Source organism: Triturus cristatus, chromosome 8 (assembly GCF_964204655.1).
Source record: "Triturus cristatus chromosome 8, aTriCri1.1, whole genome shotgun sequence".
NCBI lineage: Eukaryota > Metazoa > Chordata > Amphibia > Caudata > Salamandridae > Triturus > Triturus cristatus.
In genome coordinates this window covers 494,907,326-495,484,041 of record NC_140591.1, presented here as the reverse complement: position 1 = coordinate 495,484,041, position 576,716 = coordinate 494,907,326, and positions in this window count along the sequence as shown.

Sequence of the window (576,716 nt, the reverse complement as noted above, 5' to 3'; positions counted from 1 at the left end):
AACTTTGCTGCAGAAAACTGAGTTGCAAAGGGCCATATTTAAAAGGCAGTGTTAAGCCACACAAAGAGGCTTAGCACAACCTTGTAAATCTGGGCTAGCACAGAGCGTTACCGGAGAGTCAAAAAGAGTGATGCTCCAGTGGCGCTAGGGGCTTGGAAATATGCCCGAAAATGTTGAACTGGCCATGTTAAAGAAGTTGCTTAAAAAAATGCCAGACAGTAATGTCTATGACCGCTTTTCAATGATGCTTTGCAACTAGTTGGTAATTTGCAGGTTTGTATAGCTTTAGAAAATTTGAAAGCGCTATATTAGTCTACTAGTTACTGACCTAAATGAACCCTGAAAGAATGAAACCAATATGAAGTATATTTAGTGAAATATTTTGAGTATAGAAAAGCAGAAGGGTGAGGAATTATTTTCATCTCCTGATTCTCTGTCGTTTATCCATTGCTGGCAAGATGAATAACTGGCATTAAATTAAGTTCTTTTCCTCGCCTTAATCATGATCTGAGTACTGAAGCACAAAGCTATCCATTTAAAATGGCATACTGTGAAGATTTATTGAAAAACCCTCAAAATTCATAGCAGGATTGAAAAGCTGTGTGTTTGAAGAAGAATGTGCTGTTCATTCCAAATCAAATGAAGTGCACAGTGCTCCTTGGAAGGCCACCGAGAGGAGGGAGGCAAACTGAAATATCTGAGGGTTTTTCAAAAGTTCAAAACGATTGTTCACTCATATTCTAAGATTCCTTGAACACCAAACACTAATCTTACATTTCAGCTGTGAGTCGATATTTTATACAAACGCACCCGCAAAAATTAGGTAACTAAACCACAAATTATTACGGCCACATGTTCGGGGCCATTTAGTGGAGCTTGTCATTTGCTAAATTGCCAAGTTTTGTGACTACTAAACGGCTTTTTTACATCTACTAAAGCCATTTACTGATTCAGTAAGTGAGTGCTGACTGAATCAAAACATAGATTTAGAAATGCATAAGAAATTGCAATTTGGATGGGGCGGTTTTAGCGCATCCCTTTCTAATTGCGATTCTGAATGATATGGATCAGTGATTTGCAGCTGCAATTTTGGTCTCAAACAATTCAAAGGCTAATAACTCCTCAAAGGAAGTGGTAGCCCGTTCACACTGAGGTTGTATAATATAAGTTTGGGAGTGGTAACTGTAAAACAAACATTTATTTAAAAGTACCTTTTTGCGTAAATGTAAAGTCGTTCTTTTTAAAGAAAAAGGGATGCATTTAAAAATGTACACTTTGTTTAAATTCAATTAGAGACATGGTGGTCTGCTAATCTCAGCAGGCCACAATCCCTGTAATGGCACCCAATCCAAGTAAGTTGGAATTTGTGATCTACCTCATGAATATTGATGTGGTAGGTTGAATTGTGACCCATTTCGAATGCTGATTTAGTGAACCAACCTATTAGTACACAGAATGGTTCGCAAAATCAGAATCAGGAAGGCCATACAATAGGAGATAGCAATAAACACATCATTAAATGCTGCTCCATATGCTGATAGCTGATTCCAATAATGCACAATTGCATGGGATTGAGGAAAACTGTGGAGGCTCTACTAATATTAACATGATTGGTAATAACAAGACAATGTAAATATATGTAACACGACTACTTTAGTAATAAATTACTGTTAAAAAGGTCAAGCTTCTCCAGGACATTAAGCTTTACTCCAATAAACATCATGGGGTCTATTCACAAACTGCAATTTGTATGTTTACTAGTACTACAATAGTTCTTTTCTACACACTACAAAATGCTGTTCACACACCTATATGCAAAGACCTCTGCCTCAGCCCTCCTCAATAAATCAATAAGGGGTTTGTAGAGCACACTACTCACTCGTTAGGGTCTCAAGGCGCGGGGGGGGGGGTGTGCAGCTCCATTGGGGTCAGTCATTCGACGAGCTAGGTCTTGAGGTATTTTCTGAATTGCCGCAGTGTCGGGCTTTGCCGGAGGTGAAGGGAGAGGTCGCTCCAGGTTTTGGCTGCGTGGTAGGAGAAGGACCTTCCACCCACTCTGTTTCTGTAGAAGTGTGGGACGGTGGCTAGGGAGAGGTTGGCATAGTGGAGATTTCGCTTGGTAGAATTGAAGGAGAGACGGTTGTTGCGGTATTGTGGTCTGATGTTGTGGAGGGTCTTGTAGGCATGCGTGAGCAGCTTGAAAGTTATTCTTCTTTTGACGGAGAGCCAGTGGAGGTCGCGGAGGTGTTGGGTGATGTGGTTGTGCCGTGGGATGTCAAGCATTAGTCTGGCTCTGGGGTTCTGGGCGTGCTGGAGCTTGGGAAAGAGTTTTTTGTTGATACCAGTATAGACGGCTTTGCCATTGTTATCACTGCTGGTGATGAGGGCGTGCATGACCGTTTTTCTGGAATTGGAGGGTATCCATTTGAATGTTTTGCAGAGTATGCGGAGGGTGTTGAAGCATGCGGAGGAGACGGCGTTGATCTGGCAGTTCATAGTGAGTGATGAGTCCAGTATGATGCAGAGGTTACGTGCGTGGTCTGATGAAGTGGGTGGGTTTCCGAGGGTGGGGGGCCATCATGTGTCATCCCATGCGGAGGGGGTGGAGCTGAGGATGATGACTTCTGTCTTCTCTGAGTTGAGTTTCAGGCAGCTGTTGTTCATCCAGGTTGTGTTGGGGGGATTTTTGGTTTCAAACCTACACACACTCGAGTACATTTAGAGTAGGGTTTGCATAGTAGGAGTACACCTGATTACTGCCTTGATCATATGCATGCATATGTATACTGTTTTAGCACCATGGTAGAACTGTATCTACTACTTATGCTTTTGGTACTCATAATCACTTTCATCTGTTTCTGTCTACTGATTATTGCAGCACATGTATTATATACAAGAATAGCATTGGTTCAAAAAATATATTGAAAACTTCCCACTGTGTATTCTGTATATTTCTCTGAGCACATGTAAGCATGAGTGACTGAGCGAAAGGTTCTGATCTGTTTCCACGATTCCTGAGGGGTCAGGGTTGTCATGTTCAGTGGTTGTCAGAAAACATTCACTCCCCGGTAAGGTTTGCTGGGATTATAGTGGCACTGCGAGCTAGCTGGTCTCTAGGCCAACATATCCAGCGGGGTGTCCAGAATCAGTCTAGGCACCTCACCCAAAGTGCATGTTGTCCAACAAACGCACAGATCCTACGGATTGGTAGGAACCACAAGACAAACCATATAATTATTTTATAATGAAATGTAACATTAAAATATTTTTACCACATTTTTTTCCAACTTTACATTTTTTTATTATTTTTATTAACATTGCTCAAGAGAACATCCAGTAAAACAGATAGGTTCAGTAATACACATTGAGGTTTTATCAATCTGAATCTGGAGCGATTTGCGATTTCTCTTGGGCTCTGGATTGTGTCCTGCCACTCGTCTATAGAACCCAAGTCTTTAACCATTGTTTCCAGGAGGGTCAGTAAGGGGTCTGGCACATTATTTATCAACTTGCGGTAGATCGTAGAGGTCGGTTTCTCGACTATTGGATCTAATAGCACCCGGTCATCCAATGGGGAATATTCTGGGACAGAAGTACCACCAGGGACTGATATCTCTGGTGCAAATTGTATGCCCCCTGGAGTACCTCAAAGGCGAGGGGAGAGTCTCCTTTCCATACATCACCCAAGTACTCAATGCGTATCAGCTTCCACCCTTTATAACTCGTTAGGGAGGCTACTTCATGCAAAGGTTCCCCCACCCACAATGGGGTTCTACCAGTTAATGTCCTTGCCCAACCTAGTAATTTATTGGCCTCCCTCCAGCACTGAAGCCACACTTTAGTGTGCTCTGGCCACTCGGGTCTGGACTTTCGGGAATAGAGTAGAGATTCACAGTCTCTTCCCGGCATGACAGCTCTATCTGCTTTGTAAGCTGGGTCCTCCATATCCGTGTTGTTCATGACCAGTATCTGGGAGGCTCAATAATAGAGCCTAATGTCAGGGATAGCCAGGCCACCATCTTAGACCCCCTTCTCCAAATTGTGCAACGCGATCCTTGGTGTACTCCCCTGCCACAACAACGTTGTGACTTCCTGCACTACCCGTTTGAAGACGGTCGAAGGGACCAGGTATGGGGTATTCTGGAGGACATACAGGAGGTGGTAGTGTCATCATTTTGAATACAGCCGTCCTGCCCACAAGAGAAAGCATAAGGGTATTCCAGTGGCTGACATCAGCACCTAGGCGTCTCAGTTGGGGCCCAAGATTCCTGTCTAGAAACGCCTTCGGGTCCCGTGTAACCTGGATACCCAGATATTTAAATTGCCTCACACCACACTGGAATACTGGGGGGGGACCCGACAGTGGAAAGATCACCGACTCGGACCAGTTGATATTGCAGCTCGAGTAGCTACCAAATAGTTTGAAGATATGTACCACACGTGCCATTGAGTTGTATGGTCATGCAAGATACAAGACAATATCATCAGCATAGAGCGAGATTCGCTCTTCCCACCCCCCTGGTGCAACAATGCCCGATATCATCGGGTCCCTCCGGATCCAATACACCAACGGCTACAGCGCCAGGGTAAACAAGAGTGGGGACAAGGGGCACCCCTGCCTGGTGCCCCTTCGCAATTGACAGGATCTCAATACCGCCCCATTCACGTGCACCCTAGCGGTGGGTGCCTCATATAGTAATCTCACCCAACCACAAAATTTGGGACCGAAGCCTAGCCTGTGGAGCACCATGAACAGGTAGGGCCACTCAATACTATCAAACGACATTGACGCATCAAGCGCCCTTAATGCCGTCTGTTGGGCCTCTGGATCACTAGTCATGGGGAGTATGCCATATAGTCTCCGAAGGATATGCCGGGTGCTTCTACAGGGCATAAACCCTGATTGGTCTATGTGGACCAGTTCTGCGATTACAGACACTAGCCTATCCGCCAGACCTTTAGCCAGAACCTTGGCTTCCACATTGATAAGGGAGATGGGGCAATAGGAACTACACTCCTCCAGAGGCTTTCCGGCTTTATAGATTACCACTATCGTGGCTGCTCGCTGGTCCGACGGGAGTTGCCCGCACTCTCACACCTCGATCAACATGTTTCGGAGTGGGGGTATTATAACCGAGGCCTGCCCTTTATAAATCTCAACTGGGAGCCCATTCGGACCCGGTTCTTTCCCGGATTTCAGGGAGCCCAGGGCATTACCCAGTTCCTTCTCTGTGAGGTCGGCCTCAAGCACTTTACGCACTTCCCCGGACAATGTAGGCAAGGCGAAGTCCCTCAGGAAATCTGCACAGTCACTCTCCAACCTGGTGCACACCGGTGCATAGACACTCTTGAAATGCTTGGCGAACGCTTTTGCTATGTCGTTACTTGTAGCCTGCAATGACCCATTTATATCACGCACCCCGTCACCGGGGATCTTTCCCTGTCCCGTCTTTCCAACCACGCTAGGAACTTCAGAGCTTTATCCCCCACATCGTATAAACAGTGTTGTATCGCTAATTCATATGCCTGCGCTTCACCATCTGCCATGGCCCTCAGGTCCCGTTGCCTCAGTGTCAGCTTGTGTCTCTGGTCAGCACTTGAAAGCGTTAACCCATCGCCCTCCATCTGACTAATTTCTTGCTCAAGTGACCGAATCTGCAGGGACTCCTCTTGTTTTTATAGCTCTGATCAGCACCTGCCCCCAGAGCACTGCCTTGTAAGCCTCCCATAAAGTAGTGCATGAGTCTACAGACCCCATATTTTCATTATAATAGAGTTCTGAGCCCTCTCAGAGTTTGTCTCTAAGCGTTGGGTCTCACAGGCACCAGAGATCTATTCTTGGGAAAGTATCCCTATCTAGGGACGGGCCTTTAACAGACCGGAGAGTGGTCCGAAATACCCCTCGCCATATTTCTTTCCAAACTTTAAGAAGTATTTTGACTTTTGCCTACATTTTAAATCAGGGGCCCATTCGGCCCTGTTGTCGGACACCTCAGCATACATAAGAAAAGTTACTAGTAGTATCTTACACTCATAGATTTGACTTCAACATCTGGTTTCAGGTGGTTGGGACATGTAAGTCTACATTTTGAACAAGCTTTACACTAGAAAATCATGAATAGTCAAAAGTAGTGGTTACTCCATAACGTCAGTAAATTTTCATCTGAGTACATCTACATCTGTAAATGTATCTTTGTGACTAGAGCTATTGGATGCATCTAATGAAGAAAGTAGTTGATGTTTCATTTCAATCAATCAATCAATCAATCAATCAATCAATCAATCAATCAATTCAGCTTTATTCTTCAATCATAAATGAAAACCATGCAAGTATATCAATGGCATAGGCTCAGAGTTATAAATCCAAACCTAAAATAATTAAAATAATACAAAACAAAAGTTGGCAATTTACTAGCAGGACACACATCAGAAAATTTCATACACTTTTCACCACCTTAAAACTACATATGCAATTCATCAGTCTAAAAAGTTTAAAAATTCCTAGCCTGTTTAATAAAAGCTACTAATGCAAAACAAATATCAACACAGTGCAGTTCTTGTAAAAAGTCTAAGGCTGGAATACATTGTCTAAAATTGTTCTTTAGCATCACAAGCATAAAAGGCCTGCTTCTGGGTACTAATGAATCTTACAAAGTAAAACAAAGTTAATGGTACTTTGAGATGAGAACCCATCACACAGGCAATGCATTTGAATACCAGAACAGTCATTCTGAATGGGGAATAAGGCATTTATTTGAATTATATTAAGTTTAAAATGAGTCAACAAAAACCTCTGATGGCTGTTTATAACCCAGACCAAATATGGTTATAATCAAGCATGGTATATGATTCCCTGGTGTAAAATCCAGCTGTGTTTTACACCTTTTCTTGTGCCTTTATGCTTCCCAATAAAGTAAACATACCCACTTTAGTTCATATCTTTTAAATACTCAGGCTCATCAAAAATTCGGATCTACCCATCCCATTATACAATGACAATATATCTCATCCAAGAGATTTCATGACTCAGGTGGAGTGATTAGCAATCCTGGACAATAAATCTTAAACCACAGTAAAAGAGCGAGTAGCCAAATCAGGTCTTTCAGTAAACTCATCCCCACTTTGTGGTGGATAACATAAGAAGATTTGTAATTAGGGATTGCCAGTAATCTTCTCATAAAGTGATTTTTGGCAACCTTAATAGACCTCATATTTGCATAACCCCACACTCTTGTCCCAAAAGTGGCCATTCTGAGATATTTAGCTATACATATCTGACTCATGTCATGTTTTTCTTCGCAGTTCCCTAGAGATCCTGTTCTGTCTGGACTGTTCCCAAGAGGCACAGGGTCAAGACTGATTTGCATATGGCTATGTCTGAACTGGGGTGGCGTGGTGAGCAAAATAGCGATGGATTAAACCCAGATCTGTGAATGTTATCTTTTTGTGTTGCACCCTAGAGATCCTGAACACTTCTGAAACTGATTCCTGATACTGAAATTGCCATGTCGTTGACAAATTACTCCAGTTACCCATAGGGTCAAACAGCACCCCCAAATAAGTAAATGAGGACACCACACTAAATTGAATATTATTCAGAAACACTGGACATTTCTAGTCTTAGCTGATTCAGGTACAAAACTTTATATGATCGGACGTGGGGTTACCCTTTAAATCTTTTTTATATTTTGGGATATTTCTACAAAATCCATCTTATTCTGTAGCTCATCTGCCTTCTCATTTGGACAAATATTCAAGCACTCATACTTTCCTTTATAATTTTTGAGAGGACCGCTCCGGATTGATCTTCCACCTTCTAAAGACAGGAATATTGCTGCTCAATACCTCAATGTTTACCACTCTATTTGTTGGGTCAGCACAACCCTTCTTACTTTCCATTTTCATAGTGCTGCTAAGGGGATTATGACCCCTTACACAATTAATGTGAGTTTTATAGTCCATCACGTATGGCCTTAGATTCACTGGGACCAAGATAAAATCGATTCTGAAGCCTTCTCCCCTTCTTGTAAAAGCTTGGATGAATGTACTGGTGGATTACATACCTCATTTGCAAATACCAGCTGATAACTCATTAGGCATCTATTTATTACATGTTCATTTTGTTAATTCCATGACATCTTGATTTATAAGATATGATACTGAACTAAACTATCTTTTAAGAGGGAGATATTTTTTTGCTGTATGAGAAATTTGAGTAATTATGCAAAATGTAAAAAAATTATGTGAAACTATGCATCATTATGTGGAATGCAAATCCATCAGTTAGTGCTATATTTTAGTGTGAAATTAGATATTACATACATACATACAAGAGCTAAAGGCAGAAAACATTTGACTTTCTAAAAGTGTTTATATTAGTGTGTATTCTTAGAGTAGGATAGGCTTGCATTTCCAGAGATCCATCTCTGGGTTTTAGTGAGACCATATCTCTCTTCATGAGAGATTAATTTTGAACGTATCCTCTGCTTTATTATAAGTCTCCTGAGTTATAGCTGAAAAATCTTTCCAGCTGGACATTTTCTTTAGTTGATGTGCAAAGGCTTTATGCTTATGTATTTATTCTCTCAACAGAACTCTTTATTGGGTTTTCTGAACTGACACCAAATACCATTTCATTCTAAAACTTAGACTAGGGGAATACTTTTAAGGAACACACTAGCTGTTTTATTTCAATTGTAACTATCACACTTATTAATGTTGTACTTTCAATTTTATTGAAATATTGAATACTGGGTTATACACATTCCTAATGATGATGATTAAAAGACTAAGGTTGAATGAATAAATAATTGATCAATGAAGCCCTTTAACTCACACAAATTCCCTTTACTGACTGTACTAAACTCTTTAATGATTTCATCATTTATATGGTTCTGATGTATGATTGCTCATTTTAACTTCTCCTTGATAGATAAAGGTCCGTAAGACCAACAAATGACATTATTTAATGATTACAACTGAAGGTTAATATATAGAAAACCCTTCTCTGTCAAGTTAATGTCCAACCTTTCAATTGTAAGGCACCCTGCCCTGTGGACTACCTGGGGCCTACCTTAGGGGTGTCTTACATGGAATAAAAGGGACGATTTGGGCTTGGCAAGAGGGTATTATTGCCAAATCAACATGGCAGTTCAGGCTGCAGTGGCAGGTCTGGATGATGTTTTAAGGTGCTACTTAATTGGGTGGAACAATAACTGTGGCAGACGGCTGGGTATGATTACATTTACAGGCCCTGGGTACATAGTACACTACTCTACAAGGGACGTATATGTAGATTTAATATGCCAATTGGGTATATCAATTTAACCATATTTTAGTTCAGTGAGCATAAGCATTTTAGCACTGGTTAGGAATGGTAAAGTGCACAGAGATCTAAGGCCAATAATAATAAATTCAGCACAGTGGAGGAGGATGGGCAAAACGTTTGGGGGAAGAGCACCCTAAGGCTGGCAGATCTAACACCATAATTTCTGGAATTTCTAGAAACAATTATAACAATGCTGCCATCACAAAGCAAAATTACCCAAATTACATGAGTTATGCCGGTGCAATTTAAATTACACTGAGGCCTAGTTTTGTTCTGAGCTATCAATGTGTGATATTTTGATTAATATCGCATACACCAGTCAGATAGATTTGTGGTCCATAAACCAGCTCAGAATCCCTAACGTATTTTAGAATTCAGCAGGGATTAATCTTAATTTGATAAACTAGCCCGATTGACATATGTAACCTATTGCCTACAGTTCACTATCTACAAATTATAGTATTGCAAGCTGATTGTCTGCGATCAATCAAATTTCAAGACTTCTTTCGCAATCGAAAAAGAGAGCTAGCCTCCCCACTGCCTCACTAACTATCCCCTACTAGCATTTTAGCCCACAGTTTTTGTCCTTGGGGCAATTTTGATAATTGCTGTTTTCAGCGATTTAATGTCCTAATCGCTAATTTGCATTTGTTGTAACTAAATGAGTAAGGTTATGTGATTTTGAAAAAGTGCCTACATGCAGCATTCGAGGCATTGTCTGCGCTTTTGGTGCATGGAAAGGGAGATTTCAATACTGAAGGTGAAGTAATTTAACACATCAAGATGGAAGTCAATTGATAAAAGTAGATGATCATCTTTTAATTGAATCATTGCCCATGGAACACATCAGCCGTTCTTGAAGTAAATCCATTTGAAAATTGTATCATTTAATATTTCACATATCAATATAAATGTTAATTTGCACAGACACCAATGCACAACAGGTCAATGAACTCCCATCATATCTGGTATAAAATTAATAGGACTTATCATATGCACGGTTTCTACCAGAGCGAGTGATTTAGAATTTTCTTTCATTCATTGTGAAAGTCTATTCTATTCCCTCTTACATGTTTCAAGTACATGTATTGTGAGGGTATTTCCAAGTACATCATATCTTCTGTCAGATGAGGCCAAAAGCTGCCAGCGTCAAATGCTGGCAGTTGTGTCTATTCACACACAAAATTAACTAGTGTGGGGAGCACTCAGAAAGAGTTATTGATTAATGGCAAAATAGGGACCATGGTTGCATCCTAGATCCATTGATCTGACCTTCTACCAATAGTTCCGTGAAAGTGTGCACCACTTACAAGATTAATTTAGCAGGCATCTGTTTGGCAATTTGCCTATTTATTGGCATGATATCTAGAAAAGTTGTTATCTACGTAAGTAAGAATGTAGTATAAAGAAAAATTTCACAATTTCTTTGAATCAGCATTTATTGACATTGGCCAATCCACACAGTGGTGTAGGAAGGGAGGTGCGGTGGGTACGGGCCGCCCCGGGTGTCATCACTAAGGGGGGGTGACAAAATGGCTCTGAGGGGGATGACAAAATGGCAAAAATATGTGTAACTATCTTTTTTTCCTTATTTTAATCATTTCAATGTGGCCGGGGGGAGGCAAGAAATGTTCCGCACCGGGTACCACCTGACCTTGCTTCGTCACTGAATCCACACTAATGATCTTCTGTGATTAGTCATAACACAACTGGAAACTCAAAGTAGAGAAGTGAGCCAAGAGAAAAAGTTACTGCTCGGTGCTCGGAGACTCACATTCAACTTACTGATTTTGTTCTTAATGACTTGAAACAACGATCAAATCATAGACATAATTATGTAGGGCGAGTAAGTATCCCCATAAATATTTTGTCTTAAAATTCTCCACTTGAACACAAATTAAATGACGACTTTTTTCTTGAATTAACAACAAACCCCTTACACTTCAATGTAGTTATTTATCAGTAGCTTTTCCCAAGCAGGCTTACAGAAAACTCTAGATATCACTATTGTCAGTTACTTTCATTTTGTCTGGAGCATTTGCCTGCAGCATTCATCTCTGCCTGTTCTTTCACTGGAACGCCGTTAGTACAGAGACTTCCTGCTACAGCATAGTACTGTAAAGCTTTTTTTTAAATATCTTCATATATATCTGACCTGTCTATCTGTCCTGCTTTGTACTTTCATTTGGAAAATACTGTGGAGTAGAAATGAAAATGTCATGGTAACTGCGGTTTCCAATCTCCACCTGAGTCTCCATACACACGTAGGTAGGATTCCAGCTTTCTGTCAACTAACAGAAAAGCAAATAGGTTGTCTGGTGAAAAAAGAAAATGTCACCTATTATCCTAAACAGCGAACAACTCCTATTTTGATTTATTTCCAGAGCTACATGTGTGAATATCTTGGTACACGAACATGTTTCATTGAGCAAACCACTTTGCGTCGTACTCATGATTTGTTTTTCAAGCTTGAAGGCCTTTTGGAAATAAGAAATAAATGTGTTTTTCCTTGACATGTTTTCTATTTTTGATTGAGCACTAATCTTTCAGATTGCAGAAGTCCTGCACGTGTTAAATATTTCAGCTGGTTACATTATGGGATGTTCCTCTATTAGAAGTACCTAATATTCTGTAACTTCCTGTTTTGAAACAAGATTCTCATCTAATTAAAATGAATCTGCTGCATTCCAGTTCTGATTCATTCTTGTGCAGCTCTGACTTACTGCTAGCACATATTGAATGCATAAATTGCTATTTGTATACTGAAATGATTAAAGCTTCAATGAAGACAATGAAGTGGCACAGGGCCCATAATGGTTGGCACAGGCCTCCTGCTCCAACATTGCAATGCTTGTCTTTCTGTTTCTTCCTTTTAACTTAGAACATTCTTCCCTTAGTAGTGGAATGTTCTAGCAGCCTTATAGCCCTTCTGCCTCATATTGCAATGGTTGATAAAGGCCCTCACCCAAGTTGCAGGCCTCTGCCTGCGGTTCTTGCTTAAAACTTAGGTTCATTATCAATACCCATCATTTTTGCCCTTGGCAAAGGGATTTAATGCTTAATTGCGATGTTTTCTTTGCATCAATGTGTATAGCTGTGTATGATGTCAAAGGAAACACGAGTAGCGTGGTCAAACTCTTCAGTGAGGAATTAATACTCCCTATCAGAGTTGCGCGGTCCCCTATTGAAGGTTTCAAGAATGTTTCATCATTAGGAGACCTGACATTTGGCAGTAAAGTGCAGCTTAAATGCAGAATAAAGCCAAAGGGCCGGATACAGAAAGGTAAACTGAGATGAAAGTCTAACTTGTCGACTTTCGGTATTCACAAAGGGCACTTACGAGTAGTAAAGTTTTGCTCTTAGACTTAAGACCAAAGCTTAAGTTTAACTGAGACAAAAGTCTACATTTACTACTTGTAAATGCCCTTTGTGAATACCGAAAGTCGTAAAGTTAGACTTTCGTCTCAATTTACCTTTGTGAATCGGGCTCAAAGTGCTTTTCTATCGGACTCGGAACCCTTATAAGGAATTATTTGTAAGAGAATGATCTGGATTATTTTCCCTTTACTTATCATTATTGCATGAAATGCTGGCAGTTGTGTCTATTCACACACAATGTTAACTAGTGTAGGGAGCACTCAGAAAGAGTTATTGATTAGAGGCAAAATAGGGATCATGGTTGCAGCCTAGATCCATTGATCTCACCTTCTACCAAAGGTTCTGTGAAAGTGTGCACCACTCACAAGATTGGTTCTCATGGCAACACTCGATCTAGATACCTTGACTCACTTTGATGTACTACCATTTTGCCCCTTGTAATCTTTTCTTCCATTATATGTTCTGATGAAAACCAATTCTGAAATAACTTTGTTAGGGCTGAAACACCTCTACCTGGTATTCTGGATTAGCAAAAATATATTTGTCCTTTTTTATGGTTGTTCATTATATCTGTTATTGATGACTTTTGTTACTTATATGCCTAAACCTTTTCCCTCATTGCCACTTTAAGACCCATTACGCTTCTTTTATATCATCTTTCACTCTTGCATGGCAAAATGAAAGTTTGGTCATTAAATTCTACATATTGCAGCGTACCTGAGCCAGCAGATGAACACTTTTGAAGAGCAGCGGGAAAGAAAATCTGAATAGCTTTTGCATGAGCAAGAATGCTGAATGGTATCAGTTGGTCCTCTCGCCCTTGTAGTCTTAACTCATCTCTGAAATATTCTAGAGCCTGTGTGAAGCTATGTTGCATATTAATATATCATCATAAGGGTCTAGTGATTAATTGGTTAGCAAATTGATTTGACTAAGACCTGTCGATAATTACTATGATACGTAGTCTTTGGCCTTAGCAATTTGCTCAATGCTTGTCAGGTGTATTTGTATTGACAGAAAAGTAGACGATTCACTTTGTCACGTTTATCATAAAAGTATGAAATGTATAACCACACCATTTTAAGCAAAGAAGTCTGTTGACCAACTAAGAAAGCAAATTGTGCTCCTAAATATTACTTACAAGTACAAATGTCTGATTTTACAAAAAGTTCACAAAAATGACCATGCAGTTGTAAATCCTAGTAATCCTGCACAACATTAGTGCTGTTTGTATAATATTCCACATTAGTATATCTCGTGTTAGTGGTGGGCTGAACAAGAAATTTTTAGCTTTAAAAGATTTTGAACACCTGCAAACATGTGAGTTTGTTGGTATTCACAAACTCCTCACTGACCCTTTCACTATACTGCGAACAGTTAGTGACTTCCTATGGAAGGCAGGTCTAAGACCCTTTTCTGGAAAAAAGGAGAACAGAACAGAACATCCACCTCAAAACAAAAGGAGAATAGTACACCCCAAATGCGTCCCTTTTTAAATTAGTGTAAATCCATTCAGCTGTTTTTGACAAATTAGCATTTAAAGAGGTGCGTTGGGTGGGAAAAAGAGTTGAAAAGTTAGATATAATTCAAACAAATATAAGGCACAGGGTGAGCACACCCTGAACCCAAGGGCCATGTGGGGAGTGCCAAGGGAACCTTTCATTGATCTGCAGGCCCTAGCATGACCAACATGGTGTGACACCTGTTACAACACTAGGGGACATGGTCCACATGGAAATGTTTGTAGTGAAAGCCTGTTTTTGAAGGTCACATAAAGGGCACATATAAAAGGGGATAGCAGATTTTGCTCACAATAAAAATCATTAGCTGATTGTACTATTCTAATTTGATGAATTATGGTGTGTCATACTGTGAATTTACCCTGTGAAAAATACTGATCATCTGCTGGGATTTCATGATCTATGTTTGGCTAAAAACTGTTGTCTCTCGTGATTTTCTCATAGAGGTTATGAAAAGTGTACCAGAAGCTATAAACATATTTTCTATACATTAACATTATCTTCTTCAGCTATTTTGGAATAACCTCTGGCATTATGACTGATACAAGTACTTCCAACAGACACAGCAGTCTGTCAATTGATTCTCCAGTGTTCTACTGTAACCGCCCACAGTGTTCTAATGAACAACTGGAGGGCTAACATTCGATATGTCTCATAGAAATGTGGCACACCTGAAGCCATTTTGAAGGATTCAAAGCTCCAAAACTTAAAGCATTTCTCTTCCTTTACCACAGTTGGGGTGGAGATCTCACTACGGCAAATTAAAGGGAGAATTAAGAAAATTTATTAACTTTATATTAAATTAGAAAAAAAATATATTCTGTGAAATATTCATGCAAATTACTTCTATATATTAATTTTGAATATAGTACTAAACAATTGTTTTTTATATAACCATCAACTTAATTTTATGTTAATTTATTAATGTAAGTATATTACATTAAATTTAAATTATTTATTTGAAGTTTACATTGAAAAATAATACCCACCTAAAAGTAAAGTAGAAAGTAGTTACATGAATTTATACATTAAAAAACCTTTTTTTATAATTAAATAATAAATATGTTTTATTTGAAGATGATGTTACATCAATATATATTTATTGATATTTTAACTATTTTTAATACTACACTTAATTGAAGATAATTTGAAGTCCCAACCCCCATTATTTTCTTTGGAAGGGTTTTGTAGTGCCAGTGGTTGGCAAATGTGATGCTGAAGTTTCTGCTGTCTCTTTTTTTGGAAGTGAGAAGTTACACTTGTACATGTGGCTTCACCTTCTTTTTCAGGGGATGGTGACTGGTAAATCTACACTTCTGAGTAACTTTTCACTTGGATTTTATGAATAGCCAAAAGTAGTAAAGGTACTCAAAAGTATACCAGTAATGTATACATGTAAATTAGACTCACAGTCTATATCCAGGGCTTTTGATCTCATGCTGATGTGCTGAATGATATTGTTCCTGAGGAGTTTAGACTTCAGCTTCAGGTTCGAGGAGGTGGGTGGTGGGTGTGCAAGTGTGTCTGTATTGTGTGTGCTTTTGTAAATCTGCTGCTGCCACTTTCCCCAAACCTACTGTGTTTGTGTCTTTGTGACACATGCACAGCTGATGCACAGTCGCTACTAAGCTGCATGCAGTTTTGTACATATTCCAGATTTGAAAACAGTTTTTCATTTTTGGGAACATTTCACTATTGTGTTGCATCTTGTACATTTGTTGAGTCTGCGGGTTGGTAGAAACATTTCACCACACAAACCTCACAACATTGAGAACTGACAATGATTGTTATTTGTGGAGTTTCTTGATTCTCATCTGTAAAGAAAATGCCTATTCCTCTTATTGCTATCGTTCTGATTAGACATCACTTTTTAATATTTTGAGTGAATAGCTTCAAAACACTTTGTGATGGAATTACTTTGCAGTGTTTTATATTCTAAAAATTGTGAGATACTAACCATTAATATTGATTTGTGAATTTCAGTCCTTACACTTGTTGGGCCCAACTCACGAATGGTAAACTGAGATGTAAGTAAATCTTTACAAATGTTGGTATTCACAAAGGGCATTTACTAATAGTAAAGTTAGACTTTTGGTCTCAGTTAAACTTAAGACCAAAACTTTAGTTTAACTGTGACAAAAACCTTGGTTTACGACAAGTAAAAGTCATAAAGTTAGCCTTTCTTCTCAGTTTACCTTTGTAAATTGGGCCCACAGTGTGTATAAATGGATATATATAATAAGCAAAATACATTGTCATCATTATTTTGCTGATCTAGTTAACAAACCAATTTTGCAAGGCATACCATAGTTGGATTCAATATTCTTCAGCGTTATTCAAAAAACTGTGGGGCATATTATCAAGAAACAGCGTTAAAATTATCGCCACTTTAGCGGCAGAAAACTGCCGCTAAAGTGGCGATAATGGGCTTGATAATATGCCCTTGAGAATTCCCATAGAAGCCCATGTTCTGGTGTCAACATGGGCTTCTATTGGAATTCTCTGCAGCATATTATCAAGCCCATTATCGCCGCTTTAGCGGCAGTTTTCTGCCGCTAAAGCGGCGATAATTTTAACGCCGTACTTGACAATATGCCCCCATGTTACAGATTGATTTACAGCCTCTAAAAAAATATGAAAATATGTCATCACCTGAGGAAAGACTGGAATAGCTGGCGATGAGGTGGACAATAGAGAAGGAATTATCCCCCCACCCACAATAAAACAGTGTTTTGTCCTGTTTGCTGGCCCCTCTCCTCTTACTTGTCTTTAGACAAGCACACGTTCACAAATCATAGTGCAGAAGTATGCCACCTTTTTAAATGTACTGAATGCACATTTGAGAAATCTGGAGTATTAGAACTAAGGGTGGGCGTAGTGGGCGTAGTGGGGCTACGTGAAGCAGCACGTAGTGTGCCCAAATCTACGCACACTACGCGCTTCGCGTAGCCCCACTACGCGCCACCCGCCACCCACCCACCCTACTTTTAAAAGATTAAATTAATTTGTAATAAAGCAAATTAAAGGCACTTACCTGACGCGCGGCGTCTCCCGGGGCTCCCTCTTCCTGTTTTTCAATTTTCCTGACAAATGCGCATGCGCGGACGCCCGCGCATGCGCATTTCTTGCGAGAAATGCCCATACTTCTTTGTTTTGTTTTTATGCTTTACTGTTTCCTTTTGTCAAAAGTTCCCATGATTCAAGAACTGAGCACTCTGACTCAGATGCGTGCTGAATCAGATGTCAGCGAGAGCCTCCCGTGAAAAGCACTTAGAACTCTCCTGCTGTGAGCAGCATGTACCATTTTTAAGCAAAGCACTTAGAAGTCTCCTGTTGTGAGCCGCATAAGTCATCACTCAAGCAAAGCACTTAGAACTCTTCTGCTGAGAGACACTTACCTAAAACCGTCATCTGCATCCAAGGATCTTCATCATTCTAACCATCACAGGTACCTGTAATATAAAAGAAACCTTTAAGACAAAAATAAACAGTGCATAGTTACTTTCTATTCTTGCACATTTTTTGCTCGTTTGATAAATAGACATAGGCACTGCGAGTGAGAGCACCAATTGGACATTTGATTGGTGCAATTGTGAGAGGGCATTACTCCTGTGAAGAAACAGGACATTGCACTATTTCCTTCACAAGAGAACTAAACTACAAGGCAATAATTGGTATAGGATTAGTACAGTGCATATAGGAAATGATGTACTGAAGTATGTTTTTCGGTATCTCATAATGTGTCTTGTTTCCTAAACCCCTAAATGCAACCACCCTTGTATTCCCTTAACAACCATTAATAGGAGCATCCAGATTCCACTCATCCTCCAGGTTTCTGCCTTGATAACTTCATTACAACTCACCTAGGTTCATGCATACGTCAGTTGCCTCGCAGGTACTTATGTTCACTTCACTAGAGGGAAAGGGTGGGGGTGGATGATACTAATCTAAGGGCCTAACTAGAAGGAAACCCAATTAGTTATACACATTCCTTCGTGTGTTTCAGGCAAGTTGACAACTTGGCAGGAGATCTATGCACCTATTCAACAAGGTCCCACTCCACTTTTATGATCAGACGACTAGCTTGCGCAATGGAACCAAACTGGTAAGTACGGTCAGGATGTGGAATTGGTTCCATATAATTTCTGCTCAACTTGGTCTGTTAATTAATGGTGAAGATATAGGGAACTAAAATATTCATTAAAGAGGCAGACAAGTGATTCAGCAAAGATTCAGTCAGGAATTCTATATCTAATTTATGTGAAAAGATTGCTTCAGTATTGTCTGTGACATGTTTAGCTGCAGACCTGCAAATGTAAAGAATGCATGTTAGGGAATCTCTGCAGCAAAGGATGGGGCCTCATGATCTAGGATCTATGAGGTTAAAACAATGTTTGTAGTGTTCTGGCCTTGATTGTTCATGTGTGGTCTTCTTGTGTTGGTGTTATCAATGCCTAATAATACATAAGAGGGTCCCTGTAAAATCCATAGCAAGGGGAAAAGAAGCAGGGAAATACAATCAAATAAACAACACAGAACTCTTTCCAATTGAAACACAAACAATGTCCCACAAACGGCCTGACCAATATCTCTCATAAATTTGTATTTTATTATCAAAAAATATTTTTCGTTTTTATATATACAATAATATATATCACTAAATGAAAAAGTATATACAGCGATAGTCATGTACCTGGATGAACTGTTTTTGCTTCGTCATGTCCTGAAATCCTCCATCTATGGATGAGGAATATCGCTGTATATACTTTTTCATTTAGTGATATATATTATTGTATATATAAAAAAGAAAAATATTTTTTGATAATAAAATACAAATTTATGAGAGATATTGGTCAGACCTTTTGTGGGACATTGTTTGTGTTTCAATTGGAAGGGGTTCTGTGTTGTTTATTTGGTTGGTGTTATCAATGACCTGGATTGCATATGAAGGCAGAAAAGGATCTCAGATGCCTCCCAGTAGGATTGTAGAATGGATAAAATACCAGCCACCCATATCTGACTGTGTGACTACTTGTGTCATTGGATATCATTGGGAATTGGGATACAAAGCAACAGTTGGGTGAGTGTTTGACTTCGTATATTGTGTGTCTCTCATTGATTTAGGTCTGTATGTCTTGTATACAGAGTCTGGTGTAATTGAGATTGATAAAAATTAATTTTACTTCCTCCCTGAGCTCATCCAATGTGTTTTCTCGTTGACTATATTGGGAGTGTGGTTGTGTGGAGGAGTAGGGCAAATAGAGATTCTTATGGGTGATTCCTCGGCCGATCTCCATGCCTTGTGCAGCTCCTGTGTTTGTTGAAAGTTAGGATAGGTCTAATATTTTGTGCAGCATTCTCCTCCTTAACTGCGGAGTCTCTGCATTCGTAAACTTACTATTAAAAAGCAGTTTGGTAAATACTGAAAAAACGTAAACTTACACAAATGTGTTCGTTTACTTTTATGAATCATGCCCCAAATATTGTGGAAGAACATCCTTAAAACTAAATAGAAAGAAAACAGAGGTGCTGTTTGTGGCAGGCCCACCTTTTTTTAACATATGTTGGATAGTTTAGATAAGCCGTACCCCAGTTGTATAAAAGCAGTATAATTCCAAATTAAAAAGTGAGCACCGTCAACTCTCGCTTGCTAAAGTCCTTGTGTAAAATCTTGGCTCATCTTCATTTAAGATGTTGTAACGCTATCATTAAATCAGTAGTTTCCTGTAGCAGTGGTGTAGTAAGGGGGGTGGGGAGGACTGTCTGCCCCGGGTGGCATGAGTTTAGGGGGTGGTGGCCTCCCCTGCTCTTACCTGCCATCTTGGTTTGGCAATCGCCAGCATCCCCAGCAGCCCTCCCACTCTTCAATGAGGCCACCGTGGGGCGGCAAACACTGGGACCGCCACAGGCAGCCAAAAGTATAGGTACGCCACTGTCCTGTAGAGAACACATCCCAGAACATCTAATTCAACTACACTGGTTGCTTGTGGCAAAAAAGCATTTTCAAATGTCATGTTTGTACCTCTATAAAATGCACGTGATAGCCATTAACTTTCTGCAAATTTAGCTTCAGATGTACATTTCTTCCTTGATTTATTTCCTTTAGCTCTCTTCTATCATGACGGGGCTAAATCTGGTAGCAGATCATTAACATCTGTGATCTATAATAAGATTATTGTCTCTCTTTGCATCTTAAAATGTTTGTACAAACAATACAAAACGTGAATGTTCACTCATTCTCGCAATGTATAGCTGCATCTTCTTTCTCACCAGTTCAGAGCCAGGTGAAACTTTGGTTGGGATTCATGCTTTATAAAATGGCCTAAAGAACTTATACTATATGTGTAGAATATGGTGGGGTATTTACACACTTAGCAAAGACTATTACCATGATGTGAGGCATTTACTGCGTGTGGTAAAGATTTTCCTATTCTGAGTTTTGAACTTAGTTAAGAGGGAATAACAAAATAATACATTTTTAAAACGAAAAGTTCTACATCTTTTGCCTTTTTCTGAGCCTGTTTCCATGACAAACTTCAGCAAGTTTCACCCACATAAATCTGACACGGGAAAATATGAGGGTGTGATAAATATCACACCACTCATTACTGCAATTGCTGTGCACACGTCTATTTGCAAAGCATATAACCCTGAGCTTGTAATGGTACCACCGAGTAAAGGGTTATGTTGACTCATCAGATGGTTTTGAATATATATTAAACCAGTGGAATGCCAAGGGGTGATGTTATCAAAGGGAAGGCCGACAAAAGGGTGCACAATTACGCATTGGGTAAACCAATAAGCAGGAAGGTACCGTCACCACTTGACCAGAGCTTGGACTGTTTGACTTAAAGTAAGTCTTCGAAATACTATTTTGGACACCTTTCAGCAAAGTAAGTTGCTATTGTGAAACCTTGCCCATGTTTTTGACATTTGGATGAAGATGTGTCTTATCACCTAGCACAAAACAAATAAATTAAGTTCTACTAATAGTGAAAGAGTATTTTTAAGTATCATAAAGTTAGCCAGGGAAATTTGGAGGAGCAGGGAGACACATTTATTGTGTATTCACTTTAACGTGCATAATGCATATATATGCCTACATTTGTCTCTCACTTTAAATAGTTGGGGCTATTTTAGTATCTTGGTGCACTATCTCTTGAATTGTGTTTGAAAGTCATGAACTTTCTCAAATGTCATGAAAAATTCCAACCATAAAACTCTTTACAAGGCTTGAAAGCTATAATTTAATGCAAAATGAAAAACAGAAAGTATAAAAGGCAGAATTATCAACGGAACATTAAATACAATAGAAATATAGAGAACACTATAATATTAATTTCAAGTAAATTAAAAAATCCTAATCTGAATCATTTATTATAAAGAGTTTGTCTATGTAAGTCAGATAATAGAACTAAATGCATTAATAATTAAACATTATATAAAAGAACACTGTAGAAAGCGAGCCATGCAGAACAATGGAGGAACAGTGACATGGAGAAATGGAGGGGGTAGCAGACCTGTCACAGAGCGATAAAGGGGGTATGCTACGAAAATTAAATATGCAATGTTACAAAAAACTGTAAAGTGCCATGCTGAAGTTGGAAAGTTCTTTGGGAACTACACAATTTGACAGCAGCTGATTATTCACTGGCATAACTATTATGATTATGCTTGAACAATAATTCAACTTGCTAACAAACCTCTTTTAACAAGGTTTTGCAATGGAATCATGAAAAACATTCCCTTTCAACGGTTTTAAATAAATGGGACTCCTATAAATGACTCAGGGCTGTACGTGATGATTATCGCATTCAATACATGTAGTACAAAGTGTTTTACCAGTATCTATTTCACACCTATTTCTAAGTATGAGTTGATATGGGAACGACCGTTCATATTTAACATGTTGGTAAAAAGTCCCAAGACTGTTTGCTTGCACAGTACCATACCGTCCAAGCAAACAGATGGACAAATGGGGGGATGCTACAATAGCTTGTGTTGCATACCTCTATAAACCTACCATCAAGCAATTATCAACAGTAGCCAGAAACACTATCATTACGTCATTTACTAGCTAACTCAACCTACTCACTATAGACTGTAGAGGAATTTTGTTAAAATGACACACTCCCGGGGCGTGGCTTGGGTTCCGAGCATGGCGGACGCTTTCTGCTAGAGCTCCGCCACCTCGGCTACCTAGCCGCCGATAATCCGTCATTTCTCCTTCTCTGTGCCACCGCAGCAGGAGCGCTTGTCGGGGGAGCCGGCTGGGCGCACCAGAAGCGCGGCGGAGTCGCCCCGGACGGTGGGGCGTGCAGAGCGGGGGGGGGGCCTTCCCCGGCCGGGGAACGCAGCCACGCGAGGCCGTGGCTTGAGGCCTTCCACGGCGCCTGTCTCGCTTTGCGGCCGGAGGACGTCAGCGCCCGGATACCTCCGGGATCTTTGGCTGGAAGGCAGTGGCGGTGTCGGGGCCGGTCCTGATCGGGCGCCGGGCTGGTGCTACTGCCCTGAATCCGCCGGTGGACGCGGCGACTGCTGGGCCGGTCCCGTCCCCCATCTGGGAGTGCCTGTGACGACGGAGGCGGAGTGCGTGGAGGGGGGCAGCCTCCATTATCGGGCCTGAGGCGGCGGCGGCCGCGGTTCCTGTCTGGTTGGGGTGGTCGATGACGGCGGCGGCCCCTGGTGGGCCCGAAGGTGAAGCGACAGGTGTGGTGACAAGGCTGCTCCCCGGAGACGGCAGGAGAGCGGACGGTGCTGGTCTGCGGCCACGGAGGACCTACGGCGGCGACCGGAGGAGCGTCTCTTCCGGCGGGAGGTGACGCTGGGTGCCGGGGCTGAGCGCCGGGGCCGGGCTGCTCACGGGAGGCCCTACATCGAGAGCGGGGCTGCCCGACATCCGCTGGGGCTGAGACGCGACGGCTGGGGCGCCCCCTTTCCCTGGTCTCATCGGCGGAGCGCAGGTGACCGTCGACATGGGGAAGGACCGACCGCCAGGGGGGGCGGCCAAACAGCCTACCCTTGATCATTTTGCTAAGCCGCCGACGCCCAAGGACCCCACCGAAGGCCTGTCCCACGACTCGGCCACCCTCCTGGCCGCCATTAACAAATCCCATGCGTCCCTGGAGGCCCAGATCGGCGCGGTGGGGTCGGAGGTCTCATTTCTGCGCCAGGACATGCGCAAGGCGGTGGAACGGATTACCGAAGCCGAGAACCGGGTCTCCTCAGTGGAAGATAGTGTTACGTCTCTCCAGGCTACGGTGGACAAATTGACGGCCACGACACGCGAACTGGCCACCAGAGTGGAGGACGCGGAAGGCCGGGCCCGTCGCAACAACGTGCGCCTGGTGGGCTTTCCAGAAAATTGCGAGGGGACGTCCATGCTTCAGTTTTTGACAGATTGGCTCCTTAAGGTCTTCCCAGCGGAACACAGATCGCCGTGCTTTGTGGTGGAAAGAGCTCACCGGGCACTGACCCAAAAACCTCCGCCGGGCGCACGGCCCAGACCGGTGATCGCACGCTTTCTAAACTATGCGGATAGAGACGCTCTTCTGCGACATGCCCGCCTGCACGGAGACCTTATGAGATATGATTCCCACCCCATCATGCTCTTTCCTGATTACACTAGACTGGTCCAGCAACAGCGGCAGTCCTATGCCGAGGTCAAAAAGAAACTCCGCCACCTGAACTTATCCTATGCCCTGCTCTTTCCGGCTAGACTACGCGTGATCTTCCAAGAGAAAACTCATTTCTTTGACACGCCGGACAGTGCCCTTGGGTGGCTGGAGGAGCGCCACGGAGCTCGGCCCCACACCCCTCCGGCCTTGGACTCAGACTCCTCTCAGACTGTCAATCGGCGGACGCAGCAGGATGGGGATGGTCGCCCCAAACGCCACAAGTCGCGCACCAACTGGCGCTCTCGTTCCCCGGCGGCGACGGCCACATAGCTGTGGCACCCACGAGCTGCATCGACTGTCACTCTCCTGCCGGACTGGTATCGTATAAATAGGTGCACAGTGACTCATAGCGGCTATGGTGGCCCGTCCCTTGTTTGGTTGTGGGAGGGAGGGCTTGATGGGGGGGATACATTGGTGGTCGCACATCTGGACTCAAGTTGGAGCCGATGGGAGATTGGCACCGCGACAGATACTTCATGTTTGGGGAAGTATAGGGGGGGCTAGGGTGGCTATGGGGGTTGGGGGTTTGGGGTTCGGAAGGGAGTTGTTTTGTTATGACGGTTGTTGTTCTCGCACACACATCACCACAAGGGGTCCTCATCCCCCCGGGAGGGGGGCTTCTCCGCGCTTGTCGTTTGCTTGGCTATGGCACAGAGTTCTACCGCAGGCCCTCTGGCCGTCCTGAATGTGGTGTCCTGGAATGTACGGGGCCTGTTGGACAAGATTAAGCGAGGGGCGGTGCTGCGGGCGGGTAAGGCATATGGCGCCGATATTCTTATGTTGCAGGAAACTCATCTTCAGGGGTCCAAGGCGCCGTGCTTGGCGCGCTTCGGCTACACCACCGTCCTGCACTCCGGCTACACTAGGGGTTCCCGAGGAGTAGCGCTCTTAATCCATCGCAGGGTTTCCTTTCAGATTGACAGGCGCTGGGTGGATGATGGAGGGAGGTTCATTATAGTGTCGGGGACGCTGGGTGGAGAGCCGGTCACTTTTGGTAGCGTGTATGCGCCCCCGCCACTTAGCCAAACGTTTGTGGAAGTTATAACACGGGTCTGGGGCGGGTTGCCACGGGGCCTGGTGTTGTTGGGCGGGGACTGGAACGCCACAATGGGGGAGTTAGATAGGCTGCGCATGCGGGGGCGACCGGCGGCTCCCGTAGACTCCCGCTTGCACTCACTGGCGACCACCTTGGGTTGGGCTGATTCCTGGCGCGCGCTGCATCCGACGGCACAAGGTTATACCTACCTGTCGGCGGTTCACCCCACTATGTCCCGCTTGGACTATATTTTCATTGCCCATACTTATCTACATAGGGTGTCTCAGGCGGCGATACTACCCAGAGGCCTCTCGGATCACTCGATGACACAGATACATTTGCGCCTGCTGACTCGTAGGGCGCCGTACCGGTGGCGGATGTCGCCATGGCTCCTCAGGGATGCAGACTATAGTGAAGCTCTTAGCCAGGCGGTCACAGACTACGTTCAGCATAACGCGGGTACGGCGTCCTCGCCGGCGGTCTTCTGGGAAGCCCTGAAGCCCGTGCTCCGGGGTGTGGATATAAGCTTCCGAACGCATGCTAAGGCGACCCGGCGGGCGGATATTGAGGAGCTGGAGGCTCAGCAGGCGCGGTTGCAGGCGCGGCTCCTCCAGTCTTCGGATCCCACTATCCGGCGGAATCTGCTGCACGTCCAGCGTCAACTGGGCCAGTTGCTGACGGATAATGCTAAGGCGGCGTGGCTCGCCACCCAATACCGTATCTATCAATGGGGGGACAAGTCCAGCCAGATGCTGCACCGGCTGTGCCAGTCTCGAGATGCCCAGACGCAGGTCCCGTTCCTTCGAGCGGGTGACGGTAGCCTCCACACCTCCCCAGAGGCGGTGGCGCAGACGTTTGCGGCCTATTATCAAGATTTATATGCAAAGCGAGAGCCCCTTGACGAGGCGCTCATTGATGCGTTCCTCTCTGATATTCCCCCCGTATGCTTGACTGATGCCCAGAGGGATGCGCTGGACGAGCCCATCACGCTGGATGAGCTTCGCACCGCGATGACCAATTTGCGTCCGGGCCGGGCCCCTGGACCCAACGGTTTTCCGGGTGATTTTTTCGGGCCTCGTGCGGCGACATTGGGCCCGCACCTTCTTGCGGCTCTGGCAGACGCAGTGGACCATGCCATTCTCCCCCTTGACTGGCGCCACGCCGAAATTGTAGTCTTTCTGAAACCGGGCAGGCCCCCGGAGGATCCGGGTTCGTATCGGCCTATCTCGCTCTTAAACGTTGAGCCGAAACTGCTAGGGAAGGTCCTGGCCGATCGGCTGCGGACGTGCATCTCTACCCTAGTCCGGCCCGACCAATCCGGGTTCATGCCCAATCGGTCGACCCGACATAATATACGCCGGCTTCACAATGTCATCGCCGAGGCCGGGCGCGTGGATCGGCCCACCGCTCTGCTCCAGGCGGATATTGATAAAGCCTTCGACTCCCTTAGTTGGACCTACCTGTTCAAGCTGCTTGGGGCGGTAAACTTGGGGCCCCGATTCTTGGAATATACGCGGCTGCTGTATACGGACATCTCGGCGTCGGTTAGGGTGGCCGGCGCCTGTTCCCCCTCGTTTCCGATCAAGCGGGGGACGCGGCAGGGGTGCCCGCTGTCCCCTCTGCTGTTCGCGTTGGCGATCGAGCCTTTGGCGGCGTGGTCCCGCTCCGATCCGGTCCTCCGGGGTATGGACTGGCCCTCGGGCCACTCTGATCGTATCGCGCTTTATGCCGATGATGTCATCTTCTTTATGGTGGACCCGTGGGCCTCTGGGCCCCGGGTGCTTGAGATTCTGCGGGTGTTCGGCGAGACGTCGGGCCTCGTGGCTAACCCGGCTAAGTCCACTCTGTTTCCCCTGTATGGTGACCAGAGAAGCCAGGCTTGGGCCTCTCAATTAGTGCTGGCCCCGGACCATATCAAATACCTAGGAGTGCGGGTTACCCGCACGCCGGATCTTGCTTGGACTCTGAATATTGCGCCCCTGCTGACCCAAGTCCGCAATGAAACTAGGGTGTGGTCGCATCTTCCACTCTCCCTCTACGGCCGATCTGCCATTTTCAAGATGGTGACGTTACCGCGTCTCTTGTACCATCTCCAACACTACCCCTACCAGGTGCCCCAGGCGTGGTTCCGCCAGCTGAATGCACTTTTGAATGAATTCCTCTGGCATGGCGGGCCGGTGAGGGTGGCCTTGGCGACGTGTGTGCAGTCTACCTACTGCGGGGGCATAGCGGTGGCGGACGTTCAGGCTTACTACAGGGCCGCGCATCTCCTAGTCATAAATGACTGGTGGTATGCCTCCCCCGCGGATCCAGCCTACGCATTGGACCGGGCCGCATTGGCGGAGAGGCCTCTGCTGCATTTTCTCTATAGCCGTTCCTCGCTAGACCGGTTGCCCCCGGCGTGTGCTACGGTGATCCGGATCTGGCGGCAATCAGTCATCTCTATTGGCTGGCGCGGCAGGCTTACGCGGGCCACCCCATTGTGGCAGGGTACCCTGCTCAAGGAGACGGCAAGTCTGGAGGGCTTTCGCTATTGGGATATGATAGGGATCTCCTCGCTGGGGGATGTAATGAAGGGAGTGTCGCTTAAGTCGTTTCAGATGCTGCAGGCCGATTTTGAGCTGCATAAATCCCAGTTTCACAAATATCTCCAGTTGCGGCATGCCCTCGCACCTAGCATCCAGCACCTAGACACTCTGCCGGAGTTCCACCCGCTAGAGGGTAGACTGTTGATGGGAGACCTCGGGGATCACAAAATTCGCCAGATTTATCAGACTCTGACAACCTTCATGAACACTACCCTAGATAATACCAAGGAGGCGTGGCAGCGCGATATCCCCGCGCTCATGGAGGATGACTGGGCAGACGCTATAGCGGGTCCGCGATATGCTGCGGTGGCCACCAAATACCGCTTCATACAATTCAAATACCTGCACAGGGCGTATTACACCCGGCACCGCCTTTGGCGCATGCACTTAATTGGGTCCCCCACGTGTCTCCGTTGCGGCGATGGGGACGGTACATTCTTGCACACGGTGTGGGACTGTGGGCGGCTGCGCCCGTTCTGGACGGCGGTTCTGTCCTGCCTGGGGGGGGTGCTGGGTTGGGAGCTTCCCCCCGATCCCCGCTTAACACTGTTGCATTGTACCGAGGAGATAGGGGGCAACGTCTATAAGCTACACCTCCTGTTTTTGGGATTGACGCTGGCCAAGCGAGATATTGCCCAGCATTGGAAGTCTTCTGCCCCGCCCCAGGTTCAGGCCTGGAAGAAGGCACTAGATCGCTGCATGTCTGCGGAAGAGGCGGTATTCTTGGCAAGGGGTTGTCCGAGTAAGCATGGTAAAGTCTGGAAGAGATGGGCGCGATATCGGGGTATTGTGTTGTCTGTGCGGGGGGATGCAGTGCCATTGGACCCAATAGAGAGGCTAATCAGAGCCCCGGTGAGTCCCCCTTCGGAGCCCCGGGCCTCATGTATTGTGGATGGGTAATTGGAATGTGGAGGTCATGCGGATAGAAAATATTGCATATCTGTGTTGGACCGTGGGCGGATGTGATGTGCGGGTGGGGGGGAGGGTTTGGGGGTCTGATGTTCTGCAGACCAGGGGGGGGCTGAACGAGGATGCCACTTCTCACTGTTCTTTTCTTCATCTTGGTACCATGTATGGGGACGAATTCCCCGGTGTCCTTACAAATGCCAATAAAGTTTGTTGTCAAAAAAAAAATGACACACTCCCGCCTATTTCTGTGCTTATGCCTTGGAACAGAACATACCATGGTCCTTAAGTATTTGCCTGCAAAATTACCTTATCCTTTCTGTTTGGTTAAGTAACGCACCACCCCAGAACGTATGGCAAGGGGCACACGTTACTGTCCAAGGATAGAGTGGAGGCAATTTCGAAGCTGTACTCATGACAGATTATGAATGAACTTTGAGTCATCAAGGAAAACTAGAAGCATGAGCTACTTGTGTGTTTTGCAGGTCCTGTGTGGCTGCAAGCTGGATCACGCATTTAGGGCCTGATTACAAGTTTGGCAAACTGACCGCCCGAGAACCGCAACTTCGCCTGCCTGTAACCCACAGAGCTGGCAGTCCAAGGACCCCGCATTAAAAGTTAACAAGGGTGCTGGCAGTATGGATGAGGAGATCTTGCGGTGGTGACTCATTGTCAGTGAAATTGCTCTCCCTCCCTCGCAGCTCCACCATTAAGTGAGGCCTTTCCCCGAACCCCTGCACTCTCGAGTGTTGGTGTTCGAGGCCCTCCTCCACCGGCAGGTTTCACCTGTGCCTCATCCCTGGTGGTCCAGTGGACCACTGTCTGCATTCTCTCGCTCCGCTTTTTCTCTCCTTTTTCACTCGTTTTTTTCCCCTCACTTCTATCTCCCCCCTTCACTCTCCTTCTGGGTCTTTCATCCATTTTCTGTTGTTTTCCCCTCATTTCAAGCTCCCCCTTCTGTGTCTATCCTCTGTTTTTCACTTGTTTTTTACCCTCATCTCAATCTCCCCCTTTTACTCTCCTTCTGTGTTCTCTGTGTCTTTCCTCCACTATTTCTTGCACTTTTGCTGCCTTATTTGCACTTTTCTTTCTCTTTTTGCCTTTTTCCTTTTGCCTTTTTCAGCCTGTTTTTCCCCGCCGCTGCTGCCACCGCGGCCCTTCCCCCCAACACGACTAGTGCGACCGGCCCAATCCAGCTGCCCTCCCCACTCTTGCCTCCCTGCTGTCCAGCCCTCGCCGGCCCCTACTTAATGGCGGCCACTGCGGCCATGCCGCTGGCGTGCCAAAGGCAAGCCCGTCTGCTCCCGTCCGCGACCCAACTGTGACCAGCGCCAGGAACCCGGAATCTCTGCACCGCCAATGCTACGACCCAGCAGCACTCCACGGTCTCAACCTAGGCCGCAACAACAACTGCAAGCTTGCATCACCAGCTGACACCAACGGACCCTTCAGCTGTCACCGCTGCCGGCACACCTGCAGCACCGCGAAGACCATGAACCCAGCGCAACCCGCCCACAAGAACACAACCGAACCGAAGACCCTGCAATGCATCCTCCTCAACATCTGATCCCTCAACAAACACGCCACCAAAATCTGGGACCTCCTTGACAGCACCACCCCTTAAGTAGTATTCTTTACGAAAACCTGGACCAACACAACCTCGGGGCCGGATATCACCATCACCATTACCCAAGGATACAAGATCTCCAGGAAGGACCACCCCACCCGCCCAGGAGGAGGAATTGCCATTGTCCACAAATCCACCCTCTGCCTGAGCACACTCCCCGTCGAGCCTGCAGACCTGATGGAACACCTTCACTTCAAGATACTGGCCATCCCTACCTCCACCCTCCGAGGAACCCTCATCTACCGACCCCTGACCCCGCGGACTTTTCGTCAACTCCATCACAGACATCATCTCCCCGCATGCCATCGCGTCCACCAACTACTCACTACTGGGGGACCTCAACTTCCACCTTGACAACCAACTGGACCCCAGAACCACATCCCTCCTGGACACCCTCCACAACACTGGACTCCGCCAGATCGTGACCGAACCCACGCACTCAGCAGGACACACCCTCGACCCCCTCTTCACAACAGGAAACTCCATCACCTTCAGCCACACCACCGAACTCCCATGGACTGACCATCGATGCGTCCACTTCACCTTTAGAACACCCTCCATCCACAGACAGCAGCACCTGCTCCCGTGAAGAAACTGGACCAGAATCACCGATGACCAGCTAACCACATCACTCAGCGAATCCGCCCCAACCATCGCGGAAAACGACAACCCCAACACCGCAGCCCGAACCCTGCACAGATGGATCTCCGACAGTGCCAACACCATAGCCCCCCTCAAGATAAACAACAACACCCACGCCAAGAAAGCTAGATGGTTCACCACCAAACTCCGAGAGTCCAGACGTACTTGCCGCTGCCTCAAAAAGGCCTGGAGGAACACCAAATCCACAGAAGCCCACAACAACTTCAGAGCTGCCAACGCTGACCACCAACTCATCAGAAAAACGAGGAAAAAAAGTGATTGAAGACAGAATCTCCACTCATGCACACAACAGCAAAGAACTCTTCAACATCATCAAGTAGTTCGCCCAACCCACCAGCGAGTCCACCGACATCCCTCCCTCACAAGACCTCTGCGACAAACTCAGCACCTTTTTCCACCACAAAATCAAGAGCATCGACGACAACTTCAACAAAGACAACCAACACACTGAACCCTCACCAACCACACCGACACCCTGAAGCCAGCGATCGACAACTGTACATCCCTCACCACCAAAGAAACACAGAAGACGATGAAGTCAATCCACTCCAGGGCCCCCACGGACCCCTGTCCCACCACATTTTTAACAGAGCTGCTGACACCATTGCACCCATGCTCTGCCACATCATCAACTGCTTCCTGGCAACTGCCACATTCCCCAACGACTGGAAACACGCTGCGATCAACCCCCTCCTGAAGAAATCCTCGGCAGACCCCAACGACCTCAAAAACTACAGACCCATCTCCCTGCTCCTGTTCCCAACTAAAGTCATCGAGAAAACCATTAACAGCCAACTCGCCACATTCATTGAAGAGCACAACATCCTCGACTCCTCCCAATCCGGCTTCAGAAAAAATCACAGTATGGAAACCGCCCTCCTCGCCGCAACAGACGACATCTGCACCTTACTGGACAAAGGAGAAACAGCAGCCCTCATCCTCCTCGACCTCTCAGCGGCGTTCGACACAGTCTCTCACTGCACCCTAATACGCAGACTCCATGACGCAGGGATCCAAGACAAGGCCCTCAACTGGATCCGCTCCTTCCTCTCCGGCAGAACACAGCAGGTCAGACTACCCTATCCTCTCGGACCCTAAACTTACCACTTGTGGAGTCCCCCAGGGGTCCTCCCTCAGCCCTACGCTCTTCAGCATCTACATGGCTCCACTCGCCCCCATCGTCAGAACCTACGGACTCAACATTTTGTAATACGCAGATGATACCCAACTCATCCTCTCCATATCCAACGAACCCAACATCGCCAGACACAACTTTCGAGAAGGCATGCTAGCCATCGCCAAATGGATGAAAAACAGCTGCCTACAACTAAACACCAACAAAACGGAAGTACTCATCATGGGTCCAAACCCCAATGCTTGGAATGACACCTGGTGACCGCCTGCCCTCGGAAGCCCATCCACCCCCATGGACCATCCACGCAACCTGGGAATCATCCTGGACTCAGAGCTCAAAATGGACCGCCAAATCAACTCCGTCTCGTCCTCCTGCTTACACACCCTCTGCCTCCTACGTAAGTCCTTCAAATGGATCCAGAACACAGAAAGACCGTCACTCACACCCTGGTCACCAGCAGGCTCGACTACGGCAATGCACTCTATGCCGGAATAAAAACAAACTCACCCGCAAGCTACAGAACATCCATAATGCCGCCGCAAGACTGGTCTTCAACCTGCCAAGACACTGCCACATCTCCCAGCACCTACTCACACTCTACTGACTCCCCATCACCTTAAAGATGCTAACCCATGCTCACAAGGCCCTCCACGACACCGGACCAGCATACCTGAATAGCCAACTCAAAATCCACGCACCCCAAAGGACCCTACGATCAGCCCCGCTCTCCTACGCCCTGGTCCCTCGCACCAGAAAGACCAGATCTGGAGGCCGCTCCTTCTCCTTCTGCGCGGCCAGAGCCTGGAACTACCTTCCGCTCCACCTCAGACAGACAACATCGCTCCCCATCTTCGCAAGAAACCTCAAAACCTGGCTCTTTGACAGACCCCCTGTTTGATGGACTGGAACGTGCAACACCCCCCCACCCCCCAGCGCCTGGAGACCCTTACGGGTGAGTAGTCACGCTTAACAGACAAACACCTGATTGATTGATTGGTGGTGAGTACTTTTACCAAATATTTCAATGCCTGTGTGTGCATTTCGACTGCAAATGTGTCAGATGCACACATATGCATGATGCATGTGGAAAAATATAATCTACCCATTATTGGAGTACGGTCCATATGTAGGCAGTCCTGGCAATGATTATATGGTACGAAAAGGACTTACCTGTAGGTCGCCGCAAACTGGGTCATATTCCTAAGGGCGAAGATCCTGCTGTGAAGAGTGAACCTGGAGAAAAGCATCCACATCGACATCTGCCTGGAAGAACAAGAAAGGGGTGAGTATGCACCCAAAATCCTTCATTTCTGTCACCTTGAAGCAGGTGGTCAGACCGCCGTGGTGAGCTTGTGGAAAAGACAGCTGGTAATAAGAACAGCGGTGCAACTCCCCTGTATCACACTATGGCTCCTGTTTTTCCCCAACCGCGAACCCAGCGGTCTGCTGGCGCTCTCAGCGGTCCAGCCACGGATTTCCAAAGGCAATCCGCCCAACTCATACTACCTCGGTTGGACTGCCGATCTTTCCACTCACAAACTCATAATAAGGCCCTTAGTGTGTCCATGCATCCATGAGGATATTAGTAAGGCCCTCCAATTAATTGCACCCAACTGTTCAAAAAGACAGAAACTGTTTTTATATTTATGTCCTCTTTCTTTGTGGCCATTCGTCTCTTGAATGGTCAAAGAAAAGTCTAGGATTTACAATTCAGGCACTCAAACATTACCGTTTTCATGTGCATGTATTTATACTCATAATTACTCATAGTAATACTGTATAACACATTTTTTTGTTAATTCAGCAGATTATGACATCTTGGTTAAAGAGATTATTGAAAGTTAATATTGTCTGGGCTGCTTTTTCAGAATAAAGAGAAAGACTACATTTCAGCGATTGGACAGGTGATTAGATCCTGGGGCTTGATGCCTTCTTTTTTTAGGAATACAATTTTCTAAGGACACTTAGGCTATACCTCTTTGAGTGGCAAAAGGAAACACAGATTTGCCTTAGTTGATATCATATTTTAACGATAAAAGGCCGACGTAGTATAGTGAGTTGAACTATGGACAATATTAGTGGAGCTGCAGATCAGAACATTGTAGAATTTCTTCAGTGAGGCACAATATTTTGTCTAGAGTGGTAAATGCTGCAGGATGTTCTATACCTATCATGAGTTTACAGTGTTGGTAGATGTTACAGTGATCCCAATTCAAAGTAGATTCTGAGAGTTACAATGAAATGCGTAAGGTGTGCAGCAGTTCCACCAATCTTACTCATGTTACAGTGATATTTTGAGGGCTGCTAATTAGATTATTGAACTTTGGAATGATATAGTCATTGCTGTTTTTCATTACTCTATCTCTTCCTTCCTCGTTCCAGTTCTTAATACCTACAGTCCAATTCTTCATTACTCCAACTCTTCCTTCCTCTTCCCATTAAAAAAGAGCGGCACTCCCTTTCCCAGTGTGTCTGCTTCCATCCACGGCTTAGATAAATATAGACTGGGTCATTTGCTTTTTGTTGGTCCTTCTTTAACTTACTTTTACAGTAGACAACTTGAATAAAGACATGAAGGAGGGAGAGTTAGTCATACTAGGGTTATAGGTAAGTAATGAGAAAACACAGAAAGATATATTATTAGGAAGTTAGGAAGTAATGTTTTGATATTTTGATGGAATTTTACATAGGGAATATGGAAGAACTGATGTCAAATTGTGTTTTTAGGATTGTAAAGGACGTTGTTAACTTGTCAACTTATTAACGTTCAATTACATTAAAATCACTTATTTTTTAATTCTACTGATCAAACTGTATGGTGTTCATATGATTTATTTATTAAACTTCTGATGGGCCTTATTTTAAATAATTTGACATGTGCATAGTTTTCCTGTAACATTCCGTTCCTTTTACTTGAATGAACTGTTTTTGATAAGATAAGGACTGAATGTGAAAACCACAGTACATCATTTTGTGTTTTAAGTAGCTTATTATATATGCATGCAGAGTGAGTGCCACAATTGGATAAATGTAAAACAAATCAGAAAAACAGTATGAGTGCTCCTGCCTATTTTGCCTTTGTGCGTTTGATCTTTCTTAAATCGCATATATAAACAAATACATCTTTTAATGCAGTTGTTCGCGGGGCACTAAATGAGGCATGAGTTTCTTAGAAGTGGCAGTTTCAATGTACCTGGGAGATTGCATGAGTGCCCAAATGAGTTTTAATCCTCTCTAAAAATACTTCACGCTTTGTTGAACGTCATTAAAATGAAATTACATGATCATAGGAGGTGAACTGATTTTGTGGAAATTGCATGTATTTAAGCTATATGAGTCTGTAATGGAATTAATGCTTTGAGTTTTATTCATCCTCTCTAATTTCAGAAGAAAATAAAAAATGTGAAGACGTGATCTAATCGTACATACCGAATACATATTAGTGACAACCACAAATTATTTGGCATATTTATGGGCATTTGGCTCATGGCAGCGCAGCAAATACCTTGCTGCACCGCCCTACGTCAAAGTAAAAGGTCAGGAATATGCAGTGTCTATGGCATAGGGTGCATTCCTGCTCTTTCCCCCTGCGCTGGTGCTATTGTGGCAGCCTAGCACCAACGCAGGCACCCTTGCACCATGGTGCAAGGGTGCCTGCATTGCATGCAGGATTGTTTTTGTGCAGGAAGGTGCATATTTCTGCACAAAAACAATTCTGGGAGGCTTTGTCCTCTTTCTGTGTGTGCTGCAGTATGTAGCACACACAGAAAGATGGAAAAACGAGGAGAAATAAAGGGGCATATTATCAAGCCAGGCGATACAATTATCGCCGCTTTAGCGGCACAAAACTGCCGCTAAAACGGCGATAATGGGCTTGATAATATGCTCTATCGAATTCCCATTGAAGCCCATGTTAGATGTGAAGGACATCTAACATGGGCTTCAATTGGAATTTCATAGAGCATATTATCAAACCCATTACCACCGTTTTAGCAGCAGTTTTCTGCCACTAACGCGGCGATAATTTTACCCCCTGGCTTGATAATATGCCCCATGGTATTTTCCCTTGGTGAAGCGTAATGTTTTGGCAACATCCCCAGATTGACACGGTCTAGTAAATCTGGGGATGTGTCAAAATCCATTGGTGTCTCGTGGGAACACCCAACACATTACCCATGGAATGCCTACCTGGCGCAGAGTAAGGCAACACAATGATTTATGTTGCCTTGCCTTATTCCATATCTATGAGGCCATTCAAAGCCACATAAAGTACCTTTGCATGGTCTCATAAATATGATTTGGTGGTCTGGGCAGCCATTGCATCACAAAAAGTGAAGCAATGGTGGTACTAGGGGTTCGTAAATATGCCCCAAAGGGGCGGCAGATTTTATAACATTTTGTGTCAGAGTTGCATCACTTTTGAGGCATGGCCACAACACGAAATCACTTTTATTATTTGCTAAGCCATGCAAAGCCACTGTGCATGGCTTTGCATGGTTTAGTAAATATAAAGCAACACAAGGCAGTGCAAAGTGCTGACTTGCATTATATTGTGTTGTTAAGGCATTCCATCGGTGGAGCATTGGCATTCCCATGCATCCGACGGTGTGGCGCGTGCTGTCGCCTCGCTGGGGGTGTGAACAGCTGCTGATCCGGTCCGGATCTTCCAGAGAGCTCGCCGTCGGCCCACAATCAGTCTTGTCGAAGCAGCAGCAGCGGAGGAGCCTGCCGCTCGTATCTACGCGTTTATGCCGACATTCTCAACAATTCCCATTCGTGAGTGAACAAGGGAGCAAGTGGCATTCAGAAGAGGAGGACTTCTCGAAACTTAACTCTTGCCAGCATTGCGACCGCCATAACGCCCATAACCCAGGAGAGCCCGATCCTGATTTATCCCCGAGTGTATCTTCTGGTCCCGGTTTCATGCTGCCCGTGATTTGAGCCACCACTGCGCTCGTAGCGGCAGCCACCGCAGTGTGTTGGCGTGAAGATTCAGATTGGATTTGAGATCTGAGATTGGGACCGAGACTGGTGATTGGAACCGCTAAAAACTGAAAGCTAAAAGCTAAAATCGAAGCTAAAATCTAAGCTGGTCGCAGGTGGGGCTGTGGGCTCAGGAGTGCAGGGAGGTTCAGCGTGAAGCACAACACCGGCACAGGAGTGTCTCGTCTGCTGCACCCCACGCCATCACCCTTTAGTCGTGAGCAGTGACTAAAGTAAAGCCCAGGAGGATTGGGCAGGGCTCGAGGGCAGACAGCTCCCCCCCCTCCGACATTTGCAGGTTGCTTCTTCTGACTGGCAGGAGGATCCGAGGAGGTTTTTCCTGTACAACCAACAATCAACAGCCCAACCATTAACATCCCGACCACTGCAATCATCACCCCTGGAAACGGTGGCCGTCTCGCACGTTCGAGGTAAGCCTACCGATGCGCGACATCACGCCTGGCCACCTAGTTATTTAAGGGAGCACGGGAGCACGGGACAGTGGGTGGAAGAAAGGAAGAGAGGCTAAGAGCTAAAGAAGCCTTGACAGTCACAGACTTCACTACACCAGCCTCCCCCCCCGGCCATTGAACATTCAAAATCTAACCACTTAACATGAGGACTAGAAATTCGACCTTAGTACAGCACACCGAGAAGCTCCGCCCCCATAACTCTGCAAGGAGGCAAAAAATAAAGTTAATCTACCCCACCAGCAGAATGAACTCTGACCGAGGTTCAGGTCACGGGGAAGCTTCTCAAGACGGTGCCTCCATATTTGGCTTGGCGACTCCGATAAAACCATGCCAAGTTAGGGCCTCTACTTCAGATAATCATTTAGCCAGCGGGCTCAGTCCAAGGCCCCAAAAGACCATACCTGTGCCCACAGCAAACAGAGATATAAGAGACTTCATCTATCCCACGGCTCCAACAGCGCACTCAGCTAATTACTTTAGAGCGGACTCGCCCCTGATGGAAGCTCCCAGCAACACTGTTAAAGCTACAGTCTCAGAAACATCTCTGTGCCTGGTTCCATCTAGTCGGCCGACCACTCCTCTGTCCCCCAAAATAACCATTCTCCAAGGGCCAGCTTTAACGGAGTTCAGTTAAATGAGTCTCGAAACAGGCAACGATACAAGTCCAAGCTGCCCCCTCACACACCAACTGGCAGCTTCAACTCCGAGTCAGATTACAGACGGGGGCAACGAGCCAGACGCTGCTATGAGAGCAATCACTAGCTCAACTTCTGTTTTTATACACCCCCAGGTCACTACTTTTCCAGCGTCCGGCAGCCCAGCTCAAGCTAATGGCTTTCAGCCCCCTCGTCTTGGGAGTAGTGACACATGTAAAGAGGAGCAGTTATCTACAATCGTTAATCACCTATCAACAATTAATGAGGCTACAATTTCTATGGCAAACGCAGCCATAATGCACGCCGACAAACTAGACATCCAAATAACCATACTACAGGCAGTAGCAGGCCTAATTTCCGGGATAGACACTAAACTGGACAACTTGAATTCCTTAATACACAGAGCACAGACAAACTCTTCCTATTTGATCAAACCAGTGAGCTGTGGCTGCAGCCCCATATTGCTCAAGCTAGGAAAACTCCCAGACATAATGAGCACGCTAATTGTTGACCTCAAAGATGAAGCCCGAAGAACTCGGAAAAACGAACTTGCTCACCAAAAAATAGACGGGCCATCTAACATCACAGATGCCCACCCAGGTAATTCTGACCCAGCTAATCCAGCCGAAGTAGACAACAGACTCGTCTTGGAGCCTAGTGCAAAACCGGTCGAGACCTCCTGTCTCCCAAATCTCCCTCGAGATAAAAACAAAGATGATTACACAACTGAAAAATTGGCAAGCCCAGCTACTCGACACCTCTCTCAAAAAAATAAAAAAAGACTAAAAAAACTCAACAAACAGAGCAAATATAAGTCCACATCAAATGGCTCAATCCGACAATGGCTATTGCCCGCCTCCTCAGAGTCGCACGAACATTCCAACGAGTACCAGGGGGCTATGTTGCAAACCGCAACCACTACAATAGCAACAAATTCAGCATGTCACGACGCTCTTGGCACGACCACCCCCGATCCTATTCTGGCCCCAGCGGCTTCTTCTGCCCCTTGCTGGGCTGTCCCTTTGGGTCCAGGTCCTCAACAGATCTTGTCAGCACCACACACTGTTCAGGCGAATGAAGCAATCCAGGGTTCCTCTAGAGATTGTTTAGCAGAGCAGAAGAACCCTCCACATAGAAATCAACTAATCTTAAGCAAGAACAGACAACCACAACTATTGCCAACTAAAACCGATCAAGCTATCACCATGGATATAAGCTCAGTTCCACCTAGGTTAACACCAGGGCTCGTCGCCGGGACAATAACAACAGTTACGCCCCACTGGGGACGATCTACTGAGGGCATGGCAGCCTGCCCATCTACTTCCTTTATACCGGCCACTATCCCAACACTGGCAACTGGGACCCTGACCCAGCCTCATATAAAACAACAAGAACGAAAAATTCTGTTATATCCAGAGTACGCCTCACAAGGCAATTGGGATACCCTCAATCGCAATAATCTTTTAAAACTCTGCACAAACATCCCCGGTTTGGAAAACAACAGACATTGAGAGCGTATCTTTTCTACCCCGAGGCCCCGATGAGACCAACGAAACAACTGAGCTAACCTTCACCAGCCCAACTCCGGCAGAGATTATGAAAAACCTTCATACGCTACTGGATAGTTGGGGCATAAAAATAAAGCCTCACCCGCTAGAAAAATATCCATCGATACTGAAAACCTGCAGCTCGGAGACTCGTCTGGTCCCTTCAGAGGGGAACACTGGATGGCTGCAGTGCATGAATGCTGCACGGAAACCAGTTCCGCAAGTAGCCTCTGTCCTTCTTGGATCCAAAGGGGGGACGACCTCCAACCCCGCCAATGAAACCCCAATTAAAATCACAACCAACTTGGGTCAGGGCAAACGCATATGCTGTGTAACAGGAATCATCAGCCAAGATTGGTCCTGGTTGCCGCACACTTTAAAACCCAGCACCTAATAGACGCCCTCCCAAAAAACATCCCAAACGACCATCAACCACCAGCACTTTAAACATCATGTCTTGGAATGTCGCAGGGATAACCAAATTAGTACAAAATCAAGCGGCAGTGGATTTCCTTGAAGGAGCCGATATAATCTGCACCCATGAAACTTGGGCAGTTAAACCCATATCCCTAAGGGGGTACGCCAAATTTTGTAAACCAGCTATAAAAGCCAATATATTCGGAAGACCCTCAGGAGGGATCTCGATATATATCAAGCACTCGCTACACATTGAATTCATTGAAACACCTTTTACTTCCCATTTATTCTTGGCTGGCATTCTGAAAGGGCTCCATACGACCAAAGGTCCCCTCTCCATCCTCTTAATCAGTGTTTATTACAACCCCCATGGGCAGGGGGCCATGGACTCCAGGTCACTGCTGACAAGCCAGTTAGAAGCCTTACTTTTGCATTACCCCTTACTGGACTCCATCATCCTTGGGGATTTTAATACTCACACCATAGGGGCCACCCAAAGTCATCTCCCTGGGGCAGCAAACGTCTTCAACACTTTAATTGAATCTTATAACTTGGCTACCGCTCACGTGGTCTACTTAAAAACTCATCCATTGGCAGCCGTAGCCCCCACCTTTAACAATCAAACAACGATTGACTATATTATTTTAAGTGAACATCTTCAACCTCTACTGTCAAATTATACAGTTCACCCACGCAATGAAAGAGACCACGCCGCCCTAACAATTACCCTGAACCTTACAATGTAATCCCGCCCTAGGACGAACTGCCTCGGGGCTTCCACTGGTGAAGAACTGTACAATCTTCCGAGACGAATCAAATGGGGGCCCGTGCCGGCAACCAAGTTCGAGGCCTGGAAACAAGCATGGGAAGGCTGGCCTTTAAGTCCCAACCGTGGGGGCGTTATAAAAGAATGGGACAGATTAGCTCCGGACCTAGCCCTTGTGCTTCGCGACAATCCAGCGGGCCGTGCACGATCGTATGTACCCCATAAACTACTAACCAATATGGCTATCAAAGAAAGCGCTCGATCACTAAATGCCTTACGCAGAACATACAGAAAAACCGGCTCTGATCAAGATAAAATGCGATTAAAAACAGCCGCAAAAAATCACTCAAAAACGGTGTGGGCGGCAAAGCGTGATCACTCAGATGCCCAATGGCTGAGGATTTTTGAATTGTTAAGACCCTGTAAAACCCAAGAGTTCTGGACCTATTTAAACACCCTTGCCCAAGGTCATAACCATAGAAAAAACTCACTTGAAGCAGGTTCCTGGATCAGACACGTAGAGATATTATATTAAGACGACCAACATAGTCCCTACCCAAATCACGACCACGCTGGGACTGGCGATTCAGACTCCTCCGCCAAATTTAAAGTCGACCTTGAGACTGCTTTAGTTACCAGAATTCTAAAAAAAATCAGACACAACGGATCTCCGAGTCCCAACGGCCTGCCCGGATCCCTGTTCAGGGCAAATATAGAATTCTGGTCCGAGACTCTGACGCTCCTCTATGCAGAATGCCGCCTCCTGGGGGATGTGCCAGACTCCTGGAGAGGGTCACTCCTTCATCCGATTCATAAAAAAGGCCCCAAATCCAACCCGAACAACTATCGCATGATTGCTCTCCTGGACATAGAGGGCAAGGCCTACGCCAGTTCCATCTTAGCAGAGTTAACCCACTGGGCAAGTTCCGTAGGCCTTTTACCATTCGTCCAAACCGGTTTCAGATCAGGAGCATCGACGATTGATAATATAATAGCCCTCTCTTATCTGGTCCACCAAGCAGTTAACCGTAAAAGTCTCCCTCTCTTCGCCTGCTTCATTGATTATTCAGCTGCGTTTGATGGTGTAGACCGATCAATCCTTTGGAAGAAGCTGACACTTTGGAACATCAATCCCGGGTTGCTGAAAGCTATACAATCATTATACCATGCATCCGACCCAAGATTTTGCCACATTTCCATATTTTCAAAGACTTGTAGACCAGGGAATGTGTCATGATGCTCTACCTTCCCCAGTGAGAATTAACAAGGAGAAACATCTTTTTTTCTCTTCTTTATTTCTTCTTCCCATGAATGTTGGATTTTGCAACACACATAAAAAGAGGAAAACACCATTAAGGATTGTTTTTTTGCTGGAAGACATTAGGGACTATCTCATGAAACGGTTTAGAAAAATCAAATCCCAAAATTGTGTAAGAATTCTTGCATCTCTACATATTTGTGGAAAATAAAGACAAAGTAGAATTCACAACAAATTGTTCTCAAGTGTTCTAATTTTAAAGAATGTATAATTTTGTCTTTAAAATTATATAAATGAATAATTATCAAATTAAAATGTATTAAGAATACAATTAATTCATCACCTATAGAGGCAGGGGCTCGACTTCCACTATTGATTATATTTTTACTACTGCCCCTTTAGGGACTTGTGTATTAAAAGCTGAGGTGGTTCACACACTACAGGGGGATCACAATCCTGTTAATCTAACCCTGAGTTCTATGTCTAGACCAATCTATGATATAGAGTGTGGTGCTAGGGACTTGTCCCCCTCTACTGACAATCTCAGATTGGTCTGGCGTGGAATAGACAACAAAGCCATACTTGGCAGGATGGTAAGAACTCACCCTGAATTGATCGACACATGTTTGTCGTTTAAGGAACATAACCCGGATGTAGTCGTCGCCTTTTCACAGCTTTGTGCAGGAGTTAAAACCTTGTTGTCTAGGCCTAATAAGAAAGCCCACCTGTACCCAGGTTGGTTCAATGTTGATTGCTCCTCAGCTAATAGAGCCCTGCGCAGGGCACTTGTTAACAAACCCAGAGATAGTTCCCTTATTAAATCACTCAGATTATGTTATAAAAGAGCTATAGCAACTAGAAAGGAGGCAATCATAAGAGAGCATTGGGACAATCTTGCACCGGCCACTGAGTTTCTGTAGCGATCCGAACCCGTGAATTCGGTATCGTAGTACTGACACGATTTTGGTACCAATGAACCGCAAATGATCCATTGTATACGTGACAGTGTTTTCGCTGCGCAACTAGCATGAATTCACTAGAAGATAGGGCATTCTCTCGTAAACGCCATGGCATCCATTTTAGTTACGGCATCCATCTTGTTTCTTGCCCTCACATAGTCAATGAACGGACGATGACCCCGGCAAGATCACCTTGTTAAGGACACGTAAGCTTGAGCCCGAGAAAGGCTGACGCTGCGTGACTCGGCAGAATCAAGCTGCCTCCCTTGCCTGAGGCCAGTCCTGCTATACTGGTTCTTGTGTCCGTTGTCCTGACTGAAAGGCCGAAGATGATTGCCCTGCCCGTTTATGATCCATAAACACCTCTTATCCTACATTTCAATCCTTTGCACCTGGCTCTGCTCCTTTCCTTCTGGGCTTTTACAATGGGGAGGCTACGATTTTTATGATGGGGAGGATCGGGCAAAGAATGGAGAACTGTCGAGGGGACCTGATCGAATACCGAAAACCTGCAACTAATTATTGTTTGATGTATATTTATTGTCTGTTTGGGATACCGGGCTGGGCATGAGAAATATTTGTGCAATGTTGCCTAAAGACATATTTTGTGTATTTAAGACGCGACCCACTTGATACAATTTGAACAGTCTCGTAGATTCTGCCTCTGTGTGGTTCCTATGATTTCTGTGTCCCTGCAGTGAATAAACCTTGGTCTTTGACGCCGCCATCGAGAAGCCCGTGTCTCTGTTTATTTGTGCACCGGGACAGGGGGAACTCAGGGGTCTTCGGGTGTTGTTTCCCTGACACCTCTGGACTCTTAAAAGTCCAGAACCTCAAATTGGCGCCCAACGTGGGGCGACGTCATCCGGTACCGGTCCAAAGCCTGAAAAGTTCGAGAAGTTTAGTGTGAAGATTCCGGAGGGAGGTACCCCGCTTCATCGATCCCTGCATGTCGTAAAGTGGCCCGACGACCTCTTCCACGAGGGTTCCCGTTCCCAGACGGCTACAGAGGACCGCTGCCTTGACTGTCGCCCTGTCTTGGACCCGAGGTGCAGACCTTAGTACGGCGAGATGTAGACGGGTTCTCCTTGGTGACGTCTTCCACATTTCAGTTAAGTATTAATTGGGTAGTGCTCAGTCTGGTCATTTGGATACGTTTGTTTTTGGATTTGTAGATTATCATTGGTTGCTCTTGTTAGGATAATCTTTGTATTTGGTATTGGTTCGTTTTTGGTAGGCCTAAGTTCTCTGCGCATTCTGGTTGGAATTTGTCTTTGTAATCATGATTAAGGGTAAAAATTGTTTCTTGTCCTTATTACGTTGCAACGGGGATTCCCGGTTGGAGGATTCGTGTTCGGTTCCTCCGATTGGAACTCCTACATATGAGCTCTATTGTAAACATGGTGTGGGTCCTATTACGTACAATGAAGTATGGGTCCGTTATACCAAGAAAGATGGTGTCCTTAGTTGGCCACAGCATGGTAGTTTTGAAAGTGAAATTCTAGATTATTTAGAAATGAAGTTGTTCAAGAAAAAAGCCCGGCCGGCAATGTTTGATTCTTTTCGCGTATGGCGCAAAGAAGCCAAACAGAGAGAAATTAGGAAAACGAAGAAGGAACAGAAAGAGAAAGGGTTGACCTTAATGGAGTCTGCTAGGCAGCTGCATGTCAACGAGACCGAAAAAGCAATAGAAATAGCGAATAGAAAACATAATTTGGCGATCGATAGATGCTACCCTGTCTTGCCATCTTGTCCTGCTAAGCCAATAGAGGATCATGAAAAGGATCCCCTGTTGTCTTACCTGTTGAGTTCACCTCCACCGTATGCACAGGGTATTACAGCACCACAGTTACTACCTGTTGTACAGCCAGCTGCTGGTCAGCATGGAATAGGTGCTCCACTTCCTTTGAATCCAGCTCCTGTCTTTCCCGTGATTAATGATCCTACGGCACCCCCTCTCCCTGGGTCGCCTGTTCCGCCTTTGCCTATCGTTTCACAAACTGCTTTACCTACTACTCCCACCCTTACTATTTCGTCTGCTTCAGCTGCCCTGTCCCCAAGCTCTATCATTCTGACTCCGCTTTCCGTTCGTCGGAAGATAACCGACTCTGTGACTAATATCTTAACTCCTCTCTACAGGTCTTTAATTGGGACCCCCGTTTCTGACTCTATACAGAGACGTAGCCAGCTTCCTGGTCCCGAGGAATGAGACACGTTAGATTCGAAAGCTCTTAGGTGGATGTCGAAAGCTGCGAAGTATGATGCACGAAGAGTGTTAGACACATTTATGCAATGGAATGAACCGACTCAACGTTATGTTTTTGACGTGATGTGTTCTCTTTTGCGTGAAGAATGGGAAGATGATGATTTAGATACAGTTCCCTCTGATTTAATAAATATTCAGCAGAAATTCGCCACAGGAATGGTGATAGGTTCAGAAGTAGGGAGAGCGATAGAATTGGTTTTAGCTTATAGGGATGAGTCCCCTTGCAGGGCGACAAGAGACCCTGATGGTACACCGGTAACTAGAAAAAGACGAGGTCAGTATCCGATGAGGGAAGTTCCGCCCATATGGCGCGAAGCAGTTGCCGCTGATGGAGCTAATAATATTGTAGCTGCCCCAGCACAATTCCAGAGAGTATGGATACATATCCCTTGGAAGCGAGCTGAAGTACTAGCGGTAAAACAAGCATTGCCAGATCCTCGTAAAAATCCTGCTGGTTATTACAAAGAATTAACGCAGACAGTCCAGGCGTGTATCATGAATTTGGCAGACATTGAAATGCTATTTGGTAATGTAGTGCCACAGCCTATATGGGCCAAGATTCGGCAAGAGAACCACCCAGTCGCCTTAGGAGGTGATTGGCCAGCTATCGTAGCGGCAGATGCACAACAGGTTGGCGGAGCTAAACCTGAACCCCTGATTGCTGACTTACCTGGCAGAATAATCAATCTGATGAAAACGCTGATGCCAGCATTGCGAGTAAATTGGGGTAAACTATCGGCATGCAAGCAAAAGAAGGACGAAAGCGTCTCTGACTTCTTCACTAGATTTGAAGAGACTTTCGTAGATCACAGTGGGCAAGATATGAGTACCGAGGGAGGTCAGAGGTTGTTTGTTGATAAGTTTGTGTTTAATTTATTACCTGATCTTAGTAATAAGTTAAAAGATTCAGAAAGTGCATGGGCAGTGTCGACGACAGCACAGATACTTGCAACTGCTCAGTATTACGAGAATAGAGAGAAAGAAGAGAAGGAAAAATCAGAAAAGAAAACGAAAGATTTAAAAAACAAAGTTCTGTTGCAACAGGCGTATCCGCCTCGTTCGAATCAGTCAGATTCACAGCAGCGACCTCAGTTTCAACCGCAGCCACAATTCCAGCAAGGGACGGCCCAAAGATTTAATTATAATTTTCCCCGACAACAGTTAGCATGGAATCAGTGTGCCTATTGTAAAAAGGAGGGTCATTATAAGAACGAGTGTCCAGTACTACACCCTCAAACTAGTGGTATCCCAGCTCAGAGAGGAAATGTTGGATTTACGCAAGCTCCTAGAGGTAGAGGGCGTGGTACGATGACACCACAGGCTGATCGCCAATCGAATTATTTCGACCAGCGAAATATACAACCTACACAACTAGGTAGATCTCCACAGTACCATGTTGAAGATTACTACGATCATAATGAAGAGATCCATAGAAGCGAGCAATAGGACAGCCGAAGGCAGAGAGAGGGAGTAGTATCAGTTCCAGTTGATCAGAGTGGACCTTATGTCGCAGTAGCTACCTCAGGCGTGGTCGAACCGTTTCTGTTGGATACTGGTGCGGCAAAAAGTTCAATCATGCATGCAAAACTCCCTGGCGCACCTTTGTCCGGCTTAACGAACATTTCAGTAGGTTTCTCAGGCGCCCCTGTTCACAATCCTGTGTCTAGTCCTTTATCTATCTCTGTTGGGCCATGCGAGCTAGAAGCACCACTTATCCTAACTACTGGTTGTAATGAGAATCTGCTTGGTTTAGACCTGTTGAAATGCCTGCATGCGACACTGTACTGTTCTCCTTCGGGAGTACAGCTCACATTAGGCAAAAGAGTCATCTCTCCGATGTACATGTCGATGGACAAGCTCCCATCGGAGCTGCGTTCTCTCCCTGATACTCTTTGGGCAACTGGTCCTAACGATGTAGGTCTATTGGAAATTCCGCCTTACGTGGTAAGTCTAAAAGCGAATGTTAAATTTCCACGAATCCCACAGTATCGGATTTCAAATGAAGGTGAACAAGCACTTTTACTGATTGTAAAGGACTTGATACAGAAAGATGTGATTGAGGAAACTAGAGGAAACGTTTGTAATAGTCCTGTTCTGCCGATTTTGAAACGCACTGATCCTTCCAAACCTCCAATCTACAGATTTGTGATTGACCTCAGAGAGGTTAACAAAATTGTGATTCCACAGTTTCCAGTGGTACCAGATATCACTGCATTATAGACGTTGATTCCTGCATCGGCATCATGGTTCACGGTAATTGACTTGAAAAATGCATTTTTCAGCATTCCGATAGCAGAAGAAAGTAGAGACATTTTTGGTTTCTCCTTAGGAGGACGCAGTTTCAGATTCAAACGCGCTCCACAAGGTTATTGTGAAAGTCCTTCAATTTACAGCCAAGCATTAAAAAGTCAACTAGATACTCTTGTACTTCCTCATGGTGTTGCTCTGATCCAATACGTAGACGATCTTTTACTAGCCACTGATGACAAGGAAACTTGCAAAGCAGCTACAATTTCTTTATTACGTCATTTGTCAGACTTACATCACAAGGTGTCACCTTCTAAACTGCAATATTGTTGCCAAGAAGTGACCTACTTAGGTCATCTTTTGTCAAAGGAGGGAAGAAGGTTGACCCCAGAGAGAATCAAAGCAATCTCGCAGATGACTGTACCAAGCACACAGAGAGAAGTGCGTGCGTTTTTGGGTATTACGTCATACTGTAGGCAATGGATCCCAAATTTTTCTCTCATGGCAAAACCATTGGTAGCCCTGACTGGAAAAGGTGTTCCGAGCCCTTTGCCATGGTCTCACGAATGTCAACAGAGCTTCTCCGACTTACGTGACGCGCTGTGTTCAGCTCCTGTGTTGGGTACTCCTGACTACAGTAAGCCGTTTAGACTATATGTCCATGAAAGAGAAGGTTGTGCATTGAGTGTATTAACGTAACAATTTGGCGACAAACAGCGGCCTTGTGCATATTTTTCATTCACGTTAGATCCGGTAGCCAGAGCATTGCCAAGTTGTTTGAGAGCCACAGCAGCAGCCGCAGTGTCTATTCGACAGTCTGCTGGATTAGTCATGAACAACATGCTAGTAGTCATGGTTCCACTTGCTGTGGATACACTCATGAATCGAACGAAAACTCAGCACCTCACCAGTGCTAGATTATCAGGCGACGAGCTGACACTTTTGGCAAGTCACACTCAGATCAAGCGATGCAACATATTGAATCCAGCAACGCTGTTGCCGATTGCCCAGGAGTCGAGTGATTCAGAACCCCATGATTGTTGTTTCAGAACTGAGGAAGAGACAAAAGGTAGAATCGATTTAAAAGATACTCCGTTATCAGACCCAGACGGCACGTTATATGTCGATGGGTCCTGTTTCAAACTCCAGAATGGTGATGTGACGGCCGCGTATGCAGTTACGACTTTGAGTACGATTGTTGAAACTGCAAGAGTGAGTCCGAATTCTGCCCAAGCAGCAGAATTAATTGCATTGACAAGAGCATGTGTTTTAGCTGAGGGAAAGAGAGTGAATGTATTTACTGACAGCCAGTACGCCTTCGGCGTTGCACATAGTTTTGGACGTCTCTGAAAAGAAAGAGGTTTTCTCACGTCCCATGGAACTAAGATCCAACATGGACAGTTAGTCAGCGATCTATTAGAATCCCTGACCCTACCGAATGAAGTCGCAATTGTGAAGTGCAGTGCACATCGAAGGATTACGGATGATGTTGGCCGAGGGAATGCGTTTGCTGATGAGGTCGCTAAAGAGACGGCCAAGAACATGATGAGCCAAATGTACGTTGCAACGTCTGCAAGATGGATTGCTGAATCAGGGATGTGTGAGAATACGATTGACAGTGTGAAAGCAATACAGAATGAGGCAACTGAAGATGAGAAGAATGAATGGAAGGAGAAAACGGGTAAAATAGATTCGAGTGGATGTTGGGTTGATCTGTCTGAGCAGCAACGTTGGATGTTACCCAATGCGTATGTACTTGCAGTAGTCACGATGGCGCATGGAGCGGCGCACATTAGTTCGAAAGGGATCTGTAAAATGTTAGCTCCAGCATGGAAGAATGATGGAATTACAAAGTGTGCGGAAAGAGTGGTGAAAAACTGCATGGTATGCCTGATGCATAATCCTGGCAAGGGAGCCCCAACCCCAACTGGTCATTTTGCTCCCCCTTCTTGTCCCTTTGAAGTGATTCAGTTGGATTATATCCACATGGACAGGTGTAACAATCTTAAGTATGTCCTAGTGGTAGTATGTGCCTTTTCAAGATGGATTGAGGCATACCCATTAAAGGATAACACTGCCATGTCCACTGCCAAAATCCTCCTCAAAGAATATTTCCCTAGGTATGGTATGCCACGGATTGTTTGGTCAGACAACGGAAGTGAGTTTGTAGGGAAAGGTATGAAGAGTGTGTGTGCAGGTCTAGGAATTGTACAGAAATTCCACAGTGCGAATCACCCACAGTCAGCAGGTTTGGTGGAAGGGTACAATGGCACCCTGAAGCTGAAGCTTGCGAAAATTCAAGCTTCCACTGGTCTCTCTTGGCCAGACGCACTGCCTTTAGCTTTACTGTCCACCAGAGCGACTGTACACTCTCGAGTAGGGCTTAGCCCATATGAGATTGTGTTCGGCCGCCCTGCTAATGTTTGGGGAGTCCCTAGGCCAAAGGAATTTAGACAAATTGAATACCCAATGTTGATTGATTACCTTTATGATCTGACTGCTAAACTGAGCCTTATTCATCAACAGGTATTCGAATCCTTGCCTAAACTGCCGGAGAGTCCAGGCCACACGTTGAAACCCGGGGACCAGGTCGTGGTGCGGAACTTTGAACGCACCCGAAACCTTCAGCCGAGATTCGTGGGCCCGTTCCAAGTCCTCCTTGTAACCAGAACTGCAGTACGCCTGGCCGACAGGAAAAATTGGGTACATGCCAGCCACACGAAGCGTGTCCCTCTTCCACTTCCCTATGACAACTGGGTTAGACGAGGAATTGGTGTATCCGAGACAGAACCTGTTCCTAGACACATCCCTTTCAGTGATGCAGAGTATCTAATGGACCATCCATGAACTGAAACGCAGAACTTTGACACTTCAGCAGAAACCGTTCCGTTGAACCCTGAACCAAGTATTGCACAAAGTGAACATTTGTCACCTGTGGAGTCGAACATTTCTGCACCTGTGGACCAGCTATTTCAAGACCAAACCAGACCTGGAAAGTACAGATACAATCTTCGTTCTCATGTAATGAACTGATGACATTGCATTACTACATTTTTGTTTGGAAACTGTAAAACTGTTTTGATTGCATTGCATCCCGTACTGTCAGGAAGTTTGCCTTTTTTAATTTTTGTTTTTTGCTATCCTCTTACCTTGCCGTCTGGGTTACCGTAGGGTCGTAACGTGTGCCTTGTTCTAATTTACAAGGAATCAGACATTAGGTCGGTTTTTTCTGTTTATCTTGGGAACTCCCAGGATAGACAGAGGTAAGTTTTTAACAGGTACAAACCATCCGTTGCGAACGGTTATAGAAGATGGAGCTTCCTGAATTACGACGGGTTAAAGTCATAAATGTGCATAAGACCAAACTGTATGATATACTATATAGCAAATGTTTCCTAATGCAATGTGCTCTGACACTTCTGATTGTTTTTATAACTCTAATAGGCGGAATTATTTTTGGTATTCAATTGATCTTTGCACCTGTTATGTCTACAGTATCTCCCCATATTTCTGTTTCCCCAACTATTGGTACTATTCATTCTTTCCACCCTTTTCCTGCTCACGAACAAGCTCGAAGCTCTGAGTTTATAAATAACACTTTCATTCAGCTCTTGCACCAACATCAACTAGTGGTTAACACAACAAACTGCTGGGTATGTGGCCTGATACCACATACCATGGACAAGGGCATCCCTTATTTGGTTCTGCCTATCAGTTATAATGGATCATTCTGGGCATTTCAGACCATGTTCGCCTATGCTCTAGAGACCTACCCTCCACGACCTCCGCGTTCCACCCGGTATAACTCTGCTAATAGAGCCTTGGTAAAAGGAATCACTGACATGGTGAGAGATGTCAATAATACTCCGTACATTCCCAAGGATGAGTTGCGAGTTTACATGGGGTGGAACATTACAGAATATGGCATTACTCTGGGCGAGAACAAACGTAAGAGCTCAACTCCGATCTGGGTCGTACCCCACCAAGGTCAGGTCTGTTTGCAAGGGAATGGGAGGAATCAGAAAGCTCGACTGGGGAAGAGTGACTGTATTGAAACATACGTGTTCCCGTCACAATCTTCCCCAGCATTCTTAGCCGCTAAGGGTACCTATTTTGTTTGTCAAGATAGAGCATATACATGGCTGCCCGCTGACTTCTCAGGCTCATGTTATATCGCTCGACTGTTACCTCCGACATACACTGCTGCACCGGACTATCACAAAACAAGAGTTGTGAGAGGTGTATTCAGTAAAGAAGATACTGCTGGCCAAGAAGCAGGAGACTTTTTCAAAGGTTACCTTCCGTTCTGGGGGCCTATGGTCAACAGTAGAAACCTGCGTCAACTAACACGAGTAGTTGAATCCACCATTACCGAAACTGCAGGTGCCCTTAGTAACCTAACGGCTGAGCTTCAAGCGGATCGCCTCATGACGTTACAGAACCGTATGGTTCTTGATGTGTTACTTGCAGATCGAGGTGGGGTATGCAAAATGATCCAATCAAGTTGCTGCGTTTTTATCCCAGATAATGCGCCAACAGTATACAAGGCCATCTCTAAGTTACACAAAATCTCCGACTCCATTCATGTAGAGGAAGGTGACTGGTCACTTATGGGATGGTTCTGGAATCTGTTATCTGCATGGGGTGGAAGGTTCTAATGGTCATTGGTGTTACGTTGGTATTTTTATTTTTGTGCTGTCTCATTATTCAGTGTGGCCCTGCCTTATGTAGCGTTTGTGTTTCATCATGCGTAAGAAAACCACCTGTTTCCAGAGATAAGCCACGGGATAGAGTAATGCTGCAACAACATATCAGTGACCTGATGAACATAGAACTGGACTCTGACATAGAGTGAGTTATTGCCTATGTAAGGGCAAAAGGACGGTCTGAGGTTCTGTAGCGATCCGAACCCGTGAATTCGGTATCGTAGTACTGACACGATTTTGGTACCAATGAACCGCAAATGATCCATTGTATACGTGACAGGGTTTTCACTGCGCAACTAGCATGAATTCTTTAGAAAATAGGGCATTCTCTCGTAAACGCCATGGCATCCATTTTAGTTACGGCATCCATCTTGTTTCTTGCCCTCACATAGTCAATGAACGGACGATGACCCCGGCAAGATCACCTTGTTAAGGACACGTAAGCTCGAGCCCGAGAAAGGCTGACGCTGCGTGACTCGGCAGAATCAAGCTGCCTCCCTTGCCTGAGGCCAGTCCTGCTATACTGGTTCTTGTGTCCGTTGTCCTGACTGAAAGGCCGAAGACGATTGCCCTGCCCGTTTATGATCCATAAACACCTCTTATCCTACATTTCAATCCTTTGCACCTGGCTCTGCTCCTTTCCTTCTGGGCTTTTACAATGGGGAGGCTACGATTTTTATGATGGGGAGGATCGGGCAAAGAATGGAGAACTGTCGAGGGGACCTGATCGAATACCGAAAACCTGCAACTAATTATTGTTTGATGTATATTTATTGTCTGTTTGGGATACCGGGCTGGGCATGAGAAATATTTGTGCAATGTTGCCTAAAGACATATTTCGTGTATTTAAGACGCGACCCACATGATACAATTTGAACAGTCTCGTAGATTCTGCCTCTGTGTGGTTCCTATGATTTCTGTGTCCCTGCAGTGAATAAACCTTGGTCTTTGACGCCGCCATCGAGAAGCCCGTGTCTCTGTTTATTTGTGCACCGGGACAGGGGGAACTCAGGGGTCTTCGGGTGTTGTTTCCCTGACACCTCTGGACTCTTAAAAGTCCAGAACCTCACCACCGCGTTACAAAATGGTAAGGATTTTTGGTCGGCCGTTAAAGGCATGAGGTCTCTAGGGAACCCTATGTCTCCTATTAGTTGCAACATCTCTAGTGAGTCCTGGGAAGCGCATTTTAGTAAGATCTATTCTGCTCCGGCTGTACCTATAATCATCAATGAGTATATAATAACTAACAGGGTTTCGATTGACCTATCGGAGGTAGAGGAGGCTATCGATCAGAGTCTGGGAGGTAAAGCCCCTGGCCCAGATGGCTTGCCCATCGACCTTATCAAAAGTCATCCTGATTTTTGGGCGCCCCTATTGTTGAATGTTTTTAATAATTTAATTAATTCCCCTATATCCCATACTTGGTCCTCCAGTATTATTGTGCCTATTTTTAAAAAGGGGGACCACTCAGACCCGAGTTGTTACAGGCCGATCTCCCTGATTGATAATACGCTGAAAATTTTGGGGAGGGTCCTGTATAACAAAATTAGGTCATGGGCCGAGGAGTGTCAGATTTTACATCCTTGCCAGTTGGGGTTTAGGAGTAATATCGGTACTGTTGAACAATGCCTCAACCTCAACTTGATTATCGGCAAATATAATGTAGCTAAGAAAACACCTATATATTTGGCATTCATGGATCTCACGTCGGCCTTCGACTTTGTTAACAAGTCTCGGCTGTGGACTACCCTTTTAAACTATGGTCTGGATGAGTCCCTTGTATTCTTTTTAGCTTATCTGCAAAAAGACCTACACACCCGGGTGCGCATAAACAGGGACGGGAAGGTCTCAAAAGTTATTGAAGTTGGTGGAGGGGTCAGGCAAGGATGTGCCCTGGCCCCTCTTTAATTCATCTTGTATATCAACGATCTGAATAAGTCTCTGATAACATTGACCCAAGACGTCCCACGCATTACCGGCAATAAACTTCCGGCCCTGTTATATGCCGATGACGCGGTGCTGATGGACCGCACTCCAAAAGCCCTTCGCATTCTGGTGCGTGGTTTTGTAGAGTTTATGGCCGCCTTGGATTTATTCACTAATTTAAAAAAATCTTTTTTAATGGTGTGTGGGTCAAAGAAGTATTTTAAGTCATCAATAGTTTTAAATTCCAATAGTTTACAGAGCACTCGCACTTTCCCATATCTTGGTCTGGTATTTGCCTCAAATGGATTATGAGCGGACCATGTGGCTTATTCCAGGAGGAAGTTCACAAACTCTACTAACACGATACTCGGGCTATCTAAGCCGAGGAGTACAGAGGTGGTGTCTGCCACTGCTATAATTTTTAGACTCCAATGTATACCTATTGCCACTTATGGCGCTGAAGTTTGGGGACATACTAATAGTGGCATCATCCAAGATGTGGAGAATAGATTCTGTCGTAAAATCCTGGGTGCACCTATTTCTTCCTCTAAATATGCCTGTCACTGTGAACTTAACCTGCCATATATTGAAGATTGCATTAAGGCTCGCCAGGCATTATTTTGGCTGAGAGTTTGGAGAAATCCCGCGGCCCAACTAACCAGAGAGATAATATCAGACTGTTTGAAATGTGATAAAGGAATGAACATACCTTGGTTGGCAGCAGTACACAAAAGTTTATCCAGTGTGAATTGTGAACACTTATTTTTAAATCCTTTAGACCTCGGCACTATTAGCAGTAAATCCCTTCAGATGGCTCTCTATTCATTCTATAGGGATGCCAGATTGGATAAAGAGCGCAAGAAAGTGTCAGTCGCTAGGTATATGTGTATTGAGAATCGCAATCCTCTGCTGATGCTAATACTGTATTTAGACCGTTATTTGCCCATGTCTTCTTCCATACATTTTTAGCTATACATATATTACAAATATTTTTTTTTCATAAAGACACATATGTCATCAGCAGAAGATTGCGGTCGCGTGAGTTATAGTTGCCTGCACTAACTATAACGGGGGAATTTCACTGGTTTTTTATCAGTAAAATTTCAGCTAACTATAACATGTGTGAAACCTATGGTTTTTTCAGTGAATTTGCAAGGTTTTTTAAAAGCTAATTCCTAACTATAACGTGTGTGAAACCTATGGTTTTTTCAGTGAATTTGTACGGTTTTTTAAATGCTAAGTTACTTTACGCCATTCGTGGCGTGCGCGCCCACTTAACGCAGTTCGTTCCGTGCGGCCACGGTGCGCTTCGCGCACCGTGCACGCACAGTAAGCACGTGGTGCGCTTCGCGCACCGCGCGCCCACTTTACGCAGTTAGTGCCGTGCACGCACGGTGGGCACGCGGTGCGCTACGCGCACCGCGTGCCCACGTTACGCTAGATGGGCCATGTACACACGATGCGATTCGCGCACCGTGCGCACATGGAGGACATATGATGCACTTCGTTTTGAAAGGTAATATTTTAATTTTTCATAATTTTTATAAGCCATGCTCAAATGGTGCCCTTCGGGCACCATTTGCACACGGGGTGGAGAGAGTGTGGATAATTTTTTCTTTTATTATTTTTTTTTAAAATATTATAGTTTATCACACCTCTTATCGTCCATGCACAATTGGTGGCCTTCGGCCACCAATTGCACACGGGGTGAGGAGAGTAAGGATAGTTTTTTTTTTTAATAATTTTTTACCGTACGCGTACGGTAAGCGTAATCGGCGAAATTAGCAAAAAAATAAAAATTCCATTTTTGGCCTTGGGGTATCTTTGTGGACTCCCTCAACATGGCTATGTGTGTTGGAGCTGTCTAAACAGCCCCTTTACATGTTTTTGGGCTTTATTTTAAAACCTAACTCTCAGTGCGAGAGAGAAAATGGCGGCCGCCGCTTCCTGGTTTCGGCCGATTCGAATGTTTACTAAGATCTAAGAGCCAATCAGAATCGCGCTCGCGCACGCCACCGTACGCGTACGGTAAGCGTACCGTAAGCGCACCGTAAGCTGGCTCAGATATATATATTGATTTAAAGGCTATTTTCTCAGAATCTACTGAACAGATTTACACCAAACCTACAAAAGGCACTTCCTTGACCTGAGGACTACCTCTCTGCCAAATTTCTAGTAATTCTGTTCAGCCGTTCGGGCTGTAGCCCTGTCTAAAGGTCCTATGGAAAAATGCATGGGAAAAACGCGTTTTGGGACCCCCCTTTTATCTCAGCACCCGCTTGACGAATCCCCCCGAGACTTTCAGGGTAGGAGCGGAGCGTAGCGCCCCACCTATTTTGGAAACTTCGCGAGGATTCGTCGACCGGCGCCAAAGTTATTCAAAATAGAATGTTGCGGATTTCCTATGGAAACGTGGTCCTAACTATAACTACCTACTGGCGACCGCAAGGTATTGCGGCATCAACAGCAAAACTGCGATAAATTTTAAAACTGCACCATGTGAATAGTATATGCACTATGCCTGGACTGGTACTTACCGCGTTGGTGCATTGTGGGACATTGTGTCTTTAACAAAGCTGCAAGTGTTTGTCTATGATTAAAACCATTGAGTTGAAACGCGTCAGACTGAGAACACGTGATGCCGCCCACAGGTACAATAAATGCTCTCATCTACTCTACCGGTGCCTCGGCCATTTGTTCATGTTGCTGTTGTAATTCAGCGGGATGCTTCGTTTCCGTGGTCCGCTGAGGCTGCCCTGCAGAGCCATGAGTTCCCGCTAAACACGAAGCACTTTTTGTGGGATATAGAGGTCGGGAGACTGGCTCGCTCCGAATCCAGGATTTCCATTTCAAAGTCACTTGACCATGAGGAAAGGAGCAAGGGAACCGAGAGGGATACTGTATCACCTCTTGCGATGTGGAGAAAGGACATTTTCTAAGGTATTGCGGCATCAACATCAAAACTGCGATAAATTTTAAAACTGCACCATGTGAATAGTATATGCACTATGCCTGGACTGGTACTTACCGCGTTGGTGCATTGTGGGACATTGTGTCTTTAACAAAGCTGCAAGTGTTTGTCTATGATTAAAACCATTGAGTTGAAACGCGTCAGACTGAGAACACGTGATGCCGCCCACAGGTACAATAAATGCTCTCATCTACTTTACCGGTGCCTCGGCCATTTGTTCATGTTGCTGTTGTAATTCAGCGGGATGCTTCGTTTCCGTGGTCCGCTGAGGCTGCCCTGCAGAGCCATGAGTTCCCGCTAAACACGAAGCACTTTTTGTGGGATATATATATATATATATATATATATATATATATATATATATATATATATATATCGTCAGCTTGCTGCCAGAGCAGTCCCCTTGCCTACGACGTTGATGCTGTCGGTAGCAGCAGCCGCCACCTTATGTATCGAAAATCCAAAATTCCGTGAAAGTTTCACAAGTAATGGGACAGCACACCAGGAAACGGCACAAGAACTTTATTGTGCACTAGCGTATAAAGGACGACGCGTTTCGGCGTTTGCCTTTGTCAAGTTACTTCCTGTGTGCCAACGGGTTTTAGAAATACTTGCACAAGGTTCATAGACATAAACAAAATACTTCCACATTGGGTTTCAGTGGTCGCAACCTAGATCTACTACAATTCATAATTAGTGTTTCCCAAAAGAGAATACATAACAAAATACATATATACACACACATGCTGCAATTGCAGATGAGGAAATAAAGGCGCAAATTATGTCGTTCATTGTTAGAACCTTGTACACATTTTCTCGGTGGGGGAACAATAAAGATTGAAGTGACAGACATGCCACAAAAAAATCACACAGATCACTGCGAACAGCATGATAACAAATGCAGTGCATATCGGGGTATTTTGTCTTTTTTTAGTATTTTTACATAAGGACTAAATGGTCGTGCCTATGTATATGAGTGCTGTGACCTGGCTATTGCCCTCAATGGTAAATAGTATTGTTCGGGTGAGATAAACCAAAATTAACAAAGCAACTGCAAAGTGTGGGTATGGGTCATAATTACGACAAGGTATGTACAATATAATTTCAACAAGTACATAAATTAATTAAGGCTAAAATAGCCAAATTTATCGATCGTAACCTTGATATACCAATGATCGCTGAAGGTTAACATTCATGGAATAGCCTAGGATCAAATACCTTTACACCGTAATTATCTAATTTAGAAATCTAACTTGATTGAAATCTCAAACAGTTCTACCCCATGTATGTATTGCAATTGTCCCCCACTCGATATGTGACCCCGCAGGCAAACCATGAAGTATCCTTTACTTAGTGCTAGATATCCTAGGAATAATGGATGGGAAGGTGCAGTGTGTGAGAAAAAATGAATAAATCAGTGAAAGAGGAAGGGTAACAAGGAATGACTAGAATTATAAATGCATGCCCTTTTGATCCCAAAAAGTGCATCCATCCTAGTGGTAAATCCTGCCATGACATCCCAAATGGGACTACTATTTATTCAGTACATTCCCGTGTCCCTGTCTAATTTAAAAGTGAATTTTAGAAAATGAAAATCGTATTTTATTAAAATCCCAAACATAATTAGGAGCGATCATGTTTCTGCTGAGAGAATGTTTCAGAGGACTAATTACCTATGTGGGTTGCGAGTTCTTCCCCACTGTTGAGCCCCTTGGGGGCCTTACAGTCCAGATCTAAAATGAATCTGGATTCGAGTATTCTTAGGAGTTTTTCCCGATCCCCTCCTCGTATGTGTCTGGGGATTCTTTCAACACCAAAGAATTGTAAGCTGCTGTTGTCACTGTGATGGATTTCAGAATAGTGGCGTGCTACTGGGTAGTTCTGGTCACGGTTCGTGATGGCACGTAAATGTTGTAGGATTCTCTGTTTGAGGGGTAATTTAGTACTGCCCACATATCGGAGGCCACAAGGGCACTCCAGTATATAGACAGTAAAATCACTGTTGCAATTAATTATGTGTTTGATAGGACGTTTTTGATTGGTACCGGTAATGTATTCTTTGCAATTTTTACCATTCCGATCTGCCTTGCACATCCCACAAGTGGTGAAGCCGTTGGGCATTTGCAGCCACTGCGATTGAGTGTCATCTTCGCGATGACTGTGGACCAGTTTGTCTTTTAAAGATCTGGCCTTCCTGTATGTTATTTGTGGTCTGATTCCTATGCATTCACCTATGATGGGATCAGCAGTCAGTAAATTCCAGTGTTTGTTCATGATTTTATTTAATGTCCATGCTCCCCTACTGTACTGAGTTATCATTCTAGGAGCCTTGGGCAAGTCATCATTTTCATTCCTATTTCTAATGGTGCTTCTTGATGGTTTAAAGAGTATGTCGTGTTGTTGCAGGTCCTTAACTTTGTTTACAGCTGTTTCTAAGATTTCATCTTTATATCCACGTGTTTTAAAACGTGTGAGCATAGTCTGTTGCTCTTTTTTGAAATCCTGGTCCGTGCTGCAAGCACGGCGTGCTCTAAGCAGTTCCCCATAAGGTATGCTTTGTTTTAGGGGGATTGGATGATGACTGGCCGCGTGCAAAACAGTGTTGCCTGCAGTTTGTTTACGGAAAAGGCGTGTTGTAATTTCTCCCTCTCTTATTTCCACCGCTATGTCTAAGAATTCACAGTAGTCTGGGCTGATCTTATGTGTGAATTGTAAATTCAGGTCATTGGTTCCCAGTTTATCGATGAATTCTTTGGCTATGTTTTGAGGTCCGTTCCAAATAAGGAACAGGTCGTCTATATACCTGATCCACACCAATATGTGGTCGGTATATTTCTGCAGTTGATGTGTCCACACTATTTGTTCCTCCCACCAGCCTAGGAAAAGATTAGCTAGGCTGGGGGCAAAACAAATGCCCATAGCGGTACCGGACCGCTGGCGGTACACTGATTTCTCAAAGAGAAAGATGTTGTTCTCCAAACAGTACAGTATCATAGCCTCCAACATTTCATTGTGCCTCCAGAGATCTATGTGTCTGCTTTTAAGAAAATGCATGCATGCTGCTACTCCCTTGTGTTGATCGATACAAGTATACAGTGAGCATACATCCAAGCTAATCATTAGGTATTCATCCTCCCATCGTATGTCATGGAGCCTACGCAAAAAATCAGAACTGTCTTTACAATATGAAGCCAAATTGAACACATATTTGGACAGAAATAAATCCAAAAATATGGAAGTGTTTTCAAGTAGTCCTCCATTGGACGAAACTATCGGGCGCCCTGGTGGACAAGTGGCGTTTTTATGAATTTTGGGGATAAAGTATATGCATGGTATGCGTGGTTTGTCCGTTCTCAAAAAGTTATACTCATCTGTATCAATCAGTCCTTCAAAATACCAATCACTTAAGAGTTTATGGTAATCAAGAATGGTCTTTTTGTATCGGGCCCAATCAATAAGTTCGTAGCAAGTTTCATCCATGAGTTGTCGCATCGCTTCGGATCTGTACATATCGGCATCCATCACCACCACATTGCCCCCTTTGTCAGAGGGCTTGATTACAATCGTCGAATCAGATTCAAGAGTTTTTAGTGATTGTCTCTGTTTGGCAGTGAGATTGTCCCATTTGGAATTTTGAAAAGTCTTCCTTGATTTCTTCAATTCAATGATAACCGCTGAATTGTAGGCTTCAATATGGTCAAATGGGACATTAGGATTAAACTTTTTTTTGTGGCATGTCTGTCACTTCAATCTTTATTGTTCCCCCACCGAGAAAATGTGTACAAGGTTCTAACAATGAACGACATAATTTGCGCCTTTATTTCCTCATCTGCAATTGCAGCATGTGTGTGTATATATGTATTTTGTTATGTATTCTCTTTTGGGAAACACTAATTATGAATTGTAGTAGATCTAGGTTGCGACCACTGAAACCCAATGTGGAAGTATTTTGTTTATGTCTATGAACCTTGTGCAAGTATTTCTAAAACCCGTTGGCACACAGGAAGTAACTTGACAAAGGCAAACGCCGAAACGCGTCGTCCTTTATACGCTAGTGCACAATAAAGTTCTTGTGCCGTTTCCTGGTGTGCTGTCCCATTACTTGTGAAACTTTCACGGAATTTTGGATTTTCGATACATAAGGTGGCGGCTGCTGCTACCGACAGCATCAACGTCGTAGGCAAGGGGACTGCTCTGGCAGCAAGCTGCCGATAAAGAAACTATTGCAGCGGTTCCCGCCGTTCCCGACCAGAAGAGTACGAAGAATACGATTGTGGGTAAGCCTGTGTGTTGACCTGGGAGGGTTTGTGGATGTTGATGGTCCACGTTGGAGAACGGGATTTTCTGACTGCACGCATCTCTCTGTGTTGAGCACAGTGCCTCTGCCCTGAACGCGTATACCAGCGACTTACTCCTATGTTATTTGAGGTACGGGGACAGACGTGACTGCCGCAACATAACCGTTGCGGCGTTTGGAAACTGATGAGATATGAATGATTGGGACACCGAGAGAAAAGCAGAGGCAATTTCATTGTTCGATGAGGAACAGGATGAGCTAAGGGTGCAACCCACTACCAGTTCAGCCCCTGTGGGGAGCGATAGCACTCTGAAACAAAAGTTATTTCTACTAGAAAAATTGAGCAAACGGGAGATAAATAAGTGGTGGGAGGTGGCATCTCTCACGAACTATGTAGAAGTCGGTCGTGTTCCCAGAGGCCTACGGATCACCATCGTACCTACATACGACAACCCTAATCAAGATCTCCTTACGGAATGGGCTCAATTCATGGCTAAAACCTGCAAAGGCATGGTAGAGATGCTCGTAAAATATGCGCAAATAGATTTGGATACAACTAGAAAGGAACTGGCCATATTAAGAGCAGATTTGGACAAACACAAAAGTGACAACTTACTCGAGGAATTTCTAAGAATACTCCCAAAGAAATTGAAGGAGTACGAAGACGCAATCAAACAGAAAAAACAGCGGAAATTTCTCAGAGATAAACGAGATTACGCCGAGGGGCGCATCCTAACATATGCGAAAAGATACGATTGGGCCCAAAGAAACTTCAAAGCCACAACTACTGAACGTACAACAGAATTGCTATCGACAGGTTCTAGCTCTGACATCAGCACTGATTCTGAAGATCGCAGTGCAGTGGTCCCTATGCCCACACGCCCTCTCACGTTTTTACACGAGTTCCAGATATTGAAACAGAAGAAAGATCAAAATCAAGGGAACAAGCCCCAAACGAGGGGACAAACAAGAGGAAGAGGGCAAAGAAGAGGAAGAGGACGAGGGAGCACAAAAGAAAGAGATTGAATAAAAGAAAACACAAGAATTCAAGGACACTGTTTTCTCAAACTCAAGATCAAACGACCAACAAAACAGTCATGAATCTGTCGAAAAGAAATCTAAATGAAGTGGAAATTTCAGTATTACAACTAGGCCTGTCGTTCTGTCCTAGCAGTAATCTAAGCTACACGGACACTAGAATTGACTTGTTTCTCTACATCCGGAAACTGAAATTAATGAAAATGTTTGAAACACGCTCAAAATCTAATTCCAAACGGGTATTTACAACTGATCCTTCAATATCCAATTTACAAATTCAAGATATGGAACTATTAGGAGTCATGTGTGACCTGGAAATGGGAAGCAACCCACACAGAAATGATCATTCACTATTACAATCATGTGGCATTGCCAGCGAACAACGAGAACATAGTGGCCTGAAAAGAAAATCAAAGTTTAATCCTAATGTCCCATTTGACCATATTGAAGCCTACAATTCAGCGGTTATCATTGAATTGAAGAAATCAAGGAAGACTTTTCAAAATTCCAAATGGGACAATCTCACTGCCAAACAGAGACAATCACTAAAAACTCTTGAATCTGATTCGACGATTGTAATCAAGCCCTCTGACAAAGGGGGCAATGTGGTGGTGATGGATGCCGATATGTACAGATCCGAAGCGATGCGACAACTCATGGATGAAACTTGCTACGAACTTATTGATTGGGCCCGATACAAAAAGACCATTCTTGATTACCATAAACTCTTAAGTGATTGGTATTTTGAAGGACTGATTGATACAGATGAGTATAACTTTTTGAGAACGGACAAACCACGCATACCATGCATATACTTTATCCCCAAAATTCATAAAAACGCCACTTGTCCACCAGGGCGCCCGATAGTTTCGTCCAATGGAGGACTACTTGAAAACACTTCCATATTTTTGGATTTATTTCTGTCCAAATATGTGTTCAATTTGGCTTCATATTGTAAAGACAGTTCTGATTTTTTGCGTAGGCTCCATGACATACGATGGGAGGATGAATACCTAATGATTAGCTTGGATGTATGCTCACTGTATACTTGTATCGATCAACACAAGGGAGTAGCAGCATGCATGCATTTTCTTAAAAGCAGACACATAGATCTCTGGAGGCACAATGAAATGTTGGAGGCTATGATACTGTACTGTTTGGAGAACAACATCTTTCTCTTTGAGAAATCAGTGTACCGCCAGCGGTCCGGTACCGCTATGGGCACTTGTTTTGCCCCCAGCCTAGCGAATCTTTTCCTAGGCTGGTGGGAGGAACAAATAGTGTGGACACATCAACTGCAGAAATATACCGACCACATATTGGTGTGGATCAGGTATATAGACGACCTGTTCCTTATTTGGAACGGACCTCAAAACATAGCCAAAGAATTCATTGATAAACTGGGAACCAATGACCTGAATTTACAATTCACACATAAGATCAGCCCAGACTACTGTGAATTCTTAGACATAGCGGTGGAAATAAGAGAGGGAGAAATTACAACACGCCTTTTCCGTAAACAAACTGCAGGCAACACTGTTTTGCACGCGGCCAGTCATCATCCAATCCCCCTAAAACAAAGCATACCTTATGGGGAACTGCTTAGAGCACGCCGTGCTTGCAGCACGGACCAGGATTTCAAAAAAGAGCAACAGACTATGCTCACACGTTTTAAAACACGTGGATATAAAGATGAAATCTTAGAAACAGCTGTAAACAAAGTTAAGGACCTGCAACAACACGACATACTCTTTAAACCATCAAGAAGCACCATTAGAAATAGGAATGAAAATGATGACTTGCCCAAGGCTCCTAGAATGATAACTCAGTACAGTAGGGGAGCATGGACATTAAATAAAATCATGAACAAACACTGGAATTTACTGACTGCTGATCCCATCATAGGTGAATGCATAGGAATCAGACCACAAATAACATACAGGAAGGCCAGATCTTTAAAAGACAAACTGGTCCACAGTCATCGCGAAGATGACACTCAATCGCAGTGGCTGCAAATGCCCAACGGCTTCACCACTTGTGGGATGTGCAAGGCAGATCGGAATGGTAAAAATTGCAAAGAATACATTACCGGTACCAATCAAAAACGTCCTATCAAACACATAATTAATTGCAACAGTGATTTTACTGTCTACATACTGGAGTGCCCTTGTGGCCTCCGATATGTGGGCAGTACTAAATTACCCCTCAAACAGAGAATCCTACAACATTTACGTGCCATCACGAACCGTGACCAGAACTACCCAGTAGCACGCCACTATTCTGAAATCCATCACAGTGACAACAGCAGCTTACAATTCTTTGGTGTTGAAAGAATCCCCAGACACATACGAGGAGGGGATCGGGAAAAACTCCTAAGAATACTCGAATCCAGATTCATTTTAGATCTGGACTGTAAGGCCCCCAAGGGGCTCAACAGTGGGGAAGAACTCGCAACCCACATAGGTAATTAGTCCTCTGAAACATTCTCTCAGCAGAAACATGATCGCTCCTAATTATGTTTGGGATTTTAATAAAATACGATTTTCATTTTCTAAAATTCACTTTTAAATTAGACAGGGACACGGGAATGTACTGAATAAATAGTAGTCCCATTTGGGATGTCATGGCAGGATTTACCACTAGGATGGATGCACTTTTTGGGATCAAAAGGGCATGCATTTATAATTCTAGTCATTCCTTGTTACCCTTCCTCTTTCACTGATTTATTCATTTTTTCTCACACACTGCACCTTCCCATCCATTATTCCTAGGATATCTAGCACTAAGTAAAGGATACTTCATGGTTTGCCTGCGGGGTCACATATCGAGTGGGGGACAATTGCAATACATACATGGGGTAGAACTGTTTGAGATTTCAATCAAGTTAGATTTCTAAATTAGATAATTACGGTGTAAAGGTATTTGATCCTAGGCTATTCCATGAATGTTAACCTTCAGCGATCATTGGTATATCAAGGTTACGATCGATAAATTTGGCTATTTTAGCCTTAATTAATTTATGTACTTGTTGAAATTATATTGTACATACCTTGTCGTAATTATGACCCATACCCACACTTTGCAGTTGCTTTGTTAATTTTGGTTTATCTCACCCGAACAATACTATTTACCATTGAGGGCAATAGCCAGGTCACAGCACTCATATACATAGGCACGACCATTTAGTCCTTATGTAAAAATACTAAAAAAAGACAAAATACCCCGATATGCACTGCATTTGTTATCATGCTGTTCGCAGTGATCTGTGTGATTTTTTTGTGGCATGTCTGTCACTTCAATCTTTATTGTTCCCCCACCGAGAAAATGTGTACAAGGTTCTAACAATGAACGACATAATTTGCGCCTTTATTTCCTCATCTGCAATTGCAGCATGTGTGTGTATATATGTATTTTGTTATGTATTCTCTTTTGGGAAACACTAATTATGAATTGTAGTAGATCTAGGTTGCGACCACTGAAACCCAATGTGGAAGTATTTTGTTTATGTCTATGAACCTTGTGCAAGTATTTCTAAAACCCGTTGGCACACAGGAAGTAACTTGACAAAGGCAAACGCCGAAACGCGTCGTCCTTTATACGCTAGTGCACAATAAAGTTCTTGTGCCGTTTCCTGGTGTGCTGTCCCATTACTTGTGAAACTTTCACGGAATTTTGGATTTTCGATATATATATATATATATATATATATATATATATATATATATTACCTACTGGCGGTCGCCAGTAGGTAGTTATAGTTAGGACCCCTTTTCCATAGGAAAACCTCAACATTCTATTTTGAATAACTTTGGCGCCGGTCGATGAATCCTCGCGAATTTCTCAAAATAGGTGGGGCGCTACGCTCCGCTCCTACCCTGAAAGTCTCGGGGGGATTCGTCAAGCGGGGGCTGAGATAAAAGGGGGGTCCCAAAACGCGTTTTTCCCATGCATTTTTCCATAGGACCTTTAGAACGAGCTACAGCCCGAACGGCTGAACAAAATTACAAGAAATTTGGCAGAGAGGTAGTCCCTAGGTCAAGGAAGTGCCTTTTGTAGGTTTGGTGTAAATCTGTTCAGTAGATTCTGAGAAAATAGCCTTTAAATCAATATATATATCTGAGCCCGCTTACGGTACGCTTACCGTACGCTTACCGTAAGCGTACGGTGGCGTGCGCGAGCGCGATTCTGATTGGCTCTTAGATCTTAGTAAACATTCGAATCAGCCGAAACCAGGAAGCGGCGTCCGCCATTTTGTCTCTCGCACTGAGTGTTGTTTATCAAACATGATGGCCAAAAACATGTTACGGGGCTGTTTTGACAACTCCCTCCCACATAGTCATGTTGAGGGAGTCCCCAAACATCCCCCAAGAGCAAAAACGGTTTTATTTATTTTTTTGGCAATTTTGCCGAGTACACTTACCGTACGCTTACCGTAAGCGTACGGTAAAAAAAAAAAAAAAAAAAAAACACTATCCACACTTACCCCACCCCCTGTGCTTTTGGTGGCCGTCGGCCACCAAATGTACAGGGCTTATTAATAGGTAAAAAAAACTAAATTTTGGCAACATGAAATTATAAAATCGAAATAAAAAAAACACTATCCACATTGACCCCACCCCCTGTGCTTTTGGTGGCCGAAGGCCACCAAATGTACAGGGCTTATTAAAGTTGATAAAAACCGTGCACGGAACGAACTGCGTTAAGTGGGCGCGCACGCCTCGAATGGCGTAAAGTAACTTAGCATTTAAAAAACCGTACAAAGTCACTGAAAAAACCATAGGTTTCACACACGTTATAGTTAGGAATTAGCATTTAAAAAACCTTGCAAATTCACTGAAAAAACCATAGGTTTCACACATGTTATAGTTAGCGGAAATTTTACTGATAAAAAACCAGTGAAATTGCCCCGTTATAGTTAGTGCTGGCAACTATAACTCACGCGACCGCAATCTTCTGCTGATGACATATGTGTCTTTATGAAAAAAAAATATTTGTAATATATGTATAGCTAAAATTGTATGGAAGAAGACATGGGCAAATAAGTGTCTAAATACAGTATTAGCATCAGCAGAGGATTGCGGTCGCGTGAGTTATAGTTGCCAGCACTAACTATAACGGGGCAATTTCCGCTAACTATAACATGTGTGAAACCTATGGTTTTTTCAGTGAATATATATATATATATGTGTGTGTGTGTATATATATATATATATATATATATATATATATATATATATATATATATATATGTGTGTGTATATATATATATATATATATATATATATATATATATATATATATATATATATATATATATGTGATCAAGGGTACGCTGTATACCCGAAACGCGTCATATGGCTTATCAATAAAATAAGTTCCAGCCACGAAACTTTGGGTCCGTGACTCTGTATTTCATGTCCAGGAGTCGCTTATGCAATATATATATATATATATATATATATATATATATATATATATATATATATATATATATATATATATATATATATATATATATATATATATATGTGTGTATTATCTACTGGCGGTCGCCAGTAGAGTAGATAGTTATAGTTAGGACCGAGTTTCCATAGGAAATCTCAAAATTCTATTTTGAATAACTTTGGCGCCGATTGACAAATCCTCGCGAAATTTTCAAAACTAATGGGGCGCTTTGCTCCGCTCCTACCCTGAAAGTCTCGGGTTGATTCGTCAAGCGGGGGCCGAGACAAAGGGGGGGTCCCAAAACGCGTTTTCCCCATGGATTTTTCCATATGGACTTTAGTCGCAGCTACAGCCCGAACGGCTGAACAGAATTATGTGAAATTTGGCAGAGAGGTAGCCATAAGGTCATGAAGTGCCTTTTGCAGGTTTGGTGTAAATCTGCTCAGTATTTCCAGAGAAAATAGCATTTAAATCAATATATATATCTGTACGCACGCAGCGTGCGCGCTGGGTGCGCGCACCTTGCAGTGCGCGAGCGCAATTCTGATTGGTTGTTAGATCTTAGTAAACATTCGAATCGGTCGAAACCAGGAAGTGTCGGCCGCCATTTTGTCTCTCGCACTCTGAGGGGGTAAAAAACAAATGTGGAGAACGTGAAAAGGGGGCAGGGTGGACAGTTCCTGACCCCCTAGCCGTGGTCAGGGGGTCCCAGAAGGACCCCCAAGGGCAATTTTTTTTTTTATTTTTTATTCGAAAAATCGCCGAGTGCCGCTTACCCTGCGCGCACCACCCAAACGGAAAAAAATCTGCGAAGTTTGCGCAGCGTGCGCGCACTCCGCGATTTTCAGAAAAAAAATGTATTTGGCCCTTTGGGGCGATGCGCTCCGTGCCCATCGCGCGCGCACGTGAAATTTTCAAAACTAATGGGGTGCTCCGCTCAGCTCCTACCCTGAAAGTCTCGGGGTGATTCGTCGAGCGGGGGCTGAGAAAAAAGGGGGGTCCCAAAACGCATTTTCCCATAGGACCTTTAGTCGAAGGTACAGCCCGAACAGCTGAACAGAATTACTTGAAATTTGGCAAAGAGGTAGTCCTCAGGTCAGGCATGTGCCTTTTGCTTAAATGGTGTAAATCCGTTCAGTAGTTCCTGAGAAAATCAAAAGTAAAATCACATATATATCTGGGCGGAGCCTAACCACACATCTCATCGTGAGATCTGATTGGCTGTCAGCACTTCATCCAAGAAGTGTTGGCAGCCATCTTGGGACCAATATACATGATAGCACCTCATTAAAAAGCATTTCAGTTAATAGAAGGTTTTAAGACTTTTTAGTTACATTATAAATCATTTGTTGATGGTACCATACTAATTTTAGGAATTGTGGTGTGTTCTAAGGTGATTTTACCATGTGAAAAAGCCTTCTGCTGTGATATCATGAATCATGTTTGAGAGAAAACTATTTTCTCATGCTTTTCCCACAGAGGTTTGGAAGGTGATCTATAAGCTAACTGAGAGCATATTTTCTGTAAATTCACATTATCTTTCTCAGTCATGTGAGAATGAAGTCTGACATTCTCAGTAAAACATGTACATCCAACAAGGGCAGAGACTGTCAGTCGATTCCTTTGTGTTCTACTGCAGCTTCCTAGAGTGTTCTAAAGAACAACTAGAGCGCTAACAGTCTTACTTATGACAAACGTATGGCACACTTGAAGCCATCTTGGTTGGAATAAAGTGGTAATTGTTAAAACATTTAATTTAAAAAGGAACACAATGAGGGGGTTCATTTTGCCATAGAAAGTATGATTAGTGCTGCAGAAAGAAAAATTAGGGCACATTTTGAGTGACTTCTCAAAACCTCTTCTATTTCATTAAAAAATTCTAACATGCAGACTGAAACATGCACTTTCAATACCAGCAGCAGACTTCCCTGGTGAGCAGTAGCTTTACTACAGTGATCTAATAAGCAACTAGAGTGCTAACATTCTGAATTTATGGCAAATTTGTGACACATCTGAATGCCTTCTTGATGGAATCAAAGTAAAAAACTGAAAGTATTTCCTACTGAGGAGACTGCAGTAAATGAGGAAATTAGGAAACATCATAACAAATAAGTCTCCCAAAATGGCCACCAGAGACAAAAGAGCCCAAATATAGTCCAAATATCACCCAGATGTAGCCCAAGTATAGCCCAATGACAGAATGTCCCAGAGTGTTCTAACGCACAACTAGAGCGCTAACAGTCTTACTTATGACAAAAGTATGGCACACCTGAAGCCATCTTGAATGGAATAAAGTGGTAACATTTAAAACATTTAATTTACGAGGGAACACAATGAGGGGATTCATTTTGCCATAGAAATTATGGTTAGTACTGTAGAAAGAAAATATAGGGCACATTTTGACTTCTCAAATCCTCTTCTATTTCATAAAAAAATTCTGACATGCAGACTGAAACATGCACTTTGACTACCAGCAGCAGACTTCCCTGGTGAGCAGTAGCTTTACTAAAGTGATCTAATAAGCAACTAGAGTGCTAACATTCAGAACATATGGCAAATGTGTGACACATCTCAATGCCTTCTTGATGGAACCAAGTAAAAAACTGAAAGTATTTCCTACTGAGGAGACTGCAGTGAATGAGGAAATTAGGAAACTTCATAACAAATAAATCTCCCAAGATGGCCACCAGAGACAAAAGAGCCCAAATGTAGCCCAAATATCACCCAGATGTAGCCCAAGTATAGCCCAATGACAGAATGTCCCAGAGTGTTCTAACGAACAACTAGAGCGCTAACAGTCTTACTTATGACAAAAGTATGGCACACCTGAAGCCATCTTGATTGGAATAAAGTGGTAACACTTAAAATATTTAATTTACAAAGGAACAAAATGAGGGGGTTCATTTTGCCATAGAAATTATGATTAGTTCTGCAGAAAGAAAAATTAGGGCAAATTTTGACTTCTCAAATTCTCTTCTATTTCATAAACAAATTCTGACATGCAGACTGAAACTTACACTTTGAATACCAGCAGCAGACTTCCCTGGTGAGCAGTAGTTTTACTACAGTGATCTAATGAGCAACTAGAGTGATAACATTCAGAATTTATGGCAAATGTGCGACACATCTGAATGCCTTCTTGATGGAACCAAAATAAAAAACTGAAAGTATTCCCACTGAGGATACTGCAGTAAATGAGGAAATTAGGAAACTTCATAACAAATAAATCTCCCAAGATGGCCACCAGAGACAAAAGAGCCCAAATGTAGCCCAAATATCACCCAGATGTAGCCCAAGTATAGCCTAATGACAGAATGTCCCAGAGTGTTTTTAAGAACAACTAGAGTGCTTACTGTCTTACTTATGACAAAAGTATGGCACACCTGAAGCCGTCTTGATTGGAATAAACTGGTAACACTTAAAACATTTAATTTAAAAAGGAACACAATGAGGGGGTTCATTTTGCCATAGAAATTATGATTAGTGCTGAAGAAAGAAAAATTAGGGCACATTTTGAGTGACTTCTCAAATCCTCTTCTATTTCATTAAAAAATTTTGATATGCAGACTGAAACATGCACTTTTAATACCAGCAGCAGACTTCCGTGGTGAGCAGTAGCTTTACTACAGTGATCTAATGAGCAACTGGAGTGCTAACATTCAGAATTTATGGCAAACGTGTGACATATTTGAATACCTTCTTGATGGAATCAAAGTAAAAAACTGAAAGCATTTCCTACTGAGGAGACTGCAGTAAATGAGGAAATTAGGAAACTTCATAACAAATAAATCTCCCAAGATGGCCACCAGACACAAAAGAGCCTAAATGCAGTACAAATATCACCCAGATGTAGCCCATATGTAGCCCAATGACAGAAGTGTGCGAAAACACTTATTTTTTGTGTATTTGCAGTTTTATTTAGTGCAGACTTGTCAGGTATTGGAATGCTTTACATGAGCATTGGTTACATCACACAAGATCAAATTCATTTTGGTTGTAGACATGGGGAGATTAAGTGATTTGACCACAATCACAGAATGTTGAGCTGAAGCAGGAACTCCAACCTGGTTCCCCAGTTGCAAAGTCTGCAGCTCTGGAAGTAACACCACATCCTGTCGCCAAGGTGCAACATTTAATCAAGTGGTCAACTGGATAAAAAAACATAAAGATTACAAATAATTTAAAAGTTCTTTGTCGCTATTTGAAAACTCAGAAAATATGTCCTCATTTTTGTTTTTTAGAGCACTAACCATAATTTTTATGCAAATAAGACCCTCTCATATATGTAATTTCTAAAGGAAATACTCTAGGTATTACAGTTTTGATTACATCAAGATGACATCAGGCGTTCCACAATTTTGTAATAAATATAGAATGTTAGCAAACTAGTTGTTCATTGGGATACTGTTGAGAGGCAGAGGCCAGGGGCACGGACTCTGAAAATTGAAGGCAGGTAGGAGAGTGCAGAGGCAACAATTTGACCACACTGGGCAGGCAGGAAGGGCAGTGGCAGCACAACAGACTATGGAGGGCAGTGGAAAGGGGGGCAGAGGCAACAAACCAACAATACAGGACTGGCAAGAGATGCTGTGGCAATATAATAGACCATTGTGGGCAGAAGAAAGAGGCAGTGGTAGTACAACCATACATGCCAACATACCCGTTTCAGCCAGGAAACGTCCAATGTTTTTAAGCTCAAATGGGCTTTATTTGATCTGTCTCCTGTCTACTATCTCCTCTTTTTCAATGTAACTCAAAGGGGAAAATCAATCCCCAGTTTTTTTTCAAAATCTCCCTCTTACCAAGTTCATAATGTTCGCAAGTATGGTACATTGAATCATGGTAGACAAGAGGAATTGGGGTAGGTACATGGACTCGGATAACAGAGGACAGGAGGGACCTGGAGAGGTGCACCAAACTGACCCTACAGGGCAGGCATCAGGGTTTGCAGCAGCACAATACACCACACAGCGCATGCGGGACGGGAGTGCAGCACAACCATCCATAGGGAGGGGACAGGACCATGCACATGGACAACAGAGAACAGATGGGAAAGAAGCAATGGTAGCTAGCTGACCATAATGGACAGACAGGAGAGAAAGCTGCAGCATAACAGACCATAAAGGGCAGGAGGGACGGATCAGGGGCATTACAATGGAACAGACAAGCCAGGAGGGAGGGAATAGGGGGTCTGCACATGGAAACAGAGGGTTGGGTGCAAGGTGGCAGGGCAGGAGCAGCAAGATGACCATGGAGGTCAGGCAGGATGGGTACTAGAAACAAGGCACACCATGGAGCGCAACAATGAGACTATGGTGGCATACACACAGACCATGGAGGGAAGATGGGAGGGGGTCAGGGGCAGCTAGCTGACCACACAGGGAAGGTGGGAGGGGCCATGGCAGCACAGAAGACCATGGATGGCAAGAGGGAGGGTTAGTGGCAGCACAATGGCTATGATGGGCAAGAATAAGGGTGCAGGGGCATGCACAAAAGACCATGGAGGATAGAAGGGAGGGTCAGGACCTGGGCACAGACAAGAGAGTTCAGGGGAAGGGGCCTCACAACAGACCGCGCGGGGCAGGCAGGAGGAGCAGTTGCAGCACAACAGATCAGGGAGGGCAGAAGGGTGTGGCAGTAAAATGGACCATGGAGGACAGGAGGAAGGGGATAGGGGCATGGCATGTGGACAGGCAGGGTGGAAGTGGCAGGGACAGGTTACAGTCATCTGACAATGCTAGGCAGGTGGGAGGGGAGTGGCATCTCAACAGAACGTAGTGGGCAAAAAGGATGGAGCAGGGGCATGCACAGAGACATCGAAGGGCAGGGGGGAGGAGAATAGGGGCAGCAAGCTAAGCACTGAGGCTAAGCAGGAGGTCAATGATGGGCCATATAATTGGGCAATGGAGGGCAGGAGGAGTGGACTGGTACATCATACTAAATGGAGGGCAGTGGCAGCACATCAGACTATGCATGGCAGGAGGGAGGAGGCTAGTCCATGTATTCAGACAACAGAGGATAGGGAGGAGGTGGATGGGGCAGCAAGTTAACTGTTCAGAGAAGGTGGGTATTAGGAACTTTATTGTTTTTAAAATGTGTGTCTGTGTGAACTACCTAAAATATGAACAAGTATGCAGCATAATCTCACTTTTATTCAGGAAGAAGAGGACGTTTGTGACTGTGACTCCGGGCTCACTTGGCAGAAACACCCCCTGACCCTCCACCCCCATCGCAAAATATAATGCCCGTGAAAAGGGTAGGTGGACGCAGTGTTATATAGAACATAGTCCTGAGAGCACGATTCAAAATGAAAACTAGATGTAGTATATGGTATAAACTATGCACCAAAAAGTGTGATATAAGATGAACCGGGGCGTGAAATATAATATGCAATACATTGTGCGCAATGACAGATTCATTGGAGAGCGCGAGATAGCACAGGCACTAGCGCGTGCTATGCGATATGCGCCTTGGAGTGTAATATGCACAGGGCAGTGTTGTGTAACAACTAGTCTCTAAAGTTGTAATATAAAATATGTGCTGGGGAGTGTAACGTTGCATATGCATGGTGACAAAGATATGGATCCCAGATTGTATTATGAATGGCATAGCGCTGTGCGTTATAACATACACATCGAGGAAGGCACGTTAGATGGGGCAATATAACCCGTGCGAAGGCAAGTGTGGCATGACATATTCACGGGGTGGTGTTACAGTGCACGTGGGCTAGAGAGTGTCATAGCATACACACTAGCTGGTGGAATACAACACAGAGGTGTGAGGCAATCGGCGGGCACTGGTGGGTGTAACACAGCATTGGGCTCAGCCAGGAGCTCGCTGTGACTCTCAAGTGAGGTTTGTCTCCTTTCCAGAGAGTAAAATAAAAAGTTTTACACATCCAGCGGTGGATGTGTTTTTTATTAACCGTGAGGGGGGTTTCTTGCAAGGTTTGGTCGAATTTTTGTCGAATCCCCTTTGAATGGCTTGGTGTGCGTGTATATTAAATGCGCCCGTCAATAGCTACCCATGTTTGTATAAGGGTGTCTACTTGGAGAGTACCCACCGGCGGGGTCGCCGGGATTAGGCACGGTAGGGCATCAGACACGTCAGAGCTTCACTAGCGGTGTAAATACATTCCATGTGGATTCATTCTATGCATAGTCGCCTTTTAATGAATGTCACGCAAATCGTCATGGTGATAGGTACATACGGTTTGTCCAGCATGTCCTAGGTGTTTCTATAAATATATATATTTTTTAAATAATAAAAAACAAAGGGAGATAGGGTCCCCGGAGCCATAAGTGGCCTGAGGAGGGGGGCAACGCAGCCCCCTCCTAAAGAATTTAAATTAAAAAAAGGCCATGACCCAGGGGTTGGGTTCCACGGGGCCGATTAAGGCCTTGGGAGGGCCAAATTTATTTTTTTCAACAAAAAAAATTAGGATGCAGGCCCTGGGGAATAGGGTCCCCAGGGCCGGTAAATTAGAAAAATAAGGGGGGCCACACAGCCCTTCTTCTTAAAAAAATAAAATAAATAAAAGACCGGCATCGCGCTGGAGGCCACGCCCCCTCCTTGCAGCACTCTGCAAACGCGCCCCCTGGGCAGTTGTAAGTTGGGGAATTAATTCCCCTTCAATACTGAGGGTCCCTGAGGGCCAACTAGCCCAACAGGTATCTCCAGTGTGCGCCAGTTAGCTGCGTTGCAGACAGGTGTTCTGAGGCCATGCCCCTTTTTACACCTCTATGCAACGCAGCTCTGTGGCGCTTACTGGAGGTACCCAGTGGGCTAGTTTGACCCTAGGGACCCTTAGGATTCAAGGGGACTTAATCTCTCAACTTAGAACGGCCACAGGGCGCGTTTACACAGTGGTGAAGAGAGGGGACGGGGCCTGAGGTGACGTGTGCAAACACGCCCTGTGGCGCATTTTAAGTTGGGGAAATAATTCCCTTTCAATCCTGAGGGACCCTGGGGGCCAACTAACCCACCAGGTGCTTCCAGTAAGTGCCACTTCTCTGCGTTGCAGAGAGGGGGTGCAGGCCGTGCCCTTTTTTTTACACCTCTCTGCAATGGCGCTTACTGGACGTACCTAGTGGGCTATTTTGCCCCTAGGGATCCTCAGGATTCAAGGGGACTTAATCTCCCAACTTAAATACCGGCCACAGGGCATGTTTACACAGTGGGGAAGGAAGGGGACAGGGCCTGAGGTGACGTGTGCAAACACGCCCTATGGCGCGTTTTAAGTTAAAGGAAATAATTCCCCTTCAATCCTGAGGGCCCCTGGGGGCTAACTAGCCCACCAGGTGCTTCCAGTAAGCGCCACTTAGCTGCGTTGCAGAGAGGTGGTCCAGGCCGTGCCACTTTTTACACCTCTCTGCAACGCAGCTCTGTGGTGCATACTGGAGGTACCTAGTGGGCTAGTTGGACCCTAGGGACCCTCAGGATTCAAATTAACTTAATCTCCCAACTATAAACGGCCACAGGGCGTGTTTACAAAGTGGTGAAGGGAGTGGACGGGGCCTGAGTTAACGTGTGCAAACAAGCCAAGTGGCGCATATGGATGAGTGGCGTTGTGTAACAGGATGTATAGGTGTGTGAGTACATATGATGAGTGAGTACATGTATGAGTGATTGTATAGGACTGTTGGTGAATGAGTGGATGTGTATGTGGATCTTAGAATTACTGAATAGGTTGTTGTTGTAACTGGTATTGGTATGTCCATTGTTTTGAACATTGTAGTTTCTATTTTTGAATGTGTGTATCAAAGGTTATATTAGGGGAAGAGGAGGTCTGCCACTCTATCACAAGGATGATGTCATCAGTGATGTCATTAGTGATGTCATTTGAGATGTCATCAGTGATGTCATGAGTGATGTCACTGACCATGTCATGAGTGATGTAATTTGTGACGTCATCAGCAGAGCATTGCGGGCGCGCGAGTTATAGTTAGCTGAACTAACTATAACGGGGGAATTTCAATGGTTTTGTACGAGTGAAAAGTCCAGCTAACTATAACGCCCCTGAAACCTATGGTTTTTTCAGTGAATATATATATATATATATATATATATATATATATATATATATATATATATATATATATATATATATATATATATATAGTTACTTTAAAGCAATTAATAAACTATTATTTTTAATTTATTTTAAAAGTTTAAAATTATATAAAAATACAAAATATATATATCAATAATTTAAAATATAAAATAAAAACATTCTATAATAAATTAAAATATTAAACTATTAAAAAATATTTAAACGTATATTTCCAAATACATTCAGTGCAACTGTAGGGAAAGTGTTGGATAGTGGAGGGTTAGAAATTACTATTCCCACTCAAACGAGGACAACAGTGGGGAAAGTGTTGGATAGTCAAGAGGTAAAACTTACTATTCCAGCTCCAGTGAGTACCAAGCTCTCTGTGAAGAAGAGGCTGGAGCCTCGAAAAGCTTTGGCAAATAAAGACTTTTAACCTGGAATACAGATGCTGGTTTCCAAATTTGAATTAATACCGGAAGGTGTTCATTGGCTGTCGAGTGCATTCTCAAGCTTTCGGACGTTTGTTGGATATAAATATATATATATTGCAATAAACAACAGAGACCCCCATTATCATATTGCACGCCATTTTCAAGAATACCATCTTTCCAATAGTGCTCTGATGAGTTACTTCATTATCGAACAGGTACATACGGGATCTAGAGGTGGGAATAGAATAAACATGCTACGTAAACGTGAATCTAAATGGATAATGGAACTCGAGACCAGACATCCAGGGGGGCACAACTTGGACGAGGAATTGACTGTACACTTATATGAGAGCTAATGGCCTACCTGTTCCTGAGTACCAGTTTTAAACTTTGGCTGTGTAGATATAGAGAGTATATATATATATAGATATCTTTCCTACTTTGATAATAAGTTTTTCTTCCTCTTCTGTATGCATATAGATAATATGGATTTATGTAATTTGTGTATGTACACCGAATCTGTGCAAAAATGTTTTAATCCCATTTTCTCTTTGTATATGTTTACAGGAAGAAAGGAAGGGAACCTCGGTGAATGTATGGACTATTCATATATGGGTTCCCTACCATTTTCTTCCTCACTATTTGGACACTAAGATAAGACTTTTTTCACTTAATTTTCACTTTATTCTATTATGTTTCTTCTTGAGTAATCCCCCCCCCTTGTTATACAATATAACTAGTTTCTTACATGTCATAAATGATAATGGCAAGTTATATTTCAGAGTTTTACCATTTTGATTTTGTGCTGGAATGAGTATACTTTCTGTTTTACATGCTTAGGCCACTGGCCGAATACAAAAGCAATTTACGATGTATTTACATCCATTGATTCCAGGTGATTATACCAATTGTGGAATCACTTGCAGATAATATTTATTAATCTGTATTTTCCCAATTTAAGAGTTTGTTGTACTTAAGCCACTTGGCGACATATTCTCTAATTGGACATATTATTTACAGCATCATGTTTAATTTTGGATGTATATATATATTTGATTCATCATGAATTACTATATTTTATTACAACATGGTAAACGACATGCATTGATTTTTTGTATAGAAATGTAAAGAGAATTTTGCTCTTGCGATATGGCCGCCATGGTGCATTCAGTACTAACATAGATATGTTGGAACTATGTCCTTCTTCATTGTTTATGACATGACTATGAAATACGAAATTTTGGGTTTACTCATTGTGTGAACAAGACAGCCTCGGCTGTTGAAACACATCACGTGTGTGGAATAAATTACAAACTGGGACCTTTCTGAGTGCACGAACAATTTTATTTTTTGTACGCAATTGAACTCGTTGGCTTACTCTGCCGACATACCGCGCCAACTGCCTCGGGCCACGTTTCCTGCAAAGGAGCGTTTTCGTGTGGATATATATATCCACACTATATATATATATATATATATATATATACATATATATATATATATATATATATATATATATATATATATATATATATATATATATATATATATATATATATATATATATATATATAGTTATTGTTACAACCTAGTTTCCATAGGAAAAGCATTTTTTGATTTGCTAATAACTTTGGCGTCGTTTAACGAATCTTTATGAAATTTTCCAAAAAGTTTAACTTTTTAGGTCCTCTCCTATCTTAAAAGTTTGGGGGGGTTTCGCCAAGCGGGGGCCGAAAACACGTTTTTCCTATGTTCATTTCTATAGGAAATTTTGCGACGAGCTACAGCCCGATCTGCTGAACGGAATTACCAGAAATTTGGCAGAAAGGTAGAGCTTGGTTCAGAAAGTGACCTTTTTCAAATGGTGTAAATCTGTTCAGTAGTTTTTGAGAAATTCAAAAAATAAGAGTGAAAAAATCAATTTCCCATAGGAAACTTTGTGCAAGGCTACAGCTGAAACTACTGAACGGATTACCCCAAATATGGCACAAAGGTTGTGTGTGGTGTAAATTCATTCAGTAGTTGCTGAGAAATTAGAAAAATAAAAGTTTCGATATCTGGGCGGATACTAAGTCCCATGCACGAGCTTCACTGTGATTGGCTGCCAACACTCCAAACCAGGAAGTGTTGGCAGCCATCTTGTGCCTCGGTAGAAGCGAGTCGCTAGAAAACAGAGAAACAAAGGTAGAAAACAAGAGAAGTGGGCAGAGTAAAAACACCCTGATCCCCTAGGCCTTGTCAGGGGGTCCCAGAAGGACCCCCAGGGCCCCCCAAAAAAGTTTGTTTAAACAAAAAAAAATACAATCGGTATTATTCGAACTGGGGTCACGGGTTCCCGTGTTTTATTTCAATGAGACCCCGGAGTGGGCTAGGTCCCGGGGGCATTTCTAAAAAAATAATAGCGGGGGCTCGCTGGGACTACGGGTGCCTGCTCGGTTCCCCGTAGTCTAGGGCCTTCACTCAAGTTGGGAGGGGGGTTGCGCGGCTCCCCTCCCGGAGCTCTCCATCTGCTTATAACTTTGGCGTCGATTGACGATTCTTTATGAAATTTTCCAAAAAGTTTCTCTTTTTTGATCAGCTCCTATCTTGAAAGTTTAGGGGTGATTGGTCAAGGGGGGCTTAGAAAAAAGGGGGGGTGAAAACGTGTTTTCTCAATGGATTTTCCATAGGAAACTAGACAAGGCTACAGGTCAAACTGCTGAACAGAATTACGCCAAATTTAGCAGGGAGAAAGGTCTTGGTCCAGAAAATGCAGTTTTGTTGAAATGGTGTAAATCCGTTCAGTAGTTTTAGAAATATTAAAGGGAAAAAATATATATATATATCTAGTTGGTGCCTTACTCTGGAGAAATTCTTCGCAGCTTACCTTTGTGTCACCGGAGTGTCTCCAACCACTTGCCGTGACATACTGCACCCCCAAGTTTAGTTATCTGAAAGATAGTATAGAATTAGTAATTGCAGACTATATACAGCTGCACACACATAAATCTCTTCTGCGCACCCAGGCAGCTGCATCCCACCCAATTCCACTGCAAAGAGGTGTCTAACAGCTGCTGTGAACCCAGGGCCATATTATTAAGAACGGCGATAACATTATCGCCGCTTTAGCGGCAGGAAACTGCCGCAAAAGCAGCGATAAGGGGCTTGATAATATGCCTATGTGAATTCCCATAGAAGCCCAGTTTGATGTCCTTCACACCAGAACCTGGGCTTCTATGTAAATTCTCAAGGGCATATTATCAAGCCACTTATCGCCGCTTTAGTGGCAGTTTCCTGCCACTAAAGCGGTGATAATGTTATCGCCATTCTTGATATTATGGTCCCCAGTCTGCTGTAGCCCATACACTTCCACTGCGCAGAGGTGTATAAAAGTCGCTGCACAACCAGGCTGCTGCACTCCATGCACTCCCACTGGCCGGAGGTGAGTGCTCGCTGCTGCGCAAACAAGTTTCTCTGCTCACCTTCCGCCACCGGCGTGTGTCGAAGAGAGTCGACCATGTGCCGAAGGAACCTCCTCAGCCTCAGCACACGCGGTCAACGGAGCTCACAATTCAAAATGGTTGTTGATTGCCAGGATGGCCACGCATCATCACATGTTCTACACGTGTTTAGCGCTGGTAGTTTCGGGGGGGGGGGGCGTCAATTTGAGAATCAGAGTCCGTTAGATAAAAAGAAAGATAAGATTGTGCATCATGCGTCCATCAGAGGAAAGAGGAAGAGAGAGAGAGCGAGAGAGAGAAAGAGTGAGAGAGTGACACTGGAAAAAATCTTCGCAGCTCACCTTTGTGTCACCAGTGTGTCTCCAACCACGTGCCGGGACATAGTGCACCCTCAAGCTCCCACATCTGAAAGATAGTACAGAAGTAGTAATTGTAGGAAAGACCAGTATGCTGGAAAGAAAAGACAGAGATGGTATTTCTCTTGATGTGGTTTGATCTTCAGAACATGTTTTGTAAGCAGCAAGTATAAAGCAAGAATGGCTGAACCCCCGTTAACTTCTACCTCCCAACTTTCTCACATTCAAAACATAACATTCCCAAAGCAACGCGAGGCAGTCACGAGCTGTGAGAGGACTGTCATGCTCGTGTCTGCATGCTTCGATGCTCCCAACACACCTTACCTCTTTAAAAAAAAAACAGATAAAGGAAAGTTTGTCAAAATTTGATGGTAAATTTAAGGGTACGAAGTATGAAAAAAGAAATACTCAACTACTTTGCTTCAGATATTGGGAGCAACGGACATTTGGCCGACTGTAAATACTGTCCTGCTATTGGAAAACTTGTTCAAAATGCAATAAGAAAGGGTAATGGCAGGGTATATACGACTGCGTACGCCTAAATCGCTGTGCAGCCTTTCTGTATTCAGGCTGCTGCACATCATCTATTCCCGCTGCCCAGAGGTGTCTGCCCGCCGCTGCGCACCCAGGCCTCACTGCTCACCTTTTTGCGGTCACAACACCCTCCACATCATGCAGCTCCGTTGTGGAAGGTAATAGGTCTCACATTGGGTACTGAGTCTTGATATGGCCATGACAGAGGACATACTAGGGCACCTATCATCATCGCAGGTTGTACACCCACTCAGTGCTTGCGGTGCTACTAACTCAGTGAGAACTGAGGCCATGTACTCTATACTCTAAAATGGCGTAGTACACGTGCACCCGGTCTTTTATATTAGCAGGGTCACTTGTCCTGTGACGGCTGTGCTGGATGGGTGTGGTGTGGGTGTATACCAGCCGTGAGGGAGTGGCTGTTGCGGGTGTCAGTGTTGGAGTGCTAGCATCACCCGGGTTGCAAAAGCCAAAGTGTCACTCTGTGAGCCAAGTCCCACAATATGGCCAACATGGAAGGTACAGGGAATTACTGACCCTATATTCACTCATAGTTCCACACAAGAAAGATGGTGGACATGAGATATCTGTGTAGATATGAATGTTGATTGCACATTCAGTGTAGCAATACAGGGCCATGGAAAGTTGAAGTTTCAGTTTTTGGCACATGGAGGGCAGTCAATTAGAGACAAGGGGGCAGATTTATGTTTGACTTGCGCCTCATTTACGCCGCCGTTGCGTCACTTTTGCAAATCCTGCGCCATGGTGCGGGGTATTTACAACGTGACGCATCTGGGAGATGCGTCACGTTGTAAAGCCCTGCGCCACATGTAGGCGTTCCTGTGCAGGTGGGGGCGTTCCGGCGCAGGAACGCCTCCCAAAAGTGGCTGAGTGAAATCTACAAGATTTCACTCAGTCACTTTTGAGCCCATGCTGCGTCAAATCCCTGCGCCTGCTTGAAGCAGGCGTTAGGATTGACGCAGCATTGTGAAGATAGGGCCCCCCAGAGCATTGCTGGAGCTGCGTCACGCTTGCGACGCAAATCCAGCAATGCGCCACTTTTACGGCACAGATGCATGACGCATCTGTGCCATTTTTACCCCATGGTGCGCCGCATTATAAATGCGGCGCATCCATGGTGGCGGAGCTGGGGCGCACAATAACTGGCGCATCCCTGCTGATATGCAGGGATGCTTCAGTTATTATAAATATGCCCCAAGGTCGTTGTCGGAGTTAGGCTGCACCAACATATGTACTTATACAATCACTCTGAGAATCCTCACGCACTTATAAATTCAGTATACACTCTCCCTGCAGTACTCTAATGATGCAGTCTCTACATACGTACTTGTATAATGACCGAGAAAAAGTTACATAACTAAAGTTTTCCCCCACTGTCAAAGGTAAGATTGTTGCATACGCTGTCCAGAGCACTGTGTAATGTGGTAGGGCCTAGGGGCAGCATGTTGCATACATAATGAACATACACACAGAGATAGATAGTGGAACTGGGTACAGGCACGTGCGCTCGACATGTGTGGGTTGAGTGTAAGCCGGCCCTTCGGGAATGGTTGGTGCTGGCAACAAGTACAACAGTAATCATTGGATCACACACAGAGATTCAATCATAAAGGGTCCATGACTTGTACTGCACTAAGGTAGGGGAAGCAGATCTGAAATCATACACAGAAGATTCTATCATAAAGGGTCCATGGGTTGTGGTGCACTGAGATAGGGGCATCAGAAGCATTCAGCATGTGCGCAGCCAGTGATGATGCGTGGTGCGGGCCGGCCGCACTGGGAGCAATGTCTCTCGCCTACTGGACTGCGTCATCTGCAATCGCGACTTGATCTGAATTGTGAGCACTGCTGTCCGAAGTGTAGATCGAAGGCAGTAGTAAGCTCAGACATTGAGGAATACTTTGTGTCACTTACTCCTGACAAAATCGGAGGACATAGAGTACAGTTCACTCTGCAATTAATAAATCAAAACTGAATTTGAAATATGAGCTCTGCTGCTGTCCGCAGTGTAGACTGCCATTCAGTGTTCATTTGGACTTGCAAGATGAATTTGGTCATTGTAGTAAAGCTATAACTGATATAAAAGAAGTTCTTGAAGCAAGGATACTAAAAGGATATTGTGTAGGTTTCAGGGACGCTGTAGTTTGTTGCCTACTGGACTCTTGCGATGATGCGTGGTCCGGGCGGGGAGCACTGATAGCAATGTCTTTTGTCTAATAAATTCTGTCTTAATTAGGCCACGTATCGTTGACTTGTGGTGCACTGAGTTAGTGGTACCTCTGGCGCTCAGCGTGTATGCAGCCTGTGATAATGCGTGGTCCGGGTGGGCCGCAATGGGTGCAATGTGTCTTGCCTACTGGACTGCGTCATCTGCAATCACCACTCCATCTGAACTGTGAGCACTGCTGTCCACAGTGTAGATCGAAGGCAGTAGTCTGTACAGACATAAGTCTGCGGTGCCGCTGTGTTTGCAGGGGCCCTGTGTTGAGGAGGCCCGCGGTCATGGCGGCAGCCACATGGCAGCGTGAGGGCCGCTGCTCTGGCAGACGCGTTGGCCTTCACACAAGTGAACCACGCCCAGAGTCCCGGCATATTTATGCACACTTCTACGCTGGAGTGGTGTATGTCGGACCAGCCCACTGCGCTTCCGCTTACAGGGGACAACGATACAGATACATGACCGAGATCTTCATCACTGCCTGAGGTAACATGGTTGCATCCACTGTCCACAACACTACAAGCACCAGCAGTATATGTACACATGGAGAGGTTTGTGCTCTGCATTGTGAGGTGTGTCTAGCACATCACCGCTACACTTGGTATTGGTGGCATTATTATAGGTGGCTTACTTGCGTCCTTTACTCATGTTTGGTTGCCACATCTCGCAACATTCAGCTATTGTGTGGCTGAGGGGCCATGCCATTTTTGGAAGGTCCACTGTCCTGTTGTGCGCTGCCGTGGTGGTAGTAGGGGGTGTGGTCTGGGGGAGGTCCTGTGGGTGGTGGCAGTGAGTTTTGTGACCATCTTAGGTGTCGGAGGTGCATGATCAGTAGCTCTATGACATGTGTTGGTCTTCAGATGTTATTTTGGGCTGTGCTCCCTTTCACACTGTAGGTAGTTGTCCTACTTTACACCAGTAAAAGCCTGTTTTTGGATTGCACCGCAGAGTTGGCTGCTCATTGAAAATATCGGGAAGTGGTGTTTTATTGTTATTTTTGTACAGGACGGCCTACTCTGCATATTATTTGTGTTAGTTGTTGCTCTCATTTGTGGCAATTTTTTCAATTCCACAACTTAAAAACGCACCACAGGTCGTGTTTGCACACATGTCACCTCAGGCCCCACCCCCTCCCTTCACCGCTGTGCAAACACGCCCCGTGGTGCATTTTAAGTTGGGGGATTAAGTCCCCTTGAATCCTGAGGTTCCCTGGGGTCCAACGAGCCTACCAGGTACCTCCAGTAAGCGCCACAAAGCTGCAGAGAGGTTTCAGAGAGGTGTGAAAAAGGGCGTGGCCTGGACCACCTCTCTGCAACGCAGCTCTGTGGCACTTACTGAAGGTACCTGGTGGGCTAGTTGGCCCCCAGGGACCCCCAATATTGAAGGGGAATTAATTCTCCAACTTAAAACGTGCCACAGGGCGCGTTTGCAGAGTGTTGCTGGGAGGGGGCGGGGCCTCTGGCACGAGCACATGTGTTTGGTAATTTTTTTGGGGGGAAGGGCCCACATTCTTTTTACCTTTTTTGGGCCCTGGGGACCCCATCTCCCAGGGCCATTTAAAAAGAAATATATATATATTAACCGGAAGGGGGCAGCATGGGCCGCCTTCCTGTGGACAATACCGGCCCCGGGGACCCCAACTTCCGGGGCATGGCCAAATATTTTTTTTTGTTATGGAGGGGGCTGCGTGGCCCCCCTCCTGAGGCCTCTATTGGCCCCAGGGGCCGTCCTTTATTTTTTTTCCCCTTCTTTGGAAGGGGGACCGCATGGCCCCACTCCCAGGCCATTTCTGGGCCCAGGGTCCCCATCACCTGGGGCCTGGCCCTTGCTTTTTTTCAGAAGGGGGCAGTGTGGCCCCCCTCCTTAGGCCAATTATGGCCCCAGGACCCCATCCCCCAGGGCTGGCCTGCCTTTTTTAAATGTTTGTAGGGGAGGGGGGCTGCATGGCCCCCCTCCCGGGACACTTCTGGTCACAGGGACCCCATCCCCTGGGGCCGGCCCTATCCTTTGGGGACCGTGGGGGGATCCCCAATCCCCCCACGGTCCCGCCGGCTCCCCGCGTCCTGCGGGAGCCGGCACTGCTTTTCCACACGGGGAGCTGCTAAGATGCAGATCCCCGTGTGGAAAAGCAATCTGGTTTGAATTTTGGAAGAGAGAGCAGGTTTCCTGCTCTCTCTTCCAAAATCCAAACCACAGTTTGCTATGAAAGCGCTGGAGCTGCAAGGCTCCCACCCTGCCATAGCAAACTGTAGTGTCCCGTGGGTGGGCACCTCGGGAAACTGCAGGAGCCAGCCCTGGGGAGTGGCGGTCCCCAAGGCCATCACAGGCTCCCTACATCTGAACTGCCCCGGGGAGTGGTGGTCCCCAGGGCTTGTGGGGTAGCTCAAGCCCCCCACACACAGGTATATATATATTTTTTTTAAAGAAGCCCCGGCGGTGGCTGTCCCCGGGGCTTGGAGAGGCCTTAGAGGCCCCCAACTTTAAAAAAACAAGCCCCGGGGGGTGGCGGTCCCTGGGGTTGCGCGGGGGCCGTGTACCCCGCAAATTTTTATGCAAAGCCCTGGGGATGGCAGTCCCCGGGGCAATATGGGGGTATTGGGCTCCCCCCACACATTGTTTTACTGCCCCAGGACCTGGCTCACCCGGGGGCTTCAATTAAACAAAGCGTGGGAGCCCGTGCTTTGTTTTTTTTTATTTTCTCTGCCAGATTTGCGCTGGGTGCGCGATTCCGGCCGATTATTTCTTTACAAAAATGATTTTTTGGTCCTTCTGGGTCCTTGCGGGACCCCCTGAGCAGGCCTAAGAGGTCTGGGTGTTTCTACCATGCCCCCTTTCCTTGTTTTGCGCGTTTGTTTTACTGTTTTCTTGTGCCTCCGTTCTACCGAGGCACAAGATGGCTGCCAACACTTTCTGGTTTGAAGTGTAGACAGCCAATTAGATTGCAGCTCGTGATCGGCAGGGTGCGCGGATCCACCACGGCCGTAGATATCGAAACTATTATTTTGTTATTTTCTCAGCAACTACTGAACGGATTAATACCATTTAAGAATAAGAGTGCTATCTGAACCAAGCACTACCTTTTTGCCAAAATTGGTGTAATTCCGTTCAGCAGTTCGAGCTGTAGCCGTGTCTAAAGTTTCCTATGGGAAATAGATTTTTTCACCTCTTTTTCTTGAATTTCTCAGGAACTACTGAATGGATTTACACCATTTAACAAAAAGAGTTCTTTCTAAACCAAGGGCTGCGTTTTTGCCAAATTTGGTGTAATTCCGTTCAGCAGGTCTGGCCGTAGACATGTCTAAAGTTTCCTATGGGAAATAACATCAAGAAAACACATTTTGGGACCCCCTTTTTTCTCGGCCCCCGCTTGGTGAATCACCCCGAAACTTTACGGATAGGAGCTGACCGTCATGGGCCATAAGTTTTGAAAATTTGGTGAAGATTCGTCAACTGGCGCCAAAGTTATTGCAAAAACAAAACATGAGTTTCCTATGGAAACTAGGTCCTAACTATAACTATCTACTGGCGACCACCAGTAGATAATATTATATATATATGTAGATTACATATATATATATATATATGTATGTATATTTTATATATATATATATATTCACTGAAAAATCCATAGGTTTTACAGACGTTATAGTTAGGAATTAGCATTTAAAAAACCTTTGAAATTCACTAACAAAACCATAGGTTTCAGGGACGTTATAGTTAGTTGGACATTTGACTCATATAAAACCAGAGAAATTCGCCTGTTATAGTTAGTTGAGCTAACTATAACTCGCACGCCCGCAATGCACTGCTGATGATGTCACATATTACATCACTCATGACATGGTCAGAGACATCAATTATGACATCACGGATGACATCTCAAATGGCATCACTCATGACATCATCTAGTGAATAAATGTTTTTGTAAAGTTTAAATATTTTTCATATATATCTATGCCAAGGTGTATTGAAAAATGAATGCATTTACAAGTACTTGAAGGAATTATTTAGTAGATGCGTTACTGACTGTATAAGTGAGTGATTGAACGTGTCTTTCTGAATGCATGGGTTAGTGACTACACTGTATGAAAGTCTGTATTAGTTTCTCAGTTGGTGTGTAAGCAACTGAATGGGTTGCTGAATAGCTACATGAGTATCTATATGGGTTATTGATTTGTTGTCTGAGTATCTGTATGCGTCCCTGAGTGTCTGTATGGTTGGGTGGGAGGGTGTATGACTCTGTGCATAGATGTCTGAGTGGATGATTCACTGGTTGTATGGATTCAAAAGTGCATCTGGGAAGGGCCGTATGGATGAGTTACTGTGTGTATGGGTGTGTTGGTGTGTGAATGAATGTCTCAGTGGTAAATGTGTGACTAACTACATATGTTTTAAGGCACTATATGTGAGTGTTGGAATATATAAATGACTACACATGAGAGTAAGTTATTTGAAGAGTTTGTGTATAGATGAGTGTCTGCTTGTATCAGTAATTGTATAAGACAGTAAATATGTGTTAGTATCTCTATAATGGTGTGTCTATAAATAACAGACTTGGTGTGTATAACTGTATACATGAGTAAATGGATATGTGATTGATTCTTTGCATTACTGACTAGGTGTGTGAGTAACTCTATGGATGAGCCGTGGAGTGTGACTGCATGTATAGATGTCTGAGTGCATATTATACAACTGTATTGATGAGTAACGACATGTATAAGTGACTGGATGTGTGTGTAGACCTAGGAAACAGTCAGTGGTATGTAGTATATGGCATTGTGTGTATAGTTTCAAAAATTGTAGTCTGCATTTTAGAATGGGTGCATCAAAGTTTATATTGGGGCATCAGTATGTGCATCAGATTATCACGTGGATGATGTCAACAGTGATGTCATCAGTGATGACATCAGTGATGTCACTGACCATGTCATGAGTGATGTAATATGTGACATCATCAGCAGTGCACTGAAGGCGCGCGAGTTATAGTTAGCTCAACTAACTATAACAGGCGAATTTCTCTGGTTTTACATGAGTCAAATGTCCAACTAACAATTACGTCCCTGAAACCTGTTTTTTTGTGAATTTCAAAGATTTTTTAAATTCTAATTCCTAACTATAACGACTGTAAGACCTATGGTTTTTTCAGTGAATTTCGAAGGTTTTTTAAATGTTAATTTCATATTTTAATGGTTATAAAACCTACATTTTTTCCTATTTTTTTGTAATATTTTGGAACTCTATTATACTTCTTTTTTTTAACTTTAAAAATTAATTAATGTTTTATATCTTCCCCCAAAAATATGTATTTATTTCTTTTTTAGAAAACTGCACTCCCATACCGGTAGCATACCAAGCTCCATCACCACGCGAATCCTATCTGCCATATTGCTAAACTCGTAAAGGATGCACATTTCGTATCCGATGGATTCGTGGCACCGCGCAACATCATATACATATGAGTTCACGCCAGCTGCTACATAGGTATCCGACGGGTACACAGTACAAAGCCGCGCGTTACGTCATGTATGCATGGGGTCGCGCCCACTGCACGTTGCGCATGCGATGAGGGCACGCTGCTAGGCCCTGTGTTACGTCATAGACGTATGGTGTCGCGCCGGGTACGCCATTCCCTCATTTTTTTTATTTCTCAAAACTATATCTAAATAACTTTAAACTTGTATATGAGAGCAAGCGATAATCAAACATATTTTAAACATTTAGGTATTTCTAACTGTAATAAACTTATATTATGATAAATATATTGTCTCAAAATCTTGTTGGGTGCGGCCTCCTTGCACTCTCGATGCGCGATTGCCATGTGACCTTAAAAAAAGCATTTGATTAGTTCATAACATTTCCCATTGTAACAGTTGGAGGAACCCACCCATTTTAGTCATTCTCTCTACAGCATTTGATGAGACACACCCCTTCTGATTAGAGAGCTTTTTTGAAACTTTTTTTGCTGTGTACACAGATCTTCTACTACACACAACATGCAACGATCATCTTGATCAATATTCATGGTCTGTACATTAGCCTTCCACGTGTGATGGCCATGCATCTCAAACGTTACATCAAAAATCAAATGTGTGTTACATGATGCCCCTGGTTTGTGTGTGTACAGATTATTGTGCTGTCTTTCGGCCTGGGTATCGCTGGCCTGAAGGGGTATCAACAGCCGTACTGTAGGCCTGAGCCAGCGGGCAGCGCTGCTACCATACAGACACATGGCGTTGGCTTTTGGGGCACTGTAGTGAGCTGATTACTAAGTGTACATGCACACAGGCTTGCGCCACTGCATTACACCCGCACATCATGCTTCTACCATGCACTCTGTTCCTTTGTATGTGAACGTTGGCATAACATAATATTATTTAACCTTGTGTATTCTCGTGCACTCCAACTCCTGTTTGAACCACGATTACCACTAACAGTTCGAAGATCGTACTTCAAGAAGGAAGGATGCTCTCAACTGGTGTTCTCTATTAACGTTGAAAGAACCCTCATTTACCTCAAGACGTTTCCAACATTATATTTTTCTTCCTTTTCAGACACTGGGTTGGTGAAGTCAAAATGGGCGGAGTGGGTGCTCACCCCGTGATGATGCCCTGGGCATTCTGACGCCTTCCACCATGGTATCAAGACACCGTCCCCAACCGGAGACCTGCCGGGCCACCCTGATAGCGGCACCCCAGAGTTGGAGCTTGCACCGGCATATCCTTGGACACAGAAGTAGTGGCAGGTGAGCAGTCAAGCCTCAGTGCTCAGGAGCTGCAATTGAGCACAGAGCGGAGAAAGGGGCTGGGGTGCAGCAGCCTGGGTGCACAGGTGCAGGAAAACAATGTTGCCATAGATAAGAATGTAATCTCTGGCCTCATTCATATCTCTGTTTCATTTTAAGGACTTGCTGGACCGCACTCTCTCTCGCGGACCCCAGCGTTCCAGACACATGGGTGACGGAAGGTGAACAGTGGGTGCAGTAGGCCGACGATCTGTCTCCTCCTCCCTCTGTTCTTTTCACTCTCCCTCCCCTTCTCCCGTCCACCCACCCACTTACTCTCTGTCTCATTCTCACTTTCCTCCATTCATTCTCACTAACTTTCTTTTTCTCTTAGACATGGCACACATACTTATGTTTCTTTTTTCTCTTACAGGTTTTGTACACTGCTTCCGGAGGAGTCCCACCCACTTCTTTCATGTTTTACTGTTGTTCGAATAAACTTACATTTCCATTTATTTGTGTTGCGTTAATAAAAGTTATTTTTTTTTACCAATAAATAACTGAGTGTATGGGTCTTCTTTTTCTGACAACACTTGTCTGTAGTTTATTGTGAAAATCTGCGGTTGATAGTAAGTTATAAGGGAAATTTTGTTTAATTTTCCAGTGCACCTACCAAATATAAACCAACAGACTATTACATAAATTAAGCCTGGGTAATTGTACAACGGCAAGAGTTCTATGAGTGTATCACTTTACAACACCATGAGTACTGCCCGTGTGATTTCAGAACCAATAAGGCACTGCCTAGGGAGACCGAGGCTTCAAGGACTGGAGATGCCCACCCTGCATATTTACATAAAGCCCCGGAGTTTGACGATTCCCCGTCTTGAGTTGGCCTCAAAGCCCCCGAACAATTCGTAAACAATACCCGGGGAGGTGTCGATCCCCTAGTCTGCGAAACGTCTCTGTACCCTCCCGCACCTAATTTACATGTGAGATTAGGATCCCCAATGCTGCAGAGACCCCGCAATATAATAATAGGATTGGCCCTGGAACATTACCCACCAGTTGGCTCATTTAAATGAACGGGTGAGACCCCACTTCATTTTTTTCTCTCCATTTTTACCATCCGGTTCCACTTTATTGAAACAATACGAGGTTTTCCTCCGCTCGCGTCAATGAGGCAAACAAGAATTTACTATCACAGGATGCAACCAATGCTCCCGGCCTGTAATAGCAAACATAAATGTCCGTGCTTGCACACCCTGGGACATTGTATGACCTGCGTCTAGGAGGTGGCGCTCCATGGGACCATGATGCTTTGTTTAATGCATAACTACAGAATTAGTATAAACGCATACTAACACAACTTGCACATGTGTGGTACAGCAACCAGAGTGTAGTGAAGAGGCAGAGGAAGCCCAAAATCAAAAAATATAAATCCTACCAGAGGAAGGATCACATAGTTCGATCAGCCGACGACCCTGGGATGAGTAGAAACAGATTCACCGAGAAAACGGGGCTTCAGCATACGACCCTGGGATGAGTAGAAACAGATTCACCAAGAAAACGGGTCTTCAGCACAACGCAAGCAAGCGCAAAATTTTGGTGAGTGCTGCCTTCTTTTCACCTTCTCCCGCTCGTCGCCAAATTTATGTAGTGAACAGGAAGACAGCAGTGGATACGATAAGTAGATTTATTGCAGGAAAAGAAGACAGCTTAAACAGCCACCAACAGGACCAGAAACCAAGGCATCCGTCTTCTCCAGCACCGTGTACAAACTCCCCGAGATTCCCCTCATGACAGCCATACATTCTAACATTACATACTTACATTATAGTATTATTACATACTAACATTTTACTATGACTTACATTGAAATAGTACACAGGGCACATCACTTTACAGCAATGAGCTCAAGGCTTAATCCCCGAGTCTTCAGACCAGTAGGGGTGAGTAGTTTGCTTCCCACTCCCTGTATAGTATAAACGCATACTAACACTACTTACAGTTATACTACAGCGGACAGTATGCTACAGCGCCCACACCCCATCACTTTAGAACAATCAGCTTGGTTTGATCCCTGAGTTTTCACACCGGTAGGCATAGTACTTTGCTTCCCACTTTCCTGTATATTATAAACGCACGGTATAGCTCAGTAGTTGCTTCCCACTCCCTGTATGGTATAAACGCCTTCTAACACTACTTCCACAGGTATCCTACAATCACCACAGCACATCACTTTACAGCAATGATCTCCCGGTTTAGGCTCTAGGTTTCATACCCGACTGTAGCAGCATCTCATCTCAGCACCATGTCACTCTGAGCAACACCGTACTTTCAGACCAGTAGGTGTGACTACTTCGCTTCACACTCCCCCAGAGAGGTTACAGTGCTCCTATCGTCCTGTTGCCTACTCTTTTCACACTTTTTCCCCTCACTCACTTCAATGGAATCACAAAATGGCGGCCACCACTTCCTAGGTGCAACCGCTCGCAGCACTCACAACCAATAAGCAGCAAGCTCGTGCTCGTAACGCCTCAGCCAATCTGATGGCAGAATTCCCAAATATCGATATCTGTAAATTTAGATATTTCTCAAAAACTACTGAACAGATTTACTCCAAATAAACAAAAACGTGCTTTCTAGACCTAGACCTTTCTCCCTGCCAAATTTGGGGTAATTCCGTTCACCCGTTCAACCTGTAGCCTTGTCTAAAGTTTCCTATGGAAATTAACATGGAGAAAACACGTTTAGGGACTCCCCTTTTTTCTTGGCCCCTCCTTGACGAATCACCCCCAACCTTCCCACATAGGAGCTGATATCAACAAAGAATTAGTTCGGAAACTTTCATGAAGGTTCGTCAAACGACGCCAAAGTTATAAGCAATACAAAAAATGCTCTTCCTATGAAAACTTGGTCCTAACTATAACTGCCTAGGTAATATATATATATATATTCAGTGAAAAAACCATAGGTTTCACACATGTTATAGTTAGCTGGACATTTTACTCGTAAAAAACCAATGAAATTGCCCCGTTATAGTTAGTTCAGCTAACTATAACTCGCGCGCCCGCAATGCACTGCTGATGACGTCACATATTACATCACTCATGACATGGTCAGTGACATCACTCATGACATCACTGATGACATCTCAAATGACATCACTGATGACATCACTGATGACATCATCCAGTGAATGTGTGTTTTTCTGAAAATTAGATATGTTTTATATATGTATATCTCAAGGTCGATGGAAGAATAAATGGGTATATAAGTGTCTAAATGGATGATTTGTTTTTGAAAAATTGATTGTGTAACTGACTGATTAAGTGTATCTCTCACTTTGTGTATAAGTGGCTGCATGGGTTGGTGAGTAGCTACATGGGTGTCTATATAGGTTATTAGTTGTTTTTTTGAGTATCAGTCTGAGTGTCTGTATGGTTCGGTGGGGGGTATTACGTAGTGCATAGGTGCATGAATGAGTGACTCACTGTTTGTATGTGTTGAAGACAGCATGTGTGCAGGACTGTATGGGTGGATGAGTGTGTGTATGGGTGTGTTAGTGAGTGAATGACTGTCTCAATAGTGTCTTCAGGAGTAACTACATATGTTTTAAACTAGTATATGTGACTATTGGTGTATATATGTGAGTATATGTGAGAGGGAGAGATTGAAAGAGTTCCTGTATGAATAAGTATGTGTTTCTATAAGTGATTGTTTAAAAGACTAAGTATGTGTAAGTTTCCGTAGAAGTAAGTGTGGTGGTGTGTGTATAACTGTATATGCAGGTGAATGTATGTTTGATTCTTTATTAGCATGAGTGACTATGTGTGTGAGTAACTCTATGGATGAGTGGCATTATGTAACAGGATGTATAGGTGTATGAGTACATATGATGAGTGAGTACATGTATGAGTGACTGTATAGGACTGTTGGTGAATGAGTGGATGTGTATGTGGATCTTAGAATTACTGAAGAGGTTGTTGTAACTGGTATTGGTATGTCCATTGTTTTGAAATTTTTAGTCTCTATTTTTGAATGTGTGTATCAAAGCTTATATTAAGGTGAGAGGAGGTCTGCCACTCTATCACAAGGATGATGTCATCAGTGATGTCATCAGTGATGTCATTTGAGATGTCATCAGTGATGTCATGAGTGATGTCACTGACCATGTCATGAGTGATGTAATATGTGACGTCATCAGCAGTGCATTGCGGGCGCGCGAGTTATAGTTAGCTGAACTAACTATAACGGGGCAATTTCATTGGTTTTTTACGAGTAAAATGTCCAGCTAACTATAACATGTGTGAAACCTTTGGTTTTTTCACTGAATTTCTAAGGTTTTTTAAATGCTAATTCCTAACTATAACGTGTGTGAAACCTATGGTTTTTTCAGTGAATTTCTAAGGTTTTTTAAATGCTAATTCCTAACTATAACGTGTGTGAAACCCATGGTTTTTTCAGTGAATTTGCAAGGTTTTTTAAATGCTAATTCCTAACTATAACGTGTGTGAAACCCATGGTTTTTTCAGTGAATTTGCAAGGTTTTTTAAATGCTATTTTTTTTTTTTATTCTTCATTTTTTTCAAACATATTTTTAATTTAATTTTCTTACCTTTTATAAAGACTATGCTTAAATTTTTAAAATCCTTAAATATTTTTTTTTAATATATTTTTTAAAATAAACATGTAAAATTTATTTCCAGATTTTTTTTTTTTTTTTTTTTTTTTTTTTTATAGTACGCGTACCGTAAGCTCACGGTAAGCGAACGGTTTACGCAACGTCCGTAATCTATCTACGCTGCTTGCGTATAGTTACGTACTTTGCGTAGCCGCGCGTAATGCGCGTGGGACGCGTGCGCGCTTACGCCACACGCGCACGTTACGCGGAAGTGCCGGGGAGTGACTGTTATGCGCATGCGCGCAAGCGAGTGTCTTTTTTACGCGCATGCGTACTTTTTGCCGTAAGCGTACCGTAAGCGTACCGTAAGCGTACGGTAGGTCATGTGATCTTGAAACACAACTTTTGATTGGTTGAAACTACTTTCAGTTCTAGAACTCTCCTACACCACACCCATTCCCCTCATTTCTGCTTGTGATCCCTTAGGAGAAGGAGCTGGGTTGTCTTTGTGATACGATGGCAGAACAGCAGAGCCCTTCTGAGAGTGAGGCTAGCACCAGCAGCACTGTCTTGAGGCAGAGATCGAGGAAACAAAAGCCTTCTTATGTTTGGGATTATTTTACTTTTCCAGAAGGCCAGCAAAAGGTGAATGCACCCTTTGTTACTTGCTGTCTGTGTAAGCGTGTACTTTCTAGAGGTAATCCTGACAGGAAGTATTCCTTTGGGAATCACACCATGAAGAGGCACCTCCAGGATGTACACAGAAGGACACATGGTCATCTTTTTGGAGGTAACTCTTCAGAAAGACGAGCCAGTACATCCACAGCAGCTCAGCCTGGACCATCATCTGCAGAGCTTACTCCTTCTTCTGCAGGTCAGGTGAGCCCTTCATCTGTGGGGGGAGAATCTCCTTTTGCTGGCCCTCTGGAAATGAACCTTCGATTTCGGAAGGTTGATATTCATTGCACATTTTGTAAAGGTCTAATTTGTCATAGGGAGACCAGTGTTTCCCTAGTGAACAACAAAATAGATCAGCACATTTGTAGCTTTGAATGATTTTCCCATGCTTCCTTTCCTCTGTCCCTGCATGAACACAACGGTTCTTTTAAGAGCCAACCTTATCTTTCATCTTTTTTTTACATGTTTTTAAAAACTTTTTTTTATTTTTTTTTACCGTACGCGTACGGTAAGCGTACCTTTTTTTTATTTTTTTTAAAAAACACTAAAAATCATTTATCACATTACATTGTCCTTGAGAGACTACAATTATTATTATTATTATTGCCTACACTCCAGCAAGGGCAACCAGCCTTAGTGATGCTGAATGTATTTGCATTACAGACTTAAACCTGAAAACCCCACTGGCTTCTAAATACTGTGCATGACTATACACGGCAAGCACATGGGTGTGTGCTAAGCCTCTGCTTCTTCCCCCAAAAATTCGCTCCCCCTTTCCATCTAATGCAACTGTGAAATCACCAGAGCAAGACGCAATAAATCTCTGCCTATAATTCCTCTATGCACACAGAGTCATGTTTTCACATTAGTCCCAAAACGAAATTTATTTGCCATTTTGAAAGCACACTGACTGCTTTTTTTTTTCGGGCCAAGTGAAAATCTCTTTTTACAATTTGAAATCACTTTTACAGACTGACACACTATGAAACCACTATTTTTGATTTATTTAATTGCACATGTCCAAGCTGTTTTTTTTTCAGACCACCACCATGTGTATTCTCTGTGTCTGCCTACACTCCAGCAAGGGCAACCAGCCTTAGTGATGCTGAATGTATTTGCATTACAGACTTAAACCTGAAAACCCCACTGGCTTCTAAATACTGTGCATGACTATACATGGCAAGCACATGGGTGTGTGCTAAGCCTCTGCTTCTTCCCCCAAAAATTCGCTCCCCCTTTCCATCTAATGCAACTGTGAAATCACCAGAGCAAGACGCAATAAATCTCTGCCTATAATTCTTCTATGCACACAGAGTCATGTTTTCACATTAGTCCCAAAACGAAATTTCTTTGCCATTTTGAAAGCACACTTACTGCTCCTTTTTTTTCGGGCCAAGTGAAAATCTCTTTTAACAATTGGAAATCACTTTTACAGACTGACACATTATGAAACCACTATTTTTGATTTATTTAATTGCACATGTCCAAGCTGTTTTTTTTTCAGACCACCACCATGTGTATTCTCTGTGACTGCCTACACTCCAGCAAGGGCAACCAGCCTTAGTGATGCTGAATGTATTTGCATTACAGACTTAAACCTGAAAACCCCACTGGCTTCTAAACACTGTGCATGACTATACACGGCAAGCACATGGGTGTGTGCTAAGCCTCTGCTTCTTCCCCCAAAAATTCGCTCCCCCTTTCCATCTAATGCAACTGTGAAATCACCAGAGCAAGACGCAATAAATCTCTGCCTATAATTCTTCTATGCACACAGAGTCATGTTTTCACATTAGTCCCAAAACGACATTTCTTTGCCAATTTGAAAGCACACTTACTGCTCTTTTTTTTTCGGGCCAAGTGAAAATCTCTTTTTACAATTTGAAATCACTTTTACAGACTGACACATTATGAAACCACTATTTTTGATTTATTTAATTGCACGTGTCCAAGCTGTTTTTTTTTCAGACCAACACCATGTGCATTCTCTGTGACTGCCTACACTCCACCAAGGGCAACCAGCCTTAGTGATGCTGAATGTATTTGCATTACAGACTTAAACCTGAAAACCCCACTGGCTTGTAAATACTGTGCATGACTATACATGGCAAGGACATGGGTGTGTGCTAAGCCTCTGCTTCTTCCCCCAAAAATTCGCTCCCCCTTTCCATCTAATGCAACTGTGAAATCACCAGAGCAAGACGCAATAAATCTCTGCCTATAATTCTTCTATGCACACAGAGTCATGTTTTCACATTAGTCCCAAAACGAAATTTCTTTGCCAATTTGAAAGCACACTTACTGCTCTTTTTTTTTCGGGCCAAGTGAAAATCTCTTTTTACAATTTGAAATCACTTTTACAGACTGACACATTATGAAACCACTATTTTTGATTTATTTAATTGCACGTGTCCAAGCTGTTTTTTTTTCAGACCAACACCATGTGTATTCTCTGTGTCTGCCTACACTCCACCAAGGGCAACCAGCCTTAGTGATGCTGAATGTATTTGCATTACAGACTTAATCCTGAAAACCCCACTGGCTTGTAAATACTGTGCATGACTATACATGGCAAGCACATGGGTGTGTGCTAAGCCTCTGCTTCTTCCCCCAAAAATTCGCTCCCCCTTTCCATCTAATGCAACTGTGAAATCACCAGAGCAAGACGCAATAAATCTCTGCCTATAATTCTTCTATGCACACAGAGTCATGTTTTCACATTAGTCCCAAAACGAAATTTCTTTGCCAATTTGAAAGCACACTTACTGCTCTTTTTTTTTCGGGCCAAGTGAAAATCTCTTTTTACAATTTCAAATCACTTTTACAGACTGACACATTATGAAACCATTATTTTTGATTTATTTAATTGCACGTGTCCAAGCTGTTTTTTTTTCAGACCAACACCATGTGTATTCTCTGTGTCTGCCTACACTCCACCAAGGGCAACCAGCCTTAGTGATGCTGAATGTATTTGCATTACAGACTTAAACCTGAAAACCCCACTGGCTTGTAAATACTGTGCATGACTATACATGCAAAGCACATGGGTGTGTGCTAAGCCTCTGCTTCTTCCCCCAAAAAATCGCTCCCCCTTTCCATCTAATGCAACTGTGAAATCACCAGAGCAAGACGCAATAAATCTCTGCCTATAATTCTTCTATGCACACAGAGTCATGTTTTCACATTAGTCCCAAAACGAAATTTCTTTGCCAATTTGAAAGCACACTTACTGCTCTTTTTTTTTTCGGGGCAAGTGTAAATCACTTTTACACACTGACACATTATGAAACCACCATGTGTAACTACAACAAAAACAATTCCCATTTCTATTATTCATTTCTTAAGTTACCACATACATACCCTCTCAAACTGTAAACTCACCTTTAAAATTAGTTAGTTGTGAAAGAAATGTGACACTCAAACAGCAGATTATCAGAGCCAGGATCTCTGTTGTGTTCACCTCTCTCCTCTCAGCAGAACCAGATAATGGCAAACTTTCCCTCTATTTTTCCACACATATACATGTAAGTTTCAAATCTCAGTGCTTCCCCCTTTTTTTCACATGTAATCACACATTTCTATTGGTTGAAAACGAACCCTTTTCCAAAAGTACCCTTCCCCCAACTTGACTTCTGCCTAGTACCCTTCCCCCAACTTGACTTCTGCCTGCTACCATAGCAACAGCTCATGGAACACTGCTGTGTGCAGTTAGGTCAGAAGTTCGACACACAATGTTTCAATTCCACAGAGCAAGAGTGCTTGACTTTTCAAACCTAACAGCAAATCCATAGTACTGTTCTTTGGTTACACATTTTTTTGTACCAATACAAAACATGCTTCTATTAATTTTCACATACAGCCTAGTTTTTATTCTAGAATGGTATGAAACAGCCAATCAGTTCTTTTTGTTTTAAAAAAATATGTATGCCTCCATTTCCAAACTGTCTTTCTTTTCATATTGCCATTCTACTGAAAGACACCTCCTGAGTGCATCCAGTTCTCCTTTGAAGATGTTCACAGTGTGGATTGTAGGGCACAGCTATGTCTTCTGGAGTGAAAAGTTTGCAGAGAAAACAGATATGGTGAGAGACCTTGCTTTGCCAAATGTAGACATTAAATGGATTGGTCAGAGAGGGTTAAAGGGGCACCGATTGATGCCATTGGTGAAATCCTTCATTCAAATCCAACACCCTGACCTCATAATAGTGCACTGTGGTGGCAATGACCTAGGCACTTTGACTGGGGTAGGTCTGGAAATGCTTATGAAGGACACCTTTGCACAACTGTTTACACTTTTCCCTAAAACTGCCTTTGTGTTTTCCAACATATGCCAAAGGCAAAAATGGAACTGGTCCAATCATTTCTGTCCACAGATTGACAAAGCAAGAAAGCACGTCAACAAATCTGTTTCTGCTTTCCTCCGTGACTATGGTATGGGTGCCATTTACCACAACAACTTGCGTTATGACATGCAAGACATTTATAGAGGAGATGGTGTGCACTTCAATGATGAAGGGAACAGAGTCTTCCTCTTGAACCTTAGACTCTGCATCGGTACTTACTTGTAGGTACCACTAAAAAAATGACTTCATAAACACAACAGCTCTTTTTAGAGCTCCCTAATTTCTAAACTCTTAAATCTGCTTTTCATTTATCTATTTTTATTTTTTTACCGTACGCTTACCGTAAGCTTACCGTACGCGTACCCCGTGATTTTTTTTTAAAATCAATAAATGTTTTTTTTTTACTTTTCTGTCCTTCTTTGACCCCCTTACAAATGTTAGGGGGTCTGTAACTCTCCTCATTGCCCCCTTTCCTTGTTTTCACTCTTTTTTTTCAGAGTGAAATACACAAAATGGCGGCCGCCGCTTCCTGGTTTCGGCCGATTCGAATGTTTACTAAGATCTAAGAGCCAATCAGAATCGCGCTCGCGCACGCCACCGTACGCTTACCGTAAGCGTACGGTAAGCGTACCGTAAGCGGGCTCAGATATATATATTGATTTAAAGGCTATTTTCTCAGAATCTACTGAACAGATTTACACCAAACCTACAAAAGGCACTTCCTTGACCTAGGGACTACCTCTCTGCCAATTTTTGAGTAATTCTGTTCAGCCGTTCGGGCTATAGCTCGTTCTAAAGGTCCTATGGAAAAATGCATGGGAAAAACGCGTTTTGGGACCCCCCTTTTATCTCAGCCCCGCTTGACGGATCCCCCCGAGACTTTCAGGGTAGGAGCGGAGCGTAGCGCCCCACCTATTTTGAGAAATTCGCGAGGATTCGTCGACCGGCGCCAAAGTTATTCAAAATAGAATGTTGAGGTTTTCCTATGGAAACGTGGTCCTAACTATAACTACCTACTGGCGACCGCCAGTAGGTAATATATATACATGTATATATATATATATATATATATATATCACAAAAGAAGAAGGTTGCCCTTGTAGGAACGCCACACAGTTGGTAAGTATCTCCGTAGCTTTTATTTCAGGTTGCAGGCAAAACTCACTCTCTCCTCCCAAAATACGCCATATGCATTTCGGGCTCCTGCCCTTGTTCACTGGCTCATTCAAAACAGTCCTCACAGCCAGGTGGACTAAATACCAAATACCCCGCCCATCGTTGCTTAGTGCATTATGGGTATGGAAGTCCTTTCCCATTGTTCCATGGTGGATGCTGAACGGAAAGCTTGAATTAAAACTGTGCTCCCCATGTGGGTTACATGGAGGAGAAACATCAGAGTTCCTGCTCGTTTTTTGCCTGAAGTATTGGATTTACCAAAACCATACGGCCCTCAGAATTGCAAGAGCCATCGGTCCGCTGTCATCGCGGCAGAGCGTCCCTGCGACGAGGCGCGCCGCAATTTAATCACAAAAGAAGAAGGTTGCCCTTGTAGGAACGCCACACAGTTGGTAAGTATCTCCGTAGCTTTTATTTCAGGTTGCAGGCAAAACTCACTCTCTCCTCCCAAAATACGCCATATGCATTTCGGGCTCCTGCCCTTGTTCACTGGCTCATTCAAAACAGTCCTCACAGCCAGGTGGACTAAATACCAAATACCCCGCCCATCGTTGCTTAGTGCATTATGGGTATGGAAGTCCTTTCCCATTGTTCCATGGTGGATGCTGAACGGAAAGCTTGAATTAAAACTGTGCTCCCCATGTGGGTTACATGGAGGAGAAACATCAGAGTTCCTGCTCGTTTTTTGCCTGAAGTATTGGATTTACCAAAACCATACGGCCCTCAGAATTGCAAGAGCCATCGGTCCGCTGTCATCGCGGCAGAGCGTCCCTGCGACGAGGCGCGCCGCAATTTAATCACAAAAGAAGAAGGTTGCCCTTGTAGGAACGCCACACAGTTGGTAAGTATCTCCGTAGCTTTTATTTCAGGTTGCAGGCAAAACTCACTCTCTCCTCCCAAAATACGCCATATGCATTTCGGGCTCCTGCCCTTGTTCACTGGCTCATTCAAAACAGTCCTCACAGCCAGGTGGACTAAATACCAAATACCCCGCCCATTGTTGCTTAGTGCATTATGGGTATGGAAGTCCTTTCCCATTGTTCCATGGTGGATGCTGAACGGAAAGCTTGAATTAAAACTGTGCTCCCCATGTGGGTTACATGGAGGAGAAACATCAGAGTTCCTGCTCGTTTTTTGAACAAGGTGGCGAGAGGCCATCGAAACGCGTTGATATGAAAACTCATCAATAAAAAGCCGAATGGAATAACCCCCCTGGGAGTGCAGAGTGGTTTTTGCTGAAAACGACTTGAACCGTATGCTGAATATATATATATATATATATATATATATATATATATATATAGATACATACGTTGACGTATATATATTTTACCTAATGCCGTGTTTTGAAGTGAAGGTTTTTTAACCAAAAATATTTATGCATATTTCAATGGATGCTGTCAGCATGAAAGTGAATAAAGTTAGGTAGTGTGTTGGACGGCTGTTGCTTAAAAAAAGAAATGCATTGCAGGCATGTAAATGCTTTTGAATCTGTGAAGTAAACCACACTTTCTGTATCTTATTTGAAAACAGAATGTTCTTTGTAGAATGTGCTTTGAGCCTTTGACCTGCTGGTTCCAATGGGTTGCTAGCTACATTGAGCTAAGACTGCCTTGGGGGGAAGGGTGTTAAAGAGACAGAACTTTTTGGGAAAAGTTGATGAGTGATCACACAATGTAAGTAATGGCAAGTTTTAATTTCCAACTCAGGATTATGTAATAAACTGTTGTGTAGTACTTAAATTTCAGAAAAATACAGCCAGATATCAGTTTGAACTCCCGTTTTTTTGTTGGCAAATATTCCGCAATGTTCTCAAAAACATTGTGAATACGATACGTGGCAACAGGAACCTCATTTTGAAAGAGAGGGAAAGGGTTAACATATGCTAACCATTCTCAAGTGGAGAGGCAGTAGTCTAAACTGAAAGACATGATTTCATTTACTGCCTTTATCATGATGATAGAGAGGAAAGTTGAAGAGGTTGCAATTTTAGACTTGCTTTATATGAGAGTGGTGTACCATTCTTGTGCTTAGTTTTTACAAATCATAACAGTGTCCAAACTATGTAGAAAGAGCTAAAACAGCAATATAATTATTATGCTTTTCTGTTTTCAGTTTCTACTTTTTGTGAATTCTGGTGTTTTTTTCTCAGAGTTTTCAATACCTTAAAAAAACAGTGGTTATCAGTGGTTACACATTTTCGCACCATTATAAGCAATAGAAACAGTGTGTATCCGGTGTTTATGAAAAGTTTTGCTTTTATTATTGCTTCTTTCTGCCCTGATAGTGCATGGTATTTAGAGAGTGTATGTACAGAGTATATGAGGTCCAAATACATTTTTACAAATCAAACTTGTGTAGTACACCATACAATACTTCTGTGAGTCTTTGGTCATGCACGCTCATTCTTTCCTGCCCATGCAAACTTTAATCTGTTAAAAGGCCCTCCCAGCATTGGCACTTGAGATGGGCAATGCCAAAACAGTCAGTACCCAATTTGCTAACTAGGGCCACTGACATAGCTTTCCATGCCAATAATGGTGCACTTGAAGATCTCGATTCTCTGGGACAGGTTCAGCAACATATGTGTTGAACTGGGTGCATATTACCTCAGAGTTATTGAAGCGGTCAAAAATTAATAAGTACTTTTCAAAGTCCGGAGAAAAGACCCCTTTACGGAAGATATCTAGAACTTGTAAAGAGTACCACAGTGAAGCTTCATTGACTTCAAATGCCATGGTTGGTGAAGGGACATTTCTATGCATCATTGCAAGCCTTTTCTCATGCATTGCAAAATAACATTTCCTGAATTGCTCCCTAACATTTCTTTGCTTACCATGTGGCAAGCATTCTAACATGGAACATGTTGCAGTGCCAAAGTCACTTAAAGTGCCGCCCAGCCTACTCTCAAGGAGATGTTTCATATCTACACCAATTAACACGAAACACTTTGTAGCCAAGGGTGATTTCACACTCTAGTTTTTTTATTATGTCCACTACATCAGTCATGTTTTCCTGTAAAAATCTAAGAATGCAGTAGAGTGTACTTTTTATTACATCACTATCAATATGCGACCGTAGATCCTCACAATTCTTGCCTTTGACAACATTACTAACCAAAAATTCTTTAAACAGTCTCCTCATGAATTATGTAGCATTCACAGCCTCTAGGACTGAGAACCATCGGCTAAATGCACTTACCTTATTATACAGTTAATTAAAACCATAGCATACAGACATCATGTTGATACTTAATTAAAAGCAAGAAATACAAGATAAGTGACAATTCCAAAGCAGCATTTCCGGTTACGGCGAGTAGATCAAGATAGGCTATTTGGCACCAGATGAATGTCAATACCCAGATTTCAGCAAGGTCCAGTTGTGCAGTGACAGTATAAGAGAGAACTTGGGATTGCCTCAACAGCTCTCACTAAACAGTCTCTTTAAGTTCTTTATTAGGTTCTACAAGGTGATCAAGCTTAACCCTCTGAGCCTGGCTCGTATTCTTTGTCTGTTTCTTGATGCTAAGCTGTGTGCAGTGGGGTTAAAATAATGTTAATGAACTTCCCATCCCTTGCTAGAACTTGAGCGGAATTATTACTGAAGCACAAATCAGATGCTTCCCTGCAGTGCCTAAGAGACTTATCCTGATAAACTGGGAGCAGAAGGCCGTGACGATCGTTGGCAAGGTGGGGACAACAGCACAGCAGATGCAGCAAGAACTCGTGCAAATAATTACAAAGCCTACGCGTTAGCCTCCCATTCGGTTGAGCCCAAAGTGGAGTAAAGTCATAAATTGGAAGGGCCAACAGCCTCATGTAAGTAATTTTGTTGCGAGTCTGTGATTGAAGGGAATAATTCAAGTATGGTTGGGGTTTCTCCTTGATATATGAGGCGTCCAAAGCTGTAAAGAGTGTTTTTTTGGAAGCCTTGCAATGTCCATCTCAAATGACACTTGGATGATTTATTTTTTAATTGTTTTTTCCCACATTGACAGGGGAATGGTTGGGTTAGACAGGTTTGTGAATTCATTCTTCAGTGTGGTGGTGGCCAAGTGCAGCTGTGAGATCCAGGGGCAAAGTTCATCCGTGAACATAGATTGTAGTTGTTCTTTCAAGGATTGAGCTGAGGTGCACAGGTTGCAGATGTAGAATTTCATTAAATCGCCAACGCAGTGAAGATCTGCACTTGCCAGGCCCAAACTCGAGCCTCAACCTGGCCCTACTTGCGTGCCGGGGAGTGGAAAATATTTTCTTAAAGGCTGTTATTTGATAATTCACAAGGAATAAATCCATTTTGCCTGGAAATGCCAGGTGTCCTTAGGACAGTGCTGGGAGCAGATTGGCACGTTGAGCTCTTAGAATTGGCTCGGCGGTGGGGCTTTGCAAGTGCTTATTCAGGCATCTCAGGCTGTATGTAACCTCAGATCCCTTTGGCAGAAGATGTTTGAGATGGGCCGCTTGGTTTGCCCTCTCATTGAACCAGACTCCCAGGTAGTTGTAGCTGGTGCAGGTTGCTGTATGTGATGTTTCTCAAAAATCATGACTTTAGTTTTTGACTGATTCATCAAGAGTTTATTCTTCATGTGGTATGTATTAAGGGGGTACGGGCTTTTAGTATCCCCATTCTTGTGTGGTCCATAATGACGATGTCATCAGCATATTGAATGATCTGAAGTCACACGCCATCCAATGTTTTAGGCAAGCCGGCAGTATAGAGGTTGAAGGGTAGCGGGCCTAATACGCAGCCTTGTTTTAGGACATTATCCAGTGTAATTTTTGCAGATACTGTTGTGATGCTGGTTTTAATCCCCACCCAGGTCTTCTGATGTAGTGACATCAGTGCAGGGAGAAGTGTGGGGGGTATCCACCAAGAATTTAGTTTGTTCCATAGGATACCTCGATCGACTCTGTCACCCTGAATGGCTCTCCAAGATAGGTAAGCCAGCTCTCTTATATTATCTGTTGTGCAGCAGCTCGATCTAAACCCTGACTGGGTATTTTCAGTGGCCCAGTTTTCTAGTTCAGCCTGTAAGACACAGGAATATGCCTTGGCTTTGATGTCCAGTAGCGCTATTAGTTAATTATTAAACAATCTTTATTCGGCAGTGAACACAGCCATAAAAGATACAATAAATGGAAAACATTAGCAAATCCATAAAAAAAGCATATTTCATCCTTTTAAACATCGCAAATGTCCTTTCTTTCTAATTCGAGTCTAGAATGACATAGCACAATATAAATCATCTAAAAAGTCCTGAGGCATAAACACAGCTGTAAAACATAACCGATTGAATAAAGCCTTATATCATCACAGAACAGATCACAAATGTCCCTCTCTATCTCAATCATATCTGTATTTCCTTGATCTTATCATTGCTCTTAAAAGGTGCGTAACAACAAATAACGACTGTTCATTCTGCAGAAGTTGCAAGTGCAAAAGTGCAATACGAGCCTGCCTGAGTCCCATGTCTGTTAAATAAGGTTAAAGATACAGTCGCGTGGGATGTGTAAAATATTTACATAAAAAGACAAAATGTAACAAATCCTCTGGAAACCTATTGTCGCAGCCACAGGGCCATCTACCTTCTGTTCAGGCAAGAAAGCTAGGAGGAGAGACCACTAGGTGATGAAACATATTTAATCTAAAATGAGTAATTAAAAAAAGGTCATGGGCACTGGTTAAGATGATAAGATAAGACCCTATTTCCGGCACTGATTTAACTAAAGCGTGTGCTCTTACCATGGGCTTATTCAGCTCATTGCCTTCACGCTCAGCACTAGCTATTTTGAAGAACAAATCTTTAATGACTTTTTAATCCTCTCTCTTTGCTGTGTTATAATTCATAAAACTGTCTGATCTTCCTAGGGGACAGAATGTTCCCTTAATATATCTTAACCAAGGAATTTAAAAAACATGATCCAATGAGAGGGAGTCCAGAATTACTGCTTGGTGAAATGATGCCTCCTCATTGGCCCAAACATTCACCCAGCAAAGCAGAGGCTTAACTTCAACTAAATCAGTGATATACTTAACCCCGAGGTCCTCATGTACAGCATATGCGGGCGTTCCCTGTGGGACTTTTAAAATCCTTCTCCAATATTTGTTTTACATAGTCTGTTATTTATCAGCTGCCTTGTAACACAAATCTCATTCCCGTACAAGGCCTTGGAAATACAGAATGACTGGTATAGTTTTAAAATCACCCCTGGGGACCATGTGCCTAATCTGTGTGCATAATCTGCAATAGCTCCCAGGTCTTTTTACTGGTCCTGTATCTTCTCTACCTTCACGCTATTCCAATTTGATTTTATTATTGAGCGCTTGACACCTAACTCATCTAGTAGCGACCACAATTTACTGCGGCACACTCTGTTGAACGCTGCAGTGAGATCCATAAAACCTAGATAGATAGAACCTGCTTTGGCGATTGTAAATTTGGGTATCAACAGATAAAGATGCATTGGCCTACTGTTGATTTGCCTATTCAGAAGCTGTTTTCAATCTCCTAAATAATTAGATTTTTATTTGCGCACTCGGATAGCCTATTTAGTAAGACCCGACCCACAACCTTAACAGTGGTGCCTATCAGGGATATGGGGCGGTAGCAATGAGGGTTATCCCTGTCACCCTTCTTGTAGATAGGGACAATAATGGCAGTGGACCAAGACTGGGGCATATAAGATAGCACTGCTGCATTTAATACCCTTATAAGGATTACGGCCCACACATCCATATTATTCCGAAACAAGTCCGGGGGGATCCCATCTGGACCTGGGGCCTTATTCTGGGACAATCCCTCTATACCAGCTTTAACCTCATCTAGAAGAAAGTTAATCTGTGCATCACATGGGAGGAGCACCAAATCATTGATACATTGGTCTCCATCCCCGTGATTATAAACCGCCTGGAAATGATCCTTCCATTGGTCCTGGTTGATGACCTAAGTTCGGTTTGTCCGGTTCAGAAAAACAAGGTCTAATAATAACCTTTCAAAAAGAGTACTATCCTTTAGTTCACTAGGTTGAACCAACTCATCCCAGGCCTGTTTTTGTAATGAGGACCTCCTTTCCTTAAGAGCAGTTTTATAGTTATTACGGCAAGTGGCTACCAATGATCTATTACAGGGAGTATCTTTCGAGGGCGCTTTTAACTTCCTCAATGCCTGAGAGCACCCACTGTCGAACCATCTTGGGCTATCCGAGCAGTGAGAGACTGCTGGGACAGTTAGCAAACCTGCCACTGACTGAGCAATTGCAACAAAAGAACTAAGTACATCGTCATCTGAGGGTTGTATTTCTAGGCACGTCAAAATCTTCCGTTGCCTCAATATAAAAAGGGATTGATTGAGAGCATTAATATCCACCTACGACCACCGCAGGCACCTCCTCTGATCAGTTGGTAATATTGTCCCAGCCATCCTGCTGCCTTGTGCTGACTAAGAACCCTGTAACCACAGCCCCAAAGTCAAAGTATTATGATCGCTATAGGGACTATGTAAAGTCCTAAAAAACGATATATTGAGACCCATTGATGATGATACAAAAATAAAATCAATGGTTGTGGCACGGCCCCTTCCTTTATAAGATTGTGGGTGAAAACTATTAGGGGACCTAACTGCATTCTGTAATGTAAAAATTCAATCATGAGTATTTAAAAGTGCGTTTAAATCACAGCCATCTGTAGAAAGCTCCATGTGCCATTCTCCTGATGCCGGGCATATGAGAGTGTCACTCAAGCTTTGTCCGTTGTCCGAGCACAAAGGACAATTAAAGTCACCTAACAGAATAAGATTTTCCTGTGGGAGGTCATCCCCTTGTAACTGTTCCAGAAGCCGAGATAATTCCATCAAACTGGATGGGCCATGATTCTTACTTTTTGCATTATAAAAGTTTAATAATGTAAACCGCAATGTTCTCCCTATCACTAGCTCAAGGCCTTGTACCACTTTAGAATTCCAAGTCAATTGTTTGACAGACACACAGAGCTCAAGTGCTATAAAAATAATTAATCCGCCTTCTGCTAGACCAAAAGTCGACCCTTCCGCTGGAAGGAAAAACATCTTGTAACCTTCCAGGAAAAATGTGTTTTCGATCTCCCATGTCTCCTGAAGGCAAATGATCTTATATGATTTTATGAATTGAGTCCATCTGTCATCTTTGAATTTAGAAGCTAGACCTGCCACGTTCCAAGAAATCCGATTAACTTCTCCCCTGCATTGGGGACTAGGTAAAGTAGCTGAGGCTGTATCTGCCCCCCGGGAGGCTATCTGGCAGTAAGGGTTAAAAAAATCAAGAGCATGGTCTGCATTCTCTCTCAGCTGGGGCTCACTAGACATGATGTCCTGCGCTTGTATGTCAGTCGATGTTATCTGCATTTAGCTGTGTTCAGTGCCCTCGGCATGTCAATCCAGACCATTAGTATCCAACAGGGGGGCATAGATATTCAGTGACACCTCCAATCCCTCCCAAACATGATCACGCCCCTCCAATCCATGGGCATGATTATTTACTGAGATGTTGGGAATAGGTCTATAAAATAAATCTAGTGGGAGTGGTTTAATCTCTGAAGCATAACAATGGAACTCAGCAGAATGTCTCAGAATGTTATATGCCAGTGTTAGGAATCTAAAAGGGACAATCACAGAATCACCCTCAAATGTTTTCTTGGATCGTCCAATCCAAGACCCTTCTTGCCATCAAATATGAGCGTGATCTGCCACGTTGAATCAACTATATTTCCCTAGCCAGTGCGCCAATTTATTAATCAAATTATCTGTAGTTTCCTAGTGGGTGCGCCCATATGTTGGGCCCTGACCAGAACCACAGTATAGGGACAATAAGCCAGAGGTAGATCAATTATTGGTGGACCTACACTGTCTGTATTGCTTAAACTAACCCTAACTTTCTCAGGCTCACATCAGGTAGAATATTGCTCTCCAACACCCCCAACATCCCAGGACAACCCACCTGTTTGGGGGTTAGGCCTACTTCAAGAAGCCTCACCCGGGTCCATTACATGTCTCAGAGACCCTTTCTCTAACTGTGGGTTATTATGTGGTGGCCAACCATTTGAATTATTTTGCAGGGGCAAATGAGAACATACTGCCTGGCACTGGGCACTTGGTGGGGAGGGTGCTTTGGAAATAGTGTTCAACATACTCTGCACTTTATCAAATGTTTCTCTGGAATCTGATAACACTTAGTCAAGTTTTTCCCAGACGTGCGGTAACAGGTCTGTCATCAAATCTGTAATTATTTCCCTCAGAGTGTTCCAAAATTTCCCCATATCTGTCAGGCTAGTAGTTATTATTGGCTCCTCCACTCTCCGTGTGGGCTCATTTCTCTTCTTTGCTTTATGCAGTCTCTTGGGTGCTGTGATACCGCTGTCTCCATACCCTTTTTATTGTCTGGGGAGGCCCCTTGGCCATCCCCCACTGCGCCAGGAGAGGGGATACTAGAACATTGCTTACCTCCCACTGGCATTAAAGCATATGTAGCAGAAACCTGTGAATTATCAGAGGTAATAACCTGGGGATTTGTGGCTATCGTTTCTACTAATTCAACAGACAAAGGTGCTGGTACAGGGGTCCGACAGAGCCCATAGAAAGTCTCCTCCCCACTTTGTCAATTTCCTTTGAAATTGCTCCCTCTGCTTTTGCCAAAAGGAGTCAATAGTAGCCTTTTTGTTACTATTAATGTGGTTAGCGTGAGCAGCCTTCCTCTTCCCCATAATAGGTAAATGCAGAGGATTCCTGCCATTTGAAATTTCAGTTGAGGCACAGGGTCATCCACAGTTAAAACAGTGCTCACAACAGCTTAAAATCTTCCTAGACTTTCACTAACCGGTAGCATTGACGAGGTGGCTCCTCCATGTGGAAGAAGATGGAATGATATACCCCTAAATCTGCATCCGCCAAAAAAGATAACCAGCCAAGAGATAGGCCCAGCCCTGCCATGAACGGCCACAGATGGGCGCAGAGAAGTCCGCCCATGCCTGGGCTTTGCCCCGGGAGCAGCCTGGGTACGCCCGCATGCGTCCCACGCTGCAGGAGCCCTGGACAGATTTATGCACCTTCTGGTGCGCAGTGGTGGTGTTGGCGGTGGCGGCGTGAGAGCTGCTTTGCAGGTTGGGGTTTGGAGTTCCGGCCCCCATTGCAGCAAGAAACAACAGCAGATTTATGCACCTCCTGGCGCGGAGCAGCAGTGATGGTGTTGGAGCAGGAGAGACAGTTTGCAGGCTGTGGCTTGGAGTTCAATCTACCGCAGCTGCAAGCTACATCAGACAAGCTATTAGCCTGTAATTGGCTGGGTTGGAGCGGTTGCCCTCTTTGTGAATTGGATTTAATTTTGAGCCTGCCTTGTAGATGGAATAGTGGCTGTAGGAAAGGCTTGTTTAAAAAGCAGCGTGAGGAGCTCTGCCCAAAAGGATCGTTTTGATTTAAAGACTGCAGCGTGTATTCCATTAGGCCCCGGGGCACCATCGCTCCTCATACAACTATCGATTTTAATTACCTCGGCTTCTTGAATGTCTGGACCCTGAATATCTTTAAAATTTCATGACTGAGAAGAGTGAAAAGCTGGTGGCTCCCTTGCCTCACCGCGTTTGAGATGTTTAATGTGATTGTCCCAGACATTCTCAGATATCCTGTTCTCCTTAGACTGGCCATGATTACTGCTTTGATTTATATATTTCCAGAATGGGGCAGGATTGTTTTCTTTAAAAGGGTAAAAATTTGAGCCAAACAGCCTCTATTCATTTAGTGCATTTCTCCCATGCATGTTTCTAGTATACGGCTTGAGGGGTTCCAGCGGCAGCACCCTGCAATGCTTTGTCTCCTCTTTGTTTAGCTTTTGGGGCCTTGCAAAGCTTCCATTTGCCTGCCAGCGTTTCTTTGTTCAGATACCAGTTTGAGTGGTTTGGCCGCTGCTTTTGACGAGTGTCCAATGTTCCACCCAGCACAAAGTGAAGGTCCGTAATGGGAGTGAGCCAATGAAATAGTAGGGCCTGTGGGCTGAGCGAGGATTTTAACTTTTCATTTTGAATTATCCTTGTGGACAATTTTGTGCCAAGATTAATGGTCCATTTTAACCAGCGGGGGAATTTGTCGGATTTTTCACCCCTGGGTTAACCTATTGGTGTGAACTTATGGGATACAGCAGTGGAGAGACTAAAGGATGCTGTAAGGGGCCTATGGTTGCTGTCTTCTCGATTGTCAATATTGAAATCGTTCAGCTGTAAAGCTAGTGTATTGCTGACAAATAAGTAGTCAGTTGTGGAGATGTTCCTATATGTTGGGAGCAGGGTCCATGTTTGTTCCTCCACTTTCTTAAGGTTATGAGCAGATAGTATGGAGCAGGTATCCAATAAGGTTTGTAATACAGCGACCTTTTTAGGTTGTTTACCATCCTTTCCTGACTTGCCAAGCAATCTATTGTTCGAGTCCCCAACTATAAGTGGATTATGATAAGGGTATTTGATGAGTAGATCTCCAATGATGGCTGCCTGATCATCAAGTGCTTGGTTTTCTGACATAGAGCACGATTGGCATAACAGTTAAGTAAAAGCAATTGAAGTGGTTGATGATGTTTTTTTAAATTCCATTGATAAGTAGTGCTTGGATTCCAGATGAGAGGTTTGTAAGTGTAGTGACTTCCAGCCTTCGGGAATGTTTAATATAGAGAGAAAGGCCACCCATTGGCCGGCAAAAAATATTGTGTCTAGAAGCCAGGACATGGATTTCAAACTACCCAGGAAGAGTTGTGGTAGAGGTTGCCCATGTCTCCTGGAGGAAAATGATAGCGCTGCTTTGAAGCTACTCTAGGGCGGATTTTATCTTGATTGGTTTTTAAAGGCCTGCCAAGTTCCAAGAAATGATAGTTAAGTGATTGCTTTGCTTGTTCAATGTGTGCTCTGTGTTGCTTCTAGAGGACTTAAGTGTGCCGTTGAGCCAAGTGGTGGCCACGCTGGGCCTGATGTCCGAATTGATTGTTGGTGTCCTGTTTACTGGAGAAGACTCCTCTTTGATTCGTGGAGCAGATGATTTTCAAAGATTCATGTTTGAAAAATGTGCTAGAAGGGATGTTGGCTGGGCCGAGGCCTTCAGCGCATTTTAAGGTGGAATAGGTCGATGGATTTAAGGATTTGATTTCTAGAACATGTGGATATCTGTCTTGAGGATGGTGCTTAACCTCTATGCCCCAGTCCGCCAATTCATTGGCTTCGTACAGCTTTGCCGTCTGGTGTGACTGCTGGTATAGCCCGACCACTGTTGATTCGCCGTGGGAATCCCTGGGCAGACATTGGAATTTAACCCAGGAAACATCTGGCAAGCTTATGTGCTCCAGTGATGGAATGTGAGTGAATAGGCAGAGGATGTTGCCTCTATTCAAAGTGTTGTAGTTGCCTTTGGCGTGATTTCTCAGTGTAAGTATGACCTCCACCACTTCAAGATTCGAATGGCTGCTGTACATTGAATTTCTGGGTTTGACTTGATGATCAAGTACCTGTGGGGATTGATATGGTGGGGGAGATCCGGATGCCGTTATTCTGGGAGGAGGTTTTGACACTGGTTGGTGCTGCATATTCAGCACTGGACTGTTCTTGTGTGCCAGCCTCCACCTGTGTCCCTAAGATTGTAGACAGGGGTGTCAGCCCAAGGGCGGAACTAGTCCTTACATCTGGTCCTTCCATGGCAGAATCATCCGCTGCACCCTTGATTGGTGGTTGTTTGCTCAGTAGTGAATAGTTTGCTGTCATTGCCCTGTCACTGTCCTTGTTGCCTGATGGGTTTGCTATAAAAATTGGATAGAGCTTGGCAGGGCCAGCGTCTGACTCAGTTGTATATTTATGAGTAAGGAGGGTCGCCACTTGATTTTTGGCTTTCGCCCTTTTTGGGGATTTCTGCAGTTTTTCTTTGATTTCCTGGAGAGCGAACCCTCGTTCTGCTTGGTCTCTGGAGCGCCATCAAGTTCTGCTTCTATTTGGTAGCTATTTAGAGGGCTAGGCTCAGCAGCTTTCGACCCCATTTGCGTTGCTGGACTTGAGGCAGTGGGTGAGTTTTCAGATAATTTGGTTTGATTATTGATAGGTTCAATGCTTGGTTCAAAATTGGGAGTCAGTTGTGGGGGTGGCTGGGGAGCCCCTAATATCCCGGATTGAATCCGCTAAGGTGGTCAGGACTGCAGGAAGGCTTGCCCACTGATCCACAATGGCCGCACTTGAGCAGGAGCAGTTCATTTGCGAAATGTGGATCATGTTTGTGATGTGGTCCTTTTTTCCTTTCAGATTCACCCAGCACAAGGCTATTGACTACAAAAGGTATATTTGCAGTTCCATCTAAGAGGATTGCCAGAGTAAGAGCTTTGACCATTATAAATTGTACATTAGTAAGTTTAGGGGACTCGGAGGCAGCCGTGGAGCTTAAGTTTTCTATGTTTTGAGAAGTGCTGTAGTAGTGGTTTAATCCGCTAGATGGTCTGTACAGCTTCAGAGTGGACTCCAAGGTTTGTTCGATTTTAGTTTCAAGTTGCTGTAAAAATAGTGATGGAAGTTCACCCAGCTCTTGTTTTTTCATAGCAGCGGAGGAATATATGACAGTGGTCAGAGTACGGTGCTGCCGGATAGGTGAATGAGATTGATGAGGTTGATGTATTTGTGCTCAATTGTTATAGATCGTCGTGGTGCACGTGTGGCTGTGAATGAAAGATGAACGAAGGACCATTGGAGAGAAGCTCATGTTGGCATTAGGGGTGAAGTCAGGCCCTGAGAGAAAATGAGTAAGGCTGTTAACACCATCCATGTATGGGCAAGAAAGGGATTATTGTAGAGGAGGAGAGGTTTTTCTTGGTACCTAAATTGATTCTTAGGTGTTCTGCACTGTCATTAGTTTAGACTCTGTTTGCGGGCTTGGTAAGGAGGCATTTAGTTATCCTGCCAGTGTTGGCGATATTTTTGTTATTCTTAATCTTAGGGAGCCCTGGGAGCTGGTCTGAGTACTGAGCATGTGTGCTTATTATGCAGGGAATGTTGGTTGGCTGACCAGCTGTGCCAGCACCTCCATTGGTGTCGACAGCTAACCTTGACCTGATAACTGGGATCCTTTTTATCGTCTTGAAGTAATACATTGTAATATGCAGCATGAGGCTCAATGCACGACACGTGCTACAAGTGAATAAACTACACGCTGATCTTTGTAGTGCAAAAGCCTCTTGCAGGCGGCAAGCATGCCTACTAGAAAGCACCCACTGCTTTGTCTCTTGGTGAGCAGCTGTACCTTGGGAAGACTGGGACAGTCTCTGGGAAAGAAAGAAGATAGAAGGTGGCGCTGATGTAGTAGATGGGCAAAAGTGTGGCTACCTGGGCTGCCAGCTGTATTTCTCTTTTCACACACAGACCTCCCCAGCCCCTGGGCGCACAACTCACCGGCTCGCCGGCTCAGATTCTGGCTAGAATCTGGCTAGTTCCAGCAGTCCAATCCAGTAGTCCAGGCCACTTTTCTTTATCTCTCATTGGCAGCAATCCAGATATTATTCCGCTCCAGAGATAGGTCTCAATTAAATTTGACCTGGTTCCCAAGAATCCCGGCTGGGACTTATGCCTTCTGCGTCGATTCTTTGAGGAACCAGCAAGCCTCCAATAAAGCCGTAGAGATTGCTGCACTAAGACGTTGGAGCTCTGGTAAATCGCATTATAGCAAAGCCCCAATTAATTTTAGGGCCTGGGGCACAGAATACTCCGGGAGCTCCAGGGCTCCGGGTACGAGTGGGACCTTCCAGGCGAGCCTGCAAGCCTCATCTGGCCCACCTCCGCAAGCTGCCTGTGGCATGCTCTTCGCAGCCGCCAACTATTGGCGGCCGTACTCGCCTGGGCAGCGGCATCAAAGACATGCAGTCAGAGAGGAGAATATAGGAGAGAAGCTGGAGTGCAAGCCAGGTGTGAGATGCGAGTGGCCAAGATGGGTGATGTAAACCAGCTGGGGCCGGGACCAGAATACTAACGGCTCACTGATGGCTCACTGACATCTCGCATTTCATGGCTCCTCCGCTCGCCTGCTTTGCTGCCTGCCTGCTTGCTCCTCCTCCAAGTTGTTTTTAGCTACATGACACTGTTGGGATGCCCAGAATGGACTACAAAGTCAATAGCATTCTTCAATTACTCTGAAGATTGCAAAGATGCTTTCAGTAGACCATCTAGTAAGTTTATTGGAAAAGATTCTTATGAAACAGCCATTTTAACTATCAGTGAAAGAATCAAATATGATTATGATATTTCAGGATTCTCTACAGTTTATAAATTAATTAAATAAGACTTAAAACATGCTTCTAAACCCTGCATCTTTAAACCCAAGACCACAAAAATGAAAAAAGCAAAAGTAAGAAGAAACAATGTTTTAGTGACATCCCTAAACAACAAAATTCAAGGTGAATAATGTTAGCCCAGTGTTTCTTGATGCTACCTTACATAACAAAGTTACATTGTATTGGCCCCTTCAGGAAGCAATAAACATGACTTACACTCTCCTTTTCCTTTCTTGGAATGGCATTTAGGGCATATGCATGAAGGTGCTTTGCAATCGCAAACAGTGTGAATCACAAAAAATGGCTATTTGCGATCGCAAAATAGCTATAAGCAATGCATCATCCAAATTCGCAGACTTTCTCTTGTATTTGCAAATATAGTGATTACCTATTTAGAGAATGACAAATAGCAAATCTGTATTAGTGATTTGCTATTTGGTAATGGCAAACCTATGCATAAATAATAATTAGCAAATTGCGAATGACCCGGGAGTCCCCATTTTGCACTTGGCAAATTGCACCAATTCAAATCAGGTGGTAACCAGGTGAAAACTATCTAATCAGATGGGAAGCATTGGCAAAGTATTTAAACAGGACCAGAAGGCTTCAAAATGTTTCACAATGGCATCGCTCTTCCTCATGGCGAGGAGCAGCACAGAGAAGGAGGATACAGGAGCGCATTATTAGAGATCATGTTACCTTGTTGGGGCAGACAGGGGAAGAGATATATGACAAATATAGGTTGAATGCAGACATGATCTATGATCTAATAGCTGAATTAGATCCCCAACTGCAGCGTCAGACTCACAGGACACATGCCATCCCCACACATGTGCAGGTCATATGTTCACAGAACCTCCTAGCGTCAGGTAGCTTCCAGGGTGTAATAGTTGCAACTAGAAGTGTTTCCCAAAGTGCTCTTTCATGCTTTTTCAACTCATTCCTTGGTGCCATGTTGTAGAGGATACACCACCACATAAGGTTTCCAACAACACCCCAGGAATTGCAGGAAAACAAATTTGATTTTTCTCAGGTAGCCCAATTTCTCCACGTAATTGGTTGCATTGATGGGACGCATGTAGCCATATGTCCCCCTGCAGTGAATGAGTACATTTACCGGAACCGGAAATCATACCATTCACTGAATATACAAGTCATCTGCAATTCTAAACACATCCTCACAGACATAGTGGCTAGTTTCCCTGGCAGTACACATGATTCCTATGTCTTCCAACACAGTGACATACACACTCGTCTCCTTGGGGATACCTGCTTGGTAAACACTTGTAAAACTGTCTTGCAGACTCTCGGGTCATGATGATACATAGCAGTCAGTAATCTGCTGCTATCTACCTTGTAAGTGACAGCGCATATGCTGTGCTCTCCTTCATACTGACGCCATACCTAAATCCCAAGTGAGCAGCGATATAATGCACCACATATTTCCACCCTCAATGTGATTGAGTGGACCTTTGGTGTACTCAAATGTAGGTTCCGCTGCTTCCTCAAAACTGGCAGGGCATTGCAGTACAGGCCAGATACCTGCTGCAAAATTGTGGCCGCTTGTGACATGTTGCACAGAATTGCAACTTCCAGATGCATACCCCTGGAACTCTCTGACGGCGAGCCTGAGGAAGACAATCAGCCAGGACAACCAACACCAGTAACATGTGGGCGGAGCGCAACAGAGGGTAGACATAGACATGCAGAATTTGCACAGCATTATTTTTAAGGTGGGTAATGATGAGATGAGACACTACATGCTTTAACTGTCAGCCCTGGCAAATGGCATGGTACTGGTTACCTCACCAGATTACAGTTTTTCTCTCAAGGCCACACTACCTTCTGTGGCCGCGTACTCCAGTGGGCCATTGTGTGGGCTCTGCCACATCCATTGTGGAGCCTTCTGATGCAGAGGTGCTCTGAGTACTGCGCCTCCTGTATATGGCCACTGGTGGCAAGAGACTACTTAGGCTGGAGACCTCCTCACTCTCCCCTCCACCCAGTACAATATTGCCCCCAACTGAAGCAGTCTGTAACTGCTCCATGGCATTGATGACCTGTATGAGTTCTCTGGCCACATCCCCACAGCAATGGGTCATTTCCACCTGCATGCCCATAGCACGATGGGACAGCAGAGCTGTGGTTGTGCTCAGGCGGTTGATGGCCCTAGTGTGGCCATCTAAGCACCCTATCAACTGATGATTCCATTTGCGTTGGGACACATTGTCTTCCTGCATCACCTTGCACAACTCATGGATGACTTTGCTGACATTTGTGAAGTTCTCGTTTGTTTTCCTCTGACCTTCCACCACTGCTGTAGTGAGCTCCTCCATGCTGTCCTTTATCTCTGCCATGTTTGTAGCTAATGAACCAGGTTGTGCCTGCATTAAATGCATGTTCTTGCATTGCAGGCGCTGCCCCTTCAACATTTGTCTCACCAGCCCTCCCCAGCCAACAGAACCATCATCTTCAGCAGCTCCCATGTGAGCCCTTGCCCTGCGCCTCTGGTTGTGGATGTTGCTGCCCTGCATCTGTACTTGGGGTCTTGATGTGGGGGTGTACCCAGCCTGTGATGCATGAGGTTCAGGTTGGCTCTCCTCTTTTATTTGAAATGCAGGTAGTGGTGCCACTGTGGTCCTGCGTCTTTTGGGTGCAGGTATTGGGGTTGCTGGGGCAACTTTTGTCTCCTCCCCTGACTGAGCCTGAGTCTCGAGGGTGTCATGGCATTCACCTTTGTCAGACTCCTGCACAGCTGCATCTGTGACGTTAAACAGTGCAAGTTCGGTATTTTTATTAGATATGTATCTCACATTGCACATAGTTTTGTTTAATAAAGTTATTTAGTAACACACAGTGTCTAGATTTTTCACTTGCTTGTTGTGCTTGTAAGCACAAATGCTGTTTTGACCCCTCCTTGCCTTCCCTATTGGAGTTGCTGTCTGCTAATCCCATAATGCATTTGTATGTAGCAAGTAAAATGTGGACTGGAGTAGGATTTGCAACACTAAGACTGATCCAACTTGAGGGGTATTTTTAGGTCGGTCATTCGAGACCTCTTGTATATACTTGAGTATATACTTAATATATACTTATATGTGTATGTACTTTGTGGGCTCTGGAGATCAGCCCTAAGACTTGTCTGCATCCCCTTAGGGACTTTTTTCTTTTCAACTGCCCCTATTTAATTGCCTTGATAGAAAACAACCAGCAGAGGTCAGTAAAATACCAGAATTATTTTAGCATTCTCTAGAGTCCAGTCCATTGAAATTGTCTTCCATGAGCACTCGTAGACAACAATATTTTTTTCAAATCTTGTATTTTCAGTGATATGACCACCGAAGGCACTGATTTTATATTAAAAACTGGAGCCTGGTGTGTTGCGCAGTTTGGTTCTTACTTTCTCTCCATGTTAAAGAAAAGTAGATGTATCAGCACCCAGGCTAATGTGCTGCATAGCTAAATACATACAAGGTCCAAAAGGCGAGACCGATTGCATTGGAAATGCTTGTTTAGATTTAGCATTGAATCAATGGTCATTTGCATGCATCTTACCTTGTGAAGTACAGACCTGTGCAGAGGTGTCTATCTGGGAGACTCCAACTACAGCTTCAGGCGGAAGTGTTGACTTCACCAAGTCCTCCTGGGGTGTATTGGCAGTTTGGGTCGATGATCCCCCTCCAGTCTTTATGGCATCCACAAGCCTGGCAGCAACTTTTTCCTTGGCACGGCTCCACATGTCATACCAGCGCTTGCGCAGGTCTTCTATGGAGTGCTGTGTGACCCCCACTGCATTGATTCTAGATTGGATTCCCAGCCAGATTGTGCATCTCTTCGATTCAGGGACCTGGAGTGACTGTTTTTCAAAGAGTTTGTCGTGGCTTCGTGTGACTTCCTAAATGAGGACTTCAAGCTCTTTTTTGCAAAACTTCAGCTTCCTCTTGCGCTGTGCTGCCTTCTTATCACTTGTTCCAGAAGCCACGCTGATGTCCTTGCACAGGTTCAGATCTCCCAAAATGCTTCCTTCTGCTGTGCTCCTGCATTCTGACTCCTCCTCTGCCTCTCTCAGTCACAGGTGACAGCATAGGGCTGCATCACTTCCTGGTTGTGATGTCATCATGCTGCATCAAGAATACAGAATCGTTATTTGCGATTCGGTAATTGTGGATTCGCTTTTTTGCGATTGGGTATTTGGCAATTGCTAATAGTGATTGCGATTTTTACAGATTTGCTAAAATTGTGTGATTTTTTTGATGCATGGGCATTTGCGATTACTAAATAGCGATTCCTCACAGAACTAACTTAAGACAAAATCCTAAACGTACTACTTTTGGTATTCACAGAAGGCATTTAGTAGTAGTAAAGTTAGGATTTTGTCTTAAGTTTGACTTAAGACAAACTTAAGACAGACTTAAGACAGATTTATGACAAAATCCTAACTTAAGACTGTCTTAAGTCCGTCTTAAGACTGTCTTAAGTTTGTCTTAAGTCAAACTTAAGACAAAATCCTAACTTTACTGCTACTAAATACCTTCTGTGAATTCCAAAAGTAGTAAGTTTAGGATTTTGTCTTAAGTTAGTTCTGTGAAACGGGCCCATAGTTTTTGTGCTTTCACATAGCTATATATACAGTGGGACTTCTGAGTTTGCTTAAAGATACAGAGAGGTAAATATGTTAAGACAGATGGCTTGAAGGTGTCTATTAAGAAATCACATATATGTTTACATGGTGATCTATGTTTAGTAAGGCTGATGAAAATTTCATGTATATGGAGAGGATTGTGTTTTTTTTAAACATGCTTTGTTTATAATTGAGAAGGATTAATAGTGCAGAATGCCTCCAGAGTTCTTGTGCTAGCTTCATTTTGAGTGTTCCTTTTCTTTGAGATATGCAGAAGAATTATTTGAGAAATTATGTAGGTATGCCATTCACAAAACGTTATGTGCTTTGAAAAATTTCAAAATGTTGTTTTCCGTTTTAGAAACTTATTGATGCATGTACACGCTTAGAAGCAAAGCAATTTATGTTTCAAGAGGGTCATGTTTGCAATTATATTGATACTCAGATTCATTCACACACAGCTCAGAAAAATCAAATCAGTGATTCACTTTCCATGGAGTTTTTCCATTATTCAGAAACTATACATGTACTCATGCAATCAGGCAGGCAGAAATGATGTAGGTATTGAAGGATGCTGGCACTACATATACATTCATCTAATCACTTAGATACTATCTATTGGCTTATTCAATTAACAAGGCTGTAACTTTGCAATCATTATAACATTTGTGCAGAACCTATGCAGCCATCTAAACACCAACTCACAACCCATGCTGCCCCTGAAATACTGGGGCATACTTGTGCACTGATGAAACACTCAGGGTCTACTCAATTAATTATGTAGCAAGCACCATTGCAGTAAACCTATGACCCATCCAGTACCTATGCAGTCACTTAATTACTGAGCCAACAGTCTTGCACTAATACAATCACTCCAGCAGTATACTAACTTTCATCCAATCTCTCAATGTTTAACAATGAAATTATAAAGTCGCTCAGACACTAGTCAGGCACTCATCTAATTAGGTTGGTACTACTGATGCACTTATTCAATTCTGTGGGCACTACCAATGTAGTTATGCAAGCATCTAAACACTACTTGTTCACTCAAACCAAAAAGACATGGCTGTATCCAATCGCTGAAACACTATTCATCCACTCATGCAATAGGCTGGGTGCTGCACATGGGCTTAAACAATGATGTATGCACTTTCCATGCACTTCATAAATCACCTATGTACTATCCAGGCACTGGAGTTGCACTCAAGTAATCATCCTACCTGTATCCATGCATGTACTGAATTATTGAAGCATTAGTCACATACTTGTAAGAATCATTCAGGTTCAGGTCTAGGCAGATATGGAATGACCCATAGAGGAAGGACATAGTCAGGAAATCATCTAGGCACTACTTGTATCCTCCGGGAATCACCTAGGCACTACATATGCACTCATTCAATCATCCAGGGATTATTGATGTATTCAACCACAAACACATGTATTTATGAGTTTTACTGAGACATATGTAGCCTTTACACAATATGGGGAATATGTTTACTACAATGGTACTCTCTAGATATATACATGAGTGCATGAGTAGAGCCTGAGTGTTTCATTAGTGCATGTGTATGCCTCAGTATTTTAATGCATGCATGGGGTGTTTGGATGGCTGCATTGGTTCTGCACAAATGTTATGATGATTGCATAGTTACAGCCTTATAACTTTAGTGTTAAATTTTAAAAAATGTTAAAGAAGGAGAGATGCAGTAAAATTGAAAGATCACGTTGTGAGAGTAGTTGATAAGGCCTTTGCTTTGAAGAGGAAGCTTTTCATTTTGATTCTAAATTGAATGAAGACTCGAACAAAATAGTATTTTGCATGAGGAGACAAAACCAGAAAAACGATTAGTGCATAGAAGCAACTGTTGTGCAGTTTTTAGTGGACAATGGATACATACTTTTTGTTCAGAGGCTTTCTTTAATGAAGGAAGCTATCTCTGGAAATCAAATTAGTTCATGCTTTGGATTCAGGAGGACAATGTTATGAAATGAAGAATGATAGCCCTATAGCAAAAGAGGTGATGGTATCTAGAAATGTAGAAGAAGGTATTGCAGAAGAGGTACGAGGGAGGCATATTCAGGGTACTGTAAACAAATGGAACTGTAGTAGTGTTTCTATTATTAGACAGGAATCCATTGATATAGTAAGACAATTCCTATGTATCTTTCCAAGGCAAAGTTTAAAACACAAAATGAGTTACACCACTCAACAATGTAAACTTTAGGTAGGAGACTGTATTATGTGAAAACTCTCGCTTTATGTTTAGGAGAAATAAGAAGAACACTTGCATTGTAGTGTGGCAGATGTAAAAAGGTTTCTGATGATGTGCAGTTTTGTTTCTTTGCTCCTGAGCAGAATTCTAGGTAAAATGAAGAGTTGTTAAGAGGAGGACTTGCAGAACAAGACACATATATTACAGTTGATAGTTTTAAAAAAGAGATTACAAAATTTTATATAGTGTTCTTTAAAAAACAGAGTATGTTTGCATATGTTGTTGATGCATTTACTAGAAGATTTAAACACAGACTGTTGACTTATATTTAAAAAAGTGAAAATGTAAATTATCATAACTGGCAAATGTTAGCTGTGTATTTATGTAGACAGATATATTTTAGATGCCCATTTTGTAAGATAATAAAATGCCTGCTAGTGTAGACAAACTAGTAATGTCAAACATAAAAAAAATCAACATTAAATATTCCTTCCAGCATTGCCAAGGGCTGTTATAGTTTGCTCTCCAGCACTAACTACAACTCCACAATCCATGCAGTATGATGCTATCTGGGAAAACCGAGGAGCCAAATATTGAAGTTGAGATTGGAGTTTTGAATGGACTCTCTGCCTCAGTGTATTTGTGCTGCTATTGAAGACAAGGGTCCTTCAGCTTAACATTGCCTTCTTGCTGCTCACTTCAAGTCCACTAACGAAATGTGCCAAACATTTTTTTTAAAAAGGGGAAAAAACACCATGTATGATTTTTGGCAGCATTTTGAATACCTGTAACACACTGCTCACCAGCATTTATAACAACACTACAGTCCATGCAGTATGTGGCCATTCTTGACAACTCTGGAGCATATCTGTTGCTGTAGTCTGCACCTCAGAAGGGAGTTTCTGACCAGGAATTGTTGCTGCTGCCACTAAAGTAGATGATCCTCCAGCTTCACTCTGCTTTAGATGGTATAACATGGATGTTCTCCCTTATGAATATGTTTTGTTCATCCATCTAGAGAGGGTCTTGGCAGACATTGTGCATTACACTAGTTTTGCAGCAGTTCTTGATTCCCCATACTTTAATGTTTGTTTGGAAGTTATGCTGTGTTTGTGTGTTTAGATGTTGAAAGTTATTTTTTGAGACTGTTGTTTTTTTTAAATATGTTGGTAAAATAAAGTTAAACCAATATGTTACTAAACAGCTAGACTCAAACTTTGTGTAAAATATGTCTGTATATCTTTTTTACACTTTTTCATTTGTATTCATGACTACTAATGGTATTGCAACCTCCGATGTTGATGGTTTTGTATGAGTGAAATGTCAACTTAACCAAAATGTCCCTGTAACATTTGTTTTTTTTCAGTGAATATCTAAGGTTTTTTTTAAATTCTATTTCCTAACTATAACAGCCCTGTAACTATTTTTTTTCAGTGAATAGATATATATATATATATATATATATATATATATATATATATATATATATATGATATGTGCATATTGTTCACCAATTTCCACACAGGAAGTTACGGAGCACTCATCGGTTTGCAAACTTCAATCTTTGGCGTTTGGCGATGATGCCTTTCTCAATGCCATATTGCATAGCTTTTCCTTGCACACATTAAATTGGTAATGTCTTCCATCTATTGGACAGAAAATGAGTGATGAGGAAAGACGGACTAAAATACTGTCCCCCTTTTATGTCCACCATCTTTGTATGCAAGTTTCAACAATATTTTCTTAGTGAATGTGTTTATATGCTTGATTAAATGTCATTTTCATTAACACTAAGCGGTAGAATATGATATCATTAGGAAACTCTTCCGACTGAATCGCTTTTGGACTAATTTCCGAACAAATCTGGATCTGTGAGTTCGACAGACTGAGTACAATGCTTCCCAGCAATATTTGGTCAGATTGTCTTTGACTTCAATGAGAGCTTGTGTATCAAACGAGAACACAGACTCCCCGTGATGAAAGGGGCTGTTGGGAAAAAGCTGGCACCCTGTGGCAGGCACGCACCCTATGGTGCCTGCCACATTGTGCATTCATGGGAAGGGGGACCCATGGGTACCCCATGGGCCCAATTTGAAGGTCCCCAGAAGAAAGGGGGGCCTCCTACAGGCCCACAAATTCAGATCCATCTCGGAACAAACGATTTGGAAAGGCTGTCTGAATCTGACATCCTAATTGCTCGGTTGTAAACGCAGTCCATAGACCACTACGATTTGGCTCCGACTGACTTGGTCGCTCCCAATGCCTTTTGGAACTGAGTCAGACAGTCTGAACGCTTTCCAGGCATCATAATCGCTCGATGGGAAAAGTGTCTGAGTCAGTCGGAAAGGCGGGTTTCGAAACGGATTCTGATGAATCGAATGCCCTTTGGAGCCTTTCCGGATGACATCATAAATGACCCTTTAGTAGGAACGAGTCATTCAACAGATTAATTCCACCATGCTTGTTCTCTCTCACCGATTATGGGCTGATTAAAGGAAACAATCCCTCGCCCTTCCATTTGTCTGACCCTCAACAGGTACTTGCCCGAAGGACCCGTTTGTAGTAACCAAATTACATCTATTTGGTAATGACAACCTCGTGTTGACGGGCACAGTAATCAGCCAGCTGTGATTCTGGCAGTCAAACAATAAACCTCACACCAATTTCCATGCAGGTGCAAACTTCACTCTTTATTGCGGCAGACACGTTTCGGATATGACACCTTTCTCAATGCCATATTGCATAGCTTTTCCTTGCCTACATAAATTGGTCATGTCTTCAATATTGTTGAAACTTACATGTAAAGATGGCAGACATCGAAGGGGACAGTATTTTAGTCTGTCTTTCCTTATCACTCATTTTCTGTTTATTGGATGGAAGATGTGACCAATTTAAAGTGGGCAAGGAAAATATATGTAATAGGGCTTTGAGAAAGGTGTTATCACCAAAACGCGACTGCCGCAATAAAGATTGAAGTTTGCAATCCCATCAGTGCTCCGTAACTTTCTGTGTGGAAGTCGGTGAACAATATGTTTCGTGAGGCCACATTCACGACTGAGGCACCTGCCCGCAAATTGATCGGCAGCATATTGTGGAAATTGGAGGGATATATATATATATATATATTCACTGAAAAAACCATAGGTTTCACACATGTTATAGTTAGCGGAAATTTTACTGATAAAAAACCTGTGAAATTGCCCTGTTATAGTTAGTGCTGGCAACTATAACTCATGCGACCGTAATCCTCTGCTGATGCTAATACTGTATTTAGACACTTATTTGCCCATGTCTTCTTCCATACATTTTTAGCTATACATATATTACAAATATTTTTTTTTCATAAAGACACATATGTCATCAGCAGAAGATTGCGGTCGCGTGAGTTATAGTTGCCAGCACTAACTATAACGGGGCAATTTCACAGGTTTTTTATCAGTAAAATTTCCGCTAACTATAACATGTGTGAAACCTATGGTTTTTTCAGTGAATTTGCAAGGTTTTTTAAATGCTAATTCCTAACTATAACGTGTGTGAAACCTATGGTTTTTTCAGTGAATTTGTACGTTTTTTTAAATGCTAAGTTACTTTACGCCATTCGAGGCGTGCGCGCCCACTTAACGCAGTTCGTTCCGTGCACGGTTTTTATCAACTTTAATAAGCCCTGTACATTTGGTGGCCTTCGGCCACCAAAAGCACAGGGGGTGGGGTCAATGTGGATAGTGTTTTTTTTATTTCGATTTTATAATTTCATGTTGCCAAATTTTAGTTTTTTTTACCTATTAATAAGCCCTGTACATTTGGAGGCCTACGGCAACCAAAAGCACAGGGGGTGGGGTAAGTGTGGATAGTGTTTTTTTTACTTTTATTTTTTTACCGTACGCTTACGGTAAGCGTACGGTAAGCGTACTCGGCGAAATTGCCGACAAAAAAAATAAAACCGTTTTTGCTCTTGGGGGATGTTTGGGGACTCCCTCAACATGACTATGTGGGAGGGAGTTGTCAAAACAGCCCCGTAACATGTTTTTGGCCATCATGTTTGATAAACAACACTCAGTGCGAGAGACAAAATGGCGGACGCCGCTTCCTGGTTTCGGCCGATTCGAATGTTTACTAAGATCTAAGAGCCAATCAGAATCGCGCTCGCGCACGCCACCGTACGCGTACGGTAAGCGTACCGTAAGCACACCGTAAGCTGGCTAAGATATATATATTGATTTAAAGGCTATTTTCTCAGAATCTACTGAACAGATTTACACCAAACCTACAAAAGGCACTTCCTTGACCTGAGGACTACCTCTCTGCCAAATTTCTAGTAATTCTGTTCAGCCGTTCGGGCTGTAGCCCTGTCTAAAGGTCCTATGGAAAAATGCATGGGAAAAACGCGTTTTGGGACCCCCCTTTTATCTCAGCCCCCGCTTGACGAATCCCCTCGAGACTTTTAGGGTAGGAGCGGAGCGTAGCGCCCCACCTATTTTGAAAAATTCGCGAGGATTCGTCGACCGTCGCAAAAGTTATTCAAAATAGAATGTTGCGGATTTCCTATGGAAACGTGGTCCTAACTATAACTACCTACCGGCGACCGCCAGTAGGTAATATATATATTATCTACTGGCGGTGGCTCCGTTCAGCTCCTACCCTCAAAGTCTCGGGGTGATACGTCAAGCGGGGGCTGAGAAAAAGGGGGGGTCCCAAAACGCGTTTTCCCCATGCATTTTTGCATAGGACCTTTAGTCCGAGCTACAGCCCGAACGGCTGAACAGAATTACTTGTAATTTGGCAGAGAGGTAGTCCGCAGGTCAAGGATGTGCCTTTTGTAGGTCTGGTGTAAATCTGTTCAGTAGTTCCTGAGAAAATAGCATTTAAAGCAATATATATATCTGTAAGCGCGCTCCGTGCGCTTACGGTAAGCTTACCGTACGCGTACGGTGCCGTGCACGAGCTCAAATCTGATTGGTTGTCATATGATTGTAAACATTCGAATCGGACGAAATCAGGAAGTGTCGGCCGCCATTTCGTGTGTTTCACACAGAAAAAAAAGGGAGATAACGTGAAAAGGGGGCAAGGAAGAGAGTTACAGACCCCCTAACATTTGAAAGGGGGTCAAAGAAGGACACAAAAGTACGAAAAATACATTTAATTAATTTTTTTTAAAAAATCGCGGAGTGCGCCTACGGTAAGCTTACCGTACGCGTACGGCAGAAAAAAAAATTAAAAAAGAAATTAAATTCAGATTTAAGTGTTTAAATATTAGGGGGCTCTAAAAAGAGCCGTTGTGTTTATGAAGTGATTTTTTAGTGGTACCTACAAGTAAGTACCGATGCAGAGTCTAAGGTTCAAGAGGAAAACTCTGTTCCCTTCATCAGTGAAGTGTACACCATCTCCTCTATAAATGTCTTGCATGTTGTGACGCAAGTTGTTGTGGTAAATGGAACCCATACCATAGTCTCGGAGGAAAGCAGAAACAGATTTGTTGACGTGCTTTCTTGCTTTGTCAATCTGTGGACAAAATTGATTGGACCAGTTCCATTTTTGCCTTTGGCATATGTTAGAATACGCAAAGGCAGTTTTAGGGAAAAGTGAAAACAGTTGTGCAAAGATCTCCTTCATAAGCATTTCCAGATCTACCCCAGACAAAGTGCCTAGGTCATTGCCACCACAGTGCACTATTATGAGGTCAGGGTGTTGGATTTGCATGAAGGATTTCACCAATGGCATCAATTGGTGCCACTTTAACCCTCTCTGACCAATCCATTTAATGTCTACATTTGGCAAAGCAAGGTCTCTCACCATACCTCTTTTTTCTGCAAATTTTTCATTCCAGAAAACATAGGTGTGACCTACAATCCACACTGTGAACATCTTTCAAGGAGATCTGGATGCACTCTGAAGGTGTCTTTCAGTAGAATGGCAAAATGAAATGAAAGACAGTTTGGAAATGGAGGCATACATATTTTTTTTAAATAAAAAGAACTCATTGGCTGTTTCACACCATTCTACACTAAAAACTAGGCTGTATGTGTAAATTTAAAGAAGCATGTTTTTTATTGGTACAGAAAAATGTGTTACCAAAGAACATTACTATGGATTTGCTGTTAGGTTTGAAAAGTCAAGCACTCTTGCTCTAAGGAAATGAAACATTGTGTGGTGAACTTCTGACCTGACTCCACACAGCAGTGTTCCATGAGCTGTTGCTATGGTAGCAGGCAGAAGTCAAGTTGGGGGAAGGGTACTTTTGGAAAAGGGTTGGTTTTCAACAAATAGAAATGTGTGATTTCATTTGAAAAAAAGGGGGAAGCACTTAGATTTGTAATTAACATGTATATGTGTGGAAAAAGAGAGGGAAACATTGCCATTATCTGGTTCTGCTGAGAGGAGAGAGGTGTACAGAACAGAGATCCTGGCTCTGATAATCTGCTGTTTGAGTGCCACATTTCTTTCACAACTAACTAATTTTAAAGGTGAGTTATGAGTTTGAGAGGGGATGTATGTGGTACATTTAGAAATGAATAATAGAATTGGAATTCCTTTTGTTGAAGTTGTGTTTTTCATTTTGTGTTTTGGGAGAAATTTAAATGTAAGGAACATGTAAAATATTATGGAATATGTTTCACCATAAATTAAGGTGTACTGGTATGAATGAGGAATACTGTTTTCTGCATAGAATCAGAAGATGACTCTGTGTGCAAAGAGGATTTGTTGACAGAGATTTATTGCGTATTACTCTGGCAATTTTAGATTTGCATTACTAGGAAAGGGGCAGCTATTTTTCTGCAGAAGCAGACTCTTAGCACACACCCAGCTGCTTATCCTGTAGAATCATGCATAGTATTCACAACCGAGTGGTGTTTGAGGTTGCAGTGAGTAATGCAAATACATTCAACATCACTAAGGCTGGTTGCCTTTGCTGGAGTGTAGTCATTCACCCAGGTTACACATGTTCCTGGTCTGAAAAAGCTGTTTGGACATGTGGTGTTTTCAGATTCTGAAAAGTGGATTGAAAATGTGTCAGACTGTAAAAGTACTTATCACTTGCCAAAAAAAGAGTAGTAAGTGTGCTTTCAAATTGGCAAAGAAATTTCGTTTTCTGCCTAATATCAAACTATGACTGTGTGTGCAAAGAGGAATTGTTGACAGAGATTTATTGCGTATTAGTCTGGAAATTTTAGATTTGCATTAGTAGGAAAGGGGCAGCTATTTTTCAGCAGACTCTTAGCACACACCCAGCTGCTTATCCTGTAGAATCATGCATAGTATTCACAACCGAGTGGTGTTTGAGGTTGCAGTGAGTAATGCAAATACATTCAACATCACTAAGGCTGGTTGCCTTTGCTGGAGTGTAGTCATTCACCCAGGTTACACATGTTCCTGGTCTGAAAAAGCTGTTTGGACATTTGGTGTTTTCAGATTCTGAAAAGTGGATTGAAAATGTGTCAGACTGTAAAAGTACTTATCACTTGCCAAAAAAAGAGTAGTAAGTGTGCTTTCAAATTGGCAAAGAAATTTCGTTTTCTGCCTAATATCAAACCATGACTGTGTGTGCAAAGAGGAATTGTTGACAGAGATTTATTGCGTATTAGTCTGGAAATTTTAGATTTGCATTAGTAGGAAAGGGGCAGCTATTTTTCAGCAGACTCTTAGCACACACCCAGCTGCTTATCCTGTAGAATCATGCATAGTATTCACAACCGAGTGGTGTTTGAGGTTGCAGTGAGTAATGCAAATACATTCAACATCACTAAGGCTGGTTGCCTTTGCTGGAGTGTAGTCATTCACCCAGGTTAAACATGTTCCTGGTCTGAAAAAGCTGTCTGGACATGTGGTGTTTTCAGATTCTGAAAAGTGGATTGAAAATGTGTCAGACTGTAAAAGTACTTATCACTTGCCAAAAAAAGATTAGTAAGTGTGCTTTCAAATTGGCAAAGAAATTTCGTTTTCTGCCTAATATCAAACCATGACTCTGTGAGCAAAGAGGAATTGTTGACAGAGATTTATTGCGTATTACTCTGGTAATTTTAGATTTGCATTAGTAGGAAAGGGGCAGCTATTTTTCAGCAGAAGCAGACTCTTAGCACACACCCAGCTGCTTATCCTGTAGAATCATGCATAGTATTCACAACTGAGTGGTGTTTGAGGTTGCAGTGAGTAATGCAAATACATTCAACATCACTAAGGCTGGTTGCCTTTGCTGGAGTGTAGTCATTCACCCAGGTTACACATGTTCCTGGTCTGAAAAAGCTGTTTGGACATGTGGTGTTTTCAGATTCTGAAAAGTGGATTGAAAATGTGTCAGACTGTAAAAGTACTTATCACTTGCCAAAAAAAGAGTAGTAAGTGTGCTTTTAAATTGACAAAGAAATTTCGTTTTCTGCCTAATATCAAACCATGACTCAGTGTGCAAAGAGGAATTGTTGACAGAGATTTATTGCGTATTACTCTGGTAATTTTAGATTTGCATTAGTAGGAAAGGGGCAGCTATTTTTCTGCAGAAGCAGACTCTTAGCACACACCCAGCTGCTTATCCTGTAGAATCATGCATTGTATTCACAACCGAGTGGTGTTTGAGGTTGCAGTGAGTAATGCAAATACATTCAACAACACTAAGGCTGGTTGCCTTTGCTGGAGTGTAGTCATTCACCCAGGTTACACATGTTCCTGGTCTCAAAAAGCTGTTTGGACATGTGCTGTTTTCAGATTCAGAAAAGTGGATTGAAAATGTATCAGACTGTAAAAGTACTTATCACTTGCCAAAAAAAGAGTAGTAAGTGTGCTTTCAAATTGGCAAAGAAATTTCGTTTTCTGCCTAAAATCACACCATGAGTCTGTGTGCACACAGGAATTGTTTTTAGATATTTAATTTGTGATGGTTTTATTGTGATTTTCACTTGTAGGAAAGGGGTACATAGTATTTTAGGGTTTGAAAAGATAATAAAAAATATAGTAATATATTTAAATGAAATAAAGGAATTTTTTTTTAGTTTCTTTCAGGTATTGCTGAAGAGCAGTGAACAAAATTTAAGATGCCTACAAAATCCAGACTAAGGAAAAACCAGAAAAAAAATCTATATTTGAAGACAACTGGAGGACCTAAATTAGTTGGAGATGCTCATGTTGGGGAAAAAGAGAAAGTCTTCTGGTAAGCAGACAAAAGATTTTTTTAAAAATATCTTCAAAAAAAGGAAAAATGTACAAAATGTCTGTACTGGAAATAATGTTTTAAATAGAAAACAACAGGAAAAAAATGAGCATTTAGTTAATGCAAATTATACCTTCAGAAACAATAAAGATTAACTTAAAAAGAAAAACAGCGTTTAAAGAGATTCGTAGAAAAATATTTCAGAGAAGAGTTATGTCCAATTTGATAAAGGATGTGAAGAAATATAAGAAAAAAGCAAAATTTTATAAGAGAAAAAAAGAAATTGAAGGCATTGTAGCAAAGGCTTTAGAATTAAAAAGGAAACTATTCATTTTAATTTTGAACAGGATGCGTACATTAGATAAAATGGTCAATGTACTGAAATCACAAAGCAAAAGGAAAAGACTAGTGAAAAGAACAAACTTTTGTAAAGTGTTTTTTGGAGAATGGATGCATAGTTCAAGTAGTGAACCTTTTTTTAATGAAGAGAGTTATCTTCAAAGTAATAGTTTGCTGCATGCAGTTGACACCAGAGGTCGTGCTTATGAAGTGAAAAATGGTTGTATAATGGAGAAGGAGAAAATGGTTCCAAGAGATGAGGAACAAGTGATGGCGGATGAGGTTATGGGGAGACGTCCTAAAGCCCCAGTGTATACTTGGAATTGTTGTAGTATTTGCACTGTGCGTCAGGAATCTATTGATAAATTTCGTGAGTTTCTAAGAGAATATAGTAAAAAAAAGTGTTAAACAGAAGATTAAGGTGCTTCAAACTCTAGATCCATACAGAGTGAGAGAGAATACTGGTTTGCAAGGACACTCTCTGGCTTGTCTATCTAGGAAAGTGTGTCAAAGTGTTTTTCACCATTTTGGGATGCTGGCAGTTCATCATACTGAAATGAGAAAGTTTGTGAGACGATTGTATTTTGCTAAAAGTCCAGCAATAAAGTTAGATGAATTGAATAGGGCTCTGTTCCGTGGATCGGTATCAGATGTAGAGAAGGTTACTGATGAAATTCAGTTTAGTTACTTTGGTCCAGAACAAGAGAGTGCAGGTAATGACACAGTTATCGAGGAAGATGTGGAAGAGAATGTAGAACCCACTGTTAGTAAAAAATTTTGAAGATCAAATGACAACATTTACTATCATCTCTAATGAAAGACCAAATATTACTTGTATTTGTTGCCGGAGAAGCCATTATAAAATCCAAACAAGGAATGTTGATCTCTATAAAAAAAAGTGAAAATGAATATAATTATAAGTGGAAGGATTTTGCAACATATATATTTCTGGAAAATTGTTTTGATTTGGGTGAAGATCAACGTATATTTGTAAATACTGTTATAACAAGTTAGAAGAAAATAGAATGCCGACCAGAGCTGTACATAATAATTTAGAATTGCACGATATTCCTGCTGAACTTTCTGATTTAAATACTTATGAGTCTATACTCATTCAATGTGTCCATCCGTTCCAGACTATAGTACGTATGGAGCCAAAAACCGGTAAATTATCTCCTTCAGATTTACTAAGAGGCTTAAAAGGAAGAGTTGTCTATTTGCCATTAGATTTGAAAAAAAATATGGAAACAATTGATGCAGATACTTTGGAAACTGAACCATTAGTTATTCTGGTTAATGGTGTACCTACAAAGAACAATAAAATTTGGCAGGAGCTGGTGGATGTACGGAAAGTACAAAGAGCAAATTTGTATTTGAAAAAAAATAATAAATGGTATGAATCAATTTATATAGAAGAAGAAGAAGAAGATTTACAAGAAGACACAGAAACACCAACTGGTCAAATTGAAAAAGTGGACAAGTCAAAGGAAGAAGAAATTTATGAACATTTTAGCATACATCCTCTTCATTCAAAAGAAGTTATGGGAGACACTATTGATCTGTTTCAGATGAAGAAAGCAAAAGGAACTCCCGTGAGTGTATGGGAGGAGAGCTTGGAAGCTCGATGTTTTCCCCAGCTGTTTCCTACAGGAAAAGGAGGACGATACGATGAACGTCCAGAACAGATTCCAGCTTCTGAGTATCGGACTACAAGACTATATGCAGAAGATCCAAGATTTCGTCAAAGTATTCCTTATTTGTTCCATCTTTTATTTGAAAGCGACTTGTCTGCATTATCTTATGCAGTAAATCACATTTTAAAAAGTGGAGTACATTTACAAAATGTGTCTGCTAAGGATTTTATGGAGAAAGTGCAGCACCGAGATGATCATTTGGAAACACAACTGATCAATCTGATGGCTTGTCAGCGTGGGACAAATGAATATTGGTACCGACGCCATGGAGAATTAAAATGCATGTTACGGAATTTAGGAACTCCAACATGGTTCCTTACCCTAAGCTGTGCCGAGTACGCTTGGGATTATTTACTGGATTTTCTACGAGAGGCAAATTCAAACATTGAAAACATCCAATACAAGACAGCAGGAGAATTGTGCTCATTGGATCCGGTTAATGTTTGCAGATATTTCAATCATAGATTTGAGGCTATGATGTGCTTCATCTGCAATTAAAAAAATCCACCTCTTGAGGAAGTTGTGGATTTCTTTTGGCGAAAAGTGTACCAAGCAAGAGGTGCTCCTCATATTCATATGCTGTTGTGGATCAAGGATGCCCCAAAATTTGGAACAGATGCTGATGATGCAGTTTTATCTTTCATTGAAGAATATGCAACATGTGCTATACCAAAAAGCACAGAAGAGAAAAAGTTAAAGGACCAAGTTTTACGTTTCCAAAGTCATTGGTGTGGAAAATACTGTCGATGGAAATACAAGAGCAAAGATAAATTCTACACTAAATGTCGATTTGGATTTCCTAGACCTGTTCTTTCAAAAGGAAGAGTAAACAGTTTTATGTCAGCTGTGAGACATACTATTACAAGAAAATCACCTAAGAATACCTACAACCTAAGAAGAAAAGAAGAGTCAAAATATATAAATGACTACAACCCAGTCATTTTATCCATGTGGAATGCTAACATGGATAAACAGTATGTAGCTGACAATTCCATTGCTGTTGCTCGATATGTAACGTCTTACATTACTAAATCAGAAAAGACTGAATTGAAAGAAATGTGGGAAGAGATTTCTCACGAGAAGACTGTCAGTAAGAAGCTATACAGTTTCAGTTTAAAGATGTTATCGCATCGAGAAATTGGATCCTACGAATGTTCAGATAGGTTATCTTCTGCAAGTCTCTACTCGAAATCAAGAAGAATAATTTGGGCAAGTTTAGGCCTTGCAGCAATGAGAAATCGGGTACTGAAATCTGTTGGTGAAATTGAATATTTAGCACAGTTCGAACCTGAAAGTACAGACATTTTAAAAACAAACATGTTGGACACATATTACCCAAAAAGAAGTCATCACCTTGAAAACATGTGTCTCTATGAAGTGCTGCAGAACTTAATTTTTAAACGGAATGCCACAGAAGACATCAACAATGGAAAATATAAAGTCAGTGGTGAGGAAGCATGTTTGGTGAAGCAAACAAAAGGAAGTTTGATAAATCACCGGAAGCTGACTTGCGACACTACTGACAAAAAGGAATTTTACTACTTGGCACTTTTACAGCTGTTCAAACCATGGCGTTCAGAGGATGAACTACTTGGAGAATTTCAGAGCTATGAGGACTCATTTAATGCATGTAAAGATACGATTGAATGCAGTACTTTCACAAATTATGTCCAAATGTTAAATGAAGAAATTGAACAGGAAGCTACAATTGCAGCTGAAGTAGCTAGAGACAGTTCTCAAGACAGCCACAGTTCAGGAACGCTCAGTCAAGATCCCCTTGGACAACCAATCGTAGAAAATGAAGCTGCAATAGCCATGAGTGAAGTGGAAACGGCTATGAATCAAGCTCAAGAAGAAATAATAGACTTACCAAATTTGGAAGAACAACTGAATGAAGAACAGCAAAAAATTTATGAAGAGATCAGATACAAAATTGATCACGGATTACTACATGAAAAAAAGAGTGCTCATGCACATCATTTGAACCAATCAGGATGTATGTGAGCGGACAAGCTGGAACTGGAAAAAGTTTCTTAATAAAAGTCATCAGAAGCTAACTACAGCAAAAAACGGACTCAAGTTTGTCTTGTGTTGTTACTGCTCCAACTGGGTTAGCAGCATATAACATAAAAGGAATTACCTTACATCGTTTGCTAATGTTACCAGTGGAGCATGAGAACAAAATAGAATACCACAAGCTAACAGGAGAAGCATGCTTCGAAGTGTCAAGAGTGTTGAAGAAGATGCAAGTTCTCATTATTGATGAGGTAAGCATGGTATCAAACTTAATGCTTGCCTTTGTGCATTTAAGAATGCAGCAAATTCTAAGGAGAGACTATGACGTGTTATTTGGTGGAAAACATGTCATAGTTTTTGGGGATCTTCTACAGCTTACTCCAGTTAAAGGACAACCAGTGTTTAATACTGTGACACATGAAGACACAAAGAAGTCATTGGGAAGCATTGGTAATGCAAATATTTGGTCCTTCTTTGAGTACAAGGAACTTACTCCTAATATGAGGCAAGCAAACGATGAAGATTATACAAGTATTCTGAAAGATATCAGAATTGGACTACTTACAGAAGTTGGCAGGAAAGCATTACAGAGTCGGTTGCTACATAATTTATTCCCAAAGGAAGAAATAGTTGCAGAGAAAATATACAAGAACATTGCAGAAAAGAATAGTGTAATCTGCTTAATGCCAACTCTACGTGAATGCTCAATATTCAATGAGGAACTTTTGAAATTGGAAAAGGAAAAGATTAAGAAATTGGAAGCAGTGGACAAAATTCAGCATGAAAGAATTACAATTACATTAACAGGCGAACTGAGAAAAAAATTGGATTCTCTAGAGAAGAAAATTTCGAAAACAGCTGGATTAGAAAAAAATCTAAATGTTTGCATGAACTGTAGAGTATTTTTAACCCCTTCGGTGCTCATGACGGAACGGTTCCGTCATGACCCACGGTTGAGCTGTGCTCATGAGGGAACCATTCCGTCATGACCACGCCCGCGCAAGATTCCGTCAGCACAGCGGCGGAATCTGCGCAGCATCGAAGGGGTTAAGGAGAAATTTGGATGTTGAAAAAGGCTTAGTGAATGGAGCTATGGGTAAAGTTGTGGGTTTTGTGAACTACCAGAAAAAAGATGGGATTGAATTTTTAAAAATAAAGTTTGATCAGATTGAAGAGGTTAAAGACATTTGTCATTGTTCAGTCCGTTTTTTGCTTGTGAAAGACTTATATGTACGTAGGAAGCAGTTTCCGTTTTCTCTAGCATATGCTGTAACTATTCACAAGTCTCAAGGATTAACTGTAGATTGTGCTTTTGTGAACATTGGTTCAACTGTGTTCAAAGAAGGTATGGCTTATGTTGCTTTGTCACGAGTGAAAACATTATCTGGTTTATTCATGATAGACTTTGATGACTCAAAAGTTAGTGCTGATGCAAATTGTGTAAAGGAGTATAATAGATTAAGAAGAACCTATGCTCCTCATTTAGGTCAGTGTCCTGTGTTGGAAAAACGTGTTGTTTCTCGGAAAAGGAGAATTGAGAATATCTGTAATGAGGATGTAGAGAAGAGAAAAAAAAGAAGAGTGATGTAATTGCAAGCAAAAAGAAAAAGGACAATGTTGAAGAGGTTGTTGGTTGTCATTTTGAAAATAGCTCTGGTGTCAACTGCTACGCTAATGTAGTGCTGAATGCTGTATTTTATCTTGAAAGTTTGCAAGAGCAGATAATAGTAAATCAGAGTAAAAGATTCTGTTCTGTGCTGAGTCTCCTTTTTGAAAAGCTGAGTATTGATAAAACTAAAATAGAAAGTGCTACTGAAATTAGAAAACCTTTAGATGTATGTTCAGGATGTACACAGTTTTCTCAAAATGTACAGCAAGATGCACAGGAATTCTTGATGTATTTTCTTCAGGTACTGGAAGAAGAAGGGGTACAAATAGAAAATATGTTTGGTCTCTCTTATAAATGGGAACATAGTTGTGAAAACTGTTTCAATACATGTGGCTCTAATGTTGATTCAGAAAGGTTTATTTATTTAACATTGCCAGAGAGTAAATCAGTCACTTTTGCTAAATTAGTTAAAGATGCTAATCATAGCATAGAATGCGGTGAGTGTAAATCTGACATGTTTTCAACGTTAATTTTAAAGGAATACGGACAGTATGTAATTTTAATGATGCAACGATGTAGAGCGGATGGTTCAAAATTGGATACTTTAATAAAGAAGTTTACAGGACAGCAATTATCAATTTCAGGAAAAACTTTTGTAACAGTTGCAATAATTTTCCATGATGGACCTACTGTAACTTCTGGTCATTACACAGTTTATCTAAAATGTAAAAAAGGCTGGACAATGTGTAATGATTGTCAATTGTTTTTTAAGCAACGTTTGCCTTTTTATTTAGCAAATTCCTATCTAATCTTCCTGAAACCTAAATTTTAGAGAGAATTGGCAACATCTGTACAAATCAATTTTACCATTTTATTGGATTACCATTGGAATTTTCTAATAAAAAGATTTTTAAAATTACCATTTGGCCTAAAGGAAAGGTAACCAATTGTATTGTGGACTTATTTAATTCCTAATTAATCTTTCGGAAACCAAAATTTTGGAGAGAATTGGTAACATCTGTACAAATCAAATTTTGGAATTTTATTGGATTACCATTGGAAATTTAATCAAAAAAGAATTTTAAAATTACCATTTGGCCTAAAGGAAAGGTAACCAGATGTATTGTGGAGTTATTTGAGATATAATATTTTTGTGATTATGCTTCTGTAACAAAATTGTCAGACGGTATTTTTTATAAATAGTTATTGTTATTAGATGATATTTTTTTTGAATATTTTGCATTTCTATAATGTTATGTTTAAGTGAGAAGAGATTCTGGGCTTTAAAACAATCTTTGAGATTGTTATTTTTTTTTTGCCCGCTGTTAAGTGATGAATGCAATTGCTTTCACGATTTATAGTGAAATGCAATATATTCTGAAAACAGCAAAAAAATGGCAAAAATTTTTTGGGGGGAAATATGTAAATACGTGTACTGTTTTATAAAATGTTTTATTAAATATTAATACTTTTTTCTTTTTTTTACAGATTGAGAAAGAAAAGAAACGAAAATAAAACCATTTTTCTAGCAATTTAAATAAAATTTAAATTGATATTTAATGTTTTGGGTGGGTCAGGTAAGTCAGAAATTTCATGGTCCCTTTTTTCCACTTCTCCTCAATCAGATTTTCAGTTTTTCGTTATTAATCCCTCAAGGACATTGTAATGTGGTAATTGTTTGTTAGTGTTTTAAAAAAAAAAAAAAATACGCTTACCGTACGCGTACGGTAAAAAAAAAGAAAAAAAAGTTTTTTAAAAAAAAATAAAAAAAGTTGAAAGGTAAGGTTGGCTCTTAAAAGAGCCGTTGTGTTCATACAGGGACAGAAGAAAGAAAGAATGGGAATATTAGCTGGTAGGACAAATGTGCTGGTCTATTCTGTTGTTAATTAGGGGAACACTGGTCTCCCCACGAACAATTAGACCATGACAATTTGAGCACCGCATTGTAACCCTCGCAAATCGATGGTTAGTTTCCAGAGGACCAGAAAAAGGTGATTCTCCCCCCACAGATGAAGGGCTCAGCTGAGCTGCCGAAGATGGACTCGGCTGAGCTGCTGTGGATGTGCTCGGTCGACTTACTGAAGGGTTTGCTCCAGTATGTCGAGCATTTGTCCTAGGGTGTACATCCTCAAGGTGTCTTAACATAGTGTGATTCCCGACGGAATACTTCTTGTTAGGATTACCTCTAGAAAGTACACGCTGGCAAAGCTTGCAATTCACTAAAGGAGCATTTACCTTTTTCAGGCCCTCAGGAAACGTAAAATACTCCCATATAAAAGAGCTCTTTTGTTTCCTCCTTCTCTGCCTGATGGTGGTGCTGCTAGCCTCACTCGAAGAAGAGGACTGCTGGTCTGCCATTGTATCCCAAAGAACACTCAGCTCCTTCTCCTAAGGGATCACAAGCAGAAATGAGGGGAATGGGTGTGGTGTAGGAGAGTTCTAGAACTGAAAGTAGTTTAAACCAATCAAAAGTGTTGTTTCTTGATCACATGAGCCACCGTGCGCGTACGTTATGCTTACGGTGCGCTTACGGAGCGCTTACGGTAAAAGTACGCATGCGCGTATAAAAGACACGCGCACGCGTGCATGCGCATAACAGGCACGCCCCAACACTTCCGCGTAACGTGCGTGTGTAACGTATGCGCTTACGCGCCGCGTACGCAGTACGCACGTCTACGTAAATTGCGTAACCGTACGCAAAAAGAGTAGAAATATTACGTACATAAAGCAAAACGTGCGCTTACGGTAAGCTTACCGTACGCGCACGTAAAAAAAAAAAAAAAAAATTGGAAAAAAAGAATCACTATGTTATACTAATATATCTTACCTGTTTGGTAAAAAAAAAAGTGAAAAAAATATATATTGCAGAATTAAAATTTTTTTAGCAGAGTGTTTAAAGAGAATATAAAGTAAAAATAAAAACATGTAAAAAACCTTGCAAAAAAAAAACACACACGTTAAATATAAGAATTAGCATTTAAAAAACCATACAAATTCACTGAAAAAACCATGGGTTTCACCCACATTATAGTTAGGAATTAGCATTTAAAAAACCATACAAATTCACTGAAAAAAACCATGGGTTTCACACACGTTATAATTAGGAATTAGCATTTAAAAAACCTTGCAAATTCAGTGGAAAAACCATAGGTTTCACAGACGTTATAGTTAGCTGGACATTTCACTCGTAAAAAACCAATGAAATTCCCCCGTTATAGTTAGTTAAGCTAACTATAACTCGCGCACCCGCAATCCACTGCTGATGACGTCACATATTACATCACTCATGACATGGTCAATGACATCACTCATGACATCACTCATGACATCTCAAATGACATCACTGATGACATCACTGATGACATCAACCTTGTGAAAAAGTGGCAGACATCCTCTCACCCTAATATATCCTTTGATACACACATTAAAAAATAGAGACTCAAAAATAAAAAATTAATGGAAATTCTAATACCAGTTTCAACAAACTCTTCTGTAACTCTAAGAACCACATACACATCTACTCATTTACCAACAGTCCTATACAGTCACTCATACATGTACTCACTCATATGTACTCATACACCTGTACAGTCTGTTACACAATGCCACTCATCCATAGAGTTACTCACACACATAGTCACTCGTGCTAATAAAGAATCAAACATCAATTTACCTTTTATACAGTTATACACACACCCCCACACTTACTTCTACGGAAACTTACACATACTTGGTCTTCAAAACAATCACTTATAGAAACACATACTTATTGATACAGGAACTCTTTCAATCTCTCACTCTCACATATACTCACTTATATACACCAATAGTCACATATACTAGTTTAAAATATATGTACATACTCATAAAGACACTATTGAGACAGTCATTCACTCACTAACACACTCATACTCACACTCATCCACCCATACAGTCCTGCACACATGCTGTCTTCAACACATACAGTGAGTCACTCATTCATGCACCTATGCACTACGTAATACCCCCCACCGAACCAACCTATATAGACACCTATGTAGCTACTCACCAACCCATGCAGCCACTTATACACAAAATGAGAGACTGATACAGATATTTACATATTTAAACATTACTCACTAAGCCATGTATTCACTATGATACACTTAATCAGTCAGTTACAAATCAATTTTTCAAAAACAAATCATCCATTTAGACACTTACATACCCATTTATTCTTCCATCGACCTTGAGTTATACATATATAAAACATATTTCGTTTTCAGAAAAACACACAGTCACTGGATGATGTCATCAGTGATGTCATCAGTGATGTCATTTGAGATGTCATCAGTGATGTCATGAGTGATGTCATTGACCATGTCATGAGTGATGTAATATGTGACGTCATCAGCAGTGGATTGCGGGTGCGCGAGTTATAGTTAGCTTAACTAACTATAACGGGGGAATTTCATTGGTTTTTTACGAGTGAAATGTCCAGCTAACTATAACGTCTGTGAAACCTATGGTTTTTTCACTGAATTTGCAAGGTTTTTTAAATGCTAATTCCTAACTATAACGTGTGTGAAACCCATGGTTTTTTTCAGTGAATATATATATATATATATGTATATATATGTATATATACCACGGAACGTTCTGAAATTCACAAAGAACGGGAGGGACCCAGCAGGGAACAGGTAAGTTCGTCTGCTCAGCCTCTTGTGTCCCATCTGGGATACTGGATGAAATGTAGAATGCTGCTGTGATCTGAGGCAGCACATTGTCGGTGAAAGCAATTTCCTCTCCCGAGTCCCCAACGCCTTCAACCGCATAGCTTCCCATTTGCTTCTGGCCTGAAAAACAAAGATACAATGTTCTAGGATTCCTCCGTGTAGTCACGGACTGTGATGAGCAGGGACACTTCCGTCAAGCGAGGATGCGGTGGGTCAGAACCGTACCAATACCTTGGTGAAATGAAAAATTTGCCGGAGCTGCCCAGCTGGCTATGTCCTCTTTGTAAAGGCGGGTCACCTCAATCGCACTCAGGGCTAGCGCGAAACACATGCCACGGAACGTTCTGAAATTCACAAAGAACGGGAGGAACACAGCGGGGAATAGGGACTGTACAGGTGAGTGAGTGGATGTGTGTGTAAACCTAAGAATCAGTGAGTGGGAATGTAGTTATTTGGAGTGTCTATGGTTTTGAGAAGGGCAGTCTGTAATTTAGAGTGAGTGTATCAAAGGTTATTTTAGGGTGTGAGAAGATGCATCAAATTATCACATGGATGATGTCATCAGTGATGTCATTTGAGATGTCATCAGTGATGTCACTGACCATGTTATGAGTGATGTAATATATGACGTCATCAGCAGTGCATTGCAGGGGTGCGAGTTATAGTTAGCTGAACTAACTATAACAGGGGAATTTCTATGGTTTTGTATGAGTGAAATGTCCAACTAACTATAACTTTCCCTAAAACCTATGGTTTTTTCAGTGAATTTCAAAGGTTTTTTAAATGCTAATTTCTAACTATAACGTGCCTGAAACCTATGGTTTTTTCAGTGAATTTCAAACGTTTTTTAAATGCTAGTTTCTAACTTTGCCTACAGAGGGAAGACATGTGATGAAAGAAGGAACAATGCACTGAAAGAAAAAAAAGAAATGCAGAAAGAAGCAACAGAAGTCCACAAAGACGAAGAAAAGTGCAGGAAGAAGAAGAGATGTGCAGAAAGAACCAAGAGAGGAGCAGAAAATCCTCCTGTGCCCACAACTTTTTCAAACGGGTACTGGTGGTAACTGACTGTGACTAACCAGGCCCAGAGCCAGTGGTCAAGGGGGGTGAGAAAAAAAGGGGGGTCCAAAAACATGTTTTCTCCATGTTAATTTCTATAGGAAACTTTAGACAAGGCTACAGGGCGAACGGGTAAACGGAATTACCCCAAATTTGGCAGGGAGAAGGGTCTTGGTCTAGGAAGGACGCTTTTGTTTATTTGGTGTAAATCCGTTGAGTAGTTTTGGAGAATTATCGAAATTTAAAGATATAGATATTTGGGAATTCTGCCTTCTTATTGGTTGAGGCGTTACGAGTACGAGCTTGCTGCTTAATGGCTGCTAGCAGTGTGAGCGGTTGCAACTAGGAAGTGTTGGCAGCCATTTTGTGATTCCGTTGAAGCGAGTAAGTGGAAAAAAGGGCAAAAAGAATAGGAAAGAGGAGGGTAGGAGTGCTATGAGGTCTAAGGAGTGGTTAGGGTATGCTACACAGGGAGTGTGAGGCGATGTATTCACCCCTACCAGTGTGAAAGTGCTGTTTTGCCCATAGTGAGATAGTGCTGAGGTGAGGTGCCAGGACACTCGGGGATGAAACAGTGAGCTGATTGCTGTAAATTGATGTGCTCTGGGCACTGTAGCATACTGGCTGCTGTAGCATTAGTGTGCAAGTGGTGTTAGTATGGGTGTAGAGTAGAGCACTGTGAGCTCTGTGGGGTTGTTAGGTTGTGCTATACAGAGAGGATGAAGTGAAATATTCACCCCCCAGCGGTGTGAAAGTGCTGTTTTGCCCAGAGTGAGATGGCGCTGAGGTGAGGTGCTAGTACACTTGTGGATGAAACCGTGAGCTGATTGCTCTAAACTGATGTGCTCTGGGTGCTGTAGCATACTGGCTGCTGTAGCATAGCTGGGCAAGCGGTGTTAGTATGGGTTTGGACTATAGCGGGAGTGGGAAGCAAACTACTCATCCCTTCTGTTCGGAAGACTTGAATGGAGTGTTTTAGCAAGCAGGAATAAAGAAATAATCGTGAAGAATATACTGCAGAATGTTGCAATGCCACAGAAGACAAATGGTGAAATCAGGTGTGTTTAAGAAAGTGGCTGTGTGGGATAAAGCGATGGAGTCTGCACGTTATATAAAAAGTGTCTTTATGTAAGTGCCATAAATTGAACAACTGGTGCAAGAGCTAAGGTATCCAGATGAGGTAAACTCCAACTGCTTCTGCTGTATTCAAACCGAAGCTCCTGCATCAGTCAATTCCACATTACATGTGACATAAACAATACCTATTAGACATGAATGACTGTAAATTGTATAATGAAAATAAAGGTAGGATACGATTACCACACTGTGCCAACCAGTTCCTAAACAATGCCGCGTTTCTTTATCTTGATCGCCAGCTTGTGAGCAGAGGCTGAGGATAAGCTAATTTGTGTGAAAGGGCTTCGTGGATAACAGGCAGGCAGAGAGATGTGTGTACAACAAATAGATATGGTTTCAAAAAGGATGTCGGGTTTAGGCCAATTTAGTAAATAGCGTATTTGCATAGGCCATATATCATCCATCCCTGGTTAGTGTGGAAACGTAAGGGCCAATAATGAAAACAGAGTGAATTTCTTTCAAGTCTTGGAGATTGCAGTCCGGAAGTTCTTCAGCGGCTTGAGATGCGTAATGTTCTAAGAGGTAATTTTTGCCACTGTGTGAGAAAAGCAAAGCGATCCAATTCATATCCTCGAAGGGACAGTAATGTTCCTCGAATGTGGAGCGGCAGGAGATCTTTCGTGGCTGCGCAGAAATCCCATTCTGCCAGGATACCTTTTGTGTTGCATCCGCCATTGCTCCACTGACCGAACAATCAAGTTCTTGGTTTTCAAGATACTCCATTACCTGTTGGATATCGGGAGCGTTTGCTGGGATGTTGGCAAGGCATAGATCCATTCGCCAGTCGATTGGGCAAGTTTAGCAATAAAAAGATGGTTGCACGCAGATTGTATATGTGTAAATAAATGTCATGTTGTAGCTGGCTCCGATAATCGATAGAGGTAGGCAGCCGAAAAGTTGTTCCATTTTTTCACGGTATTGATGTAGCTTCGCGTAGAGGTGTATTCTGTCGGACATGCTTGTTACCACAGGGAGCGCAGCCATTTTTAACAAGCTAAAATAGCAGTAGGATGGCCGCAAACAGAGCGAGAATTATGGGCACTGTTGCTGTTATTCCAGAGATGATCGAATGAATGAAGTCTGGTATTAGACTAAAAACAGTTGGAAAGTCTGTGAGAAGGCCGGAGGAGACACTGTTAAAAAAGTGTGCCAGACCTTAAATGTCAGATGTGTTGAAAATTGTGTAACAATTCACAAAGAGTAATGGGAAGTTCATATTTAAAAGGGAGTGTATTTTACTTGAAGTTCGTGTTATCTGCTTCGATAAATTACTTTTGGAGAAGTGAGGGACACTTCTGTTTGAAACAAAAGCGCTTTCAGTTTGCTCCGTTTAATAAAATCTGTTTTCAAAGTAGGTATTGAAGGCCAAGTTGAACTTTGGGAGTTACTTTGTGTGGGTGGGAATAGAGATTTCCAGAGGAAGTTATCCGGTTTGAAACAGTAAGGACATACGGTATGCCAGCTCACATTGCGTAGCAGTCCATGTTATTAAGAACCAGATAACTGCCGTTAGAAAGCTGTGTGAATGTTGGTCTGATTGTGGGAGTTGGCGTGCTTTTAAGAAAGCACGTAAGATTGGGTGCTGTAACCTTAGAAGCGTTAAGCAGTTGGACATTCTTGCATAGTAATGAATGACTGCCATTGTGGTCCCACTTTTCACCTGTGAGAAAAACTTCGGTATCCTCTTTAAGACAGTGATATGTAAATGGGTGAAACCACAGCTCGTAAATAAATGCGCTACCTTATATAATCACATACAACTTGACAAACAACATGTACACCTAGCAGACACAACAACACTATGTACTGTGGGAACCGTGGCTAGCATTGTACACAAACCAAATATAGCACCTCTGCCACACAATGTAGAATGCGGGAAGAGATGGGAGCAAAGTATGTGCGAAGGTGGCAAGTGATTCTCGATTATAAAAAAATACAATGCAAAGTGTTGAGGGGATTTGCCAGACAGACTTGAGTATGCAGAGCGCAGACATGTACATGTCAACTGATGGTCTATTGAGTGAAGTGGACAGTGGACGCAACCATGAAAGTACAGTCAGTAGGGAAGATTACGAAAACATAGCAGGTACGTGCCCCTCCCCCCTAAATCTTTAGCGTAGTGGGCTGGCTCAGAGTATGCAAGGCTAGCGTAGGGGTATGAATAAAAGGCACGTTTCTCTGGATGTGGTTCTCTTGTGAAATGGCGAACATGTCTGTCAGGTCTGTGCAGCTTACATCGCCACGAGGCTGACGCCATGAGCTAAGGTGGCTGCGTGAATAATGCTCTCAGCCTGCTGGTACACAGAAACTGTCATGGCCACTGCGACGCACATAAGCCCCACAGTTCACCTTTCAACACTGTCATATGTGAAAGAGGGCACCCCATGTGCTAGCGGAAGCTCCTGGGCTGAGGTCTGCGAGCTGGGAAGGCTCCTGAGATCAACGCTGGCTACCGCGACACTGGCAGACAGCGCCCAGCCTGAGGCCCAGCACCGTGGAGTGCTCTGTATACTACTAACACAGCAGTCCAACAGGTACCAACAGTGGAACTGTGTCTTGATTCCACAATGGTCGATGTTAGAACTGCATCTGAGAGTATAGATGAAGGTACTCCTTTCGACCAGCTGTAACCAGCCTACAGGTGCAAGCAACTCTAGGTCCCAACAGTGGAACGGTGTCTTGATCCCAAAATGGACGATGTCCGATATTACGTGCTGCTTGGTTTTGGGAAAACTCCCTCCGTTGAGGTGCATCAGACTCTGTGCTTCCGAAGCTAACTGCTGCACATGATTATTGGGCTTTGCTGACTGCAGTCAGTGGAGTACACCGTGGTACAGCAGGTCGGAACAGTGAAACAGGGTCTTGATTCTGTGATCGAAGATGTAAGAAGTTAAAGTTGGTGATGATTTGTGTGTACCCCCTCCGATCAGGTGCAACCAACTGCGTGCTTCCGTATCCAAGGGCACGTGGCTGTGAGGCGTTAATGACCACTGCCTCTGGCCTACACTGCAGTCAGCAGGGCTCACAATTCAGATCGAGTGGTGATTGTTTAATTACAGAATCCATTAGGCAACTAACTACAACGTCTATTGAAATATACACAATAGCCTTTTAGTATACTTGCTTGAAGAAGTTTTTTAAGATGACTTATAGGTCTAGTACAATGACCAAATTATTCTTGGTAGTGGTAAAGAACACTGAATAACAGTGTACACAGTGGACAGCAGAGATCGCAATTTGAATTGTTTTGATTTATTTATTGCAGAGTTTGTGTAATTTATGTTGTTGTATTTTGTGAAGAGGAAGTGAGAAAAAGTATTCATGGAAGACTGTGCTCCCTAATACCTTCAATTTACACTGCAAACAGCAGTGTTCACAATTCTGATCAAGTCGCTATTGTAGATGACGCAGTCCTGTAGGCAACAGACATTGCTCCAGTGCGCTCTGTCCGCTCCACGCATACGCATAATCACAGGGTCCGCACACGTTTTTTATTGCTTTGCATACGGCAAACTGGGCAGCTCGTCAATGCACGTGGCTGTGGGCCCTTGCTGACCGCTCTCTGGCCTACACTGCAGACAGCAGTGTTTACAATTCTGATCGAGTCGCTAATGCAGATGATGTAGTGTTGTAGGCAACAGACATTGCTCCTAGTACAGCCCGCCCGCAGCATGCATCATCACTGGCTATGCACATGCTGAATGCTTTTGATGTTGCTATCTAAGTGCACTAGACCTGATGGACCCATTATGATACAATCTTTTTGTGTATTATTTCAGATCTACTGTCTGTATCTTAGTATTCCACAAGTTATGGTTCTTTTACGATATAATCTTTTCTGTATTATTTCACATCTATGTCCCTACCTTACTGCAGCACAAACTATTGACCCTTTTATTATTTAATCTCTGTGTTTGATCCAACGATTACTGTTGTAGTTGATGCTAGCAGCAACCATTCCCTGAGGGCTGGTTTATACTCACCCCACACGCATCCAGCACAGACGTCACTGGATATGTTACCCTGGTAATAAAAAGGAGTCGAGCGCACATGCCCGTACCCACTTCCACTATCTATCTGTGTCCGTGTGTGCATTATCAATGTATGATACTGCTCCTGGGCCGTACCACATTACATTGTGCTGTGGACAGCGTATGCAACCATGTTACCTCTGGCAGTGGGAAAAGTTCTGTTATGTAGCTTTTAGATGCATGGCTTTCACAGGTGGAAGGCTACTTTACAGAGCATGAATGTTGATGAAGATGATGGTTGCATGTTGTGTGTAGTGTCTGATATGTGTACATAGCAAAACGTTTTCAAAAAAGCTCTGTAAGCAGAAGAGGAGTCTCTCATCAAACACTGTAAAGAGAATGACTAAAATGGGTGGGGTCCTCCAAATGTTACAATGGGAAATGTTATGAACCAATCAAATGCTTTGCTTTAAGGTCACATGGCAATTGCGCACGTAAGGAGGCCGAACCCGACGCGATTTTGAGAAAATATTACCATATTATAAGTTTATTACAGTTAAAAATATATAAATGTTTAAAATATTTTAGATTATCCCTTGTTCTCATATACACTTTAAACTTATTTAGATATACTTTTTAGACGAAAAAATAAATGAGGGAATGGCATTCCCGGTGCGACACCATACGTCTATGATGTAACACAGGGCCTGGAACGCACAGCGGGCGTGACCCCATATGTACATGACATAAGCCGTGGCTTGTCACATACCAAAGTGGCAGCTGGCACGACCACATACGTATATGATGTTATGTGGGATGCGGTGCCACGAACCCGTTGGATACGAAATGCGCGTCCTTTATGAGTTTAGCAATATGGCAGATAGGATTCGTGTGCTGATGGAGCTTAGTACACTACCGGTACGGGACTTCAGTTTTCTCAACAAAAAAATAAATAACGATATACATACTTTTTTTTGAAGATATAAACCATTACATATTTTTCAAATTAAAAAAAAGTATAGTAGAGTTCTAAAATAGTACAAAAAAAATAGAAAAATATAGGTTTTATAAATATTAAAATATGAAATTAACATTTAAAAAACCTTTGAAATTCACTGAAAAAACCATAGGTTTTACATACGTTATAGTTAGGAATTAACATTTAAAAAACCTTAGAAATTCACTGAAAAAAACATAGGTTTCAGGGACGTTATAGTTATTTGGACATTTGACTCATATAAAACCAGAGAAATTCGCCCGTTATAGTTAGTTAAGCTAACTATAACTTGCGCGCCCGCAATGCACTGGTGATGACGTCACATATTACATCACTCATGACATGATCAATGACATCACTGATGACATCACTAATGACATCTCAAATTACATCACAACATTTCTCCTGGAGCTCAAAAAATCTTTCCAAGATCGCACCAATGTACTTCGAACATCAACCCTGTGCTTCCTATTGCTCGAATCTGTTTGTTTCTCTTCGCCTAATAATGATGCAACATTTATATAGGGTGCACAAGATGCCAACTATTCATTTGTGAATGAAGCAGGACATGAAAAGGATGTAAGAAGCCAAGCTGGACAGCTGTTAAGTGATTCATTTGGTTGCCAAATGCAAATAACCACTGTAAGATATTGGGAGTATTAGTTGAAAGGGCTTCGCTACATGGGCCTAACATGGGAATATAACATCAACTCCTCATACTAAGGGTCAATACATAAAAGCTATCTGGAAAGCCAGTAGAAAGTTTTAAAAATTTGAAAACTTCTCTTGAAAACATCTAACATCGATCTAGAATCATTCTTAAAAAGCCTGCAATCCATTATAATATGTAAGCTAAAAAGCCTTTAAACTAATGTAAAATCATGTAAAACTATGTCATAAAACCCTTAAGCATTAATATACTGTTTGAAATCCAAAGCACTCAGAAAGCCATGTTAACTAGAAGAGAAGAATAAAAACAAAAGCTGTTTTGGTTCGTTCTGTTTAAAATCAGGGCAAATTGTTCTCACGCAGAAAAGCTATTTTTTGTGTGTTCTGAGTTGTAGACATAACATTGCTGATCCCAAAGGCGCACCTCAAAGCAGGTTTATGGAGCAAAGGTGATTCCATCCAATTCCCACAGCAGCTGCTGAGGGAGGTATTGTTACTCATAAGTGATCAGCAGAGCCGCTGTTCACATCTCTAGGAGCTGAAGCATCCCAGGGTGGCTCTAAGAATGCATTCAACATCAATGGAATACATTGGGGACAACAATGCGTATGGGAATTTAAAGGGTCCATCAGTACTTCAATGTCCCAATAGGTGCTAAAGGTTTCAATATGCTACATAGTGCTAAATCTTTAGAAATTCATATCTCCGAGTACCTACATTGGATTACTTTTGTTTTGGTGTCAATTTAAAGATACTCATTTTTCTTATTATTATAAATTGGTGTTGGATTTTTATTGTGTGTCCTGTCTTAATTTGTTACTGAATTTGAGTTTTTCAATCCTTTACATACCTGTCTCTGAATTTAGCCTGTCTGCTTTCAGCCAAGCTACCAAGGGTTAAGCATGGGAATAATTTTCTGAGACCTATCCTGAGCCCTAGACTGAGTTAGTGGCCTTATTGCCAGTGGCAGATGCATATTTGCCACTACTAATAACCCACTTTCCAACACTTTCCATGAAGCTGGGAATTAGTCCTTAAGTCTGATTTTGGAGAACAGTGGATCTAAAGATTCTGCCCAAAGTTCCACATTTTATTTGAAGAGCGCCGTGGGGAATGCCGTTGGGGCCACTTCTCTCCTTCCTTTTGTGATTTGTCAACTAATTTAGTTAATTCAGGGTGACCTGGAGGCATGCAGTGAGCCATCAACTGGTTGTGGAGAGGGTGGTGAAGTGCTGTATCTCTTTGAATGGGTTTCTTTAGGGGTTTCCTTTGATATCTTTTGAGCTGCCTGGCTCCTGGCATTTAAAGGTAGACACACAAAGGGTGCTTGAGGAGATTTAAGGACCAGTGGGAACCAACTCCCCACTCATTAATTCAATCACAAGAAAGGCCTGTAATGATGGGAGGGTCAGCCAAGGGCTGAGTGTACTCTTACACGCAAAAGGGATTACCTTTTTAGGACGGTTCCCCTCACACACCAGAGGTGTCATGCTTCATCATAGGGGTGCCTCCTCAAGTGAGAGACCTAGACTCTGCCCAAGGTTCTTAAAGAAAATAAGCTGTGACTCCTCCATGGTAAGGGTTAACCATCCCCACAAAAGCATACACTGTCATGCAGCTTAACATCATAGAATAGCCTTGGCCAGTCCTCATCTTCTTGTGACCTGTTGGCAGCCCTTTTCCGCTTCTTAAGTGTAGTTTTTTGTGGTAAAAGTAATACTTGAAAACAATGTCCTCAGGTTTAAGTTGAAGGGATCTTAGGGTGCTAATTATAGCCTTTTTGAGTTGCTTCAGTTCTTTCCATTGAGCATTTGAAATGTGCCCCACCTCAGTGGGTGTTTGATGAAGCCTTATTTTAAGTGGTGTAGCAAATGTTTTTTGTCAATCTAGTGGTGAAGCACTCCCACCTTCCTATAGCACAATTTGTTGTTCCTGTTTGCGCTTGTAGCAAAGCCATTGCTGACTGTGACAGATCCCTTATGGTTGATTCTGCAAACTTAATTCTCTTGTAATGGACCATAAAAGTGGAATCTGGTGCCTCTGCCATATGGCCGAGGGCAGATAGAGACACTAAAAGGAATGTCTCTTGTGGGCAATGTTCGCTGTCTCCTCTGTCCCCTAAGTGAAATGAGGAGATGTGATGGAACAGCGAAAGGGTGACAAACGTAAAATCTATTGTCAAGCAAGTGGAAGAGGAGTAAAAAGAGACCACTGGTTAAATTTCATCAGAAAATCTATCATTGAGTGCTGTGAAATTAAGATTCTCTAAATTGCCTGTCAGTTCTGTTCAATTTGCTGTGGAGGCTTACAACTTGCCCTGGTATATTCCATTGTGAAGACTGATCCATCACAGAGTATTAGCGCACGTTACAAATTCAAATTTCATTTAATTTGATTCATTTCAATCGTCCAGTGAGGAGCCCAGGAGTTGCGGATTCAAGTCCCCTGAGAAGACAAAGTAGGGGGTTTCCACCTACCGTATGTGCTTCAGAAGCTGGCCCACTAGCTGTTGTGAGTCTTTTGCTTTGCTTTTGAGATGGATGTAGGCATTCATAATTATTACCTCAGCCTCATTTTTTTTAAAAGAGATGGCGATCTTGACTGTAATGATATCTGGGGAGGTATAGTTAAATAACCCTGCTGAGGCTGTCCAAGCCATCAAGTAAATCACTGTGTTTGCCCCCTTAACAGCTCGGAGTAAAGAAGCACATGAACCCCTGCAGATGGAACGGTTCAGCATGCCAAGTTTCCTGCAACAGGATGATGGTGAAGGATTTTATGTAATGAAGAAACTCCGGGTCTGATGTTTTGCAGGCAAGGTCATTGACTTTCCATGAACATAAACGAAGGAGACCTTTACTGTTCTTAATGGCTGCAACATTATGTAAGTCTTCTCATTGGCTGCCAAGGGAGCCATTTATTGTTCTAGAGACCCACCTAAAGTCACAGTCCAAAATGTGTAGCCAGCTTTTTAGAAAATTTGGTGCCCGCCTCTGTTGTAAGTGACTGCCTCAATGCCTCTTTAAGCATAGAACGAGTGAGTTTGTTCAGGCCAGTGGGCGCTCAGCCCTAATCAGACAGGGGTGAGGGATAGCCTGTTTTGCAGTAAGAGATGATGTTTATTACCCAGAACTTAAAGATGAGGTGTTCTGCTAGTGCTTTTGAGCAATTGAAGGTGTTCTCCAAGACGCCTTAGTGGCTTCACTAACTGAGGGGGCTTCAGAGCGGATTAACTCTATTGACAGTGGCTCGGTTGACCTTAGGTCGGCTAAATTTGGGATGGACGACAGCAGCAGCAGGATGTAGCCTCTATTCCGGACGTCGCAGTTTCCTCTAGAATTATACTCAGGCTTGAGGATTAAAATATTTGTAGCAAGCAGCAGATCAGATGCTACAGATCCTATTTAGGAGAGTTTGTTCCCCTGGAGTGCTGGATCGCTTATCTGTATCCATTTGTCAGGGTTTGCTTCCATTCCCTTGGCTTATTAAGGTCTGCAATTGGATCGGTGGGGCTAATTTTAGGTGACAAATTACCAGCTGGCTCTGAGCAAGGCATTTCATCTGGCCTGAAGTCCCTAGTTGATAAAGCCCGCTTCTCCCTGATGGTTGTTTGCTGAGTTGTGCCTGAATCAAGAGTGACTGCTATTGCTATAAAATGGTGAGTATTTACTATCCAGGCATTGGCTGGCTCATTCCTGGGCCTGTCTTTGCCCCGGTGTCTCTGGTTGCAGAGGCCAACCTTTTAGCTAAGCTTCCCAGCTGAGTGGGACCAGTGGGTACAGAGGCTGAGAATGTGGCCCTGATGTAGGGGCCAGTGGTGCTACAGGAAAGTTGGCCTACGAGCCCCCGGACTTCTGTGGTGCATCCCAAGTGCTCATGGGTGATGGTGATGCCACGACTTCAGGCCTAGCTTCCCCCAGGTGATTTGGTTGGGTAGGGACCCTTCAGAGGTGGGTTTTCTGACAAACACTGGTGTATCTGGTGGTTGGATGACCGTGTCTGAAGATGTATCCTCTGATTATCCCGGTGGATGTCTGAGGAGAGGGTAAATGTCTATGTGATCTGAATCAGCCTTTTCGCCTTTGGATCTGCAGATGTCTTGCATTTGTTTTTGGTCCTTGGGCACCATCTGAAGTTGGGCCTTCCTTAGTAATTGGTTCTGGATGATCTCATGAGGGGAGAGGGGCTGTTCCCCTAAGCAGTCTGTTAAGGCTTTGCAGCAGACAGCTTATTAAGGTGGTTGACATGAGTTGTGGCTCAATGAGGATGGGTTCTTCCAGAGGCAATAGGCCCTGAATAATGTTGGACTTTTTTTGAGTTTGCTAAATAGGTTACTAAGCATGGAGGGGAGAGAAGATGATTTATCCACAATTGGGCCACACCAGCAGATTAGTTGTACCTTAAGACATCTAGACTGCCCGTTTGAGGAGTGAATTTAACTCCCTTAACTTCTCATCAATGCCAGCTACAAAGACCGTCAGATTGTTAAGTAGTGTCAGCTGGATTTCCATTTTGTCTGACTGGTACTGCTCCAAAGGCAGCAGCATATGTTCAGAAGGGAGGTGCACCCTCTGTCTAAATGCGGTGTGTCATCCCTGCCAAGGTTTGCTCCATCCCTGAAGTCCAGATCAGGACCTACCCTGCAGCTGTGTGGCCCAGCTGAAGGGATAGTTCACTGGGTTGGATCCTGTGGGTATGAAGCCAGCATGTCCTCTAATTCTTGAGTGGCAAGGTACAAGAGTATCCCTTGCATTCCCTCTTTGTGTTTTTGGTGCTTCAAAGATGAGAGACTTACTTTGTCGCTGATCGACGGTGAGGTGAGCTGAGGTGTTAAAGACAACAGACTGGTAGAAGCATCTAATCTTTGGTCTGAATTTAAAATTCCCAAGCTGGCTGAGTTATCCTCTTGAATTATGACGATTAGTTGGTAATTCTGTAGGTTTTCCTCTTGTGGATTTTGTGTATCAATACCCTGCTTAGCCAGCAACAGTGTGGAGAAAGGTTCCCCTTGTCAATGTAGTAGGAGACTGGAAAGTCTCTCTGGCTGAGCCTGGTGCCTGCCCCTGGTTTTGGGCAGGGAGTCCATTCCCTAGGCCCATGGTCCTTATGTGCCTACGTGCAGACTGGGCTTTTCTGTAGGTTGTAGGTCTAATGCCAGTCGGTGACTTAGGCCTCACCCCCTACCAGCCTGTCTTCAGTGGGGGGGGTCACTAGGTGGCTGAGTGGAAGCCCCTCTCGCGTGACTGCCCGCCTCTTGCAGCTGTAGAGATTTCTGCAGGCCTCAAAGCCCACTGTTGCTTGAGAAAAGTGAGGTGCCTCCAACTTTAAGAACGCAAAAGTTTGATTATATTTTTGGCTGTAAAAAGGGAGTCGGAGTATTCTTGGCTTTGGCCTCGTCTACACTCCTGCTTTGTGTGTCCTGCAATTCCATCCCAATTGCAATTAGTGGCGACCCCGGCTGTTGTTGTAAATGAGTTTGTGCTGTAATTATGGCATGCTTCAACTTGTAAGGAAAATATTTATCAAATTATAAATGTCATTAGCAAACGAGCTAAACCCTAGCCACATAGTCGAAGCGGAAATTATGTTTAAATCTAGAAACATTATCGTATGAGACCATGTGTATTTATATTATATTCTGGATATTTCGGTACGTGCTCTGAATCAGTTTACAGACATATGCACCACTAGACAAGAACATTAAAACAAACAAGCTCCAGATAGACGTATAAATAATTATATATTTTATTACGTATTTCAGTAAATGTTCCGGTGGCTGCCTGAGACATTACGCACCCAAACCTGTACTGCAATTCGCTGTATTAAATGATTATAAGTTTAAAGCTGACCGGGTTCACTAAATTTTCACGCTATAAGGTGTTTACTACTACCATTAAAAACTTGATTGTCAGAATCCAAAACAAAAATCCTGATTCATGGAATCTAAATTTCCCTGCTGAAATCCTCCTACTCATGAAGAAATATCTTATTATAGAACAGCCAGCAAATGTCAGGATGTTTCAGCAGGTGGGAATGCAAAACTTATGAATAAACAAGTCATAGATGTACCAGTGGAGATTTGTCTGGTGAAGTCTAAGTTATTTTGGAGTTATCTTGTTTGCAGCGCTGGAAGAAGGAAGATTGCTGTGCATGGGGGATAATACCTTGTTAGAATGTTCTTGAAGTTCTATATTCTTTAATTGTTGCTGCTGTGAGCAGGCAATAATGGAACTTTGCAAAATGTTAGCCTTCATGTCTTTAATAAAAGCCCGATTATCTGCCCAACAGGCTGTGAGAAATCTAAATGTTCCACTTGGTAGAAATTCAGAAAGCTCCTGGAAATCTTAGACTGTTATCTATTCCCAGGAGAACTTCTTTAAAGGGTCATCATGGCGTATATAGAACAATGAGGCAGTGCCCAAAGGGCTGGTTTGACAGATCAGTGTGTGCGCTGTTTTTGTTGCTTGTTTGTGGGCCTGTTTTATGGTCTGCTTGGCCAGTTTTCCTGTTTATTTCCTTGATATTACCCCAAACATTGCCTGCAGCAACCACAAATACATGCTGTCTCCAATACAGTGAAAAACACATACAATGTATCTTTGCAAGTTCAAAACGCCCCAATTTGAAGATATGGCCACTTTTTTAGCTATCTAATTCACTAAAGGAGCCATTTTTATTTTTGTGCCTAAGCCTATTTTCGATCCCAGTCCAAACGTATATTTCCAGAGTTTTTGTCAACGTCATCAATGTCAAACGAGTATTCCAGTGGTAGAAGTAAACCAGCAAGGTATGATTTTTTTAACCTTTCAGCCATGTTCTTTGTAAAACATAACCAAGGCCCTTTCTTCAATACTAATGAATTAGTATATAGAATAAAACATAAAAGCATCATACAACATTGCACACGTGTTATACAGCAAAGGAGGTGCATTGTCAGAAGATAATTTTATTTTGCTTTATTGCTCTCAAAAATCCAAATCACTATGACTCAGTACGTTTATTTGGAAGTAATGTGGCACCAGGTACAAATAAGCAAAATGTTATTAATGCTACTACTACTACTAATAATAATACTTATTATTATTATTAACATTATTATTGTGATTATTATTATGAATATTATCATTATTATTATTATTATTATTATTATCAGCCAGGTCGGAACATTTGGAGTGGGCCAGCCAAGCAGAATTTTCCTTTTCCTAGCTATATCTAACACCACAGGCCAGCAAAGGGAGCATTATCTGGCTCCAAGCATCAAAATATGGAGTGCTGCCAGAGCTGGGGCTCCCTCTTACCTAGATGATTGGGTAGAACATTGACTCCATTTTCCCATTAAATTATTTTCGCCTCTTCTGAAGTTTTCCTAAAGCAACCACAGTGCACATGCCATCTGAAATCCTCCTGTGGGATGCAGCCAATGAAAACATAGAAGGAAGTGTGTTTATGATTGTCTGCTTTTCCTTGGCTGATTATTCCTGCCTTTCACCAGAGGAAATATAGAAACCCAGAGAGGCATCTGTGAACTGGATATTTTTAAAAAAGCCTGCTAGTTTTTAATTGGGTATTGTTGGACTTGGCCCTTTTTGCAGGGTCATCCCAAACGTGTTGCCTCCTCCTGTATTTTTTCTGACCTGTTGTTGTTGTTGTTGGTTCTATGACTTTGGGCACTTTACCACTGCTGATCAGTGCTAATGTGCATATGCTGTCCCTGTGAATCGTATTTATGGATTTGTGATTCCATGATTGGCATATTTGATTTACTAGTCAGTCCCTAGTACAGTGCACTGTGTGTGCCCAGGGACTGTAAATCAAATGCCGCTAGTGGGCCTGTAGCACTGATTGTGCCACCCACATAAGCAGCCTGTGAATGTAACTCAGATCTGCCACTGCAGTGTCTCTGCGCAGTTTGGTACTGCCATGTCGACCTGAAATGTGCACCCACTTGCCAGGCCCTAACCTTTCCTTTTCTTACATGTGAGTCACCTCTAAGGTAGGCCTAAGGTACCCCTGTGGGCAGGGTGCAGTGTATGTGAAAGATAGGACATGCCATGATGTGTGTGGCATGTACTGATAGTGAAATACTGCCAAATTCGTTTTTCACTATTGTAAGGCTATGTGTTCCCATAGATTAGAATAGGGAGTTTGCTTATAGCATCTTATCAGCATAACTACCCCTGGGAACAAGATAGGAAAATAAAGTTTAGTATGCCTGTTAAGATGCATCTTTTAGTAAGGGTGATTTTTACATTCTGTGTTTGAAAATACCACTTTTAGAAAGTAGGTATTTTCGTGCTTAGCCAACCAATGTGCCTCTTCAAGGATGTGTATTGACTGTCTGGCTTTGGAGTGACAGGGGCTTGGGAGGTGCCTTCACTCAGACAGCCACCGGCGGGGGGTTGATGTATGTCCTGTCTTTCCTGAATGAGTCAGGGCTTAGCTAAATAGACCTGGGCTGCATTCATAGTAAGGGTAGGAGTTCTCACTACCACCTGAATAGGCCCGGTCTGCGTTTAGAGTAGTGGGAGGAGATTTCGCTTCTACCTGAAGAGTCCCTGTCTGCCTTTGACAATGCTGTCTCCACCTCCTGCCAGGAACCTGCACCAGAGAGGACAGAACTGGTTTTGGCTGGGCAAAAAGCTTTTCTGCATTAGAGAACAAAGTGATTTACTGTATAAAGTGGGGTCCAAACCCCAGACATTTGGATCACTTCTGGAAATCAAGAGGAACCTTTGCCAAGGAGAAGAGCTGGAGAAACAGAGGAGGAATACTGCCCCTGTACTGGTTGCTGCCTCGGGTTAGCCTGCAGTGGCTACTTTCTGCCAATGAAAGGGAAAAGGACTTTGCTGTTTGCTGTGCCCCCTGCTTGAGTAAGATCTCCAAGGGCTTGAAGTTGAGCTTGCCTCCTGTTCTGTAGTCTCAGGGACACAAAGACTTCACCACCAACTCCCCTGAACTTCCTTGCTGGGAGTTCTGATCTGCTAAGCGGTGCCTGCTGTTGTTTTGGATCTCTGGAGGCTGTTTTGTTGCTGGGAGCTGTAAAAGTAATGCAACTTCGAGAAGTGCAACACATCCGCATTTATTTACGATGCATCGCCGAAGAAATCTTCACAGCGCCGGCCCATCGCTTGAGAAATCGCCTCATGCTGCGTCGAGTGCACTGATCTCTGAAGTCCGAGATCACAGCACCGATTCCTGCGTAAGCACGGCTGTGTGGCTGCAAGAACCCAAGCATCATCCCGAATTGTCACATTGCATCAAGGCGCCAGGTCTGTCACATCATTGAGGGAAACAGTAAGAAACTGATGCATCACTTCCCCACGTAGTAAGGATCTGACGTATCAACTCCTCTCCAGTTAGGAACTGACGCATCACCTCCTCTGCGCAGCAGTAAGGAACCTACGCATCACCTCACCCGGTACAAGGAACCCGCGCATCACCTTCCCTGAGTGTAAGGAACTGATGCATCACCTTCCCTGTGACCCTTTTTGTTTGTGTGCACAAAGTATCCAAGGTACTTTGTGTGAAAAGAGTTGATTCTGCAATTTGCTTTGAACTGAACTATTTCTACCATTTGAAAGTTAGAATTGTCATTACTGTATTGTGGATTTGTGTTGTTTTGGTCTTGTTTGGTTTAGATAAAGATTACTTATTTTTCTAAACTGGTGTGGTGTCTATTTGTAGTGTTTTCACTGTATTACTCTGTGTGTTCACAAATGCTTTACTCACTGCCTCTGAGATAAGCCTGTCTGCCCGTGCCATGCCACCAAGGGGGTGGGCAGGGGTTATTTTAGAAGTGTATCCCCCATACCCTGATTAGAAGCAAGGGTCCCTATTCAGACAAAGTTACCTAACTATGGCAACTAGAGACCCCCATTTCTAACAGGTATGTGCTATTTGCCTTATTTCATTCCATCCATGTAAATAATGTGTGTTAATTCCTCCCACCTCCTTGTTGATCACCCTTGCCTCCTGTCCTTCACTATTATTACTACTGTTAACATTTGTTGAAGATTATGGTTCAGATTTATCAAGGGTTTGCATTGTTTTGCAAGTTACAACTTTGTGCTTTCCCTCGCACAGGTTGACAAGGCTGAACTTTGTTCAATACACCACAGTGAATGTGAAAGACAAGTTATTGTAGCCCTGCAAACACTACTCAATGTGCAATTGATGTAGAAATATTGGTTTTAGGTTGCTACCAATACCATAAAGAGGTCAGGGACACCGTGTAAACATCAACAAACCTTTTTTCATTATTTACATTATCTCACACAGACAGTAATAAGAAGAATGAACCCTTTTATGTTTAAAGAATTTATTACTACAGGGACAATCTCTTTCTCAGTACATCTAAAACAACTGATCCAGCATTTTATGGGTCTACCCTCTTGCCATGTGTCCTTTTATGGACCTTTCTTATCCGCACTGAGGGCTAGAGGAGAATTATCCTTTCATCAATAAATATCAATTAACATTGTAACCAATTTGCCTACAAAATAGGGACCAGGAATCGGTAGCTACAGTTATAAAGGTTTATTACAAGTTGACAATCAAGCTAAGGTACACTACACTTAGCACCATGCTATTGAGGTACTGAATAGCAGCAGGAAAGCCCAACCTGTGGAAAAATTGAGGCTGACTAAAATTAGGCAAACAAGCAATTCAGTCAAAGCAATACAAAAGAGCAACACACGATCTTGATATTCAGAGAAATGCCTCAAGTTCTCTCATCTACACATTAGTTAATCTACATTTCTGAAATTAGAGTCCTAGATCAAAAGAGTCTCATAACCAGGGGAATTCCATAAATGAAATATAGAACAAGACAGGAAAGATTAAGTAGGAAAGTATCAGTATTTCAGAAGCTCGGTCAGGAGTCTTCTCGGGTCAGGGAAATAAGTGTTAGCCTAATCCACACTTAGGAAAGTTTTAAAATAAAGCATTGAGGTTTTAACCTATCAAAATCTAAAGGAAAAATTAGCTCTAGCATCTGGAAAGGTTTTGAAAGCATCCAAAAAGAGATCTGGTCTCAGACGGTGTGAACACTAAGTTATAACACGCAAGAGTCTCTGGGCAAAACCCTGTTGTATGCATCATCGAGGGTCCATTTTCCTTCACTGTTCTCATGTTGTCTCATTCACCAGTTATCCCACATCAGACATGGGAATGACATTGTCTACTCATACTCAGGTTACATGGATCTCCATGTTCTTTTATCAAGTTAATCTTCTCAGGCTCTCATTCGCTATAATTAGAACAGAAATGTATCTCTTTTCAAACTAACGATGTGTATGATTACCTGCAAAAATGTCATGTTAGCAAAAAATAGAAAACAGGATTTTATGCAACCTGGTGACATACAGGTCTACCGAAGACAAATGCAAATATTCACTCAATAGTGCATATTTAATATGTGTGTGCACGTTTAAAAACAAATAAATGCATATTGTCAACACCTTTAGAATTGCATTACATGTAGCATGCAGTAAAGTCTTTAATTCCATACTTGAAAATATGTCTAAGAACTACAATTTATTTCAATGTATGGATTGATGGCAATATATGGAACATTAGTGCACACATTACATAGGAGAGGGAAGTTTCTAGTTATCATCTAAACACTTAGGGTTCGATTATGATGTCGCTTGGAAAGGCTCCGAACGGCATTCGGGTCATCCGAATCCGATTCCGGAGCCTTATTTCCGACTGACTGAGAAACATTTTAGAACAACCGATTTCATGATGTTCGCAAACCGTTCAGATTTTCCGACTCATTCCGACTCATTTCCAAACGTCATTCAGTGTAATCAAGTCGTTCGGAACTGACTCGTACAATTCTACGGACCATGTTTCTAAGGATGTCGGATACGGACAGCCTTTCCAAATTGGTTGTTCTGACCCGGATCGGCTGTCGGAGTCTGACTTTAGGGGCCTGTAGAAGGTCCCCCTTCACCCCTGGGCCTCTGAATCTGGCCCCTGGTGGTAACCGTGGGTCCCCCCTTTCCAACCATGCACAGTGTGGCAGGCACATTGGGGTGCCCACCACAGGGTGCACAATTTTCCCCAACCACCCCTCTCTTCAATGGGAGCCTGTGTATTCGGTCAGAACACAGGCTCACATTGATGTCAATGGGAGTCCGAACGAACGGTGTTCGGAACCATCATAATCGGTCGGACGGACTCCCAGAATCTGATTAGTTCGGAAACCATTCCGAAACCGATTTGGTCGGAATGGTTTCCGAACGACATCGTAATCGACCCCTAAATGTTATTTAATACATTAAATGCTATGCAAACAAATGATGGACGGAATGCTGAATAAATTATATACTCATCACCAGTCAAGAGATCTGGGTTAAATCTGTTGTTCTTTTGCTCACCATTCCACCCCATTTTAGACCGAGCCATATGCAAATCAGTCTTGACCCTGTTCCTTATGGGAACAGTCCAGCCATACTGCCAAGCTAGGTCTTGCACGGACCGGAAACACGCATTCTGGGACTGGTTTTGGGTTCTTTTTGCATTTAATGCCTTAAGGGGCACCTTATGAAAATCTAGCTAGTTCATGTGTGCATTTCTATTAATTAAGGATGGTTTATTAATATCTTATTCAATACAGTTAAGGCACAAAACATAAGTAGATTCACTAATCCCACAATGGAAGCACTTTAGAAAATATGCCAAATGCAACACTCTTTTTAATTTTGCTAGACCATATGAGAAACGTGCTAAGTGCACGCTGATGTCATGTATAAGTTATGAAAAGTGACACAATTGTGACATGTAAGGATGGGCAAAATTGTGCTGTACCAATCCCCCCTCTGATGGTGATTTAAGCCATCACACCAAAGTCTTTTCCTCTGGACTCCTTTAGAAATTTCATGTCATCATAGTATTTACTCTGTCTATCTGTTACCTCTACATCTGCTCTCTTCTTCTTCAGTCTTTTCTTTACTTGTGCACATTTGTATCTATTATTGATTTAAAAACAAGAATAATCCACAATGAGCAGTTATCACTAAGCCTAAGTTTCCAAACCAGTTGGTAATAGAAGAAAATCCATTCCCTACTGCTTCCCAAGCACCTGTTGCTGTTAACCCTATCAAATCTTTTTTAAGCCAATAAAGTTCATAATGCATTTCTTCAAGTCCTTACTTTCACCTGGAATGTAAATGTAACATTGCTTTAAAAATCTGGCAGACTCTGCCCTCGTTTGCAAGGAGGACGTCTAAAGCAAGTCAATTCTGCAAAACCTTGGATCTTATGGCAACCATTTCTGTGTTCATAACTAGAAATCCTCCAGCTGTACTTGTGGATAAATTATCAACTCTAGAAGAAAGCTGTCTAATCTTACGTGAGTTGAGTATCTCTCCTAGAGATGGTATTAGAGCACCAGAAATGTCTCCTACAATTTCACTTTGCCTAGCACCTCCTTTGGTTTTCCCAATCGGTTCCCCTTTTGGATCATTAAGTTGTCTCACAAGTTTTTTTTTAAAAATTCCCCCTTTGTAACATGTTCCATTCCATCTATAAGGTAACCTGTAAAATGCATTCTTCCCATAAATGTAATAAACTCCAGGGGAAACAAGATCTGCTACATCTAAGTATATTGCCCAATTTCCTCTAACTTCAAAATTATGATCACATTCACTATTACCTACGAAATATGTGTTGGTTGTCAAATTTCTTATATGCATAATGTCCCTTTGTGTTGCAAACCTAAAACTAATGCTGCCATGTTTCCCAATAATCTATTGCATTTTTATCCTTGGCCCACTGGGGTACTTTTGAATGATTTGTTTATTTAGCCAGTATGCCTCTTCATCTGTCTTCTACTGAATCTATGAATTTCTTTTCTACATCTGTTAAGGAACATATTAAGTCGTGTCTATGTGCATAAACAGTATCCAATGTCATGGTGGGTCTAAAGAATTGTCCTACTATCAATACATTTTTAGTATTGGGCTGATGATTCAAGTGCTTCAGCACAGGAACTTTTGAAAAAACTAAGGGCCAGATGTACGACCATTTTATTTTGCGTCTCCCAATTTGCTAATAATTGCGAGGCGCAAATTGCGAGGCGCAAAATAAAATGCACAACAGTGTGTTTAACATTGTTTGTGATTCCCAATGGGGTTGCAAATTGCGAGACTCATTAATATTAATGAGCCTCTTGCAATTGCGAGCCCATTGGGAATGGCAGGCCCTCCCAGGGATGGTGGCCTGCTGGGCTCAGCAGACCACCATGTCTGGGACTGCTTTGAAATAAAGCAGTTTTTTTCTTTAAAATGCATCCCGTTTTACTTAAAGGAAAACAGGATGCATTTGAAAAGAATTTAAAAGGTAGTGGTCCCTGGGACTACTACCTGCCCTTTAAAATATTTTTGCATGCATTTGCAAAGGGGAACGTCATTTCCAAATAGCGAGTCGCAAAACCTATTTAGAGAGTCGCAAATACATTTCGACTCGCTAAATAGGCTTTGAACATGGCCCATGTTTTTACATGCGCAAACGGGTTCGCAAACCATTTTAAGCATGCAAAAACGGGTCGTACATCTGTCCCCAAGTCATTGTTCAATTAATAATATAGAAAATGAACCTTTCCATAAAACAAGCTCTACAATAAGCTACAGGTAACTTCATATGTCAAAGGGAGGTGATGATATGTTATCCCCTCAGCAACGAACACAGGTAATTGCATGCAACTGTAGCAATGCCTAGCATCCATAGTGTCAACATATTCATAAAGCAATTTTGAAAAAGCATTCAATGAATAATCTCCTATGAAAGCATCTACATGTAAGTCTTTCTCGCCTATTGCAGGTAAACTATTGTCAGTAGGAGTTGGCGTTTGAGGGTCACTTCTACATCTAAGCTCCTGTACATGTAAAGGATGGGGTAGACTCAAAATTACAAGCAAAGCAATTAGTACAAAGCATATTGTTATAGCAAAGGGTGCAAAATGCTGTTTCCCAACCATTGACAGCTAGGTAATTCCCTTCAGGTGAGGATTACTTCTGTCAGGGTGTTCTAACTCTCTTTGATCTCCTTACTGTTGGCCTTTCTTAATCACTTTCCCTTAGGCCAGAATATTCAGTATCCAGTGGAATAGCTTGTGGCACGTGCACTTCAGACAAACTGTGTATCTCTCTCTCCTGTTCCTTGGCCACTGGTCTCCAGGTAAAACTCATGTTAATACTGCAGTAGGCCCTTTACCAGTGTCTGAATCTGGCATAGTCAACACAGGATGGGACTTCTACTGTTTATTCTCTCAGACCCCCCTACGGCCGAACAAATTCTGTCCCAGCTTCTTGCTGATCTCTAACTGCTTGACTCACCTGTTTCCGTTGTCTCACTGTAAGCACCGGCAAATCAGCAACAGGTGCTGCTATATCATTATGGGGACAAGAGAAACAGCGAGTATGAGCAGAATGTACCTGGTTGGGGAGACCTCTGCATTTCACAGTTGTTGAATTGACCAGAATCACCTGGCATTGCCCATGCCATTGAGGTTCCAAGTACGACTTGCACAAATGCTTTTTCACCGTAAACCAGTCACTTGAACTTGGATCACGGCACCGATCCTGTTGAGGCAAGGCTGTAACCTCTCCAACCTGGTGAGATACAGAACGTACCACATCTGCCAGTGCTTTGCAGTAATCAAGAATCAAGTCATCTGTAGTGTTCACAAGCGCATTCGCAGGCACAGCTGGCAATCTCATGGCCCTTCTCATGATGACAGTAATGAACAAAGAGATACAATATTTACCTTATAGAAATCCCAATGGGAATTGTAATTTTATTTACATCAAAAATAAAGAAACCATTAAAAGTGAGACAGTATTCAATGAGAAAAGGAGTTTCAAAACTCAGACATAACAACATGTGGCCAAAAAAGAATCAAACATTTGGCCACAAAGGTATAAATAGTCTATGGCACATATTTACTTAATGAAATAAACAAGTCAGTATCAAGGTACTGAGGTCGACAAAGTTTTGATCCCTAACATAATAATGCGATCATAATGAGGACACAACAATTAACTTGAGAAAAATGCCTGGATGTCACGGTGGGCAAAGTGTTGTCCCATGATGACTGTATGAAGAATTCAACCAGAGTGTAAAGGTAATGGGGGCTGGGGTACGGAACCAGTGCAAGATCTGACTTTGGGGAGGACACTGAGTGTGTCTGCAGTGCGTGTTCAATCGGGAATTGAATTATGTGGTGACAGAGATCAGCCTGTAAAATATTTTGTATCAAATCTTGTTCCGGTCCAATTCCCCAGCCCCTATTACTTTTACACTCTTAACTTTTGTTAAGCAGGATATAGTCTAGCTACATGGAGCACATCAGTTCTGCAAGATTCTGTTCTGCATCCCTTCTAACATCAACACAAGTGCTTATGGCTTTCTTTACTCTTTCCTGAAGTATCTCTCTGCCTAAGATGAGCTTATGTTCCCAGACATTTACTTTCTATTGTGTAGGCCTAGGAGGTCGTTCAAGTCATACAGCATCCTCGTTAAATGTTCAATAATTCTCAAATTAAATGTTCCATGATGAGCAAATGTCAACGCACTATCTTTCTCAGTAATCTTATGCCATTGTGCGAGCCAAGCACATGTGTGAAGATCCACATCTATCGCCAGAGTATGACCTGGCGCATATTTCGGGTTGTGCCTCTTCTCCCTTTCTAACTGGTACATCTCCCTTCACTAGCCTTTGTAATGCTTTCAAGAATTTAATTTTCAATCAGAAATGCAGTATTCTCAAATGATTTTTCATTTAAATGAGGAAAGGATTTCTCACCCACAATTCTCTGTTCGTCAATAACAAGAAATACCAGAGCGACTCTCTATGACATATTCAACCAATACCAGCAGAGTTCTACACAAACCGACTTACGCCAGCACAGCACACTGTGATATCAATCTCACTCCTTGCAGCAGCTCACCCTCCTTTACAATTTTCACAAGCATGTTCTCTAAGCAATTTATGCAAAAACAAATGCAAGCAATTTCAACAACTAACTTTTTCTGCTCCCTTAAAGATTTTCACACACACAAGAAACAGTCCAGAGCAACATTTTTCTGAGCAATCCTGATGTTCACTTAAAATGAGACCTCGACCAGCGGGGTCTCACTCGGATTGAAACCGATATTCCCGTGCACTGAGATCAACTATACCAACCACATTTCACAATAACACAAATATCAAGTCCCTATCTCAATAATGCTGTCAACAACGTCTCATGATCAGTACCACATTGCAGCAGACATGTACACGTAGTGTCTTCTACTGTGAGAACTTGACTTTTTGTTTCTTTATACTGGGATCTTATGCCACTGCGGACCCGATAACAATTTCAATTTCTCTGCATCAAGTGCCACATTAACACATCAACTTACATCATCTCCACAGAACACCACACAGCCCCTGCAAAATACCACAATCTAAGCATTAGCAATTGCAATGTGTAACACTATTTATACTACTCCACTGCTGCAATTCATTTATTAACCACTGGAACTCCATCAATCCTTCAACTGAACCATGAGCGTGAAGGGGTTATGACTGGGCTTGGACAATTTCTCAGTAGGCCAACCTAACTCCCTAACGTCACTGGAGAACCATTATCTGCTTCCACATCGATCCAACATTTTCTGGGCCGACCTTCTTACCATTTGTCTGCTGATGGACCTTTCTTATCCGCACTGAGGGGTGAAGCTGAATTAGCATTTCATCAATCAATATCTATTAGCGGTGTAACCCATTTGGTTACACAATATGGACAATTAATCTGTAACTATAGTTAATAAGGTTTATTTCAAGTTAACAATCAAGTTAAGGTACACTACCTTTAGCTCCATGCTATGAAGGTACAGAATAACAACAGGAAAGCCAACCCCCAGAAGAAATTGAGGTGTATTAAAATTAGACAAGCAAGCAATTCAGTCACATTAATACAAAATACCAACACAGGAACTTGATGTTTGGAGAAAAGTCTGAAGTTCTAACATCTATACATTAGTAAATCTAGATTTCCGATATTAGAGTCCAAGCTAAGAGGATGGTTATATATATCTAAAGATTCTCAAAATTAGAGGAACTCCATAAAGGAAATGTAGAACAAGGCAGGAAAAATTAAGCATTGCAGAAGCTTGGTCAAGAGTATGCTCGGGTCAGGGAAGTAAGTGTTAGACTAAGCCACACTAAGAAAAGAACCAAAGGGATGCATAGAAGTCTGGAACCCTCAAAATCCAAACAAAAAGTAAGCAATAGGGTCTGGAAAGGTACTAAAAGTGTAAAAAACGAGATCTGGACGCAGATCGTGTGAACACTTAGTTATAACACGCAAGAGTCTTTGGTCAACACCCCTCCATACATACCCTCAGGGGTCTTTTGTATTTCTCCATTTTAATATTTCAGATTGCAACATTCACCAAGTATCCCACACCAGACATGGGAACGACATTGTCTTCTCACCCTCAGGTTAGATGGTAACATTGCTGAATTTGCGTTTCAGTTAAGGCTCTGGCTCTCCATGTTCTTTCTTCAAGGTCTTCTTCTCAGGCTGCCTCTCTCTATCACTAGTACAGCAATATATCCAGTCTCAAACTACCAATGAGTGTGAATACCGGCAAAAAATGTGATGTCAGCAGAAAATAGAAAACTGGATTTTGTGCAGCATGGTGAAATACATAACTACCAAAAATAACTTAAAATATTAATTCAAATTGTGCAAATTTAATATGGGTGCACATTTAAACACAAATATATGCAAATTATCAACACCTAAGAACGCATTACAAGGGGTATGCAGTCAAATATTTTAATCCATGCATAGGAGTATGTCAAAGAACTACAATGTATTGCAATATATGGAACATTAGTGCACGCATTACAAAAATCGTTTGTGGTTTCTAGAGTATCCACATTTTACATTAGTGGGGATGGTTTCTAGTCGATCCACTAAACAGTACATGTTGTTTAATGCATTAAGGCACACTTTATGAAAATTGTACTAAGTAAAGATGGTTTATTAATATCTGATTCGGCAGAGTTAAGGCACATAACATTTACTAATCCTACAATGGCACCACTTTAGAAAATATGTCAAGTGCAACACTCATTTTAATGTCGTTAGACCACACGAGAAACATGTGCTAAGTGCAAGTTCATGTCATGTGTCTGTTACGAAATATAGTGACATGTAAAGGATGGGCAAAATTGCCCTGCACCAAAACGACATAGAATATTCTATAAACGGCAACTAGGCACATTATAAATTACGAGAACAAAATGAAAATTTCCAGCAGTGTTAAAATGTAATTTTAAATGTTATCTAGAACCTAACACCGTAATGCCTATTTCTATGCGCTATACTATGAGACCATGAGAGCATAAAAGGCAGGGCAACTGGCATCCAAGAGTTTCTTAATGGAAAAGATGCACTGCATACCTTGTTGATAGCAAAGACTGTCTTTATCAGCAGAGGCAAAAATACAGTGTTCCCCGTGAAGGGCAAACACACACTTCAGTAGCAGTCAATCGCTCTTCCTTCAGGATGTGGCTTTATCAGATTCAGGTGAGTTGTGTCATCTGCGAAGTGTGAAGAGTGCTGGCAGCAGGTAAAACCCTCTCTGGCAGAATCTAGGGTGATAATCAGGGCGAATTACCCCTCCTGAAAAGTGGTCAAGTGGCAGTCCTTATATCCTAAATCTTATCACAAGTTGGAATTTCAGACGAAGTAGAGGAATCTGTAACATAGATTACCTGCATGAAGTTATGCGTTCAGGCGTTTTTAATTATGAACATAGAAGGGAAAAGGACGTCTATGCAGACTACAACATTTTGTTATTTGTCTGTATGTGAACTTTTTAAACATTGACATGGTGAAAAGGAGACATTTCACCCAGTCAAACATTACAGTAGATGTTGTTTCTATGTCATTAATCAAATAACTTGATGATATCACAGTTCATCGAAAGATGACGTCTAGTGACATTTGCGTTAAAAGGCAGACATGAGAATGATTCTGCATAAATCAGGGAATATGGCGGTGTCCTTTGTCTTAGTTGAGGAATAGGATGACTTCCATGGACAAAATGGGGTTGGGGCCTACATAAAATGGAGTTGGACCTTAAGGACTTTACATCAGTGTTGCCCTTGTGTCAAGCAAGGGGGCAATATGCAATTCAAGCTCTTAAATCAGATTTACTATGCCAAGCAGAGCCACCTTTTTTGGTTCTGCATGGCATGGTAGATCTGGATTAACACAATGCAGCACAAGTCGCTGTATTGCATTACTGTGCATTGGAAAGGCGCTCCATGGGTGGAGAGTGAGTGTTCCCATGCATCCACCAATTTTTTTTAGTGCATTCCCAAATTTACCAAGACTAGTAAACCTGGGAATGCATAAAAATTCTACGCCTTCCCAGCGGAGTCGTAACAAGGAGAAATATGTTTATTTCTCCTCATTATTTCCTCTTACAGAAGCACACTTAGAAAGAGGAAAATGCCTCTGAGGATTGTGTTTTGCAGGCAGGTGTCCCCTTTCTCAACAAAAACAATCCTGCCTGTAACGCAAGGGTGCCTGCATTGGCGCTTAGCAACCCGAAATGTGCCAGTGTAGAAAGAGAGTGCAGGAATGTGCCATATGTTAGTAATTATGGTTCAAATATTTTAATTACTGGTATGTAAACAAAAAAAGATACAGATGCCAACTAGGCCTGGGCGGTAAATTCCGTTCCGCTCGCGGAATTTGCGGAATTTCGGTAATTGCGCGTTCCGCGGAGAACGCGAAATTGCCCAAAATTCTGCTTTCCGCGACTTCGCGAAATTTTTTCTTGTTCGCGTTCTCAAAATGCATGTTCGCGAGATATTTCTCCCCGAGCACGCAAACAGCAAGTGTGAACAGGAAAAAAGCATCGCGAACAAGCAATTCTGCGTGTTCGCGGAATTTCTGCGTGTTCGCGGAGATTTTTTACCGTTTCGTGGAGATTTGCGTAACACGATTACGCAAATTCCGCCCACCCCTAATGCCAACAAGTGACCTGGCACCATTCTGGGCAATGGAGAGCCCTAAGATTGAAGTATAAAGGTCAGCAAATTACAGATTAACAAACACCCAACTCACCCTCCTCCCACCCACCCTCCATTCAACCCCACTCCAACTTTAAGGATTTAGACATTGTCGCTGTATCTTATTACCGCTGTGGCGATGTTGACACTCCCGCCTCCGACAACCGGAGTAGGCGCAGGTATTTGTGGCACGTTAGTTCTCAGCATTCTTGTGTCAATAAAGTCAGAAAGGGAAGCCATAACTCGTGAAAATCAGCCCCTTTCCCAGCAAGTGTGAGTGTTATCTTTTCCATGACCAGGATGTGCCACAAACAAGTTATCCAGCCCGTGTGAGTGGGGATTTGGTAGGTTCCCAGTGTGCAAGAATATTTTGCATTGCTGTGCCCAGTGCTATGCCGATCGAGCATCGTTTTCTAGATTTCAGTGGGTACGTCAGGGGGTCAGGCACTCCTAGCAGAATGTGTGATATCTGAGTAGTTGGGTCTCAAGGTGTTTATCAATCTCGTCTAATACTTGGGACCTGTATGGTTGCAGTATGGGGCATTCCCACAATAGATGTACCAGTGTACCTCAGCAGCCGCAGTTTCTCCAGGAATCTGCACCCTTTGATGCGATAATTTCGTGCACTCTCTCTGGTGTGTAGTACCAGTAAGTTGTGACCTTTGTGAGTGTGTATGTTAAGGCCATGTTGCTAGCCATGTGACGTGCTCTGTGGCAGATACCCTCCCATTCATTGTTGCTTATGGGTCTCCCTATCTCTTTTTCCTATCTACTGTACCCAGCGTTGTGCATGTGATGTGTTCCGCGCATTCAGCAGGTTATAAAGGTCGAAGATCATTCCCTTATCTGAGGACTTGGATATGAGCCATTTCTCATATAGCGTGAGATACCGTTTTGCGGCGTTTCTATTTGATGGATGTAGTACCCAATGTCTGAGCTGTAGGTACCTTAGACGCTCTATTTCTGGGATGCCATAATTTGCTTTAATCTGTTGGAATAAGAGTATTCCCCTCCACATTAAAAAAATGCCCCATGGCGCGGCACTCAGAACGGCACCACGACAAGAACTTTGTCTCACCCATCCCCGGTTCAAAGTCTGGGTTATCAAACAGTGGGGTCATAGGTGATGGAAACGTTGTTAGATTGTGTCTGACATTGGCCTGATCCCATGTCGCCATTGTAGTCTGTGCGATGTCGGACACGTAAATGCTCCGTGGTCTGTGTGCCTTCTTTAGAAAGGGGATTTTCATCAGTGACGTGCCGGCTACTGCCTGCTATTGGAATAACCAGTGCTTTTCTGATTCATTGCGACTCCATTCCACTAGATATCACAACTGCGCTGCCTGACAGTATAGTAGGATGTCAGGGATTACCAACTCCCCTTCGTTGGGCGGTAGAAAGCTAAGGTTCTTTTTCATCCTAGGTTTGCAGCCCTGCCATATGAACTGCATAATCTCTGCTTGTATTTTGTGTATCATGCCTGGTGGCAGATGTTATGGGAGTGTTTGGAACAAGCCAGGAGATCGGGTGATGTTTCCATCTATGTATGTCAGCGCTGAGTTGGCGGAGAAAATTATTGCAGTTGACGGAGGATGTAATACTTGTGGATGTCGCTATTTAAATTCCCAAGTATGAGATTGTGTCATGTGACCATTGAAACGGGTTTTTTTTCTTAAGGCATTGCACGGTTTGAGACGGAAGTGAGAGGTTGAGGGCTACAGATTTCCCTACATTCACCTTGAAGCCGGATGCCCTGCTGAAACATTCTAATTCTGTGAGAAAGGCCTCTAGTGATGTGTCGGGTTCATTAAGGGTGACTAAGACATCGTCCGTGTGAGAAGGTGGCCTGATATATGCTGTCCACTAGTTCTAGTGGGCACCCTGTATCAGTCCAAACAACCCCTTATGGTGAATTGTTAAAGGCAACCTTTATTGAAAGCTATCCTAGTCGTAGCTATGGAGAGTAGCCTTCAGGCTAAGTATTGAAGGAATGTAAAGCAGCTTGTTTTACCAGTCTATAATCTCTTGAATGATCAAATGAAAGGACAACCACACCAGGTATATATTCAAAATATATGTATTTAGGTTAAAACACACCCCTCTAGTCTCTTTATGAGACTGGAGTTCGAAGTACTTTGTTTACAAGCTAGCAATTATCAGTAATAGCACAAATACATGTTTGAGCCCTAGGGGCGTACCAAACCATGTACCAAAAAAGTGGTATAAGAACCACGACTGGAATAGACACAAGGCCTAGAGCCTGTAGAATCGCTGGGACCCCAAGGGACCACCCAAGGTAGTGACACAGGGGACCCACGGGATCACAACCGCGGGTTCCCGTTAGCTTCTATGGGCAATGTCGCGGTTGGAAATTTAAAGCTTAGGGACACTTAGACTCGACTCAGGACCAAACCCTTTTGGACTTAAGAAGTTCTAGGGCTAGCACCCACGGGAGCACTGGAGTACTCGAGTTACCTCACCCAGGGAAGCTGGGTGCATAGGTGTCTTTTGGTGTCGGGTTGCATCGTCGATTTCAATGGAAGCCTGCAAACAACTGCTACTGCCGTGAACAGGAGAAGTGTCCGAAGAGATCCAAGCCTGGATCTAGGATGGAAGGAACCTGAAAGCAGAGGGGACAGAGTCTGGGTCACTAGCCAGTGACCAAGGGCAGGATGGACCAATACCCACAGATGTCGGGTGCTTCAGGTGAGTTGATGGGTGTCTTGACTCTTCAGCCACAAGGTCCAGGAGGTGTTGACGAAGTCCACAAGCCGGAGTGCTGCAGTGTCGGCGACTAGAATGGAACCAACAAGCCTTGGCAACGGCAAGTCACTGGAATTTAGAGAAAGGACTGCGGTGCAGACCAGCAAGGTCTGAGGGACTCACCCAGTGAGGGTAAGTCAGGGTACATCTGTAGCAACCAGGAAAGCCCAAGTAGAAGAAGAGCTGCCTTTGTGGGGACCTGCTAGCCAATAGTGATCACGAAGGAACCTCAAGCGGTCGCACTTGAAACTGGCCCACGGGTCACTCGTAGAGTGGAGGCCAGCCATCTTCGGTGCAGACGGTGCTCAAGGCTGGGGCTACTCGGAGTCCAAAGCACAACTTCAAGGAAGACCAGGAAGATGCTGTGCTGCAAAAGATCACTGTGTCCAGGGGTCATGGTTCCATGTCACCCACGATAGCCACGGGCCTCAGCTTTGCTGTGGACTCAGGGTAGTCTTGGGGAAGTCTGGAAATCTACCTCTGGTGATGCAAAGACTTCGGCGTCCGACGGGAGCTTCATCGATGCAGACTGGTCAGTTGCTTCTTTGGTGCCTGCCAAGCAGGGGAGTCACTGCTTGACCCCAAGAGAGATTTCTTCAGTCTTCTAGTCAGGATAGAATGTCGGAGGTCCATGATATATGTTGCAGAGTTTTGTCCAGGGTAATCTAAAGTCTCAAGGACTGGGTTCCCATACTAATACTAAGTTTGGGGGTTGGACATACTCTAGGGACCCACCTATGGGAGGGTTTGGAAAAAGGGGTGGTTACACCCATTTCTTTTGTCCAGTTTCACGCCAGAGCATGGGCAGGTAGACCCGCCAACTGGCTTGAACTGGACTATGCACAGGGGCAGCAAACGTGCCCCCAGTGCAGGACTTCAAAGCACCAGAGAGTGCTGCCGCCCATCCCCAATACACATCTGCCTGTCTGGGGAGGTGATTACACCTCCCTTCGACAGAAAACCTATATTCCAGGCCTCCCCTGCCAGAGTTTCGGTGAGCAGCAGGAGGCCAGACCTGTGTCTGTGGCAGAGGCATCCATTTTGTGATGCCTGGGCTCAGGAAAGTCCTACCGGGTTTGACCAGTGTGAACATGTCTTTCCCTCTAGAAGGGTGGAATGCTACCCCCTCCGCCAGAACTGGCGGGGTTAGTATTCCAAGATGTTTGACCCCCAAACACGACATGTTTTGATGCAGCCATTCCAAAGTTAGCTTTTACTGTGAGGTTATAATGCACCTGGCTGTATCACAAAACAGCTATAAGGAAGTATTTCCGAAAGCTGCAGAGGGGCTCAGCTCATGCTTGGGCACCCTCTCACATAAAACCAAGCACTCTGCCTTCAGGATTGTCAAGGCCTCCCATAGGAGTGGCTTATAGGTTTATATGTGTCTGTATATATATGGGGCTATAGGTAGCCTATACCACTGTAAAGGGTGCAAACACACCCTTACCCAGGCTGCAGTAGCACACCTGTGGTGCCATTTTGGAGTGCTTCCCAGGGGTGGCATGATACATGCTTCAGCCCCTGGTAGGCCTCTGAGGTACCTATGCCCTAGGTAAATAGTATACCATATACTAGGGGCATATAAGGCACTCCAGAATCCAATTAGATATATTCCTAATGTACATGCAAACCATTTTAGAGAGGAAGCAGCTAGGCTGTGGGCCTGATTAGCAGGGCCACAGCCAGACTAAGGTAGAAAAACAATGAAACAGCAGCAGAAAGTGGGGGTACCCATGTGAAGCAGATCCTACTCTCCTACAGTCCGCATAAAGGTTTATGATATTTTCATCCCCTCTGAACGGGAATCTATGTATCTGTGGATGTGTCCATACTCTATGCACCAGCAACTCAATGTATAATGCAAAAATCAAAGGTGACAGAGGGAATTCCTGCCTTGTACCTTGAGGTATCTTGAGTGGGGCAGACCTATGACCATTGACTCTCACAGTTGCTGTGGGGAAGCGATAACAATTTAAGATCTGAGTGCGGAAACGTTCTCCGAGACCAAAATGGGCCAAGACTTGCTCAAAGTAGGGCCAATGTACTCTGTCAAATGCTTTTTCAGCATCTATGGTCATCATCATGTAGTTGTACGGGAAGCTGGAGGCCTTGTCTACTATATGTAAGTCTCTCTTGGTGTTGTCACTCATCTGTCTCTGGGTAATGAAGCCAGCCTGATCGGGATCGACTAGGGCTGGCAAATATCAACTCAGTCTATGCGCTAATATACCTTTGAATAGTTTTAGATCTAAGTTAAGCAGCGAGATGGGCCGGAACACACTGCTATGAGATTTGTCTTTCCCAGGTTTGGGAATGACTATGATAACAGCCTGTAGCATGGAGGCTGGGATCGCGCTGGGACTAGAGACGGAATTAAAAAGTCTGGTCAATAATAGAGCAACCTCTTGGTAGAAAGTTTTATAGATGGCCGCTCTATAGCCATCTGGGCCTGGTGATTTGGCCAACTTTAGCCTGGAAATTGCTGAGATCACTTCCTCATTGCGTATCTCCTCTTCAAGAATTGCAGTGTGATCTGGGAACAGTTTAGATGTTTGCACGTCTTGAAGATATCTAATGCTATCTGTGTTGTCTAGCGTTTGCCCCACGTAATGCTGTTCATAAAATTTCCACAATGTCTCCAGCATCGTCTGACACTGAGTTTCCATCTTGATCCAGTATCGTAGGAATGCTTTGCTTCTGCCGACTCTCTCAGAGCCTATGTGCCAATTGTCTCCTGTATTTATCCCCCCCTACATAGAAGGAGTGATGCAGCTGAAAGGCTGCATATTTTGCCCTGTCCAAGTGAAGAGCAGCGAGTTGTGACCGAAGCGACGATAATTGGCGCCATACCCTGGGAGCCCCAGTCCTCTGGTGTATACGCTCTAGTTCCCTGATCTGTAGGGATAAGCCCTCTCTCTTCTCCCTCCAGAGTATATTATCAGCGGCCAAAATCGCTAAGAACTTGCCTCTCAGCACCACTGCTGTGTCGGTCTCTGGGATGTCGTTGTGTGTCAAGTAGTCTCCCATTGCCTGCTTAATTTGTTCCACTACCTCTTTGCATTGTAGGAGTGTGTCCCTCAGGTGCCACTGCCTAGAGGGGCGAGTCTGGGGGTAAGGCACACCGTTGTCACCACCTCTGCGTGGTCTGAGAGTGTTGCAGTGAGTATATCCATATTGGAAGACAGAGTGTGTAGTTCTCTAGAGCCCAGCAAATAGTTCAGTCTAGCGTATTTTTTGTGAGCGTTAGAGAAGTAGGAGTATTCTCTTGCTTGAGGATGGGAGGCTCTCCAGAGGTCGATCAGGCCTAGCTCTTGCAACCTGTCATGTCCCTCATTGGATAATGCACTCACTTGCTCATGTCTTTGAGCCGACCTGTCCGTGGTGTTGTTACAGACTAAGTTGAGGTCCCCCCAGTAAAATGTTGTGTTCATCCGTAGCAAAGACCTCTGACAGTGCTGTGTGTAGGAATCCCTCTTGACACTCATTCGGCCTGTAAATCGTTCATATCGTTAATCCTCTGTCCCCAAATGAAAAGCGGTAAGTGAGCAGTCTCCCCTTGATCTCCCCCTCTTTCTGCAGCAACCTTCCTTGGAATGCCCTAGACACCAAGGTGGCCACCCCCGCTGGTTTAGTGGTATTTGAGGAAAACAATTGAGTGTGAAAAGCCCTTGCCGTAAGCCTGTAGCAATCCCTAGCTAGGAGGTGAGTTTCTTGTAACAGGCATATATCGACTTTTGTGTGTTCCAGGTAAGATAGTATCGCTTGGCGTTTAATTGGGTTGTTTAGTCCCCTCACATTGAGGGAGAGGATTTTAAGGTTAGTATGTTGCATTCCTGGCTTCTGAGCATGCCTTCGGCATAGGCCCTCTATTTTCTAATAGTGCCAGCCGGACTGTGCCTGTGTCCCGTGTAAGCTCAAGTGTCTGAGTGATATGTCTTGCAGTCATGGTATGTGGTGAATGGAGGGCCCCACAAACATCTCCGAGGGAAGAAAATAACAAGAAAAAAGGACATAAAAAGCATCCCCAAATAACATAAACTACATTCCCCAACATGAAGTTCGAAGTCAGTCCTGTGGCCAATCGTGTCCACTCGGTGAAGAATATTTGGTCCATTTTGTGGCCAAGCTCTCGCCACCTCTTCCCCTCGCCACCCGCTAAGAAAGTCTCCAAAAGGTAACCCCCATCAGGTCTGATTAGTTATCCTCAGTTTTCGCTAATTCAGTAGGGAGAGACTCCAGGGCCTCCTGCTGTCCTTTCATAATATCGGTTTGATCTGGATTGTTTGGGCTCAGGCTGTGACCCTGTCTTTGCCATCTTGGTCGTTGTTCCCACGGGCAGAGGACCCCTCGTCTCCACCCCTTTGCTCTCCAGGGGGATCCAATCCCAGCAGTTGGCATGCCTCCATCAAAGAACGCAGCTGCCAGAGTCTGCCGTTCCAGCAGAAAATAAGTCTAAAGGGTTGACTACGTGAGTGTACAATGTTTTGATTTCGCAGGTAGGCGGTCACTGGGTGAAAGTCTTGTCTCTTTTAAAATATTCGCTTGCCCAGGTCTTGAAAAAGGGTAGGAGTTTGATCTTGGAATGGGATGGGGTGCATTGCCCTCGCTTTCCATAGTAGGTCTTCTTTGGTTTGGAGATCATGCACACAGACCAGTATCTCTGCCGGAGGGGATATGTCAGAGCGAGGAGCCCCTGCCCAGTGTGCTCTGTCCAATTTGAGAGTTGTGCCTTGAGGCTTGCCCAGCACATGGTTGCAGAGGTCCTGCACAAATCCAAATATATTGTTTCCCTCTTCCTTTGGTGCCACTCCTCGGATCCGAATGTTATTTCTTAAGGAGCGATTTTTAAGCTCCTCCAAGTAAGATTGTATATCTATATGTTGTTCCTGGGGGCAGATAATTTCTTGTCTCATGGCCTCCGTATCTTCCTCCAGGTTATCTCCTGTAGTTTCCAGCGCTGCCACTCTGCCCCTGAGGGCATCTGTGTCCCTTCGGATCACATTGATCTCTAAATTGAGGTCCTTCTTGACAGTTTGAAGGTCCTCTTTCAGTGACAGAAACAAGAACTCCAGGAATGCTCGGGACGCGCTGCCCCGGTGGGCCTCATGAGCATGTCTTTAAGGGAGCGGTCCTTTTACACTCGGCTGGGGTACATAATTTCACTTCTACACTCACTCTGCGTGCATCAAAAAGTCTTGTTCCTTCCCCCTCGTGCCAGGTCTTTGCTACTCCCTGATGTTCTTAGATTGAGACCCAGGGGTTCCCTCTGCTCTCTCTTCTCTGGTGGACTGGTCAACAGATCTTCCGACGATATTTCTATGCCCTCCCACTGCTGCCGCCTCAATCGCCAGGCACTCCCCCACCATTTCTTGGGCCGACTGTCGTGCCCCCTCAGCCCGTGGGTGTATCAGCTGCAGCAGCTCCGCAGCCCTGCAGGGTCCTAGTTAGACCCTAAACGGACTTACCTCGTGTGGAGCGGCATGACAGCCCCACCTCCACTCTTCGCCCAGCCTTGGGAGACGTTAGGATTTGGATTATTATGAATTATTTGCTGAGTTTTGAATTATGCATCATGAGTTGCAGCCTGCGATAAACGTGTATTTCCCGATTGTTACAGGACCTACGCGGAGCTTGTACCCCTTTTCCTAAGTGTGCTTCTCGGTGTCCTGTGAGTGCGTTTTCTGGTGTCCCCAGTAGCCGTTTTGGTGTCATTCTGTGCTTTGCTAGGCCCTCTGCCGACTCGTCGGGCCCAAGGCAGTGCGTAGTTTCCCCTATGTACTATGCAGCGGTCGGCCACAATCACTCAGCGGTTCCCTCTGAGGCCATCTCACCTCGGAGCTTCGGCCTGTCACTCTTCCTTCAGGCCTCGTCGCTCTAGATCATCAGGCGTGCTTCCTGGGGCCTGCAATTTTCCAGGGGATTGCCGCTAGGCCCATCCCTCAGCTCCAGCTGGGCGCCATGCTTCCAGCCTTGTCTCTGCAGGGGGGGCACGCTAGGACCCTCCACTGGTGCCCGACCTCTCCTTCCTCGATGCTGCCACTCCTGCTTCTCTGGCACTCACTACTCTGGCCGTCTACACTCTGGATCGCCCCCCGGAGCCAACAATGCTCGGGAGGCCACCTGGACGCGCAGCTAGGCCCAGCTCCCAGCACCAGCGGGGCACCAGGTTTCCAACCTTGGTTCTCTGGGGGGATCATGCTTGATCCCTCAATTGATGCCCCACGTCTCCTTCCTCGGGGCTCCCACAGTCGCACCTCCGGCGTTTGCGTTGCTGGACAGCCAATCCCCCCAGAGCGCTGATGCCGCTCCAGTCACTGCCAGCGCCCTGCGGTATGCAGCTGCCACTCGTTGTATTCTGGGGCCCCACTGCTTCGGGATCTCATGTGCAGGAATCCTGCAATTCCACCAGTGATTAAGCAGCTGCAGTGCTATGGGAAAAGTTCTATAGTATCGGCGGCGGGTGGGAGAGACAGCGAGACACGTCCTACGTTGCCGCCATCTTGGCCACGCCACATTTGTTAGCAATTATGACAAATTCCTGCTCTCTCCATTTGACACAGCACAGCAAGTTGTCTTGCTGTGTTGTGCCTACATTTATAAAGCTAATGGGCTCGATCTGATTTTAAAAGCCATTTGCTCTTATAAGTCACAAATGGCATGACATACAGCTGCAAATTCAATTTTCGAAATAAAAAAAGGGAATTTGTACTTGTAAGAGGATTTCCTCACACAATTACCCAGTGTTGTGTAATATCGTGCATTATTTAAATGTTAAGTGGCCATTCTTGGCATGGGATGACTTGAAGGTCAGATAACACCACTAGTTAGTGTACTGACTTCTCAAATATCTTTGTAACCTATTCTTGCCATGAAATTAAAACATATGAGATTTGTTCCAGTCAAACACAGAAGTAAAGGAAAAACATTTCGATGGCAGGGATGAGAAGGGATCGATCCATACATTGATTTTGGGGAAGAGGTTTTCAAAAAGAGAAAATACTTTGCAGTTGAATGAAAAAGGAAAAAACACAATAAAAAGTAAAGGTGCCAGTGCACTAATGCAAAGGCATTTTTGATCGGTAAATTGTACGTGCTATTGCATGATAATCTACATAAAAACGCCTTCATTCGTATTATGTTTATAAGAGCACTCTTGGAAAACTTTAGGATTCGAAAAATATGTAAGTTTTTACCAAACATAGGAGAAAATCTGCCTCAGCAGGTTTGTGATTTTAATCGAAGAATCAAACGAAGAATATCACAGTCAATCTGTGTTCACTCTACATTTAAACATCTACTACCGCACAATAGATAGTAGACACCATAAAGCCTGGGCAACACTTTTTTCCCGGGCAAGCTCGTGCATGGCCTTGCATCAGTCACTGTGTTTGTATTTCTGGGTGAACAATTATCATAGTCACATTACATTTCGAATGTAATTTTTTTAAATTATTTATTAACAACATTAAACGCAAATTAATGTATTGCAATGATGACAGAGGCTCAAATACATCAATTGCTGTAATTAACTATGAATCATTGTGACTGATATACCCCTAATTTTCATTGAACTTGATGTTTGTACTATGTGTGCATTGTAAAGATCTGCTTCAATTAATTAATTCACCTTGGTCCCAAGTGGAATGCTATTGATTTTTATGAAAATGAATTAAACATTCACCATCAATTAAGCCCTGTGTTTGCTTTTTGGGCATTAATCTCCATGCTTAATGACAAGTACACCCAGCAATTGATAGAATAGAGTGTTTCGTTGCAGTCCTTGTAGCATCTTATTAAATAAGTAAACACAGCCAAATAGCACTGATGTGTATACTGCATCAGGATTACAAGTTATGTTGAACTCGAATTATCAAAGTGTTTTCACATCCATCTGACACAGCTTATCTCCAGTTACTTTGCTGCTTAAATATTTATAGAGTGAGCAAGTCAAATATTTTAGGGAAAAAAGGACATTGCCGAACAAAGAAAACTGCCTCTACTTTGCTTATGAATAGGTTGGATATTTTTCCAGTGATTGCCAATGATTTCTAAAATGAATGCTCAAGTTCTGAAATGTAACACTGGACACTTAGGCCCTGATTACGAGTCGGGCAGTTAATGCTGACTCATGTGTTTATACATGGGTTGGAATTACGACGTTTTAAGTATTTAAGACACCTGAAAATGATCAGATACATTAAATAACTCAACCTTTGTTCGGTATTGGCAGTTCAAGCCTGTTGGAATTTAATGGGGTAAAAACACATAGTATTTACCATATCAAGTAGCTTTTGGTACGTTGAACACCAAAATCTACTTGTTATTCCACATCAACTCGATAAATAATGTACCCTGTGATATCTTTATTTATCATGTGCAATAAATACTACCTAACTTGTAATCAGGCCGCTTAATACTAGCTATACTTGAAATCAGGCCGCTTAATGCCATACACAAGTTGGTATCTTACTCCTTTGTTGGTGGCTGATGTTATAAGAATGGTGTAAGCTCCCTCGGTCATGGCAGAGCCGCCTACACCGATGAGTAAATCATGTTGACAGTTTAGATGTGGCACAAAACCAGAGTAGCAAGCAATCATGATCTGATGGGATCATCTTAAATGAGTATTTTTTTAAATACAAATGCAGCCTATGTTGAAAACATTAAACAGCCCATTAACAGTTTGCAGACTGTCTTGGATCACAGTCATGAACAACAGAATCATTAAGTGGTGTATTTCCTCCTGTACTCTTCACATTGTAATAATGTGTTATGTATGTTGGACTTCAGCTATGACTTCAATTCTATAGTTGCACTTCATCAAGAAATGGGCCCCACGTCAAACCTAGAGGGACTTCCAATGGGGAAGGGACTTCAGGAGGTGTCTTCTACTGCCAAGACAAGATGGCCAAATCAACCCTATATTAGGGTATTAAGACTTATCTCAAAAGTAATACTTACTTTTAACTCTATACAAATGTATAATATTTAGAGCAGGGATCCCCCCTGTCCCGATAAAAGTCCAAGATCCTTTTGGGCTAATTTGGGCACAGAAACATGTCAGCAATTAAAAGGATGACAAAGATATAACTGCTGTTTTGGTCTACAAATCATGTGCATCGGAATGACCTTAAGTATAGTAAACTACTAAGGAGACAATATGCAAATCAAGGTAAATGTAAGGTAAACCGGATCATATTTCATTACACATCCTTAGACAACTAATTTATTTTCTATATGTCTGAATGCATGTCTGAATGCAAACAGCCATCTAACATGTACAGCTGCATTAGTCTACTCATTCTTAATAATGACAAGCCAGGTATCTGTCATTGCATAAGCAGTCAAAATGCAGCCTTTCAACATCTCCCCAAAACAACTTTATATACATTAATTATCAATGATGTTTTATGGAGTGAAGTGAGCTCACTCACGCTTAGCTTCTTCTTAGATACAAAACTGTGCAAACAATGCGACAGTACAGATACATACGGAAGCCACAAAACCTACTTTTCTCTTCAAAAGGACTACTCCCTTGCAGCCATGGTCTCTATTAAAGAAGTGGATTTTTTCCCCTCTTTGTATGGTTGTCAGCTGGATGATTTTGACACCCCAAGAAGAAACTAGGGGGTTAATTCTGATGTCGGTCACACCGTAAACAACCACCATCTGCTGCTGCGGTCCGACCGCCGCATTACAATTACAACATCCATTTCCATCTGCCCGTTCATGGTGGTTCGCCAGCCATAAAACGGCATTAGGATAGTGACTCTGGGGCTTCCCTGTCCTTCCACTATGGGTCCTGGGGGGGCACCTGTGGTGACTCCTAAATATCCCTGCACCATGTGGCATGGTGCTTTCCACACGGTGCAGGGATGTTTTTAAAGCAAAGCTAAAACACAAGGAGATGATGGACGGAGTGTTGAACATTGCAGGCACTCACCCCAGTCAACTGATCTGGGTTTAATCCATCATCATTCTTTTGCTCACTCTGCCACCCCAGTTCAAACATGTTTTAAAAGCATACATTTTCTATTGCAGCCTTTAAGGGGGTCGCATTGTAATAAGGGTAGCGGGACCTCCGACTCCTTGTCAGGCAACCATGCTTCTACTATGGTACCCGTCAGACGCTCGTCCGACCAGCATCAAAATGATTCCCTATGTCTGAATGTAAAACCTTGGGCTCGGTAGAGGCAACACATCCATTCCAGCAATGAAGCAAACTCACTGGATGCGAGATGCAGCTTTATCACAATTGGAGCTTTGGGCACCAAATCCAACAGCTTCAGGTGGAGCTTCCCTACAGCATATTTAACTTCCAAGGACCCCCAATTTCTTTTGGCTTGGATCTTACCCAGCTGAAGAATTTTTACTTCTATATCAGAGATTAGGTCCTAAGGCAAAAGCTTTAACCATAAGGACCCGCTTGATGTATCTGACCTACTCTCCATCACGGTGGCATGAAACTATACCTAGGTCCAGGTCAACTGATAATTGCATTAGCACTACTTTTTTTTAGGTAACATTAAAACAAATCATATCTCTGGTTTCCCTTATCTTGTTTGAATAATTTTGGTATCTTATTGCTACTTAAGTTTTCATCCATTTTTGGATTATTCTTGTGGTGTTTTCCAGACCATAAAATTGATTCATTATCATCATATATAACTTTATTTTGACCACAAAGGGGGTCATTACGATGGCGAGTGGCATTGTTGCGGTGGTTGGGACCGCCTGCCAGTCATGCGGGGGTCCCGCCAATCAAATTACGATGCACCCGCCAGTATGGCGGGCGCATTCCGGGTCTTTAAAATTGTGGACGGTGCTGCTGGCTGCAGCACCATTCGCAATGTTAAAATGACATGCAGTGCATTTCCCTGCACTATGTGGCAGGCACCACTTGGCGCCACCCCCTAACACAGAGGGGGCCTGCAACAGGCCCCAAATCCAATCTCCGCCAGCCTTTCCATGAAGGATGGGTGAAGCCAGCATTGCAATCTGGCGGACGGTGCCTGATAGGCACCGCCACCATTTTGCAGTTCCTGTCTGCTCCGTCAGGCAATCGTAATGATTGCCTGTTGCTGAAGTGTGGCGGGCTGTCTTTGCGCCTGCCACACTTGCAGAACAATTCCCCCTGCCATCGTAATGTGGTGGGGGAAATTGGCAGTAAGATGGCGGAGGGCCCGCCACTGCATGGATGGCAGTGGCAGGCCTTCCGCCATCATAATGACCCCCAAAGATCTTAAAAGTACAGAGCACAAGAAGGGTAAAATACAGAATATATAAAACATTTTCATAATATGATTTAAAAGACAGAAATGCCATAAAATGGTTTAAAGGCAGGAAGAGAAAAAACAGATAAAAAATACGGTGCACACCTGTATCTGGAAAGGCCATAGACCAATACCCTGCGTGTGTCACTAGATTCTCAGCACTTCAAGGTAATGGCCAGGGCCAACCAATCTACATACCAGAATTATCCATTTTTTCCTCAAAGATGTATAGTATGAGCAGAAAAAAAGTAAGTGCACAATGGATTCCGAACTGGATTTGAAACGAGGGGCAAAGGTCATCTTTAGGAGTATTGTAGCGCCACTTAATACAAACAATTTTGTGGGTAGGGTCTTGTAAAGGAACTGTAGAAATACTTTACGTGCCAGAGGGGGAACAATTTCATCAATAGTATCCTCAATGCGAGAGACAGATTTAAAATTAAGGAATTCATGAGTCAGAAAACCCTCAGATACTGCCAAGTCCTTTTCTGATGTAGCTTCCAAGAACATCACTTTAAGCCTAACCCTTGGTGTGAGGGCCAGACGTTCTGGATTTGACCAACATGCCTCCATACCAAGCCTCCCAGTAGATCCCTCAGAGAGCTAAACCAGGGGATCGAGGTTACCTGGGGGAGTTTCAAAAGGCCTGACAGAGCCTCACGATACGATGTGAGCTCTTCCACGGACCACAGACTGTGCCAGAATATAAGTAATTTGTAATTCAGCTTCTGGCCCAGTTGTCTATGGGCAAGGTCCAAAAGGAGGGGAGTCAAAGGGGTACTAGAGGGGAGGTCTACCAAGGATCTAAGAAAGCGGTTTTTGATACTAGACAGACAGTTTGTGTTGCTTGTGCCCCATAGTTCTGCTCCATAAATGCCCCCCCCAGAGCCTTGATGTTGTAGATTTCCAGAGCTGGTGCTACTTGCCTGGACATCATTTTTCTGTGGATTTTACTAATGTGAGCGGTCTGTTGAATTAGTTGCAATTTCACTTTCTCGATGTGGGAGGCCCAATGTCTTGTCGGGGTCAAGCGAATACCTAATTAATCAAAGACAACAACTTGCTCCAATTTACTACTATCAACAAAAACACAGGTCTTTTAGAAGGTTTGCCCGTTCCTCTTGTGAAAAGCATAAATGTAGTTGTTCCCTCATTTAGCACCAGGCCCCGCTTGGCACAGAACTTTGTAAAACCATTCAAGAGTTGTTGGAGACCCTGCGGGGATTTAGAAATTAGGAGGGTGTCATCAGCAAAAAGGAAAGCAGGAGCTCTTCTTATGCCGATTTTAGGGGCATCTCACCCATCTCTGTCTAAAAAGTCAACCTCCCAGTTAATAAAAATAGTGAAAATTATGGGAGCTAACACACATCTCTGTCTCACTCCACATTGGACTAGGCATCAATCTTGCCCCCACAGAGGGGGATGGCAGTGGAAGATTTTCCGCTGCCAGCCCCTGAACCCCCACGCTTTCCCATGACGTCAGCATGCACTGGATGCGCTGGAAACCATTTTTTTCCAGAACGTCCAGGAGGAGCAGGTGAGTTTCCTTGCTCCGGTGGTGCAGGGGGGGGGGGATTTTTTAATGTATTGAGGCATCGGGGGAGAGGAAAGAGTATTTTGTCTCCCCTGATATCTCAATGCAGGGCATTCCTGCAGCACGATTGCGCACAGCGTTGCGATCATGCTGCAGGAATACTCCCACTAGGCACCAGGCATGCTTTTTCATTGAAAAGGAAGCTACCCATTGGGCAAGAGTCACTTCCTAAAGGGGGCAAATTAATTAAAGACTTTTCTGCCCCCCCCCCCCCCAGGCCAGATCGTATTTCTTTTTAGCATTTCTGGGGGGCAGAAAAGCCCGCTAGAGCCAGGGATTCTTTATTTTAAAAAACGGAAGCGACCCCATGGGGAAGGGTCGCTTCCAGGCCCCTCATTTTTTTAAATGTGTATTCTGCCCCCCTGGGGGGAAGATCGGCCTGGGAATTTGGCCTTTCTGCCCCCAGGGGGGTCAGAAAACCCCACTAGACACCAGGGAGTCCTTTTATTATCTAAAGGAAGAGACCCCTTGGGCAAGGGTCACTTTCTTAGGGGGCATATTTTTTTAAAGTCTTTTCTGCCCCCCCAGAGACTGTTTGCCTTGGTTTGTGGGCATTTATGGCCCCGGGGGGGGGGGGGCAGAAAAACCCACTAGAGCCAGGGATCTTTTAAAAAAATGGAAGCGGCCCCTTGCAGAAGGGTCACTTCCAGGGGCCTCATTTATTTTTAATGTGTATTCTGCCCCCCTTTGGGCAGATCAACCCTTCTATTTGGCCTTTCTGCTTAGGGGGCATATTTTTTAAAAGTCTTTTCTGCGCCCCCTGGGGATTGTTTGCCTTGGTTTTTGGTGTTTCTGGCCCCGGGGGGGCGGGGGGCAGAAAACCCCACTAGTGCCAGGGATCTTTTAAAAAAAATAATGGAAGCGACCTCTTGCAGAAGGGTCGCTTCCAGGGGCCTCATTTATTTTTAATGTGTATTCTGCCCCCCCTGGGGGCAGATGGGCCCGTGCATTTGGCCTTTCTGTCGCCGGGGGGGCATAATGCCCCACTAGACACCAGGGACTTATTCGAAATTAAAATGGAAGCGACCGCTTTGGCAAGGGTCGCTCCCAGGGGGCAGATTCCTTTTTAAAATTTGGTTAATGTTTCTTCTGCCCCTCCTGGGGACAGATCTGCCCCTTTTTTGGGGCCTTTTTGCCCTAGGCAGGAGTGGAGAGGTAGAAAACCCTACTAGGCACTAGGGATTTATTTATTTTGCATGGGGGGCATATTTCTGTCTGCTGTTTTCTGCTCCGCACTCAGACAAGCTCACCCGATCCCTCAGGCAAGTTCACCCCCCATTTTTGCACAGCCCTATTTGAAGGCCCATCTGGCAGTTTGACCAATTGGGTAGTGACATAGTGTGTTATAATGTTAATTATTTTGTTTCTTGTGAATTGCAATTGTAATGCTTTTTTTCTCCCTTTTTGTTCTAGTTGAAAGCTTTTGCTCTTTAGACTGTTCCAGGTTGCGGTTTTGTTACTTTTGGTTCTGCTGTCTGTGTAGTTGCTTGTGTTTGGTAAGAGACTTTTTTTGTACAATGTAAATGTTTTTCATTTCTCTGCATGAATGTGTTTTTTGCAAATGGTGTAATAATTGCAGTATGTTTGGCTTCTGTTTTTTGAGTGTCCAAAACTTTTTGCATTTGTGTTTGATGTGTATTTTGTTTTTTTATGAGTAATTGGTTTTGTTTTTTTTTCTTTCTAGTGGGATATCGTTTTTGCTGTCTCTCTGCAGAGTAGGTGCTGGTGAGTGTAGTGGTCTCTTGCAAGTGAATGGTAAAGTTTTGAGTATATTGATCTTTGTGATAAAGGCATACATTTTTTTACTTACTTATTTTGCACAGTGTTGGTTGTTGTTGACTTGTTTCTGCAGTCTCCTTTCTTAATAAGGATAATGGCTAGCCACAGGATTACTGCTCAGCAGGTTGTTGGTATGCTTTTTGAGTCTTCCTCTGACCAGAGTTCAGAGACTGACTCTGCATCTGAGGCAGAGGAGGCAGGGGAAGATTCAGGCAGTGAGTTTTCTCTCCACATGGCATCATCGGATGATGAAGCTACTCTCAGTGCGGTTAAGGCTACTCTTAGTGCGGATGAAGTGCCTGTGTTAGAGGAGGACATTAATGTGACGATAGTTCGGCAAGAGGCATCTGGGCTGCAGCCTGGGGCTGCCAAGCTTCCAGTAGGTATAGTGTGGCAATAGGCATCAGGGCTGCAGCCTGGAGCTGCAAGGCTTCCCGTTGAAAGTGCTGACCTCAGGTTTACCCCTGGCATGGTGCAGCCGGCATTGCCAGACTTTACTGGTGTTCCAGGGTGTAGAGTGAATACTGAAAACCTTTTGCCGATAATTTTTTTTCAGTTGTTTATGGACGATGTGTTTTTGGTAGAGATTGTTGAGCACTCATTTGTATGCCGAACAGTTTTTGAGGGACATCAGTGCCAGCCTTAAGCCCCACTCTAGAGCTACCCGGTGGACTCCCACAAATCTGGAACAGATGAAGAAGTTCTTGGTTTTAACTTTTTTGATGGGCTTGCTAAGGAAGCCATCAATGTCTTCATATTGGTCTACTGGTCCCTTGATGGAAAATGCTATTTTTCCGGCAGTCATGTGTCGTGATAGGTATTTGCTTCTGCTTCGGATGATGCATTTTGTCGATAATGGTTTAACGTTGCCACAAGATCACTTTGATTGTGACCGTCTTTTTAAGATTTGGCCTGTCATTGATCACTTTGTTGATCGATTTTCTGAGATCTATGCTCCAGGGAAAGAAATTGCAGTGGATGAGTCTTTGGTGTTGTTCAAGGGCCGCTTGGTTTTTAGGCAATACATTCCTAGTAAGAGGGCAAGCTATGGAATTAAGCTGTATATGCTCTGTGACAGTAGGCCTGGATATGTCTCTAATTCCAGGTTGTACACCGGTAAGGAATCCTGGTTGTCCGTCCACTTTTGGAGTGACTGAGAAAATTGTCTGTGAACTTGGTAGAGGATTTTTTGTTTAATTATTGTTTATGTTTTTTAATACATTTGCTAAATTTTTAGCAGTTAATACATTTACATTCATTAATTTGGGGGATTTTTAGTGCCTTAGCAGGTTGTAGGTTTATAGGGGTAAAGCCTGGGAAGCAATATTATAACAAAAAATAATGCCTATTATTTTACTTATTGATAATTAATTATGTTATTTGTGCTATTAATGTTTTTAAGGTTATTAATTTAATTTACAATTAATTATTTAACTTTGTAATATTAGTTTTTGGGGTTTATTTTAGGTGCAGCTGTGTGGTTTGTAGGGGGAAGTAATTGATAGTTTTTAATTAATAATATTTATTTTATTGATAATCAATTATGTCAATTGTGTAATCTTTTTTCTTTAGGTGCCAGTTGTGCGGTTTGTAGGGGTAAAATGTGGGGAGAAAATGTATTTAGATAAATTAATAGTATTCATTATTTAATTGACAATTAAGTATTTTAATTGTGCAATTATTTTTTTTCAGTTTAATTTTAGGTGTGAGTTGTGGGGTTTATGGTGTAAGGGATGGGAAGTTAATTAATTTCAAGTAATTAATAGTTATAATTAATAATATGTATTTACTTGACAAATAATGATGTTAATTGTGCTATTACATTTGGTGGTATAGGGTGGTAAGTAAATTAATTAAGCAAGTTATATTTTTTTAATTAATATTAATTATATATTAATTATTAAATTGATATTTTTTATGTTAATTGTGAAATAAATGTTCTTTTAAATTTTAGGAGTGTGTTGCATGTTTTATGGGGGTATATTGTGGGAAGTAAATAAATTATAATTAATTAATGATTCATGTTTAACTAATGATAATTTTTTATAAATTTATATTAAATGTGTTTCTAATTTGCTTTTCAAAGTTATGTTTTAGGTACAGGTTGCGAGTTTTGTGGGGTTATGGGGTGGTAAGTAACTAAACTTAAATTATTTAATAAATATTTTTTTGTTAATTAACAATTTCTAAATAAAATAAAAATATTTCTTTTTATAAAATCTATTTTTGTATTTTATATGTAATAATATTTATAGTTAGTTATTTGTGATATGTATTTATCATTGTAATATTTTTTTTATAGTAAATATATTTGCATTTATCTTTCATATATTTATATTTTTCTTTATTTACTTACTTATTTACTTTATTGTTTTGAAGATAATGTATTTGTTTTTCATAATGCATTGACAGGAGTGGGAATAGTAAATTTCACCTCTCCCCATTCCAACACTTTCCCGGCTATTCCACTGACTGGAGTGGGAATAGTTAATTTTACACTCCTTAAATCAACACTTTTCCTACTGTTTTACTATTTGGAGTGGGAATTGAAAATTTTACCCCACTGCAAACCAATACTTTGACTACTGTTGCACTCATTAGATTGGGGATAGTAAATGTTACCCCTCCGCAATCCACCACTTTCCCTACTGTATCACTTTGTGGAATGGGAATAGTAAATGTTATCCCTCCGCAATCCAACACTTTCCCTACTATTCCACTGACTTGAGTGGGAATAGTACATTTTACCTCTCCGCAATCGAACAGTTTCACAATTGTTGCACTGAATGAATATTAAATTGTATCCCTCCGTTACCAATATTTTCCCTACGGTTCCCTGACTGGAGTAGGAATAGTAAATGTTACCCCTCTGCTATTGAACAATTTCCCTACTGATGCACTTATTGGAGTGGAAAGAGTACATTTTATCCCTCCACAATCCAACACTTTCCCTACTGTTTCACTGACAGTAGTGGAAATAGTACATTTTGCCCCTCCACAATCCAACACTTTCTCTACTGTTCTAATGACTTGTGTGGGAATAGTAAATTGTACCCCTCCGTAAAAGAACACTTTCCCTACTGTTGCATTGACTGGAGGGAGGAATGCAAATTATAACCAGTTTTATACCCTTTGAGTTGTGTGAAGTGGGAGTAGTACATGTTTTACATCCTTACTATATTAGCTTAAGTACTTTTGTATAAATTGTAGTGGGAATAGTATATGTATTACAGTCACTATTTTGTAATCTATTTTATATTGTTATATTGTGTATTATTCTATTTTTGTTTATTTAAAATTATATTATTCATACTAATTAATGTTTTTAATTTTAAAATATTTTTATTAAATTGTGAGAATTTTATGTTGTTTACTTTTGTATTTTAATTATAATGGTTTGTTATCTAAAAATGTATGTTATGGGTGTATGTATAAATATATGTATTTATTTGATATATTGTTATATATCGTTTAAAAAAAAAATTATAATAAAAGTTTATAATTATTAGCATCATAATTGTTTTTGAGTAGATAAATGTAAATATATATGCTTGTTAAACTTGTTTTTTAATACGATTTTCTGTTATACTTGTTAAAATATATATTAAATGTATCTTATTTGTTAAATTAATGTTAATATTTAATATATTTATTATTTTAATGTATATATATTTAAAAACGATATTTAATACAACTCTATTCATGACAATGGTATTGTTGTTTCAATATTTTTGTACTTACCATTATAAGTATGTGATGATGATATTTTTACATCAATATTTTGATCATGATACTTTGCTATGTCAATATTTTGGGTGCCGATATTCTATCAGAGAACCAGGAGGTGTGCCTTCAGAAAGTAATCATCCTTTTTAAAAAATGTTGTTGTAAACGTAGAAATTGACTAAATCGTAAATTATCTTTTTAAGCCTGGGGATGATGACTATCATACTTTAGAAGTGTATTTCTGGCAGTTGGTTTAGTGAATAAAGTTGTGTAAAGTGTTTTACTTTCCGTTTTGACTGTAGTGTCCGAACAATTCAAATTTTTGTGTTCTATTGTGAATCCTCTAGAGGGATTAAGTCTGTTGATCTATTCATGAAAGTTAAGAAGACTCTCCCTGTATCCTTTCAATATCAAAAAAATACATTAAATGAATTTTGCCTCAAAGTTGGCTACATAGAGATGTGCTATGCCTAGGACAAAAACTGCCTCCATTGCCCCACCTTAAACCTGTTCATAAAATGCATTTTCAAAGAGAAAGACATTTTTGCGAACTGGTAATTCTGTACATTCCAAAATGAATGAAATGGTTACATTGTGTGGATGTGCTCTAGTATCTAAAATGTATTATAGCAGTTATAAACATTCTTGCTGGGGTATGTTTGTATATAAGCTTTCTATGTCCATACTGACTTGAAGTTCTTCCAGAGGATCAAATACATGATTCTCAATTGAGTTAATGACTGATGTAGTGTCTCCAATATAAGTCAGACTATTGATAGCAAAAGGTCAAATTAAAAAATATGTGTATTGCACCAAAGGTTTGAGAATAGAATTACATCCTGAGATGATTGGATGACCCAGAGGGTTTACTGGATTTTTATGAACTATTGGCATGATGTATTTTGCATGGACTGTTGCGTCTGTGTTGATTAAAAAACTGAATTCTTTCTCACTTAACCATCCCTATTAAAAACCTATTTTACTAAGAGTAAAACAGTTTTTACTAAGTTCTCCAGCAGGATTCTTTGGAGTTTTTTTTTAAAGGTCCGGAACTTAAAGTTGTTTAAGTAGTTCCTCCCTACATGAGTTTTTGTCCAAAAGGACAATCCCCCACCCTTATCAGCCTGTTTTATAATTACATGAGGTAGTGTCTGAAGTTTTTGAAAGGCTTTGTGTTGGTCTTTAGAAAGATTGCATTTCATGCGTTTTTAAAAAGCTTTTCCATCTCAGTTAGAATGGTGTTTCAAAGGTTAAAATTTGTTTTGGCATCATGTTGTTAGTGAAACAAAAAGTAGAAACAATATGTAATCCTGTAGTGTCTTTTCTCTGTAAAGATGCTTGTGTGCAAAAAAGTTTAAGCCGCACAGTTCAAAAAAATAGATGCAGTTTGATTTTAGTTTGAAAAATATCACTTTTGTATGTTGTGACAAATGAAAGTACTCATGTTAACTCCGAGGTTTCTATATCTGTTAGAACAAGTGTGGATTGATTGAAGATAGGTATCTTTCATTTACCATTCTTACTACTGGTTCCTGGTCTGTCTCTGTCCAGGAGTGTACTGATTCTGATTCCATCCTCATCTACCACCCTGTGGTCTCCTGCAGGGACCAGTACCTCTGTGAGTTTGTCCTAAAAAAGCTTGGTGTGATGTAAAGGGTTGGTAATCTATTTTATGTGAGCTGCCTGGACTCTGGTTGCTATATCAATCAATCAATCAAAGTACTTGTAAAGCGCAATACTTACCCGTGAGGGTCTCAAGGTGCTGAGGGGAGGGGGGTGCCGCTACTGCTCGAAGAGCCAGGTCTTGAGGAGTCTTCTGAAGGTGAGTAGGTCTTGGGTCTGCCGTAGGTGGGTCAGGAGGGTTTTCCAGGTCTTGGCGGCGAGGTAGGAGAAAGATCTGCTGCCGAAGGTCGTTCGTTGAATGCGGGGGACAGCGGCGAGGGCGAGACTGGCGGAGTGGAGCTAGCGGGTGGGGGTGTAGAAGCTGAGGTCGGCTGGTCCGGTGTTGTGGAGTGCTTTGTGTGCGTGGGTGAGGGGCTTGAAGGTGATCCTCTAGTCGACAGGGAGCCAGTGTAAGTCTCTCAGGTGGGGGGTGATGTTGCTGCGGTGGGGGACATTGAGGGTCTGTCGGGCGGAGGCATTTTGGATGCATTGTAGTCGACACAGGTGTTTGGCTGGGATTCCTGCATAGAGTGTGTTGCTGTAGTCCAGCCTGCTGCTGACGAGGGCCTATATCACTGTTCTTCTTGTTTTGGTCGGGATCCACTTATAGATCCTGCGGAGCATGCGGAGGGTGTTGTAGCAGGAGGAGGAGATGGCGCTGACCTGCTTCAACATGGAGAGGGAGGAGTCGAGGACGAATCCGAGGTTGCGTGTGTGGTCGGTGGGTGTCGGTGCTGTTCCCAGCGTGGTCAGCCACCAGGAGTCATTCCAGGCTGAGGGGGTGGGTCCGAGGATGAGGACCTCCGTCTTGTCCGAGTTCAGCTTCAGATGGCTGCACCTCATCCAGTCGGCGACAGCTTTCATTCCCTTGTGGAGGTTGGTTTTGGCGGTGTGCGGGTCCTTGGTGAGGGAGAGGATGAGCTGGGTGTCGTCAACGTAGGAGATGATGTTGATGTTGTATTGGCGGGCCATTTGTGCGAGGGGGGCCATGTAGACGTTGAACAGCATCAGGCTGAGGGATGAGCCCTGGGGGACGCCGCAGATGATGTCGGTGGCTTCAGATCGGACGGGTGGGAGGCGGACGCTCTGGGTTCTGCCTGACAGGAAGGACGTGGTCCAGTCGAGGGCCTTCTCTTGGATTCCGGCTTCTTGGAGGCGTGTCTTTAGAGTGCGGTCGCAGACCGTGTCGAAGGTGGCTGACAGGTGCAGGAGGATGAGGGCTGATGTTTCGCCATTGTCTAGTTGGCACCTGATGTCGTCTGTGGCGGCGATGAGGACTGTCTCGGTGCTGTGGTTTCGTCTGAATCCAGACTGGGAGGGGTCTAAGATGCTGTTGTCTTCGCGGTGGCAGGCCAGTTGCATGTTGACTATTTTTTCGATGACCTTCGCCGGGAACGGGAGTAGGAAGATGGGCCGGAAGTTCTTAAGGTCCTTGGGATCCGCCTTGGGCTTCTTGAGGAGGGTGCTGATTTCAGCGTGCTTCCAGCTTTCCGGGAATTTCGCTGTTTCGAAGGAGATGTTGATGACCTTTCGCAGTTGGGGTGCGAAGGCTGCGTCTGCTTTGTTGAATACATGGTGTGGGCACGGATCTGACGGAGATCATGAGTGGATGGAGTTCATGACCTTGTGTGTCTCGTCGTCGTTGACGTTGGCCCAGGAGGTCAGGCGGATGGTGTGGGTGGTGTTTGCAGGGGGGTGTGGATTCTGGCGTAGTCGGGCGGTCGTGGTGTTGAAGCTGTCGTGGATGTCAGCGATCTTGCAGTGGAAAAAGGTGGCCAGTGAGTCACACAGTTCTTGTAAGGGCGGGATGTCATTGGTGTGGGCGTTGGGGTTGGAGAATTCCTTCACAATGCTGAAGAGCTCTTTGCTGTCATGTGCATTGTTCTCCAAGCTGTCTTTGAAGGAAGATCTCTTGGCTAATCTGATGAGGTGGTGATGTCTTCGGGTGGCATCCTTGTGGGCTGCGTGGCTGTCCGGTGTGCATTCGTGGAGCCATTTCTTCTCCAGTTTCCGGCAGAGAGGTCTGGAGCTCGTCGGTGAGCCAGGTGGCTTTCTTGCTGGTGCCACTGTTGGAGGGTTTCTTGAGTGGTGCGACTGTGTTGGCGCAGTCGTTTATCCACTGTCTGAGGTTGCGGGTGGCGGCGTCTCGGTTGGTGGGGTCAGTGGGTGGGTTCTGGGCGAGGGTGGTGGTCAGCTGGTCTTTGGTGACTTTGCTCCAGCAGTGGCAGGGCAGCAGTTGGGTACGGTGGTGTGTGGTTGGTTTCTTGAAGGTGAAATGGATGCAGTGGTGGTCAGTCCAGTGGAGCTCGGTGGTGTGGTGGTAGGCGACGTGGGTGCTAGTGGAGAAGATGGGGTTCAGTGTGTGTCCAGTGGCATGGGTGGGTGCAGTGACGAGTTGTCTGAGGCCGCGGTTGGCGAGATTGTCGATCAGGGTTGCGGAGTTGGCGTCGTTGTTGTTCTCGAGGTGGAAGTTCAGGTCCCCGAGGAGGATGTAGTCCGTGGAGGCGAGTGCGTGGGTGCTGGTGAGGTCGGCGATGGAGTCGATGAACTGAGCCCAGGATCCGGGGGTTCTGTGGATGAGTGTTCCTCTGAGGGTGGTGATGGGGTCGGTGTGGATTGGGAAGTGCAGGTGTTCTGCGGTGTTGAGGGTGTCATCCGGGTGGGTGGAGACCTTGAGGGTGGTCTTGTGGACGATGGCTATTCCTCCTCTGATTCCGTTGGCGCGATCCCTGCGGGTGATCTTGTAGCCGTCCGGGATGGCTATGGCGATGTCGGGTGCCGAGAAGTCGTTCCACCAGGTCTCGGTCAGGAAGGCGATGTCTGGGTTGGAGGTGTCAAGCAGGTCCCAGAGCTCGACGGCATGTTTGTGTGCGGAGTGGGTGTTGAGGAGTATGCAGTGAAGGTGGTTGGGTCCGGTCCTGGGAGGTTTGGTGGCTCTGTCGCAGGTGAAGCTGCAGGTGCGGCAGGAGAAAGGACCGTGGGTGTGTTTCGGGGCTGCCTGGAAGCAGCAGTGGTCTCGTCCGGCGTTGAGAGCAGAGAATATTAATTATATATTAATTATTAAATTGATAATTTTTATGTTAATTGTGAAATAAATGTTCTTTTAAATTTTAGTAAATATATTTGCATTTATCTTTCATATATTTATATTTTTCTTTATTTACTTACTTATTTACTTTATTGTTTTGAAGATAATGTATTTGTTTATCATATTGCATTGACAGGAGTGGGAATAGTAAATTTCACCTCTCCCCATTCCAACACTTTCCCGGCTATTCCACTGACTGGAGTGGGAATAGTTAATTTTACACTCCTTAAATCAACACTTTTCCTACTGTTTTACTATTTGGAGTGGGAATTGAACATTTTACCCCACTGCAAACCAATACTTTGACTACTGTTGCACTCATTAGATTGGGGATAGTAAATGTTACCCCTCCGCAATCCACCACTTTCCCTACTGTATCACTTTGTGGAATGGGAATAGTAAATGTTATCCCTCCGCAATCCAACACTTTCCCTACTATTCCACTGACTTGAGTGGGAATAGTACATTTTACCTCTCCGCAATCGAACAGTTTCACAATTGTAGCACTGAATGAATATTAAATTGTATCCCTCCGTTACCAATATTTTCCCTACGGTTCCCTGACTGGAGTAGGAATAGTAAATGTTACCCCTCTGCTATTGAACAATTTCCCTACTGATGCACTTATTGGAGAGGAAAGAGTACATTTTATCCCTCCACAATCCAACACTTTCCCTACTGTTTCACTGACAGTAGTGGAAATAGTACATTTTGCCCCTCCACAATCCAACACTTTCTCTACTGTTCTAATGACTTGTGTGGGAATAGTAAATTGTACCCCTCCGTAAAAGAACACTTTCCCTACTGTTGCATTGACTGGAGGGAGGAATGCAAATTATAACCAGTTTTATACCCTTTGAGTTGTGTGAAGTGGGAGTAGTACATGTTTTACATCCTTACTATATTAGCTTAAGTACTTTTGTATAAATTGTAGTGGGAATAGTATATGTATTACAGTCACTATTTTGTAATCTATTTTATATTGTTATATTGTGTATTATTCTATTTTTGTTTATTTAAAATTATATTATTCATACTAATTAATGTTTTTAATTTTAAAATATTTTTATTAAATTGTGAGAATTTTATGTTGTTTACTTTTGTATTTTAATTATAATGGTTTGTTATCTAAAAATGTATGTTATGGGTGTATGTATAAATATATGTATTTATTTGATATATTGTTATATATCGTTTAAAAAAAAATTATAATAAAAGTTTATAATTATTAGCATCATAATTGTTTTTGAGTAGATAAATGTAAATATATATGCTTGTTAAACTTGTTTTTTAATACGATTTTTTGTTATACTTGTTAAAATATATATTAAATGTATCTTATTTGTTAAATTAATGTTAATATTTAATATATTTATTATTTTAATGTATATATATTTAAAAACGATATTTAATACAACTCTATTCATGACAATGGTATTGTTGTTTCAATATTTTTGTACTTACCATTATAAGTATGTGATGATGATATTTTTACATCAATATTTTGATCATGATACTTTGCTATGTCAATATTTTGGGTGCCGATATTCTATCAGAGAACCAGGAGGTGTGCCTTCAGAAAGTAATCATCCTTTTTAAAAAATGTTGTTGTAAACGTAGAAATTGACTAAATCGTAAATTATCTTTTTAAGCCTGGGGATGATGACTATCATACTTTAGAAGTGTATTTCTGGCAGTTGGTTTAGTGAATAAAGTTGTGTAAAGTGTTTTACTTTCCGTTTTGACTGTAGTGTCCGAACAATTCAAATTTTTGTGTTCTATTGTGAATCCTCTAGAGGGATTAAGTCTGTTGATCTATTCATGAAAGTTAAGAAGACTCTCCCTGTATCCTTTCAATATCAAATAAATACATTAAATGAATTTTGCCTCAAAGTTGGCTACATAGAGATGTGCTATGCCTAGGACAAAAACTGCCTCCATTGCCCCACCTTAAACCTGTTCATAAAATGCATTTTCAAAGAGAAAGACATTTTTGCGAACTGGTAATTCTGTACATTCCAAAATGAATGAAATGGTTACATTGTGTGGATGTGCTCTAGTATCTAAAATGTATTATAGCAGTTATAAACATTCTTGCTGGGGTATGTTTGTATATAAGCTTTCTATGTCCATACTGACTTGAAGTTCTTCCAGAGGATCAAATACATGATTCTCAATTGAGTTAATGACTGATGTAGTGTCTCCAATATAAGTCAGACTATTGATAGCAAAAGGTCAAATTAAAAAATATGTGTATTGCACCAAAGGTTTGAGAATAGAATTACATCCTGAGATGATTGGATGACCCAGAGGGTTTACTGGATTTTTATGAACTATTGGCATGATGTATTTTGCATGGACTGTTGCGTCTGTGTTGATTAAAAAACTGAATTCTTTCTCACTTAACCATCCCTATTAAAAACCTATTTTACTAAGAGTAAAACAGTTTTTACTAAGTTCTCCAGCAGGATTCTTTGGAGTTTTTTTTTAAAGGTCCGGAACTTAAAGTTGTTTAAGTAGTTCCTCCCTACATGAGTTTTTGTCCAAAAGGACAATCCCCCACCCTTATCAGCCTGTTTTATAATTACATGAGGTAGTGTCTGAAGTTTTTGAAAGGCTTTGTGTTGGTCTTTAGAAAGATTGCATTTCATACGTTTTTAAAAAGCTTTTCCATCTCAGTTAGAATGGTGTTTCAAAGGTTAAAATTTGTTTTGGCATCATGTTGTTAGTGAAACAAAAAGTAGAAACAATATGTAATCCTGTAGTGTCTTTTCTCTGTAAAGATGCTTGTGTGCAAAAAAGTTTAAGCCGCACAGTTCAAAAAAATAGATGCAGTTTGATTTTAGTTTGAAAAATATCACTTATGTATGTTGTGACAAATGAAAGTACTCATGTTAACTCCGAGGTTTCTATATCTGTTAGAACAAGTGTGGATTGATTGAAGATAGGTATCTTTCATTTACCATTCTTACTACTGGTTCCTGGTCTGTCTCTGTCCAGGAGTGTACTGATTCTGATTCCATCCTCATCTACCACCCTGTGGTCTCCTGCAGGGACCAGTACCTCTGTGAGTTTGTCCTAAAAAAGCTTGGTGTGATGTAAAGGGTTGGTAATCTATTTTATGTGAGCTGCCTGGACTCTGGTTTCTATATCAATCAATCAATCAAAGTACTTGTAAAGCGCAATACTTACCCGTGAGGGTCTCAAGGTGCTGAGGGGAGGGGGGTGCCGCTACTGCTCGAAGAGCCAGGTCTTGAGGAGTCTTCTGAAGGTGAGTAGGTCTTGGGTCTGCCGTAGGTGGGTCAGGAGGGTTTTCCAGGTCTTGGCGGCGAGGTAGGAGAAAGATCTGCTGCCGAAGGTCGTTCGTTGAATGCGGGGGACAGCGGCGAGGGCGAGACTGGCGGAGTGGAGCTAGCGGGTGGGGGTGTAGAAGCTGAGGTCGGCTGGTCCGGTGTTGTGGAGTGCTTTGTGTGCGTGGGTGAGGGGCTTGAAGGTGATCCTCTAGTCGACAGGGAGCCAGTGTAAGTCTCTCAGGTGGGGGGTGATGTTGCTGCGGTGGGGGACATTGAGGGTCTGTCGGGCGGAGGCATTTTGGATGCATTGTAGTCGACACAGGTGTTTGGCTGGGATTCCTGCATAGAGTGTGTTGCTGTAGTCCAGCCTGCTGCTGACGAGGGCCTATATCACTGTTCTTCTTGTTTTGGTCGGGATCCACTTATAGATCCTGCGGAGCATGCGGAGGGTGTTGTAGCAGGAGGAGGAGATGGCGCTGACCTGCTTCAACATTGAGAGGGAGGAGTCGAGGACGAATCCGAGGTTGCGTGTGTGGTCGGTGGGTGTCGGTGCTGTTCCCAGCGTGGTCAGCCACCAGGAGTCATTCCAGGCTGAGGGGGTGGGTCCGAGGATGAGGACCTCCGTCTTGTCCGAGTTCAGCTTCAGATGGCTGCACCTCATCCAGTCGGCGACAGCTTTCATTCCCTTGTGGAGGTTGGTTTTGGCGGTGTGCGGGTCCTTGGTGAGGGAGAGGATGAGCTGGGTGTCGTCAACGTAGGAGATGATGTTGATGTTGTATTGGCGGGCCATTTGTGCGAGGGGGGCCATGTAGACGTTGAACAGCATCAGGCTGAGGGATGAGCCCTGGGGGACGCCGCAGATGATGTCGGTGGCTTCAGATCGGACGGGTGGGAGGCGGACGCTCTGGGTTCTGCCTGACAGGAAGGACGTGGTCCAGTCGAGGGCCTTCTCTTGGATTCCGGCTTCTTGGAGGCGTGTCTTTAGAGTGCGGTCGCAGACCGTGTCGAAGGTGGCTGACAGGTCCAGGAGGATGAGGGCTGATGTTTCGCCATTGTCTAGTTGGCACCTGATGTCGTCTGTGGCGGCGATGAGGACTGTCTCGGTGCTGTGGTTTCGTCTGAATCCAGACTGGGAGGGGTCTAAGATGCTGTTGTCTTCGCGGTGGCAGGCCAGTTGCATGTTGACTATTTTTTCGATGACCTTCGCCGGGAACGGGAGTAGGAAGATGGGCCGGAAGTTCTTAAGGTCCTTGGGATCCGCCTTGGGCTTCTTGAGGAGGGTGCTGATTTCAGCGTGCTTCCAGCTTTCCGGGAATTTCGCTGTTTCGAAGGAGATGTTGATGACCTTTCGCAGTTGGGGTGCGAAGGCTGCGTCTGCTTTGTTGAATACATGGTGTGGGCACGGATCTGACGGAGATCATGAGTGGATGGAGTTCATGACCTTGTGTGTCTCGTCGTCGTTGACGTTGGCCCAGGAGGTCAGGCGGATGGTGTGGGTGGTGTTTGCAGGGGGGTGTGGATTCTGGCGTAGTCGGGCGGTCGTGGTGTTGAAGCTGTCGTGGATGTCAGCGATCTTGCAGTGGAAAAAGGTGGCCAGTGAGTCACACAGTTCTTGTAAGGGCGGGATGTCATTGGTGTGGGCGTTGGGGTTGGAGAATTCCTTCACAATGCTGAAGAGCTCTTTGCTGTCATGTGCATTGTTCTCCAAGCTGTCTTTGAAGGAAGATCTCTTGGCTAATCTGATGAGGTGGTGATGTCTTCGGGTGGCATCCTTGTGGGCTGCGTGGCTGTCCGGTGTGCATTCGTGGAGCCATTTCTTCTCCAGTTTCCGGCAGAGAGGTCTGGAGCTCGTCGGTGAGCCAGGTGGCTTTCTTGCTGGTGCCACTGTTGGAGGGTTTCTTGAGTGGTGCGACTGTGTTGGCGCAGTCGTTTATCCACTGTCTGAGGTTGCGGGTGGCGGCGTCTCGGTTGGTGGGGTCAGTGGGTGGGTTCTGGGCGAGGGTGGTGGTCAGCTGGTCTTTGGTGACTTTGCTCCAGCAGTGGCAGGGCAGCAGTTGGGTACGGTGGTGTGTGGTTGGTTTCTTGAAGGTGAAATGGATGCAGTGGTGGTCAGTCCAGTGGAGCTCGGTGGTGTGGTGGTAGGCGACGTGGGTGCTAGTGGAGAAGATGGGGTTCAGTGTGTGTCCAGTGGCATGGGTGGGTGCAGTGACGAGTTGTCTGAGGCCGCGGTTGGCGAGATTGTCGATCAGGGTTGCGGAGTTGGCGTCGTTGTTGTTCTCGAGGTGGAAGTTCAGGTCCCCGAGGAGGATGTAGTCCGTGGAGGCGAGTGCGTGGGTGCTGGTGAGGTCGGCGATGGAGTCGATGAACTGAGCCCAGGATCCGGGGGTTCTGTGGATGAGTGTTCCTCTGAGGGTGGTGATGGGGTCGGTGTGGATTGGGAAGTGCAGGTGTTCTGCGGTGTTGAGGGTGTCATCCGGGTGGGTGGAGACCTTGAGGGTGGTCTTGTGGACGATGGCTATTCCTCCTCTGATTCCGTTGGCGCGATCCCTGCGGGTGATCTTGTAGCCGTCCGGGATGGCTATGGCGATGTCGGGTGCCGAGAAGTCGTTCCACCAGGTCTCGGTCAGGAAGGCGATGTCTGGGTTGGAGGTGTCAAGCAGGTCCCAGAGCTCGACGGCATGTTTGTGTGCGGAGTGGGTGTTGAGGAGTATGCAGTGAAGGTGGTTGGGTCCGGTCCTGGGAGGTTTGGTGGCTCTGTCGCAGGTGAAGCTGCAGGTGCGGCAGGAGAAAGGACCGTGGGTGTGTTTCGGGGCTGCCTGGAAGCAGCAGTGGTCTCGTCCGGCGTTGAGAGCATGGAGGTTGCTGGCATCGTAGTGGAGTCTGGTGGCGTGGTGGTTGCGGGGTCCAGAGGTTCTGGCGCTGGGCGCAGTCCAAGCGTGGATGAGCGCAGACGGGCTTGCCTCTGGTGTGCCTCCGGCGCGCCAGCAGCGTGGCCGCACAGCGGCCGCCATTTATGGCGAGGAGGGAGGGAGGAGCAGCTGGCAGGCGGGAGCGGGGCGGCGAGTGGGATACAGAAGGCAAAAAGGGGGTGGGCCGCAGGGGAGCAGCGGCGGGAGCAGGGACAACGGCGAGGGATACAGAAGGCAAAGGGGGGATACTGGAAAACAGGGGGCACAAAAGGAACAGTCAAAGGGCAATGATACAATTACAGTACAAATACAAATACCACAAAAACCACAAGTATGGCAGAGACAACGAACCAGCAGAGCTGCTCAGCGCAGCACAGCAGCGGCAAACTCACAAGGCAGGAGGCAGCAGGGGGGTAGGCACGGGCACAACTGGTGTAGCTGTGTGGCGTGGGGAGCGAACTGGCCTGCAGGCACGGTCAGGGGTCTCTCTCACCACCGCGCAGTGGCCACCATTTAAGGCGAGGTGGGAGGGAGGACCAGCTGGGAGGTGGGAGCAGGGCGGCGAGTGGGATACAGAAGGCAAAAAGGGGGCAGCCGCAGGGGAGCAGCGGCGGGAGCGGGGACAACGGTGAGGGGTACTGAAGGCAAAGGGGGGATACTGGAAAACAGGGGACACAAAAAGAACAGTCAAAGGGCAATGATACAGTTACAGCACAAATACAAATACCACAGAAACCACAAGTATGGCAGAGACAATGAACCAGCAGAGCTGTTCAGCGCAGCAAAGCAGCGGCAAACTCATGAAGCAGGAGGCAGCAGGGGGGAAGGCACGGCCACAACTGGTGGAGCTGTGCTGCGTGGGGAGCGACCTGGCATATAAAATCTTTCCATATTGTTACCTATGGAAAGATTTTTATCAGACATCCAGCCCTAACACAAATCTACTGAAAAGGGTCACTGTTTTCAGATACAAGTTCCGATATAGATAGCAACCAGACTCCAGGTATCTCACCCCAAATAGATTGTGATAATCAACCTCTACATCACACCAAGCTTTTCAAACATGATTATTGTTATATACTGTATTAAATGCCCCTGTGGCCTGCCATGTATTGGCAAGAAAACTGAACTGATACATAAACGTATAGTGCAGCATCAATCCAGGACTGTAGGGTCGATCATGCTCAACTAGTTGATCATTATATACAACATAAACATTCAAAAAATGACATCATGGATAGTAGATGTTGTGAAACCATCAAAGGGATCCACCAAAATTGATTGCATGTTGACAATCTAAGCACATCACTGGATCTGTAAAACAGACAGCATGCTCAAGCATCTCAATATAGTTGTTGAATGGCAGATCCTAGCTACTGTTTGAAAATCAAATCGAATTAATGACATTGGTATTCCCTGTATACCAAGAAAATGAATGTTTCAGTTTCATAGAAAATGGGTAAAAATAATATTCTCTATCTTAGATGCCTTAATGTATAGGTGTTTGACATCTATTCATGAAATAAGGAAATGTAACAACCACCTGTCAGGATTTAAGGCAACAGGCAGAATTTGTTATGAGTCTTTGATATGTGCTGTAGCTATGTCAATACATATAAAAAGGAATAGGGAGAACCATTATTATTGTTTCATCACTTGACCTTTAGATTATTAATTAGTATGCCTTGGTTTTAGCTGCATAAATAAAATTAAATATTTACTATCAATATGATTGTTTTACCTCTTGACTTTCTGACCACTTACTAAGAAGCACAAAACTGTTCATAATTAACTATTTTTAACAGATGTTGGATTAAATTGCACATTCCTTAGCAGACACAGACACTTTAGAATTTCTGTTTGTATACATCGATCACCACCAAGATTACTGCATAAAATGTTGGGGTACATTGTTAACAAACTCTTTCACACACTTTAAAGCTGGCCCAAAGCAAAACAGCACATGTTTAATGAGCTATATTTACGCGTCATTTCCGGTCATTCCGACAGCTTCTAACTGTAATGGAATGCAGTACGAGACCGCTAAGAGATGCTGTGGCTATGAAATCTGAGAAGTTGTTTTCTAAGAAGACTATACTTATACTTATACCTACAGTGCCATATAATACTATCCATTTAATGTCTGTAAAAAGTTTCTATGATTGGCACATTTTAATTTATTTTACTTTGTTCAGCGTGGACTTCTTTACACAAATATCTACACCAAAAAAGCAATGGAGGTGTAGCTCTCCGACAATAATTGAACTTTACATCACAGTAACTCAAGCCATTGCACTCAAAGCATGACTTTGTGGTTTTGAAAATGCCCTGATATCGTAGAGAAGCATAGGTTCAAGACCGGCGCATTCTACTTTGTTCGGCACTGTATTCTTTTTGATTACGGTAAATCATTTGCACCCAGAGCACAATATGTTTTTAGCTCTGTGACTATGATTTCCAAATATCTGCATTTCTCCCTACGAAAGGTACAACTTTATCATTACAAAGCAATTTACAGCAAACACTTAGGGGATGATTCCGGTCTGGGTCGGAAAGCTCTCCGACCGAGCCAGATCCAGAGTGTTTTCCGACTGAGCTGGAGTCCTGCAGTCCGAACGTGCAAATACGATGCGGCCACATGCTGCCAGACTCGGTTCGGTCGGACTCCCATAGAAGTCAATGGGAGCCGGTCGTACGACGCGTACATGGGCTCCCATTGACTGAATTGGTACGTCTCGCACAGGGGCGCCCCCTACAGTGGGTATGTGTCGGTGCCATCCACACCGTACATGCCTGTGTTGGGGAGACCCTTGTCTCCCCCATGTCCGAGTCATAAGGCTGCGGGTGACAGGGGGTCCGACGCAGACCCCCAAAGGTAACTTCCGGGATGTGTTGCGAGCCGGCAACTTCGGCTCGCACCGGCTGTCCGACACGTGCATTGTACTGGCTTGGTCATAAATCGCATCCATTGCACGGCACGGTTTACTTACGGACGAGACGTACGGAACGGTTCAGACCCGGGAACGACTAGGGTCGGTGAATTTCACATTGCTCGCATGGTACTTGCTCGCTCCTGCAGCAGTACGAATCGGGCAGAAAGCACGCGTACGGCTCGTACTTTTGGTGCCCTTCCGAACGAGATCGGAATTGGCCCCTTAGCATTTAGCTGTTTTCAAACACTATCTGGAATGTCTTCTTTTGAAGAGAAAAATGAACAATTGATGGACAGAATGCAGAACAATGTCATACATTCACCCCAGAACAGAGATCTGGGACTAAAGCCATCGTTTTTTTGCCCACCATGCCATTGCAGTTCGGACCCAGCCATATGCAAATCAGTCTTGACCCTGCGGCCAATGGGATCAGTCCAGCTCAAACTGCCTGGCCAGATCCTCCCTGGACTGGAAGCAAGCATCCTAGGACCGGTTTCGGTCTTTCAGTCCTCATCAGCCAGTATAGCTTGACTCCACTGGCATGGAGAGCTCGGGACCCACGTCTGGGCCACGTCTGTCCCAATTGGGGTGACAAATGCAAACAGAACAACGATGGACAGAATGCTGAACAATGCAAACATTCACTGCCAGTCACAAAGATCTGGGTTTAATCCATCATTCTATTGCTCACCACGCCACCCCAGCTGGGACCCAGCCATATGCAAATCAGTCTTGACCCTGCCCCTCATGGGAACAGTCCAGCCCGAACTGCCAAGCCATGTCCTCCCTGGACCAGAAACAAGCATTCTGGGACTGGTTTCGGGGCATCATCCTTCAGCAGCCTGGCTAGTTTTAATCCAGTGGTGCAGTGAGCATGGAACCCACATCTGGGCATTGCCAGCAGTGCCTTGCCACTAACGACAAAGTTGAGGGCATTGTATTGACGCTGCGTGGCTCAATAATGGCGCATCGCCTTCATTGAGAGGGGTTCACTAACACGCATCTACAACTGTCTGGATTGAAGCCAACGTATTGCCTGCATCCGAAGAGATCAATGCTGACGCATCGCCCCATCTGCTCCTCACATTGTGTTGATAACGCATTTCCTCAATCCATGGTACTGTGTGCAGAAGGCCAAGGCTGGTCCATGTATTTGACCCATGCTCCATCACACTCTTCCTGAACTTTCAGGTTTGACATGGTCCAGCATGACCAGATAGCCCTGTTTGACACTTTGGGGTCGATTCCGATCCGGGTCGGACAGCTCTCCGAGAGCTGTCCGTAGCCTTACCGTGCGACCGACACGTACCTCCAGCCGGTACGTCCTGTAGATGAAGTACGATGTGCATAGCTGCCTAAAATACGACCGACACGTAGGCTGTGATTCAAGCTCCATTCTCCGTCCGCGCTGCAACCCCGAACGCCGAACCGAGTCGCCCGGAATCAGTATCCATAGCAGTTTCCGCCCTGACAAGTACGTTGTGTACTACCTACGTGCAGGACGGGTCGCCACATACGCCACGTCACAGCATCCAGAAAACAAGCATATCAGCTACGATTCACGCCACAACTCAATCCACGGCTACGAGACGGACCAGCTTGCAACCGGTACTAGATGGAGCAACAAGCAGCGTGTACGACACGAACACATAATGAACCTCATCGCGCAGGTCATACCAGTACTCTACATCTATGATGGGATCAGGAACCAACGCCAACGGCGCAGACGGTAAGTCAGACACCTACCACACAAATAAACGACACGTACCCGCAAAATGGCACACACACACAGGGGATCCACATCCTGGCCACTAACAACAGACCACCATATGGGTTGTATGGCCAGCACCACTACCACTCCCACTCATAGGACTTATGTTGCCCATCAGTACTGCCACCCCCACTCATAGGGCTTATGTTGCCCAGCACTACTGCCACCCCCACCCATAGGGCTTATGTTCCCCAGCACTACTGCCACCCCACCCATAGGGCTCATGTTGCCCATCACTACTGCCACCCCCACACATAGGACACCTACCACACAAATAAACGACACGTACCCGCAAAATGGCACACACACACAGGGGATCCACATCCTGGCCACTAACAACAGTCCCCCATATGGGTTGTATGGCCAGCACCACAACCACTCCCACTCATAGGGCTTATGTTGCCCATCAGTACTGCCACCCCCACTCATAGGGATTATGTTGCCCAGCACTACTGCCACCCCCACCCATAGGGCTTATGTTCCCCAGCACTACTGCCACCCCACCCATAGGGCTCATGTTGCCCATCACTACTGCCACCCCCACACATAGGGGACCTGTTGCCCATCACTACTGCCACCCCCACTCATAGGGGACCTGTTGCCCATCATTGCTGCTACCCCCACTCATAGGGGACCTGTTGCCCATCACCCCTGCCACCCCCACTCATACGGCGTATATTGCCCAGCACTACTGCCACCCCTACCCATAGGGGACCTGTTGCCCATCACCCCTTCCACCTCCACTCATAGGGCTTATGTTACTCAGCACTACTGCCACCCCCACCCATAGGGGACCTATTGACCATCACCACTGCCACCCCCACTCATAGGACTTATGTTGCCCAGCACTACTGCCACCCCCACCCATAGGGGACCTGTTGCCCATCACTACTGCCACCCCCACTCCTAGGAGACCTGTTGCCCATCACCCCTGCCACGCCCACTCATAGGGCTTATGTTGCCCATCAACCCCTGCCAACCCACTCATAGGGCATATAGTGCCCAGCACTACTGCCACCCCTACCCATAGGGGACCTGTTGCCCATCACCCCTGCCACCTCCACTCATAGGGCTTATGTTACTCAGCACTACTGCCACCCCCGCCCATAGGGGACCTATTGACCATCACCACTGCCACCCCCACTCATAGGACTTATGTTTCCCAGCACTACTGCCACCCCCACCCATAGGGGACCTGTTGCCCATCACTACTGCCACCCCCACTCCTAGGAGACCTGTTGCCCATCACCCCTGCCACACCCACTCATAGGGCTTATGTTGCCCATCAACCCCGCCACCCCCACTCACAGGGCTTATGTTGCCCAGCACTACTGTCACCTCCACCCATAGGGGACCTGTTGCCCATCACTACTGCCACCCCCACTCATAGGGGACCTGTTGCCCATCACCCCTGCCACCACCATTCATAGGGCTTATGTTGCCCAGCACTACTGCCACCCGCACTCATAGGGCTTATGCTGCCCAGCACGACTGCCACCCCCACCCATAGAGGACCTGTTGCCCATCACTACTGCCACTCCTACTCATAGGGGACCTGTTGCCCATCACCCCTACCTCCTCCACTCATAGGGCTTATGTTACTCAGCACTACTGCCACCTCCACCCACAGGGGACCTGTTGCCCATCACTACTACCACCCCCACTCCTAGGGGACCTGTTGCCCATCACCCCTGCCACGACTACTCATAGGGCTTATGTTGCCCATCAACCCCGCCACCCCCACTCATAGGGCTTTTTTTGCCCAGCACTACTGCCACTCCCACCCATAGGGGACCTGTTGCCCATCACCACTGCCTCCCACTCATAAGGCTTATGTTGCCCAGCACTACTGTCACCTCCACCCATAGGGGACCTGTTTCCCATCACTACTGCCACCCCCACTCATAGGGGACCTGTTGCCCATCACCCATGCCACCCCCATTCATAGGGCTAATGTTGCCCAGCACTACTGCCACCCGCACTCAAAGGGCTTATGTTGCCCAGCACGACTGCCACCCCCACCCATAGGGGACCTGTTGCCCATCTCTACTGCCACCCCCACTCATAGGGGACCTGTTGCCCATCACCCCTGCCACCCCTACTCATAGGGCTTATGTTACCCAGCACTACTGCCACCCCCACCCATAGGGCTTATGTTCCCCAGCACTACTGCCACCCCCACCCATAGGGCTCATGTTCCACATAACTACTGCCACTCCCACCCATAGGGGACCTGTTGCCCATCACCACTGCCAACTCCACCCATAGGGGACCTGTTGCCCATCACTACTGCCACCCCCACTCATAGATGACCTGTTGCCCATCACCCCTGCCGCCCCCACTCATAGGGCTTATGTTGCCCACTCATAGGGCTTATGTTGCCCATCACCCCTGCCACCCCCACTCATGGGGCTTATGTTGCCCAGCACTACTGCCACCCCCACCCATAGGGGACCTGTTGCCCATCACCACTGCCACCCCCACTCATAGGGCTTATGTTGCCCAGCACTACTGCCACCCCCACCCATAGGGGACCTGTTGCCCATCACTACTGCCACCCCCACTCATAGGGGACCTGTTGCCCATCACCCCTGCCACTCCCACTCATAGGGCTTATGTTACCCAGCACTACTGCCATCCCCACTCATAGGGCTTATGTTGCCCAGCACTACTGCCACCCCACCCATAGGGTACCTGTTGCCCATCACTGCTGCCACCCCCACTCATAGGGGACCTGTTGCCCATCTCCCCTGCCACGCCCACTGATAGGGCTTATGTTGCCCAGCACTACTGCCACCCCCACCAATTGGGCTTATTTTCCCCAGCACTACTGCCACCCCCACCCATAGGGCTTATGTTGTCCATCACTACTGCCACACCCACCCATAGGATGGGTGATGCACCACAAATCCATCATACTCCAACATTAGGTATGTCAGCAAAATTAATCCCCCATAACATCATGACAACAGTGTGTAGTCTGTGACAAATGCCCACAACAGTGATTATGACTTCGAACATACAATGTAACTAATAGCACATGTGTGACCAACAAATGAGTGTGGCCTACACAAGGCAAGCATCACTATAGCACTGTGTCAATGTAAAAATAACACCCCCTCACTGTGTAGAACAAAATTTAAGTGTGGGATTCCAAACTGCAGCAAATGTCGAGCATTGTGGTGATGGGGTCAAAACCCCCCTCATCACAGTGACCAAAAGGTAAGTGTCATCATGGTCAAAGCTGCAAATGCTAAACAGCATGTATGATCCCTGCTCCCAACACATTAAACACTTCTGGGGCAAACTAGTGGTTGTGTCCTATACCCACAGAGATGTGGTGAGGCTAACAGTGCTGTGAAAACAAAACATACTCTCGGCCATGTGCAGACAAGCACCACACATGGGGGCTGACAATGCATACAGTGTACAATGACACAAGAGCAGAAGTGACTATCACAAAGCATACACACATCTCGAAAATAGACACACAAATCAAAACAACCTGTGTAGACTGTAGGTGTCAGCTCACAAATTCCCATTCCATGCCAGCAATGGCACCTAACAACCAGGATGAATGTGCACAATGATGTGATATGACTCACAGGGACAGCAGGGAAAATCACAGAAACAGCATCGAGACAATGGCCCACAACAGCAATACCAATGCACTGATGCAGATGCGCAAACACAAACAGGCAACCTCACACTGCACATCTGACACAACATGTGTGTGTGTGTGTGTGTCTCAGTATCCCCAGGCAACTACACAACACACGAGGGGGGCTGAACCACAGTGACACAGATGTGGACACAGTGCCATACAAAAGTAAACCATCATTGGGACAGCAAGAGATTGACACACAACAGCACTACCCCCAGGGACCAGACATTGGGGTGACACAAGCATGCATGACACCTCCACTGTGATGACAAAGGTAGATGTCGTACAAACTGGGAAACCCAGACATGTGTCCTGTGCCACAAACGTACATCACACCTACACAAACACAAATCACTCAGCATGGCCCGTCATCCATGGACAAACGGGAGATAGGGGCCCATACATGCAAACATTTACATAAGTCCACCCTCAACACCACACACCCTGAACTGCAACAATGTGCATCTGTGAAGCCCACATGGACAGGTGACATTGCACATGCACCCATGACAAACACAGGAATGTTGGGAGGAACTAAGGTGCACAGATTCATCACACAAGGACAACCCTGGTGAATGACAGACATACTGCGCAGTATGCAGTACATGGCCATGACGTCAAAGCTCACGTAACCTTCCGAATACCTGCCATGGTCCCAGGGCAATGCAGAACCCAAGGAGAACCAAAAGGCACGCATGATGACACCTGCAAACATTGCAGCCCTGAACCCGACAGGTGGGAGCAGTCACACACACATACACATGTCTCAATCACTGAAAGGTACCACCTAGGGACAACTACAAGATATTGCGAACAAACAAGTGCCTTGAGGAACCCTGACTGTGTCCCATCTGTGTCTGACCAAATCATCACCACTCAGAACAGACAAATCCCAATGATGAACCACCAATTAACAGTAGTGTGTCATACACCCACACATCTGGTACCCCATGGCATAGTTGTGGGATGAACACAGTACCACTCAGCAAGCATCATCTACAAGAACATATCAAGGGAACACTGCCTGTGTATCAAAAGTGATGTGGACACACACACACAAGCTTATACAATACACACCATGGGCCCAGGCTATGTCACGGGACAACACATCCGTGACATAGCCTGAGGGGACCCAACTCCTGTGTAAGTCCAGCTGTGCAAAACATAGTCACAGCACGTCCCACTCATGTCAGCAGAACACTTGGTCAGTCAGCCATCACTTACCACACAATGAAGACTCTGGTCACAACAGCCTGGGTACATGAGTCTCCCCCTAAGTCATCTGCACATACTCAACACATATGTACAGCAAGTTACACAGAGGACCCAGTTGCTCCTATACCAATGATGTCCACACTTGTAGGTCCAGTGGAGATGCGCCCAAAGTCAGGGAAATAGACAAATTGGACAATGGGAAGCACATCATATGTGCATGGGTGCAAACCAGAGATGTGACCATGCAAATGAAATGTTCACAGAGATGTCCACAAATAGTTGATCATGACACACCCAGGTAGCTGCAAAGGATGACATGGATACCCATCAGAATAGGATACATATCTCATGGACCACATGGAGTACCTCACATCAACACATCAGTATTCAACATTGGAAACCAAGCATTACAGGTGCAAGGGCATGTTAAGTTCTCAGCATATGAGAATTGAAACGTCCATTCAAACAAAAGGCCAATGGCCAGTCCATCATCGAATTACAAGGTGTGAACTTTAATGACATCTGTCACACGTTGCATTCCTGCACTGGAAGGACAGGGGACATCACCTCAGAGGGGCATATTTGGGGGCAGGCCAGGCACCGCAGGGACAGGATCAGGGCGCAGCAGAAGGAGGCAGTGAAGGGGTGGTGGATGCAGGAGAGTCACTTGCAACTGCCGTGGAGCTGACTGAAGTGGTGGGTGCAGTCACAACTGTGGGGCACAAGTCAGATGGGGCGGGTCCCGGCACAACTTCAGTGGACAGGTCAGAGGGAGTGGATTGGGTCCCCGCTGCAGTGCCCAAGTCAGACGGGGTGGTCGTGGACTCCACTGCAGTGCCTAAATCCATGTGAGTGGAATGGGGTGCAGGTGAGGTCGGCAGGACAGAGGGGGGACACGGTTCCCACATCAGCGGCACTAACCATCTGCCCGGGTGTGGAAGAGCAAGTGGTAGGGGGGAAGGGCCTCAGCATTTTGGGGATGGTGTATCTGTGGGTGGGGGAACCCAGGGCAGGGTGTGGCGGGGAACCTCTGGAGTGGTGGCCTGGGGGAGGGAGGACAGGGACTTTGCCTTGGAGCTGCGTGGTGGTGGTGGGGCCTTGCTCTTCCTGCTCCGGGGGGACTTGTGGGTGGGGGCCTCAGTCCGACTGCGTCTAGGGGATGGTGTCCGGGTGTGAGGGGCACTCCCATCTGTGTGTGGGGACTTCCTCTTCCCCTTGTAATCTGGATCTGCTGGCTCGGTGGGGAAGAGGCCAAAGTCACAGAGGAAGAGCTTCTGTGGAGATGTGGTTGCAGGTGAGGCAAGGGAAGGGGGCTGGGAGGGAGAGGTTTCAGAGGACTGCGGAGTGGTTGTGGCAGACTGTGTGTGTGTCTGCAAACCATCCCCTGTGAGTGTGGTATCAGTCCCCTGCGCTTGCTTGTGTGCACGTCTAGACCTTGGTTTAGGTGTTTGTGTGCTGCCCGTGTCTTTGGCTTTGTGAGAATGTGCAGGTGTGCGTGTGCTTGGGATAGGTAGGCTGCTAGGAATCATAGGTGGTACAGGGGTAGGAGGGGTGCAGGACTGTTGGAGGAGGGACACTACTGCCATCAGGGAGGAGGCCCTGACTGATTGGTCCTCTGAAGGGGAGACATGCCCGATGAAATGCCCTCCATGAACAACACAAGTTGTGTCAACAGAGTGGTGTGTGCATGGAGAACACTCAGCATTGATGTCTGCCCTACATGGATCTGTCTAAGTAAGTCCACAGACTCCTCACTCAGGACAGAAGAGAACACAGGGGCAGGGGGTGCGATGCCTGGCATAACGGAGACATGCTCCTGAACACGGGAGCCTCCACAGACCTCTGGGATGGGAGCCGATGGGAGGGTGGTGATAGTGGTGGTGGGGGCGGTGGCGGGGACAGCCTCGCTAGCTGGGGTTTGGTGGCTGCTGACACCTGCCTCCACAAGGGAGTCATCCTCAGAGCTGCTGTGGCCCTCAGCTGGGGTGGATGGTGCTGACAACTCCTCGGTGTGGCTCCACTCGCCCTCCGTGCCACTGGGTCCCCCCGACTCCTCTCCTTCTGTCCCTGTCAGGCTCTGTGACTCCTCCTGGTCTGTGGAGCTGTCCCCTCCTGTGGCTCTGGATGTATCTGGATAGGAATAGGAAGAAAGAGAACAACATCAGTCACCTGCACTGACTGCACAAACCACAGTGAGTACATCACATCACAGGGCAAGCCCTGGCATCATCAGCTGAACACTGCTCTCAAAGTGCCAACACTGTTTAGAATAAGCCAATTGTCATTCTCAACATCAACCATGGCACACATATCCCTCCTTGACTTGCACCCATATGTCTGTTGCATGTTGGATGCTAATACCCCAATGTCCCGACATGCACCAACCGCACATCGGTTGGACATGCAAGTGAACATGTAGGAGTATGCCACTATACACACAGCACATCTCTTGCCACTGATTCAGTACAGGTGTCTGGATGAAGGGATGGGCAGAGACTCATTTCACATGCTTGTGATGCATGCCAGCAACACACACTATGATGTTCTCATGTCCTGATAGTCAATGCCACAATGGGGTGCATGGTGCACACTTGAATACAATGCAAGATCACTCATAGCAAATTAAATGCCATGGCACTGGCATGCCTGGAAAGTCAGTCAACATTGTCTCCTGTCACAGGGGCAGGGCATCCAGACAACAGCAGTATGCACTGTGTCACAATCATAGCTCAGGGGTAAAGTAAACTCTGCAGCTGACAAGTCCACTTGCCATCCCCTGAAAACAACATATCCAGGACCCAGAAGACCCCACATCATGCAAATCAGACATATGAGTTTCTGCAAACACAACTCTATGTGCATTAGCACATCAGTCTGCCGTGCATGTAACCCAGCTGCCTGAAGTACACAGTTGCATACACTATTGTGCGCTGTCAGATGATCACACACCTATATGTCACACAGGTATTGTCTCTCACAGTCACATTTCAGATGTCCTGCTGACCCTCAAAATCATGGACACCCAGTTGTACGTAACAGGAAGCCACACCATAATGACACAGAGGCAGACACCTGAAGGCACATGTCACGAAGCACACCCTGTAGGTTGATACACAGGAGTGGGATTACAGAGTGTTTCTAAATGCCCTTGAGTAGGCATGACTGCCCAGCTCTACGTGAAACAGTGTTTGGCCTGGACAGTAGTCAGGTGGCTAAGCAAGTGTGACATACTTGATATACATACTCCTGAGGCCCACAAATTGGAGTCCCCTGCTGCATGGGTTTGTTTGAAATACCCCAGCCACATGTGGCGAGTCAGACCAGCAATTGGAACACATATCAAGGGCACACAAAGATCACATGTCAGATAACAGGAATGGGGAAAAAATTGAACCACCCATGAAACACACAACAGAGTCATGGGAACAGATGCTGTCCGGTATCTGAAGCATAGCTGACTGCAGTGCCCTAGTGACATAAGCAACAGACTGTAGGGGCCACACCTGTGGAACAGATGAGTTGGGTGCATCACACAATTGAGGGACCTGAGTATTGGTCTACAAGACCTACGTAATGTGGGAGTGTGACCAGGCCAAAAGACTGCAATTAGCATGTCAGACATAGTACACAGATTAGGCATGGACTTACCCCCTTCTTGCTGCTGTCTGGCCTTCAGCTGCCTATCCAGGTCCAGGGAGACCACCGCCAGGATCCGGAGCATGTGGGGGGTCAGGGTCCGGTGTCAGCCCCTCCTGCCGAGAGTTGACAGCTTCAGCTGGACTCTAGCTATCCTCCGGGGCCAGCCCCGAAGGTCCAGCCACCTCTTCTGGCAGTTGCGGATCCGGCGCTTGTCGACCCCCACCGAACGAACTGCCCGGGAGATGGTCAGCCATATCTCCTGCTTCTGGTGAGCATCAACCTGTGAGGATGACAAAGTTAAAAGTACATTAACACACATGCCCTATATTTGTGCTGCACACATTTGGATATACATGTCATCATCACAAAGCGAAATGAGTTACACAGGTAGTGCAACCATGGGGAAGGACACATCACCTGCATGTCTGACATGTTAACAATGCCTGGGACGTTTAAGCTTGCACTAATGCACTTTAGCAGCAGATCACCTGTTCATTACACTTTGGGTGATGAAAGTAGCCAGTGAGAATGCTTGCCACTGGTGTACACACTGGCAGTACTGCTAGTCAGACAACATGCACAATTAGGAAGGCAGTGGACTGCACACTCACCTGCTCCCCTGGTTTCCCATACAGCTTGCTGTACTGTGGAAGGAGCCTGTCCAGCAGGGCCTGGTTCTCCTCCTCAGTGAAGGCTGGGGCCCTCTCCAGAGTACGTGCCATTGCAGGAGCCAGAGGATGCAGAGACCGCAGTAGTGGAAACAGGGATGTGGTCCAGGAGCATGTTGTGCAGGCAAGTGAGCTCCCTGGGGGCCAGCCAGCCTTATTTCTGTGCTGCAGAGGCAGAATCTGTGCCATGTGTCCCAAGTGATAGGTCCAACATGGTTGCATTGTATGAATCTGGCCAATCCATGGAAATGTAGGACTCTTACACGCCTTCCGCATCGTTCACATCTTCACCTTCATGAAACACTAGGAATTGCACCATTGTTGTAGGCATCCAACTGAATTTCCAGCGCACAACTCGTACAAGTTTTGAATCTGCATCCGTCTCCATGACAGTCCAGAGCCAATGGGTGCACCCGGCTCGGTCAACTGACTGTACAACGAGTATTTTGAAAATACACATGCACCCATATCCATACGATTCAATGGCCAAGGCATACGCCTGTCTCGGACCATGCCTGCCCGACGCGTATGCATGATAGTCACCCGCGTCGGGCCTCATTGCAGTCAATGGCAAAGCGTACGGACGGCTCGGTCATAAACTGTGCAATGCGTACGCATTGTCACCCATGTCGGACCTCATTGCAGTCAATGGCAAAGCGTACGCATGGCTCGGTCATGAACCTTGCAATGCGTACGCATTGTCATCCGCGTCAAACCTCATTGCAGTCGAAGGAAAAATGTAAAAATAATATTCTCTATCTCAGATCCCTTAATGTATAGGTGTTTGACATCTATTCATGAAATATGAAAATGTAACAACCACCTGTCAGGATTTAAGGCAACTGGCAGAATTTGTTATGAGTCTTTGATATGTGCTGTGGCTATGTCAATACATATAAAAAGGAATAGGGAGAACCATTATTATTGTTTTACCACTTGACCTTTAGATTATTAATTAGTATGCCTTGGTTTTATCTGCATAAATAAAATGAAATCTTTACTATCAATATGATAGTTTTACCTCTTGACTTTCTGACCACTTACTAAGAAGCACAAAACTGTTCATAATTAACTATTTTTAACAGATGTTGGATTAAATTGCACATTCCTTAGCAGACACAGAAACTTTTGAATTTCTGTTTGTATATATCGATCACCACCAAGATTACTGCATAAAATGGTGGGGTACATTGTTAACAAACTCTTTCACACACTTTAAAGCTGTCCCAAAGCAAAACAGCACATTTTGAATGAGCTATATTTACGCGTCATTTCCGGTCTTTCCGACAGCTTCTAACTGTAATGGAATGCAGTACGAGATCGCTAAGAGATGCTGTGGCTATGAAATCTGAGAAGTTGTTTTCTAATAAGACTATACTTATACTTACACCTACAGTGCCATATAATACTATCCATTGAATATCTGTAAAAAGTTTCTATGATTTATATTACTTTGTTCAGCGTGGACTTCTTTACACAAATATTTACACCAAAAAAGCAATGGAGGTGTAGCTCTCCGACACTAATTGAACTTTTCATCACAGTAACCCAAGCCATTGCACTTAAAGCAGAGGTTGTGTTTAGCCATGTTTCCTCGAGGAAGAGCAGGTCCCGAGCATGGTCATGCAGTAGATCCAATATCTCTTTAAAGTGTTTGGTGAGCGAGCAAGTGCAGAGGAGCATGGATGTGAATGTGAAATTTTGTGTGGGCTCTATTTAGCCTGTGTGAGCAGATGCTGATTTGTGTGACTGTGGGTGAGTGCTTGGTGCTGTTTGTGCTGTTTGTGCAGTAGTGGTGGGTGTAATGTGTGGGTGAGTTTATGAGAACTTGCAGTGTCGTGTAGTTCCTAAAAATACATAGGATATGCATGTTTGATGGACAACATAAACTAAGGGCTTGGTGCCCAGACTGGTTCCGGGCATCCCCGCAGAATATGTTGGCCTATAGACCAGCTAGCTCACGGTGCCACCATAAGCCCCCTAACCTTACCAAGGACCAAATAGTTTCTGGCAACTATTGAACATGACAATCCTTGACCCTTCAGGGATCATAAAAACAGTTCAGTACTTTTCGCTCAGTCAATCGTGCTCACTTAGCCTCAGTGAGATACACAGAATAAAAGTTGGGGATATTTTCAATATGCCTTTATTGAACCAGCATCATTTTAGTATTAAACATGTTTGCTGCGAAAATCAATAGACAGAAGATAATGTAAGAGATTACAAGTACCAACAGAGTAAATAGGAGGTAGAATTCTACCATGGTGCTAAAACAGAGAATATATGCAAGCATATAAACATGACAGTAATCAAGCGTACTCCTACGATGCAGACCCTACCTAAGTGTACCTAGCATGTATGTGGGTGTGAAGCCAACAATCCCCTAGGAAAGAGCCAACCCCATTACCTGATGGGAGGGAATGTAGAACCCTGTCTTGATCACGAGTTGGACAACCCACAAGGGATGTCAGGCTGCTGCGTGTTGAAGCTTCAGCGTGCCAGGACCTCAGTATCTGTGTCAGCGTGAAAGCATCTCCTCTCCTTCACTAGTGAAAGTGCATTTCTTTTATACTAAAAAGGTAGCCTTGGGGTTATGTTGTGAATACGATTATGTAGGCCTAGCCTAAATCAATCATTGTAGTTAAGCAAAGTAGCCTGGTCACCTTAGGATGAAATAGTGATGACTTCTGTACAGAGTATGTTAATCCTGTTATGTACATCATGTGCATGGGATTCTACTAAGAATCCTCATGCATAATAAATGAGGTTAGTTTCAAAGAAACCAATCAACATGTATACAGAACATAACTGGGTAAAAGTCAGTGGTAGAACCATTATGCAGAGCAAGGTAGGACAAATGTAGGTTAAAGGTCACTTTGCTACTTAAACCTAGTTTAGGGATAATAACACCCACTCCTCATCTGAAGGTTGACAAGGGCAACTAAAGCAAAAAATAAGCCTACTAAAAGCATTAAAAAAATGCCAATAAAAACCAGTGCTTAAAAACACCTAAAAAGATGTAATATGTAAAAAAGGACGTTATTAAAAATCAAAAATGTCCAAAGATCCACTAAAGAATCTATATATAATTAGACCGACTGAGCACATCGAAAGCCATGGTGGTCGGTGTGAGCAGAAGAAAAATAAAACAAAAATGATGTTTCACATTCTAATTTGGCTGGTTTTGTGAAAAAGGCTGAATTGGTCCCATCATACAGAGAGCCAAATGTTTATGTGTCCTGTGTTGGAAACGCAACATCACTGTCTCTCGCATTTGCAGACGACGGTCCCTGTAATACATCTTGTATCAAGTCAATGGTGCAAAGGTGATCGTCTACTGTTCCCACTGCAGCCGATGAGGAAACAATTGAAACCAGTGAGCCTTTTGTAGAGCTGTTGTCCGTTCCACCAGGAACTGAAGCATCCGCTGTGGCAGTGGAACACAGACAAGATGAAGTCAAACCAGACTGGTCTGAATAATAGGAACCAATGCTCACTTAGATCCCGAAGCCGAGGTGTGCCCAGATGAAGCACCATGCGTTCACGACAACGTCGCACCAGCAGTGACTTTTCCATCTCTCGATGAACTGGGACGTCCATTGTGAAGCAGGAAAATAAAAACCAGGATGCTCACTACAAGTAGTAAGACCAGCGGTAACCATCTAAAATGCTTCCCAATATGGAGTGTATGAATGCTGGAATAACTTCGAAGATTGTGTGAAAGAAGCTTAATAATCAATGTATCCTCACTGTGTAGTGTATAATTTCGCCAACCCTCAAAGAGTGTAAGTGAGGGAATTCGAGGTGTGTTCAAATCCTTGATCTTGGCTAACCCAAGAGAGGAAGTCTGTTGGACTGTGTCATTCAGGAAAAGCATTTGATGTGGCATGAGGCATGCTCTAAATAAGGCCCCAGTTTTCTGAACTTGCCAACCTTTAGTCCAGCAGACAGATTTTGTGTCTATAGTAGGGGTAGGCAGAATTTGCGTAGTCGCGCTACGCAAAGCTCCATGAAATGGTAAAAAATCTCCGCGAGCACGCAGAGTTCCACGAAGAGGCAGAATTGTTTGTTCCGCCTGTTTGCGATGCATTTTTCTTGCTCGCGAACGCTGTTTGTGTTCTCGGGGGGAAATATCTCACAAACTTGCCAATGCGGTCACCAATTGGCGCTGCCATCTTCTTTCACTTGTCCCGCCCGCTCGCGATGTGGATTTCCTGTTCACGAATGCGGGCGCGTCGAATGACGTGTTCGCGATCTCACACTCTCGCGGGATCGTGCGGCCGGCTACCAAAATCTTGTGGCGCACGTGAAAGGATAGGAAAACTTGTCGGCGAAAGCAGGGATCCCAGGAAGTCGCTCTTTCACACGCGAACACGCATTTTGAAAGCGCGAACAATGGAAAAAATTCTGTGACACCGTGGATCACAGAATTTTGGGCAATGCCGCGTTCTTCATGGAACACGGAATTGCCCAAATTCTGCAAATTCCGTGAGCGGAATGGAATTTACAGCCCAGGCCTAGTCTACAGTGTCCCTCCAAAAGACAATACCTTGTAAAGCCAGCTGGGCCATAAAGGAAGCAGAGTATATCACCTTAGTGTTAGTGAGCATATTTTTCTTTGCAGGTGTAGGTGCAACCTTATAATAATAAGGGGAGTGTCTGAAGTGTTAAACCCAGAAAAATAAGCATACTTCTGTGCAAATGTTGTTGAACTACCTTTCGGCGGTGTTGGGCAATGTTCCCATTGATAGTAAGTGAAAACATTACGTGCGATACTCGCTTTGTGCAAAAAAAGGTGAGCATAGTGTTGGTAACAAAAAATGGTGTCAAAATTAGATGTACCATCATATAATTCATCATTTGCACATGCGGCACATTATTCTAAATCAGACTGCATACTATGCGCAGTTTAAAAGTCCCAGTCATCAGAAAGAGTACTAGAGGTGATGATATCACTAAGCAAAATTTTGAACAAATGTGATATTTTTAAAAGTTCAGTAGGGCCATACCCATCATCAGAAACTCTGTCCCAAGTATTTCTTCAGGAACTGCAACTGCTGTAACATTCACTAAGGAAAGGTGCCTCTGCTCACGGTGTGATGATGTATGCAGTTTCAAGACCGAGTTTACATGTTGTACTGCAGAGCGTTCTGGAAGGTAATGTCCATTCAGGAGATAGAAAAATAAATTCACTATACCAATCCAAAGTACTAGGAATAGCACACCAATTGCAATCCAGAGCTGTAGCCAGGGAAACATAATGTAAGTCTTTTTCAGCCAAAGGTAGAAGTCACAAATTCATTGTTTGTGAGAAACAGGCATTGGCGGTAACTTGGGTTTACTTGGATCCAATGAGAAATTGTCAAAATGGATGGAGTAGCCAGACACAGTCTGATCTATCTTTGGTAGCTCAGCAGGTTTTGTGGAACTGGCAGATGCCTCCATTCAAGACATATTCACATAGATGTCTGTATTAGGCTGAATTGAGATCTGTGTATCGTTTGTAGTTTGATGTTTTTCAGTTTCAACAGGTACAAGTTGCATTCCATTGTCAGCGACTCCTTCGCTTCGCAGAGTGGAGTCTTCAAAAGTTATTAATCTTTCCATCTGAACTTACTGTATGGCAGATAGGGGAGATTGGTGGCTACCCAAGAGCCCAAGCGGCCTTCTGTTGAGTATCAGCCTCAAAGTGTGGTTTGATCTGATCAATTGAGACAAATCTCTTGACTTTGCAGCCGGCAAGGGGCAGAAGAAGTACTGTTCTTGTTCCTTCAACAGCCAGGACAGGTACAGATAAGATGACCCAAATATTTTTTATATGCTATTTTTTCTCTGACCAGGTCCTCAATTTTCGGGACCCAAGCAGGCCTTGCCAGAACAATTTTCACTTCTCCAGTGGTGGTGCATTTTACTTGGACGTTGTTTTGTAACGCCTGGAATTCATTGAGATCCAGTAAAACAGCCAAATGATCATTGTTGTCAAATGGTTTTCCATCCGCCCCTGTGCTGCCACAATCAAGGTCGCTTACCCACATTCTTAACCCGAACAGGACTTCATATGGAGTACGGCCCCCAGGGATTTTCTTGGCATGTTGTTAGGTGTGTTCTGGACCCCACCTGAGCCTAATACCCTAGCTGTTAAGGATTAAGTCCCAGTTCTTCACCTCCATGATCAAATTTCCCTCGGGATGATAAGGGGAGGAGTATCGCAGAGCACACCCAAACTTCCCATGGCTTCTTTGTAAGCCAGTGAGCTAAACACAGGGCCATGGTCAAAATGTAATGTGGCAATTGCGTATGTCCCTATGAAAACTCGCAAATCCTTTAAAACAGTTCGGGTGTCAGCCAAATGCTGAGTCCAAACCTACAGGAATCAAGAGAATGAATCTACTGCCACCAAGATGTACTTGTAGGCCCCGTCAGATTGTAGACACATGCAAGAGGTTAGTCTGAAATTAGTAATGGTGTTTGTGGTGGACGTGCTATAGTGGAACCCTTCATCTGCTGACAGATGTTGCACTTAAGGAAAAAACCCTTAGTCTTTTTAGCAAGACCTGGCCACAATAACGCTGCTTCAGTAGTGAAATAGTGTCAGCGATACTTGCGTGAGCTGAACCCGGCCCTTGTGTGCAGCTAGAATTATTCCTAATCTGTGATCCATGTTTGGTAGTACTCTATCCCCCACTCCTGGAATTTGAGCATATGGAATGTTTTGCACATCTAACTTGCAGGAGTACGTGAGTGGAAAACCTTTTGGCAAGGCTGAACTGTTGTGCTTAGCTTTTACAACTATCATTATTTGTCCGTCTTTCCTCGTGCTAAAACGAGTGATAGCAGCAATGGCAGCATTTCGCACTATTCCCTTGGAGGCTTTATCAGCCAATGAATTCCCTTCTACCTGTATGCCAACATGCTGATGACTCTATGTGTGAATTACATGAGTCCCTAGCAAGCATTTTTTCAGCTTTGCCACCTATTCCCAAAGCAGCTTGTGCAACCTTTGGAATCTCTAAACCCATTCTGGCCCCAATAGTGAAGATATTCATTAAGACTGGACATAATAAAACAAATCCAACACAGTGAGTGTGGGGAATTCCTGATCCATATTTTTTAGTGTCAGTATCAGGGCTTTTAGTTCTGCCAGCTGTGCTGTGCAATCTCCTGTAGACTGCAGCTGTGTATTGGTAGGATGGAACTTGCCGTCCTGCATATGTCCCTTCACAATCGCACATGCTGCGCTGTATTGCTGTTTACTTCCTAAGGCAGGCTGAGCAGACCCATCAATATAAATGATGTATTCATACTGATTGTGAGGCATTTCATTTGAAAAAGGATGTTCTTGTTCATACTGCAGGGAGCGTGTGGTTTTAGGTCAAATTTGTAGTCTGCATCTGTTGCAGTGAGAGATTTAGCCCATTCTATCTGTTGTGGAAGCAGTGCTTTTGCATTTGGAATGCTTGCTTTGGTAACAGCCTCTAAGGTTGGTAGTGGAGACACAACAATTATGTGTTTCCCCTGTGCTAGTTTGTACTGCTGTCAGTATCTTTTCTGTGGATGAAAAACACATTTCAGCGTTAGTGTACAAATGAGATTTGTATGTTATGGGTACTATTTCACCTTCATTGAAGGTGAGGTAAGTGTACCCTGATTGACCTTCAACTACACGGATCACCACATTTTTAGTATTTAAAAGTATGTTTGTAAGCTATCATGTCTGCTTGTACGGAACAAAGGATTTCTGTTTGTTCCTGTGTTCAATGTTGGACTGAAAATTCAGGTCTGATTAGGTCGTAGAAAAGTTTAACTCTTTTGGCGTACTCCAAAATGTATGTTGGTTCAAACTTTTGGAATTTTAAAATGGATTGTAACCTTTTAGAGCCTTCAGAGGTTGGAGCAGTGCACATTTTGTCCAAAATTAGCTGCCAGGCTTTTCCCTTCACTTGATAGTTCATATCCCAAAAACAGGACATTGAGGTAAGCAATTTTTGAGTTTTTAAAGTTAAATTTGTAGCACAAATAGGCGAATCCCAGAATATGTTGCTCACCTTGTTCAAATGTTCCAAACACTCATCGTACATCCGATAAAAATCATCTATGTAGGACAATGCCGCCTCATCACAATTTTGAAGGAAGTCCATTACTCTTGCCGAGAACAACCCAGGGCTATTCTTATACCCTTGGGGCAATCTAAGAATTGGCTCTGAAAGCCTCAACTAAAGTAATTTTCTATTTACCATTAACAATTATTAAACGTGATGTGTAGAACTATTTAAAAATAGGTTAGTGATATATATTAAACATTTATTGTTTATTAATTCTTAAATGTGAAAGATATTTACTAAGAGAGCATGTTGCAGTTCCAGGGGATGGCCATATGTTGTGCTGGACTTACTCCAGCTCTGAGCTTAAGTACTTTACAATTATTTGGGGTCCTTTTTTGGCTGAAATAACTTTAGAAGCACAGTTTGAGAACAGCAATGTGCTTAGTCTTTTGTGGGTGATTAGACATAGTTCGTAAACCCAACTTGGCCCTCCCTTAGTCTCTCCTTACGCTTCTCTATTCCCCTCCCCATTCCTATGGGTATTCCTCATTTTCCAGACAATCCCCTCTGTCTCTCCCACATTTACTACTAAAATGTATACATACATGTGCTGAGACTCCACACTTTAGTGGAGATCTCTGCACACAAAAAGGTAGGAGAGGCCAAGGCATAAACTCCCTATGTAGGTTTGCGAATAGCATTTTGTAGTATGCTTTGTAATACTACAAAACGTGTTACATATTGCAGTCTGTGAATAGGCCCCTAAGTATTGATGACGGGCACCACCGTTTGCAAATCGAATGAAAGTCCTGTGCTCCATAAAACAAGTAGTCCTTCATGTCTTCACTCATGTTTACCATAGCTGTTAGAATCCGGGTTCTCTGGTTGGCACAGGTAGGTACTTGTGACAAGCAGGGAACCTTTCCTCTAGTCAGGGTAAGGGGTCACACTCCTAAAATAACCCCTGCTCACCCTCTAGGTAGCTTGGCGCGAGCAGACAAGGCTTATCTCAGAGTGTTATAGGTTAAGCATTTGTGAACACATACAGTAACCAAGTGACAACACTACAAATGGACACCACACAGGTTTTATATTAAAAATAAGGATTCTTTATATAGAGTTACCACAAGACCATTAAACGACAAAAATACACAATACTGTTACTTTAGATAGTAGAAGGTTGCTTAGTTCTCTTAAGTTCTTAAATGTGACACTTTAAGTCAATGTACCTTTTAGATGCGACACGCAGGGCAACGAAAGTGTTGCAACGATGTTGATGCGATGAAGTTTTTGGTGCAAAGAAATAAAGACGTGAAGATCTTCCAGATGCGTTACGCTTCTCCGATGTTGCGAGAAGACTTGACTCGATGCGTCAGCTACAGCGGCGTCACCCTTTACGCGATGCGATGACAGCGGCCTTGGCAGCAGCACTCTTCTCCGACGTTTGCGAGACGCTTTCGCTCGATGCGATGTTGCAGCGGCAAAACCCCTTTAAGTGATGTGACGACAGCAGCTCCGACGGCGGCACGCTTCTCCGTGGATGGGAGGCGCTTTTCTTGATGGGGTGCAATGCCACAGCCATGATGGCTGCGATGGCGACACGCTTCTTCCTCGATACGAGACTCTTCCCTGGATGTGGTGCGATGCGTCAGCTACGATAGCTGCGATGGCGACACGCTTCTTCGGCATTGCGAGACACTTCTTGGATGATGCGAGACGCTTCCGCTCGATGTGAGGCTGCAGTGGCGACACACTTTATGAGATGCGACAACAGCAGATCCGACGGTGGCACGCTTCTCCTCCTTGAGTCGTGCTCCCAGCTCCTTGCGATACGCAGTCCCTCAGAAGGCCCAACAACAGCAGCAGGCACTTCCAAAGAACTTTGGGGAGCTGGGGGGTGAAGTCTGTTGTTCCTGAGACTTCAGCAGGAGGCAAGCTCTATTTCCAAGCCCTTGGAGATCTTTTTAAGCACAAGTTGAAATAAAGTTGTTGTAGTCTTTCTCCTCTCCTTCAGCAGCAAGGCAACCACTGCAGGCCAATCCCCCTGGTCAGGGACAGTACTCCTCCTTACAGCTTTCCCGGTTCCTTCTCCTCAGGCAGAGGTTCTTCTTGTCAAGCAGGATCTAATTTCTTGGAACCAGGGTCCCAATACTTATTCCCCTAATTCCTTTGTTCCTCTGGGGTAGAGGGGCCTTTGCCAAGTCCAAACCAGTTCCTGAGCACTTTGTTGACATGACTCTGACTTTCTATTCAGGGTGCAGGGCAGTGACATCAGCCGCTCCCCAGGAGGTGGAGCCAGCATTGTGGTGGCAGAGCACAGCCCTATTCAGAGTCCAGGTGCACTCCTCTCACCCATCTGGATGTCAATCTCTCTATTCACCACCAGGCTACCTAGCCCTGCCCCCCTGGGTTTCCCCAGCCCTGTCACTCACACAAACCAGACAGGCAGATACACATCATAGCAGAGGCGGGCTGAAATGGTCAGGCAAGCAAATACCATCTTTCTAAAAGTGGTATTTGCAAACCCAGAATATTAAAATAAACTTTACTAAAAGATGTATTCAGGCATACTAAACTCGAATTTCTACCATATCCCTGGGTCTGTTAGGATCTTAGGATGTAACAATTCTGACAGCCCATTCTGGCCTATGGGAACAGGTAGCCTTGCAATAGTGAAAAACGAAAATTGCTGTAATTCACTATTAGGACATGCCACACACATCAGGGCTTGTCCTACCTTATGCTTACAATGCGCCCTGCCCTTGGGCCTACCATAGGGGTGACTAATATGAAGTTAAGGGAAGGTTTAGGGACTAGGAAGTGGGGGCACTTGCCCAGTCAGCATGACAGTACCAGACTGCACGCAGGTTCTGCAATGGCAGACCTTAGACACATTTTACTAGGCCTCTTCTGTGGGTGGCACAACCAGTGCTGCAAGCCCACCAGCAGCATTTGTATTTACAAGCCCTGGGCACTCCTGGTGCACTTTACTGGGGTCTGACAGTAAACCAAATAAGCCAATCATGGAATCCAACCAACATATACATTTTAAATAGGGAGCACTTGCACTGTGGCACTGGTTGGCAGTGGCACAGTGCTCTGAGCAGCTAACACCAGCAAAACACATGAGGCACAGCGACAAAAAGTGGAAGGGAGACTCACGCCAAGGTGCCAGGTCTAACAATAGCACATCCATCGAAGATGCAACCCTTTTTCAAGGCCCGCAACATACTGTGCCCCCCACAAGCCTTTTTTGCTCCTAAAGATGCATGTTTTCAAGAAGTTCAGAGTAATGCATCTCTGACAATGGGTCAACTGTGCAGAGGTAAGTGCATCCCTTAGATCAAGACTCCCTTAGATCATGACACTTTTTTACACACTTATTCACTCATATTTTTAAGAATTTAATCTATAATGACACCTGTGATTAGAGTCACTGCCAGACACCCACTATTAGACTTGGCATCTTTTGGTGTGTTTTCCCTGTCATTTTGCTTTCTGACCTCCTGGTTTTGACTCGATTGTTTCTAGTTTAGTGTCTTTGCGTACTTTCTCACCACTGTTCAGTGTTAAAGTGCAGGTGCTCCTGGTGTAAATTGTTATTATGCATTGGTGTTTCCATGGTTGGCATATTTGATTTACTAGTCAGTCCCTAGTACTGTGCACTGTGTGTGCCCAGGGCCTGCAAATCCGGTGTTGCTAGTGGGCCACTGCAGTATCTTTGTGCAGTCTAGTACTGCCATGTCGACCAGGCCCTACCCTTTCCATTTCTTACATATTAGTCACCCCTAAGGTTGGCTCAAGATACCCCTGTGGCCAGGGTGCAGTGTATGTGAAAGGTAGGACATGCCCTGATTTGTGTGACATGTCCTGATAGTGAAATACTGCCAATTTCGTTTTTCACTATTTAAAAGGCTATCTGGGCCATAGCAAAGCATGGGAGTTAATTTATAACATTTTGTAAATATAACTTCCCATTGGAACCAGATAGTAAAATAAAGTTTAGTATGCCTGAACTCAGAAACTAGCGATGCATCTTTTAGTTAAGGTGATTTTTACATTCTGTGTTTGAAAATACCACTTTTAGAAAGTAGGTATTTTATTGCTTAGCCATCCTGTGTGCCTCTGCTAGGATGTGTATTGACTGTGTGGATTTGGAGTGACAGGGGCTGCGGATTTACAGTGGCTACAGAGAGTCTGGGTGAGACATGGCTGGGCTGAATAGACCTGGGCTGCATTTAGAGTAGTGGGAGGAGATTTCCTTGAACCTGAATGGGCCTGGTCTGCTGTAGACAATTCTGTCTCTGCCTCCTGCTTAGAAGCTGGGCCAGAGTGGACCAAACTGGTTTGGACTAAGCACAGACACTCTCTGCCTGCGAAGACAAAGACTTTTGGAGTATACATTTTGGGGCCAGAACCCAAAACTTTTCAACTATTTTGGACTAAGGAGACTGCCAAGAAGAAGAGCTGGAGAAGCTGAGAGGAACTACCACTTTGCTGAGTGCTTTTCTGTGATGGCCTTCAGTGGCTGCTTCTGTCTTGTGCAGTGAAAGGACTGGACTGAACTTTCTACAACTTCTTTATTGAGTTTCTCTAAGGGCTTGGGATAGAGCGTGCCCCCTGTTCAAGAAGTCTGAGGAATAGCAGAGACTTCAATTTCTTCTGCCATCAGCACTGGGGACTTTGTGGTTTGTGCTGCAGCAGCAGAAAAATCAACCTGATGCCGTCTACGATGCCGCTGTCGAATCCGTGTGCCTGATATCAGAAACAATGCTATCCGACGACGCCACCGAGCCGCTTCTTGCGCCGAAATCTGTGGACACCAAACCTCGCACTGCCTCATTTCATGCCGCCGCCTTGGTATCCCCGAGGATGCTGCTCCACGCTCACTTCGACGCCGTTGCTTGCACCATGTTTCGAGGGCACCACTCGTTAGTTACACGACGTACCATCCTCATCCCACACCATAGCCTTGGCCCACCGATGCCAGCACCATCAACTCCAGTTTGTCAGCCAATGACAGTGCTTCAGCAATGAAGACGACTCTGCTTGCACTGTGGTCTCACCGAAGCTGCTGAACGACCGTCACCGAGCTGCTGCCTGCACCGTGACCTGAGGGCACTGCACACCGCACCGCTACACTTCACACCGCAGCCCCGACACCTGTTGACACCAACGCGCTCCCAACTACAACTGCAAAGACTTCGATCTGTAACGCATTTGTCTTCAAGGGCCCCACCACTCCTGCACCGACCTACAGAACCGACGTCTGCAGCACCAGCCCTACAGGGCTCATAGAAAGGTCACTGATGTCCTACATTTCTAAAGGCATTGTTTTACGGGTCTTTCCGACACCGTAGCTGGCCTGTGACGCTGCGGACAGCCAGAACTGTTTGGATTTGCTGTTCATGACTCTGCGATAGCCCCAGATGGAGCTATTGACTTCAAGGAACTATATTTCAAGTCTATTTTGTCTACTGAAGATTTCTGAGAACTGTATGGTGGATTTTTTATTGTTTTTGGTGTTGTTTTGGATATATAAAACAAATGGATATTTTTCTAGACTGGTGTGGTTGGTTATGTGCAAATGCTTTACACACTGCCTCTAAGATAAGCCTGACTGCTTGTGCCAATCTACCAAGGGGATGAGCTGGGGTTATTTCAGGAGTGCAACTCCCTTATCCTAAGTAGAAGGAAGGGTACCCGCTTGGACAACTAGAGACCCCCATTTCTAACACCCACTAAGTTTCATTACATTGTTGTAAGCACTGGCTGTGCCACCCACAGAAGCAGCTTGTAAAGTGTGTATGAGGTCAGCCATTGCAGAGCCTGTGTGCAGTCTAGTACTGCCATGTCCACTTGGCAAGTGCACCCACTTGCCAGTCCCTAAACCTTCCCTTTTCTACATATCAGACACCCCTAAGGTAGGCCCAAGGGCAGGGTGCATTGTATGTAAATGGTAGGACATGCGCTAATGTGTGTGGCATGTCCTGATAGTGAATTACAGCCATTTTCGTTTTTCACTATAGCAAGGTTACCTGTCCCCATAGGCCAGAATGGGCAGTTTGATTGTAACATCTTATAATTCTAACTGACCCAGGGAACATGGTAGAAATTCGAGTTTAGTATGCCTGAACTCAGAATGATAAAATACATATTTTAGTGAAGTTGGTTTTAACATTCTGTGTTTGAAAATACCACTTTTAGAAAGTAGGTATTTTCTTGCCTAACCATCCAGCCTGTCTCTCCTAGCTGAATATACCTATCTGCATGTAGAGTGGTGGGAGGAGTAGCATCTGGACTTGAATAGGGCTGTGCCTACCTTTCACAATGCTGGCTCCACCTCCTGTGGTGTGTCTGAGGACCCTGGCCCACCATGCCAAAGGAAAGAAGGAGTCCTGTAAACAAACTGCTCCAGGACTGCACAGAACTGGTTTGGACTAGGTACAGATCCCTCTGCATTCAGAAGGCAAAGGATTTTGCAGTATAAACATAGGGACCCAGACCCCAAGATTTTAGATCACTTCTGGAACAACAAGACAAACCTTTGACAAGGAGAAGTACCAAGGAAGCTGCAGGAGTTTGGACTGCCCCCCTGCCAGTGTGCTGTGTTGCTGGGTCAGCCTGCAGTGGTTTCTTTATTGCCAAGGAAAGCAGAAGGAACATTTAAAGAACTTTCATCATCTTGCAGAATATTTCTCCAAGGGCTTGAACTTGTGCTTGCCTCCTGCTGAAGTCTCAGGGACAAAAGACTTCACCACCAGCACCCCCCTGAATTTTCTTGCTGGGAATTCTGTCTAGTAGCCTGCGTGTCGCTCGAGCTGGAATGCAACTCAACGAGAAGAAGCGTGTCACAGCCCCAGCTGTTGCCGTCGCATCGCCGGAGAAGCGTGTCGCAGCCGCAGAGGTCGCCGTAGCATCACCATAGAAGCGTGCCTTCGTCGCAGCTATTACTGACGCATCACCAGAGAAGCGTGTCACCATCGAAAGGGTAGCTGTTGCATCACCAGAGAAGTGTGTCCAGGGGCTGTCGCGGATCCAAAGTTACAGAGTTCGCCGCAAGGCTGCCGGGCATGCACGCATCGTCTTCACGTCGTCGCATCAAGGGCGCTATCTTATCGCATCACACCGGATTGTCGCATCGCATCTAGGCGCCATTTTGCCGCATCGTAACTAGAACACAGTACGAGAATCAACGTATCACCTCCTCTCCGGTAAGGAACAAGACGCATCGCCTCACCCGAAGCAAGGAACCAATGTATCTCCCTCCCTGCGAACCTTTTCTTTGTTTTGCGTTTCGCATCCAGGTACTTTTGTGAGAAATGTGTTGCATTTATCATCAACTTGAACTAAGCTACTTCTACCATCTTTAAGTCTATATTGAGTACAGTATTGTGGATTGTTGTCGTTTGTGGTCTTGTGTTAAGTCTATATAAATAATACTTATTTTTATAAAACCTGTGTGGTGTCCATCTGTAGTGTTTTCACTGTATTACTGTATGTGTTCACAAATGCTTAAAACACTGCCTCTGAGATAAGCCTGTCTGCTCTTGCCAAGCTACCAAGGGGGTGAGCAGGGGTTAGCCAGGAGTGTAATCCCCTTTCCCTGACTTAGAAGCAAGGGTCCCTATTTGGTCAAAGGTACCTTCCTCTGCCAACTAGAGACCCCCAGTTCTAACATGGATAAAGTTCCTTTTGGTTGTTCTGATTTGGTTGTGGTAGTCCGCCATGGCGTTCTTGTAGGTGTAGTAGCTGTCGGTTGTCTTGGTATTCCTCCAGATCTTTTCCAGGCATCTGCAGGTGTGTCTGACTTCTTGGAGGTTGGTGGTGAACCAGGCGGCTTTTCTGGGGTGTTGTTTGCCAGGGTTGCGTAGCGGGGCGAGCTCCTCTGCGCAGTTGGAGATCCACGTGTGGAGTTCTCTGGCTGCAGTGTTTGCGTCAGTTGCCCATGTGTGGGTGGCTCAGGAGAGGGTGGAGTTCAATTGTTCATTGGTGAGTTTGCTTAAGTTCCTTCATGGCAGGCGGGGGGCTGGTTTAGATGCTTTGGGTTTCTTGACGGTGAAGTGGACGCAGTGGTGGTCAGTCCAGGGTGGTTGAATTGTGTGGCTGAAGTGGACGCTGTTTCCTGCAGCAAAGATGGGGTCAAGGGTGTGCCCTGCCTTGTGTGTCAGTGTGTTGATGAGCTGGTTGAGTCCGATGTTGGCGAGGTTGTCATGGAGGATGGTGGAGTTGAGGTCACTGTGGTTGTCGAGGTGGAAGTTGAGGTCTCCGATGAGTATGGAGTTCGTTGATGTGCTAGCGTGGGGTGCAATAAAGTCAGTGATGGTGGTGGTGAAGGGCATCTGGGGGCCTTGGGGCCTGCAGATGAGTGTCCCACGGAGTGTGGTCCTGGGTCTGGTCTTGATCTGGAAGCGCAGGTGTTCAGCGGAGGGGAGGGTCTCGCTGGAGGTGGTGAGGCAGAGGGTGTTTTTGCGGACTATGGCAAGGCTTCCTCCCGGGCGGTTGGGGCGGTCCTTCCTCTGGATCTTGCAGCCTTCCGGGATAGCGGTGTTGATGTCGGGGGCGGAGGCGGCATTGTTCCACGTCTCTGTGAATAAGGCGACGTTGGGTGAAAGAGAGTCGAGTAGGTTCCAGATTTCCATGGCGTGCTTGAGTACGGAGTGCACGTTGAGGAGGATGTAGCTGAGGGTGTCGATGGTGTTGGGGGTCGGAGTGGTGGTGAAGGTCCAGGGGCAGCAGAGGCAGGAGAACTGGCCGTGGGTCATGTTCAGTGAGGCCAGTTTGCAGTTTGTGTGCCTTCCGGGGTTGAGTGCGAGGAGGGTGATGGTGTCGTAGCAACAGAAGTTCGGAGATCCAGGGGTCCTGGCGCTGGCCGCGGTTGGGTCGCGGACGGGCTTGCCTTAGGCCCGCCAGCAGCGCGACCACCCAGCGGCCACCATTAAGTAGGGGAGGGACGATCAGCTGGGAGGCAGGAGCGTGTGAGGACAGGGGGCGAAGCTCAGGGGCTGCAGCCGCAGGAGAAGGGAGCGGTGAGAAGTGCACAGCAGGAGTAAAAATCTTAAATAATAAGTCACAATAAGTATCGTTACAAGATAACAGAATAAAGATGGAGAATATCGGGAATTACGAGTGCCAACGGGGGAGCACACAGAAGGAGCACTGGTAGGCAAGGGGTCTCCAACCCTCCCAGGATGGGGCTCGTGTCTCAAAGGCGGTGAAATATGAGCAGAGCAGAGCTGCTGGGGAGAGAGTCTGCCTTTGACCAGGGGTCAGAGGTTTTAATTGCTCAATACACTCCAAATGCCTAGTGAAATTGGAGTTGTAAAATGTCCAGGACATCAAGCAGGCAGTGTGTATGTTGCCGTGGACAACAGATACACTGACTTCATAGCCAGGAATTGAACATTGCTAGCATGCACATTTAATAATGGTTTCACATGTGAATCTTAGAAAGAAAGTGCTTTTGCAATGATAATCAAAATAACTGACACTTGGGAGGAATTGAACACGCAAGTGACATCTGGATGTCAGCAGATGAAAGGCCAGTATTACCTTGTAGTTTGTTGTTTCCAATGACACGCTATTGCCATGGACACACACACTTAGGAAGATATTCCATGGTGAGACTCTTTTGACAAAGTTGGTACAACCCCAGGTTTTGAATAATTGCTAATGAGAACTACCGAAGATATGTTATTTGTCAACAGCTAAATGTAGGAAAGAAAACACACACTAGAAGCACATGCATAGGGAGATCAAAAGGCCCTTTTAACAGACTACAGATGGATTTTATTGAGGTGCCTGTACAAAACGGGCTGATATATACTCTAGCAATTATCTATGTATTCTCAAGAAGGTTGGAAGCCTACGCAATGAGGAGAAATGACAGTCTCACTGCAGCTAAAGTGTTATTGTGAGAGCTCATTCCAAGATTTGTTATGCCAGTCCTTCTTGAGTCGGATAGAGGAACAATGAATGTAATGTGCTGCTCTACAGACTGAATTGAACAAAAGCTACACTGCAGTTACAGACCAGAAGCATCAGGAATAGGCGAACAAATGAATGGAGCAATCAAATCTAGATTGGTGAAGGTTTGTGCTTCGACTTCACTGAATAGGCCCGATGCTTTGCCCTTGGTGAGGAAGAACATTTGAAATATACCAGAGAGGAAGACAGGATTATCTCCACATGAAATTCTGCTGGGAACGGCCATGAGACTTCCCAGTGTGCCCGCAAATGCTGTTTAATGTGCTGAAATTCAGAATTGGATACATGTTTCCCACACCAAGAGAGTGAGAAATCCAGAAGAAGTGCCTTTTGTGTAAGATCCAGGGAGAAGAGCATCAGTGGTTGCACCACCAGTCACGAGACCACTTAGACCTGCAGCACCAGCACCTGTTGAAGAACAGAGAGAAGCATGAGGAGAGAAGGGGGTGAAGATACGTGAATATATCTCTTTACTACGCATTCGATACATCGCTTGCCATTATAACAAGGCCGTTACAACATCCGCGTTGATACATCGTGAACCATTACAGTTGTTACAACAACTTGCTGTAGGGGGCGCACTGGACTTAGGAACAGTATAATTTACTATTCCTACTCCATTTTGTGCAACAGCAGGGAAGGATGTTGGATTATAAATCCAACACCTTCTGCCCCCTACAGCAAGTCGTTGTAAATACTTGCGATGTAATGGCTCGCAATGTAACAACGCGGTCGTTGTAACGACCGTGTTGTAATGGCATGCGATGTATCGCATGTGATGTAAACGCTGTTTCCCAGATAGGCAAGCAGAAAGACAAGTACAAGTGCCTGAGATGACGCAAAGTGGCATTGAAGTCTCAGACAAAGATGAAAGAGAGCCTGAATCACGTGCTGAAAGCATTTGTGAAGCATAAAAAAGAAACAAACAAGATCCTGGTGAAGAAACAAGCTCTGTGATAAAGAAAGCATGCCACTAACAAGAGTGGCCAAGGAGCCCCAGGGAAGAGAGACTAAGAAGAAGCTCATCAATAGCACAGATTCCAGAACCAGTGTAAGAGGAGAGTGAAACAGAAGACAAAGGTGATTTCAATCCAAATCATTAAGTCCTAAGAAGGTCCAGATGACTCGAACACATTTCCAAAGATATTCATCACCTAAATGGTCCTACTACATAAATGATGCATTGAATGTTACTTAGGAAGATCTGTGCAAATATGAATCCTGAACTGTTAGACAACCCTCAAACTGTGGAGACATCACAATTGAAAAACTCAATTTAAAAAAGAAGATTGAACGTAATGCAAACAGAAGAAAAACTGTGACTTATGCCCATTAGATGTTTGTTATTTTAACTATTTGCTTTACAGAAGACAAATCTAGGTCCAAGTAGAAAGTTACAGCTCAATAGCAATAGCATTTTAGAAATACAAGGAGTAGGGTTAAATATTGTCTCCTAGGGAACTGCAATACTAAAAAAAACGTAACAGCTTTAAGAAGATTATCTGGTAATCCTCTATAGTAAACTATTCTATTATTCACTCAGAACTATGTGTTACAACTGAAATAAGTGTAAAGTATCATTGGTGTGGTTTTCGTAATAACAGTTATAATGATCACAATAGTACTAATAGGATTTTACCTAACACGAGCCATCTAGCACAATTGTCACTAATACTCATGCACACAATCTTAGGGATAGTGTTTTTACTAATCTGTGAGTTACACGAAACACGATTACTCTGCTAATGTATCTTCTAGATTAGTACAAGAATACACTAACACCATGTATGCTGAGGATTGCTATTTATGCACACACTTACCGAATTCAGTTTCTGAAGAAGTCACATACTATCCCATACCTTTGGATTGCACGGTTTTCTGTGGCTTTCACTAGTTTATAGGCGAGGACATTTTGAATACTTCTATTCTAATTTTATTTAGTACTATCAAGAGTGCCTTTAACAGAAAGCATGCATTTACACTTACAAGCTAACAGTATGGATACTGCTTGGGATTATTTCTTTCCACATATGCCTGTAGATAGCGTGAAGGCTTACAAAAACAATCTAACCTGCTTAATGCGACCTGCAGAGAAGGCTTACATTAAGGCTTTCGAGGAAAGATACATGAACATGACAAAAGCTACAGAAAGGGAGATGTTTTAGAGAACATATTAAAGAAAGAAGAAAACTAATTTAGAAAGAAAATGGCTTATCCGAAACTTAGCCTAGACAGCCAACACAAAGGAAAGGTTTGCTTTTACAAAAGACGGACACTAAAATGGACTAGACACTTAGGGGCAGATTTACAAGCCCCTTGCGCCTCTTTTACGCCACCGTTGCGTCACTTTTTTGATGCAGCGGTGGCGCAAAACCAGCGCCATGGTGCGGGGTCCTTACAACGTGATGCATCTGGGAGATGAGTCATGTTGTAAAGCCCTGCGCCACATGTAGGCATTCCGGCGGGGGGGGGGGGTGTTCCGGCGCAGGAACGCCTCCTAAAAGTGGCTGAGTGAAATCTACAAGATTTCACTCAGCCACTTTTAAGGCCATGCTGCGTCAAAACCCTGCGCTTGCTTGAAACAGGCATAAGGATTGATGCAGCATTTTAAAGATAGGGCACCCCCGAGCCTTTGCTGGAGCTGCGTCGCGCTTGCGACGCAACTCCAGCAATGCGCCGCCTTTACGGCAGAAGATGCCTCACGCATCTGTCCATTTTTGCCCCATGGTGCGCCGCATTGTAAATGCAGCGCATCCATGGTGGCGGAGCCGTGACGCACAATAACTGGTGCATCCCTGCTGATATGCAGGGATGCACCAGTTATTGGAAATCTGCCCCTTAGGGTTCAGCAGTAGTGAAAGCACATTCAAAAGGAAACATGGCAAATATTACAATGGGACAAAAATACAATTGCAGGAGTTTTCTACATTTGTAGACAGAATGCCTATTTCATTTTACCCACTGATTGGGAGGGTACTTGCTACTTAGGCATACTAATTCCAAAAACGTTCCATGTTATAAGCTTAGATGCATTAGCTTTAACACCAGCACACTAACAGAAAAATAGCACAAGCAAAGGAGCCGGTCTAGTAGGAGATATATTTAGAGCAGTGATACTACCTGTAGGAATTATCCTAAATGATGAAAAGATCGGAAAATTTGCTACTATATTTGACAAAATGGCAACCGGCACATCTGAAGCTTTACTCTTAATTAATACTGAACTAATTGCTATTAGGTGCATGGTTATGCAGGACCATCTTGCTTTAGACATATTTCTTGCTGAATATGGAGTAGTCTGCCACATGCTGAAGTAAACACATTTCTGTGTTTTCACGCCAGACAAGATAGAGAGCTATGCCAGGATCATTTCAGGTTTAAAACCCGAATTACATGAATTAGAAACACCAAATTTGCAAAAAACGTTTGGGAAATGAGGGACACCATCAGGAATTGTTTTCTGACAGCTGGAAAGGGTGTGCTGAGAGCAATACTAATGCTGATGGTTATAATAGGACATTGTCTAATGTTTCTTTATGTCCTATTTCTGAGCTGTAAATACTGCAAGTGCAAAAGAAAGGAACATTTTCAAAAGAAAATGTATGAAAGGGACATGGAGTTATGCGGCACTATGAATGATGACTACATGAATTCACTGAGACTTAATAGGGGAATCAAAAGAAAAAGACTAGGCACATCTGTAAACGAAAGTGGTTTCTAGACTTGAATTGGCATGTGGAACAAAGTTATGTGATGATTTTGAAATCATCAGAAGGAAGGGATTATAAGGAATGAGTTTTAAAAAAAATTTTGAATTGCAGACTATACTAGAATTGCACTTTTGGAATGCGTTTAAACAGCTATAGAAATGTTTTCCCATAGAAAAAAATGACACGTTGGTAAAATATGCTTGCTTTAAACGTTAATCACTTTAGAATGCATTTCAGCTTTTATAAAAGAATGTTTTCACATAGAAAATAACACATAGGGAAAATATGCTGCTCTTAATGTATATGAAAATAATGTGAAGACATTTGTTTGTTGTATTATGCTATCATTTTTAAATGTGCCCCTTTATTTTGGCCCAGGCCCTTTTCTTTTGACTCTTGCTAAAGAATGTACTGACTTAAAGCTTATCTTTCCTTAGCTTCATCACACCATGTTAGATCATTCATATAACATTGAACCTTGCTGTGAATTCATAATGAATAGACTTTCAGAATGAACAATAATTTAGATATACTTTATGTATGGTTAACTAGAATATCATTAATGTGTCTGTTTCAGAGCATCTAACTAGCCATTGTATTCACAAAAAGACACTGAACACAACTTTGAGCTTAGGTAAGAAGGTTCTCATGAGAACTTTCCACCACGTTGCTAACACATGAAACAGTGTTTTGCTATATACCAGCTTGTATGTTTACCATATGATTCGTGAGGAGAAGCGGTGGATGTAGTGGACACTATCAGATGAGTGGTTTCCATTGACTGAGAGGATCGGACTCCCACTGAGTTTTGTTGCATTATTGTGTAATCTTATAATAATACGTATTCCTAGTGAGTTAGCAGATCATCATCGCCTTCTTCCTTTCTTCCCACGTGACTTTGTTATGGGAGAGTCACTCTATTTCACCATTGCCCTTTGTTGCGACAGCTACTGCTAAAGGTGACTTTATTCTGACTTCTCTGATCAATGCTACTGGAATGGTCTTTCCTCTATCACTGATAGTCTGACGACTGCTACTGCATCTGTGGGGAACTCCGCTGAGTTTCCAGAATAACTCTTAATGGGAAGTTCTAGTCTTTGACTATATTTTGAAATCTTGCTCTTTTCTGAAAAGGAGCTCTTCAATGGTTTCTCATTGTAGGGTAGGTTAGGTTCTTAGCTAGACAGTGACAATTCTTTTATGAAACACTCTAATGATGTATGCTGTCACAAATCAACCTTTTATTCGATATTTCTGTAAATTGGAGTAATCTGAATAAAGATGACAAAACCATACTAATCCTTTAAGATAAAAAAAGGTTTTAAAAACGTATCCAACCTCTCATCATTGACAAAATACTAAGGGGCAGATTTATGTTCCCTGGCGCATCCCTGCAAATCAGCATGGATGCGCCAGGGAAGATGCGTCACGAAAGTTTACCCTTGCGTCACAATAGATGCGCTGCATTTACAATGCAGCGCATCGTGGCGCAAGGATAAACAGATGCGTGACGCATCTGATGGCGGAAGGTTGGCGCATTGCTGGAGTTGCGTCGCAAGCGCGACGCAGCTCATGCAAGGCTCGGGGGTGCCCTATCGTTACAATGCTGCGTCAATCCTTATGCCTGCTTCAAGCAGGCGCAGGGTTTTGACGCAGCATGGCCGGAAAAGTGACTGAGTGAAATCTTGTAGATTTCACTCAGCCACTTTTCGGAGGCGTTCCTGCGCCGGAACGCCCCCCCCTGTGCAGGTACGCCCACATGTTGCGCCCCATTTACATTGTGACGCATCTAGGGAGATGTGTCACGGTGTAAAGCCCTGCGCCACATGAAACCTGCATCAGGTTTCATGTGGGCGTTTCTACTCAGGGGGGGCGTTCCGTCGCAGGAACACCCATGAAAAGTGACTCAGTGAAATCTATAAGATTTCCCTGAGTCACTTTCCCAACGCTGATGCGTCAAAACCCTGTGCCTGCTTGAAGCAGGCGTAAGGCTTGACGCACCATGTTAGGGATAGGGTAGGTTGGAACAGTGCTGGAGTTGCGTTGCGCTTGCAACGCAACTTCTGCACTGCGCCAACCTTACGCCGGCAGATGCGTCACGTTTCTGCTTGTCCTTGCGCCACGATGCACTGCATTGTAAATGCGGCGCATCTGCGGTGGCGCAAGGGCAAACTTAAGTGACGCATCTTCCCTGGCGCATCCATGCTGATTTGCAGGGATGCGCCAGGGAACATAAATCTGCCCCATTGGATCTGGCAGTTGATGATTTATGCATGGTTTTTGTTGCGTTCCAGCTCCATTTGAACCACTCTGGCAAAGATCAATCCGACCTGCCAAGCACCATCAGGATTTCCAGGTTTTTAGTCTGAAATGCCATTTGGCCTACCCTTTAGGCACTAACAGATACAAAAACTATTTCTAAACTTCTAATTCCTCCAAACCTGAACAACCTCCTCCACATTACCAAATTAAATCCTCCACCCGGTTCATGTAATTAAAATTAAGATGGTATCATTTATTATTAAAAAAATATTTGTAGTTTCTTGTGCTCTTGTGCACCATGTGCAAAGTATGCATTTTTTGACGTGCATACATATTTTATGTTAGTCGCATTCACTGGTGACAAATGCATCTCATAGATTGCACATGCTTAGAGATGGGGGAATATGTAGACTGCCAATAGAAAAAGAATAATTTTTTCCTGTAAAAAACATTTTGAACCTAAACAGAATCCCTTCCTACACACATCCTAAAATTAACAGCTCTAATACATGCATGTTACTACACATTCCAGAGTGCTTACGCCATATCACTTTGAATGCAGCTAGTCCCAAGATAAATGTGGGAAGTGCAATTCTTTATATTTGTGAAAATATCAAAGTCATAACCTCATTTGCAGAGCACATTATGGAGTATTATTACATCTTCCTTGGCAACCTAAATTTATACATCGATGACACCAATGACAAAAATGCACCACACCTCCTTGACAGTATGAACAGCTTCAGATTGACCCAGATCGTCCATGACCCTATACACACCGCAGGACACACACTGGATCCAATTTTCACCTCCAGAAACCATGTCAAATACAGCCATGTGACATAATTCACATGGACTGATCACTCCATCACCCACTTCAGCATCTCTAGCCCCCCCACCGCCACCCGAAAATGAACAATGCCCCCACCAGACGTGGAATGAAATATCAGAGATCAGCTGGGTGAATGCTGTCAACACCTCCAATCCTGCTACTGCCACCAACCTCGAAGAGGAAGTGAAAAACTTCAATGCCTGGATAACCAATTGCACAGACAGCATCTTTCCCATCAAGAGCAACATCCAGAGAAAATCCTTTAAAAAGGCCAGCTGGTAAACCCAAGAACTCAGAACAGCGAAATGAGAAACCAAGCGGTTGGAGAGGAAATGGCACACCAGCAGCCGCTGCCCATGCAGGTAAGGGTGGTGGAGCAGTGGGGCCAGGTTGGGGGGAAGTTTGATGGACGACGATGAGGGAAAATTAATCATTTATTTAATTTTTTCTTGTGGTCGTCTTCTGAATACCCCCCCAACCTGGCGCCACCGCTCTCACCTGCACAGGCCACTGCTGCACACCAGCAAGGACACCTCTGATGGAGCAGCCTTCAAGACCTCCCTCAATCTCTACCACCACCTGCTGAGGGCAACAAAGAAGACAGTCATTGCTGCATGCATCGAAACCAGCACCAACAGCACCAAGGAACTTTTCAACATCCTTAAGGAATCCTCTAACCCAGTTGCCAGCAAAAGCAACATCACCCCCTCACAGGAGCTGTGCGACAACATCACCCACTTCTTCCACAACAAGATTGCAACCATATACAGAAACTTCAAACCCACACCTAGAGACTTCACTGACAGATACACCACCATTGTAACCAACACAAACCACACACTGACCACCTGGAACATCCTCACCACCCAGGACACCACCTCCGCCATGAAATCCATCGACTCGGTCGGTCCCACAGACCCATGCCCGGACCAAATCTTGAACATCGGAAACCAAAGGATTGGCCAGAAACTCACCACCCTACTGAAGACCTCTATCAGCACCGCAACATTTCCCAATGCCTGGAAACATGCTGAAGTCACACCAATACTCAAAAAACCCTCCACTGACCGCAGCAAACTCAAAAAATACTGGCCAATCTCCCTGCTCCCATTCCCAGTGAGGATACTGGAAAAGATCATCAACAATCAACTCATGACATACCTGGAGGAGAAATAGCTACTCAACGCCTCACAATACGGCTTCCACAGCACCAAAACCACCCTGGTCACAGCCCCAATGACATCCGAACCCTCCTCGACCGAGGAGAAACAGTAGCTTTGATCCTCCTTGATCACTCAGCAGCCTTTGACAGAATATCCCACCACACACTGATCAAAAGTCTCCACCACATCGGCATCCAAGTGGACGTGCTGAGATGGATTACCTCCTTCCCCACTGGAAGAACCCAGAGGATCCACCTCCCACCTTTCAACTTTGAACCCAAGGAGATCACCTGCAGTGTCCCCAGGGCTCATCCCTCAGTCCCACGCTCTTCAACGCATATATGATCCTGCTGGCCAGCATCATCAGACCCCATGGTCTCAACATAATTTCCGACGCAGACGACACACAACTCATCTTCTCATGCACTGATGACCCAACTACCAGAACCAATATTCACAGATACATAGCAAACATTGACGAATGGATGAAGAACAGCTGTCTGCAACTGAACACAGACAAGATGGAAGTTCTGATCTTTGGCAACAGCGGCACAACATGGAATGACTCCTGGTGGCCATCAGACCTAGGACCGCACCCACTCCCTCCATCCACTCCAGAAACCTCAGAATCATAATTTACAAGCTCACCATGAATTTACAGATTAACGCAGTCTCCTCCACCTGCTTCTTCACTCTGGCCCTGCTACATAAGATCTTCAAGTGGCTACCCCTACAGATGAGACTCACCGTGACACAAACCATCATCACCAGATGACTGGAATACGGCAATGTCCTCCATGTAGGAATTGCTGCACATCTTCTACAGAGACTTTAGACCATACATAACGCCGCAGCCAGACTCATCCTTGGTTTTCACTGATGAACCCACATCACCCTCACCTCAGGGAACTCCACTGGCTCCTCGTAAATAAGAGATGCCAATTCAAGCTGATGTCCCACACACACAATGCTCTGCACAACCAAGGACCCATCTACATTGACCACCTCCTGAACTTCCACCGACCATCAAGAAAACTACGCTCTGCCTCCCTTTCACTTGCCCATACACCCCGCATCTACAGAAGCAGAAGTGGAGGAAACTTCTTCTCTCACATCGCAGCAAAGACCTGGAAAAGCCTCCCCACGCATCTCTGGACCAAAACCTCCCTTCCAGAATTCCGGCTGGCCCTCAAGACCTGGTTGTTAGAGTAAGCCTTCGGGGCCGGCAAACGCCTGGATACCCTATTGAGTGATTAGCCATGCTTTATAAATCCTGATTGACTGATCAATTCCTCTGAGGCTCCCTAGGAAATTCAGAAGTTTGACGAATTTTCCATTTCTTGTGCATGATGTCAAATATGTTTCACAGGCACAGACACACCCACCCTCACCTACACACTCACACCGATCTTCTCTGAATAATAATTACTTTTTTCCTTTTTGAAATTTTGTCATGTAAAATGTAAGGATGACCATTTACACTTACCTTGAACTTCAGTGCGTTCCCTCAATAAACTGTCAAACTGAGAAGTTAGCCATAAACTCCAGACGATCTAGTTTTTTAAATCAGTTTTTTAAATATCATTTTCTGGTTTATATCCCCTTCATCACCTCTTGCAATGTTAAGATTGTCAAAGCTATCTGCCCAAGACTGTTTATCTTTTGGTGATTATCATACAGGCCTTAACCTTCTCGTCTTCTTCTTCCAGATCAGTGAATTCTATATAATATCTGACATACCAACAGGAAATTGTTCTCGCACAGCGACAACAATTAGTATACCTGCACAAAGTTGCAGCTGAAACCTGACACAGTCATTGAGGTTATTTATGTGTACCAATGTCAATGAGAAGTCTAATGATGTGGGTATTTGAGTAAGAAAAAGCACACTCAATTGTTTCACAAAAGAGAAGCAGTATTGCCCAGCGAAAGTGTTTTCCAAAAAACTACAAAAAATCGGAATCCGAATAAAAAAATAAAACATATGAATAATAAACTGGAAATGTGATTAATAATCCATATTGCATTTCTGTGAATACACAGACATCCATGGCCAGACATTTATGCTAACAAACGTCTGGGTAACCTATACCCTAAAATGGTAATAGGCATATGGTCTGACTCACAACACTTTTTCCATGAGTAAGTCAGGCTTAAGTATGGAGCAAGATTGAAACTGCATGCACAACGAATAGGTATCCCGCAAAGCGAATTATCCCTAGAGAATGACCATGTGCAGTTGGAAAAACACACTAAAGATGCTATTACTTTGTCATTCATAATTGTGAAACAGAGGGTCACTGGTGGCCCTTATTTTGGACGTTCAGGAGACATAAATAATGCAAATGAGGTGAGCACGTAGACGCCTAAATATGGTGTGGATCACATGCCCTGTTTTAAACGTTGGTAAAGTGTAGGAATAACCATATAAAGTAGATTTATGAATATATTTTTGCATTTAGCAAGTAAACCATCATTGCGAGTGGTGGTATTCCCAAGGAGCATTAACTCTATGGACATAAAGACTCTTGCCAGTTCAAATAGGCTGGTATCTCTTCAAAGGATAACTCAATCCCAGAGACTCCAGATACAGTTTCACTGTTTTAGGTGCAAACAGGTGAAGCTCCCTCAGGCATGTATAGACTTGGTGATGTGCTCATCCCAATCAATAAATTATGCCCACTCCCTCTAACACAGACTTTTAACTATCATTATGAGAGGCCTATGTGCTTTAACATTATGAAGTGCTCTCTATCAACCCTTCAGAGTTCAGCCAGAAATAATATTTAAATATATAGGGTCAGATGTACAACCGTTTTTTGCAGTCGCAAACGGGAGATCGGCCTATTTGCAAACTCATAAAAGGGTCCTTGCATGTACAAACGCTATTTTGCAAGTCACTGACTCGCAAAATAGCATTTGCGACTCTTGCTATTAGGAAGGGGCACCCCTTCCTAATACCGAGTGTCAATGCAATGTACCATTGTTTTGCAAAACACTCGCAGTTTACCACCTATGTCAAGTAGGTGGTAAACCACTTGCAAAATGAGTAGTCCCCTTTGTGAATGTGTGCGAAAATATTTTTTAAGAACAGGCAGTGCCTGCCCTTAAACAATGAACCAGAACATTTTCATTTTTCTTTATTAAATGCATCAAGTTTTCCTTTGAGGAAAACGGGATGCAGTATAAAAAAGAAAACTGCTTCATTTAAAAAGCAGTCTCAGACATGGTGGTCTGCTGACCCCAGCAGGCGACCATCCCTGGGAGTGCTAGTCATTCCTAATGGTGTCTCAAATTGCAACTTCCTCATGAATATTAATGAGGCATGCATTAGGAATCGCAAGCAGTGTCTGAGATGCTGTTGTACATTCATTTTTTGTGAGTCGCAAATTGTGAGTCACAATTAGACACAATTTGCGACTTGCAAAATTGAATAGTCATACGTCTGGCCCTTCATCTCCCTATGGAGACACCAACATTTAAAATGGCAAGAGCTACCTATAAAAAGTGTTAACACATGTCCTTTTCCTAGGGAGAGGATCAAACACAAGACTCATTATTTCTTATTTGATATTGCAAGATTTAGCCTGCAAACTTTGTGGTGCCCATTTGCCCAACAATCAGGAGACTGTGAGGGAAAAAGATGCACACCTCTCTCTCTTAATGTTGGATAGTGTTTATTGTTTCTCTTGTGTGTTTTAAAGTTCCACCAAGCAGATATGCTGAACGCTTCATCACGTGTCCATGTCTCAATTGGGGCACAAAACATCTCTTCACAAGTACTGCGTGGTTGCTCTTCTTGCAGCATAGTCCTGCCAGCCCTCCTTTCCCCATGGTCATTTGCAGCTTCCTCATAGTAGTTGAACTGGTTTTCCCTGCTCTCTGACAACCCACCCTTCTTCTTGGGTCTGAGGTGTTGCGGGAAAGAACAACATTTTGTTGCCCCAGTGAGACTCTAACTGAGAGGTCTAAGAGCTGCCCGGTGAACAATTGATACAGACAATTAGCAATATCTTGGTCTTTCCTGGACCAATTGGATGGGATATGGAGCATTTTGCTACAGAGCTCCTCCCCACCTAGCTGCAAGACAAACCAGCTTGGTACCTTCTAGGATCACAAATGGATGATTTGTTTTTGGCTATTCACAGTCTCTGCACTACTGCCTCCTCTTTCTCACAACATTTCCTTCACTCTAGAGGCTCAGTACCTGCTCTCCTGCCCAACCCAGTTAGTGTCCTGGCCTAGTGCAGTCAACCGCTTGTGCATTGACTGAGTGCAGCAGCCAGATTTCAGAGTACCCACTTCTTCACTTTCTATAGCAGGTCCACTTTCAACAGGAGCCAACACTGATGTTTCCCATACTGAATTAAGCAGGCCAAATCCTCATTTGTTTGGGAAAAATCAGTGAAAGTGTTCCAGCTTACAGGTCACTACTAACAGAGGTCAAATGCTGCATTTGTCCATCTAGTTTCCTTATTAGCTCTTACTGCTTGTGCAGGTGTTTTTGAAAGGTTCAGCAATTGGGGGGCATCCACAATATCGAAATGCCATGTTATCCCACTAACCCTTGAAATTGAAGAAACAAGCTTCTGACTGTCCCTCCTCTGTACACTACGAAGAATCAAAATGGCAAATAAAATTGGGTGTGGATTCTTCACCCAAAATAATATATACATGGCTGCAACTCCAGTGATTGCAACATGTGCCACGCCTAAGCTTTTGTAACACAGTTTTATACATAAAGTGCACAGTTGTGAAAGGCACTACAGACCATACTGTTTACCTAGTAGAAAAGGTGCATTTCCTTTCAGTTGAAATATAACAATTTAGAATAGGTCTCAGATGCCACAGAGCTGCCTGTGTAATCTAGTCTACATATTTACATGCATGTTAGCACATGTTGGAAGCAACCTTGTCGCAGGGCCTTACTCCAGCTGTCCACAGTAGCTGCACTTATTTTAAAAGATAGCACTGGCTGTTACAGCTCATAGTCAATTTGCATGGACCATTATAGTGAGTGACACTCCTTTGGCGAGTCTTATACCCCTGCAGAGGTCATAAACATTAGGATTAAAAGCAAGCACAGTAATGAGTTCATTACTAGAACCTACTTTCCAACACTCACATACATTTGTTCAAATTTTTTATCATTGATTGTTAGGATAATCACACACAAAATATAGGCAAGTAAAAGAAATAAAAGATAATGAATAGTTTAAGAACATGTTGCTAAACTTCTACACATTGTTTCAGGAATGCATTCCATATATCACAAAATCTCCTCATTCCGCTTTTACATTTGTAGTAGAGATGACCTTATTATAAGCCAAATTAGGGAATTATTACAGTCAAATTAGGACATAAAACGTTTGCTTTGTTTCCAAAGAATAAAATATATTTTCTGTATCCAGGGGCTGTAAAGATTAGGCCTGTGCGAAATTTAAATTATGGCAGCATAATTTGAGTAATTTCTCAATGTATTAGTTATGCCAAATTCCTGGAATTATCCCATTACGTCACTATACAAAATGACATGCCGATTGTGATGAAAAATTTACCATGAAAGCGCATTTCCGATAACAAAAAAAGTGAACAAACGTATGTGAACAACAGAAAGCAAGCAGCTGTTTTCATGGTGATTCATAGTGCTTTTGTTTAAATGTGTTGAAAATGACGGGTGGGCATTTGCATAGTATGCGTAATTCCACATAACTTTGAGTCTTTTCAGGTAATTACTCAAAAGCAAATTAGTTGAATTTTGCACACCCTTAAGAAAGATCCGTCCGCTCTCCACTATGGAATCAATCTATTACATTAAACAATAGCCCTTTTACTTGTCTGTAACCCATGGTAAATGTACAGAATGACTTGTTTCCAAATCTGAAAAAACACATTACGTAACAAACAATGGGGCATATGTACAAGGACTGGCGAAAGCTACTGCTAATGCTAGTTAGTGGCAGTTTTCTTACCGCTGTGTACCGCTGAAAACTATCGCCTTGTTAGCAACGTATGTACAAGACATGGCTACATTGCGATAGCTGTAGTTATCAGCGGAAAAAAATGCCGCTTACATTAGCGTGATGGCGATAGGAATTTCGGCGTTAGCGGGGGAAAACCAACGAAAGGGCCATTAGTGGCAAAAACGCACGTTAGTCAGCCCAAAAAGACTTTTTTGCCTCGAATGGAAAAAGTAGCCTATCAGTCGACCTCCAATAGAAAATAGGCAAAAAGCCTGGATGCCTCGCAGGACCTGCGCCTGGAGCCTTGATGCCTCACTTGACCTGCGCCTGGATGCCTCGCTGGAGCCTGGATGCCTCGCTGGACTTGTGTCTGGAGCCTGGATGCCTCGCTGGACATGCGCCTGGAGCCTGGATGCCTCGCTGGACCTGCGCCTGGAGCCTGGATGCCTCGCTGGACCTGCGCCTGGAGCCTGGATGCCTCGCTGGACCTGCGCCTGGATGCCTCGCTGGACCTGCGCCTGGAGCCTGGATGCCTCGCTGGACCTGCGCCTGAAGCCTGGATGTCTCACTGGACCTGTGTCTCGAGCCCGGATGCATCGCTGGACTTGCTTCTGGATCCTGGATACCTCTCTGCACCTGCGTCTGGAGCCTGGAGGCCTCACTGGACCTGCATCTGGAGCCTGGATGCCTTGCTGGACCTGCGTCTGTAGCCCAGATCCGCCGCTGGACCTGCGTCTGGAGCCTGGAATGGGATGCGGAAGAGCTGTGGAGTCGATGAGCCGTGGCGGTAGACATTGAGGCGCGGCGATTGCCCGTACCAGCTGGCAAGTTGCATGGAGACACATTGCTGACCTGTGTGAGAAGACCGCCTTGTGCCCCTTGGAGCTGTGATTGGTAGAGGCGCTCCTGTGCACCAATGTAGGGAGGTCTGCATCACATAGTACGATCCACCACTACACCGTGGTGTACAGAGAGGATTGCCAACAGTGGGCAGCACCTCTCTGCATCACAGGCCAGATGAGGATGCGCTGGTTGGACGCTTTGGAGGGTGAAGCCCCTGAGCTGCGCCAAACTTGTGTTGCGGGAGCACTGCCAGTTCACGCCTAAGTGGGCCCTGCTGCATCAACTGCATTGGGAGTTTCACCAGCAGACTTGGTGGCGACTGCTGTACCCACGCTCGTGAAATCCCACCTGGCTGAGGCTCCTGATGGCTGAGTCACAGATTTGAGTTTAGAGGATTGCAACATGCTGTCAATGTCCAGGTAAGGAGAAGGAGGGACACGTAGCGGAGGAAGCCTAGGGGTCGAGTCGCCCAGGCCTAGCACCTGTAGATGATGCAACCCCAGTGCCGGCTCATCCGCTATGGTGGAAGAGCGTCGCCCCACTGCTTCCAAGCAGTGCAAGAAAAGGAACAATCATCACATGATGATAACTTCCTAATGTTATCGTGCCATATTTCAGTTGCGGGCAGGATGGTGGGTAGAGCTGCTCCACTAATAGAGCAGGGCAGGGGGCAGAGTGGTATGCCCACTCAAGTGCGCAGTGACTGGTTGGTTGGCCCGGTCAGGCAGCACAAAGTAGTCATGCACATTGTCGTGTTCGCAAAGCAGGCTGCATTACAGTCTGCATGGAGAACATGCCCACACCTCAAGCCCCTGGCTGAACGACTCTGATCCAACAAAGAATACTCCACTACATATACTCACCTGGGACCATAAACATACGCAGTTGAGTAAACCACTGGAGTCAAAGTTTATGATTTTTCACAATGCAAGATTAGTTATTTCTTACTCTTTACCAACCTTTCACTGATCAAAAAGTTCTTTCCTCTGGTTTATGGACCATTAGTTGAACTAGTTGATGGTGAAGATTAACACTAACTCTATCTTATTAATTTAAAATAAATAACCACAGACTCGGGAAAGCTTTAAATCTTTATCTAAATTTTAAACTCATGTGAACCATCTCAAATGCACAGTGCATTCACCATCATTCTTAGTAGAGAAAATTCAATGAATTATTTTCAGACACATACTTTGGACTCATGCAATGATCAATGCTCAGAAAGGGAGAGAACAGAGAGAAAAGAACATCTGCAAAATAACGCGAAATTATAATTACCAAGAATGGTGTGAAGATCAACCCCCTGGCCAAAGGGCTGGTGAGGGTCCCCCGGGAAAGATCAGACGACAAAGACTTCAGGACAGGATAGTTGACCTCTCTAATACCGACGGTTGCACCGCACCACTCTCTGACACTCTCTTCCTCCTCAAGATTCTTCCAATCTTCTTATCTAGCCCAATTAAATTAGGATAGAAGGTTCTGCATTCAGCTTCTTCATCAGCATCTTACAGCATCTCTCCCAGCATGAGCATCCATGACCCACAGCATCTGTGTTCGCGAACTAACTAACTAAAAGCTAACTTAATTATACCTTTCGTTCTTCATGTACCACCCAGTAAAGTTTAAATATCGTAAAAATACAAGATCTAATTGGTCAGGCAAGGGGGGAAGATCATCACATCATGCTTACATATCATCTAATTCAGTTAAACCATTGTTCTCAAACCCATTCCCTTCTTTTTAAATCATAATTGTATTTCCCACCGCATCCTCATTTCATTTGCAACATTTGTTAATAGTCTAATGTGTGGGTCCATTCCGCTGAACTTTTCACCGTCCATTCTCAGGCAAAGACACCTTGTGACCTTGGCTTTTGTTCAAACTCCAAGTCATCACTACGGGTTCACTTTCAGTAGACATGCACAGTCATTACATGACTCAGCTTACTTCAGTTATACATGGCGCACTAGTGATAAAGTCAGAAAGACAGGTGTTACTTTCACAAATAAAATAGTTTCACTGTATACCACCCACCTCTACTCTAGTCCCCTTTACTTATTAATGCTTTTCCTGCATTCGCATTTAGCAAAATAGCTCTCTTTCACTTCAGCTAAGCAGGTGCCATGCACGCGAGTCTTCAAGACTCCATTTTAGTGCCTTCTGCTCATGCGCAAGAATTTCCCTCAAAGCATTAACTCGTCATTTGGCGTAGATGCAGTTGACGCATGTGCAGTAAAGATTTCCTTGTTAAAGCAGTTTTAATCCTTTGTTCATGTTATTAGCATTAGTAAACACATAGGCAAGCTTCACTAACCCGCGTATTTGTGTGGTGCGTATTAGTTATTCACAAAACGTATTTAATAACATGTTAGTGAACTTAAGGAGCAGATTGCTTACAAGCAAGTCTCTTTTCTATGAGCCCTTGCTCCATCAATCCCTTCTCTGTTGGCATTTTTGAGCCACTACAAAACTACTTATCCCTAACCAGATGCCAACTTTCAGTATTTCTCATTTTCCTCTGTTTCTAACTTAATTTCATCTTTGTCTTCTAAATCTCTCATCTTTTTGTATATTCTCCTTTTCATTTCCTCTATTTGAATCTCCTCGTATTCCCTCTTTCTTTTCTTTCCTTTTCCATTCACTTCATATTGTGTTCCCTTTCCTTTCTTTCTGCAAAATTTACAACAAATCATTATTGCTAAAACTATCATCATTATACTAACAACTGGAAGAATTATTTGACCTGAAATACTTTTCCCTAAATCAGAAAACCAAGTCCCTATTGAAGAAATACTCTTTATAAGTCTTTCCCATATACTGTCAACCTCCAGTGGTTTCCAATGTTCATGAAGTTTTGTAATATTCTTACTATATCCTTGAATTACCTTACTTTTATCAAGAATGTAAGTGCAACATTGTTGAACTTCCAGCATTCCATAGACTCCGCCCTCTTTTGCTAATAAAATATCCAGCGCAAGTCAATTTTATAAAACCATAGACCTAATTGCAACCATCTCTGTATTTATCATCAAGAAACCCCCAGCAGAATCAGTCAAGAGACGATCAACTACTGTTGACAATTGAAAAATTCTATGTGAATTCAGAATGACTCCCACTGAGGGTATCAATGCACCAAATACGTTGCCTACTATTTCTGAAAAACTAGCTCTCTTTCTTCCTGTTAGTCCATTAGTGTTTTCATTGTTTCAAGTGATTCTTTTTACATGGTATATTTTCGGAAATTCTATCTCAAAATAGAAGCTTCCATACCACTGTGCAGGCAACTTATAATAAGCATTATTCCCACACATGTAGTAAACCCCAGGAAATACTGGATCAGTTCCCCCTTTTAGTCCCCAACCTCCCAAAATTAGGAAGTTATATTCACAGTCACTGGAACCAATAAATAAGTTATTATAATCTGTCTTTAATCTATGGAGGCAGGTTTTCCCCTTCTTCACAAAGTCTAGGGACATGGCAGTGTGAGCCTTGCCAGTTGCATACATTCCCTCTTTCTCAGCCCATGGCGGTACATGGGTTTTCTGTTCAACAGCTTTCTTTTGGAAATCCTGTCTCCTTCTCTCAACTAAATTCCAAAATATGTTCTCTTCTTCTCGTAATATACATGTTAAATTATTCTTGTGTGCCTTGACTATATCCATTGATTTCATTGTTAAGAAAAATTCACCCATGAACTGTGCATCTTGGCTACTATGTACCAAGTTCAGACTGGCTAGGATACTACCTGATATACCATATGTTAATGGTAAATGGTGATATGTGACTCCTTCTGATACTGACGCTGGTAATTTCATACAGACATAGCAATCAATAATCTCCATTGTATTGATATATTGAAATAACAATTTTGTAAAAACATTTAAAGACGTGTCATTATCTAATACTGTGTGATGAAAATCTGTCTCATCTGCTGCTTCTAATTCTACTCTATTTCCTTTTATTGTAGCTGTCTTCTCATTAGTAAATGTACAATTTTTCTTATTTGTTATCATTAATAAATGTACTGTTACTGTTAGAAATAAAATACTGCATGTGCAGGCTCTACAACATCTTTGTCCTAAACTTCGTTTCGGTTGCTCAGGGACTTCATTTCTTGGCATTTTAATCTGAGAAGATATTTTCTCCTATTTCTTTCTTCACCTGGGAATTCACTCTTGTTCTTAAGGTGGTCTCACTTTTCTTTCAGCAATTTGTACAGCATCTACTTCTTCTGATTCCTCACTTAAATCTAAATTCTCGAACTCTTCTTAAAATAACATAGGTCCACTCAGGGGTCTTATATTTATTGTTCAAGATTCTCAGTCTTGGGCTTCTTCTTGTGTTTCTTACAGTTGACTGTTTAGACTGAGTTTGACTTGTAACCTCATTCACTTGCTCTGGTCTTTCATTTGTTTTTCTCAGATAGTATCTCAGTCTTTTCACTCCACTCGGCCAGTTATCACTTTTTCTGACCCTTTTAACTTGAATTCCACTTTCACCTTCTTCGTCTTTTTCTAAGGCTCTTTTATTTTCAGTATGTCTAGGCACAATCTGTTCATGTTCTGAATCATTCTCTACCTGTTCCTGTTCAGGTCTTATATTTGTTATTTAATCTGCCTGAACCTGTTCTTCTTCTTCTTCTAACTGGTCCTATTCAGGTCTTATTTCAATTTGCTCTTCTGCTTCCTGAACGTGTTCTTCTTTTTCTGTCTGTCCCTTCTCAGGTCTTTGAATAGTTCTGTTTTTCTTTGCCTGAGTATATTCTTCTTTTCCTGTCTGGTCCTGCTCAGGTTCTTCAGTAGCTTTGTTCACTTTTTCCTGAGCGTGTTCTTCTACACCTATCTGATCCTCACTACTTTCCTGTCTCTCTAACCTGGTTCTGCTTCTTGTTTGAATACCAACTTCTGTTATGTCAATCACCGGTATCCAACCCTCCTGACTTGTGCTCGGTTGTTCCTTGTCTATTACTTCAGAATTAATCACCCTAGATTCTTTGACTTCTCAACCTTCAGCTGTTTCAACTGGTTCACTCAGTTGTTGTTCTTCTTCAGTAGGGCCTGGAACTCTTTTGGTATGACTAGCGTGAATCCAATTGGGTAAACATGCACACTTCACTGCTGTGGTGTTGACCAGTATGACTTGACGTGGTTTATCCAATCTGGGTGCTAGGCACAACTTTCCGGCGTGTTTCTTCACTACCAACCAGTGTCCAATATTCAAATCACGTGCCTGTGCTGGCTGCCTGGCAACTGCGTCTTCTCCAACCTGGTGAGAGACAGAACTCACTAGGTCAGCCAATTCTTTGCAATAGTCCAATATTATTTAATAGTTATACTCATCAATGTATGTCCAGGAATAAATGCTTGTCTCATTGCCCTTCCCATAAGTATTTCATGGAGACTCTTTTTCTGTCAGGAATACTTCGGAGTCCCATCAACACAAGAGGCAATGCATCAGGCCATTTTAGCCATGTTGATGCACACACTTTTCCTAACCTTGACTTGATTGTGCCATTTAGTTGCTCAACCACTCCAGAAGCCTCTGGGCAGTATGCATAGTGCAGTTTTTGTTCAATATTGAATGCTTCACAGATGAATCGAACTATTTCATTATTAAAATGGGGTCCTCTATCTGATTCCAAAGTGACTGGGAAGCCGAAACGAGGAATCAATTCACTCAACAGTAAATTAGCAACTGTGAGACTGTCATTTCTCCTAGTGGGATATGCTTCTACCCATCGTGAAAACAAACACACTATGACAAGGGTATACTTCATTCCATTGCTCGGAGGCAACTCTATGAAGTCACGCTGCTGTCTTGTGAAAGGTCCTTCTTCCTTTCCATTTTTTCCCCAACTGACCACTGTCTTTCTGCCTGCATTTTGCTGCTGACAAATTGAGCATCTTTGGCAAAGGCTCTATGCGACTAGCCTGAACTTTGGATTGTACCAATTCTGTCTGAATAATCAAATCATTGCATCCCTACCAACATGTGTGTCTCCATGATACATTCTTGCCATTTGAGAGAGTAGGCAGTCTGGCATAACTGGTCTGCCATTGGTGTATACCCATACATCATCTTTTGTCCTCCTTTCACAATCTGATGTCATCCAGATATCCTTTTCATTTGCCTCATCTTCATCCTGCAACTGTCTAACCTCATCCCACTCCTCTAGAGGTGAGAAAAACATAAGTTGGCAGCTGATTTCATTTGTTTCAATTTTTCTGTTTTGTGCCATGTTATTTCTTGCACAATTTGGTCATCATATCTGTTTCCTGCCGTCACATAGTAATTTCCTGACTGGTGAGCAGCACACTTGACCACTGCTATTTATTTTGGCAATTGTATTGCTTCCAACAATTCTTTTACATTTTTGCCATTTCTTATAGGGAACCCTTAAGAAGTCAGAAATCCCCTCTGCATTCAGAGCTGGCTGAAGTCGTGCACAGCCCCGAAACCATATTGACTATCCATAAATATGGTTATTCTTCAATTTTTCACAATTTTGCATGCCTTTGTTAAGGCCACCAATTCAGCTACTTGTGCAGACTTGACTCCCAGTAAACAGGATGCTTCAATTACCCCGTTACTTTACATACAGCGTACGCTGTACGTTGTCCTCCTCCCTCTGTTCTCATGCATGAGCCATCTGCAAATAGTTCATGATCTGATTCTTTCAGGGGCTCTTCTTTGATATCAGGATGGGCCTTGGTACACGTCTCAGTCACATCCAAACAATCATGATCCACTTCATCTTTCATATCATCACAACATGGGTCTGGCAATAATGTGGCAGGATTCATCATTGTGCATCTTATTACTGTCACATTTTTTGCTCCCCGAATCACTCTTTCATACTTAGTCATCCAACTAGGGGTAAGGTGCTGTGTTCGAGTTCTTGATAAAAGAATCTCAACTGAATGTGGGACGTAAACTTTGACTGGATGTCCCATCACAATCAATTCACTTTTCTCCAGACTCATACAAGTAGCAGCTACTGCTTTTAAGCAGCCAGGTAAAGCTGAAGCCACAGGATCCAAAGTAGCAGAAAAATATGCTACTGGGCATCAGCTTAATCCATGTCTTTGAGTCAACACTGAAAGTGCACAACTTTCTCTCTCACAACAAAACAGTGCAAAATATTTTGTATAATCAGGCATGCCAAAGGCAGGGGCCTTACACAGACAATCTTGCAATTTCACAAACTGTTCAACACACTCATCATCCCAGACAATTGGGTCCTTCTCTCTTTTCTGAGTTAACTGAATCAATGGTTTCGCCAGCAGGGAGAACCCAATAATCCACTGCCTACAGTACTCAACTAATCCGAGTAACATTCTCACCTCCCTTTGTGTCTGAGGTCGGTTCATTTCTTTGATTATTTGTATTCTTTCTGGGGTCACTTTTCTAACTCCTCTTTCTTTTTTTGGGCCTAAATATCTAACTTCTTGATGACAAAACTGCAGTTTATCTGGGGACACCTTGTGTCATCCGTCGGTCAAATGGTTTAGTAATGCAATTAATCTTCTCGTGATTTTGATACCACTAGTAGGTCGTCAATGTACTGTACCAGGACTGAAATTCTGGGCATGACCAATTTCTCTAGACACTTTTTCAGGATTTGATTAAAAATCGAGGGGCTCTCTGTATACCCTTGAGGAACTCGGCACCATGCCAAAACACGGTCTTCGAACCTAAATGCGAATAAATATTGGCTGTCTGGGTGCAAAGGAATAAAGAAAAAGGCTTGGCATAAATCAATTACTGTAAACCAACCTGCATTCCAGGGTATCTGATAAAGAATTACTGCTGGATTTGGCACTACGGGCAACAAGGCACTACAATTTTGTTAATCTTTCTCAGATCCTGCACTGTTCTGTATTTTCAGCTAAGCTTTTTAAGTCCTATTATGGGCGAATTACAAGGACTACCCATTATTTCTTTTAGAATGCCTTGTTAAATCATTCGATCAATTTCTGGAGCAACTCCTGCTTTCACTTCCGGACTCTTTTTGTACTGTTGTGTGTTTGGATAAACTGCACCTTCTTTCACTGGATCTACATTTGACATCAGCCCAATATCTTTTCCTGTAAATTCCCACACTTCTGGGTTTACTGTTGTTCTCAACTCTTCTGTCATCAATGAATACATCTCATCTACTTCTGTACACTGCTTAGTAAGCATCATTTTGCATATAAGGCCCTCATCAGGGGTCTGGAAAGCAACACCATCCGGTGTGCAGTAGATCGTGCAGTTCATCTTGCACAATAGATCTCTCCCTAGCATATGTACTGGACTGGAATCGCAAACTACAAACCGATGCATATATTCAAAATTTACAATAAGTACTTCCATTAGTTTTGTGATCGGGGTTCTAATCTGTTGATTCGATACTCCTACAACTCGGATTAGAAAATATTGTGTAACCGCAGGATTTTTCTTACCACTTTCTCCTTGAAATCCGGTGTCTTTGAGGGTTCAAAAGTTGGACATAGGACTTGGTGGCACCTGATACTGCGGAGTAACTACCTGTTGCGGCATATTCATAACCACTTCATTCTGCATCTGTTGATTTAACTTTTGGTTTTGTCGGTTCTTATTCTTAATACTCTTACGCTCCTTCTTCCAATGTCCAAGCTTTCCACATGCATGACAAGGAAACTTCTTCTTCGCTTCCTCTCTATTAATTTTTTTCTTTATTAACATTTTTCTCTTTTCTCCAAACATTGTAGATGAACGATATATGAAAGAATATTCCGCAAACCCATGAACTCTTCTATCGGTGCGACTCACACCAGCAGTCAAATCAGAATTCAACATACAATTTTTCGTCGACCAATCCTAACGCGGCTTCGATCAATCAACCAATCAGACTTAGGTTCACACTAACAGAAACATGGATGAATGCCTCTTCAGCCCCAGACATCACCATTGCCATCCCGGAAGGCTATAAGATCATTCGCAAGGACCGTACCGGCCACACAGGAGGAGGCATCGCTATCGTCCATAAGAAATCCATCCGCATCTCAACCAGCTCAGACGTCAATCTCGCCAACTCTGAACACCTTCACTTCCAGATCCACACCGACCCCAAGACCACGCTCAGAGGCACCCTCCTTTACAGACCACCAGGACCCCGCGCACAATTTAGTGAAGACATCACGGACTTCATCACTCCACACGCACTCCCCTCCGAGGAGTACATCCTTTTGGGAGACCTCAACTTTCACCTTGAAAAGAACAACGACCACAACACCACCACCCTTTTGGACAACCTCCCCAACCTCGGACTTAAACAACCTGTCACTACCCCCACCCACATCGCAGGTCACACACTCGACCCTATCTTCGCCTCCAGCAAACATATCTCCTTCAGCCACACCACAGCTCTCCTTTGGACTGACCACAGCTGCGTTCACTTTACCTACAACAAGCCCACATCCAACATCCACCCCCAACCCACTCTGCAAAGAAACTGGAACAAAATCACCATCGACCAGATCTCCTCATCGCTTCTGCAAAACCCCCCAGCCCACTCCTCAAACCCAGACCAAGCAGCCACCAACCTCACCCAATGGTTATCCAACAGCGCCGACATCCTAGCACCACTGAAAAAACGACAAATCAAACTAGGCAGCAAGAAGGCCTCCTGGTTCAACGATGATCTTCAGAAATCCAAGAAACTCTGTCGCTCCCTTGAGAAGGCCTGGAAAAAAGACCCAACCACCAGCACCAAGGACGCCTTCAAAAACGCCACCCGCATACACCACCAACTGATCCGGAATGCCAAGAAAGCCGTTTTCAAGAACCGACTAGATAACAACGCCCACAACAGCAAGGAATTATTCAACATCGTCAAGGAATTTACCAACCCCTCGGCCAACTCCAACGACATCACCCCCTCTCAAGCCCTCTGCGACTCCCTAGCCTCATTCTTCCACAACAAAATTGCAGACATCCACAACAGCTTCGACAACCGACCCAGAGACCAACCCACCCAACCCCCTGCAGGACCCCCACACCCCCCGAATAGCCTCAATGACTGGAAGCCAATCTCCACTGAGGACACCATGCGTCTGATGAACTCTATCCACTCAGGATCCCCCACAGACCCATGCCCTCACCACATCTTCAACAAAGCAGACTCCGTCATAGCACCACACCTCCGAGACGTCATCAACTGCTCCCTCAAACCCGGCACCTTCCCGGAAAGCTGGAAACATGCCGAACTCAGCGCCCTTCTGAAGAAACCCACAGCTGACCCCACCAAACTCAAAAACTACCGCCCCATCTCGCTCCTCCCATTCCCGGCCAAAGTCATCGAGAAAGCGGTCAACAACCAGCTCGCCGCCTTCCTCGAAACCAACAAATCCCTCGACTCCTCACAATCCGGCTTCCGAGCCAAGCACAGCACTGAAACCGCCCTCATCGCCGCAACAGACGACATTTGAACTCTACTGGACAATGGAGACACAGTCGCCCTCATCCTCCTCGACCTCTCCGCAGCCTTCGACACGGTCTGTCATAGCACCCTTTTACAACGCCTCAGAAACGTCGGAATCCAAGGAAAAGCACTGGAATGGATCACCTCGTTCCTCACCGGAAGAACCCAGAGAGTCCGCCTTCCACCATTCAAGTCAGAGGCCACTGAAGTCATCTGCGGCGTACCACAAGGATCTTCACTTAGCCCCACCCTCTTCAACGTATACATGAGCCCCCTCGCGGTCATCGCACGCCAACATAACCTCAACATCATCTCCTACGCCGACGACACTCAACTGATCTTATCACTCACCAGAGACCCTAACACCGCCAAAACCAACCTGCATGAAGGAATGAAAGAAGTAGCCGAATGGATGAAACACAGCCGTCTGAAACTGAACTCAGACAAAACAGAAGTCCTCATCCTAGGCACCTCCCCCTCCGCCTGGGATGACTCTTGGTGGCCAGAGGCCCTTGGAAAAGCACCCATCCCGACAGACCACGCACGGAACCTGGGCGTCATCCTGGATTCCTCACTCTCGATGAACAGACAAGTCAACGACGTTTCTTCATCTTGCTTCAACATTCTTCGCACGCTCAAAAAAACATTTTGCTGGATCCCCACCGAAACTAGAAAAACAGTCACCCACGCTCTGGTCACGAGCCGACTGGACTACGGAAACACCCTTTACGCCGGTACCACCGCAAAACTCCAGAAAAAACTCCAACGCATCCAGAACGCTTCAGCTAGGCTCATATTAGACATCCCGCGTAAAGAACACATCTCTGGTCACCTGAAAAGCCTCCACTGGCTCCCCGTCAATAAGAGGATTACTTTCCGCCTCCTAACCCATGCACACAAAGCACTCTACGAAATCGGACCCGAATGCCTCAACACACGACTGTCCTTCTACACCCCCCCCCGCCAGCTACGATCCTCCAACCAGGCCCTTGCCACTGTACCTCGCATCAACAAAACCACCATGGGAGGTAGATCCTTCTCCTACCTGGCAGCTAAAACCTGGAACTCACTTCCCACTCACCTTCGCCTTACTCAGAACCACCTAGCATTCAGAAAGCAACTTAAAACGTGGATATTTGACAAGTAAGTCCCCACCCTTCTTCAAGCGCCTTGAGACCCTCTGGGTATGTAGCGCGCTATATAAATTTATTGACTTGACTTGACTTGACACTCGTGGTCTGACCAATGCCAGCACGGCCTTTTTATGACGTCAGTATTGCTCCTTACTACTGACCTCTCCTTTACAATCTGCTTCTGTCTCATGCCTGCTGTTTCAACCAATCCCAGCGCAGCTCTCTGTGACGTCAGTACAACTCCGACGACTGACCTTCCCTTCACAAGGTAATACGAAAACGTATTTATTTTAATTTTCTTGAAATAAAATCCGTTAGTAACGACATAAAAATATTTGCTACTCTACCTGTTCCACTAAACAAAGCATAGATTTTCAACTTACTCTTGAGTCTCACAATTGCTCCTCTTCGACTGCAAGCAAAAACCTCTGTTCACCCTTCATTCAAGCTCGAGAGAACCTGCTACTCCTTCACTGTTACCCTTAATAGGAAATAAGACCAAAGTTTCACCAGCGACCCTTCTGCTATCACTCACTCTCAACTTTTATACAAAATAGTCCCTAATTTAATACTGCCAGCCCTATGTAGCTTCTCAATATTATTCCAACAGATGAGTAACCTCACTGCAGTATGGCGTCTGTCACCACCCACTATTTATTTCCCGGGAATTCTAGACAACATAAAACAAAAACGCGAACTCTTTTGTTTTACATGAATCAATAATCAATAATCAGTACTCATCACCAAACTAGTCAATAATAACCATAACTCTGCTACCAGAAAACTGATCCAGCGGTGTTCCAACAACAGATACTCCAATACCATATACTCCCCTGGGCCCAAAAACACACAAAATTGAGTAAACCGCCGTCAAAGTTTATGATTTTCCACAATGCAAGATTAGTTATTTCTAACTCTTTACTAACCTTTCACTGATCAAAAAGTTATTTCCTCTGGTCGATGTACCATTAGTTGAACTAGTTGATGGAGAAGATTAACACTAACTCTATTTTATTCATTTAAAGTAAATAACCACAGACTCAGGAACGTTTTTAATCTTTATCTAAATTTCAAACTCATGTGAACCATCTCAAATGCACAGTGCATTCACCATCATTTTTAGGAGAGAAAATTCAATTAATTATTCATCAGACACATACTTTGGACTCATACAATGATCAATGCTCAGAAAGGGAGAGGACAGAGGGAAAAGAACATCTGCAAAATAACACGAAATTAAAATTACCAAGAATGATGTGAAGACCAACCCCCTGGCCAAAGGGCTGGTAAGGGTCCCCTAGGAAAGAATAGGCGACTAAGACTTCAGGACAGGATAGTTGACCGCTCTAATAACGACGGTTGCGCAGCACCCCTCTCTGACACTCTCTTCCTCCTCGAGATTCTTCTGCAATCTTCTTATCTAACCCAATTAAATTAGGATAGAAGGTTCTGCGTTCAGCTTCTTCATCAGCATCTCACAGCATCTCTCCCAGCATCCACGACCCACATGATCTGTGTCTCTGAACTAATTACCTAACTAAAAGCAAACTCAATTATACATATTTCATCTTCATGTACCACCCACTAAAGTTTAAATATCGTAAAAATACGAGATCTAATTGGTTAGGCAAGGGGGAAGATCATCACACCATGCTTACATATCATCTAATTCAGGTAAATCATTGTTCACAAAGCCATCCCCTTAATTTTTATTCATAATTTTATTTCCCACCCGCATCTACATTTAATTTGTAACATTTGTTAATAGTCTAATGTGTAGTTCCATTCCGTTGAACTTTTCACCATCCGTTCTCAGGCTAAGACACTTTGCGACCTTGGCTTTTGTTCAAACTCCGAGTCATTATTCTGGGTTCACTTTCAGTAGACATGCGCAATCGTTACATGACTCAGCTTACTTCAGTTGTACATGAGAGGCCCAAATGCACTCTAGTGATAAAGTCAGAAAGACAAGTGTTACTTTCACAAATAAAATGGTTTCACTGTGTACCACACACCTCTACTCTATTCCCCTTTACTTATTAATACTTTCCCCGCATTAGCATTTAGTAAAATAGCTCGCTTTTGCTTCAGCTAAGCAGGTGCCTTGCATGCGAGCCTTCAAAACTCCATTTTAGTGCCTTCTGCTCATGCGCAGGAATTTCCCTCCAAGCATTAACTCGTCATTTTGCGTAGGTGCAGTTGACGCATGCGCAGTAGAGATTTCCCCGTTAAAGTGGTTTTCCTCCTTCGTTCATGTTATTAGCGTTAGTAAATACATAGGCAAGCTTCACTAACACGCGTATTTGTGTGGTGCATATTAGTTATTCACAAAACGTATTAATAACATGTTAGTGAGTTAAAGGAACAAATTGCTTACGAGCAAGTCCCTTTTCTACGAGTCCTTGTTCCATCACCTCGTCCCAGCACCAATGACCAATCCCAACTCTGCATTGCAGTGATGTGATTGGCTTAGGGGAATGAGTCTGGCTGCCTACGTCCTGTTCCTGGAAGCAGACTCAGGAGAGCAGGAGCAACAAAGACACAGGACCCGGCGTCGAGGTAAGATTTTTCTCATCTAAATATTTAAAACACCCACTCACACACACACACCCCCCGCATCCACACCCAAACCAGTGTTCTCTCTGGCGTTTCCCACCACCCAGCTGTCCAGTCTCCCCCGCAGCACTACTCAATGGCGGCTGCTGTGCGGCCATGCGCAGCCGGCGTACCACTGGTGTGCCAAAGGTATATATGGAGTTATGACGCATAACATTACATTGCATTCCATTACAATGCATTCTAATACTAGGCATATTGCAACAGTCGGGAAGGTGTTGGATTGCGGAAATGTAAACATTACTATTCCCACTTACACCCCAAAGCAAACCCTGAACCCTAAAATTCATGTTTGAGCCCCAAAACACACCCTAAAAATCAAATTTGACCCAAATGTGCACCCCAATTTTCATGATTGACCCCAATCTCAAAGTTTACCCCAAATACACCCCACATTTCATCTCTGACACCCGAAACCCATACCAACCCTAAAAATGAAAAATACCCCATTACTGACCTCACAATGCGTTGTAATGAAATGCAATGTAAAGGCACCTGCGTTGTTGGATTTGCGTTCTAAAGGCATTACAATGTACTGCCTGTGTTGTAATGGACGTCTCCCGTGCCAAAGGCAAGCCATAGGCAAGCCGGTCGGCATCCGTCTGGACCACGCTCAGCACCAAGGACCCTTTCTCTGGGACACTCCACACCTACGGAACCAGCACCCTCTTCGCCATCAACTCTGGATGCCACATCCCCTGCCAGGATCAACATCTGCTCCAGACTGGACATTGCCATCACCATCACTGACGGCTACTAAATCACCCGCAAGGACCACCCCGACCGTCCAGGAGGAGGCATTGTCATCACTTACAGAAGCACACTCCGACTGACCACGCACTCTAATGACCCAACTGTGACCATGGAACAACTCAACTTCCAGATCCGGACAAAACCCCAACCCCATCCTCTGCAGCTCCCTCATCTGCAGGCCCCCTGGGCAATGGACACCCATTTTCTGATACCATTGTAGACTTAATTGCACACCTGACTCTCCCATCCACTGTTGACATCTTACTCGGCAAACTCAAGTTCCAAACCCAGTGACCAGAACACTACCCCTCCTAGGGTAGCTCCCCAACATCAGACTCAAGCAGCTAGTCACCGCAGCAAGCCACATAGCAGAACACACGGTCGAGCACGTCTCCGCCACCATCGGGACCGTCAACTATAGCTACACCACCGGACTCTCCTGGACGACCATCATTGTGCACATCACGTCTTCACTATGCCCACCATACACAACCGCCATCATTGCCCCACTCGCAGCTGGATCAAGTCCACCAAAGTACGTCCCGTCAACTTCCTCAGCACCATCACTCCACCAGCGCTTACAGACGATGACATCACAGAGCGCAAACCCCACTGATGAATCTCCAACTGCAACGACACCCGGGCACCCCTCAAGAACGGCACTGCGTTAGTACCTTACTCCTGCATGATGGCAAGCGTATAGGGTGGCCCCATTCATTGCTAGAGTTGCGTCATGGTTGTGACACAACTGCAGCAATGGATGACTTTAGCTCAGAGAGATACGTCAGGATTCCAGACGTATCTGTCATTACTTGCACCATGGAGCACTGTCCAGTAAACACCGGACAGCGCATCAGTGGTGTCGCAAGAAGGAGGTAGGGAAAAGTGTTGCAACGCTGTCTTGTCGCAGCGCTGCATCACTTTTCATGAGTGAGTACCAGGAATGCTGTCATTTTGTCACAGTGCAGTGCAGCAACATTGCTTGCAGCACGGTCCAGCAACAAAACCTCCTGAAATGAGGCCCCAAGGGTTATCTCCATTTTTAAGACCAGCTATTTTCTGGTCTTAACAAACTGCCTCTAACTGCAGTTAGAGGCAGTTTTTTTAGTTCGACAAACTTAAGGAATCCCCTTGGAAATATCGCTAAGTGGAGTTAGCGGCTATTTTTTAACTGGAATGCCTCCCTTGCATGTCATTATTGCTAACAGAAGTGGCGATCGTTATAATGGACGTTTTCGCTGGAAAACTGCTGCTAACAGAGGTTAGCGGCAGCTTGTACATAAGGCTATAAAAATCTCGCCGCAAAACCGTCGGAAAAAAGTGCCTCTAATGCGGCGTTAACTCCTTGTACATATGCCCCAATGTAGTAAGTTAATTTTTTGCTCTAATAACTACAACAGTCACCATCCATTGGATGAAGCTGAAACACAGGCTCAATTTGTTTGGTTCATCTTGTCATTATAGGTCCATTGAAGTTTTAGGGGCAGATTTGCACTGCTGGTGCGTTGCTTTTGGGATGCAATGGCGGCATAAAAAATGTGCCGTATTTACAATGTTTCACATCTAGGGAGATGCGTCACGTTGTGAAACCCTGCGTGTCATTATACCTGCTTCAGGTATAATGTATGCAGGGTAGGCGTTCCCACAAATCTACAAGATTTCACTGCGTGACTTTTAGGACACCACTGCGTCAAAACCTTACACCTGCTTGAAGCAGGTGTCAGCAGTGATGCAGTGTATTGGGAATAGGCCCCAACACGCATTGTTGGAGTTGAGTCATGCTTGCCACACTATTCCAGCATTGCGTGACTTTTCTGGCAACAGATGTGTTAGAATTTCTGACGCATCTGTCAATTCTTGCGCAACCGTGTGCTGTTTTGGTGGTGCAAGGGTTTTTCAAGCAGGCGCAGGGAAACTGACACATCTATACAGATGCGTCAGTTTCTTGTAAATCTGTCCCCTAATATATTGTAACATGAACACGTGGTAAGCATTTAAAGAAATTAAAAACTGAAGCTTCCTTGTATAGTGCTGATTCGTCTTTGATTTGAAAGGTTTAATTTTTAGTCTCAACACGATATCAACACGAGTCTCAACATGATATCAATTCAGTGAATATTGTATTCAGCTGTTAATATCTGGAAACGGCACATTAGAATAGAATATTTTGAAAGACACCGGCATTTAGGGATATTTATCATCGTTAATGATTGTTTATTCCCCCAGACTCTTGCTCAAACTTTATCAATCCAAGTTGTCAGAAGTCTTAAATCATTAGTGAATACAAGTCAATAGAATATTTAGTTTCTAGGTCCATCGAAAATGTAATTACTAAATATGTTACAAAAACTGTAATCTGCAGGAAATTGAGATGTTTTAATTGGATCCTGAATGTGTTCCTTGTCAGATATGACATACTTGATATTCCCCAGTTATGTTCTAGCTGACTGCTGCTGCAAAAACATCCGGTCAAATAATGGAAGTGATGGAACAGAGTACAAAAGATTGTGTGTGTACCCCGTTCAGACCAATCACCCCCCCATAACAAAGTAATATATTAATTTTGTTTGCTGTGTCTTAACCAAACACACACATTATATGGGGGAAATGGTCTGCATGAACAAGTTTGATTAACATATTAATTAATGGTGTAAAACGCATGTTTAATCTTTTTTGCGCTTTTAAGTAGTATAATAGTGCTTGTCTATGTTGTAGTGTACATTGTGCATTGCATGCTGCTTTTGCTTCATTTTAATGGCTTGCAGTGTGATGCTTTTCCGCTAGGTAACAGTTTTTAGGGGATAAATATTAGCCCTGGTGGGTGGGGGGACAGAAAACACTTATTTTCTGTGTATTCCCATTTTCTTTGTGTGTGTTTATCATAGTTTGGCTGGTGGCCAGTTTCAAGATGGCTTTGTTTTTCCCGGTTCTGCCAAGTAGAGAATGCTTGCATCATCTGGCTGGAGGAACCTCGTGCATGCACTGTGCTCCACTGAACTTTGCAACTCCAGCTGACTATGTTCGAGGCCATTTGGTGTGAATGCTGGTAGTGCCTGAGAGCCAAAATGATAGCACGAGAACAGCTGAATGCCTGCCAAAGAGAAACAGTTGAATGCCTGCCAAAGAATGACCACGTGGAAACAGCTGAATCCCTGACACTGAACAGTTGAATCCCTGCCAATGAACCTTTGAATGCCTGCTAATGAACTGTGGACAGTCGAATTTGTATCTATCAGCTTGTCAAACAAAGTTAGTCACGGACATCCTGGGAGCTGAGAACTACATTGTTATGAACGGACATCCTGAGAGCTGAGAACTGCATTGTCATGACCAATCAGAGCAAGGGAAACGACATGAGTTGAAACATTTGAGGGTAGAGAGCCAGCAAACACAGTATAAATATCAGACCAAAATTGGGGTTTGGTGTCAGAGAAGGCGGAGGAGAAAAGCTCCTTTGTAGAGATGCTGGGAGCTTGGCATTATGCCAGATTGCGCACTGATGACCCCTGTAGGTTCCAGATCGTTGTGGGACACTAGCCTGGGTGAGAGAAGTCGTCAAGGAGGCCAAGGGTTAATTAAGTAAGTTGGGGTTTTAGTGCTGGGTAGGAAGGTTTTAGTGTAGGAAATCTTTAGAATTAAATGCTTGTTTTTAACTATGGTTCACTGATCCTTCATTTTTAGAACCCTCAGTCAGTTACCTGACCAAGGATTGATTTTTAACTATTTGAGAATAATGAAATGAATGCAAACCTACATTTCCTCTTAATGACTTCTTGATTTATGTCCTGAATAAATGGCAATGCTCAAGTGAAAATTAACAGTGAGAAAATAAATGATAATTTCCTTTATGCAAATTAATTACATAAAATCTTTTAAATGCTTTCAGGTGTTTGTGATTCTTTTAGAGTCAATTAATTGTGCAATTCAATATATTGTTGTAGTGAGGTTAAGCTGGTCTTGACAATCACCATCAACCAGTCCAACTAATTGGTCCATCGGCCAAGTGGTGGAGTGCCTTGATGTTAAAGCTAAGATTCTACAGATGCAGATGTACATAATGTATTTAATGTAAATATTTTTCCTATAGATAATAAGGTACCCCCCACATGTCCAGCGCGTATTATCATCCCTCCTGTGTGCAGACTCGTGAGAGAGATATATGAGTGTTGGTGTTATGGGCCCCACCAATGACTGCATGTGTGAATGAGCTAGTGTGATAACGGGTCTGCGACGCAGTGAAGATATCTGTATATATATATTCCTTGAGTCCCAATCTTGCCCTGGATACATTTTTCTGGTAGCAGAGTTATGGTTTGGTTTGGTGATTTTTGCTTGTAAATTGCTTATTGATTATTGACTGTGGATTAGTATTGATTTATGTATTAACACTCTATGTTGAGTTGTGTCGAGTTCTATGTTGTTTGATGGTTTCTGGGATGTAGGAAGTCGGAAGTTTGAAATGATTCCGTAGTAGAGCAGAGCTAAGCGCTGTTCTCGCGAAAGACGGAATTGCTGTTGTTGCCCTGTAGGTACACGGGGAAAATGTGTGACGATTGGAGTTGCACAACGCATTGTCTGGGTTTGATTCGATAACATCGTCATGTGTTGCCATTAGGGAAATTTTCTGTATGAGAGAAATGTATGGTAGCGAAGGTCAACTGTGAAATTTTGGTCTTAGGTACCAGGAGTCCAAAAGGCACTCTGATTATGCTTAGCACTGGAAAAGTAATAGGTGTTTCCTAAGCTTGTTAGAAGGATAAAGTAGAGGGAAGTGCTACTTTGTTAACGAGTGTCATAATTCTGTAGTAGGGTAGAGGTATGCGCTGCTCTCGGGAAAGACAGAATTCTGTGTGAATGAACTACATTTTCCGAATGAAAGTGCGTGAATGAAATAGCATTCAGGTTAATTGTGAAACTCTGGTTTTATTTCTCAGTAGCAGAGCATCTCCAACTAGGTGTCTTAATTCTAGAGAAACAGTTGGTTAATGCTTGTTAGAAGGGTAAGGTAGAGGGATGTGCAACTTTATCAACGGAAGTAACGATTCCGTAGTAGGGCAGAGGTAAGCGCTGCTCTCAGGAAAGACGGAATTCTTGTAAGAAAGGTCATTAACTATTCTTTTGTTAGCGAAACAGATAATGGTGGCGTTTTTATGTTGTTACTAACAGAATTTTAGTAAAAAAGTGAATGTAAAAAGTTTGCCGATAAATTTTTTAAAGGAGGGGTCAGCAGAAGCAGGAGTAGCAAGAAAAGCTGACGTCAGAAAGACTGCGCTGGGATTGGCCAGTCAGTAAGAAACGTAGACGCTCCTGATTGGTGCGTTAGTGTATGCCGTGCTGAGATTGGAGAATTACAGTGACATAGACGCTCCGGATTGGGGCATTAGTGAGAGTCGCGCTGGGATAGTTGGATGCGGAAGTGACGTAGAGATTTCTGATTTGCTTACGAGTGTGTTTCCACAGTGGTATTGGTTGGAAAGGAAACTGCACAGAGGAAGCTGATTGGTAGAGAGTTTGTGTTGCACTGACGTTTCTAGCTGTATGCGAAGACAAAAGTTAAGCGAAAAATGTATTATATTGGTAAAGAGAAGAAGAAAGTTTCGCTGTTTGGAAAGGTAAAAAGATTGTTTGTGAAAGACAAGCCTGCAGTAAAGCAGGAGTGGAGACTATTCTCTACCCTGGGAACACCTGTATTTTACACGCTAATGAAGTATGGCTCTCACACTTGCTTGTGGGTTGAGAATTGGGTGCGATATACAAAAGTTGATAGTGCGCTTGCATTCCTCCAGAAGGTTCTTTTAACGTAGAAGCTTTGCGGCATTTGATAAAAACAATGGGGAAACTTGAGCCTAAACCTAGACCTATGCAATTTGAAGCATTAATGGATTGGGAAGATGCAGTGTATGAGAAAGAACGCCTCAGATCAGGAAGAGGTTATGATTTTGGTTTGGATAAATATCGGAATGAGAATATTGAGGACAGAATATGTACATGGCAACAGGTGGATGTACCAAATGATGTGTTTCCTGTCAGGAGTATGGGAGGATCTACAGGAGGTGAAAAGAAAGAGGAAAAGAAGCATGTTGAAATTTCAGGCCGTAGGTACAGTGATACTAAAGATGGGTTGCTGGATGACATTCTGGGTAACAGACCACCTCCATATCAAAGGGAGTTTGCGACAGTGGTGTCAAAAAGGCACCGCCAGCAGAAACTACAAAAGTTTTCCAAACTGTTCCAGTCCCCATAGGGAATAGTGCAATAAATAGACAGGAATCTGTTCAAATTAATAGTACAGTAACAAAGCCAGAATTCCTTCCAATGAGCAGTATGATTATTTGGCAAGAAACACAAGTGACAAATAGGTCAAATCATGAAGAAGAAGAAAATGAGTTAGCAGTCAGGACACGAAAATTTTCTGAAAAATTGAAAGAACTGCCTATGAATATGGAAGCTTCAACAGTCCCGATGAATATAGATTCTGAAATTTCTGTTTGCAAAAGTGAGGATACAAAGGTAAAGCACCAGATGCATCAGAAGGGAATTAATGATGACAAAAAGTCTCAAATAAATAATGATTCAGGGGATGAAATAATGGATGCATTTTTAACTGAGTGTCCGCCACTTTATGTGGTTCCCATTAAAAATACTGAAAATATTGTACCAGTAAGTACTACAGTGGCTACTGCTTCTGTTGAACAGAGAGAAATACAGAATGAGAGAAATGTGCAGACATTTCAGGTTGACCCCCTACCTGTTGATTCAGCACTGACAGTGATACCTCCAGGTGTTACTGCTTTAAATGTGACTGATTCAGTGAAAAAACTACAAGCTGCAGATGCACAGACAGTGCCTAGACACATTATGACTGTCCAAATGAATATGGTCCCTACTCAAAAGATTCAAACAGCTGTAGAAGGAGTAAATATGTCAAGGTTTACTTTGGAATCTCAGAATTTACAGATTATTGAACAGAAACTACCCCAGACAGTCCAAGCATTGAAAGATGGGGGAGGAATGGTGTTTACAGCACTCACAGCCCAGGATAAAATAAATATATTTGGAGATGGGATTTTTCAAACATGGTTTGAGGAAGCAGCGGTAATTTAAAAGATAGAAAGCATGGGGGAACAAATTAACCCAGAGCCCGAAAAAGAGAAACAGCTTAGTGTTTTAAATTCAACATTTTTGAATGAAGAAATTAACAATCCTTGCTATTTAAATCATGAAAATATGAACCAGTGTCAGGAGAAAGAATTAATTTCCCTGAGTAAGGAAACAAATACATGTGCAGTTTCTATACATTGTAGATGGACTTATTTGGCTAAAAAATATGAAATTAATGTTTCAGGAAATTTTTCATTTCAGAAAAGCTTCAGGGTACACATGAATGAAGAGGCAAATGAGACAATCAGTTCTTCAGGAATACAATTGCACGTTGCAGAAACTAAATATATTTTTAAATGCAATGGGTTTGCGAAATTAGGAGACAAGTGCACAAGAAAACATGAGAAGAAAAAGAATCCACCAGACCTAGCTGGGAAACTGGATAAGAAAAAGAAACCACCAGATTTAGTTGAGGAAAATAATACGCAGAATGAGAGAGAAGCTTTTGCTTGCTCATTGAGAAAAAGGAGGGATGTTGAGAAATGGAGAAGCAGGTGGAGAAAGAAGAAGAATCGAATAGTTGATAGGGGATCATTAGTATGTCCTGATGCTCACAAATGTGAAACTGACTATATTACCAGAGGGAATTGGTCTGTAGATGAATTGGCAAATTATTGCACAAAACAGACTTGTTCTTTGAATCAGGCATGGGCGAAGGAAGACACTTTTTCCCAATATCTCATGCTTACTAACACAGTAGAAACATGGAAAGAAGTGAGGCAGTTGCAGTATCAGGCAAGCGATGAGGAAAAGAAAACATGGGTGAAAGAAGGTTGCACACAAAAAGAAGAGGATGATGAGCAAGATGAAAGAGCTGTTATGCCCGACAGTATGTTTTCCCATTTTGCATGCATGTATCATGGACAGGCACACACAGATAGGGAAACTCATTTCGCCAACGAAGTTATCAGTCAGATCTGTGAAATACTGGGGACTAAACAGAAACTGCATTGTGCCTATTGTCCAGAAGTCTCTGGAGTTGGTGAGCAGGTGAATAGCACAATGAAATTCAAATTAGCAAAAATATTTTGTGATTCCACTGACTTGAAATGGCCGGGGATGCTTTGCCCCTAGTGCCAATAATCATGAGAAGTACACCTGACAGAAGGACAGGTTTAAATCCCTACAAGATACTAGTGGGACGAGCAATGAGAGAAGCATATGTACCCGATCAACAAGATAGGCCACTGAGAAATAGGCTGCAGATTTCGGATATAAGTTCAGAATCAGGTGCTGAGCAACAAGAAGCTGTTAACAGAAGAGAAGCAGACTGTGAAACTGGTGATACTAGATCAACAGACTCTGCGAGTGTACAGCAAGGTGTAAGACTCAATGATTTTTCACCTGACAACGATTTAGATGGTACTGCCGAACAAGGACAGAAACAAAGTCAAGAGCAGAGGCAAGTACATGAAAAAGAGATAACAGAAGACTCAGAAATCATACAGTTCAAGAATAGGGGAAGTGAAATACAAGCAGACACAGAGACTGAAAGCAAGGGAGAAGAAGGTTCAGAAATCCTGACAGTTTATTGTCTGACATTAGAGAAGAAACGGATGATCAGGAAATTCTGAACAAAGACAATGTATCTATGGAAAAGGATGATTCACACATGTGGCCCAACGGAGTAAAGAGACTCAAGTATAAGATAGTGAGAAAAGGAACAACAGCTCTTGAAGGTCAGATCTCTGAAATGACAAACAAGTTAGAACAGGAGAAATTGAACTGGCCACCTGAGTGGACTTACAAAGTCTTACAAAAGATAGAAGAAGTAGATTTAAGAAAGGAAAGGGACAGTGACAACGACAGTGAGCAGGACAAAGAAAACAACTTGGGGCCACCCTAACAGTGTTACAGAAAACAGTTCTGGGTTTTAGAACACAAGACAAAGACAGTTTTTCATGAACCATTTCCAAGTGGTTAAAATAAAATAGGGGCAAAGGACAGAAATTCATTCAAGTGTGAAAACACACTTTGTACATACGGCACATATTTAGTAGATTTCATTTTCAGGTTAACTTAGATACCATAGTGGATATGGACAGTCCTAAAAATAGAGATAACATTTTTGCTTTGGGTGTAGGATGTGTTTATGGTGTACCATTTTACTAATGGTGCTGTTAACAATGTACCAATAGTTGCACAAGTAGATAGAACTACATTTCACAAGGATAAATACGTTTTAGATTTAGAACTAAAAATAACATTTTTGTCGAGAACAAGAGAAATGAGAAAGAAATATGCTGAACTAACAAAATTATTGAGAAGAAGTGTCTGATCAAATAAAATTTAGTGGGATGCATGGGTGGTTTGGGATTTGGTGATGATGTAATCATCAAAGGGGAGATTGATGGAGCAGAGTACAGAAGATTTTGTGTGTACCCCGTTCAGACCAATCACCCCCCCATAACAAAGTAATATATTAATTTTGTTTGCTGTGTATTAACCAAACACACACATTACATGTGGGAAATGCTCTGCATTAGCAGGGTTGATTAACATATTAATTAATGGTGTAAAACGCATGTTTAATCTATTTTGCGCATTTAAGTAGTATAATAGTGCATGTCTATGTTGTAGTGTACATTGTGCATTGCATGCTTCTTTTACTTCATTTTAATGGCTTGCAGTGTGATGCTTTTCCGCTAGGTAACAGTTTTTAGGGGATAAATATTAGCCCTGGTGGGTGGGGGGACAGAAAACACTTATTTTCTGTGTATTCACATTTTCTTTATGTGTGTTTATCGTAGTTTGGCTGGTGGCCAGTTTCAAGATGGCTTCGTTTTTCCCGGTTCTGCGCAGTAGAGAATGCTTGCATCATCTGGCTGGAGAAACCTTGTGCATGCACTGTGCTCCACTAAACTTTGCAACTCCAGCTGACTATGTTTGAGTCCATTTGGTGTGAATGCCGGTAGTGGCTGAGAACCAGAATGATAGCACGAGAACAGCTGAATGCCTGCCAAAGAGAAACAGTTGAATGCCTGCAAAAGAATGACCACGTGGAAACAGTTGAATCCCTGCCAATGAACTTTTGAATGCCTGCTAATGAACTGTGGACAGTTGAATTTGTATCTATCAGCTTGTCAAACAAAGTTATTCATGGACATCCTGGGAGCTGAGAACTACATTGTTATGAACGGACATCCTGATAGCTGAGAACTGCATTGTCATGACCAATCAGAGCAAGGGAAACGACATGAGTTGAAACATTTGAGGGTAGAGAGCCAGCAAACACAGTATAAATATCAGACCAAAATTGGGGTTTGGTGTCAGAGAAGGCAGAGGAGAAAAGCTGCTTTGGAGAGATGCTATGAGCTTGGAATTATGCCAGATTGCGCACTGATGACCCCTGTAGATTCGAGATCATTGTGGGACACTAGCCTGGGTGAGAGAAGTCATCGAGGAGGCCAAGGGTTAATTAAGTAAGTTGGGGATTTAGTGCTAGATAGGAAGGTTTTAGTGTAGGAAATCTTTAGAATTAAATGCTTGTTTTTAACTATGGTTCACTGATCCTTCATTTTTGGAACCCTCTGTCAGTTACATGACCAAGGATTGATTTTTAACCATTTGAGAATAATGAAATGAATGCAAACCTACATTTTCTCTTCATGACTTTTATTAAATAGTTTCTTGATTTATGTCCTGAATAAATGGCAATGCTCAAGTGAAAATTAATAGTGAGAGAATAAAGGATAATTTCCTTTATGCGAATTAATTATATAAAATCTTTTAAATGATTTCAGGTGTTCGATTCTTTTAGAGTCAATTAATTATGCAATTCAATATATTGTTGTAGTGAGGTTAAACTGGTCTTGACTATCACCATCAACTAGTCCAACTAATTGGTCCATCGACCAAGTGGTGGAGTGCTTCGATGTTAAAGTTAGGATTCCACAGATGCAGATGTACATAATGTATTTAATGTCAATATTTTTCCTATAGGTAATAAGGTATCCTCTCATAAACAACGAAAGAGTGACAATGGATAAAAACAACAGCATGGGCAAAAACCAAAAGGATGTTTTAGAAGAACCCTCACTCACCAACCTAGTTGGTGACCTGCTTCATCATCGGGTTCCCACCAAGGAGGACGAGTGCCTCCCTGGTGTGCTGCGACACCTAAGTTACAGCGGAGCTGGTTCTTGAGGGGTAAGTGGACGTGAATTAAAAAGGTAAATGGTTTTAACCAAAAGAATTTTTAATCAAGGTAAACCAAGGACCGTTAAAATCAAGTGAGACGGACTAGAACTGGTAGGTTAAGATAACCAAAGAACGTCCGGTTTAAATTAGTGAAAGGGGGGTGGTCGACATGTTTCTGCTTTCAATGCCAATTTAAGCTAATCATTCTTCAGGACCAGGTGACATTCCACGGCGGTATGCGCGCGCTAAGGTGCACCCTAACCTGTGGAATGGGAACGGTAAAACTTACGGTTCTACCGAAAAGCCTCCTTGTTATTCCAGGGCTAACAATTTTCGTATACGATGTACAACATACATCATGGGTCCGAGAGTGGGGTAGTGGGCTATAGTATTTCCATGCTCGCACACTCCCGCAGTCAACATGTCTCAGTCCTGCTCGGCCCGTTCCCATTCCACAGGTTAGGGTGCGCCTTAGCGCGCGCATACCGCCGTGGAATGTCACCTGGTCCTGAAGAATGCTTAGCTTAAATTGGCATTGAAAGCAGAAACATGTCGACCACCCCCCTTTCACTAATTTAAACCGGACGTTCTTTGATTATCTTAACCTACCAGTTCTAGTCCGTCTCACTTGATTTTAACGGTCCTTGCTTTACCTTGATTAAAAATTCTTTTGGTTAAAACCATTTATCTTTTAAATTCACATCCACTTACCCCTCAAGAACCAGCTCCGCTGTAACTCAGGCGTCGCAGCACACCAGGGAGGCACTCGGCCTCCTTGGTGGGAACCCGATGATGAAGCAGGTCACCAACTAGGTTGGTGAGTGAGGGTTCTTCTAAAACATCCTTTTGGTTTTTGCCCATGCTGTTGTTTTTATCCATTGTCACTCTTTCGTTGTTTATGAAAGTTTACCAGGGGGTACAAGAGTGATACTCTCCCTCTCCCTCTCTTTGTTGTGTTAATAAGGTATCCTCCCCACATGTCCAGCGCGTGTTATCATCCCTCCTGTGTGCAGACTCTTGAGAGAGACGTATGAGTGTTGGTGTTATGGGCCCCACCAATGACTGCATGTGTGAATGAGCTAGTGTGATAACGGGTCTGTGACGCAGGGAAGATATCTGTATATAAATTTTCTTTGAGTCCCAATCTTGCGCTGGATCAGAAGCAAAGAATTATCCAGATCCATCAGGGTCGAACTCTTGTTGTCTGCTGATAATAATAATTGCATTTTATTCTCATCAACTTTAAGTACGGTCATTTCTGTCTTTTTCTTATAGCTCTCAGCCTAGAACCAATCGCCGAGCAGTAAATAGCACTATAGAAACATATTATTCTCGTACCCAAAGATTACAGACTCTATTTATGTAACTCTCCATTTGTATGTGAATCACCCCCTACTGTATGCAACTAATATGATTACTCATCAGCTTTATTTTTGTGGATCCAACTAATTTTAAAAACCAAAAGATAAATAAGCTAAAGACGTAAAGTAATAATACTGCTCAGCACAATCTTAAGCATAGGATAGGCAGATTATAATCAAATAATATGGCAAAGAAGTTATCTGGGGTCAGATTTTTTAGTACTCACGGAGCTCTGCGCTGCTTAGTGTTGTATCAGAATTCAGTGTTTCTTCATTGTGCTGTTTTTTTGCCTCGTGGTTGCACCGTATTTAATCTAATATTCAGCTGCTTCAAGCTCAACTCAGACAAGGCTGAAGTCCTCATCCTGGGACCCATCCAGTCAGCCTGGGGCGACTCCTGGGGGCCGGCTGCTCTGGGTTCTCCACCCACCGCAACGTTGGCATTATATTGGACTTCTCGCTCACAATGAACTGCCAAATCAACACAGTCTCCTCTGCCTGCTTCCACACGCTCCACTTGCTCCAAAAGACTTTCAGAGGGATTCCCACAGATTCCAGAAGGACGGTCACCCACGCACTCATCACCAGCAGACTCAATAATGGCAGAGAGCTCTATGCCGGCATCACCCAGAAACAGCACAAGAAACTGTAGAACTTCCAAAACGCCGGCGCCAGAGTGGTCCTCAACATTTCCCTCCACAGCCACCTCTGACAACTCCACTGGCTCTCGATCAACAAGAGAGTCACCTTCAAGCATCCCCCTCATGCCTACGAAGCCCTACAGGTGAACTGGAGGAGTGTATGTCAGGATTCACTGGTTGGGTTTCTAGGACAGCTAATTCTGTGGCTTCTCTTCGGCCCACCAGACCAGCCAGAGATGTGCCCTCTAAACCATGGTTTAATTTGACTCTTAAAGCGGCTAAACATGATTGCAAGATCTTGGAGCGTACCTGGCGCAGGAGCGGTTATTGCCCCTTAGCCAAGAGGAAGCTCAGAGCTATGCAAAAAGTCTATTATGCTGCTATTGCCACGGCCAAAGGGCAATTTTTTGCAGCTCGCATTGATTCTGCCAGGAACAACGCCAAAGAAATCTTTGGCATTGTGCAGAGTTTTATGTCGCTGCTGGCTCAAGCAAGTGTGATTCCTTCCTCTCTTGCCTGGTGTAACACTCTTTCAGGCTGCTTTAGAGATAAAATTCAGGCCATTCAGGCTACATTTCCCTCTGTCAATGGTTGCCGTAAGGGGCCTTTGGCGGTACAATCTGTGGCTCCTACCTGCTCGCTGTCAGCTTTTAGAGCAGTTGACCCCCTGGAATCTCTTAAAATCCTCAGGGGACTCAAGTCCGGTTCTCCTGCAGATGCTTGCCCAGCCAGGCTTCTGGCAGCGGTGGCAGAGAGTGTACATATAGAGGTGAAATTTATCATCAATCTGTCTCTTTAGACAGTGGCTGTTCCTCAGGGGTGGAAGCAGGCAAAGATTCTGCTAATCTTAAAAAACCCTCTCTGGATCCCCTTAACCCAGGTAACTATCGGCCCATCTCCCTCCTACCGGCTATTGCCAAGGTCTCTGAGAATGTGGTCAATAAGCAACTTACCGAATATGTGGAGACTGAGGCACTTCTGCATCCAGCTCAATCAGGGTTTCGAGCCTCTCACAGCACTGAGACTGTTTTGGTTGAGGTGGTGGAGGCCATCCAGGAGTGTCTCGATGCCGCCGGGAGGGCAGCATTAATTCTGCTGGACCTCTCGGTGGCATTCAAGACGCTCCCACATGCTCTTCTTTTGGCCCGACTTGCAGAGATTGGTGTGTCCGGAGCTGTCTGGGGTTGGCTTAGGTTTTTCCTGGAGGAGCAGGTTGAGCAGATTTGGTTTCCCCCTTTCTCCTCCTCTCCTCAACTAGTTACCACTGGAGTCCCCCAGGGTTCCTTCCTTAGCCCTCTACTCTTTAACATTTATGTTACGCCACTGATATATCTGGCAGAGGAGCTTGGGGCTAAGGTGATGACCTATGCGGATGATACCCAGTTGCTGTTTACCTGGGATAAAACATCTGATTCTGTTTCAGCGGCGCAACAATGCCTAGTTTCCATTTTTAAATGGTTGGCGGATGCACAGCTTAAGTGCAATGACCAAAAATCTGAGATTCTGCTCTTTGGCTTACTTCCGAGAGCAGTTGTGGCTGCGGGACTCTCATCTGCCCCTTTCTTCGGGACAGCCCGCTAAAAACCTGGGAGTATGGTTCGATAAGAGTCTTTCCTTTTCAACACATATTAAGAAAACAGATGGCTGCGGCTTTGGCCTTCTTAAGATTCTAAGGAACTTCTTTCCACTCCTTCCGCTGGCAGCAAGAGAAACTGCTACATGTGCTTTGATTTTTTCACGATTGGACTATGCCAATGCCCTTTATGCTGGTGCCCCTGGCTACCTGCTTAAAAAGTTACAGGTGGTTCAGAATATGGCGGCCAGGCTGCTTCTGGGCATCTCGGCAAGGAATAGTGTGGCTCTTCAATTGCGCTCTCTCCATTGGCTGCCTGTGGCGGATAGGGTCAAGTTTAAATCCCTGGTTTTGGCCCACCGTGCTCTCCATGGCTATGGTCCCCTTTATCTCCAGTGGCGCTTCTCTTTTTACGTTCCTTCGCGGGCCCTTCGATCCTTGTCTCTTCGCTTTGCCGGGTTCTGCGTTTTAAGTTCCAGAGGTAGGGGGGCAGTTCCCTTGTGGTGAAGTCAAGTGTGGCATGGAATGCCCTCCATTCAGGACCCAGTGGTGTTTAAAAACAAACTTAAAACTCATCTCTTTGTCTGATAGTCTCCACTTCCACCCCTCTGGTATCATGCCGGGACACTCCTGAGTATCCAAGCGTGTTATAAATGGACATAACATAACATAACATAACATGACAAAGAACCAGCGTACCGGAACCACCACCTCACATTCCACATACCCACCAAACAACTCCCATCCTCCCAACTCGCCCTAACCTCCATCCCCAGGATTCACAAGACCAGAACCAGAGGAAGATTGTTCTCCTACCTCACCACCACGACATGGAACACCCTGCCCCTGCACCTCAGGCAATCAGCTTCAATCACCCAATTCAAGAAGGACCTCAAACCCTGACTCTCGAATGACCCTCCACCCAGTCCGGCAGCAGCCCCTCTTTCCGACACCTTGAGTCCCTCACAGGTGAGTAGCCGTGCTTTACAAGCCCCTGATTGATTGATTGATTGATTGATATGATGCACCATGACGCAAGGCCAATAGAGCCATGATGTAACTCTATCTTGTGAGTCGCAAAGCTGACTTGCATCATGTAAATCGAAGTGCACGAGGAACATCTGCTTTTCGTTACACAAGACTCTAAAGCATTGGTCTGCTTGCTTTAAAAAATGTATTTTTATGCATCATTTTCGTTTACCAGAGAAATGGACAATTTGGCAGCAAATTCCAGGAAGGAGGTTCAAAGAAGCCAAGGAGGTTCTGCCATTGAAGGTACCTGCAAAAGGAAAGTCTACTTCACTGAAGAGGAAAAACACATTTTAGTTGCAGTGATGCCTCACAATGAGAAATCTCTTTTTATCACCTCTAAAATGCCATTATTAATAAAGGATACATTATGGCAATTAATAGTAAAAGTGAATGCTGTTGCCCCCACAAAAAGAGCTGGAACCTATAATCCTTTCAAAAACATCACAGATGAGGAGACTGCTCCTGTTGTACCCATACAGTAGAAGGCAATCTATTTGAAAATAACGGCATAAAACAAAACACAAGGTATTCTCAAATTGCATAACCGAGAATGGGATTTATGGCCCCTACAAAAAAATGTATGTAGGGCAGATCAATCAGGAAGTGTGAAAAGGCTTTGAACAACACAAATCACGGATCCATTGTAATTTAATGATGGCTCCATTGGTTAAGAATTTTGCTGAAAATCATCAAAAAGATCTTGAACTGAAATGAACTGAAATGGACTGCAGTCAACGCCCTTAAAAAAGATCCCAGAGGAGGTGACATGGAAGAACTCACATTGAAAAAAGAAGTCGTGCTCATTTTTTAATATAATACCATCACTGTTTGCCTCAAAGAAATATCTGAAATTCGCAGCATATGAACACATTGAGGAGCAGGCAGACAGTGCCCCGTTTATCCTGAACCTGCAGTTCAACACTCATCTTCATGCCACCCTCATTATTTCCTTATTAAACCGTCTTGATTGCAGCCCTCCATGTTGGATTGCCTCCCATGCACACTGGTATCGCATTGGTAGACGGGACAACGCCAAGGATTCTTTCTTAATGTTTAACTACACACAAGGCTCATCCCGTGTTTCTTTTGACTCACTAGAGGGGACTAAGGGTGCTTGGCAGAATATTTCCGCATCTCTGGTGGAATTGAGTACACTAAAGAAGGAGATCGGCCCTATGAAATCCAGCAGGGTAGCTTACTCAGTCCTAACAGGGTAATGATCCTTTGTTCTCTTTTCGGTCATGACAAGACTCTAAATACAGACACTCACAGTGATGATGGAACAGTAGATGTTTCAAATATTTTGTGACCTTCCATGTGATGGCTCTCTGTGGGGATAGAATTCTAACCGTAAAAGTTATCCTGTGAAGGACTGCAAATTGCTCTTTGCTTTTAGAAGGAAAACCTACAACACAAATTTTTAGGACCTCCAAGGGGAACACAAGCCTCCAGAACTCATAACCTTTTTCGTCACTAACAGGTTGCTGTGTAAGAGCCCTGTGTACAAAAAGGCAGGTTTGAATTCATTTTGGCTTCAAAGACCAACTATTTTAAAGTGTGAGTAGGGGAGATATGCTGAAAGTATTTAATTCCAGACATCATCCTCCCAATTAAGTGCAAAGCAGCTTTCAGAAGTGAAAGGTAGATCGTAGTTAAGACAAGTGTGTGAGGAAAATGGGTGTATTAAATAATGTGGTTGGTCAACCTCACCATGTAATACTATTACCAACCCCTTTAGGACCCTTGAGCTTTTAGGACCTCCAAGGGGAACACAAGCCTCCAGAACTCATAACCTTTTTCGTCACTAACAGGTTGCTGTGTAAGAGCCCTGTGTACAAAAAGGCAGGTTTGAATTCATTTTGGCTTCAAAGACCAACTATTTTAAAGTGTGAGTAGGGGAGATATGCTGAAAGTATTTAATTCCAGACATCATCCTCCCAATTAAGTGCAAAGCAGCTTTCAGAAGTGAAAGGTAGATCGTAGTTAAGACAAGTGTGTGAGGAAAATGGGTGTATTATATAATGTGGTTGGTCAACCTCACCATGTAATACTATTACCAACCCCTTTAGGACCCTTGAGCTTGTCTTTTAAACCTTTGTCTCAATCCTGGGTAACTGTGGTACTGAGGAGCAAGGCGTATATAGCGAATAAAGTGTAAAGCATTTAAACAGCACCAAAACAATTGAAGAAGAAATCGACAAGACAATCAAGAAATCTAACACAAATTTAGAAACATGGACAGCATTTTTATACGAATTTAAACACTAGAACAAAAATGTAAATTTGACCCAGCAGGATTCTTCAGCCATTGGGTACCTCTGTTGCGAACAGGAGGCTAGTCAGCTGGTTGTTAGAGTTCTCATGGCTTGATTGGGCTCTGGAGACAGCATTTTCTTAAGTAGGATATGGCAGGTACAGTCCCTCCCATTGCTAGCCCACAAGTATGGCAGGTCCAGTCCTCATCGGTACAGCCTCTCTTTGCTGGTTCCTCAGACAGCAGGGCAGTCCTTCTCGGTCTTTCTTCCAATTCAGATGAGAGCTGAGGTCTGGCACAAGTGGTGACCTCAGGGCAGGATTCAGTTGTTAGCGAGTGACCTACCAGGTCCCCTCTCACCCAGTGACTACTTCCTGTGGTGTATGGCATCTGGCTATCCCAGGATGCATCATTCTGCACAATCCCAAGATGCAAGATGCCTCTCTTGGTGTACAGATCTCCGTAGCCCACCCTCTTTCCTGAGAATTGTTAGCACGTCTTCCCAGGAGGGCAGAAAGCTGCCTCATGGAGCGGCTCCAGGTGTGCCCTAGAAGGCACATGAGTTTTAAAGGCAACAAAGTGGCAGCAAGTTACAGTCATTTCGACTTTAGGTACAAGTTGGGCTAATGCAATGAGTCGTGCGATACATTCAAGTGCCTACTTTGGTCAAAACCTTCAGGAGTTAGCACAGATAAGGGTTCAGCGTGTAACCCTGTACTCACCAATTCGGCGACCAAGCCTTTCTACAGTAAAAACAGTAGTTTTGTATGTTTTACTTGCAGTACATGCCAAGTACATGTCCTGGGTCATATGTTGCACCATGCCATTATGGATCAGTAGGCCTGCCCAAAGGATGTCTCACACACATGTCCAAGGGTAGTAGCAACTTCATAATTGCTTTCAATGGCAAAGTCAGGCTAACAGTATGCAACTGCTCTACCTGTCTGCAGTGGCGGGCTGGGGAATTGTTTACTTCTGGAACCTCCACGGTGGCACTATCAGTTTTGTAGGACTTGGGGCACCCTTCTAACTTATACGCCCTGGGTACTATTTATTAGGTATTTACAAGTATGTCAGTCATTTCCAATTAGGTATAGCCAATTCAACATGCACTTTAGGGTCAGGGCCCTGGCACTGAGGTTTGGTTATCGGGCCTCAGTGCCCTCTCAGAGTCGAGAAACCAGCAGCATCAGCGAGAAAACTTCAAGGTGACCATAGAAAAAGTGGCATATCCTTACAAAGTGCATTATGGTTGTGTAATATAAATAAGAGAACATGTTTAAAAGTGGCATAGGAATCAGTTTCAGAAATGGACTGATTAGGTGAAATGCAATTTTACCCAGTGCATTAATGAGAACTTACAAATCAAGTTCTTTGTTCAATTTTAATCCCATCAATCTACTGTTTTGACTTATTGCTGAATTACAGCACATGGTGTTAAAAGAGTCCATCCAAGACTAAATAGTAATGAAGCTAAATAGGGTGACATCTTTACAAATGTAGAGAGGGTTAGGTCTGAGATGCTTAAAAAGCATTCACCCATGTACTCCTTCAATACATTGCCCAAAAGGTAGATATCCCTAAACTAGGTAAGTATAACATACAGCTGGATATCATCAGTATACACATGTGTTGTTTAGGAGTCCTTTAGAATGGAATCAAGGGAATCCAAGCAAATGGTGAAGAGGATGGTTTAGAAAATGGACCCTTGAGGAATGTTTTACTTAAGAGTAAAGGGGTCAGTGAGTGAGTTTCAGTTTTGCACTTATTATTGACATCTCTCAAGTATGAGCTGAGCTATTTAAGGAACACTCCTTGTATTTCAATTAAGAGTTTAACATTGGATTGAAATTTAGGTTGATTGACTAAAAATATTGATTGAAATATTGAAGAGGATGAAAAAGAATGCACTGTTCTTGTCAATAATGATCAGAGTATCATCTACTATTTGTCACAAACCTGCATCAGTTATACATCTAGCTTGGAAACCTGATTGGTGGAGGCAAAATATTTATAATCTAAGATGAACTGCATGATCAACTTCCCCACATAAAATAAGAGGTGCAATGAATGGTGGGTTAGACACCGGGCAAAAGATGTTCTTTTCCTCATGTTGGGATCCTAAGGCTTTAGATGGGAAAATTGCCCTGTACTGAGACAGTTAAATAGTTTCTCTTGAATCAGGGAGACTTTGATACAAATTGCACAGTAGGGAGCACAGCTGGACTATATTGTTTAGTAAATTGAATCTGTTCAGTCTGTTAAACCAGGAAAACAGTTTAAGACCAGGCTTAATTATAGGCACTTTATCAGTAGTGAGCACCTTGAGGTCTTCTATAATTCGGTTATTCTGCAACTTGGATAGTTAGGATCCAGGTCATAAATCAGCATTTTGAGGGAAAGTTTGATTGTTTTTGTTTTTACTATTGACTCAAAATAAGAACTTTGCAAATTTGCAGTTGGGGTTATTGAACAAATGGGACAGAGTAAGGTCAGTTTTCTTTATTTATAATTCCAAAGAGAAATTAGATTGGTGCCTGGCTATATAAATCTAGGATTGAAGAATGTGGCTTTGTTTTGAGAATGATATTCTTACACTTAAAGAGGGTGCTATAGATTCTCTAAGTTGATAGAGGAGGGAGTCGAACACCAAGTTTGTTCAGGAGATAGATTTTTTGTGTCATTGAGTTATTAGGGGCACCAAGTTAATTTCTTCAATTTCAGTATTTGTTCTTTCATGGGTGCCATCTCATTGATAATGTTTGTTGTCATCTTATTGAATTTTCAAGGAATTAGGCATTTTTTCTGTGTGTACAAATTGCAATTCTGATATGAATATGTATATGAATAATACAAAATTATTGCGTTTGGTGTCTTTCACACCTTTACTGAGACTTCCTGGCAGAGCTTTTACCCACTTGTATTTTATATTGAGTTAGATAATCCAGTTCGGAAATTATCACACTGGTGAACTTGACTAATTCATTCAGATTTAAGAATTACTTCCTTTACAAATTTAGATCAACAATATCTTTTGTTTCAGTACTTGTGGAGAATATTTAAAAGTGGTAAGTACTGAGGAGAACAGAGATGAGTTGAGATAGAGGTGTGCTGTTATATTCATGCCAGTGCTGGTTGTGATCCCCACAAAAATGTGCTTTTAGATGTGGAAATTGACTACAAGGTATCGCTATCTTTGGGACTTCTGCTGCTTGCCTGCCTGAGGGACTCCATCTCCCACAACGCTTTGGCCCTGTTGCGACCGACGTCACCAGAAACGCGCACGGAGGCGCATAAAATCAAACGCGGCTCCCGCTTCGCGGGAACCGCTATCGTTGGGACTTCTGCTGCTTGCCTGCCAGAGGGACTCCATCTCCCACAACGCTTTGGCCCTGTTGCAACCAACGTCACCAGAACCGCGCACGGAGGCGCATAAAATCAAACGCGGCTCCCGCTTCGCGGGAACTGCTATCGTTGGGACTCCTGCTGCTTGCCTGCCTGAGGGACTCCATCTCCCACAAAGCTTTGGCCCTGTTGCGACCGACGTCACCAGAACCGCGCACGGAGGCCCATAAAATCAAACGCGGCTCCCGCTTCGCGGGAACAGCGTGCGGGCGCGCGCCGTGTGAAGCCCGGGCAAAGGGCGGGTCGTCTGTGGCCGTCCGGGGCAGGACTTGGCAGGGTAGGGCCACGGACTTTGATATTTGCAGTTCAGGTATCCTGCTTAGTATTTAAGACATTATATTTTTAACTTATATGTTTGTGAAATTCATGATAGCTTGGGCCTGTCTATTCAAATTTTGCGTAGCAGGTTGTGTTTGTGGTTTTAATTATGCCCAAACAAAAAGGCTCCAAATCCTCTGTAGCTCCAGCTACGTTAGACAATTACTTAGTCAAAGTTGTTAATAAAATCAATAGCGAACGTCGACTCTCCCTAAGTAGGGGTAGTCCCCCCGCTTCTTCGCCTATTTTGTCTACTCCTCCAGGTGTACCAGACCTGGATGCCAGCTTTGACTATGGCCTACAGGTGCTAACCAGCAGTGATGACTTAGCGCCTCTGACCATCAATAAGGCCGTGTCTAATGATATTCATGATAACCCTGGAGAGCACACCCCGGTATGTAGAGCTGTTAGGACCTGCCGGAAAATACCTATGAAGCGAGGGGGGACTAAAAAGGTCAAGCGAATTCAAATATCCCCCAAATGTTCAGTCAGGGGGGAGGAGGGCCAAGTAAAGGACACCCCAGCCCAATTGAATACTGAGCAATTCAACTTGTTGGTTAGCATCATTGACGCCAAACTTGATAAGATTATCCTACCGTTGGTGGCCAAATTTGATGAGATTTCGAAAGAAGTTACTAGATTAGGTCACCTTTTGGATACCCACACCACTCCTCCTAGCCCCCCTATGGCTATGGATTTAGGTAACACTGTAAGGAAAGATATTGTAATCCGACCGGATGAGGGGATTAAGGTAAACCAAATTGTTATACCAGCACAACGGCATACTGCGAGCGAAGAGAATCAGGCTACTATAGCAGTTGAAAGTAATGCGGGTTGGACCGAGGTGAGGAGAAAGGGTTCTATTAACCTGCCGCCAGATTGTGCTCCCTATGTGGTGATTCTAACTAACGTACCACGGGCTGACTCACTTATGGCCCAGCCCCAGTATGAATCACATGATTCTTTGAAAAATAAAACTGTATTTTGGCTGCATAAGCAATGTGGGTTCCCATCGGCCCTTTCCAATGATATACTAACTACAAGAAGGGTTAATTGGATTGGTAATTCTAGAAAGAACTGTAGGGGTGATTGTATTATTATTAATTTTAGAAATCCTCAACATGTCGCTACAGTTCTGCTGAGAGCAGCTTCCCTACCGTCTACTGACAATGGTGTATGTGCACGCCCGCTTGGCTATTTTTATAGCCATCTTATTAATATGCCCCCTAATGATGATGACCATCTACAGCCACCTCCGCCGAACCCGCAGCGGGGTTTAGCTATCCCACTGTACAATCGTTTCCATGCCCTGAACAGTCTGGATTCTAACGACTGACTTAGCCCGGAGAGCCCTAAACCCTCGGATAAGGCTATTAACAATCGGGTTATTGAAACCACTATTGTTACTTTGGTTCCGGAGCTAACTAGGGTCGAGGACCCTTCTAATAATGTTTATAGGGGGCCACCCAGTGGAAATCAAAGGGACGAAAATAATTTTGGCGTAATTACTACTCCAGTTAGGACTAACATAGGGGGTAAAGGAATAACTTTAGCCAGCTGGAACGTTGCAGGATTGAAATCCAAGGGGAAGGTCCCGGTATGGCAAACTTTTATTAATTCCTATGATATTGTTTGTCTCCAGGAGACGTGGTGTAGGGAAGAAATTAATAACACACGCAACCTGGGCTTCATCCTGGACTCCTCCCTGTCGATGACCAGACAAGTCAACGCCGTCTCATCTTCATGCTTCAACGCCCTGCGCATGCTCCGCAAGATCTTCAGATGGATCCCCACCGAAACCAGTAAGACCATTACCCAGGCACTCGTCACCAGCCGACTGGACTACGGGAACACCCTCTACGCCGGAACCACAGCCAAACTTCAAAAAAGACTCCAACGCATCCAGAACGCCTCTGCACGACTCATCCTGGACCTCCCCCGACACAGCCACATCACCGGACACCTGAGAGACCTGCACTGGCTCCCCGTCAGCAAGAGAATCACGTTCAGACTCCTCACCCATGCACACAAGGCGCTCCACGACCTGGGCCCCAAGTACCTCAATGACCGCATGACCTTCTACACGCCCACCCGCCAGCTACGATCGACCAGCCACGCCCTCGCCACCATTCCACGCATCCGCAGAGCCACCGCCGGAGGAAGATCCGTCTCCTACCTGGCTGCCAAGACCTGGAACTCCCTCCCAACCCACCTGCGGCGAACCCAGGACCATCTCTCCTTCAGAAAGCAGCTCAAGACCTGGCTGTTCGAGCAGTGACATACCCCTCCCCCAGTGCCTTGAGACCCTCCCGGGTGAGTAGCGCGCTTTATAAATGCCATTGATTGATTGATTGATTGAATTACGAGGGGTTTGCCTCATATAATTTGGTGGCAAAGGGCACTGGGTTGGGCAGAGCTAAAGGGGGTTTGTTGACATTAGTTTCCATCCATCGCCCAATTATAGTAAAAAGGTATTTAACAGTAGGTGAATTTGTCTAGATTCTCTGGTTGGTAGAGGAACAAACCCATAACATTTTATTGTTAAACTATTATAATACTATTTTCGACAGTTCTAGGGATGTAGTCGTCCGTGACCTGGCTAACGCCATTGGAAATCTACATCTAGAAGTCAATGTTTCTTTTGATTTTGTTTGGGTTGGGGACTTTAACATCCCATTATGTGAACTGTCAACTGAAAAAGTTTGTGGATTTACCAATGACACGGGAGTGGATGACCTGCATTTCTGTCACAACAACTATGGAGATGTATTAAATTATTTTATGGGTTGTTATGACTTAGAGATTTTAGGTCTCCCTAAAGAGGAATCTGGTCACATTATCCCTACCTTTAAGGGCCATCATTCTTGCTCAGTTATTGATCATGTGATTGTCTCTTCTAATATTATTTCCTGCTGTGCTCCCCCCAGGATTAAAGTTACCACCTTAAGCAATCATAATTGTATCATTCTGGAAACAACTCTCTGGGGTGATAGCCGTGTTATATCAGACGCCTCAGTTTCCAATATAGAACCGTGTAGATCAAACAGGGTTCGTTTGAGATGGGTAGGGGACAAAGCTAGTGATTTAATTGGCTTAATTGTGAGGGATTGTTTGCCAAATATCAGTTTTATTTTTGATAATAGTACTGATGAATTACAGGTTTTAAATGTTTTTAAGGATATTAATAAAATTATTGAGGTTAGATTCACTAAATTAAGGGGTGGCCAGCGTAGCAATGTACCAAGGTGGTTTGATAATCTGTGTACCCGTTCACTAACTGAATTAAAACTTGCTATTGCCAAAAGGCCTAGGGATACTAATTATGTAATTAAATTAAGGACAGAATACAAGCTTGCTCTAAAGTGGAGGAAGAGTGAGCTACAGCAGTTGGCATGGGACTCTTTGAACCAAGCAGCTGAATTATCTAATAGTACCTTGTTCGTGGCTACTGTTAACTCCCCCTTTCTCAAAGTTAAGAATACCCCAATGTTAACTTCTAACGTTCCGAGTGAGGGCTGGATCGCCCATTTTTCAAACATTTTTTACTCTAATAGTTGTATGGGCGCATGCCAGAATAGTTGGCCTGTCCTACCCTTGACATCACAGTTAGTGAGGTTGAATCTGGCATCCGCACCAGTAAGGGGGGGAAAGCCCAGGGCCCGGACGGGGTGCCCATAGATGTGTATAAAACAGCCCCCGAGATGTGGAGCCCGCTGTTGGCTATAGTTTTTAATGCTGCTATATGTACTGACTCCCCCGAAACTTGGGGGGAATCTATTATCATTCCAATACATAAGAAAGGCAGCAGGTCTGATGTTAAAAACTATAGACTGATTTTGCTTCTTGACTCATCTGTCAAAATTATGAGCAGAATTTTGTTAGTGAGGTTAGAGGAATGGGCCGACCAAGAGGGAATTTTAGCGGACAGTCAGTATGGTTTCAGAAAGGGCAGGGGCACACTCGATCAGTGTTTAAATCTTGATTTATTGATCGGGAAATACACAGAAGATAAATCAGGCTCACTTTACATCTGCTTTGCAGACCTTAGTAGTGCTTTTGACATGGGACCATTCGATTTTATGTCCAACCCTGTTACAGTTAGGTGCCCCAGAAGGTATTATCTATTTCATCGTTAGATTGTATGGGAATTTAAAAACTTGTGTGCGTTTTGGGACTAAAGGAGAATGCACCCCAAAATTTAGCGTTAAAAGAGGTATTAGACAGGGCTGCGTACTGGCCCCCCTCCTTTTTATTTTATTTATCAATGGAATCGACGCAATTTTAAAAACAATTAAAGCTGATGCCCCCCAGATCAAAGGTTCTCCTGTGCCAGTGTTATTATATGCTGATGACGCTGTTTTGATCTCTAGAACTCCATTAGGATTGCAGTGTCTGATTGATAGATTTTCTACCTTTATAAAGGATAGGAAATTGACTATCAACAAGAAGAAAACGTATATCATGACATGTGGGGCTAGATGCAAAAAGAAAAGTAAAGTTTTAAATTATTTTTTTATAGATAAAGACAAGGTGCTTCAAGTAGACACTTTTTGTTATCTTGGTATAACCTTCTCTAATGATAGAAAGTGGCACAATGAATTTAAAAATATTCGTATTAAAATGGCAAAAAATGCCCATGGTGTTTTTAGATTTGCTGCAAAGATTGGGGACCGTCGCACCAGGGATATGCTTAAGATCTATCAAGCTAGGTGTGTTAGTATTGCACTGTATGGGGCGGGTGTTTGGGGTCACTGTCATGCTCATACTTTGCAGACCGAGGAAAATGCCTTTTTAAAAAAACTCCTGTCACTGCCATCTACTGCATGTACTGAGCTTACCCATCTCGAGTTGGATGTTAACTTCCTTACTGACCTACTTTCTTTGAGGCCACTTATGATTTGGCGCTCTATTTGGCTTCAGGAAGATAAATCTTTTAATAGATTGGTCATTGAGGATTGTCTCTTGCTGGATGAATTCTCACATATACCCTGGTTAAATTACGTTGTCAAATGTTTTTCAGAGATCTTTAATTTAAACATTTTGGTGGACCCTAACGCAGCATCTTTAATATCGAAACAAGAGTTGAAAATTAATTTCCTCACATTTGTTGCAAGGAAATGGGCTATTGCTAATGGCTCTCTATCTACAGTTATGTTTTATAATAAATATAACAATGTTGAAGGTTTACCGATTTATCTGGTATGGGTGACTAGGCCATCCCACAAGTTTGTGCTGACCAGACTGAGGTTTGGTATAGCTCATTATTTAGTGGCACTGCCAGTAATTAAGAAATATCCACAGGGGCCTTGTATGTGTGATGGCGTCTCCAAACAGAGCACTAAGCACTTTGTCTTAATTTGCAAACTGTATATGAATTTTCGTATTGCCTATTTAAAACCTATATTTCTTAAATATGGTGCATGCACAGTTAATCAGGCCATGTGCTTAATTTTTAACTTACAACACGTCGATATCTGTTTTTTTTACTGCTATGTTTTTAATTTATTCTATTAAATCTAGGAAAAGTATTTGTTTCTAACCCATTTTATCTGTATTTTTAGGTTTGGTCTGTTAATTTGCCGTTTATGCCCTTTAAATGTATGTTTTATTCTTTTGATTGTGCTTTTATGGTAATTTTTCATGTACCGAATAAAGCTTCATGAATTGAATTGAATTGACTACAAGGTAACATGTTGTAATATTTGTTAAACAAATGTAAGATTTACCTCTCTGGAGTGTAGTTGTTTAGATGTCGTTTGGTGGATTTTACATCAGATGTTATCAGTTTAAAAGAAAGGAAATGAATGGTATCATAACAATCACTTTTTAATTGTTTTCTATCAATAGGGTACGTGTTAATGAAAGCTATCTGTCCACGTATTGTCTCTTATCAGTCTAATCACATTTTAGAGTAGTCTGTAGGTATGAGAAGGGCGATTCACTGCCTGCCCAGATCTATAAAGACTTTGAACTGGTGCAAAGATTCGGCAAGGGGCCCTTGTCTCGGCCCAAGAACAAGTTTTCACTGCTTTACATCACTTTGCACCAATGGAATGTAGCTTGGCTGTTAGATTGGAATATTTAGAAAATTTGGACGAGCAGCCATAGTTTTTGACGAAAAGTCTGATCTTCAAAAATTGCCAGACCACTCTTTGCACCAAAACCTAACATCTCCTTGAAGCAGGCTTCCGCAATGAGAAGTATTTCAATTTCTGTAAGTATTTCTCACATTGTATGTGTCCTGCAGGGATTCGACCGGTATACAATGTGTGTAATGTTTAGGTTAGACATAGCATTTTGTACAGGAAGGGTGTGCTTCAGTATAAATCTTATACTATACAGCATGCACACACCTCTGCAAAACGTTGCAAAGGTTGTGTGTGGTGCTAGGCTGCCTTTATTTTGTAAGAGTGGAGGGGATAAAAGCAGCAAAAGGCCATTTAAAAGAAAAATATGGTTCTCTGCTGCTTTATCTCTCTTATTCAACTTTGACCACTGTGCTGTAATGTGTTAAACAAACAATAAATCTGCACAGAGCTGCATTTTTTTGTTATGATCAAAAAGTAAAAAAATGTAAGAGAGAATTTCATTATAGGTCTTCAGGTGTGTGGCATGTATTTTAAACAGGAGAGAACAACACATTTGGCGTTTCAGATAATATATATGTAAGTATGATTATTTTGTTTTCTAAGGCTTGATAAAAGTTGATTAAAAGAAAGTCATTTTATAGAGCTAGGGGGTTCACAGTATGTACATTTTCAACAAACCACAATTTCCTCAACAAAAAGTTAAAGGGAGATTCTGAGAATATGGGAATCTTTACTGTTCTGTGAATAGTGTTCTAGAAGGCAAAGTTCCCTAGATTAGAAAAAAGGTTTGGGATAATGGCATACTTTTCAACAGCTGTCATTGTGTTTCTCTTCTGAATAAGATCAAATTAGATTAAACTGATTTCTGCAATAAGAGAGTCTAGTCTGGAAATAAATGATATTTTTTCATCTTGAAAATATTGTTGGTGGTGCGTTAATCAGTGCACATAATAGAACACACTAGTCTGGGAAACAGGGAGTTGTATAGGGACAAGGTAGATGTTAATACATGAAAAAAATTACAATATCATTAAAAAAGCACATCACTATTTGCAACTCGCTGTGATTGGCTCCTAATTCAGGGATGGAGGGCTGAAAGGCACATCAGAATTTCATCCCTGTATTTTCTTTCCAAAATAGAATACATTGTTTTCCACAAACAACAGGTGTCCATTAAATTTACAGATGCTGCTTTTTATATGCAATGTTTTGTATTTTGTAAGACATTCGGGGAACCAGGCAGTGGTCTTCTGGACACTGCCTCCTTCCTCGAGGCTGCAAACATGACCCACAAGAGGAAGGTGTTTGAAGGGAACACCTTTCATTATGTGAATCAGGTACCACTCCAACTCGGGAGTCAGTAGCTCCTCAATGGTCTGTCACTATAATTGCGGTCACCAACCATAAATACATTCCTTTCTGAATCAGAATTAGGAGGCCCCTTTTACGCCCCTTCCTATTTGCGATTTGGAAAAGATTGCAAATGGCCTTTTTTGAGTTGGAAAACATTTTCTGACTCATAAAAGGGCTCTTCTACATTGAGAAGAAATCTTATGCTCTTGTGAATCCTTTAAATCTGAGATTGGAGGAGTTATGACCTTAGAAGGCCTTCCTATACCAACTCCAAACTACTGACCATCAATATAGGAAAGATCAAAGAGAGAAAAATTGTTGTAACCTTTTTTTTCAAAAAATGTCAGAAGTTCAGGGTTGATTTGAATGACAAAACGAAAATAGTGACGCAGTTTTGGAAGACTTTGCTGTTCCAGATTTTGGCCAGATAATCACCTTACTTCTATTTAATATCAGTTCTTGTGCAACCTGCAATGTCACAGTCACCAATAGCTGTTTCCCTAGGGCAAGTACCTTTTTGAACTATACAGGCCAAATTAAATTAAATCTACACATGAAGAGGAAGCCAGGGAAAGAAAACAGGATGAGGCTTATATGATCAGATTTGTCACCACTTGTCACTGTTGAGTGTGTGGCTGAACATTAGGGGTGGGCGGCATTTGCGAAATCCACTTTTGCAAATTATCGCAAAAATGTTAAAAATTATCGCAAACACGCGGAAATATCGCGAAGATGTGGACGTTTTTTTCCCGCATGTTCGCGAGGTTTTCTGCATGGTTGTGGCTCGCTTACCCATGTGGTTGCTCGCGGGCACGGCCATCTTGTTTTCAGTTGTCTCGCGCTGCATGATCGTGAGAAGAAAGACGTGATCGCGCGACGCATGACGTCACTGCGGGCGCGAACTGTCGCGAGACAGTGCAAATGGCTAAAAACAATACAACATCTCATGGAGATCGCGACCGGATCAAGAAAACTTGTCGGCGAACGCAGGGATTCAGGTAAGGCGATCGCGCGTGCGCGAGAATGTATTATTTTACAGCGCGAGCAAGAACCAAATTATCGCTAAGCTGTGGAATGCGGAAATTTTGACATTTTCGCGCTTTCCGCGGAACGCGAAAATGTCAAATTATCGCAATTTCCGCGAACGGAACGAAATTTTCGCCCAGGCCTACTGAACATAAGGCTAATTTTAAATTGTAAGATTTGATTAAGATAGCATAACGAGAAAGGATTTTGAAGGGTCAAGCATGGAGTTAACAAAATGGAAAATAAATTAAAATTGAATAAACAGTTGAAGTGTATGACATGATTCCAGCAATGTATCCACATTCATCTTTAGGTTTAGCTCAGTATCCATGCTAAACCTCACAGATCATTTAGTAAGATTTTCTAAAGACAGATGCACTATGTATGTTGAGTTTGAGTTTAGATGTATAGTTGTTCAGGTCCAAGACTGCCCCAGCATCACTGAGGACTATAGAAGGCTTTTATCTGAGCAAGATCTATATAGTGGTACTGGCTATGATTCAAACAAATGATGAGAACATTACCAGGATGAGATGCAGCAAAAGCGAGCAAAGGCTGAATCATGAAGAGTTGTGCTGGCTTAGTAGGTGTTTTTATTCATTAGACATCTGCAAAGTGCATACTTATAACTTGCACATTTTCCAAGTTAATTTATGAAATGTAGACAACATATGTTGGAAAACAAGAAAAGCAATTGTTAGATATTGGGTCTCTGGTTGGCAGAGGTTTGCACCCAGTCCAAACAGGACCCACAATCCTATTCAGGGTAAGTTAAAATAACCTGTGTTCACCATCCGGTAGCTTGGAATAGAACACTCAGGCTTAACTTAAGAGGCAATGTGTTAAGTATTTGTGCACATAAAACACAGTAACACAGTTAAAACACCACAAAAAGACTTCCCACCATTTTAGAAAAATAGAGGATATTTTTTATAAATAAAACAAGATTAAATTCAGAAAAATCTAATAAGAAGTCAGGATATGAATTTTTAAAGATTTAATGCAAAAATAGCACTTAAATGCAATGATCACTCAAAGAGTTAATGTGTTGCGATGGACTGGGACAAAGTCAAGAGTTCAGGCCGCCCATGTCAGAGCACAGGCTGACTAGATAGAGGACCCACTCAGGGCCTGCTGAGCCAAAGTACTATAATCCTTGTCGCAGCATTAGATGCATCAATGATTATTATACAGTTGGGGTATTGTGCCAGGCTTCTCCACGCAAATGCTGCAGTGCATCAGTTCCTTTGAGTAAAGCACCAGCTAAGAGTGTAGTGGTTCTGAATGTGATGAGCCGGGTTATTCCACTGGCGGAGGGGTGATGCCTTGATCTTCTCCACCCAGTGGCAGCTATGCGTTGCTTCTGATGTGGTGATTCCAGAGGTGATGCAGCTGTTCTGAGTGCGATGCACCGGTCTAGTCCCTGTAACAGCAGTGATGCTTTGATCCCGATCTCTCAGCTGACGATGTGTCAGTTCCGATCAGCGCTACTGCGTCAATGCCCAGGTTCTGGCAGATGCAGCACTTTAAACTCACTTCCAAGGGCCCTGGATTGGCACCACCTGACAGAGCAAGACTTTCAGCAAGCAAATACGAGGTGCTGGGTTGCAGATGAAGCTGAAGTCTTTGATATCCCTGAGACTCCAGAAACAGGTGACAAGACAACAAGCATTGTAGAGTACATATGGTCGGGGATGTATGGATGCAGGTTCAGTCCTCCAGCCCTTCTCACTCCCAAAAAGCAGCAGGCAGAAGGCCAACATAGCAAAACAGTTCGGCAAAGTGGTAGTCCATCGAGGCAGCAAAGTATTGCTTTTTCATTGTGTCAAAGCACCAGTACTCATATACCCAGTTGGGCCATTGAAGTAGGGAGACTTTAAAGAGATCCTTTGAAGTGCACAAGACCCTGTATTTCCTGCTGTGGCTCCAGACTCACTCTAGGAGACTAAGCAATCCTTTGTGTGGGGACAGGTGTGGAGTGTCAGCTTCTCCATTCCTTCCTTCTCAGGATGACCCAGCAACATGCAAATGGCTGCTCAGTCACACCTACCCTTCATTTTGTGTATATCTGTCTAGGGGGAATTCAGGAATTCAGGAAGCAAGCTGTCACCTACCCCAGGCATATATTCCAGAGACAGGCAGAAAGCATCAAATGGTTTTAGAGAGCAAATGTCAACTTTCTAAAAGTGGGCTTTTCAGAGTTTCAATTTAAAAATAACTTCACCATCAGTTGTGTTTTTAAATTGTGAGTCCAGGGACAACAAATTTGAGTTTTCCATCTCTTCCCAATTGGAAATTACACTTATAAAATGTAATAAGGCAATCTCACTGTTAACCCATCAGAGAGAGAGTCCTTGCAGAAGTGAAAAACAAATTTAAGCGTCTTTCACTACTAGGACATGTAAAACATACAAGTACATATCTTACTTTTTCAATAAACTGCACCCTGCTCTTGGGCTGCCCAGGGCCTACCTTAGAAGTGACCTATATGTAATAACAAGGCAGGTTTAGGCTTGGCAAGTAGGTTAACCTGATAGGTCAACATAGCAGTTTAAAACTCCAAAAACAGACTCTGCAGTGGCAGGCCTGAGACCTGTTTAAACGCCTAATTAAGTGGGTGGCACAATCAGTGCTACAAGCCCACTAGTAGCATTTGATTTACAGGCCCTGTGCATATGAAGTGCACTTTACTAGGGACTTATAAGTAAATCAGATATGCCAATGGTGGATAAAACCAATGTTACCATGTTGAAGATAAAGAGTACATGCACTTTAGGACTGGTCAGCAGTGGTGCATACAGTGCTCAGATTCCAAAGGCCAGCAAAAACAAATCCATCAAAAGCAAGTCAGAAGGCAGAAAGTCAGGGGAAACCACCAGGGATGCCACTCCTAACAGCACTTTTACACTGTTCAGTTGAGCACAGGTCAAGCTACTTCGAGTAGCCTGGAAGTGGGCTCCTGGAATATTAACGGCTTACAGACAAAACTTTCAGACCCAGATTTCCCAGGATTCCTGTGAACCTTTTATATCTTAATGTTCCAGGAAACTTGGGCGCAGACGTCTATCCCTCTTAATGGCTACAAGGAATACGCAAAATTAGCTGAAAGAAAGAGTGCCTATGGGAGGGCAAAAGGGGGCATGGCAATCTGTATAAACACCGATATAATTTTTGAAACAGTGGAAGTGTATGTGGACGAGCAAATATGCTGGTAATAAATCTGGAAGGTCAGGATATTAACCATAAAGAATCGATTATCATCGCAAACTTATACATCAATCCAAAGCAGAAAGTTACATCTTCCAGGAGAATAGCAGCTCATCTATCCCAGTTAAAAGATAGCAACAATGGCTAGTTTCCGGTGACTTTAACCTCAATCTTTTTCATTTTCCCTCGGAAGAACATAGCGACGCAGTGGGCACCCTCCCAGAGCAAGCAATGCCATCCATCTTATGTAGGGACAACGCAGGCGAAGAACTCATAAAAGCATGCAAACTACTGGGCCTGGTGGTACTAAATGGCCGAAAAACATCTGACATTCCACCTGGTTGGTCAAGGGTTTGCGGTGACACGGTCTCCATCATAGAATATACCCTTGTTTCAATGCCCCTTTACCATAAGGTCTGTGATTATAGGATATGCCATCGTGTGGAAAGCAATCACAACCCTCAGGTAATCAAGTTGAACACATCCCTGCGCAAACTTTAGACTTTTCTTACATTGATGGGTGAAACACACTCAGAAAATCTGAAATTCCTGAAGTGGAGCCCCGGCTCAATTAAGTCATCAGCGCAGGATGCAGTCACAAGTCTACAGGACCTAGCCCTATGTGAGCTCAATCCAATAGCGACTTGGGAGACGTTCGCTAACAATATGACTAAAACTCAAAATGAGAGGAGTCATAGGAAGGGAACTCAAATTGATTATGGCAAATCGTCAATTCTGCCTGTCCACATTCGGAACATGAGAAAAGAAACAGGCAGACTCTTTCGGCAAGTACGCCAACATCTGGAAGACCCTTACCTATTGTAACAGCTCCATAATGAGAGACGGCGGCTAAAAAAAGAGATCTGGAAGTACAAACAATTAAAACAGGAAACACTATGGGCCCAGTTACAATACGCCTCCAAAAGGCATGACTCGAAAAGATTTTGGTATTTAATTAATCGGAACGAGAAAGGCCCTGCAGCTGAAAATAATGCCAATATCAGTGAGACAGACTGGGTATATTACTTAAAGTCACATTTCAAGAGCTATTTGATTCATTCTGCTAGTACATTCTGCCCCAATAAAACCACTGTGGTACAGCGGAAAATTACAGCAGCCGACGTAGAGATGGTCATCAAAAAGTCCCGGGCCGACTGTGCCCCCGGTCCAAATGGGCTACCACAGGGCCTTATTCAAACATCTTCCCCAAAAATGGGCTGTTTTCCTAGCATCGATGTTCAATTTTATTTTGGAAAACAATGTTATTCCTGATAGCTGGAGGGGCTCCATCCTTCATCCCATTTTTAACTAATCTTATGGCCCTGAGTCTAATCGGGAACAAAGCAAAAGCAACCAGGACACCACATTACTTGTGCTTTGTTGACTTTAAAGCAGCTTTTGATGGTGTCCCTCGGGGTAAATTATGGGTTAAGCTTCAACAATGGGGCATCCTACAAGCAATTTAACTAGTATATTCTGACAACTGGGTCAAAATTAAAATCGGAGATGGCTCTTGCGTATGGAGGTAGGTTCAAACATCCTTTTTAATTTATTTTTGGCAGATCTTTCTACTGAGCTTGATGAACAGTTGACCCACCTGCCATCTATTGGAGGTAAACAATTGTCACATATCCTCTATGCAGATGACCTGGTGTTGTTCAGCAACACGTAAATAGGACTTCAAAGGCTGCTCAACACTCTGGGAGCTTACACCGAAAAGGACGGCCTGGAACTAAATTTTTAAAAAATAAGTGTGATGGTGTGCAATCGTCCCTTTAAGATAAATCGAAAATGGTCTATTCATGGAAACAACATTGAGGAGGTCAAACTCTATTTATACCTAGCAATGATTCCACCTTTGTTTCCCAGAAGAAGGTGATTAGGGCGAAAGCGCTGGCTCTAAATTATGGCTTCTCATCGCTAGCCAGATCTATTAAAGGTCACGATCTAAAGCCCATGGGATCAGTTTTGAAAGCTAAATTATTGCCAACCCTTGCATATGGAATAGAGATTATGTTTGGCGATGATGCTCTTTTGTTAGAAAAACTGATGATATGAGCCTATAAACAAATCTTTAGGCTCCCCGCGTCTGCTTCTCCGGCGCAAATCCGGCTAGAATTTCTGCTCACAAAACAGACACTCGCTAGGCCGGCTGCGTTTGTAAAGCTTTGTTCTAACTTGCGAGCAGCAGGGGGAAACACTCTGGCAAATCTAGTCTGGATTGAAATTCACTTGCAAAGGGGCAACCGTGCTTACAAGTCATTTTCAGAAAACAGTATTACGATGCTTGAACTGGGTGACCTTTGGAATTCTAATATCTCGGGGAAAATCTTTAAGAAGCTTGTAAATAAATCTGCAAAACTGCAAAGTTGGTTGGCAGACAAAGAAACCCTGTCAAAAAGTCACCACGGGTGGCTGGTGTTGAAATCGTATTCCACTCTAAGAGAATCAACCATGCTAGCTGCTCCTTCCCACCGCAAGATTAAACAGTCGTTTTTGGCCCTAAGATTCTGAGAAATAACCATGCTAGACCTCACGCCAAAATGGAGGATGTCCGGTCAAAGTGAAGACCAGTCCTGCCGCTTGTGCCGCCAGGGGCCTGAATCTCTGCTTCACATTGTCTGTGTTTGTCCGGCTTTGATGATTCAACGAAGAGCCTTATTAAGGCGAGAGTTCCTTGAACGGGGTATTAGATCGTACAGGCATGCACTGGTGGAATCCATGAACCCAATCAACATCATGCTGAACATTAGACTGACTCAGTTATTGATCTGTTTTAAGAAAATGATCAGTTAATAGGATATGTGATATGTAATCTGGAGGTGGTTTCTGAATGCAACTTAAAATTGTAATAACGTGGAATTTTTTAATCTTAACCAAGCACGCCCAGTAACTGTGAAGGACGGGTTGCTAGGATCTGTAACTAGCAGTTCTCTATCCCGTTAAACTCAGTTAACTATTTTACATATTTTTGTATTTTTAATGATGTGAATTCATGCAAAATTGTTCTTAATAGTGGGTCTCACAGTCCACCTGGCCCCGCATTTATATTTCTCTTAGTTCCGCTTACAGGCATTTTTAATTATATGTATTAAATTACTTAAGGGGCTTTTTTAAGTTATCTGTGTGAAAGGCTTGCTTTTGTAGATATCAATTTAATGAACGATTCCTGTTTAGTCACTTTTTATCTAACATAGATTAGTGTTTGGTATCCCGATTCAAATCTCTAGAAAGGAAAGTTAAGAAAGCAAAGGGTATGTAGCGTGAAGAGTTGAGGTTGTATTAGTTGTATGACATACTTGCTTTTTATCTATTTACCTTTTTATTCCTTATGTACTTTTAACCGTGTCATTTTATTTATGGTTTTAATTGACTAATAAACTATCCTCCACTAATGGCCTCAGATACATATGCAATTATATATCTTCCATGAATACATCAGCAATCAGTTGAGAGGCAAGAGACATTTTTTTTCCCAGTGATTGCCCGTTTGTGGGAAACATCACTATAACTAGGGAAGCTGAGATCTGTTCTCTGCAAAAACAAGAGTGGTATGGATGAGTGCTGACCATTAAGAAGTCCTCTGGGGCCTCCTCATTACTGTCCCAAGCATGAGTGGGCAAGAAGCAGATCTCATTCCTTGATGGAGGAGTCTTGTTGCTCTAGTGATTTCACCCATGAGAAAAGGCCCAATCCAGAGCAGATCCTAGACCTGGATTGCCATGAACTAGGTTCTATTGAGCTCCTTGTAGGCATGTTCCTAAATTCTCCCATTATCAAACACCCTACCACTGTGTGGTGCATTGAGGTGTGAGACAACGGAGAATAGTTTTTATACTTGGACTGCTGATTTTTTAAATAATTCCTCATAGAAAGTAGATGGTAATGGTAATGGTAATGGAAAATGAATCCAGATTAATCTTTGTATTTCCGAAAGGCATTCATGCCTGGACTACTGTGCAGTGGTGGATTTTTTTCTGTGTTCTTTAGTGCGCTGTATTGTGGTATGTGTTGAGAGCCACAATTCTGCACTAACTTCATATTATCATATGCTTAAGGACTGTGCCATTTTTTGGGCTGCCTTGTCGAGGTAGCGTGAGATTTTTTTAACTATGGAGGCGTGTGTACAAGCCTTCATGAAACTTTGTCTCAAACATCTATTAGTTTAATTCTGCAAATACAATGCTGAATTGCTGTGTGAGTATTTCTTTTTATTGTTGCATTTACATACTACTGTGTTTATTTTTTTTCTTGGGTTAATGGAGTGAGCAGTCTGTACTTTCTTGTTTGTGGTACTTTGTTCCATGTCTGAAGTGCTTATTTGCAATAATGCTTTTCAAGATGATGTTATTTCCAACAGTTTCCCGTTGACAGAATGGGGCCTGGATATCCTGTGAATGAGGTTGTTGACTTCGTCTTTTTTTACATTGACAACACTCTTGCTGACTATGGTTTTAGTGGGTAAGATGCCAGCTTTTCCCAGAGATTCGTTTTACACCCCTACCTAGGCGAATGAACGTGTTACTATGCTTTCATCACCTGGGGTTGCTATTGTTTAGACCTTCCCTCGTAATATGCATGGCTTCAAAGCCATACCACACACTGGCAACTATTTGGCGAAATTTATCTTCACAGTTCTGTAGGGTTTCTAGAACTTTTACTCAACATTGCTTAATCTGACCCATAGTATTCAGATTATTGTGGCTTACATATTTAATGAAGAAAACATAGCTGGTTAAATGCATCTCACATGTGTTCAGCACAAAGATCAGAGACATTGTTGATTCAAAAAATATCAGCGTAACCACAAAAATCCAGTGCAGTGTTCAATGTACTGTGCAATGTAGTGACTATTGAAATTTGACAGAAATAGGTTATTTACAATTACAATTATTAATCCTGATTCTATTGTCTTCTTAAAACAGAGAGTCTCCGAAAGTGTTAAATATGTTCTGTAATTATAAGTACTTTGTTGAGTATCATTTATATTTTGGTTTTTATACAATCCGTAAAGCTTTGTGAGTTATTGTGACTCATCAAACTTTTTTTGTGAATTATCACTTTAAACCTGCTTCAGGCCATGCTTTTCAGAAACCAAATGCTAAATGTATTGGCTGAAACTACTTCTAATTTATAAGGTTTCATAGCGGTTGAATGTTCTGGTTCCCTGGACACTGTACCTAATGTAGGGTTTCATTAAGTGTTAAAGCAGGGAGAGAGCAAAGAACAATGTTCTGTATTGATTTCCACACAGATTGTGGATAGAACATTTTTTTTACCCTTTACTATTTTTCAATGTACTGAAGTGGAATATAAAGGACTTTGAAATTAGAGAAAAGCGTCATAATTGCAATATATGTTCTCATTTTCTGAGTACCGTTTTTCTGTTAGCCATTGATGACTTAAACAAAACTATCTTTTTAAATATACTTAACATATATGCTTCTATTACCAAGATATGTTCACAATGTTCTCTATAAAAATGCTACCTTAAAAGTCTCTGGCAAATTATTTTCCCCAAAGTATATAGTAAAACACACCCTACTTTTATGAACATTTGCTATCTTTCTTCCTTCTTCTATGTTTTACGTGAATGCAGGAATACAGTTATATTAAACAAAAATGTAGTCACTTAAAAAAATCAGTTAAAAGGGGATTTATGGTAAAGGCTCAAATGTCCAAAACCACTGAAATTCATCATTTATAATTACCTATGCACAGAATACATGCCATAACTCATAATTAGAAATGGTGCCCTTGAGATGATGTCTACCATAGTTATTCTTACCACACTACACATTTCTACCAAGAACTCCAGCATTAATACACTTTGGCAATTTTTGTTTTCCCCATGAAAATTGCTGCCTCATTTTCATTACAAGCTAATCTTGAACTACAATGAAAGGGAATCAAAGTGCAAAAACCTAAATCCTGTTTGTTCATACTTACATACACTTCTTCAGTACTGCATTAATGTTTACTCATTTTTTATAGTTTCAGTCAGAACGCTCTCTGTTATGTGAAAATCACAGAAATTAACGAGAAACTGTCAAGGGTGTCTTCCGTTCGAGGACTAGGTGAAAGAGACCTGGTGGACCCACATAATAGAGAAGTCCTCTGATTTAAATTGAATCTCAGGGAGCACGTGATGCTGAATCAGAGCTGCTAAGAACTTAATTGGATCCTGGCCTCATTCCTTTCCTTCGGGATCCCGGAAAATCATCAATCCCATCATCTGGATCTATTTTCAATATCCTCAACCTTTATCTGGGCCTCCAGTACTTCACGATTTAGTGTGAGATTCAGCACTATTCCGAAAGTCCCCTACATTAGATATCCATTGATCAGCTAGGGCTAGTCTCTTATTAAGTTGAAGAAGGTTACTCTTAATTTTCCCTAACTAGGTCTTTATCTCTTTATAGGCTTTCTGCTGCTCCCCTTTCATTTCTTGAATTTCTCTTAGAACCACATGAAAAATATCACTACGAGGAGCAGGCTCCCACAAAGCCCCAGACTTTCCTGAAGACTCCGCATCTGGGAATATCATTTGAATCTGAGATGCATTACAGTTTGATTCCAACTGAGCAAGGCTCACCATTGAAACTTGTGTGGTAGATCCCTCCTGCTGGCCCATAGAAGATTCCAAAGAGATCCGGTCCTGAGCCCCCCCTTTAGTAAGAGAGGAATCAAGCTCATTCTCCTCTCAATTATTTTATGGGTCTTGACACCAAATAGGGTATAAGCCGGGTCCACCCCATTATTGGTCACTGATAAAGGGGCTAGAGTTTTACCCATTACAGGATACATCACCCTCTGAGATGTAGTGTGGGAAGAGGGCAAAGAATCTTTCCATTGCAGAGAGTAGCGGAAATGATCAAATTCCTATGTCTCCCCTCTGGGTCAAATGCTCTCCCTGATGTGGGGGAGCAAGTACATGACTTGCTGGGGACATGTAAACCTGGCCTGACAAAGCATACTGACCCACAAGATAGTTGTGGCCTGGGGCAGCTCCTTCATGTGAGTGCTGATTATTTTGCCCCAGGCTGACAGCTTTAAATGATATAATCCTGTCTGCTGTCATTCAACAGTGTTAATCTCAGCCCGTGACCACCAACATCAGGCAGGTTTAGGGGGTGGGAGGGGTGGGGTTATGAGCACAGCATCTGACAGTCATTGCAACTGCTTAATTTGCATATCGGGTTGGCCAGGGGCCTTTCCATGGCCAGCCTGACAAGCGCAATCCTCAGCTGCACCACCTGCATAAATAAGGAGCCGGGGGGGATGGAAGCCGCACCCCTCGGTCTCCTAATGAGCAGCGAGCTGTGCTGCCTGGCTAATCCGGGCGCTGCTCTAGCAGTGCCTGGATCACTGTTTAATTTGTGCCGGTGCTTTCCAGTGCTCACCACCGGCACTTATTTCAAAGGGCTGGGGCTATTGTATTTTCCCCTCACTGGGCATTGGGCAGCCCTGCCAAGTAACAAACATTAGGGATTCGACTAATGCATTTTAATGCCGGTGTCCGTATCGCCGCACTAAAATGTATTAGTCACAAACTTACATCTAGCCAAATTGCATGCGCAAGGAAGACCTGCGGCCTGCACACAATTGAATAAGAAAAGTGCTGGTGTGCATCGGCATCCATACATTTGATTTAGCCCCCTCAGAGATCAAAGGTGAAGGTGATGGCCTGAGGGGATTTGTAGTGTGTCTTTTACAGTCTTTCACACATTGTTTTTGAAATAGCTGGCACCGGATATAAAAGAGAAAATCTACCTTGTTGTTGAGGACCGACCTCAGCCTCTAGGTCAAGTGGATCCGCTGGAGGCGGAGACAGAATCTGCTCTGCGCAAGCCAGGCCCAGCTCACGTGGATTCGGCGCTGCTTTCTGTTTTGCTACACACCAGGTGCCCACTCCTGTTGATCGAAGCAGAATGTTTTCATTACATATTCCTAGCGCAGCCAGCCCCAGCCACAAGGAATTGCTACTGCCCCCGGAGAAATTCAAGTAAGGAACTTCAATGACCTTCTCGACATGTGCTACCCTCCCCTGCTCTTGAAGGGTTGCTGGGGGCTATGCCAGTCACGGCCAATGACTCCACAGACTACAGCTACATCGACCATCCCGAGGCAGCAGGCATGATTTACCCACCACTGTCAGTCACTCATTGGTAAGTCAAAAATAACGTGGTATTTAATGTTCCTGCTGCAGAGGGATCATAGTTTTCTTTAGTGCAAGTTTGAACTCACCAGTAGCACAGGGGGCTAACATGTATGCTGCAAAGAATGTGTATTTTGCATATCACAACATCGTATTTTATGTGAAGAGTTCAGTGGGTTAGTGTTTTTTTAACAGATACCCTTTGGTTACTTGCAATTCCTAAATTACAATCATAATCCACACATTGGCCTAAAAACTGTTTCTTGTTAGTTTTGGTAGAAATGCATTCTTATCACTAAAGACAACCCCAATTACTGTGGCAGATTTTAAATCCTGAGTGCTTTTCCAGAGCACTTTTACAATATACTGCCTACCAGTATGGATGACATGATCCTACACCTTGTAATCCTCATTGTTTATTTAACATTTCCTAGGGTGATTCATTGTCTCTGTTCAATGTGTCTGTGGTATAAAGTGCTCTGACACCCTGCACCAGTATGAGTAGCACTATAAAAACAAATGAAATGTTTGTGAGAGAGGAACTATTGAGAGATAAGGAGCACAGTAGCAGAGTGGTAGTAAGGGAATCCGTGGAGAAGGAGGTAATTGGAGGGGTGGGGGGGTCACCAAAAAGTTTGTTGCATTGGGCACCTCCTGTGCTAATGCCAGCTCTGAAAGAGTGAGTCGGTGATGTCCGGCACTCTGCTGTTCAACATTGTTAGTTTTGTCTAGTTGGGAAAGTGTTGTACTTCGTCAGTCAGTGAGGTAAGTAGGTGGAGTCGGGGGAAGTGGGTGTCGCCCCCTAAAAATATTTTGAGCACCTGCACCTAATATCTTACAAATTAAGCACTAGCCTGGATTTGCCTGCTTTAGCGTCTCTAGGCAGAGAATACAGAGCCCCGGACAGGGCAAGCTTGGGGATCATAATTCACCATTTACTGCAAGGTTTTATTGTGAAGCCACACAGTGATTGGTCTGCCCCAGCTGAGCCTCTCTCTCTTCTCCTCCCCTCTTCGTGGTGACGAACGCCATTACACACACGGGATGGGAGTGGAGAGTCGAGGGGAGAGCCCTTTGACCTCCGCTGGCCCCCTGAGCATGATCCTCATGCAAGACCTCCTGCCTCGCACAACTTAAATTAAGTTGCCAATGTGATTTTGGCCGGGCTCAGAGTCGTCACTGTTGGATAGCCTGCCTGTGCCTGCCCAGAACCTGTTGAGGCTGAGCGCAGATGCAGACAGGATCAGGATTACTGTGAGGTGAGGTAGCGCGTGTGTATTCTCCCCCACAAGTGATACAGACAGACAGACAGACTGCTGTGAGATTCAAATCAGATCTAGAGACGGTCACTGAACGTCTCTAGATTAGATTTGAATCTCACAGTCCGGTTCGTCACTCACTCACGGTCCTGGTTCATGATTTTATTGACTATCACAGTCACTATTAGTGATAGTAAAAATCATGAACCGACCCGTGAGTGTGACTGGCCAGCATCCCGGTAACAGAGGATGCCGCCTGATTACCGCCGCAATGGCCAGCAGAGCTCCCGACTTCAGAGGGGGGTAGACAGATGTTGTTGTTGAGTCGACGAGGCCAAGACTCGAACCTGGTTCACCTGAGGGGAACCAGCTTCGAGTCTTGGCATCGTCAGTTCAACAACCTGTGATTTGGGCAAATCACTTAATTTCCCCATGCCTTTGCCTCCGAAAAGGTGGTGCGCAGCAGCAGACTGCAGACCAGTCCTGGACCTGGTGCAGACAGAAATGTTGCTTGAATCTAGGCCCTTCTCACATGCACCTCCGAGAATTGTACAAGCTGCTGCAATGTTTCCCGAGATGCTTGCCAGCAGGGCTTAGCTTCAGAAACATTTCTACCTTCAAGAAATGTTTTTTTTTCTGAAGCTTGGCCCTTCTTGCAAGCACCTCCGAGAAGCCTTGCAGCAGCTTATACCTTCTCAGAGATGCATGCCAAGAGGGCCTGGCTTCAAAAACATAACATTTCTTGTAGATAGAAATGTTTCTGAAGCTTGACCCTGGTGGCACACACCTCCGAGAAGCATTGCAGCAATGTGTACACTTCTCGGATGTGCGTGCCAGCAGGGCCTTGCTTCAGACACATTTCGATCTAAAAGGAATGTTATGTTTCTGAATCTAGGCCCAGCAGGCTGGGACTTGTCATAACACATTGCTGGGTCTTGTCGGACCGTATTGCTGGGACCTGCCCCATAGTACTTTTAACATGGAAAACAACAGATTGGCAAGTGGTGGAATGCCTGCATGAAACAATAATCCTGACCTTTTTATATAGTGCTTTATTGCACACTTCTGCCACTTCTAAGTGCTGTACATAATATGTTAGTAGTGTCCAAATAATGGTACTCAGTTTACTGACCCCAGTAGTATGAAAGGCTGAATCAGACCTTTAGATAACTACAGTCATCAGTGACAGGTGTTAACTCAAAGAGCTGTCCTTTACACGTAATTTGCATTTTGTTGGCCAAAGGATACTTACTTTCAGCCGCCCTTACAAAGCCAACTAGGAGTTGGTTGTGCAGAGAGTCTTGCCCTGATGACCTCCAATAATTATTTAAGGTTTGTTTGAAATACCGTTTTCCATACATTTATTTTTAATATGGGGGATAGTTGTGTAGTCTCATACGTCTGTGACAATTGCAGCTTCCCAGGAGGACTCCTGAAATGTTTTGGGCACATCCCCAAAAATTCATAAACCTACCCAAACATCAGCGTTAACCTGTGATTGAAGATTTACACAGTTTTTTGTGTGAATATGGACCATTTTATGTAGGGACATCATAGGTTTGTGCAATCCAGACTTAAGGAAAATAAATGAAACATTATCCCTTACCCTTCAACCAGGGAGATGAGCAATCACAGCCTATCAGTTGGCCCCCTTAGAGAGTCCTGATGACCTTTAGTAATTCTTAAACATATTTTATTGATTACTGTTTTCCTGTCATTTATTTTTAAAGTGGTTGATGGTGCATGTGCTCTATCACACAGTCCTGCTATTACAGACATTTTGCAGAGAAATGTCGTTTATGTTTCATGCAAAATTACTTTTAGATCAAAACAGGATCTCACATATGAGAAATAGGAGGGTGTCACAGAGATACTTCGCATTAATATTAGTGAGCTGCTGCTGTGTTTGAATATTGGATGTATGTAAACATTTAGAATTTGGACAAATGTTCCTGTGCACTGTCAGTGACCTGCTTGAGTAGAGCACGAAACAGCTGAAACTGGATCATATATTCAAAGCTTGTCCTAACAGGGGCTGGAGGCTTCCTAAATACGTTTGGCCCAGGGCCCACACATACTTTAAGATGTTCCTGGTGGTGCATGCCAGCAGATCCTAGCTTCAGAAACATACATTTCTATCTTGTAGATAGAAATGTTTCTGAAGCTAAGAGCATTGGCGCTCAGCGTGTATGCTTCAAGTTCTCAGAGGTGCATGCCAGCCTAGCTTCAGAAGCGTTATGTTTGTACCACAGGAATAAACAGCAGTGATTGCGTTTTGTGTGCTCCACTTGAATAATAGTTGCAGCAATATCTAAAACCTTAGGCTTTAAATATTGCAGTAACACATGGTGCCACTATCAACTGCTGTTCATTCATGTGCTGGTTACAACAATAAACATTCTATGACCAGCTTCCATTCTGGGCCTGAGGTGAGGTTGCTTAAACTGGCACTTACCATTAGCACCCTAGGCCCACTTCCAGCATGTGGAAGTGCATGCGCAGCCATTGGGTGAAGGTCTTTGTTGTGGTTGGTGTGATCTGCCATGGTTGAAGGCTGCAGTGCTGATTGAACAAGTCTAAGAATAGCGCCAATGTTGCATGACTAACTGAAATCATAGGGTTCGTGAAAATGTATGTATTTGGTTGCCACTACGACTAATTATGTTATATTTTTCTTTTCAGCAACTGGTAAAGGTAGTTTGACATGCTCTATATAATTTTTGGGCAAACAACAAGAGGGTCTGTACAGAACCCAACCTACTTTGCTGCTCTGCCACCCCAAAACACAACAACTCCAGTGTGCTATATTTTTTTACATGGTAGTTAAAGGCTATATATATGTGGTCTACATGCTGGGTGGGGTGAGTGCACACCAGTATCAATTTGAGGCAAGTAACTGTGTAATCAGATTTAAAATATGGATTGAAATGTAGCAAATTCCATTTAAAACAATGAAGTGGTTCGGAGATTGTAATGGCAGGTGTAAGCTTTCAGCTCCAACTTCTTAATGTTTGTTTTTCTGTTCTTCCCTTTTTAATGTAGCACCCTCAGTGGAATGAATATAATAATAGCTTTATAGCCATGCTGCCTCGGGCTATACAAGTTGTTAAAGGACCTCTTCCTTGCCTTGTTATTGGCCCTCACCTGTCGCACAAAATAAGTCTGCTTCAGGGCCTTCAGCAACTAGTATGGCGAACAGAGACAGCAGGCTATAAGGCTGTATTTTTAACGGCCATGTTGGTCAAAGGGTGCAGAAGATATTATTGACAGGTGACTTTAATATTGGTAAACACCATGAATAGTGTAGGGCAGCTACTTGCAAGGCCATTTGGTGGACTGAGACTTGAAGACAAAATAACTGTAAAATTATTGGGATCTGACCGTCTGAACTAAAACTTCAACAAAGACAGAGAGGAGATTTACAAACATACATTCTCAAACACCTGGTACACAAAAGTTGATTGGCTTACAGGGCGTACGTCAACAAATTCTCTGTTCTGCTTCCCCTGCTTGCTGTTTGGTGGTGACATCACTTGGGCAAAAAAGTAGTAACAGACTTGAAGCATTTGTCAGACAAAACAAACAAGCATGCACACACAAAAATCCATATGGAAAACCTGATGGGACTGGGAATGCTGGGAGACACCGATTGAAGCCCACATAAATGACCCATACCGCAAATCAATACAGAAGCACAATGAAACAGTTGATAGGAATAAACGCATACTGTCAAAAATAATTGACTGCATTAGTTTCTACTGCGCTTTTGAACTGGCATCAGTAGAGCATGATGAATCTGAAAGTTCCTCAAATCCTGGAATATTCAGAGTGGTGCGGATCAAGTGCTTTGAAGTTTTGAGCACTGTGGAACAGAAGGGCCAGTGTGAGTGAAGTTTTATGGATTGTTTGATGGAGTGGGCAGCCTGCACTCGACCCACTGTGGGGACACTTTGTTTTGTAATTTTGGGCACACTACGGCATCCACTGTGATAGCACGCCGAAAGGAACATCAAGTACCAGTGTGCTCAAAGCACACACCCACTTGGGCGGGACTTGTTACAACTTATCATGGGTTCCTTTCATCACCGTGGTGTTTGCCGCATTCTTCACCCGTGACCAAGAGAACAGGAGTGCTCGAAAGTGCTAGGCTCAGCATGAATTGAGAAGGGACTGTCACTTTCGCAACCAAGTTTCCTCACATCAAAGGCTGTTAGCCTTCTGCTGTGTGGCGCCTCCTCAATAGGCTTTCTTCTTTGGTGGATGTTTAGCGTCCCAGCCTAGGTCGCAGAGATGCCCTGCCGTGAGTGGTGCGGACCAGGTGCTTTGAAGTTTTGAGCACCGAGGAACAGAAGGGCCAGTGTGAGTGAATTTGTATGGATTGTTTGATGGTATGGGCAGCCTGCACTCAACCCACTGGGGGAACACTTTGTTTTGTAATTTTGGGCACACTACGGCATCCACTGTGATAGCTCGCTGAAAGGAACATCAAGTACCAGCGTGCTCGAAGCACACACCCACTTGAGCGGGACTTGTTACAACTTATCATGGGTTCCTTTCATCGCTGTGGTGTTTGCCGCATTCTTCACCCGTGACCAAGAGCACAGGAGTGCTCGAAACGCATTGGGCTCTGCATGAATTGAGAAGGGACTGTCACTTTCGCAACAAAGTTTCCTCACATTAAAGGCTGTTAACCTTCTGCTGCATGGCGTCACCTCAATAGGCTTTCTTCTTTGGTGGATATATATATGAATCTATATATATAAATATATATATATATATATATATATATATATATATATATATATATATATATATATATATATATATATATATATATATATATATATATATATATATATATATATATATATATATATATATTCGCTGAAAAAACTATAGGTTTCACACACGTTATAGTTAGGAATTAGCATTTAAAAAACCTTGCTAATTCACTGAAAAAACCATAGGTTTCACACATGTTATAGTTAGCTGGACATTTTACTGATAAAAAACCAATGAAATTCCCCCGTTTTAGTTACTGTAGGCAACTATAACTCACGCGACCGCAATCCTCTGCTGATGCTAATACTGTATTTAGACACTTATTTGCCCATGTCTTCTTCCATTAAATTTTAGCTATACATATATTACAAATATTTTTTTTTCATAAAGACACATATGTCATCAGCAGAGGATTACGGTCGCGTGAGTTATAGTTGCCTACAGTAACTATAACGGGGGAATTTCATTGGTTTTTTATCAGTAAAATGTCTGGAAAGGAGACGAACCTCACTTGAGAGTCACAGCGTGCTCCTGGCTGGGACCAATGCTGTCTTACACCCACCAGTGCCCGCCGAGTGCCTCACACCTCTGTGTTGTATTCCACCAGCTAGTGCGTATGCTATGACACTCTCTAGCCCATGTGCACTGTAACACCACACCGTGAATATGTCATGCCACACTTGCCTTCGCACGGGTTATATTGCCCCATCTAACGTGCCTTCCTCGATGCCTATGTTATAACGCACAGCGGTATGCCATACATATTACAATCTGGGATCCATATCTTTGTCACAGTGCATATGCAACGTTACCCTCCCCAGCACATATTTTATATTACAACTTTAGAGACTAGTTAGGTTACACAACACTGCCCTGTGCATATTACACTCCAGGGCTTATATCGCATAGCACGCGCTAGTGCCTGTGCTATCTCGCGCTCTCCAATGAATCTGTCATTGCGCACAATGTATTGCATATTATATTTCACGCCCCGGTTCATCTTAAATCACACTTTTTGGTGCATAGTTTATACCATATACTATATCTAGTTTTCATTTTCAATCGTGCTCTCAGGACTATGTTCTATGTAACACTGCGTCCACCTACCCTTTTCACGGGCATTACATTTTGCGATGGGGGGTGGAGGGTCAGGGGGTGTTTCTGCCAAGTGAGCCCAGAGTCACAGTCACAAATGTCCTCTTCTTCCTGAATAAAAGTGAGATTATGCTGCATACTTGTTCATATTTTAAGTAGTTTGCACAGACACACATTTAAAAAACAATAAAGTTCCTAATACCCACCTTCTCTGAACAGTTAGCTTGCTGCCCCATCCACCTCCTCCCTATCCTCTGTTGTCTGCATCCATGGACTAGCCTCCTCCCTCCTGCCATGCATGGTCTGATGTGCTGCTGCTGGAGCGGGTTATGCTAAATTTTTGTATACCCATCCCATTTTGCATGTCGTTTTATTAATTACATTAATTAATTAATCATAATCATACTAATGGTTTGGAGTGATGTGGAAATAACTAATCAACCTTATTAATGACCGAAATAGACGTGGGATTTGCATCTGCATGGCCTAATTAATGATGTGAACTAAATTTCGTACGCATATTAATGATAGATAATTAGAACATTGCAAGATATATGTCGCTTTGGTGATGAAATTGTGATTAGTGCTTTATTTAGTAAGTATAAACCGCATTGAGTGTTGCTTTTGGCTAGATAAATACACACACATATGGGTATTAGCGAGGGAATAACATTTAATTATTCATTTCTATGTATTAATTACGTTTTTGTGTTTCTTTGCTTAAGTTGACTAATCTGGCCTATCAAATGATGGCTGCTTTTGGTGCCTAACCCAACTGCCGACGCTGAACCAGGCTTGGGTGAAGTGCGCTAAAAGATGAGCAACAATGGCCCTATCTTGACCCCAGGCAAGCTGTACTTATCAAGGCCACTGGGAAAGGTGCCAGCTCTACAGACAAAAGGCTTTATTAAAGGACCGGAACCAGCAAGTATGCTGACAACATGGACTAAACCTTATGGTTTAAAACTCAATATTGTTACATTTTGCTATTGAAATTATTATAAAACCCATAGAATGGAGAGGTTGGAGGGTCGCTCCTTCGATTTCCTGATGATATGCTGACGAAGAGGACGATGACACTGCAGGACAGCTGTTAGCCTGAATCTTTGACGGACTGAATTAATGCCCAAAATCCTGATGAACTTAACCTGCTAAATTGATGGGCATAGATTTGCGAGATTGCCAGATTTGACATAGAAGACGACTTTAGCCAGAATAGGTAAATATGAATGGCAACTTGATCAAATGAATGATTTAATCTGCAATATTAATATACATTTGGATTTGAACATCTTCAGAAATGAGTTTGGTTGTTTATTCATTGAAATGTGTTAATGAAAAGGTTAATTAGAGTATTAGAGATTCACTTAAATCTACAACTAACAGATCCATCCCGGTCATGAGGGGAATACCAAATGTAGAATCTAGGGCCCAATGAGTATAAGAAGGGTTTGTAGGTTGCTCATTAGGGTAAAGTGGTATCTTCCTCCCTCATTATCCAGCACTTGGAAGGATAATCGCCTCTCATACGGACAGATGGTGAGTGTGTGTTGGTGTTATGGGCCCCACCAGCGAATGTATGGATAGTGTGCGGGTGTGAGATCTTTTGGTCCGCAACGGTAGGGAGGGATTTTGTACTCCGCGCTGGAGCACTGCCACAGCACTTCATTTAGCATGATGTACCAGTCCACTCCTCCTGCCCTCCATTGCCCAATTCTATGGCCCATCATTGACCTCCTGATTAGCATCTGTGCTTAGCTTGCTGCCCCTATTCTCCTTCCCCCTGCCCTCCGATGTCTTTGTGCATGCCCTTGCTCCATCCTTTTTGCCCACCATGTTCCATGGACCTGCCACTCCTATCTACTCTGAGTGTTCTGTTGAGCTGCCACTCCCCTCCCACCTGCCTAGCATTGTCAGATGACTGTAACCTGTCCCTGCCACCTCCACCCTGCCTGTCCACATGCCATGCCCCTCTCCCCTTCCTCCTGTCCTCCATGGTCCATTTTACTGCCACACCCTTCTGCCCTCCCTGGTCTGTTGTGCTGCAACTGGTCCTCCTGCCTGCCCGCGCGGTCTGTTGTGAGGCCCCTGGCCCTGAACTCTCTTGTCTGTGCCCAGGTCCTGACCTCCCTTCTATCCTCCTTGGTCCTTTGTGCATGCCCCTGCACCCTCCTTCTTGCACATCATAGCCATTGTGCTGCCACTAACCCTCCCGCTTGTCATGCATGGTCTTCTGTGCTGCCATGGCCCCTCCCACCTTCCTTCCCTGTGTGGTCAGCTAGCTGCCCCTGACCCCCTCCCACCTTCCCTCCATGGTCTGTGTGTATGCCATCATGGTCTCATTGTTGCTCTCCATGGTGTGTTTTGTTTCTAGTGCCCAACCTACCTGACCTTCATGGTCATCTTGCTGCTCCTGCCTTGCCCCCTTGCCCCCAGCCCTCTGTTTCCATGTGCAGACCCCTATTTCCTCCCTCCTGGCTTGTCTGTTCCATTGTAATGCCCCTGATCCGTCCCTCCTGCCCTTTATGGTCTGTTATGCTGCAGCTTTCTCTCCTGTCTGCCCATTATGGTCAGCTAGCTACCATTGCCTCTTTCCCCTCTGTTCTCTGTTGTCCATGTGCATGGTCCTGTCCCCTCCCTATTGCTTTCTATGGATTGTTGTGCTGCACTCCTGTCCCGCATGCGCTGTGTGGTGTATTGTGCTGCTTCAAACCCTGATGCCTGCCCTGTAGGGTCAGTTTGGTGCACCTCTCCATGTCCCTCCTGTCCTCTGTTATCTGAGTCCATGCCCCTACCCCAATTCCTCCTGCCTACCATGGTCCAATGTACCATACTTGCGAACATTTTGAACTTGGTAAGAGGGAGATTTTGAAAAAAAACTGGGGTATTGAATTTCCCCTTTGAGTTACATTGAAAAAGAGGAGATTGTAGACAGGAGAGAGATCAAATAAAGCCCATTTGAGCTTAAAAACATTGGACGTTTCCTGGCTGAAACGGGTCTGTTGGCATGTATGGTTATACTACCACTGCCTCATCCTTCTGCCCACAATGGTGTATTATATTGCCACAGCCTCTCTTGCCAGTCCTGTATTGTTGGTTTGTTGCCCCTGCCCCCCTTTCCACTGCCCTCCATAGTCTGTTGTGCTGCCACTGCCCTTCCTGCCTGCCCAGTGTGGTCAAATTGTTGCATCTGCACTCTACAGCCTGCCTTCAATTTTCAGAGTCCGTGCCCCTGGCCTCTGCCTCTCAACAGTATCCCAATGAACAACTAGATTGCTAACATTCTATTTTTATTACAAAAGTGTGGAACGCCTGACGTCATCTTGATGTAATCAAAACCGTAATACCTAGAGTATTTCCTTTAGAAGTTACATATATGAGAGGGTCTTATTTGTATCAAAATTATGGTTAGTGCTCTAAAAAACTAAAATGAGGACATATTTTCAGAGTTTTAAAATAGCGACAAAGAACTTTTACATTATTTGTATTCTTTATGTTTTTTTATCCAGTTGACCACTTGATTACATGTTGCACCTAGGGGAGAGGATGTGGTGTTACTTCCAGAGCTGCAGACTTTGCAACTGGGGAACCAGATTGGAGTTTCTGCTTCAGCTCAACATTCTGTGATTCTGGTCAAATCACTTAATCTCCCCATGTCTACAACCAAAATTAATTTGGTCTTGTGTGATGGAACCAATGCTCATGTAAAGCACTCCAATACCTGACAAGTCTGCACTATATAAAACTGCAAATACTCAAAAAATAAGTGTTTTGCACACTTCTGTCATTGGGCTACATGTGGGCTACATCTGGGTGATATTTGTGCTGCATTTGGGCTCTTTTGTCTCTGGTGGCCATCTTGGGAGATTTATTTGTTATGAAGTTTCCTAATTTCCTCATTTACTGCAGTCTCCTCAGTAGGAAATGCTTTCAGGTTTTTTACTTTGATTCCATCAAGAAGGTATTCAGATATGTAACACATTTGCCATAAATTCTGAATGTTAGCAATCTAGTTGCTCATTAGATCACTGTAGTAAAGCTGCTGCTCACCATGGAAGTCTGCTGCTGGTATTAAAAGTGTATGTTTCAGTCTGCATATAAGAAGTTTTTAATGAAATAGAAGAGGATTTGAGAAGTCACTCAAAATGTGCCCTAATTTTTCTTTCTTCAGCACTAATCATAATTTCTATGGCAAAATGAACCCCCTCATTGTGTTCCTTTTTAAATTAAATATTTTAAGTGTTACCAGTTTTTTCCAATCAAGATGGCTTCAGGTGTGCCATACTTTTGTCGTAAGTAAGACAGTAAGCGCTCTAGTTGTTCTTAAGAACACTCTGGGACATTCTGTAATTGGGCTATACTTGGGCTACATCTGGATGATATTTGGGCTACATTTGGGCTCTTTTGTCTCTGGTGGCCATCTTGGAGGATTTATTTGTTATGAAGTTTCCTAATTTCCTCATTTCCTGCAGTCTCCTCAGTAGGAAATACTTTCAGTTTTTTACTTTGGTTCCATCAAGAAGGCATTCAGATGTGTCACACATTTGCTATAAATTCTGAATGTTAGCACTCTATTTGCTCATTAGATCACTGTAGTAAAGCTACTGCTCACCAGGGAAGTCTGCTGCTGGTATTCAAAGTGCATGTTTCAGTCTGCATGTCAGAATTGTTTTATGAAATAGAAGAGGATTTGAGAAGTCAAAATGTGCCCTAATTTTTCTTTCTACAGCACTAATCATAATTTCTATGGCAAAATGAACCCCCTCATTTTGTTCCTTTGTAAATTAAATGTTTTAAGTGTTACCACTTTGTTTCCAATCAAGATGGCTTCAGGTGTGCCATGCTTTTGTCATAAGTAAGACTGTTAGCGCTCTAGTTGTTCGTTAGAACACTCTGGGACATTCTGTCATTGGGCTATACTTGGGCTACATCTGGGTTATATTTGGGCTACATTTGGGCTCTTTTGTCTCTGGTGGCCATTTTGGGAGACTTATTTGTTATGATGTTTCCTAATTTCCTCATTTACTACAGTCTCTTCAGTAGGAAATACTTTCAGTTTTTTACTTTGATTCCATCAAGAAGGCATTCAGATGTGTCACACATTTGCCATAAATTTAGAATGTTAGCACTCTAGTTGCTTATTAGATCACTGTAGTAAAGCTACTGCTCACCAGGGAAGTCTGCTGCTGGTATTGAAAGTGCATGTTTCAGTCTGCATGCCAGCATTTTTTAATGAAATAGAAGAGGATTTGAGAAGTCACTCAAAATGTGCCCTAATTTTTCTTTCTGCAGCACTAATCATACTTTCTATGGCAACATGAACCCCCTCATGTTGTTCCTTTTTAAATTAAATGTTTTAAGAGTTACCTCTTTATGCCAACCAAGATGGCTTCAGGTGTGCTATACGTTTGTCATAAGTAGGACTGTTAGCGCTCTAGTTGTTCTTTAGAACACTCTGAGAAGCTGCAGTAGAACACAAAGGAATCAACTGACAATCTCTGCCCTTGTTGGATGTACATGTTTTACTGAGAATGTCAGACTTCATACTCACATGACTGAGAAAGATAATGTGAATTTACAGGAAATATGCTCTCAGTTTAGCTTATAGATCACATTCCAAACCTCTGTGGGAAAAGCATGAGAAAATAGTTTTCTCTCAAACATGATTCATGATATCACAGCAGAAGGCTTTTTTACATGGTAAAATCACCTTAGAACACACCACAATTCCTAAAATGAGTATGGTACCATCAACAAATGATTTATAATGTAGCTAAAGTCTTAAAACCTTCTATTAACTGCAATGCTTTTTAACCCCTTCGGGGTCAGCGCGGCGCCGCCATGCTCGTGACGGAACCACTCCGTCATGAGCCACGGGCGAGCTGTGCTCATGACGGAGTGGTTCCGTCACGACTCCGCCCACTTGCATTGTTCGCCCGAACAGGCGGGGAATCAGTGCCGCGTGGGCGGAGCGGCCGCCAACGGTCGCAGCATGACGGAACCACTCCGTCATGAGCACACGGCGCCCGTGCCTCATGACGGAGTGGTTCGTCATGAGCAGGCAAGGGGTTAATGAGGTGCTATCATATATAGTGGTCCCAAGATGGCTGCCAACACTTCTTGGAGGAAGTGCTGACAGCCAATCAGATCTCACGATTTTGTATAACTTTGGCGCCAGTTGACTTATCTTCGTGAAATTTTCAAAACTAATGGGCGCTCCGCTCAGCTCCTACCCTGAAAGTCTCGGGGTGATTCGTCAAGCGGGGGCCGAGAAAAAAGGGGGGTCCCAAAACGCATTTTCCCCATGCATTTTCCCATAGGACCTTTAGTCGAAGGTACAGCCCGAACGGCTGAACAGAATTACTTGAAATTTGGCAGAGAGGTAGTCCTCAGCTCAGGGATGTGCCTTTTGCATATATGGAGTCAATCTGTTTGGTAGTTCCTGAGAAAATCAAAAGTAAATTCATATATATATGTGGGCGGAGCCTAACCACACATCTCATCCTGAGATCTGATTGGCTGTCAGCACTTCATCCAAGAAGTGTTGGCAGCCATCTTGGGACCAATATACATGATAGCACCTCATTAAAAAGCCTTGCAGTTAATAGAAGATTTTAAGACTTTAGTTACATTATAAATCATTTGTTGATGGTACCATACTCATTTTAGGAATCGTGGTGTGTTCTAAGGTGATTTTACCATGTGAAAAAGCCTTCTGCTGTGATATAATGAATCATGTTTGAGAGAAAACTATTTTCCCATGCTTTTCCCACAGACGTTTGGAAGGTGATCAATAAGCTAAACTGAGAGCATATTTTCTGTAAATTCACATTATCTTTCTCAGTCATGTGAGAATGAAGTCTGACATTCTCAGTAAAACATGTACATCCAACAAGGGCAGAGACTGTCAGTTGATTCCTTTGTGTTCTACTGCAGCTTCCCAGAGTGTTCCAAAGAACAACTAGATCGCTAACAGTCCTACTTATGATAAACGTATGGCACACCTGATGGCATCTTGCTTGGATTAAAGTGGTAACTCTTAAAACATTTAATTTAAAAAGGAACAAAATGAGGCGGTTCATTTTTTCATAAAAAGTATGATTAGTGCTGCAGAAAGAAAAATTAGGGCACATTTTGAGTGACTTCTCAAATCCTCTTCTATTTCATAAAAAAATTCTGATATGCAGACTGAAACATGCACTTTCAATACCAGCAGCAGTTTTCCCTGGTGAGCAGTAGCTTTACTACAGTGATCTAATGAGCAAAAAGAGTGCTAACATTCTGAATTTATGGCAAATGTGTGACACATCTGAATGCCTTCTTGATGGAATCAAAGTAAAAAACTGAAAGTATTTCCTACTGAGGAGACTGCAGTAAATGAGGAAATTAGGAAACTTCATAACAAATAAGTCTCCCAAGATGGCCACCAGAGACAAAAGAGCCCAAATGTAGCCCAAATATCACCCAGATGTAGCCCAAGTATAGCCCAATGACAGAATGTCCCAGAGTGTTCTTAAAAACAGCTAGAGCGCTTACTGTCTTCATTATGACAAAAGTATGGCACACCTGAAGCCATCTTGATTGGAATAAACTGGTAACACTTAAAACATTTAATTTAAAAAGGAACACAATGAGGGGGTTCATTTTGCCATAGAAATTATGATTAATGCTAAAGAAAGAAAATGAAGCACATTTTGAGTGACTTCTCAAATCCTTTTCTATTTCATTAAAAAATTCTGACATGCAGACTGAAACATGCACTTTTAATACCAGGAGCAGACTTCCATGGTGAACAGTAGTTTTACTACAGTGATCTAATGAGCAACTAGAGTGCTAACATTCAGAATTTATGGCAAAAGTGTGACATATCTGAATACCTTCATGATGGAATCAAAGTAAAAAACTGAAAGCATTTCCTACTGAGGAGACTGCAGTACATGAGGAAATTAGGAAACTTCATAACAAATAAATCTCCCAAGATGGCCACCGGAGACAAAAGAGCCCAAATGTAGCCCAAAATCACCCAGATGTAGAACAAATATAGCCCAATGACAGAAGTGTGCAAAACACTTATTATTTTGTGTTTTTGCAGTGTTATATAGTGCAGACTTGTCAGGTATTGGAGTGCTTTACATGAGCATTGGTTACATCACACAAGAACAAATTCATTTTGGTTGTAGACATGGGGAGACTAAGTGATTTGACCAGAATCACAGAATGTCGAGCTGAAGCAGAAACTCCAACCTGGTTCCCCAGTTGCAAAGTCTGCAGTTCTGGAAGTAACACCACATCCTCTCCCCTAAGTGCAACATTTAATCAAGTGGTCAACTGGATAAAAAAACATAAAGATAACAAATAATTTAAAAGAGCTTTGTCGCTATTTGAAAACTCAGAAAATATGTCCTTATTTTAGTCTTTTAGAGCACTAACCATAATTTTGATGACAATAAGACCTTCTCATATATGTAATTTCTAAAGGAAATGCTCTAGGTATCACAGTTTTGATTACATCAAGATGACGTCAGGCGTTCCACACTTTTGTAATAAATATATGATACTGTTGAGAGGCAGAGGCCAGGGGCACGGACTGAAAATTGAAGGCAGGTAGGAGGGTGCAAAGGCAACAATTTAACCACACTGAGCAGGCAGGAAGGGCCGTGGCAGCACAACAGACTATGGAGGGCAGTGGAAAGGGGGGCAGGGGCAACAAACCAACAATACAGGACTTGCAAGAGAGGCTGTGGCAATGTAATAGACCATTGTGGGCAGAAGGAAGAGGCAATGGTAGTACAACCATACATGCCAACAGACCCGATTCAGCCAGGAAACGTCCAATGTTTTTAAACTCAAATGGGCTTTATTTGATCTGTCTCCTGTCAACAATCTCCTCTTTTTCAATGTAACTCAAAGGGGAAAATCAATACCCCCAGTTTTTTTTCAAAATCTCCCTCTTACCAAGGTCAAAATGTTCGCAAGTATGGTACATTGGATCATGGAAGGAAATGGGGTAGGGATATGGACTTGGATAACAGAGGACAGGAGGGACATGGAGAGGTGCACCAAACTGACCCTGCAAGGCAGGCATCAGGGTTTGCAGCAGCACAATACACCACACAGGGCATGCAGGATGGGAGTGCAGCACAACAATCCATAGAAAGCAAGAGGGAGGGGACAGGACCATGCACATGGACAACAGAGAATAGAGGGGCAAGAGGCAATGGTGGCTAGCTGACCATAATGGACAGACAGGAGAGAAAGCTGCAGCATAACAGACCATAAAGGGCAGGAGGGACGTATCAGGGGCATTACAATGGAACAGACAAGCCAGGAGGGAGGGAGTAGGGGTCTGCACATGTAAACAGAGGGCTGGGGCAAGGGGGCAGGGCAGGAGCAGCAAGATAGCCATGGAGGTCAGGCAGGATGGGCACTAGAAGCAAGACAGACCATGAAGAGCAACAGTGAGACTGTGATGGCATACACACAGACCATGGAGGGAAGGTGGGAGGGTGTCAGGGGCAGCTAACTGACCACACAGGGAAGGTCCGAGGGGCCATGGCAGCACAGAAGACCATGCATGGCAAGTGGCAGGGTTAGTGGCAGCACAATGGCTATGATGGGCAAGAAGGAGGGTGCAGGGGCATGCACAAAGGACGATGGAGGATAGAAGGGAGGGTCAGGACCTGTGCACAGACAAGAAAGTTCAGGGGAAGGGGCTTCACAACAGACCGCACGGGGCAGGCAGGAGGAGCGGTTGCAGCACAACAGACCAGGGAGGGCATAAGGGTGTGGCAGTACAATGGACCATGTAGGACAGGAGGAAGAGGATAGGGGCATGGCATGTGGACAGACAGGGTGGAGGTGGCAGGGACAGGTTACAGTCATCTGACAATGCTAGGCAGGTGGGAGGGGAGTGGCAGCTCAACAGAACACTCAGAGTAGATAGGAGTGGCAGGTCTATGGAACATGGTGGGCAAAAAGGATGGAGCAGGGGCATGCACAAAAACATCGGAGGGCAGGGGGGAGGAGAATAGGGGCAGCAAGCTAAGCACAGAGTTTAAGCAGGAGGTCAATGATGGGGCATATATTTGGGCAATGGAGGGCAGGAGGAGTGGACTGGTACATCATACTAAATTGAGGGCAGTGGCAGCACATCAGACCATGCATGGCAGGAGGGAGGAGGCTAGTCCATGGATTCACACAACAGAGGATATGGAGGAGGGGGATGGGGTAGCAAGCTAACTGTTCAGAGAAGGTGGGTATTAGGAATTTTATTGTTTTTAAAACGTGTGTCTGTGCGAACTACTTAAAATATGAACAAGTATGCAGCATAATCTCACTTTTATTCAGGAAGAAGAGGACGTTTGTGACTGTGACTCCGGGCTCCCTTGGCAGAAACATCCCCTGACCCTCCACCCCATCGCAAAATGTAATGCCCGTGAAAAGGGTAGGTGGACGCAGTGTTATATAGAACATAGTCCTGAGAGCACGATTGAAAATGAAAACTAGATATAGTATATGGTATAAACTATGCACCAAAAAGTGTGATATAAGATGAACCGGGGCGTGAAATATAATATGCAATACATTGTGCGCAATGACATATTCATTGGAGAGCGCGAGATAGCACAGGCACTAGCGCTTGCTATGCGATATGTGCCTTGGAGTGTAATATGCACAGGGCAGTGTTGTGTAACCTAAGTAGTCTCTAAAGTTGTAATATAAAATATGTGCTGGGGAGTTTAAGATTGCATATGCACAGTGACAAAGATATGGATCCCAGATTGTAATATGTATGGCATAGCACTGTGCGTTATATCATAGGCATCGAGGAAGGCACGTTAGATGGGGCAATATAACCCGTGCGAAGGCAAGTGTGGCATGACATATTCACGGGGTGGTGTTACAGTGCACACGGGCTAGAGAGCGTCATAGCATATGCACTAGCTGGTGGAATACAACACAGAGGTGTGTGGCACTCGGCGGGCAGTGGTGGGTGTAACACAGCATTGGGATCAGCCAGGAGCATGCTCTGACTCTCAAGTGAGGTTTGTCTCCTTTCCAGAGAGTAAAATAAAAAGTATTACACATCCAGCGGTGGATGTGTGTTTTATTAACCGTGAGGGGGTTTCTTGCATAGTTTGGTCGAATTTTTGTCGAATACCCTTTGAATGGCTTGGTGTGCATGTGTATTAAATGTGCCCGTCAATAGCTACCCATGTTTGTATAAATAAACGACAAGGGTGTCTACTTGGAGAGTACCCACCAGCAGGGGCGCCGGGATTAGGCACGGTAGGGTGTCAGACATGTCAGAGCTTCACTAGCGGTGTGAATACATTCTACGTGGATTCATTGTATGCATAGTTGCCTTTTAATGAATATCACGCAAATCGTCATGGTGATAGGTACATACGGTTTGTCCAGCATGTCCTAGGTGTTTCTATAAATATATATATATTTTTTAAAATAAAAAACAAAGGCTGGCCCCGGGGGATGGGGTCCCCGGGGCCATAAGTGGCCTGAGTAGGGGGGCAACACAGCCCCTTTACTAAGGAATAAAAAAATTAAAAAAAAAGGCCATGACCTGGGGGTTGGGGTCCCCGGGGCCGATTAAGGCCTTGGGAGGGCCAAATTAATTTTTTTCAACAAAAAAAATTAGGGTGCAGGCCCTGGGGGATGGGGTCCCCAGGCCTAATAAATTAGAAAAAGAAAGGGGGCCACACAGCCCTCCTTCTTAAAAATAAATAAATAAAAGACCAGCATCGCGCCGGAAGCCACGCCCCCTCCTTGCAGCACTCTGCAAAGGCGCCCCCTGGCCAGTTGTAAGTTGAGGAATTAATTCCCCTTCAATACTGAGGGTCCCTGAGGTATCTCCAGTATGCACCAGGGAGCTACGTTGCAGACAGGTGTTCTGAGGCCACGCCCCTTTTTACACCTCCATGCAACGCAGCTCTGTGGCGCTTACTGGAGGTACCTAGTAGGCTAGTTTGACCCTAGGGACCCTTAGGATTCGATGGGACTTAATCTCTCAACTCAGAACGCCCACAGGCCCTGTGGCGCGTTTTTAAGTTGGGATATAATTCCCTTTCAATCCTGAGGGACTCTGGGGTCCAACTAGCCCACCAGGTGCTTCCAGTAAGCACCACTGCTTTGCGTTGCAGAGAGGTGGTGCAGGCCGTGCCACTTTTTACACCTCTCAGCAACGCAGCTCTGTGGCGCTTACTGGAGGTACCTAGTGGTCTAGTTGGACCCTAGGGACCCTCAGGATTCAAGGGGACTTAATCTCCCAACTTAAAACGGCTATAGGGCGTGTTTACACAGTGGGGAAGGGAGGGGACGGGGCATGAGGTGACGTGTTCAAACACGCCCTGTGGTGCGTTTTAAGAGGTAGTTTTAATCCCCTGCCCTATTATATACTAGGGTCTTACAGAGGAGGTCATGCTAATCACAGGGGGAGTGTCTTTTAACATAGCACTGGCTCTAGGACTGGTTAGTCAGACTCAGTTACCAGTTCTTTATGCACGTTATACTTCTTCCTGCACTTTTCTTCGTCTTTGAGGACTTCTGTTTCTTCTTTCAGCATTTCTTTTTTTTCTTTCGGAGCGTTTTTCCTTCTTTCTTCACATGTCCAATCTCTGTAGGCATAGCTAGAAATTAGCATTTAAAAAACCTTTGAAATTGACTGAAAAAAACATAGGTTTCAGGCACGTTATAGCTAGAAATTAGCATTTAAAAAACCTTAGAAATTCACTGAAAAAACCATAGGTTTCAGGGGCGTTATAGTTAGCTGGACTTTTGACCCGTACAAAACAATAGAAATTCCCCCGTTATAGTTAGTTCAGCTAACTATAACTCGCGCGCCCGCAATGCACTGCTGATGACGTCACATATTACATCACTCATGACATGGTCAGTGACATCACTGATGACATCACTGATGACATCACTGATGACATTATCCTTGTGATAGAGTGGCAGACCTCCTCTCCCCTTAATATAACCTTTGATACACACATTCAAAAATAGAAATTACAATTTTCCAATCAATGGACATACCAATACCAGATACAACAACCTATTCAGTAATTGTAAGATCCACATCCACATCCACTCATTCACCAACAGTTCTATACAGTCACTCATACATGTACTCACTCATCATATGTACTCTTACACCTATACATCCTGTTACACAACGCCACTCATCCATAAAGTTACTCACACACATAGTCACTCGTGCTAATAAAGAATCAAACATCTGTTTACCTGCATATACAGTTATACACACACCACCACACTTACTTCTACAGAAACTTACACATACTTAGTCTTTTTAACAATCACTTATAGAAACACATACTTATTCATACAGGAACTCTTTCAATCTCTCACTCTCACATATACTCACTTATATACGCCAATAGTCACATATACTAGTTTAAAACATATGTAGTTACTCATAGAGACACTATTGAGACAGTCATTCACTCACTAACACACCCATGCACACACTCATCCACCCATACAGTCCTGCACACATGCTGTCTTCAACACATACAAACAGTGAGTCACTCATTCATGCACCTATGCACTACGTAATACCCCCCACCGAACCATACAGACATCAGACACTTATACTGATACTCAAAAAACCAACTAATAACCTATATAGACACTCATGTAGCTACTCACCAACCCATGCAGCCACATATACACAAAGTGAGAGACTGATACAGATATTTACATATTTAAACATTACTCACTAAGCCATGTATTCACTAAGATACACTTAATCAGTCAGTTATACAATCAATTTTTCAAAAACAAATCATCCATTTAGACACTTATATACCCATTTATTCTTCCATTGACCTTGAGATATACATATATAAAACATATGTAATTTTCAGAAAAACACACATTCACTGGATGATGTCATCAGGGATGTCATCAGTGATGTCACTTGAGATTTGCAGGTAGGAGCCCAGACCACGATTCAGTGTTTGAAAGATATTTAATTGTCCGCTCACAAGTATAGCACAGCCATTACGCGTTTCGAGCCCGTGGGCCCTTTATCACATGATGCTAACAACAGTCTCACCTGGGCTTTTAAACATTTTTTTCTCAGTTTTTTTCAAAGTGCATTTTTTTCTTTTTAAAGTGACAAAGGTGCTTTATAAAATCACCGATGGTATCTTGTAATGCAACGGTAGTAGACATAAAAAGCGTTTCTCAATGGTTGAACCAGTGTCAACATAAATAAATATCCATTGTAATAAAATCACTGTTTACAATAAATATATAAATATGAATAAATATATAAAAACTGTCAATGAATCCAAATACAATAAATAAATTACAACGAGAAATGGCATAAAATATCTTGTGGCAGTTCCATTGTTGCGATATGATTTGGTGTCTGACATAGTGGAGAAGTTTAGCTCACTGGTTAGAGGAGGCATACCCTGAAGCAGAGGTCAGACCCGGGACCAGGGTTCGATTCCCGACGCGGCAGGGTCTGGAGCCCAATTGTCCACGGACTCGATAATTCTCGCTTCGGTGCCTACTCTAAGCACGAGTTCACACTATGCAGCTCTGGGCAACAAGCTTGATTAATCTCCACAACGGCCCCCCGCGGCGGGATGCCTGGCTTTCACCTTGGGGATGCCCAGTATGGGTTATCTCACAGGGAAAAACCAGGACGGGTTCCCAATGCAAGCGCCGAGATGCCCAAGGGTAATTTGAGCGCTATATAAGACCGCACATACATACAAAGTGTCTCAATTATAACCAATGTTAGTAGATGGAAGGTAACGTCCACTGAGAGATTAATTGTGTTCAGAGAGTTGGTAGTATCTATTTCTCTATCCTGAATTACATACATGGATCAATCGGTGACGTTTAATGTGTATATAGTGTTATGTGCTTTTTGTGTGTACCTATACCACCTAATCCTAACCCAAAAGGTGTGACTGTGATAAAATACAAGAGGGCAGCTGTATATAATATTTATAAACAAAATATTACTTAATTGTTTGTTCGTTTACAGATTATGTTCGATATTAAGACTCATGGAATAAACATTTTGGATCTATAGACAGGTATATAGATCCTCCGTACCATTGAGGCCTACAGGTTGTTTGCTATCCATTTGTAAAATATACCTAGTTTCCAACTTTTTCAAGGCTTTTTCTCTGTTACCTCCTCTTTTGTTGTGTGGCATGCTGTCAATCAGAAAGTATTTTAAACCTTTAGGATCTCCATTGTGAGATTCTTCAAAATGGCGTGCCACGGGGTACGTGTGATCTTTGTTCTTTATAGCTCTCATGTGCTGAAGTATTCTTTTGTGGCCCTGAAGGACCGTGCTTCCAACGTATTGAAGGCCACAAGGACACTCCAGCACATAGATCACATATTCTGTTTTGCATGTCAAAAACCTATGTATGGGAATTTCTTTGTCACTAAAAGGTGTTCTATAGGACATTTTGTTTTCTCCATACTGGCATGCTTTGCATGATGTGCCTTTGAAAAAGCCTGTGCGTTGGTCTAACCAAGTAGTTTTTTTGCATTCCCAAGGATCATTGTGGACTAATTCATCTCTCATTGAGGGTCCTTTGCTATATGTGATTGCTGGTTTGCTTGATAAGACATGGCCAATGATGGGGTCGCTTAATACAAGAGGCCAATTGTTTTTAATGATTTTAATAATGGCTCTAGCTTGTTTGCTATATTCCATTATAAATCTGAATGTTTCCACATTGTGAGCATATATATTTTCTCGACCAATTTACAGATAGCCACACTAGATATTATGCTTCCCACAAAGCTGGTTCAATAATGGCAGGGAATTTATGGTAGCTTGAAGTCACTTCCTGTAATGTGACTTCCTATGACCTGACATCTTATGGAATTTATAGGTGGTTCATATATTTAGGTTCTGCCCGGAGAACTAATAATTCTAGGAGTGGTCCTGGTGCCAGTGCATATGTTTCTGCGGACATATTTTTGTGTGTGCATTGATGTTCTGTTGCAATGACATGTTGCTTTTGGCACTGTGGTGTACTCATCCATACATTTAGGTATACATACATATATGTACCTATAGCCATTTCTTATCATATCTTAAATTTGGGTTTTATACCAGGATTGCAAGGTCAGACTGTGGATACCTGGTGAGGACATTCCCTAATTTACCATGCTCAACATGCTACATGGGACTTCAATCTCTATTGACAATCGCTTTGGTAGTTACATTAATATGTAGGGGTAGGTAAGGAACTTGCCAATGGCGATGTCCGTGACAGTTCATATTCTCATATTCATTGATGATGCATAGTAGAGGGAGGACATGCCAGATGGGATCCATAGCTGCACAGCAGATGTTGTAGGAAGAATGTTGTGACAAATTTCGAACTTCACAGACTCCCCTTCCGCTTACTCTGAGGAGGAGGTTGGACCGATACAGACGGCACATCGGAAATAAGCATTGTAATTGGGCGGCCAGTTCCAGGGCTGGAACTTGCTCTGACAGGCTCCATTCAACCTTTCCAAGAGCTTGGCGCTTACAATTTTCAGTCGGAGTCAGAAGAACCACGTTGGTCAGTAAGCAATGTCTTTTTGGGCATCATAATAGTGCAGTCAGAACGACCACCCCCAAAGCGACATCAGTCAGTACAACCGCCCCCGACAGGACCGTGAAGGCACTTCCGACCGACATCATAATCGGCCCCTTATTATTTATAATTAAGTAATAATAAATGATTAATGTTTAGTTAACTTCCCACCATTTACTCCTACAAATACAACTGACACCTATTAAATAATATACAAAGTCATTTATTTACATATTTTACATAATTATATATATAAATATATAATTATATATATATATAATTTTATATAAATTAACTTTAATTAGAACATGGGAATGTTGGAAACTCCATTGGAAACAATGGAGTGTTCCAGGCTTATAATGGCTGGTATAAGCCCGGAGCTCCAACATTCCAATGTTTTCTTTGTTCACAGCTCTGGCTGTGAACAAAGGCTTCAGGGAGCCTGAGGGGATTTGAATCCCTCGCACTCCCTGAAGCTTCGTTTTATTTGTTAGAACATTCTGCCCTCTAGTGGCAGAATGTTCTAACAGCCTTATAGCCCTTCGTAGCAGAGCTATACCGGCTTTTAAAGTCCCTCTGCTTTGTTAAAGTCCCTCGCCTTCGGCTCGGGCCTTTAACGATGCAGCGGGCCTTTAATAGCCGGTATAGCCCGCTACAGCGGACTATAAGGCTATATTATTATATAGTATAATTCATTTCTCTGCATATCCTTTACCCACACAAAAACAACATACACAAAAATGTGTTTAATATTTTACACAATTTACATAATTTTTTTTGCATTTGAAGAATTAATTATTAACTAATTCTAACTTAGTTAGGTTCCACCCTATACCCCTACAAAACCCACTTCTAAAATGTAACACAACAAAACATTATTTACATAATTAACATAATTAATTGTCAATTAAAAAATTAATATCAATTATGAATTAATTATTACTTACTTAAAATGAATTGGGCAGACTCCAAAGGTCTAATGTCCCCAACACAATATGGCTTTCGAAGAGTGCCTTAATTTGGTGCTGATCGTGGGTAAGTACATGAAGGCAAGGCAGGGGTCTATACACCTTGCCTTCATGGACTTGTCCAGCGCGTTCGATAATGTTAATAGGAGCAAACTGTGGGCTATGATGGGAGAAATGGGTTTTGAGGAGCCTTTGATCACCCTATTGCGTAGGCTGCACGCATCTACCACCATAACTATAAGATTTAGTCATAAGGGAGAAAGGACATGGCCCATTGTCTCTACAGAGGGAGTCCGTCAAGGGTGCATATTGGCCCCTTTCCTCTTGCTTCTATACACAAATGGACTAGAATCAGCTCAAACAGATCAGGAGATAGATTTTCCTAGAATAGGGGGTAAGCCGATTCCATTGTTGTCATATGCGGACGACACGGTTTTAATGGCTTTAACCGCGAATAGCCTACAGAAGTCTTTGAACACATTCACAAATTTTATGTTAGCTCTAGATTTAAAGGTTAATTGCACTAAATCATACGCCATGATCTGTGGACCAAGTCATACTAAATCTAGAAAGTTCATGGTAAAGGGGAAGACCATTGATAAAGTCTTGAATTTTAATTATCTAGGGAACGTTTTTAATAATAAAATGACCTGGGAACACCTCATTATATCCAGAGTGCAGAACACTAGTCGTGCTGTGGAAGGTCTTTTCCGCTTTGCGTGCAAGTTGGGCCATAAGCCCGTAGCGGAATTAATGACCCTATACAAATCAAAATGCTTGTCTACTGCCACATATGGGGCAGGAGTATGGGGACATCAAAAAAGTCTGAAACTTCAAATTCTAGAGAATCATTTTCTAAAGAGATTGTTGATGATCCCAAAAAGCGCCCCTACAGCATTCTGTCACTCTGAGGTAGGGGTTGATTTTGTCTCTGATCGAATAAATATTGCCCCATTGATACTCTGGGCGAAAGTCTTGCTGTCGGATGAGTTAAAGCTCACAAGAGAAATTATCAAGGACTGCATGTCACTGGATAATGCCGAGGCTATCCCATGGCTTTGCTATGTGAATGTAAAATTTAGTGAAATTGGCCTAGGGATTATTTTGATAATCCTAATAGTATAGATACAAGCACGAAATTGATTATAAAAAATGCATATCGTGTTGCGCTTGACAATCGCCGGCGGCCAGCAAGGCGACTACCTCATAGAGATCAGCCTTTTTTATACCAGCAATTTTATTTGTCTTTTACCATGAACGTACAATTTAGATTTCTGCTGACCAGATTTAGGCTCTGCACATAGCACTATTTAGGGGCTTTCCCTAAACAGGTCGGATGGCGCAATAATCGTACACCTTGCCCTTGCGACAACCTGTCCCAACAAAGCACCCTGCACTTTACCCTTTTTTGTACACTCCCAAGAGTTCAGTTTCTTATACCACTCTTAAAATACATTAGACTATGTAATTTCCAGGATGGTTTTAACTTTTTATTATCCTTGTCCACTGAATTAATCTGCATGGCAGTTTTAAGTTTTATTAGGATGGCGTTATCAATAAGGAAACATTATGAAATGTAATCAAATTCTGGCGTCTCTTTTTAGAAGTCCGTTTTTACACCTGCTTGAAAATCTTGAAATATGTGAGCTATTTGATTGTATTGTATCTTTTATGCAATTTTTATGTGTGTTTGAGGAATGTCATACTTTTGTGGTTACTTTTAACCGAATAAAGTTATTCTTGACTTGATTTAAATTTACTTCCCACCCTATAACTCTACAAAACCCACACATAAAATGGAACTTTAAAAAATGAATTGCACAATTAGCATAATTAATTATCAATTAAATAACTTATATTAAATAAAAATGATTTTTAATGATTTATAATTTACTTCCCACCCTGTACCCTATAATCTCCAAAACCCACCTCAAAATTTTAACTTTAAGAAAATGAATTGCACATTTAACATAATTAATTATCAATTAAATATTAATTAAACATGAATTATTAATTAACTATAATTTAATGACTTTCCGCCCTGCACACCTATAAACTTACAACCCTCAACTAAAATGTAACTTAAAAAAATATTTATACAATTACCATAATTAATTATCAATTAAATAATTAATGTTCACTATTAATGAAAAAGTAATAATTAATAACTATAATTAAATTACTTCCAACCCTGTACCCCTATAAACCCACACAGTACTAAAAATCACAAAATTGTATTAACTAAAAATGTAACAACTATATTAAAAAACATGATAAATAATTATACAATCTACAACATATACATTTATAATATATACTAAAATGCATAACAATAATTAAAATTACAATATTATTCACAACTATTTTTTTGTAAACGATATTTTAAAAATCAATATTTCTTACCTTAAATCAATAATATTTATTTATTTTAGTTTTTATTTTACGTGTTTTATAGAGCGCAAACTTGACCCATTAGGGTATCAGAGCGCTTTACAGAGAAACATAGGCTTGTACAGAATAGGCATAGCATCATCCAGTTATGGATCGAATGAAAGAGGGCAGGGTGCAGGATACATAAGGGAGATAGGGCACGTATTTACGGATTAAATATCCAAGTACTCAAGACGAGATAACATATTTATAGATTGCGTTAATCAATGTTCGTGACAAGGCCCCACATTTCTGAAGGGGTGAGGTAGATAATCCAAAAGGAGGCAATAGATGGCCGTAGATCAGGGCTGTAGTGGTGGTAGAGGCAAGTCTAAACAAGAAATTTGCCCATAAGGAATGTTTTGGCACCCTTTTTGAAGCAAGACAGAGTGGGGATTCTTCTGATGTCAGGAGAGAGAGAGTTCCATATTCTAGGAGCATCCCCGGAGAAAGCTCGGTTGTATTTTTTTTTTTCTCAAAAGCGTGCAGGTTGGAGCAGGAGGTCTCTGGCAGATCGAGAGTTTCTGATTCCTCCAGAGATCAAAAGTTTCTGCCTCAGATATGCAGGGGAGTTAGAATATAAGGCTTTGCGCGTGATGCATGCTACTTTGAGCTGTATTCTTGCCTCCAGGGGAAGCCAGTTGAGAGCTTTCAAGTGTGCAGAAATATGGTTGTATTTCCTCGTGCCGGTGAGTAGTCTGGCGGCTGCATTGAGGCAGGCTTTTAGAGATGCCAGGGGGATCTTGGGTAGACCCAAGAGGGTAGAACAGCCATACTCCAGTCTAGATATGACAAGTGCTTGGACTGCCATTTTTAGGTCGGGAGTGTCAAGGAAGGGTTTCAATTTCCTAAGGTAGCTCAGGTGGAATCTGGCTGATTTGGCCATTGAGTTGGTGTGGTCACGCATGTTCAGGTTGCTGTCGAGAGAGATTGCCGGGGATTTGGCCGAATCCACTATGGTCGGTGGGCAATTCAAGGCTGTGACAGCATTAACCCATTATTTAAGGTTGGTAGTGGGTGGGGCGATCAGGAGAAATTTGAGTTGACTGGATGCGAGCCATTGGACGGTGTGTTCCAAAGCATCGTTCAGGTAGATGATCTCTTCGAGAGATGAGGTTTTGATGTAGATCTGAGTGTCATCAGTGTACATATGATAGGAGATATTAGCAGTGTGTAGTACTTCGGTAAGCGGTTACAGGTAAAGGTTGAAGAGGGTGGGGGACTGTGTTGAACCTTGAGGGACTCCCACCGTGATCGGGGATGGTGCCGATAGGTTGCCGTTGACTAGGAATCTCTGGGACTGGTTTTGGAGGAAGGATCTGAACCATTCTAGATCAGTGCCATCCAAGCCCATCCTGAGTTTGAGGCGTTCGAGTACTTTTACATGGTTGACCATGTTGACGGCCGAGGATAGGTCCAGGAGGATGAGGAGACAGGTTTTGCCTTGGTCAAGAGCTAGGAGAGCGTCATCAACGATGTGGAGAATAGTGGTTTCAGTGCCGTGCCCTGGTCTGAATCCGGATTGGAAGTCATCGAGTAGGTGGAAGTTGTTGATGTGTTGACTTAGCTACTGCTGCACACATTTCTCCATCACTTTGGCTAAGAGGGGGATGTTGGAGAGGGGTCTGAAGTTGTCAGGGGAGGCTGGATACAGCGACGGCTTTATCAGAATGGGATGGAATTGACCGGCTTTTAGAGGGTTGGGCATCGTTCCCTGCCGGAGAGAGACGTTAATTATTGCAGTCCAGCTAGAGATAATCGATTGGGTGACGACAGCTAGGCAGTTGGAAGGGAGCGGTTCATTAAAATGGTTATTGGGATTTAGGGAAGATAGGATTTTGGACAATGAGTCGTCGTCGTAGACTTTTAAGTCAGTCCAGTGAGCATGGTTTTTAGGTGAAGCCTGTAGGGGCGAAGTGGCTGGAGGAGGCGGGTCGAGCGATGTTTGAGGGTATGTAATGGATTTGACCTTGTTTCCAAGGGCTGAGATTTTGTCAGCGAAGAATTAGGAGAATTCCTCTGAGGATATGTGACTTAGGGATTTCTTTTGAAGTTTTGGCCAATTTATTAGATTGGTGTTTGACCAGTTCGGAGAGCTTGTGGGGTCTGTTCTTGGCCTTCTGAAGAACTATTTTTTAGACTTGAGTATGTTCCTGTTGTAGGCATTTCTGGCCTGGCAGAGGAGTTTTAGATGTGCGGTAGAGGGGTGCTGCCTCCAGGATCTTTCAGCTTGTCGGAGGGTTCTCCTCTTGTTGTTAAGGGATCCAGTGAACAAGAGGTTTCTGTCTTTGATTTGGGTTCTTTTCAGCTTTAGTGGTGCTAGGTCGTCCAGGATGTTCGTAATGGTTGCAGAGTAGTGCTTGTTGAGGCTGCTGACTGACTGTTGTGATATGCGGGGGGGAGGCCTGATTGCAGTTGAGATTCTTAGTGTCTCTGATCCAGCGTTTCGGAATCACCGGTTGCAGTGCCCATGTCTTTTGGGTGTCAGGTAGGAGGAAGGTGATGGTGTGGTGGTCAGACCATTCACATGGGTCTATAGAGATAAGCTCGACTGTTGATTCTTTGGAGATAATCCAGTCAAGAGTGGCCCATTTTGCGCGAGTTGGTAGTAAGCAGCCTTGGGTCAGGGCTTGATCGTCCAGGAGGTCCTTGATGGCGTTGACATGTGAATCCTTTGGATCATTCCAGTGCAGGTTAAAGTCACCGAGGAAAATATCATTGACATTATTGGAACTCTTAGTTGTGATGATTTCCATGAGGTGGTCAGTGAAGGAGTTGCTCATGCCTACAGGGTGGTAAAAGATGTGCAGGTTGCACATGGGGGGGAGTTGCTGAGAAAAGCAAGGGCGAGGTATTCGCAGAATTCAGTGGTGTTCGCCAGAAGTTCCATGAACAGAAGCTTAGAGTGGTAGATGCAGGTGATGCCTCCTCCTTTCTTGTTAGATTGTCTGTCTAGCCTTGTGATGATGTAGTTAGGAGGGACTAGGAGGTTTCGTTGAGCCATGATTCCGTGAGGATCACTATGTCGAAATTTTTGAGAAGGATGAGATCAGCAATATCCGCAGTGTACTTAGCTGCCGACCGGCAATTAATTAAAAGACCAGATAGAAAGGATTTGGAAGGATGTTCGAGAGTCTGGGTGGACAGGGGAACAGGTGCTAGATTACTCTTGACCACAGTTCTGTTGCGGAGGGCAGCTGGTCTGTTGGGGTTGATAGTGACAGTGTAGATAGCGTGTTCGGGTCTTTTCGTCTAAAGGATGAGGGATAGCTGCGGTAGAGTTGTAGTCTTGGAGAATGGCAAGGATTTCCATTTCAGTTAGATCTAGTAGGCTTGGAGTGGCAGAGGAGGGGTTGTAGGAAAGGACAAGAGCACGGGTTTCTTCCACTGAGAGGTGGCATGGGTGCTTGCGGGGTCGACGATGTCCCAAACATAGCGGAAGAGGTTGTTTAGTAAGCTGATATTCTTGACAATGATATTCTTGCAGACAATATTTCCATATCATGATATTTTGGACACAATATTTTGGTAAAATGATATTTTTGTGTAGATATTTTGTCTGAATACCACTGATCTCATGAGCATGAGAGTAGCGCTAGGATTGGCTTGGGAGCTTGCCTCGAGGAGAGAAGATGACCGAGGAATTTGCCTTGTTGCAGGAAGGTAAGCTTTTCATTTATTTTATGTATGTTTTTTCTCACCAACATTGGGACATGCCAGCTGCCACTGGTAATTCATTGGGAATAATCTTATATGTAAAAGCATTTCCTGACTAGTTTATTCGTTTTTGGACTTTTTCCTGATCACTCATTTGTTGTTTTAAATGCGAAATTATTACCTGAAAAATCATGTTAAATGCTCTAACACCTTCTTTCGGCCTGTTTTGTTCATTATTAAGCTACACAAAATCTTATAACTTCACAAGACCCTTAAGGCATTTTTGACTTCCTAAAGAACAATTCATGAGTAAACCATTGTCTGGACACCTTTCGACACCTTCCTCCTTGTAAATCAAGGAGCGTATTTGATGAAAGGGATGGTGATCATTCCTGTCATTGCAGCCGATTTCAACATGTCTAATGAATATTAATAAGGTGGGTTGTTCTGTGACCCAATGAGATTACTCATTTTGCAAGTTGATATATTAGTAAATATGTCCTTTTGCAAAATAAAATACTGGTTGCAAAAGTTGGTGCACAATTTACAACCATATTGTGCGACCACTATATCTAGCTCACAAGCTTACTTTGCCCTGTGAAATAGTAGTAAACTATAAGTGGTCTGTAATCATTGAAACATCTGGATTGGGGTTTCAGGCTGCAATCAATCTAGCAGACAAGTAGACATTAAAGAATCATGTCAGAAAGCATAATACCTCTTTTTCCTACCTCTGGGATTGCTTAGATCAATACGATAAGATATGTATTTGTTAGACCAGACAGAACTTCATCTTCAAAGACAATTGATGGTCTATGATGGCTATTGTTGAAGAAACAAATATTAAACCTAACTATGACTAGAACAGTGATATTTTGAACATAATATACAATACTGAATTTTCATGGGAATGCCCTGGGCTCAGCATAAGCAGAACATTGACAAAAGTGTTGTTGATGTAAGGAGTGGGGGGCATATGTATGAAAGCAAAAATTAGTCGCAAACGCTGCGGATCGCTAAAAACAGCGTTTGCGACTGATTTTTCGCAATTTCATATGTATGACACACATTCCCAGTGAAAACTAAGAAATCGCTAAATTAGCGATTTTTTAGGCTGCGAAACAAGAAATTAGCGATTTTCCGTGTGATTTCTTAAAGTGCGATTTCTTAACATTGCAAAAATCGCTAAAAGGATATCGCAAAATAAGAATTCGCTATCACATGTACGTAAAAATCGCTAATTGCGATTTCACGAAATGCGCAATTTAAGAAATCGATATAACCACCAATTGCATGCAGGTGGTAAACTTGTGCAAGGTACTTAAACCACCCCACAATGCAACAGACCCAACCACAATGGCAGAATTGTTCGTGATAGCCAGGAGGCTGCGTATTTGGGCTCTTGCACAGAGGAGAATGAGACAGGAACGCATATTCAGGCTGCGCATCACTCTGTTCCAGCTCACTGAAGAGGACATCTATGACAAGTACAGACTGCGCCTACAAACCATAATGGACCTGATTGAGGAGCTGACACCCTACTTGGAACACCCTACACGCAGGACACAAACAATTCCCACACGTGTGCAGGTCCTGTGCTCCCTGCACCTCCTGGCGTCAGGGAGTTTTCAACGGGTAATAGCGGAGGTTGGTGGGGTGTCACAGAGTGCACTTTTGCGCTTTTTCCATGCCTTTCTAGATGCAATGCTACAGAGGCTCTCACATCACATATACGTCCTCACCACCCAACAGGCATTACAGCAAACAAAACTGGACTTCTACCAGATTGCACGTTTCCCCCACGTCATTGGCTGCATCGATGGGACCCATGTGCCCATCACACCCCCATCAGCAACTGAATATGTCTACAGAAATCGGAAATGCTACCATTCCCTCAATATACAGATAGTGTGCAATGCAAAGTATATCATCACTGACATTGTACCCAAATACCCCGGCAGTACACATGACTCCTTCATCTTCAGACACAGTGGAATACACAGACGTCTGAGTGCTGGAGAGTTTGGGAAAGGATACCTGCTAGGTAAATACACGGCACATTACCTATTGTGTCTATCCCTGCAGGTGACAGTGCCTATGCAGTGCGGGACTTCATCCTGACCCCATATCTGGATCCTGCAAATGCAAGTGAGAGGAGCTACAACAGGGCACACAGATCTACACGCTGCGTCATTGAGCGTACCTTTGGGATCCTGAAGAGCCGCTTCAGGTGCCAGCATAAAAGTGGAAGCGCACTGCAATACAGCCCTGAGACCTGCTGTAAAATCGTGGCAAGCTGTGCAATGCTACATAACATGGCAATGAAGAAAGTCACCACAATTGATGTGACCGATACAGACACATCGGATGACGAGCGCCCTGCTCCCCCTGCCAGACCTGCAGCAGGAGTTGGGGCAGCTGCTGGATGCCAGAGACGGACTGAGATCACACAAAACTACTTCTAGGTGAGTAATGATGAAATGAGACAAAAAAGCTTGATAATGTGTGCAGTGTTTATTCACACTTCACAATAAAGAAAATTGTAGCTGTCCCCAGCACATGTTATGCACACAGTGCAGGTAAGGCACAAGTAACTGTGCAAACAGCATTGTAGGGTTCATTCACCCGTGTTGCAGTTAGTGTCACCGCACATGTTCACCTCCTTCGGTGACGTCCAGGCTGAGTGCCCCCCATGGTGTTCCCTTGACCTGCACCCTGTCTGGCACTGGGTCGTCTGTCCCCTGGCAATGTAGGAGTGATGCTGCTCCTACTGGAGGTGTCTTCACTCTCGGCAGAGGCCATGAGTGCGCTGCCACCTGCGTTGGCCGTCTTCAGCTGCTCCACAGCAGTGGTTACCTGTGCCAGTCCTCGGGCTATATCCTGGCAGCAGTGTGACATTTCGACCTGCATAGTGACGCTTCTGCGTGTGAGGGTGCTGGTGGTGGTGCAGAGGCGGTTCACGGCCTTTGTATAGTTGTTGAGGCGTGCATTGGCACGTCGGCCAGCCCTATCACTGGCGGCTTGGTTGTGCCTCAAAGTGTCACATAGCTCACGGATCGCCCCTGCCATGGCCATGAAGCCCTCCCCCATGTTCTTCTGGTCCTTGTGTATACGGCATAGCTGCCTATTGATTGACCTCAGTGCTTTGCTTTGCAGGCCCTGTTCCTGCAGCATGCTATGTTCCAGGCCTGAGAAGACGGATCCTTCGGCTTCAGTCGCAGTGCTGCTCCTGGGCCTTGGCCTGCGTATGTCCTGGTGTCTACTCCTTGGCCTTTCTGTGTCCTGAATGGGCATGTGTGACACACCCTGACTCCCCTCTCTCCTGTCACTGTCATCCCCTGTGGTAGGTAATTCGTCCTCAAATGGAGGCAGTGGGGGCACATGTGCGCGCTTCCTGCGCTGGATTGGATTCTGCTCAGTGTCGTCACTGGTGTCCTCAGGCTGTGCTGGCTCCTCTCCCTCTGCGCTGTCTTCCCTGCCCTGGATTGTGCTGTCGATGTAAAGGGGACTGCATGAGTTTATGTCTTTGTCTGCATTTGGCAATCAATAAAGTTCCTACAGTTTGTTTTGGCTAACCTCTCCCACTGTATCATTCACTTATCCCCAACCCACATGTTGAATTACATTTCCTTTGTCTCATGGACACACTGTCAGACATAGTACTATGAGTCCCATGATGCATTGCTGGGTGTGCTGTAAGACTTGGACTGGAATGACATTTTGGGAGGTTACTATGCGCATTTGGGGAAGTGTGCATGGGATGGGGATGAGTGCAGATTGATTTTGCATGCATCTTACCTTGGCTTACCTTGGATGCAGGGTCGGAGCTGTCTATGTCAGCCACACCACCAATGCTCTCAGGCAGAGAGAGAGTTGACTCCACAAGCTCCTCGTGGGGTGTTGGCTGTTCTGCTGTGGATGGTCCTCCTCCAGTCTGATTTGCGTCGTTCAGTCTGGCTGCCACCCTCTCCTTCGACCTCTGGCGCATATCGTACCACCGCTTGCGCAGTTCTTCAATGGTACGAGGTCACCCCCACTGCATTCACCTTATTTTGGATGTCCAGCCAAATTTTCCTTTTCCTCGCCTCTAGGACACGCAGTGCCTTCTTGCCAAAAAGGAGCTCATGGCTGCACACCATCTCCTCAATGAGGACCTCCTGCTCCTTATCTAAGAACGTATGCTTCCTCTGCCTCTTCTCTGCATCCTTGCCCTCCTGTTGTTTGTGGGAAGCCATTGCTGGTTGCTCTCTCCTGGGATGCCTCCTCACACTCTCCAAGCAGCCTCTGGGTGTGGCTCAGGTAAGCAGGTGCAGGAAATCACTCCAGTTTCCTGTTTGTGATGACATCAGGCTGCACCTAGATTGCAGATTCCCGTTTTTGCGATTTCTTAATTAGCAAATTTCGCTATTAAGTAATCGCAAATGGGGTTTCTGAGAATATTTTGCGATTTTTAAGAAATCGCAAAATATTTGCGATTTATTTTTTACATCCCGTTTTGCGAATCTCAATTTGCTAATCGCAAAATATCGCAAATAGGGATTCGCAAAACGGGAGTTTGATACATATGCCCCTAGGTTACAACAATTTTAACATGCATATGGAAGCCTTTCAGTCCAGCTACTGACATAGATTGATTTGCTTAAGGTGATTGTTGCCTAGCATAAAGGTTTTTTATAGGCCTATTCAATAATGTGGTTGGCCTAGCATTTGTGAAAAACAGGAAACTGATCTTGGGAGTAGCCAGAAACAGGAATGGATAAGATTTGTTTTTAGATCTTTGACTTGCTCCTTTCAAGACTTAAATTGAAATGACAATGTATGAAAGCGACAGACTCTGGAATAGGATATTCAGACTGTGAGACCATTCATTTTTAGGTCTCGCCTGGGAAGCTCATGCGCTGCATGCGCTGTTTCGAAGAGACATGCAGTATCTAGGATATTGGCTTAAAAAAAACGCCCACTTTTTCATTGGTTCCTCTTATTGTCCTTTAGAAATGCTGGCTTATCGTTGGTAAATACACTTCGTTGTCCCTCCTTTTGTTCCATCCTAGAGACTAAACCTGATACGTGAATCCATTCATTATGGGCCACAGTGCATTACCTTGTCTTTTGCTCAGTCCACGCTGTTGCTACCAGTTCACATAATCTCCTGTGCCTTCTCAGAACAACACCTCCTTCACCCTCGCAGCTTGTTTGTATTCTGAACAGCTGCTGTTTGTTCCTTCTCGTGGGCTGCAGCTGCCTCCTCCTCCCTAATTGCTTTTATGTATGTTATATTGTAATAATTTTTTTTTAAATGTTTCACTTTTGTGTTTAAAATATGCATGATTACCGTTTGTTTATTATAAAACTGAGTATGTTGCTCAATTGGTTTGTCGATTATGTTAATGTCCGTTCATTGCAACATCCTTATGAAAGCAATGCAGTGAAGGTACGCCACTTATTGTTCTAACAAGACACTGGCATATTAAGTTTGCTGCTCGTGTTTCAAGCCTGCCACCAACTTTAAGTTGCACAAAGGCACCGACATTAAGACCGGATTTTAAAACAGCCCTGCACTGCATCTGGCTACTACCCTCTTTACATTATCAAGAAAGCACCGATAAATGGCACTCTGTCTCTGTTCAAAATGCCTGTGTCCCTTTTACTTGAATTTCTTTTTTCGTAACTCTGCTTCCAGTGTATTGGACAGCCTACTGTTTTCTTTCCCTGCCAGAGCTAATTTTCTGTTTAATTACTTCCCTGCTTGTTTTCAAAAGTGTGCTCCATTACACCACTTAGTTAGTTAGTTTGCTGCTCATGTTCCAAGCCTGGGGCCCCCTTTGAAATTGCACATAGCAATGTGTCCTTTGTTAACTGCTTGTTTTTTTATTTCTTTCCTTTTTTCTGAGTTGTGCCCCATAATTTTAACTTGATGCTTGCAAATTGAAAATATAGATCAGACAGAAAGACACGCTGCCTTTAACGTGCCCCTAGTTGTAAAAGCAAGTGAACCAAGAATAGTCCTTGACACATAGGTTGAAAACCTAAAGCATGTGTTACACTCATCAAAGTCACAATTTGGAAAGAAACCAGGCTGGCTTGCTCTTTAGTCTGCAGAGATCTTATCATGGGCAATAACAGTCTCCACAGGAAATTGACCCTAAACACTGAATCGCCAAAAATACCGACATGTTAAAGTGAAGCCTACACTTTAATGTATAATTTCTACTTTGAATTCTCCCAGCTCTGCCCAGAAGAGAAACATTCTGTTTCAAAATAAGTTGCCCAATGATGTATATACGCTTTAATTATTAGGGCACGATTCTGATGTTGTTTGGCAGGCCCTCTCAGATGTGTACAGGCGAACAGTACAACCGACACGTATTGGGAGCCGGTTAAACCAAACAACGCAGTACTATGCACAAAAATCTTTACTCACTGAACAATGTGGTCACTCCGATTCTGTCCTCATAGTCCAAATGGAAAGCCTCCGGAAATGCAGAAAGGACCCGTCCGGAGGCATTTCCAAGTCCGATTACAAACGATGAAGTACCATGCGTACTTCCCATGCGCCGAATCCTTCACTACAACCAACACGTCAGAGCAGTTAGAAGGGGAGTATTTCAGCACTGATTTGTGCTACAACATGATTCCTGCTGAATGAGACGTGCAGCCATGAATCCTATCATGCATGTAATCTCCATACTCTACCTCTTCGAGCACTACTACAACACAACCTTTACCTACAGCAATGTTGAAGAAAATGAGTGCTTTTGGTGAGGGATACACCATATGTGTATATGCATATGTGGTTTTTTGTGGAAATACCCCCATACATGAAGATGCCTAACTTGATTGAAGATGCCTAACTTGTTTTGGGGTTAAATCCCCCAGAAATGAAGATGCCTAACTTGATTTTGGGACAAATCCCCCCAGACATGAAGATGCCTTACTTATTTTAGGATGTATAAGCAATGGGGTGACCCTGTGTCCCTCAGAACCTGGGTAGGATTATTACAAGAAAACAATGGTTCTGTTGGGTTTAAGTAAAACAATTGCTTTGTTATGCAAATGAATCAGGAAATGACCACACAATCTAAGAGTACAAATCACGTTAACGCTAGATTTGGAGGGTGTGATGTCATTCTTTATATAAATTTCATCATTTATATGAAAACACCCATATCACTTGTAACACAAGGTTACCAACGTAATAAACTGTAACGTGAAGCAGTGAATCAGTGACAAGGTGACAAAAGTGACAGGTTTGTGCAAAATATGTACAGTGATCAAATACAGAAGAAACTTTCTATGTACATCATATACAGGAGGAGGGCCAGTATCAAGGAAAATCACAATGACACTGTTTCATGAGTAAATCATAATACATGTGGAAAACAGGTCTTGAACTGGTCCTAGCAGTTATCGTCGACGTTTCAACCCAAATGTAAGCGACATTAAATCGTCATGCAGGGTCTTCATCAGGACATTAAAATAAACTATGGCAACCTAGCCAGTGGTCTAGGATGGCCTGGCAATCAGTTGTTTGCGTTTCAAAAGACAGAGCGCCTCATCAAATGTGGTCTCTCCACGGGCGTACCGCGTCCGGTGAGTGGGATACGTCAGAGATTCAAAATGAATTTTGAATTAGAAGTCGAAGCTCAGCGATCATGACTCACGCTGCAGCACCTCCTCTCTCAGTAGGGGCAAATATGCCCATAAATGAAGATGCCTATCGTGTGTTGGGGGTAAAAACCCCCTTACGTGAAGATGCCTAACTTGATTTTGGGGCAAATCCCCCATACATGAAGATGTCTAACTTGTTTTCGGGGAAAATACTCTCATACATGAAGAGGCATTTCTTGTGTTTGGGGTAAATACCCCATATATGATTATGCAAATCTGGTGTTTGTTTAAATACCCCTATACAATAAGTTTCATTACCTGGTTTGGGGGTAAAAATATAGCATTAAAAAAGGACATGAAAAATGAAACTTCTCTTCCAAAAATAAAAACTTATATAAGTACATGTGGAGTACATGCTGCAGGTATTTCTACATAAACAACCTCAAACGGTTTTGTCAGTGAAAGGTATTCACACATTGTTGCACAAAAACTAAATACTAACCTTGAGGAATGGGTAGAGTGGCGATGCAGGTGCACCACAGGGTCACCTGCAGAGCATTGCTATGTGGGCCTTCATAGTCCAGCACAATTGACTCACACACTTACACAGATCCAGCCAGGACAATGCAACATTATGTCACAATTTCAATGGAATACCACCTGTCCTTTGAATGGAGGCTGCTGGTCAGCCTTTGTGACAGAACCACCATGGTGCACTACCTTACATGCATTGACAGAGGCAGTGTCATGTTGAAAACACAAACTTCACTTTCAAGGCATGATAGGTGCAGGGATGTGGCCTCATCGTAGGGACCTTGCTGGTAGGTAAGTCACAACTGGTCAGTCTGGCCTACATACCACAAATTGATCTGCAGCATAGTTCATTTAACTACAAAACTATTGCCCATTAAAAACATGCATGCCATTTTCAAGAGATGATCAGAGATTGTGTGTCAATTATATTTTGAGTGCCTGAGCATCATTGTGATCACAATCAAAACATGGGTCAATAGCATGTTGTGTCTCCAGGATGAGGGATTTTCATCATCAGATAGTTACAGTCAGCATGCTAAATTCTAGGGGAATAGCACATTTGACGCTAGACCAGGAATAAGAATAAACACACAGATGTGTGATCACACAGTAAATGCATGAGTCCACCACAACACACAGAGAAACATTGCAGGACAACACCACTTTAATTTAATAACAAAAGTAAGACCTTGTGATGCATTTCACACTCTGATCCAAGGCATTATTTGGCAATGACAATCATAAAATGCAGACCACAAATCTTAAAATGTCTTCTGTCAAAGTGCACAAACTCCATGTAACATATGCAAAAGATGCCCCACTAATATCATTGTATATATAAAAAACAATTCCACTTGTCACACAGTCAACTATGAAACAAGTTGTTGACCAATAATGTTTTTAATAAAACAAAAATTGCTTTATTCAGCAGTAACATAAATATATCTTTCATCATAAACAAAAGGCCATTGACCAGTCCATCACTGGTTAGTGTCCATGTGACCTTTGAACATCAGGCCCAAAAATTCTTGCCAGCACAATTCCTGCATTGGAACACCTCACTTGAGAGGGGCATCTTGGGGTCACGCCAGGCACCAAAGGGGACACACTATTTGAGACTGGGTTGTGTTTTTGGAGGGATAGGAGCAGGAGTGTTTTCAGGGTCCACTGCAGTGGTAGGGTCTGTTGGTGGGTTGTTGGACACCATTGCAGTGGTTGGCTCTGATTGTGAGGGGGGTGCGGCTGTAGTTGGATGGGCAGTTTGAACTGGTGTGGCCTTAACTAATTTAGGGATCTTACATTTTGTGAGGGGTGAGTCTGAAATAGGGAGGCGAGGTGTCTTTTTAGTGGGTGTTTTAGCCAATTTTGATGTACTGGGCTTGTCTTGGGATCTATGGGGTGTAGGAGCGGATGCTTTGGATTGGGACCGGAGGGATTTTCTATGGGGAGTTGATGCTTTCTGTTCCTTGGAGGGTGTGGTGGGGTTAGCAGGTGGTACAGGTAGGACATCCTGTTGATACTACCTCTTCTTAGGAGGGGGTACATGTCTGTGGAGGGAAAAATAAATGGGAACAAGGTGGGGAGCCTGGGTAGAAGGTGGTACAGGAGCGGAAAGTGTAGGGGATGTGGAGGCAGAGGGTTGTGAGGTGCAGAGTGAGATGCATGTGTGTTGGCTGCTGTCACTTCCTTTGGTGTGAGTGTGCTGTCTGTAGCATAAGTGTGTGCTGGTGTGGCTTGTGACTTTGGTCTGTGTTCTTGTGTGGTGCGTGTGGATGTTGCAGTGTGTGACTGTGTGTGTTTGCATGTGCTTGGGTCAGGGAGGGTAGTTGGGATTGGTGGATGAGGAAGAGTTAGGAAGGGGAGGTGCTGCTGGAGGAGAGATAGGTTTGCCACCAGTGTTGAGGCCATCGCCTGATTTGATCTCTGTAGGGCATACCTGTTTGAGTGAATGCCCTCCATGTACAATGACATATCTATTAAAAGAGTCGTGTGTGTATGGAGGACACTCAGCAATGATATCTGCACCACAGAAATCAGCCTCAGTAGGTCATTGGTCTCTACACTGAGGGCATCAGGGAGACATGTGCCTGGGGTGATGTGCCAGGCCCAAAGCATAGTTTGCCCCTAACATGGTTGCAGCCATGGACAGTGGAACTGGGAACGGCAGGGAGGGTAGAGATGGTAGTGGTGGTGAAAGTGGACTCTTATATTGTAGATGCAGTCTCTGTGTCCCCCACCACCACATATGAGTCCTCACTGGAGCTGTGATCTGTTTCAGAAGCTGCAGATGTTGTAGATCCGCTGCCAGTGTAACTCCCCTCACCCTCTCCGTCACTGGGTCCCCACTCTGATGACTCTTCACTGGACCCCGTTTGATGTTCTGCTCCCACAACATTTGTGGCACTCTCTGCTTCCGTGTCAGCTGATGGTGCTATGACCAAGTAAGAATAAGATTTACATGAGTCATCCATGCCTAGTTGACACATATTTAAGACACAGATGTAAATAGATATCAGACATCACATTGAGTTGCACAATTAGCACATGCTGAATTAACAGAAATAGTGCTTGTTAGCCTGCCACTTTCACATTGTTCAATGACACATGATGTGATCAGCAACTTTGCAAGTATCAACATCAAAGTACAGAACAAGAATGTTGACTTATAGAGTTTGTGGCAGGGAATGTTTTGTCTTGTGCTCATGATGGACTTGTGTACTGGTATTACTTTCTTCTCTTCTGCATGTGAGTAGAGCCATCAAAATGTTGATATGAATCACAAATGTCATTGAGACATGGTACACATACAGAAATGATTAGTCATCTAATGTTGAACTATTGGCTCATATGTCACGGCTCACATGTCTACCTTGTCAGTGCTTGATAAAGTGTTCAGTAGCTTTGCAAACCCAAAGACAGTAGACACATATGAGTGTCATCATGGATACACCAAGGCCGTACGCATAGCTGGTCCGACATGCATGTAGCACACTGTTCTGTGTCAAATATGCATGGTGTCATGTAGCAGAATCATATATCTTTGAAGACTTAAAACAAATAAAGTCTCATAGATGTAATTAATGGTCTACAAAGGACCGCATCTGAAATGTTCAGCTTCACAATTCCTCAGGCAGAACACCTTTCCACTGGCACATCCGGATACAATGACTGCATGGATTGTTGTGACTTAACCCATTTCCAGCATGAGTACACTCAACACTGTTGAACAATCTTGCCTACACTGAACAAGTCCAGCATCATATGGACAAAGTCTAACTGTCCCTCCCTTTGAATAAAAAGTATGCATACTCTCTACTACTCAGATTGCTCATGTCTTACGTAACATGTGGTTAACACATTTTCAATTGTGCACATTTTACATCTCAGAATCAGACAGTAATGCCAAAAAAACCTTGTTTACCAAATCATCTTGTTTGAGTATTCAAGACAATAAACACACATGTCAACAGTTGTGACTCTGTAGTTCACATCATACCTCAAAAATCAAGACATGTTGCAATCATTGCAAAAACAACAGTTGATGGACAGAATGCAGAACAATGTCATACATTCAACCCAGTACAGAGATCTGGGCCTAAATCCATAGTTTTTTTGCTCACCATGCCATTCCAGTTTGAACCCAGCCATATGCAAATCAGTCTTGACCCTGTGCCTCATGGGAACAGTCCAGCCCGAATTGCAAAGCCAGGTCCTCCCTGGACTGGAACCAAGCATCCTAGGACCGGTTTCGGGGTTTCACCCCTCTTCAGCCAGGATTGCTTGATTCCAGTGGCATGCAGAGCACGGGACTCACATCTGAGTATACCCATCCCACTTGGGGTGACAAATGCAAAAACAACAGTTGATGGACAGAATGCAGAACAATGTCATACATTCACCCCAGTACAGAGATCTGGGCCTAAGTCCATCGTTTTTTTGCTCACCATGCCATTCCAGTTTGAACCCAGCCAAATGCAAATCAGTCTTGACCCTGTGCCTCATGGGAACAGTCCTGCCTGAACTGCCATGTCTGAACTGGGGTGGCAGAGTGGGCTAAAGAACGGTGATGGACAAAACCCAGATCTGTTGACTGGGTGTGAGTGTTTGATTGGTTCTGATGCGCCGTCCATCACCACCCCCTTTTGTACCGCTTTGTTCGCCATAAGTTGGCAGGGTATGCTCAGACGTGAGTCCCTTGCTCCCTTTGCCTCTGGATTCAAGCAAGCCTGGCTGAAGACGGCTGAAATGCCAGAAACCGGTCCTCGGAAGCTTGTTTCCGGTCCAGGGAAGGCATGGCTTGGCAGTTCAGGCTGGACTGTTGCCATGAGGCACAGGGTCAGACTGATTTGCATATGGCCATGTCTGAACTGGGGTGGCAGAGTGGGCTAAAGAATGGTGATGGATAAAACCCAGATCTGTTGACTGGGTGTGAGTGTTTGATTGTTTCTGATGCTCCGTCCATCACCACCCCCTTTTGTACCGCTATGTTGCAATCATTGACAACCTGTGTTTGACAATGAATGGCTTGTGATTCCACCATCACATACTCCTACACATGGACTCACTTTTCCAAATGTTGTCTATGGGGCCGATTCACAGAACTAATCTGAGACAAAATCCTAAACTTACTACTTTTGGTATTCACAGAAGGCACTCACTATTTTTGGTATTCACAGAATGCACTTATGACTCCTAACTTTCAGATCCACCCTCGTGCCGGAGTTTCCGCATCCGGAGCTTACTCTCCGCACCCGAGGCATACTCTCCTGCTGGGGCCAGATAAAGTATAATCAATGGGCCGGATTGCAATTTTTACAAAAAGGAACATTAGGAATGTGTGATAAATTGTAGAGAAGGTCATGAAAAACTGTTTAGGCAGGGAAAAGGGTATGGCCAGACACTACATCATAACCCAGAAATGTTTTCTCCTTTGCATCATGGTACATGTAGTGCACAATTTGTGCCCCCTCAGTGTTGACTGCACTACATGAGTGTATGGATACTGCCTGAGTGAATGAATGAGTGCATGAGTAGTGCCTGAGTGAAATGTTTGGTGGAAGGATAATGTCTAGGTCATTTGATGGGTGCAGTATGAATGTAGGAGTAATGCCTGGGTCATTGGATGAGTGCATGGGTAGTGTCTGAGTGAATGGATGAGTACATGGGTACTGCCTAAGTGAATGCTAGAGTGCAAGAGTAGTGCCTGTCTGATTCCATGAGTGCATGGATAGTACCTCAGTGATTGGATGAGTGTATGGGTAATGCCTGACTGGAAGAATGGGTGCAAGGTTAATGCATGGGTCATTGGATGAGTACATGGTTAGTGCCTCCTTAAATGGTTGAGTGGAAGAATAATGCCTGAGTGATTGCATAAGTACATGGGCAGTACCTGGGTGATTGCATAAGTGCAGGGGTACTGTCTGTGATTGGATGAGTGCATAGGTACTCCCTGAGTGACTGTATAAGTGCATGGCTGGTTGTTTAGATGAGTACATGGGTAGTGCCTGAGTAAAAAGATGACTGCAACAGAAATGCCTGGGTCATTGGATGAGTGCATGGGTAGTGTATCACTGAATGAATGAGTGCAGAAGTAGTATTAGAGGTAAAGGAATGATTTCAACAGTAGTGCCTGAGTGATTGCAGGAGGACATGGGTAGAGCATTGGTGATTGCTTAAGTTCAGGAGTAGTTTCTTGGTGATTGCATGAGTGCATTGGTTTTGCCTCTGTGAAATAAAAAATGCAAGGATAATGCTTGTGTTATCCTATTAGTGCCACAGTTGTGCTAGAGAGATTAGATGACAGCATAGATAGTGTTTGTGTGAAAAGATTACTATCTGGCTGATGAGATCAGCAACTTAATGAACATTTTAAAATAGTGTTAAGTATCAAAAATATTTTTAATAGAAATAAATACCATAGCAGTGTTGACTGCACAGTCAATGCTGAGGGGAGCGCAAAATGTGCACTGCATGCACCATGATGCAAAGGAGAAACTTTTCTGGGTTATGATGTAGTGTCTGGTTTTTTCCCTGCCCAAACTGTTTTTCATGCCCTCTCTACGATTTATCACACATTTATTACACATTTCTAATGTTCCTTTTTGTAAAATGTTGAGCTACGGGCAATATAATTTTGGAGAATGACGAGATCGAAAATGCTTTTGTTCAGTACTTCCAAGACCTGTACACAGAAGTTGTAGTTAATAATAAAGAATAGTTAGGGTTTTTTTTCAGGATCTTGAGCTTCCATTTCTTAATGAGGCTCTGAGAGATAAACTGAACGGCCCTATAACTATTGAGGAAGTTTACAATGCGATAAGTAGTCTAAAAAAAGGGAAGGCTGCTGGTCCGGATGCCTTCCCAACCTAAACCTACATCCTATTAAAAGAAGAACATGCTCCGATAATGCTTAAACTCCTTAATTCAGCTTTTATTTCTAATCAAGAATTGCCATCCTCTTGGGATTTCTCCACCATTACAATCCTCCTTAAACCCAATAAAAGCCCTAGGGTGTGTGAGTCGTATATACCTCTTCCACTCCTTAACACTGATTATAAGGTTTCCACTCAGATTCTCACTAGGCGTTTAGATCGAATAGTAGGGTATTTGATACATACCGATCAAAAGGGTTTTAATAAGGGGTGGTAACTACAGGACTTGACGCACAAGCTACTTGATGCTATTGATTTGGCCATAGAGTATGGTAACCCCTGACGATCATGACATGCGATGCTGCAAAAGCCTTTGAAAGGGTCAGTTGGCCTTTTCTTTACGAGGTGATGCAAAGATTTAATCTAGGAGAAACCTTTTTAGATGCTGTCAAGGGTCTTTACGAAAACCCTTTAGCCAGAGTGTTAGTTAATGGGAATCTGTCTAAACCATTAAATATTGGCAGGGGAACTAGACAGGGATGCCCATTATTGTCTTGAAGTGAAGTGACATTTTTATTGTATCAATTGACAAAAGTTGTTACAAAAAAAGTCAATAAAAAATCCTCAAAACTTGCTTACTACAGTTACAATTATTAACTGCTTTACAAATTTGATGTACTGCATCCGCTAAAACAAATCCTGTGATGCAGGTCATGGACTATAAAGACAATAAAATCCATAGATCAATTGTGAAAAGAAAAGAAAAGAATAGATAAGAGTGAGCACATACATTTTTTTTAAAACAAGGGACTTTCCCCTGTGTGCAAACTTCAGGAATCGGGCAAGAACATTTACAATTTCCAGATAAAAAGGCATTCAAGGCAGACCTATTTTGGAACAAACAATTCAATAAAAATGCAGAGTACATAGATCGAGTGATGACGTGCAAATCAGAGTCTGGGCATAACAAATGAGCAGTCCTGAAGTTCTAAAGTGCAATGTGCATTACTTAAACGTTCTTTAACTTTATGTGCAAATTTGGCGAACCTAGCAAGTTCCATCGGGATCTACAGGCTAAACAAAAGTTTCATAGCATCATTGCAAGTACGTATCACATATTTTAAAAACAATGGCCTCAGTAAAGTGCGACGTGCATGTATCAAGCAATGGCATATGCAGACCAAGTGAACCATGGATTCCTCATGCTGATGACATAATCTGCAAGTGGTTATCACCTCTAAGGATTTCCAGTGCATGTTAATATCTTTTATCTGCAAGATGTAATTCAGTGCAGGCGGTTTGCAGGCCTTTACTCCATGAGTTATTGTCTTTCATAAAGATTATTTTCAGGGTTGACTTCATTGTATGCGGAGGGGCTGCACAGATCCCTTGATAGAACCTCACGAACGTTGCCCAGTGCTTGTAGCTTTGTTTGTTCAACCCAAATTCCAGTCGCACCAGGGCATTTCGTGTATGCGCAGGAATATGAAGGATTCGCTTAAAGTCTCAGCAGTTGATGTGCTCCAAGATATTAACAAAGGCGGCAGGAAATGCTAACTGGCAATATGTAATTGAGGGAAGCAGCTTGGACCTTATAACCTTTCTGATTGATACTGTTGTTGGGCTACTTAGTTTAGAATTCAGCTTGCACAAGGCGAACTTCACTGCCTTAGCCTTTGTTTCGACTGAAGCGAGGTGAGCTGTTGACTTCCCAATGCTCATCAGCCACACCCCCAGGTAGTTGTATTTGGTCACTGTTGTTATCTTCAAGTTGCCCAGCCTCCAATGTTGTCTGAGTTTGTTGGCATACTTTCCAAATGTAACTACCTTTGTGTTTCCTGCATTTGCTCTTAGGTCATTCTTGTTGTTGTAAAAGTTTAGTGCATCCAATAATCTTTGCATGCCTACTTTTGTGTGATCTAATAGTACCATATCATCTGCATACTGCATTAAAAATAATCTATTTGAGCCAATTTTCGGAGGTAAAAGATTTGAATTAGGAATGGTTTTAGCAAGGTCAGCCGTATATAAATAAAAAGCAAAGGTGCCAACACACAGCCTTGTTTTAAGCCACGGTCTGATGGAATCTTTTTGGTGACTGAATTCATCGTAGTTTTCACCCGTACCCAGGTTCCAGTGTACAGGCTAATTATTGCCTTCAAAAGAGTCTCTGGTATCCCCCAACATTGTAATTTGTGCCACAGCAGACTCTGATTGACTCCATCAAAGGCCGCAGAATAGTCCACGAAACATGCAAAGAGTGGTGGTGACTTTTTCTGTGTAGTCTGTTCTATCATATAAGCAAGGGCTAGTATATTATCCATTGTAGATGCTCCTGGCCTGAAGCCATTTTGGCAACTTGTTAGAATTTCATTTTCATTGGCCCAGGTCTGCAGGTCTTGTAGGAGGAGACTAGCATATCCTTTTGCCTCAATATCTAAAAGGGCAATCAACCTGTAGTTTGAGGGGTCCCCGGTATGGCCCTTTTTATGGATAGGTTGCAATAAAGAGCCTTTCCAAGGCTCTGGAATCATTGAATTTGCCAGACAGTGCTGGTAGAGCGGAGTGAGTATGGTTCTCCAGAAATCGCAATCATCTTTAAATAGTTGTTCTGGTAGTCCGTTAGGGCCTGGTAACCCATCCTTTCTAATGTTTTTTAAGATTGTTGTCATGCGATTCCCTACGACTAAGGCTTCTGATGTTACCTTCATGTCTAATGGTTTCCCTACCGTCAGCGGTCCATGTTTCTCTTCTATGGATGCTAATGAGGTTTCATGCAGAGCAGTAGTGGTAAGGAGCCCTTGATTGTATTATGATGTCTGATTTTGTGCGCAACAATATAATGTTGTTACATAGGTTATCCATGTATCACTGGCAACCACATTACACCGGTCTTGGCCATGACTAGAAAGCTTGTAAATATATAACCAAAATTCAGCCTGTTTATTTGGGCTTAGCAGGGCAAAAACATGCAGCCACTCTGATTCTTGTTGTTTTCTTTTGCAGTCCCACAAGTTCTTCCTGTGAATTTTGTTGCTAGGAGTTGGTTTTGATATGTTTCATATTTTCCCTCTCGTTTATGGGTACGTGTGGCTATTCTGAGTGACCTCTTACTTTACTGCACTTTTTCACATGGTGATTGAAATTGGCGACAAGACCTTTCTACAGAGACTGGAGAGTGTTGTTTACCTTTTAGAAGTTGGTATACCTCGGTCGCCAATTTAATCCAATTCTCGTGAATATTACCTGTCATAATTTCTTCGGCAGTTCCGGACCAATTGCTTTTCCACCTTCTTAGGTCTGTTGTATCTATTTTGATTCACTTTAGTCTCCTTGGCAAAGCATACATTTATTCCCCGCTGGTGTGGCCCACAGAGGTGATAATCGGGAGACAGGCCAAATATAAGGTGATAGTTATGGCCAGTGGGAGATGGTCACTGGTCAGGCTAGAAAGCTTTTGGAATTCTGTTACTTGCCCATACAGGCGACTGCACGTAAAAATATTATCGATCATTGATTTAGCTAACCCCTAAATGTCTTTGTTAGAGGCTGGTTTAAGGTGGGGGCACTTTTGTGTTGATTTTAGTCTGTATGTATTTAGGAATGTATTCTTCATCATTCCAGCCTTATCTGTAGGCAGTACTTCATCTGATTCTATTCCAAGATTTTGTGTGCTGAAATCCCCAGCCATTACAATCCCACAATTTAATTGACTGCTCAGTAATTCCTCAAGGGTGTCCACTAGTGCCCTCATATCGCTGTATCTGAGAGCTTCTTTACAATTAAAGTAAATATTCAGAAGAACGATCTTTATTGGGCATCCATAAAATTTCAATCCTTGCAATAGGGCAGCCTGGGCCATATCCGTGTTTAATAGAGGTTTTATTTGTATGTTGCTACTAATTCGCATATATATAGATAAGCCCCCCGATGGCCTTCCAAATATGTTATGCTTTTTTGCCGGCTGCTAAAATTCCATGAAACCAGGTATAGCCACTGGGGCAAGCAACCGAGTTTCTTGCAGATATAACAGGTCCCCAGAGTGCAAGAATTCAAATGCTTTCTTATTATGTAGTGTGGTTTTTAGCCCATAAACAATCCATGAGATTACTTTAAACAAGTTGCCTGATTTGTTGCTAAGGCAGCCGTTTCCTTGTGTGCCAAGAGCACCTACGCCTTGTTTGGATGGATTCGGGCAAAAAATGTATTTTTATCTTGGGAAATACTGTTGTGCGAGGAACGTAATTTGTCTTTTTAGCATAAATGGATATTTCTCCTCTTCTGGGATGTGAACATTAATCTCCCAGTTTACGAACCGATCTCTTTCTTTCATAATTTTTTGTACAATAGAGCCATTGATCCATTTTAGTATCGTTGACTCTCTAGTTGTATTGTTATCGAAAATTTTAAATTGTACTTGAATAAGGTCTTCAGTGGCGATAGAGGAGAGCTCTGGGATTTTGTGGAAGATTTGTAAGATGTTGGACCCATTTAATGTGTCCAAACTTCCCCCTGATGTATATTCAGGTGTAAAGATTATGATGTTATTCTCCTCCTCCTTATGCCCTTGAGCTGTTTGGCTGGCCACAAGAGAATGTACGGCCGAACGTCGTGTGTTTGTTGGAGTTGCTCCGTGGTCGTTGTTGACATCTTGGGACCCCTGAAACTCACTATTGTTCAGTGATATGGGTACTATCATTTCTCTATCCAATGCCGTCTTCTGAACTTTCCAATGGCCTTCTTGATGCAGTTCCTTAGGCAGACTGCCTGTACTGTCCAATTGTGGAATCACTTCTGGTTTATACTGTGGCTGCTCTTCCATCTTGTTAGCCGGTCTATTTATAATTGGTTGGGATATAGTTGTATTTAGTATGGATTGATGTTTCACCTGGCTTTCCCTTTAGAAAATTGGAAAAAATGTCTGTAATTCCAATTTTTTTTTGTAAGGGAGCCTTTGTAGCGGGTATTTTTTTGCTTTGAGCGCTGGCAAACTCTCTGACGCCCAGCTGTAAATCCTTTGCCTTTCTTTGTTATTTTAAGTTTTTGGTCTGTTTTTTATTTGTTCCTTCTTGAAAGAGTATTGCACGGTTCTTTGGAATGCTCCAGATTAGTGGCCCCACTGGTATTATAATGCACGTTCTCATCGTTTACGGATTCTTCATGAGATAATGAGCTTTGACGGGATACTGATGGCAACTGCAGAGCTCGGTGAAGATATGTTCAAGCACAAAATCGGTTTACTGACTTATGTGTTCGTCGACATCGAATTAGTTTCTACTGTGCAGGTTTTCCCCTCGGGATAGTTTACACTACTCAATGCTATTACAGTTTATGACTCATTAGGGGTAATTATTGCACCTGCAGGACTATACATGCCATGTTGTATGCCATCTTTTGGAGTTCCTTCAGCTATTCTTTCGTGGCTCTTAACAATGGTTTCCTGTTGTTTTTTTGTTTTAGCTCTATAATGATCGATGTCAGAACTTCGGGTAAAGCGCTAAGCTTCTCGACTATTGGATGGCATGAGCACCTAGCAGTTGGCTGCAACCTCAGTAATTCCAACTTTTAGTCTACGATGTTAATTTTAGCTTTAATGTTAATCATGGCTATTGCAAGTGCCTGTATAGTGTCCATTTGGGTTTCCAATTTTTGTGTTTGCGATGTAAGCGCATTGATGGCCGTTGCTAGTGTAGAATTTATTGAGGATAGCAGGGAGTTTTGGTTGTAACATCCATTGTGGAGTGTCAACTTTGTTTCGGCGGTGGAGTGGAGCAAATTCTGGTCTCCCGAGAGACTATTCTCTCTCTGTTCCTCCTGCAACAAGAGTAAATTTCGATCATGAACAAAGCTGTTAATTACTGATGAACTCTGTAACTGGGCCGGGTCCGAGACAAATCATGCTGGTTGTCCCCTCCCTCTGCCTGTAAATTTGTTGTGACCTCAGCACGCATTTGTTGGCTGTCTTTATTTAATTGCTCCAATGTTGACAATATTTCCAGGAATTTTCTCTGGCTTAATTCCTCATGCCTCCCTCTATGCACTTCCATGTGTTCTAATACCGATGAGATTTCCAAAATTTCCTGGTGTACTTGCCCTTGCCCTGGTATGTCTTGCTCTTTTTCCCAAAGCAAAAGAAGATCTGTAGCTTCGTGCCTTTTCTCCTGAGTTCCCGGGCACTCAGACCGTGTTGCTATTTCGAAAACATCCAAATCTCCCTGCTCTAGCCCATCTTTCTCCATTTCAACACTATTCCCATAGAGTGGCCGTGTTCCACTGTCCTGACTTCCTGTTACATGGCTCGGGGGCCTACTCTGACTCGGGCCATTGTTGGTATGTGGTGTTGAGTGTACTAATGCACAACTGTAGGACACACTTTTTCCTAATGGTTTTTGTCCAGACATTGTTGGCATTGGCGTTGTTGGCGTTATTGGCGTTGTTGATGTAAAATATTTACAAATTGTCTTGTTGGTTGGTGGTTGCTCCATGGGGGTAGATTCCAACCGCTTTTGCCCCCTTGTTGATGGTTTGATCTAGTACCTGTGCCATTTCCTGCGCTGGTTGATTTGCCCATTTTGGTGTATGTTTTTAGTTTTTATTAATTACCACCTTCATCAAGGGCGGATAGATTGTGACTAGATTTATAATCACTGTTCACCACTCTTTCCCAGACTCCTCCTCTGGGCTCCTCCTCTGGATTATAGGTGATTTGTATACTTCTGGAGCAGGGTAATATGCACAAAGTTATCTCCCTCCCTGTCGCTGCTTAAATACGTGTTTAAAGAAAGGCTAAAGTACAGAAAAGCAAGCTGACAGGGGACAATGGCTTACACGTAGTGTCCTCCGGCTGACGCTGACAATGACGCTGTATCGCCAATAGTGCTTGCTTACATACCGCAGGTCTGGATCCAAGGCTGTTCAATCCTCACTCCCGTGGTGTTTAGCAGTGGGCATAGGGCGGCGTGGAGCAAAGAGCACACGCACACTGGAGCAAGAGGTGCATAAGAGCAGGAGCAGGACACACTGGGGCTCCATAGGCTGCACCCAACCTAGTTGGGGCACCTCCGCGGATGCACACGGGCACTACACTAGGGAGATCATGCTCCTACTTCCACACACTCCCGCTTGTGGCACCCGACTCCTGGCACTCGTCGAGCCCTGCTCCTGTGTGCAGACCACAAACCACAGCACAAACCACAGCCTGAATCCCCGGCACAACGACACAGTGGTTTTCTTCAGCGGAGCAGGAATGATGGCGTTTTCAGTCAGCTCTGCTCCTCGCACCACGCTCTACGCTTAGTCTTGGCTACTCGGAAAACCAACACTGGCTCAGTCGATGCCCATTATCACCCATTGCCTTTAACCTCTACATTGAACCGTTGGCTGCAAAACTAAGAGCATGCAGGAATATTATTCCCTTTGTGTGTAACGGCTGGGAGAAAAAGATCGGACTTTATGCTGATGATATGTTGATTTTCACAGGCCATTTGTATTTATCTCTGCCAGCAATTTGGGAAACCTTAGAAAGCTTTGGCAAAATATCTGTCTATGCCATGAACCAACAGAAAACCGAGATTATGCAATGGAATACCAAATACTCTTGTGACTTAATCAGATATAGTGTAAGATATTTGGGAATTCAAGTCATTCAAAATTTGGAGAATATAGCAAAAGTAAGGAAACAATTACAATCTTGGGAATCCCTTCCTCTATCTTTCCTAGGGAAATCTAATCTTCTTAAAATGTCCATCCTCCCTAAAAATACCTTCCTATTTAATACAATCACTTTAGAGTTTAAGAAGGAGTGGGTCAAGAAGGTACAAGGGGAGCTTACTAGTTTTATATGGGGGAACAAAAAGCCCAGAATTGCATGGAAAAAACCCAGGGAGAAAAAGGAAAATGGTGGTATAGCTAGTCCAGACCTCCTTCAATTTTACCGGGCTTTTCATTTAAAAATCTTCAGGCAACTGCTGAGGGATATGCCTGATCTATTACCACTTTTCCATGCTCTTACATTTGGCACACCAGATCAATCCAGCTGCTTTCTATTCAAATTTGGGGACCCAAAGTACTTCAAATAAGTGAAACTCAAGATTCCCCAGGGTGCATGTAAGATATGGTATCAAATGAGAACTCAGCTACAAATACAATATTTTAGCCATTATGCACCCATCTGGAACTCACCAGGTATGCCAACTTGTCTGCAAGATTCACTTTCTACACCATTGAAGGAATGCGGTATTCTTAGATGGGGTCAACTCTTATAAGCTTCGGAATTAATCTCTTGGCAAAGTATGCAGGAGATTTCTGAAGGATCGGTTTCTAAGTTCAAATATTACTAATTAGTGAGCTTTGCAAAAACACCAAGAAAAGGCGGAAAGGGCAATCTGTTTTGGGAATCAAAGATGTATTCACGTCCCCTTCGGCGGAAAGAGGTTTCAGAATGGTATTGGATGTTGATACAGGCTATGGAAGATATACAAGCCTTACTGATAGCGAATTGGAGGACGGAACTGCTGGCGTATGACCTTAATTTTTTTATGGCCTGTATCTCTATCTTTCTTATGGTCGTATGTGAAATCTGCACCTTTAAGAAAAAATCTTCTTTTTACCATTCACTAGGCTTATTGGACGCCACGGAGATTGGCCAAAATGGGTACCCAGGCTGTGAAGAACTGCCCGAAGTGTGGTGAGCCCAACGCAGATGAAGCACATATGTTTTGACAGTGTCCCTCCATCCAGACTTTCTGGCAGAATGTGGGTAGGACATTATCGGGGATATGGGTTGAGGAAAGTAATACAACTTTTTCTAAAGCACATAAAGCACTCACTTTTATTTTAATTTTTCTGCCACGTAGAGAACTTTGCATTAAGTGGATCCTACCAAATTCTCCTCTTGAAGGAGAATGGGTAAACTCCGTATTAAGAATAGCAAATGTAGATTGAGCTAAACTGAACACTAAGAGAACTACATTTTGGAATCTTTGGGATAACTGGTATTAATTAGCATACCCTTGATCTGGGATATTTATTCCCCCTCTTCTTCCTATTTTTTTACCCTCTCACATATAAACTCTTTTTTCTTCTTACACCTCATTTTTTATCTTGTTGCTATGTTATGGCTAATATCTGGTCCAACGATTACCAATTCGAAATACAGGTTCTCTTGTTTAAAGGGGATTGCTAAACCATGACTAGCACAAGTAACTGTATAATGGAGTTAGAATTTTGTCGGCATCACAATGGGAACCCGGGATGTCATCAATCCCTCCCTTTGGGGAGTGACTGGGTTTTTTCCCTTTCTGAATCGAGGCCGCTAGAATTCGTCTTTACTCCTATCCACAAAAATTGACAAATGAGGAATAAAAAAAAATAAAAAAACACCACACAATTCTACACCACACAACATAATTACACTCCACATACTGCCATTCATTGCTGCATTATTACACTCCACATAATTACACTCTACTTAGTACAACATAAATACACCCTACATAAATGCAATCTATGTAGGGTGACCAGAATATGAGAAGAAAAACCTGGGACAGGTCAGACTTAAAAGTAGGACTAAAGCCTTTAATCTTACTTCTATATCTGACCCTGTCCTGTTTTTTTTGCATAGCTCTATGAAATGAATAATATATATATATATATATACATATATATATATATATATATATATATATATATATATATATATATATATATATATATATATATATATATATATCCAAAGGCGTTTCTCCCCTTCCGGACGGCTTGGGACCCGTGTAGAGTGGTGCACACACCGGCAGGGAAATCCGGTTCGTAATATCATCAAAACCAATTTAGGATAAGTACACTCTCAGAAACACAAAACTCCGTACCAAGGTGAAATCGCCGTTTATTCACAACGCGTTTCGCTCGCCCTCGAGCTTGATCACGTGAATGTAGGCTACCGGATGGAAAAGCACTATGTAGAAAACAACAGACATAGAAAGATGGACTAATGTGTTGGGTGCAGCAGACATCTTGAAATGGTGTAAATACATATAACAGATCTGTCCCCAACATCATCACAATGACCAAATGACATGCAAACAGATGAAATGTCTGGACATGTGGCGCTGCAAATGGTCATAACACATTAGTCCATCTTTCTATGTCTGTTGTTTTCTACATAGTGCTTTTCCATCCGGTAGCCTACATTCACGTGATCAAGCTCGAGGGCGAGCGAAACGCGTTGTGAATAAACGGCGATTTCACCTTGGTACGGAGTTTTGTGTTTCTGAGAGTGTACTTATCCTAAATTGGTTTTGATGATATATATATATATATATATATATATATATATATATATATATATATATATATATATATATATATATATATATAACACTACCAGTTCCGGTGTCGTGAAGCCGTCAAACAGGGCGGTTTGGTACGGGTTACCGGATATCCCAAAGTAATTACAAACAATGCTCCCTCCTCTGTAAGCAAGGACGCCAGACTCTCCAAAGTGCTGCAAAATGTTGATTTGATGGCACAAACGACGCATTTCGGATTTCTCCTTCATCACGGTCTAACATCCATTAACATTGTTCATAATTTAAATTCCAATTCATAAAAATAGAAAAGGGACTGAACTTGGCACTATTGTTATGGAGAGTATGAAAATACAGCAGCCATTTTATTGTGTTATACCTGCTTCCTTCAAATAGAACAGTTACTTCACAATTCATAATAAAGCAGTGAAATAATACGGTAAACAAATAAAACATTAATGTCTCTATCAACGTTAGTCATGCCTTACTCAACCATTATCTGATACATGAGATAGAGAAACTATAGATAGAGCAACTGGTTACCATAAATATGCAGTCACTACAGCAAACACAAATGATACAGGTACATATTTCTAATGTATCAAGCTTTGCACACAACAGATACCAATTCGTACACTTGTTATAATTAATTAAATGGTCCATAGTTGCAGCACATTCAATTTCATTAAATAGCACACAAATAAAAAAATTAAAAAATCAAGCCCCAATGGGCAATTACTGAATGACCAAAAAAATTTGGGCAGATGTTTACTAGAACCAGAGCTGTCTTAAATACAATATATAATGTGAACAAAGACCTGCATCACGCCCAAGTGGGCAAACAAGACATAACTTTAAAATGTTTTTATATTCGATAACAGCGGCATCAATACTCACTAATGAACAAATGATAAGTCTCTGCATCTGTAAAAGACAAAATAGTTTAAAACTTATTATTTACATGGAGCTGCTCAGCGCAAGGATAACTCATAAACAAAAAGCATTTCATGTGTGTAAGTGAATAGCAAGTTCCTCACTTGAGTTGAGACCTGCTGGCCCAAGAGTTTAAAAATCAATTATATACTTGGATTCGAGTTTTCTCAATGCCAGTTCATGATTCCCACCTCTAGTACCCATGGTTACTGAATCAATAACCAGCATATGTAGAAGTTTTTCATTTTAAAAATGACTGTCATGAAAGTGGAGAGCCACCGGATAATGTCTGTCATGATGTCTAATGGCACGTACATGTTCCAAAATACGTTTGTACTATTACTACAGGCCTTACAGCTCCTACAGAAATCCGAAACGCGTTGTTTGTGCCATTAAATCAACATTTTGCAGCACTTTGGAGAGTCTGGTGTCCTTGCTTATGAGGAAGGAGCATTGTTTTTAATTACTTTGGGTTATCCGGTAACCCGTACCAGACCGCCCTGTTTGACGGCTTCACAACACCGTAACTGGTAGTGTGTATCGTTTGAACGCTGAAGCTGACCCCCTGCTTTTTGCCAACCGACACGTCTGGTGGGCGATTAACGGAGGATCGTACTATCGCCGTACTATTTAAAAACTGTCCAGGATCTTGAGACTCGTGAAATGTAGTTAGAGCTCCTGGGAGCATCACCGTGAAGTTCTTCTGCAATAATCCTGACTGTTTTCTTTCATTTCAGCCATGCGAAGGCAGTTGGAAAATCATCTGGCTCCTCCCATTCAAACCCAGGGGAGCCAGATGATTTTCTAACTACGTTTGCATGGCTGAAATGAAAGGAAACAGTCAGGATTATTGAAGATTTAATTCATGGTGATGCGCCCAGGAGCTCTAACTACATTTCACGAGTCTCAAGATCCTGGACCGTTTTTAAATCATTGTCGAGAGTTTCCACACGCCCAGAAAATTTAAGCCTCAATTAACACTATGAATTGAAAAACAGATAATGGACATCTGTCTGCAGCACAATTGAGAGCCGAAATCAAACCAAGTCCTAGTCCTGAAGAGAATCCCGGAATTTTTGGGGATTCGAAACGCGTTGGCTGTTGAGTGTGGGGGACGGTAGAACAGGGTGTGCCATGAGGGAAATGAATAGAAATTATTTCCCCCTTGTTCTAGGTTGTCAACACCCTCAAGTAGGATATGCATCCTCACCCTCCCACAGGCAGGACAGTAGACATGTGTCTTTGAATGAGTAATTGTCCGCCTTGTGTTTTCAGTACAAAAGCAGGACTGGTTTAATTTCAGGCTGGCACACATGTTTGTCTTGTGATCATTGGTGTGTTGTAAATATTTTTGTCACAAATAACGTTTGGTATTATGTATGTGTTATATATATTGTCTCACAAATGAAATGTTTCCAAATCACGCATACTAATGAGTTGCAATTGTGTGATTTACTAATGTGGGGGCATATTATCAAGGGCAATATCTCCGCTTTAGTGGCACTTTTTGCTGCTAAAGCGGTGATATTTTTAGCACCCTATTAGCAGCTGTCGCAATAGCGCCCGTTTTTTTGCCTCTTTGCATGTCAGCGATATTTATCGCTAATGACATGCAAAGTAGGCGTTCCTCACTAAAAGTAAATGGAAACAGTCGCCAAGACAAGTTCTCCCAATTATCAATGCCCGCGTTGCGATGAAAAAAGTTGCACTTACCCCGAATATCGCCGTAAGCTAACATCTGCAAAAATCCAGACTTAGCTATACATATAATGGGAGGTGGATTCTGTGGCTGAATCCACATTTCCCTATCATCAAGGTTTTCCCTATTGCTGCTGGAATATTGCTGGATTTTCAGCGATATTCCTGCATTTTGCCGCTATCGCTGGATTTTTTATCGCCTTGGAGATAAGCGTTGATAATAACGCGCTATCTCGGCGATGTAATTCAGCGATAGCCGGCGTTAAATAAACTTGCACTAAGCGCGCTTAGCGATAATTATCGCTGGCCGTTGATAATATGCCCCGTTATTTTTCCTTTTAAAAGACATGTCCAATTGATTTATTAATGTCTTTTTGAATTATCAAAACTAAGCAGAATAAATGCTCAAAAACCTTAGAGTTCTTGGTCTCAGGTTTATCGCAAATAATTAAAATAAACCTCCCTTGACACCTTTCTGTGATTTCAATATTTGGGTGGTCCAGTCTGGGGAGTACAGGACACAAGCCTTCCTTGTTTTCACAAAATTTAACAGCACACCACATAATTCAAATCCACAACATGCCACTCCACAACAAACAATGCCATTACACATATTACACTCCATAACACACAATATCACTCTACATAATTCGAGTACACTTAATACCATTTAATTACTATCCACAGAATTCCACTGCACACATGCCACATATTTCCATTACACAAATCCACACCACACAATACCACGACTAACTAATACAATGCAACCCACTTAATACCACTGCACACCACATATGTCAATGCCAAATAGCTGTAATTCAACAAATGCAAGACATGTTGCATTTTCAATGCTTGTTCTATCTTAGGTATGAAAAGATTATTTGTGAGTATAGACAGAGGCAAATCTGTCAGGTTAATTGTTGATGGGCAGCTTTGATTGGGGCATCTTCTGTCTGATTGCATCATTCTGAAACTGTGTATTCCTTGTAGGTAGTTGCCTATTTATTATATGCAAGAAATTAGTCTACATGTGGCCGTCCCCTATTGCCAAATCAGAAAGACTCCAGTACACATACAGCAAGAGCACATTGTTTTATTCTTCAGATTCATAATTTTAGTAAAGAATTTTGTGAGAAATAATGTTTTTATCTTGGAACTGTTTTAGATGAAACAAAAAGATATGAAATGTTGAACAATCGATCAATTGAATTATTTTTTCCATCCAGCATGTTCAGTTCTAAAGTGTGTCTGCATCATTTTTGTCGAGGCGGCAAGAAGTATACTTAGGGCCCTTATTCATGGGGAATTGGCGTAGGGCAGTGCTGCAAGTCTTCTCGCTGCACTGCCCTACGCCAATGTGAAAGCCAAGAATGCACCATATTTATAAAAAATGGTGCATTCCTGTCTTTTCCCCCTGCACTGGGGCACAATTTGTTGCCTAGTACCAACGCAGGCACCCTTGCACCTTCTTGCACAAAAACAACTTTCTATGGGCCTCAATATGAAAAGTGTTGCATCACTGGGGACAAACAGCATTGCAACACTTTTTATTGCGCCTTATTTACTACACCATGGATGCTCCATATTTACACTACGGTGCTCCATGTTGCAAGGATTGAAGAAACATGTCAGGAATCCTGAAGTATCTGGTCGCACAGTAATGATGCATTGCTGGAGTGTGGCGAGTCCCATGTGGAAGGCCCTGCATCACTCCTTACACCTGCTTGAAGACGGCGTAAGGATTTGATGCAGTCAAGTTGTAGAAGTGGTGTATTGAAATCTCATAGATTTCACTGCTCCACTTCTACGATCCTTTTTTATGTGGGAACGCCCACCCTGCATACATTATACATGACACAGCTGTAATGTATGCAGGTATAAAGTAGTGAAGGCATTTACAAAGTGACGCATCTGCCTAGATGTGTCACTTTGTACATAGAGCGCAGTATGGCACATTGATTATGGCGGTGCAACATCACTGAAAAGTGACACAACGGCAGCATAAGGCCTTCATAAATAAGGGCTATGTGTTCTGCAGAATGCAGCACACATGGAAAGAGGAACAAACAAGGAGAAATTAAAATCTTTCTCCTCATTATGCCTGCTCTGGAGAGGCTGCTCCAGGTTTACATGATTAAGTACTTCGGGGGCAGCATCAGGCGTTCCATGGGTATTGCGTGGGAGAACCATGGAACGCCTACCTGTAGCTAAGTACCGCAATGGAGCAATTTTCACTGTCTTACCTTACTCCATTTCTATGATTCCATGCAAAGCCACACAAAGTGGCTTTGCGTGGCCTCATAGTCTTGGGTGAGAGCGATGCACCACCAGAGCATCAAAAAAAGTGATGCTTCACTGGAGCAAGTCTTTCATAAATAAGCCCCTTAGAGTTTTGTAGTCAGTTTGTCAATAGAGGAAGAGAAATTATTTGGGATTGAATGTCTGTTTTGAGATATTAAGGGGCCGATTCCGATCCTGGAAAAATATTCCCCGTACGAATCGTATCTGGATTATTTACCGTACGAATCGTACAAGTCCCGTACAAACTGGCAAGTACGATTCGCATGTGAAAAAGTCCATACGAATCGCATTGGGTAAATTCCCCGACACGTCCTCGGGTTGGATAAGGTGTCCGACACGTCCCCGGACATTTTAACGTCCGAATCTGAAAACTGAAGTCCGAGCGCGCAAGTACGATTCCTACCGTCCGTCCGATTGTACAACCGTATGGTAAAAAGACCGTCCGGAGCGAACTCCTATAGCAACCATGGCGACGTCCAAACAGGTGCCCGGTACGTGCCGAACAACCCCCCAGCCCCCCGTATGTACACGCCATCCCCCCCAGCCCCCCGTATGTACGACACGTACCCCCACCTGTGTATGTACGACACGTACCCCCACCCGTGTATGTACGACACGTACCCCCATCCGTGTATGTACGGCATGTACCCCCACCCGTGTATGTACGACACGTACCCCCAGCCCCGTAGGTACGGCACATACCCCCACCTGTGTATGTACGACACATACCCCCACCTGTGTATGTACGACACGTACGCCCACTCGTGTATGTACGACACGTACCCCCACCCGTGTATGTACGACACGTACCCCCACCCGTGTATGTATGGCACGTACCCCCACCCATGTATGTACAACACGTACCCCCACCCCCGTAGGTACGGTGCAGACCCCACCCATGTATGTACGACACGTACCCCCACCCGTGTATGTACGACACGTACCCCCACCCGTTTATGTATGGCATGTACCCCCACCCGTGTATGTACGACACGTACCCCCATGCCCGTAGGTACGGTGCGGTACGCGCTGGGGGTCCGCACCGTACCTACGGGGGTGGGGGTACGTGTCGTACATACATGGGTGGGGGTATGTGCCGTACATACACGGGTGGGGGTACGTGCCGTACATACACGGGTGGGGGTACGTGTCGTACATACACGGGTGGGGGTACGTGTTGTACATACATGGGTGGGGGTCCGCACCGTACCTACTGGGGTGGGGGTACGTGTCGTACATACACGGGTGGGGGTACGTGTCGTACATACACGGGTGGGGGTACGTGTCGTACATACACGGGTGGGGGTACGTGTCGTACATACACGGGTGGAGGTACGTGCCGTACATACACGGGTGGGGGTACGTGTCGTACATACACTGGTAGGGATACGTGCCGTACATACACGGGTGGGGGTACGTGTCATACATACACGGGTGGGGGTCCGCACCGTACCTACGGGGGTGGGGGTACATGTCGTACATACACGGGTGGGGGTACGTGTCGTACATACACGGGTGGGGGTACGTGCCATACATACACGGGTGGGGGTCCGCACCATACCTACGGGGTGGGGGTACGTGTCGTACATACACAGGTTGGGGTACGTGTCGTACATACATGGGTGGGGGTACGTGTCGTACATACACAGGTGGGGGTACGTGTCGTACATACACGGGTGGGGTACGTGCCGTACATACACGGGTGGGGGTACGTGTCGTACATACACGGGTGGGGGTACGTGCCGTACATACACAGGTGGGGGTACGTGTCATACATACACGGGTGGGGGTACGTGCCGTACATACGGGGGGTTTGGGGGGGGGCGGCGCGTACATACGGGGGGCTGGGGGGGAGACGGCGCGTACCGGGCCCCCTATTCCACTCGCATTGCGGTGTCCTTCGCTTTTCCGGCACTTTTTGGGTGCCGTAAAAATATTGCCGTCCGGACTGCTGTCGGTGCTAATCGTACTTTCTGGGACGTAAAAACATGCCTAACTCTGTCCGGATGTCACGTCCGCGGGGTCCCGGATCACATTCGTATGGATTTTGCTGTCGGTCGGTGTTTTTTCCGACTCGTACGGAAATGGTGTTTCCGTAAGAATCGTACTTGCAAGTTTGTATGGTGTTTTTACCGGGTACGAGTCGGACGGAGAAAACGCTCCGACCGACGGTTCGTACCCGGTTTTTCCAGGATCGGAATCGGCCCGTAAGTGTAGCTTGCAAAGGTTTTGAGAGCTGAATAATTTGCTATTTTTATGCTCTGCAGTAACTGTTTTGGCTTCTATTGGGGATGTTTATGAAATCAAGTTAAAAGCAACATTTATTAAATCTATCCATAACTTATTATAACAGTATTTGCAGACGCACTTTTATCATATGCCACTCAAGGTCATTAGTGAACACCAGGTCCCAATAACGTAAATGCACAGTATAATGCTTGTAGAGCAGGCATCGGAAAGTTTGAATTAAAAAAGCAAAGCTCTGTTTTACCACCTGAATCGCCATCAAAATTCAATCATCTTCATACTGGCTTTTCCCTACTGGTGTTTAATTTCTTCGGGCCATATTATCAAGGAATGGCGATAATGGGCTTGATAATATGCCCTTGTGAATTCCCATCGAATCCCACGTTGACACCAGAACATGGGCTTCTCTGGGAATTCACAAGGGCATATTATCAAGCCCCTTATCGCCGCTTTAGCGGCGGTTTCCTGCCGCTAAAGCGGCGATAATGTTATCGCTGGTCCTGATAATATGGCCCTTGATGTTTGAAAGATATCTGAATTCACTTTAAACATTTTTACCATATGTACAATACGTTTAAGACTTATTAAAGCCTGTGTTCTGCAACGTATTTATTGGCTCTTATAGTATGTACACATATCAGATAGATCAAGAGAGCATATTAGTTATGTTAAATGTATTCCACGTTTGTGTTGGGTGTTGTTTTTATTACATTTCCTTCATCCGTGGTCCGTGCAGGTAACAGCGGTGGGGCCATGTAAGGGGGGTTTCCGAGGGACAATGCCGAGGGAAAATAAATAAATAATACATATTCCCTCTGCGTCGTCCCTTGGAATCCCCCCTTACACGGCCCCACCATCCCACCTCTGTTACCTGCACGGACCCTGGCTCATATCCTTGTGATCCAGACGATTGTGCTCTTCACAGTGCGCTGATGGAACGTGACAGACACCTTGGGAACAGATAGCTACAATGGATTAAACAAAAATATAACATATTTTCCAATAGAACTCTGATAAAGAGAGAAATAGAAGCAAACAAACTGGCAGCTTGACTGTTTATGGTTTTAAAACAATTGTTTAAATCGTGATTCTTTGTAGGGTGTACCTTCCTACGAGTATTGGAAATATGTTCTTGACAATAAACGCAGTTCTAAAAAACTTTTCCTGGTATTAATATTTGATATTCTGCTCGTATTTTCTCCTTGTGCTCTTCTTTCTGTTTTCCTGTATGGTGTTTTGAAGTTTTGGTTACTTCTGCTTATTTACAATTTTTAAGTAAATCGTTGATGCTTTTAAGCTAATGAAAACTGTGTTATACAATTTCACTTCTCTTTTAGAAAATGCTATTCTATTTTTAATAATTTTGTTTGTGCTTTGAATTTGTGCTTATAGACCTCATCACCCTGTTTCTTTCCACAGTAGCTTTCTTACTTTTCATTTGTGTCTACATTTTCTAATGGTATTTCTGAAATTAGTACCGGTGCTTCTGATATTTTACATCATTAAGCATTTTGTTTGTTTTGCATGTACACCAGTGGGTCTCTACTCAATAACATTTTGAATGTGGGTGTTTTAGAAGATCTTTTCCCGCTATGCCACATACTTCTAAATTTCAGAAAAGGTTGTTGGGTGATGTAATTTATGTAACTTGACATAATGCCCCCAATTACTTTAATGCTGATACTTAGGTGACAAATGAAATGCGCAAGTTCTATATGCAAAATAATATTTATTAAAGGCATAGTACAAGACATGAGGAGCAGTTACACATATACTCTTATTCCATCACAACAATGATAATAATCTCATCTTTCTTTTAGATATGCAGGGTGCACAGTACACATTCTGGGGCAGATTTATGACGACTGGCGCATCCCTGCATATCAGCAGGGATGCGCCAGTTATTATGCGCCACTGCTGCGCCACCATGGATGCGCCGCATTTATAATGCGGCGCACCATGGGGCAAAAACGGCACAGATGCGTGACGCATCTGTGCCGAAAAGTGGCGCATTGCTGGAGTTGCGTCGCAAGCGCGACGCAGCTCCAGCAATGATCTGGGGGGCCCTATCTTTACAATGCTGCGTCAATCCTTACGCCTGCTTCAAGCCACTTTTAGGAGGCGTTCCTGCGCCGGAACGCCCCCACCTGCCCTCGAACGCCTACATGTGGCGCAGGGCTTTACAACGTGACGCATCTCCCAGATGCGTCACGTTGTAAATACCCCGCACCATGGCGCAGGATTTGCGCCGCTGCTGCGTCACAAAAGTGACGCAACGGCGGCGCAAAAGTGGCGCAAGTGCAACATAAATCTGCCCCTCTGTGTATAATCCGGCATACAATGGGGCAGATTTATGAGCCCCTTGCGCCACTTTTGCGTCACTTTTAACATGGGAAAAGTGACGCAAAAGTGGCGCAAGGGGCTCATAAATCTGCCCCAATGTCTTTAGCTATCCGAAGATTCTGCTTATCTGACACAATACTATTGACCATAAATTACCATTCTAAGTGGATCCAATTAAAAGACCACAGCGAATATCTCACCTAGGTATTAAAGTTATTCATGCAACATTTGCTGTGAATATTGTAGCACATTCAATCAAGAGAACTTCTCAGGCTGTAACTGAAGTATTGCAATGTTCATCAAATGCGTCTCATTGCTCATTGCACTAACAAACAGCAGTTCAATAACTTTGGCAAGGAATACATTTAAAGTGAAATATAAAGAGGTCTGTAAGTCTTTTCTACACACAATGCAGAATTCAGGCTGACGACAGCTCAAAATTTAAGGTGTAGATATTAATCAACCTGCTCAAGCAAACCTCACACACACATGCTCGAGAAAGTCTTGAGAAAGTCATAATGTGCTATTGCACATATGTCAGTCAATCTGTAAATTTGCTATGCTCTGCAAAGGTAGCAGTAGAAAATGAGATGCAGAAAGTACAAAAAAAATAAAGTATACAACAAAAAAAGTCATGGGTGGAATGCTGGAATTAATATCAGCCACTGGTAATTACTCAGGGCCGCATCTCAATCCATTGTTATTTTGCCCACCATGCCGCATACGTTTGGACACAGATATATGCAAATTAGTCTTGACTCTGCGCCAATCGGAACAGTCGAGACTGGACTGCCAAGCCAGGTCTTCCCTGAACCAGAAAGCAAACAAACCAGGACCGGTTTCACCGTGGTTATGGGCTCATCAGCTGGGTCCAGCTTGGTTCAAGTGAGACAGGACCAACATCTGGGCATACATGTCCCACTTAGGGAAACAAAATAAAGTGTAAAAATAAGTAATGGATAACCAACCACCGGTAATTTCTCTGTCCCAGTCCATTGTTATTTTTCACACCATGTCACCTTAGTTTGGAACCAGCAATATGCAAATTAGTTTTGACCCTGCTCTAATCGAAACAGTCCAGCCTGAATTGCCAAGCCAGGTCCTCCCTGAAACAGAAGACACATTATTTATGGCCCGCAATCCTTTTACTCAAGTTTTTCCAGAAGTATTCATTTAAGGGGAGCTATCCGGGTATGCGCTTCGTCCTCAAGAGCGCAATGTCAATAATCACGAATGGAAGCCGATATTGAGTAATATCAGTCCCGATTGCAGGTGATAAAAATATCGTAAACCAAATTTGTCCAGTATCCTCTTTAATTTTCATAATATTAAACGATTGTTAAATTGGTAGAACAAGGTAATTCCAATATTCAAGCACATGTATAATGCCCATTTGCCTTTAATGCAGCGTATTAGATTCCCTGGTTCCATGAATGAAAAAAGTTTTAACCCAATGCATTTCAGGCCATTACAGGCCCTTCGTCAGGGGGTCTTTTTCTGTGAAATTGAAAATCAAAGACATTTGCCAATAAAATGATGTAAAAACCTCAGCACAATGTTAATAATCAATTACGGTTAACATTATACATGTCTTTATATGCCAAATTAAAGCCTCCCATAAACAACGCTTTCCCTCTAAAAAGCGTAAACTAACGCTCACAAATTAATCCGGCCTGTTTTACCATCGTAACCACTCCCAACTAATTAGCCGGTCGTTTCAACCCACCTGTTTGAACGTCCACAAAAAACTACAGCTCCCATGAATCACCATATCAGTCAGTTAAATCCTCCCGGATCAGATCTTCACCCCCTATTCATTCACGAGTGAGGAACCTCCCTTAATAACTAAATCAAGTACACCGCCCTTCCCTGTCTTGTTCATAAATGCGTCGTTTACATAACACCCTCATCACTTATGGCATGATTATTAAACATGAAATGATGAAAAAATTAACATGTATACGATGGACAAGTTAACATACATTGTTAAAATGTGACAATTTATAAAGAGTCCAAAATGTAATTCTTCATAGCTAAAAATATTTGATTTCCGAAAAATGTGGTCTGCATGAATGTTCAATTCTGTGCGCATTTTACGTTTTATTTCTCCAATTTCATTGTAATACTTGGGTGCTGGGTCATTTAGATGGGACGACCAAATAAACTCGAAGACACATTATTTATAGCCCGCACTCCTGAAACAGAACACAATCAGCCCAAGACTGGTTTCACCCTAGTTATGGACTCATTAGCCAAGTACAACTTGGTTCCAGTGAGACAGTAAGCAAGGGACCCACATCTGGGCATATCCGTTCCACTTAGGCAACACAATAAAGTATGCAAAAAAGTGTTGTATAGAATGCTTGAATTGATCTCTGCCACTGGTAATTACACAGGCTGCAACCCAATCCATTGGTATTTTGCACACCATGTGACACTAGTTTGGAACCAACTATATGCAAATCTGCCTTGACTCTGCTCCAGTCGGAACGGTCTAGCCTAACTACCAAGCCAGGTCCTCCTTTAACCAGAGAACAAGCAACCCAGGACCAGTTTTGCTCTAGTTATGGGCTCATCAGCCAGGGCCAGCTTGGTTCAAGAGACACAGAGTTCATATGGCTAGGTCCAAACTGAGGTGGTATGTTGGGCAAGAAACTATGGATTGAAATGCAGCCCTGAGCAATTGCCAGTGGTTGAGATTAATTCAAGCATTCCATACATTAACTTGTTGTTTTTGCATTTGATGCCCTAAGTGAGTTGGGTATGCCCAGAAGTGGATCTCATTCTCACTGTGCCAATGGAACCAAGATATACCTGGCTGAAGAGCCCATAACAAGAGGGAAATAGGTTCCAGGTTTCTTGTGTTCTAGTTCAGGGTGGACCTGGTCTGGAGTTCGGGCTGAACTGTTCCCATGAGGAACAGGGTCAAGATTGATTTGCATATGGCTTGGTCCAAGCTGAGGTGGTGTGGTGGGTGGGAAACGATGCATTGGGATGCGACTCCGAGGGATTGCCAGTGGCTGAAATAAATTCAAGCATTCCATCCATGACCATGTTGTTTTTGCATTTGACACCCAAGTGAGCTGGGTATGCCCAGACGTGGGTCCCAGGTTCACTGTGCCACTGGAACTAAGCTATTCCCATCTCAGGAGCCCATAAGAAAGGGCAAAACCTGTCCTGGGTTGCTTGTGTTCCAGTTCACGGAAGACATGGCCTGGTAGTTCGGGCTGGACAGTGACCTTAAAGGACTGATTTGCAGATGGGTGGGTCCAAACCGAGGCAGCATGGTGGCCTAAAAACAAAGGATTGACATGTGGCCTGAACGATTACCAGTGACTGAGATTAATTCAAGCATTCCATCCATTACCTTGTTGTTTTTGCATTTGACGCCCTAAGCGCACTGGGTATGCCCAGACGTGTGTCCCGGGGATGTATGACATTACAACGCGGGTTTTTACCACGCGTGCAGTTACATCGCATGCGTTACAACGCATGCGATGTTACAACGCTATGCCATTCCAACGCAAGTCTTTACATCGACTTGCGCTAGATGGCGTACTAACATTAAAAAAGTGTAATTTACTATTCCAACTCCAGTCCACTTAACAGTAGGGAAGGTGTTGGGATAGTAAACTACACTATTTGTAATGTTAGCATGCCATCTAGCGCGTTGTAATGGCATAGCTTTGTAACATCGCATGCATTGTAACGCATGCGATGTAACTGCACAGCGTGGTAAAAACCGCGTTGTAATGGCTGTTCCCCGTGTCCCGGGTTCACTGTGCCACTGGAACCAAGCTATAGTGTGCTGAAGAGCCCATAGCAAGGGTAGAACCTGTCCCGGGTTGCTTGTGTTCCGGTTCTGGGAGGACCTAGTCTGGCAGTTCAGGCTGGACTGTTCGCATGAGGAACATGATCAAGACTGACTTGTATATGGCTGGTTCCAGACTGAGGTTAGGTTACATGGTGAGCAAAAATGCGATGGAGTAGCATGCGGCCCGAGTGATTGCCAGTGGCTGAGATCAGTTCAAGCATTTCATCCTTCACCATGTTGTTTTTGCATTTGACATTCTAAGTGCTCCAGGTATCCCCGGATGTGGGTCCCAGATTCACTGTGCCACTGGAAACAAGGTTTTCCTGGCTGCAGAGCCCATTGCAAGTGCTGTGCTGCTGGTGTTCCTTTTCTGGGAGGACCTTGCCTGGAAGTTTGGGATGGACTGTTCCCATGAGGGACAGGGTCAGGACTGATTTGCAGATGGCTTGGTCCAAACTGAGGCGGCATGATGGGCAAAAGATGATGGATTGGTATGTAGCGGGAGCAATTGTCAGTGGCTGAGATGAATTCAAGCATTCCATCTGTTACTTTGTTGTTTTTGCATTTCCCACCCTAAGTGATTTGGGTATGCCCAGATGTGGGTCCCTAGCTCACTGTGTCATGGGAACCAAGCTATACCCTGTTGAAGAACCCATAACAAGGGCAAAACCTATCTTGGGTTGCTTGTGTCCCGCTTTGAGGAGAACCTGGCCTGGCAGTTTGGGCTGGACTGTTCCCATGAGGAACAGAGTCAAGACTGATTTCCATTTGACTGGGTCCAAACTAAAGTGACATGGTGGGTGAAAAACAATGGATTGGGATTCAGGCAATGAGAGATTGTCATTAGCTGATATTAATTCAAGCAATCCAACCATCTACTTTTTGTTTTTGGATTTGGCACCCTAAGTGCGCTGGGTATACCCAGAAATAGTTTACAGGCTCACTGTGCCACTGGGACCAAGATATACCCAGCTTAAGAGCACATAACAAGGGCAAAACTGGTCATGGGCTGCTTGTTTTCCCAATCAGGGATAACCTGGCCTGGCAGTCTGGACTGGATGGTCCCATTAGGGATAGGGCCAACACTGATTTGCTTAAGGCCGGTCCAAACTTAGGTGCCATGGTGGGTAAAAGATTATAGATTGGGATGAGGCCCCAGCAATTACCAATGACTAAGTTTAATTCAAGCACTCAATCCATTACCTTGCTGTTTGTGCATTTGAAGTGCACCAGGCATGGCCAGACGTGGGTCCTGGGCTCACTGTAACACTGGAACTAAGCTATACCCAGTTGAAGAGCCCACACTAAGGGCAAAACAAGTCTTGTGTTGCTTGTGTTCCGGTTCAGGGAGGACTGTTTTCATAAGCGAACCGGATCAAGACTGATTTGCATACGGTTGGGTTCAAACTGAGGTTGCATGGTGGTTGAAAAACAATAGGTTGTGATGCGGCCTGAGCAATTGCCAGTGGCTGAATTCAAGCATTCAATTAATCACATTGTTGTTTTGAGTGTGAGAAAGAGGCATGCCATTTTCAATTCATATAAATAAGTATAATTATGAATTCATAACAAGTGCTGCATCTTTTCTACAAAATGACATACACTACATAGTTTGTATATGAGATCTAACAGCAAGATAAATACAGGGTTGTGAGAAAACCTTTTGCACCAAAATACAATTTAGTTGTCCTAGCTTCTTGAAAATCCCAATTTCTTAAATGTCCTTTCTCTTAACTGGCAGGCAGACATATAGGTATATGGGCAGACAGACAGACAGAAAGAGAGGCAGTCAGACAGGTAGACAGACAGGCAGATAGACAGATGTCAGAATGCATGTCAGGTGCATCAATTTGTAAGACAAACAAAATAACACACTCATTTTATGTAACAACTGCCATACATGAAAACTTTACACATGAGACAACAATTAAGTTTCAAGAACCAAGAACTGCAATTAAAATCGAAAGCAAATTAGGTATCTTGAAACAGTAAAATCTGTAGTGAAGTGAGGAACATGGAGGGGCTAAGCCAATTTACCTTACACAGAAGAAAAAAGAAGATTACTAAATATTCAATCACAACTGCATCTGGAATGAGGACTTACTATCCCTGAAAAAATATTAGATGAAAAAAAGTGCAAAATAATAAACAGACCAAATATATTAAGAGTATTAAATGCTAGTAGAATAAAAATAGTAGAAAAATACAGTTTGCAATGTTGTAGTGGTGATACAGGTGGTCTCTAGATAGATACCCACAACAGAAACCAGTCCAGAAGAAATTGTAGAAAATATGATCTAGAAAAAAGATGTGAGAAAATGTGAGAAAGGGCAATAGAAGATTCAGTGGAATTAGCCGAAACCATAAACATGAGCAGTTCAGGAGCACATTAGTGGAAAAAGATTAAAAGGGAGAAGATGTAAATGAGATGAGAGGTACATAAACAAAAATATCACTTTTGATGTGTTGGATTTAATGCCCAAAATGGTCAAAGGTATGCAGAGAAGTGGGTCCTTTGCTCACTTTGCCACTGGAATGTAAATGTAAATGTAAATCCAGTATTTGTAGGCATCCCGGCACTCGGGGCCGTCGGGAAGATTAAGCGAGCAATTGCCCAGAGTCACATGGTGCTGGACTTACCTGCCACGGGTGCTGGGGATTGAACCATGATCCTCAGCGTCCGGCGTCAGTTCTCCTGGCTGCTGCACCACACCTCTTCCCGTCAGGCTGCACCTGACTGAAGAGGCCCAACCAGGCCAAAACTGGTCATGGGTTGCATGCGTTCATGTTAAGAGAGGACCTAGCTTGACAGTTTCCACTTGTCCTACTGCAGCAGGACCAAGATGGATTTGCATATGCCTTGGTCTGATCTGAGGTGGCATGATGGATAAAAGAATAATGGGTTGGAACGCTAACCCAGGTGTTTGCCAGTAGTTAGACTAATTACAAGAATTCCCCTCATCACCTTTTGTATTTTGGGTATAAGTCCCTAAGTGGCCAAGAGTATGCCCAGAGATGGGACCCTTGCTCAATGTGACAATGAAACCAGACTGCTCACTACAGAAGAGACCTAATCAGACAGAAATCAGTCTTGGGTGTCTTGATTTGCAGTTCATAGAGGACCTGGTCTGGTAGTTCAGGCTGAACTGTTCCTTTTCGAGCATGAACAAGACACATTTGCATCTGGCCGGGTTTAATCTGAGGTGTCAAAAGAACGATGAGTTGGAATGCTACCTCAAGTGATTGCCAATGATAAGACTAATTACATGCATTCCTCCTATCATCCTTTTTGTGTTTGAAGAAAGTATCAGTTCAAAAAAAGAAACGTAACTTCATACATACTACCCCAGTTCTATCACTTCGCCATACCTATCGCTACTTATTATGAAACTGCAGGCAAATCCATGCAAACCATCTGCTGTTTTAGAGATTAGGGCCAGATTTATCAAAGTGTTGAGTTGCCGTTGCATCATGCAAAGTAACGCATGGGCAATGCAACACTAAAGTCAGATTTACTAAGCCACTCGGACCACCTTGTGTGGTCATGCAGTGCTTGGTAAATCTGGTGTGGCGTGAAGCAGCGCACAACCCTGCCTTGTGTTAATCTGCCCCAGGACGACGATCCTTGGGTAAACATTGGTGTTCCCATGTGTCCATCCTTGGATTTTGGCACTTTCCTAGATTTGACATGATTGGTGGACTGTACTGTGTCAAACTACTGCGCCTACCCAGGTTAAGTGTAATGAGGAGAAATATCTCTATTTCTTCTCGTTTTTTCATCTGCAACCCATATAGCAAGAGGGAAAATCCTCAGATGACTGTTTGTGCAGGAGGGTGTCCCTTGCTGGACAAAACAAAAAATCTTGCATGCCACATAGTCACCTTTGCACCATGACACAAGGGTGCCTGCATTGCTGCTAGGCAGCCAAAAGTGTGCCAGAGCAAGGAGAGGACAGGAATGTGCCATATGGTGTTAAATATATTACATTACTGCCCTCTTCCTTTCATGTAGTGCAGCAAGGTGTCTTGCTGCTTTGCGCTGTCTTAAATATTGATAAAAGTGCCATATGTATGCCCCAGAACAGCAGCACTGTGTGGTGACAAGCGAGATATAAATTGCCCACATTTCTTTCTTTCTACATATCAGTTAACAGTTTACCTTATTTGAAATCAGCCCATCTACCAAGGGAGGGATGCATGATTGCATTGGAAACAGCACCTTCAGTAGCACATCAATCAAGAGAAGATGGTACATGTAGCTTTCAAGTAAACATAATGGTACTTAAATCCTCTTTCCAAACTGTGGTGTTCTGACTGAAAGTGAAGCAGGACCTAGGTGGTTATAATATTGAGGTTATAATGTTGAGTTATATATTCACAAAGATAGCTTTTATTGACACAATAAAAGAACACACATATTCATCTAGCTTCATTCATTTATTTAGTTTATCAAATCATTATCTTTTGTAATATAAATAAAATAGCATATTTTATCGGAAAAAGGACAGGCATTAAATATGATTTTGAACTCATGTTTGTTGCAACTTCATAGTTACACATAGGTCAGAATTAAGATAGGCAAAGGTTTTTTTTATTCAGCTAATGAAGTTGGTATCATTCAACCAATCTACTCAACACTTTCCTCAAAAAGTTCATCCACTTCAGCTCCTTCTTGGGAAAGTTTACAATAATCTATCAAGTGAGGGACAAGTAAAAGTGATTGTCCCTAAACATTAATTACGCTTGTTACTTCCCATTAGAAACTTTGCTTTTCAATACAGAACAATAAGTTAGACCATTACTCAGAAAGTGTGCTTTCTGTGAGTTTGTGTAAATCTGTTTAGCTGTTTTTGAGAAACCAGGGTTTAAAGACATGCTTGGCAGGGGTGGGGGCAAGAAAGGGTTAAAAAGTTAGGTATATTCAGATAATTGGTTTAGTGGTAATACTGTGGTAACATAAATGTAAAAAAGAAGTGCATTCTGACTGCCTGGAAAGCTTTCTATTCTGTCTGCCATTTCAGTACCACAGGACGGGTTCTGCAGTACTTCCCATTTTGATTTGCTGGTGGCAACTCAGAAAAATGTATTGCAGAATCTATGACAGGACTTGGGGACCTGCTCCCTGCGTCCTGAACATGTTATAAAAATAGCTCAGAGCCATTTCTTGGCCGGCCTTGCAGAGGTATCAGTCATTGGTGAGTTGAAGATTCTTTTTTAACTAAAACATGAACTAAACACATATATAAACATAACATTACTACACATTATGCATTCATTGTAGACCTTAGAAAATGCACTGCATCAAAATGTATTTAATGCGTGCAATCTAAGCCTTTAGAGCAATATTGTCCGCAAGCTGTTTGACCCTAAAACGGAAAATATTAATATGCACACACATGTATATACATTTATAAAACAAGCATTTGCAGTGCATTCGGTCTCGCCTTTGGGACCTTATATATATTTAGCTATGCCGCACATTAGCCTGGGTGCTGAAACATCTACTGTTCTTTAACATGGACGGAAAGTAAGCACCAAACTGCGTGACACACCAGGTATGGGAACACAGGGAGAGATGATGGCATATGTGTCTTTATGAGAAAAAAAATATTTGTAATATATGTATAGCTAAAATTTAATGGAAGAAGACATGGGCAAATAAGTGTCTAAATACAGAATTAGCATCAGCAGAGGATTGCGGTCGCGTGAGTTATAGTTGCCTGCACTAACTATAACTATAACAGGGGAATTTCATTGGTTTTTTATCAGTAAAATGTCCAGCTAACTATAACGTGTGTGAAACCTATGTTTTTTTCAGTGAATTTGTACGGTTTTTTAAATGCTAAGTTACTTTATGCCATTCGTGGCGTACGCGCCCACTTAACGCAGTTCGTTCCGGGCGCCGTGCGCCATGCGCGCACAGTGACCACGCGGTGCGCTTCGCGCACCGCGCGCCCACTTTACGCAGTTAGTGCCGTGCACGCACGGAGGGCACGCGGTGCCCTACGCGCACCGCGTGCCCACGTTACGGTGGATGGGCCATGTACGCACGATACGCTTCGCGCACCGTGCGCACATGGAGGACATATTATGCGCTTCGTTATGAAAGGTAATCTTTTACATTTGACTTTGGAAATAATATGCCATGCACCAATGGTGCACTTCGGGCACCATTTGCACACGGGGTGTGGAGAGTGTGGATAATTTTTTTTTTTTATTATTTTTACCGTACGCGTACGGTAAGCGTAATCGGCGATTTTTCGAAAAAATTTAAAATTGAATTTTTGGTCTTGGGGGTTCTTTGGGGACACCTTCATCAAGGCTAGGTTGTTAGGAGCTGTCTAAACAGCCCCTTTACATGTTTTTTGCCTTTGTTTTTCTTCCCCCCCCTCAGAGTGCGAGATAGAAAATGGCAGTCGCCGCTTCCTGGTTTCGACCGATTCGAATGTTTACTAAGATCTAACAGCCAATCAGAATCGCGCTCGCGCACGGCACCGTACGCGTACGGTAAGCTTACCGTAAGTGCACGGTAAGCGCGCCGTAAGCTGCCACAGATATATATATTGATTTAAATGCTATTTTCTCAGGATCTACTGAACAGATTTACACCAAACCTACAAAAGGCACTTCCTTGACCTGTAGACTACCTCTCTGCCAAATTTCAAGTAACTCTGTTCAGCCGTTCGGAAAATTTCGCGAGGATTCGTCGACCGGCGCCAAAGTTATTCCAAATAGAATGTGGCGGATTTCCTATGGAAACAGGGTCCTAACTATAACTACCTACTGGCGACCGCCAGTAGGTTATATATATATATATATATATATATATATATATATATATATATATATATATATATATATATATATATATATATATATATATATATATATATATATATATGTATATCAAAGCTCAAAGTACCCAAACGTACAAGGAGCACCCGGGCCTCAGCTGCACACAAGGAGCCTTGATAGGTAAGCACGCCTCCAACACAACAATTCCTTTCACTGTTAAAAACTGCCCTGGATGCCTGACGCGTTTCGAAGTGTCCCCACTTCTCTTCAGAGGCTTTGGCAGTTTGGAAAAAGCGCTTAGGGCACCACCCCCTTAATTGCATAGATGCACGCCCTGGATGGGCTTGTGGGACTTGTAGTGCCTCACGTTACGCAAATGTTCAGCTGGCAAACTTTCAAGCCCACAGATGGGCCTCGCTGTGCGTGATTCGTGCAAAATCCATACGCTGCTGCTCCACGATATCGGCCCATTGTTAAACACCGCATGGCCCCCGGTTCTCTCAGGGTGGTGCTCCTCCCGTGGCAGGGTCACCGCATAAATATCAAAGCTCAAAGTACCCAAACATACAAGGAGCACTCGGGCCTCAGCTGCACACAAGGAGCCTTGATAGGTAAGCACGCCTCCAACACAACAATTCCTTTCACTGTTAAAAACTGCCCTGGATGCCTGACGCATTTCGAAGTGTCCCCACTTCTCTTCAGAGGCTTTGGCAGTTTGGAAAAAGCGCTTAGGGCACCACCCCCTTAATTGCATAGATGCACGCCCTGGATGGGCTTGTGGGACTTGTAGTGCCTCACGTTACGCAAATGTTCAGCTGGCAACCTTTCAAGCCCACAGATGGGCCTCGCTGTGCATGATTCGTGCAAAATCCATACGCTGCTGCCCCACGATATCGGCCCCTTGTTAGAGACCGCATGGCCCCCGGTTCTCTCAGGGTGGTGTTCCTCCCGCGGCAGGGTCACCGCGTAAATATCAAAGCTCAAAGTACTCAAACGCACAAGGAGCACTCGGGCCTCAGCTGCACACAAGGAGCCTTGATAGGTAAGCACGCCTCCAACACAACAAGTGGGGACACTTCGAAATGCGTCAGGCATCCAGGGCAGTTTTTAACAGTGAAAGGAATTGTTGTGTTGGAGGCGTGCTTACCTATCAAGGCTCCTTGTGTGCAGCTGAGGCCCGAGTGCTCCTTGTACGTTTGGGTACTTTGAGCTTTGATATATATATATATATATATATATATATATATTCACTGAAAAAACCATAGGTTTCACACATGTTATAGTTAGCGGAAATTTTACTGATAAAAAACCAGTGAACTTCCCCCGTTATAGTTAGCGCAGGCAACTATAACTCACGCGACCACAATCCTCTGCTGATGCTAATACTGTATTTAGACACTTATTTGCCCATGTCTTCTTCCATACATTTTTAGCTATACATATATTACAAATATTTTTTTTTCATAAAGACACATATGTCATCAGCAGAAGATTGCGGTCGCGTGAGTTATAGTTGCCTGCGCTAACTATAACGGGGGAAGTTCACTGGTTTTTTATCAGTAAAATTTCCGCTAACTATAACATGTGTGAAACCTATGGTTTTTTCAGTGAATTTGCAAGGTTTTTTAAATGCTAATTCCTAACTATAACGTGTGTGAAACCTATGGTTTTTTCAGTGAATTAGTACGGTTTTTTAAATGCTAAGTTTTTTTCCCTTATAATAAGCCCTGTACATTTGGTGGCCTACGGCAACCAAAAGCACAGGGGGTGGGGTAAGTGTGGATAGTGTTTTTTTCCATTGTAATAAGCCCGGCACATTTGGTGGCCTTCGGCCACCAAAAGCACAGGGGGTGGGGTAAGTGTGGATAGTGTTTTTTGCCCTTTACATAAGCCCTGTACATTTGGTGGCCTGCCGGCCACCAAAAGCACAGGGGGTGGGGTAAGTGTGGATAGTGTTTTTTTTATTTTTATTTTTTTACCGTACGCTTACGGTAAGCGTACGGTAAGCGTACCCCGCGAAATTGCCGAAAAAAAAATAAAACCGTTTTTGCACTTGGGGGATGTTTGGGGACTCCCTCAACATGACTATGTGGGAGGGAGTTGTCAAAACAGCCCCGTAACATGTTTTTGGCCATCATGTTTGATAAACAACACTCAGTGCGAGAGACAAAATGGCGGCCGCCGCTTCCTGGTTTCGGCCGATTGGAATGTTTACTAAGATCTAAGAGCCAATCAGAATCGCGCTCGCGCACGCCACCGTACGCTTACCGTAAGCGTACGGTAAGCGTACCGTAAGCTGGCTCAGATATATATATTGATTTAAAGGCTATTTTCTCAGAATCTACTGAACAGATTTACACCAAACCTACAAAAGGCACTTCCTTGACCTAGGGACTACCTCTCTGCCAAATTTTGAGTAATTCTGTTCAGCCGTTCGGGCTGTAGCTCGTTCTAAAGGTCCTATGGAAAAATGCATGGGAAAAACGCGTTTTGGGACCCCCCTTTTATCTCAGCCCCCGCTTGACGGATCCCCCCGAGACTTTCAGGGTAGGAGCGGAGCGTAGCGCCCCACCTATTTTGAAAAATTTGCGAGGATTCGTCGACCGGCGCCAAAGTTATTCAAAATAGAATGTTGAGGTTTTCCTATGGAAACGTGGTCCTAACTATAACTACCTACTGGCTATCGCCAGTAGGTAATATATATATATATATATATATATATATATATTACCTACTGGCGGTCGCCAGTAGGTAGTTATAGTTAGGACCACGTTTCCATAGGAAATCCTCAACATTCTATTTTGAATAACTTTGGCACCGGTCGACGAATCCTCGCGAATTTTTCAAAATAGGTGGGGCGTTACGCTCCGCTCCTACCCTGAAAGTCTCGGGGGGATTCGTCAAGCGGGGGCTGAGATAAAAGGGGGGTCCCAAAACGCGTTTTTCCCATGCATTTTTCCATAGGACCTTTAGACAGGGCTACAGCCCGAACGCCTGAACAGAATTACTAGAAATTTGGCAGAGAGGTAGTCCTCAGGTCAAGGAAGTGCCTTTTGTAGGTTTGGTGTAAATCTGTTCAGTAGATTCTGAGAAAATAGCCTTTAAATCAATATATATATCTGAGCCAGCTTACGGTGCGCTTACAGTACGCTTACCGTACGCGTATGGTGGCGTGCGCGAGCGCGATTCTGATTGGCTCTTAGATCTTAGTAAACATTCGAATCGGCCGAAACCAGGAAGCGGCGGCCGCCATTTTCTCTCTCGCACTGAGAGTTAGGTTGTAAAATAAAGCCAAAAAACATGTAAAGGGGCTGTTTAGACAGCTTCCACACACATAGCCATGTTGAGGGAGTCCCCAAAGACCCCCCAAGGCCAAAAATGCAATTTTTATTTTTTCGCTAATTTCGCCGATTACGCTTACCGCACGCGTACGGTAAAAAATTATAAAAAAAAAAAAACTATCCACAATCTGCCAACCCCGTGTGCAATTGGTGGACGCAGGCCACCAATTGCGCATGGCTTATTAGTGGTGTGATAAACTAAAATATTTTAAACAAAAATAATAAAAGAAAAAATTATCCACACTCTCTCCACCCCGTGTGCAAATGGTGCCCGAAGGGCACCATTTGGGCATGGCTTATAAAATTTACGAAAAAATAAAATATTACCTTTCAAAACGAAGTGCATCATATGTCCTCCATGTGCGCACGGTGCGCGAAGCGCATCGTGCGTACATGGCCCATCTAGCGTAACGTGGGCACGCGGTGCGCGTAGCGCACCACGTTCCCACCGTGCGTGCACGGCACTAACTGCGTAAAGTGGGCGCGCGGTGCGCGAACGAACTGCGTTAAGTGGGCGCGCACGCCACGAATGGTGTAAAGTAACTTAGCATTTAAAAAACCGTACAAATTCACTGAAAAAACCATAGGTTTCACACACGTTATAGTTAGGAATTAGCATTTAAAAAACCTTGCAAATTCACTGAAAAAACCATAGGTTTCACACATGTTATAGTTAGCGGAAATTTTACTGATAAAAAACCAGTGAAATTCCCCCGTTATAGTTAGTGCAGGCAACTATAACTCACGCGACCGCAATCTTCTGCTGATGACATATGTGTCTTTATGAAAAAAAAATATTTGTAATATATGTATAGCTAAAAATGTATGGAAGAAGACATGGGCAAATAAGTGTCTAAATACAGTATTAGCATCAGCAGAGGATTGCGGTCGCGTGAGTTATAGTTGCCTGCACTAACTATAACGGGGGAATTTCACTGGTTTTTTATCAGTAAAATTTCCGCTAACTATAACATGTGTGAAACCTATGGTTTTTTCAGTGAATATATATATATATATATCCAATCGAAAGCTGCACCAAAATTGAGGCACCACACATGTGCGTATTCAACCTTTTATTTCGGCAAGTTGCAGGGAAATCAGGCTCCACATCACAGCGTAAGTCACCAAACATGTTTCGGGCCACCTTAGCCCTTGCTCACTGGTATTCCTCGGGGGGCACAGCACAAGAGTTTCGCGCCGCCTTTGCAGCATTTAAAGTATGGTCCCGCCCAGTGGGCGTGCCTCGCAATGGCATGCTGGTCTCAGTAGTTTAGGCTGATTGACATCACTAGTGGATATCGCTGTGTCTCCCAAGAGTCTCTCAAACCTCAAGTGGGTAACTGTATATGTCAAGGCTGGGTCCCTGCTCGTAGTCTCGCCAGAAATGGTCACGCCATTCCATTGTGTGCCGATACAATCACAGCGCACTGGAGCTGCTCGTCCGCAGCGGGGTGTCTCGCGACCTGGGCAAGGCCGCTACACATCCAATCGAAAGCTGCACCAAAATTGAGGCACCACACATGTGCGTATTCAACCTTTTATTTCGGCAAGTTGCAGGGAAATCAGGCTCCACATCACAGCGTAAGTCACCAAACATGTTTCGGGCTACCTTAGCCCTTGCTCACTGGTATTCCTCGGGGGGCACAGCACAAGAGTTTCCCGCTGCCTTTGCAGCATTCAAAGTATGGTCCCGCCCAGTGGGCGTGCCTCGCAACGGCATGCTGGTCTCAGTAGTTTAGGCTGATTGACATCACTAGTGGATATCGCTGTGTCTCCCAAGAGTCTCTCAAACCTCAAGTGGGTAACTGTATATGTCAAGGCTGGGTCCCTGCTCGTAGTCTCGCCAGAAATGGTCACGCCATTCCATTGTGCGCCGATACAATCACAGCGCACTGGAGCTGCTCGTCCGCAGCGGGGTGTCTCGCGACCTGGGCAAGGCCGCTACACATCCAATCGAAAGCTGCACCAAAATTGAGGCACCACACATGTGCGTATTCAACCTTTTATTTCGGCAAGTTGCAGGGAAATCAGGCTCCACATCACAGCGTAAGTCACCAAACATGTTTCGGGCTACCTTAGCCCTTGCTCACTGGTATTCCTCGGGGGGCACAGCACAAAAGTTTCCCGCCGCCTTTGCAGCATTTAAAGTATGGTGCCGCCCAGTGGGCGTGCCTCGCAACGGCATGCTGGTCTCAGTAGTTTAGGCTGATTGACATCACTAGTGGATATCGCTGTGTCTCCCAAGAGTCTCTCAAACCTCAAGTGGGTAACTGTATATGTCAAGGCTGGGTCCCTGCTCGTAGTCTCGCCAGAAATGGTCACGCCATTCCATTGTGCGCCGATACAATCACAGCGCACTGGAGCTGCTCGTCCGCAGCGGGGTGTCTCGCGACCTGGGCAAGGCCGCTACACATCCAATCGAAAGCTGCACCAAAATTGAGGCACCACACATGTGCGTATTCAACCTTTTATTTCGGCAAGTTGCAGGGAAATCAGGCTCCACATCACAGCGTAAGTCACCAAACATGTTTCGGGCTACCTTAGCCCTTGCTCACTGGTATTCCTCGGGGGGCACAGCACAAGAGTTTCCCGCCGCCTTTGCAGCATTTAAAGTATGGTCCCGCCCAGTGGGCGTGCCTCGCAACGGCATGCTGGTCTCAGTAGTTTAGGCTGATTGACATCACTAGTGGATATCGCTGTGTCTCCCAAGAATCTCTCAAACCTCAAGTGGGTAACTGTATATGTCAAGGCTGGGTCCCTGCTCGTAGTCTCGCCAGAAATGGTCACGCCATTCCATTGTGTGCCGATACAATCACAGCGCACTGGAGCTGCTCGTCCGCAGCGGGGTGTCTCGCGACCTGGGCAAGGCCGCTACACATCCAATCGAAAGCTGCACCAAAATTGAGGCACCACACATGTGCGTATTCAACCTTTTATTTCGGCAAGTTGCAGGGAAATCAGGCTCCACATCACAGCGTAAGTCACCAAACATGTTTCGGGCTACCTTAGCCCTTGCTCACTGGTATTCCTCGGGGGGCACAGCACAAGAGTTTCCCGCTGCCTTTGCAGCATTCAAAGTATGGTCCCGCCCAGTGGGCGTGCCTCGCAACGGCATGCTGGTCTCAGTAGTTTAGGCTGATTGACATCACTAGTGGATATCGCTGTGTCTCCCAAGAGTCTCTCAAACCTCAAGTGGGTCACTGTATATGTCAAGGCTGGGTCCCTGCTCGTAGTCTCGCCAGAAATGGTCACGCCATTCCATTGTGCGCCGATACAATCACTGCGCACTGGAGCTGCTCGTCCGCAGCGGAGTGTCTCGCGACCTGGGCAAGGCCGCTACACATCCAATCGAAAGCTGCACCAAAATTGAGGCACCACACATGTGCGTATTCAACCTTTTATTTCGGCAAGTTGCAGGGAAATCAGGCTCCACATCACAGCGTAAGTCACCAAAAATGTTTCGGGCTACCTTAGCCCTTGCTCACTGGTATTCCTCGGGGGGCACAGCACAAAAGTTTCCCGCCGCCTTTGCAGCATTTAAAGTATGGTGCCGCCCAGTGGGCGTGCCTCGCAACGGCATGCTGGTCTCAGAAGTTTAGGCTGATTGACATCACTAGTGGATATCGCTGTGTCTCCCAAGAGTCTCTCAAACCTCAAGTGGGTAACTGTATATGTCAAGGCTGGGTCCCTGCTCGTAGTCTTGCCAGAAATGGTCACGCCATTCCATTGTGCGCCGATACAATCACAGCGCACTGGAGCTGCTCGTCCGCAGCGGGGTGTCTCGCGACCTGGGCAAGGCCGCTACACATCCAATCGAAAGCTGCACCAAAATTGAGGCACCACACATGTGCGTATTCAACCTTTTATTTCGGCAAGTTGCAGGGAAATCAGGCTCCACATCACAGCGTAAGTCACCAAACATGTTTCGGGCTACCTTAGCCCTTGCTCACTGGTATTCCTCGGGGGGCACAGCACAAGAGTTTCCCGCCGCCTTTGCAGCATTTAAAGTATGGTCCCGCCCAGTGGGCGTGCCTCGCAACGGCATGCTGGTCTCAGTAGTTTAGGCTGATTGACATCACTAGTGGATATCGCTGTGTCTCCCAAGAGTCTCTCAAACCTCAAGTGGGTAACTGTATATGTCAAAGCTGGGTCCCTGCTCGTAGTCTCGCCAGAAATGGTCACGCCATTCCATTGTGCGCCGATACAATCACAGCGCACTGGAGCTGCTCGTCCGCAGCGAGGTGTCTCGCGACCTGGGCAAGGCCACTACACATCCAATCGAAAGCTGCACCAAAATTGAGGCACCACACATGTGCGTATTCAACCTTTTATTTCGGCAAGTTGCAGGGAAATCAGGCTCCACATCACAGCGTAAGTCACCAAACATGTTTCGGGCTACCTTAGCCCTTGCTCACTGGTATTCCTCGGGGGGCACAGCACAAGAGTTTTCCGCCGCCTTTGCAGCATTTAAAGTATGGTCCCGCCCAGTGGGTGTGCCTCGCAACGGCATGCTGGTCAAAGTAGTTTAGGCTGATTGACATCACTAGTGGATATCGCTGTGTCTCCCAAGAGTCTCTCAAACCTCAAGTGGGTAACTGTATATGTCAAGGCTGGGTCCCTGCTCGTAGTCTCGCCAGAAATGGTCACGCCATTCCATTGTGCGCCGATACAATCACAGCGCACTGGAGCTGCTCGTCCGCAGCGGGGTATCTCGCGACCTGGGCAAGGCCGCTACACATCCAATCTATATATATATATATTCACTGAAAAAACCATAGGATTCAGGCACGTTATAGTTAGGAATTATCATTTAAAAAACCTTAGAAATTCACTGAAAAAACCATAGGTTTCAGGGGTGTTATAGTTAGCTGGACTTTTCCCTCGTACAAAACCATTGAAATTCCCCTGTTATAGTTAGTTCAGCTAACTATAACTCGCGCACCTGCAATGCACTGCTGATGACGTCACATATTACATCACTCATGACATGGTCAGTGACATCACTGATGACATCACTGATGACATCTCAAATGACATCACTGATGACATCACTGAGAGCCACGCTGGATGCAAGACTCCTAATTTTACCATAAAAAAAATAGCCCCTATCACTAATTTTTATTATCCCCGGGAACCCCATCCCCCGGAGCTTATAAAAAACGTTGGGGACCGTGGGGGGAGCCGGCTCCCCGCATCCTTCGGGAGCCGGCATTGCTTTTCAACATGGGGAGCTGCTGACATGCAGCTCCCCATGTAGAAAAGCAATATGGTTTGGATTTTGAAAGAGAGAGAGCAGGTTTCACTGCTCTCTCTTTCAAAATCCAAACGAAGTTTGCTATGGTAGGGCGGGAGTGTCCTGGGGGTGGGCACCCCAGGACACTGCAGGAGCCGGCCCTGGGGGATGGCGGTCCCCAGGGCCCTTGAGGGCTCAAGGAGGGGGGCCACACAGCCCCCCTCCCTCCAAAAATAAAGCACCGGGGGGTGGTGGTCCCCGGGGCTTGTGGGGGGCCGTTCAGCCCCCATCCATTTATGTTCTAGTCCCGGGGGTAGCGGTCCCCAGGACTGGGGGGCCCCTGGGCCCCCCAATAAATGTTAAGGTGTTTGCCCCCAGGATTTGGCCCCCTGGGGGCTAATTATTAAGGAACCGCAGAAGCCAGCGCTTCGTTTTTTTTTCTTTTTACGGCCGGATCCGCACACATTCGCACATTTTGCCGTTAAAAAAAGGGGTCCTGGGAGTCCCTCTGGGACCCCCTAAGCAAGTCTAGAGGGTCAGAGTATTTCTACCCTGCCCCCTTTTTATGTTTTACACACTTATTTCCCTTACTTCTTCAGCCTCGCTTCTACCGAGGCACAAAATGGCTGCCAAAAGTTCCTGGTTTCGAATGTTAACAAGCATCTTGACAGCCAATTAGCATTTAGCACGTGATCGGGAGGCTGCGCGCACGGTGCACAGACAGTGCGCTCAGGGTGCTCATAGGGTGCGCGGATCCTCCGAGGCCATAGATATATATGTACTTGTAACTGTAATTTTTTCAGAAACTACTCAACAGATTAACACCATTTAAGCAAAAGGCACGAGTCTGAACTGTGGACTTCCTCTTTGCCAAATTTGGTGTAATTCCGTTCAGCAGTTCGGGCTGTAGCTGCGGCTAAAGGTCCTATGGGAAAATGCATGGAAAACGCGTTTTGGGACCCCCCTTTTTTCTCGGAGCCCGCTTGACGAATCACCCTGAGACTTTCAGGGTAGGAGCGGACCGGAGCTGGCCAAACGTTTGGAAAATTTCGCGAAGATTCGTCAACCGGCCCAAGACTTATTGGGAATAGAATGTTGCGAATTTCCTATGGAAAATAGGTCCTTACTGTAACTACCTACTGGCGACCGCCAGTAGGTGATATATATAGATATATATATATATATATATTACCTACTGGCAGTCGCATTTTTTGTTTTCCCAATAACTTTGGCGCTGGATGACGAATCTTCGCGAAATTTTCAAAACTCGTGAGATGCTCTGGCCAGCTCCTATCCTGAAAGTTTCGGGGTGATTCGGTAAGCGAGGGGGGGGTTCCCAAAACATGTTTTCTCCATGTTATTTTCCATAGAAAACTTTAGATACGGCGACAGCCCGAACTGCTGAACAGAATAACACCAAATTTGGCAAAAAGGTAGCCCTTGGTTCAGAAAGAGACCTTTTTGTTAAATGGTGTAAATACATTCAGTAGTTCCTGAGAAATTAAAAAAAAAGGGGTCGGGAAATCAATTTCCCATAGGAAACTTTAGTCACGGCTACAGCCCGAACTTCTGAACGGAATTACACCAAATTTGGAAAAAAGGTAGCCCTTGTTTGAGAACTCTTTTTGTTAAATGGTGTAAATCCATTCAGTATTTGCTGAGAAAATCAAAAAATAAAAGTTTCGATATCTATGGCCAAGGTGGATCCGCGGACCCTCCCGACCACGAGCTTTATTCGAATTGGCTGTCAACACTCGAAACCAGTAAGTGTTGGCAGCCATCTTGTGCCTTGGTAATCGAATAGAAAAACAAAAGGTGAAAAATAACAAAAGGGAGAGGGATAGAAACACGAATCCGGCTGAAAATGTTAGAAAAAAAAACAAGAGCGGGCTCCGTGCTTCGTTGTATTGAAGCCTCCGGGTGGGCCAGGCAGAGAAAAAACTGTCACCTCCCCAGGGCAAGATTATTGAGTTGCGTGGGGCACGCAGCCCCTCCGCAGCCACGGGGACCACCACACCCGGGGCTTTTAATAATTATTTTGTGGGGGGCACATGTCCCCCCCACTGCCCCAGGGGCCGCCACCCCAGGGCTTTTTTAAAAAATAAATACACCTGTGTGTGGGGGGCTTGACGCCCCGGGAACCGCCACCTCCCCGGGGCACTGAAATGCAAATGCGAGGGTCCGTAACGGACCCCCGAGCCCCGGGGACTACCACCTCCCTGAGGCTGTACATTATGTAAGGCCCTGGGGACCGCCACACCCCAGGGCCGGCTCCTGCAGTGTCCCGGGGTGCCCACCCCTGGGACACTGCTGTTTACTATGACAAGGATGTAGCCGTGCGGCTCCCGGCCTGTTATAGCAAACTGTGGTTTGGGTTTTGAAATAAATCAAACCACATTGCTTTTCCACACGGGGAGCTGCATGTCAGCAGCTCCCCATGTGGAAAAGCAATGCCGGCTCCCGGTGGAGGTGGGAGCCGGCATGGACTGTGGGGGCATTGGGGCTCCTCCCACGGTCCCCAACGCAGCTCTGTTGCACTTACTGGAGGTACCTGGTGGGCTAGTTGGCCCCCTCGGCACATTGTAAATTGGGGGATTAAGTCCCCTTCAATCCTGAGAGTCCCTGAGGGCTAACTAGCCGACCAGGTACCCCAACGCAGCTCTGTTGCACTTACTGGAGATACCTGGTGGGCTAGTTGGCCCCCTCGGCACATTGTAAATTGGGGGATTAAGTCCCCTTCAATCCTGAGAGTCCCTGAGGGCTAACTAGCCCACCAGGTACCTCCAGTATGCACCAGGGATCTGCATTGCAGTGAGGTGTTCAGAGGCCACGCCCCTTTTTACACCTCTCTGCAACGCAGCTCTGTGGTGCTTACTGGAGGTAAGGACTCAAGGGGACTTATTCCCCAATTTACAATGCACCAGGGGGCGTGGCCTGATGTGACACGTGTGCAAACACGCCCTGTGACATGTTTTAAGTTGGGGAATTAAGTCCCCTTGAATCCTGAGGGTCCCTGGGGGCCAACTAGCCCACCAGGTACGTCCAGTAAGTGCCACAGAGTTGCATTGCAGAGAGGTGTAAAAAGGGGCGTGGCCGCGGACCACCTTTCTGCAATGCAGCTCTGTGGTGCTTACTATAGGTACATGGTGGGCTAGTTGGCCCCCAGGGACCCTCAGGATTCAAGGGGAATTAATCCCCCAAATTAAAACCCACCAGGGGGCGCGTTTGCACAGTGGTGAAGGGAGGGGGTGGGGCCTGATGGGACATGTGTGTACTTATGCAAACACTCCACCAAAACCCAAGCACTTATAAATTCACCATGCACTCTCCTTGCAGCACTCTAATCATCCAGTCACTACCCATGCACTCATGGAGTGACCCAGGCACTAACACATGCACTGCTACAATCCCCTGTGCACTACCCATGCAGACCTCTTTCCACCTACACAGTGCTGATTCACTCCTCCAATTACCCAGGTTGTACACATGCACTTCAGAAATCCCTCTGTCACTACCCATGCACTCCCCCAATCACCCATCCAGCATCAAGTACTTATCCAATCACTCCGCCAAAACCCAAGCAGTTATGAAATCACCATGCACTGTTCAGGCAGCACTCTAATCATCCAGTCACTAGCCATGTACTCATGCAATGACCCAGGCACTAACTCATGGCAAATACAGAGAAGGTCATGCTCATTACAGGGGTACTCCAATGCATAGTGTTCCCTAGTATATGTAAGTGTTTTCACTGTATTCTAAGTGTCTTTTAGCATAGCACTTGCTCCGGTCCTGGTTAGTCAGAATCAATTACCACCAGTACTCGTCACTAAAAGTTGGGGGCACAGGAGGACTTTCTGCTCCTCTGTTGGTTGTTTCTGCACATCTCTTGCTTCTTCCTGCACTTTTCTTCGTCTTTCTGGACTTCTGTTGCCTCTTTCTGCATTTGTCTTGCTGTAATTTTCTTCCTCTTTCTTCACATGTCCTAACTTTGTAGGCATAGTTAGAAATTAGCATTTAAGAAACCATTGAAATTCACTGAAAAAAACATAGGTTTCAGGCACGTTATAGTTAGAAATTAGCATTTTAAAAAACTTTGAAATTCACAGAAAAAAACATAGATTTCAGGCATATTATAGTTAGAAATGAGCATTTAAAAAACCTTAGAAATTCACTGAAAAAACCATAGGTTTCAGGGACGTTATAGTTAGTTGGACAATTCACTCGTACAAAACCATAGAAATTCCCCCGTTATAGTTAGTTCAGCTAACTATAACTCGCACCCCCGCAATGCACTGCTGATAAGGTCACATATTACATCATTCATTACATGGTCAGTGACATCACTGATGACATCACTGATGACATCTCAAATGACATCACTGATGACATCATCCATGTGATAATACGATGCACCTCCTCACACTCTAATATACCCTTTGATACACCCACTGTAAAATATAGACTACCATTCTCGAAACAATCGACACACCAATACCAGTTACTACATACGCACTCACTGCTTCCTAGGTCTACACACACATCCACTCATTCACCCATACAATCACTCATACATACAGTCACTCATCAATACAACGCTATCATAGGCATTCGTGCACCTATACAGACACTCACACACCACCACTCATCCATGGAGTTACTCACACACCTAGTCAGTCATGCAAAGAATCAATCACACTCCCATTTCCTCACCTATACAGTTATACACACAATACCTCACTTATTCGAACATATACTAACACATACTTACTCTCTCATACAATCACTGAAACAAGTACACACTCATCCATACAGCCACTCTCACAATCACTGACTGTCACTTATAGTCATTTAAATACTCTAACTCTGACATGCATTGCCTTTTACATATGTAGTTACTTGGACATGCATACTGAGACATTCAATCTCTCACCAACATACCCATACACACAGTTGCCTGCCCATACAGCTGTTTACACATGCACTCTTGAACCCATACTCCCAGTGAATCAACCACCCACACATCTATGCACAGAGTCACACACCTCCCAGCCACCCACACACATACTCAGTCTCCCATACACAAACTCAGGCAACCAATCAATAACCTATATAGACACTCATGGAGCTACTGACCAACACATGCTGCAGCTCACACAACAACAGATATACTGATGCACACATTCCATGACCAATCATGCAATGCAACAGTTGTAAATCAGTTCTTCACTCTTCCAGTCACCATAAGGGCATGTGGTGCACGGTGCTAAGTTGCGAACCGGGTGTGCTGAGGCAATCTTCTATTACAGCACTTCAGTCGGTGCAGGTGGTAAGCCAATGACCGGGCTTGTTGCAGTTAAAGCAAGTGGTCACTGGTGGTATTTGGGGTGCTGTTCTTTTGCCTCTAGATCCATCTTTACCCCTGCATTTACCCTTTATCCCTAATGTGTGTTATATTCCCAGGACCAAATTTTCTCCTAATCCTCACTATAATCATCCAGTCCTATGTTATCATTTTTAAGCATTCCTTCCATCGTTCGAACAGCTACATACCATGTATGCAAAGCCCTTTAGTAAAGTCCATGGTCTCCTGTAGAAGAGATGGTACTCCTTCCTTATTGAGACCCAGGAGGGGTGATTCCTTCTGCATTGCTCAAGATACAATAGCTGTCCCTACCACATTGAAACAGTTCACTCATACCAGACACTACAACACAAGCTAATTTGCTAAAGCTATGACTCAGAGGGTATAATCACAGGCACTGACAAAAAGATGAGGAGGAGAGGAAGAGAAACACATTTGCATAAGTTTCTTGTTCAGCCTTGTGCAATATCATTAGTAGGCAGCAAGACACGTGGTCAGCCACCACAGCATTCTAAAAACAGATTGTGTGTTACTAATTAATCAGGGAGAACTCAGTCAAGTAAAAATGCATACAAAGAAAAGCAGCGAAATAACCCTGGTCTCCCAGGTCCCATAGTTGTGTCCTACCCACACAGCACAATTCTCAAACCCAAAGTCCTATACTGGAGAGTAATGGGAGGGAAAGAATAGCCACTGCACCGTCACAAACACAGAAAAATAAATACGCTATATATACCATGTGGCAATAAAAAAAAGCTAAAATGTTCATCAAAAATGCCAAAATTGTACGTTATTGATAAAGTATGGCAAAGACATCATCAACAAATAAATACAAACATATGTAACTCACCCTAATCTCCCCCTAGTATCCTCTTATTGCCATAAAATGTAAATTACCCTAACCTCACCCTAATCCACTCTTGTCACCCTCCTCTTGTAACCAGGGCAAATCTGAAACTGGATACAACCGGACACTCACTAGGTTCAGATGTGAGTGAATCCCAAGGTTGACGGATAAGACAATTAAAAATCAGCGAGCAACTCCTGCTCACTGCAGATCCAGACACTTCAAACTGCACACCACTGCACCTGGGAAAACTGCCAGAGGACGCAACAGTTAATCACCTGGGACACATGCAATCACAAAATTGTACGCACCCTTCCTGAGGACCTGGGACTTCCTCCCAGCCCAAACTAACACAGTAACCACCCAGGCAACCAAGTGGATGACTTTAGACCTACAGCAACTGTCTCAGATGATGGATGTCATATGGCATAAACACAAAGGGATGGACACCCAAACCGTCAGGAACCTACTCGGTGCAAAGTGCACTATGTGGTGCCTGGAGGTCAGTGTTTCAGGGAGGGGAAACCAAAACCACAGCAAGAAAAATATTACAGCAGTGCAATATTACATCTAAATCCAAAAGGATATCCTGAATCAAAGCTACGTATGAAACCCACAGTGAAAATACCACATCCCCCAAACAGTAAGCGTGCAAGAGTGAAGCGGGAATAACAGGGCTAGTGTCACTGACAGTCTGCCAGCAAATGAGTCATGGAGGGTGCAAACAACAGGAGTTTCACAGCACATGTGCAGAGTGGGAAGAGAGAGCTGGCACGTCAGAAGCCGGGTCCTAACAGCAGCCGTCCACTGATCCAGAAAGACCACCACCGAAGGACAACATTCCGAGACCGCAATTCTTCACCAAATGTAAAAGCAAAACAAAATAGTCACGGACACAGGTGAATTTCGAAGGCAGCTTTATACGTATTTAGAGGAACAGATGGTATGGAAAACCAAATGTCTTTTATGCCCCCAAATCACAAAAGGAGTTTCATTATATGTCACAAGAATAAGACAAGTTCTTGCAGCTATGGGGTAATACATCACGTGTCCATGCTACAGACATTTCAGGTTACACAATTATTAGATACGGAACAAATTAGAAGCTAATATTGCATGTTACCTGCATTTTACAAGGAGGGGGTGTGTTCGCATCATTTCCACGTGTCCAGATTGGGACAGTAGGGTTTCTTCCAAGCCTGAGCAATACGGTAACCAATCAGCAATAGACACATTTTCTCATCCACATATGGTGTGCTACCAGTGCCTAAGGGTATTTTTGCAGGGCTAATATGCAATTGCAAGTCACGAGTGATGTCCTCGAGCGAGCCTTGCATTCTACTGCATTAGGAGCTTTTTACTTGAAGAAGAGTACATCAGCTCACAAAAGTTCAAAATATAAGATGGGCAAGTTCTACTGGCCTTATCATCATTGAATATCACAGTATTCAGCAAGACAAAATAGATTCCATGCATGACAGAAAATTATGTTTCCTCAGAAGCACCCCTGATAGGCCCCAAGAAAAAATTCGGGTCATGGGTACAATGTTGCTGTGGCATACCCCAAGGATCATCCCTCAGCCCAACCCTCTTTAACATCTACATGGCACCGCTCGCCAACATCGTCCGACAACACCACCTCAACATCTTCTCATATGCCGACGACATGCAGCTGATCCTCTCCCTCACCAAAGACTCGGCCATCGCCAAATCCAACCTCCACGTGGTAATGAAGGCCGTCGCAGAATGGATGAAGACCAGCCGCCTGAAACTGAACTCAGACAAGATGGAGGTCCTCATTCTCGGCTCCATCCCCTCCGTATGGGACGACTCCTGGTGGCCGACAGTGCCGGGAGCTGCCCTGACTCCCACCACCCACGCACGCAACCTGGGGTTCATCCTGGACTCGACACTCGCCATGACCCAGCAAGTCAACGCCGCCTCCTCCTCCTGCTTCAATACCCTCCACATGCTCCAATAAATCTACAAATGGATCCCCACCCAAACCAGGAAAACAGTCACCCAGGTGCTCTTCAGTAGCAGGCTGGACTACGGTAACACACTTTACGCAGGAACCTCGGCTACACTCCAGAAGAGACTCCAGCGCATACAGAACGCCTCCGCATGCTGCATCCTCGGACTCCCCCCCCCACAGCCATATCACAACCCACTTATGAGACCTGCATTGGCTCCCGGTCAACAAGAGGATCACTTTCAAACTCCTGACCCACGCACACAAAGCAATCCACAACGCCGGACCAGCATACCTCAACGAACGACTGTCCTTCTACACCCCAAACCGCCAACTGCGCTCCATCAACCTTGCCCTCGCTACCGTCCCACGCATCTACCAAACGACCACCGGCAGCAGATCCTTCTCCCACCTTGCCGCAAAGAAGTGGAACACCTTCCCCCCATCTACGTATGACCCAGGACCTGCTGACCTTCAGGAGACGCCTAAAGACATGGCTGTTCGACCAGTAGCTGCCTACCCCCCCCCCTCAGAGCCTTGAGACCCTCACTGGTGAGTAGCGCACTCTACACATGGTCTGATTGATTGATTGCTTCTGGAGGACTCAGAGTGGCCCTCCTTTGAAGTACCATAACACTCCACCAGGGGCCACTGCTCAGGTTTCACACCCATGGTATTGCAGTACAGTGCAAACTTTACTTAGGAAGCTTGCACGGTACTGCATAGTCATGAGGGTGAAGCTTAGGAAGTGAGAGCACAGATGAAACCATACCTTCAAAGAATGATGCAGTTCTGCTCTCTCTATGTGCTGGTGCACTTTGGGCTGCCTAGCGTTAATTTAGGCACCCTTACGCCGTAGCACAAATGTATGCATCGTGGTCAGGATAGTTTTTGTGAAGGCAGTGGTAACATCCTGCTCAAAAACTATCCTTTAAGACTTTTTATTTGGCATATATATGCTGCAAAATGGACCAAGTGCACTATTTTGAAGCAAACCCATCTCTACATCTATTTGTAAATATGGGTTTGCATCAATATCTATGAGTGGCTACATTGAAACGCCAATGTAAAGCCCATGGAACGTCTACCAGATGCAAAGTAACGCCAGGCAGAGCAATGCGATGTTACCTTTTCTTACCAAGCCACACAAATTGACATTTGTGTGGCATTGTAAATACCAAAAAGGATTTTGTGTTGGGCTGCTTCAAAAAAGTGATGCAACCCCAACGCAAAATCTTTGTACATCTGAGTAGAGGTACACTAATGTAGTACATTTTGCAACCATAATTTAATAATGCCCATGTAGAGCTATTCTATGTTAAGCTTGTATTTTTCTGGAAAATGTACCAGTTCTGCAACATTTACGTATTGGAGCTGCCTGTTCCAGTTCAGGTGTTCTGTGTGTTTCGACTTTGTGTTTTTTTCCAGAGATATGGGGTTCACTAAATTCACCGACTTGTGACACATATTTTGTACCTTTCTCATCTGTCACTTTTATGCCCTTCATAGAACAATTGACTCAGGGCCTTCTCCCAACACATTCTGTAGTTCAAAATTTGTGATTCTCTTCAGTGCTCTTTCCAGACATTGTTTCTCTTTGAAACGCACTGCAATTGAAGCCTCTTCTCGTCATTGGAAGAGAAGGACAATCAACAGGCCAGAGCTTGGGTGCGACTGAAATAGGCGTGCACCTGAGATGGCGCCACAGATCACGTGACCTTTGAAATCTCGCATATTAATGTGAGATTCTCAGTGAACAAGATGAGCATTACACTGCAATGCCGTTATACTTTATCAACATTTTGTTTTAATATCTTTTGTAGCATCTTCTCCCTGACTCTTCTTCCAGATATTTCTGTCTCAGCTAAAACTGGACTGGGAAATGATAAAAAGTCACAGGACACTCAATGGGCAAATGAAGAGCACATACCGCACATACTATTTTAGGCCTGCCAGAGGGGCATGACAGCACAACTCCGAAGGTCACATTACTGGTCAGGGTTTAGTATGCATAAAATGGGGGACTCAACCTAGGGGTATGGGCATGATTTGCAGGCCCCATGACCAGTTCTCTGGGTTGTAACTTTTCCAGTCAGTAAATCAGTTAGTCCGTCAGTGTATCTCCATTAAGTTAAAATGACATAAATATAAAAAGATACATAGAAAAGAATCAAATGGAATCAAACAATAAATATTCATGCATAACTCAATAGTCTCCTAGTTCTTACAGCTCCGGAAAGAAAAAACAACACAATAACAAATATGGTTATCTGATAAAAGTTAGAAATATAAAAGGCCAGGTCTAATCTGTTTGAAATTCCATTTCTTCAGCAAAGGACAAATACATGTATTCCTTAACGTGCTATAGATGGGGCAGAATATAAGAAAGTGTCTAGTGTCTTGTCGAGAAACAAAATCACATGAACATGGAGCTAAACAGAATCCTTGAACAACCCTAAAGATTGGCAAAACGATGATGACTGTAGATTATGTAACAGAGATATGGCTCTATGGACTGGGTGGTTTTATCCAATGGTTTAGCCATAACACCCACGTCTCTTTCTAATTGTTTACTAAGATAAAACGTTTTTGCTGTCCATTTTATGTCCTCATTGGTGATAGAGCTAGGGCAATCAAAACAATCAGGGACGACCTAGGAGCTTAAATTGCTCTCTATATATTCCACCCAAGGTATAGACATAATGTGAGCAAAGATAAGACAATCCACCAAAGTAACCAATTCCACTTATCGTTGGGTTTACGTCACACATTAAACTAAAGAATCATTGACCAAATAAAAATCATAAATATGACATTCCCAGTTCTTCGTGCACCATAACCAAAGCAACTCTTTGTTTGGGGCCAACAATCTTCTAAATATTTTTTTTCCTGCAGTCTGTAATATTGGTACAGCAACGTATGCCCTTGCATCACACCAGAAAAAGCTTACACTTAACATTATAGATTCTAATCATAGCACCAATAGAAATCTGACCTAACCTCCTAGCGAAGTCAAACACAGAATTAATGGACCGCCTAAAAGTCAATCTTTTCTGTTTCAGTAGGGAGATTCAGCTAAGTGCTGAATCACAAAATATACCCAGATAAGAAAACAACTTCATGTTTACTGATTGGAAAGCCCTTGACAAACAAATCCGACATTTGGTTCCCTTAGGGCCTAACACAGGTTTTTTTTTACACAAAGACATTAATACTTAAATCCAGGCTCTCCATAAATGCACCCACAAAAGTTGCTATAGTCCTATTGCAGTTCTAAAAAGGAGAACAGCATCATTTGCAGAAAGCAGAGCTGATAAAGTAAGCTTCTGCACAGTTGGTATATCCCTCTCTTGCTTAACTAAAGTTGATTTAAGGTGGTTAATATATCAAATAAATAAAAACTGAGCTGGAATGCATCTTTGGTGGACTCCCCTTTTAAACTAGGGTGCTCAGTGCATTCGCCCACCACACCAGTCCTAACTGATGTCTTTAGTAATGATGCAAATCCTTCAATAGCCCCCACCACTGACCAGTACCGTCCCTGAGGCAAACATCTGGTGGAGTTAGAATAGTAATTTTGCCCGCCCCCAACACTGACCAGCACCTTCCCTGAGGCAAACACCTGGTGGAGTTAGAATATTATTTTGCCCTCCAACATGGACCAGCACCTTTCCTGGGGCAAACACCTAGCAAATGTAGATTACTATGTTTGCCCTCCAGCACTGACCAGCACCATCCCTGAGGCAAACACCTAGCAGATTTAGAATAATAATTTTGCCCTCTGTCGCTTTCCAGCACCTTCCCTGAGGCAAACCCCCGGTGGAGATAGATTAATAATTTTGCCCCCAACCACTGACCAGCACCATCTCTGGTGGAGTAAGAAAATAAATATTGATCCCTAGCACTGTCCTGTACCTTCCCTCAGGCAAGTACCCTCTAGATTTACAATAGTTATTTTGTCTTTAAGTACTGACCAGCACCTTCCTTGAAAAATGTTGATTACTTAAAGCCTTGAAAATTATTTTGTTTTGTGCAAAATACATTGTACAGTATACTTACAGTTGATTTTCCAAAGGAATGTTTTGTCAGATTTGGAATGTTGTAGATGAATGATCAATCTAGGCAAACATTTTAAAAGTTGTACATTTTAATTCAACATTTGGGTTTCAAAATTAAATAAGATGTCATTTGTAATTCACTTACTTCCTATACGAAAAGTGTATTCCATAATATCTATTGTAGTGTTGTAGCTGTTTTTCAAGTTCTGTGAATAAATAAAACAAATGTAAGTGTCAATTAATTGTTTGTATTATGAAGGTGTTTCTCTTGGAACTCACACTTACTTCAGTCATTAGATGGCAGAGTTTAAACTGTGAAGTCCCAGTTATCTCCTTCTCCGGTTGCATTCGGTCACCATGGGAGTCAGTGCGTCACTGATCACAAAATGGTGGTTGGCCTCATTTTATACATTTTTTAGGAGTAAACAAAACTTTGAAAGAAAATGTGTTTTCAAAATGATTTTTCAGAGTGAATCAGAACATAACAGAATGTATATTTATTATGTGGTGTGTGAAATGTTGGTTTATAGGTTCCATTTCAGAATGCCAGCCATTTTGACTTGATGGTGGGTCAGCTACTTTAATGGAAATAGTTGAAGGACACCTGTTTCCTCTGCTTTGCATGCATTGTATGTAAATGCTGCTTTTGCCACTGACTGTAGAGCTCTTCCTAAAACTTACCACCAAAGAACTTGCTACATCTTTTGTAACTTGTCATCTGTCTTCGCGAATTACCGTCTATGCTGTTCTCAAACAAAATAGTTAGGGTGAGCCATGTTGCTTGTTGAATATTTAGCTGCTATGCTCCCCATGCTGTGCACTCATGGGGAGCATAGAAGCTGAATATTCCACAAGCAATGTGGCCCAACCTTCCTTTGTTGTTTGAAGACTGCCTTAAAACTGAAGTTTTAGCTAGTGCTTGATCACAGATCATTTCCAGAGGGTCCAGAAAGCATTAGGATTCTCTCTTGTTCTTGGGCTCACCTCAAAGACACAAACCCACAGCCTACACTGCAGTCAGCCCAGGAATAACCCTGGCACAATTCAGGAGATGCCAAGGCATTATGGCATCATGGCACTACAGTGCCAAAAATGTGCCACTGGAGCCACTTACTGGGGCCCAAAACTAGGCTCCAATACACAAGCTCCAAGGTCCTGAAAACTAGAGGAACACAGGAGAAAAGCTAGAAACAATAAAAATGCTGTTGAAAAAGACAAAAATGACTGTGATGTGAGGGTAATTTTCATTCCCTCAAGCAGTGAGGTGATTGAAAGTCGGTGACCAGCAAGTATGAACAGGGTCATGGTATGACCACTTGTGAACATTTCTGCAGCAAGGTACAATTTCGAAGTAGCCGGTCTCTGCCTCCCTATATTACTTCCTGTTGTTTTGCATAGGCAAGCAGTTGATCAATCTTTGCTGGATCCCCACAGAAGTACTAGCGTACCTACTTGGAGCACCTACAAAAAGGCCTGGATGCATGTTTCCTATCTTGTGGGTAAGGGGGATGAACTCTGACCCACTTCCAAGATCTACAATGTAGAGATATTAAATATTATGCTAATAAACACATCACTCTTATGACATTACTCCAACATTTTTCTTTTTTAGGGAAGTTTTGTTTGTGGTGCATAGTAATACAAATGCTAAAGTGATGCTGCATGTTAAATAAAGGTTCAGTCACAGCTCAAATAAAAAATAAGTTATTAATCAACTCATCAGTACTCTTTTTATTGACCTAGGAAATTCAAAAGGTTCACATGAGCATCCAAACATTCAAGTTTCACATAGTCTTTTACACTCAAGGCCAACCTTACTGAGATATCTCAACTTATCCAATGAACAGAATTAAATATAGTGGGCCATATTTTTCAAGGCTTGCATCCATTTTGCACCTTCCAGCAGGGTGCAAAAGAGATGCAATCCTTGAGATGCGACTCATCAAGCCACACAAGGCCACCTTGTGTGGCCCTGAGTGGGTTGATAAATCCAGAGCAATGTAATGCAGTGCAAATCACTGTGTTGCATTACTCTGCCCCAGTGAGACGTTCCATGGGTGGTGCGTGGGTGTCCCAATGCAAAACCCATGGAATATGATGCATTTCTAGATTTACCATAAGTCTTAGAGCTGGGAATGTGCCAAAACTACTAGGCCTCCCCAGGTGAGGCATAATGGGAAGAAATATGTTTATTTCTTTTTTTTTTCTTTCTGCCGCACACATAAAAAGAGGACAATGCCTCAAGGGATTGTTTTTGTGCAGGATGGTGCCCCTTCCAGTAGAAAAACAATCCTGCTAACAACACAAGCACCCTTGCACCATGCCTGTATTGGCGGTAGACCGCACATTGTGTGCAAGCGCTGGGAAAAGGCAGGAATGTTCTATACAGTGCATTCCTGCCCTTTCCCTGATATCATGATAAGTATGGCCCAGTATCTCTTAAGAATTTCCTATATAGGAACAAGAGTGGATGATCACATTTCATTTCTTTTTTTCTTTTAAATGTCCTCATTTTGCAATACATGTGTCAGGTTTTGATATAGGAGACCAGTGCTACCATTACGAATTCCTATGGCAACAACTCAGAGTTTCATCAACAAAGAGTTTTCCTTGCAACTGGAAACCTGTTTATCACCTCGACACCTCGGGGGAGACCGATAGCCCTTAATCGTTTGGGGTATTGCCAGAAGTAAAATCATTGGACTCGATTTTGGTCACAAGAATTGTGAAAACACTCCCATATTTCCCAGAAGTTGTATTTTTTTCTAGGTCTTCCACTTCTATCCAATTTATTCACTCTACCAATTGATTTCCACCAGTCTAAAGGGTTAGGTGGAGTAGTGCAAACCCAGTTTACACATATTTCTCTTCGTGCCAAAAGGATTAATACAAAAAGTAGGTTTTCTTGTTTTAGACCTAGATTACTTGTATTTACCTCTGTTTTATGGATCCCAAAAAAAACAGTTCCATACTTACAGGTATTTGTTGGCCGAAGAGATCCGTCAGTGTCTTACCAACTTTTATCCAGAAGTCTTCGAGCTGAGGGCACTGCCAGAATATATGGATATCATCCGCCTTATCTTCCCCGCATTTTGGACATTTTTTCACTTGTTGTTGACTTTTGAACTTTGAGAGTTTCTTTGGGGTCCAATAAGCTCTGTGAATAGTGAAAATGTGGTTTCTCCTTAATGCGGCGGACTGGATAATACCCCAACATTTCCCCATTGATACTTGCCATATGTTCGAAAGATCTGTAGTCGGCAGTGAAGTTCCCCAGGTCGAATCTGGAATCGTGAAATTTTCTTCTCCCGCTATTATTAGGGACCAGTACCACAATGAGACTTCTTTTTTCTGGGGGCCAGATCCGAGCATTTTGAGTTCCAGTTGCTGGTTTCCCTTAAGAGGTTCTGTTATTGCGTTTATCCAGCTTGATAGTTGGTAATATTTAAACTTTGATAGGTGAGCTTCTGTGATTTCCATCAACAGGTCCCAACCAATTAGTTTGCCATTTAGGATTAAATCCCCCCAGGTCATGATGCCTGCTCTCCTTAATGGTAAGGCCAATTGATCTTTAAGCAAATCCGGAGTTCCGGGGGAATCCCAAAGTGGGGCATATTGACTGTAGTAAGGAATTTTTGTAGTTTTCCTAATTTGCAGCCATAACTTAGCTGCCGACTGAAGAATTTTCAGTTTACTCTTCTTGAAGAACTTTTGGTGGCCAAATTTATATAGGAATTGTCCCCCTGTGTCTACCATCGCTTGTAAGTGTGGAGGATATACCTCATAGTTTTGTAGAAGTATCCTAGTATATTTAAATCGGAAGGACTTGCAATATTCTAATATGTCTGGGCTTGCTATTCTGCCTTGGATTTTTGTTCTTCTGAGTTTTTTCCAGGCTATTCTCGGGCATTTGGATTTCCTTTTGAAGCCGTTTAGTTCTCCCTGTAATTTGAGTATGGCAGGTTTGTTAAATTCCAGGGGGATTGCACTAAATAGAAAGGTGAATTTTGGGAGTATAGCCATCTTGATAATGTTGGATCTACCTAGAAATGTTAAAGGAAGTCCACTCCATATTCTTAAGAGTTTCTTTACTTCTGTTGCGGCTCTATTAAAATTTGTTTGTGGAAGTACATCTAAATCCTTGACTATATCCAGCCCAAGATATCTAATCTTTTATTTCACCAGCGGCGAGTTGCTCCTAGTATTCCATTCCATGATTTCTGATTTTGTTTGGTTTGTTTGATAGCCTGAGATAATTCCGAAGTCTTTCATCATTTGGTCAATTTCAAGACTTGCTTCGACGAAGTTATCGGTGAAGATCATTAGATCATCGGCGTACAGTGCAACTTTTTTTGTCCAATTTTTGTAGCAGAATGGTTTTATCATTATGTTATTTTTAATGGATAGGGCAAGGGGTTCTATGTATAGGTTGAAGAGGAGGGGAGAGAGCGGGCAGCCCTGTCTAGTGCCTCTTTTGATAGAAATTTTTTCCGACAGGCTGTCATTTACTAGAATCTTGGCTGAAGGGGAGCTATAGATGTTTCTAATGTCCTCCAGAAAATTAGCCCCTAATTTAAATTTCTCTAGGACAGCATGTAGGAAAACCCAGTTAACTCTGTCAAAGGCTTTCGCCGCGTCTAATGTTACAATTGAAAGAGGTACCTTTTGTTGGACTGAGATGTCTATTGCTCCAATAAGTTGATGAGTGAGATCTTGTAGCTGTCTACCTTTTATGAAACCTTTCTGGTCTTCATGAATTATGCTCTCTGCGCATTTGCTCAACCTTTTTGTGAGAATCTGAGTATAGATTTTGTAGTCGCAGTTCAAAAGTGATATGGGTCTGTAAGATTCGCATTTACTAGGATTTTTATCTGATTTTAAAATTAGAGTTATTGTTGCTTCATTCCATGAGGCTGGTTGTTTTATTTTGTCCACAAAAATATCGTTAATGAGGGATGTTAAGTGGGGTAGTAGAGATTCCTGAAGAGCTGTATAGAATTCATTTGGGATGGAGTCTGGGCCTGCCGCTTTCGCTTTTTTAAGGTCTTTTAGTACTTGAGTGACTTCCTCTTCAGAGATTTCTTCATTTAACTCTGAGATCTGGGCTGTAGTAATACTTGGGAGATTTAGATTTTCTAAATATTGATCAATCTGTGATTTTGTAGGAAAGCTGTCTTCTGAGTAGAGGCCCCCAAAGAATTGCCTACTTTCCTCCTTAATGATTGTTTCATCTAGAGTTTTTTTGGGGGGATTCCCTACTAATAGTTTTTTGATTTTATTTCTAGATTGATCTGATTTTATTTTCCATGCGAGTAGCTTACCACATCCTTCGCCATATTCGTAGTGAGCAAGTTTACTCGTCTCCCACTTTTCTTTTACCCCTTCCTCCAGAGAATCTCTTAGGGATGTTTCTTTCTCCTTCCTCTCCTGATTGAGGGACCTAATTATTGGATCAGGGTTAGTCCTATGGAGCTGTATGTCAATCGCTCTTATTTCTCCTTCTAATTTTTTTATCAGTTGTCTCGCCATTTTATTCTTATAAGCAGCAAAACTCTTGATGTTACCCCTCATCACCGCCTTGTATGTGTCCCATGCTACCTGACTGCTCATTCCATCGCTATTCTGGACGAAGAACTGGGTAGTTTCTAGCTTCAAGTGGTTTGTAAAAGCTTGATCCAAAAAAAGGGATCTATCAACCGTCCATCTCTTGTGAGTGGGTAACTGTTCTAACTTCAGATCTATTTTAACAGCAGAGTGGTCTGATAGATGTGCCGGCAAATGTTCCACTTTTTCTATCTTTGTGGCTAGGATACTATCAAGGAGGAAGAAGTCGATCCTAGAAGAGTTACCCAATCTTTTATTTTGAAAAGTAAACCTTGGTAATTGATCCCCTTTAAGGCTCCAGGGGCCTCATGTAGGTAGCGAAATACCGGTCGGTAACGGCCGATTTTCGGTAAATATGCCGTTACCGACCGGTATACAGACAAGTGAGATGTAGGAGTCCAAAAACCACTTTTCGGTAAATATGAGGCGGTAATTACCGATTCATAGTTACCGAATTCTAAAATACCGATTCATATTTACCGAATACAGAATTAACGATTCGGTAAACATGAAGTGGTAAATATGAAGTGGTAAAAATTTAAAATGACATGTAGGAGCAGTCGGTAATTAAGAAATCCAGTAAAATCGGTAATTAAGAGTCGGTAATTAACACGGATTAAAAGCAGGTGGTAACCATCAACAATGGATAAAAGCAAACCCAAAATGCAACAGCGTGGACAACATGGCCGCTATGTACGTCATTGCAAGGCGCCTACGTCTACAGGCAGCAGGACTGAGGGTGTGGCGACGGGAGGAACAAATCTACAGACAGCGCATCACACTATTCCAGCTGACTGATGCAGAGATACATGAGAGGTACAGGCTAGACCCCGAAACTATCATGGACTTAATCAGGGACCTACACCCACTCCTGGACCAGCCAGTTAGAAGGGCGCACGCCATACCCCCACATGTGCAGGTGCTCTGCAGCCTACATCTGTTGGCATCCGGCAGTTATCAGGTGGTGATAGCTGCGGTGGGTGGGGTATCCCAGAGTTGCCTGTCCCGTTTCTTCAGGAAGTTCCTGGATGCCATGATGCAGAGAATGCACCACTACATAAGCTTCCCGAACACACAGGCTGCACTGCAGAAAACAAAAACTGACTTTTATCACATGGCACAGTTCCCCCATGTCCTCGGCTGTATTGATGGTACCCACATCCCAATCTGTCCACCAGCTGATACAGAGCACATCTACAGGAACAGGAAGTCCACCCACTCCATCAACGTGCAGGTGATCTGTGATGCAGGGAACATCATCACAGATATTGTAGCGAAGTTTCCTGGGAGCACCCACGACTCTTACATCTTCCAGAATAGTGGGATATACACACGACTGAGTGCCGGAGAATTCGGAGAGGGATACCTGCTAGGTAAGTAACAGTGACGCCCCTTGAAACATGCAAATCATAGTGTATAGAGGCATGTTACTGATGGTTCCCTTTCACCCATCCAGGTGACAGTGCATATGCATGCCGGTCATTCATCCTCACTCCCTACCTACACCCAGCAACCCAGAGTGAGAGACGATACAACGTGGCACACAAAACAACACGCAATGTGGTGGAGCGCACGTTTGGACTACTGAAGAGCAGGTTCCGCTGCCTGCACAAGAGCGGAGGCGCACGCCAGTACAAACCCATCACCTGCTGCAAGATTATTGCCACTTGTGCAATGCTGCACAACCTTGCCACGAAAAAAGGTACAGATGTGGAACTAACATATTTTGAGGACAACGAGGATGAGTCAGGCCAGCCAGAGAGCAACGCAGCTAGAGTGCCAACTGCAATCGATGGGAGAGAGAGACGGGCAGAGATCACATCCAACTATTTCTGAGTAAGTAAGGGGACACAGCGAGTTGTGAGCAGTCATGACGTAGTTTAATGTGGCACCACGCCATGAACACATGATCAGGCCAATCTGGCAATATATCATCTATACAAGGAGTATGTCCAGGGTTACGTCACCCATTGTGAAGTGGCTAGGCAGGGCGACATCACTGTTTGCGCATACGCGCTGCAGTGGTGGATTGCACGGCCTGTGCATCCTCACTAGAGCCAACCCCAAGCCGCCTGCTGCTCCTGCGTGTTTCTGGGACGGGGGGTGTGATGCTGCTGGTGGTGTCGATGCTCTCCGCAGGATCCCCTGCAGCAGTTATCGACGCCTGACTCGTCAATAGCACCCCTAGTGCACTTGTCACCTGCACCATCCCCCGAGACAGGTCGCTGCAGCACTGTGTTAGGCCCTCCTGCATCGTCACAGAGCGCCGGCACAGTAGGGAAGTGGCAGTTGCCAGACGGTTGAGTGCCCTGCTGGTAGTGTCCCTTCTCTGGCGTTCCCGGCGCCGTGCTTCGATGTCAGCATCTAATTTGCTGCACAACTGCTGGATAGACTGGGACATGTCCCGAATGCCCGCAGCCATGCCGCCAATGTTTGTGTCCATGTTGACTATGCTTGTCTTCATCACCCGCATGTGCCTCTGGACTGACATGACTGCCTTTGATTGCAGGCTCTGTTGCTTTAACATTTGGCCCTCGAGCCCCAAGAAGACACCATGGCCGTCAGTGGGTGCTGGTGGACTCTGGACACGCGACCTGCGGCGCCCTCTTGTTTCCGTCTGTGCTGCCTGTGAGGTGTAGGGCACAGTGGCATGGCTCCCTTCCTGGGGCCTGGTGCGGTCTTCAGGGCCCATGCTGTCGTCTGACGAGGTGTCTAAGGCTCGTAGCCTGGCTGCTGGACGCCTCCTCTGTCTCACGCATGCAAGCGAAGATGTGGCCGGTGAATCGAACATGAGTGGCGAGGCTGGCTCTGGTGGTGGTGATGCTGGCTCACGGTGAGGTGATGCTGGCTCTGTGTGCGGCGAGGCTGGCTGTGTTGGTGGTGCGGCTGCCAGTGGGCCTGCTCCCCGGTCTGTACTTGTGCTGGCTGGAGGTGTTTGATGTTGCCGGTGTGCCGTCTCTCCTGCAGCATGCCCTGTCCTGCATGATGTCACATCTGTGGACAGAAATACAACATTGGCTCAGTGTCCCCGAAGGGCTGCATTGCAAGCGGCACAATAAATAATTTCACATTCCAACATGTCCCCTGTCTCCTTGTGCCTCGAGTGCGTGACATGCCTTGTTGCCCTGTAACATTTACGTCATGGTTAGTGTTGCCCTGACTACATCTCCCGAAATGCATTGCCTGTCTGCACTGACACGTGTGGACTGCAGTGTGATTCTCATTTCCCATTTGGGGGATGTGGGATGGGGTAGGGGGGGATACATTGCTGTGCTTTCGTCTTACCTTGGTGTGTTGCGGCTCTGGCAGAACTGTCGGCGTCCCCAAGTCCCACGACGCTCTCTTGCTCGATTGTGGCCGCCACCAGCTCCTCCAGTTCGGTGAGGGCAGGTGCCCTGTTGGTTCCACCTCCGGTCTGGCTGGCCTCCTTCTGGATGTCGCCCATCTTCCTCTTGGTTACAATCCTCAGGTCATACCAGCGCTTTTTGAGGACCTCAATGTCCCTGTGGGTCACTCCCACAGCATTGACCTGCGCCTGGATGGCCAGCCATATGTTGCGCTTTTCCACCTCAGGCACTTGCAGGGATTGCCTGCCGAACAGCTTCTGGTGCTGCTTCACGACCTCCTCCACCAGCACCTGGAGTTCCTTGGGGCTAAATTTCAGCTTCCTCCTCCTTTCCCCTCCGTCTTTCTGTGTTCTCTGGCTGGACATGCTGTTCGTTTCCCCGCTCGCACATGCAACTGCTCCCTGCCTCTCCTCTGCACTCCAAGCCTCTCCAGGGTCGGCTAATTATGTACACCTGCCTGGGTGTGGCCACTTCAGCTAATTGAGTACACCTGCCTGGGTGTGGGCAGTTCCTGGTTGGGTGGGCTGTCGTTGCACTGGATTCGCTGTTTCGTCAAGTCATGTGATTTTCTTTACCGACTCCGTACATACCGAATCGGTATTTTCCGATTCGGTAACTACCACCTCGGTATTTTGCGATTCGGTAACTTCCACCTCGGTATTTTCCGATTCGGTAAATACCACCTCGGTATTTACCAATTCGGTGAATTCCGATTCGTGATTACCGAATGTTACCGAATCGGTAACTGTTACCGAATTTTTACCTACATATAACTTACCGATTCTAATTTACCGATTCGGTACGGCTCGGTATTTTAGAACCGGTAAAATTTATTTACCTACATGAGGCCCTAGATGTCCCTGAGCGCTAGATCTTTCATTACTATTTTCAACCATTCTCTCATTTTCGGAAGAGGAATGCCTTTTCTAACTGGGGTTTTGTCCATTTTTGGATCAATGGTAATGTTGAAATCCCCCCCAGATTATAGGTGATGTAAAATCAAGTAACTGTGAGTATAGATTCTGGAGGGGTTCTGGATCATCTAAATTGGGGCCATAGTATCCCACTATAGTGAATGGTTTTTGATATATGATTGCCTCTGCTATTGCCCATCTTCCCTTATTATCTGCCCTCAAAGAAATTATTCTCATGTTCAAAGACTTTTTAAAAATAATTGCCATACCTTTTATGTTGCATGCCTGGTTTGTACAGATTGAGGTATCTATCCACCTTAAATTTTTAGTGAGAGCTTCCCATTCTTGCTTTAGCAGATGGGTTTCTTGTAAAATTAAAATTTCGCATGCCGAGTTTTTAAGGTATTCGAATATGATTTTTCTCCGTTTTTGTGTTCTTAGGCCATTAACAATCCAAGATAGAATACTAGTCTTTACATAATTGGCCATTTGTTTTTTTTTCTTCGGCCTTGGTTGTCGTAACAAAGTGACTGTAGCACTGGATTCCTCCGGTCTCTGTAAACTCTGCAACTTGAGGACCAATTTTTTGTGATATTTCCCTACTTTGCACCCCACCCTAGTGAAATTATATTTTGTTTTTTGTGTTTCTTGTGTTTCTTCACTTGTGCCCACCCATGGGGGACCTCCCTTTTTCCTTTAGTGGGCCTCATATAGGCCCTGTTCATGCTCCTTGGCTCCGGACCTTAATTGCATAAGTGTAGTGGGATTCTGCTGTCTCTATTGTTTCTTATGGGTCCTTCATCTTTTCCATTAACAAGATGACCTCTCTGGGTTCTCTTATGTTGTACATTTTATTTCGCCACATAATTCTCAGGCTGGCTGGGAAACGCATCTGTGCGGTGGCCCCTAGGGCTTTAAGTTGGGGTATCAGCTGGCCCAGCTCCCATTGTCTGTCCTGCGTGGCCTTCGAAATGTCTGAGCGTATTTTATATGTCCAGTCACTATTTCTGAGGTTGCCTTTTTTCAGAGCCTCCGAAAATAATCTCTCTTTCAGAGTGTAAGATTTGAAGTTTACTAATATTTTCCTCGGATTCTTTTTTAACTTATTTCTCCCAAAAGGATCTCGATGTACTCTTTGAATGTCTTCAGCTAGGTTCTCAGATTTAACCCAAGGGAAGCTTTCTTCCAGCAAAGAAAGAACAAATTTCTTAATGTCCTCATTATCCACCCCTTCAGATATGTTCAAGAGTCTTAGATTATTGCGTCTAGAATGATTTTCCAGCGACTCAATCTTTTCTTTTAAGGAACCTTCATTGGATTTTAAGACATCAATGTCCTTCTGATGTGTTTTGATCTCTTTATTGAGGAGTTCCATTTCCTTTTCTACTGCTGTGACCCTCCCTGTGAGGGCAGTTAATTTGCTGTCTAGGGCTTCATAAGTGTCTTGAATCTTTGACTGTTTTTTTTCCGAGACGTCGAATCTGTTTTTAATTTCCGTCAGCAGTAGAGCTAGAACTTTATCCGAATTGGATTTGCCTATTTTCTCGGGGGTACTGTCCTCCTCTTCACCTTCGCCTTCAACTTCCATTCTCGTATTCGATGTCTGTCTTGCTTCTCTTTCTGTTTCTTTCTCGCTAGTTGCCCCCCTCTGTTCATTTCTTCACGTGTGGATTCTGCGTCAGCATCTGGCGCTACATCCCCATTTAGGCCTATTTCCCGATATGGGGGCATCAGGAGAGGTTGTGGAACAGGGAGAGTCACTGGAATGTCGGGGGTAATTTTTGAGACACTGGGCTCAGCTAATGTCAGCGGATTCGGCCCCTGAGAAGTTATGTTTGGATATGACGAGGAAGTCATCGTAGGATCGGATAGTGGACTCGATCCCTGAGAGGTTATACTAGGAGATGACGGGGAAGGCATCGCAGAGCCGGAGAGTGGGGAAGCCTCTGACAGTAAGTTCATCTCTCCTGGCCCTTCGACCTTTTGTAGCTTGAAAAAGGTTCTAAGCGAAGGAGTTATTCGGGAAGTTGAGTCAGTAGAGGTGTAGAGCGCCTTGGGTCTGTTTCCTTCTTTAGGTGATGATTTGAGTGATTTTCTCTCTGGACCATTTAGTTTTTTAGTTTTTTTCTTTGTATTTAGAGGGGTAATGCCTGAAGCCGCGGTGTTCAAAGGATTTTTTGCAAAAAACTGTTTGCTTCTAAGACAGTAGCTTATCCCCTTGGATCCTTTGTTTCCGCTACCCTTTTCTAAGGTTTCGAACCGACTGTTTGTTTTCGCTGGGGTATCACTATTGAGATCACTATTGAGTAGTTTAGAGCTCTGGGAGCCTCCTACAGAGTCAGTCTGTCCTCCCGCCACCCTACGTGTGCTGTCTGCTCGATGCATGCAGGCTTGAGGGTTCTGAGTGCTCTTCGCCACTTCTATTGTGGAACTGGGCAGGGGAGTTGGGTTGAGAGGCCGCCGAGAGAGAGGAAACGCTGACGCTGCTGAAGCCACAGCTCTGCCCTGCCCAACCCGGAAGGAGAATCTCCCCGTTGCTAGGCGATAGCTTCGCCGGGCGTAGAGTGCTGCAGTCCAAGCGCTGACAACAGACTTCGCTGTATATGCCGAGACAGGAGAGCTCGGAGGCTCACCGGCAAGAGTAGAGAGCAGTGCTGGGGCGCGAAGAGACACTCTGAGAAGGTGAGGGGTGAGAAAGTCCTTTGCTTAATACTGGTTTCTTGTATCTTATTTCTCTTTCGCCTGTTCACCCGTTCCCTTGACTCACCCGACTCCTGGGATCTTCGTCCAACCGACTGATGTTGGTTACCATGAAAGCGATTCCATCAGCAGATAGGGACAGGCATTCTTCCACTTTTTCGTGTTCTCCCGTTCACCCTGCTCCGGGGGTCTCCGTGGCCGACGCTGGTTACCGGGGAGACACTTCCAATGGCAGTTCAAACGCGCCCTTGATTTTCCGTGTTTTTTTCCAATCACCCAGCCACTTTACGACCCACACATTGGCATGAGTTGCCAGGCAGACATCCCGCGTTATGTCGAGTCACCTCATCTGGTCATTTGGTCCGGAGTTTCTGTAGCGTCCGACCAGACTCCTTAGCCGGCCGCCATCTTCCCCCCCAAATCCACCATGCCTGTATTGGCGGTAGACCGCACATTGTGTGCAAGCGCTGGGAAAAAGCAGGAATGTTCTATACAGTGCATTCCTGCCCTTTCCCTGATATCATGATAAGTATGGCCCAGTATCTCTTAAGAACTTCCTATATAGGAACAAGAGTGGATGATCACATTTCATTTCATGATGAAAGAGGAATAGTACATAACAGATTTTTTTTTTAAAGTGGTAGAACTGCTTATAAACATATTTCAAAGTTTCTTGGGGGTAATGCATCATCACAAAAGGGCACCTTGTCACTGATAGCATTGGATAACCTAGATTAAACCACAGTCAATAGAGGAAATGCACGTCATAAATATCCATGGGCCACACTAACTATTATTTCATTCACAGGAATTCGCCACAAATTGCGCACCAGCTTTTTCTACATAGAGCTGTTTTTTGCTTACCAACTTTTGGGCATATTATCAAGACAGGCGATAAAATTATCGCCGCTTTAGCGACAGAAAACTGCAGCTAAAACGGCGATAATGGGCTTGATAATATGCTCTATGGAATTCCAATTGAAGCCCATGTTAGATGTGAAGGACATCTAACCTGAGCTTCAATTGTAATTCCATAGAGCATATTATCAAGCCCATTATCGCCATTTTAGCGGCAGTTTTCTGCCGCTAAAGCGGCGATAATTTTATCGCCTGTCTTGATATATTTGCACCTTTGTTGGTTAACAACGTAAGGGATTGCAGAGGGTGGCAGAACGACCTGACTGTTTACTATCTTTAGGCTGCTTTCAGTTTGTGAGCACCCTGTGATTGGCTGCAGTCACATGTATGGTGGTTAGCAAGAGACAGCAGGTAGCCGTCCTTGTGATTGTATGCAAAATCGCAAGCTTTTGCTTTTACCAGCCCATTTTCCCAAAATGAACAGTGGTGTTTTAAAATGAAATGTATTCCATTTTGGAAAACGTCAGGGGGAGCAGGCTGTGGTCTCTGGACAACTAGATACCCCGTCTGAATCAGCCAACCCTATTTTCAATGGGGAAGTTATCCCTAGGGGCAAATCACTTACCACCTCCTTTGAGCATTCTGTAATTAGTCAAGTGTTTATGACAAGAATTTTGATTGAAAAGCATTTTGGAAGGAAAGTCTCATCGACGCCCCTTTCAAATTACAATTAGATATGGTTTGCAGACCGCCTTTGACGAATCAGAAGCGTCAGTTTTCTGCCGCTAAAGCGGCAATAATTTTAACGCCGTGCTTGATAATATGCCTCTTAATTCTCTACACTGGCTCTAAAGACAGTGCCCCTGGACCTATTTTGAGATTAACCCAACAGTGTTTAATAGGACAATATACATACATTCAAAATGGAAAATAACTGTCGCCCACAACATTCTTATTGCTTTGGGTGGCCTGGAATAGTATGAATTGTCACCCTTGTAGGAATGAGACGATAACTAGTTGTATTGGTACTGTCATTAGCAGTGGGTAGTGCAGGATGTTGTGGCCTCCTGATAAGGGCTCTGGCAGTTATATCTTTTTCAAATTAACACTGGCTACCCGGGAACAACAACAAGCATTTCACAAACTAAAATGTGCACCACACACAGGCCGAATTTCCATGTTTGCAAATCTATTTTGCAACATTATTTTTCCGCTGATCAAGGCCCTGTGTGCCGCGTTATTTGCAATTACAAGTTGAGCTTAGGTATGCAAATAGCTTCAGGAATTTGGACCTAAAGAGAATATGCAAAATTCCATTTCATGTACTAGATTTGGCTCAACATATATTGATTTTAAATAGTATAGATTGATAGAAAAACAGACAAGCCTATCTAATGTTCCTGCATACAACACAATTATATGATATTAATAGACTTTTGTAGCGCTTACACAATATTGGAACCCGGAACGTATGTGTTAATAACAGAGCGTATGGAATCCAGCATATTTTGGAGACCCTTGTCCTTCTCTCGGCACCGTAGATCTTCAGCATTTATGCGCGCGAGCCCCCTCATGTCAATCATTTACCTTCCAGTACTATCGCTCCTTTCATTAGCTGAGGAACTTCCTGACCTTCCGCCAGACTGAAGTCGACAGGCAGTTCAGAACCCGTTTGTGAAAAATTAGCATTCCTGGCTCTTCTTAAACTGCAGAGCAAATTTCGAGTTCATTATTAAATGAGGCATATGCTACTACACTTATAACTGATTCAGCTCAGTTATTTTTAGTTTGACCTTTTCAGCATTCATCAACTTATCTTCGCTACAGACACTGAGATTTTCTCTATAGTTAGTGAGAAAAAAGTCTTACAACCGATGAATCTGTTGACATTTCTGTAAAGTATTTTTTACAAGTAATTCATTGTTTTTCTAAATTTGCTACCAAGAGTTAAAATGCAAAACCTGAGAAGTATCCGGTGGCAATATGTCCCAGACAGCAATCATACAGTACATACACCGATGCAATTAGGATTAAAGCACATAACTTGATAAGAATATACATGACGATCACTATAAATGAACCGTGGAAATAAATGCACCCACTGGAAATTATCACCGAACCGATGCACTGGCGTAAACAAAATGTGCAAACAGATTTAGGGACAAGCCCCTATCTCCATGGGAGTTGTCATCGCTAAGACCAACAGCATTGGCATGGTCAGTCCCAGGTAGTTGTCTACCATAAAGACCATGGGCCATATCAACAACAACCGGCGATAATTATCTCTAAGCGCACTTAGCGCTAGGATAATTATCGCCGGCTAGCGTGAATTTTTATTGCTGAGATAGCGTGCTATTAGCAACGCTTATCTCAATAGCGATAAAAATCCTCACGCTAAGTGGCTAACGTGAGATTATCGCTGGAAACCCAGCGATAATCTCACGTTACCTTGTTGATAGGGACAGGCAAACTTAGCCATGATATCCTCCTTCCATAGGATATCATGGCTAAGTCTGAAAAATACCAGACGTAAAAAAGCAGCGTTAACCGCGGTTAGCGCTGCTTTTTTTGTCTCTAACAGGGTTAGCGACATTCTTGATAATAGGAGAAATGTCGCTTAGCGACATTTCTCCTATTATTTTACTCTGGAACGCCCCCTTTGCATCTCATTAGAGATGCTAGGGGAAGCGTAGAGTAAAAGGGTGCTAACATGCAAATTTGCATGTTAGCACCCTGTTGTTGATAGGGCGCTAGTTTTATCTCTCCTTTTTTGGCTTTTAAAGCCAAAAAAGCAGATATAAAGCCCTTGTTGATATGCCCCTAAATTCTCTAGGGAGATGTACCACAGTTTTGGATTCCATCCCTGCATTTGCCTGAGTCACCTAAGAGACTGCGGTCTGTATGAAACCCAGCAATAAGTGGCAAACAAGTACAGTTTCTTCAGAGACCAAACCACAGCAAATACTTCCCTTCAAATAGCATAGCACCTTTGCTACCTAGGCTATGGCCATTTGCTGACGAACGCTACAGATTAGTACAAACCCATTTATTGAGATGTGAAAGAATTTCCCCAATGACATGCTCTGAAAATCTGTCTACACCACAAATACCTTAATGAAGTCAGGTGCCTATAGAACTGGCACAATGCATAGTGCTTCCTTCAGGGTGTCAAATTCCTTTTGACAAGCCTCTATCCAATTTTCTGGGTTCTTTCTTTGAGATGAGTTCAGTCGGGGGTGCAAGAATGTGCCCATAACCCATCACAAACCTATTGTAGTAGCCCTTGAGGCAAAGAAGGATCTATGGGCCAGATTTACAACCAAAGCATTTTGCAACTCGCAAACTGCGAGTCGCAAAATGTTATGTACGAGAGTGTCTCAGACACTGTTTGCGATTCCGAATGGGGTCACAAATTGCATGCCTCATGAATAGCAATGAGGCTGTCACAATTTGCAACCACATTGGGAATGGCCGGCACTCCTAGGGATGGTGGCCTGCTGGGGTCAGCAGACCACTATGTCTGGGACTGGTTTGTCAATAAAGCAGTTTTTTTTTAAATTCAGCCCATTTTCCTTAAAGGAAAACGGTATGCATTTAAAGAATAAAAATGAAACATTTGAGTTTCTTTTTTTAAGGTCAGGCAGAAATCCCTGGCACCACTGCCTGCTCTTAAAAAATATTTGTGCATCCATTCCCATTTGTGAGTGCCTTACCACCCTTTGAGAAGGGTGGTAAACAGTGAGTGTTTTGCAACTACAATTGCGAGAGCAAAACATTCATACGTTGGTTATGGACTCGCCATTAGGAAGGGACGCCCTTGGCATGCCCCTTCCTAATAGCGAGTCCCTAACCCTATTTTGCGAAATAGGGTTAGTACATTGGGCTGACCTTTTTTGTAGTCGCATAGGGGACGAAATCCCGTTTGCGACCGCAAATAAGGGTCATACATCTGGCCCTATATAGTTCTGGAGCTTGGGAAGCTCCCAGGCTATGATGATCTGTTGTTTTGGTTGAAAGGGTAGTATGTGTGCCTCTAAACATGGTGGCCCAGGCACACCACCTAGCCCTGCCCTATCAGGCACTTACTTGCCCTGATAGGCCTGTCTGTTGCAGGGCCTGAAGCACTTTCTGAAAGTCGACCAGGTGGTCTTCGCAGCTGGAGCTAGAAACTACAACATCAGCCAGGTAGGCAGCACTGAACATCTCCAACCAAGCCAGGACTTTGATGACTGATCCCAGAAGGTGTAAGAGCATTATTTAACCTGAAAGGCATCACCAAGAATAGGAAAAAGCTGTCTAGAGTAGAGAATGCTGATCTCTCATTTGCACCCTTAGATAGGGCACTCTGTCAGGGCGCGAATGTCAAGCCAAAGGTATTAATCTGTCAATGAGTTCATTAGCCTGTGGCCCAGGGTGTGCATCATTCTTGGTGACTGAGTTGAGTCACCTATAGTCTAGACAGAACTGCAGTGCAGGGGTGCCAAAGTGTGGTGAAGACTTTGGTACCAAAACCTCTGGGTTGGATCACTGACTACAAGGCTCACCAACCTAGAAGCTTCAAGTCATATTTCTATAGGAGTTGCATCGCCCTTGCGCCACACAACAGGTCTCAAGTGTGATGCAACTCTTAATTTTATCAAGCCAAAAAGGCCACATTGCGTGGTCTTGCATGGCTTGATAAATCCAGAGTAATGCAGCGCAAATCACTGAGTTGCTTCTCTCTGCCCCAGGGAGGTGTTCCTGGGGTGATTGTGGGTGTCCCCACACATATGTTCATGAATTTTGGCACATTCCCAGATTTACCATCCTTGGTAAACCTGGAAATGCGTTAAATCGGTATGTCTCCCCAGTTGAGAAGACATATTATATTTCTCCTCATTACTTCCTTTTTCTAAGTGTGCTGCACAATGAAGCACACATAGAAAGGGGAAATGCCTCAGGGGATTGTTTTGTGCATGAAGATGATCCTTTCTGCACAAAAACCATTTTGCTTACAATGCAGGCACCCTTACACCTTGGTGCAAGGAGGCCTGAGATAACGCTAGGCAGCCCAAAGTGCACCAGTCCAAGGGAAGGACAGGAATGTGTTGTACTGTGTTAATTATGGCACATTCCTCCCTTTCCCTTTCCCGTTCATGCAGTGCAGCACAGCAAGGTAGCTTGCTGTGAAGGACTGGGTTATTTTTAAGACCCAGCGGTGCCAGGGAACAACACCTGAAACCTTCGTGGGTTACCTGTTCTGGTGTACCAAACACAGAGACACGGGACACTTCCAGCGACGTCGGAGATCAGCGTTTATTTACTGCAGGGATACAGAGGTCACAAGAAGTACACAACGTGTAGGTTCTCGGAGACTGCTTCAAATTCGTAGAAGTGGATCGCTCCTTTTATACAAGTTTTTGCCATAGCACAGTATGGCGAACAAAGGTTACAACTCAGTTCCCACAATAAACTTCAAAGGGGTCGCATTCATGTTTCAGGGAGCCGGAACATAATTACACCAGTCTTGCCGGTTCCCAACTGTAAAAACATATTTCCTCCGCAATAAACACATTCCATCCCAACCGTAAACACATTAAGAGGAAGGACGAAAAACAGATGCAAGGAAAGGACAAGGATGGACAACAAGTTAGAAAAGAGTGTTAGGGGCAATAAGGAAACTTGATAGAAGGGTCAAAGACCTCGTGTCTAATGTATGCGTGGCTGAAACAATAGACCGGAGCGGCAAGATGAGCCTCGAGCGGGGCCATCTGCCTTAGTCGTGTCATTTCCCTCATCGTAAAAGTCACCTCAAAAGAACACGTGTCCTTCGTGTAAGCTTGAGAGTTCCAGGGTCACGAAGCGGACAAAGCCCGTTCGCTGACTACCTGAGGGCAAGAAACAAAATGGATGCTGTATCTGAAATGGAACCCGAGGGTTCGGATGAACAAACCCAAAAATGAGACGAACCATACGTGGCTGCATAGCGAAACTTCGTACACCCACTATACTCGTCATTTGCGGTTCGTAGATACCAAACTCATCCATATTCGTCACTACTCAAAAAGTGCCGTCCCGTCTCACACGGAACCTCAGCTGCACTGTGCAAAAGCTACGTAAATATGCCTCTTAATCATTCATGCTGGCTCTCATCTTATCTGAAAGCCTGTAGGTTTTATTATTGACAGGCATGCTACCCCCCGTCTACATCATGGGTACACAATTTGGGGGCATATTATCAAGCACGGCGTTACAATTATCGCCGTTTTAGCAGCAGAAAACTGCCGCTAAAGCAGCAATAATGGGCTTGATAATATGCTCTTGAGAATTCCAATAGAAGCCCATGTTGACACCAGAACATGGGCTTCTATTGGAATTCTCCAGGGCGTATTATCAAGCCCATTATCGCCGCTTTAGCTGCAGTTTTCTGCCGCTAAAGTGGCGATAATTTTAACGCCGGTTCTTGATAATATGCCCCTTGGTGAGCCCTGGGCTCAGTCAGAACACAGAGGTGGAATGTCCCAGTAAATGGTAACACTACCTTTGTTGATCTTCGGTCAGACCTGGAGACAGGAATACTCTATCCACTGAGCTATCTTGCTCCCTGTACAATGTAATGTAATGTAAATGTATTTGTACAGCACTGAAAAGACCTCGTGTCTAATGTATGCGTGGCTGAAACAATAGACCGGAGCGGCAAGATGAGCCTCGAGTGGGGCCATCTGCCTTAGTCGTGTCATTTCCCTCATCGTAAAAGTCACCTCAAAAGAACACGTGTCCTTCGTGTAAGCTTGAGAGTTCCAGGGTCACGAAGCGGACAAAGCCCGTTCGCTGACTACCTGAGGGCAAGAAACAAAATGGATGCTGTATCTGAAATAGAACCCGAGGGTTCGGATGAACAAACCCAAAAATGCGACGAACCATACGTGGCTGCATAGCGAAACTTCGTACACCCACTATACTCGTCATTTGCGGTTCGTAGATACCAAACTCATCCATATTCGTCACTACTCAAAAAGTGCCGTCCCGTCTCACACGGAACCTCAGACGCTCCTTTTGCCCTCATGTAGGCAAGCACTAGTCACGATCGGAGTCTATGTCGATATTCATCAGATCGTTCAGCTGCTGCTGGAACATCATTCTATTCATCAATGTCTCCTTGGTAACAGATGGCCGCCTTATACACGTCGTAGCACACAGGCCACATAGGGCAGGACCACACTGTACACAGAGACAACACGTGAACAGAAACGCTACAACAGCCCCTACGATCATTAGAATCTCCCAACCCCATGTTGACATCAGGCCCCAAAACCATCCTAGGAGCGTCCAATTACCTTCGTCCACGTGTATGGACTCGGAAATCTTGTGCAACTTCGAGATGGCTTGGTATACAGTTGGAGCATTGTCAGGAATAAAAATGCAACAACTCGAATGGATAATTTTACACACACCCCCTCTATCTGCAAGAACGACGTCTAGAACCATACGGTTCTGCAACGTCATGAGTCTATCCGCCTGTAGTTCAGCTGTTAGATTACCAAGGGCATTTGCAGTAATATTAGCAGTCGATTCAACCACACGGGTCAACTGTCTTAGGTTCCTACTATTAACCATAGGTCCCCAAAACGGCAAAAAACCCTTAAAGAAGTCTCCTGCTTCCTGACCAGCAGTATCCTCTTTGCTAATAACGCCTCTCACAACTCTGGTTTTGTGGTAGTCTGAAGCAACTGTGAAAGTTGGAGGTAAAAGATTCGCAATATAGCAGGTACCCGAAAAGTCGCGGGGTAACCATGTATATGCGCGTTCATAACATACAAAATAGGTGCCCTTGGCAGTCAGAAAAACAGGGGAGGAGAGCATCGGTAGAACATACGTATCAGTGCAAGCACTGTTCCCAAGTTGTGCTCTCGGATTTCGACCCAAGCCTTGCAAGCAAAAATTACCAAGGTGCGGTACAATCCATATCGGGGACGAGCTCTTAAGCTGTCTATTACCCACTGACGTACTATACTCAGCCTCGCTCAGATCCTTATAGGCCTGCACTTCTTCATCCGGAATGAGTGATGCATCAAAAACATCTCTATCCAGATCCGCTATTGCTATGGCCAAAGGCTTGTGGTACGGCCCAGGACCGGAATTGACAGATCGTGGCTCTCGACTGGGGTAGGAATCTAGTGCACTACGGAACATAGTTTGAAATGCTCGAGCTGAACCCTGGGAGCTGTAAGGAAGAACCAAGTACGGAATACCCCTATCCATGGTGTGTGGCATTAACCCACATACCCAGCAATTGGTAGTATTCACCACCAACTGATGCTGATGTAGGAGTTGAACAAAGGAATTATTCATGAATTCCGCACGTCTAGCCTGCTCATGTTGAGGCAAAGGATGAAAGGAATGTGGGGAGACAGTGGTGAGGGAACTTGAGTCAGGAGAAAAAGTAGGTGAAACAGAAGGCAAAAACAACTGTACTCCAAAATACACTCCACCCACCAATAGCATAGATACAGTTAGGAACAGTAGAAATACCTGCAACAAAAAACATTTCGTTCGTACAATCCTCCATAGCTCTGATCTCTGTGCTGACACCCTTTCTTCTTCCACTAGCTTAGAGAATGCCATCCTCTACAAACCGTCCGTGACGTACTTGACGCACTTCGTTCTGAGTAGCGATTATCAATCCCCAGGAGTTCCCAGGAATCGACAAAAGTAACCAACCTAACGTCAGAAACCTGCTAAGCAGAAAGAAGTACCCGCACGGCCCTACGGTAACCCGGATGGAGAGGTTTCCCTATTACGAATCTCTTAGCAGTGGAAAAACACATAAAAACTCCAAAAAGAAAGGATGTAATTGTTCACAGTATTCGTAACGTCAGAAAAACAATTATACTACTAATTTTTATTAGTCCTTGAACGAAGAAAGTATCGACTTCTTCCAGGTCGAGTTTGCTCTACAAACAATTGTTCAGGTGGCGCAACAGTGTTCGATGAGGTGGACAACGAGTCAGACCTTGGGTTCTCTGTTACCGATGACTCCACATGTGAGTTTGGCAGGGACGAATCCTCCTCCACGAGTTGAGCGTCGCTAAACGGCACAAAGTGCAAAGGAGTCTCAGTTTCTGTAGCCAAAATCCCAGTCCTCACCCAACCCTCAGTTGGTAAGGGGATCGGTACCTTCTTTGTGTGACTGGCATGGACCCAATGTTTCCGGCCCTCCAGTCGAACCGCTGTCCTCGTCGTCAACAAAACTTGATAGGGTCCGACGAATCTTGGCTCCAAGTTACGCTTCCGACCGAAGTTCCGGGTAACCACCCAGTCCCCTGGCCGGAGCTGGTGTCCAGGACCCTCTGTCTGCGCCGGTAGAGCTTCAAGGACCTGTTGATGGATTAACCGTAGTTTAGTGGTCAAATCATGCAGATAATCAATCAACATTGGATACTCAAGACTATCAAAAGCCCTCGGCCTCGGGACACCCCAAATATTTGCAGGGCGGCCGAACACAATCTCATATGGGCTAAGCCCTACTCGAGAGTGTACAGTCGCTCTGGTCGATAGGAGAGCCAGAGGCAAGGCATCAGGCCATGACAGTCCAGTCGTAGCTTGGATCTTAGCGAGTTTCAGCTTCAGGGTACCATTGTACCCTTCAACCAAACCCGCTGCCTGAGGATGGTTGGCACTGTGGAATTTCTGTCGTATTCCAAGGCCCTTACACACACTCTGCATTACACTTCCCACAAACTCGCTTCCATTATCCGACCACACAATCCGTGGCATTCCGTACCTAGGAAAGTACTCCTTCAGCAGGATTTTTGCTGTGGACAGGGCAGTATTATCTTTAAGAGGATAAGCCTCGATCCATCTGGAGAACGCGCAAACCACAACCAAAACATACTTCAGGTTATTGCATCTCTCCATATGGATAAAGTCCAACTGGATAACCTCAAAGGGACAAGCAGGAGGAGCGAAATGACCAGGTGGAGTGGGAATGCCCCTTCCGGGATTGTGCATCAAACACACCATACAATTCTTAACCACTCTCTCAGCACACTTAGCAATACCATCATTCCTCCATACAGGAGACAAGAACTTGCATATTCCTTTCGCACTAATATGTGACAACCCATGAGCCATCGTCACAACAGCTAATACATACGCATCTGGTAACATCCACCTCTGACATTCCGTCAGGTCAACCCAACATCCATGCGTATCCAGTCTTGCTGTGTTTTCTTTCCACTTGGTCTTTTCAGCCTCAGTGGCCTCGTTATGAATTGATTTCACACTCTCAACAGTATTCTCACACATACCAGTCTCCATCGGCCACCTTGCTGAACTCGTGACATACATTCGAGTCGCAAGATTCTTAGCCGTTTCCTTAGCAATCTCATCCGCGAACGCATTACCACGGCCAACATCATCCGTTACATTCCGATGTGCACTACATTTCACGATCGCCACTTGTTTAGGCAATGTAAGTGCATCCAAAAGGTCATTCACAAGCTGCCCATGTTGGATCTTTGTACCATGCGATGTCATGAATCCTCTTTCTTTCCACAGTCTTCCAAAGTTGTGCGCAACACCAAATGCGTACTGACTGTCGGTAAACACATTCACTCGCTTTCCCTTAGACAAAACACACGCTCTCGTTAATGCAATTAATTCTGCCGCTTGTGCTGAATTCTGGTTCAATCTCGCAGTTTCCACAACCGTGCTCAACGTCACTACAGCATACGCAGTCGTCACATCACCATTCGACAACTTGAAGCAAGAACCATCCACATACAAAGTACCATCGGGATTCATCAAAGGAGTGTTTTTCAGGTCCACACGACCTTTTGTTTCTTCCTCAGTCCGTAAATAACAATCATGTGGCAGCACATCATCTGATTCCATATTAATCGGCAACAATGTCGCCGGATTCAGTACATTACATCGTTTGATCTGTATGTGACTTGCCAAAAGGGTCGGCTCGTACCCAGACAACCTTGCACTCGTCAGATGTTGAGTCTTTGTCCGATTCAGGAGCGTATCAACTGCATGCGGAACCATCACTATGAGCATATTATCCATGACCAGACCTGCGGATTGTCGAATAGACGAGGCCGCTGCCGCTGTCGCCCTTAAGCAACTCGGCAACGCTCTAGCTACCGGGTCTAAGGTGGAGGAAAAATATGCACACGGACGCTGCTTATCACCAAATTGTTGCGTTAAAACGCTCAACGCACAACCGTCCCTCTCATGGACGTATAATGTGAAAGGCTTACTGTAATCAGGAGTACCTAACACAGGGGCCGAACACAGTGCATCACGCAGTTCAGAAAAACTTTTCTGACATTCCTCCGTCCAAGGCAAAGGAGTTGAAACGTCCTTGCACGTGAGAGCTACTAATGGCTTCGCTAACAGTGAAAAGTTCGGGATCCACTGTCTGCAGTATGACGTGATACCTAGAAAGGCACGCACATTTCTCTGAGTTGCTGGCACAGACATTCGAACAATTGCTGCAATTCTTTCAGGGGTCAACCTCCTTCCCGCCTTTGACAATAAGTGACCTAGATAGGTTACTTCTTGACAACAATATTGTAGTTTGGAAGGTGATACCTTATGATGTAAGTCACAAAGATGCTGCAACAGTGACACTGTAGCTGTTCGACAAAGCTGTTCAGTGTCAGCAGCTACCAACAGATCATCAACGTACTGAATCAAGGCCGCACCAGCCGGTAATACAAACGCATCAAGCTGACCTTTAAGGGCTTGACTGTAGATCGATGGACTCTCACAGTAGCCCTGTGGTGCGCGCTTGAACCTGAAGCTGTGACCACCTAATGAGAAACCGAACAAGTCCCTACTTTCCTCAGCGATCGGAATGCTAAAGAACGCATTCTTCAAATCAATTACCGAGAACCATGATGCAGTGGCTGGAATCAAAGTCAGTAAGGCAGTAATGTCTGGTACCACAGGAAACTGTGGGACAACAATTTTATTCACCTCTCGCAGGTCGATAACTAGACGATACACGGGAGGCTTGGAGGGATCCGTTCGTTTCAGAATAGGCAACACGGGACTATTGCACACATTACCCCGTGTCTCCTCAATAACATCTTTACCGATCAAATCGTAAATGATCGCTAATAGTGCCCGTTCACCATCAAGGGAAATACGATACTGGGGTATGCGCGGCAAGCGCGCACCAACTTTCAATTGAACAACATAAGGTGGGATATCCAGCAGGCCCACGTCGTTGGGACCTGTCGCCCACAAGGAGGCCGGAAGAGATCTCAATTCCGATGGGAGCTTATCGACCGATAAATACATAGGGGAAATCACGCTCTTACCCAACGTAAGCTCCACACCTGTAGGAGAACAGTACAAAGTCGCATGCAACCTTTTCAACAGATCTAGGCCCAAAAGATTCTCACCACAACCAGTAGTCAAAATCAAAGGAGCCTTTAGCTCATAAGACCCAATCGTAAGGGGCAAAGGGCTTGAAACTGGATTGTTAACGGGGGCGCCAGAAAATCCAACGGAAACATTCGTTAAGCCAGACAAAGGCGCGCCAGGGAGTTTCGAATGCATGATGGAACTTTTTGCTGCACCAGTGTCCAACAGAAAAGGCTCAACGACGCCCAAAGTGGCTACTGCAACATAAGGCCCTCTCTGATCAACCGGAACTGATACTTCTCCCTTCCTTTGTCTATGGCTGTCCTAGTAGATATCATCCGTATCAACATCACACCCAACATAGCAGTCATCAACATGATACTGTGCAGATCGACCGGACGGCGGGTCACGCCGATCGAAACAATTTTGCGAGTCCGCAGACGTTGAAAAACGTTCAGCCTGATTCTGAGTAACTCCACGACCTCTACCACGGGAAGCCTGTTGAGGGCCACTACGACCTCCTCGAGCCGACACACCATTGTTCCTATCACGGAGAACCGGACAGTCAAACTTCAAATGGCCCTCCCCACGACAATATGCACATTGATTATATCCCAACACAAAGCGAGGTGCGGGAGAGGCATTTCGCGGCTGTGATCTAGAGAACTGTGATTGGGATCGATGTGGCTGCTGGGTATCACTGAAATTCGAACGCGGGGGATAGGCTTGCTGCAACAAGACCTTTGTTTTGAGATCCTTTGTTTTCTTATCTGCACGCTCACTTTCCTCCTTTTCCCTATTTTCGTAATATTGGGCCGTGGCCAATATTTGAGCGGTGGTAGAAACAGCCCATGAACTCTCAGAATTCTTCAATTTGTTGCTAAGCTCGGGCAACAAGTTCGATACAAACTTATCGACGAACAACCGCTGACCACCCTCGGAACCCATGTCCTGACCACTATGATCAACAAACGCTTCCTCAAATCTCGTAAAGAAATCAGAAACACTTTCATCCCTCTTTTGCCTGCAGGCTGATAACTTGTCCCAATTGACGCGCATTGCTGGCATAAGCGTTTTCATGAGGGTAATTATCCTTTGAGGCAAATCCGCAATAAGCTGTTCAGGCTTAGCCCCACCGACTTGCAGGGCGTCCGCCGCCGTAAGGGCAGCCCAGTCACCGCCTAACTCGGCTACATGATTCTCGTGACGAATTTTCGCCCAAATCGGCTGAGGCACCACATTGCCAAACAACATGTCGATATCAGCCAAGTTCATCACAGTAGCATCCACCAATTGGGACAACTCCTTATAATAACCTGCGGGATTCTTACGGGGATCAGGCAAAGATTGCTTCACTTGCAAAACTTCCGATCGTTTCCAAGGGAGGTGTATCCACACTCGCTGGAAACGGCCTGGGACAACAGGGACAGCAGTAGGATCACCTGGCATCCACACTGGGGGAACTTCTCGCATAGGATATTGGCCAGGGTGTGCCATCCATTCTGCGGTCGCGTCCTTAAACAACGCACGAGGTTGCACTGTACATCGAAAGGATAACAAGCGTTCTAGAGCCTCTCGAACCTTATCACCTACGATTACACCCGTGGCGAACCGAAGCTGTAGCTCGGAAACCTCAGGTGGTATATCATCGGCCATATCATCGTCCCACTCCTCTTTCAATGACTTACACAATTCTTCGAACACAAATCGTTGCGTGGGCACATTAAACTGAGAAAACGTTTCAAACACTACACGTGGGGTGTATTTAACAGGGTTACGAATCCATCTACGTGCCGTTTTCACCAATGAGTCACGTTCCCTACCATCAGGAAGCTGACTACGTCTTTGAGCGACATCTGAGAGAGTCGAGCCAAGTATCGGCCCAAAAAGCGGAGAATAAAGAGAGGCAACAGCGGTCAGGAGACGACTACGAACAGAAGGAGAAGAGGAAGAGGATGCAGACGCAGCAACAATAGGGGTGGAAACAGTAGAAGTCGACGCGGCAGCAGGAGTAGCGGGAACAACAGGCACTTGGAAAGGCGCAGTAGGGAGAGAAGGCGGAACGAGAGGATGCACGATCTGTGGCACAAGGGGATTTGGGAGAGCGGGAGGAACGGCGGGCTGACCGGCAGCCGCCACAACAGCAGGTTGGGGAAGGGGTGGATGTACGGGACCCATAACATCGGGAGCATAGGGAGGTGGCGATTTCAACAGATAAGACAAAAGCGAGTCTTCCACCGCATCTTCTCCTACTCTGTCGATATTAGAAGGTAGCACCGGATAACACTTATCCACTGCCATATGGTGAAGCCGAGCACTAACTTCCTGCTCTTTCTCGTCTTTGTCTAACTGATACTGTTCTGCATTTCGCATCACCGTAATAACACCTTCTTTTTTATTTTTCTTATTCTGTTTGATTTCTTTCTGTTTGGCCTCTTTCCGCCATAACCGGAAGGAATCAAACATGGCCGGCCTAGCTTTCTTTTTAAACAATTTAGCTTCCAAATTATCCAGAACGGCAGCCTCGAAACTACCATGAGATGGCCAACTAAGGACGCCATCGTTTTTAGTGTAACGGACCCAATATTCATTATATATGATAGGACTCACGCCATGACGACTATAGAGCTCATAAATCGGAGTTCCAACCGGAGGTATCGGACACGAATCCTCCAGCCGGGAATCCATGGTACAACATTTGAGAAACCCAAACAAAGTACTACGGCCAGGCATCGTGCACACTAGCCAAGTATACAAATTTCAAGGGCTATCGAAGTACGATGTCCTCGCAAAAATGCAAGACCCTCGGTTTTTGGCAATTGCAATCGTCAAATAAAACCCAACAACTAAGAACCACGAATGCTATGGAACCATGCAAACAACAAAGCAATACTGGGAGCGACCCACAAATACTTAACTGAGAGAACACTGGCGTCACCAGGAAGGCCCGTCGATCGTCTCGCCGTACAAAGGACTACGCCAGGCGCCAAAACAGGTCGACAGTCAGGGCATCGGTCCGTCGCAGCCGTCAGGAGGCGGGGATCTTCGCGGGAAAAGACGTCGGGCCACTTATTTCGACAACTGGATCGATGAAGCGGGGTGCACCTTCCTTCGGAGATTTCACACGAAGTTCCTCACGATCGTCGGGCTTTGGACCGGTACCGTTGATGTCGCCCCACGTTGGGCGCCAACTGAAGGACTGGGTTATTTTTAAGACCCAGCGGTGCCAGGGAACAACACCTGAAACCTTCGTGGGTTACCTGTTCTGGCGTACCAAACACAGAGACACGGGACACTTCCAGCGACGTCAGAGATCAGCGTTTATTTACTGCAGGGATACAGAGGTCACAAGAAGTACACAACGTGTAGGTTCTCGGAGACTGCTTCAAATTCGTAGAAGTGGATCGCTCCTTTTATACAAGTTTTTGCCATAGCACAGTATGGCGAACAAAGGTTACAACTCAGTTCCCACAATAAACTTCAAAGGGGTCGCATTCATGTTTCAGGGAGCCGGAACATAATTACACCAGTCTTGCCGGTTCCCAACTGTAAAAACATATTTCCTCCGCAATAAACACATTCCATCCCAACCGTAAACACATTAAGAGGAAGGACGAAAAACAGATGCAAGGAAAGGACAAGGATGGACAACAAGTTAGAAAAGAGTGTTAGGGGCAATAAGGAAACTTGATAGAAGGGTCAAAGACCTCGTGTCTAATGTATGCGTGGCTGAAACAATAGACCGGAGCGGCAAGATGAGCCTCGAGCGGGGCCATCTGCCTTAGTCGTGTCATTTCCCTCATCGTAAAAGTCACCTCAAAAGAACACGTGTCCTTCGTGTAAGCTTGAGAGTTCCAGGGTCACGAAGCGGACAAAGCCCGTTCGCTGACTACCTGAGGGCAAGAAACAAAATGGATGCTGTATCTGAAATGGAACCCGAGGTTTCGGATGAACAAACCCAAAAATGAGACGAACCATACGTGGCTGCATAGCGAAACTTCGTACACCCACTATACTCGTCATTTGCGGTTCGTAGATACCAAACTCATCCATATTCGTCACTACTCAAAAAGTGCCGTCCCGTCTCACACGGAACCTCAGCTGCACTGTGCAAAAGCTACGTAAATATGCCTCTTAATCATTTATGCTGGCTCTCATCTTATCTGAAAGCCTGTAGGTTTTAATATTGACAGGCATGCTACCCCCCGTCTACATCATGGGTACACAATTTGGGGGCATATTATCAAGCACGGCGTTACAATTATCGCCGTTTTAGCAGCAGAAAACTGCCGCTAAAGCAGCAATAATGGGCTTGATAATATGCTCTTGAGAATTCCAATAGAAGCCCATGTTGACACCAGAACATGGGCTTCTATTGGAATTCTCCAGGGCGTATTATCAAGCCCATTATCGCCGCTTTAGCTGCAGTTTTCTGCCGCTAAAGTGGCGATAATTTTAACGCCGGTTCTTGATAATATGCCCCTTGGTGAGCCCTGGGCTCAGTAAGAACACAGAGGTGGAATGTCCCAGTAAATGGTAACACTACCTTTGTTGATCTTCGGTCAGACCTGGAGACAGGAATACTCTATCCACTGAGCTATCTTGCTCCCTGTACAATGTAATGTAATGTAAATGTATTTGTACAGCACTGACTAATCACTAATGATGGTCTCCAGACAACAGTTGTGGATTCTCTCCCTGCAGTTGCTTGAGTTACCTGGGAGGCCTGTGGTCTGTCTGAACCCAGAAATAAGCACCAAACAAGTATGTTTTTTTCGGATACCAAACCACAGCAAATAGGTCCCTTCCAATAGCACTCTACTTTTGCTCCCTGGCGGTAGCCATTTTCTGATCAATGCTTCAGGTTGGTACAAGCCCTCTTTATTGAGCTGTGAATTAATTTCTCCAATGCAATGTTCTGAGGAATCTGTCCTCCTCCATCACAGTGACAGAGGTGAGTGTTTTAGGGGGGGGGGGGGTCTTTGCGGGTGTGTGGTTGACTCCTATTACCTAACTATTGGTTTATGGGTGTTGTCCGCCCTCTAATACCCTACGTTCCCTAACATGTGTGTGTGTGTAGCATTATCAATGGAGATGGTATCTTTTGACTTACAAATGTGCAATGTGCAGTGGTACAGTTCATGGAGGCATTAACAAGAAAGGTTTCAGCGGTACGTCAAAGAGGAGGAGCCAGGCCTCTCTTCCTTCCACCTTGAGGGTGGTAGGTGTAGCAAATATTATTTGGTAGTGCACTTCAAACTTGGCTTGCTTCCATTTCCTTACAAAGTTGCAGATGTATACTTTCTGACTGGGCTAATGTGTTTGGTAGGGTAGCCTGGCAGTGGTTCACTTAGAGCTTCAGTGGTGGTCCTTCTTAGATAGGAACTTGGCAGTTTTTGTTAATTCTAAGAGATACACATGCAGTTCATCCCCTAGTGACTGAGAGCTCCCCTCAGCGCTCAATTTGGTCTGTGTTTTTGGGATGGGTTTTCCCATCAGTCTGCCTGTTACAACCTGGTGTGGTGTAAGGTGGTGATCGCTCTCAGGTGTGTTCCTTAGCATGAACAAGACTAGGGATAGACAATGGATCCACTTTCCATAAAGGCTGGCACAAATGTTGCTAATCTTGTTTTTCAGCAGGCCATTGAGTCTCTTAACAATGCTCTTGCTTTGAGAATGATAAACTGTAACCAGTTTTTGTGAAACACCTAGAAGTGTGTAGATGTGGTCAAACATGGAGTTGACAAAGTACCTGCTGTTGTCTGATCGGATGACATTGGTACCCTCCACCTTGATGTCACCTCTCTGACGATGAACATGGCCTCTGCTTAGGCATCGCAGTGCATGCTGGGGCCAGCTTTGATCCAGCTGTAGTACAGGCAGACCTCTACCATCAGGTATCACTAATTAGCACATCGATGAAGTCAATATGTGGTTCCTTGAACGACCCGGTTGACCGGGGAATGGTCGATGGCACATCCTTCAGTGTAGGCTTGGGTGAGAATAGCTGGCAGACGGTGCATTCATTCAGATACATGGTATTGTTTTCCATAAGGTTGAGGATGAACGCTTTGGAGCTCAGCTATTAGGTTATCTTTTGCTGTGTATGTTGGTAAGTGCAGTTGGGGTAAAGCTATGTTGACTAGACTTTGGAGCTTGACGGGTTTCCCTGTGGGAATGTGTTGATATATAAGGTTGTGTGCAACCCCGGGCTAGCCATCACCCCTATTCGTCGGGCAATGCTGTCTCCTGCACTTTCCTCAAATATAGTCCCACTGTTTCGATATACAGTCTGTCATGTGATAGTTCGGTCCCTGTAGTCTGCTGTAAGGGAAGTATGTTTGTTTCTCTAATCTTCCCATAGGCTGCTCTTTTCGCAATTTGGTCGGCAAATGCTTTTGCCCAAGATAGGAAGTCCCAGCCCCCGGTATGAGTTGCACATTTTACCGCGGCAACGCGCCAAGGTAAAGTTAGTGCATTTATCAACTATTCTAGGCCTGTATACTGAGGCTGAGCGCAATGAAGATGACGCATACCCACATCGCATTTGCTTGGTCGGTTGCCAACAGGACCTCATATCTGGGCCACATCTCCACTGTCTCCAAGTAGAGCAGTGTTTCCCCTTGGTGTCCCACATTGTGGCTAACTTCTTGGTGGAATAGAAATTCATGGGACAACTGCATCTTCGGACCTAGCAGCTCTTGCACGTTGGCAGTGAGGGTGAGGACAGCATTCTGTGAAAGCTGGCCAATCAGCGTGCTTTTCTCTTGCCAGCCTGGCTGTGTAATTTGGGCAGATTAAGGACATGATCCTTGTCAGGGCAATCCCAGGGGTTGAGCATGTCATTGTCCTATCCTCTGATAAATGAATGGTCAATTTTAGTTTAGCCATTAGTTCTCTACCTAGAAGATTACTCATGGATGAGGGTTGATATATTAGCTGCCCCTTCATGTAGCTGCCTCTCACGTCTAACTCTAGGGGTTTCGTGAATGTAACCCTCGTGACTACCCGAGAAACCATGCATATCCATTGAATCATTGGACAAGGGCTTGGTTCCTTCTTTTAGACGGGTCTTTATTGCCCCTGTGTAGATCAGAAAACTGTGGGCAGTGGCCTCCAACCTTTTTTGTTCAATGAAACACATTTTGAGCTGGTAATATTAGCAGTGTTGTATAATTTCATTTTTTTTCATATATATAATAATTCAACCAGGCAAAACCTTTCTAATTTAATAAGCTGGGCTGCACACAGGTGAGCTACTCTCGAGCTACTGGTTGGAGACCCCTGCTGTAGGGTGTGCTATTTATCAATATCACCAAGGTGGGCTCCACATCATCGGATCTTTGGGTCAACAATAGCCCTGGACACGTGAGAGCGGGTTTGTCTATTTTTCTTGACATGCAATGGACTGACCCACATTGGCCCAGCTGCTTAACGGGGTCTGTGATGGTAGAGGAGGTCCTGGCCTTGGGGGTTCTCTGCACAACTTGCTTGAATCCTGTTGCTACTTATTAGTTCCTTCTTGAACCTCGGCAGTGGCACCTCCATTGGTGCCCCTCACCTTCTGTCCAGGGATACTGCAATGGCAACCTAAACCCAATCCAACTTCTTTCTACTTACTCTCATTTCCCTTCTTTTCTTGACTTATTTTCTCTCCGAGTTTACGAGGCAGAAGAAATCCCAGTTGTGATTTTTCTTTCCCATACCTGATGCAATCCTCTGCTATAGCCCTGTCCTCTTGCTCAAACAACCCCCCCTTAGTACAGAACTAACCAAACCGCTTCCCCTCCTTAGTGCAAACTGCTAGTAGGTCACAGAACGGGTGGGCAAAGTCTTACCCATTGTCTCTAGCAATTATCTCTCTCCTGGTCAGTCAGTATTTGCCATGTGTTCGGGACCGACAGTGACTATCCTTGCCATTGGATCTCAGAGGGGTGGTGTCCCTTACCCTAACCCCACTAGGGGTGTCGCTGTCCAGGACTGTCACGAGTACCGCAGTCACATGAGGTTGTCTTGCTGGATGGGTTAGAGGGTACGCTCCCTGTGCCCCTAGGGTATGATGGGTTAGGTAAGATAGATGGGGGTCAAGCTTCAGGAGATTCTAGCACCTAACTTGGATGTCGCTGGAATCGCCAAAGTTTGTGAATCTGGCAACTTTCCAGTCCTAAATATAGTAGCTCACTGATTGTGGGTGGCCCTCTGGTACCCTCGACTGGCAGGTTGGTATAACCTAGGGCAGGAATGGCTGGGAAGACAGGCATCAGAGAGAGCACCTCCATGCCGGTGTTTAGTGGAAGAAGTGCGGACGTCTTGTTTGCGGATTCTGAGACAGAATTGTAGCTCAGGCCACCTTGAAGATGGCCCAAAGTTTTAGCAGTGCTTCTCTTTTAGTCTTTTTCTGTCCTATGTATTTTGTTTGAATGTGTGTCCTCATCTGTTTGATTATGTTGATATCAAAGGTTTCACCCTCTGCCCAGGGGAAAGCATGTGCCTTAGGGTTTGTGTGCCATTCACAGTTGCATTTATATTTCTTTTTAGCCTGCATGGGGAATGTAGTTTGCATGTGGTTTAAAGTCAACTCTACGACTGTTTAGAAATGTTTTAAAGGGCTTTAGTGCACTTTTAGACTTCTATTATTTCTTTTTAAAAATCAATTTAAATCCTATTCCGTTCATGGGGAAAAACTATGTACACTGGGTTATGCTAGCAGTAATTACTTTTACTATGAGCTCGCCTAGGACAGAGATGCATCAAACAAACTTAATGCATAAACAATAAATATGAAAAATAACAAACTGTAAGAAAGTGCAATGGTTAATTCAAAACATTATGAAATTTTTTGGCAAAGGAAAAACTAAATGTGAAAATATGATGACTTTTTAATACACACATTGAATTGTTAACTGGACATTACCTTCAACATAGAACACAGATGCAATAATTTATCAGCACCACAACATCAAGAAAAAATTAATCAATTGAAAACGATAATAGAAGTAAAATAGAAAACCCGACAGGGATGAAAAAATTATGACTTTGTCAAAACAATCTTAGTCTACTCCAAGTGCATGCTGCCGATGATGAGGAGAGGCTCTGCATGGTAAACAGGACTAAGTAAGCCCGATATTCTGTCACCATCGGCAATGGGACAAAGATTGTAACAATTTACGTGGATAAGGATGTATAACTCGACAACTACAGGCCTTCCTTGGCCAAGCCCAAGCTACACCCTAATCTCCAAGGGCCACATTTTTCACTAATGTCTAAATTACACCCTTTGTCACACACAGGGGTCATGGATACCATCTGTGTCACTCAGTGGTCCAAGCAAATAACATAATTCACTTTGTTCAGACACCACCATTGTCAAGAGACTGATAGCACTAAGAAAACTCCTTTAGACTAAACAATTACAATCAAGAAACTGCCTATATATCACACTCAGAGCCTATGCGTACCATCTATGTCATGCCCGCAGTCAAAGCAGTGAGACCTTCAACCTGTATCACATCCAGGGATCAAGTATACCATCCGTGTCTCACCCAACGGCCCAAGCGGTCCCTGCATCACACCCAGAGACAAGTGTACCATCTGTGTCACGCCCAGCGGTCCAAGCAGTCCCTGTATCACACCTAGAGACAAGGGTAGCTTCTATGTCATGCCCAGCAGTCCAAGCTACTAAACTACCCACACCTCTCCTCACATGCTAACTATGGAAAAAAGGTGGCATCTGTTGGCTCTCTACATTTACTCAGCGCAGACACACAAAAAGAGCAATATGTCAGGTTTCTGTTAGTGATAGGGTGCTCAGGTTAGGTTTTCGTGCTTTTACTAGTTTGCCACATGCCGAATGCTGGGGCTAGAGATCATATGTAGTCTCTTACCCGCTGACGGTGGTTTCAGGACAGACTTCCGCCTTGATGGATTCAGCAGGACTTCCATTGAACTGCGGTGTCTGCTCCCCATTCTTGCTGCACAGATGTGAATCGATATGGGTGGGGTCCTGCTCCTTTGGCTGCAGTCTGGCTGGAAGATCCAATCTCTCCTATCTGCCTCAGCAAGATGTTGCTCTAAAGTGAATTTACCTTGAAAAAAATAAAAGACAAGAGGCGTTTGGCAAAAAAGGAACAGTTGGTTTAATTCATCGCAGCTGCTGGGTGAGCAGGCAGCAGATTGAAGACTGTCTGAAAGCATATTCATTTTGGCCATTATTTTATACATTACATGAAGTGTCATAAAGTAATTTGTACATTCCTTTGGAGACAGAAATCTGGGCTTAGTCATGGGTGACATAAATCTGGTTGTTTGATTAGAAGCGCAGGTGTGTCTCGACCTTGCGAGTACACAATGTGGGGCCAGTGGATACATGTCCGGATGTTCTGCATGGGCAGGGTTTGATCACTGCATGTAGTGTTTATGCTGTGTTCTGATTGGCTGAGTGTTCCTAATTCAGTTTGGCATCTGACTTTATGGTGTTTGTTTTATGCCTCCTGCATGCACCCTGTAGGGACCCCTTAGTTTCCTCACCGCCATGAAAAGGAGGGCAGTGAGGAAACTCATAATGTGCTTGGCAGTGCAGCAGCTGCACCACCAGCTTATTGTGGCCTCAGAACATTGCAAGAACACCAGCAATCTCTGATCCCTGGCAGTAGCAGTGTTCATATGGCGGTCAGGCTGCCAAAGTCATAAGATGGTGGTCGGACCACTTGTGCGGCGGTTGCATCACCGCCACCATGGGTTTGGCAGTCCATCAGACCCCATAACTTATAATCAGGCCCTAATTCTCATTGTATTAGGGTAAATGACCTAAAATGGGTTGTGGGAACTGAATGAAGCACATATTTGAAGTCATCACATTCTGAGCAAGTTGCTGGTGCAAGGGAAAATATTCTAATAAATATTTATTAAGCTGTGAGTAAGAGTCAAGAGAAAAAGGCTTTGAGGCGTAACTAAAGTTGCACTTTTAAGAATGATAGCTTATTGCAACATTTTTTAATAATACTTTTGCATAAACATTTTGTAAGCTTTCTTTTCTCTAAATGTGAAGGATTAATATATCTATTTTGCAGTATTAATAAGGATGCTTTCATGTTATGAAATGATCACATTTGCTATGTGTCATTTTCTATGTGGAAACATTTCTGCAGTAGTTAAAACATATTTCTAAAGTTCAAATCTAACATGGTCTGCAAGTCGAATTTAATTTTTGAACTTATTTCCTGCAACTCCCTTCCTTTGATGATAACTCACCACAGAATTAGGTTTCACATTCAAATTCAGATACAGAAAGCAGTTTCATCTTCAGAAGCGTCTTGTCTTTTTCTTTTTATTCCCCTTGTGTTGGAGTGATTTCAGGTAGTCATCTTTCATTATGCCCCATGATTCCATGGTTTTCTCGTAGCTTTTTCTTTGAAATTGATCCTGTCTTTTGCACATGTAGTATTTAAAACTCAGAAACAGGGCATAAAGGAGTATTAAGCAAAGTCCTATTGTCAATATAGGCATTAGTATACCTTGAATTATAGCCTTCCCAGTTGTCAAAAAACAATTTACAATTGTACTCAATCCTTTCCCAAAATTCCTGCACAAACTTGGTGTTTCCATGTCATGTAACACGGGCTCTAAACCTAATGGGGCTCATTTATGAGCCCCTGCGTCACTTTTGCGCTGCCGGTGCGTCACTTTTTGTGACGCACCAGTGGCATAAAACATGCGCCATGTTGCGCCATATTTACAAAGTGACGCATCTAGGTAGATGCGTCACTTTGTAAACCCCTGCGCCACATCATACCTGCGCCAGGTATAATGTATGCAAGGGGGGCGTTTTGACGCAAAAAAGGGTTGTAGAAGTGACGCAGTGAAATCTACGAGATTTCACTGCGCCACTTCTAGTGTGCAAATGCGTCAATTTCTTGCGCCTGCCTCACAGCAGGCGTAAGACTGACGCAGGCCCTTTCACATGGGGCTTGCCCCATGTGAAAGGACACATTGCTGGAGTTGCGTCACTTTTGTGACACACTCCAGCGATGCGTCACTTTTGCGCCTACAGATACGTCAGAAATACTGACGTATCTGTGCCTCCTTGCGACATGATGCGTCATACTGTAAATATGACGCATCACTGGAGTCGCAGGGAGGGCGCAGTGAAAAGTGGCGCATCACTGTTTTCACGCAGTGATGCGTCACTTTTCATAAATGAGGCCCAATATGTTTCTCGCAAAGTTTTGCATCTACTTTTGTTCGTTCGGTATTAACGCACAGCAGTGAGTTAGTTTCAGCACGTGATAGACATGCAATACCATAGACTTTATAGAAATTAGTTCAGTGTTAATTAAGAGTAAAGCCCCAGGAGCCAGATGTGGAAACGATTTTAGCAGTCGCAAATGGGAAAATTGGGCAGTTTCAGACCACAAAAAATTGTTGTAGCATGTACAAACCCGATTTTGTGAGTCAGTAACCTATTACTGAATCGCGATTAGGAAGGGACGTGCCAAGGGAGTCCCTTCCTAATAGTGAGTCGCAGGTGGGATGTATGATTGTTTTGCTACTGCAAAGGCAATCACAAAAAAATCACAGTTACCAGCAACTTCAAGCTGGTAAGCCATTTGCAAATAGGAAGGGGTCCCCTTAGGGAATTTATGCTATTATATATTTTTTTAAGAGGATACAGTGGTCACACAGTCCACTGCCTGCCCTTAAAAAATGAAAAGAATTTTTTAAATGTTATTCTTTTAAATGCATCATCCCATTTTCCTTTAAGGAAAACGATCTGCAACAATTATTTTGCTTCATTTAACAAAAACACGCAGACATGATGGTCTGCTGTGCCCAGCAGGCCACCATTCCTGTGATATGTGAGATTCCTAAGGAGTTGGAAATTGTGACCTACCTTATCAATATTGATGAGATAGATCTTTAGCTATCCCATTAGAAATCGCAAACAGTGTATGATACACGGTTGTACATTCCATTTTGCGAGTTGCAAATTGTGTGTCACAAAATGGCGCAATTTGTTACTGGCAAATTGGAATGGTGGAACATATGGCCCCCTGATGCTCTTGTTGCCATTTTATCAACTACGCTAGATAACTTTTTGATCTTTTCATCATTTGATATGATCACCACTGTTGGTTTCACAGCCCCAAATAAGTCTACTAGGAAAGCAGCTCCTGTGTCTGCATTACATTTTTGTCTATGTGATGGTGCTAATGTTAATTCTCCTATGCTTGTTACATGATACATCTTTGGAATTAGTATGCCTAAATGTAAGGTTTCTTTTTAATCAGCAGGTAAATAAAAGTAAGCATTCAGTCCACAAATGTTATAAACTCCTGGTATTGCATGTTTGCTTCCCTATAGAATTTGCCATGATCCTGCATCTACTGATTCCTATATGTCTAGTCGTTTTTACGTGCGTCCCCTGTAAAAACAAATCTTTCCCTTGTGTCTGCTGTCTAGTCTGAGCTTAGAATAAACCATTTTCTTTCTGAATTCATTTTCTTCATTCTTCCATGCCTTTTCTAAAATGTCCCCCTTTCTATCCACTGTCTTTTTTATTTTCATGTACCTATCTTCTAAAGCCATAATGCAAGCCTTCTCTGCAGGTCGCATTAAGCATGTTAAGTTATCACACTACCTACAGGCAAGTGTGGAAAGAAATACTACCAAGCTGCAACCATTGATTTTGCTTGCGGGTGCAAATTCATGCTGTATATCAAAGGTACTCTAGAGAGCATTAGATCTTAAGTCTCCTCAACTATGGCCTAGTGAAAGCAGAATAGTACAAGATACTGCATGAGACAAACAAATGTGATACAATTTGACATCCTCAAAAACAGTAGTCAGTAATTGTGCACAAGCGTAACAATCCTCAACATCTAAAGCATTAGTGTATTCTTGCGCTAGAGTATACATTAGTAGTGGAATCTGCTTTCTTGTACTTCAGAAATGTTTCAGTAAAGGTGCTATCTCTAATATTTTGTGTACATGTATTTGTGATTTTAGTACCAGGAACTCTGGATCAGGGGTTAGGTAAATTCCTACTAATAATATTGCAACCATTATTACTGTTATTGCGAAAACCATAGACATGTGATAGCTACACTTATTTATTATGCAACACATCCTACTTAGGTCAGTACTTTGTTAATTTGCTGTAGAGAATTAGCAGAGAATTTCCTTTGACCCTTTCGGTGCTCATGACGGAATGGTTCCGTCATGACCCACGGTTGAGCTGTGCTCATGACGGAACCATTCCGTCATGACCACGCCCGCGCAAGATTCCGCCAGCACAGCGGCGGAATCTGCGCAGCATCGAAGGGGTTAAAGCTGTAAAGAACTGTGTTTTTTCTTAGGTCTTATTTTCTCATTTTTCTTCTTGTTAGTGCACTTTCCTAAGAGACACTCCTTAACCCTTCTCCATGCTCTTTTAGAGCGTTATTCCTATTCTTCTGTACCTTTCTTCTCGGACCTAGGCGAGTCTTAGTTAAAAAAAATTACTAAAACAGTAAACATCTAATAGGCACAGTTCATACTTGATCATCTTTTTGCTTTATATTCGTTCTTTCCTTTCTTTAAATTGATCTTTCAAATAACAATGTATTTCAAGAGGGATCTAGCAATTCAGGATTCACATTGAACAGATCTTCCACATTCAATTAAGCAAGATCGAAATAAGACCATTCAGGTTCAGAATATCTTCGGCAACGTACACAAGTTCTTCTAGACACCCTTGGAACCTGAAGGTTTGGATCGAGTGAGCCTTCGTCCTCTGTCTTTTGCTTGACATTGGTTTCTTCTTGCCCCAAAGTTTGTTCCTTCAACTTTTCCTTGTTCATTTTCACAGATCTCTTCAGCATTAGGTTCAGTCTCTGCTACTTCACCTTCTGAGACCTCGATGCCACTTTGCAATTTTTTAGGTACTTGTATTTCAACTTGCTAATCTTCCCCACTCTCCTTTCCTTGTGCTCCTCTCTGCACTTCAGCAGGCAATGTTACTGCAGGTCTAGGTAGTCTCTCCACTGGTGGTTCAACCACTAGTGCTCTTCTCTCTGGATCATAGACCAAAGACGCTTCCTCTGGATTACTCAATCTCTTGGTGTGTGAGGCATGAATCCAGTTTGGAATCCTAGCACATTTAACTGTAGAGTTTGTTGTCAGTATTATTTGGTAGGGGCCTTTCCATCTGGTTTTGAGACAAGCCTTCCAAATGTACTTCTTGATCATGACCCAGTCACCAGGGCTGATATTATGGCACTGTTCTTGATGAGGGTCTTGGGTAGCAGCTGATACCTGATGAGAGACAGAATGAACCACATAAGTAAGTGTCTAGCAGCAGTCAAAAATCATATAATCTGTGGTGTACACTGGGGCATTTGCGGCTCTGCTTGTAGTCTCATTGCCCTTCCCAAAAAAAAATTAATGTGGGCATAATTCTGTCTTCCTATCTAGAATACTTCGGACACTCATAAGCACTAATAGTAAATCATCTGGCCATTTCAGTTAAGTTGAAGCTCAGAATTTTGCCAATCTGGACTTTATTGTTCCATTCTTTTGATCAACTGTGGCTGATGTTTCTGGTCTGTAACTGCAATGTAGATTCTGTTCAATCTGTAATGTAGCACATAGCATGTTCATAACTTCATTGTTCTCTCTATGATGGCATCCCGAATCTCAGTATAACCTGCCGTAATAACAACTTAGCTACAGTGAGACTTGTAATTTCTTCTCATTGGGTAGGCCTCCACCCATCTCGAGAATATACAAATAATTACCAGGATATATCACAACCCGTTGTATACAGGCATCTTGATCAAATCTATCTGTAGTCTGTTAAAAGGGCCAATTAATCCCCTTATGTGTTCTTCTAGTGTGTTTTTTCTTATTCCTGCGTTTAGTTGTTGACATGTGACACACCTTCTGCCATTTTTATCAGCAGTCACTCGAAACCTAGGATTCAACCAACTTTGTTGAAAGAGTCTCACCATGGAATCGCTGTCTAAATGTGTTTATCCATGATAATATATGGTCATTGGAAACAACAAGCTATAAGGAAACACTGGCCTTCCATCAGGTAACATCCCAATGTCATTTGCATTCTTTACACAGCCTGATATAATCCACCCATTTTGCTCTCCTTCAAACACATTTTCTAGTACTCTTTTTAGTTCTTCCCAGGTATCAGTTATCTACATCATCACTGCAAAGGCACTTTCTCTCTCAGATTCGTATATGAAACCTCCATTAAATGTGCATGCTAGCAATGCATTGTACCTGGCTGCGGAGTCAGAGTATCTGTTGACGTGGCAGCAAACCCGCTGTCTGTTTGGTTTCCTGGATATTTTAGAACATCAATTTCACTGGGTAACCGCAAAGCCTCAAGCAAATCCTTCACATTTTGCCCATTACCGATTGGCATTCCCGTGGAAGTAAGGAAACCTCTCTATGACCATAATTGAATCTCATTTGAGCAGTTAGACTACAAGCTTGGATAAGGACAATTAGCTTGGCAATGTGTGCAGAGAAAACAGATTGTAGCCAGGAAGCTTTTGATCAGATCTTTCAGGGAGCACATTGCATACGCTGCTCTTAGTGTGCCTTAATTTCTGTTAGCAAAAGACACACAGATGATGGACGGAATGCGAAGCAAATCAAACATTCACCCTCAGTCAATAGGTCTGGGTTAAATCCATTGTTCTTTTGCTCATGATGCTAGCCCAGTTCAGGCTATCCTGGATGATGAGGGGTGAAACACCGAAACTGGTCCTAGGATGCTTGTTTCCAGTCCAGGGAGGACCTGGCCTGGCAGTTCGGGCTGGACTGTTCTCTTTGGGCGCAGGGTCAAGACTGACTTGCATATGTCTGGGTCCAAACTGGAATAGTATGGGGAGCAAAAAAACAATGGATTTAGGTCAATATCTCTGTACTGGGGTGAATGTATGACATTGTTATGCATTCTGTCCATTAATTGTTATTTTTAAATTTGTCACCCCGAGTGGGATGGGTATGCCCAGATGTGGTTCCAGTGCTCTCCATGCCACTGGAGTCAAGCCATCCTGGCTGAAGAGGGGTGAAACCAAGATACCGGTCCAAGAAGGCCTGTTTCCATTCCAGGGAGGGCCTGGCCTGGCAGTTCATGTTGAAGTATTCCCATTGGGTGCAGGGTCAAGACTAATTTGCATATGGCTGGGTCCAAACTGGACTGGCAGGGTGAGCAAAAAAAAGGTTTTAGGCCCAGATCTCTGTACTGGGGTGAATGTATGCCATTGTACTGCTTCTGTCCATCAATTGTTCTTTTTGCAATTGCCATCCCAAATGGGACGGGTATGCCCAGACATGGGTCCTGTGCTCTCCATGCCACTGGAGTCAAGCTCTCCTGGCTGATGAGGGGTGAAACCCCGCAACTAGTCCTAGGATGCTTGTTTGTAGTCAAGAGAGGACCAGGCCTGGCAGTTCGGGCTGGACTGTTCCCATTGAGCACAGGGTCAAGAATGATTTACATATATCTGGGTCCAAACTGGAATAGCATGGGGAGCATAAAACTGATGGATTTTGGCCCAGATCTCTGTATTGCGGTGAATGTATGACATTGTTCTGCATTGTGTCCATCAATTGTTTATTTTGCATTCATTTCCTGTTAGACATGAACCATGAATGAACAGGATATGATCAGGCTCATTTCGTGGTTCATCCTTAATATCAGATCTTGGCTTTGTGCATAGTTTAGTGACACTTAGGGAATCATGATTTAACTCTTCACATTTGTTATCTTGTTTAGTTACAGGCATCAAAGTAGAAACATTCAAAACATTGCAAAATTTTATTGTAATATTATCTGATGCGCGCAAACCCTATTGTGGATCAGGTACTGAGCTTTGGTCTTTGTTAGCAGCAATTCCACTGAGTGTGGGACTATGAAAATGAAAGGCTGCTCCATCAACATGTTCTCACTCTTTTTGAAACTAACACTCACTGTGGCTACTGCCTTCAAACCGCTGGGGAGTCCTGCCACTCATGGATCAAGAACAATAAGCCACCGTTCTTCAGGCTGCTCTATGTTTCTGTGTCACAGCTGAGAGTGCACACCCATTTTTATCATCATAAAATAGAGTGAATTATTTTGTATAGTCTGGCATTCCTAGGGCTGGGGCATGACACAATTTCTCTTTCAGCTCTAGGAAAGATTTGGTGTATTTGTTGTCCCAGGGGAGCGGATTGGACACATCTCGATGTGTCAATCTCAGTAGGGGCTTTGCCATCAATGAAAGGTTTGGTATCCACTGTCTGGGAAAAAGGGGGGTGGTGATGGACAGAGTTTCTGAATGATGCAGAATACTCTTACCAAGTCAAGAGATCATGGTTTTAATCCATCACCGTTTTTTAGCTCACTGCACCATCCCAGCTCAGAACCTGGCTACATGCAAATTAGTCTGTACCTGTCCCAGTGCATGATGGGCACAGGGCAAACCAAACTACCAAGCCAATTCTTATACTGGGAAGGAAACAAGCTTCCGAGGACCGGTTTCTGGCATCACAGCCTTCGTCGGCCCAGCTTGCCTGAATCCTGATGGTGCAATGAGCAAGGGACTCACGTCTGAGCATACCCTCCCACACTGAGTGTGGATAAAATCGATTTGGGAAAAAGGGGGTGGTGATGGACAGAGTTTCTGAATGATGCAGAATACTCTTACCAAGTCAAGAGATCATGGTTTTAATCCATCACCGTTTTTTAGCTCACTGCACCATCCCAGCTCAGAACCTGGCTACATGCAAATTACTCTGTACCTGTCCCAGTGCATGATGGGCACAGGGCAAACCAAACTACCAAGCCAATTCTTATACTGGGAAGGAAACAAGCTTCCGGGGACCGGTTTCTGGCATCACAGCCTTCGTCGGGCCAGCTTGCCTGAATCCTGATGGTGCAATGAGCAAGGGACTCACGTCTGAGCATACCCTCCCACACTGAGTGTGGATAAAATCGATTTGGGAAAAAGGGGGTGGTGATGGACAGAGTTTCTGAATGATGCAGAATACTCTTACCAAGTCAAGAGATCATGGTTTTAATCCATCACCGTTTTTTAGCTCACTGCACCATCCCAGCTTAGAACCTGGCTACATGCAAATTAGTCTGTACCTGTCCCAGTGCATGATGGGCACAGGGCAAACCAAACTACCAAGCCAATTCTTATACTGGGAAGGAAACAAGCTTCCGGGGACCGGTTTCTGGCATCACAGCCTTCGTCGGCCCAGCGTGCCTGAATCCTGATGGTGCAATGAGCAAGGGACTCACGTCTGAGCATACCCTCCCACACTGAGTGTGGATTAAATCGATTTGGGAAAAAGGGGGTGGTGATGGACAGAGTTTCTGAATGATGCAGAATACTCTTACCAAGTCAAGAGATCATGGTTTTAATCCATCACCGTTTTTTAGCTCACTGCACCATCCCAGCTCAGAACCTGGCTACATGCAAATTACTCTGTACCTGTCCCAGTGCATGATGGGCACAGGGCAAACCAAACTACCAAGCCAATTCTTATACTGGGAAGGAAACAAGCTTCCGGGGACCGGTTTCTGGCATCACAGCCTTCGTCGGCCCAGCTTGCCTGAATCCTGATGGTGCAATGAGCAAGGGACTCACGTCTGAGCATACCCTCCCACACTGAGAGTGGATAAAATCGATTTGGGAAAAAGGGGGTGGTGATGGACAGAGTTTCTGAATGATGCAGAATACTCTTACCAAGTCAAGAGATCATGGTTTTAATCCATCACCGTTTTTTAGCTCACTGCACCATCTCAGCTCAGAACCTGGCTACATGCAAATTAGTCTGTACCTGTCCCAGTGCATGATGGGCACAGGGCAAACCAAACTACCAAGCCAATTCTTATACTGGGAAGGAAACAAGCTTCCGGGGACCGGTTTCTGGCATCACAGCCTTCGTCGGCCCAGCTTGCCTGAATCCTGATGGTGCAATGAGCAAGGGACTCACGTCTGAGCATACCCTCCCACACTGAGTGTGGATAAAATCGATTTGGGAAAAAGGGGGTGGTGATGGACAGAGTTTCTGAATGATGCAGAATACTCTTACCAAGTCAAGAGATCATGGTTTTAATCCATCACCGTTTTTTAGCTCACTGCACCATCCCAGCTCAGACCCTGGCTACATGCAAATTAGTCTGTACCTGTCCCAGTGCATGATGGGCACAGGGCAAACCAAACTACCAAGCCAATTCTTATACTGGGAAGGAAACAAGCTTCCGGGGACCGGTTTCTGGCATCACAGCCTTCATCGGCCCAAGTTGCCTGAATCCTGATGGTGCAATGAGCAAGGGACTCACGTCTGAGCATACCCTCCCACACTGAGTGTGGATTAAATCGATTTGGGAAAAAGGGGGTGGTGATGGACAGAGTTTCTGAATGATGCAGAATACTCTTACCAAGTCAAGAGATCATGGTTTTAATCCATCACCGTTTTTTAGCTCACTGCACCATCCCAGCTCAGAACCTGGCTACATGCAAATTACTCTGTACCTGTCCCAGTGCATGATGGGCACAGGGCAAACCAAACTACCAAGCCAATTCTTATACTGGGAAGGAAACAAGCTTCCGGGGACCGGTTTCTGGCATCACAGCCTTCGTCGGCCCAGCTTGCCTGAATCCTGATGGTGCAATGAGCAAGGGACTCACGTCTGAGCATACCCTCCCACACTGAGTGTGGATAAAATCGATTTGGGAAAAAGGGGGTGGTGATGGACAGAGTTTCTGAATGATGCAGAATACTCTTACCAAGTCAAGAGATCATGGTTTTAATCCATCACCGTTTTTTAGCTCACTGCACCATCCCAGCTCAGAACCTGGCTACATGCAAATTAGTCTGTACCTGTCCCAGTGCATGATGGGCACAGGGCAAACCAAACTACCAAGCCAATTCTTATACTGGGAAGGAAACAAGCTTCCGGGGACCGGTTTCTGGCATCACAGCCTTCGTCGGCCCAGCTTGCCTGAATCCTGATGGGGCAATGAGCAAGGGACTCACGTCTGAGCATACCCTCCCACACTGAGTGTGGATAAAATCGATTTGGGAAAAAGGGGGTGGTGATGGACAGAGTTTCTGAATGATGCAGAATACTCTTACCAAGTCAAGAGATCATGGTTTTAATCCATCACCGTTTTTTAGCTCACTGCACCATCCCAGCTCAGAACCTGGCTACATGCAAATTAGTCTGTACCTGTCCCAGTGCATGATGGGCACAGGGCAAACCAAACTACCAAGCCAATTCTTATACTGGGAAGGAAACAAGCTTCCGGGGACCGGTTTCTGGCATCACAGCCTTCGTCGGCCCAGCTTGCCTGAATCCTGATGGTGCAATGAGCAAGGGACTCATGTCTGAGCATACCCTCCCACACTGAGTGTGGATAAAATCGATTTGGGAAAAAGGGGGTGGTGATGGACAGAGTTTCTGAATGATGCAGAATACTCTTACCAAGTCAAGAGATCGTGGTTATAATCCATCACCGTTTTTTAGCTCACTGCACCATCCCAGCTCAGAACCTGGCTACATGCAAATTAGTCTGTACCTGTCCCAGTGCATGATGGGCACAGGGCAAACCAAACTACCAAGCCAATTCTTATACTGGGAAGGAAACAAGCTTCCGGGGACCGGTTTCTGGCATCACAGCCTTCGTCGGCCCAGCTTGCCTGAATCCTGATGGTACAATGAGCAAGGGACTCACGTCTGAGCATACCCTCCCACACTGAGTGTGGATAAAATCGATTTGGGAAAAAGGGGGTGGTGATGGACAGAGTTTCTGAATGATGCAGAATACTCTTACCAAGTCAAGAGATCATGGTTACTGTCTACAGTAGCCAACCATTCCTAGAAACATCCTAATCTCTCTTCATGCAATATGACTTCCACTCTCTCTGGTGACACTTTGATGACTCCTTTCATAATAATGAGTCCCAGAAATGGAACTTCTTTTTGACAGTGCTGAAGTTTATCCCGAGACAATTTGTGTCTGTTTTCTGACAGGTAGTCAGTAGAGGGAACATATCTACTTCAGCGTTTTTCCATAACATTTTAAATTTGACATCCTCATCATGGGTATGGAATGCAACACTGTCCAGGGTGTAGTATATTGTTCAACTTAGCTTCCTAACAGATTTACTGGGCTAGTATCACAAACCACAAATTGGGATAGGATTTAGCATCTGTTTGCTTGCGACCCTAACTACTTGGATTTTTTTCCAAGAGAGAGTTAAGTCTGGTACTTCCACTGTTCTAACTGTGAAATGGCTTTCTCCTGTGTCAATTGAAAAGGACACATTGTGACGATGAACGCTTGTATCTCCATAAGGGGCAACTTTGATCTACCTCTAAGAATGCTCCAAGTATGCAATCTTCTCCCTCTCTCAGGGACCATCATTGGGAATTATCTGAACCAAACTTATCTGCCTCAAACAAGGGGTATTGTCCTGTACTGATTTGGGTTCTGGAATTGTGGCATTGCATTCTGAAATGGATTTGCATTAAACTTTGGCATCTTTTTTAAATTCAATATGGGGTTCCCCATTTGTGTGGTAAGAATGGGTACCATCTAGGCTTGATTTTGCATAGGAGTCTGCATTTGCTGTATAGGCATCCTCTGACTTGCCATACCTGTTGAACTTTGCATTAAACCTATATAATTTTCTGGATTAAATTGACATTCACGTTTCCACTTCCACACCCTATTACAAACATGACATGCAGGAACCTTTTTCATAGCAGCAATATCTGTTCCGAATCCCACACATATATCTCTGCCATAGGACACTCGCATTCCATTCTGATTTTCTATAAATCCAGCCTGTTGAGCAATCCCTGCCTGCATCCTTACCCGATTACCTACAAAAGAAGGATTCTGAAACCCTTCTGGAGGCAATCTAGTGTGAGCCAACATGAATTTCTCCTTTATTTTCATCTGCGTCTTGTCCAATTCAACACTTCAATACTTTACATAACACAAAAACTCATATGATATTTTTGTCTGCCAGCCGATAATACTTGGCATAATGTGAGAAATAATGTGAGAAATAATTTCAGGTTTCAATCCTAGAACAAACTGAGACACGAAGATCCCCATATCCTTTTCTTCAGGATAGTCACATCAACTGTGCTGTTTAAATGCCTGCAAGAACGTTTAATAATACTTGTGAACTGTCTCCTTCTGCTCTTGTGCGGTGCTTTTAATATTTAACCAATCAGGTGCCGATTCCGATCCGTCAAAAAAAATTACCGTCCAACTCGTATCCGTATTTTTTTACGTACAAATCGTACAAGTCCCGTACAAATGGCGAAGTACGATTCGTACGTGAAAAATACATACGAATCAATGCGAGAAAAGTCCCCGGACAGTTTTACATACAAATCGTAAAACTGAAGTCCGAGCGCGCAAGTACAATCCGTACCGCCCATCCGAAAACACAAGCGCATGGAAAAGGCCCTGTACGGAGCGAACGCCGTACCACTCATATCCAGGTAAACTTGTGCCCGGGATACGAGTTGTACAGCCCCCCTCCCCCCCATATGTCTGCACCGCACCCCCCCATTTCCGTACGTGTATGCACCGTACCCCACCACCGTACCCCAGCCCCGTACATGTACACACCGTACCCCACCACCGTACCCTAGCCCCTAACTTGTATGCACCGTACCCCATCACCGTACCCCAGCCCCTTACTTGTACGCACCGTACCCCACCACCGTACCCCAGGCCCAGACTTGGACGCACCATACCTCATCGCCGTACAACATGCCCCTACTTGGACGCACCGTACCCTAGTGCCGTACCCCAGCCCCGTACATGTATGCACCGTACCCCAACACCATACCCCAGCCCCGTACTTGGACGCACCGTACCCCAGCACCGTACCCCATGCCCCTACTTGGACACACCGTACCCCAGCACCGTACCCAAAGCCTGGACTTGGGTGCACCGTACCCCAGAGCCCTACCCCAGCCCCGTACCCCAACACCGTTCCCCAGCACCGTACTTGGACGCACCATACCCCAGCATCACGTATGTACGAACCGCACAACAACATTGCATATGTGAGCACTGTACAACAAGATCGCGTATGTACGCACCTTACATATGCTAAAACTACTCGTACAGAACCAGGACACTGTAAAACAGCACAAGGAGGGTCAATTCGAATCACACAACACCACAAAACACGTCTACAGTACAAAAAACATCTAAAAGACTGACCTGGCACATCCAAACAGGCAAACAGAGGCCCAAACTCACAACCACCTCTTATAACACACCCACCAACATTTCAAACCCAGCCACACCCACAAATGGACCAATAAAAAGGGCCCACACCCACAAACCATGAGCCTTTGCAACAGACCCACTGCTGACAGACACCACACACAAACAACTGCACCCATACACCTCAACTTACACACCTTCACACAACCTCCTTCACACATACCCCCTCTACATATTCACACACACACCTACACATTCACACCCACACACCCACAACCATCCACACCCACACCCCCACACCATGCCCACAGACAACAATCCAAAGTTCACAAGGGAGGAGCTGGACATCCTTGTCAACGAAGTCATCAGAGTCGAGCCACAGCTCTTTGGAACATTGGTCAGACAGACCAGCATAGCCGAAAAATCACGCCTGTGGCAGAGGATCGTTGATCGGGTGAATGCGGTTGCGCCCATCAGAAGGACCAGGAATGAATGCCAAGCCAGGTGGTACGATCTGCGGAGGGCAGTCAAGTGCAAAATGAACGAGGACAATGCCCAGAGTAACATCACTGGAGGTGGGCTGCCCCGCAGACCGGTACATTACCATCCCTGGGAGGAGAAGGTGATGGCCCTGCTTCCGCCGGTGGGAGTACACGGAGTCGAAGGAGTTGCCGAGCCTGGTGAGTACACAAACAACTTACTTGCAATGGCATCCACACCCCAACTACAACAAATGCACTCACCTACCCCTAAGACCTCACCGGACACAACCACACTCAAAAACAACGCTCATGCCACTAACATGTGTATGCCCCATTCACAAAGCAAGACCATGCCATGTCCCAGCCTACACAAACCACAAACCCAAGACTGGATGTCCGGGATGCTGGGAGGGTGGGGATCACTAAACACATTGTACAACTCAGAAACAGACACAATTGCCCTCAGCCCATATGACCCAGGTGCATACCCATGCACCATGCACAATGCACAGGGCATGGCAAAGTACTGACAAGGTAGCTGACACTTGGCCCTGCTGTAGGCAGCACAAGGCCCTCCTGTGACAACTGCAAACTCTAACACAAACACAACAAGCTCAGATATCTAGGACAGGAACTCACACTCACTGACATGGCAGCATGCTCCATTGGGGGACAGATACATCACCTGGGAGACCCACTGCCAAATCACACTACATCCACCAGCAGGCACCGTCAATCAATCAACAATCGATCAGGGTACTTGTAAGGCGCGCTACTTACCTGTGAGGATCTCAAGGCGCTGAGGGGGGGTTCCACTACTGCTCGAAAAGCCAGGTCTTGAGGAGTCTTCTGAAAGCAAGTAGGTCTTGGCTCAGTCATAGGTGGGTTGGGAGGGTGTTCCAGGTCTTGTCGGGGAGGTAGGAGAAGGATCTCCTGGAGGCGATCGTATGTTGGATGCGGGGGATAGCTGCGAGGGCAAGGCTGCCGGAGCGGAGCTGGCGGGTGGGGGTGTAGAAGCTGAGTCTGAAGTACAGGTAGACTTGTCCGGCGTTGTGGAGTGCCTTGTGTGCGTGGGTGAGGAGCTTGAAGGTGATCCTCTTGTCGATGTGGAGCCAGTGCAGGTCACTCAGGAGGGGGGTGATGTGGCTGTGGCGGGAGACGTTGACGATCAGTCGTGCGGAGGCGTTTCGGAAGCGTTGTATCCGCCGTTGGTGTTTGGATGGGAGTCCTGCGTAGAGTGCATTGCCGTAGTCCAGTCAGCTGCTGACGAGGGCCTGTGTCACTGTTCTACTTGTTTTGGTCGGGATCCACCAGTAGATCCGGCGGAGGGTGTTGTAGCAGGAGGAGGAGACGGCGTTGACCTGCTTGGACATGGAGAGGGAGGATGCGAGGCTCAATCCTAGGTTTCGTGCTTGGTGGGTGGGTGTCGGTGCTGTCCCCAGAGCGATCGGCCACCAGGAGTCGTCCCAGGCTGATGGTGTGGGTCCCAGGATGAGGACCTCCGTCTTGTCCGAGTTCTGTTTCAGATGGCCGCTCCGCATCCAGTCGGCGATGGACCTCAGCCCTTGTGGATGTTTGTTTTGGCGGTGTGAGGGTCCTTGGTGAGGGAGAGGATGAGCTGGGTGTCGTCGGCATAGGAGATGTTTTTGAGGTTGTGGTGGCGGGCCACTTGTGTGAGGGGGGCCATGTGGATGTTGAACAGCGTCGGGCTGAGGGATGATCACTCTCCCCTTACACAAGCACACACCCCCGGGGCAACCAATGGAGTTACCCACTCTCACAATGGACATGTGACACAACAAGATCAAGCCACAGCCAAAGAAGCATCCAAGCCCAAATTCGACATGTCAAACTCCCTGGAGAACATTTCAATCAGTCCCCTGCAACATACCCATCCACAAGTGAACATTGATGTGAATGCTAGGCACATACAACTACCTGGAGGAACTGTGGCAATTAGAATATGTATGAAACATGGATGTCACATTAAACCGCATTAACATTGTCTCTCTCTCACACACAGGGCAATGTCATGGATCTCCCTCCAACAATGTGGGGGAAGTACCACAGTCCCAGGCTCGGGAGGAACCTGATCCCACCGGCAGCGACACCTCACAACACTCCGTGGATGACCCCAACCCACCTGGCCCCTCTGGTGTCCAAGCCCCTGCAGCACCTGCTTCAGGTACATCTGTGCCAACCACCACCCCCATTATTGCCACAACCCAGGAGACACCCAGGAGCCCTGGCCACACTGAACAACTGAGCCAGTCTGACCTGGAGGGACAAGGTTCGCCGGGCACCCAGGAGGAGGCAGCCAACACCGACACTGCCATCCCTCAGGGGTCCCGTAGACCCGATGGGCCCACAACGGCAGGCCAGGCTCGTGTGGGCAGGGGTGGTGGGAGTGGAGGCAGGCGGAGGCGAGAACCTGACCAGACAGCTGAAGGGACCGGTATGTCACACGTCCGCAACATCATGGAGGCATACTGGCGTGACACCAGGGCCATCAGTCAGGTAGTGGCAACCCTCACAGACATTAAGAATCAGCAGGCCAAGCAACACGCCAGTCAACAACAACACCAAGGACGGATGGAGGCAAGACTGGCTGAGCTTGTGGCGGTCCAAAGGGACATAAGCCATTCACTCCGTCGGATCACCGACAACATGGGCAACACTCCCTGTGACACCAGGCGCAGACCAGCACCAGCCACAGAGGAGGGAGGAGGAGGAGGATTCGTCTGACGGAGCGTCCCAAACATCGTCAAGGCCTGCATCTGAGGGTCCCCGGTGGAAGGTGGGTCGTCCACGGAAAAGACCGTGAGTGGCAGCGGACCATCCACATCTCCCAGGTCACCTGGCCTGGCACCTGGCCTTCATGCGCAACAGCAGCACATCATTCACTGACATTCTCTGCCACATGGACTTGCTGGTCACAGTCTGACCAATGATGACCAACACTGTGGTCTGGACTCTGATGACTTCAAATGCCAAGGATACCATCTCCGCCTGTGAACTTTGGATTCTATGGACCCAGTAGAGCACCTTATTTTATCTACCAAAACATGCGCCGCACCGAGAATAAAACAATTTTTTTTCATGAGATGTTGCAGTCATTTTGCATTAGTCCACAACATATGTGTGTGTAAATGTCAAACTATGCCTGAGTGTTGAACTAATTCCAGCCATCCATACCATGGGTCACAATGTATCATCCAATACAGCCTGGGAGCACGATACTCACCCGTGATTGCCTCAAGCTGCTGAGGGAGGGGGGGGGCTTGAAATACTGTGCGGACACACCGATCAGGAAGAGGATCATGAAGGCCTAGAGGTCATGGCTCATGTAGAGGTTCCCAGGGAGGGAGTCCCAGGTATGTTTGTCCAGGCGTGAGAACCATCTCCTTCATGCTGGAGTGTTGTGGATGTGAAGAATGGTGGCCAGGCCAAGTTCAGATGCATTGAGTTGGGCCAACGGGGTCTTGGATGACAGACGTACAAGGTTGATTTTGGGGTCTGGGGTTGTTGACTGCCTCCTGAGTGTGTGTGAGGAGTGTGAAGGTCATCCTACAGCACACAGTGATCCCTTGCAGCTATCTCAGGTGGACAGTGATGTTGATGGGGTGCGGGATGTTGAAGCTGAGTTGTGCAGATACACCCTGGATGTGGACAAGTTTCCCGTGAGTATGGATGTACTTGCTCCATAGAGGGCGGGGCAGTAGTTAACACGGCTGGTGTCGTGGACCTGGGGGATGGTCTGTCTTTCCTCGGAGTGGATCTATCTGAGGATCATGTGCATCATGCAGAGGATGTTGCAGCATGAGGTACAGATTCTGGTGATTTGCATGGCAAATGTGAGTGACAAATCCATGATGCACACCATCTTGTGTGTGTGGCCACTGGGTGCTTGTGTAGGGCCCCTGCGGGTAGGACACAAGGAGTTGAGCCAGCTGTAAGGGGACAATCCTCAGATGCTTACCCCAGTCCTGTACAAGTGCAGCCTCAGGTGGCTGATATTCAGCCATTCATCCACGGACCTCATGCCTTCTTGAATGTTGGAACTGGCACTGACTGGGTCTTTGGTGAGGGTGAGGAGCACCTGGGTGTCAATGGCATACGACATGATGATGATGTTGTGTGCACATGTGATGGTGGAGAGGGGGGTCCTGGACACATTGAAGATTGAAGCACTGAGAGATGATCCCTGGGCCATGTGCCACATGACCCCACTATACCACATGCTGAAGGCTTGAGTCCCACTCCCATGGCCGTGATGATGGACGGAGCCGGTGTGGAGCAGGAGGGACATGATCTGGTTGGTGTGACAGGGCCTGGAAGGCGAGGCAGCGCTGTGTAGGCAGTTGGAGTTGCACACTTAGCATGCAAAGGTGTCATGTGTGCGCTTAGGGCATGCCTGAGAGCAGGCGGTTGAGTTTCGGATAGACATTGCTTGGAGGGTGGCTACAACATCAGACTGTAGTGTGATGTGGGTCATGCAAGGACATGAGGGTCGTGCAATGTGCACGTTGCATGTGCTGACGGTCCTGCTTTTGGCACCGTGTGGACCCAACAGTGGCACAGACAAGATGATGACAGCCAAATGAATGGGTGGAGGGAGGCAGGGAGGAGCATCTTTGAGGCGTGTGTGTTGCCGAATCCCTCCACTTTGTGGGCCCTTGCTGCAGGGGCCGCAGCAGCAGGCGGCATGTCCTTGAAACTATGCCAAAAGTAGCACTCAAAGACAAGGATGTCAGAAAGGACAACTGCAACAGGTGTATGTAAAGGAAGGAGTGTCCGGTTACCCATGGAACACCCAGAGAAAATGGATGCACAATCACCAAAGATGACTGACACAAGATCAGGAAACAGAAGGCTGAGCCGCGCACAGGAGACACACCCTCAGCAGGCGTTGACGGCCCGTCATGGGGACCAACATGCCCAAATACATACACAACCATGGAATTCAGGCACAATCGAGATTCTAACCCATGAAGAACTGCATGCATGTAGCTAAACTACACATAGACTCATATGCACAATCTTTGACAACTATGCCATAGATGACGCATGCAAAGTGGCAAGAGACCTGCATTGACAGAGGTGAGGCACCTTGGAGGATGAGGAACCCCTTTATTACTCAGGCTCACACTAAGGGAAAAGCATCAATATGAACAGACACACAGGTCATTTGGCTGAACATGTGGGACCTACACTGGACACCCCCTTCACAACACAGATGTAGTAAATCCAAATGGCCTGGCATACAAGTTAAGGGGATGAGCCAAGCACCCCCTTCTGCACACGGAGAGGCTGCAATTCCCCATTGAGCCTGTTATGGGGATGTCCCACACCATGTCCACCTGTAGCATCCCGTATGTTTCTGAGGGAAGTTATACACACATTGATGCCTTCATCAGAATCCACAAACCATTAGAGATGACTGTCACGAAGGTTGACTATCAATTCATGGGAGTCATGCTACATGTCATGTGCCCCATGGTGAGTCGACATGTATGCATGGTAACCCAACATGCACAGGAGCAGTCCCCACACATTCCAAACACCTAACAACCCCAAAATGCCTTGCTGCAATCCTCACACAAAATGACTTTTCCACATGTCCTTGCATGGAACGCTGATTCAGCACACGTTGCAATACTCATGAGGAATAGCAGGAGGCCAACGATGACACGACCAGACAATTTGTGCAAGAACCTGTGGATGACAGACACACAAGCAGTCAGCTAAAAGATTGTTATCCACATACATGGTCATTTTCTCTAAAGGAATAATGTTGTCACCATGCGATTAGAAAAATTAGGGTCACAGCTAAAATGAGTGGCATGACATCATTACTCGAGTGACAAATCAGAACACACATCTAAGTCACTTAGCATACAATCAGCTGGACACACACATTGCAACACATGCCACACAAGGCTCCAAGCGTGCACACTCAGACCCAGTGACTCACCATTATGAGAAGAAGTTGCGTATGAGCTGACTCCGGATATCCTCCTCCTCCTCCTCCTCACTTGCCTCGTGACCAAGCCCTTCATCCTCCATGGGTGGATGTTCCTGCTCATGCTGCTCCAGGATGAGTGGCACTGCCTTCTCCACTGCCATGTTGTGCAGCATGCAGCACACGAGGAAGATTTTGCAGACCTTTGCCGGTGCATATGGGAGGGACCCGCCTGTCTTGTGAAGGCACCGGAATCGGCTCTTCAGGAGGCCAAACGTCCTCTGAATCACTTGCCTGGTCTGCCTGTGTGCATCGTTGTAATGGTGATCTGCAGCTGATCTTGGGTTGCAGAGAGGCGTCAGGAGATGCCGTAAGATACAAAGATACCGCAAAACACAGGACAAACCGAGTATACCCACCAACAAGACATGCTCGTTTGTTGTGCAGCCGCATCATCATTTGTGGCACCCTGCTACGCCTCATGATGTAGGCATCATGTGCTGACCCTGGAAAACGTGCACAGACATGGGAAATCAGCATGTTTGCAAGACACACCACAAGGGCATTTATAGAGTGGTAATGTTTACGGTTGCGATAGGCGACCTCCTGTGCCTGTGGTGGTACAAAAGCCACATGTGTCCCATCAATGGACCCAATGACATGGGGCATCCCTCCCAGGGCATAGAAATCACCCTTGACACCTGTCAACTCCTCAGGAGTCGTAAAATGGATGAATTCATCCAGGTGCTCCAACATGGCTGCCAAAACATCATGCAGGACACGGCTGAACATCGTCTGGGACATGCCACCAACATCAGCTATGGTGAATTGAAACGTACCTGTGGCAAAAAAACTGTAGGGCTGCCATCACCTTCATCTTGGGGGTCAGCGCAGTAGGATGACTGTGTCGCGGTTGGAGGTGTGGTGCCAGCCTGTTTGTCAGGTCCTCTATCAACTGTTGGGTGAATCTGTAACGGCATAAGCAGTCACGTTCCCTCATGGCACCCAAGTCTGGCATTGGTCTGGGGACAGGCGGTGCCCTGCAGAAATTTGGAATGAATAACGAAGAGTGAGAACATAACAACATCAATGTCAATGAACTGAGCACATGCTCAACTGCTAATACACATCTGCTAAATACAGAGTCTGGTCTGTGCAATACATCCAGGACACGTATGCCAGCCAGGTGATACTCCTACGAAAAGCCAGCTCCACCCGTTGATTGTCAAGTCTACATGACATGCCCTGAAACGAGCTGTGGGCCAGTGTCAGTGAATAGCCAGAGACATCACTAGAGTGACATACATCCACATCTCAGCATTTTAAGGATGTCATCACATACAGACAGCTGACGGCAAGCTAGACGCACAGATCACATGGAATGTCAAATGTACAGATCATAGTTATGAATTTGTATGTCCCGCACACCATTTTAGATCAAGTTTGTCCTAAAGTATTCCATTAAGGGGAGCTATCTTGGAGTGCGCTTCATCCTGGTAGCGCCAAAGGAATGTCCATGAAGTTGCTGATATGGGTAATATCAGTCCCAAGATGCTCACTCCGTGTAAAGATGATAAAAATCATCCTTAATCGATTTTATTCAAAACTTCAACTCGTTTAATTGTGAGATCGTCATTTTATTGTTCATTTGTGCAAATTCTGAAACCGGTGATCTCCAATATTCAAATGCATGTACTATGCTCAATCGCCTTTGATACAGCATGTTAGGATCCCAGTTTCTTATAAGAAATACAAGATGTTTAACCCAATGCATTTCGGGCACCTTCCGCCCTTCGTCAGGGGTTTGTATCTGTAAGAATCACATAAGTGCTGTTACAATTGTGTATAGATTTCCACCTAACTATCATTTATACAACAATATATCCATGTAAGTAACCGATCTTAACACTCCCAACTATACCGCTTTCCCGCTAAAAAGATATTCAAAATTGTTATCACGATTTTAACCCTAATACGCTAATCTATCACGTTGCTCCCAAGGAGTTACCAACCGTCTAAACACAAAACATTTGTCTAGATGTTCAATGCTACTTTTAGCCTTTAGTTAGAACGAAAACACTAACGTGCCGCTGATCTTACTTGAAACAGTTGCAAATGCCGCTCCTCCCGTCCATCGTGTGGAAATTACGTCCCTTTCACCTTACCACGTGATACGATCATTTTGTAACCCTCCTTGTAATCACCCTCACCTGAGTGGCTACTCTAACTGAACTCCTCGATGTTACTTAGCATACAACTCCCATAATTCCCTCGAACTGTCTGTTGGTCGATGTGCTCAGATTTCTACTTTTCACATAGGAGTACATGATTTAGAATTTGAATACCCCGCCCTACCCTGAATGGTCAATTAAATGCGATTTAATTTGAAGGTGCAATGTTGTTCAAAACATGAATAAAAGTATAAACAATACGGTAAGCCTTAGTAAGGACATTTTCAATACCCCAAGAGTAATAACAATGTATGATAATCGATATAATTTGATTTGATCACTGAATAGAGTCCATGTTTAATCCGTTTAAGTTCATCGTTGGTTGGGTGCTGGTTCAAAGTAGGATGACGAAGAAATAGTTATGAATTTGTATGTCCCGCACACCATTTTAGATCAAGTTTGTCCTAAAGTATTCCATTAAGGGGAGCTATCTTGGAGTGCGCTTCATCCTGGTAGCGCCAAAGGAATGTCCATGAAGTTGCTGATATGGGTAATATCAGTCCCAAGATGCTCACTCCGTGTAAAGATGATAAAAATCATCCTTAATCGATTTTATTCAAAACTTCAACTCGTTTAATTGTGAGATCGTCATTTTATTGTTCATTTGTGCAAATTCTGAAACCGGTGATCTCCAATATTCAAATGCATGTACTATGCTCAATCGCCTTTGATACAGCATGTTAGGATCCCAGTTTCTTATAAGAAATACAAGATGTTTAACCCAATGCATTTCGGGCACCTTCCGCCCTTCGTCAGGGGTTTGTATCTGTAAGAATCACATAAGTGCTGTTACAATTGTGTATAGATTTCCACCTAACTATCATTTATACAACAATATATCCATGTAAGTAACCGATCTTAACACTCCCAACTATACCGCTTTCCCGCTAAAAAGATATTCAAAATTGTTATCACGATTTTAACCCTAATACGCTAATCTATCACGTTGCTCCCAAGGAGTTACCAACCGTCTAAACACAAAACATTTGTCTAGATGTTCAATGCTACTTTTAGCCTTTAGTTAGAACGAAAACACTAACGTGCCGCTGATCTTACTTGAAACAGTTGCAAATGCCGCTCCTCCCGTCCATCGTGTGGAAATTACGTCCCTTTCACCTTACCACGTGATACGATCATTTTGTAACCCTCCTTGTAATCACCCTCACCTGAGTGGCTACTCTAACTGAACTCCTCGATGTTACTTAGCATACAACTCCCATAATTCCCTCGAACTGTCTGTTGGTCGATGTGCTCAGATTTCTACTTTTCACATAGGAGTACATGATTTAGAATTTGAATACCCCGCCCTACCCTGAATGGTCAATTAAATGCGATTTAATTTGAAGGTGCAATGTTGTTCAAAACATGAATAAAAGTATAAACAATACGGTAAGCCTTAGTAAGGACATTTTCAATACCCCAAGAGTAATAACAATGTATGATAATCGATATAATTTGATTTGATCACTGAATAGAGTCCATGTTTAATCCGTTTAAGTTCATCGTTGGTTGGGTGCTGGTTCAAAGTAGGATGACGAAGAAATAGTTATGAATTTGTATGTCCCGCACACCATTTTAGATCAAGTTTGTCCTAAAGTATTCCATTAAGGGGAGCTATCTTGGAGTGCGCTTCATCCTGGTAGCGCCAAAGGAATGTCCATGAAGTTGCTGATATGGGTAATATCAGTCCCAAGATGCTCACTCCGTGTAAAGATGATAAAAATCATCCTTAATCGATTTTATTCAAAACTTCAACTCGTTTAATTGTGAGATCGTCATTTTATTGTTCATTTGTGCAAATTCTGAAACCGGTGATCTCCAATATTCAAATGCATGTACTATGCTCAATCGCCTTTGATACAGCATGTTAGGATCCCAGTTTCTTATAAGAAATACAAGATGTTTAACCCAATGCATTTCGGGCACCTTCCGCCCTTCGTCAGGGGTTTGTATCTGTAAGAATCACATAAGTGCTGTTACAATTGTGTATAGATTTCCACCTAACTATCATTTATACAACAATATATCCATGTAAGTAACCGATCTTAACACTCCCAACTATACCGCTTTCCCGCTAAAAAGATATTCAAAATTGTTATCACGATTTTAACCCTAATACGCTAATCTATCACGTTGCTCCCAAGGAGTTACCAACCGTCTAAACACAAAACATTTGTCTAGATGTTCAATGCTACTTTTAGCCTTTAGTTAGAACGAAAACACTAACGTGCCGCTGATCTTACTTGAAACAGTTGCAAATGCCGCTCCTCCCGTCCATCGTGTGGAAATTACGTCCCTTTCACCTTACCACGTGATACGATCATTTTGTAACCCTCCTTGTAATCACCCTCACCTGAGTGGCTACTCTAACTGAACTCCTCGATGTTACTTAGCATACAACTCCCATAATTTCGAGGGAATTATGGGAGTTGTATGCTAAGCAACATCGAGGAGTTCAGTTAGAGTAGCCACTCAGGTGAGGGTGATTACAAGGAGGGTTACAAAATGATCGTATCGTATCACGTGGTAAGGTGAAAGGGACGTAATTTCCACACGATGGACGGGAGGAGCGGCATTTGCAACTGTTTCAAGTAAGATCAGCGGCACGTTAGTGTTTTCGTTCTAACTAAAGGCTAAAAGTAGCATTGAACATCTAGACAAATGTTTTGTGTTTAGACGGTTGGTAACTCCTTGGGAGCAACGTGATAGATTAGCGTATTAGGGTTAAAATCGTGATAACAATTTTGAATATCTTTTTAGCGGGAAAGCGGTATAGTTGGGAGTGTTAAGATCGGTTACTTACATGGATATATTGTTGTATAAATGATAGTTAGGTGGAAATCTATACACAATTGTAACAGCACTTATGTGATTCTTACAGATACAAACCCCTGACGAAGGGCGGAAGGTGCCCGAAATGCATTGGGTTAAACATCTTGTATTTCTTATAAGAAACTGGGATCCTAACATGCTGTATCAAAGGCGATTGAGCATAGTACATGCATTTGAATATTGGAGATCACCGGTTTCAGAATTTGCACAAATGAACAATAAAATGACGATCTCACAATTAAACGAGTTGAAGTTTTGAATAAAATCGATTAAGGATGATTTTTATCATCTTTACACGGAGTGAGCATCTTGGGACTGATATTACCCATATCAGCAACTTCATGGACATTCCTTTGGCGCTACCAGGATGAAGCGCACTCCAAGATAGCTCCCCTTAATGGAATACTTTAGGACAAACTTGATCTAAAATGGTGTGCGGGACATACAAATTCATAACTATTTCTTCGTCATCCTACTTTGAACCAGCACCCAACCAACGATGAACTTAAACGGATTAAACATGGACTCTATTCAGTGATCAAATCAAATTATATCGATTATCATACATTGTTATTACTCTTGGGGTATTGAAAATGTCCTTACTAAGGCTTACCGTATTGTTTATACTTTTATTCATGTTTTGAACAACATTGCACCTTCAAATTAAATCGCATTTAATTGACCATTCAGGGTAGGGCGGGGTATTCAAATTCTAAATCATGTACTCCTATGTGAAAAGTAGAAATCTGAGCACATCGACCAACAGACAGTTCGAGGGAATTATGGGAGTTGTATGCTAAGTAACATCGAGGAGTTCAGTTAGAGTAGCCACTCAGGTGAGGGTGATTACAAGGAGGGTTACAAAATGATCGTATCACGTGGTAAGGTGAAAGGGACGTAATTTCCACACGATGGACGGGAGGAGCGGCATTTGCAACTGTTTCAAGTAAGATCAGCGGCACGTTAGTGTTTTCGTTCTAACTAAAGGCTAAAAGTAGCATTGAACATCTAGACAAATGTTTTGTGTTTAGACGGTTGGTAACTCCTTGGGAGCAACGTGATAGATTAGCGTATTAGGGTTAAAATCGTGATAACAATTTTGAATATCTTTTTAGCGGGAAAGCGGTATAGTTGGGAGTGTTAAGATCGGTTACTTACATGGATATATTGTTGTATAAATGATAGTTAGGTGGAAATCTATACACAATTGTAACAGCACTTATGTGATTCTTACAGATACAAACCCCTGACGAAGGGCGGAAGGTGCCCGAAATGCATTGGGTTAAACATCTTGTATTTCTTATAAGAAACTGGGATCCTAACATGCTGTATCAAAGGCGATTGAGCATAGTACATGCATTTGAATATTGGAGATCACCGGTTTCAGAATTTGCACAAATGAACAATAAAATGACGATCTCACAATTAAACGAGTTGAAGTTTTGAATAAAATCGATTAAGGATGATTTTTATCATCTTTACACGGAGTGAGCATCTTGGGACTGATATTACCCATATCAGCAACTTCATGGACATTCCTTTGGCGCTACCAGGATGAAGCGCACTCCAAGATAGCTCCCCTTAATGGAATACTTTAGGACAAACTTGATCTAAAATGGTGTGCGGGACATACAAATTCATAACTATTTCTTCGTCATCCTACTTTGAACCAGCACCCAACCAACGATGAACTTAAACGGATTAAACATGGACTCTATTCAGTGATCAAATCAAATTATATCGATTATCATACATTGTTATTACTCTTGGGGTATTGAAAATGTCCTTACTAAGGCTTACCGTATTGTTTATACTTTTATTCATGTTTTGAACAACATTGCACCTTCAAATTAAATCGCATTTAATTGACCATTCAGGGTAGGGCGGGGTATTCAAATTCTAAATCATGTACTCCTATGTGAAAAGTAGAAATCTGAGCACATCGACCAACAGACAGTTCGAGGGAATTATGGGAGTTGTATGCTAAGTAACATCGAGGAGTTCAGTTAGAGTAGCCACTCAGGTGAGGGTGATTACAAGGAGGGTTACAAAATGATCGTATCACGTGGTAAGGTGAAAGGGACGTAATTTCCACACGATGGACGGGAGGAGCGGCATTTGCAACTGTTTCAAGTAAGATCAGCGGCACGTTAGTGTTTTCGTTCTAACTAAAGGCTAAAAGTAGCATTGAACATCTAGACAAATGTTTTGTGTTTAGACGGTTGGTAACTCCTTGGGAGCAACGTGATAGATTAGCGTATTAGGGTTAAAATCGTGATAACAATTTTGAATATCTTTTTAGCGGGAAAGCGGTATAGTTGGGAGTGTTAAGATCGGTTACTTACATGGATATATTGTTGTATAAATGATAGTTAGGTGGAAATCTATACACAATTGTAACAGCACTTATGTGATTCTTACAGATACAAACCCCTGACGAAGGGCGGAAGGTGCCCGAAATGCATTGGGTTAAACATCTTGTATTTCTTATAAGAAACTGGGATCCTAACATGCTGTATCAAAGGCGATTGAGCATAGTACATGCATTTGAATATTGGAGATCACCGGTTTCAGAATTTGCACAAATGAACAATAAAATGACGATCTCACAATTAAACGAGTTGAAGTTTTGAATAAAATCGATTAAGGATGATTTTTATCATCTTTACACGGAGTGAGCATCTTGGGACTGATATTACCCATATCAGCAACTTCATGGACATTCCTTTGGCGCTACCAGGATGAAGCGCACTCCAAGATAGCTCCCCTTAATGGAATACTTTAGGACAAACTTGATCTAAAATGGTGTGCGGGACATACAAATTCATAACTATTTCTTCGTCATCCTACTTTGAACCAGCACCCAACCAACGATGAACTTAAACGGATTAAACATGGACTCTATTCAGTGATCAAATCAAATTATATCGATTATCATACATTGTTATTACTCTTGGGGTATTGAAAATGTCCTTACTAAGGCTTACCGTATTGTTTATACTTTTATTCATGTTTTGAACAACATTGCACCTTCAAATTAAATCGCATTTAATTGACCATTCAGGGTAGGGCGGGGTATTCAAATTCTAAATCATGTACTCCTATGTGAAAAGTAGAAATCTGAGCACATCGACCAACAGACAGTTCGAGGGAATTATGGGAGTTGTATGCTAAGTAACATCGAGGAGTTCAGTTAGAGTAGCCACTCAGGTGAGGGTGATTACAAGGAGGGTTACAAAATGATCGTATCACGTGGTAAGGTGAAAGGGACGTAATTTCCACACGATGGACGGGAGGAGCGGCATTTGCAACTGTTTCAAGTAAGATCAGCGGCACGTTAGTGTTTTCGTTCTAACTAAAGGCTAAAAGTAGCATTGAACATCTAGACAAATGTTTTGTGTTTAGACGGTTGGTAACTCCTTGGGAGCAACGTGATAGATTAGCGTATTAGGGTTAAAATCGTGATAACAATTTTGAATATCTTTTTAGCGGGAAAGCGGTATAGTTGGGAGTGTTAAGATCGGTTACTTACATGGATATATTGTTGTATAAATGATAGTTAGGTGGAAATCTATACACAATTGTAACAGCACTTATGTGATTCTTACAGATACAAACCCCTGACGAAGGGCGGAAGGTGCCCGAAATGCATTGGGTTAAACATCTTGTATTTCTTATAAGAAACTGGGATCCTAACATGCTGTATCAAAGGCGATTGAGCATAGTACATGCATTTGAATATTGGAGATCACCGGTTTCAGAATTTGCACAAATGAACAATAAAATGACGATCTCACAATTAAACGAGTTGAAGTTTTGAATAAAATCGATTAAGGATGATTTTTATCATCTTTACACGGAGTGAGCATCTTGGGACTGATATTACCCATATCAGCAACTTCATGGAAATGTACAGATCACACACATTGCGATGAAGGGGTACACGTGAAAACAGAAAACACAGACATTGAGATGACACAGATATGTCCTCATGTCAAAATATCAAGTTAGATGCATACAGACACACGTTACGTGGAAATCCACATGTGGCATGGTGTGCGTAGAAGTGTGCCATGCCCATCTAGACACAGACACATGTTGGATGCAGCAACAGCAGATGCTGTTGACGGAACACCAACAGCAAGCTCATGGGAACACATGACACACACATGACATAGTCACATCGTTGAACGCTGGTCGTTAAATATCAGTTGTTAGTGTCCCTGTCCCTGGCATCAGGGGACAGTTGCGGGTGGTGGTGACTGTGCCATACCAGTGATGCTGTGCTTGACACGTTTGTACTACATGCACACATGTGCAAAGTGTGAAGGGGAAGTGTGCCACATAGTGCCCCATCACACATGACATGTGTGCACAGGTCATCACACATCAATTGTGCAAATACATGAGGAGACATGTGCAATATAACTGCCTGACACACCTAGGCCCTGTACATGTAGGACAGCAATGACAATGACTTGATGTACATCCTTGTGCGAGTCTGAGACCTCCATTCCTTTCGTGTGCGCATCCTCTCAACAGTGTAAGCGTGTGAAACGCACCGTACACACGCTCTGAGGGCGTGTGTACGGTCCGTATCACTAGAGTTGTGTGGCCGTAGGAGCACACGTGGTACGGACAGTACAAGTACGGTCCGTATCACTATAGTAGTGGTGCCGTAGGAGCACTCGTGGTATGGACAGTACACACGTACGTGTACTACCAGTGCCTACACGTACGTGTTCGCACTGGTAGTACACGTACGGGTACGTGTACTACCAGTGCCTACACGTACATGTAGTCACTGGTACTACACGTACCCGTATGTGTACTACCATTGCATACACGTACATGTGGGCACTGGTAGTACACGTACGTGTAGGCAGTGGTAGTACACGTACCCGTACGTGTACTACCAGTGCGTACACGTACGTGTAGGCAGTGGTAGTACACTTGCTGGAGCAGGGTTTTCTATTGAAAATGTATTTAGATTTTAACTCCAGTTTATGTTTATATGTCATAAATAAAATTACTGATAACTAATTATTAATTATTAATTTTGTTCAAGTTTCTGGTTAACCAACATTACTAATGAAAGAATTACACGCGGGAATGCATTTATGTTGCTTTATTAATACGTGAACTAAGTCAGTGAGAGAATTAATTAAAAATGTGTGGCTAAAGTGCTATTTGTTTCATGTTTGCGCTTTAAAATAACAGGCTTTTAATGCTTCTTTATGTTGCAGATGGCTAGATAATTACATACACGTAAGGGTATTAGTGGGAATTAACACTGTTTAATCATTACGATGTAGTAACGTTGTTTTGTATTTCTTTTAATTAAGATGGTCCATTTTGGCCTAATCCAAGATGGCCGATATTTACAGCCTGCATTTGAGTTGCTGAAATGCGAGGAGAGGCCTTGCTGAATATGGTTGAAAACCACCTGACTTCGGCCTCTGACTGTATTAAAAGTTTCCGTGAGGACAGCAGCTCCAGGCATGCTGCCAGTTGCCCTAGGCGAAGAATAAAGCCACAATGAACTCTGATAAACTTGCGGTGGCTTCACTATGATTCCGAGGAAGAGCATTCATGGATGTAACATTTTCTAGCTTGAGCTTCCTTTTTGCGTGTTTTTATTTTTGTGATTTTCGAGAGCGGAGATTTTCTAAATGTTGCAAGTCAACATCCTTTCCTGCTCGCTCTGCTCAACGGCTCAACGGACGTTTAGAGTTTGTTTGTTGCTTTCAATTTGTTAGTTTCCCTATAAATATTGTTAGACTAGAGAGGGTCTAGGGCCACTTCTTCTTGAACCTATGCTCGAGAGGATCGACGCTGATTGAGAGGACGACGACTCGGGAGACTTTACTGAGAGACCTGTCCTGACTCAAATGACACTTAGCTAGAATAGGTAATTATGAGAATAATGATTTCGCTATTGATTGATTTTCCTTTGAACTAATTTAGATAAAAGATGACCTTTGTTTGAATTTCAGTGTCGAGTGGTTATTTCCTTGTCATTATTGAGTTTCAAATGTATTTCCTATGTTTAAAATCATGACTCAGGACAATTTCTTTAGGTTGCATTGACCTCGTTTTAGACGCAGATTGTTTAGGATTTCTCCTATATATTCAGTGTGGATAGAGTAATAGAATGAATGTTAGTGTGATGGACCCTAGCGTATGATGAGTGAATGTGCGTGTGACTGTGGATTTACTCTGTCCGTGGAAGTAGGGAGAATTTACATGTTCCAATCTGCAGTAGTTTCCTGGTAGAAGTATGATGGTTTTAGATTATTGTCTTGATCTGATAGATTGCTTGTACATAGGCTTTGATTCATTGATTTATTGATTGATGTTGGTATATGTACTAATACTATATGTTGAAGTCGTTGTATTAAGTTCTATGTAGTGTGTACGGCTTCTGGAACGTGGGGAGCTGGTGACGGTTCCGTAGTAGGGCAGAGGGAAGTGAGTGCTGCTCTCGGGAAAGACGGGATTGTTGGCCCTGTACGTATGCAGGGAAAAACGTGTGACAATTGAAGTTGCGCGTCACATTGTCTGGGTTCGGAATCAGTGACATCGTCGTGTGTTACTATTAGAGACATATTTTCAGTATAAAAGGAGTGCGTATGGTAGCGAAGGTTATCTGTGAAACTCTGGTCTTAAGTCCCAGGGATCCGAAAGGTTTGCAGTTAAAGCTTACTGCTGGAGAAGTAATAGGTATTCTCTGAGCTTGTCTGAAGGACTGGGCAGAGGTAAGCGCTGCTTGGCTAACGTGTGTTATAATTCTGTAGCGGGACAGACTGTTTGCTGTTCTCGGGAAAGGCAGGATTCTGTGTGGATGTACTACATTTTCTGGTATGAAAGTGCGTGAATGTATGAGCATTTAGTTGATTGTGAGACTCTTTGGAGCATTCCTGGAGGAAACAGTTATTGGATGCATGTTAGAAGGGCAGAGTGGAGGGATGTGCTACTGTGTCAACGAAAGTAATCATTCCGTGGTAGAGCAGAGGCAAGCGCTGTTCTAGAGAGAAGCGGGATTTTTTGTGAAAAAGAATTTCTTTACTATTCTGTGGTTAGCGAAGCAGACAATGGAGATGTTTATATGTTGTAACTAATAGATTTTGTAGAATCTGAAACAAAGTCTACTGAGAAGGCTTTGTAAAGGAGGGGTAGACGAGTGACAGGAGACAGAGCAGAAGCGACTGCAGCGACTACTGACGCCAGGGAGTCAGAAACAGACCGCACTGTGATTGGACAGTGGATCAGAACAGTGCTCGCGCTGGGATTGGTGCGTTGGTGTGAGCCGCGCAGGGATTGGAAGGAGTACAGGGTGACGTAAACGCTCCAGGATTGGTGCGTTAGTGGGAGTCGCGCTGTTATTGGACAAAAGATCGTACAGTTGCGGAGAGGACTAGAGAATAGTGGTAAACGCGAAAATGTATTATCAACCGGAGCAAAAGAAAAAGAAATCCTTGTTCGGTAAAATTAAAAGATGGTTCGACAAGGATAAGAACATAATAACTAGAGAAGGTGAATTGTTACCTCCGACAAGAACTCCTGCATCCTTTATGGTTGCGAAATATGGGTATCATACCTGTATTTGGTTAGACAACTGGGCTAAGTACACTAAGGAGGATGGTGTTTTAGCGTTCCCGGAACATGGTTCATTTAATCTGGCCGTGTTGAGAAATTTACGGGAAAAGATGATGTGTCTAGAGCCTAGACCAAGGCTGACACAGTTCGAGGCGTTGGTGGTATGGGAAGATGAGGTGCATGAGCGAGAAAAGCAGAGGAGTGGAGGCAATTATAGGTATATTTTTGGGAGGAAATATGATCGTGAAACTCATCATGATCAAATGAGGAGATGGCGAGATGCTAGTATGTCAGAGGGATTATATCCTATGAGAACTGTTGAAGAAGCGGAAGGGAGAAAAGGTGCAGAAAAAGTGCCTGATGCAGAAGTGAGAAGGTATGGGGCTAATGACTATGAGGATGAGGTTTTGGATGACATGATTTATAAGAGACCACCTCCATATAGACCAGAACCAGAAGAGAGAACACCGGTTGCTACTCCCATAAGAGATACTTTACGAATTGTTAAAACTGAGATTGTGACACCTGATTTGAAAAGTGGTAGCTCTTTCACGGAAAGGGAGAGAAAGAGAGAGCGAGAGAGAGAGAATCAAATCGGTGATGAGAAAACACGAGAATTAGCCAGAACCACATCTGAGCTGACTGAGAAAATTAGAGAGCTGACGAAAAATCTAGAAGCTGTTACAGTACCTGTAACCATTGGTCCGGTTGTGCCTATTTTTGATAAGCAAAGAATGGGTGAAAATGGTTTGACAGTTCCCTATGTAGGAAATGGTTTGGTGGGTTCTTGCTCTTTGGAGGAATCAGGAATGAGGACGGGTGAAAATAATTTGAGACAGCGGAGACATGACACATGTAGTGGAGGATCAGATGTACAGCCTAGTTCAGGATTGAATACTGGTTGTTTGGGAGGAACGATTTTGGAACCACAGAGGATGGCAGAACAAGTGGGTGCAGTGAAAAAGTCTACTGAAATACCAGCTGAAGATTTGAATGATTGGTTGAAAGTTCTTTAAAAGAAGGATAAAGATTCACAGGCAATTGATGTAGCCAGGTTGCGCATAGAATTGGAGGAACTTATTGCGGGAACAAGTCCTACAGAAATATTGAAAAACCATCATGATGGAGAGTTGTTATACATGTGCAAGAGTATCACCTGGAGGGCTAAGAGTACATGTGACAGGTTAAAAACAATAGCGAGTATACAAGGAGTTGACATGGATAAGGTAAAAGCTTTGCAGAAGCCTTACAGGGTGGATTTCTCCGATAAGGACATTGAAAATCTAAATGGTTTTGGCAGAACAGGGCAGATTAAGGAAATGATTTCCTTATTGCGAAAATGGGGTGATGTGGAAAAATGGAAGGATAGATGGTACAAGAAAAGGGAAGATTCAGTAGACAGGACTTACTCAGCTTTTCCTATGAGAGAAAAAGAGAAAACAGTGGATGCTTATCCTATGAGAGAGATTCCTGGAGGAGGATATGTACATGTCCCATGGACTAGACAGGATATTTTATCATTTACGAATGATTTTCCTCGACTGAGAGAAAAGCCCGTCGAGTGGTATAGGCAGGTAGACAGGTTTGTGAAATTGTCAAAGGTGCTGTGGATTGACCTGAATAGTCTGTTTGATATAATTGTTCCAGCAGACTTGTGGGCAGAGTGTAAGATAGTTGTAGATTGGCCTGCAAAGGAGTACCCAAGAGATCCGAAAACAGGAGCACCAGACCCAGAGGTGATGAAGAAGTATGAGCAGGTTATTGTGTTCCTGAAAAATAAGGTACCCCCGAAAGAGACAGATTGGTTTAAGATAGATCGAACACATCAGGAAGCAAAATAATCAGTTCATGCTTTTTATGAAAGGCTGATACTGGCTTTTAAACAGTTTAGTGGAGATGAACACCTGGGTGATAAGGATTTGAGTCATTTTGTATACAGGTTTGTATATGGCCTGAGACCTGAAATCAGTGAAAGGATTCGAGAGCATACAGTTGATTGGCAGAGTAAAAAGATTGATGAAATCTTGAGACATGCGAAGTACTTCAGTGATGAGATTGAGGCAAAACAGAGAAAGCTGAAAGAGAAAGCAATGTGGGCACAGGTGAAGGTTGCTGAAAGACAAGAAGCACAGATGGTGGAACAAGCAAATAATCCAGGAAATCGGCCTAGATATGGTGCAGGAAAAGGAAAGGGAAATTTAGAGGAGGCCAAGAAGAAGTTCCCATGTCACAACTGTGGACAATTGGGGCATTGGAGATCCGAGTGTACCAATCCACCATTAGTGAGTAATGAGAATAAATCATTGAATCAACAGGTGCAGAACGAGGGGTGTAATCATCAGCAGCAACAGCAGAAGGTTGTCAGACAGCAGAGTCAAGAGCCAAAACCGCCCTTGCCGCAGAATAGAGGGTCCCAAAAGTATAACCAGGACTCAGGATTCTACAATGATGAGCAGGTAAACAAACCGAGACGTTCAAACCCGGTACAGCAGTACTGGTTAAAGAATTAAGGGAGTGAGTCTGAAGGGGACTATTGACGGTGCCGAAGAGAGGAGGAAGAGTGCATACTTGGTGCAACTCTAGAAATAGACCAGCCAGGACCATTTGTAGATGGGAAAATAAATGGGGAGAGTGTTACTTTTTTGGTAGACACAGGAGCGACGAGATCAACTGTCAGGTCAGCGGATATAAGAAATCTTCCTCTCTCGGACGAAGCAATCCAAGTGGTTGGTGTAGCTAATACACAGATTAAGACTCGTCTTACTGAACTAGTAAGGGTAAGAATAGGGAAATTTTCAGACATGCACAGATTTGTAGTCTGTGACACTAGTCCAGTGAACTTGTTAGGTAGGGATTTATTGTGTAAAATGAACTGCACAATTTTTTGTACTCCGGATGGAATAGCTTTTGAGACACAAGATGAGGATGTCTTGTATCGGATGACTCTAGATAATAGAGAAAGTGAGATTGTTGGTATGTATGCTGTGTTCAATCCAGATGATTTGCCTCAAGAATTGAGACACACAGTGAAAACAGCGGTTTGGGATTTTACTGGAGAAGATGTGGGATTGATGAATAATGTAGATCCAGTGAAGATTTCAGTGAAAGAGGGAATCGTTTATCCTAATATCCCACAATACAGACTGACACCAGAGATAATTGAGGGAATAACCCCTATAATTGATAAGATGATTCAACAGGGTGTTTTGAGAGAGTTACTGAGTAGCCCGTGTAATTCACCGATAATGGGGCTAAAGAAACCTAATGGAAAGTTCAGGATTGTACAAGATTTGAGAAAAGTTAACAAAATTGTGGTGGCATGTTGTCCCATTGTGCCAAATCCGTCAGTGATTTTGTACCAGATTCCTCATGATGCTGAATGGTACACGGTGATTGATTTGTGTCATGCTTTCTTTTCAATCCCATTGCATCATGACAGCCAGCCGATTTTTGCATTTCGGTTTGGACAGCGTATTTTGGCATGGTGTCGTATCCCACAGGGGTATACAGAGAGTCCTTCGATATTCAATCAGTTATTGAAGAAATCATTGGAGAGTTTGATCATGCCTGAAAGCTCAGTACTAGTGCAGTACATCGATGACCTACTTGTGGCATCGAAGACACGTGAAGCTTGTGAAGTAGATACCATAGCTTTACTAAATCATCTGGCAGATGGAGGGTTAAAGGTATCTCCAGCCAAATTGCAATTTTGCAAGAAAGAGGTGCATTATCTTGGACACAATATTGAAAAAGGTCTGAGAAAAGTTACCGATGACAGGATCAAAATTATCAGAGGAATGAGGGCCCCAATGACCCAGAGAGAAGTGAGGATGTTTCTGGGAATGGTGGGTTATTGTCATCAGTGGATAAGTAATTTCTCCCTGATAGCAAAGCCACTGATTAAATTGACCAAAAGTGAAGTGAAAGACCCATTGGAACTGAATGCAGAACAAATGGCAGCATTTGAAGAATTGAAGAGCAGAATGTGTGAAGCTCCTGCTTTGGGAATATCAGACAATGAGAACGAGTTTGAGTTGTATTGCAGTGAGAGAAATGGATGTGCACTTTCAGTGTTAATCCAGAAACATGGACAACTGAGAAGGCCAATTGCGTACTTCTCATCAACACTTGATCCCGTGGCTGTGGGTTTGCCAGGTTGCCTGAAAGCAGTAGCTGCTACATGCAGAAGCTTGGAACAGAGTGAGGGTATAATAATGGGATATCCTGTAAGGGTATTCGTACCTCATAATGTGGCAATTCTTTTGACAAGAAGCAGGACTCAATATATGTCACACAGTCGGCTGACTAAATATGAGAAAATCATTCTGGGAGCATCAAATGTGACTCTTGAGAGATGTGTAAATGTGAATCCAGCAACTTTGTTGCCAGATGCTGAAAATGTGAATGTGGGAGATGATGTTGATCATGACTGTTTGGATGTGCTTGATTACTGCACAAAACCCAGACCAGACATAAGAGATTTGCCATTACCTGAGAGTGATCATGTGTTATTTGTGGATGGATCATGTCTGAGAACCGATGATGGTGTGCTGAGTGCAGCATATGCAGTGTGCAAGGTTTCAGAAGTTATGGAAGTTTCGTCTTTGAAAGGAGTAAGATCTGCTCAAGTGGCTGAATTGGTGGCATTGACGAAAGCTTGCAAGATTGGGAAGAATTTGAGAGTGACTGTGATGACTGATAGTCAGTATGGATTTGGAGTGGTTCATGATTTTGGCCAACTTTGGCTACAGAGAGGTTTCTTGACGTCGAGTGGGACTCCAATAAAGAATGCTGAAGTGATTGGGAAGTTGCTTGAGGCGATACAGCTGCCTAAAGAATTAGCGGTTGTAAAATGTGCTGCTCATGGACAAGGAGATGATTTTGTTACTCTTGGTAATCGTTTTGCCAATGACATAGCACAGTATTGTGCAAAGAACAATCATTCGATTAACCGGGGACGAGAAAGGGAGATGTCTTTTTGTTCTGTGATGTTTACTAATGTCCTAGAAACGTGGGATGAAGTGAAACAGTTGCAGGATGAAGCAGGAGATGAGGAAATGAGAGATTGGATAAAGGCAGGTTGTGCCCCAAGAGAGACAGATCATGTTTGGATCTATAGAGATGTAAGACCAGTCATGCCTAACTCGATGCTATCAACAATGGCAAGAATGTATCATGGCCAGGGACATCTGGGGAGGGACGCAATGATTAGGTCCTTTAAGCAAACCTGGTACAATGCAAAGTTCAGGCTGATTTCAGAGAGCATCTGTCAAAGATGTTTGATTTGTCAGCAGTTCAATACAGGGAAAAAGACAGTGGTAAGCCTAGGAACAATAGGCAGAGAAGGAGGTCCTTTTACCAGAATGCAAATAGATTTCATTGAAATGCCCCAAGTGAACAGATTGAGGTATGTTCTAGTGGTAGTCTGTTTGTTCTCAATATGGGTGGAGGCCTATCCGACTAGGAGGAATGATGGAATAACAGTGGCAAAGTTACTGTTAAGAGAGTTGATTCCTAGGTACGGGTTCCCAGTGACAATTGAGTCAGACAGAGGTGGACACTTCTACAATGAGCTGATGGGTTTAATTTGTGAAGCATTGAGCATACAGCAGAAGCTACATTGTGCATACAGACCAGAGTCTTCTGGTGTTGTTGAACAGATGAATGGTACAATCAAAAACCGAATTGGTAAGATGTGTTTAGCCACTGGAATGAAATGGCCTGATGTCTTGCCTCTAGTGCTAATGACTATTAGGCCTACTCCAGATAGAACTACAGGGTTGAGTCCACATGAAATATTGATGGGACGTGCGATGAGACATGCTTTCGTGCCTGTCAACAAGTTGATGACAATAACTGATGACATGATTTTGGATTACTGTAAAGGCCTGGCTGACGCAGTTCATTCTGTGTTTCACCAGGTTGGAGAAGACGCCACCACACTTGAAAAGAAGCAAGCCCATGATCTGAGTCCAGGGGACTGGGTGAGGATAAAGGTGCACAGAAGAAGAAATTGCTTGGTTCCAAGGTGGGGAAGGCCAAGACAAGTTATTCTGACTACGACAACTGCAGTAAAGTGTGCTGGTGTGAAAAACTGGGTTCATGCAAGTCATACTTTAAGAGTTCCGAAACCAAAGGATGGGACTGGGAAGGAGTATTTTGAAGAGTCAGATTCCAGTGATGATGCAGAAACTGAACCAGTGAGAAGAAAAAAGAATCCTGAAAGGGGGGAAGGAGAAAGAGAGTCAGAGTCAGGTGATTCTTTTTTCTTTCCAAGAGAGGCTTCAAGAGAAACATTGAGAGTCTCAGAGGAGAGATCGGATTCTGTAAGAGTGCCTGAAGTTCCAACAAGTAGTGGAGAAGAAAGAAGAGAAAAGAGCAATTCCACAGAGACTACACCTGAATCAGATGAGGAGGTTGAAAATCCACCTGAGATTACTTCTGAAGAAGCAGGGTCAGTAGAAGATAGAGAGGGACAGATTGCGGAAGACCCCCGAGGAGGTGTAGGGAACATTCCTGATAAGCTAGGTGAAGGGACAAGTAGACAGCAAGAAGATTGCGTGTCGGAGACCCGAGGAGGGACAGTAGCAGGGAAATCTCTATTGGTGGGGAAGAAGTCTGTGGAGCAGAAGAGAATTGTTGAAGAACAAGAGGCGAATGAAACAGAATCAGATGAAAGTTAGAATGAGAAATCAGAGGGTCGAGCTCTGAGAAAGAGAACTTGGATCGGAGAAAAAATAATAAAGCAAGTGAGACCGAAAAAGAGTGTAAGAGGAGATCTTTGGCCTAACAAGATAAAGAGGCTAAGGTACAGACTGACACGTTCAAGTTCAAGTTCATCGAAAGCTGAACAGGTGAACGAGGTGTCGAGTCAGAATCAAGCAAAGGGTGATAAACAAAAGGTCTCAAAAAAACCAGAGGAGATCAAGAGAATCAGAAAACCTAACCAGAAGTATAGGTCACCGGAATGGACGTATGTGGCACTGTCTGAAGGTGAAGAGGCAGAGAGTCAAGGAAATCCAGAGGGGACCTTACGAGAAGTGGTTGAGGAGAAGAAAACAGTTGGAGTCCTGAAAGTTATCTTGACTGACATTGGAGAAGAGTCAGATGTTCAGGATATTGAAGATCTGATACAATTTGATGTTGCTGAAGAAGAAGTGAAAAGTGATGAAAATCCAATTTGAGTGAACTGAGGGAATCACTTGGAGAAAAGTGAAAAGGAGAGAATATAAATTAGCTGTTTGAAATAATCTAGTGTTTCGGTAGTGGAGTAGAAGAGGCTAAGTCAAAAGACACTGCCAAAGTAGTAAAATGGCTAACACAGAAAATAATAAAAGTAGGTGTGCCTTGTTGAAAAGATGGTGTAGAATGTGCTGCTGCTGTACAGGATTATTAATGATGTTATGGGGTGTACTGGCTTTATTAGTTACCTTTAGGGTTACAATAGACACTTTTGGAATACATACTGAGAATATGACTAATATAGGGAAGAGTTCACAGAAAGTAGTGCCAACTAGAAGTAGCAACATTTACATACATAAAGATAGATCGATTAATGATTTCTCTAGCAATGTTTTTTCGAAGTTGTTGTACGAATACGTAAAGACAATGGAAGTAAGGGATTGCTACGTTTGTATGCAATTGCCTGCATCCGTTTCAGAGGGTGTTACTTATCATCATTTACCAGCTACGTATGGGATTTCATGTAGTGTGCTAAGTAGTGTTTTTTATCTGTTAGAGAAAATAGATTATGAGATGTCTAACAAAGATAACATTTTTGGGCAATTACCTATGAATGCGAAGCTGAATCCAGCTAAAGAAGCTAACATTTTTGGTGAGATTTTTATTGAGACAGAAGAATTAACATTAGATTATATTTTTAGAAACAATTTAACTTGCGGTTTGAAAGAAGAAGAAAAGGCTTTCCTAGACATGGTAGAGAAAAGGAGAGTGAGCATGCATGAAAAGGCAGGAGAATATAAAATGAGTGAGACAGTGTGGGACATTGAGATGGGAAAGGAGTTGAAGAATGGGGCCAGTCCAACTTTGGCTTTAGATGCACCACAGAAGGGTAAACTATGCATTACCAGAAAGAAATCCCAATATGATAATTATTTTTAAACCAGATTGGTCGCACACTGCTACACCTACCAGTCGTGTTCCCCCAATGAAAATGGTCCCTGAAGGTCAGCGTCGGCGGATACACCTATGCTCGAGTGTGAATGCAAGTATGCGTGGCGTGTGCCATCCCTGGACACGTGTTTCGAGGTAGTTGCCTCTCGTCAGCAGGGAGTAGGAAAATGTGTGGGGTTGCTGTGTAAGCTGCTAAAATCGTTATCAGGTCTAGTACCTCTCGTAGCGCGCAGGTGCGTAACCATGAGTCCGTCGACTCCGCCGGCTCAAGGGAGCCTGAATATAAAGTTAAACCAGATTGGTCGCACACTGCTACACCTACCAGTCGTGTTCCCCCAATGAAAATGGTCCCTGAAGGTCAGCGTCGGCGGATACACCTATGCTCGAGTGTGAATGCAAGTATGCGTGGCGTGTGCCATCCCTGGACACGTGTTTCGAGGTAGTTGCCTCTCGTCAGCAGGGAGTAGGAAAATGTGTGGGGTTGCTGTGTAAGCTGCTAAAATCGTTATCAGGTCTAGTACCTCTCGTAGCGCGCAGATGCGTAACCATGAGTCCGTCGACTCAGCCGGCTCAAGGGAGCCTGAATATAAAGTTAAACCAGATTGGTCGCACACTGCTACACCTACCAGTCGTGTTCCCCCAATGAAAATGGTCCCTGAAGGTCAGCGTCGGCGGATACACCTATGCTCGAGTGTGAATGCAAGTATGCGTGGCGTGTGCCATCCCTGGACACGTGTTTCGAGGTAGTTGCCTCTCGTCAGCAGGGAGTAGGAAAATGTGTGGGGTTGCTGTGTAAGCTGCTAAAATCGTTATCAGGTCTAGTACCTCTCGTAGCGCGCAGGTGCGTAACCATGAGTCCGTTGACTCCGCCGGCTCAAGGGAGCCTGAATATAAAGTTAAACCAGATTGGTCGCACACTGCTACACCTACCAGTCGTGTTCCCCCAATGAAAATGGTCCCTGAAGGTCAGCGTCGGCGGATACACCTATGCTCGAGTGTGAATGCAAGTATGCGTGGCGTGTGCCATCCCTGGACACGTGTTTCGAGGTAGTTGCCTCTCTTCAGCAGGGAGTAGGAAAATGTGTGGGGTTGCTGTGTAAGCTGCTAAAATCGTTATCAGGTCTAGTACCTCTCGTAGCGCGCAGGTGCGTAACCATGAGTCCGTCGACTCCGCCGGCTCAAGGGAGCCTGAATATAAAGTTAAACCAGATTGGTCGCACACTGCTACACCTACCAGTCGTGTTCCCCCAATGAAAATGGTCCCTGAAGGTCAGCGTCGGCGGATACACCTATGCTCGAGTGTGAATGCAAGTATGCGTGGCGTGTGCCATCCCTGGACACGTGTTTCGAGGTAGTTGCCTCTCGTCAGCAGGGAGTAGGAAAATGTGTGGGGTTGCTGTGTAAGCTGCTAAAATCGTTATCAGGTCTAGTACCTCTCGTAGCGCGCAGGTGCGTAACCATGAGTCTGTCGACTCCGCCGGCTCAAGGGAGCCTGAATATAAAGTTAAACCAGATTGGTCGCACACTGCTACACCTACCAGTCGTGTTCCCCCAATGAAAATGGTCCCTGAAGGTCAGCGTCGGCGGATACACCTATGCTCGAGTGTGAATGCAAGTATGCGTGGCGTGTGCCATCCCTGGACACGTGTTTCGAGGTAGTTGCCTCTCGTCAGCAGGGAGTAGGAAAATGTGTGGGGTTGCTGTGTAAGCTGCTAAAATCGTTATCAGGTCTAGTACCTCTCGTAGCGCGCAGGTGCGTAACCATGAGTCCGTCGACTCCGCCGGCTCAAGGGAGCCTGAATATAAAGTTAAACCAGATTGGTCGCACACTGCTACACCTACCAGTCGTGTTCCCCCAATGAAAATGGTCCCTGAAGGTCAGCGTCGGCGGATCCACCTATGCTCGAGTGTGAATGCAAGTATGCGTGGCGTGTGCCATCCCTGGACACGTGTTTCGAGGTAGTTGCCTCTCGTCAGCAGGGAGTAGGAAAATGTGTGGGGTTGCTGTGTAAGCTGCTAAAATCGTTATCAGGTCTAGTACCTCTCGTAGCGCGCAGGTGCGTAACCATGAGTCCGTCGACTCCGCCGGCTCAAGGGAGCCTGAATATAAAGTTAAACCAGATTGGTCGCACACTGCTACACCTACCAGTCGTGTTCCCCCAATGAAAATGGTCCCTGAAGGTCAGCGTCGGCGGATACACCTATGCTCGAGTGTGAATGCAAGTATGCGTGGCGTGTGCCATCCCTGGACACGTGTTTCGAGGTAGTTGCCTCTCGTCAGCAGGGAGTAGGAAAATGTGTGGGGTTGCTGTGTAAGCTGCTAAAATCGTTATCAGGTCTAGTACCTCTCGTAGCGCGCAGGTGCGTAACCATGAGTCCGTCGACTCCGCCGGCTCAAGGGAGCCTGAATATAAAGTTAAACCAGATTGGTCGCACACTGCTACACCTACCAGTCGTGTTCCCCCAATGAAAATGGTCCCTGAAGGTCAGCGTCGGCGGATACACCTATGCTCGAGTGTGAATGCAAGTATGCGTGGCGTGTGCCATCCCTGGACACGTGTTTCGAGGTAGTTGCCTCTCGTCAGCAGGGAGTAGGAAAATGTGTGGGGTTGCTGTGTAAGCTGCTAAAATCGTTATCAGGTCTAGTACCTCTCGTAGCGCGCAGGTGCGTAACCATGAGTCCGTCGACTCCGCCGGCTCAAGGGAGCCTGAATATAAAGTTAAACCAGATTGGTCGCACACTGCTACACCTACCAGTCGTGTTCCCCCAATGAAAATGGTCCCTGAAGGTCAGCGTCGGCGGATACACCTATGCTCGAGTGTGAATGCAAGTATGCGTGGCGTGTGCCATCCCTGGACACGTGTTTCGAGGTAGTTGCCTCTCGTCAGCAGGGAGTAGGAAAATGTGTGGGGTTGCTGTGTAAGCTGCTAAAATCGTTATCAGGTCTAGTACCTCTCGTAGCGCGCAGGTGCGTAACCATGAGTCCGTCGACTCCGCCGGCTCAAGGGAGCCTGAATATAAAGTTAAACCAGATTGGTCGCACACTGCTACACCTACCAGTCGTGTTCCCCCAATGAAAATGGTCCCTGAAGGTCAGCGTCGGCGGATACACCTATGCTCGAGTGTGAATGCAAGTATGCGTGGCGTGTGCCATCCCTGGACACGTGTTTCGAGGTAGTTGCCTCTCGTCAGCAGGGAGTAGGAAAATGTGTGGGGTTGCTGTGTAAGCTGCTAAAATCGTTATCAGGTCTAGTACCTCTCGTAGCGCGCAGGTGCGTAACCATGAGTCCGTCGACTCCGCCGGCTCAAGGGAGCCTGAATATAAAGTTAAACCAGATTGGTCGCACACTGCTACACCTACCAGTCGTGTTCCCCCAATGAAAATGGTCCCTGAAGGTCAGCGTCGGCGGATACACCTATGCTCGAGTGTGAATGCAAGTATGCGTGGCGTGTGCCTTCCCTGGACACGTGTTTCGAGGTAGTTGCCTCTCGTCAGCAGGGAGTAGGAAAATGTGTGGGGTTGCTGTGTAAGCTGCTAAAATCGTTATCAGGTCTAGTACCTCTCGTAGCGCGCAGGTGCGTAACCATGAGTCCGTCGACTCCGCCGGCTCAAGGGAGCCTGAATATAAAGTTAAACCAGATTGGTCGCACACTGCTACACCTACCAGTCGTGTTCCCCCAATGAAAATGGTCCCTGAAGGTCAGCGTCGGCGGATACACCTATGCTCGAGTGTGAATGCATGTATGCGTGGCGTGTGCCATCCCTGGACACGTGTTTCGAGGTAGTTGCCTCTCGTCAGCAGGGAGTAGGAAAATGTGTGGGGTTGCTGTGTAAGCTGCTAAAATCGTTATCAGGTCTAGTACCTCTCGTAGCGCGCAGGTGCGTAACCATGAGTCCGTCGACTCCGCCGGCTCAAGGGAGCCTGAATATAAAGTTAAACCAGATTGGTCGCACACACCTACACCTACCAGTCGTGTTCCCCCAATGAAAATGGTCCCTGAAGGTCAGCGTCGGCGGATACACCTATGCTCGAGTGTAAATGCAAGTATGCGTGGCGTGTGCCATCCCTGGACACGTGTTTCGAGGTAGTTGCCTCTCGTCAGCAGGGAGTAGGAAAATGTGTGGGGTTGCTGTGTAAGCTGCTAAAATCGTTATCAGGTCTAGTACCTCTCGTAGCGCGCAGGTGCGTAACCATGAGTCCGTCGACTCCGCCGGCTCAAGGGAGCCTGAATATAAAGTTAAACCAGATTGGTCGCACACTGCTACACCTACCAGTCGTGTTCCCCCAATGAAAATGGTCCCTGAAGGTCAGCGTCGGCGGATACACCTATGCTCGAGTGTGAATGCAAGTATGCGTGGCGTGTGCCATCCCTGGACACGTGTTTCGAGGTAGTTGTCTCTCGTCAGCAGGGAGTAGGAAAATGTGTGGGGTTGCTGTGTAAGCTGCTAAAATCGTTATCAGGTCTAGTACCTCTCGTAGCGCGCAGGTGCGTAACCATGAGTCCGTCGACTCCGCCGGCTCAAGGGAGCCTGAATATAAAGTTAAACCATATTGGTCGCACACTGCTACACCTACCAGTCGTGTTCCCCCAATGAAAATGGTCCCTGAAGGTCAGCGTCGGCGGATACACCTATGCTCGAGTGTGAATGCAAGTATGCGTGGCGTGTGCCATCCCTGGACACGTGTTTCGAGGTAGTTGCCTCTCGTCAGCAGGGAGTAGGAAAATGTGTGGGGTTGCTGTGTAAGCTGCTAAAATCGTTATCAGGTCTAGTACCTCTCGTAGCGCGCAGGTGCGTAACCATGAGTCCGTCGACTCCGCCGGCTCAAGGGAGCCTGAATATAAAGTTAAACCAGATTGGTCGCACACTGCTACACCTACCAGTCGTGTTCCCCCAATGAAAATGGTCCCTGAAGGTCAGCGTCGGCGGATACACCTATGCTCGAGTGTGAATGCAAGTATGCGTGGCGTGTGCCATCCCTGGACACGTGTTTCGAGGTAGTTGCCTCTCGTCAGCAGGGAGTAGGAAAATGTGTGGGGTTGCTGTGTAAGCTGCTAAAATCGTTATCAGGTCTAGTACCTCTCATAGCGAGCAGGTGCGTAACCATGAGTCCGTCGACTCCGCCGGCTCAAGGGAGCCTGAATATAAAGTTAAACCAGATTGGTCGCACACTGCTACACCTACCAGTCGTGTTCCCCCAATGAAAATGGTCCCTGAAGGTCAGCGTCGGCGGATACACCTATGCTCGAGTGTGAATGCAAGTATGCGTGGCGTGTGCCATCCCTGGACACGTGTTTCGAGGTAGTTGCCTCTCGTCAGCAGGGAGTAGGAAAATGTGTGGGGTTGCTGTGTAAGCTGCTAAAATCGTTATCAGGTCTAGTACCTCTCGTAGCGCGCAGGTGCGTAACCATGAGTCCGTCGACTCCGCCGGCTCAAGGGAGCCTGAATATAAAGTTAAACCAGATTGGTCGCACACTGCTACACCTACCAGTCGTGTTCCCCCAATGAAAATGGTCCCTGAAGGTCAGCGTCGGCGGATACACCTATGCTCGAGTGTGAATGCAAGTATGCGTGGCGTGTGCCATCCCTGGACACGTGTTTCGAGGTAGTTGCCTCTCGTCAGCAGGGAGTAGGAAAATGTGTGGGGTTGCTGTGTAAGCTGCTAAAATCGTTATCAGGTCTAGTACCTCTCGTAGCGCGCAGGTGCGTAACCATGAGTCCGTCGACTCCGCCGGCTCAAGGGAGCCTGAATATAAAGTTAAACCAGATTGGTCGCACACTGCTACACCTACCAGTCGTGTTCCCCCAATGAAAATGGTCCCTGAAGGTCAGCGTCGGCGGATACACCTATGCTCGAGTGTGAATGCATGTATGCGTGGCGTGTGCCATCCCTGGACACGTGTTTCGAGGTAGTTGCCTCTCGTCAGCAGGGAGTAGGAAAATGTGTGGGGTTGCTGTGTAAGCTGCTAAAATCGTTATCAGGTCTAGTACCTCTCGTAGCGCGCAGGTGCGTAACCATGAGTCCGTCGACTCCGCCGGCTCAAGGGAGCCTGAATATAAAGTTAAACCAGATTGGTCGCACACACCTACACCTACCAGTCGTGTTCCCCCAATGAAAATGGTCCCTGAAGGTCAGCGTCGGCGGATACACCTATGCTCGAGTGTAAATGCAAGTATGCGTGGCGTGTGCCATCCCTGGACACGTGTTTCGAGGTAGTTGCCTCTCGTCAGCAGGGAGTAGGAAAATGTGTGGGGTTGCTGTGTAAGCTGCTAAAATCGTTATCAGGTCTAGTACCTCTCGTAGCGCGCAGGTGCGTAACCATGAGTCCGTCGACTCCGCCGGCTCAAGGGAGCCTGAATATAAAGTTAAACCAGATTGGTCGCACACTGCTACACCTACCAGTCGTGTTCCCCCAATGAAAATGGTCCCTGAAGGTCAGCGTCGGCGGATACACCTATGCTCGAGTGTGAATGCAAGTATGCGTGGCGTGTGCCATCCCTGGACACGTGTTTCGAGGTAGTTGTCTCTCGTCAGCAGGGAGTAGGAAAATGTGTGGGGTTGCTGTGTAAGCTGCTAAAATCGTTATCAGGTCTAGTACCTCTCGTAGCGCGCAGGTGCGTAACCATGAGTCCGTCGACTCCGCCGGCTCAAGGGAGCCTGAATATAAAGTTAAACCATATTGGTCGCACACTGCTACACCTACCAGTCGTGTTCCCCCAATGAAAATGGTCCCTGAAGGTCAGCGTCGGCGGATACACCTATGCTCGAGTGTGAATGCAAGTATGCGTGGCGTGTGCCATCCCTGGACACGTGTTTCGAGGTAGTTGCCTCTCGTCAGCAGGGAGTAGGAAAATGTGTGGGGTTGCTGTGTAAGCTGCTAAAATCGTTATCAGGTCTAGTACCTCTCGTAGCGCGCAGGTGCGTAACCATGAGTCCGTCGACTCCGCCGGCTCAAGGGAGCCTGAATATAAAGTTAAACCAGATTGGTCGCACACTGCTACACCTACCAGTCGTGTTCCCCCAATGAAAATGGTCCCTGAAGGTCAGCGTCGGCGGATACACCTATGCTCGAGTGTGAATGCAAGTATGCGTGGCGTGTGCCATCCCTGGACACGTGTTTCGAGGTAGTTGCCTCTCGTCAGCAGGGAGTAGGAAAATGTGTGGGGTTGCTGTGTAAGCTGCTAAAATCGTTATCAGGTCTAGTACCTCTCATAGCGAGCAGGTGCGTAACCATGAGTCCGTCGACTCCGCCGGCTCAAGGGAGCCTGAATATAAAGTTAAACCAGATTGGTCGCACACTGCTACACCTACCAGTCGTGTTCCCCCAATGAAAATGGTCCCTGAAGGTCAGCGTCGGCGGATACACCTATGCTCGAGTGTGAATGCAAGTATGCGTGGCGTGTGCCATCCCTGGACACGTGTTTCGAGGTAGTTGCCTCTCGTCAGCAGGGAGTAGGAAAATGTGTGGGGTTGCTGTGTAAGCTGCTAAAATCGTTATCAGGTCTACGTCGACTCCGCCGGCTCAAGGGAGCCTGAATATAAAGTTAAACCAGATTGGTCGCACACTGCTACACCTACCAGTCGTGTTCCCCCAATGAAAATGGTCCCAGAAGGTCAGCGTCGGCGGATACACCTATGCTCGAGTGTGAATGCAAGTATGCGTGGCGTGTGCCATCCCTGGACACGTGTTTCGAGGTAGTTGCCTCTCGTCAGCAGGGAGTAGGAAAAATGTGTGGGGTTGCTGTGTAAGCTGCTAAAATCGTTATCAGGTCTAGTACCTCTCGTAGCGCGCAGGTGCGTAACCATGAGTCCGTCGACTCCGGCCGGCTCAAGGGAGCCTGAAATATAAAGTTAAACCAGATTGGTCGCACACTGCTACACCTACCAGTCGTGTTCCCCCAATGAAAATGGTCCCTGAAGGTCAGCGTCGGCGGATACACCTATGCTCGAGTGTGAATGCAAGTATGCGTGGCGTGTGCCATCCCTGACACGTGTTTCGAGGTAGTTGCCTCTCGTCAGCAGGGAGTAGGAAAATGTGTGGGGTTGCTGTGTAAGCTGCTAAAATCGTTATCAGGTCTAGTACCTCTCGTAGCGCGCAGGTGCGTAACCATGAGTCCGTCGACTCCGCCGGCTCAAGGGAGCCTGAATATAAAGTTAAACCAGATTGGTCGCACACTGCTACACCTACCAGTCGTGTTCCCCCAATGAAAATGGTCCCTGAAGGTCAGCGTCGGCGGATACACCTATGCTCGAGTGTGAATGCAAGTATGCGTGGCGTGTGCCATCCCTGGACACGTGTTTCGAGGTAGTTGCCTCTCGTCAGCAGGGAGTAGGAAAATGTGTGGGGTTGCTGTGTAAGCTGCTAAAATCGTTATCAGGTCTAGTACCTCTCGTAGCGCGCAGGTGCGTAACCATGAGTCCGTCGACTCCGCCGGCTCAAGGGAGCCTGAATATAAAGTTAAACCAGATTGGTCGCACACTGCTACACCTACCAGTCGTGTTCCCCCAATGAAAATGGTCCCTGAAGGTCAGCGTCGGCGGATACACCTATGCTCGAGTGTGAATGCAAGTATGCGTGGCGTGTGCCATCCCTGGACACGTGTTTCGAGGTAGTTGCCTCTCGTCAGCAGGGAGTAGGAAAATGTGTGGGGTTGCTGTGTAAGCTGCTAAAATCGTTATCAGGTCTAGTACCTCTCGTAGCGCGCAGGTGCGTAACCATGAGTCCGTCGACTCCGCCGGCTCAAGGGAGCTGAATATAAAGTTAAACCAGATTGGTCGCACACTGCTACACCTACCAGTCGTGTTCCCCCAATGAAAATGGTCCCTGAAGGTCAGCGTCGGCGGATACACCTATGCTCGAGTGTGAATGCAAGTATGCGTGGCGTGTGCCATCCCTGGACACGTGTTTCGAGGTAGTTGCCTCTCGTCAGCAGGGAGTAGGAAAATGTGTGGGGTTGCTGTGTAAGCTGCTAAATCGTTATCAGGTCTAGTACCTCTCGTAGCGCGCAGGTGCGTAACCATGAGTCCGTCGACTCCGCCGGCTCAAGGGAGCCTGAATATAAAGTTAAACCAGATTGGTCGCACACTGCTACACCTACCAGTCGTGTTCCCCCAATGAAAATGGTCCCTGAAGGTCAGCGTCGGCGGATACACCTATGCTCGAGTGTGAATTCAAGTATGCGTGGCGTGTGCCATCCCTGGACACGTGTTTCGAGGTAGTTGCCTCTCGTCAGCAGGGAGTAGGAAAATGTGTGGGGTTGCTGTGTAAGCTGCTAAAATCGTTATCAGGTCTAGTACCTCTCGTAGCGCGCAGGTGCGTAACCATGAGTCCGTCGACTCCGCCGGCTCAAGGGAGCCTGAATATAAAGTTAAACCAGATTGGTCGCACACTGCTACACCTACCAGTCGTGTTCCCCCAATGAAAATGGTCCCTGAAGGTCAGCGTCGGCGGATACACCTATGCTCGAGTGTGAATGCAAGTATGCGTGGCGTGTGCCATCCCTGGACACGTGTTTCGAGGTAGTTGCCTCTCGTCAGCAGGGAGTAGGAAAATGTGTGGGGTTGCTGTGTAAGCTGCTAAAATCGTTATCAGGTCTAGTACCTCTCGTAGCGCGCAGGTGCGTAACCATGAGTCCGTCGACTCCGCCGGCTCAAGGGAGCCTGAATATAAAGTTAAACCAGATTGGTCGCACACTGCTACACCTACCAGTCGTGTTCCCCCAATGAAAATGGTCCCAGAAGGTCAGCGTCGGCGGATACACCTATGCTCGAGTGTGAATGCAAGTATGCGTGGCGTGTGCCATCTCTGGACACGTGTTTCGAGGTAGTTGCCTCTCGTCAGCAGGGAGTAGGAAAATGTGTGGGGTTGCTGTGTAAGCTGCTAAAATCGTTATCAGGTCTAGTACCTCTCGTAGCGCGCAGGTGCGTAACCATGAGTCCGTCGACTCCGCCGGCTCAAGGGAGCCTGAATATAAAGTTAAACCAGATTGGTCGCACACTGCTACACCTACCAGTCGTGTTCCCCCAATGAAAATGGTCCCTGAAGGTCAGCGTCGGCGGATACACCTATGCTCGAGTGTGAATGCAAGTATGCGTGGCGTGTGCCATCCCTGGACACGTGTTTCGAGGTAGTTGCCTCTCGTCAGCAGGGAGTAGGAAAATGTGTGGGTTGCTGTGTAAGCTGCTAAAATCGTTATCAGGTCTAGTACCTCTCGTAGCGCGCAGGTGCGTAACCATGAGTCCGTCGACTCCGCCGGCTCAAGGGAGCCTGAATATAAAGTTAAACCAGATTGGTCGCACACTGCTACACCTACCAGTCGTGTTCCCCCAATGAAAATGGTCCCTGAAGGTCAGTGTCGGCGGATACACCTATGCTCGAGTGTGAATGCAAGTATGCGTGGCGTGTGCCTTCCCTGGACACGTGTTTCGAGGTAGTTGCCTCTCGTCAGCAGGGAGTAGGAAAATGTGTGGGGTTGCTGTGTAAGCTGCTAAAATCGTTATCAGGTCTAGTACCTCTCGTAGCGCTCAGGTGCGTAACCATGAGTCCGTCGACTCCGCCGGCTCAAGGGAGCCTGAATATAAAGTTAAACCAGATTGGTCGCACACTGCTACACCTACCAGTCGTGTTCCCCCAATGAAAATGGTCCCTGAAGGTCAGCGTCGGCGGATACACCTATGCTCGAGTGTGAATGCAAGTATGCGTGGCGTGTGCCATCCCTGGACACGTGTTTCGAGGTAGTTGCCTCTCGTCAGCAGGGAGTAGGAAAATGTGTGGGGTTGCTGTGTAAGCTGCTAAAATCGTTATCAGGTCTAGTACCTCTCGTAGCGCGCAGGTGCGTAACCATGAGTCCGTCGACTCCGCCGGCTCAAGGGAGCCTGAATATAAAGTTAAACCAGATTGGTCGCACACTGCTACACCTACCAGTCGTGTTCCCCCAATGAAAATGGTCCCTGAAGGTCAGCGTCGGCGGATACACCTATGCTCGAGTGTGAATGCAAGTATGCGTGGCGTGTGCCATCCCTGGACACGTGTTTCGAGGTAGTTGCCTCTCGTCAGCAGGGAGTAGGAAAATGAGTGGGGTTGCTGTGTAAGCTGCTAAAATCGTTATCAGGTCTAGTACCTCTCGTAGCGCGCAGGTGCGTAACCATGAGTCCGTCGACTCCGCCGGCTCAAGGGAGCCTGATATAAAGTTAAACCAGATTGGTCGCACACTGCTACACCTACCAGTCGTGTTCCCCAATGAAAATGGTCCCTGAAGGTCAGCGTCGGCGGATACACCTATGCTCGAGTGTGAATGCAAGTATGCGTGGCGTGTGCCATCCCTGGACACGTGTTTCGAGGTAATTGCCTCTCGTCAGCAGGGAGTAGGAAAATGTGTGGGGTTGCTGTGTAAGCTGCTAAAATCGTTATCAGGTCTAGTACCTCTCGTAGCGCGCAGGTGCGTAACCATGAGTCCGTCGACTCCGCCGGCTCAAGGGAGCCTGAATATAAAGTTAAACCATATTGGTCGCACACTGCTACACCTACCAGTCGTGTTCCCCCAATGAAAATGGTCCCTGAAGGTCAGTGTCAGCGGATACACCTATGCTCGAGTGTGAATGCAAGTATGCGTGGCGTGTGCCATCCCTGGACACGTGTTTCGAGGTAGTTGCCTCTCGTCAGCAGGGAGTAGGAAAATGTGTGGGGTTGCTGTGTAAGCTGCTAAAATCGTTATCAGGTCTAGTACCTCTCGTAGCGCGCAGGTGCGTAACCATGAGTCCGTCGACTCCGCCGGCTCAAGGGAGCCTGAATATAAAGTTAAACCAGATTGGTCGCACACTGCTACACCTACCAGTCGTGTTCCCCCAATGAAAATGGTCCCTGAAGGTCAGCGTCGGCGGATACACCTATGCTCGAGTGTGAATGCAAGTATGCGTGGCGTGTGCCATCCCTGGACACGTGTTTCGAGGTAGTTGCCTCTCGTCAGCAGGGAGTAGGAAAATGTGTGGGGATGCTGTGTAAGCTGCTAAAATCGTTATCAGGTCTAGTACCTCTCATAGCGCGCAGGTGCGTAACCATGAGTCCGTCGACTCCGCCGGCTCAAGGGAGCCTGAATATAAAGTTAAACCAGATTGGTCGCACACTGCTACACCTACCAGTCGTGTTCCCCCAATGAAAATGGTCCCTGAAGGTCAGCGTCGGCGGATACACCTATGCTCGAGTGTGAATGCAAGTATGCGTGGCGTGTGCCATCCCTGGACACGTGTTTCGAGGTAGTTGCCTCTCGTCAGCAGGGAGTAGGAAAATGTGTGGGGTTGCTGTGTAAGCTGCTAAAATCGTTATCAGGTCTAGTACCTCTCGTAGCGCGCAGGTGCGTAACCATGAGTCCGTCGACTCCGCCGGCTCAAGGGAGCCTGAATATAAAGTTAAACCAGATTGGTCGCACACTGCTACACCTACCAGTCGTGTTCCCCCAATGAAAATGGTCCCTGAAGGTCAGCGTCGGCGGATACACCTATGCTCGAGTGTGAATGCAAGTATGCGTGGCGTGTGCCATCCCTGGACACGTGTTTCGAGGTAGTTGCCTCTCGTCAGCAGGGAGTAGGAAAATGTGTGGGGTTGCTGTGTAAGCTGCTAAAATCGTTATCAGGTCTAGTACCTCTCGTAGCGCGCAGGTGCGTAACCATGAGTCCGTCGACTCCGCCGGCTCAAGGGAGCCTGAATATAAAGTTAAACCAGATTGGTCGCACACTGCTACACCTACCAGTCGTGTTCCCCCAATGAAAATGGTCCCTGAAGGTCAGCGTCGGCGGATACACCTATGCTCGAGTGTGAATGCAAGTATGCGTGGCGTGTGCCATCCCTGGACACGTGTTTCGAGGTAGTTGCCTCTCGTCAGCAGGGAGTAGGAAAATGTGTGGGGTTGCTGTGTAAGCTGCTAAAATCGTTATCAGGTCTAGTACCTCTCGTAGCGCGCAGGTGCGTAACCATGAGTCCGTCGACTCCGCCGGCTCAAGGGAGCCTGAATATAAAGTTAAACCAGATTGGTCGCACACTGCTACACCTACCAGTCGTGTTCCCCCAATGAAAATGGTCCCAGAAGGTCAGCGTCGGCGGATACACCTATGCTCGAGTGTGAATGCAAGTATGCGTGGCGTGTGCCATCCCTGGACACGTGTTTCGAGGTAGTTGCCTCTCGTCAGCAGGGAGTAGGAAAATGTGTGGGGTTGCTGTGTAAGCTGCTAAAATCGTTATCAGGTCTAGTACCTCTCGTAGCGCGCAGGTGCGTAACCATGAGTCCGTCGACTCCGCCGGCTCAAGGGAGCCTGAATATAAAGTTAAACCAGATTGGTCGCACACTGCTACACCTACCAGTCGTGTTCCCCCAATGAAAATGGTCCCTGAAGGTCAGCGTCGGCGGATACACCTATGCTCGAGTGTGAATGCAAGTATGCGTGGCGTGTGCCATCCCTGGACACGTGTTTCGAGGTAGTTGCCTCTCGTCAGCAGGGAGTAGGAAAATGTGTGGGGTTGCTGTGTAAGCTGCTAAAATCGTTATCAGGTCTAGTACCTCTCGTAGCGCGCAGGTGCGTAACCATGAGTCCGTCGACTCCGCCGGCTCAAGGGAGCCTGAATATAAAGTTAAACCAGATTGGTCGCACACTGCTACACCTACCAGTCGTGTTCCCCCAATGAAAATGGTCCCTGAAGGTCAGCGTCGGCGGATACACCTATGCTCGAGTGTGAATGCAAGTATGCGTGGCGTGTGCCATCCCTGGACACGTGTTTCGAGGTAGTTGCCTCTCGTCAGCAGGGAGTAGGAAAATGTGTGGGGTTGCTGTGTAAGCTGCTAAAATCGTTATCAGGTCTAGTACCTCTCGTAGCGCGCAGGTGCGTAACCATGAGTCCGTCGACTCCGCCGGCTCAAGGGAGCCTGAATATAAAGTTAAACCAGATTGGTCGCACACTGCTACACCTACCAGTCGTGTTCCCCCAATGAAAATGGTCCCTGAAGGTCAGCGTCGGCGGATACACCTATGCTCGAGTGTGAATGCAAGTATGCGTGGCGTGTGCCATCCCTGGACACGTGTTTCGAGGTAGTTGCCTCTCGTCAGCAGGGAGTAGGAAAATGTGTGGGGTTGCTGTGTAAGCTGCTAAAATCGTTATCAGGTCTAGTACCTCTCGTAGCGCGCAGGTGCGTAACCATGAGTCCGTCGACTCCGCCGGCTCAAGGGAGCCTGAATATAAAGTTAAACCAGATTGGTCGCACACTGCTACACCTACCAGTCGTGTTCCCCCAATGAAAATGGTCCCTGAAGGTCAGCGTCGGCGGATACACCTATGCTCGAGTGTGAATTCAAGTATGCGTGGCGTGTGCCATCCCTGGACACGTGTTTCGAGGTAGTTGCCTCTCGTCAGCAGGGAGTAGGAAAATGTGTGGGGTTGCTGTGTAAGCTGCTAAAATCGTTATCAGGTCTAGTACCTCTCGTAGCGCGCAGGTGCGTAACCATGAGTCCGTCGACTCCGCCGGCTCAAGGGAGCCTGAATATAAAGTTAAACCAGATTGGTCGCACACTGCTACACCTACCAGTCGTGTTCCCCCAATGAAAATGGTCCCAGAAGGTCAGCGTCGGCGGATACACCTATGCTCGAGTGTGAATGCAAGTATGCGTGGCGTGTGCCATCCCTGGACACGTGTTTCGAGGTAGTTGCCTCTCGTCAGCAGGGAGTAGGAAAATGTGTGGGGTTGCTGTGTAAGCTGCTAAAATCGTTATCAGGTCTAGTACCTCTCGTAGCGCGCAGGTGCGTAACCATGAGTCCGTCGACTCCGCCGGCTCAAGGGAGCCTGAATATAAAGTTAAACCAGATTGGTCGCACACTGCTACACCTACCAGTCGTGTTCCCCCAATGAAAATGGTCCCTGAAGGTCAGCGTCGGCGGATACACCTATGCTCGAGTGTGAATGCAAGTATGCGTGGCGTGTGCCATCCCTGGACACGTGTTTCGAGGTAGTTGCCTCTCGTCAGCAGGGAGTAGGAAAATGTGTGGGGTTGCTGTGTAAGCTGCTTAAATCGTTATCAGGTCTAGTACCTCTCGTAGCGCGCAGGTGCGTAACCATGAGTCCGTCGACTCCGCCGGCTCAAGGGAGCCTGAATATAAAGTTAAACCAGATTGGTCGCACACTGCTACACCTACCAGTCGTGTTCCCCCAATGAAAATGGTCCCTGAAGGTCAGCGTCGGCGGATACACCTATGCTCGAGTGTGAATGCAAGTATGCGTGGCGTGTGCCATCCCTGGACACGTGTTTCGAGGTAGTTGCCTCTCGTCAGCAGGGAGTAGGAAAATGTGTGGGGTTGCTGTGTAAGCTGCTAAAATCGTTATCAGGTCTAGTACCTCTCGTAGCGCGCAGGTGCGTAACCATGAGTCCGTCGACTCCGCCGGCTCAAGGGAGCCTGAATATAAAGTTAAACCAGATTGGTCGCACACTGCTACACCTACCAGTCGTGTTCCCCCAATGAAAATGGTCCCTGAAGGTCAGCGTCGGCGGATACACCTATGCTCGAGTGTGAATGCAAGTATGCGTGGCGTGTGCCATCCCTGGACACGTGTTTCGAGGTAGTTGCCTCTCGTCAGCAGGGAGTAGGAAAATGTGTGGGGTTGCTGTGTAAGCTGCTAAAATCGTTATCAGGTCTAGTACCTCTCGTAGCGCGCAGGTGCGTAACCATGAGTCCGTCGACTCCGCCGGCTCAAGGGAGCCTGAATATAAAGTTAAACCAGATTGGTCGCACACTGCTACACCTACCAGTCGTGTTCCCCCAATGAAAATGGTCCCTGAAGGTCAGCGTCGGTGGATACACCTATGCTCGAGTGTGAATTCAAGTATGCGTGGCGTGTGCCATCCCTGGACACGTGTTTCGAGGTAGTTGCCTCTCGTCAGCAGGGAGTAGGAAAATGTGTGGGGTTGCTGTGTAAGCTGCTAAAATCGTTATCAGGTCTAGTACCTCTCGTAGCGCGCAGGTGCGTAACCATGAGTCCGTCGACTCCGCCGGCTCAAGGGAGCCTGAATATAAAGTTAAACCAGATTGGTCGCACACTGCTACACCTACCAGTCGTGTTCCCCCAATGAAAATGGTCCCTGAAGGTCAGCGTCGGCGGATACACCTATGCTCGAGTGTGAATGCAAGTATGCGTGGCGTGTGCCATCCCTGGACACGTGTTTCGAGGTAGTTGCCTCTCGTCAGCAGGGAGTAGGAAAATGTGTGGGGTTGCTGTGTAAGCTGCTAAAATCGTTATCAGGTCTAGTACCTCTCGTAGCGCGCAGGTGCGTAACCATGAGTCCGTCGACTCCGCCGGCTCAAGGGAGCCTGAATATAAAGTTAAACCAGATTGGTCGCACACTGCTACACCTACCAGTCGTGTTCCCCCAATGAAAATGGTCCCAGAAGGTCAGCGTCGGCGGATACACCTATGCTCGAGTGTGAATGCAAGTATGCGTGGCGTGTGCCATCCCTGGACACGTGTTTCGAGGTAGTTGCCTCTCGTCAGCAGGGAGTAGGAAAATGTGTGGGGTTGCTGTGTAAGCTGCTAAAATCGTTATCAGGTCTAGTACCTCTCGTAGCGCGCAGGTGCGTAACCATGAGTCCGTCGACTCCGCCGGCTCAAGGGAGCCTGAATATAAAGTTAAACCAGATTGGTCGCACACTGCTACACCTACCAGTCGTGTTCCCCCAATGAAAATGGTCCCTGAAGGTCAGCGTCGGCGGATACACCTATGCTCGAGTGTGAATGCAAGTATGCGTGGCGTGTGCCATCCCTGGACACGTGTTTCGAGGTAGTTGCCTCTCGTCAGCAGGGAGTAGGAAAATGTGTGGGGTTGCTGTGTAAGCTGCTAAAATCGTTATCAGGTCTAGTACCTCTCGTAGCGCGCAGGTGCGTAACCATGAGTCCGTCGACTCCGCCGGCTCAAGGGAGCCTGAATATAAAGTTAAACCAGATTGGTCGCACACTGCTACACCTACCAGTCGTGTTCCCCCAATGAAAATGGTCCCTGAAGGTCAGCGTCGGCGGATACACCTATGCTCGAGTGTGAATGCAAGTATGCGTGGCGTGTGCCATCCCTGGACACGTGTTTCGAGGTAGTTGCCTCTCGTCAGCAGGGAGTAGGAAAATGTGTGGGGTTGCTGTGTAAGCTGCTAAAATCGTTATCAGGTCTAGTACCTCTCGTAGCGCGCAGGTGCGTAACCATGAGTCCGTCGACTCCGCCGGCTCAAGGGAGCCTGAATATAAAGTTAAACCAGATTGGTCGCACACTGCTACACCTACCAGTCGTGTTCCCCCAATGAAAATGGTCCCTGAAGGTCAGCGTCGGCGGATACACCTATGCTCGAGTGTGAATGCAAGTATGCGTGGCGTGTGCCATCCCTGGACACGTGTTTCGAGGTAGTTGCCTCTCGTCAGCAGGGAGTAGGAAAATGTGTGGGGTTGCTGTGTAAGCTGCTAAAATCGTTATCAGGTCTAGTACCTCTCGTAGCGCGCAGGTGCGTAACCATGAGTCCGTCGACTCCGCCGGCTCAAGGGAGCCTGAATATAAAGTTAAACCAGATTGGTCGCACACTGCTACACCTACCAGTCGTGTTCCCCCAATGAAAATGGTCCCTGAAGGTCAGCGTCGGCGGATACACCTATGCTCGAGTGTGAATGCAAGTATGCGTGGCGTGTGCCATCCCTGGACACGTGTTTCGAGGTAGTTGCCTCTCGTCAGCAGGGAGTAGGAAAATGTGTGGGGTTGCTGTGTAAGCTGCTAAAATCGTTATCAGGTCTAGTACCTCTCGTAGCGCGCAGGTGCGTAACCATGAGTCCGTCGACTCCGCCGGCTCAAGGGAGCCTGAATATAAAGTTAAACCAGATTGGTCGCACACTGCTACACCTACCAGTGGTGTTCCCCCAATGAAAATGGTCCCTGAAGGTCAGCGTCGGCGGATACACCTATGCTCGAGTGTGAATGCAAGTATGCGTGGCGTGTGCCATCCCTGGACACGTATTTCGAGGTAGTTGCCTCTCGTCAGCAGGGAGTAGGAAAATGTGTGGGGTTGCTGTGTAAGCTGCTAAAATCGTTATCAGGTCTAGTACCTCTCGTAGCGCGCAGGTGCGTAACCATGAGTCCGTCGACTCCGCCGGCTCAAGGGAGCCTGAATATAAAGTTAAACCAGATTGGTCGCACACTGCTACACCTACCAGTCGTGTTCCCCCAATGAAAATGGTCCCTGAAGGTCAGCGTCGGCGGATACACCTATGCTCGAGTGTGAATGCAAGTATGCGTGGCGTGTGCCATCCCTGGACACGTGTTTCGAGGTAGTTGCCTCTCGTGAGCAGGGAGTAGGAAAATGTGTGGGGTTGCTGTGTAAGCTGCTAAAATCGTTATCAGGTCTAGTACCTCTCGTAGCGCGCAGGTGCGTAACCATGAGTCCGTCGACTCCGCCGGCTCAAGGGAGCCTGAATATAAAGTTAAACCAGATTGGTCGCACACTGCTACACCTACCAGTCGTGTTCCCCCAATGAAAATGGTCCCTGAAGGTCAGCGTCGGCGGATACACCTATGCTCGAGTGTGAATGCAAGTATGCGTGGCGTGTGCCATCCCTGGACACGTGTTTCGAGGTAGTTGCCTCTCGTCAGCAGGGAGTAGGAAAATGTGTGGGGTTGCTGTGTAAGCTGCTAAAATCGTTATCAGGTCTAGTACCTCTCGTAGCGCGCAGGTGCGTAACCATGAGTCCGTCGACTCCGCCGGCTCAAGGGAGCCTGAATATAAAGTTAAACCAGATTGGTCGCACACTGCTACACCTACCAGTCGTGTTCCCCCAATGAAAATGGTCCCTGAAGGTCAGCGTCGGCGGATACACCTATGCTCGAGTGTGAATGCAAGTATGCGTGGCGTGTGCCATCCCTGGACACGTGTTTCGAGGTAGTTGCCTCTCGTCAGCAGGGAGTAGGAAAATGTGTGGGGTTGCTGTGTAAGCTGCTAAAATCGTTATCAGGTCTAGTACCTCTCGTAGCGCGCAGGTGCGTAACCATGAGTCCGTCGACTCCGCCGGCTCAAGGGAGCCTGAATATAAAGTTAAACCAGATTGGTCGCACACTGCTACACCTACCAGTCGTGTTCCCCCAATGAAAATGGTCCCTGAAGGTCAGCGTCGGCGGATACACCTATGCTCGAGTGTGAATGCAAGTATGCGTGGCGTGTGCCATCCCTGGACACGTGTTTCGAGGTAGTTGCCTCTCGTCAGCAGGGAGTAGGAAAATGTGTGGGGTTGCTGTGTAAGCTGCTAAAATCGTTATCAGGTCTAGTACCTCTCGTAGCGCGCAGGTGCGTAACCATGAGTCCGTCGACTCCGCCGGCTCAAGGGAGCCTGAATATAAAGTTAAACCAGATTGGTCGCACACTGCTACACCTACCAGTCGTGTTCCCCCAATGAAAATGGTCCCTGAAGGTCAGCGTCGGAGGATACACCTATGCTCGAGTGTGAATGCAAGTATGCGTGGCGTGTGCCATCCCTGGACACGTGTTTCGAGGTAGTTGCCTCTCGTCAGCAGGGAGTAGGAAAATGTGTGGGGTTGCTGTGTAAGCTGCTAAAATCGTTATCAGGTCTAGTACCTCTCGTAGCGCGCAGGTGCGTAACCATGAGTCCGTCGACTCCGCCGGCTCAAGGGAGCCTGAATATAAAGTTAAACCAGATTGGTCGCACACTGCTACACCTACCAGTCGTGTTCCCCCAATGAAAATGGTCCCTGAAGGTCAGCGTCGGCGGATACACCTATGCTCGAGTGTGAATGCAAGTATGCGTGGCGTGTGCCATCCCTGGACACGTGTTTCGAGGTAGTTGCCTCTCGTCAGCAGGGAGTAGGAAAATGTGTGGGGTTGCTGTGTAAGCTGCTAAAATCGTTATCAGGTCTAGTACCTCTCGTAGCGCGCAGGTGCGTAACCATGAGTCCGTCGACTCCGCCGGCTCAAGGGAGCCTGAATATAAAGTTAAACCAGATTGGTCGCACACTGCTACACCTACCAGTCGTGTTCCCCCAATGAAAATGGTCCCTGAAGGTCAGCGTCGGCGGATACACCTATGCTCGAGTGTGAATGCAAGTATGCGTGGCGTGTGCCATCCCTGGACACGTGTTTCGAGGTAGTTGCCTCTCGTCAGCAGGGAGTAGGAAAATGTGTGGGGTTGCTGTGTAAGCTGCTAAAATCGTTATCAGGTCTAGTACCTCTCGTAGCGCGCAGGTGCGTAACCATGAGTCCGTCGACTCCGCCGGCTCAAGGGAGCCTGAATATAAAGTTAAACCAGATTGGTCGCACACTGCTACACCTACCAGTCGTGTTCCCCCAATGAAAATGGTCCCTGAAGGTCAGCGTCGGCGGATACACCTATGCTCGAGTGTGAATGCAAGTATGTGTGGCGTGTGCCATCCCTGGACACGTGTTTCGAGGTAGTTGCCTCTCGTCAGCAGGGAGTAGGAAAATGTGTGGGGTTGCTGTGTAAGCTGCTAAAATCGTTATCAGGTCTAGTACCTCTCGTAGCGCGCAGGTGCGTAACCATGAGTCCGTCGACTCCGCCGGCTCAAGGGAGCCTGAATATAAAGTTAAACCAGATTGGTCGCACACTGCTACACCTACCAGTCGTGTTCCCCCAATGAAAATGGTCCCTGAAGGTCAGCGTCGGCGGATACACCTATGCTCGAGTGTGAATGCAAGTATGCGTGGCGTGTGCCATCCCTGGACACATGTTTCGAGGTAGTTGCCTCTCGTCAGCAGGGAGTAGGAAAATGTGTGGGGTTGCTGTGTAAGCTGCTAAAATCGTTATCAGGTCTAGTACCTCTCGTAGCGCGCAGGTGCGTAACCATGAGTCCGTCGACTCCGCCGGCTCAAGGGAGCCTGAATATAAAGTTAAACCAGATTGGTCGCACACTGCTACACCTACCAGTCGGGTTCCCCCAATGAAAATGGTCCCTGAAGGTCAGCGTCGGCGGATACACCTATGCTCGAGTGTGAATGCAAGTATGCGTGGCGTGTGCCATCCCTGGACACGTGTTTCGACGGGATGGGGTTTTAAAGGTGGAGAGGATCCAGTTTTCCCGGGAGTGTATTATATTTGTGGGAATAGGGCTTATTACAGGTTGCCTAACCATTGGTATGGCACGTGTTACGTTGGCCTGGTCTTTCCAAAGATTTTTCATACAGATAAGATAGAAGATGTAGAACACATTAATTTACTAACACGCTTTAAGAGAGAAACCTGGTCAGAAATTGTAGGTGATATCTTTGGAGCTTTAATTCCAGCAGTGGGAATTTCATTAAATGCATATGGAATTCGGAAACTGTCAACAGTGGTGGATCGCTTATCGACAAGTACCGCTGGAGGGTTTCTTTTGGTAAATACGGAGATGATTGCCGTACGTGCCATGTCTATGCAAAATCGACTTGCCCTTGATATTCTATTGGCCAAAGAGGGTGGAGTCTGTGGAATGCTGAAAGTTCAACATTGTTGCACTTACATTCCTGACGAAAGCAAAGATCTGAAGGTCTATATCAAAAATATTACTGAATTGCATGAAGAATTAGTACCACTGGAAGCTGAAAGTATCTGGACTAAAATGGCTAATAAGCTACTTGTTGTTAAGAGTTTTATTGCTAAGATAGGTATTACCATTATTGGTAATATATTATTTCCTTTGTCATGTGTAATTGTTGCTTTATTGATGCTTAGTTTGGGGTGTTTGTGTTGTAAAAACAGGGGAGGGAAAAAGAAAATGATTAGAGAAAATACTGAAAAGAAACAAAAGAGGTCAAAGAGAGACCCACAAGAAATATAATTAGAAGAATTGAGGGAGAGTGTTTACTTGGAGTCGAAGAGGGATGATGAAAGAGAGTCTGGTGTGTAGTGTCGTAAAAAGACATTTCAATTTCTCCTAAAAATGGGAACTACATTTTTTTTTTGGGTTGGTTTTTGTGGTGATATATATCACCAAAGGGGGGATTGCTGGAGCAGGGTTTTCTATTGAAAATTTATTTAGATTTTAACTCCAGTTTATGTTTATATGTCATAATTAAAATTACTGATAACTAATTATTAATTATTAATTTTGTTCAAGTTTCTGGTTAACCAACATTACTAATGAAAGAATAACACGCGGGAATGCATTTATTTTGCTTTATTAATACGTGAACTAAGTCAGTGAGAGAATTAATTAAATATGTGTGGCTAAAGTGCTATTTGTTTCATGTTTGCGCTTTAAAATAACGTGCTTTTAATGCTTTTTTATGTTGCAGATGGCTAGATAATTACATACACATAAGGGTATTAGTGGGAATTAACACTTTTTAATCATTACGATGTAGTAACGTTGTTTTGTATTTCTTTTAATTAACCCCTTCCCTGCTCATGACGGAACCGTTCCGTCATGAGCCACGGTTGCCGTGTGCTCATGACGGAACGGTTCCGTCATGACAATCCTGGCGGCGGCCGCTCCGCCTGCGCGGCGCTGTTTCCCCGCCTGTGCGGGGCGACAACGCAAATGGGCGGAGTCATGACGGAACCGTTCCGTCATGAGCACAGCTCAACTGTGGCTCATGACGGAGCGGCTCCGTCATGAGCACAGGCCCGCCGCGCTGCCCCCCTGCCCCCCCCAGCGCTGCAGCGGAATGTCCGCAGCAGCGAAGGGGTTAAGATGGTCCGTTTTGGCCTAATTCAAGATGGCCGATATTTACAGCCTTCATTTGAGTTGCTGAAATGCGAGGAGAGGCCTTGCTGAATATGGTTGAAAACCACCTGACTTCGGCCTCTGACTGTATTAAAAGTTTCCGTGAGGACAGCAGCTCCAGGCATGCTGCCAGTTGCCCTTGGAGAAGAATAAAGCCACAATGAACTCTGATAAACTTGCAGTGGCTTCCCTATGATTCCGAGGAAGAGCATTCATGGATGTAACATTTTCTAGCTTGAGCTTCCTTTTTCCGTGTTTTTATTTTTGTGATTTTCGAGAGCGGAGATTTTCTAAATGTTGCAAGTCAACATCCTTTCCTGCTCGCTCTGCTCAACGGCTCAACGGACGTTTAGAGTTTGTTTGTTGCTTTCAATTTGTTAGTTTCCCTATAAATATTGTTAGACTAGAGAGGGTCTAGGGCCACTTCTTCTTGAACCTATGCTCGAGAGGATCGACGCTGATTGAGAGGACGACGACTCGGGAGACTTTACTGAGAGACCTGTCCTGACTCAAATGACACTTAGCTAGAATAGGTAATTATGAGAATAATGATTTCGCTATTGATTGATTTTCCTTTGAACTAATTTAGATAAAAGATGACCTTTGTTTGAATTTCAGTGTTGAGTGGTTATTTCCTTGTCATTATTGAGTTTCAAATGTATTTCCTATGTTTAAAATCATGACTCAGGACAATTTCTTTAGGTTGCATTGTCCTCGCTTTAGACGCAGATTGTTTAGGATTTCTCCTATATATTCAGTGTGGATAGAGTAATAGAATGAATGTTAGTGTGATGGACCCTAGCGTATGATGAGTGAATGTGCGTGTGACTGTGGATTTACTCTGTCCGTGGAAGTAGGGAGAATTTACATGTTCCGATCTGCAGCACACGTACCCGTACGTGTACTACCATTGCGTACATGTGGAGAAGTGGAGAAGTGTGGCTCAATGATTAGAGCGGCAGACCCTGATGCAGAGGTCTAGCCCGGGACCAGGGTTCAATTCCCCACCTCGGCGGGTCTTGGGCTCAAAAATTCCACGGACCTGATAATTCTCGCCTCGTGCCATCCCAATCATGGAGTCCCACTTTGCAACTCTGGGCAATAGCTTGCTTAATCTCCACAACGGCCCCCACAACGCTAAGGATGCCTGGCCTCCACCTTGGGGGTGCCCAGGAGTGGATGCCTCACAGGGAAAGCCAGGATGGGTTCCACAGCGGTATTCGTACAAGCGCCTTGAGACCCTTGCGGGTGAGTAGTGCGCTATACAAGTATCAATTTACATTTTTTTTTTATTTACATGTACGTGAAGGCACTGGTAGGACACGTACGGGTAGGCACTGGTAGTACACGTACGTGTAGGCACTGGTAGTACATGTACATGTAGGCACTGGTAGTACACTTACCCGTACGTGTACTACCATTGCGTACACGTACGTGTAGGCACTGGTAATACACGTACCCGTACTACAAGTGCCTACACGTACGTGTAGGCACTGGTTGTACACGTACGTGTAGGCACTGGTAGTACACGTACGTGTAGGCACTGGTAGTACACGTACCCGTACGTGTACTACCAGTGCGTACACGTACGTGTCAAAGGCACTGTGCAACTGGTGCCGTAGGGGTATGTGTGAAACGCACCGTACCTGTGTGTGTATTTGAAAATTACATAGGGGACACATAAGTATTAGGCACTAAATGCATGCAGGTTGTCATGGATTTCAGTTTTCAGTTCACATTTTTCCATCAGGTGGCCTAGAAAGTCAGTTGGCCACAAAATACAATGTTGCAAAGTGGTTGTTGACTTGACATGATGCTCAAAAATTGAGCGATGCAAAGGCTGTCGCTGGTGTATGTGGAAAGGGCTTGGAATAAAAGTAAGATGCGAATCAATCTGACAAATCACTATGTACTCCTCCAAATGAATGCCCCTCAGCAAGACAAATATAAGTCAGCCCGAACCCATGAGAGGGCACTTGCCTGCACAACTTTCCTGTCGACAACACTGCTGCTGTTTGTGCTTCCTCTGGCACCATGTCAAGGTCTGTGGAGAGGGCACAGCCATTCACCCAGGAGGAGAATGAGGCATTTCTGGATGTCATCCTCCCACAGTACCCCAGCCTGTATGGGAGACCAGGGAAGCAGGTGAGTGCTAACTCCACTAGCTTTGACTGTGCACCTTTTTTGTGACTGTCACTTCTGGCATTGTGTCCAGGTGTGACAGACATGCAATGTTGTTTAGAGTGGGTCCCGGGGGGGGGAAATGGCTTATGTCTCCCATGCAGAGCATGATGTAGTTCATGTGTGCACTCCTCACTTGCATTGTGCTTACTGTGACATTCACTGCATAGTGCCTGACACATTCAGCCTGGCTAATCCTTTGTGGCATTTTTGGGCTATAGTCCTGAGGTGATTCAGTGGTCCCCCCGGTGTGACAGGTGACTGTACCCACAGATTTGTGTGAGTTGAGTGGAGCTGTGGTGAGAGTGTCCAGATGATGTGTACCCCCCCCCCTGGACATTGATGTGTGTGAATGTTCCTTGTCATGTGGGTGAGTGTCTATGCGAAGTGTTGCACCACAGCTGCATGGAGGAGGCAACAGCTCTACCCATCTGATGTGAGAAGTAAGCCGTGCTGTGTGTCTGACTTGCTGAGGTAGACCCACACCTGTGACACCCCACAGGCAAGTGGCACATGTGCAGAGTGAGGTTTGTATCCGCTGTTGCCAATGGCATGTGATTGATCTGTGCCTGTGTGTGTCTGTGTACTCTGCTGAGGTTGTGTCAGTGGCCTGGGGCATGTAACTACTTGGAGGTGCTGTCCATCAGCCTGGTGTTGCTTGTGATGCACAGTATGTGCCATGTTCATGGAGTGTGTCGCACCCCTCATGCCACCTGTGTACTTTATATGCCATGTAGTGCATTGGGGCTTCCACAGAGGCCAATGTCCATATGACTAAGATGCTATTCCTTGGCAGCATCCTATGCCCTGTTCAACATATCAAAGATGTTCAAATGTGTGTCTCTCTGCCATGGAGCAGGTGTAGTGATGTTGTCTCACTTTGTCATCCTCATAGGTAACTGCCTACACGAAGGGAGAGATCTGGAAGCAGGCCATCAGGGCCGTGAGATCGGTGGAGGGTCGCAGTCGGCGCCTAGCCCAAGTAAGAAAACGGTGGCAGGACATCCGATGCTGGACCCGGAGGATCGCCCGTGTCCTGCTGTAGGACTCACCTCCATGCCCCCACGGTGGGCGCCGACGCTTGACCCACCAGATGAAGTGTGTCCTGGCGGTGGTCTTCCCTGACATGGATAGGCGGTTACAGGAGATACAGCAGCAAGGAGGGGGTAGATACATGTGTGTTTGTTGTATGTCACCAGCTTTTGGAAGTGCTCAGTCGCCTGGATACATTGCCAGGGTTTATATGTGCAGTGCATATCCTTTTCCCCCAAGTCAACCAGTGCTGTTCTTCCTCCCTTCACCTCCTTGACATGGTGTTCCCTGGTCTGTGTGTAATCACTATTGCACATGGTCATCTAGGCTGCCAGTTAATCCGAGTGCACATTGCTTTCTGCATCATGTGTGGGGGTGATCTGTGACATGTAATGGTACCTTGCCTGTACCCTGTCCTGTTCAGTCATTTGGGTGTCCATATTTGTTGGCACTGATGCTGAGTCTCAACATAGGAGTGTGAGGTTTCAAATTAACAGACTTGCAGCATGCATGACCGATGTTGTGGCCTCAGACATGATGTGCATGAGTGGGAGATATGCATAGTGCCGGGACGGTTGCTCATGTTACAGTCAGATCATTCCAGGACCATGGAGCAGTGTGCCCACTACAGTCCCCTGAGACACCCTTGCCTCGGAATCATGTGTGTCATCCAACACTGTGCCCATTCTCTGTGTGTTCAGCATAGGTTGGCCTCTGTGGCATTGTTCCCTGGCCTCATTTGTATTTATGTAAAGTGTGCTACATGTGTCCACTGTACAGGGTGACCCCATTTGGCATGTGCATCCTCACACTGGGCAGTGCCTGTGTGTCTATGTACAACTATCTGTTGATGGTTGTTTGTCACAAATATGTGTTGGCAGCCTCACGAGGTGATGTGGAGTACATTTCGAAATTCTTGATGCACATTTTAGTAAACCCAGATTATGAGGTGTAACTTCTTGATCTGTCTCAATCACATTGTCTCAGGTATGGGGGGTTTGTGCGGGCAAGGCCTACATGTCCAAACCTTATGTCTCCTTGCCAGGTCTGACCTGTGTGTGATAATTGTCTGGAAAGACACTCAACATGCACTGACCCAGTCATGTTGTGCAGGGTTTAATGTTTGTGCTTTGCAGCATGTGTCAAAAGTTTAAATACATGATTCCTGCTCATCCATATTTGGCACCAGTGTGTGGTCCAGATGCTACGTAGTTTGGTCTTTGTGTGCTGACATCTGTGTGGACATTCTTGGTTGCCATAAGGGTGTCTCCTCAGTGCAGGTGCTCCTTATTCCGACACAATTGCATGCCCATTTGCTCATGCATTGTCCTGTGTTTGGACATGTGTGCCACTCCACATGACAGGCAGTGGGTCAGATATGTTGCCAACTGTGTCCTCATGGTACGGACGGATGGCCATGTGACAGGTGGCTTGATTCAAGTTGTTAGTCAAGAAGTCTTGTACCTTGGCACTCACTACACTTGTCAACATGTCTTAATTGTTTCAATGCTTGACTTTGATGTTTTGTTGTGAAGGACAATAATGTGCCTGCATGACAGATGTCTCCCAAGGAAGTGCACAAGAAACCACCTTTACATTTTCAGGGGACACGCTGGCACATTTTAAAGAAAGGCACAGTTCGAATAACACTTTTTTACAGATTATACATATACATGTTCCCACAGTGTGGTAGCATTTGGGTAAGTCCTTGGTTGTTGCTGATACCAACTTACGAGTGTCAAGTCATCCAGACCGCCATGGTGCCATGTATATGTACTTACTGAAACCCCATTTCTTTTTAACAGTGGCTTATTTGAATAAGGCTGGCAGCTCATACAAGGACTGTGTAAATGTAGTTTTGTGTTCACCTCCTTGTGTGACTTCTTTTCTACAGGCACATGTGTGTTCTGTTCACAAAGTGGCACATTCACACATTCTAAACATGTAGATTGTGTAAAGTTTTGTGATTCCCAGGGGATCTCAATGTATTTCGTTTGGGTTTCCAAAGTACTCACAGGTCTCTGAGTGTGGGGACACCTTCAGCATTGCGGTCTGTTATTTAGCCTTGGGTGCACCAATACTGTTTTGTTCACAGTAAACAAGAGGTGGCATGCCTTCGTAGTATTGCTGTGCTCAACTGTTCCCAGACACTAGCTTCTCAGTATAATTCGATATCAAGTTATTTGCTGTTGTGTCCTATTTTTCCTTGTTTCCAAGTGGCATGGTGGGTCAACCAACTGGGGAGTGCAGGGCTTACATATGTGTGGTGTAATCTAGATGTTACTCATGAAGCATTTCCTGATATGCACTGTGACCTATTTTGTTTGGACTCATGTGTCAGATGTATACAGGTGACTGATTATTTTCTGTATCTTCACCTTGCCCACAGCATCATCGGAGGACACCAAAGGAGACACCTGCACGGACCTGGAGGAGGGATCCAGCACCGGTGCTACCACTGCTGGCGAGTCTGCGGGAGCAAGTGGCACGGAGGGCGAGGGGAGTCAGGCGGAGGACCTGTCTGGTGGCGACACCGACTACGACGCTGACGGGTCCGAGGCTGAACTCCTCGAGGGGCGGAGGCTGCTACAACACCTGGCAGCAGCACAACATCTGCCACCACCTCCTCCATTTCCATCTCCGCCCTCCCAGTTGCTCCGGTCCCTTATGTCCGTGCAGGGCACCACCATGTCTCCTTTGTGCCAGGCACCGCACCCCCTGCCCCTGTCACCCCTGCTGCCCTCACTGCAGAGTCTGTGGACATTCAGTGGCAGTTGCAGGTTGGCGAGACATCGATGCTGAATGTCCTCCATGGCCACACCAGACTGCTGACACAGAGGGTGTCGTTCATGGAGGGCATTTCAGCAGCGATGTCTGACCAACGGATGTTGCTGAGGTCCATGGACTCTTCAATGACGGCAGCAGTGAGTCTCCTGCAGCACTTCGTCCCCCCTACCCCTGCCCCATCCACACTTCCCACTCCCATGCCTGTCCCATGCACACCCAGACATTCCCAAGCATGCACCCCACCAGACACAGGCAGCACACAAACACGTAAGGGAAAGCACACACCTCCTGGCACACACACTCAGGGGAATAAAGGCACACCCACTGGGTCTGGGGCACACAGGCATACACGCAGCCACAGTCTGAGTCCACATGCCTCACTACCCAGTCCCTCCAAAGGCACTCCCCTTGGCTCCCCTGCCACACAGTAAGACAAGGAGAGCTACTTGGCTGTGCTGGGCCTCAGCCCCACTGGGTCACCAGCCCGTAAACGGGCAAGGCACTCCCCAGGTAGGGGAGTTGAGTCCCCCCCTGTCCACCCCCTCCCCCAGTAGCGCTGCACCTCATCCCTCTGACCCCCCCCTCCTTTGTGCCTGTGGTTTCTTCCGGTGCAGGGGATACCCTGGACACCCTGGCAGAAGTGTGCAGCGCCGAGCTCACCTCCACCTTTGGTGCTGCCCCACCCCCTGTGGTGGAGGCGTCCATCCCTGCACCCACCACACCTACCCTTACACCTCCTGTCCCTGCGGTACCTGGTCCCTCCCAACATGATGCCCCCCCCCAGTCGATGAACCTGAGGGTTCTAATGCGCAGGCAAGCTAGGGGAGACACATGCCCATGTGTCCCCCCAATGACTTCTATTCTGGACTGGCCATTGGCCTTTGTATATAGTGTTGTTGAAAAAAATATTATCTTATGCTGATTAAAGCATTTTTTTTCAATTTGAACACTATTGCATTTCAGGTATTGATGTTGGTGCTGATGCTCCAGGAGTTGGGGTTGTGGTAATGTGTAATGTTTTGGGCAAAGGTTCGAGTCTGATGGTCATGAGGTGGGCCATGGGATCTGCGTGCCATCACAAGGTCTCTGCAAAGGATCTTTGGTGTGTGTTATTAGTTTTTTGAGACATTGTACCAAGGATTGTCCCTTCCTCCGTGGCACCTGACATCTTCCCTGCAATGGTTGTGCTGACCTGTGTATACATTCCCTTTGTTGGTGACGGATCCCTTCAACTATGGCCATGCCTGCTCAGCAATGTCTCCGGCTGCATCGTCCGTGCCATCCTTGCTAGTCACTTTACTTGTGTATTGAGTATGTTGCCATGCCTTCATGGAGAAATTGTCCCTTTTCCGCACTATGCATATGTGTAATCCCAGCCTAGCACACATATGGTACTTGTTCTGCAGGGTATTTGGGCACCTGACTCACAATTGTGGGCATTGTATCTGTGGGAACTCCACCCTATTCCTTCCATGAGAGACAACATCTTGGTGGCTGTCCCAGCACCTGTACATTCCTATCAGTCCTGGGATGTGCGTGACAGTGTGTGTCCCATTTGGCTCTCTTAGTTTAGTAGGCATTGACATGACTATACAGTCTTGTGGCATGATCTCTGTGTGTGTATTGTGCTGCATCCGCCAGGGGTGGGTATGCATGTGTCATTTGTCCTCACACCCACATGTGGTGTGTCATGCAGTGGGGGAAAGACATCCATCCTCATGGGAGTGGGACAGTGATGTGTTGTTATGGCACTATCACCATTGTCGAAAATTAGGGATGCATACATACACCCATGGAGTTGTGGTCATCTGATAATGATGTACACACCCCCATGTCTCTGTCCACTGGTGGGAGTGATAAGCACCCACCCCCATGTCTCTGTCCACTGCTGGGAGTGATAGGCACCCACACGTCACATGTCTCAGTCCACTGCTTGGAGTGATAGGCACCCACCCCTCACATGTCTCTGTCCACTGCTGGGAGTCCTATGCACCCACCCCTATGTCTCTGTCCACTGCTGGGAGTCCTCTGCACCCACCGCTCACATGTCTCTGTCCACTGCTGGTATTCCTCTGCAACCACCCCTCACATGTCTCAGTCCACTGCTGGGAGTCCTCTGCACCCACCCCCATGTCTCTGTCCACTGCTGGGAGTCCTATACACCCACCCCCATGTCTCTGTCCACTGCTGGGAGTGATAAGCACCCACCCCTCACATGTCTCTGTCCACTGCTGGGAGTGATAGGCACCCACCCCCATGTCTCTGTCCACTGCTGGAAGTCCTCTGCACCCACCCCTCACATGTCTCTGTCCACTGCTGGTATTCATCTGCAACAAACCCCTCACATGTCTCTGTCCACTGCTGGGAGTGATAAGCACCGACCCCCATGACTCTGTCCACTGTTGGGAGTGTTAGGCACCCACCCCTCACATGTCTCAGTCCACTGCTGGGGGTGATAGGCACCCACCCCCATGTCTCTGTCCACTGCTGGGAGTCCTCTGCACCCACCCCCATGTCTCTGTCCACTGCTGGGAGTCCTCTGCACCCACCCCCATGTCTCTGTCCACTGCTGGGAGTCCTATACACCCACCCCCATGTCTCTGTCCACTGCTGGGAGTGATAAGCACCCACCCCTCACATGTCTCTGTCCACTGCTGGGAGTGATAGGCACCCACCCCCATGTCTCTGTCCACTGCTGGAAGTCCTCTGCACCCACCCCTCACATGTCTCTGTCCACTGCTGGTATTCATCTGCAACAAACCCCTCACATGTCTCTGTCCACTGCTGGGAGTGATAAGCACCGACCCCCATGACTCTGTCCACTGTTGGGAGTGTTAGGCACCCACCCCTCACATGTCTCAGTCCACTGCTGGGGGTGATAGGCACCCACCCCCATGTCTCTGTCCACTGCTGGGAGTCCTCTGCACCCACCCCCATGTCTCTGTCCACTGCTGGGAGTCCTCTGCACCCACCCCCATGTCTCTGTCCACTGCTGGGAGTCCTCTGCACCCACCCCCATGTCTCTGTCCACTGCTGGGAGTGATAGGCACCCACCCCTCACATGTCTCTGTCCACTGCTGGGAGTGATAGGCACCCACCCCCATGTCTGTCCACTGCTGGGAGTCCTCTGCACCCACCCCTCACATGTCTCTGTCCACTGCTGGTATTCCTCTGCAACCACCCCTCACATGTCTCAGTCCACTGCTGGGAGTGATAGGCACCCACCCCTCACATGTCTCTGTCCACTGCTGGGAGTGATAAGCACCCACCCCCATGTCTCTGTCCACTGCTGGGAGTCCTCTGCACCCACCCCTCACATGTCTCTGTTCACTGCTGGGAGTCCTCTGCCCTCACCCCCATGCCTCTGTCCACTGCTGGGAGTGATTGGCACCCACCCCCATGTCTCTGTCCACTGCTGGGAGTCCTCTGCACCCACCCCTCACATGTCTCTGTCCACTGCTGGGAGTCCTCTGTACCCACCCCCATGTCTCTGTCCACTGCTGGGAGTTCTCGGCACCCACCCCTCACATGTCTCTGTCCACTGCTGGGAGTGATAGGCACCCACCCCCATGTCTCTGTCCACTGCTGGGAGTCCTTTGCACCCACCCCTATGTCTCTGTCCACTGCTGGGAGTCCTCTGCACCCACCCCCATGTCTCTGTCCACTGCTGGTGTTCCTCTGCACCCACCCCTCACATGTCTCTGTCCACTGCTGGGAGTGATAGGCACCCACCCCTCACATGTCTCTGTCCACTGCTGGGAGTGATAGGCAGCCACACCTCACATGTCTTTGTCCACTGCTGGGAGTCCTCTGCACCCATCCCTCACATGTCTCTCTCCACTGCTGGGAGTCCTCTGTACCCACCCCCATGTCTCTGTCCACTGCTGGGAGTCCTCTGCACCCACCCCTCACATGTCTCTGTCCACTGCTGGGAGTGATAGGCACCCACCCTCATGTCTCTGTCCACTGCTGGGAGTCCTTGGCACCCACCCCTATGTCTCTGTCCACTGCTGGGAGTCCTCTGCACCCACCCCCATGTCTCTGTCCACTGCTGGTGTTCCTCTGCACCCACCCCTCACATGTCTCTGTCCACTGCTGGGAGTGATAGGCACCCACCCCTCACATGTCTCTGTCCACTGCTGGGAGTGATAGGCACCCACACCTCACATGTCTTTGTCCACTGCTGGGAGTCCTCTGCACCCACCCCTCACATGTCTCTGTCCACTGCTGGGAGTCCTCTGCACCCACCCCCATGTCTCTGTCCACTGCTGGAAGTCCTCTGCACCCACAGCTCACATGTCTCTGTTCACTGCTGGTATTCCTCTGCAACAAACACCTCACATGTCTCTGTCCACTGCTGGGAGTGATAAGCACAGACCCCCATGTCTCTGTCCACTGCTGGGAGTGATAGGCACCCACCCCTCACATGTCTCAGTCCACTGCTGGGAGTGATAGGCACCCAGCCCCATGTCTCTGTCCACTGCTGGGAGTCCTCTGCACCCACCGCCATGTCTCTGTCCACTGCTGGGAGTCCTCTGCACCCACCCCCATGTCTCTGTCCACTGCTGGGAGTGATAGGCACCCACCCCTCACATGTCTCTGTCCACTGCTGGGAGTGATAGGCACCCACCCCCATGTCTCTGTCCACTGCTGGGAGTCCTCTGCACCCACCCCTCACATGTCTCTGTCAACTCCTGGGAGTCCTCTGCACCCACCCCCATGTCTCTGTCCACTGCTAGGAGTCCTCTGCACCCACCCCTCACATGTCTCTGTCCACTGCTGGGAGTGATAGGCACCCACACCCATGTCTCTGTCCACTGCTGGGAGTCCTCTGCACCCACCCCTCACATGTCTCTGTTCACTGCTGGGAGTCCTCTGCACCCACCCCCATGTCTCTGTCCACTGCTGGGAGTGATAGGCACCCACCCCTCACATGTCTCTGTCCACTGCTGGGAGTGATAGGCACCCACCCCCATGTCTCTGTCCACTGCTGGGAGTCCTCTGCACCCACCCCTCACATGTCTCTGTCCACTGCTGGGAGTCCTCAGCACCCACCCCCATGTCTCTGTCCACTGCTGGGAATCCTCCGCACCCACCCCTCACATGTCTCTGTCCGCTGCTGGGAGTGATAGGCACCCACCCCATGTCTCTGTCCACTGCTGGGAGTCCTCTGCACCCACCCCCATGTATCTGTCCACTGCTGGGAGTCCTCTGCACCCACCCCCATGTCTCTGTCCACTGCTGGGAGTGATAGGCACCCACCCCTCACATGTCTCTGTCCACTGCTGGGAGTGATAGGCACCCACCCCCATGTCTCTGTCCACTGCTGGGAGTCCTTTGCACCCACCCCTATGTCTCTGTCCACTGCTGGGAGTCCTCTGCACCCACCCCCATGTCTCTGTCCACTGCTGGTGTTCCTCTGCACCCACCCCTCACATGTCTCTGTCCACTGCTGGGAGTGATAGGCACCCACCCCTCACATGTCTCTGTCCACTGCTGGGAGTGATAGGCACCCACACCTCACATGTCTTTGTCCACTGCTGGGAGTCCTCTGCACCCATCCCTCACATGTCTCTCTCCACTGTTGGGAGTCCTCTGTACCCACCCCCATGTCTCTGTCCACTGCTGGGAGTCCTCTGCACCCACCCCTCACATGTCTCTGTCCACTGCTGGGAGTGATAGGCACCCATCCCTCACATGTCTCTCTCCACTGTTGGGAGTCCTCTGTACCCACCCCCATGTCTCTGTCCACTGCTGGGAGTCCTCTGCACCCACCCCCATGTCTCTGTCCACTGCTGGTGTTCCTCTGCACCCACCCCTCACATGTCTCTGTCCACTGCTGGGAGTGATAGGCACCCACCCCTCACATGTCTCTGTCCACTGCTGGGAGTGATAGGCACCCACACCTCACATGTCTTTGTCCACTGCTGGGAGTCCTCTGCACCCACCCCTCACATGTCTCTGTCCACTGCTGGGAGTCCTCTGCACCTACCCCCATGTCTCTGTCCACTGCTGGAAGTCCTCTGCACCCACAGCTCACATGTCTCTGTTCACTGCTGGTATTCCTCTGCAACAAACACCTCACATGTCTCTGTCCACTGCTGGGAGTGATAAGCACAGACCCCCATGTCTCTGTCCACTGCTGGGAGTGATAGGCACCCACCCCTCACATGTCTCAGTCCACTGCTGGGAGTGATAGGCACCCAGCCCCATGTCTCTGTCCACTGCTGGGAGTCCTCTGCACCCACCGCCATGCCTCTGTCCACTGCTGGGAGTCCTCTGCACCCACCCCCATGTTTCTGTCCACTGCTGGGAGTGATAGGCACCCACCCCTCACATGTCTCTGTCCACTGCTGGGAGTGATAGGCACCCACCCCCATGTCTCTGTCCACTGCTGGGAGTCCTCTGCACCCACCCCTCACATGTCTCTGTCAACTCCTGGGAGTCCTCTGCACCCACCCCATGTCTCTGTCCACTGCTAGGAGTCCTCTGCACCCACCCCTCACATGTCTCTGTCCACTGCTGGGAGTGATAGGCACCCACACCCATGTCTCTGTCCACTGCTGGGAGTCCTCTGCACCCACCCCTCACATGTCTCTGTTCACTGCTGGGAGTCCTCTGCACCCACCCCCATGTCTCTGTCCACTGCTGGGAGTGATAGGCACCCACCCCTCACATGTCTCTGTCCACTGCTGGGAGTGATAGGCACCCACCCCCATGTCTCTGTCCACTGCTGGGAGTCCTCTGCACCCACCCCTCACATGTCTCTGTCCACTGCTGGGAGTCCTCAGCACCCACCCCCATGTCTCTGTCCACTGCTGGGAATCCTCCGCACCCACCCCTCACATGTCTCTGTCCGCTGCTGGGAGTGATAGGCACCCACCCCATGTCTCTGTCCACTGCTGGGAGTCCTCTGCACCCACCCCCATGTCTCTGTCCACTGCTGTGAGTCCTCTGCACCCACCCCTATGTCTCTGTCCACTGCTGGGAGTGATAGGCACCCACCCCTCACATGTCTCTGTCCACTGCTGGGAGTGATAGGCACCCACCCCCATGTCTCTGTCCACTGCTGGGAGTCCTCTGCACCCACCCCTCACATGTCTCTGTCCACTGCTGGGAGTCCTCAGCACCCACCCCCATGTCTCTGTCCACTGCTGGGAATCCTCCGCACCCACCCCTCACATGTCTCTGTTCACTGCTGGGAGTCCTCTGCACCCACCCCCATGTCTCTGTCCACTGCTGGGAGTCCTCTGCACACACCCCTCACATGTCTCTGTCCACTGCTGGGAGTCCTCTGCACCCACCCCCATGTCTCTGTCCACTGCTGGTGTTCCTCTGCACCCACCCCTCACATGTCTCTGTCAACTGCTGGGAGTGATAGGCACCCACCCCTCACATGTCTCTGTCCACTGCTGGGAGTGATAGGCACCCACACCTCACATGTCTGTGTCCACTGCTGGGAATCCTAGGCAGCCACCCACTCATCCACCCGCACCCTTGGTGCAGTACACTGCTGTCCTGGGCATACACACACCCCAATATACTGGTTATATGCTGCACCAGGCCCTAAGCCAACATTCGTGGCGTGTGTACGCCTTGTATCACAAATGTACTGGTGCCCTAGGGGTACGGGTGATGCGGTCCGTACCCCCGCATTCATAGATTGGGTATGGTCCGTATCACGCGTACTCCTACGTCACCACTACAATGGTGGTACGGACCTTACCCACGCTCTGAGGGCATGGGTACGGTCCGTACCACGTGTACCCCTACATCACCACAACAATGGTGGTACGGACCGTACCCATGCCCTCAGAGCCTGGGTACAGTCTGTCCCACCATTGTAGTGGTGATGTAGGGGTACGCGTGGTACGGACCGTACCCACGCCCTCAGAGCGTGGGTATGGTCCGTACCACCATTGTAGTGGTGATGTAGGGGTACGCATGGTACGGACCGTACCCACGCCCTCGGAGTGTGTCTACGGTCCGTACCACGCGTACCCCTACGTCAGCACTACAATGGTGGTACGGAACGTACCCACGCTCTGAGGGTGTGGGTATGGTTCGTACTATGCGTACCCCTACATCACCACTACAATGGTGGTACGGACCGTACCCACGCTCTGAGGACGTGGGTACGGTCCGTACCACGCGTACCCCTACATCACCACTACAATGGTGGGACGGACCGTACCCACGCTCTGAGGGCGTGGGTACGGTCCGTACCACGCGTACCCCTACATCACCACTACAATGGTGGGACGGACCGTACCCACGCTCTGAGGGCGTGGGTACGGTCCGTACTATGCGTACCCCTACATCACCACTACAATGGTGGGACGGACCGTACCCACGCCCTCAGAGCGTGTGTGTGTACGGTCCGTACCACGCGTACCCCTACGTCAGCACTACAATGGTGGTACGGACCGTACCCACACTCTGAGGGTCTGAGTACGGTCCGTACTATGTGTACCCCTACATCACCACTACAATGGTGGTATGGACCGTACCCACGCTCTGAGGGCGTGGGTACAGTCCGTACCACGCGTACCCCTACATCACCACTACAATGGTGGGACGGACCATACCCACGCTCTGAGGGCGTGTGTATGGTCCGTACCATGCGTACCCCTACATCACCACTACAATGGTGGGACGGAACGTACCCACGCCCTCAGAGCGTGTGTACAGTCCATCCCACCATCGCAGTGGTGATGGGTACACGTCCACTTCCGTTGCGGCGGTACGCAGGGATTGGTGGACACGCCCCCCCGAAGTGACCAGACCCTGGAGGTAATGTATGTACAGAATATATTTTTTTTAAATTGGCAAGGGGTTATGTTTCCTGCCCCTCGCCCCCTCCTTTGCCCCTGGGTGTTGTTCTGACATTCTGCGGCGTGCGCGGCGGTTTCGGTGCACCAGGTTGTAGGCTAGGAGGGCCGGGATGACACGTAGGATGGGGTCCATGGCTGTCAGTCGCGTACCGGTGCTCTTTCTTCGCGTCGTCCTCAATTTCCCTGGAGTTTTTGGCTCCTGTAAAAAATGAGCCGTGCGGAGTGACGTAGGCACGAATCGTACTTGCTGGTCCGTAAAACGCTGCCTGACTCCGTCCGGACGTCACGTACGCGATGTCCCGGATCGGAATTGTGGGTATTTTTTCGGCACACGTAGTTTTTTACGATTCGTACGGAAATGGTATTTCTGTACGAATCGTACTTGCTGCTTTGTAAGGAGGATTTCCCGGGTACGAGTTGTACGGAGAATACACTCCGTACGACTATTCGTACCCGGATTTTACAGGATCGGAATCGGCACCTCAGTGTCTCTGGGAGTTATTTTTACTTTCAAAACGTTCATTACTGCTTCAGAAATTCCCATCACCATGGCTGATGGTGCACCTGTTCCTTTTTCCCTCCGGGATTTTTCTTTTGCCCACTTTACTGCTACCTTACATTCTGCCCATAAAACAGATGGAACCACAATGTCAAGAAACGTATCCAGGTGTCTCCGCAACAATTCCAAAATCTTTAAAAAACATTCCACTTGTGCAGACCAATGTACTGGTTTGTCTCTCAGTTTGAGGAAATTATTAGTGAAGGCTGTCGAATTACCTCTATTCAACATACCATGTACATAGCTAGCTCCAACTGCATTCTCTCAGTGGGGATACCAATGCCTTATCCAGACTGTCCTATTTTTCTTGTGCCTCTCTCTTTTTCTTTTAATGCTTTTTTGCCGATCTAAGTTCCATCTTTTTCACATCTTTCCATTTGTGTATACATTTGAGTAGGTCACATTCCTGTAATTATCATGTTGTCTATTGCCTGAACATCCAACTCAACCCAGTAACTTCAATCCAGGTTCATATTTTTAGAGGGATCCACATCATATTTCTTTGGTACTTCTGCCAACTTGTCATTTATCATAACAGCTCGTCGAGTAGTTTCCTTACACAAGTAGAATGACTCATATTTCTGATACTGATCTCGGTGATCAAACTCCAGTCAAACCTTGACCAATTCTTCCATTTCAATTTTTAATTTAGGAATATCCCATGGATTGTCATTTGTGTCTCTCAACTCTTTTTTCCAGGCTTTGTGTCTTCTACCCTACTCTCCCCTGTAAGTTCTTTAAGCCATGCTGGTAAACCTCCATCTTCATTGGCAGTTCGTTCACTTGAATCAAAAGGAATCATGAAAACTAAGGTAGCTCCTCCATCTACTAGAGCCTGCTCAAGAAAGTTGATTGTACGCAGTGGAAATCTATGCTGAAGGTTTTTGTCATGCACACAAGGCTCGCAGTTACTGGTATTGTCAAATCGAGGGGTATGTGGTTTTACTGTATTCCGTCACAATCCTGTGTTTCTAGGTGGATTATACAGGTTTTTAAGTTGTCTCTGTTGGGTACACTCACCAGGTTGAGAAATTTTAGTGAACATGTGCATATGCTCCACGCCAACTAGAAGAAGGCTTACAATGTAGCGGGTAGGTTTTAACATCACAGAAATGTTTTTGCGATATATTGAGTGACAAGTAGATCCTCAGGCCCTGCAAATCAGCAGGGATGCGCCAGGAAATATGCGTCACGCAAGTTTACCCTTGCGCCACCACAGATGCGCCGCATTTACAATGCAGCGCATCGTGGCGCAAGGATAAACAGATGCGTGACGCATCTGAAGGCGTAAGGCGGCGCATTGCTGGAGTTGCGTCGCAAGCGCGACGCAGCTCCAGCAAGGCTCGGGGGTGCCCTATCGTCACAATGCTGTGTCAATCCTTACGCCTGCTTCAAGCGGGCGCAGGGTTTTGACGCAGCATGGGCTCACAAGTAACTGAGTGAAATCTTGTAGCTTTCACTCAGCCACTTTTCGGAGGCGTTCCTGCGCCGGAACGCCCCCCCCCTGCACAGGTACGCCCACATGTGGCGCAAGCTTTACAACGAGACGCATCTCCCTAGATGCGTCACGTTGTAAATAGCCCGCAGCATGGCGCTGGCTTTGCGCCGCCGCTGCGTCACAAAAGTGATGCAACGGCGGCGCAAAAGTGGCGCACGGGGCTCATAAATCTGCCCCTCAGTGTTAAACGGAGACATGTTATTATTACTTCAAAGCCATCTGAATAGTGATCACGCTGAAAACATTCGGAGCTTGTAAATTTGTTTCATTGTCCATCAACGATGCATGGGACCGGGGTTTGCACCTACTATTCATTATTTTATTTTTGCACACAGATTCTTGGTTTCAAGCTTGATTAAACCCTAGGTGATTCTTTGAGGTCAAGACTATTAGTCTATAATGTTTTCTTCTTTTTTCATTTCATGGGTTCTATTTTCCATTTCCATCACACTTGGTGTATTTCAGTTACATACAACAGCCCCTGAAGAAAGGAGTACATCCCGAAATGCATTGGGCAGTTTGTTCTTTGACAAACAAAATGAAAGAACAAATACAATTGTTGTTATGATTTGTATGCATTTTAAAACGATTGTAAGCCATTAATACTAGTTCTTTAGATTATACAAGTGGTCTTTGTATTAGAAAGGATTGCATGGTCATATTCAACATTATAAAGAGAAATATGTTGCTAAAGGTATGAATACGTTTGGTTACTGATTGATATATTCTTTTTTGCAGTGATGGGATAAATGTAAAACACCCCTCTAGCAGGCCTTAGTCCTAAAGCAGGGTGACCTATATCTCCTGTGAGGAAATGTCTGCATGAGCAGGTATGGCCTTGCAATATCATGTTAATGCCTTGGCTATGCAGATGATACAGACCATATCGTACAGGACAATCTGTCCATTTGGGGCAACGATACATACATGTTCGCCATCTGGACATATCACCATCCTAGGGGGCTAAGGGAGGTGCCTGGCTCCCACAAGATTTCTGTGACTTGGTAGAGTCTTTCTTTTATGTTTCACATTTGGCTCTTACACAATTTTTTTTTTAGTTTACTTTCTTTTCCTTGTAAGTATGTGAGGCAAGTGAGCTTGACCACACACACAAGATCTGCCCCGATCTAGTTTTCATTTTTCTTTTCCCCCCACTTTGTATAATTGTGTTAAAAGCACTCTGTACTAACGCATTTTGTAGCCTGTGCCCCCTCTTATTCCTCCTACATGCCTGCAGCCAGGTCAGGGATTCAAAAACAGAGCTGCTATGCGTCCATGCAGCAGGCACGGCTGGTGTGCCAAAGGCGTGCCTATTAAAAGCCCAACTATGCCCATCCATGCCTGGACCACTCCCAGCACCATCCCCTCTGGTTGGTTGATTCCAGCCCGATTATATAAAGTCAGCAGGAACCTACTGAGTTTAAAGGGAATGTCAATCTTTTGTATGATATAAGCTCCAAAGACCCTCCAATATTTTTCACGCCCATTCAGTGTAGGGGTGACAATATTTGTGTTGCTCCTGGATATTCTCTCTCTTCTGGGGAGACACCCTTGAATGATAAAATATTGAACCCTCAGAATCATAATATGTACTTATGTAACACCTATTCTTGCCTAGGCTTAAACTGAATATTTTTATTTTCTTTCCAATTTCAATCCTGCTGCTACTTTTCCTACCAAAACTTGGTTGTATTCTAGCTCATCACTGGACATCACTGAAGCCAATTAACGCTGTTTTCTCTATTCTATAGCACAATGGGCGGGCATTCAGGACAGCTGGGTTGTAATACTTTTTAAACAAGCTTTTCCTGCACCACGTTTCTTATTACCTCTCTCAATAATGTTGAAGGTCTGATTTTTGCCATTGACAATGACACATAGCTTCACCTTATCTGGAGCACTGGATTATAGAGCTCAGGAATATGAGTCTACTTTTCCTAGAGTGTTAATTTACTTACTAATACCTTACATATTAAAGCAACCAACTATATGGTTTGTAGAGTTTTTAATGATCATATTGAAGCATTGTGGATGTGGTGGCTCGTCTGTTCCTAGAGGAGTTGACCTCTTTCCAACACACCCAACTAGTTTCTTGTGCTATACAGCAAGCTGGAAATCATGAGGATCTTATATTTACCAGCCTGAAAAGTCTTTATTGTGACACACTTATTCCCTTAACCTGATCAGACCATCTAGTGGTTCCTTTCTCTATTTCATTAATTACCAGGGATAACATGATGCTGAAACCTTCTTTAAAGTGCCCCTGGCATCGTATTATCAAACAGGATGTCAAGAGTCTTTTAACTACTTGGCAACCAGCTTTTTCTGGTGATCTAGTGGGAGACTGGTCTGCCTTTAATTCCTGGATCACCTCAACCTTGGATATTCTTGCCCCTTATAAATTAATTAAAACTGTCAGGGACAAGCAGGCCCCATGATTCACCCCTAATCTTCTAACTATGAAGAGACAATGCCAACAATGTATTGACATATATGGAAAGAATAAATATCTATTATAAGGCAATTAGACTAGAAAAAAAATAATTCTACCCAAACAAAATTGAGGCTGCAAATAAATATCTATTATAAGGCAATTAGACTAGCAAAAACCTTTTTCTACACAAACAGCATTGAGGCTGCAAAACATTCAGCTAAGGCCAGATTCAAAATTGTCAAATCCACAGGGAAAATCACTGGTTGGAGGTCAGGGTTTTGAGGGTTATGGGGGCGATGCAAGGGTAAAAAGGGATAGTTCACAGTCAGTAACTAAAAGTTTTTGAAGATTTGTTATGGTTAAATGAAGGTGGCGATTTGGGGATTACAAACGTTGTAAATATAGCAGAAGGAGAAGCAGAGGAGCGACAGGGCAAGAATATGAAGCAGAAAAAGCAGAAAAGCCATCTCACAGCACACAACACATTTTTAATTGGCAATGCACTATTTCCTGGGTAGAAAACTTAGGCAGCCATAGACACGAGTCACTTTACTTATCTTTAATGAACAATGCTACATAGACGTATGCTGTGCAAGAAAGATAATGCACACATCACTTTTTTTCGTTTGGCAATGCACGATGCACTTTGTCCTCAGATGGGGGGGGGGGGGGAAATGGGCAGCTACAGGCACAAGTGAGTCACTTTCTTCATCCATATTGAAGTAATATGCTAATAATCTGTGGAAGTATGACGTGCACGTCATGTAGCACTTTTAGGAACACAAATACATAAAGAGGCTCTGAAGTTAGTTCCGCTAAATGCCAATGGTCTTAATAATAAATGAAAGGCTCACGCAATTGATTTATAGCTATGGGGTCAGTCCCAGAAATTGTGCTCATACAAGAAACACCTTTTACAGGTAAAAAAGATGGCATGTATATAAAATCTTCAGACAGCAGGCAGGCTATTAGTGTTCACCTAATTCGAGTGCCCCAAACATGGGAGTGGCAATATATGTTAGTAAGCATCTACCCTTCCTAGTTACCTTTACTCAGTCTGACACAGAAGGAAGGTGGGTGCTCGTTAGCGGCTTTTTTCAATAAAATGAGGCTCACTATAGCTTTAATATATGCTTTTTTAAGTGTTTTTTTAATTTTAAAGTCAGAGCGATCAGAACATTAGAACTAAGGGGCATATTATCAAGACAGGCGATAAAATTATCGCCGCTTTAGCGGCAGAAAACTGCCGCTAAAATAGCGATAATTGGCTTGACAATATGCTCTATGGAATTCCAATTGAAGCCCATGTTAGATGTCCTTCACATCTAACATGGGCTTCAATTGGAATTCCATAGAGCATATTATCAAGACCATTATCGCCGTTTTAGCGGCAGTTTTCTGCCGCTAAAGCGGCGATAATTTTATCGCCTGTCTTGATAATATGCCCCTAAATTCTTTCATCATTTCTCTTATCAGATAATTATATAAACATTATCACATCATTAGCAGTTCATTGATTCAACACACTCCAGTGATGGACAAAACAAATACAAAAAAAAAAGAAACACGTGTAAGGCAGGAAAAAGCCAGCGAAACCCTGAATGTATGTAATAGATACTTCAAGTTAGTTAAATCATGTATACGCAGCTAGGTCGCCCAATATAAACTGATACATACAGTTCAATTTCAACTACATCTTCTCCACCTTATTGACTACTCTGAGTCCTTTGGCTTGTCAACAGCTATTTCACATTCATAAGTCTGCCGGAGTATGGCCCAGAATTCAGATACTCCAGGCGGCATTAAATCAACCCATGCCCTAGCAATGCACAGACGTGCACTTACTATGATGATTGGGATTAGAGCCCTGAGAGTGGGGTTCCCTCCGGTCTTCAAACCGATTAGTATTTCTTTGTTGCTCAAGCAAAATTCAAGCTCCAGCTGTATAGATATTAATTGCAATAGACTGCCCCAAAATTATTTTAATCCCGGGCACTCGATAAACATATGGACTATATCTGCTGCAAATAACTGGCATTTGGTAAAATATACTCGAGAAGAGTTCAAAAAGGAAGTCTACTTAGATATACGTTCAGGTGCATGATACAACATGTACACTGTCCATAAATTGTTGTAATTTATGAATAACGGATATCACTGTCCCATCCAGGGTTTCCATAGCTTGTAATTCAGCACTAGTTACTACAACTGCTAACCTCTGACTCCACCTTTCCGCTATTTGTGCATTTTCATCTTCGACATGGGACATGAACTTTGGGTACATTGTACCTATGTTGCATTTAGAAGATTGATATAGTGGGACATGAATTTCAGATGTCTCATCTTCCTTTTTTATTCCCAGTTGTGAAGAAATTAGTCCCTAATCTGCAGATATTTAAAGAAAGATTGTTGCGGGAGACCATATGTTTCCTGAAGTAAAGTAAAGCATCGTAGCCCTTGAGTGTCATAAAATTGGCCTAAAGTCTGTAGGCCCATATTACCCCACGTTTGCCCCACACTAAATTGATATATACTAGTTAATAATTGGGTTGCCCCAGAGTAGGGTAAGAAAGTGAACAGTAGGTAGGGAAAACTTACTACAAACTTCCTGCCATACACGTACTACATCTCTTATCACCTTAAATCTTACCCTCTTAAAATAATTTGGGTCAGTTAGCTTATTATTATTATTATTATGTTTCTTATATAGCGCCTGAATCGACCCCCGAAGGGGTATCTCCACGCTTGCCTTGGGAACCCGTCCTGGCTTTTCCCTGTGAGATAGCCACTACAGGGCATCCCCAAGGTGAAAGCCAGGCATCCCGCCGCGGGGGGCCGTTGTGGAGATTAAGCAAGCTTAATGCCCAGAGTTGCAGAGTGTGAACCCATGATTAGGTCAGGCACCGAAGCGAGAATTATCGAGTCCATGGACATTTGAGCTCAAGACGCTGCCGCGTCGGGAATTGAACCCTGGTCCCGGGTCTGACCTCTGCTTCAGCGTCTGCCTGCTCTAACCAGTGAGCCACACTTCTCCACTTTCTCAGCTTTTAATGAGTCCAATATTGCACAGCTGGACAGGGAAACAGTTCCCCTGTGCCTGAGGGGATAGACAACAACCATTACCCTCATTAACCGTTTATTTAAATATTTACCCATCCTCACAAAATATACTTGAACTGGTGAAATCAGACCCAACTATTACAAATATGTATCTATTGGACTATAATATATATGCAAGTATTTTTATTGTCCATCTCTTTTAAGAAAGGTCAGTTATTCATACCTTTAACCTATATATTATATGATATGTGAAATGCGTAAGTGTGAGGATGTGTCCTAACGGCTAGGGTGGTCTATCTCAAACCTGGGGACCCGGGTTCGAGTCTCGTCAGCGATGATCTACATCCTGTGATTCTGAGCACATCACATAGGGCCTGATTATGAAGGCGGTAAACCTGCCACCGGCAGGCTGCTGCTACTGGGTTCACCTCCATCGTAAGGCCTTTTTCTGACCACCAGATCAGAATGGCGGGTGGTGTGCCTGGCGGATGGAAAGCCCATCTGTCACGGGTCCGACAGAGGCTATTGTCACGATTGCCTGACGGTCCCGCCCCGCATCCACAGAATGGTGGCGGTGCCTAGCAGGCACCGCCCGCCAGATTTGAATGCTGGATCCCCACCAGCCTTTCCATGGCGGATCCCCAGCCATGGAAAGGCTGGCGGGGATTGAATTTGGGGGTCTGTTCCGGCCCCCCCTGTGAGGGGCAATTTTGTTTTGCATGTGTGGGGCACCTATGGTCAGGGCCGGACTGGGAACCAAAACCGGCCCAGGCAAAGTGCTTGCCTGGCCCCCCGGGGGGTTGGGGGTGCCCCCGAGCTCATTCCCTGGGCCGGTTTTCGGCCGATTTTATTACCGGGCTGATTTTGCAGCTATGCTGCAAAAACGGCCCTGTAACAAAAACGGCCCTCAGGGGCCCAAAACCTGCCCCCACCCGTGCGGCGCACCTGGGGATTGCCCGGTGCCCGCTATAGACAGTCCGGCCCTGCCTATGGTGCCCCCTACATTTCCCTGCACCATCCTGCCACATTGTGCAGGGAAATGCAAAACCTTCCTTTTTCCATTGTGACGGGTGCTGCAGCCAGCAGCACCCACTGCAATGGAAAAAATGCTTTTGCGGCCTCCGTGGCGGTGGCCTTATTGTAATTTGGTATGTCAGACCGTTGCCTTATAGACATGTGGTCCCCATCACTGGGACAATAGCAAACGGACTTCAGTCCTTCCACCATCGTAATAACTCCTCAATCTCCCCGTGCCTAACAAAAATGAATGTGTCCTTGTGTAACGCAACTGGTGCTCATGTCAAGCGCTCTGATACCCGATACCTTTGGGTCAAGTTTGTGCTATTTAAAACTCCAGGAAAAAAAGTGTGAAGTATTGAAAAATAAGGCTTACTATAATTCGAATATATATATCTATACACATTAACACACGCATAGAAGAGTGTAAAAATTACCACTTTTAAGTTTGGAAATATTTTTATAAACTATGTCAAAAACGTATGAAAATACATAATGAGAATTTTCATATTTCAAAACTCAAGTGGCCTAGAGAGGGGGACAAATAACCAAAATTGAGCAAGAGTCCACATAGGTACATTCAAGTTGGAGTGAGGGTGGGCAACTTGTAAAAATCATTTTGGAAATGTCTAAGGAATAGTTTATTTACAATGCCAAATGGAACACATGCTTACCAAAAATTATTTATGTTTAAAAAATGTACTGTCCAAGTCATTGTTCAAATGTCTTAAAATAATGATTGAGTTCAATGTAAAAGTTTATGGTCAATCTCTCAACACAGAAGTGTTTTTTTAACTATTCTCTATGGTTTAGGAACAAATGTGCTGGCTATCTTCCTCTTCTTCAGAAACCAAGACAATCGGGACGTCCTCTGATACTGCCAGCCCTAGGGGGTAGAGGGGACAATACCAGTCATACAAGTGGAGACATCACCACTGGTAGGGGAGGACTGAGACACAGAGTGCATAGATATGGATCATACATACATAAACTGGACAGTGGACCACCTTTTAAAATACCTAACCAAAAACAATTAAATAGAATTTACATAAAGCAGAATGGCAATAAAATCCCCGAATATAACCGCCCCGGTATTTATTATTTATGCTATTATGGTTATATTCGTGGATTTTATTGCCATTCTGCTTTATATAAATTCTTTTTCATTGTTTTTGGTTAGGTATTTCTTTGAAATGGTCATACACAGGGGAATTCCTTTTGAAAAATCGTATGGTTGTCGTTATGTAATTATTTACTCAGACATATCTACTATGTCATGCCACATATGCTGGTGTTGTTTCTTTTTACATGGAATCATGTTGTGGATGTTTTATCTAAATGTGGTATGTTATGTTTGTATCTACACATGTTTGTATTTATATATGTATTTAAACATTTTTCATATGTAGTTTTTTATATATTTTAATTTTACAGCCCTGAAGAAGTTCTCTTTCGAGAATGAAACGTGTTGGCTGTCGCTCTTTCTAAAAAAGAGAAGATTTCAAATAAACAACAAAGAAGGAAATTCAATTACTCGATGGATCCAATGTGGACTATTTAATTGCATCTATTTGAAAAGTGGTGCAACTTCAATACAATCTCATTTGCATAGATATGGATGCAGTCTAGGAAGACACCTCTCTGTGCTGGTCAGCATGAATCTTTTGGGATAATTTCAACTACAGTGCAAAATGTTGAAGTTTGAGACAGACAATTAAGTTTATGCTTTATGACCACATGAAAGGCAGCAATGGTCACAGACTTGGAGGTGGGGTTGTAAAATAAAGTGAGGGCTCATGAGTGTTCTGGGTTAATCCCACCTGCTAATTGTGTGGATTGCAGTCGGAAAAGCAGGGTAACAGGAGGGTGCAGCAGGAGGTCCCATTGTTTTGGTAAGCCATTGATTGATGGAGGGGCCAACTTCAGGTCCTGGTAATGTAGTAGCATGCTCAAGGTCCCCCCATAGGTGGCATATGTGGTTGTCCAGGAGAAACCCATTTTTTGCCCCTTTCTGAAACATCATCCACCCACTCAATGATCTGACCAACTTCTAACCGGAGTGTCTTTGGTTGGGATCTTGTCATTCTCTGGGTGGGCACACCATCATTGTTAATGGATGCTATTGCTAACTCCTCCTCTGTGGTGTTGCTCTGTTCTTCCATTCCATTCCATTCATGTCCACCTAGTGGCCAAGGATATATTTTCACACTACTCCTGCTTCAACTGTTGATCACTTGCTCAACAGAAAAATGCTTTCATGAGGAAATAAATCCACTTCTTCATGCAAATCAAAGTTAAACTTTCTATACCATCATTCTAAATGCATAAAATATTATGAAAGGGAACCTCATTGTCAGTTAAGCTTCTAAAATGAAGCTAACATTTTCTGTGTAGTTGGTGATTATGAATAAAAAAAAATCACAAGGTGCTAATTCTAATGTGTTATCATGGAAGAAAAATGTCACCAAATCATAGTGGATTGCAGATAGACACTCTCTACAGAATATTAACATGTGATGGCACAAAGGAACAGAAACATGATTGGAAGCTACAATTTTGAATATTTATTGTGACAGCCTATATTTTAGGTGTGTAGATATATCATGGCGGTAATAGTGTTTTTCTACATTTAAATCAATGACGAGTATTGTATGTTTAAGGGAGAAATTTAAATGTAACACAATGTTTCAGATGGGTGTTTGTGTATTAAACAGAATAATTGTATTCAGTGTGAAAAATATATGCAAATATGTGATAAACTGCAATTTTTATATAGTAATCAGCCCCATTTTTTTGACTGATGATGTTTTTTTAATGCTGTCCTCTGGGACACTGCTAATGTGGTCCACGTTCATGTGTTCTGACCTCTAAAATATGAACAGTTGGCCAACTCATAATTGGGATATTTAACTTTATTATAAGGCCATATTATATAGTACAGAAGTACACCCATGACATGGAATGTTAAATCAAGTGTATGATTTATGACCTCATGGAAGGCAGCAATGTTCACATCCTCAGGGGGTGGAGGTAGAACATCATGTGAGGGCTTAAGGGTGTTCTGGGGGAATCCCACCTCCTGAATTTGTGGGTCGCAGAAGGAAGAAGGGTAAGAGGAGGGTGCAGCAGGAGGCCCCATTGTTGTGGAGACCTATCAACTGGTGGAGAGGCCAACTTCAGGTCATGATAATGGAGAGGCATAACTCAGGGACCCCACAGTTGACAAGTTTGATTGTCTAGGAGAAACCCATTTTCTGCCTCCTCCTGAAACATCAACCAACCACTCACTGGTCTGGCCAACTTCTCTTCGGCAGGGATCTTGTGATTCCCTGGATTAGTGCGCCATCCTTGTTGGTAGATGCTATTGGTAACTCCTCCTCTATGGTGTTGCTCTGTTCCTTCATTTGTGCCCACCTACTCTCATGCTTCTCAATAAAATGCAAATGAAGAAAAATGCTTTCATGATGTAATATGTCAACTTCTTCCTGTAAGTCAAAGTGAAGGTTTCTATACAATCATTATAAATGTGACTGTTAGAACTGGCGATTTCTGGTTGGCTAAGGCTTGCGCCAAAGTCAGGCAGAAACCACCACTCTAGTCAGGGCAAGGAAGTTACACGCCAAAGATAACCCCTGCTCACCCCCTTGGTAGCTTGGCACGAGCAGTCAGGCTTATCTCTGAGGCGATGTGTAAAGCGTTTGCGCGTGCACCCAGCAACAACACCCAAGGCCCACCACAAAGGAAACTCCACAAAAGGTATTCTATAAAAATAGCCTTTGTATTATAGTAAAACACATTAGAAAAAAACACACACTTTACAATGTGCCAACAGGCACGGGCAGACTTTACAAGGGATTATATGTACAGGGGACAGGGCCACATGGACCACTGTCAGGAACTAGCACTTTTTAGAATATAAAATTACTGTAGCACAAAATGCACATAACACCACCAGTAATCACTGGTAACATGTAAGCATCACCTACGCAACCCTAACCACCTTAGGAAAATCGCGCAGGAACTCAGAACCTCCCTAGTACCACCGGTACCAGGGGAACACAATCACCTAAGTATCACAATACCTGTAGGGGAAAACACACATTACACATGATGCATATAACATTCAGCGGTGCTATGAAAGGAAACACATGATGCATAAAACATTCAGAGGTGCTATGAAAGGAAACACATGATGCATAAAACATTCAGAGGTGCTAGGAAAGAAAACACATGATGCATCAAGATACATTCAGCGGTGTAAAACAAGGCACATGACGCATAAACATACATTCAGAGGTGCAGGTTAGGAAACTCACATAAGCCACCACCTGTGGCAGTCCCTAGGCCAACTGGCCCTGTCAGGGCTAAGACGCCCTGTGTCCGGTCAAGCTGCGCCAGCCGCGCAGACCAAAAACGAAAAATGTCCCCCACCTAAACGTGGCAGCTGCCCACTAAGTGCTGGGCAGCTGGGGAAAGGGGCGTGGGCACCACTGTGCCCTTTAGAAGCAATCTGTCTCTCTCGTGGAGCCCTCCCTGGGCTGTAGACAATGAAATGCCCCCTAGAGCCTTCGTGGCTCTGAACAAATATTTTGCCCCGTCGTTGGAGCCACGGGGCTCTGAATACCAGAATGCGCCCCCTCGCTGGAGCCTCAACCGGCTCTGCACAAACAATGTGCCCCCAACATTGGAGCGGCCCTCTGGCAGGCGGGGCCGCTCAAGTACCGGCAGGGATAGGTGGGGGCCCCCTCTCTGGGACCCTCAAAACTCAATTTACCCCCGTCGTTGGAGCCTCACGGGGCTCGTAAGCAATGCGGCGTTTTGGAGCGACCCGGCCTATCAGACTGGGTTCGCTCAAGAAGGAGGCCGGTCTGGGACCGGCACCCACAGCACACGCACGGAGTCCCCAGCCCTTCTCACTTACCGGGCTGCTCTCGGGGGACTCCCGCGTTGTCTCCGCTTCCCGCCGTCTGCTCCACGGGACCGGCAGCACTCCTCTCGCGGCGGGGCAGTCTCGTCCTTCTCTCCTGGGGAAGCGCGGGGTAGGCTCCCGCCCGCTTCCTCCCACAGCGTCCTTGCTTCACCCGGGCACTTCTTTAGCACTGCACAGGAGCGCGGGGTGGGCTCCCGTCCGCTTCCTGATTTTGAAACGAGGCTTCCGTCCCGCGGCACGCCCCCAGGGGACGCCTGACTTCCTGTCTTCCCCGGGGCCGCGGCGGTGATTTCTCGGCAAGGAGAGGGGTAGGCTCCCTCGCAACCACCACACATAAGCGGGGTGGGCACCCGCAAGCACACCACAATGCGGGGTGGGCACCCACCAATTAAATAATTAAATGAGCGGGGTGGGCACCCGCTATCAGGATCAAAAAGCGCTCACAGCGCTATACAGCAACACAGCGCTCCCAGCGCTCTAAAGCCAATAAAGCGCTCCCAGGCGCTGCGAGTCAAAAAAGTCCAACAGAGAGTCCTTAAGGAGCAGGGGGGCAAAGGCTGGGCCCAGAGCCAGCTCACAGGGCCCTCCAGCAGGGAGGCAGTCCCCAGTGGCGGTCTTTCCTGGCGCCCAGCAGCAGCAGGCCCCCTCCAGATGATCCTGCAAGAGAACAAATTGTAAGGGGACACAGCCCCTTTTTATACAGTAAAAGTCTTTGTCTGAAGGTGCAGGGAAGGGGCGAACCAGTTACAACAGGTTCCTGAGCACTTTGTTTTGCTCAGCCCCTCTCCCTATTCACTGGCAGGGCTAGGGTCATCAGACGCACCACAGGGGCCGGTGCCAGCATTGTGTGGGGAAAGCCCTGTCCTATTCAGGACCCAGGTGTACTCCTACCCAGCCATCAGTATGCTAAACTCCCATTCACCACTGGGTGACTCCTCCTGACTCTGGGGATTTCCCTAGTCCGTCACATGACCTCCACCAGCCAATCACCAGACAAGCCACACATTTCATACTGCACACTGAAGTGCCCACTTCTAGAAGTGGCACTTCCACACTAGGTACATGCACGCCGCACACATCATCGCGCAGCATTCAATCACACGAGTCCGCACATACCAAACTCGGGCCTGCACACCCCACGCATCAGGAACTACCAGGACACATACATTCCCCCATGCATTCCTATGGGAGGGCAGGCCAACCTCACAACATGCACGCACTTTACCCTGGGACATAGGGGTGAAGTGCGCAGAAACCAAAAATCATTACACCAAGTCACCCATAAAAAGCAAAAAAAATTTCGGGTGTGAACCTGCCAGAAGGGCCGGGTCCAACAGTGACAATATATAAACTATTACAAAAGGAAACCTCCTTGTCATTTAAGATTCTAAAATGATGCTGACAGTTTTTGTATAGTTGCTGCTTATGATTAACAAAGATTCACAAGGTTCTAATATTTTTTCATGAAAATCAAATATATTTTAAAATGTATTATCATGAAAGCGAAATCTCACCAAATCATAGTGGATTGCAGTTTGACACTATCTACCTGGCTGTTAACTATAATAGCATTTTATCTGCATTACAAGTCAATGACAAGTAGTGTATGTTTAACAGAAAAATATATATTTAGCCCAATAAATAAGATGGGTGTTTTTTGCATTAAACAGAACAATTTTCTTCATTGTAAAAAATAAGGGCCTCATTACGATGTTGGTCAGACCACAACCAACAGGCTGCCGGTTGCAGTCTGACCGATATTTGCTGCTGCAGTCTGACGGCAGCATTAAGAGGCGCTGCGGTCGAAGGGAGGGCAAAGGTACCGACTGAAACTTCCAACAGGCTCAAGGAGCCTGTCTGACCATCGGTCAGATTCCCCACAATAAGGACGGTGCCTGATCAGGCACTGCCATAGGGATTACGATGTCCCTTTCAGACAGCCTTTCGTTGGCGGTCCGATCGTCAATGAAAGGCAGTCAGAAACAGACTGTGGGGTCCCCTAGCAGGGCCCAGTCCCTCGAGGTCCACTGGCACATGGTGCATGGATGTTTGAAAACATCCATTTTACCAATGCGGCTTGTGCTGCAGCCCTTATTTAACTGCAGCAGATGCCACAATAGAAAAATGGATGTTCTCAACCGCCTCAAGGGCGGTTCCATCCTAATTTGTCAGATGGAACCGCCAACTACTCATTGGGCATTTTCCATTCCAACCCAACCAGTTTTTGGAGTAATCAACCCCATTTTGAACTAATGGTGATTTTTTTCGTTACTGTTCTCTGGGGCACTGCTAATCTGGTTGCTGTGCAGTGCATGTGCTCCAACCTCTAAAAATGAGAAAATTGGCTAATTCCTCATTGGCATGTTTAACTTTCTTATAAGGCCATACTAAATGGTACAGAAATTCACCCATGACATGGAAAGTTACATTTCACTAGAGAACTCCGGCCCATAGTGTGCTAGCCAACAGTGTGACAGAGAAAGAATGATTTTGGGTCTTCCATTGTAGCCTGACTACTGCAGTTGAAACCTGCAGTCTGACTTTTCACAATAATCCTTGACAGGGCATTGTAGCCACAAGGTATGGTGCACGGTATTTAAACATGGGATATGTAGAAATGTAAAGTTCCATGACCTTACTCTGATGAGGCCCCAAAACCTATTTTCAAAGAGAAAGACTCTGGCAGTCTGAAAAGGAAAACAAGAGTACAGATTTGAATATTAATTCTGCTAATTTCGGTTTGGGACCAGACAGAAACATTTCTTAACCTTTATTTGTAATCATTATTGAAAGCACAATTCAATGGTAAAGTTGGATTTTAAGCAAGTATTTTGGAAATGAACATTTTATTAAAATACCTTTTGCCTGCCTGTAAATCCTATGAGCTATTTTGTATTAGTTTTCCAACAGTTACCATCCAGTGCTTGAGCTTAATGGTGTGTGAAAACAGTTCCAAGAGAAAGAATGGTGGCCTGGGTGTGGGGAGGTGATTTTCTTTGCCACAAATGAAAGACCGGTTAGGGTGGACCTACGAACCAGGTTTCTTGTAAATGGGCTTGTCATTTCACAAATTAGTGCAAGGTATAACCAAGAGAATGCAACCCTTTGTTCCTCCAGCTACGCTGGCACTATACCCAGGGGGAATGGAGCTACTCATAACCAGTTTTGAGTGACCACAGAGGAGGGTACTTTTCTTTTCCCTGGCCACACCTCTGGGCAGAGACACACCCGCTGTATAAGGGAGGAATAGTTCCCCATTTTGGATTTGGGGGTAAGGTGCACTGTGGGATTGCTTACATTAGTTGAACAGGAACTGCTGCACAAATGGGTAGGGTTGACCCTGTGAACATTTATTGTATTGGTTAGAGAGGAACCAGGAGTCACCCACAATGTGGCATCCCAAGACACCCTTGCCAGAAAACTCATTGGACCTGTGGAAGAACAGAAGGACTGTACTTTTTGTTTGAGACCTGTGAAGAGACATGAAGGGCTGGACCTTCTCCCACTTGGAACCCGGTCGAAAAAGTGGACTCTAAGTGTCAGTTGGAAGACCTCCAGTGTGTGCTAGTGGGACACAACAAGTGCAAGATGCCATTTCCGTGAAGTGCTCGTCTGACTTGGAGCAGCTGGAACTGAACTTGACTCTGCAGTTGGCCTCTGCTGAAGTGAGTCCTTACCCTCCAGTGCTGTTCCTGAGGACCGATGACCTTTGGCTTCTCCTGACAACTATGAAAAGTTCTGACCTAGAAAAAATGTAGACTTTCAGATCTCAAGCCAATTCTCCCAGGGTGCAGCATCACTGGCCTGAAGAAAACGATTTCTCCTCCTTAGTGCTTCTCCGGAAGCAGAAAATTCGTTTCAGTGGGCACTTGGTGAGCGGGCATCTGGACTCACCAACTCATTATTGGATACAAACTGCAACTTTGTCCCACTGGAAGATTCCAGCCCGTGAAAACAAAGCAAAAGAAAAGTCCAAACATAGAAATCTTGATCTGCAAATTTTAAGTTTCTGGCTCTGAGATTTTCCTGTCAAAACCAAAAGCTACAAAACCAAAAGGGGTCTGGTTACATTACAATATACAATAATAAAAAGACGGTTTCTAGGGGGGGGGGTGAATTATAGCCTATGTTGATTATCAACAGTGAAACAATTATCATTGGAAACCTGATTCAATCAAGCATGACTTGCGAATTGATGTAGTTTAGTGATGATGCCAACCAATCAATATATCTACAGTTCATCATAGTCTCTGAATATGCACATATATATGCATAGCCTTGTGAACACAAAATTAACAAATACAAATCAAATCATACAGACAGTATAAGCTTTTGAGCACAAAATTAACACATGCAAAATCAAATCATACAGATAGTAGAAACAGCAATTTATATACAATGTTAGTCTGTTTTTGTCTCCCAAAAAGCATAATACCTGTTGAAGAGTCAATTGGAGAAATCTCCATGTGTTCCCTAGCTCGTAGTTAAGCAACTAAATTATCAAAAAAGTTAATTTAGGACACCTCCTCCGTTTTGAAAGTCGATGGCATGGTGAGCAAAATAATGATTGATTTAATCCAGATCTGTGACCTGGGGTGGATGTTTGATTTGTTCAGCATTCCGTCCATCATCTGTTCTAGTTACACATCTGCTGCCAGCATGCTTGCCATGCCATGCAACATGTATTGAAGTAATTATCCAGATTTATAGTTCCTGGACTTGAAGCAGCCTGAAGATACTTACTCCAATCTAAATTCATTACAAAATATACTATTTTTGCTTGATCCTGATTCTGGCCTTTCTTGTTTTTGGTCTACAGGGCATGTTTGGAATGCACCGGCAGTGAATTGATTTGTCATAGTAACATAGACAAGCACTGATTGAAAAATCAAATGCTTTTTAGATTTTTAGTCCTAAAATTATGTTTTTCCAAACTTTACTTTTCACAGTAATATGGTCAAAAGAGAAGGCCGGCAAGTAGAGCAGTATACTACTGCATATAGTAAAATCAGGCAATGCAATGTAAAAAAATGAATCATAGATAGCATTGTTTGGTGTTATGGTGGCATTTACAACCCCCCCTGCTGAATGGCAAGTAAACTAAATAGATTCTTTATTGTATATTTTAAAAAATATCACAATTTAAAACATCATAAAAACTATGCTGTAAAAAGATGGCTAAAACAGCTTCCGAAATGCATATAATACATTTTAACAAGTAAACTTTACAGTAGAGTTCATTGCTGAGTGAATGGCGAGGGATCAATTTCATGTGAGTACCTCTACGCCAATCACAAACTAGAACTAAAGTCTTTCTTTTGACACAATTTAGAAATACCTTCACACACACATAGAAATGGGGCTGCGTAAGTTATGTCGCTGCGATATAAAGGAGGGAGAAAAACACACAAGTTATTAATACTGCCCTCATTCACAGAAATCTGTGGCATGCTTCATCATAGGGCTGCTAATGCACCTCCGCGCAAGCCAGCACTAGAGATGGAGAAATAGGGAGGGGGAGACATGACAAACAAATAAAGAAACAGTGCAGGATCAAGTGAAAGGTGCAGAAAAATAATTAACATTGACCAAGGGATTTCCAAGCAAACCCTTTAATGATGGACTCCCAGGTCAGATTAAAAGGTCATTTGCGGAACAGTGGATGATGGTATGGTGGGCTGTAATGAACCACCTACTACCACTGTGCAAACTGTCGACATGTTTCAGCCGGCTTATGATATTGCATCAGGACTAAGAAAAATAGATCCCTTCAACACCCTCCCTACCTCCTTACTTGTGGAGTAGAGCATGGTCACACTCTGAGTAAATGCTCAGGTCTAGTGGTAGAGTAACTTACTCCCAGTCAGTATCCTGCAAGTAATCAGCAAGTTACCTACATTAACATACTAAATTAAGTGCCCTCAGTGATACAAATAATTAAAAAACATACACTCAGGAATGAAGAGAAGTGGTTTTGTCCCTCTATATCATTGGTGCGACCCGATGGGTGCTAACGTTAAGAATAGGCCCCCCCAGCGTTAAGGGTCATTGGAGCGTTTGAATGACGGTCTTTAAGTGCATTCAAATATTGGGTCATCGTTACTTAGTGCAGCAACACAATCATGCACTCAGCATATCGTACCAAGTTTATTTAAAAACAATGTTTGAACTGGCGGGAGAGCGAGGACAGCTCCCTATAGTCACAGGGTCCGATTCATAGAACTAACTTCTAAACTTACTACTTTTGGTATTCACAGAAGTAAGGATTTTGTCTCAAGTTTGTCTTAAGACAAACTTAAGACAGACTTAAGTTAGGATTTCGTCTTAAGTCTGTCTTAAGTCTGTCTTAAGTTTGTCTTAAGACAAACTTAACTTATGTGAATACCAAAAGTAGTAAGTTTAGAATTTTGTCTTAAGTTTGTTCTGTTAATCGGTCCCACCCACTGTAATTGTGAAGATAAAAAAGAGAAATGGGTGTTTTCAGTAATAAGTAATACATACATTTACAACTTCTCAGGCCGCATGAGCACTTCTGGTATGCTTCTAGGTTTCAGCCTTGTGCCATGGTGCAGCGATCGGATTTGTCTCCGATCGGCAGCGTGAGAGGATTCCAAAGGAAGAGGAATGTAGTGTGGAATAAGCATTAAAAACTTGTGTGTTTTTTCTCCTCTATATCGCAGCGACATAACTTTCGCAGTCCCATTTCTATGTGTGTGTGGAGGTATACTCTAGGAGGTGGGAGTGGGGCATTTCCTCTTATACCTTATCTTCTGTGTGTGTTTAGTATTTAGCGCGGCTGCTGAGTCGCAGGGGTTTTCTTTTTAAGTGACTAAGAGCGCTGCAAACCTAATTCAGGTGATATTCCTACAACATAGTGCTATGGGAGGATGGCGGAGGAACAGGGATTAGCCTTTTGGAGAGGATGTAGTAGATCAAATCATCGCAGGGCCATCGTTGCTTGGTGTCACAACCATCAACCATGTCCTGACCTAGGGAGAAGGGTGGGACACTTTGATTGAACTGAAGCGGTCACATCTGAAGGCAATTCTACATGGGCCGATATTGACAGAATATCTGAGGGTGAATTCCGCCCCTCCTGGTCTTATCGTCACCAATGAATCCCTCATCTTCTTAGAAGATGCAACCTTTTGGAAAGATTGGGCTCTGATAGCCTGGAAATGTACGACGGACTGGATGATTTTGATTATAAATACAGCTAAAAAACAAAGCGGATACCCTCTACATTCAAATCCAGGCTAGCAAACAGGGCCTAAAACCAGCATTCTTATAGCCACCTATAAAAAGAAACTGTCAGAATCCAACAGCGAGATAGGGGAATATAAAGACTATCTCCTTAGATCCAAGTAAGATAAACTTCAGAAAGACCTTACAAAATTTTCAAAAGAGATATTTTATCCCTACACTACAGAGGAATAAATTCAAAAGAAAATGGAGGATATGAAGAAGGGCCCAAACAGGGAAAGCAGGAACTCCGATAGAACGAGTTCAAGCAGTGAGAACAGTGACTATGAGAGGAGTCCTCAAAGAAGGGGAATAGGGAGGGGTTTCTTTGGTGGACCTCGCCCTTCATTTAACCCCATGTACCCCAATAGCCCAAGACATAACTTTGGTTAGCCACCTATATATCATCAATTCCCACAAATGCAGGGAGCCCAAACGCCACAATATCCACAGATGTCAAATCCTTTTTTAGGGAGAGGCAAAGGAAGAGGACTGGGCAAACAGAAGGGGCTACAAGGGTACATTGGGAGGATCTGGACCAGAGGGTGACCCGGAGCATGGCGAGGCACCCCTCACTGGGGACGAGCAGGGAGTAACTTTAGTGATTAACCTGACAGACAGACCCCTGACTGGTCCTCAAGAAACACTCCTCAACAAGGGACTCAGATTTGTCCCTACCAATACCCTACATGTCTTCAGGATTCGCCAGGAACTTGGAGGTTTCTTACATAACATCAGATTCAGGGTCGTTTTTGAAGGGAAACCAGAGACTAATGAATGGTGACACAAACCTCCACCGAGGTCTAAATTTACACCCCCTACTGCTGCCCTCCCGATTGAGGTGAAAGCATTCGAACAGGCGGTCATCCGCGATGTGGAAACCCTTGCGTGACCAGAAACACTCCCTTTCAAGAAAAGGAAGCTCTGGAACAGGTGAGGAATAATCTGGATATTGTGATTAAACCGGCAGACAAGGGGGGAGCCATTGTGATCCAGATGAAGGACACCTATGAAGCAGAGTGTCTGAAACTCCTCTCAGATGAGAAAAATTACAGCGTACTCCGTAGTGACCCAACCCCAGACATCAAGAAGGAAAGAGCCACTGTTGTTGAGAAAGGAGTTAACAATGACTGGATCACAGTGAAGGAAGGGAGGTTTCTGTGTCAGGAAGACCCAGTGATACCACATTTTTACACCCTCCCGAAGGTACACAAACTGATGAGATCGCCGCCGGGTAGACCTATCGTATCCGGAATAGGCTTTCTTCTGGAGCCATTGACACCATTTTGTGACATTTTTCAAAACATTTGGTACAGAACAGGACAGCCTACCTCAAGGACACTACAGACGTTCTCAATTTACTGAAGGACCTTACTTTTGATCCAGAGAAAGAGTTACTGGTGGGACTAGAAATTGAATCGCTATACACAAACATTGCGAGTGGTGGAAGAGAGATACTTTTTGACCAAGACTGGGGTTTTTGTACCCCAAGGCCATTTATTCTGCATCTAGCGGAGATAGCAGTGATTAAAAACCTTTTTGAATATCAAGGCATGCATTACCTCCAAACACATGGTACTTCTGTGGGTAGCGCCTTTACCCCCAGTTTGGCTGGACTCTATGTGGCAGCTTTTGAAGATCAGTTCATCTACACCCCCACCAGCACCTGGAGAGGTAATATAAAAGTTAGGAGGCTCTACATTGATGACTTGCTCCTGATTTGGGAGGGGGATGCCCAGTCCAATAGGGATTTCTTGGAATGGTTGAACAACCAGAACTCCATCCTGCACTTCACATCGACCATCACAACAGAGAGTTTGCCCTTTTTGGATCTTTTGATCTTTTCCAGTGGGGGACACCTACGAACCCACTGAGTGGCACAGCTTCCTCCTATTTGAAAGCTTCCACCGAAGTCATTAAGGTATAACCTCTCAATGGGACAGTTCCTGCGGCTCCCCAGGAACTGTTCCAACACAGAAGATTTCAAAGCAGAAGCTGACACACTGACGGGTAAACTATTGAAGAGGAAGTACCCACACAAGATCATCAAAAGGGCACAGAGAAGGGCAACCAACTGCAACCGTGAAGCACTTCTGGAGACAGTGGAAAAACTGACAACCAACAAAGCTATTTGTGTTACTACTTTCAACACCGCCATCAACAGCATCAAAAGGATCATACTACGTAACTATAGAATCCTTAATTCCAATGGCCTCCACCTAGAGAAACCCCTCTTCTCGTTCAAAAGAAGCCAAAATATAAGGGACTTACTGGTATATACCAAAACCAGGAACACATCTGCAAGACCCACTGCTTGGTTAAACCAGGAGAATACGTGGGAACTCCCTCCAGTCACTGGACATACGAGATGTGGAACATGTGATGTTTGCCATTTGACTGCCAATACGAAAACCGTGGATATTGGATTGACCCAACCATGGGAACAATGCAGGCACACCAACTGCAACTCTAACAACGTCGTCTACATGAATAGATGCCCATGTGGTTTATTCTATATTGGGATGACAACACGCAAAGTGAAAAGAAGAAGAATGAAACATAAACACCATTAGGTGCCAAAGGACAACTACACGTCTGACCACACATTACAAAGAAAAGAAACAAATGGGCAAAAATGTATTTTGGACAGTCTTGGACAAGCGGAATATCTCCCCAATGGCACGTAATACTGTTAACACCCTTTTCCTAAGGGAGCAGAAATGGATCTACAGTGTTCAGAGCCATATCTGTGGTCTGAACGATGATATCCCCTGGAACATATTAAATAACCTTTAAGATAATATGGGGACCAACACAGGACACTGGTCGTTGTCCTTTTTGAGCCACGCAATGGGACCCATTGAACGTGTAACGCACAGATAGTGTCCTAGTAGCATTACCAAACAAGAGCCAAACATGTCTTACCATATGTCTGCACCTGACTAGACCATTCCCTCCGTGGATGTGTCATGAGGGGCTCAGCAACAATAGGACACTGGTAACCTAGGGCTATTGAGACATATGACCTATTCTGACATAATTACTCACATATTTGGTGGTGATTTGTCCTGCTCCAGAAAGTAGCATAGGGCCACAGTCACGGAGAAGCATCCATTTACTAATCCTTGTTTAAACTGACTCCCTGTCCAAGCACACAATAGTGGAAGTACTGTTACTACACTGCTTGCCTAAAATATGAACATTCCAGCATATATGTTTTTTTGTATCAATCATATGCACAGCTTGTCTTTATCCTGGGATTCATTACATATCACTGCCAGTCCAAATATTCTATTTGCGACCCTGCATTAACACTCCAGCACAGAGGAAGGGGTGAGAGGTCTAGCTAATATTCAGCCTGCAGCAAGCCGCCGGCCCTGAACGTCACAGACGTCATGACACGTACGGAGGGAGACAGGTCATTTTATCGTCCCTCGCCACTCAGCTCAGAGCAGCTACACGGCACTGGGAGAGACGACTGGTCGATGACAGCTCACCTTGTGGGGGCAAGCCTGCGGCAAAACATGGAGTGGACAGACCGAGTCCCCTTCTAATAAGGGGGAGCTTATTCCACACTACAGTCCTCTTCCTTTGGAATCCTCTCACGCTGTCGATTGGAGAAACATCCAATCACTGCACCATGGCACATGGCTGAAATCTAGAGGCATACCAGACGTGCTCATGCGGCCTGAGAAGTTGTACATTTATTTATTACTAATTACTGAAAACAAAAATTTCTCTTTTTTATCTCCACCATTACAGTGTGTGACTATAAGGAGCTGTCCTTGCACCCCCACCAGTTCAAGCATTGTTTTTAAACAAACTCGATGAGATATGCCGGGTGCATGATTGTGTTGCTGCACTAAGTAACAATGACCCTATATTTGAATGCACTTAAAGAGCGTCATTAAAACGCTCCAATTGGATGACTGGCCCTTCACACTGGGGGAGCCTATTCTTAACTTTAGCACCCATTGATCTAGAGGGACAAAACCACTTTTCTTCAATCCTGATTGTACGTTTTTTAATTATATTATATGTATCATTAAGGGCACTTAATTTAGTATGTTGTTGTATGTAACTGTGAGAAGTTGGCCTGATATATGCTGTCCACTAGTTATAGTGGGCACCTTGTATCAGTCCAAACAACCCCTTATGGTGATAGGTTAAAGACAACCTTTATTGAAAGCTATCCTAGTGGTAGCTATGGAGAGCAACCTTCAGGCTAAGTCTTGAAGGAATGTAAAGCATCTTGTTTTACCAGTCCATAAGCTCTTGAATGACCAAATGAAAGGACAACCACACCAGGTATATATTTTATAAATATGTATTTAAGATAAAACACACCCCTCTAGTCTCTTTATGAGACTGGAGTTCGAAGTACTTAAGTTACAAGTCAGTATTCAACAGTAAAAGCATAAATACACGTTTGGGCACTAGGGTCGTACCAAACCATATACCAATAAAGTGGTATAAGAACCAAAACTGAACTAGACACGAGGCCTAGAGCCTGTAGAAGTGCTTGGACCACAAGGAACCACCCAAGGTAGTGACACAGGGGACCCACGGGGGACACGTGCAGTGTGAGGACACAGTCGCTGTTATCTTCTATGGGGAAAGTCGCAGTTGGAAATTAAGAGTTTAAGGACACTAAGAGGACATCTATGAGTGAACCCTTTTGGACTTAGAGGTGTCTAGGGCCAACACCCACGGGAGCACCGGAGTACTCGAGTTACCTCACCCAGGGAAGCCGGGTGCATAGGTGTCAAATGGTGTCAGGTCGCGTCACTGTTTTCAATGGAATCTGCTCAGGAACTGCTGCTGCCATGAAGATTAGGCCTGGGCAGCAAATTCCGTTCCGCTTGCGGAATTTGCGGAATTTGCGGAATTTTGCGTTCCGCGGAGAACGCGAAATTGCTCAAAAGTCTGCTTTCCGCGATTTCGCGAAATTTTTGCTTGTTCGCGTTCTCAATATGCATGTTCGCGAGATATTTCTCCTCGAGCACGCAAACAGCAATTGCGAACAGGAAAAAAGCATCGCGAACAAGCAATTCCGCGTGTTCGCGTAATTTCTGCGTGTTCGCGGAGATTTTTTACCGTTTCGCGGAGATTTGCGTGACGCAATTACGCAAATTCCGCCCACCCCTAATGAAGATGAGAAGTGTCTGGAGGGATCCAAGCCCGGATCTAGGATGGAAGGTACCTGAAAGCAGAGGGGACAGAGTCTGGGTCACTTACCAGTGACCAAGGGTACGATAGTCCAATGCCCACAGATGTCGGGTGCTTCAGGTGAGTTGATGGGTGTCTTGATTCTTTAGCCACGAGGTCCAGGAGGTGCCAATTACAACCAGAAGCTGGATTCCAGCTGTACCACAAAGTCTGTTGAGTGCTGCGGTGTCGGCGACCAGATTGTACCCAACAAGCCTTGGCAACTGCAAGTCACTTGGAAACAGAGAAAGGGCGTTGGTGCAGACCAGCAAGGTCTGGGGGACTCACCCACTGAGGGTAAGTTGGGGCATATCTGGAGCAACCAGGAAAGCCCAATCAGAAGAGGAGTTGCCTTTGTGGGGATCTACTTGCCAATGGGCTAGCAATCGCGAAGGAGCCTCAAGTGGTCGCACTGGAAACTAGCCCACAGGTCACTCGTGGAGTGGAGGCCAGAAATCTTCATGCAGAAGGTGCTTAAGGCTGGGGCTACTTGGGGGCCAAATCACAACTTCGAGGAAGACCAGGAAGATGATGGATCAGCAAAAGATCACAGTGTCCAGGGGTCAAGGTTCCACGTCACCCAAGATAGCCACAGGCCTCAGCTTTGCTGTGGACTCAGGACAGCCTCGGGGAAGTCTGGAAATCCACCTCTGGGGATGCAGAGACTTCGGCGTCAAGCAGGAGCTTCAGAATTGCAGACCAGACAGTTGCTTCTTTGGTGCCTGCCAAGCAGGGGAGTCACTCCTTGACCCCAAGGGAGATTTCTTCAGTCTTCTTGTTAAAGTAGAATGTCGAAGGTCCAGGATTTATGTTGCAGAGGTCCTTCCAGGCTAATATAAAGTCTCAAGGACTCTGTTCCCATACAAAGTTTGGGGGTTGGACATATTCTAGGGACCCACCTATGGGAGGGTCTGGAAAGAGGGGTGGTTACACCCATTTCATTTGTCCAGTTTCACACTAGAGCAGGGGCAGGTAGCCCCTTCAACCGGTTTGAACTGGACTATGCACAGGGACACCAAGTGTGCCCCCAGTGCAGGACTTCAAAGCACCAGAGAGTGCTCCCGCCAAGCCCCAATACACATCTGCCTGTCTGGGGAGATGGTTACACCTCCCTGGGACAGGAAACCTATTGTCCAGGCCTCCCCTGCCGGAGTTTCGGTCAGCAGCAGGAGGCCAGACCCGTGTCTGTGGCAGTGGCATCCATTTTGTGATAGGCAACAATAAAAGGTACAAAGTTCCTCGTGTACAGTAGCGAAGAGGACAGTTAATGGAGCAGGTGAGAAGGTATCTCCACTGACCAATGGTGAAAAGAAAGTAATCAGGGGAAGACACAGGGGAATTCCCTTGGTGGAACTAGAGCTCTCACACACCCAGCAAGCTAGGTGTCATGCTTCATCATATGAGCACTGCCCCTCTTCAAGTCGGCGCTGCAATCCTTGACGGGCTCCTGAAATCGGGGCTCTTTGTCGGGGATCTTTTGTTCCTGCCGATAGGTGCTTGGGAGTGAGGGGCCTAGTGTAAGGTGATGTAGCAGAAAATAAGGTTAAAAGGGGTCAGTTAGTCCTAATTAATATTTTATTCCAAAGGTAAACTGCCCTATTAAAATGGTGTAGAGTGGCTAGGTGCTAGGAGTCAGGTATCTAGACATTAGCTCTACTCTATTGGATCAACATGTTTCTTGCCGTTTGTGTCAGGAGAATCAAGGCAATTCATCAGGATCAAAAAGGCTGTCTACATTACGTGGTAAAGTGACATCTACATACCACTTCCTATGGTCTGTTACCTGTTGAAGATGAGAAAAGTTATAACGATTCTAAAAAACCTCTTCATACTATACATAATTTTAAACAGTTGTGTCGTGAATATCACCGTGCTGGACGCGTGCACCACACAATTTAATTACAGTGCAGTGCCTTAAAAAGCCATTCGGGAGTGGAGGGTGGGGAGAGATAAAAAACACTAGGAGGTTGGCAATGGTTCTATGGAAGAAAGCAAGGACACTCACCTAATGGGGTTGCTACTATTGTTAGCAACGGTACTGGCGGCTAAAAGGGGGGACACCGATTGGGTCCTGTACAAACATGGAAGGTTACACCTCCCTGGGACAGGAAACCTATTGTACAGGCCTCCCCTGTCGGAGTTTTGGTCAGCAGCAGGAGGCCAGCCCCGTGTTTGTGGCAGTGGCATCCATTTTGTGATACCAGGGCTGTAGAAAGTCTTTACCGGGTTAACATGTCTCTCCCTCTAGACGGGTGCAATGCTACCCCGCTGCCAGAACTGGCGAAGGGGTAGTATTCCAAAGCGTTTGACACCAAACACAACATATTTCCGTGCAGCCAGTCCAAAGTTAGCATTTACCGCGAGGTTATAATGCACTTAAGAGTATATGGTCAGGCTGCACCACAAACAGCATCAGAGGAGGTACTCCGAATGCTGTAGAGCGGCTCTGCTCATGCAGGGGCACCCTCTCACATAAAAACAAGCACTCTGCCTTCAGGATTGTTAAGGCCTGCCATAGGAGTGACTTATAGGGTTATATGTGTGTGCAATGGTAGTGATATAGGTAGCCTATACCACAGTAAGGGGTGCAAGCACCACGTTACCCAGGCTGCAGTAGCAGACCTGTGGTGTCCTTTTGGAGTGCTTCCCAGGGATGGCATAATACATGCTTCAGCCCCTGGTAGGCCTCTGATGTACCTATGCCCTAGGTACATAGTATACCATATACTAGAGGCTTATAAGGCACTCCAGAATCCAATTAGAAATGTGTATAATGTACATGGGAACCATTTTAGAGAGGAAGCAGCTAGGCTGGGGTCCTGATTAGCAGGGCCACAGCCAGCCTAAGGTCGAAAAACAGTGAAACACCAGCAAAAAGTGGGGGTACCCATGTGAAGCAGATCTTACTCTCCTACAGTAACTTTCTCATTACTTGCAGGATACTGACTGGGAGTAAGTTATTCTACCATCAGACCTGAGCATTTACTCAGAGTATTCCCGTATTCAGGAAGCGAGACGGATCCTTACTTGCATCCTGCTTGTTTCAGGACCCTCTGAACACGGACGCACCCGCCTGATGTTCTTTCTCTGTAACCATTGCAGATGGGATTAGGATCCACCCATCCTCCCCATCGCTCATCACTACAGTACCCTGAGGTTAGTAAATACCCATTTCGACCGGGTTGGAATCCTCACTGGTTTAGCGCCCTGAAGAGTTACGGGTTACCGCCCAGGTGACGAAACACGTGTTGGCTGGTGTACTTATTTCACATACTCCAAGACTTGTATAAACATTACCTATTATATGAAACTACTGGTGTCGACCTTTGTAATTCTTTTCAATTCAAGTACTACATTTGTGCATTGACACTCTAAACCATCATCCTTGAACGTGTGCCCAGGACTTGGTCTTAATTTACTCAGAGTGTGACCATGCTCTACTCCACAAGTAAGGAGGTAGGGAGAGTGTCAAAGGGATCTATTTTCCTTAGTCCTGATGAAAGCCAAAGATATCGCATAAGCCGGCTGAAACATGTCAACAGTTTTCACAGTGGAGGGGTAGGTGGTTCATTAAAGCTCACCATACCAACATCCACTGGTCCTCAAATTACCTTTTAATTTGACCAGGGAGTCCGTCATTTAAGGGTTTGCTTGGAAATCCCTAGGTCAATCTTAATTATTTTTCTTCACCTTTCACTTAATCCCGCACTGTTTCTTTATTTGTTTGTCATGTTTCTCCCTCCCTATTGGGGTGAAGGCAATATTTTTCTCCTCTATATCGCAGCCACATAACTTACGCAGCCCCATTTCTATGTGTGAGTGAATGTATACTATAGGAGGTCGGAGTCGGGCGTTTCCTTCTACCCCTTATCTACTTATGTAGAGTATCTAAGTAACCTTATAAATGGACTAAAGAATGGTTGTTAGGCGATCTTTTGCAGTGAGCATGACTACAGCGTGACCCATGAAAGTGATGGCCCTTCAACTTAACTGCAGATGCAGTCTATTAAGACTCTGAATTATTGTGTGTCTGAAAGGTCTTTTTTTCAGTCAAATAAACAGGGTGAAGGTGACTTTTCTGGACCTCATTTTAGGGTGGACAAACATATACGCCCAGATAAACTAAGAGCTTGTGCTTCCCGTGCATGACACAAGGTGACACAAAGCAACACAAGCCCTGAATTCTGATTTACCCAGCAACACAGTCTCCTTTTGCAGCTTAGTAAATCTAGTGTAATGCACATTCCATGTGTTGAGTGTGGCTGTTGCCACAAATCCACCCACAGATATAAGCTCATTCAAAGATTTACTAAGAAAAGTAAACCTGGGATTGCCTTACGATGCTACATCTTCCCAACAAACTCGTAATGATGAGAAATGTGTTTATTTCTCCTCATTATTTCCTCTTTCTAAGTTTGCTGTATTCCGACAAAGACACAGAAAGAGTAAAATGCCTCAAATTATTGTTTTTGACCATGGAGGTGTCCCTTCCTGCACAAAAGCAATCCTGTCTGTAAAGCAGGCACCCTTGCACCATGGTGCAAGGGTGCCTGTGTTGGCGCTACGCAGCACTCATTGCACCAGTGTATGGTGAGAGCAGGGTTGTGTCATATCTTGTTGATATGGAGCAATACTGCTCTCTCCCTGTTATACAGTGCAGCAAGTTGTCATACTGCATTGCATTGGGTGACTTCTTCATAAATCTGCAGCATAGTAAATGCAGGATGGTTTCATGTTTATAACCACAAAGTCTACAATTTGACTTGTACCATACTTTTCTCCTATGTTGGAGTCAGATTTGGTTTTGGGAATGTACCTATTCAAAGTTTTGTGAACTTTGTTTTAATGTAGACAAAGAATACAATTGCTGTCAATTGTGGTGGTAGAAACATAGCTTAAAGTGACATTATAGTTAGGTGTTGAAATGGGATAAGACCTAATATCTGAAAGCGTAATACTACTGAAATTCACCTGTTAAAAGTGAGAGAACTAACTATGACTATACTGTTTTGGATGTGTGTATATATAAATATTCACTGAAAAAAACATAGGTTTCACACACGTTATAGTTAGGAATTAGCATTTAAAAAACCTTGCAAATTCACTGAAAAAACCATAGGTTTCACACACGTTATAGTTAGGAATTAGGATTTAAAAAACCTTACAAATTCACTGAAAAAACCATAGGTTTCACATATGTTATAGTTAGCTGGTCATTTTACTCGTAAAAAACCAATGAAATTCCCCCGTTATAGTTAGTTCAGCTAACTATAACTCGCGCGCTCGCAATCCACTGCTGATGACATCACATATTACATCACTCATGACATGGTCAGTGACATCACTCATGACATCACTGATGACATCTCAAATGACATCACTGATGACATCACTGATGACGTCATTCATTGAGTATGTGTGTTCTGAACAATTTTAATATGTTTAATATATATAGGGAAAGCCCTGATGAAGAATGAGTGGGTGTACAAGTGTGTGAATGGATGATTTTCTAAGTGCGTAACTGACTCTATAAGTGAGTCATTAAATGTATCTTACTGCAGACTAGTGACTAAACTGTGTTAATGTCTGTCTGTTTCTGAATGTTGGTGTATAAGTGGCTGCATGGTTTTGTGAATACCTATATAAGTGTCTATATGAGTTATTGATTGCTTGTCTCAGTATCTGTATGGGTTCCTGAGTGTTTGCGTGGGTAGGGTGTGTGTGACTCTATGCATAGATGTGTGAGTGGGTGATTCTTTGGGTGCATGGTTTTAAGAGTGCATCTGTGATGGACTGTATGGTTGAGTGAGTGTATGTATGGGTGTGTTAGTGATTGAATGTATATCTCAGTGGTACATTTTTGACTAACTACATATGTGAAAGGCAGTAAATGTGCGTGTAAGAGTATATAAGTGGGTACATGTGAGAGTGTGTGATTTTGAGAGTGACTGTATGGATGAGTGTGCGCTTGTATCAATGATTGTATAAGAGCATAAGATTGTGGTAATATTTTTATGATTAAGTGAACTTGAGTGTGTATAACAGCATAGGTGAGTAAATGGGAGTATGATTATTTGCATGACTAACTAGGTGTGAGTGTACCTCTATGGATGATTGGTGGTGTGTGAGTGTCTTTATAGGTGTATAAATGCATATGATAGTCTTGTATGGAGTGACTGTAAGTATGAGTGACTGTACAGGTGAATGAGTGGAGGTGTATGTAGACATAACAGTTAAAAAGTGGGTATGTAGTTATTGGTATTGCAGTATGTATGGTTTTGAGAATGGAACTCTGTATCAAAGGTTATATTAGGGTGTGAGAAGATGTGGTAATTTATCACATGGAAGACGTCATCAGTGATGTCATCAGTGATGTCATTTGAGATGTCATCAGTGATGTCATGAGTGATGTCACTGACCATGTCATGAGTGATGTAATATGTGACGTCATCAGCAGTGGATTGCGAGCGCGCGAGTTATAGTTAGCTGAACTAACTATAACGGTGGAATTTCATTGGTTTTGTACGAGTGAAATTTCCAGCTAACTATAACGTGTGTGAAACCTATGGTTTTTTCAGTGAATTTGCAAGGTTTTTTAAATGCTAATTCCTAACTATAACGTGTGTGAAACCTATGGTTTTTTCAGTGAATTTGTAGGGTTTTTTAAATGCTAATTTATGAATGATTTATTTTATTTTTTACATATTTCTTTTACAAAAAATTACATATGTATATAGTTAAAGATTACCTGTATCCTTTAATTTGGAATGGTTCAACTTTAAAAAAAAAAATGTGGATAAAGTTGAGCAGCATAGTTAATATCTTCTATTAACTTATAAACACTTTAATTCTTTCTTTTTTTTTTTAAAGTATTTTTGACGTGCGCGCACGGTGCGCGCACGGTGATTGCTACGTCATCGTACGCACTCGGTGCTGTGTGCATACGTACGTTCTCCATGTACACATGCGTACACAGTGCGTACTCCGCGCTGTATGTTCGCGCATGCGCGCGTGCTTCGTATGTGCTTGGTGCGCGCACTACGTACTCATGCGTACGTTCTTTTTGTGCGCATGCGTACGTTCTCCACGTACGCATGCGTACGTCGTGCGTGCTCCGCGCGCTACGTTCGCGGAATCCGCGCATGCGCTCGTGCTTTTTACGCACTCGGAGCGCGCACTACGTACGCATGCATACGTTCTTCATGTGCGCATGCGTACGTCGTGCGTGCTTCGCGTGTTACGTTCGCGCATGTGCGCGTACTACAGCGCACTACATTCGCGCATGCGCGGTTCGTTCGCGCATGCGCACGTGCTACACGCACTAAGTTCACGCATGCGCGCGTGCCACGTTCGCGTACGCGCGCGTGCTCCGCGCATGTGCCGCGCGCGCACGGTGCGCACACGGTAAGTCATGCGATGAACAATGAACACTTTTCATTGGTTCATAGTACATTCACTTCCAGATTCTTCCAACACCACACCCAGGCAAGTCATTTGATTAGTAAACAACATTTTTTATTGGTTCATAGTACTTTCAGTTCCAGATTCTTCTAATACCACACCCACTCTCCTCATTATTACTTCTGATTCCCTGGGAGAAGGAGCTGATCTGTTTTTGGGATACAATGGCAGAGCAGCAGCCATCTTCTAGTAGTGATCGGGAGACTCTTGTGCCACAGAGGCAGAGGAAGCAGAAAGTGTCTTTCATATGGCAGTTTTTCACTTTTCCTGAGGGGTGGAAGAAGGTAAATGCTCCCAAAGTCACCTGTATTATTTGTCAACGGACCTTATCACGTGGAAATGCTAATAAGAAATACTCTTTTAGTATTCACACAATGTTAATGCACGTTGAAGGAGTACATCCGGTGCATTTTGCTTGAGCTGCTAGTGAAAACTCTCCAGCAGCTCACCCGAGCACATCCGTAGCAGCTCAGCTGAGCACATCAGTGGCAGCTCAGCCGAGCACTTCTTCTGCGGTGGCGCCTTCACCTACTTCTGCACCTCTTGATATACGCCCTGCTTTTCGGAGGGTGTATGGGTGTATACACGGTGAATTGACTGTCATGCTCTTATTTCTCTTTGTGAAACCAGTATTGATCTCATTGAGAGAAAGATAGAGCAGCACTCATGCACCCGGCCATAGTTTTTTTCATTTTTTACTTTTTCTGTTCCTCTGTCCCTACATTAACACAAGGGCTCTTTTAGAGCCACCTAAAATCTAAACACAAAAACTTGTTTTTAAAATCTATTTTTCTTTTTTTTTTACCGTGCGCTCACGTTTTTTTTTTTTTTTTAAATTTTTTATTTTTTTTTCACCCTTTGTGATCCTTCAGGGACTCCCTGACAAAGACTAGGACTAGGACTCAGGAAGTCTCTACCCTGCCCCCTTTCCATGTTCTCCACCTTTGTTTTGAATTAAAACATATTTTTAAATGTTTTTTTTAATTGCAAGTAAAATGGATTACATTTCCTAAATTTTTTTTCAAGATCTGAAAAAAAGAAAAAAAAGTATTAATATTCAACAATACATTTTCTTAAACAGTACATGTTTTTTCATATTTAACAAAGCAATTTTTTGCCCTTTTTTTGCTGTTTTCAGAATGTATTGAATTTCACTGAAAATAGTGATATCAATTGTTTTCATCATTTAACAGCGGGCAAAAAAAAAAGCAATCTGAAAGATTGTTTAACCCCTTCCCCGCTCATGGCGGAACCGCTCTGTCATGAGCCACGGTTGCCGTGTGCTCATGACGGAGCGGTTCCGTCATGCCACGACCGTTGGCGGCCGCTCCGCCCATGCGGCGCTGTTTCCCCGCCTGTGCGGGGGGACAACGCAACTGGGCGGAGTCATGACAGAACCGCTCCGTCATGAGCACAGCTCAACCATGGCTCATGACGGAGTGGCTCCGTCATGAGCACAGCGCCACAGCGCTGCCCCCCCCCGCACCCCCCAGCGCTGCGGCAGAATTCCCGCCGCAGCGAAAGGGTTAAAAAAAGCCCCGAATCTCTTCTCACTAAAACAGACCTTGATAGAAATGTCACAAATATATTAAAAATACCTTCTAAGAACAATAACTATTTGCAATAAATAACGTCTGTAAATCTTGCTGCTTAACCCCTTCCATGCCCATGACGGAACGGTTCCGTCATGAGCATCGGTTGCGCTGTGCTCATGACGGAACCGTTCCGTCATGGCCCCGCCCGCGCTCTGACTCTTCAGCACCGCGGGGGAATTCCCGCAGCGCTGAAGGGGTTAAGCACGTACACCAAAATAATATCTGTCAAACAAGTCCACAATTGTTACCTTTACCTTTCCATGAGGCCAAATGGTAATTTTAAAATCCTTTGTAAGTGAAATATCCAATGTTAATCCTATAAAATTGAAATAATGGTTTCTTCAGATGCTGGAATTTGTATCTAAAATTTGGTTTTAGAAAAATTAAGTAACAATTTGGTAAATCATAAGGCAAACGTTGCTTGTAAATCAATTGAGAATCAGTACACAGTGTCCATCCTTTTTCACATTTAAGATAAACTGTGTAATGACCAGAAGTTATAGAAGGTCCATCATGAAAAATAATTGCAACTGCAACAAAAGTTTTACCTGATATTGATAATTGATTTCCTACAAACTTCTTTAGTAAAGTTTCCATTTTAGTTCCATCTGCTCTACAACGTTGCATCATTAAAATTACATACTGTCCATATTTATGTAAAAATAACGTTGATAACATGTCTGATTTACATTGAGAACATTCCATGTTGTGATTAGCATCTTTAACTAATTTACTAAAATTCACTGATTTACTCTCTGGTAATGTTAAATATATGAACCTTTCAGAATCAATATTACTGCTGCATGTGTTCATACAGTTTTCACAACAATGTTCCCATTTATATGAGACACCTAATATATGTTCTATATCTACCCCTTTATCTTCCAGTACCATAAGCATATACCTCAAGAATTCCTGTGCATCTTGCTGGACATCTTGTGTAAACTGTGTACATCCAGAACATTCATCTAAAAGATTTCTAACATCAGAAGCACTTTCTATTTTAGCTTTATCATTACTCAGCTTCTTATAAAGGAGACTCAGCAGAGAACAGAATCTTTTTTCATGATTTAGTATTATCTGCTCTTGCAAAATTTGAAGATAAAATACAACATTCAGCACTACATTTGCGTAGCAGTTGACACCAGAGCTATTTTCAAAATGACACCCAACAACCTCTTCAACACTGTCCTTTTTCTTTTTGCTTGCAGTCACATCACTCTCTTTTTGTTTTCTCTTCTGTACATCCTCATTACAGATATTCTCAAATCTCCTTTTCCGACAAACAACACGTTTTTCAAACACAGGATACTGACCTAACTGAGGAGCATAGCTTCTTCTTAATCTATTATACTCCTTTACACAGTTTGCATCAGCACTTACATTTGAGTCATCAAAGTCTATCATGAATAAACCAGATATTTTTTTCACGCGTGACAAACCAACATATGCCATACCTTCTTTAAACACAGTAGATCCAATGTTTACAAATGCACTATCAACAGTTAATCCTTGAGATTTGTGAATAGTTACAGCATATGCTAGAGAAAACGGAAACTGCTTCCTACGTACATATAAGTCTTTCACAAGCCAGAAACGAACTGAACAACGACAAATGTCTTTAACCTCTTCAATCTGATCAAATTTTATTTTTAAAAATTCAATTCCAACGTTTTTCTGGTAATTAACAAAACCCACAACTTTACCCATAGCTCCGTTCACTGAACCTTTCTCTACATCAAAATTACGTCTTAAAATTACTCGACACTTCATACATACATAAATATTCTTTTCTAAACCGGCTGTTTTTGAGATGTTTTTCTCTAGAGAATCCAATTTAATTGTCAATTTGTTTGTCAATATAATAGTTATTCCTTCATGTTGTATTTTATCCACAGCTTCCAGATTGACAATCTCTTCATTTTCCAATTTCAAAAGTTCTTGATTGAATATAGAGCATTCATGTAGTGTTGGCATTAAGCAGATTAAAGTATTTTTTCCAGCAATGTTCTTGTATATTTTCTCTGGAACTATTTGTTCTGTTGGAAACACATTACATAGCAAACGACTCTGTAAAGCTTTTCTGCCATGTTCTGTGAGTAGTCCAATTCTGATATCTTTGAGAATACTTGCATAATCCTCATCATTGGCTTGCCACATATTGGTAATGAGTTCTTTATACTCAAAGTATGTCCAAATATTCACATTACCTATACTTCCTAATGACTTTTTCGTGTCTTCATGTGTAAGGGTTTGAAATACTGGTTGTCCTTTAACTGGAGTAAGCTGCAGAAGATCCCCAAAAACTATAACATGTTTTCCTCCAAATAGCACGTCATAGTTTGTCTGCATTCTTAAATGCACAAAGGCAAGCATTAAGTTTGATACCATGCTTACCTCATCAATGATGAGAACTTTCCTTTTTTTCAATACTCTTGCAACTTCAAAACATGCTTCTCCTGTTAGCTTGTGGTATTGTATTTTGTTCTCGTGCTCTACTGGTAACATTAGCAAACGATGGAGGGTAATTCCTTTTATGTTATATGCTGCTAACCCAGTTGGAGCAGTAACAACACAAGACAAAGTTGAATCTGTTTTTTGCTGTAGGTAGCTTCTAATTACTTTAATCATGAAACTTTTTCCACTTCCGACTTGTCCGCTCACATATATTCTGATTGGTTGAAACGATGTGCATGAGCACTCTTTATTTTCATGTAGTAATCCGTGATCATTTTTTTTTCTGACTTCCTCATAAATTTGTTGTTCATCATTCAGTTGTTGTTCCATATTTGGTAAGTTTATTAAATCTTCCTGAGCTTGATTCATAGCTGTTTCGACTTCAGTCATGGCTATTGCAGCTTCATTTTCTACGATTGGTTGTCCTAGAGGATCTTGACTGAACGTCCCAGAACTTTGACTGTCTTGAGAACTGTCTCTAGCTACTTCAGCTGCAATTGTTGCTTCTTGTTCAATTTCTTCATTTAACATTTGAACATAAGTTGAGAAAGTACTGCATTCTATGCTATCTTTGCAAGCATTAAAGGAATCTTCATAGCTCTGAAAATCTCCAAGTAGTTCGTCCTCTGAACGCCATGGTTTAAACAGCTGTAAAAGTGCCAAGTAGTAAAATTGCTTTTTGTCAGTAGTGTCACAACTCAGCTTCCGTGATTAATCAAACTTCCTTTTGTTTGTTTTACCAAACATCCTTCCTCACCAGTGACTTTATATTTTCCATTGTTGATGTCTTCTGTGACATTCCGTTTATAAATGTCGTTCTGCAGCACTTCATAGAGACACATGTTCTCAAGATGATGACTTCTCTTTGGGTAATATGTGTCCAACATGTTTGTTCTTAAAATGTCTGTACTTTCAGGTTCGTACTCTGCTAAATATTCAATTTCTCGGATAGATTTCAGTACCCGATTTCTCATTCCTGCAAGGCCTAAACTTACCCAAATTATTCTTCAGGATTTGGAGTACAGACTTGCAGATGATAACCTATCTGAGCATTCGTAGGATCCAATTTCTCGATGCGATAACATCTTTAAACTGAAACTGTATAGCTTTTTACTGACAGTCTTCTTGTGAGAAATCTCTTCCCACATTTCTTTCAATTCCGTTTTCTCAGATTTAGTGATGTAAGATGTGACATACCGAGCAACAGCAATAGAATTGTCAGCTACATACTGTATATCCATGTTAGCATTCCACATGGATAAAATGACTGGGTTGTAGTCATTTATATGTTTTGACTCTTCTTTTCTTCTTAGGTTGTAGGTATTCTTAGCCGATTTTCTTGTAATAGTATGTCGCACAGCTGACATAAAACTGTTTACTCTTCCTTTTGAAAGAACTGGTTGTGGAAATCCAAATCGACATTTTGTGTAGAATTTATCTTTACTCTTGTACTTTCGTCGACAGTATTTTCCACACCGATGTCTTTGGAAACGTAAAACTTGCTCTTTTAAGTGTTTTTCTTCTGTGCTTTTAGGTATAGCACATGTTGCATATTCTTCAATGAAAGATAAAACTGCATCATCAGAATCTGTTCCAAATTTTGGGGCATCCTTGATCCACAACAGCATATGAATATGAGGAGCACCTCTTGCTTGGTACTCTTTTCTCCAAAAGAAATCCACAACTTCTCCAATAGGTGGATTTTTTTTATTGCAGATGAAGGACATCATATCCTCAAATCTATGATTGAAATATCTGCAAACATTAACCGGATCCAATGAGCACAGTTCTCCAGCTGTCTTGTATTTGATGTTTTTAATGTTTGAATTTGCCTCTCGAAGAAAATCCAGTAAATCATCCCAAGCGTACTCAGCACAGCTTAGGGTAAGGAACCATGTAGGAGTTCCTAAATTTCGTAACATACATTTCAATTCTCCATGGCGTCGGTACCAATATTCATTAGTTCTTCGCTGACAAGCCATCAAATTTATCAATTGAGATTCCAAATGATCATCTCGCTGTTGCACTTTGTTCATGAAATCCTTTGCAGACACATTATGTAGATGTACTCCAGTTTTTAAAATGTGATTTACTGCATAAGATAGTGCAGACAAGTCACTTTCAAATAAAAGATGGAACAAATATGGAATACTTTGACGAAATCTTGGATCTTCTGCATATAACCTAGTAGTCCGATACTCAGAAGCAGGAATCTGTACTGGACGTTCATCATATCGTCCACCCTTTCCTGTAGGAAACAGCTGGGGAAAACAACGAGCTTCCAGGCTCTCCTCCCATACACTCACAGGAGTTCCTTGTGCTTTTTTCATCTGAAACAGATCAATAGTGTTTCCCATAACTTCTTTAGAATGAAGAGGATGTATGCTGAAATGTTCATAAATTTCTTCTTCTTTTGACTTATCCACTTTTTCAATTTGCCCAGCTGGTATTCTTGAGTCTGCTAGTAAAACTTCTTCATCTTCATCCATATAAATTGTTTCATACCATTTATTATTTGAATTTCTTTTCAAATATAAATGTGCTCTTTGTACTTTTCGTACATCTACCAGCTCCTGCCAAATTTTCTTATTCTTTGTTGGTACTCCATTAACCAAAATAACTAATGGTTCAGTTTCCAATCTATCTGCATCAATTGTTTCCATATTTTTTTTCAAATCCAATGGCAAATAGACAACTCTTCCTTTTAAACCTCTTTGTAAATCCGAAGGAGGTAATTTACCTGTTTTGGGCTCCATATGCACTATGGTCTGAAACGGATGGACACATTGAATGAGTATAGACTCATACGTATTTAAATCAGAAAGTTCTGCAGGAATATCAACCAATTCTAAATTATTATGTACAGCTCTGGCTGGCATTCTATTTTCTTCCAACTTGTTATAACAGTATTTACAAATACGCTGATCTTCACCCAAATCAAAACTATTTTCCAGAAATATATATGTTACAAAATCCTTCCACTTATAATTATCTTCATTTTCACTTTTTTTATACAGATCAACATTCCTTGTTTGAATTTTATAATGGCTTCTCCGGCAACAAATACAAGTAATATTTGGTCTTTCATTAGAGATGATAGCAAATGTTGTCATTTCATCTTCAACATTTTTACTAACAGTGAGTTCTACATTCTCTTCCACATTTTCCTCAATAACTGTGTCATTTCCTGCACTTTCTTGCTCTGGACCAAAGTAACAAAACTGAATATCATCAGTAATCTTCACTACATCTGATACAGATCCACGGAACAGAGCACTGTTCAACTCACTTAACTTTAGTGCTGGACTAACAGCAAAATACAATGTTCTCACAAACTTTCTCATTTCAGTATGATGAACAGCCAGCATCCTAACATGGTGAAAACACTTTTGCAAACTTTCCTAGATAGACAAGCAAGAGAATGTCCTTGCAAACCAGTATTCTCTCTCACTCTTCATGGGTCTAGTCGTTGAAGCACCTTAATCTTCTGTTTAACACTCTTTTTACTATATTCTCTTAGGAAGTCACGTAATTTATCAATAGATTCCTGTCGCACAGTGCAAATACTACTACAATTCCAAGTGTACACTGGGGCTTTAGGACGTCTCCCCATAACCTCATCAGCTAACACTTCTTCCTCATTTCTTGGAACCATTTTCTCCTTTTCCATTACACAACCATCTTTAACTTCATAAGCTCGACCATTGGTGTCAACTGCATGCAACAAACTATTACTTTGAAGATAACTCTCTTCATTAAAAAATGGTTCAGTACTTGAACTATGCTTCCATTCTCCTAAGAACACTTTACAAAAGTAATTTTTTTTCACTACTCTTCCTTTTGCTTAGTGACTTTATTGCTTTGACTAATTTTTCTAATCTACGCATCCTGTTCAAAATTAAAATGAATAGTTTTTGTTTTATTTCCAAAGCCTTAGCAACAATTGTTTCAATATATTTCTTTTTTTTTATAAAATTTGGTTTTCTTCTTATATTTTTCACATCCTTTAGCAAATTTAACATCACTCTTCTCTGAAACATTTTTCTACGAACGTTTTTAAAATCTATTTTTCGTGTTAAGTCACTCTTTCTTACTTCTGATTCTACATTGTCTTTTCGTATTTTCTGTTGACTCTGTTGTTGTTTTGTACTTGAAACACTATTTGCAGTGGATATATTTTTAACATTTTTTCTTTGTTTGAAGATATTTTAAAAAAAATCCTTAGTCTGTTTACCAGAAGAATTTTTCTTTTTTCCAACATGAGGTTCTTCAACTATTTTTTTTGGTCCAGTTTTCTTCAAATATAGATGTTGTTGCTGTTCTTTTCTCTTTCTTGACTTTATAGGCATCTTTAATTAATTTCACTGTTGTTCAGCAATACCTGAAAGAAACTAAAAAAAAAATACCTTTATGTAATTTTAATACATTACGATTTTTTTTTGAGATTGTCAAATCCTATCATATGACCTGTCCCTTTCCTACAACTGCAAGTCTGACAGAACAAGAGTAACACGTATTAAATCTCTAACATCAATTCCTGTGTGCACACAGACTCATGGTGTGATTCTAGGCAAAAAACGATTTTGGTTTGGCATTTTCAAAGCACATTTGCTACTGTGGAAGAGTAACTGATAATTACTATGGCAGCCTGACACATTTTCCTTATATTTTAGAGAGGCAGAAAAGACCACATGTCCTAACAGCTACTTGAGACCATCAGCATGTGTTACAGCAGGGTGAGTGATTAGAGTAGAGCAAAGGAAATGAGCCTTGGTGACGTTGAATGTGTTAGCATTACACACTGCTATCTGAAATACCACACAGAGCTGAATAGTAAGCATGAGAGTGCAGGAGAAGCACCTGTCTGTGTGCTAAGAGCGTGCTTCTGGAGACCGTGTATTGTCAGGTGCAACACAGATCTGCATGTCCGCTTGCACAACTGCATGAAGACTGCAGACATGTATGTAAGACTACATGTGTGGTAAAGGTTAATTGGAGTTTTGAACATGTAAAAACTACCTCACCCATTGCGGGAGTGGAAGGAAAATGTACCATGCTAATTTCAAATGTGTTAGCATTTGCCTCTCATTTGTGAGAAAGTGATTTCTGGTAAATGCTAACCATCACAGTTCAAGAAAACAAGCTGCCCCTTTCCTGCGAGTGCAAGTCTAACAGAGCAAGAGCAACATGGATTAAATCTCTGAGAAGAATTCCTGTGTGCACACAGACTCATGGTGTGATTCTAGGCACAAAACAGTATCCCTGGGTGATACCAGTACACCTTAACGTATGGTGAAGACATACTCCATAATATCTGACATGTTCAAGGCAGTTAAATATCTTCCTTAACATAAAATGTAAAACACAACTTTTAAAGTGGTAGGAAAATGTACCATGCTAATTTCAAATGTGTTAGCATTTGCCTCTCATTTGTGACAAAGTGATTTCTGCTGAATGCTAACCATCACAGTTCTTGAAAACAAGCTGCCCCTTTCCTGCGAGTGCAAGTCTAACAGAGCAAGAGCAACAAGATTTACATCTCTGTGAAGAATTCCTGTGTGCAGACAGACTCATGGTGTGATTCTAGACACAAAACATTATTTCTGGGTGATACCAGTACACCTTAACTTATGGTGAAGACATACTCCATAATATCGTTCAAGTTCAAGGCACTTAAATATCTTCCTTAACATAAAATGTAAAACACAACTCTTAAAGTGGTAGGAAAATGTACCATGCTAATTTCAAATGTGTTAGCATTTGCCTCTCATTTGTGAGAAAGTGATTTCTGGTAAATGCTAACCATCACAGTTCAAGAAAACAAGCTGCCCCTTTCCTGCGAGTGCAAGTCTAACGGAGCAAGAGCAACACAGATTAAATCTCTGAGAAGAATTCCTGTGTGCACACAGACTAATGGTGTGATTCAAGGCACAAAACAGTATCCCTGGGTGATACCAGTACAACTTTACTTATGATGAAGACATACTCCATAATATCTGACATGTTCAAGGCAGTTAAATATCTTCCTTAACATAAAATGTAAAACACAACTTTTAAAGTGGTAGGAAAATGTACCATGCTAATTTCAAATGTGTTAGCATTTGCCTCTCATTTGTGACAAAGTGATTTCTGCTGAATGCTAACCATTACAGTTCTTGAAAACAAGCTGCCCCTTTCCTGCGAGTGCAAGGCTAACAGAGCAAGAGCAACACGAATTAAATCTCTGAGAAGAATTCCTGTGTGCAGACAGACTCATGGTGTGATTCTAGACACAAAACATTATTTCTGGGTGATACCAGTACACCTTAACTTACGGTGAAGACATACTCCATAATATCTTTCAAGTTCAAGGCACTTAAATATCTTCCTTAACATAAAATGTAAAACACAACTTTTAAAGTGGTAGGAAAATGTACCATGCTAATTTCAAATGTGTTAACATTTGCCTCTCATTTGTGAGAAAGTGATTTCTGCTGAATGCTAACCATCAAAGTTCTTGAAAACAAGCTGCCCCTTTCCTGCGAGTGCAAGTCTAACGGAGCAAGAGCAACACAAATTAAATCTCTGTGAAACATTCCTGTGTACAGACAGACTCATGGTGTGATTCTAGGCACAAAACAGTATTTCTGGGTGATACCAGTACACCTTAACTTATGGTGAAGACATACTCCATAATTTCTTTCAAGTTCAAGGCACTTAAATATCTTCCTTAACATTAAATGTAAAACACAACTTTTAAAGTGGTAGGAAAATGTACCATGCTAATTTCAAATGTGTTATCATTTGCCTCTCATTTGTCAGAAAGTGATTTCTGCTGAATGCTAACCATCACAGTTCTTGAAAACAAGCTGCCCCTTTCCTACGAGTGCAAGTCTAACAGAGCAAGAGCAACACAAATTAAATCTCTGTGAAAAATTCCTGTGTACAGACAGACTCATGGTGTGATTCTAGGCACAAAACAGTATTTCTGGGTGATACCAGTACACCTTAACTTATGGTGAAGACATACTCCATAATATCTTTCAAGTTCAAGGCACTTAAATATATTCCTTAACATAAAATGTAAAACACAACTTTTAAAGTGGTAGGAAAATGCACCATGCTAATTATGTGTTATCATTTGCCTCTCATTTGTGAGAAAGTGATTTCTGCTGAATGCTAACCATCACAGCTCTTGAAAACAAGCTGCCCCTTTCCTGCGAGTGCAAGTCTAACAAAGCAAGAGCAACACAAATTAAATCTCTGTGAAAAATTCCTGTGTGCACACAGACTCATGGTGTGGATCTAGGAACAAAACAATATTTCTGGGTGATACCAGTACACCTTAACTTATAGTGAAGACATACTCCATAATATCTGACATGTTCAAGGCAGTTAAATATCTTCCTTAACATAAAATGTAAAACACAACTTTATAAGAAGAATCACATTTCTATTATTTATATCCAACTACACCACATACATCCCCTCTCAAATTCATAACTCACCTTTAAAAGTAGTTAGTTGAGAAAGAAATGTGCCACTCACACAGCAGATTATCAGAGCCAGAATCTCTGAACTGTACACCTCTCAGCAGAAGCAGTAAATGGCAATCTTTCCCTCTCTTTTTTCATACATATACATGTTAACTTCAAATCACAGTGTTTCCCACATTTTTTCAAATGGAATCACACATTTATATTTGTTGCAAATTTCAACCCTTTTCCAAATGATCCCTTCCCCCAACATGACTTCTGCCTGCTACCATAGCAACAGGTCATGGAACACTGGTGTGGGCAGAGAGGTCAGAAGTTCAGCACACAATGTTTTAAATCCAAAGAGCAAGAGTGCTTGACTTTTCAAACCTAACAGAAAATCCAAACTAATGTTCTGTGGGAACACATTTTTCTGAACCAATACAAAACATGTTTTTAAAAATTTAAACATACAGCCTAGTTTTTAGTGTTGAATGGTCTGAAACAGCCAATGATTTCTTTTTATTTTTAAAAAAGTATGTAAGCCTCCATTTTACATCTATCTTTCTTTTCATATTGCCATTCTACTGAAAGACACCTTCTGAGTGCATCCAGATCTCCTTGGAAGATGTTCACAGTGTGGATTATAGGTCACAGCTATGGCTTCTGGAGTGAAACATTTGCAGAAAAAAGAGGTATTGTGAAAGATCTTGCTTTGCCAAATGTAGACATTAAATGGATTGGCCAGAGAGGGTTAAAGTGGCACCAATTAATGCCGTTGGTGAAAACCTTTCTACATCTCCCACAGCCTAACCTTATTATTGTGCACTGTGGTGGAAATGACCTAGGCACTTTAACTGGGGTAGGTCTGGAAATGCTTATTAAGGACACCTTTCTGCAATTGATGTCACTTTTTCCACAAACTGCCTTTGTATATTCTAATATATGCCAAAGGCAAAAGTGGAACTGGTCCAACCAACATTGTCCGCAGATTGACAAAGCAAGAAAGCACGTCAATAAATCTGTTTCTGCTTTCCTCAGAGACTATTGTATGGGTTCCATATACCACAACAACTTGCGTTACAACATGCAAGGCATTTATAGAGGAGACGGTGTACATTTCAATGATGAAGGGAACAGAGTCTTCCTCTTGAACTTTAGACTCTGCATCGGTACTTAATTGTAGGTACCAAAAAACACTCAATAAACACAACGGCTCTTTTTAGAGCCACCTAATATCTAAACACTTAATCTTCTTTTTTAAATCTTTTTTTTTGAAATTTAAAAAAAATAAAAATCTTTTTTTTGGCCCTTCGGGGTCCCACTGTGACCCCCTGACAAACGCTAGGGGTCAGAAACTCCGTAACCTGCCCCCTTTTCACGTTCTCCACCTTTCCTTTTCAGTGTGACAGACAAAATGGCAGCCGACACTTCCTGATTTCGATCGATTTGAATGTTTAAAGACATATAACAACCAATCAGAATTTCGCTCGCGCACGTTAGGGTGCGCGCACCGTGCGCTTACAGTGCATGCACGGTACGCGCTTATAGATATTTATATGCTTTTAAATGCTATTTTCTCAGGAACTACTGAACAGATTGACACCAGACCTGCAAAAGGCACTTCCCTGGCCTGAGGACTACTTCTCTGCCAAATTTCAAGTAATTCTGTTCAGCCGTTCGCGCTGTACCTTCGACTAAAGGTCCTATGGAAAAATGCATGGGGAAAACGTGTTTTGGGCCCCCCCTTTTTTCTCGGCCCCTGCTCGACGAATCATCCCGAGTCTTTCAGGGTAGGAGCTGAGCGGAGCGCCCCATTAGCTTTGCAAATTTCACGAAGATTCGTCAACTGGCGCCAAAGTTATTCAAAATAGAATTTTGAGATTTCCTATGGAAACACGGTCCTAATTATAACTATCTACTGGCGACCGCCAGTAGATAATTCACTGAAAAAACCATAGGTTTCAGGCCTGATAAAGTTAGGAATTAGCATTTAAAAAACCTTTGAAATTCACTGAAAAAACCGTAGGTTTTAGGCCTGATATAGTTAGGAATTAGCATTTAAAAAACCTTAGAAATTCACCGAAAAAAACATAGGTTTTAGGGATGTTATAGTTAGCTGGACATTTCACTCGTACAAAACCATTGAAATTCCTCCGATCCACTGCTGATGATGTCACATATTACATCATTCATGACATGGTCAGTAACATCACTGATGACATCTCAAATGACATCACTGATGACATCACTGATGACATCATCCAGTGAATGTGGTTTGGTTCGTTATTTAAATATGTATCATATATATATAGCAATTTGCATTGAAGAATGAGTGGATATATAAATATAAATATCTGGATGGAGGATTTAGTAGCAGTGTGATTGACTGTTTACTAGACTAATTTATAGTGTCTCACTAAATATATTGGATAGTGACTAAACTGTGTGAATATCTGTATCACTTTGTCAGTTGTTGTGTAAACTGCTGCACCAGTTGGTTATTAGCTATGTGAAAGTCTACATTAGTTATTGATTAGTTAACTGAGTATTTGTATGGGAGAGTGAATGTGTGTGTGGTTCGGTGGGGGGTGTGTGACAGCCCAAAGATGTGTGAATAGTTGATTCAGTAGGTATATGAAGTTAAAACTACATGTTATAATAGTTGTTTGGGTGAGTGAATATCTTTATGGGTGTGGAGATGAGCAAATATATGTCTCAATGGTACATGTCCAACAAACTAGAAAAATAAAAGCCATGTATGTGTCAGTTGTTGTATATTAATAAGTGTACATAAGAATCAGTGATTGTATGAGTGACTGTATGGATAACTGTATACCTGTAATAGTGATTTTATAACACACTAAGTATGAGTTACTATCTATATGAATAGATGAAGTGGTGTCTGTATAAGTGTATAGCTAAGTAAAAGTAAGTATGATCTATTGTTTGCATAAGTGAGTAGGATGACTTCATAAGTGATTAGGATGTGTGCTGGTGTGTAATGTCGATATAGGTGTATAAGTATATTTGATAGTGTTCTATAGATCATTGACAGCATGTATGAGTGAATCTATAGGTAAGTGATTAGATGTGTGTATAGATCTAGGAATCACTGAGTGGGTGTTTAGAAACTTGTATTGGTGTGCCAATGGTTTCAAATATGGCACTCTGTATTTTACAGTGAGTGATGAAAGGTTATGCTAGTGTATGATGAGGTGTATCTGATTGTCACGTGGATGATGTCATCAGTGATGTCATTTGAGATGTCATCAGTGATGTCACTGACCATGTCATGAATTATGTAATATGTGACATTATCAGCAGTGGATTGCGCCCAAGATGTAGTTAGTACAACTAACTATATCGGAGGAATTTCAATGGTTTTGTACGAGTGAAATGTCCAGCTAACTATAACACCCCTAAAACCTATGGTTTTTTCAGTGAATTTCTAAGGTTTTTTAAATGCTAATTCCTAACTATATCAGGCCTAAAACCTATGTTTTTTTCAGTGAATTTCTAAGGTTTTTTAAATGCTAATTCCTAACTATATCAGGCCTAAAACCTATGGTTTTTTTCAGTGAATATCTAAGGTTTTTTAAATGCTAATTCCTAACTATAACAGGCCTGAAACCTATGGTTTTTTCAGTGAATTTCAAAGGTTTTGTAAATGACAATTTTTAATGTATTAATTGTTATACTGATTTTTTTATACCGATTTACTACATTTTTTAAACTATTTATTTTGATATATTTTATTTTTTTAATTACATTATAATTACATTATACATTACAACACAAAATATACTTTCTCAGAATGAATTACTTTAGTTTAAATACTTTTAAAATAGGCAATAGACTTTTAAGTACAGTAGTTACAGTTGTTGCAATGGGCAACACAATTTCAAACACAATGCAACATTGAGCTCAATGTGAATTTCTAGTCAAATGCAATTAATTACTTTATGGATTACTTTTCTAACCATAGGACTGGATCCTAGATTCAGTCCTTGGACATCTCCTGTAAACAGTTGAGTAAAAGCGTTTTGGTTACAGTAGTGATTTTTAAGGAATATTATTGTATTTTAAAAGTTGACACTTAGAAATGTTTTCACGTAGAATCACCAATGTTATCCTATGGCAGAAAATGCACTTAGCAGGTAAGTAGTGTTATCGTTACTTTTCCTTACTCAGTGGTGGATCCTGGATCCAGCACTGGTGCATCTCCTGTAAACAGTTGAAAGAATGTGTTTAAGTCATACAGACAATTTTTTAGGAATAGATTTAGTTTGTGAAAATAGACACTTAGAAACTTTTCTGTTGAAAACCACACAATGGATTCCTATGGAAGGAAATACAAGTTACTGGTAAGTACGCTTAGAATTACTTTTCAGGGTCAGTGCTGGTCTAAAAGATGCAGCACTGGGTCTCTCCTGATAACAGGTGAGTAAATCGGAATTCGTAGTTCGGCTGATTTTAGAGGAATATTTGTACGTTTCAAAAATCTACACTTAGAAACTTTTCTGGTGAAAACCACACAATGGATTCTTATGGAAGGAAATACAAGTTACTGGTAAGTACGGTTAGAATTACTTTTCAGGATCAGTACTGGGCTCAAAGAAGCAGCACCGAGGTCTCTCCTGATTACAGGTGAGTAAATCGTAGTTCAGCTGATTTTAGAGGAATATTTTGTAAATTCCAAAACTCCACACTTAGAAGAATTTCCAAGTGAAAGCAGTCAATGTTAGCCTATGGAAGGAAATTCAAGTAACTGGTAAGTATGGTTAAAATTACTTTTCAGGATCAGTATTAGGCTCAAAGTTGCAGCACTGAGGTCACTCCTGATAACAGGTGAGTAAATCGTAATTCTTAGTTCGGCTGATTTTAGAGGAATATTTGCACAATGGTGAAGGAAGGGGGCGGGGCCTGAGATGACATGTGCAAACACGCCCAGTGGCACGTTTTAAGTTGGGGAATTAATTCCTCTTCAATCCTGAGGTTCCCTGGGGGCCAACCAGTCCACCAGGTACCTCCAGTATGCGCCAGGGAACTGCGTTGCAGAGAGGTGTTCAGAGGCTATGCCCCTTTTTACAACACTTTTCAACGCAGCTCCGTGGCGCTTACTGGAGGTACCTGGTGGGCTAGTTGGCCCCCAGGGGACCTCAGGACTGAAGAGGAATTAATTCCCCAACTTAAAAACGTGCGACAGGGCATGTTTGCACACATATCACCTCAGGCCCCGCCCCCTATCTTCACCACTGTGCAAACGCGCCCGTGGTGATTTTGAAGTTGGGGGATTAAGTCCCTTTGAATCCTGAGGGTCCCTGGGGTCCAACTAGCCCACCAGGTACCTCCAGTAAGCGCCACAAGGCTGTGTTGCAGAGAGGTGTAAAAAGGGGCGTGACCTGGAGCACCTCTCTGCAACGCTGCCCTGTGGCGCTTTCTGGAGGTACCTGGTGGGCTAGTTGGCCACCAGGGACCCCAGTATTTAAAGGAAATTAATTCCTCAATTAAAAACGTGCCACAGGGCGCGTTTGCAGAGTGTATTTGTGAGGGGGCGGGACCTAGAGACGATCGCGTGCCTTTTGTTTTTTTTTTTTTTTTTTAAAGGGGGGCTGTGTGGCCCCCCTCCTTTTACTTTTTTTGGGCCCTGGGGACCCCATCCCCAAGGGCCTGACCCCCAAATGTTACTTAAATCATTTTTTTTACGGGAAGGGGGCCGTGTTCATAATGTTTATCACTCCACATATTGTGGGTAATGCTTAACATCCCTCCGTATCTCTCCCGAACGGCAAAGCCCCAGGCCCTGACTGCATCCCTGCTGATCTATTCAAACAGGATCAGGATCTTTGGGTACCTTACTTAAAAACCTTAGCTAATGCCCTGGCTAGTGGAGCGCCGGTTCCGGACTCTTGGTTTGGGGCAGAGATTTTGCCAATCTATAAGAAGGGCGATCGCTCTGCCTCAGCCAACTATCGCCCGATCAGCCTCATAGATGCGGCTCAAAAATTCACCGCACGTTTGCTGTTGGGCCGCATCACTAGTTGGATTTCCGATAATGACGCCATTTCAGGCAGGTGTCCGGACACATGTCGGAACCATAGATCAAGCCTTTAGGTTTACTTTACTATACTGGAAGGAAGTCTACCTAGGGGGGGGCATGCTCTTTGCAGCATTTGTGGACCTAAGGTCTGCATTTGATATGGTGCCAAGACCTAAACTGTGGGAGGTCCTCCGGGAGATGGGTATGCCGGCCGAGTTTTTGAGGCTTTTAGTTAAACTGCACGCTCACACATATGCCCAGGTTAGATGGGGTAAACCAGGGGAAGTAACTGCGAGATTTGAAGTGTCCAAAGGGGTCAGACAAGGGTGCGTTCTGGCCCCCACATTGTTTTCTCTGTTTATTAATGGTGTAACTAGTTATTTTTCTAACTTTCTGACTGATGCACCCTCGTTGGCAGGAATGAAAGTCCCCTTGCTCATGTTCGCGGATGATACGCTCCTTATTTCCAAAACCCGACAGGGGCTCCAACTGGCTCTATCTAGGTTTGAGCTATTCTGCCGCGAACATGAGCTCGAGGTCAATGTGGGGAAGACTAAATTCATGGTCCTTCGTGGTCCACGCCCCGTTAAAGCCAGGGTGGATATGGGTGGTGTCAGGCTGGAACAGACTCCCACATTTACATATTTGGGGGTCACTTTTAGAGACAACCAAAGTTGGAGGCCTCAAACAGAATTGCTTAGCCTTAAGCACTCACAATTAGGTGGTGCACTACTAAAGGAACATAGGCAATCCTGCACAAAACCTATAGCACCATTGATGCAAATCTACGGGTCTAAAATCCTTCCTGCAGTTATGTATGGTGCCGAGTTATGGGGGTTCAGTAATCTGGACTCCTTAAGGGTGGCCCAAAATACCTTTTTGAGGTCATTAACAGGGCTACCCCTATCTACTCCACGCATCCCCCTGCTATTCGATCTGGGTTGCCAACCTATTGAGGATATGGTCCGGTATCGGGGTGGGCAGAATTTGCGTAATTGCGTTACGCAAATCTCCGCGAAACGGTAAAAAATCTCCGCGAACACGCAGAAATTCCGCGAACACGCGGAATTGCTTGTTCGCGATGCTTTTTTCCTGTTCACAATCGCTGTTTGCGTGCTCGGGGAGAAATATCTCGCGAACACGCATTTTGAGAACGCGAACAAGCAAAAAATTTCGCGAAACCGCGGAAAGCAGACTTTTGAGCAATTTTGCGTTCTCCGCGGAACGCGAAATTACGCAAATTCCGCGAGCGGAACGGAATTTATCGCCCAGGCCTAGTCCGGTATAGGCCTCTGGCGTTTTGGCGACGCCTTTGGACTACCCCAGAGCTATCCCTTTATGCTAAGGCGCTGTGCGAGGTAAAGGACATGGGGGGCTCTCATAGAATTAGTTGGCTGTCAGAAATGAAACTTATTCTGACAGAAATGGGCATGGGTGATTTGTGGTCTAACCCTGCGTCGGCAGTCTTTCCCCCCCAAAAAACCTTTAGGGAAGCCTATTGGCAATGGTCTTTACATAATCGCCATACTCTTCTGATTGGTAGCTCCTTGACCACAACTTATTTGTCCTTTAAGGATCAACCCTCTCTTGAAGCATACTGGGATGTAATAACCAAAAAGCAGGATCGGAAACTATATCACCAATTTAGAATTGGGACCCTACCACTATGTTCCTTTACCTCAAGTTGGTCCCCAAATGGCAGTGATAAATGCCCAACCTGTAAAAATTTGGTTGAAACAGTTGATCATTTTTTATTTGTTTGTCCAGTATACCTTCAACCTAGAAGAGTTTGGTTGCGTCCTGTGTGTCGTGAATTAGGCGTCAGATCATCCCAGGCCGCTAGAAGGATTTTAAAGATAGATACATTTTCTCTTGTGGTTATTGGCTTAGCCAAATACATTAGCTAGGCATGGCTCTTACGGAACAGATGAAATTCCCCACTGGTTTCATATATTGCAGCTTAGTATTACCCTTATTATCGTGGAGTATGTTATAATGAACCTCAAGTCGATTTAAATTGAATTGTTTAATATTTTTTTATTATTGCTTTTAACTTGTTATTTATTAAATGGTCTTTTTTATATATAATGTCAATAATCTTACTCCAATTTTAATTGTCATGATGAATTATTAATATGTCTTTTAAGATGAAATATTCGAAATAAAGACTATTTTGACTTGACTTGACTCCAAATCATAATGTAATATCAGTGCCATTGATTCACATAAGAACATGTTTCCCAAAAGAGCATTCTCAAAAACAAACATTCACAGAATTAACCTTACAAATGTACTGCCATTTCCTCACCACTGTTAAGACCTCCTGGTTTCTTTGTCTGGTTGTCAATAATATGTCTCGATTCTAATCTGCGTAATTGTTGTTGTCTATTGCCCCCTCTCACATTCATGGGCACTTGATCAATGCAGAAAAAGCTTAGCAGATCCCTGTTACTTTGGTGACACACCTCAAAGTGTGGCTCCACACTGGATAAGTGGCGTCCTTGTTTTGTATTGCCCTGAGGTGTTCCAAGATTCTTATCTTGGTACAGTGGATCGTACTTCCGATGTAACGTAAGCCACACGGGCACACCAGACAGTACACTGTGTGGCTAGTGTTACAGTTCATCAAGCTTTTAATTCTCTTGGGTTCCTTCATTCCTGGTATTGCATACTCCAACACCTTTCTGCTGTTTCTGCAGGCCCTACACTTAAGGCATGGGTAAACCCCCCCCAGTCTCTCAAAGGATTAAACTCTTTTCTCATTGCCACAATGACTTTGGACTAGACTGCTGCGTAAGGATCTTGCTCTCCTAAATGTCATTAGGGGTGCTTTCCCTATTATCGGGTCTGACCTCAGGATATGCCAATTTTTTGCAAAAATTCTTCTAATATCCGAGGCATCACCTGAGTAGTCTGTGATCATCCTTAGGTTATTGACTTTAGCATCTTTTACTTTTTCTTTTGTTTTTTCTTTCTGTACACTAGAGTCAAAACCAGCTATCAGGTCTTTTCTGTGCTTCCTATCTACTTTTTGATTTTGCCTCTTCTAAAGTCTCTTTACAATACCCTCGGGCCTTCAGTCTGTTCATACTGTCTTTCGCTGCTGTTTCAAAGTCACATGTACGCGTGTAGTTCCTTTTTATCCTTAGCAGTTCACCATATGGGATGCTTGTGATAGTTTTCCCAGAATGGCAACTGCTCGCTTGTAGCACGGAATTCCCTGCGGTTGGTTTTCTATGCAATGATGTGCATAGTCTTCCGTCCGCAGGGAAGACCTTCAAGTCTAAGAAGCTAACTGATATTTTGCTAACTTGGCCTGTGAATCTGAGATTAAGATTGTTCATGTTTAGGACTTCAATATACTATTTGGCTGATTGCTCTGTACCTCTATAGACGATAAATAAATCGTCTATATATCTACTCCAGCTTATGACCCTGCGAGTCCAGACTGCATTCCTCTCTGCCCAGGCCACCTGCTTCTCCCACCAACCCATGAAAAGATTTGCGTAGCTGGGGGCGAAGCAGGTGCCCATCGCAGTGCCACATATCTGTTTAAATAGTTATTCCTGGAAGAGAATGATGTTATTCCCCAAACAGAATTCCACAAATTCCAATAATATTTTGTTGTGCTCAGCCAAATTTATTGATCTTGTCCCAAGGAACCATTTCACTGCTTCAATTCCCTGTAGATGATCGATGCTTGTATATAAACTTGATATGTCAAGTGTAATCATTACCAAGTTCTCGCCCCAAAGTAAATTCTCCACTTTGATCAAAAAGTCTTTAGTGTCTCTGATATAAGATGACAATTCTTTGACAAATTCAAAAAGGAAATAGTCCACAAACCTTGATATGTGTTCTGTCAGACTTCCCAACGACGACACCATTGGGCGACCTGGTGGGCAAGTTGCATGTTTGTGCAGCTTTGGAAGATGATAAAAAGTGGGTATGCAAGGATGTTTGCATTCCAAGAAGGCATACTCCTGTTTACTTAACATTCCTCTGTGGAACCATTTGTTCAACATTGTCCGATGAGCATGGACACTCTCCTCAAATAATTTCCTTGTCACCCTCTTGTAGTTTGTCTCGTCGTTCAGCTGCATTAAGGCCTCTTTTATGTAGTAGTCATTTGTCATCAGAACTGCATTTCCACCTTTGTCAGATGGCTTGCAGACGTTGGTCTTATCTTCTTTCAAATCCGCAATTGCCTTTCTCTGTAGTTCCGTTATGTTACTTCCACCTTTTTTTCTGGTGTTTAAATTCCGAAGTTTTAGCAGTTCCTTGGTCACTATGTCCGTGAAGACATCTATAGAATCAGCTGGCATTAATGGACAAAACCTCGTCTTCGGTTTAAAGGGGCTACCTGGATTAATCTGTATCACCCCTGTCTGGTTTCTGTCAAACATCGATGATGGAATCAATGATGTAGGGTTCCCTTCATCTGCCAAATCGTTTAGTACACCTAGGGTTTCAACATTGTGATCTGTGAGATTGTCAGTGATGATTCTAACTTCAGTGACTCGTGTTGGCGCTAGGCGTTCTTTGCCTTTAAAGTATTTTAACAACTACATTTTCCCCCCAAACTTAAATAGGTCGATTTTGGTCTGTGTGTATTCAGATACCTTCGTTGGACAAAAACTTAAGCCCAGCTGTAACACCTCCTCTTCTACCATTTTTAACTTTCTTGAGGTCAGGTTCACAACTATATGCTTTTCTTCATCTAGCGTTTGTTCCATTGCTTCCTGCTCCGGGTCACTTTTGGAGAGGCGCCGCTGGCGCTTGTGCCATCCGCCTCTCCTCGTCCGACGTTTGCCTTTTTCCTTTTTTGTTGCAGCTTCTCCAGTGGCTTTTCTCTCCTCCCTCTGCCCCACGTCTCCCTGATGACTTGAAACGCCTCTAAAAAAGGGGCCGATATGGGGGCTGCAACTTGCACAGATGCAGAGACTCTGCTTTCGTCTTCACTTTGTTCAATATCAGTGACCTCTGATTCGGAAGTTTCTCTCTGTTCGACTACAGTTTTATTCCTATTACTAAGGAACTGCTTCCTCAGTTGGTCGTACTTCTTCGCAAATGTCAGGATGCGTCCCTGTAAGTAATCCCTCTCATCCCTCTCAAACTTATTCTGTTTCCGCTGTTTAATTTTAAGTTCATGCTTTGTGAGGCGTTTTTTCATAGCCTCCCGTAGTTCTTCCTGCTTGTTCTTATCGCGGTTATTGGCAATCTGTTTCTCCAGTTCCTCAATGTCGCGTAGTGCTTGCTCTCTGTCACACCATGCAAACTTTATGAGGATTACCAGCATTCCTTTTGTTGATGCCGCCATATGCTCCGCCCATTCCTCGAGCAGTAGCGTATTCGGATTCTCATATGCAGGGACTGTGTATATTCTCAGTCCCCGCGGTACCCTCTCCCCCTCGATGTAATTTTGGAGGGAGGTAGCCTCCCACCATTTGCGAGTCTCAAGTTCATAAAGTTTCTCAAGACGAAAGAATTGGTCTTTTAGCAGATTAGTACCAGTGGCCGGTGTACGACTGCTTCCACTGTGCTCTCCATTTTTATGTGAATCTTTTTTCTTAAAGATTTCTGTGGCTGCCTCACGCCATGCTTCCTCATCAAACATTCTCTTAGAGTGTGTTGCTCCATACTTGTGTATTCAACGTTCCTTCGATCTGCCCAGTCTTCTCGTTCGAATATATAGATTCTGAGTCTGCGGTGAAAATGATAATGCTAGCTGCTCCTGCAGCCCCCACCCCCGAGAATGTGCCAAAATGGGCCCTTGGAGTACAAAACACTTTTATTTCTGATACTTTGCTGTAAGCCACTAAGCCAGTCACAGCCGGCATGACTCGTGGGTGGGTGGCAAAGGTTGTGCGGGGAGGGGGGGTAATTTAATTAATTAAAAAAATTAACCTTACCATCTCCTCCGGTCCCGCGTCCCGTCGCATCTTCTCTCTCCTCTCTCCTCTCCACACCTTCCCCAAAGCCAATCACAGCGCTGCATTGGCAGCATTGTGATTGGCTAGGACGCCGACCCCACAGGCATCTATGGGGAGGCCATTTTCTCTATGTAGGCTGTATACATAGAAAAAATGCCGAGTGTGCATGACTGGTTCAGTCGGCCCTGGGGCTGACCAAATAGTCAGCGCCCACAACAGTGGGCTAGCCACTCCTCCCCTGATTGGAGCAGGACTGACCACCCGCCTGCCCCCAACCAAACCCTGCCTTATGTTTTTTCGTAGTGCGAGAAGCAGAAACATAAAATGGTATTTAAAATACCATTTTATGTTTCTGCTTCTCGCACTGTGAGAAAGCAGTGGAGCAACGCTCCTCCGCCCACGTGGAGGAGCTGCCCCTGGGATAAGCACTTCTCCATATACCACTTCAAATATTTTAGTCCTCTCCAAACTTTCTGAAGCAATGCAAAAATCATATTTTCACAAATTCTGCCTAAACAACGCCATAGATTATTTTTTCTCCTGTTACCAGTGCTTCCCTTTCAATAAAATTAGGAACATGTTCTAATTATGAGCAGTTAAAGAGACAACGAATGTTGCGCTTGCGAAATTTAAATGATTTTAAGAAGCACAATGAAAGCTATTTCTTAAAACATAAGCATTTTTCAGTTTAATGCTTCTGCAAAGAAGCCCTTACTCCATTAACTTCCCGTAAAGGTTTTTGGCACGATGTATTGATAGCTAGAGCTGTAGTGGTAAGCATTAGCAGTATTATTCATTTGATTTAAGAGGAGAATGCATGGTGCTGAGTGTAGAAAATCTTAAACTTTTTTTATTTATAGAAATATGTTGCTTTTGCTAGAAACGCAGTACCTTCATTTTTGTTCATTATTTTCTTTTTCCATTTTTTGAATATCATACAATTGTGTTCAAGGTGTGCAAAAATACGCAGTTGTTTCTTATGCTGCTCCAATAT